This window comes from Hemitrygon akajei, chromosome 19 (assembly GCF_048418815.1).
Source record: "Hemitrygon akajei chromosome 19, sHemAka1.3, whole genome shotgun sequence".
NCBI classification, from domain to species: Eukaryota; Metazoa; Chordata; class Chondrichthyes; order Myliobatiformes; family Dasyatidae; genus Hemitrygon; species Hemitrygon akajei.
In genome coordinates this window covers 23,295,139-23,754,353 of record NC_133142.1, presented here as the reverse complement: position 1 = coordinate 23,754,353, position 459,215 = coordinate 23,295,139, and the positions used below count along the sequence as shown (strand labels likewise).

Genomic DNA, 459,215 nt, shown 5'->3' with positions numbered 1-459,215 from the left:
ATAGTAGGAAAACAAACAAAACCATCAAAAAGAGATTTAGAATCGCATGTGGCATGTAAACACTTAAGTTATTAAAGTTACCATAAAAAACACTGGGGAAAATACATTGTACAACCATTAGAACAAAGAGCAAAACAATAATAACATGCGAAGTACACATCCAAGGGTGTATATTAAAGTTTAACCCCCAGTTCCAAACTTCACCTCAAAAGGGATGGATTCTGCAAAATATCATGAGCTAAGCCCCAATGACATTTAATAGAATTGGATGATTCCTCCCATTATCTAATAATAGCTTCATTATGGTAATTAACTCTATCCCACTCTGCTGTAAAATAAAATGTAGGTGGAAGAGCAGTAGGTACATATCCAAGTAAGCCCTGAGCAGTATCATTGATAATACATAAGTCTATCGCCAGTTGAATAGGTGGTTTTGCAAAAGATTTGGGTAATACTTGCCCAGTCAAAACTAAGTCTCCCAAAGCAGTAAAAACTGCAAATTGCAACTTAAAGATTCCTTCTTGTAAGGTTTGCTTGAAGTAGCAACGTAATAGGTATCATTCACCAAGCAAAGCTTTAGGATTTCAGAGCATAATCATAAGTAAGAACCCCACAGTCTGTGAACCAATTCTTAATTAAATCCTCTAGACAACCCCAGTATTCTCCTTTTTGATGACAAGAACCAAATTTGCTCCCTTTGTACATCCAAACCTCATCACACAAAGGACTAGCAACAGTTGGCAATGCAATGGTTGTGGTGTCATTCCCACCATGGAGTAAGTATATATGGAAAGTCTTAGAGCTCCAGAGCCACTGGGATTGAGTTAGCTGGGACTCATGATAATCCATGGTCTTGTTTCTGATTTGTTTCCACATCAACAGCACCACTGAATTCACAATAAAGTTGTACATGAGTTCTGAGTCCTTATTTCGCCCTGAAGGAGAACCCAAAAAACATGACTTCCCACTGTTATCCTGGTACTCCTATCTTTTCCCTATATTACCATTATTCAACCACAAAAATAAATCAACTGACATCAGTTTCATTTCCTTGTATAGTGCGTGCGTGTGTGTGTGTGTTTTATATTGAATTAGAGTTTATAGCTAAGCTGGGAGGAGTGTTGTGTATTTAATATTTCAGTAACATTTGAGTAATATTGTAAATATATTGTTTGATTAAACATTCCTGGTTGTTTACATAATTCATTACAGGTTACATGAATGAAGTACTTGTATGACAGACAGTAAATGCCTCACTTAAAATAATAACAAAACTAAGACATGCACCTCCTGGCTCCATGCTTTTCTTTCAAATTCTTTTAAGTCACTGGGTATATTTGAAGTAGAGATTGATAGGTTCTTGATAAGTAATGACATCAATGGTTATGGGGAGAAAATAAGAAAACGGGGTTAAGGGGATAACAAATCAGCTCTGGTAGAATGGCAGGGCAGAATCAATGGGCTGAATGGTCTTATCATTTTTAAATCTAACAAATGTCCTTATTACTTATTTATAATTCAACTACAATGATGCAGTGTTTCTGTTGTCTACAGTAAGTAGGCTCAGTAATCTTGTATTTTAATTTTTGACTTGTATGGAACCATTAAAAAAGAGTCTCTTGGAGTATCCCAAAGTGCTAACACAGAAGCATTCAAGATACAGTTTAGTAATGTTCATCTTAAATTATCATTTTATTCAATGGAAGCATTTATAAAACACATACAGATTTTACAGTTGAGATGATAGCAAAATTGCTGGTGTACACTATTATTATGCCATAAATATTAGACTAATTTTGGTTTTTGTGAATATGTCCAACTCTGTACAGAATTGTCAATGTGATGTCAGTGATTTATCCATCACCAAACTGCACTGTAACTCTAACCAAATCAATCAAGCACAATCATTTGAACTGTTGGGAAACTCTGGTATTTATACAAAACATTGCGAAAGCATAACTCGCTGTTGAATGAGGCCCAAACTTTTAGCAGCATACTGGCTGTAGAGAACTCTCTTGATCCAAAATCTGTAATTCCTTCACACAAACACTTCAAATTCCAAGTCATCAGCTTGTTCATTGAGACAAACAAGCGGATGGGCCATATACTGACTGTCCACTAAAGTGCTTAATCAACTGTTCTCGGTGTATAACACTGCCTTCCAAAATTACAGATCCACAGAGGGCAGTGGACCCTGAATGACATGGACCACATCCCATTGTGTCTGTGCTCCAGCACAAGTTTCAAACAGCTGAAGGAAAGCTTGCTTGTCTCAAACCCAGCAGAAGTCTCATACTTGGCTGGGTTTCAGTGACCCCTGTCCTCTCATGTTTCTGGAAACCTGTGGGAGACACTTCAGGGTAGGAAAGGCTCCAGAAAGACTCCACTTGTGCTCTCTCCGCAAAATTCTCCAAATCCACGAGAAGGACAATGAAACCACTGTCAGTATGTACCCTCTGAGGTCAACTTCTCCAGCACCGAGGTCCTGGTGACATTCATTGTTGGACCAGCATAGCCAGGAGCTGCTTCATGAAACAGACATGCTATTCTGAGCTCTGTTGAGCTGTGTTGTTGGCCATGGTGGATTTAAAATGTGGAACAAAACACTGAACACAAATGGGTCAAAGACAGTGGAATGGAGACTTGCAGTCCTCCCCACAGACCCACCATTTTGTGGACTCTGAACTGATTCTTGCTCTGGGATAATCTAATCAGAGTAATTGAATGTGGATACAAGGAGCTTCAGGTAATGACATGCTAAACCTGAGACCATTCCCAAACAAGTAGCTATTTATTATAAAGCAGCAGACCTACCAGAGGAAATCTGTAATGTTGTTAGACTCAGTGTCTGGGTCACTTAATCTCAGTGGTTGAGAATAGAGTTGAAAGGAACAAGACAAGAAGCTGAAGGTAGAGACCATAGAACTATGCAGGTTGTAGTCCTGAACCTGAAAAAGGTGTTATGGGCCAACCTGATGATATATATCCACTGATACTGGAATGCTACATTTGAATTGAGACAGAATGAATATAAAGTGGATACTTGAATTGCGCTATCAGAGATAACTATTTCCAGACAGTCACAATCGCAAGGAACAACCCCCACACCAGGAGCTGGGAGAAGAAAGGAATGATTGTCTGTCCAATAGAGATCCCCTATTCCAGAGCTATCAATTGGAAAAGTGATCTGAATGAATATTTGGACAAAGGCAACAGTAAAATTCATGCTCTGAGTCAACATAGTTATGTTGTTTGTGCAGAGACAATAAAGTGCAAACTTTGATTAATTAAAAGTTATGGATTAAGTTTCCTAATCTGGTTCCGTTAATGAACAGTCAACATATTTTGGCGCCCCTGGGTTGGCTCTGAAAAAATGAATAGAGGTCTGGGACCCTAGTTTTGAGGTGAACTATCCATGAGATTAGGATATTAAAACAGAAAAAGGACAGGAGGGTCAGAAGATTGAACAGATTACTTTCATAGTTATATTTTAAGAAAATGGCCGGATTGTGAGGATTGGATAGGAAAGATTGAGAGTGGAGGGTCAGGGACCCTGGGGGATGTATTGTGGAAAGCAGTTAGTGATATGAAATCAAATAAAATACAAGCGATTAAAAAGCCATTACAATAGGATGTATGGGGAAGGTCTAATTGAAGGGAAGAAAGAAAAATAGAAACCAGCAGAGGAATTGTGTGCGTGTAGGGGAGAGCTGGACAGAGAGAGGAAAGAAAATGAAATTCTGAGGGAGCAGGGTCAGGCGAATTTGATTCATCTTCAGTTTCAGACTGCGAACGCAAAACGAGATAAAAGGAGAAACGAGAAGAGGGGTGTAAAAAGGCGAGTACAGAAGTAGAGGAATGGAAAAGTCATTGTCAGGATTTACGGACTGCTATGAAAGTCATGCAGAAATCGGCCGCTGGGAACAAAGGCAGCGCCGACCACACCGAGTGTGTAAAACAGACGGAAAGGCTGCGAAGTCAACTTTCAGCCTAGAGAGGGGATATGTGCGAGGGCTGACGATGATGGTGATAGAGATTGGGGACACACTGTAACAGTGAGGATAATTGGGGAAGTGGCCCTCCTCTCCATGGATTTTCCCAAGAGGGACTGGAAACATCAACACCCGCTGCCCCAGTGGCACCCGTGGTAACGGAGAGTGTTCTGGAAACATCACAGCCAGGAGTGCAGGTTGAGACACGGTACTCTACCCCTTTTGATGTGGCCGGTTGAGTGCTATCGCTGTAATTGCACAAGTGTGGGCTGGGAGACTACCCTTAGGAACTTTTCCAGCGCATTCAACAGCATAGGATAATTCACGGTTCAGATGAAGCAGAAGAACTGAAGTTAACCCTTTTGTGTTTAACTTCAGTGTTACACTCTGGAACAAGCACAAGGCCAGCGGACACTGGGTGGTTTACGGGAGGCTATATTAGAAGCTGCAACGGCTAATCGAGGCGACCCGGTGGAGGCTTTGCATAAGTGCAGACAGTAGAAAGGGGAGCAGCAACACGTATAACACGCTGGAGGAACTCAGCAGGTCAGGCAGCATCCGTGGAAACGAACAGTCAACGTTTCGGGCCGTGACGGGGAGCACCCCTCTGCATTTGTGACGAAGTGGCGCCTGGTTTTCTCGAGTGTACATTGGATAGGCGAGATGTGACCCAAAGACAGAGCAGTAACTGGCTGAGGGACCTTGGTTTCGCGCAGTACTGAGGAGAGCAAAAGTGTTGGAACTGTTTGATTCCAGTGACCGTACACACACTGAGGCATGGTTACTTAAGACAATGATTAGAACTTAGGAGGCTTAGGTTTCAACTTTAGGAATTCTTCAGAGGCAACTGAAGTCTTGTCCTGTCAAGGTATCGTGTGGGGAAATGGAGGTCAGGATAGAAGCCAGCAGGGAGATTGTAGGAGCGAAGTAACACAGCGCTAGAATGCACTTTCACCCAATCAGGGAAGCTGTTGTCGGGGGCAACCATCCCAGAACAGTGCTCAAATCTGCTGTTTCAGCTGTGGTAATGTGGCTCATTATGTCCAGAACTGTATAGTAAACAGTTCATTCAATCGGAATCCTGATACATATCAGAGATGGGAGTTACAGAAAGGTCTGAATATGTCGGAATTTTTGGTCAATGTGGGAATTCCATGCTTTAAACTTGCTGAGTTTACTTGTGCATGGTGAATAACTTACATCTCTGTTTTAAAGTCTTCGAGAAACACATTTCCTCAGTTTTGTTGGATTGTAACTGAATGTTTTGGCAACGGGTTAACCCTTAGGAACAAGAGATTTTCTGCAATGCTTTAAAGTGTGAATGGGTTGTATATTTTAGTTGTATAAAATATGCCACATGTGAGTTCATTTCAGAGAGTGTGTCTGTGAGAGTGCAAAAGCTGTTTTAAGAGGTTACATCAATGTGTTAATGTGTGAGGTCCCCCAGCCAACAGTTTTTTTTCCTGCTTGGTTCTTTGGAAAATGTGTAAGTGTTTTTAATGGTGGGAATTAACTGTTTGTTCTAAGTTTTGCAGTTACTTGAAGAAGGTACTGAAGGAAGAACAGTGCAAGCATGGATTTTTATGTTTTGTCTTGTCTGCGTTTTTGGTTTGCATTTCTTTGTTTCCCATGGAATTGATTTTAGGGGAACCCAAATTCCACACTGGCTATGTGTAATCTAGGTTAAGATGTGAATTTGAGCATCTCTATTCTGGATATGTGATATCTCTGTCAATCTGTATATAGTTTTTCTCTGCAGAAGTAAGGGAAAGAGATGCAAAGGCTATGGGATGTTTACTTCCATAATTCCTAACAGACAGACAGACATACTTTATTGATCCCGAGGGAAATTGGGTTTCGTTACAGCTGCACCAACCAAGAATAGTAAAGAAATATAGCAATATAAAACCATAAATAATTAAATAATAGTAAGTTAATCATGCCCAGTGGAAATAAGTCCAGGACCAGCCTATTGGCTCAGGGTGTCTGACACTCCGAGGGAGGAGTCGTAAAGTTTGATGGCCACAGGTAGGAATGACTTCCTATGACGCTCAGTGTTACATCTCAGTGGAATGAGTCTCTGGCTGAATGTACTCCTGTGCCTAACCAGTACATTATGGAGTGGATGGGAGTCATTGTCCAAGATGGCATGCAACTTGGACAGCATCCTCTTTTCAGATACGACCATCAGAGAGTCCAGTTCCACCCCCACAATATCACTGGCCTTACGAATGAGTTAGTTGATTCTGTTGGTGTCTGCTACCCTCAGCCTGCTGCCCCAGCACACAACAGCAAACGTGACATTATGCATATAGCATAAGTCATCATTAAGCTTCACTGGATGATGTGGATCGTAATGAGGGAGTACAATGTCAGACGTCACCATTTCCTTTTTCTTTTGGATAGCCACCTCACACTGTTTTGCCCATTGCCATTTCTTCCCAATCTGTAGCAATGTGGAGCAGAGTAGCCAATTTGGCAGAAATCTGTTATGGTGATTGACAAATCTTAAGAAGGACCGCAACTGTAGCAAACTCTTTAGCCTTGGGCATCTACCACTGCTTGAATTTTCTCAGCACACTGTAATCCTTGTGTGTCAATAGTGTGATCACAGTAAGTGATGCCTGGTTTAAAGAATTTACGTGTCGCATTGTACACTGATAATCTTCTAATCTTTTTAACACTGTCTTGAGATTTTGGAGATGTTCCTTGTTATCCTTACCAGTAACAATGATGTCATCCAGGAAACACTGAGTACCTGACTGCCTCACAGCACCTGGTCCGTAGCTTTCGGCCAGAGTGCAGGTGCAGAGACTACTCCAAATATAAGCCTATTATAGTGATAAAACCCTCTGTGAGTGTTTATGCTGAGAAACACTTTGGACTCTTCTTCTATCTCCATTTCTAGATAGGCCTCAGCAAAGTCCATTTTACTGAAGTAGTTTCCTTCAAAAAGGTTTGCAAAAATATCCTCTATTTTGGGTAGTGCGAAATTATCTACTTTCAGTACTGGGCTGATGATGACCTTAAAATCAGCACAGATCCAGACAGACCCATTCTTTATGGCTACTGGGACAACTAGTGGTGCCCATGGTCCCACTCAACCGTGGAAAGACTTAATTCAACCTCTATTCTTATACCTTTTTAAAGTTGCTTTCAGTTGACTCCATTGCAGGATATGTGGCATACAAATGGTGGGTGGATCTCCAATCAAGATGTCATCATCTCAGCCACTCATGATCCCACAATGCTGATCTTCCTGTTTTTAACATGTACAAGCCCAATATGGCTTGGTGGTTGTTGTACTTCTCTGTTACAAATATCATTCCCACAGGAGTTATTTTTTCTCCATTGTAAGCTCTTTGTTGGATATCTGCAGGCTTCAGTTCTGTATCTTTGAAATGCCATTCAAACTCATTTTGTGGAATGATTGAAACAACTGAGCTAGTGTCCACTTCCATTTTAATTAATTTGCCTTACACTTCTGGAGTAAGCCATACTGCTTCCCTCATTTTAGTTTCCAATTGTAAAACCCAGTCTTGCATCATGCTCATCACTATCAGATTTTTCCTCAATAGCTTGCAGATTAGTGTTCTTTTTGAATTTGCAAATGTTCTTTCTATCCTTATCTCATCCCCGTGTGCTGTCCATGCATTTTTGTCTGCCCGACATTCTCTTTGTATGTGTCTACTTTGTTGTATTTTCCACATGTTTCACCTTTAAATCTGCATTGGTCTGGTGTATGTGAGCCCGTGCCACAAAGGCAACACAATTTGTTTGGTCAGATGGATTTCTATTTAGATGTTGCAATCTTGTTTATGCTCTCTTTCATTCCTGACTGCAACTCAATCGTATCTCTGCTGTTTCCACTGTTGATACTGTGATTTCAACAGTGCGTATAATTGAGAAGTGCTTCAGTTAAGAGATGGTTTTGAATGCTTTTATATCAGATTCCACAAACCAAATGCTGCACTTTTTTAAAAAAACTCAAATGTCTTGCTGTACCTCTTTAAAAATTTGAATGTCTTGCTGCACAGGTGGGTAGTTTTGTAACTCCAAAACATAAAACTAATTTCAAGAAAAAGGTAGGAGCCCAGGAGAACAGGTCTTACTTTTGTTTTTACTTTAAGCGAGGCATGCACATGTGACATGGTGGCATGATGACATATGTCATTCACATGCTATTACATACAACCCATATTGAATTATTTAAATGAACAAAAATGCTTAATTAAAAATAATATATTTAGAATATTACTCAAATATTTCTGGAATATTAAATACACAATATCCTCCACAGCCCTCTGTGGTTCTTAATTCCACAAATTCACCAGCATCAAGCTAAAAAAATTCCACCTCATCTCTGTTCAAAAAGGATGTATTTTGAGGCCATGCCCTCTGGTCCTAGATTTGCCTACTATAGGAAGTAGCCCCTCCATGAGTTTTATGCACCAGGTGTAGCTCAGTTAAAACACTCACCTTTGAATCACAAGGTTGAGCTCATGTCCCACTCCAGAGACATGCTCAAAATTCTAGCTCGATACACTCATACAAGTATGATCAGAAACCTTTGTGGACTGTTGCCCAGAGATTTGGATGAGAAGAAAAAGATATTTGCTCTCTTGTAGGAGTTTCCACAACACAACTTCAAAGTTACTCAGTGACATTATCCCTGTTGACCAAACCAATATTTCCAACTAAATCAGCATTATCAAAAAATGGACTGTCTGGTCATTATTACTTCTGATCAAGGCAGTTAAGGGGGTAGATGAGCTTCTGACAATGCAATAGTAACTGCACTTTGTTACCATAGAGGCACTGAAGCTAATTGGTGTAGAAGGTTTTATTCAACAAAAATGATCAGAAGGCATATTGAGCCACTCTTGGGGGAACTGGTCTCCCATCCCAATATTACATGACATTTTTATATGCTAAAGTTCAAAGATAACAGCAGGACAATTCTATAGTTGCATCATCTACAATGCTTCTGTTGAGTTACATACAGATGTCACACACCACCTTCTTCGCACCCACACCCAAAATGAATGTTAATCTCCGCTGACTCTAAGCCACATTCCTGTGGGCATCTGAGGTTGAATTGTTCTGAGCTGCATTTTAAATCCAATCTGCAATCCATATTCAAATCTGAAGACCGGTTGCTGGTGTGAAATTAATATTTGCCATATACCCTAACTCCAGAATACACCCTAACAGTCTTGCCTTTTGGCCCTCCTGGACAAAAAATAAATTTGTTCCAGAAAACACTAAACTTGGCGGATCCAACGGTCTTCCCTGCTGGCTGACGGTAGATTAATCATGTTCATTGTCTTCCTTGATAGCTAAAACTCAGCCGTGGCTGTTGGTGGTTACTCTCTGGTCAGGGGTACCAGTAAGGTAAATGTATCAGGCTTACAGGCAACAGCTCACACTCATGTCATGACATAAGGTAGTCAGAATCTTGATGACCGGTCACTCAGACCCTGTACAGGAGGGGCTGGGGTGGTCTCTGTTTGGATGCCTCCAAGGACTCCACCTCAGTAGCACTCAGATCAGCTGATCACTGGCCCAACCACCGATAGGGTCCGGCTGTGTGTAACTTCTTTTCTTTCTCATTCGGGTACGCCATCGAAATTCTGGATTCTGATGTCTCTGCTGTAACTTGGACAACTTCCCATCTATTTTTCCCAAGTGTTTTTCCTATACTGAGCTTACCATCTGCCTTCGGCAACCAGCCTTGGTTACAGAGTACAGTTACACTTTAACATGCCATTCACGATCGCTGTCGTGCTCTCTCGGTGTCCTCCGCCTTCACGTTTGCTTCCATCAGATGTGGTTAGGTCTGATGCAGCCGGCTGGTGTTCATCACTTAGGCTATCTTCAATGACACTGCTACTGGGTACACCTGATCTGCCGCTCTGTCTGTGAGGGGGCGACAAGAAGGTGAGTTATATGCTTTAACCTGAGTCCAGTGTTTCCACTGGTTATCTTGCTGAGTCTGCACACCAACACAAGTGTCATTTGTCCAAGGCACCAGCTATGGTTCTGTCCACCTGGGAGTGAAACCTGTCTTTTCAACCACCATGGCTTGGTCGCCTGACTGTGGGAGAACTATCATCTTTCCTTCTGGTTCTCTCTGCTCCGCAGTATGTTGCTACTGCTTTGCTCAATCCGTCATTGTGTTACCCTGGTTACAGTGGTCCTTCATATCTCTATGTGATCTTACTAAATTGACAGTTCTAGTTTCTTCAAGTACCCTTGTAATTTCTGTTGCTTCTTGTTCTTTCACTGCCCTCCCCACGCTGATGTCTGCCCACTCGTACCCTTTCTGCTCCGTACTACCCCCTTTCTGGTGAGCCTTTAATCACTGCTACCTCCTCAGGTAGCTGCACTATTTCTAACAGCTCCTGGCTGTGCTTGGCCCTTACCCTTGGGATGTCCTAACATGGTTCCCACACGTTGCCCTGTCTCCCCTCCCTTCTTGGGGCCGCTGTCTCTCTGTGGGCTATGTTAGCTGCTATGTTGGTTGCACATGTTTGCTGTCCCTGTCTTGTCCATGTGATTTCTCCTTTTCCTGAGTCTATGATCACACCTGCCTTATGCAGTGTGTCTTTCCCCAGGGTAGTGCCTTCATTGTTAGAGTACACCCAGGAATCTACAGGACGCTGCACTCCCTCAATCTCAAGTATCTGAGGCTGATTTCTCTCCACCTTTATTGTTCACCTCCTGCACCGGTAACGTAAACCGCCTCTCCAGCCATGCACAGGGGTAGATCAGTTATCAATACTGACAATCCCCTGTCCACAACTTTGCACATTGCTGGCCCCCTAATAAACCTCATGTAGATCCATGGATGACTACCATTGGCAACAGAGCTGCCATCAGTTGTTTGTCAGATCGCACTAGCTCTATAATCTTGTCAGCGGTCAGATCGGAAAGAGAGGGCGCTGCTGTGGATTCTGCCAGCTTTGGTGAGTGATTCTCACACTTTACTCTCTTTTCAGGGCGCCGCCTCCAACCAGGGCCCGAGAAGCCACAGCAGTAACAAATCATCTCCATTGCCCTCCCACGTCTATTCCAACGGTTCATCGCTATGTGCCCCAGTTGCTGGCACACAAAGAGAGTTTTCTGTGACGTCACAGCAGCTACATTCACTAAGGCCACTTTACGACTTATGTTCCCCCTCCTCCTGACAGATCAACTGGGCTGAACTGCAGCCAGACAACGAGCGGGAATATGTGAAGAGAGCTACCTTTTCCATCAGGTTCATGCTCAAGATCAAAAAGGCAGAACATCGGGGCAGTTTTTCCAGAGTTGGACTGCAGCCAGTCACCGAGCGGGAATACATGAAACGAAAACGGATACACCATAATGAAATGGCAGAGTAGATTTGATGGGCTAAATGGCCTAATTCTGCTCCAATATCTTATGGTCTTATAGAAGTTCAGTCTCACAAAAAAAAACCACAGCAAGTTTGGACAAACCAGCAAGGTTTGTTTCAACGCTTTCTTGGCAGATAGTCAAGATGAAAACAAAGTTAAATACATAGTCTTTTGTTCTTTTATTTTATCTGCCCACATAAAAACACTAACTGAATTACATCATTCTTAAAAAAGACAATATCTTCCACTGAAATAAACCTTCAAGTATACATAGCTCCTTTGAAATTTTTTTTTAAAAAGATGAGGAAGCAACAATTTTGCCAATTTACTGATAAGGAACAACTGATCTGCATAACCCAAGGGTTCTTTGAAAGCAAACACGACGAAATCTGCAGATGCTGGAAATTCAAGCAACACACACAAAATGCTGGTGGAACGCAGCAGGCCAGGCAGCATCTATAGGGAGAAGCACTGTTGACGTTTCGGGCCGAGACCCTTCGTCAGGACATGAAGGGTGCTGATGCTTTTTTTTGCTGGTGGGGGAGGGGGGATCATTGCTTGCTGCCACTTACGTGCGGGTGGGAGGGGAGCTGGGGGGGTGCTTTGGGGTTGCAACATTTAACTGTCATTCATTCTTTGGGGGCACTCCTCTGTTTTCATGGATGGTTGCGAAGAAAAACCATTTCAGGATGTATATTGTATACATTTCTCTGACATTAAATGTACCTTTGAAACCTTTGAACACCATGAAACCTTATTTCCAGAAGTCAAAGTCATAATTGATGCAATTATGTGATGCTGATTTACTAGTTTATACAGGTTTGTGCCACTATAGGATACTCAGATGTAACATTTTATTTCATCCTTTCAAAGTTCAAAAAGTTCAAAGTAAATTTTAGACAGTAATAGCAGTCAAACTCAAAAAACTGCATTGATAATTCCCCATAAAGCGTTAAATTTAACTTGTAGAAGCCTCAGAATCAAGTTCTAGTTTTAAGATTGTACTCCATTTCGATATTAACTGCCAAAACCTTTATCTCCAACAAAAATTTTATTCAGGATAATTAAATATGATACAGTAATGTAAACCTGTTAAACAACTAACCAAAATGAGATATAACTAATAGATTGTAGTTCAATGTAAAGTTAAATGGTGTTCTAGAGCTCCATTTAAAATATCATGAAGAGATACTGTAACTCCAGACTGAAACCAAACTTTGTCCACGACTATCTAGCAAACCTCGCATCTTTGGAATTTGGGAAGAATCTGAATAACACAGGGAAAACCCACATGCAGACAGCACCTCTGTTCCTGGCACTCTGAACTAATGAGACACACACAAAATGCTGGAGGAAGCCAGCAGGTCAGGCAGCATCTATGGAAAAGGGTAAATAGTAGGCGGTTCAAGCTGAGACCCTTCTACAGGACTTACAGGGAAGGGGGGATAGAGACGCCTGAATTAAAAGGATGTGGTAAGGGAAAGAGGCTGGCTGGAAGCTGATTGGTAAAGCCAGGTGGGTAGGAAAGGTCAAGGGCTGGAGAAGGAAGAATCTGACGGGAGAGGAGAGAAGACAATATAAGAAAGGGAAGGAGGAGGAGACACAGGCAAAAGTAATAATAGGTGAGAAGAAGTAAAAGGTCAGACTGGGGAATGGGGGCAGGCAATTTTGTTCACCGAAAGGAGAAACTGATATTCATTCCATCAGGTTGGAGGGCACCCAGACAGAATATGAGATGTTGCTCCTCCACTGAGGGCGGCCTAATCTTGGCACAAGTGCAGGCCGTGGATCAATATGTTGAAACAGGAATGGGAATTGGAATTAAAATGTTTGGCCACCGGGAAGTCCCACTCATGGAGGACAGAGCAGAGGTGCTCAATGAAGCTGTCTCCTAATTTACGCCAAGTGTCACCAGTGTAGAGAGGGCCACATCAGGAGCACTGGACACAATGGACGACCCCAGCAGATTCACGGGTGAGGTGTTGCCTCACCTGGAAAGGGCCCTGAATGAAGGTGAAGGAGGAGGTGTATGGGCAGACGTAGTGCTTTGGCTGCTTGCAGGGGGTAAGTGCATGGAGGGAGATTAGTGGGTGGGTGGGGGGTAAACAATTGCACAAGTGAATTACAGAGGGAGCGATCCCTGCGAAAAGCAGGGGTGGGCAAGGGGAGGTAATGGTATATTTAGTGGTAGGGTCCCTTTGGAGATGGCAGAAGTTGTGAAGGCTATTGGGTGTTAAGGACACGAAGGAACTATCACTATTTCAATGGTGGGAAGATGGGGTGAGTGCAGTGTATGGGAACTGGAGGAGAAATTAATCAGGTCTCTGTCTCTATTTCCTTATTGATTAAAAAAAGTCATACTCCCTTTATCCTTTTACAAATGATCTAAATCTAAGTCTGCTTACTTTATCCCTCTGCTGAGGAAAACACTTCTATTTTCTCTGGCTCTTTCAGTTTTTACACACATCGTCATACTTCAGCTTGCACTGTTTGAAAAAATAAAACAACCACCTTACCCAATCTTTCCTCACAGCTACAAATTTCACATTTTTGTCATCATTAAATCTTCTCTACACCTCTTATGCAATCACAACTTTTCTGCAATGTGGCTATCAGAACTGTATACATCACTTCTCTATAAATGGTGGGTGATCATCTGCACTGACCTGGTAGGGTGAAGGATATATTTGTTTACCACCTCCACAACTCTATAAATAGTTTGAGCAGCAAAAGTCAAATAATTCATATACCCCTTTATAAAGAAAGAAAATAAAACTGTCAAAACTTACTTGGGCCTTTCACCACTACTATCAGGTCACCACTCTCAGCCCCTTTTGTAAAGACTTTGAAGTCAGCAACTTGGTGAATTCACAGTCCTTACTCAGTAGCATGACAGGCACCAGGGACTCAAACATAAAAGTCTCTCAGATCAAAAGGAATAAAATACTAGGAAATAACTATCACTTGTATTAAAAATTGGGCACAGGTATATCAAACAAGTTAACAGTGAGATCTGATTGAAACAAACCCAGAAGTCCCACTACTCTATAATCATAATTGTCTACAACCCTATCGAACTTCTTGTCAAGTTAGCATAGATGACAGTACATCTTTGACAGAAGTTTCTTTTGAATCAAGTACATTCAGGGAAGATAACTGGGATTCAATGCAAACATGAGAATTGGCCAATACTGGGCGGGTCCTGGCACATTCACAGAGCTGCTTAAATCCTCATACACACACATATTCAAATCAAGCTAACTGAGATTTGGCCACACCTCATGCAACATTTCTCCTACACTCAACCCATTCATACTCTATTTATACAGAAGAGGGAGGCAGGCTGAATGACTCCCTCCCCCATAGCAGTGAGGCACAAAGGCACTAACACTTAAGGCTGATTTATACTTCTGCGTAGCAGCCGACGCCGCAACCTTCATAAGCGGCCTGTGCCGTTGTGAGCATTTATACCTGTGTGTGGGTGTGTCTGTGTCATTCTGCAATTTACTGCCAAAACGCAGTTGGCGGTGGGGTTTCTAATGGAGACTGACCGCATCATGTTGGAGTTGGACCTAGTAAATGTTGAACAAGGGTTACTTTTATTGAAACTACTGCAACACAGAAAAGAGAGAAGACGTCAGAGGAGATGGGATGTATGACTACTGAACGGATTGAGGCAGAAGGAGGGTGAATTTTCTGTGCTTGTCCGGCTACTGAGAGACATGGATGAGGAAATGCATTTCAAATATTTTCGGATGTCGGCAGGTAGATTTGACGATATGGTTCATTGTCTCCGATCATTTATTTCACATCAGTGTAGACATAGTATGCCTATAGACAGGAGTTAATGCGATGCTACCAAGCGGACCAATCACAGTTGTTGTGGTCTGCGTTGCCGTGACGCACAGTTACATTTTTGGAGAGGGACGCGTCAGGCTATGGCATAGGGTAGGGCGTAGGGTACAGCGTAGGTTATGCAGCTACGCCATACCTACGCCGTTCATTTGACGTAGAAGAATAAATCAGCCTTAAAGGTCCACCAGTGCCTTTTGCAGAGCCTCTAGCAAGAGATATAGGGAATCTTGAATGGAATGCAAGGAATCCAGTGGAGGACAAAAGGAGCCCTTGTCGGGAGAGGGCTTAAAGAATGACCCTTCCCCTTAAAAGCCCAATGAACTCCTTCTCCTGGCAGTATTCCCTCCATATTGTATACAGTGTGGAGTGGGAACCCCATTTACCTGCTCCTTCGGGACCCCAGCTTTGAACACCACCATAACATTTCCTTATGGGTCATGCGGAAAACCCCACTCCTCGTCTGCTTATCCAACCTTCATACCTGGCTACGTGCACATCCTTTGACATACTCCAAACCCTGCAACAACTGAATGGCTGCATTTACAAGATGACTGACTGTTGGTCCTATTGAAGACAGCACTACCCCTTTCAAGCGGAGAGCTGCTGCTGTAACCAGATGCCCTACCAACATCTTCTCACGGGCTATCACTACCACTGTATTATTCTGTAATAAGATCCCACTGGCAAAGAGCCTTAGTGCCTTCCTCTACCGTGTTCCATTTCACTCGGGGCTTTAAATCGTGGGTATGGGACTGCATGATCACTTGCCTGGCCTGTACTGTTTTGGGTACGTAGGGGACAGTCCTAGGATTCCACTCTACCCTCTCTTCCCATTTTTACCATCCAGCCAGACATCCCACATCCACCCAAGGATCATTGCCTGCCACATCAAGCCTTGGACTTTAATGGGATCTGGTTGCCAATTAGCCTGCTGGGCAGACTCAAATTGCTCTACTTTCATTAGCCAACAGGCTATCTCTGTATTCTCTTTTAGCTCTGATTTAGCTGAGCAGTGCAGGGGCACTGACTTAGCTTCTCCACCTCATTTTTAAGGCCCACAATCATCTTGTGCTGGTGCCTTATGATGGTTGCAAACAGCCAGAAGGCATCCCTCCAGCTATCCTTTCTCCTGGAGAATCCTACCATGTTACGTTAGGATGTGGTGTCCAGTTTCAACCCTGTGGAAATCTAACTGGCCTGATCAATCTACGGGCGTCCTGGAACCCATCAGTAAATTGGTGAGACTCCCAAATCTCGCACTGTTTTACATCCACCGCACGACCTGGCGTTGCTCTTACAGGGGTGGGGGCTGTCCTCTGTCTCATATAAACTTCTAACGATATTCATCTTCCACTCAATCAGCTCAAACCCTGCTCGCAGTGCCAAATATTATGAGGACGCAGGTTCACGGGTTTGGTGAATGAGACAGAAGATACTGATTACGAATAAGCACACTGATCATTTATTTACAAACAGTAAAGGTCTTGACAAAATATCCAAGTTACTCAAACTACAAAGATAAATATTCAGCAAACACGTAAGAGTGTGCACGGGCCTCCTAAGTCTGGAGCATACTTTCCCAATGGCTCTTCAGCACAGGTCGTGACCTCAGTGTGAAGCTGGCTCTGGGGATGAACGATCCTCGGCCTCCCCCACATGCCATTCTTACACTTCTGAGGTAGCTGAAACCGGACACTAGTGCAAGGCAAAGAATGGGAAAGAGATGCTGCATACCTCAAATGGGCCAATCAATGGCAGATACAGTAGAAGTGGCTTTCCAAAGACAAGCAGACTAAACCCTTACAAGCACCTACCTTCGCCGATATTGACAGAATATGGACTCTTGGGTACAGGTGAATCAGCAAATACTATTCGGATTGTATGATGCCCTGGGTGTGAGGGCCTGGAGCTGCATCGGTAAGTACTATTCCCCTTATCTTCAATTGTCACGTCGATGTTATGACCTTGGGGATCCACAATTACCACCTCAACATTGCCAACTCCAGCACCTTCAAGAATTACAGATGGCATATTTGTATTTTAACTTGCACTCTAAATCACCTGAAGATTCAAACAGTGATTAAACAGTTGAAACCTTCAAGTTTAGTATCATCGGGCAACTCCAAATTCCAAGCAGGAATTTTAGAAAATGATTCAGCAATTATAGATACTTGCAAATTTTACTCAATTAATAATGCTCCTAATAACATTAAAGCATACTCAAGTAGGTTAAAACAATTTGGCCCTTAATCAAAATACATAATATCCAGCTTCTGACTTGGGTATTATTTATCCAAGATGCTCAAGTTGACCAATACAATTAAAGTACAAAAGGATGAGTTGAAGCATACTACTTTATGGGGGGAATAAATGAGACATGTACTTATTTGCTCCTTTGTCTTCAGATATAAGTTTACCTGCTGTGTAAATGTCAAAGTAAGTGGGCTTATTGGCAAAATTTCCTGAAGATTCCAAGCCAGGTCCTCGTGCTGTTACCTTACTGGCATCACCATGGGCCTTATCAATGTTGACTTCAAAAGGACTTTTAGATATGTGCTGCCCAGCAAATAGAACTGTAATCTGTAAAGAAACAGAGAATTATTGTAGGATTAGTGTAAAGTAATCTTACAAAGTGATTGCGTCACTGACTGAATGTGCTGAAGTGTCCTTTTTCATGCTGTCTGTGTTATTGTGACTCATTCCAGCAGAAATTCCTGTACTATTCAGCCTTTAGCCTTCCAGCTTTAAAGCAGATGTGATCCTTCATTATTTCCTACAACAGTTTCTTAGTGTATTACAACTTTCTTACTGTTCTGACCACAAAAATCAGTATGAATTTGGGCAAGTCTAAGCACAGGCTATCACCATGACAACCACTAACAGTTTTAGCTTCCTACACCATTTGCAAGTAATCACGATCAGGCCTCCATAAGGAAAACAAAGTGGTGCTTTATCATCTCTTCAGACTGTGGCAGGAGGGAGGGAGGGTCAGAAAGGCAAGATTAACAGAACAGCCACCTGATAACAAGGTCAGTTCAGATAAATACTCCAATAAAGAGCCACAACAATAGTCACAAGTTTGGCACTCACCTTATGATGGCCTGCAACCTTTGGCACATAAATAACAGAGTAGGTCTTGTTCTTGTCATCATTGTTGGTCACCTTTGACTGATGGGAACTCAAGATTATAAAGGAGCTAAAAGCATATCAGTATCAGTTTTATTATTGACATGTGTTGGGAAATCTTTTGATGTTGCATATGCTGTTACATATATGAACTGAAGCAGCTTTCAGGCCAACCCAACTCTTCTCACTAGAGTCGGTCACAAGAGTCACCAATTCCACACGCAATAGTTGAGCGATTGTAGTGCGAAGATTAGTCCTATTGCTAGGAGGATTCCTTTGTTCCAGAAAGTGCAAAGCAGCTTTAGGAATAGTTCTGGTGAAAGATATTATATTGCCTTAGTGTTTTTACTGAAGTGAAATATTTTCCAGGTACTGCTCTTCTACACTCACTTCATTTAGTCTTGAACCCACCTGGACTCCAATGGGTGCTAACATGTAACGATTGGATTTGCACAGAAGCCTTATTTTAGAAAGCAATTACAATGAACGAGAACCCATTGCTAAGAAAATAGCATTTAGGATATTATGATATAGTTAAGCAATGAATGTTATCTTTATGAAGGCAAAAGTACTGACAGACCTGCAAGCTGTTAGCAGGTGAACCAATAGTGTATTTGCATTTACAAAAGTTATGTGAAGTCTCAGAATGAATTCAGGAACAGCTTCTTCCCCTCTGCCATTTGATTTCTAAATGGACCTTGAACCCATGAGCACTGCCTCAATTTTTTTTCTGTTTTTGTACTACTCTTAACTTAACTATTTAATACACATATTATTGACTGTTATTTATTTATTTATTCTATACTTATCATGTATTGCATTGTACCGCTGCTGCTAAGTTAGCAAATTTCACGACATATGCCAGTGATATTAAACCTGATTCTCATTCTGAAATGCTAAGCATGCACAGGCTAACATGAATTAACACTGTGATTCATCTCATTCCAAGCCCAAGAGGGATTGTTTTACCCAATGCTGGTTTCTTTGGTTAAATCAGTGATTCTCAATATGGGCCATATGGCCACCCCAGGGGACCATACCAGATTTTGTAGGAGCCATAATGAGCCATAAGTTTGGAGTTTTAAATAGAGATTACTAAAATACAAAAATAAAACAGAAATGAATATGTCATTTAAGTGGAACCCAAAATGAAATGAATGGGAAAATATACTAGATGATGCAAATGAGGTAGCTAAACAGCTGAGTCTGTGTGTGTCTAGCCTGCCCCTCTCCACACCCAGCCCCAAACCACAAACTGCAGATTGGACAGGGCTGTCTGCAGCAAGAGCAGCCAGCAGGTATGCAGCTGGAGGCTGGTTCTATGTGCCTTTCACTGACTGTGTGTGTTATCATACTTATAAAATCCTGTATGGCATTAAGGCTGTAGTTACTGCAGTGGGGTCATCTGTCAGAAATGGCTAAACATGATCAGCCACTGCATCACTATCTACCACTACAACTTCGATTAAATCCTGATACCTATATTTTGAAAGGAAATTCACGTTTCTTGGCGAGTACATAGTCTTCATTGTCACATAGAATTTGCATTTACAGTAGCATTTTAAAAATTATTTCCCTAAAAATTATTTAAAATTACTGTCTAAAAAGCTAGTTTTATTCTTACATGTATATTCAACGATGATACTTTTTCACTAGATTATTCTTTCGTGCTTACTGATTTTCTATAGAGCCTACTCACACAATTGTATTTGTGCTACTGTTTCAGAATCAGAATCAGGTTTCATATCACTGGCATATGTTATGAAATTTAGCAGGCCAGGCAGCATCTTTGGATAAGAGTGAACAGTTGATGTTTTTGGCCAAAACCCTTCACCAGGACAGAGTCTCGGCCTGAAATGTCGACTGTTTACTCTTTTCCAAAGATGCTGCCTGGCCTGTTGATTTCCTCTAGCACCCTGTGTGTGTTGCTTGTATTTCCAGCATTTGCAGATTTTCTTGCGTCGTGAAATTTGTTGTCTTTGCAGCAGCAGTACAATGCAATATTTATAGAAAAAACGTGAATTACACTATATATATAACAGTTAAATTAAATAACCAGTGCAAAATATGAATAGAAAGTAGTGAGGTAGTGTTTGTTGGTTCAATGAACATTCAGAAATCAGATGGCAGAGGGGAAGAAGCTGTTCCTGAATCATTAAGTGTGTGTCTTCAGGCTTCTGGACCTGACAGTAGCAATGAGAACAAGGCATGTCCTGGGTGATGGGGGTCCTTAATGGTTAACTCCGTCTTTGAGGAATTGCTCCTTGAGGATGTCTTGGATACTATGGAGGCTAGTGGCCATGATGGAGCTGACTTTGATCCTGTGCAGTCGCACCCCACCATGCCAGACATTTAAGGGAGGTACAGTTTCCATACCTGGCAGTGATGCAGCCAGACAGGATGCTCTCAATTGTGCCCCTGTGGAAAGTTGATGCACCATCAATAACTCACTCTGAGACGTAAGAAGTGAGATATCGGCTTTTATTGACTGGAAGAATGAACAACACAACATCCTGGAGAATGAGGGCCGGCCTCAGGCCTCATTCGCCTTTATACAGGAGTTTGTGGGAGGAGCCACAGGAGCAGTCAGCAGGGGTCTGTTGGGAGCAAACCACTCTGGAATATGTAGTTCACCACAAAAGTTGTTAGGATTTGGGGGCCCATACCAAACTTCCTCAACGGCTGAGGTGAAAGAGGCGCTGTTGTGCCTTTTTCACTACACAGTTGGCGTGTACAGACCACGTGAGGTTCTCGGTGATGTGGATGCCGAGGAACTTGAAGCTGTTTACCCTCTCAACCCCTTTTCGAGGAACTCGAGCGCGACGGACACGTTCTCCAGCTGCATTTGCCTGAAGGTGGGTCGCTGGTGATACTTGCGATACATTTTCTTTTGGCTCTGGGCCTCGAGCAGGGCGATGAGCCGCAGCCCGTCCGCAAAGTCGCTCTGTAGGTTGTGGATGCGCTTGTTCACGCAATTCAGGTGCTCCTTGCACCAACGGGTGAACGTGTTCTGCTGTATCTTCTTCCATGGCGCGTCCTCGGCCAGGTCCTTCTCGGTCACCGGCATTTCGGCGTCTTTGTCCTCCTGAGGCTGAGGCTGCAGCTCCGGCTCCCTCCTCTGCACATGCGTACTCATACTGTCGCCTCCCCTTCCAATGCCTGAAACAGCACACCCTGACGCTTCCCCCATCATTTGGGGGATTTTAACCATGCTAGCTTGAAAAGGTCAGTAAATAATTACATCAACAAATCCCGTATATTACCGGAGGAAGCAACATACTGGACCACTGTTACACTATCATTCTACGCGCTCATTTCAGGAAGTCAGATCACCTGGCTGTACTTCTGCACCCTGAGTATAGGCAGAGACTGACGACTGCGGCACCAATAGTGAACACCAAGAAGGCATGGACAGGGAAGCACAGGACTGCTTTGAGTTGGTGGACTGGACTGTATTCAGGGATTCATCTTTGAATCTGGATGAGTATGCTGCAGTTGTTACCAACTTCATTAAAACCTCTGTGGATGAGCGTGTGCCTACGAAAACTTGCTTTACATTCCCAGACCAAAAGTTGAGGATGGACCGGCAAGTTTGTAGTTCTGTGGCGTTTAAGTCTGGTGACCCAGGCCTGTACAAAAAAAAAAACAGGTATGACTTACGGAGGGCTATTTCAAGAGTCTATAAACAATTCCAAGCAAAGCTGGAGGTGACATCAGATGCACGTCAACTCTAGCAGGGTTTGCATGACTTTACTTCCTATCAAGCGAAACCCAGCATCATTGCTGCAGTACCGGACGAGCTCAATGCGTTCTATGTCCGCTTTGAAAGGGAGAATATAACTACAGCAGTGAGGATCTTGCTGCACCCGGTGACCCTGTGACCTCTGTCTTTCAGGAGCGCGAATCCTCACAAGGCGGCAGGGCCCGATTGTGTATCTGGTAAGTCTCTGAAAACTTGTGCCAACTAACTGGTGGGTATATTCAAAGACATTTTCAATCTCTGACTGCTATGGTCGGAAGTTCTCACCTGCTTCAAAATGGCAACTATTCTACGGGTACCCAAGGAGAGTAGTGTGAGCTGTCTTAACGACTGTCGTCCAGTAGCACTCACATCTACGGTGATGAAATGCTTTGAGAGGTTGGTCATGGCTAGAATCAACTCCTACCTCAGCAAGATCCTGGACCCACGACAATGTGCCTATCGCCACAATAGGTCAACGGCAGACGCAATGTCTACGGCTCTTCATACCCGGACAATACAAACACCTATATCAGGGTTCTCTTCGAAGACTATAGCTCTGCGTTTAACACCATCATTCCTACATCCTGATCGAAAAGCTACAGAACCTGAGCCTCTGCAATTGGATTCTGGAGTCCTAACTGGGAGACCGGAATAACATCTCCTCCTTGCTGACAATCAACACTGGTGCACCTCAGGGGTGTGTGCTTAGCCCACTGCTCTACTCTCTCCATACCCATGACTGTATGGCTAGGCATAGATCAAATGCCATCTATGAATTTGCTGGCAGAATCTCAGATGGTGACGAGAGGACGTACAGGAGTGAGATATACCAGCTAGTTGAGTGGTGTGGTAGCAACAATCTTGCACTCAATGTCAGTAAGGCCAAAGAGCTGATTGTGGGGTTTCAGAAAGGGCAATTCGAGGGAACACGAACCAATCCTCATAGAGAGATCAGAAGTGGAGCGAGTGAGCAAATTCAAGTTCCTGGGTGTCTATATCTCTGAGGATCTAACCTGATCGCAACACATGGATGCAGCTATAAAGAAGACAAGACAGCGGCTATGTTTTGGGGAGATTTAATTTGTCACCTAAAACACTCGAAAACTTCTACAGATATACAGTGGAGAGCATCCTGACAGGCTGCATCACTGACTGGTACGGGCGGGAGGGGATAGCAGTGCTATTGCACAGGATCGAAAGAAGCTTCAGAAAGTTGTAAAATTATTCAGCGCTATCTTGGGTATCTTCCGTAGTATCCAAGATACCTTCAAGGAGCGGTGACATGTCCATTATTAAGGACCACCACCACCCGGGACATGCCGTCTTCTCACTGTTACCATCAGGAAGGAGGTACAGAAGCCTGAAGGTGCACACTCAGCAATTCAGGAACAGCTTCTCCCCGTCTGCCACCTAATTCCTAAATGGGCGTTAAACCCATGAACATTACCTTATATTTTATTATTTCTGTTTTTGCACTATTTTTAATTGAACTGTTTAATATACATATATATGCTTACAGTAATCGATTCCACATCCCCCCCCCCACCATATTTATTGTGTATTGCATTGTACTACTGCCGCTAAATTAAGAAATTTCACGATATTTGCCGGGGGTATTAAACCTGATTCTGATTCACTTCTGGGATTGCGGGTGTACAATTCACACACCACGGGATACTATGCAAAGATCCTGTTTGGGAATGGAAGAAAGTGTTAACGTGTGTGTGTGTGTGTGTGTGTGTGTGTGTGTGTGTGTGTGTGTGTGTGTGTGTGTGTGTGTGTGTGTGTGTGTGTGTGTGTGTGTGTGTGTGTGTGTGTGTGTGTGTGTGTGTGTGTGTGTGTGTGTGTGTATTGAGAGTGCACCCACTGAAATATAGACAGTCACAAAAATCTTCACTCTTGTGTTAACAACTGACTAAAGTAAATAAATTGTTGCCAAGATAATTTTAAGGTCAACCTGAAATTATTGTTGCAAGGAGAGTTCATTACTTCACAGCCAGTTTAACGACACACTTCACAGAATGATAAAATTTAGTAGCAGCAATCAGAGATAAGTTTTTCAAAAAATTATATATTTTTCTTTAATGTGAGGAAATCTGCAGATGCTTGAAATCCAAAGCAACACACACAAGTGCTGGGGGAATTCAGCAGGCTAGGCAGCAAAGAGTAACCAGTCAATGTTTCAGGCCGAGACCCTTCACCAGGACTGGCCCAATCTGGTGAAAAGAGTTTCCATAGCGGCTTCACAGACCAAGGTGATCACCGACAGTGGTTCCTGTTGTCCATCCATACAGGAAAGTTCTGTTCGTTAGAGACAAACTTAAACCAGAACTAGCACGAATGGAACAGATAAATGTCTACAGAAGACAGACAGACATACTTTATTGATCCCGAGGGAAATTGGGTTTTGTTGCAGCCGCACCAACCAAGAATAGTGTAGAAATATAGCAATATAAAACCATAAATAATTAAATAATAATAAGTTAATCATGCCCGGTGGAAATAAGTCCAGGACCAGCCTATTGGCTCAGGGTGTCTGACACTCTGAGGGAGGAGTTGTAAAGTTTGATGGCCACAGGTAGGAATGACTTCCTATGACGCTCAGTGTTACATCTCGGTGGAATGAGTCTCTGGCTGAACGTACTCCTGTGCCTAACCAGTACATTATGGAGTGGATGGGAGTCATTATCCAAGATGGCATGCAACTTGGACAGCATCCTCTTTTCAGACACCACCATCAGAGAGTCCAGTTCCACCCCCACAACATCACTGGCCTTACGAATGAGTTTGTTGATTCTGTTGGTGTCTGCTACCCTCAGCCTGCTGCCCCAGCACACAACAGCAAACATGATAGCACTGGCCACCACAGCCTCGTAGAACATCCTCAGCATCGTCCGGCAGATGTTAAAGGACCTCACTCCTCAGGAAATAGAGGCGACGGCTCTTAGACACCTTATGTTCTTGATGGATATTTGATAGGGGGAGGTAGTTGGGGGGGGGGGGAGGTTGAGGGGGGGGGGGGAAGGAGGATAAGATATAATGAAATATTGATATCCCAGGTTATTTGTAATCAATACAGGTTTGTCCACACTGACCCTTGGATGGAAACATGGAAACAAGGGGTCACGGTGCCTTAGCCCTCCTAAGGTCCCACCAGCTCCTTAGTCGTTTTTCTACATTAAGCTGCAAGGATGTTTTTGCTCGCACCAGTGTGACAAAGTTTCCCACCGTAGCCTTGGTAATCTTGAGGCTTGTTAGCAAGCTACCTGATGCATCAAACTATGGCAGAGTCATCAGAAAACTTCTGAAGATAAGACTCTGTGTTGTAGGTGAAGTCCGAGGTGTAGATGATGTAGAGAAGAGGTGAGCAGTGGAGTCCGTGGAGCCAGTGCTGCTGACCACTCTGTCTGACACACAGTGTTGCAAGAGCACGTACTGTGTGAAGTTGAAGAACCAACAGATTGGGTGATCTCACTGGTCATTATGTGTCAACAACTGGAAAACCTGTTGACACCTAAGGAGTACAAAAAGGTCAAATTGGCTAAAGTGAAAGGGAAAGAAAAATAGAAACTATTCTGTGCCTTAGAGTTGCAAGTAGCCCTTATAAACTACATTCTATAGATTTTCTCAACATTAATTCAACTGAAAAAATCGCATTAGTTTTTAACCCTTTTAAAGCATGTATCCATTTAATAGATTAGTTTATCTACATTAGCCTAAAATGAGATTGTAGACTATTTCCTCATTAGTGAGCTATCATGTACATAATGAATTAATAATAGTTTAAAACTATTCTACGTGGTCACAAACGTCCTTATTTCATTTACTGAACATAATAATTATATGCTGCAACATTCGCAGTTGCGTTTGATTCAGTCTGTAGTGCGGCCGCAGAAAGTCCTAAAACAAAACTTTGTTATTATAAGGACACGGGTCATGCATCCAACTATCACGCATGGCTGTTGTAGAAACATTATGTCATTGACATGTCTGGTTTTACTTAAGACAGTTTCCTTTCTGACGCCGGCGATGTTTGCTGACCAGCAAACGTTAAGTTTGATCTTTGGTGAGAATGGTTTATTTATGGCGAATAAATCTCCTTTGCTCGTTTTAAATCCATGTTCCTTGCGTTCATTGGAAAAGGCACCAGAAGGCATAAATAATCTCCATTTAATAAATGGGAAATATATCTCTATGCGACTCCTCTCCATAGGTCATAAATAAGCTGTTTACTTTCCTTCGTCATTGGTTATTTTTACACTGAGCGATGCTATTACTGCAAGTGATATATTAATATGCAATATATAGTATAATTTATTAACTGTACTTTTATACTTTTCAGTCAAACCTACGTGACTATACCTGATAAAGTTGAGAAACTTGTCTGAGGGTCCTGTCCTAATCTTTCATGCGTTCATTGCGCAATTGAGTTAACAAGCTCGCGCGTTGCATAAAATCCTTCGCTGAGTGCGAATGAGACCAGACAATAGAGCTGAAGGAGATATTAGTACCCTGGGAAAGAGGGGCCAATGGTCTAATTCTGTCCCTATATCTTATGATCTTACAGAAAGATAGTGAGAACTATTTGCGCCATTTAAAACTCACCAATAGAAATACAGATGTCGTTTACCCTGGTGGCAAGAGAACATGCCAAATTCAAGTCTATTGCCTATTCGCGGTCTTTGCCAAGAAACCCGTGTCATGTGCCAACACTTCTGTCTGAAGGGAATCAGTATGAATTTCATTTGAAATTGTCATCCATTATACATGCTTAATAACTTATTTATCAATTTGACCGGGATGTAATGATTAACTTTACAGAATTCATTGCTTTTAGCACGTCACGAGGGGCAATTTAATATAATTTTGGTTTGCTTCGTTTTCCTAGAAAAGTAAGGAATTTAATTAGAATTCATCTTTACTGCTAACGATGTTTCTCTATATATCGATACCCCCTTTGCTTCTGAATATTAGAGCTTTGACCAGCGACCGTGGGAGGGAGGGGGGAAAGATTTCACTCAGATCCTCCGCGCGGGTGGAAAAGCGCCCCCGCGGGTCGCGACAGCGTAGGTAGAACTTTGACCTGCGACCAAACGGCGTTCGGGTTTGATCAGCAAGAGCTATTTAAAATAAAGCGCAGCGGCCATTGTTTGAGTGGACAGAGTCAGAGAGTACGGTGGCGAGTTTTCAGACAGGCTGCATCACTGTCTGGTATGGAGGGGCTACTGCACAGGACCGAAAGAAGCTGCAGAGGGTTGTAAATCTAGTCAGCTCCATCTTGGGCACTGGCCTACAAAGTACCCAGGACATCTTTAGGGAGTGGTGTCTCAGAAAGGCAGCATCTATTATTAAGGACCCCCAGCACCCAGGACATGCCTTTTTCTCACTGTTACTATCAGGTAGGGGGTACAGAAGCCTGAAGGCACACACTCAGCAATTCAGGAACAGCTTCTTCCCCTCTGCCATCCGATCCCGAAATGGACATTGAAGCTTTAGACACTACTTCACCTTTTTAAAATATACAGTATTTATCTTTTTTTTGCACACTTTTAAAAAATCTATTCACTATATGTAATTTATTTACTTATTTATTATTATGTTTTATTTATTATTATTTTTCTCTCTCTGCTAGATGATGTATTGCATTGAACTGCTGCTGCTAAGTGACCAAATTTTACATCACATACCAGTGATAATAATCCTGATTCTGATCTTAAGGCTTTAGCTCTTCAAGGCTTCAGTAAAGAAAAGACAAGCTTGAGGTGAAGTTTTTTTTTCCCCCCTCCCATCTTTATATCTGCTCAGCTAGGACAGTAGCGATGCGGGGGGGGGGAGGGGGGGATGTAGCTGAATGCTCCTCTTGTGGGATTTGGGAAGGCATGGTCACCTCCAGTGTTCCTGACTATATCTGTGAGGAGTGCATCCAACTGCAGCTTCTAACAATCTGTGGTGAAGAGTTTCAGCAGGTATTGAATGAACTCTGTCATTCAGGAGGCTGACGGGGTGTGCAAGGCACAGGGAACTGGGTGATAGTCAGCACAGGGAAAGCTGTCAGTGCAGAGTACCCCTGGGGCCACCCCCCTCAATACAAGTATATCGCTTTGGATACTGTTTGGGGTAGGGAGTTGACCTAACAGAGGAAAGCCACTGTGGTCGGGTCTCTGACACTGACTCAGAAGGAAAGGAGGGTGGGGAAGAAGAGGCATGCGGTGGTGATAGGGGATTTGTTAGTTTGGGGAATGGACGGGAGCTTCTGTGGGCAAGAATGAAACCCCCAGATGGTATGCTGCCTCCCGGGTGCCAGGGCCCGGCACTTCTCGGATTGCACTTGAATCCGAGGGGGACCAATATCCTGGAGGGGAGGTTTGCTCAGGCTATTGGGGAAAGTTTAAACTAGAATTGCTGAGGGTTGGGAACTGAACTGAAGTGACAGAGGAAAGGGAGGTTGGCTCACAAATATAGAAAGCTTGGAGACAGTACGAGAGGGAGGATAGACAGGTGATAGAGAAGGGACGCACTCAGACTGATGGTTTGAGAAGTGTCTATTTTGATGTGAAGAGTATTATGAATAAAGCAGATGAGCTTAGAGCGTGGATCAGCACTTGGAGCTATGATTTGGCCATTACAGAGACATGGATGGTTCAGGGGTAGAAATAGTTACTTCGAGTGCCAGGCTTTAGATGTTTCAGAAAGGATAGGGAGGGAGGCAAAAGAGGTGGGGGTGTGCTGCTGCTGATCAGAGATAGTGTCACGGCTGCGGAAAAGGAGGAAGTCATAGAGGGATTGTCTACGGAGTCTCTGTGTGTGGAAGTTAGAAACAGGAAGGGGTCAATAACTCTACTGGGTGTTTTTTATAGACCACCCAATAGTAACAGGGCCATCGAGGAGCAGACAGGGAGACAGAATCTGCAAAGGTGTAATAAAAACAGGCTTGTTGTGGTGGGAGGTTTTAATTTCCCAAATATTGATTGACATCTCCCTAGAGTGAGGGGTTTAGATGGGGTAGAGTTTGTTAGGTGTGTTCAGGAAGGTTTCTTGTAGATAAGCCTACAAGGGGAGGGGCTGTACTTGATCTGGTATTGGGAAATGAACCTGGTCAGGTGTCAGGTTTCTGAGTGGGAGAGCATTTTGGAGATAGTGATCACAATTCTGTCTCCTTTACCATATCATTGAAGAGGGATAGGAACAGACAAGTTAGGGAAACGTTTAACTGGAGTAAGGGGAAATATGGGGCTATAAGGCAGGAACTTGGAAGCTTAAATTGGAAACAGATGTTCTTGGGGAAGGAATGTGGCAAATGTCTAGGGAATATTTGCGTGGGGTTCTGAGTAGGTACGTTCCAATGAGACGTGGAAAGAATGGTAAGGTACAAGATCCGTAGTGTACAAAGGCTGTTGTAAATCTAGTCAAGAAGAAAAGAAGATCTTATGAAAGGTTCAAAAAACTAGGTAATGATAGGAATCTAGAAAATTATAAGGCTAGCAAGAAGGAAATCAAGAATGAAATTAGGAGAGCCATAATGGGCCATGAGACGGCATTGGCAGACAGGATTAAGGAAAACCTCAAGGCATTCTACAAGTATGTGAAGAGCAAGAGAGAATAGGAGCAATCAAGTGTGACAGTGGAAAAGTGTGTATGGAACCAGAGGAAATTGTGTAGGTACTTAATGAATGCTTCAGTATTCACTACGGAAAAGGATCTTGGCGATTGTAGGGACAACTTGCAGTGGACTGAAAAGCTTGAAAATGTAGATATTAAGGAAGAGGATGTGCTGGAGCTTTTGGAAAGCATCATTGGATAAGTCACCGGGACCGGAGGGGATGTACCGGAGGGGATGTACCCCAGGCTACTGCGGGAAGCGAGGGAGGAGATTGCTGAGCCTCTGGCGATGATCTTTGCATCATCAATGAGAATGGGAGAGGCTTCAGAGCATTGGAGGGTTGCGGATATTGTTCCATTATTCAAGAAACGGAGTAGGGATAGCCTAGGAAATTATAGACCAGTGAGTTTTACTTCAGTGGTTGGTAAGCTGATGGAGAAGATCCTGAGAGGCAGGATTTATGAACATTTGAAGAGGCATAATATGATTAGGAATAGTCAGCATTGCTTTGTCAAAGGCAGGTTGTGCCTTACGAGCCTGATTGAATTTTTTGAGGATGTAACTAAACACATTGATGAAGGTAGAGCTGTAGATGTAGTGTATATGAATTTTAGCAAGGCATTTGATAAGGTACCCCATGCAAGGCTTATTGAGAAAGTAAGGAGGCATGGGATCCAAGGGGACATTGCTTTGAGGATCGAGAACTGGCTTGCCCACAGAAGGCAATGAGTGGTTGTGGATGGGTTATATTCTGCATGGAGGTTGGTGAGCAGTGATGTGCTTCAGGGATCTGTTCTGGGACCCCTACTCTTTGTGATTTTTATTAATGACCTGGATGAGGAAGTGGAAGGATGGGTTAGTAAATTTGCTGATGACACAAAGGTTGGGGGTGTTGTGGATAGTGTGGAGGGCTGTCAGAGGTTACAGCGGGACATTGATAGGATACAAAACTGGGCTGAGAAGTGGCAGATGGAGTTCAACCCAGATAAGTGTGAGGTGGTTCATTTTGGTAGATATATGGTAATATGATGGTAGAATATAGTATTAATGGTAAGACTCTTGGCAGTGTGGAGGATCAGAGGGATCTTGGGGTCCGAGTACATAGGACTCTCAAAGCAGCTAGGCAGGTTGACTCTGTGGTTAAGAAGGCGTACGGTGCATTGGCCTTCATCAATTGTGGGATTGAGTTTAAGTGCTGAGAAGTAATGTTGCAGCTATATAGGACCCTGATCAGACCCCACTTGGAGTACTGTGCTCAATTCTGGTCGCCTCACTCTGGGAAGGATGTGGAAACCATAGAAAGGCCGAGGAGATTTACAAGGATGTTGCTTCGATTGGGGAGCATGCCTTATGAGAATAGGTTGAGTATACTCAGTCTTTTCTCCTTGGAACGACGGAGGATGAGAGGTGACCTGATAGAGGTGTACAAGATGATGAGAGGTACTGATCGTATGGATAGTCAGAGGCTTTTCCCCATGGCTGAAATGGCTAACACAAGAGGGTATAGTTTTAAGGTGCTTGGAAGTAGGTACAGAGGAGATGTCAGGGGTAAGTTTTTTACACAGAGAGTGGTGAGTGCGTGGAAGGAGCTGCCGGCGATAGGGTCTTTTAAGAGACTCCTGAATGGCTACATGGAGCTTAGAAAATCAGAGGGCTATGGGTAAAGCCTAGGTAGTTCTAAGGTAGGGACATGTTTGGCACAGCTTTGTGAGCTGAAGGGCCTGTATTGTGCTGTAGGTTTTCTATGTTTCAATATTCTTAAGTGGGAGAGTGAACAGCCAGAGGTCATGTTCCATGTAGGTATGGATGACATTGGTAGGACGAGTGGTGAGGTTCTGCAAAATGAGTTCAGAGAGTTAGGTGCTAAGTTGAAGGGCAGGACCTCCAGAGATGTCATCTCATAATTGCCACCCATGCCACGTGCTAGTGAGGCCAGAAACAGGAAGATTATAGTTTAACACATGGGTAAGGAGTTGGTGTAGGAGGGAGAGCATAAGATTTTTAGATCATTGGGCTCTATTCCAAGGAAGGTGGGACCTGTTCAGAAGGGCGGTTTGCACTTGATCTGGAGGAGGACTATTATCCTAGCTTGAGGGTTTGTTAATGCTGCATGGTGGGGTTTAAACTAGAGTTGCAGGTGAATGGGAACCAGAGTGCCAGAACAAATAGTAGAGAGGTTGTGAAGGCAGATATTGGTATGACCTCAGATGAAGTCAGGTATCAAAAGGTTGGGCTTGGTGTGACTAGTGTCCTGAGCTGTGTATATTTCAATGCAAGAAGTATCGTAGGAAAGGCAGATGAGAGATATGACATTGTAGCCTTTAGTGAGACTTGGCTGCAGGAGGGGCAGGACTGGCAGCTCAATATTCTGGGGTTCCGTCGTTTCTGACATGACAGAGTGGGAGGGATTAAAGGAGGAGGGTTGGCGTTACTAGTCAGGGAAAGTGTCACAGCAATGCTCCGTCTGGACTGACTGGAGAACTTGACCATGGGTGGCACTGAAAAATAAGGAAGTTCGTTAACGGGGCTATATTACAGACCACCAAACAGTCTTTACAAATTTGTAAAGACATTGCAGACTGTTGCAAGAAACATAAGATTGTTATAGGAGGTGATTTTAACTTTCCACATATTGACTGGGAATTCCACACTGTAAAAGGACTAGATGGGATTGAACTTGTCAAATGTGTTTTGAAAGTTTCCTTCGTCAGTATGTAGAAGTCCCAACAAGAGAGCGCACGATACGGGATCTGCAATTAGGGAATGAGACAGGGCAGGAGAACACTTTGCATCCAGTGACCACAATCCCATTAGTTTCAAAGGAAATATGCAAAGAGATAGGTCTAGTCTGTGGGTTGAGATTCTAGATTGAAGAAAATCAATTTTAATGGTACCAGGAGTGATCTGGCAAGTGTGGATTGGTACAGGCTGTTTTCTGGCAAAGGTGGACTTGGTAAGTGGGAGGCCTTCAAAAATGAAATTTTGAGAGTGCAAAGCTTGCATGTGCCTGTTAGAATAAAAGGTTAAGTTAACAAGTGTTGGGAACTTTGGTTTTTAAGAGATATTGAGACCCTGGTTAAGAGAAAACAGGAGGTGCATAGCAGGTACAGGCAAGTAGGAACAAATGAAGTGCTTATGCAGTATAAGAAATGCAAGAAAGAAACCAGGAGGGCTAGAAGAAGGCATAAAGTTGCTCTATCAGACAAGCCGAAGGAGAATCATAAGGGATTCTACAGGTATGGGGAATAAGGGGAATGATGAGGCTATCAGGCAGGAAATTCGAAGTTTAAATTGGAAACAGATGTTCTCAAGGAAAAGTATGCAAGAAATGTGGCAAAATGTTCAGGGAATATTTGTGTGAAGTTCTGCATAGGTATGTTCCAATGAGACAGGGAAGTTATGGTAGGGTGCAGGAACCGTGGTGTATAAAGGCTGTGATAAATTTGGTCAAGAAGAAAAGAAAAGCTTACAAAAGGTTCAGAGAGCTAGGTAATGTAAGAGATCTAGAAGATTATAAGGCTAAAAGGAAGGAACTTAAGAAGGAAATTAGGAGAGCCAGAAGGGGCCATGAGAAAGTCTTGGTGGGCAGGATTAAGGAAAACCCCAAAGCATTCTGCAATTATGTGAATAGCAGGAGGATAAGATGTGAAAGTATAGGACCTATCAAATGTGACAGTGGGAAAGTGTGTATGGAACTGGAGGAAATAGCAGAGGTATTGAGCATGTAGATATCAAGAAAGAGGATGTGCTGGAACTTTTGGAAAACATCAAGTTGGATAAGTTGCCGGGCCCGGATGAGATGTACCCAAGGCTACTGTGGGAGGCGAGGGAGGAGATTGCTGAGTCTCTGGCGATGATCTTTGCATCATCAATGGGGATAGGAGAGGTTCCAGAGGATTGGAGGGTTGCAAATGTTGTTCCTGGGAAATGTTGCAAATGTTGAACTGGGAAAGACCAGAATGTTAATCCATGTGTGGAGCCAAAATGGATGAGGAAGATCTTAAATACATTCTTTGCACCTGTATTTACTTGGGAGATGGATACAGAGTCTATAGAAGTGAGGCAAAGTAGCATCAACTTCATGGACCCTGTACAGGATGGAACACCTTGTCAGATCCTGGGGATTTGTCCACCCTGATTTGCCTCAGGGTAGCAAACACCTCCTCCTCCATAATCTGTACAGGGTCCATGAAGTTGATGTCGCTTTGTCTCACTTCTATAGACTCTGTATCCATCTCCCAGGTAAATACAGGTGCAAAGAATGTATTTAAGATCTTCCTCATCTGTTTTGGCTCCACACATGGATTAACATTCTGGTCATCCAAAGGACCAATTTTGTCCCTTGCAATCCTTTTGCTCTTAACATACATAGAAACATAGAAAACCTACAGCACAATACAGGCCCTTCAGCTCACAAAGTTGTGCCGTACATGTCCCTACCTTAGAAATTTCTAGGCTATGGGAGGCAAGTGCAGAAATTGCCAGGGCCCTAGCAGAGATATTTAAAACATCATTAGTGGCAGGAGAGATACCAGAGGATTGGAGGATAGCCAATGCTGCTCTGCTGTTTAAAAAAGGCTCTAAACAGAAACCAGGAAATTATGGGCCAGTGATTGTGACATAATTTGTGGGAAAGTTATTGGAAGGTATTCTAAGGGGCCAGATCTATAAGTATTTGGATAGACAGGGACTGATTAAGGATAGTCAACATGGCTTGGTGCATGGTAGGTCATGTCTAACCAATCTTATGGAGTTTTTCAAGTAAGTTACCAGGTAAGTGGATGAAGGCAAGGCAGTGGATGTTGTCTACCTGGAATTTAGCAAGGCATATGAGAAGGTCCCACATAGGAGGCTGGTCAGAGAAGTTCAGTCGCTCGGCATTTAGGATGAGGTAGTAAACTGGATTAGACATTGGTTTTGTGGGAGAAGCCAGAGAGTGGTAGTGGATGGATGTCTCTCTAACTGGAGACCTGTGACTAGTGCTGCAGGAATCAGCGCTGGATCTGTTGTTGTTTGTCATCTAGATTGATGATCTGGATGATAATGTGGTTAACTGGATCAGCAAATTTGCGGATGACAACAAGACTGGGAGAGTAGTGGACAGCGAGGAAGGCTATCAGAGCTTGCAGCAGCATCTGGACCAGCTGGAAAAGTGAGCTGAAAAATGGCAGATGGAATTTAATGCAGACAAGTGTGACCAGGGTGGGTCTTACACAGTGAAGGGTAAGGCACTGAGGAATGTGCTAGAACAAAGGGATCTGGGAATATCGGTACATAATTCATTGAAAGTGGCGTTATGGGTTGATAGAGTCATAATAAAACTTTTGGCACATTGGCGTTCATAAATCAATGGATTAAGTACAGGAGATGGGATGTTATGTTACAGTTGTATAAGATGTTGGTGAAGCCTAATTTCGAGTACGTGTGCAGTTTTGGTTACTGCCTACAGGAAAGATGTAAACAAGGTTGAAAGTGTGCAGAGAAAATTTGCAAAGATGTTGCTGGGTCTGGAGGACCTGAGTTACAAGGAAAGATTGAATAGATCAGGACTGTGTTCCTTAGACCGTAGAAGATTGAGAGATTTGATAGAGATATACAAAAATTGAGGGGTATAGATAGGGTAAATACAAGCAGGCATTTCCACTTGCTTTGGGTGGGACTACAACTAGAGTCATCGGTTAAGGGGGAAACGTGAAAGGTTTAGAGGAAACGTGAAGGGAAACTTCTTCACTCAGAGGGTTGTGAGAGTGTGGAATGAAATGCCAGCATGTGGTCCATGCGAGCTCGATTTCAAAGTTTAAGAGGAATTTGAATAGGTATGTGGATGGTAGGGATATGGAGGGCTCTGATCCTGGTGCAGGTTGATAGGAGTAGGCAGTTTAAGTGGTTTTGGCATGGACTAGATGGACCGAAGGGCCTGCTTCGTGCTGTATTTCTCTTCGACTCCATGGCTACATTATAAGCTGGAAATTTGAATGACATAGTTTAAAAGTTGCATATGATTAGGTATCAATATATCTTTAATATAAAATTGAATGTTAGATTCACATGAAAAAATAGAATACATTGTTACAAATGCGAGGATAGTTTTGAAGGCCATTCCATAATAAAATATGACTGCAAGTATTCTATTTAATTATTCTATATGTACGAATGTTGAAGAATACATTTCCCTTCATTTCACGTGTACAGCGTTAAGTATTTCTGGGTTTGGTCTAACTCACCTAGATGTGCCATGAAGTCCTGACCAAGCGATATGGGTCATCCTTGAACTCACAATGACAAGCCTGTAACATGAGTGTGAAATGTTCTAATTCCCACACCAGCCATTTTAAATAACACCGTCAAATCATATAAAAAGAATTGAATTGACTTTCTTAAACAGATCTCACACTATCAATCAGGTACATTATATCTGCACCTTTATTTAAATGAATAGTATGTAATTATAACCGTGGCAACACAAATTGATTTGTCTATTTCCTGTCCTGTTGGCGACATCTCCTTCTTGAGCTGCCGTAGGCAACACCTGCTCTCCAGGAGGTTTCAGTCAATGGGTGTGAGCGTCAGGCAGCTGAAAGTGGTCAGTATCATGGGACTGATAGTCCTAAGAAGATGACATCACTCAGCAATGGGCTAAAAGCCTGTAACTTCTTCATTCGGTTGCTGATTGTGCGAGGCTCTGACGAAAGAGTCAGCACCTCAAACTGTTCAACTGCTAGTTATGCTTAGAAACATTCCGATTGAATATTGGATACGAAACACGAGCGAACCTTGGCTAAATGTGTTAGAAAGCAAATCAACATTTTATTAAACAAACTCAGAAATGGATTTACAATAGGTCCTCCAGTGGGATCAGTTTTAAAAAAAATTTCCTCCTGGGTGGTCCAGTACAGCAGCTGACTTCTGCTGGCTCCGAAATTTCTGTATAAATCATACGTGTTAAATGCTGAGTAAATTTCACATATTAAGTGGAGAAGTCTACAATAAGTGGTAGGAACAGGCCGGCACAACATAGGCAAAGCCGTCCACATGATTGAACACATTTACAAGGAACGCTACCACAAGAAAGCAGCAATCATCAACACGGACCCTCATTGTAACAGGCCAGGCTCTCTGCTCGCTGCTGCCACTGGGAAGGAGATACAAGAGTCTTCAGTCCCACACCAGCAGGTCCAGGAACAGATAGTACTCTTCACCCATCAGGTTCCTGAACCAGCGTGGTCAGATTTATTCACCTCAACACTGAACTAACTCACTGTCAAAGACGATACAACTTTGGTCATCAGCTTTATTTTTTTTATTATTTACACGATTTGTCTTGTGCACAGTGTCTGTTTGTCAGTCTTTGTGTGTAGTTCTCCACTGATTATTGTATTTCTCTAGTCTACTGTGAATGCCTGCAAGAAAATGAACCTCCAGGTAGTAAATGGTGACGTAAACAAACGTTGGTGATACTTCAATCTTTGAACGTTACATGCTGAGTAAAGCTGCTATTTCTCTTAGCAACTCATGTCCATGCTTATTTAAAAGTTAAATGCCCATTAATCAGCCATTACCTCTCAAAATCCAACCCTTCCTCCATGCCTTGAGAGGTGGAAATGGGCAAGGCCGCTCCACAGGGCTCTGGTGAAGCCGTATGGGCCAGTTTTCTGTACAGTGGGTGCAATAGATTGCCGAAGCATTGATGAACTCCAACCATACCATTGACTTCAGAGGATGTCATCAATGGCCTAAGCTACACTTAGGAGCTAAGGGCTCAAGTAAATAAGTACTCAGCCATGGCTTATTCCCACATCATACATGAAAGTGGGACTTGCAGATGGAATTACACCTGTCATTTTGTTCTGGTTTGGCCTTGTGTTGGAGAGGATAGCACAATACAAAGGTTGGTTGCTTTTGTGTTGTGCTATTTTTTCAGCCATGTACTCTAACAATAAGGTAGATTTGACTAGAACTGAATCTTGCTGCGAGGTATTGCAATCGTTATGCTACATAATCACAACGATATTGAACTCTATGGGACGGTGAAGAATCCACATGAGGAATTCCCTGGTCACCTCCTGCCTAACTCAGTGCTGTTTAATGTTGAATTCATTTCAGCATTTTCTCATCTGACATCACGATCTGATTGGGCACAGTTTACCTTCATATTAACATTCATAACTGGAATGATAATAACCTTCAGTTATTGAACTAATCCAGGATTCGTGTATATATTTCAGCAGGATAATTAAATTCCTTGCTTTCTTTCCAGAAGGCTGATACCACATCCTGATTATCCAACAGTTCTTTCCTTCGTGTTTACTGCCTGGATTTATAACATTTCCATATTAATTAAACATGTCATCATTATGGCCCAACTTAAACATGAGATTGGCCTTCTTCATGTATAGTTTTTACTCGAGGCATTTTCTCACGCACAGCACACAGCTTAAGGACACCTCCGGGAGTCGTTCATTTTCTGTACCAGATATTTCTGTGCTGGGCTGGGCGGCTAAGTGCAGGAACAGTTACCCTATTCACCAGTAACTCTGTTCTGTAAGTGATCACGGTGATAGCAATCCAGAGAACGGAAAATATTAAGCAAATCATTTCATACAGGATACAAGTACTGATTACATTTAATCACTAAGTTACAGGCGGATTTCATACAGCACAATTAGTCATTTACAATAGCTCTCTCTCTCTCTCTGTCTCGCAGACTCTTAAGTTACATGGCCTTGTGGAAAGAAGTGACTCAAGGTATCTTATGCTACTGGAAGTCTGTACTGCAAACAAAACAGCTGACTATTAAAAGATTAGTAGTAGGGTGTATTTTGGCCTCAGTGTGAAGGCAAAGTAATCGTACTTGTCAGTAACATTAGAGAATGTTGCCCATGAAGTCCTTTTGATCTCTGGCTCAAATTTTCCCCTGTCTCTTACACTCAGTTCAATGGGATCTCTGGATGCCATCAGTCATGTTACCGGCCATTGGTTTCTGCAGCCAGTCGGATTAAACAACGCCTCAGGAAGAAGTACTATTTATAAATAGTTTTCAGGCATATCAAAGAACATAGAACTTAGAATAGTACAGCACATTACAGGTCCTTCAGCCCACAATGTTGTGCCGGCCCTCAAACCCTGCCTCCCATATAAACCCCCACCTTAAATTCCTCCATATACCTGTCTAGTAGTCTTTTAAATTTCACTAGTGTATCCGCCTCCACCACTGACTCAGGCAGTGCATTCCACGCACCAACCACTCTCTGAGTAAAAAACCTTCCTCTAATATCCCCCTTGAACTTCCCTCCCCTTACCTGAAAGCCATGTCCTCTTGTACTGAGCAGTGGTGCCCTGGGGAAGAGGCGCTGGCTATCCACAAGAAGATGGAATAAACATTGGAACCTATATATGCGATTAGGTGTAAGCAATCATTTTAGCAACAAAAATATATTTCAAATTCTGTATCTTTTAAAAATCCTCCATCACAGGCAGACTCTTGGTGTTGAGGATGAATCTATTTGGCATCTCAGGGCTTCTACAGTGACTGCTGAGCGGAGTCCTACATTAGATGCGTGAGGTAAGAGGTGTCTAACGGGACAAGCAGGTAGTTTGCTCCCAGTGTACAGACTCTAAGCTCTCTGTACCATTCCCAGTGCTCCTTCTCTACTTTGAATGGTCAAAGATTAGTTTTTATCAGCCAGATTTTCAGTATGTTCTTGAATCATTTCCTCTGTCAACTGGACATGGCTTCTCACGACAGAGCTCAGCATAGCATGTCTGTTTCATGAAGCAGCTCCTGACTCTGCTGGTCCAACAATGAATGTCACCAGGACCTCGGTGCTGGAGAAGTTGACCTCAGAGGATATATACTGACAGTGGTTTCATTGTCCTTCTCGTGGATTTGGAGGATTTTGTGGAGGGAGCATGAGTGGAGTCTTTCCAGCCCTGAGTTACCAACTTCAAACTTTCTGCATAATCACTCGAAGAGTTGAGCTGCATATGCATGTAACGAGAGCTGTATAACTCATCTCCTTCTATCTTAGGCCACAAACTTATCAATCACCCCTGCTGTGGGCACTTTCTGGAGATCCAAGATCCGTATGCTCCATGACCGCCGGACTAAGTGTGTAAATGTAGGAGGGGACTATGTTGAAAAATAAATGTGCTAGGTTTTCTAAAATTGACTCTTTCTATCTTAGGTCACAAACTTATCAATCACCCCTTCTAATCCTACCAAATATCAGACTTCTGCTGGGTTTAAAGTCTTGTTCTGTAAACACCCTTTCCTTCCGCTACTCAGCTTGTGCTGGAGCACAGACACAATGGGATGTGGTCCATGTCATTCAGGGTCCACTGCCCTCTGTCGACCTGTAATTTTGGAAGGCAGTGTTATACACTGAGAACAGTTGATAAAGCACTTTAGTGGACAGTCAGTATATGGCCCATCCTCTTGTTTGCCTCAGTGAACAAGCTGATGACTTGGAATTTGAAATGTTTGTGTGAAGGAATTACAGGTTTTGGATCTAGAGTGTTTTCTACAGCCAGTATGCTGCTAAAAGTTTGGGCCTCATTCAACAGCGAGTTATTCTTTTGCAATGTTTTGTATAAATACCAGAGTTTCCCGACAGTTCAAATGATTGTGCTTGATTGATTTGGTTAGAGTTACAGTGCAGTTTGGTGATGGATAAATCACTGACATCCCTTTGACATTTCTGTATATAGTTGGACATATTCACAAATACCAAAATTGGTGTAATATTTATGGCATAATAATCATGTACACCAGCAATTTTGCTATTGTCTCAACTGCAAAATCTGTACCTGTGTTTTATAAATGCTGTCATTGACTAAAATGATATTTTAAGATGAATATTACTAAACTGCATCTTGAATTTTTCAATGTTACCATCTTGAGATACTCCAGGACGCTTGTTTTTAATGGTTCTGCTTTCAATTCTTGCATATCTTAGTCTGCTTATCAATGCAAAATCCAAGCTTAAAATATGAGGTCACTGGTCCTACTTACTGCAGACAACAGAGATGCTGCGTTGTTGTAGTCGAATTATAAGTAAGTAATAAGGACAATATGTTAGATTTTAAAATGATAAAACCATTTGGCCCATTGATTCTGTTCCACCATTCTACCAGAGCTGATTTATTATCCCCTTCAACCTCGTTCTCGTAAATTCTCTCTGTAACCTTTGATGCCCTTCGAATGAAGGACCCATCAACCTCCACTTTAAATATACCCAGTGACTTGGCCCCTGTTGCTCCGAAACATAAAACTGTTTGAAAAAAAACATGCAGCCTGGAGGTGCTTGCCTTAGTTTTGTTTATGTTTTAAGTGAGGCGCGTACTGATGATGTGGGGCCGTTCATATACTTCTTACATATAACCTGTAATGAATTATATAAACAACATAAGAATGCTTAATCAAACAATATACTTCTCAAATATCACAGAAATATTAAATACACAACACTCCTCCTTGCTTAACTATAAATTCCAACTCAATATACTATAGAATGCATCTCAACTTACACACACACACACACACACACACACACACACACACACACACACACACACACACACACACACACACACACACACACACACACACACACACACACACACACACACACACACACACACACACACACACACACACACACACATTGAGTCTGTGAACAAAGTCACCAGAGAGACACTGAAGCTGGAAGTCTTAATGAGTAAAAACAAGCAGGCATCATATGCGAGACACTCTCGGAAGAAAAGGCTCCCTGATCCAATATTACATGACATTTTTACCTGGTAAAGATCAGAGACAACAGCAGGACAATTCTGTTGTTACAATATATCTACAATGCTTCCTTTGAATTACATATAGTTTTCAATCACCAGACACCCAAAGCGAATGTTAATCAGCATTATCTCCCTCTAGCTGCATTCATGCATATGCAGAGATCAAGTGAATAGGTGTTTCCTGATTTGCGATGAACCCCAAGCTGCAGCTCCAGGAAGACTATTGTTCAGAGGTTCATTTTAAACTCAGTCTACAATCCATGTTCAATTCTGAAGATTAGTTGTTGATGAAATTAATATTTGCTATACTATAGACCCTAACCCCAGAAAATGCCCTATCACGCACACATCCCAGTGGACCCCTCGAGCTTACACTACATCTGCCCACAAAAACCTCTGGATGAGAGTGACAAGAACATGAAGAGCCTTGCTGGCTAGGACGTCACACAGATTAACAAGATCCATGCCAATGGTTGGGGAACTGGGACCATCTGGCAATAAATTGGCTACTAGAACAAATCATAAATGGACGAGACTGGACAACATGGAATTAAAGGAATGCTATTTCAACACCAAGCCACATGAAAGAGGATACATCAAGTGCATGTGGGTACTCTGCCAATAATGAGGATCATCATCCACATTCACCAAATAAACAACTGGTTACCCAGTGAACAAACATTGCCGCTAACACATCTTGAATTAGAAGGCCTATAATCACAATGTACCACAGCGGAACTGAGCTGCTCAAGAAACACACGTTCAAACGCTACCTCCACAACTCACAGACAGTGCACAGGTAATAGCATCGCTTTGTACAGGCGATATGGAAGTTCAAACCACACTTCAGGGCATATCAATGCAGGCTGCTGCAATCAGAGAGAAGATCATGGCTAAACTGGCGACTGTCAATCAAAGTACGGGGCTCCCCCAAGACTTTGTGATAGAATTCCATCAGACAACATGCTAGAAACAGCCAATAAAGCACTACTCATAACTGCAACTTCCAACATAACCTGATACATACATCAGCAGCAGCAATCCTGGACTACAAGAGGAAGTACAATGGAGAGTACTGTTATAATCCCCCCCCCCAACCCCGGGGACGATGACTGGAAGCCAAGATGAAAACCACAAGGGTGGAGGTCAGCAGACTAACTGAGCTGCAGAAAGGTGTGAAGGTTAAAGGTTTGTCTCAGCTACTAAGGAAGTACAGAGGTATGTCCATAGCTGAAGCCTTGGAAACTGCCAAGCAATAGTTAACAGCTCTGGCTACCAGACTACAAAGGATGCAGGGGCCAAGCGAATAAATGCACCCATCTGCAAAGAACCAGGAAAAGTACTTGCACAGTAACAACATGCCAGTGCCTGAACCAACCAAATCAGCCACTGGAAGAGTATACGGGAGGAAGAAGCATCACATAACACCAATGCCCAGTGGCTGAAAGACCTACAAGCAAGTCTCTGCAATCACCCAGAGGAAGACCCAGTCACCGTCACAGCAGCAGATGTCCAGCAATGGGTAGCAAGTATGAAGACCTGGACATCACCAGGGCCTGACATGATCCATGTCTGTTGGCTGAAGAAACTAACAGCATTATATATATATGGCTGGCAGCTCAAATCAACCAACTGCTCGAAGCAGGTTCATATCCTGACTAGCTAACTCAATGAAGGACAGAACTCATAATGAAGGATCCTCACGAAGGAACAACACCATCAAACTGCCAGCCTATAACCTGCCTGTCGACAACATGGAAGCTCCAGTCAGGCATCATAGCCACCAAACTGAAGGAACGTGTGTAAATTCCTGAGCCCTGTTCAGAGGGGGATTGGTAATGGAACCAGAGGCTCCAAGCACCAACTACTGGTAGACAAAGAAGTCACGTGAGACTCCAAGACCAGACAAACCAATTGAACCACCGCCTGAATTGACTACCAGAAAGCATATGACTCAATGCCCCTCACATGAATCCTGGAATGCCTGTCTCTGTACAAGGTCAATAAGACACTAAGGACCTTCATCAAGAACTCAATGGGCTATTGGAGGTCACTGCTAGAAGTGAACTCAAAGCCAATAGCACAAGTGACCATCAGATGTGGAATATACCAGGGTGATGCACTATCCCCACTGCTGTTCGGCAAAGGCTTGAACCCCCTCAGCCAGATCATCTCAGAGAGTGGACATGGGATCAGGCTCGAGAGCGGAGAGACCATCAGCCACCTCCTGTACGTGGATGACATCAAGCTGTCTGCCAGAAATGAGAGAGACATTGACTCACTCGTCCACCTGACAAGAGTGTACAGCAGAGACATCGGGACATCATTTAGACTGGAGAAGTGCAGCCGGATGGTAGTGAAAAGAGGCAAATCCATGAAGACTAAAGGAGTCGAGTTACCTGAAGGCCACGTACCAGATGTACAGGACAGCTACAAATACCTGGGGATCCTGCAGGTGCATGGAAGGCACAATGAGGACACAAGGAAGGCTATAACATCCAAGTACCTTGAAAGAGTGAGACAGGTCCTAAGAAGCCAGCTGAATGGGAAGAACAAGATCAGAGCCATCAACACATTCGCCCTACCAGCCGTCAGATACCCAGCCGCAATAATGTGCTGGCCAAGGAATGAACTGGGAGCCACTGACATCAAGACCCAGAAACTACTAACAACACATGGAGGATTCAACCCTAAGTCCAACGTCAAGTGACTGTACACCCACTGGAATAAAGGAAGATGGGGGCTTGGAAGTGTCAAGGCGGCAGTCCCGATAGAAATGCAAAACATCCAAGAGTATATCAGGAAGATGGCTCCTAAGGACAATCTGCTGGAGGAATCCCTCAGACTGCAGGCAGGGGACATGGAAATGGACGCGGGTGAAGCAGAGCCAGAGGCCAGAGGCCACGGCAGGACAAGCCACCGCAGGGGATGTCCCATTGCTAGATATCAGAGATGGCTGACATAAGCAAGTCCTACCAATGGCTGGAAATGGCAGGGCGAGGGACAGCACAGGGGTGCTGATCGTGGCTGCACAAGAAATGGGTGCTGAGCACAAGGACAATAGAAGCAGGGGTCTATCACACCAGACAAGACCCACGATGCAGACTGAGCAAGGAATTCACCGAAACCATCCAGCACGTAACAGCTGAAAATGCAGGCAGGGACAGCATACACTGAACAGCACAACCAGGTTGCAGGAATTGTGCACGGGATCATCTGCGCTGAGTATGGATCGGACACTCCCAAGTCCAAACGGGAAACACCCCAGAAGGTAGTGGAGAATGACAGACAAAAGATCCTGTGGGCCTTTCAAATACAGACTAATAAGCGGGTACCGGCCAACCAACCAGGCATAGTGATACTGGACAAGGAACAGAAGAAAGCACTAGTAATAGATGTGGCAATCCCAAATGACAGTAACATCAGGAAGAAAGAATCTCTTTCAATATTTTTGCTAATATTATATAAATTGCATGGATATAAATACAAAGTTCATAAGGATAAAAGTAATACAAAATACATTTAAATCACAGTACTATGATCACAGTATCCCATATTCCAAATCAAGCATGTAGAAAAAAAGAATGAATTATGAAATGAAATAAAGTAGAATGATGATATTTTATTAAAAAGAAATCTACCCCCACTACCAAAATGAGCTGGATGGTGAAAAAGAAAAGACAAAAAAAACCTTACCATATTAATATTATAATGATGATGGCTCAGAACCATACTTCAATAACGGTTCAAAGATTATGAAAATAACTCAGAAAGGGTCCCCATAACATTAGAAAATCATGTTTAGAATCAGAAATCAAACAATGAATCTTCTCTCGATCAAGGCACAACATAACTTCAGGTAGCCGTTGAACGTGAGTGTGCGGGGCAGCCTCCTTCCACTTGAGCAAGATCGCCCTCCTGGCCATTAGAGGCATAAAGGCCAGTACCCGCAAATTAGAAAGAATATGAGAAGCTGGAGAAATACCAGGGCTTGAAAGAGCAGATAGAAAGGATGTGAAAGATTAAAGTCAGAGTAATCCTGGTGATGATAGGAGCACTTGGGTCTGCAACACCTGGACTGCGAGACTGGCTCCAACAAATCCCAGGAGCAACACCTGAGATCTCGGGCCAGAAGAGCGCACTACTAGGAACAGGAAGGACACTGCGCCAAACCCTCAATATCCCATGCCTCTGGTAGAGTTCCCGAGATTGAGGGAAAAATACACATACACGCTATCCATAAGGGGTGTATTGGGCTGTCCAGGGAGGGGTAGCCTCTCTGGTGCTGGGCCTCTCATTCTCTGCCCTGGGGCAGCTCGTCCCCACCTGGCACTCAGCTCTCACCTGTGGCCCCAAGCGACAGCATGGTACACCTATCTGACAGGTGGCCTAAGCCAGGTGAGGGTAGCTGGGAACATCCAACCCTGGTGAGACAGGGATATGCCTACCCCAGCATGCGAAGCCAGCTCCGGCACACTGGGTGGATGAGATCAGCTGCAAGATCCAACGGCCAAGAAGGTGGTGCGGCGATGCTTCGTGGAGAGCAAAGGGCATGATAAAGCACAGAAGACGTCATGGCTATCCAATGCAGTGAGGAAGTCTCCAGTTGTGATGACGTTTCATTCCATTGGACCAAAATATTTGAGGCTGAGAGAGTGGAAATGCCCCAGGGCAAGAGCTTTTTCCACTATAAGACTCCTTCTGCTCAGGGTTTGGTCATCGTCGGAAACCACGGACAACCAACACGTAAAGAAAAAAATATGTATATGTGTGTATTATATAGTATACTGTATGTATCTGTATACACCCACATACATATGTGTGTGTATGTATGTGTATGTGTGTGTGTGTGGGTGTATATAGGTACATACAGTACACTATATAATACAACTACTACTGTATGCACAACATAGTAAAATTTAAATTGTCCCATTCAGGACAATCAATTCAGTGATTTAATCACTGCAGAGTATTTCATACCCTTGTGGCAAAACGTCTTTCCTGACAAGCTGGGGTCACTCTGCTTGGTAGGTGAGATGTGGCTGTGAAACAATCTGAGATTCTGGTGTGTTTTCTGTGGTGGTTGTAGGAATTCACTCTGTGGAGGTTGACTCTGTGGTGGTTGTAGGAGTTCACTCTGTGGAGGTTGTAGGAGTTCACTCTGTGGAGGTTGTAGGAGTTCACTCTGTGGTGGTTGTAGGAGTTCACTCTGTAGAGGTTGTAGGAGTTGACTCTGTGGTGGTTGTAGGAGTTGACTCTGTGGAGGTTGTAGGAGTTCACTCTGTGGAGGTTGTAGGAGTTCACTCTGTGGTGGTTGTAGGAGTTCACTCTGTGGAGGTTGTAGGAGTTCACTCTGTGGAGGTTGTAGGACTTGACTCTGTGGTGGTTGTAGGAATTCACTCTGTGGTGGTTGTAGGAGTTCACTCTGTAGAGGTTGTAGGAGTTGACTCTGTGGTGGTTGTAGGAATTCACTCTGTGGTGGTTGTAGGAGTTCACTCTGTGGTGGTTGTAGGAGTTCACTCTGTGGAGGTTGTAGGAGTTGACTCTGTGGTGGTAGTAGGAGTTGACTGTGGTGGTAGTAGGAGTTGACTGTGGTGGTTGTAGGAGTTCACTCTGTGGAGGTTGTAGGAGTTCACTCTGTGGTGGTTGTAGGAGTTCACTCTGTGGAGGTTGTAGGAGTTGACTCTGTGGTGGTTGTAGGAGTTGACTGTGGTGGTTGTAGGAGTTCACTCTGGAACTGCAGGAAATGGTCCTGACAGCTCTGGACACATTTCTTCTGGATGTGCTTGAATCCCAAACAGTGCATGGGAAGCTGCTCAATCTTCTGATCTATCCCAAGCCTCCGGACAAAGCTTCAAGCCAATGTTTTCACTTTGACGACACGTAGATGGCCAGCATGTAGCTCTTCCAACACTTAAGCTCTCAGCTTGGATGGTATGACAACTCTCAAACAGCACATAAAGCACCTCCGTCAAGACCAAGTTCTTCCCAGTGCTGGTAAAATTGGTGAACTGGAGTTTCTGCTGCACATTCCCGGCCACAGTCCAGACCTGAGACAGTGTGGGGTCCTTCCTGCTTTCCCTCTGGATCGTCTCTGCCAGAATAGGGAGGCCTTAAATTTGCATTAGGGAAAATACGTCAAGAAGAGCTTCTCCTTTTGTAAGTATTTCAGATTATTTCCTTTTCAATGAGTAAACAGGACAAGCCATCAATATTTCCATGATTAATTGTCCTCTTGAATTCGATCTTGTAATTGTCTGCATTTGTGCTGCTGCTGCTGTCAGTGGAACACCCTTCTGTGGATTGAAAACGGGCACTAGTGGTTCATGATCAGTAATGAGGGAAAACTCTCTCCCATACAGGTACTGGCTGAAACATTTTACACCCCAAACCAGACTCAAGGCTTCTCTGTCAATCTGGTTTAATTTTTCTCTGCAGCATTCATGGAACGTGATGCAGAGGCTATGGGGCGTTCTCTTCCATCACTCATAACATTTGACATGATTGCACCTGCACCATCGGGTGAGGCATCACAGGCAGGTTCACTCGATGATGTCGATCATAATGCGTGAGCACTGTGTCTGAGATCACCAGTTCCTTTAACTTTTGGAGCCTTTGGAGTCTGTAGTAATGCGTTCAAGGGGTGGAGCACAGTAGCCAGGTTTGGCAGGAACTTGTTATAGTAATAGACAAATCCTAAAGAGAAGTGCAACTTTGACATCTCCTTTGGCCTTGGGCCATCCAACGCTGCTTGAATTTCCTATCCACACTTGTGTAATCCTTGTGAGTCAATAGTGTGACCACAGTAAGTGATGCTTGGTTTAAAGAATTCAGACTCCAAGTTCATAATCCACTAATCTTTAACACTCTCTTGAGATTTTACAGATGTTCCTTGTCATCCTTATTGGTAATAATGATGTCATCCCAGTAACACGGAGTGGTGGGGAGCCTTGCATCGCCTGGTGCATAGCTCTCTGCCAGAGTGCAGGTGCCGATGCTACTCATTTTGTGGAATGATGGAAACATAACTCATAATGAATGATTTAATTGAACAAAGAATGCTTCATGTATTTAGAATATTACTCAAATATTACTGAAATATTAAATACACAACAGCCTCCATATCCGTCCGTGGCAATGAATTCCATAAGTTCATCATCATCATCAAGCTAAAGAAATCCTTCCTCATCTCTGTTTAAAAAGGACATCCTTGTACTCTGAGGCTGTGCCCGCTGCTGGTAGATTTTCCCACTGTAGGAAGCATCCTCCTCACACCCACCCTATCTAGGCCTTTCAATATTCGATAGGTTTCAAAGGGATCCCTCTTCATTCTTCTAAACTCCAGTGAGTTCTGGCTCTGAGCCATTAAACACCCCTCATATGTTAACCACTGCATCCCCCCCTTCTCTGGAACCTCTCCAATGTTTAATTCATTCCAGTCTTATGTGCCAGGAGTGGCTCAGTTAACAACACGCTCACATCTGAATCAGAAGGTTGAGTTCATGTCCCACTCTAGAAACATACTCAACACTTTATTGTACAAGTATGATCAGATACCCGTGTGGACTGTTGGCCAAAGATATGGATGAGAAGCAAAAGGTACTTGTTCTCTCAGGTCAATGTAGAACTTCCTACAATACAACTCCAAATTTACTCAGTGACATTATTTCCGATGTCTGAATCAATATATTTGCAACTAGATGAACATTATCAAAAGATGGGCCGTCTGTTCATTATCACTCTGATCATGGGAGTTAAGGGGTAGATGAGTTTCTTACAATAGCCTGGTGTCTGTGCTCACTTGGGGGTGGTCTCTCCCGTTAGTGCTGCCCTCCTGTGTTGGATAGGTGGAATTACAGGTTGGACTGCCGGGACCTGTACTTTTTTCCATAGTTGCTACCTGGCCTGCTGAGTTCCTCCAGCATTTTGTGTGTGTTGCTTGGATTTCCAGCATCTGCAGATTTTCTCTTGTTTGTGATCAATTTGCAGGACTTGTAGCTCAGGGTCTTGGATTATGTGTTTGCTTCCGTGCCCAGCGCATCTGTGGATGTCCTCCATTGAGGACATTTACAGCAGCAGGTGGGTAAAGAAGGCCTGGAAGATCACCTGGGACACCAGTCACACCCACCATGAACTGTTTTAGCTGCTTCCCTCTGGAAAATGGTACCACAGCATTAAAGCCAGAACCATCAGGCCTCGGGACAGCTTCTTTCTACAAGTCGTTAGACTTACAAATTCACATGTCTGCATACTGCAATGGAGTCATAGCGCAAAACTTCCTCACGTTGAGGGATGGATATAAGATCTTTTTCTCTCTCATTATTTTGAATCTGCGTGTATGTTTTTGCACTTTGGCTCCAGAGGAACACTGTCTCGTTTGACTGTATCCATGTATGGTTTGAATGATAATTGGACTTGATTTGATTTGACAAGGTAACATTGAATACACTTCAGTGTGTAAAGCAATTTGGAATGCCCAGTGATATTGAAGATTGCTTTGTTGTTCCTTCTTTCATTTAATTCTGAAACCAGTGTTCAAAACTTATTAGCATAAACATCGTCGTGGAGCACAGTGGATATTAACACATTTAATTTGTTGCTGAAGCAGACAATTTTTGCAAAAGTATAAGTGTACATATTCATTTCATGAGCACCAGTGTTTTCTCAAATACTGATAGAAGGAAAATTGCTGTTACCTGCACAACATGCTGTCTGCTGAAACATTTCTCTCCCTCCACAGGTTCTGACTTTTTCATTATTTCCAACATTCTTTGTTCACATTTCAGATGTTTCTAGCTGCTGGAGTTTTCAATTGTACATAGCATGACAATCGTGTCAGAAGAACAGATGTATGTTCTCATGCCCAGTCAATTAGATCAGACAGTCCTGTACCTTGTCTACACTCCCTGATGCATGCATATTAGATAATGTCCTGGGCTCACAAAAGCCTATTACTGTTAGTCACAATTAGTGCCTATAGCTGTGTTTCATGCTTCTGACTTGCAGACTTTGGGTGGGGTGTTTACAACAAGGTCATCATCTTAACTGGTGTGCCATGGGTTTTATGAATAATCTCAGGTTCTTAAAAAGAGCAGTGGGAAATCTGAAACTGTTCCTAACAAGCTATTTCAAATTTAAGATTAATAGGTTTTTGTAAGCCAAGGTTCCGAGCCATTGTCTTCAGTCCTATCACATTTCCATCTTTCTCCCCGGTGGACGTGTAACCCGGATATTGGATAAAATACAGCTGCTGAAAGGCCGCCAACCCAAAGCATTGTTTCTCCTTCTACAAGTGCTGCCTTGGTCAGCTTTGACGTGCACACCTGTGCCATTGCTCATCTCACCTGTCTCACCCCAGGATCAGCCTCGAACCACGTTCAGCACCTTTACATTACAACTCCTTCACTGTTAGAAACACCCAAAACCTCTGATATGAACTAGCTGAAAATTATTTTAATGTGGCATGGCCACTTCAGGGCAGGTTTATTAAAGACAAACCTGTTGCCATTTTTCATGGCCCACTTTCAGCTGGTAGATCTTTTTAAGTGTATCATAAGTCTTGTTAGGCAGCAAAAGAATTCCTTTTTATTTACCGTAGTCTCACAGCACAGAACAAGGCCCTTTGTTCCTCCAATTCCACACAAACCATCACCCATTTATTTTTACAGTAATCCTACCTGAACCCATTACATTCTCCCATCCTTCTTACAAACTCTCTCCAAAGTTTCTGCCCCTCAGTTCACTAGGGGCAATTTCATAGTGGCCAATGAGCCTGCAAACCTGCATATCTTGGAGAACCTGGAGAAAATCTTTGCAGCCACAGGGAGAACGTGCAAACTCCACACAGACAGCACCAGGGTCCAGGACTGAGCCTGGGTTACCAGTACAGCAATGCTATACCTCTGGCAGCCACTCCTCTAATTTCAGTTTCGGGTATTGTGCAGCTGCAGTGTGCACTGTGTATGCGTTCTGCTGTTGATCAGTTTAGCTGGTGGACCTTATGAGAGAGATGGTTCCAACACAGCTCAAAAATGTTTGCAGGTCACATTTTCTTTCTCTGAAGAGCTTGGACTGGGCTTCATTATCTCTCAGGATTCCCGCTGGCAGCAACCGGCTGTCATCAAAGATCTATCCCCAGGGACAGAATTAGGTTCTGCAGAACAGTCCAGACTCAGAAGTTGCCTTCAACTTTCTGTGAGAGACTGGCAACCATTGCCTGGTGGTCTGCGTGTACACGCAGTGTGGAAGCTTCCTTGAAGCTATGGCACCTGAAGGAACTGGATTCCAGCCTTACTGATGAGGGGTGGCTTCAAATGCACTAGGGCCAGGCCTGATCCACTCTTTGGGGAAAGCAGGAAGTCACCAAAGAGTATTTATAGAACTTCTTGTCCTATAAAACTTCAAGCTCCTTCGGGAGGAAAGGTGGGGCACATGTCCCAGGAATACTTCTGTACTCTGAAAGGGTTTCCGTTCACCAACCCCGTCTGCGCCCTGGGATAAACTCTTACTGGGGAATGTGCTGTGTGCTTACGGGAATGACCGGTGATGTTAAACAAAAAAAAACACACCTTTAGTAATAACTATTATCAAGACTGAATTCCAGTCATCAACACACGTTTTTTTCCCACAATACAGTATTTAATATCCTGTTAAACACCGAATATGGATTCCGGCTCCAAAATCGCTCTCCTACGGAACTTTATTGAAAGTGCATTCCACTCTCCTCTCGCCGCGCTGATAAAGGCGAAGTAACTGGAGTGGCGACAACACGCCGGCTCCCAATGGGACCTTCCCACTTTAATTACATTCCTTTAGACTGCAGCCTGGAGCTGCTTAGCTTTATCGCATCTACCCAAAAGTTTCGCATCGTAGACTCTGCCTTTACTGTTCAGTGGGAAGCCCTCCCGCCCCGGAGACAGAGCGGCGACGGCTCAGTCCACTCACTGCCGCTCGCCCCGGCGCGGCCCCGGCCCCGGGTACCGCCGGACACCGAGATCACCCGCTCGTCCGCAGGCTCGGCGGTAAATCGGTGAGTAGGCGTGTTTATATGGCGGAGAATGCACTCTGCAGGATTCAGTCAGGTTGTGGAACGGCACCGGCCAGGAATCTTCCCTCAGATCTGGGTTCCCAATGACTCCCACCCAGGACGCGTTGGGTGCTGGGCGACGGGATTAATATGGAAGGGTGTCCCTAGCTCGGCGCGGACTAGAGGGTCCGAACGGCCAGTTTCCGTGATGTGGGATTCTCAGAGCGTAGTGTGAAAGTTTCAAATACCACTGACGCATGCGAATGCAGGTGCGCCAGGCTTTGCAATGTGTCTGATAGTCTGGGGTCAGAGAGCCTTCAGCGCTAGTGGCTTTTTGTTTCCGCCCGGGGGTTAAGGCATTTAGCAACTTTATTTCGTATGTCCAGATTTTGAGGGGATATTGCTCAGGTCGTGTAACCAATACTTCTGGGCGAAGGCACTGGGCCAGCAAAACTGTCCGCCCTCGAGAGGAAACTAATTTAACAACTGACTTTAAAATCAAACCTTTCCCCCTAACGTTCACTCCATTTCAGGCGGTGGGGGAGTTGTTGTGACCGGGTCACTCTGAGGCAAATGCTGGCAGACTTGGGTTAATATCTCTTGAAGCTGAACGTGTTTTTGCACAGATTTATTATTCTTGTAATTTTTCTCCCCAAAACGCTTCCCTTTGTGTACTCGTTTTTACACATATATTCATTCTTTAGATGTTCAAACAGTACCTGATTATTTTTCATATTTTCACATTTCCCTTCGGCATGGCGACGCCTTTCTGCCCAATGGGCACATGCTGGCCTAGAGACCCCGTCAGTTAACATTGTCCGTTTATGTTTCTCTAACCTATTCTCTCACCCAGTTAACCGAACAGCCACCATATCTGGGAATGGGGGAGGACCAGGGAGAGAGCCAATTAGCCACAGAGAGAAGATGAAAAACTCCACTCAGACAGCACTGCAGCCAAAACTGAACCCTGGTCATTGGGGCTGTAAAACGACTGCACAACCCACAGCGGCCCTGTGCTGTCTGACAAGGGAGCTGAACCACTAAACCGGACTGGGAACTAACTAAAATAAAGAGATTGTTGTTTTCTGTTACAGCTTTGCAATTCTGGTGTCTAGAAATTATTGCATGTGATATTGGTATAATATTCCTTTACTGTTGTCGTTCGTTCATTGTATGCTGTGTCATATGGCATGAGCAATGACAGTCTTTCCATGACCACGATTGTTCTTGGCAAATTTTTCTACAGAAGTGGTTTGCCATTTTCTTCTTCTGGGCAGTGTCTTTGCAAGTTGGGTGACCCCAGCCATTGTCAATACTCTTTGGAGATTGTCTGCCTGGCGTCAGTGGTCACATAACCAGGACTTGTGATATACACCTGCTCCCATGGCTTCTTGTGACTAATCAGGGGTCTAAGTGGGTCCTATACCTTGGGCTATACCTTGCCCAAGGATGACCTGCAGGTTAGTGGAGAGAAGGAGCATCGTACACTTCCTTTGGTAGAGATATATCACCAGCCTGTCACCCATATAAAGTTATACACATGGTAAAATAGAGGAGAACATTAAGCACTGTGCATTGAATCAGAAGACGGGAAGTAATAAACTGAACTATTCCTCTGTAATTGTGAAGAGTAATTATTAAGCTTTCTTGTCAAAATGCATTAATAACAGTATAAATAGTACAATAATAGCAATAGAATTTTAAGGTCTTTATAAGAAGATGACTTTTGAAATTCTTTTGATATTTACATTTTGAATCAAGTGATTCAAAATTTAAAATATGTATTATTTTTCTGCTCTCAAGAAACATGCAAGCAAACAATAGGATACGTTTTCTATCAGTACATTAGAGAACACTACCCACAACATCTTCAAACAGGACATCTGCAGATGTGGAAAATCCAGGCAGCACACTGCTTGGACATCCAACTCAGCAGCCAGTCCTGCTGAAGGGTCTCGCCCCGAAACGTGGACTGTACTTTTTTCCATAGATGCTGCCTGGCCGGTCTCCTGGAGTTCCTCCAGCATTTTGTGTGTGTTACCCACAACATATTTTCTGTTTGTAATGAAACATACATCATTTGTCACAAAAATAGTGGGCCAGGAAGAAAAAAATCTTGACTTATGATGCTGTCTGACCTGTGTTTCCAGCATTCCTGTTTTTGTAATGTCTTTCAATATTTGTAAGTACATAAATTACTCAACTGTACCACACTACTATACAGTGGTAGAATTCATTGTGCTGTGCATGGAGAATTGTGTCTTCAGAGAAATGAGAAAACTTAGCTCATCTCAAGTGTCAAAACATCAAACAGTACATACGTGCTCTTCAGGTCAAGAGCTAGATTGTGAAAGAGAGTTATGAAAATTATTTGAATTGCAGTTTACAAAATTGGAATCAGAAGCAAGATAGCTTAAAAATCAAGAGAATGATCTAGACCATTTAAGGTATGCCTGTATTTATGTCGAACAATCTAGTTCCTCTGTTTATGCAATCCCAGCAAAAGATTACTTCAGGCAGGAAGTATAGCTTACTCCAAATGCAATTTGAGGCTGGTGTGGCTATAATCAAATGCATCATGGAAGGATCATTAAAAACTGGATTGACTCTTGAAGGCAACAACAAATGTAGAACAGGAAAAGGGAGTGTTCAGGAAATAAGAGTGCTGCAGGCTTATATACAATAATTCAAAGTAATTTTTAAATGCAAAATTAATTTATTATGAAAGTTACATATACTTTACCAAACACTATCTTGACATTCATTTTATTGCAGGGAAATAAGAAATTCAATAGAATTTACACAAAAAAACTATAAAAACGAAGACTGACAAACAATCAATGTGCAAAAGAAGGCAACCTGCGAATGAAGAAATGATACTGAGAACAAGAGTTGTAAAGAGTCCTTGAAAGTGAATCTGTAGGTGGTAGATTCAGTTCAGAGTAGTGGTGAGTGAAGTTATCTACGTCAGTTCAGGAGCTGATGGTTGTAAGGTAGTAACTGCTCCTGAACCTGGTGTTGGCTGACCTAAAGTTCCAGTATGTTCTTCCCGGTGGCACCAGTGAGATGGGCTGGATGGTGGGGGCCTCTGATGAAAGGTGCTGCTTTCTTGTGGGAGCTCTCCATATTAATGTACTCAATGGCAGGGAGGCTTTCTCCTGCGATGGACCGGACTTTCCCTAGCTTTCCTTGCAAGAGTTATCGAAACTGATCTGAGAAAAAGAAAATCTGTTCTGTTTAGACATATTTCACTATTAAGGAAAACCTGATACTAAAGATATACCAAGGCAATCTCAGCATGCCGGCTTACTTGATGAAATTGTAAAGTGATAATGGAAAACTAGAAGGATTTCTTTCATGGAAGACTTCAGTCAGCAAAAATATCCCTCAGAATATGGTGACTGAAATTTAACGTTTATTTCTATGAGATTAAAATCTTTACCGGTTTGGAGCATAATTTCTTTATGCAATGTACCTAAACTTATTGGAAGAGCAAGTTAGGTTGACTATGCAATAGGATAGAACATTGTTGCAGAAATAAAATGAAATATGTTCATCACTTGTACTGTAGTTCAGGATTCAGCTTAAATATGCAATAATGTTGCATCTTATACCCACACTTAACTGGAGATTTTTTAGGCAAGCGAAGTGAGTTCAATGAAATAGAACATAATAGATTTTGCAGCTAAACACATCCCTGTACAACATAATGTTATATTGTAAGAGAGACATTTCTGTAAAGAAGGTAACTAAATACTGGGGCTCAGTGGTTCCCAAAAAATCTTTTAAATAAAACCTTTGGTAAAGATCTCAGAGATTCCCTTTAAGCTTAAAAGAATAGAAATGAAAACTTTGAATTGAGCAGGACAAGAAAAGTTTGTTATGACAACTGATCGGAAGCCTGAAAAAACATTGTCTACTCAGGTTCGCTAATTGAACAGAAAAACCAGTGACTCGTGGCAGTTTGGTGCTTTTAGTGGCAGCCAATCAGCACTTAGGATTGACTGACAATAGCAAATTAAAGTAAGGCAGGGGCCATCGTTGGAGTGGTCAGAGTTAGAGTGGGGCTTTTTGAGTCTTTAGCTCTTCAGGGCTTCAGTCAGAGAAGGCAAAAACGAAGCAGCCGGGAGAGTTTTCTTCTCATGCACGGTTTATTGTGTTTCCTTCTTTATAGTGCTGAGCTAGAACCAGTAGAGTTGCCAGGCCCGATAGTGAAATGCTCCTCTTGTGGGATGTGGGAAGACGGGGAGACCTCCAGTGTCCCTGACAACTACAACAGCAAGAACTGCATCCAGCTGCAGCTTCTAACACTCTGCATTAAGGAGCTGGAGCTGGAACTGGATGAGTTCAGGAGGCTGAGGGTAGTTACACTCAAGGTGCAGGACACAGGAAACTGGGTGACAGTCAGGAAGGGAAAAAGGGGTTAAACAGCCAGTGTAGAGCACTCCTGTGACCATCTCCCTTAACAACAAGTCCACTTTGGATACTGTTGGGGAGGGGAGTGACCTAGCAGAAGAAAATCATAGTGGTCAGGTCTCTGGCGTTAAGTCTGGCTCTGTGACTCAGGAAGGTGGGGGTGAAAGAAGAGGTCGCTGTTTTTGATAGGGGATTTGTTAATTAGGGGAACAGGAAGTTGTTTCTGTGTATGAGAACGAGATTCCCAGATGGTATGTTGCCTCCTGAATGCCAGGGTCTGGGATACCTCAGATCGAGTGCTCACCATTCCTAAGTGAACGGGTTAACAGCCAGAGGTCATGGTCCATTTAGCTACCAATGACATAGGTAGGAAGAGCGACGAGGCTCTGTAAAGTGAGTTCAGGGAGTTAGGTGCTAAGAAAAAGGACGGGACCTCCAGGGTTGTGATCTCAGGATTGCTACCCGTGCCACGTGCTAATGAGACCAGAAGTAGGAGGATCAAAGAGTTTAACATACGGCTAAGGAGTTGGTGCAGGAGGGAGGGCATCAGAGTTTTGGATCATTGGGCTCTCTTCCAGGGAATGTGGGACCTGTACAGGAGAGATGATCTGAACTGGAGTGGGACTAATATCTTAGTGGGAAGGTTTGCTACAGCTGCACGCTGGGGGTGGGGGGGGGGGTGGTGTTGCTGTTTAATCTAGAGTTGCGGAAGCGGGGGAACCAGAGTGCTGGATGTTGTTAAGACCTCAGAAATCAAAAGGCTGAGCATGATGCGTCTGATGTCCTGAGCTGCAGAGATTTCAATGCAAGAAGTATCGTAGGAAAGGCAGATGAGCTGAGAGCTTAACACCGGAACTGATTATATTGTAGCCATTAGTGAGACTTGGTTGCAGGAAGGGCAGGACTGGCAGCTCAATTTTCTGGGGTTCTGTTATTTTCGACAGAGTGGGAGGGATTAAAGGAGAAGGCGTGGCGTTGCTAGTCAAGGGAATGTCATGGCCCGGTCCGTGGATTCTGTATTCCGGCTATTTTTTCCCTTGTTCCGTTGGGCGCCTTAATTGAGGCAGCTGATTCTTGTTTTGGGCTGGCAACACAAATAGCTCTGGGATCCAGTGATTCCTTGCTGGACCGTCCTCGTCAGTAACCCCGTCAGAAACCCATACCAAGAATCTCGGCATCAGAAACTCATTCCCAGAAACACGTGTGACCTCATCCAGTGCAGTAAGTCTGGACCATTTTTGAAACTACTAAGTATTGTGAACTCCAGGTTGTTTCTGTGTTCTGTGTCCTGTGTCCAAGAAGAGTCCTGGCTCTGTGTCCTGTGTCCAAAAAGAATCCCAGTTCTGTGCCCTGTGTTCGAGAAGAGTCCCGGTTCTGTATCCCGTGTCCAAGAAGAGTCCCGGCTCTGTGTCCTGTGTCCAAAAAGAGTCCCAGCTCTGTGTCCTGTGTCCAAACCCAGTCTGAGTTCTAGTCTAGAGCCAAGTCAAGGCCCAGGTACTGAGTCCCTGCCAAGACCCGAGTTCCGAGTCATGACTTGAGTTCTCTGTCAAGTTCTAGTCCCAAGTCCAAGTCCAGGTTTTCCCGTTTGTCACTCTACATCCGCATTCATGTTGTTATTTTGTCTGTGCTCCTTGGTGTCCCTAACATTCTTAATAAACATAGTCCAGTTCCTTCTACTTCAATGTCTGTGTCTTGCATTTGGGTCTGCTACCATCGCCCCCTTGTGACGGGGAAATGTCATGGCAGTTCTCAGTCAGGACAGACGAGTGAACACATCTCGTGAGGTGTGGTTAAAGGTATAACCACATTAATGGGGCTATATTACAGACCACCCAACAATCTGAGGCATCTAGAAGATCAAATTTGTAGTGAGATTGCAGACTGTTGCAAGAATCGTAAGGTTGATATAGTTGGTGATTTAAACTTTCCACATATTGACTGGGATTCCCATAATGTAAAATGACTAGATGGATAGAGTTTTGTCAAATATGTTCAGGAAACTTCAGGAAAGTGTGTGATACTTGATCGGCTATTAGGGAATGAGACAAGGCAGGTGGCAGGTTTGTGTCCGGGAACACTTTGCATCCATTGGTTACAATGCCATTAGTTTCAAAGTACTGTAATTATATAAAAAGATAGATCTGGTTCACAGGTTGAAATTCTAAATTGGAGAAAGGACAATTTTGATGGTATCAGAAAGGATCTGGCAAATGTGGACTGGGGCAGGCGGTTTTCTACTTGGAAAGTGGGAGGCCTTCAAAGGTGAAATTTTGAGAGTACAAAGCTTGTATGTGTCTGTCAGAATAAAAGGTATGGATAACAGGTGTAGGTAGCCTTGGTTTTCAAGAGATATTGAGGCCCTCATTAAGGAAAAAAAGGAGGTGTGTTGCAGGTATAGGCAGGAAGGAACAAATGAGGTGCTTATGGAGTATAAGAAATGCAAGAGAACACTTAAGAAAGAAATCAGGAGGGTTAAAAGGAAGCATGAGGTCGCTCTATCAGACAAAGTGAAGGAGAATCCTAGGGGATTCTATGGATATGTTGTTACGTACCCCGTAACTGGGTCACTTACCAGCAAAGATAGAGAGGTCCATTGAAGTCTGATGGTACTATTTTTAACAGTATTTATTGATAACAATACACAAAAGTAATATCAATGCAACCATACAGATAATATACGTCATCAATACTAAATCTAAAAGCGCGGGTATAATAATAATCAATAAGAAATAACTCTATCGTTGTCTAGGGGATAATGTATTGTCCGATGGAAATATAAAAGTCACTCAAGTTCATTCAGGCTGCAGCTTTTGGTTGGAGAGAGAGACGGAGGTTTAACTTGCCCATTCCTTTTATGATGTCAATCCTTCGAGAGTCGTTGGGGGCTGATTTCCCCTTTGTTGTTAGCTAAAGCCGTTCTTCTGTGGCAAGGCCCACCAATTCCGAGGCAAATGGAAAAGGACGCACGTGGCTTTCCACCGGCTTTTGCTATTACGCTGTTACAGGATTTCGAGCGTTTCTTCTGGTGCGTCTGAGGGGCTGTTCCCACAGACCCTCTTTTATCCTGACTCACAGAGTCTCAGATGTCAATCAGGGTGGAATGATGCCAGCCCTCCACCAACCCCCCTCAGTTCATTGCCTGGGGGCTTCGATGAATCGTACAGTACTCAATACACAATTCCGTCTCCAAGAGATAATGGCCGTTATCCGTGGCTTTGTCTCACGGAGGCCCAGGACACATTCCAAACATTGAGGAACCTGCGTGTCTCTCTCTCATTTCCTGGGTCTCCTGACCTGAATTAATAGCGATCTTGCGATTCTCAAAAAGGAGGGGGCTACAGGCGTAACAATGTTAAGAGCAAAAGGATTGCAAGGGACAAAATTGGTCCCCTGGAAGATCAGAATGGTAATCTATGTGTGGAGCCAAAACAGATGGGGGAGATCTCAGATGCATTATTTTACATCTGTATTTACTCAGGAGATGGACAAAGAGTACATAGAAGTAAGGTAAAATGATGTCAACTTTATGGACTCTACACAGATTACAGAGGAGGAGGTGTTTGCTGTCTTGAGGTAAAGTAGGATGGATAAATCCCCAGGGCCTGACAGGGTGTTCCCTCGGACCCTGTGGGAGGCAATTGCCGGGGCCCTGGCAGAGATATTTAAATTATCCACTGAGGTACTGGAGGATTGGAGGATAGGCAGCGTGGTTCTGCTGTTTAAGAAAGGAAGTAAAAATAAACCTGGAAATTATAGGCATGTGAGCCTGACGAAGGTTGAATAGGCTAGGACTTTATTCCCTGGAGCGTAGAAGAATGAGGGGAGACTTGATAGAGATATATAAAATTATGATGGGTATAGATAGAGTGAATGCAAGCAGGCTTTTTCCACTGAGGCTAGGGGAGAAAAAAACCAGAGGACATGGGTTAAGGGGGAAAAGTTTAAAGGAAACATTAAGGGGGGGCTTCTTCACACAGAGAGTGGTGTGAGTGTGGAATGAGCTACTAGATGAAGTGGTAAATGCGGGCTCACTTTTAACATTTAAGAAAAACTTGGACAGGTACGTGGATGAGAGGTGTATGGAGAGATATGGGCCAGGTGCAGGTCAGTGGGGCTAGGCAGTAAAATGGTTTGGCACAGGCAAGAAGGGCCAAAAGGCCTGTTTCTATGCTGTAATGTTCTATGTTCTATGGTTCTATAAGTAGTGGGGAGGTTATTGGAAGGTATTCTAAGGGATTGGATATATGATAGACAGGGACTGATTAAGGATAGTCAGCCTGACTTTGTGCATGGTAGGTCATGTCTAACCAATCTTACAGAGATTTTCAAGCTAGTTAGGTTCCAGTAAAGTTGATGAAGGCAAGTAAGTGGATGTTGTCTGCATGGACTTTAGCAAGGCATTTGACAAGATCCCACATGGGGAGGGGTCAAAAAGGTTCAGTTGTTCAGCATTCAGGACGAGGTAGTAAATTGGATTAGACATTGATTTTGTGGGAGAAGCCAGAGAGTGGTGATAGAGGGTTGGCTTGAGGGCTGTGACTAATGGTGTACCACAGGGATCAGTGCTGGATCCATTGTTGTTTGGAATCTCTTTCAATGATCTGGCTGATAACGTAGTGAACTGGTTCAGCAGATTTGCAGATGACACCAAGTTTGGGGGTGTAGCGGACAGCAAGGAGGGCTATCGTGGCTTGCAGCAGATCTAGACCAGATGGAAAGATAGACTTTAAAATGACAGACGGAATTTAATGCAGACAAGTGCGATGGATTGCATTTTGGTAGGACCAACCAGGTAAATCTTATGCTGTAAATGGTAGGGCACTGAGGAGTGTGGTAGAATAAATGGATCTGGGATATACAGGTCCCTAATTCATTGAAAGTGGTGTCACAGGTTGATAAAGAAAGCTTTTAGCATGTTGGCCTTCATAAATCAGTGTATTGAGTACAGAAGATCAGATGTAATGTTGAAATTGTATAAGATGTTGGTGAGACCTAATTTGGAGTATTGTGTCCTGTTTTGGTCACCTACCGACAGGAAAGATGCAAAACAGGTTGAAAGAGTGCGGAGAAAATTTACAAGGATATTGCCGGGTCTGGAGGACCTGAGTTATATGGAAAGATTGAATAGATTAGGACTTTATTCTTGGAACATAGAAGATTGAGGGGAGTTAATACAGAGGTATACAAAATTCTGAGGGATATAGATAGGGTAAACGCAAGCAGGCTTTTACCACTAAGGTTGGGTGGAACTACAACTAGAGGTCAGGGGTGAAAAAGTGAAAAGTTTAAGGGGAACATGAGGGGAAACTTCTTCACTCAGATGGTTGTAAGAGTGTGGAATGAGCAGCCAGAGCAAATGGTGCATGTGAGCTCGATTTGAACATTTAAGGGAAGTTTGGATAGATGCGTGGATGGTAGGGGTATGGTGGACTATGGTTTCTCTGCAGGTTGATGGGAAAAGACAGCTTAAATGGTTTAGCATGGACTAGATGGGCTGAAGGGTCCATTGCTAGTACTGTACTTTTCTATAGTTCTATATCTCTAAGAAAGTGAACAAATTAGGAGATAAGCACAAGGGTTGGCTCTATTGTTCATTTCTCTCTCTTTCTGAATCACATAAACAACGTGAATTCAGAAGATCAATATTATTTTTAACTTCACTGATAGATAAAGTTTATGAAAGAAAACATAGGATGGGTGTAGGAAAAGTTAAATACAATGTGGTGAATATTGGGAATGAAAACAAAATGGGTGGCTAGTATATCTGATGCTCGGCCAGACTGTGAGAAAGTAAAACTCAATGCGCTGGATCGGGAGTGGAGCACCATGCAGAGACGCTCGACCAAGGAAATGGAATATCTAACACAGAGTAGGCAAAGTATAAAAGCTCGTTTTTTCTCTTTAGGAATTGATATAACAAACTTGATTATAGTTGCAAAAGACTGTTGATCACTGCTCTCTGTATGAATTGTGGAAGTAACGGCTTCTGCGCTGATCGGGGTGACCTGTTGTTACACATTCACTGAGAACAGCACGGTTAATACTACTGAGGATGTGCGTCCAAAACTTAAATCTCCAAAGTGGTTTCAGAAGGGATTTACTATATTGGAAACTTTTCTTCCGTGGTCCTGAAGTGAGATGTTTTCATCAGCTCAGGCGCTGTGGTTATGTAATCAGCCTTACAGTGGTGACAGGCAGCTTGGCAGTGGATTTCACTGCTTGAATCTGTGCCTGCTCCTTTTCACTTACACAATTTCCAGCTGGAGTCACTTTACCATGAGCAGGAGGATGATGGACCCAAGCTGGTCCCCTCCCAACCCAATCCAGAGATACCAGAACTCTTTGTAAAACCCAGGAGAAATTAACGGAATGACCTATGCAGTCCCTGGGTTTTAAACATTTACTCATACGGCATCAGTCTCACTGCCAGGACTCGTGTTTACTGCCAGTTTTTCTTTCACCCTCAATATTTCATCGTCTTTTTTTTTCTCCTTGATTGAGTGATTTACTATGTAAGTCATTCGTGAGAGCGTTTACCAGCCAGCCACATTCCTTTTGGTCCTTTTGGTTAAGGACATAAAGTTTCCTTTCCTCGAGGATTTTACTGAAGCAGGTGGGATTTTATTACAAGTCATAATTGTTGGCTTTGTATTCCAGATAATTTAATTGACAGTATTTAACTATCCCAACAGCTATAATGGGACTTGAACTCTTAAATTCCAATGCAAAGGGATTTGAACACATCTCCAGATTATTAATCCAGGTTTTTGGATTACATATAGTAATTTAACCTGTTGTGGTGTCATTTCCATAATGGTGCCAAGTGAGCTAAGGATGAAACCAAAAGAGTCCCAAGCACCCTAGAAATAGGCAAAAATATTAAGGGAAAGCAAAAGATGCAGAAACTCTGGAACTTTTGAAGAAAGAACTAATATTGGAAAGGATGAAGCTTTTGTAGATTGAAGCTAAACTGTAAAGCTTTCTTCACCTGTAACAATATTGGGAGTTTCAATTCAGCAGCAAATGGCTGCCTTGCCATGATTGGAAAATGGCTGCATTCCCAGCTGAGGTATTCATGAGGGAACATTTTAGCTGAATAATTGAGCTTGAATTCCTTCAAAAATGAGTCTCTTTCTACATTAGAAGGTGTCAGAAAGTTCTGCAGAAGGCTGATATTTCACTGTGTTTCTGACTGTCTTGGAAAAACAATGTTTTAAATTAATTATTGAAGTGTAAATTCCTTTGTTAGTTCAGAACAATGTAAAAATCCTGGGGAAATACTTCAAGGAGATCATGATAGTTAATCTAATGTACCCAACCATCAAAGAACAGATCCATTTTGCTATTTTATCTGTGTGAATTTTATAAATTGACTGCCTTAACTTGGTTACGTAACCATAGTGAGTACATTTGCAAATAACTCATTGTCTGTGAAACACTGAGTCCTGTGAAGAGCGGAGAGCAACTAAATAAAGTAAGTTGTTTTCTTTTTTTTATTCTTGAGGCTGTAAGATTCTAGTCTGACACTTAACAACAGGTTTCTTCATGTATGAAACACTAGGGTTTTAAACCCTCTCCTCAAATTTCAGAAAGACAAATAGGTTATGTTTAGCTAATCGATTTTTTTGACAGGTCTCTGTTCTTTGATTCCTCTTTAATGCTCCTAGGAAGTGACAGGTTGCATGGGATGATCCTTTGATCTTACGCTAATTTTCAGTTACAGATCAAGAGCACATGACTTCCTCACCCCATGTACTAAGTACTTTAGTGCCATAAGGTTTTAAATTAGCTGAGCTAAAATCAAGTCACTCAACGGGGTCTGGCTTGCAGCAGCAAGAGTGCAACATTGCACCTTCAGTGTAGTGTTATACTTACCTTGAAGAGATTGAATAAAGAGCCATGTAGTGCAACATTCAAGAGAGACCCTGACATAGTCTCTCAGTCTCTCTCTCTCTCTCTCTCTCACACACACACACACACACACACACACACACACACACACACACACACACACACACACACACACACACACACACACACACACACACACACACACACACACACACACACACACACACACACACACACACACACACACACACACACACACACACACACACCTGCAGGTCAGACAGCATCTGTAGAGACGGATTGAGTTGATATTTTGGGCTGAAAGAGCCTGACCTCAAATGTTGACTCTTTATTCCTCTCCGTAGATGCTACCTGATCTTCTGAGTTCCTTCAGCATTTTGAGTGTGTGTTACTCTGGATTTCTTATGGGACCCTGCAGCAACTGTTTTAAATTGTGTACAGCAAGTTTCAATCCTGGCAAGTAATGCAATTGTACCTTTAGAATATCTTCAGAAAGTGGGTTGAAAAGGCCGTTCACACGAGGGGAGAGAGCACAAAGCTCAGCTTTGTCAGCAATGTCCTCATCCATAAATGTGTAAGAGAAAACCACGTTTCAACTGACTAGAGACAGTATCTATGGAGTATAAGCTGTCATATTGTAAGTTTTGTTTTCAATACAATTTGCCATCCATGCCAAAACCAACAAGGTCCAGCTCCAAAATGACTAAGGACTGCGGCTGTCTGACTCCACCCTGTGATTCAGTGACCTGCAGATCAGAAACCATTGACATCTCTAACAATCTGCACTGGGAAGAGAGAATGATACAATCTTCCTGCTCGTTAGTCCAAGTAAAACATAAGACATTTTATTCACATGAAGACAATGTATTAGATTATAAGACTTCACGTTTTTTGTGTAAACTTAAAAAATAACAGTCAACGTTTCAACCCGAAATGTCAACTATACTCTTTTCCATAGATGCTGCCTGGCCTGCTGAGTTCCTCCAGCATTTTGTGTGTGTTGCTTGGATTTCCAGCATTTGCAAGTTTTCTCTTGTTTGTGAAATAATTAGGCAATTAGCCTTTAAAAATATTAGTGATCATTTATTATCATACAGGTAATAGCTGCACCTTACAATTGGAAAGCCATTGAAATATTATGTCTCTTACCTCATTATTTTCTAACTGCTTTTTTCTCAAGCACATATTTATCAGAATATTTATCTTAGAAAATGGAAGGGAATTCATATCAGTTAGGATTATAAATAAATGTCAAGTTATTTTTTATCAAAATAACAATTAAACTCTGCCCAAGGACACAGTGGTCTAATCTCTGAACAATGCTCTGTATCGTTATTCAATTTCAGACATAATTACATAAAGTTGAATAGCTGGCACTCTGTCTTTCAAGGGCTTTCATTAATGTTGACTCCACTGAGGATTCAAATGAATGTAGGGTAGAGCTTGTGGGGAAATTGAATACAAGAAAAATATAAAGAAAAGGAAGACATTTCAATGGCATCTCAGATAAGAATGACAAACATTCTTAAAATACCCTTCAAATCTTTAGAGGCAAGGGATGGGAAAAGCAAGGGCAAGGGAGATGCTGGGGCCAGGTTTGACTGCAGTCAAGTACTGAAAGAATCAGTGCCTGACCTTGTTTAGCAGCTGTTGGAGTGTAGTTTGTGCTACATGAGGTAATTGGGAGGATGACTGTCATTTGAGCCACTTTTACGGGATGATCTTCTGAGGTCAGTATCACACCATGGTGCTATAGGGATGGAGCCAAGTTGCAGACAACAGCTGGGAGTCCCGGACGACAGATATCTTTGCTTTGTGCTCTGCAGTTACAGATGTTCTTCAGTTGACGACAGTTCTGCGTTTGCTTTCCTGCTGACCCACTCACTAGGCTGATAACTTTGCAAGCGCCGTTGTTAATAGGCTTGGAGAAGGGTATGTGTCGATCACCTCACTCCCTTTGGTGTCCTTCCTCCTTCCTTTTCTCCCACAGTGCACTCTCCTATCAGATCCCTTCTTCTTTATCCCGTTGCCTCTTCCAGCCATTACCTTCCAGCTTCTCACTTCACTACTCCCGCCCATCCACCTTCCACCTCACTGGCTTCACCTAACATCTGCCAGCTTGAATTTTTTGGGGGCTAAGGAATGCATTGCACTACTGGAACAAAGCTCTCGAAAATGCCTCTTCCCTCAGGATGATGTTAGCTAAAAAAGATTTCAAAATGATCTAAATAGTAAAGATTGAATTTATTTACTCAGTTGGTGCCAGGCGCAGTACTCATTCAATTATGAAATAACACTGTATTGCCAAGAAGAGCGAAGGGAAATGGTATTCAGCATTGAACATCCCCCAAATCCCATTGCCAGAAGCTGCATCGAGCCTCAAGTATGAACTTCAACAGTTATCAGCTGCCCACATGGGATTTAGTGATGGTCCTCAAGCAATGGAAAACCCTGGTCAACAAATCACCGTGAATTCCGTGTGTTTGGACCTCGGGACCTGTTCTTGCAGGGGATAAGACCAGACAAGGAGCAGGATACAAGTGTGTACATATACTCAGTGGCCACTTTATTAACTACCACCAGAACCTAATAAAGTGGACACCGTGTGTATGTTCATGGTCTGCTTCTGTAGTCCATCCACTGCTTTTCTGCACACCACTGCTGTAACACGTGGCTGATTTAGTTACTGTTGTCTTCCTGTCAGCTTGAACCAGTCTGGCCAATCTCCTCTGACCTCTCTCATCCACAGGGCATTTTGCCCACAGAAAGCACTGCTCACTGGATATTTTCTTGTTCTCCCCACTATTCTTTGTAAACTCTGGAGACTGCTGTGCATGAAAACCCCAGAAGATCAGCAGTTTCTGAGATACTCAAACCACACTGCCTGGCACCAACATTCATTCCAGGATCAAAGTCACTTTGATCACATTTCTTCCCCATCCTGATGCTTGGTCAGAACAACAACTGAACCTCTTGACCATGTCTGCAGGCTTTTATGCATAGAGTTGCTGCCACATGATTGGCTAGATATTTGCATTAACGAGCAGGTGTACCTAATAAAATAGCCACTGAGTAGATGTGACTATTCTGATGCGGAAATGCCTCACATTTTAACAATCATCTATAAATCCCCAATTATGAAAACATTTTGGCACATATTAATAGTTCTATTACCACAGTGTAAAGTTGAATAATAGAATACCCTATATTATACTGATACAAACAGGTAAAAACAAAATTAAAGCAACAATTCAGGAGCAGTAGAAAACATATCCAATTAATCTGATACTTTAAATCTTTTTTTTAACAGTGATTTAAAATATGTTACTAGTTACCTCTGAAGCTGTGCAATGGCATTTTTTGCTCCCTTTATAACTAATGCATTTCAGGACACCATTATGGATCATATTAAAGGGGAATTGTGCTCCTGTAATTTTTCTTAAACGTGCTGCGGTTCACGCACATGAAAGTAAGGTAGAGACTTTCTCCCATGTTTCAAAATTGTGCTCAAAGTGCTAATTTTAATGCTGAGAAATGTGACCGAGTCACAGGACACAAAGTTAAACACTGTAGACATTCGACAGATCCCTTCTTCGATTTTTAAAAATTCATTTGCATCATTAACTTGTCACTCAGAAGTTAATGCCTACTCCTGAATGCCCATGAGAAGATGTGAGTCAGCTGCCTTCTTGACCCACTGTGTTGAAGGTACTTTCTTAATGCTATAGGAAGGAAGCTCTTGCATTGAGACCCCGTGATCAGGAAGGGTCAGTGATATATGTTTCATATCCTGGACGATGTGCAACTTGAGAACTAGCGGGGGGTTTTGAGGAATCTGACTCATCCGGCCTTACAGTATAGCATGCAGCTAGGAAAAGGTGAATCTGGAGAAATCATTTCATATCGCTTGAGAAACACAACTCAAACTGGCAAATATAAATTTTAAACAGAAGAAAATCTGCAGATGCTGGAAATCCAGAGCAAAACACACAAGATACAGGAAGAACTCAGCAGGTCAGGCAGCATCTGTGGAAAAGAACGAGCAGTCGATGTTTTGGGCCAAGACCTTTTGGCCAAAAAGACAGCAGAAAAATAACAATTTCTAAATAGTATTGTTACATATTAGATAAGAAAAGTGAAGTAAAATTATAAGGTTGGGTGCATATTCATCAAAGATCAAAGAAAGGGAAATAAATACACTTTATTCTCAGTGAGACTTTTTGTTGCTGCCCTAACAATTACAAATATTTTATATCCAACTTGTGTTTGGTTGTTTTGAGAGTTATGCACAAAACACTAGTTCATCAGTAAATCTACTCCTATAAGCAGACTTGACCAAGTTCATTACTGGAAATAACACGTCACAAATGCCATACAGTTTTTACCACTATTATTACTTAACATCCAGCGTTCACTCAAACGGCAGAATAAGAAAAAAAATATAAGCTGAGTGAAGCCAATGTCAACTGGCCCAACCACTTACTGTCCAAATACTGATATGTACACCACGTCTGGGAGGACTTCAAAACATTTCATCCACGGACATGCGTTCCTGCATAAGTGACAACATCTCACTGCTCTCGGCCTGTAAAAAAATCATTATGTTTCTTTTTATTGTGTGAGCGGTTTAAAGAATCAAAGGGTGGCACTGCATGTCACCCGCCAACAATTTTTTTTATGTGCCATAGGTTTGCCACCCCTGCCCTAGGTAGTAACTTGTGCATGTTCTATATGGCAGCTCGCCAGTGGGTGACTGGGGCAAATACAATTCCGATGCTTTGGTGGCTGGCTGCACCTTAATGAGCAGTTTTGAGCAGACTGATCTCTGCAAAAATCTAATTTTTACGGTGATAGTGCCGCACAGTCAATTTGATAGTCCTGAAGATGGAATTTTTCTCCCCCCAACAAGAAACCACTAAGGCCCAGGTAAAAGAAGTTCCATTAAGATAATGTTTATGCATTGCTGCAGTTGTTCAAAAATGGAAGGGCTAGATATTGAGTCTTGTATTCTTTGACACGGGCAGGAATTGTGTGTGCTGCCTTTACTTGAACGTTGCACAGAAAGTTGATTCCACACCTGTCTGGCCAAGTGGTGAGTGTCCATTACATGGCTGACTTGAGGTTTGTATTGGTGGAAGAACTTGAAGCAAAAACGTTGTCCAGAAAATTGCTGTTTGTTAACAGAGAGCACATCTCAGAATATTACACATAGCAATGCCACAAACCTGTTGACTCACAAGTTGAATTTTTTTTTAAAAATGTCCCTTTACTTAGATTCACAGAAATTTATATGGTGGTGTTATGGCCCCCATGTGTGTGCCCGAGGGAATGGTCAGTCTCTGCAATGTAATGCTGGGTCATTCTGGAGAAAAGGTACACACTTACTGATCTTCTGAGATGTGAGGATAAACCCCAACGTTGTAATTTTATGTAATATCTCAAGTATCAGGGGTCATATTGTACACAAACACATTTAGAGTTAGGGAGTCACCCAAACATAGTTCTTTCAGATATCCTTGCACTGAGTTCTTGTGTTCTTACAATTGACATTGTTTAAAAAGTAATTAATTCTGACAGTTTAGTGCAGCATTGTCAACACAGTGACAGAAATAGCATAAGCATACAGGAAATGCACCGTTTTATGACCGTAGTTCCCCCTAAGGATTGAAAGTATAACATAATTGCCCAAATGGACTGAAGTGCTTTGGTGTGCAGATAAGTTGAGTACAACAACATGTATATAAGATTTGGGATGGAAACGGTATCACTCCTCCAATTCCATTTAACAGCTGTTGTGCTTATCAAACCTTAAATTACTTTGGCTAATTCATTTGCATTTGGCTAATTTGTTCCATTCATTATTGTCTTAAAAGTTGGCTTCAAGTCCTTTATTGAAAGCTAATATTTTCCATGCCGCAGGTAAACCAGTTCCAATATCCTTTTGTGTAAATCTCTTTGTGGAGGAAGACTTGTCAATTGAGGCACACAATGGAGTCACTGGAGCACCAGAAGAGCCACTCTTGTTCACACCTGATGTGGTTTAATTAACAGTGGGTATGAAGCTACCCATTTCTGACATTAATTAGGTTTACTCTCGTGTGTCTGTTTTTTCCATGCCAAGTCATTCCAGTAAGAGAAGCCCAGTATCTCAGACATGAATGAACAAGAAAAGTAACCACGTATTTCATCAACCATTCATACTAAATGACCATGAATCAGCATAAACAATGAAGGACATTGAAGATTAACATGGTGGATGCAAAGGCAGAAAAAAAGAAAGAAAATAGATTGGAATCAAGGGAAAAGGATAAATGTAAAACTATACATTTTAATATCTCCACAACTGAAATGAGATTCCATATTTATAATCATTTCTTTTCAGGATCATAGAATTGTGATATAAAATTGGATAATGCTGATGATATTCAACAGCCAAGAGCTGCTTCAGGTCATTGACATTTCAGGGTAATGGCGAAGGCACTCTGACCTGAAACATTAATTCTGCTTTTTCCTCCACAGTTGCTGCCTGACCTGCTGAGTATTTCCAGCATTTTATTCCAGAGTTCCAGCATAGAAACATAGAAAACCTACAGCACAATACAGACCCTTCAGCCCACAATGCTGTGCCGAACGTGTCCTTAGCTTAGAAGTTACCTAGGGTTACCCATAGGCCTCTATTTTTCTAAGCTCCATGTACCTGTCCAGGAGTCTCTTAAAAAATCCTATCGTATCCGCCTCCGCCACCATTGCCAGCGGCCCATTCCACACACTCACCACTCTCTGAGTAAAAAAACTTATCCTTGACATCTCCTTTGTACGTACTTCCAAGCACCTTAAATCTGTGTCCTCTCGTGCTAACCATTTCAGCCCTGGGGAAAAGCCTCTGACTATCCACACAATCAATGCCTCTCATCATCTTGTACACCTCTATCAGGTCACCTCTCATTCCCCATCGCCCCAAGGAGAAAAGGCCGAGTTCACTCAACCTATTCTCATAAGGCATGCTCTCCAATCCAGGCAATATCCTTGTAATTCTCCTCTGCACCATTTCTATGGTTTCCATGTCTTTCCTGTAGTGAGGTGACCAGAATTGAGCACAGTACTCCAAATGGGGTCTGACCAGGGTCCTATATACCTGCAACATTATCTCTCGGCTTCTAAATTCAATTCCACGAATGATGAAGGCCAATGCACTGTACGGCTTAACCACAGAGTCAACCTGCGCAGCAGCTTTGAGTGTCCTATGGACTCGGACCTCAAGATCCCTCTGATCCTCCACACTGCCAAGAGTCTTACCATTAATGCTATATTCTGCTATTATATTTGACCTACCAAAATGAACCACCTCACACTTATCTGTTTCTAACTTCCACCCACAGAGACTCAGTAGACAATCCCTCCGTGACTTCTTCCTTTTCCGCAGCCGTGACACTATCTCTGATCAGCAGTGCCATGCCCCCACCTCTTTTGCCTCCCACATCTGAAACCCAGCACTTGGAAGTAACCATTCCTGTCCCTGAGCCATCCAAGTCTCTGTAATGGCCACAGCATCAGCTCCAAGTACTGATCCACGTTCTAAGCTCATCCGCTTTGCCATAATACTCTTCGCATTAAAATAGACACATCTCAAACCATCGGACTGAGCGCGTCCCTTCTCTATCACCTGCCTATCCTCCCTTTCGCTCTGTCTGCAAGCTTTCTGTATTTGTGAGCTAACCTCCTCTTCTCCAGTCTCTTCAGTTCAGTTCCCACCCCCCAGCAACTCTCCCCAGTAGCTTTAGCAAACCTGCCTGCCAGGATATTGGTCCCCCTGGGATTCAAGTGCAGCCCGTCCTTTTTGTACAGGTCACACCTGCCCCAAAAGAGGACCCAGTGATCCAGAAATCTGAATCCCTGCCCCCTGCTCCAATCCCTCAGCCACGTATTTATCCTCCACCTCATTCTATTCCTATACTCACTGTCACATGGCACAGGCAGTAATCCCGAGATTACTACCTTTGTGGTCCTGCTTCTCAACTTCCTTCCTAACTCCCTGTAGTCTGTTTTTAGGACCTCTTCCCGTTTCCTGCCCATGTTATTGGTACCAATGTGTACCACGACCTCTGGCTCTTCACCTTCCCACTTCAGGATATCATGGATGCAATCAGAAACATCCCGGACCCTGGCACCTGGGAGGCAAGCTACCAACCGTGTTTTTTCCCTGTGTCCACCCGTCTGACCCTATAGTTTTATAGTTTCTATAGTTTTCTTTTTGCTTTTCAAGAGGTTATTGAGCAGATTTTGACAAATGCACCCAGCGTATTATGGACAAAAACTTAAGTTATTCCGGTGAGTTTAATTTTTAGCCACTGTGTGAAACCTCTTTAAGACATCTCACTGGTGAGTCAGGCATTGAAGGCATTCAAACCAAGGTTCCAGCAGAGCATGTCAGAGAAAAACTTTTTCTAAATAATCTTCCATTTGATATTGTAGCATTTGTTCCTAGGTTGTCTATCTGCAGATATCATGCATGCTTTATTGAATTAGTTTGTTTTCTTTCCAGGTTTCTTTCAATTGTTTGTGCCAGTTTGAAGATGCCACAATCTTGATACAAGAAATCATGTGAACAACCTTCATTTGACCAAGACATAAGGTTTTGACTGAAAACTGTCTGCCAGAAACCATTTTCACATGAAGTACTGATAATCATTTGAAGAACTCTCATGATGTTTGTCACTAGTTTCCAGTTCCCTAGCTCAATTTGCCCAAGCAACACTAACGAAGAGGAAGGAAGCAGAACCAGGCAGTCATCGGTCTACGGGCCATCCAGAATTGAGAAAGTGCAGCGGAGGGCACAGAGAAGGAAAAATATATCAGCTGAGGATCTCAAACGTGAAGTAATTGCTGACCGGCTGAAGTGCCCTCTAATCTTCATGGCTCCTGTGATGCTGATACTTCTGTTGCTTTTCGTTTTATTTGGAATTTATATATTAAAGCCCTTTTATAAAGGTAAGACTGCAGACATTTTTTTATAATTAAAAATGGAAGTTGTATGCCACCAAATGTAATGCAATGGTTCAATTTAATATCAGAGCACGTACACAGCATACAACGTGAAGTAGATGTTCATAATGGTTTGCAATAGAGCAAGGATTTCAGCAGAGGTAAAACCTGATTGTTTGGGTAATTGTAAAATTACCTCAGGATTTCATTTTTTTTTTCACAGAAACTTACCTTGTGCTAAAGATGTTTCTTGTTCAAAGAAGCTATCTTTAAGCAAGGGCCTTAAAGGGTAGTGATGCAGTACTTTAGCAATGGGATTTCAGTACTGAGGGAGCTGAAGTAAAAAATGTGGCAAAGGCAGTGAGGAACCAGCAAGTTTGTAAAAGGACGTAATTGGAGGAATTGGCACAGTAACGGTGAAGAGGAAGCTATTTATAATGTCAGCTGGCACAAGGTAGGAGAGGATGCTGGCTGTCACATGGCTCATTAAGAGAAAAATCTGGGAGATGGATGGTAATTGAGCGATTATATTTGATTCAAGGGCGATACGGAGTGAAGGTTCTGATCACATTAATGCCTCATTAGTGCTTTACATTAATCCAACCTGATTAAATGATGGCGGTGACTAAGACAGCAATGTTCCGGATCCGCTTGGTTACGTTTCATTTAAGGGATGGCACGGAGGTCAGACTGAAAGGACAAGGGGATTTGAAAGGATAAGGCGTGACCTGCTTCCGAGGATAAATGTGGAAGGGGTTCCTGATTGGGAAGAGCACTGGAGATGGTCAAGAAAAAAGAGAGAATGGAAAACAGGGAGAAAGTATTGGAGAATAGGGACGGGGACTAAACTACTATATGGGGGTAGCAGCTATATGGGAGGTCACCAAATGGTAACCTGTTCTGTCTTGAGATTACCAGTGCCCTGAATTAAGAGGTTTCTTCACGTTTGATCCCAGTTTTACAGTGGAAGCCAGGCTCCCAGTAAAGTGCAGGGCCTTTCTCAATGCAAGTGGCCGCTTGTGGTAACACAAAGGGTTTTGACAACATTGAAAACAGTCACCAAGTTCACCAGATGTCAAACCTGCGTAAATTAAATGTTTGTGAATGTCCTTGACATGAACAAACATTCACAACTAATCAGGATCTGTCAAAAGTGGAACAGCATTTTTGAAAAGAATGAATTAAAAATTATAAATTAAGGGAGTTGTGCAAATATACAGCAACAAACACTACATTACATCACAGTAAGTAATCTATCTTAATTAAATCAGATAAAAGCTTCACATGCCTTTCTTCCATTGATTTCACTGGGCTTGAGCAGGTTTAACCTGGCAGCATTTCAGTGACAGAACTGCCAGTCTGAGTGCTGAGAAATCTGTGGAAATGGGCACTGCCCTTTCGGGGTCCAGAGAGTGCACACGTCCAACAGCCTGTACCCATTCAACAGGAGGATGTGCTGTAACCTCCAATTGGGAATTGTCCAATCCTGGGCCACCCTGCCAGCAAACCAGTCACGGAAGATTTACTTTAAATCTTAACGTGCCGTCCTTCTGCTGGAAAAAATGTCTTGCGATAAGACGACGAATATGCTGTGGCTTAACAATCTTTATTTATTCTCAACATCAGTTTTAAATTTCACTGCTGGAAATTGTACTGTGCTTGAAATCGGGATGAAGCCCCAAGGCAGCTGCAGCTCTGACGGGGACAGATTTTCTCCTTGTGTCCAGATCAAGGTAAGAGTAACAAGTCCCAATTGAAACTCAGTACAGCTTTACATAGACCTGAAGTTGAATGTTTATACTGAAGTATTTAACAGTGCCTTTTAACCATGCCATTTTATTCTTACTGAAATAGAAAATAGTTCAATATAGAAGAAAGATGAGAAGAATAAAGAGAGTCCACATTACTTGGATGGTTGAATTCTGGTTGGGGTCATGCAACAAGGAAATTTTAATAATGATATACACCTTTTCATTAAAAGCTACTCCACAGGTTAGGATGGCCATGAAAGTAAAACAAATTCAAGTTCTAGCATTTATTTCATAGGGACAAAGTTGAAAAGTAAGGAAGGTCTGCTAAACTTTTATCAAACATTGGTTAAACCACACTTAGTAATGCATACAATTCTGATTGTCATCATAGAGTAAGGTATTACAAATGGTGTAGAGTCTACAGGGGTAACACCAGAAATGCAAGGATATCATGAAAGGATGAACACTTTTGAGAAAAGAAGACTGAAATATTGATTTAATGGAAGTGGCGCAGAGAGAATATGCCTGCTGTGAAGAAGAGCATAACCATTGGCTAACAAGTTCAACAACCACCAGGAAATTCAAGAAGGATTTCACAGCAACATGTTTACCCAGAGGGTGGTGAGAATGTAGAATTTGTTACCACAAAAAGAGGCTGAAGTAAATAGAATGGATATTTAAGGGGACTTTGGATATGTATAAGGGAGATGGGAAAGATCTAGATGAGGACAGATGGATGGATGTTTCGTTATAAACATTGGCATGTCTTGCTTTCATGCCATTTGTGCTGTATGACTGTAGAAGTACCGACATACAAGAAGAGGGTATACATTCTACTCAATTAATGTTTAACAGTATTAAAACACAAAATCTGACTTCAATTATGCAGAAAATATTGGAATCCCTTAAGGCTGTGGTAAAAAACACTTAAAAACTAATACGGTAACAGGATCAATGTCAATATGGATTTATGAAAGGGAAATCATGCTTGAAAATCGGCTGGAATTATTTTGAGATTGTAATATCTGAATTGATGAACCAGTTGATCCTAAGAACGTTTTAAGATGCTATCTGAGTTTATCAAGCAAAATTATGGCACATTTTTAAAGGATGATATACTGGCATGTTATTAACAGACAGAAAAGACAGAAGTAAAAAGCATACTGTGTTTTAGAATGGGAGACTATGACTGGTGTTGTGTCGGTTGGATTGGTGCTGGTCCCCTACAATCTACATCAGAAACTTTATGTGAAGATCAAGTGTAAGATCAAAGTTTTGCCGATGTTAGAAGGCAAAGTAGCAGGCTGGGTTGTGAGACAAACTTAGTGGTGTTTCAAGGAGGTACTGACAGGAAAAGATATAATTTGGAAAAATATGAAGTCATCCTTTCTGGTAGGGCAGGAGAATAGGGATGAGTGGGATAATAAATCAGCCATGACAGAATGGCAGAGTTGCCTCGATGGGCTGAATGACCAGGCTTTGCTCCTATGTCTTATAGTCTTATGGAAAAATAGATTGCTGGAGTATATTTTCTTAATTGACACGGATTGAAAGGTGTTTGTGTTTAGAGGGATCTAGCTAGCCTTGTGCATTGAGAGTTATTTACAGCAAGCTTCTGGAAATCCAGTCTTCATTGGAAGAGATTTTGAATATAAGGGTGGAGACATCTTGCTCCAATTATATAGGGATATAGCGAGGTGCTCCTGAAAAATTGGATACAGCTTGGTTCTCCATACTGGTGTGAAGGGAATGCAGCAAAGCTTGCTTTGTGGGATGGTGGGTTTACCCTGCAAGCAGCTTGTGCCCGCTCTCCCTTGAGATGATCTCAGGGAACAGGTAAAATTCTAATGGGGAGATGTGCAGTTGATGTCTCACCTTGATGGGGCATCTCACAGTAAAAGGACTGCAAGGAGAATTCTTCAAGAGAATATTCAATCTTTGGAACTTTCTGACCAAGGTAGCTGAGGGTGGCTCAAGGCAAAACAAAAATGGTAGATTTTTAGATATTACAGGATTAGTATAGTGAAGTCAGGGCACTGAGCAAAAGCTCAGCCATGATCTTTGTAAACAGCAGAACGCGCACAGGGGCCCAAATTTCAAATCCTGCTGGTGTTTCTCACGTTAAGTTAAAGAAAGTAGTGACTTCATTCAGAGAAGAAACAATGTGACCCTACTGCCTGGATAGTTCTCTGTAAAGCAAAATTAAATCTATTTGGTCAGCAGGAAGCCAGTCAGGGCATTATTTGAAATAGCTTAAATGCCACTGCTCAAAGCTAACTAATTTGGGGAGTTAAAATAGCTCCTGTAATTGAAGAAAGCATTTATTCCAGTAAACTAAGGCTATACCAATGTGTGTTTTAGAAGAAAACACATCGATGATTAAACAGCTCATTTGTTTTCTCTGAATCAGAGCACAACTGCATTTCTGGGAAATGTAGAAAGGAAAGATTCTGAAAGATATTTTTTCCTATTTAACTGGAAGTTTTTTGCTGTTGCTAGGTTACCATTCAGCTGTCTGATGGTTCAAGGGGAAGTGCTGTGATAATGGAGAATGAACAAGCTTTGGTGAATTGTCAGCAGGTAGGAAGAACAAAGGAATAATCTTCTCAGCACTGCTCAAAGGAATATGAAAACAATGGAAATAGAAGCACCTACTGTAAGTTCTTCGCAGCTTGAAGTTCTGTCAGTAGTGTGGTAGAAAAAAACGTCCCAAATGTAGTCCAACTTTAGTATTAACTCCTAACCAGATTCTACAGTCAGTAAGTTTACAGCCTATTAGCCACATAAAGTTCCTTGTGTCACTGGAAGTTTCTGCCTGGGGCGAAGAACAAAACCACAAGGCAACTGGTTCAGAGGGCTGGTGCGCAGCAGGATGCAAAACCTGATTTCAATTATCAATCTCAAAGTGAACAGAAAATTCATATTCATAGGGTTACATTGCAGCAGATCTCAGAATAAATTGTTTCATCCTCAGCATGATCCTATAAATGGTTCTCGTGCTGAATTTCAAAAACTATTTAAAGATTAGTAGTTAATTTATTAAAATGTTTAAATGACTAAAATAGTGATATCTTTAAGTACAAATCCCAGCCATTCAGCCAAATACCTAGATCTGTCTAAACAGTAAGTGAGAAAATGTGGAAGTATGCTAAATCTAAGATAAAGACTTATTTCATTCAAATAGTTAAAAGGATCAATCTATTCTCGTGTGGTATATAAAGACTTCCACATTGTTAACAACTGTGTTAAAGGCCAAGCAAGGGGAAATAAGAACGCGAGGAAATGGGGATGGAGTCAGTGATGTCGGGGGTTAAAAGTCATAGGTCAGTTTCTGGAATGATGTGGCCGAACCATTTTTAAAGTGGATGCAAAAATAACTGTTGAAGAGAAAGTCTTGCATGGCACCAATCCAGGCCCAGTAATATGCAGGATCAAAATCTGCCCGATTATTCCTGAGCAAAGAGAAAATCTCCTGTAGCTGAGTTTTGTACTGAGGTTTGAAACTGGGCAGGAAGAAAATTAATCAGGTCCTAGACATACTGAAAGTTGATTAAAAGAAATAACTGCTAGTTTTAAACACCAAAAAACTGGACGAAGAAGCATATAGCGGGTGGGCTAGGGAGATGGACAGAAACACACCATTTAGTGGCGTGAGGTTGAGAATTATCATATGATGGGCTAAGAGGTATGTGCCTTTAAGGAACAATAGCAGATTACTCACTGTAAGTAGGTACAAAACTGTGCTGGTGAACAGTTATAACACAGGAAGGAAGATTAACAGAATAACAGGCTGGTTGCAGTGCGAAAGGAGCCTATTTAACTCACCAAGTCTACAATGGCTCGCTGGCAGACAGCTGGGTGGACCCACCTTCACACCCCAATTTTGTGCTGTTTTGCACATTTTTTGCTCTCTAATTTCCTTCTTAAAGCCACAAAGTGCATCATTGTGCAAGCTGTGTAATTCCAGATTCCAGCCACTGCCTTGAAACGTCTTACCTGGTTTCTCCGTTAATTCCCTTCTCCTTTATTCTGTACCCGTGACTTGTCGCTCTCAACCTTTCCACGTTGGGAACAGCTTCCTACCACCCACTATCCCAAGACCTCTCCACATTTTATACACTTCTATTAGATCTTCCTTCAACCTTCTCTTCTCAATGGGAACAGCCCTAGACTGTCCGAAGAGCAGAAAAATTATGTTAAATGGAGAAGGTGAAGGATGCAATGATTACAAAGGATGTGTTTTTTCACAATGGAAACATTGTTAAGATAATTGCTTTTTCCATGGTAGGAGAATGGCAAGGAGCAAGTCCACTTCAAAATAAGAAAAGTAGTTCCAAGTTACAATGTTGGGAAGAGCGGATTGAAGGCAGAGTTTAACATTTCTCAGACAATGTTTGCAGCGTAGTGGTGGGAAAATGTTTGTATATTTTTGGAGACACTGTTAAAGAGCCGAGAAATGTTAAGTGTGGTTGGGTCTTAAATGGAAACTCAGACAGTGGGCGTGCCAGTAAGGTTGTGGGGGTAGATAGGGCAGGGCTGCGGGTTGCAGTCTAAGATTGGCCTTTAGGGGAAAGTGGGCCACAGACTATATATAGGGAGCAGGATGGGGAAGGCTGGGTGGGGAGGGGTGAAGGGGCACACGTCTGAAGCTGTCTGTGGCAGGGAGAGGCCACGGGTCTCAGATTGGAGGAAAATAGTTCTCAAGTATTATAAGAATAAGGCAAATTGTAAAGGGTGTGTTCAAAGAATCTCCTCCAGTATTTTGGGAAGGAATTATTGAAAAGGAACTGTAAAATGTAGATAATTGCTGATAGTAATAATTAGAGTCTAAATGAGCAATTTTATTCCTGTAGTGCTCTTTTACTTTTGGTCGTCATGGTGTTTTTGCTGATCGATTACTGGACTGTCAGGGCTGGCGAGAAGACTACGATAGGCTTGCTTGTGTAACAAATTATCGTCACCAATTTGGCCAGGTAATGTCTGTCCAAATGATCCTCATGAAAGGACTCTAAAGTAGACTTGAATGTAATTTCTTACTGTGATTTGTGTATGATTGACATTTTACAACATTCAGTTCTGTTTTATATCTGTTTTTGTGTCTCCGTTGAGAATATAACTAAAAGTATGGGGCAAGAACTCGCAGTCAAGCAGTGAGCCATCACAGACTTACAGACGATGGTTGCAATCAACTCTTACTGTCCCCCCCCCAACAGAAACTTGTAGAGAGATGCCATGACAACAGTGCACCCACAATGGAAGGGTAAAGGACGTTTTGGTACGCAAATTCATTCACGAGAAGCAGCTTCACTTGCAGAACCATCGAGAAAGCTTTGACAGTTGGTTAAGCCTCACCTCATCAAAACTGCAAAAGATGGAACGTTTCAAATAAAACGGTTAGAAACAACTGAAACTATTAAAATATAAAACAGACCAAAAGCACGGAGGACAAACTTACACGTCACCACAAATAATTAAAAATCTTGAAAATCTTCCCTCAGATCCTCTCATTGAAATCTGTAATGAAGTTGTATCTATGCCAGTTGCGATTTAGCTCGGGTTGTTTGACAAGATTCCCCAGTGCAAATGGTGAGGAATTCCCACAAATGTGTTTCCATGCTGGACTTTGTCATGTCCAATTTTAGAGTGCATCTGTAAAAAGCATTGCAAACGCTCCCAAGTTACTGCTATTTTCAAGTGGAACCTTTGGCATGTTCCCAGATACGTGAAGATACATCCATGTAAAATCCAGGGCAAGGTCTCGTTTAATTTTTTTCTGTTACCATCTCATTATTCTACCTTGTTCTTGCTTGTAGACACTTTGGACTGGAAGTTCATCCTCAGTCAATGCATGTGTATGCTTGCACATGCTGAATTCTGCTCCTGAAATTTAATTCTATTGACTTCAAATGGAAACAATTTTCACAAGTAGTCTTTAAAGTGTACAAGCTACTGCATCAACTATTGCCTGACCACTAGGTAGAAGTTCTGCCTTTTCATTGTTGTGATATGGTGGTGTGAGTGCTGCACCCTGTGGTAGCCCTTCTCCCTGTGCAATTTTGGCGGAAGGCTTGCTGGCTGTAGAGATATCACAGTTAACCCTGAGTTAGTCCCTATCAAAATGTACACACACTCGCATCAAACTCTTTTGTGATGGTGGGAAACTGTCCATTTACTTGTGCCTCTCAGTACAGTAATAGTAACACCCATGTGTTCCTGTTGAACTTATACAAACTAGGCAAATTCTAAATATTTGTAACTGAGTGAACGAGCTGAGGCTTTGCTGGGGGCTCTGTGATGTGATGTGATTTTCACATCAATATCAATGAGGCTGGATAAATATATCTTCCATCTTGCAGCTTTGAATTACCCGACATATGTGATATTTTCACCCATGTGCATTGCTTTTTTTTCACTTTATTTCTCAAATAAATCAACTTCATGGATTGAAAAACCGATTCATGCATGAAGTGTTTCGGGGTCATTAAGCACAGATACAGGTAAGTGGCTGTTCAGACTCACTGCATCTGTTTGAAAGAGCAGTCCAGTTCAAGTTATAGAACGTAAACTTTACAGCACGGTACAGTTCCTTCGGCCTACAATCTTGTGTTGACCTTTTAACCTACTCTGAGATCAATCTAACCTTTCCCTCCTACATAACCCTCCGTTTTAATAGAAACATATACCCTCAAAGTCCTATGAATTGCTTTTCTTCAATTACTTACCAATGCCTCTTTGACTCTGGTCGTGCTGATCTATTTAGCAGTTTATGTCCACATGCTATATAAAAAGAAAATCCCCATGACTCCCTTGGTTCTGCACCGGTCTCCTTACCCCGTGTCCTCAAGGTCTTAATGCATTGACCAATGCAAACTCCAGGCAACTACCATTTGTGGTGTAAGAAACATTAACTTGCATCTCCTTCACTTTAAAGCTGTGTGCTCTGGTATTTGACATTTTGAACCTAAAAACCAGATTTTCACTATCTACCCTACCTGTAAATACGAGAGTCTGCAGGTGCTGGAAATCCAGAGTTCTGGAGGAACTCTGCAGGTCAGACAGCATCTGTGGAAAGGAATAAATAGTTGACATCGTGGGCCAAAACCCTACATCAAGGCACTATGTCTACCCTACCCATGCTTCACATAAAGTGATATACTTCTATCAGTTCACTCCCCCGCCTCTGATACTCTAACAAAAACAATCCAAGCTAAGATAGAACATGGAGCAGTACCAGAATAAGTAATATGTGGCATACTATTGTAGCGGTTAGCACAAGGCTTTACAGTACAGTTCAATTCATCAAGCTGCCTGTAAGGAATTTGTATGTTCACCCTGTGACCACATGGGTTTCATCCAGGTGCTCCAGTTTCTGCTCCCTCAGCCCAAAGACGTACCGGTTGGTCAGTCAATTGGTCTTTGTAAATTGTCCTGTGGTTAGGCTAGGGTTAAAATGAGGGTTGCTAGGCGGCGAGGCTCAAAGGGCTGACTCTGCACTGTACCCCAACAAACAAAGAATCAAATAAATAAAAATACTTAAGTTCATGTAAATAACATTCACTGCCACTTTCTCAAAAACTCGAAATCAAGTTTGTGAGACAGGACCTCCCCCACATAAAGCCGTGCTGATGATCCCTGGTGTCCATGCTTTTCCAAATGTGAATAAACTCTGTTCCTAAGAATCTTCTCCAATAACTTCACTATGACTGACATCACTTGGCTCACCAATCTGTAGTTTCCTGACTTTATGCCTTTCTCAAAGGAACAACATTGGCTATTCTTCATTCTTTTGGGATCTCTCCAGTGGCTAAAGAGGATTCAAAGATCGCTGTCAAGGCTCCAGCAATCTTTTCCATTGTCTCCCTCCCTTGGTATCCTGGGATAGATTCATTCAAGTTCTATGGACTTATCTATATTTTAAATATTTTTCATAGAACATAGAATAGTACAGTACTGGCCCTTCAGCCCACAATGTTGTGCTGACCTTTAAACCCTGCCTCCCATATATCCCCCCCACCTTAAATTTCTCCATATACCTGTCTAGTAGTCTCTTAAATTTCACTAGTGTATCTGCCTCCACCACAGACTCAGGCAGTGTATTCCATGCACTAACCACTCTCTGAGTAAAAAAACCTTCCTCTAATATCCCCCTTGAACTTCCCACTCCTTACCTTAAAGCCATGTCCTCTTGTATTGAGCAGTGGTGCCCTGGGGAAGAGGAGCTGGCTCTCCACTCTATCTATTCCTCTTTTCAAGACACTTAACTCTTATTTTTTAACATTAACATACCCCTCCCTGTTCGTACCATCACCCATGGCCTTCTCCTTGGTGAATACCTATGTATTCATTTAGATCCTTATCCATCTACTTTCTCCACCTCCATGTCTAGAATTCCCCTATTTTCCAAGTGGCTATTCACTTTGCCAGAATTATTGTTTCCGGCAATCATCTCACCTCAAATCGGACTAACTAAATTGTTGCTGCTAGTTTTACCTTTACAACTTGTTTTGAGAAAAGTTGATAGCATTTGCATTTCCCCGAGCCTCTGGTACTAACTCCATGTCACAGGAAGACCGGAAACCTCTAGCAATTATCTCTGGAATTTCTTGCCCATATTGACTTGGATACATGCCAAGAGGACCTCTGGCATTTGGTGGAGCCATATTTTCTGGTGCTTCCTTTTCTTAAATGAACTATTTGCCTATCTAGTACTTCTACCTTTATGGCAACTTCAGCCGAATTGTCTTCCTTGGTTAGGACGAATGCAAAGTGCTTACTTAGTACCTCTCTGTGAAAAGATTTCCTATGAGGTCCCTAATCAACCACTCTCCCCCTTTTATTACTTGTTTACGATTTGCCTCCTCATAAAAGGCATTTGTTTCATTCCATTTCACCTTAGTGAGCAAGTTTAAATTTGGCCTATCACCATTTTAATATATTTTTAAATAAATTACTATAACTCCTTTATTTTCTAAACAATATAAATACAAATACACAAACTTTAAAAAAGTTGATACTATTTAGTGTACAATATGTGATTGATGACCTGAAGTTAAGAGTCTCATTTTGTATTTGATAAGCTGTCACCTCTTAAGAGTTTTTGACTGGTATTACTTGTCCTGTTCCATTTTAGATAAACACCTCCTTTCCATGCTTCTACAATCCCGCAAAGCCACACGAAGTGATCAGGAAAAAGCAGGTAGGCTAGATAGAAACTAATGCATTGAAGCCTTTGTTCAAAATTGCCATTGATCTCAAAACCAACCTCAGAAAAAATTCCTCACATGGATTTTATGTGGTAAAATACAGGAAAATTGCATTGGATTTCATCAGTAATTCTCTTACATGAAAACAGATGTTCGGGAAATACAACAACGTTGTATAGGAAGCCAAGGGCATAAATACTTTTATTGCTATGCAAGCATAGAGTCTGTGGCCAAGGACACAGTAAAACAATAGAGGGAAAACACATAGGAAATGATGTAAGAACGAAAGGAAATTTATATTGGCAATGGGCTCAAAACCACAATGTGCAAGCTTTCAATATAAAATCTATTGACAGCCCATCAATATGAACATTGGACATGTGTATGTAACTGCAATTGGACTGGCAAGAGCTTGTGTTTATAGGTCTCAAAAAGAATATTTCACAGGAGAAAATGGATGGAAATCTGTAAATAGCGGATTACAACACACACACATTCCTACTTACACAAATAAAACTAAAAGCTCTGGTAAAAGTGCTGGAATGTTAAATAATTGTGAACAAATGTTATTAATTAATTTCCCTCTAGATTTCTTTCTTGGTGTTATATCATTGACAATATAAATCTTACAGCTGACATGGGGCATAGCGGTGAACTCCATATTGTGGCCTTTTCTGTGCTTATTGGGATATGGAGCTGCAGGTGGATTTGTTCTCTTTGACTGCAACAAAAGAAGGTAAAGACATTAATTCTTAGGTCATCAGACATTGTTTCAGAGCATTAGTTGTATCTAAGGGGGCTTGTAAGAAAGTTCAGAAGTTGAACTTGTTTTGAGTCTATGAAGACAAGGTGTTCATGGCATCATAAATAGCTACCCCTAGTGGTGTTTGACTATCGATGCATTCTCTGGTTAGACGAGTAAGAGCCGAGAATTTTTACAGGACAGGGCAGCAACATAATTTAGGTCTTGCATGTTTAGTTATTTAAATTACTACTAAGTTTACCGATGATAAATTCAGAATAACAATCTGTGTTGGAAACTGTTCTTCTAATCAAACTGCTGTCTGTGAGCTAGTAAATTGAACTTTGTAGTTCAGTAAGATGCAGAAGAGCCACCAGCACTCTGCGCACACCTCATTACAGGGAATATTTTTGTTTTAGTTTATCCTACACCAGGACAATCGGTAAGATCTTTTTTCCCCCCTTGGATAGTTCACCAAACATTCTTCACCCACCACCTTGAGCTCACCTTTGAAGTCCAAACTTAAAGTTAGCCTGCCTTTCTGCAAAACATGCCCTGCTCTCATTCTCTTGTGTCTTTTCCTATTATACTATCACATAGATGACCTTGTCAGTACACTTGGAGAACTTCATTCCATTGTCTGGAATCTACCAATTCTGTATCTTTCAAATATATTGTCTTATTTCAACTTGTCAAGTGGATTATTCATACCCACATTCCTTGTTCTTTTCCTCCCACTCTATTATTAGCAGCAGATGTAATGTATTTGTTATCGGAGGTCTGCCCTCACAAAGTGAAACTGAGAACTCAAACTTCCAGCCCTCTCTTCACAGAAACATTCTTCTCTACACCTTTTGGGTGCCCAAAGTCCATATTTACCAGATTATCTTTCAATCTGACCATCTCCCCTAATTCCTCCATGGACTCTTTCTTGTGTGACACCTTCATTCTCTGCCATTCCACTTACTACTTCTATGGAATCTTGCTGTGCAAAGAGGAAATTCAACATTTGGCCATCCCCTTTGACCACACTAATATCAAGAGTTCAAAGTATTCTACTGGATGAGACAAAGTATTTCTTCAGATTCAGAATCGGATTTAATATCAGTGGCATACGTTTTGAAATTTGTTGCTTTGCGACAGCAGTACATTGCAATATGTAATGATAAAATACAAAAAGTATATTAAAAAAATTGAACAATTAGTTCAAAAAGAGGAAAAATACTGAAGTAGTGTTCATGGGCTCATTGTCCATTCAGAAATCTGATGGTGAAGGGGAAGAAGCTGTTCCTGAAACATTGAGTGTCTTCAGAAACCTGTTTCTCCTCCTCAATGGTAACAATGAGAAAAGGGCATATCCTTGAGTGCTGGGGTCCTTAATGATGAATGCCTCCTATTTTTGGAGCCGGGGAGGCTAGTGCCCATGTTTACAACTTTGTGCTGTTTTTTACGATCCTGAGCAGAGGCCCCTCCATACCAGATGGTGTTAGAATCCAGCCAGTTAGAATGCTCTCCAAGGTACATCTGTAGAAATTTGAGTTTAAACTAATATAGCATTTCCTCTATTCTGAGATGGAACACTGATGCGATCAACTTTGCTCTGCACAAGATGAGAATTTGCATATCACACTCCCACTCCTTTGTTCCAATTTTAATATTGACTGTTCCAAACAGAAGCATCACTTGAATTGTCAATTCATCTCTCAATAGATGCCAACTGTTTTCTCATATCTTCAAAAGTATCAGTTTTTAAAGTGTTTATTATTCTTATACAATGTAAAACAGTGCTTTGTTTATAGAAAGAGGGAATTGTGATTGTATTTACATAGCACACCAAAATAATATCTGCTCATTAACCAGAAAATGAGTGTTTTTGAATGTAGACTGCATCGTTGTTTTCTACTAAAGACTCTTTTTCCTCTTCCTTAGAAAGTTGAATGCTCTCTTGGAGGAACAGAATGCCAAATCGGAAAGGGAAAAGACGCCAATAGAAATACGTAGGAGAAGAAGCAAAATAGCATGTCGCCATGGCAACCAGCATATTTCTCATTTTTCTAATTATCCAACAATGATCAATGGCTCCCTTAGGTTAGTCTTTCGATAAATGAGGGTGCAAAATATGTTTTCCCTCATTATTCTTTTTTTTTACAGACCACACACTATCTAAAAGTATTAGCCAAAACCTGAGACTTTTCATTCCCAGATGAAAGTACTCTACATGAAGTAAATAGTAAAAATGTTATCTAGTGGAGCTTTAACTTGAATTGGCTGAGAGGTCTTTAATTTTCAGTTTTTCTGAAATACTTCTCAACTTACTGTTTTGTTAGCTGTTTTGTTTTGAAGCAACATCTTATTTGCACCCAATTACATATCTTATGTGGACATCATTTACACTTCTGATTTTTCACGGTTGAAGTCTTGTTTTTCTTAATCTTTCAAATAAGGCACAGTTTTGTATGTTTAAGGAAATAGGGATCACTGACTTGGCCACTGTTTATTTTCTACTCCGAGATATATTAGCTACTCCAGACACAGAATTTGTATACTATCTTGACTTGACCAAATGTACATACATATCCATTTCGGTGCTGCTTTGGTAATGTATTGTGTATTTATTTAAATCTATTGCTCATTTTTATGTTGGAAACTGTTTAATGCGTTAATCAGTATTAACAGCTGCTACTGGAATATTCATTGCCCTCTGGACAACATTTCCATCTCTAGTATTACATGATACCTGTACATTGTAGTTGACTTTGTTTCGTCAATCAGAAGTTTCCTGCTACTTATTTTAGGGTTTAAGAATGGCAGTGACATTGGAAGGTTTTAGGTGAAATGCTTTAAAACACAGATAGTCTGAGGAAGGGAGAAAAGAGGAAGCAAGCATGAGAGCATCAGATGGTAAAACTGTGGAGGCATGGAGAGAGGAGGTTGTGGTTTTGTTTCTGAGAATATGTATTTAAAAGATTAAACTCTTAGAGCTTCCAGTTAGGGAAATTTTAATGGATGTTTCAATGACAAACTCTGCTATCTTCATCAGGGCAGATATCTGGTTAGGTTTGGTCCAGTGGTGGTTGGGTGTGCGTGTGCGTGTAGACAGACAAACTGAGCCCTGTTGTCCATCCCTCCTGAGTAGTTAGTCCTCATTCAATCGGGTTTAACTGTCACACCTTGTTTACAACCGAATTCCAGTTCTTATTTGGACTGCAAGACAAAAGAGCAGAATTAGGCCATTCAGCCCATCAAGTGTACTCTGCCATTCCAGTATGGCTGATCCCAGATCCCACTCAACCCCATACACCTGCCTTCTTACCATATCCTTTGATGCTTTGATTGATTAGGAAACTATCAACTTCCACCTAAGTATACTCATGGACTAGGCCTCCACTGCAGTCTGTGGCAGAGCATTCCACAGATTCACCACTCTCTGGCTAAAAACAAATTACTCCTTACCTCCTTTCTAAAAGGTCACCCCTCAATTTTGAGGCTGTGCCCTCTAGTTTTGGATACCCCCACCATAGGAAACATCCTCTCCACATCCATCCTATCTAGTCCTTTCAATTTAGAGCAAGGCCTTCATCTTTGTTAAAATTATTTTTCTCTGGTTTTAGTTCAATGGCTTCCTTCACCAGGTGGTCCCAAATGCCATTGGCGCAGCACAGAAGTTTTGTGGCATCGAAGTCAATCCTATGGCCATGTGAATGCAATATATTTTAATTTAAATATATTAGGATACAGTGGGAACCTGGATATAAAATTGTGGATTTATGATATACAACTTATCAGCAGTTTTGCTACAATTATCAATAGCTTTACTAACATTCATGCAAATAATACCAACTTGATTGCTGTGAATACTACCTGGAAGAAATGTAACTTTAGACTGGCTTTACCAGTTCCTAAATACTCTGTTTTTTGTACATGAGCATTGGCTGTCTTGGAATTTTTTTCTTAGTGAAATACTGAAGATGAGGAAACTAAGTAACCAATAGCTCTCTAAATTATGCAAACTGATTTTTAAAGTAGACACTGTACATAACACAAACCTATGTCCTTTCCAGCAGGTATCGCAGCTGGTTTGATTTCCACAAAATCCCCAAAAACTGTAATTTAACATTTTAAATTGATTATTAGTGACTGTAGACCTTTCTCTACATATTTACAATGTACTTTAGAAAGGATTTTAGGACCTGCAGTAGCCTGCAAGGTCCAGTCTGTCTTGTAAGGTGACACCTCTGCACAAATTAACACAGGAATTCTTACTGCAGCACTACCTAGTCTACAAACCACACCACTAATTACACTTACCATTTAAAATATTTACCAGCACTTTTAAATGGAAGCAAAACATTAGTGGAGAATTCCATAAAGGCTGTTAATAAATGACATTCACCATGAATTAGACTTGCCTCTGCTCATTTATCTGCTGCAAGATTGTGCGCACTGGATTTATTCAAAGTAAATGGTACTGCAATCTGTATGGACTGGACTAGATGTAGCAAAAAATGCAGAAAAAGATGGAAGCACTCATCAGGGCAGACAATAGCTGCAAAAGGAGGAACAGAATCTTTGACTTGAAACATTAAATCTGTTTCTATTTCTGCAGGTGCAGCCTGACGTATTAAGTATTTTTAAAAAAAATTTCAGTCTTTCAGCATGTGCAGCTTTTGCTACCTACACTGTGACCCACAAGTCAGATTGAAGGATTGTTAATTGAACGGAACATTGTTTGAAACAGGAAATGCAAGTGTTAGAATGTTAGATCAGTTACAGAAAAAAGAGGGAAAATGAAATGTAGGATAAGAAAGTAAAAACTGGATATACAAAGAAAAGATAATAGCTTAAGGAATGAGAATCCTCACCTGAATAGTTAATTTTCAGTGAGCTAGAGATGCTTTGGCAATAGTGTAGTGCAATTTTCACGTACGATCATGGAGCACGATTTATCCCAATACTCAGCTGCAGAGTTATAACATGTATTTAAAGTTTATTGTGTTTTATTAAAGTGGTAGGATTAATTTTAGTGTTTCCAAGAATATTGATATTTCAAGAGTATATACCTTGTATTGTAACTTTATATTTAATATACATAACAAATGAGTCATTGATATTGAAATCATTGTTCCAGGTATTTGTTGATGTTTGTATTCCTTAAATATTTTTCTATATCTTTGCAAAAGTTGTACCTGTTTGGATCACGTTTTGGAAGATCAAACTACCTCAACACCGAGAGCTGAAGCATCTCAGAGCCACCCATCAACAGTTTTCTGGACAGAACAGGACCTTTTGAACCTTGAACACATGGATTTAGCTGTAACTGAATATACTCAGCGAAGGCCCCCATCCACCTACTCCAATGTTTTTGTGCCACAGGAAGGAGAAGAGGTTGTTGACAGTGAAACAGAATGGAACGCACTTTGTGAGAATATGGATTTTGGAATATCTGAACAAGAAATAGAGCATTATTTTAACAGTATTTCGAGAAGACATCACTTTCGTCAGAACATTCTACCATTTCGTCCATTTACAGTCATGAATGAAACCAGGGTGTAAATTAAAACTGAAACATTGAATTTGAAGAGTTAAAATATTTGGATTATATTTTTCCATTGGATATCATATGATATATATTCCATTAGAAATGAACACTAAGATCTGGTAATTATCAAAATTGAATACCAAAGTCTTACATTTAATATAAATCTATTAGCCTTTGTTACATATGCAATCTTAAAAAAGACAGAATCCATTGATGGCTCATCACATACCAGATCACTGTAGAAATTCCCTTGCAGTTATAATTACCAGAGTTGGCACAAATAGTACTTGAGTGAGTCTTCTTAGCAGTTAAATGTTTCAACTGCATTTTACTCCCACACTTCCTTAGCTACTTTAATAGAACAGATATCAAACTGATTGTGAACTGTTTTAGTAGTTTTCTTCCCTCTCACTTTAGGCAGAACAAAAGACAATGCCTCAACTTCCTATGAAGTGGGAAGGTATTGATAAAATGTAAAATGTTTAAACACAGAACATTATTTGTTAATTTAATGTCTCAAGTTAAATTGTAAAACTGTTTCAATGTAGATAGTGACAATTGATTGAAACATTCAATTTCTTAAATGCAAATACTTCATTCCTATCAATGTCAACTTCAGATTATCAGTTTCCAATGCCATTTCAGTACTCCATTCAATGATTTAATGTGGCATGTAAAAGTTTGGGCACCCTGGTTGAAATTTCTGTTACTGTGAGTAGTTAAGTGAGTAGAAGATGAACTGATGTCCAAAAGTCATAAGATTAAATATGAAACATTCTTTTCAACATTTTAAGCAAGATTAGTGTATTATTTTTGTTTTGTACAATTTTAGAGTGGAAAAAAAGGGAAGGAGCACCATGCAAAAGTTTGGGCACCCCAAGAGATTTGAGCTCTCAGATAACTTTTATCAAGGCCTCAAACCTTAACTTAGCTTGTTAGGGCTACAGCTTGTTCACAATCATCGTTAGGAAAGGCCAGGTAATGCAAATTTCCAAGCTTTATAAATACCCTGACTCCTCAAACCTCGTCCCAACAATCAGCAGTCATGGGTTCCTCTAAGCAGCTGCCTAGCACTCTGAAAATTAAATGATGCCCACAAAACAGGAGAAGGGTATAAGAAGATGGCAAAGCATTTTCAGGTAGCCGTTTCCTCAGTTCAGTTCATAACGTGATTAAGAAATGGCAGTTAACAGGAACGGTGGAGGTCAAGTTGAGGTCTGGAAGACCAAGAGAACTGCTCGTAGGATTGCTAGAAAGGAAAATCAAAACCCCCGTTTGACTGCAAAAGACCTTCAGTAAGATTTAGCAGACTGAAGTGGTGGTGCACTGTTCTACTGTGCAGCAACACCTGCACAAATATGACCTCCATGGAAGAAACACCAAAAGAAAACCTTTCCTGTGTCCTCACCACAAAATTCAGTGTCGGAAGTTTGCAAAGGAACATCTGAACATGCCTGATGCATTTTGGAAACAAGTCCTGTGTACTGATGAAGTTAAAATAGAACTTTTTGGCCGCAATGAGCAAAGGTATGTTTGGAGAAAAAAGGGTGCAGAATTTCATGAAAAGACCACCTCTCCAACTGTTAAGCACGGGGGTGGATCGATCATGCTTTGGGCTTGAATTCAATTGCTTCCAGCAAATTTTGGAAGCAAACATCACACAGTCTGTAAAAAAAAAGCTGAAGATGAAAAGAGGATGGCTTCTACAACAGGATAATGATCCTAAACACACCTCAAAATCCACAATGGACTACCTCAAGACGCGCAAGCTGAAGGTTTTGCCCTGGTCCTCGTAGTTCCCCGACCTAAAACATCATCAAAAATCTGTGGATAGACCTCAAAAGAGCAGTGCATGCAAGAGGGCCCAAGAATCTCACAGAAAAAGAAGCCTTTTGCAAGGAAGAATGGGTGAAAATCCCTTAAACAAGAATTGAAAGACTCTTAGCTAGCTACAGAGAGCATTTACAAGCTGTGATACTTGCCAAAGGGGGTGTTACTAAGTACTGACCATGGAGGGTGCCCAAACTTTTGCTTTGGGCCCTTATCCTTTTTTGTTATTTTGAAACTGTAAAAGATGGAAATAAAAAAGTAATCATGCTTAAAATATTAAAAGAAATGTGTCATTTTTAACTTCATGCCTTTTGGAAATCAAGTAATCTTTTACTTGCTCAGCTATTCACAGTAACAGAAATTTTGACTAATGGTGCCCAAACTTTTGCATGCCACTGTTAGTCTGTAGTGTTTTGAGTGCCTGCCTATTCCTTAATAAATAGATCCTCCCTTCTCAGTAATATAGCTTTTATCCATCTCTTCAAATAATGAGATAGTCAATTCTATGGGCAAGTATAATCTTTTGATTGATGTTTTTAAAGGAGTACAAAAGATGAAACATAAATTTTACTTGTATATAGTTTGAGTTCTAAATAGGTTCTCTCTTTTGAGCTGGTTTGGTAGATTTTGAGCCAACACAACACCCAGAAATTGTATCCCATGATACTGTATAATTTCCTTTTCCTTGCTCTCCTCCATGAACTAACAGTCATAGTCAGCATGAAGATGGAAGGTTGCAATTGTTATTGATCCCAGGTCCAATACACAGTTGTAAGAGTTCCTTATGAAGGAGTCCTAAATCTAATTGTTGTATATTGAATCAAAAGCAAAATATTAGAGAGGATAGAAATCTGAAATAAAAACAGAAAATGCTGGAAATATTTAGAAGGTTTGGCAGCATATGTGAAAAGAGAAGAGTCAAATGTTTCTGGTCAATGCTGAACATTTCCACAAAATTCTATTTTTGTTGTTGGATCGATCTACTGATCATCTTCCATGTACTATAAGGTCAGAAGGTGGATGATGCTTGCATAGTGCTTAGCCATCCACGTCCTCATGCAAGAAGACCTACATAACATTTAACCATGGACAGATATGCAACATTTGAAACACACAATTGCAAGCCAGTGACTATCTTTAGGACATCCTACTGATGTTCAATAAGATTATCATGATCAAAATCCCCACAGTTATCATTCTGGATCACCACTAATAAAGGGGCATAGCTGGACCTGATCAACAGATGGGTATGATGAAGCAAAAGACTCAGCACCTTTTTGTTTCCAAAACCTCCCAAAATCAGAAGTCAGAATTATAATACTCCCTTTTTATTTGGTTGAATGAGTCCAGATCAATCAACTTTAAAGAAATATGGTACACTCAGGAAAAAGCAGCCTTCTTGACTGGCAGCAACTCATGGAATAGGCCCTTAGTGTACCAGCTGCGCAACTTACCAAGGCTTCTTTGAATTGTACCTTCTGTTTCTACAACCTCTACCACTTATAAAATCAAGCGCAGAGGAAAAATTACTGTTGCATTTCTCCCCCAAGTCACACATCATCCTGGCTTGAAAATATATCTTCAGTATTTCACCAACTCTGGGTCAAACACATGGAACTCAACTTTACTAGAAGGAATTCAGCATCTATTTCTGAAGGAGAGTTAGGGTTAGGCATTAAGTGCTGTTCTTTATAATAACACTCACATTCTATGCAAGAATACAAGGTAGGCCATTGCATACTGAAAGACATTTTTAACAGCTCTATAAAAATGTACTGTATCTTCACTTAACAATAAATTCAAATGCACAAAGGAGAGCAAACTTTATTTTATTAAATCATGCACATCACATATGTTAGTGCAAATACTTTAATTTGTACTCCAGAAATTCTACTTTACTTTTCAACCTTTTTTACAAAATAGATTTAAAACAATTATTTAACTTTAAAAAATTCATTTCTGCAATTCAGCATATCAGAACAATATTTGCAAACAACCTATGTACAGGAGGTACCAAGAACCACTGGCATGAGTGTGTGTGTGTACATGTATGTGCAGTTGAGGTGGAATACCATAACTTAATAGTAATTTAAACATTTGCTCAGACCAACAACTTTAGAGCAAATTTGCTTGTTTCCACACAGACAAGTGTTTCTTTGCCCCACAACCATTTAAACAAAAGAAATTTCCCAAGATGAAAGGGACAGCTAATAATCCCTACACTCACCCTCAACGTGCTTAAGATAAATTATATAGCAGATTTGTCAACGTTCTTTAAGATCTATTTTTATTGTCGAGTATTTTAAACAAGCTGTATTTTAAAGTGTTCTTTTTCATTTGACTTACTACTGAGTCTTGTACCAATATTTGTAGTTACATTGTACAACTGCACTGACTTTCTGTGGTTGAATTAGTTTTAAAATAAGGCAATATCCAACTGGCTAAGATTCATGAAAAAATTAAGATGATAATCCATTTTTCTCCTGTGACTCGCTTCAAAACAAAGTGCTTGCTGGTGTGACTCCTATAATGAACATATCAGCTGTCAGAAAGACAGCTGAAGGTTCGTCCTGGGAATGTAGTGATTAAGGCAGTAGCATTACACTGCTTTATGATTGCAGATTTGAGTCCCAGTCATGGCTAACATTTGAAGCATAAACCTCACTCCTGTGCATCAGAAATATTTCATTCAACTCTAATACAGATATCCCCATTCCCAAGGAGGACAAACAAACATTTATTCTTTTTTTAAAACTCAGTGATACACAGCTTCCCACCAACTGATGCACAAAGGAGCATGGATGGTGCTGTAGAAGGGTCTGTGGTCCACTTACCTTCACCAGGTTAAACATCAATTATGATGGTAATCAATAATAGAATGCAAGTTACTACTGTTTCTTCACACTTTTTAGTGAACAGGAGATTTAGGAAATGTTGGGATACATCGAAATTCCATGAAAAGCAAGTCTTCCAGGCATTACATTTAATTTTTGAAACTCAACAGGAGTTTAAATAGCATCGCTGATGATTCAAACTTCTCCACCACATAGTAATTTCTCTTTGGGCCTATGTGCATCAGCAGGTGGAATTGTACCACAATGGCTAAAGGAAACAGTAGAACTCAGAAATTAAACCAAATTGAATGCCACATTTCTTTAAATTTTGGTACCAAGAAGCCTTGTTTAGGCCACCACAATTCTTTACATATCCCAAAGAAATCCTTTTTAAAATAATGGAAAACTGCAAATAAAACATTATCTAGAGTAGAATCCAGTCATGATTTTTATTCTCTCTATATACAATTACATTTTGTACAGTTCAAGCAAAGACCCTACTTTTGTACTTTGAAACAGCTGTGTTTTGTTAGAGGTAAAAAGGATGGAAACAGATCTGCTTGCCCCTGTGGTAAAAGAAAGCCAATGCCATTAGGGAGACATTCTGTAGTAGACATATTTTGCAGATTCAGGGCGAGGCCCTATTCAACGCTGGGTATAACACTACCACTGTCACAGCAACCAACACCGCCATCACTGGCATCCACTTGAACAATCCTCCCTGAAAAGAGCAATTGAAACAAATGTCAAGTTTCCCTTTCATGGACCATAATTTTCTGAATGGATAAAGGAGCAGTTTGGGGTAAAACAAGTTTAAGTTCAGTGTAGATGCATATCTCTGACCTTAAGATGTGTGCAAATCACTCTTCATTACCAATTTTTTTCATAAAGTGACTTTGATCATTAGAAACAACATCTTAAATGAAACAATAATTCATAATGCTCAGAGCATGATTACATATTCACATTTTGTAGCTGATCTAAAGACTCATTAGCCAAGATTTACGGAAGTGTCCTATTTTATCCAGTCTATCCTTACAGATACATCCACTGTACTCCACTCTTCCATCTGTATTTCTCCAGCTTTTCTTAAATATTCAGACATGAGATAACTTTATTCATCTGAATGTTTATTAGAAACACATTGAAATATGGACTGATAAATCGAGAAATACTTAAATCAAGTGTTATCCCAATCTGCTGCACCATTACGATCTTTCAGTATAAACACTACAAAACGATTCCATATTTGGCAGATAACAGACATGCTAGACTGGCATTAGTGGCATGTTAGAGCAAAACGTTGGAAAACAGTTAACAAAACACAGACTTTATACTTTAACATGTAAGAATTAAGTAAATAAAGCACAGTTAACACAAATTAAGACCCTGCAAGATACATATCAGCAAGTAAAAGATGCATACAACTATTCATGCATTTTGTGAAGGGATACAAATTACTAGGGGAACACACAGACAAAAATTGTAGCTGTGTACCTTGATCTACCATAGGTAACCGGACCACCAGTACAGGAAAGCCAGGATTAGGGCGACGCCTAGAGCAGGGATAGGTTGCAATATGGTGGAAGGCTGAGGGAGGGAAGGGATATTCACAGTCACTGTGTGCGAAGCAGCAGAATGCACAGTGGAGACTTTCAGGGAACATACAGGTGGGATATAAACTTTACTGTGCCAAAGTGATGTACAGTGTAAGAAAACACAACTCTCAGATGGATTTGAAAATCCATTGCAAAACAATGTGCTGCAAAATATTTTACTACTTTTCCTTCAGGTTAGGCTTAGGTCCAAATTCTTTAGCTTATGTTGTCCTGGATATATATTTTGGTTGATGAAAAACATTTCCTGAGTTTTAAATTGTAATTAAGTGGATACATAGAAATGATTTTTAAATTTTAACAGCTTTTAATCTTCAATCAGCTACAGGTCGAGTACCTCTTATGCAAAATTCCCAAATCCAAAAACCTTCGAAATTCAACATTTTATTGATGCTGACATGACATCCCAAATGGAAAGTTCCACAAGATTCCCAGGTGATGCATGGGGTCACTGCACACCACAAATGGTTTTGAGAAGTGATCTCATATATGTAATGAACAGAAGTTTGACTCTGCACACCTATCCCAACTGAAGGTTAAAATGGTAGTTGCCTTCTGATATTGTTGGTAAGCAGAAATTTATTGGGCAAGCTATTTCCAAATAGTTTGGAAACTATTTCCAAAATAAAATCAATCCCATAATCTCCAACAGAAACCAATGATTAATTTTAATATTTTCTGTCGCACAATCAGAAAAGCTATTCCAAGTCCCCATTTTTTATCCTTCACTGATTCTGATTTACTTGCAACCCTACTTTCCAACCGATCATGTTGATAACAACTGATCTGAGCATGAAAAATGCAGGTTTCCTTAATGAAATGTTAAGAATATAACAGGTAGCTGAAACGCTGACTTAATTTAAACAACTCAATAACATGACAGCATACCAATTAAGTGCAAGTTCTGCCATGTATGGAGCAACAAGTGAGTTTCCTGTGTGTGGGAATGTTTTCATGGTGCTGGAGAATATGCTGCCTTGCTGATTCAAGATAGTCATGGTACAAGATTATAAAAGCTGCTTTACTCCAGACAAGTATAAACACATATGAAAATAAATTTGGTATCAGAGTCAGCCAACAGGCATTTCCTCCCCATTTTATTTTGTTCTAATCTCTATTTATATTACTGACAAGTTACCATGGCAGCCAGGGTTCACTGATAATCACCCTAGCTGATTCTTCTCTTGGTTTTGCTCAATAGCAGAGACCAGGTTTTCAGCTTACTTTTATTTTCTCTATTTAAAATTTGGAAATTGATTATTATTTAGTGAATTATTATTTAGGGGAAATAACACAAATAGTTAAGAATAGAATAGGTTAAAAGGTAAAATAAAGGTAAGGTGCCCCTCAGCAAAAGAACGAACTTGGACAACCATTATCTCAACTCAACTTAGGTCGAAAATTGAGCCCCATACAGGTAATTAGTATATCATGAAAAAATATCTAGCTATGAGTCATAAAGACAATTTCAACACCAATTTGATCATTTTGGCATGAAAAGATTGAAGAATTTTATTTAATGAAACTGATAAAATATGAGCCATAATGTGCAATATTTTATACACCAGTGACTGGAAATAGTACATGGATTGATTTATCATGCTTAACAAGCATCCTTTAATGTGTATTAGTTCAAATAACAACAAAACTCAAGGAACTAGATGTGTAAAAACATTCCAGAAATCTAGGCAGAGAAAAGGGATTATGAGACTTACATTGTTTCCCTTCTGTTGCAACAATTTTAGATTTTCCTTACAACCTTCAAGTTCTTCTGTGATGGACTCATTCTCCTTCTGAGCTCTTTCCAGCTTTTCTTTCAGTTCCATATACATGGTCTGATTTGTTTCATACTATAACATAAATAAATCACAAACACTATAATTACTACAATTACAAGGAAACACTGTTCTTAAAATATGCCATGGTTTTAGTGATTGCATGTCTAAACACAAGAAATTCTGCAGATGCTTGAAATCCAAAGCAACACATACAAACTGCCGGAGGAACTCAGGAGGTCAGGCAGTGTCTATGGAACTGAATAAATAGTTGATGGTTTGGGCTGAGATCCTTCTTCAGGACTGGAAAGGAAGGGGAGAGACCCCAGAATAAAAAGGTGGAGGGAGGGGAAAGAGATAGGTGAAGCCAGACGGGTGGGAAAGGTAAAGGCTTGAAGAGGAAGGTGATAGGAGAGGAGAATGGACCATGGGAGAAAGGAAAGGAGAAGGAGAAGGTGATATGCAGATAAGAAGGGTTAAGAGGCCAGAGGGAGAATAAAAGAAAAGGGAAGGAAGAGGGAATCAAATTTTAACAGAAATAAATTAACTTTTATGCCATTAGGTTCGAGGCTACCCAGATGGAACTGCAGGGTGGAGAGCCAACAATTTTAATTCTGGTTAAGATTTCTATTGCTATGCTGTAGATATTTCACTTTAACAATTTTGTTTGCAAAAAGCAGTGTGTCCTGCTGGTAGAATGTTTTGGTTAAAGGCAAGAAGCTCTGCTGTTCAACTTTGGAATGCTGTCAGCCAATGAGGATGGTAGGATCTGGAGAAACTTCTAGAGAGGGTGGGGTGGAGGGAGATTTGTGATGGACAGTCTTCTGGTTTGGGGTCTTTTTGGCAGGAGCTGCAAAGCGGGACGGAAGGAATATGCCGCAGAATGCCGTGGAAGGGGGAGCTGCAAGAAATGCTTTGTGCAGTGGAATGGTTCCAAGGAGGAGGGCCAGCTCGTTCATGATGGACTTCAAGAGAAGTTCAGACTGCGATGGGTGCTTCACGTAGACCGTGGGTTTTGCACAGTGAGTAACTGTTATACCTAGCTTTGGAAGAGATGAGCTCCAATGATCATGTTGTTACGAATGTGCTGCAACTCTGAGGGGCCGAAGGGTACAAAGTTGCCCCCTCCTTTTTGAGAATTGCAAGATCGCTATTAATTCGGGTCTGGGACCCAGGAAATGAGAGAGAGACATGCAGAATCCACAAGGTTTGGAATGTGTCCTGGCCTCAGCGAAAACAAAACCCTGATAACGGCCATTGTCTCTTGGAGACGGAATTGTGTATTGAGTACTGTACTATTCATTGAAGCCCCTCAGGGGACGACCAGAGTGGGCTAGTTGAGGGATTGCATCATCCCAACCTGATTGACATCTGAGACCCGTGAGTAAGGATAAAAGAGGGTCTGGGGAACAACCCCTTTAAACGCACCAGGAGAAATGCGAGAAATCCCGTGACAGCGTTTAATAGCGACAGCCGGTGGGGGCTCGTGTGCATCCTTCCCTTGCCTGGGATTGGCGGGCTCACCACGGAAGAACGGCTTTAACTAAAGGAGAGGCCACAAGTGAACGGCCAAACCAATGAGACTCCGACGGATCGAAATCATAAAAGGAAAAGCCGGCAAGTTTTTCTCCAAATCTCTCTCTCTCTCCAACCATTGCAAACCCAGCGGTCCCCAAAGGCTGCAGCCTGCATGAACTGAGTGAACTTTATATTTCCATCGGACAATTCATTATCCCCTAGACAACGATAGAGCGTATTTCTTATTATTATTATACCCGCACTTTTAGATTTAGTATTGACGACGTATATTATCTGTATATTTGCATTGATATTATTTTTGTGTATTTTTACTAATAAATACTGTTAAAAATAGTATCATCAGACTTCAACGGATGTCTCTATCTTTGCTGGTAAGTGACCCAGTTACGGGGTTCATAACAATGTACACATTAAGACATGTTTAACTGTAATGGGCCCCTTTATTGCTTTTCTTTCTCTTACTAACTGTATGATAAAGCTGAAATTGGTAAATATACTTTATAATTTTATACGGTGTATGATCTGTTATTTCTTGCCAACCAATAACTGTATATGAGCAGTATTTACACAGCATTCTCTCAATTCAAGATTTCTTTAATTGGAACGTCATGACATTCCTGTTCGGCTGAATTCCAAATCTTACCTATTCTAGGCATATATTGTTTATGAAAAGTGGCCTTCTCACTGCTGAGTCACGTGGCTGCCAGCAGAGCAGCTAATGAGCTGAGTTTGTATACGAGTCCGGTGAGAGGGTTACGATTCCTATTCCCATTCTGACATGTTGGTCCATGGCCTCCTCTTGTGCCACGATCAAGTCATTTTCAGGATGGAGTAGCAACAGTTTTCTCAGTATTTTCCCATTACTTATTGGTATTCTCCTATTTTTCTGCATTGGCTCCTGATTTATGCAGCTCAGTGCTTTTTGTGCAATGCAATTCAATGTCCATAGTTACCAATCATGACTAAATATCTTAAGTAGGGGAAAGGGATTAATGGTATTGCTGAAAGAGCTGGCATCAACTCTGTTGCAGCAAGATGTGAATAATTAACACCATCTAGGACCACATAAAAAGAATGCTACTTGAGAAATGTGTTGGAGGCCTGCTGTTTTTCTCATCTTCAGTCCAAGACTCCGGAGGAAGGGAAAAGTAATTTGCACTCAATCTGGACTCTGAACAACTTAGTCCATTAGCAAAAATGAATTGAGAAAAAGATTTAATTGAGTGGTTTAAGTTTTGTGTTATTATTGAATATTATTTTGTGCATACCTGGCATTCTAACCTTGAATTAGAATATACTGTGAATTAAAATACGCAATTAATTTTTCCACAAAGAATGTCTGGAAAAAAATGCAAAATTTAAATTTACTCAGTACTGATATACTGTAACAGTATATAGTGTTTGAATGCAACTGAAATTCATTCTTGCATTCGGAAGGAATCTTCCTGAAATTTTCATATCTTTCTAAGACGGTTTTACTTCGTGTGGGCTTATTATGTTATTGAGCATACAAGTTTCTCTATCTCTAAGTTAGTAGTTTTTATAGACATGAAATAAGTATTCATTGGACCATGAGAGGAAGTTAATAAACACTGAATCTTTCATACAGAGCCACTATTGGATAAGGATTTGAGGCTTCTGTCAGCAGTAAGGATCTAAATACATTTGGAATGACTTTACAGCCCATTCTCACTGGTTCTGTTGCACCGCAATACCTCTGTATCTAACCTCTGTCATTTTAGCACAAGATGGCAGCTTAGTCAAACACGATTCCAAACGACAGATTTTGTTTCACAGCAAGACAGGATGCTCTTACAATATGAGAAGGACGCTCTGCCAGGCAACACAAAACCTGGGCTCTTTCTAATAGGGGAAAAGACACAAAGTCACAGGGAGAAAATGCATACTCAGCACAGACAGTACTGAAGATCAGAATCAAACTCGGGTCACTGGAGCTACGAGGCAGTTGCCCTACCTGTGCTGCCCACTATCCTTCAGCTAAACTTTTATAGAACTCCCTCCAGGTATACAGGAGGTACCACTTTCCAAATGTTCTCAATGAGGATATCTGGTTATTTTTCTTATTTAATCCAATATCAGAGTTAAAGAGAGATACAGCATGGAATCTGGCCCTGTGGCCACCGAGTTTGCACTGATCATTCACCACTGTTTTTACACTCATCCTAAATGAACCCCAATTTTTAACCTCCCTACATTCTCCCCAACTCCCCCAAGATTCTACCACTCACCTACACACCAGGAGCAATTTACACTGGCCAATTAATCTACCGACCCACATAGCTTCATGAAGTGGGTGGAAAATGGAGTACTCAGTGGAAACCAACACAATCACAAGGAGATTATGCAAATTCCACACAGACAGCGACCAGGGTCAGGACTGAACTTCGGTCTCTGGTGCTGTGAGATAGTAGCTCTACCAGAGTAGTGCTCCTTATCAGTGCGAATTTGACTGAAACAAGCAGCACAGGAAACCAATGATCAATATTTAGATCATTGATAACACTTATAAAGAACAAAAAAAAGTTTAAAATCTATTAAGTTACCTGCTGCTGAAATTTCTGTGTCTCTTTTTCAGCCTGTGCAAGCTGTAATCTCAGTCCATTTGTCTCCTGTACACGTTGCTCCTTCAAAGCTCCCATCTGAAGTTCCAGCTCTTTCCGAGAAGTTTCTAATCCACTTACATCATTGGTCAACTTGATGCTCTGCTGCTGGGCACTGTAACAAAACATTATTTTTCACATTTTTCAGATATAACCCATTTATAACAAAGATATATCTCCGGCTGAATTATTATACATGCTTTCAGAACTATCTTCATTGGTTTTAACAAAGTAGTAGTAATCAAGGCTACCCAACATTTCTAAGCATTCTCTAACTAATTTTATTGTTTTGCTCTCTCCCCATTTGCTTCCCAGTATTTAATCAGTCCTCCATTAATAGAGGTAGTTGTTACTGTGACAGGGAGTACCTGAGCCAAAAAGATTAATCTCAAGGAAATGGAATGGATACCTGTCTTCAACCTTCAACACCTTTGCAAGATCAAGGAATGCACCTGACCTTCTCTCAAGGCATATTACAGCCCTTGGGATTCAACACTGAATTTAACAATTTCACATTAGCACCCTTTTCTGTCTTTAGTTTTTCTCTCTGTGTCTTGGGATTTCCTCTTATTACTGATAAAATTTTTGTACCTGCTATTGTGAAGAGACACAAAATATTTCATTTTATGTCATTTCTTTATTTCTCATGATTGTCTCCTACCTAATTTCTGAGACCAATATTACTTGAGCTACTTTCTTAACTTATTCAGTTCTAAACTCTGTTAAAACATTCCTGAATTCCCATTAACTTAATCATATTTATTTTTCTACACCATATCATTTTTGTTAACCTTTTTTGGTTTTTAACATATATCCATTTATCAAGTTAATGATTAATTTTTGCAACATGATAAAGAATCCCTCTCTATCAGTCTAATACTATTGGTAACCCCTCCTGCTGGCCATCTATGCAACCAACTTTATGTAGGTTTAAAATTGTAGTTTTGGCCCTAGTCTGATGCTCTGCAGTGTTATGGATCTCTCTGCCCCAGTGGAGAATTTATTAGACGCCTTGACTAATAAAGAACCCATTAAATATACTCAAGTCTTAACATCCCCAGCCATCTGTGGCAATGAATTCCTCAGATCCACTACCTCTGGCTATACTCTTCCCTCCTCATCTCTGTTCTAAATGAACGTCTTTCTATTCTGAGGCGGTGACCTCTGGTCCTACTCTCTTCCACCAGAAGAAACATGCACTTTATCTAGACACTTGAATATTCAATAGGTTTCAATGAGATCACCCCTCAGTCTTCTGAACTCCAGTAAAGACAGGCTCAGAGCCATCAGATGCTCCTCATATATTAACACTTTCATTCCTGGAATCATTCTCGTGAACTTGCTCTGGACCCTCTCCAATGCCAGCATACCTTTTCCTAGATAGGGGCCCAAAACTGCTCACAATTCTCCAAGTGCAGTCTGAGCAATGCTATTTAAAGCCTCAGCATTACATCCTTACTCTTATATTCTAGTCCTCTCAAAACGAATGCTAACATTGTATTTGCCTTCCTTACCACAGACTTTACCTACAGGTTGACCTTTAGGGAATCCTGCACGACGACTCCCAAATCCTCTTGCATCTCTGAATTGTGAATTTTCTCCCCAGTGAGAAAATAGTCTCTGCCTTTATTCCTTCTACCAAAGTGCATGACCATACACTTCCCTACACTACCACTTCTTTCCCACTCTCCTAATCTGTTCATATACTTCTGCAGACTCACTAGTTCCTCAACAATGCCCGGCCCTTCCCCTATCTCTGTACCATCTGCAAATTTGGCCACAAAGTCATCAATTTCATAATTTAAATCATTGACATAAAACATGAAACAAAACAGTCATAATACCATTCCAACCCATATGGAATACCAAAAGACACTGGCAGCCAACCAGAATAGGCCCTCTTTATTCTCACTTTTTGTCTCTTTCCAGTTAGCCTATCTTCTATCTGTGCTAGTATTGTTAATTAATACCATGGGTTCATATCTTGTTAAGTAGCCTCATGTGTGGCACCTTGTCAAAGGCCTTCTGAAAATCCAAATGAACAACATCCACTGACTCTCCTTTGACTATCCAGCTGGCTATTTCCTTATCAACAGATTTGTCAGGCAAGATTTCCCCATAAGGAAACTATGCTGACTTTGGCTTACTTTATCATGTGCCTCCAAGTACTCCAAATCTCATCCTTAATATATTCTAGTCCTCTTGAAATGAATGTTAACGTTACATTTGCCTTCATTACAACCAACTCAACCCACAAGTCAATCTTTAGGGAATTCTGCACGAGGATTCCCAAGAGCCTTTGCACTTTTAATTTTTGAATTTTCTCAGATTAGAACCTTTCCCTATAACTCAGGTCCTCAAGTCCCAGCAACATCCTTGTAAATTTTCTCTGCACTCTTTCAATCTCATTTACATTTCTCCTGTATGTAGGTGACGAAAATTGCATGCAATACTCCAAATTAAGTCTCACTAACATCTTATACAATTTTGACAGAACATTCCAACTCCTATACTCAGTACATAGATTTATGAAGGCAATTTTTGTCCCCCTTTACTACCTCCCGCATCATTTTCAAGTAGTCCCACATCTACTTTCACCTCTCTTTTACTCTTTATATATCTGAGATAAGTACTGGCATCCTCTTTTATATTATTGACTAGCTTAGCTTAATATTTCTTTTTTTTTACCCTCATCATTCTTTTAGTTGCTGTCTGTCGGTTTTAAAAAGCTTCCCAATCCTCTAACTTCCTGCTAATTTTTGCAGTATTATATGCCCTCCCTTTTGCTATTACGCTGTCTTTAACTTCCCTTGTCATTCACAGTTGTGTCATCCTCCCTTTAGAATACTTATTCACTTTTGGGATGTATCTATCCTGCACCTTTGAATTGTTCCCAGAATATCCAGCTGCTGCTGTTCTGCTGTTATCCCTGCTAGTGTCTGCTTCCGGGTAACTTTGCCCAGCTCCTCTCTCATGCCACTGTAATTCCTTTTACTGCACTGTAATATGGGTACATCAGACTTCAGCTTCTCCCTCTAAAACTGCAAGCTGTTTTGTATCATATTATGAATACTGTCTCCTAAGGGTTTCTTACCTTAAGCTCCCTAATCAAATCTAAATTATCTATGTGAAATTCATGAGCCCAGTCTATATGAAACTTAATGTCGCCTATAATAATTGTATCATTACTGCCAGACATCCATTATTTCTTGATTAACATTTTGTCCAACAGCACGGCTACTTTTTACTTCCAGCAACTGTTTCTATCATTTGCTATTTCATATACTCATGCAAACTGATTCCACTTTTTGAGCTCCTGAGTCAAGATCATTTCTCATTAATGTCCTAATTATTAGTTACCCCCATCACCTTTTCCATTTTGCCTATACTGTAATATTGTACTCTGGAACATCCTGTTTCAAGTCTTAGCCAACTTAACACTACAATCCTCTAATGGCTACAAGATACTTATTTTAAATTTCTGCCTATACATGAAGTTACTTAGTTTTGCTCTGTTCAAACTGATAAAGAGCCTTTAATGTTGAAGTTCAGTTATTGCTCTCTAACCGTATTTTACTCGCACTCATATTACATTCCGCCCTTTAGTTATCCATCCCAACTGGATCTTTTCTCTTCTATTCCAGCCCAAAGATATACCCTAACCTAGCATCAGCCAGTGATATATCTGTAGATGTGCACTTCCCACTATGCAGGATATTTACAGAGACAGGTGTGTAAAAAGGGCCCGATGGCTTCTACCATCCAGGAAACAGTACAGCAGCATTAAAGCCAGGACCAACAGGCTCCAGGACAGCTTCTTCCACCAGGCCATCAGACTGATTAATTCACACTGATACGATCATATTTCCATGCTATATTGACTGTCCTTTGTACATACTATTTATTATAAATGACTATAAATTGCACACTGCACACTTAGACGAAGAAGTAACGTAAAAATTTTTACTCCTCATGTATGTGAAAGATGTAAGAAATAAAATCAATTCAATATCCTACTGGACTCATGCTGCAGCTTGCAGAGAATGGTGTGTATACCTAAAATTACTGATGAATTTATTGATAACTTTGCTTCAAGTCTACTAAACAAATGTCAGGAATAAATGAAGATATTTTGCTGATATCCTCAGTCAATTTTAGATCACCTGTGAATAAAAACATATTTCATGTTTAGAAGATACTCTAAAATATTCCCTTATGAAGCTGCTGAGTTTTGTGTGTGTTCCTTTATGATAGCATTCCTTTCATTTATGTTATTATTTTAAGACTATATCTTCTCACAATCCTACTTCACAATTAACAGCAGATTATGTGAAGGGTTGGGATTACTGATCAATAATTTCCATGCCACCATGAGGTAGCCACCTCAGCTCCAAGGTAGCTTTGAGTCTGGAATATTGTGGACATACAGCTGCAACACAGGAAAATCATACTCAAACTTATTTCATGATCAGAACATTTAAGAGGTGTACTGAAAAGCATTCTAAACAGTTTTTTAAAAATCGTAATCCATGGTTTCATTTTAGAAATTGAATCAATTAATGATCTAAACTGACTTATTTTATTTCTCGTTATCTGGGTGAGTAATACATGAGAAAGAATGTAAGTAAATTTAACAATCCAATATTAAAAGATGCTTCATTAGAACCAAATCAATAATAGAAATATTAAAACAAAAACACACAGTACTTCCAGTCGTAAAAACACAATTATTATAGGAACTTGCCATTGGAGTTCTTCCTCATATTGCTGCAATTTTTCCATAAGAGTAACCTTTTCGTGTCTAAGCGAATCACAATCATTCTGCAGAATATTGCTCTGCTTCTGCAGTTCATCCAGTTTACCTGCCAGGGACAAAATTGAAAAAAGACTGAAGCAGCATGGTAGCACCTCAAAACTCAGTAACAAACATGTATTTAGCAAATGAAAACTCTGCTCTCACTAGGTTCCACAATTTCTACAATTTTATATTTCCTTAAAAACATTGTTGACAATAATTACAAGTTAAATGGTTACTTCAGTATATGGGTGAGAATGTTCTTGGAAGAAAGTAAAGCAGACACCGGTGGATGCATACAAAATCCTAGCAGTACGAAGTGAAAATCTGTTGTTACTCCATTCGTTTTTATACGCATGTCAGCATATTTTTAAAATAACACCACCACCTGTGTGCCACGGCACAACCAGAAAACATGAAACATAAAAGTGGAGGTCTCTACTTATAGTAGTTCAGTTGTTGTTATAGTGCTTATGACACAGGAATTTTGGTGTTTGGAACTATGTCCAGCATCCTGCCATTTTAAACCACAAGTCACATAATACTGCTGAAGAAGCAGTTCTACCATCAGAGACTTGATTCCAAAGCTGGAATAAAAATGTGTATTTTGCAATACTTATCAATAATTACCTTTTGATGAAGTATTAACACAGGGGATTTGAATTACTCCACAAGCTACAGAAAATACAACTTAGTAGTTTAAACTCTAAAATAAGACCATAGACCATAAGGTATAGGAGCAGAAGTCGGCCATTCGGCCCATCAAGTCTGCTCCGCCATTCAATCATGGGCTGATCCAATTTTTCCAGTCATCCCCACTCCCCTGCCTTCGCTAATCAAGAACCTAATTATCTCTGCCTTAAGTACACCCAATGACTTGGCCTCCATTGCCTCTCATGGCAACAAATTAGATAGATTTACCAGCCTCTGACTAAAGTAATTTCTCCACAAAATGAATGAAAGCTCAAAATTAAAAAATAATTATCAGATGATGTCACTTCATTTAAGTCCTATTTCCACATTTGCAATATCAAGGTTAAAAACATAAATAGTTTTGTCACATATAAACAGTCTTAGAATGAAGACTAAATGTCTGCCAAACATATACGCACTGATGGCATTCTTTCACTCGAACAGTATGTTCTCCCTTTCACAAAATTCTAGTTCTAATTGGTTAGCAGTGACATCATACTTTTTTTGGTGGACACATTGAAAACAAGATACAATGTTCTGGTCCTGCGGGAGAATGCGGTCAGTAGCAGAAATAAAAGACATTAATAGATTTGTGGTCATTCACATAAAACATGTGCAGGACAGTCACACATCCAAAACATGGAAAAATACCATATTTGATTAGATCTTTAAAAATTCATGAAATAGCAGAAGCCAAAATGAAAAAGAAATTCCTCATTGCACAAGAATTTTGGCAAGAATTTGAACATCTAAACTTTCTCACACTCATTTTCATGTGATGATGATTCAGAGTATGCCTGTTGAGTTTAAACCACCCTATCCTGTAATGTTTAATAAATCCTATGTGACCTAGCTGACTTTACAATCAAACCAATTCTATTAAGACCTTAAATGGTAACACTCATAAATGAAATGAAAAATGAAAAGAACTTATGTTTCATGGATGACATTAAATGAAAAAACTTAGGTTTAATGGATAACAGTGAATGGCTTATTTATTATGGAAATTCGCTGTAACATTAAATTACTTTTCTGGATCATGACTTCATCATTATACAATACATCTTTCTTTCATATACAGTATCCTTAAACAAGTTACCTCCTATTTTGCAAGAATTCTGACAGTTTAAGATAACAAGTGAATGGGAAATTTAGCTATTGCTTAAGTATCTGCCTACATTGTTTAGCAGTAACTGTGAGTGCTTAAAATTTTCTTCCTCTTTTCTTAAGACGCAACAACATAAGGATAACTATAACGGACATCTTATACCTGACTGTCCTGACCTGTGGAACTGAGCCATTTTAACACTGAGGAAGAAGCTGGGTGGGCCTAACTTAAAAGCTGCAAGCCAGCTATGTGACTGGTTTGGATGACGAGCAGGACTTGCCTCTTAGTTTGAGTTTTCATGCCGTTAAAAGTTCAAAGTGAATTTTTTTTATCACAGTACGTGAATGTCTCCTGAGAGTCATTTTCATTCAGACATTCACAGTAAAATAGAAACACAATAGAATCAATGAAAATCTAAACACAAAGACTGACAAACAACTAGAAGACAAACTGTACAAATGCAAAATAATCATAATAATAAATAGTAAATACTGAGAACTTGAGTTGTAGAGTCCTTAACTCATGGACTTCATTATACCAAGTTAACTCAAAAATACATGGCAGGGATTAAGGGAAAAAATATATACTCTAACTGTACATAATTGTCCGAGACCATTTTATTGTGGTGAAAATGTAAACTATGAAACAGTACATATCCCACAAGCAATTATTTTAGTTTTATCCCTTTGCTAAATTTTGCTGTTAAATAATGATAGACCATTGTAGTTTCCCAACTTACAAGGAAGCAGTGAGGAGTCTAAATATTCAATCCTCAGTCTTGCCAGACCCATTTAGCTCAGGGATGACATAGTTGCAGACCCCAATAGATAGCAATAATGATATATCCTACTTGAAGACAGAATATAATTTTTATCCTAAATGATTTAAAATAATTTTATTTTGTTCATACAATGTAAATGAAGTTTCTACATACAGATTTCAGTGTAGGTATCATGTTATATAAGATAAAATCAAAGATTCTGACACTAAGAAGCATTAAAAATTTCAGTTTTAGTCAAAAATATTTTTTATTAATTGAAATGAATATGTTGTGTTCTTCATAACTTGAGCACATACTGTATTCTAGGTTGACTGATTACAGTGTCTTTCAAAATGCACTGTCTAAAATTTTAAGTCACGGATGGTCAACCCATGGCGCATGCGCCAAAAGTGGCACGTTGGATGATTAGAAGTGGCGCATTGCACCCCAGTGATAATAATAAAAAAGAAAGCCTACTCATGCAAAAAGTATTAACCAAAAACCGATTTTTAGAAAAAATAATCTATAACAGGAATTCAAGTAGCTTAGAGCTAGAAATGGGTTTTACTGAGAATAAATCTAAAACTTAGCAATTATTTTTAGCGATTTTATTATTTTGTGCACATCCTTTGGCGAATGTTATCTTCTTTCACATTAATTGGTTTTCAATTAAAAATGTTTAATGAGTCAAACTAGGAAAGGAGGACTTTTGTTCTACAGTCGTTTAGTAACTGTTCAATACACGTTTGATACTTGTTTGATCCCGAGGTGCCAGGTGTCTGCACCAGCGGTGCGTCGCAGGTTTTTGCCAGTCAGTTTACAATTAACACTCGTGCGCTACGGAGTTGTGCTTTGTTTGTCCTTTGTGAACATTTGCAGTTTTCTACTTTTTCGAAAATTAAGCCTTGTTTTTACATTCAGTTACCTATCACAGTGCAAAAGAAAATGAGCAAAAGAAAAGCAGAAAGTGATAGTAAGCATGAATTCAATGAACACTGGGAAAATGAGTTCTTATTTATAGTGGGCCTGTCAGGAAAACCATTGTGCATTGTCTGTGAAAACACTTTCTCACATAATAGAAGACATGATCTTAATAGACACTATAAAACAAAACATCAGACTGAAATAGAAGGAAAACTGAAGCTAGTGCTTGGGTCTGAGTTACGGAAAGAATATGTGATTAAGAAAAAGGAAGAAATCAAAAGAAGCCAAAATATATTTGTTAAAAATCTCATTAAGGTAAATAATGTTTATCTTGTTTTATATTAAATCAATATATCAAGTAAAATGCTAAATATGTCTATATTAACATATTTTTACAAGAATTGAATGGGGGTACAAGGGTTGTATGGCACATCTGAACTTGTGCGTGAATAAATTGACACATGCAATGTAAAAGGTTGGCCACCCCTGCTTTAATTGAGTGAAGAAAGAGGCAATTTTCCCAGAAATATATTCTTTCAAACAGTACTCATTAAGCAGTAATTTCTCATTACACTTTGTAGTATCTGAGTATGATGGTATTTACCTAGTTATCAGGGATGTAATGAAAGCTGTGATATACATGGAAGCTTTTATTTAATTGATCAGTAAGAACAACTTACTTCTCCCAACATATTTTTATGGATCTGTGCAAAGTATTTTGCTTATGCGGGCTGCTTCATAGAACATTAATAATTAAAATCTAAGATTAGTTGCTTCCTCTTTTGCTTAATATACATCTAAAAGTAGATTATTTCATCTGCAATTGTTACAATTCACTTTCATATCGTGTCAAATATTGAAGATGCAGTAACAGAGCACCCTGAAAAGAATAACAAGACAGTTGAGTCAATGTGGATATATGAATAGGAAATCATATTTGACCAGTAGCATGGATTGGGGGAGGGGATGCCATAGAATCATTCAGCACAGATATAGGACAAATGCTGGAGGAACTCAGCAGGTCAGGCAGCATGTATAGCGGGAAATGGACAGTCAATGTTTTGGTCCTTGCTGACTAAGGTGCCTTCAAAAGGTAGTCCCATCTGTCCACATCCCTCAAAACATTTCCTGTCCATGAAACTGTCCAAATGCCTCATAATTTTATCTGCTTCTACCACTTCTGGTGGCTTGTTCTATATACCCACAACTGAATAAAAACTTGTCCCTCAGGACTCTTTAATTATTTCCCCTTTTACTATTAATCTATGCCCTCTAGATTTAGACTCCCCTAGAATGGGAAAAAGACAATACTCATGTCCTTTGTAATTTTATAAACCTCTATAACAGGGGTTCCAACTGAGGACCATGGGCCCCTCGCATAAAAAAGGTTGGGAAGCCCTACTCTATAAGGTCACCCTCCAGCTCCTTTGATGTAGTCTATTTGTATTCTCACAAAGCTTTTTGATAAAATAAACAAATTATGGGGTAGTATACTGATAATGGATCGAGAATTGGTTATCAGGCAGAAAGAAAAGAATATGAATAAATGGATCTTTCTCAGGTTGGCAGGCTATATTTTCCACAAATATAACACAACAGAGCCACACTGTGCTACCATAGCGCCTAATCTAGACTGAGGGTCAAATTCCCAGGACATGAGTTGGCCATTTAGGATGGAGATAGTGAGAAATTCCTTTATGTTGAGGATGGTTAATCTTTGCAGTGATGGTGACTTGGTCACTGAATTTACTCAGAACAGAAATTGATAGATTTTGGTACTATATTAAGGAAATTAAGGGACATTGGGACAGAACAGTGAAATTGTGCTGAGCTCTAAGATTGGCCAGGTGGTCTGCTCCTGCTTCTAGATAGATAGATAGATAGATAGATAAATACTTTATTCATCCCCATGGGGAAATTCAACTTTTTTTCCAATGTCCCATACACTTGTTGTAGCAAAACTAATTACATACAATACTTAACTCAGTAAAAAAAAAATATGATATGCATCTAAATCACTATCTCAAAAAGCATTAATAATAGCTTTTAAAAAGTTCTTAAGTCCTGGCGGTTGAATTGTAAAGCCTAATGGCATTGGGGAGTATTGACCTCTTCATCCTGTCTGAGGAGCTTTGCATCGATAGTAACCTGTCGCTGAAACTGCTTCTCTGTCTCTGGATGGTGCTATGTAGAGGATGTTCAGAGTTTTCCATAATTGACCGTAGCCTACTCAGCGCCCTTCGCTCAGCTACCGATGTTAAACTCTCCAGTACTTTGCCCAAGACAGAGCCCGCCTTCCTTACCAGCTTATTAAGACGTGAGGCGTCCCTCTTCTATTTTTCAATCTATTTTGTTCTCATGAAAGAATAAAGAATATGTAAAAAAATATATAAAAGAATTATTAGGAATTGAGTAGGATAGCATTCTAAGGAGGTGGGATACTGAAGCAAGAAGAGTATGGTGAAATCGGCACATTTCTTGCATAAATGCTGCAGAGATAAAGAACGTGCAAAAACTGCATGTTAAGTTTGTATGGTCTTAATTGGTTATAGTTTGTTCATATTTTGCAAAATCCTTTGTGGTTTCAGTTGTAATGTGTGTAATATATTGGAAAAAGTTATGCTCTAGTTCAATAAACTATGCTTTTAAAAGCAGGAATTTCATCAATGTAGTAAGATTTTTAGGCTCTGATGTGAAGAATTCTTGCTGGATAATTTTCAATTAAATGTACAGGAATTTAGTTTCAAAGTCTGCTTACTCTTCACATTTTATGAGCCACTTTTGTTATGTTTCACCAAGGGTTGAGCTCTTGAACTTGCTTCACCAAATATTTTCTGTGCTTTCACAACTTCTATTGGGTGGAACCACATGACAGGCATTCTTGAGCTGCTGGTAGCTCAGAGAGTGAAAAAGCAGATGATGTAATTTCTGGCATAAACTGCCACTGGGGAGTTGGTAATAAAATTGTACAGAAGTTACTTCTGACTAAAAAAGGACAAAAAATGCAATGCTGAATCAATTGTTTGTGATTTAGGGGCATAGCTTTCCTTAATCAGTGAAATTACTTGATAATTAAGATCAGCTTTTGTTTCTTCAAGCCACATTTACAAGCAAAGGAAAGTTGCCTTAGTAATGTCCCAATTCTTCCCCTGTACTTGTATTGCTTATTTACCACTGTTATTGCAAAGGAAATCCTTAATAGCAATGGGAAGTTATTTGTTTCAGTCAACTCTGTGATTGAATAGTAATGTCTCAAAAACTAATTAATCAACAGATTTAATAAATAATTTTCCTATCTTTTAAATCCAATCAATTCATTGGTCAAGAGCAGGTAACATAAACTTATGTACTTGCAAGGCAAGTGAAAATTCAGCATTCTGGAATAGCTATAAAGCAATAAAGGGTATAAAGAAAACAATAAAAGGAACAAATATGAAAACGATATATAAAGGCACATTTTTCTTACAGATAAACAGAGAAAAGAGAAGTAAAGAAGAAGGGGGCAGGAAGGAAATAGCAAATAATAAAGAAATAACAGGCCATCAAAATTAGAGTGTTCTATTAATTTTTACAATGAACAGAAAGAGGAAAAAATCTGAAAATATCAAAAAGTGGATTTAAAACTTAAGTCATAGAATAATACAGCCTTTCAGCCCAAATGGTTCATTTAGACCAAAATTTCTATTTAAACTAATGTCATTTTCCTGCATTTGGACAATATTCCTCTAAACTTCTCTTATCCATGCATTCGTTCAAGAACCTTCTAAATTTTGTTAATGTACCTGCCTTAAACACCTTTTCTAGCAGCTCATTCCATTCATTGACCACCCTTCTAGGTTTAAAAGTTGCCTTTCAGATTCCTATTAAACTCCCCCCCCACCCCCCACCTTATCTTCAACCTGTCTTCTAGCTCTTGATTCCCAAACCCTGGGAAAAAGACTGCATATATTGAACCTATCTGTGCTGCTTATGATTTTATATACCTCTAAAGCAGCAGTTCCAAACCTTTTTATGCCATGAACCCCTACCATTAACCAATGGGTTCCTGCTCCTAAAAATCATCTCTCTTTCTCCTACACTCCAATGAAAACAGTCTCAACCTCACTCCCATAACTCAAGTCCCTCGAGTCCTGGCACTATCCTTGTACATCTCTTGCACCCTTTCCAGCTTAATGTCGTTCCTGTCAAGATGTGATGTTTGTCAAGGTCATGGCTCATACTTATTTGATTTTAGGTTTGTTGGGATGGTTTTGGAGGCAGCACGGCATGTTAGAGGACAGATTAGGGTTTAGTGACAGGGAATGAGGGAGAGTTAGATGCCAGGGGCAGTTAATGAAGTCAGCATCAGAGTCTAGGTTGAAGTGCTTCGTAGTTGAAGGCCAGCATGGACAGATGTCAGGTCAGCGGGCCCTGTGGAGGAGGGCCCTGGTGTGACGAGATTCCCTGGGGTTGGAAGTCAGTGCAGGTAGGAGGCATGAGGGCGATTGACCTCCCAAGATGGCCAGTTTTGTTTTGTTTTTGCTGGTGTTGTTCTACTGAACATAGTAGTAGTAAACATCCTTCCAAGAGCAAGGTGACCAAAACTATACTCTTCTAAAAGAAAATAATTAGTGATAATACTCAAACATACAGTACCAATAACAATCTGCAGTTAGAATAGAAGTACAAGATGCACAAGATTTCTTTGAGAGTTTGGAATATTGAGGGTTGAACAAAACCCAACTAGACTGTGCCACCCAATTACACCTATTATAACCAATTAACCTATGAACCCGTATATCTTTGAAATGTTGGAGGAAATCCATGCAGTCATGAAGACAATATACAAACTCCTTCCAGGTAACATTGGAATGGAACCAGTGCTGTAACAGCATTATGCTAACCACTGTGTTAAATGTTCTTTCTTGCCGTAGGTGCTGAGCCTCTGGAATTCCCAACCATGGAGGGCTCTGGAGAACAGATCACTAGGGTATTTAATAAACACATTTTAAAATGATCAGGATTAAGGAGAATCGGCACAGAAGAGATGTAGTCTGTGAAGATCAACTTTGATCACACTGAAAAGCTGGGTCATCTTGAGGACCACAATAGCTCATTCCAGTCTCTATTCTCCTGTAAACCTATTTTTGCCAAAACATCTGTGACACAATGTCAATGTTCCACACTTCCAAGTCAGAATATCTTGAGTTCAAGTTCCCCTCCCTGAACTGGAAACATTTTTAGTGTAGCACTAAAGAAATGTACTTTTGGAGATACTCATTTCCAACCTCTCCCTCGGTGTCGCAAAAACTAAGCAGCTGGTTGTGGAGTACAGCAGGAATGGAGACAGGCTAGTCCCTATTGACATCAACAGATCTGGGGTTGAGAGGGTGAACAGCTTTAAGTTCCTCAGCATAAACATCATCAAGGATCTCACATGGTCTGCACATACTGGCTGTGTGGTGAAAAAGGCACAACAGTGCCTCTTTCAGCTCAGGCGGTCGAAGAAGTTAGGTATGGGCCCCAAAGCCTAAGGACTTTTTATAGGGTCACGATTGAGAGCATCCAGACTGGCTGCATCAATGTCTGGTATGGGAACCATACTTCCTTCACTCGCAGTACTCTGCAGAAGAGTGGTGTGGACAGCCCAGCGCATCCGTAGTTGTGAACTTCCCACTATTCAGGACATTTATAAAGACAGGTGTGTAAAAAGGGCCTGAATGATCATTGGGGACACGAGTCACCCCAACCACAAACTGTTCCAGCTGCTACCATCCGGGAAACAGATCAAGCAGCATAAAAGCCAGAACCAACAGGCTCCGGGGACAGCTTCTTCCACCAGGCCATCAGACTGTTTAATTCACAACTATATTTCTATCTTATATTGATTGTCCTGTTGTACATACTATTTCTTTTAAATTACTATAAATTGCACATTGCACACTTAGATGGAGACGTAACGTAAAGATTTTTACTCCTCATGTATGTGAAGGATGTAAGTAATAAAGTCAATTCAGTTCATTTGTAACTGAGACATTAGAAGAGTATCTCACTAATCCAATTATTTGGATATTAATTATCTCATGGCCTATTTGAAGAGAAGGTAGGGCACTGTTCCTGGTATGCCTGTCAATACAGTGGCTTGAAAAAGTATTCAGCCCCCACAACTATTTCCACAATTTACTGTTTAATTTTCTAAATTTAAAATATGTTGAAGTGGGATTTTTTAAACTAATCTTCAAAACATTGTGCATCATGTCAAATCAGAAGAAAAATTCCAAAACCTGTTAACAATTTACTAAAAATTAAAAACTTGTGAAGCTGAAAAAATATGCATCGCCTTTGTAATTACTATGCTAACTTTCCTCTGGTGCAAGATATTATTATTTTACCAACTCACCCAACTTGCTCTGAATAAATACCCCTTTTCTTTGTAAGATCCAACAATGTGGTAGATTTTCAAAAGACCAAATCAAAATGAAGACAAAAGATCATTCAGGGCAAATCAGGGAAATTATTGTAGAGAAACACAAATTTGGGGAATGTACAAGACCATCTCAAAGGCATTGAATATATGCTGGAGCTGAGTGCAGTACATCCTAAAAAAGTGGAAAAAACATGAACCCACAGCCCCACTGCCTAGGTCAGGCTGCTCCTCTAAACTTAGTCGCTGGAGAGAAAAGGCACTTATAAGGGAGGCCACTGTGACGCCAACAGTCACTCTGAGTGAGATGCATAAGTCAATGGCTGTAACTGGAGATGAAGTTCATGGCTACAGAATCTCCATAATAGTATTGTGGATAAATAGCCATGCACATAAATAGTATTTATGGAAGAGTGGCAAGGAAAAAATGCTGGCATGACAAAAGCACATACTTGTCTGTAAAGACTTTGCAAAGTGCTACTTAGAAGATGCCGTAAAAATGTGGAAGAAGGTCAGAACATTTTAGCTTCAACGCTAAGTGGTATGTGTGGTGATAATCTAATACCGTGCATCAACCAGGTAACATCATCCCTACTATAAAGTATGGTGGAGGTAGCATTATGCTATGGGGATGCTTTTCAGCAGCAAGGACTGGAAATATGGTCAAGATCGATGGGAAGATGAACATTGCTAAATACAGAGAAATCCTGAATAAAAACTTGATTGTTTCTGCCAGAAAGCTTAAACTGGAGAGGATATTTGTCTTTCAGCAGGAGAATGACTCAAAGTACATTGCCAGAGGAACCACAGAGTGGATTCAAATGAAGAAATCTGGTCCTTGAGTGGTCCAGAGTCCTGAACTTAACTCGATCGACCATCTCTTGAAAGACTTCAAAACTGCTGTCTACTACTGCTCCCTAACTAACCTGGCACAGCTTAAGCTATTTTGCAAGGAGGAATGCTCCATCACGTTGTGCAAAGCTAATAGAGATTTATCCAAGACTACTGGCTGTAATAGCTGCAAGAGATGGTTCAGTTAAGTACTGAGCAAAGGGGGATGAATACTTTCGAACTGCTGATATTTCAGTTTTTGAATTTTTAGTTTTTCATGTTTTAAAATTTTCCCTGTTTTTTTGGGGGTCTGCTGTGGGATAAAAAAGGAGAATGTGAGTCACAAATAAAAATTTTCATTAAAATTGATCAAAATCCTTGATTGCAATATTAATTTATGTAAACAAAGGGTCGGGGCTGAATACTTTTACAAGGCACTGTATTTATCCCTTACGCACAATTACTTAAAAATTTAGATACTCCTCTTTCAGGCAGAATGCTGCAAAATAAAATTGGCTGCCATGATTTATGTTAGTAAACTGAAATAATTTCAAAGGTACTTTAGTCACTGCAGTGCATTCTAATATACCCCATGGCTAAGAGAGACAGTATGCAAATGTATATCTTCTCCTATCAGATGAAAGGTATCTAGAATAATGTAATATAATAGAAAATTTAGATTAGGCAGCAGTGAAGCGAAATCAGAGGTTACATTTGCAATGTGAAGATAGAAGACATTTGGAATTTACTAACTCATAATGTGGATATTGTATCAACTGAAAATTAGGAAGAAGTAAAGTTAGAGATCTGGAACAAAGGTGAAGGAAATGGAGTTGGTAAACAGATCAATTTTAATTAAAGTGAATGCTAGAAGTTTTTTTTTTAGAAGCTGAATGATTTGTTCCTGTTGCTGTGTTCTGAGAATGGTCATTAATAAGGTACTCTACTGATGATAATGTAGTACAATGTGATTTTAAACCAAGGGATTGGTAACGGAAACAAAAACATCTGTTAATTTGTTTTCTTCCAATAATTTAACAAAACTAAATACCTATATATTACAGCAGCACATTAACACATAAAATTAACACATTTTATCTACTACATGTGAAATCAACGGTATACCATCAGAGCCGATTCTAATCTATGCATTTAGAGTTCATAATTAATAAAGAAATCATTATTTGCACATAGATGGGTATAGCACATGAAAAGGTTCACTATATTGTGCCATACTTCTGAAGAATGAGATGTAATATTGAAAAATTAAAGATTATGGGAGGGATTGGCAGAGCAGATGGCCCAGAGAGTAAATTCTCAACATGGGCATATAAAGCATCAGTTAGGACTGCACTATAATTTATGAAATATCATGGGGCTGTGCTCAGACTGGTTTTTTTTAAGTGTGACACTGAGAAACTTGAAGATCAAACAGGTACTAGAATGGCAGAGAAAGCTTGAGGGTTGAAACAGCGTATTTCTGCTTCAATTAATTGTGTTTATTGCTTACAACTAGACGGCTAACAACAAAATATTTTACAAAGGTCATGGTTACATATGAAGTATCATTCCCCTCACCTTGTAATTGAATTGCTTCCCCTTTTTGTTTATCCATTTGCTGTTGGGTCTGCAGCTGGATCTTGGTTTGAAGATTTAAGATTTCTGATTCATACTCTGAGGCAGTCTGCCGCCATTGCTCAAGCTCAGTGTGCACCTTCAGTAACTCCCCTTGGAGAATGGCAATGTCAGTTTCACGCCCTGTTGCTGCTTCCACTGCTGTCTGTCGCAAAGCCACAATCTCTTCATGGGTACTTGCCAACTGATCACGAGCCTTGATAATTTCCATCTCTTTCTCCTCTCGAAGTATCTCAATATCCTTCTGTAAATCATCGAGCTGAGCTGCACATAGAAGGTAAAAATTATTTTTGCTTGAATGAAGAAATGTGGCAGGCAAATGCACACTTTGTTTGAAATACTAGAAAAACTTATTTATTAGGCTTTTAATTTCATTAGCTTTTAATTATTGAAGTCTTTAGATTGATTTTAAATTCTATTAAAAATATTTTAACTCCTTTTGTGTAAGACAACATTAATTTCATTGACCTCCTAGGTACCGTGATGTACAACCTTTTCTACTGTTAAATATGGTTTATGTATAGCAATATTGGTAAACAGGAATCTTATATGAAGAAATAGGACTTTACTGAAAGTGATCTGACAGAATTTGCCCCAAACTAAAAGGCAGGTAATATACATATGGATTTGTGAATTCAACATAAACAGCTTTGAGTGAATTTATACCTTGCAATGCTTGGATTTGCCTAGCTGACACCTCTGCCTGTTGTTTACTTGCCTTTCTTTCTTCTTCAAGAAGCGCTGTAAGGAGACAAAGTACATGATAAACTTTATGTTTGACAGTGCACTTTATGAAGCATTGCTTTCAGTAGAATTGTTTTTACATGAGGCAACCTGAATCCAATAATACAATTAGTAGAAATGATCAGGATGTATTATCTTTTAGGAAAGAGAAAGCTGCAACAGAATGCACAGGAATGAGTTTGGAGAAGAACTAAAGATGAAAACAGCAGATAATACAAAGCTGTAATGAAAATGAAGCTTAATGAATACAATCCAAAATAAACCACATAAGTAGTTTTAGTTGAAGTATTTTTGCAATTGCACATTCTTACACTTTAACTGAAGGTAATCCATGGGTAATTTCAATTGCTAATTATAATGTAGCAATTTTTACCTACGAAAGAACCCAAGAGTTTAATTATTAAGCATTGAGAAATTTTAAACAAAGGACAAGGTTTAGCTTTCATCTCCTTTACTCTAGCAAATCACATTAGCTGTTTGAAGTGCTAATTGACTGAAGATCCATACTGTATTTACAATACCAAGCCAAAAGCTTCATTTGCAGAACAGTAGAAATTAAGCACACCGCTTCAACATATTCTGTTACCAATCGTGGACAAGACCTTATCCAAGATTCCATGATCCTACTATTTCGATTAGCTGTTTAAAGTCAAGTATACTCTTGTAGAGGGTGGCATGGTAGCAGACTGGGGTTCAATATTCATTGCTATGTACGTTCTCCCTGTGACTGCGTGGGTTTCCTCTGGGTGCTTCCGTTTCCTCCCACATTCCAAAAGATGTACGGGTTAGGGTTAGTAAGTTGTGGGCATGCTATGTTGGTACTGGAAACATGATGATACTTACGCTGCCCTCAGCACATCATTGGACTGTGTTGGTTGTTGATGCAAACAATGAATTTCACTGTATATTTTAATGAACATATGAAAAATAAAGCTAATCTTTAATCATGAAATGTTTAAATATGCTCACTGCTGCCATCAGGAAGGTGGCATAGAAGTCTCAGGATTTACACCACCAAGTTCAGGAACAGTTATTACCCCTCAACTTTCAGGGTCCTGAACCACAGGGGATAACTTTACTCGCCCTATCACTGAACTGTTCCCACAACCTATGGACTCACAGCTAAAGAAATAAAAATCTGCAAATTTTGAAAATTCTAAAGAAAAACAGAAATTGCAAGTTAGGCAGCTTTGGTGCTGAGAAAAATGAGAATAATATTTCAGAGCAACATCCTTTCATCAGGGCAAGTAGCAGCGAGAAATAAAACATGTTTCCATTTGCAGGGAAGTGGGAAGGATAGAGGTTACAAAGGGAATATTTCAGTTTGCCTTGACCAATATTCATTGATTTCAATAAAACAGCATATTTTAAACATTTCAACTACGTAATTCAAGCAACAGTTTGTGGGAACCTCTAACCCTCTGGAATGAGCAGTTTGGTTTTGTAATGAATATTATTAAAGTGGTTTAGATTTTGTTTTCTGTAGCTTATTACTTTAATTAGAACCTCTGAAATAAATAAAATGATTTCTTAACTGATTTTCCTAATCTGACTTAATTTCTGAAGTCAGATTTTGATTTCTACCTTTTCTCATTCGTTGCTCACAAATCGTTAAGAATGTGCAGGAAGTGAGTGAAAGCAGAAAAATAAAACAATCAGACTGACTTAATGACATTTTATTTTTTCAAATAGCTTAACAAAAATTGTTAAACCAAAAAAAATAAAATCTTTAAATACACCTAAATAAAAACCGTTTATGGCAAAGAATAGTAGATTTCTCCCAGTGCCCAAATTCCCATAAACAAGTGCTTAATTTGTTTTATTTGAAACATTTAAAAAGGCATTCTTACTTCAAATGAGTAAACATTGACGCAAAGTAAACTAAATAACTTCTCGACGCTGCTGCACTCAGCCTGGTCCAAAAATTACGATACAGTGCATTTCAGCTCATTGGGCCGTTGGTTAATCAGGGCAGCTGCTTACTTGGGACAACCCCTTAAAGAACTAAATGAGAGAAAGTAGCTGGGGTTCCCTTCATTCATGTGGAAACACTTAACTGGGACAGGAGACTGCTGCTGAACAGTTTCTAGCTAGCGTCAGTTGTACTTGCACGGCTGTTAGACACTACACTGTGCTTAGAGCAAATAGTTTTTAAAATAGCAGCTATAAGATAGGAGCTGGATTAGGTCATTTGTCCCATTGAATCTGCACTGCCATTTCATCATGGCTGATCCAATTTTCCTCTCAGTCCCAATCTCCTGCCTTCCCCCCATATCCCTTCATGCCCTGACCAATCAAGAATCTATCAACCTCTGCCTTAAATATACATAAAGACTTGGACTCCACAGCTGCCTGTGGCAAAGAATTCTACAGATTCACCAGAAATTCCCCCTCATCTCTGTTCTAAAAAGGACACCCCTCTATAAGGACACTCTCCCACCATAGCAAACAGCCTCTTCACATCCACTCTATCAAGGCCTTTCATCATTCGATAAGTTTCAATGAGATCACCCCTCATTCTTCTGAATCTAGTGATATAGGTCCAGAGCCAACAGACGGTCTTCATATGAGAACCCATTCAATCTTGGAATCATTTTCGTGAACATCCTTTGAACCCTCTACAGCTTCAGTACATCCTTTTTAAGATAAGAAACCCAAACCTGCTCACAGTACTCCAAGTGAGGCCTCACTAGTGCTTTATGAAGTTTCAAAATTACATCCTTGCTTTTATATTCTAGTCCTCCTGAAATGAATGTATTTGCCTTCCTCTCTAGACTCAACCTGCAAATGAACTTTAAGGGAATCCCACACAAGCACTCCCAAGTCCCTTGTGCATCAGCTTTTTGTATTTTCTCTCCATTAAGAAAATAGTTAACCATTTCATTTCTTCTACCAAAGTGCATGACCATACACTTCCTGACACTGCATTGCATCCGCCATTTATTTGTCCATTCTCCTAAGCTATCCAAGTCCTTTTGTAGCCCCTCTACTTCCTCAAAACTACCTGCCCCTCTAATTATCTTTATATTTCTGCAAACTTTGCAACAAAGCCATCAATTGCATCATCCACATACAAGAGAACATCTGCAGATGCTGGAAATCTGAGCAACACACACAAAATGCTGGAGGAACTCAGCAGGCCAGGCAGCATCCATGGAAAAAAAGTACAGTCAATGTTTCAGGCTGAAACCATCAGATGCCAGCTGGCCTGCTGAGTTCCTCCAGCATTTTGTGTGTGTTGCATCATCCAAATCATTGACATATAATGTAAAAAGAATCGGTCCCAACACAAGACCCCCGTGGAACCCCACGAGTCACCAGCAACCAGCCAGAAAAGGCTCTCACTCTTCGTCTCCTGCTAATCAGCTACTGCTATATCCACGCTAGTATCTTTCCTGTAATACTATGGGCTCGTAGGTTGCTAAGCAGCTTCGAGTATGGTACCATGTCAAAAGATTTCTGAAATTCCAAGTACACAACATTAACCCATTCTCCTTTGTCTATCCTGCTTGTTATTTCTTCAAAGAATTCCAACAGATTTGTTAGACAAGATTTTCCCCTGAGGAAACCATACTGACTACAGCCTATTTTATAATGTGCCTCGGAGCACCCTGAGACTTTATCCTCAATAATCGACTCCAATATCTTCCCAACCACTGAGGTCAGACTAACTGGCCTTAGATTCCTTTCATCTGCCTCCCTCCCTTCTTGAAGAATAGAATGACATTTGGAATTTTCCAGTCTTCTGGAACCATTCCAGAATCTAGTGATTCTTGAAAGATCATTAATACTGCTTCCATAATCCCTTCAGCCACCTCTTTCAGGACTCCAGGGTGTACACCATCTGGTCCAGGTGACTTATATACCTCCAGATCTGTCGTATGTGCTTGTGTTATGTCATCCATTTGGACAGACGAATGCAAATTTAAGAGCAGTGATTTTTGACAATTTTGTTTTTTTATTTTGACTTTAAAAAATTTCAGCTCCTTGCAAAATGGCACGACAATTTTTGAGACTAGCCGACACAATTACCCTACACGTCAGCGTACGCCGGGTAAATTCCTCTGTCGATAGCTATCAGGAACTAATATACAGTTTTATAGTGCTGTAGTGGTATTGGTAGTGTTCCAATTTGTGTTGCATTTCATTTAACTACCTAATTGTTGCTCAGTTAAATGGTATTTTGTAATTTTTATTCATTTATACAAATTTCCATGAAACCTCAGGCATTGGGGCAGCTGCCAAAATACACCGTCCCGATGTGTCCCTTTTAACTATGATCCACTGTACTTGTTTTCAAGGAAGCCACTGTTCATTAAAGAAAAACGCAAATATAGAGTTCACCTTGTACTTCAAGACACTTTTGTTTGCTGGCTCTGGCAAAATCTTGGGCTCCCTTCAGCTCCTGTTGCAGTTGCTGTATCTCTTGCTCAGAATCTCCAGTTTCTGCATGGGCACGTCGCAGTTCATCTGAAAATGCATAATTTGTCAACACTGAGGCCCATTTTCAAAATTAGTCAAAATCTGAATATTTACTGTCAAAATCTAGATCAGCAAGTGATAACTACCTTAAGTGCACAGAAATGAACAATATTGGCTGCGTGTAATAGAAAATCTGCTCAGCTCAAAGAAATAAAAGTTCTCTACTTTAAAATAGCACTTTTAAGTCTTTACGCTGTATGACTCGCACATAAGGATTTAGGAACAGCTTCTTCCCTCTGTAATCAGATTTTTGAAATGTCCATGAACCTATGAACACTACTTTGTTTTGCACTATTTTGTCATTTAGAGCAATTTTATGTCTCTGCACTATATTGTTACCATAAATCAAAAGTTTTATATCATTAAATCAATGACAATAAACTGTATGCTGATTCTGAAGTGTGCTTTGAAAAGTTACAACATAATATTGTTTATCTTTATGCCTCAAAGCAAGCAAAATTTTTAGACTCTAGACTGCAGTCATCTTTATGCTAAAATGTCTTCTAACAGTCTTTACTGCTGTTATGCATGAAACTTAACAATGAAACCCCAGCATCTACTTTTATTTCAAATTTTCATTCTATTCATAATTTTTAACTTCCAATACTTGTTACTTTTCTCTGTGATTAATTAATTCTTATAAGTACGAAAAGTCAAATCCATATTGCGTAAAGCTTTCCAATTTTCTCGTCTGCCTTTATAAAATTCAAACTTCCAAAACCTGATGCAACACCAAATGCTCCTAAATTGACCCAACTTCCATTATCTGGTTGAAACCCAATCAGATTTAATAATACCGGCATAAGTCATGCCTCTTTACCTCCTTCTGCCATCACCCAGGTCATGCAATGAGAACAAGATATGTTCTGGCTGATGGTCCTTAATGATGTATGCCACCTTTCTGAGGAATCGCTCCTTGAAGACATTCTGGATACTTTGGAGGCTAGTGCTCATGATGGAGCAACTCCCTGCAGTTTACTCTGAGGTCACTTTTCAATTGCCCATGATTCACCAAATTTTTGTAGAAGTGTCCTTTTTGCAACGACTGTACTCTTATCCTAGACTCTCTCTCAGGTTCCTAATATTTGCTGCTGCCTCTTTCATACTGCCACTTGTCAACATCAGTTAAACACTAGTCAGTTTTCATATATATTCTTATTTAGTTTTATTTTTTATCACTTTTCTGGCACTTTCATTATCTGTACTTTGATTTAACATCCATTTTGATTATTCAGTAATTTGTTTTATGACTGTTATATGTATGTGCCAAGATACAGTGAAAAACTTATCTTGCACACAAATCAAATCATTACAATAGTGCAATGAGGTAATAGAATTACAGAGTGCAGACTAAGGTGGTACAGTCAAAGAAAGTGCAGTGTAGATAGACAATAATGTGCAAAGTCACAATGAGATTATGAAGTCAAGAATCCATTTTATCCTACTAGCGAAACATTAAATGGTCTCATATCAATGGGGCAGAAGTTGTTTTTGAGCCTGGTGGTGCTTGCTTTCAGGCTTTTGTGCCTTCCGCCCAATGGGGAAGGAGGGGGGAAAGAAGAGTGCATGTCTGGAGTAGGTGGAATCTTTGAATATGCAGACTGCTTTATCAATAGCAAAACAGTGATAAGTTTATAGACAGAGTATGTGGAGGGGAGGTTGGATTTGTGATGTACTAAGCTCTGTCCATAGTTCCCTGCAGTTTCTTGCAGTCATAGGCAGAACAGTTGCCATACCAAGCTGTGATGCATCAGATAGGTGTATAAATAAAGTGAGGGTCAAAGGGGACATGGTAGCATTTGCAAACTTGTACATGGAGTTAGTGACTGTACAGAAAGTAGGGTAAGGGGCTGAGGCCACAGCCTTGTGAGGTGTCAGTGTAGAAAATAGTTGTGGCAGAGGTGTTGCTGTCTATTCCTACTGATCATTTCATATGCCCAAATTAGCAAACTTATTCACAATCCAAACACGTGCCAGAATATTTAAATGCATAGTAAAACCTTAATCAATCTTTCTTAAAAATACATTCACGAATAATGTTTACATAATATTTGTAAAATTTTAAAGTTGGCAAGCACCTAAATGACAATAGAACTGGAGCACTCATTGTGCACCACACGGTATAAGTAGAAAGACATACTTGTACTCTGAGGCTAAGTAATGCTGGTAAAGGACATTTCTTACCATCATATTTTTTTCTCAGTAGTTAGCACAAAAGATATCGTTTCTTTATTTCATTTGTGAAATAGATACATTTTTGATTGTTTGACTTATATGATTTGTGCTCCACTGGGCAAAACTCTAACACTAATCCATTCAAATAATTATATAATCTGGCAAGATAGCGCCAGTGACCAATGGCTACATCTTGCTGACAGCTTACAAAACTACTTCTAGATAAACTTTCTGAACTGCAACCAATTGGAGCCTATAATTTCCCTTTTAAGAATGTAACTTTTGGCTGGCTGAATGAGCTGGTGCTTCTGTGATCTCCTGGGGGACTCCACATAGAGTGCAACAACGGCTGTCCCTGAGGGTGGCTATGTTGATTCCTAAAGGCGGAATGCAAATGCGTGGTGGGCCCCACTACTTCGTGCCGATTGAAGCTTTGAGCAAGATGAAAATTGTGGAAGATGAGAGCAGAAAATGAACGGGTGTTTGACGGGCCTCCCTCTCACTGATGCAGGAGGCGTGGGTTCCATGCTGCAAGGTTCAATTGCCTTGGTGGCTTGTGGATGTGGACTCACTTTCAGCTGTGGTTTGATGTTTAATGTGCATAGTGCTGAATGTGCTTTACTATTTGTGTTATTTGATTGAGGTGCTTCGGTGAGGAACGGGATCTATAGCTGTGGCTATCAGCTCCTGGACTGGCTTCACTCGCCTCAGCAGCTTGTAGCTGTGGACCGACTTTTGGCGATTCTGCGGTTTGATGTTTAATATTCTGTTACTTGTTTGCTTTTTGTTGCTTACATGATTCATTCTATTTTTTGCAAGTTTGATGGTCTTGTGTGAGTTTTTTCTTAAAATGGATTCTATTGTATTTCTTTTGTTTTGTGGCTGCCGACAAGAAGAAATCTCAAGGTTGCATACCGTACACATACCTCGATAATAAATGTACTTTGAGCTTTGAGTTATCAATTAAAATGATATAGTCTATTTCAGCACTGAAATACTATGAAACTATGAAATGTTAACTCTAAAGTCTTTTCTTCCCTAATTTGCCTGAAAATCCAAGTATTTCAAAGGCTGTTAAAAATGCACCAGCACCGTTTGGCTTCGATTTGCTGGGTTTCTTAAGTTATATTGTCAACAGTGATGTTTGAATGTTGAAGAGCAATAGACTGTAAAAAAAAAATCTGATAAAAATCCTTATAGACATCTTACACTTAATCCTTAAAATCTTGGAAGCTCAGAGACCTTGGCCTTGTGCAGCTGGACCCTGGTCTTCCTGTCAGATTGCCGGCAGGTGGTAAGAGTGGGCTCCCTCATCTCCACTCTTCTGATTCTCAACAAATTTATATGAAATTGATTTTACAAACAAGGTACAAAAGAATGTTTTGTGTGTGATTGTTCAGGTTTCAAGTTTTACTGAGACACCCTGAAAATTTACCTGCATTTCAAATGGTGCAGTGGGCTCATTTTTATTTTCCCAAGAATGAAAAATATTTCTTGTAATACTTCCCTTAAGATTTCAAATATTTAAGCATGCTCTTTGCCCTGCGTTTGAATGTTGAGTCCAGATAGTGGGTTGACAAATGTGGTGGAACAGAGCTGGCAGTCAGAATGGAAGTAAACTCTTAACTGGTGGAGTTGTGAAGTCAAAAAGTGACATTGATGTTGTAGAGGATCACCTTGCTTGACCATGCTAACAGAAAGTTGCACAACTTTTAAAGGAAGGCATTATACACAATGTGCTGGAAGATCTCAACAGGTCAGGTAGCACCTATATATCTATGAATGTACTCTTCCAGTACATTGTGGGTATTGCTCTAGATTTCCAGCAACAGCAGTAGCTCCTGTATTTGGTTTAAAGGAAGGCAGACTAAAAGTGACAGGCTTATGATGAATTGGTTTTCTTCTACAAGTGGTTCCAAGCAGTTTAATACATTTGTTAAACCACGTGCCATTTGCAAAACAGCTAAAATAGCTTGGAAGCATTTCATTCATTGCAAAACAAAATGCATATGTTGATGTTTTTCCATCTGATTTTCACTTTAAAATCTGGATATCCAACATATTTTCTACCTGCTTGTGAATTTAAAATAGGTTTTTGGACACTCGGTTTGGAAATGTTGTAAGTTAAAACATTCCAGCAAAGATTGCCTGAAATGAAAGCACTCAGATGAATTGTTACAGTTAATTTTACAGAGAGACTACATAGCTCTTCATTAAACCAATGAAATATATATGACTTTTTTTCTGTTGGCAGGAATTTTGAGCTCATCAAGTTCAAGTACTTGGCAAAGAAAGTAATCCTTGTTTAAAAAAATATAGAGTACACAACAAAACTTCAAAACAAACGATGTGTTATAATATCAAATATCACCATTGCAATAAGTAGCTTTTAAACATACATGTTGTCATAAACAAATAAACTTAACATTACAGAATTTTGATGGCCATTGGAATTTAACTGCTTATGGTAAAGACACTAATAGTTGAAGAACTAGTCGAGGATAACCTAAAAAAAACTAAGCCCACTTACGAACTTCTGACATGTTAACTTTGGAAAGGGGAAACATATACAAGTGAATACAAATTACTCACCTGATATTTGCTTGAGTTATGCTGCTACCCATAACATGCATTATACTCAAAAAATGTCTGTAAGGTACTGTATAAACTTTGATTTGTGATTTGAGGTTGAACTGAGGTCAGATTGTTTGCAAGAGACAGAAGATATAGGGGTTACCTTGACTAAAAGCCAATTGAGATAAAGACATTTAGTAAATATTTGGTTCTGAAAAAAACACAAAAAGATTACAGACTGACCGATAAAAAAAAAGAGGGATGTTACAAGTAAACAATTCATAGTGCTGAGACTGGAATAATTATTTTCCGTTTCTTTATACCAACTCAACGTCACCGAACCCATTTGATCCACTATTCCCATCTGGCCTAATTACAGCTGTTAAGTTCATGTAATAACTTGAACAATTTTCACTTGTTACAGTATTTATCATGTTTTATTTCTTCAAAATCTCAGTTGGAACTTTATTCCCTATTGAGAAAACAGGAGATGTCAATACACAGATCTCAAATTGTTACATATGACTGGATTTTATAGGCAGTTAGATTTTACTGTCAATGATAGCAGGTAGTGCCTGTTTGCCCCAAAATTCCACTGGAAATCTGATAAGGGTTTTTACTTCAGTTGCTTATGAATTCTGGAGTAAAGAGCCAGTTTCTGCTGTCTCAATTGTACAATGGATGCTTAAATGCATTAAGTACCTGTTATATCATGTATGATGTCTTAATACAACACTCTGGTCTGTCAATGCACTATACTGGATTTCTTATAACTCAGTAGTGCATTTACTTGAATAGGAAATCAAGAAATAGACTCAAAAAGTAAAAGAGGAAAATTATATCAGTACAGTACTGCATAGTTCAAGGTAATCTTACGTCCTGCTGACACATAAAGCAGATCAAGGAATGAAACATTGGTAAGAGAAGTCAGAGATGTGCTACACTGCCTTTTCAAGTTTGTGAACAGGAGCTATTTGATCAGGAGTGCTGATGCAATTAGAGACTACACTTCAAAGATCACGTGCAAGCTCAATCCAAATTTCTGTGGATCCAAGACTATAATACAACATGTTTCACTGCTTCTAAATATTAACAGTGTCACTCAAAAGCCAGTATTTGAGCTCAATTTTCCTGCATGATCATAGTCAGTCTTTTTCAATGAGTACTATTAGCTTTCAAACACTTTTATCTCCGGTTTATTACCAATCCACTCTTGGCACTCTCTGTCTTTCAACTTTTACCCCTGGCAACATCTTTCAGAGGTTCCAGCATGTGTGTGCTGACAATGCTTGCCTCGTCTTCACCACTGACTCTCACAACCACCTACTGCCTCAGTGCTGTCTCTGAGACTGCATGTCTCATATTTTTTCCTCAGATTAGCAAATTCTGTTGAAGAGCTATTGATTTCAATCATCTCTTTGACTATTGCCTCAACTAGATGGCTTGCAAGGAAGATAGGAATAAAAAAACAAATTTAAATAGTCACGGTATTAATGACAGGCACTTGGAGAAGCTATATTAAGCAGAGGTTTCATGGAATGTCACTGGAATTCTGTGATAAAGAATAGATAATCCCTTCTTCAAGATGGCGGCACGACGCAGTTTGCAGCGGCCTCTCCGGAGTTGATATCTGTTATTTGTCAAGTGGGGTGCCGTGCACAATCCTAATCTGATGAAAAGCGGACGTGGGAGCACGGAGGAACATCTGGAAATCTCCAGGAAGGCCTTCTTCATTGCTGCTGCTGTTGTGAGGTCCAGGTCTCTGCTGGGATGAACAGGCCCCCAGTCCTCTGGGTTGCGTTGCCGGTGACGGGGGCGTCGTGGTGTGCTCGGCAGAGGATGGTGCTTGGAGAGGCTGTGCTGGAGGGAATGGTCGTTGGCTCGGAGGTTCGACGGACTCGGTGTCTGCTGCGGTCGGGACGCTTTCACTGTATGCTGCGTCTGCGAGACTGGGTCCAACGGCACCGTGGAAGTCCATAGCAGGGGTATTCCCTTCTGCCGCCTGCATGGGATGACGAGTCTATCAGGACCCTAAGGACTTGTGGAAATTGTGTGATGGTTTCTTTCGAACTTATAGTCTTTTAACATCTTTGGAATATTTTTACTGTGCCCATGGTCTTTTTTTAATCAATTATGATATTGTTTGCACTGTTGTAACTATGTGGTTTTGTGTAGGTCTTGTAGCTTTAGTTTTTGGTTTGTTGGGTGGTAGAGTTGGTCTCCTGACTTGGTGTGTCTGGGTAGTCTTCTTTTGTCTGTTGGAGCTCCTTTCCGGGGAATGTGCTAAGATGGTAGCGCGATATTAATACGCAGCGGCCTCTCTGGACTCTGGATTTGGGGATTGCCAAATGTTATCTGGATTTTCTGGTGTAGTCTGTTTTGTCGTGTGTTTTTGTGATATCATTCTGGAGGAACATTGTTTCATTTTTTAACTGCATTGCAATTGTGGTTTCTAAATGACAAAAAACTGAAATTCAATTCAATTCAATAATGCAGATATTGCATTCTTAAGGCAAAGAACATATTGAAACAGAAATGAAAGAGAACAATGAGGAAGAAGATAGGCATTAGGATCAGTTCTTTAGATTGCATGTGACAGTGGCCACAACCTAGTACACTGGTAGGCTAGACCTGGTGAAGGTAGCTGGCCGCCTCACACCCTGATGACACAGCGACATGTCTATCCCAGCATGGAAAGTCAATCACAGCACTAGGCAGATGAAATCTACAGTATGATCCAATGGCTAGAAAGGCAGTACTGCAATGCTCCGTGGAGAGCGAAGGGCGTGACAAGGCATAGAAGATGTCATGGTCATCCACTGCAACCAAGATGACCCCAGTTTGTGAAAGTTGTTTGTGCCACTGGACCCGGACTTCTGAGGTCAAGAGTGGAACTGCCCAGGTGCAACAGCTTTTCCACTTTAAAACCTTTCCCGCACAAGTTTCCTGTTATTGTTGGACACGATGTACAACTACCACCACCAATAGAGAACTGATATTACATTTATATTGACACCTGTTAGGCAACTCCATGTGTTTCTCCCCTCAGTTGAACTGGCCAATCACAATAAAATCCCAAAACACTGCCCATCAGTGTTCCACAGAAAATGTTAGAGGAGTTCAGTGGGTCATAGAGACAGAGTTGAAGAGCAATACAACTTGGATACAGGCCCTTTGGCCCATCCAGTACACATCTCCACAATGCCCATCCACCTAGACCCAACTTCCTGCCTTCAGCCCATATCTAAGGCTCACCCCTCCATGCACCTATCCAAGTGCTTTTTAAATGCTACTTAACCGCCATGCTAACATTAGTCAGACAATGGACATTCCAGATGTTACTGAGCACAAAGAAACAGTCTGCATACTTGTCAGAGCCAAATCTAACTCAGCTATGTAAAGAGGCTATCACTAAAAACTTTAAGACATGCAGCAATGCCCTCAATCATACCATGGTAGCACAGCAGTTGGCATAACACTGTTGGCATAACAGCAGTTGGTAGTACAGTGCCAGTGAGCCAGGTTCAATTCCACTGCTGCCTCTAACAGTTTTCCACATTCTCTCCAGTACTGCATAGGTTTCTTCCACGTGCTCTAGTTTCCTCCCATATTCTAGAGACCTACTGATGAGTTAGCAGGTTAATTGTCACATGGATGCAACTGGGCATCACAGGCTCATTGGGCCAGAAGGGCCTGTTACTGTGCAGTATCTCTAAATATATAAAAATAAATAAAATAAATTATAATGATATTTGGAGACATGTTTGATTGGGTTTCGGAAAATAAATCTGGAAGATGATATGCCCGTTTTGCCTACTGCTAAGACAACCAACAAGATAATCAAGAGAAGATAAGATGATCACGTCTGTCACAGAAGGGGAGTAAGTACTAAAGAACACGCTGGCAGATTTATTAATTAAGACCCAAAATGTATGACCAATTACAGATTCTGTTTATAGAGAAGAGGATCTGTAATTCTCTGATCCTCTATCAGAGAAAAGATCAAAGAAAATATGACAGAGGAAAAATTATTTATCAAGATCCAAGTGAAGATAGTGAATTTTTGTTAAAATATCACAGCAGGTAGCATCTCCGGAGGGGAATAGGTCAGGACCCTTCACCAGAACTGAAACATCAACTGTCCATTTCCCTCAACAGATGCTTCCGCCCCAATGAGTTCCTCCAGCATTTTGTGTTTTCTCCAGATTTCCAGCATCTGCAGTTGTCAGTACTGCCAGAGAACCTCAATACAAATGTCAAAGTGTTTCACTTACAACCTAGGTACTCTGAGAAAAGAGACTTTGCATATTGCTTGCTTTTGCCTGGTTCCAAAACAGTCCGCTAACCACAGGTAGCTCCTTTAGGATATACTTAAGTAAAATATCATACAAACAAGTTCTATTGCCAAACCAAGTAGTGGAAATAGCACCACAGGTGGCTTGAAGGATAAAACCAGAGTGCAGCAATATATCTGAACTACAGAACTCCACTTTCATATGGTAGCTTCAAATTTTGTTACTTTTTAAAACACGAAACAGTATTTATACGCTTTAAGGCAATTGATGTGCCGGTCCTAGGACAAAATTTTAAAAGATATTTCTCAAACATAGACAATTAATTTACAAACGCTTCCACCTCATACTTGATATCATCCAAAATCAAAATAGGATTTATTTCTGGCTCAAAAGACAAATTTTGATATCATAAATAATTTTGATATCATAAATAAATTCTAATGTACAAAAAAATTGATATCAGTAATCTTGTCACACTCCATGAGAAAGTTGGTATAACATTCATGACCTGTTCGCTGTTTAGAAATCAAAGGAGTGAGAAGAAATGGAAACCAGAAACTGGCCATCAGCCATTGCCACATCAATGGAGGCTCTACTCTGCTTGCCATCAAATGTATACACCCTGTACTTACACTTGAGATGATCCAGCTCACTCTCATGTTTTCTGCTGGAGGCCCTCGCCTCTGCCAATAGGTCTGCGGTGGGTGAAGCAGAAGAGAAGTAGAAGAACAGTGCAGATGAAACAGAAGCCAGCAAACATAGAACACAGAAAAGCAAGAAAAGCTATGTGAGAATGAAACAGAAGCCAACATGAAAGCCCTATCCTTTAAAGTGCTCGGTCAAATCTTTTAAAAGGGGAATTTGTGCAGAATTTTAAAAATATATATATTTCTCATAATTAATTTAAATTCTTCAAATTGTTCATTAAAGACATACTGTACAGTATCATCTTTCTGGATGAACAACAACAAAGAATACAATCCAAAAAATTCAAATGTTTGGCTTTTTGTAGCCACTTTAGTGTTCTGAAGAGGATCTGCTTTTTTGACGTTTGCCTCATGTACTCCTCCACCTTAATTTATTTTAAGTTCATTCCATATAGGAGCTAATATGAATTTCATTTTGTTGGGATTGAAGACATTGCCACTTTTTGGACTGCTCTTGATCTTGAATTACACATATCAAAATACACTTCACAATACAAAATTGAGGAACAAAACAGGACTTGAATGCACAATTATCAACCACCATTTTTGTACTGACTTAAAAGTTCTAAAACAAGACTGTTCACTACATTTTGAGACAGGCAAGACAGAGCAAAAATGCACAAAGACACAAATAAAAAGAGGTCTGGCTGCAGATATTTAATAGTTTAGTATGTGAGCCAAACAGCCCTATTTTCAGATGTTTTCATTTTTGGGAAAGATATGGAAATAAATTCTACTGGAAGATGGACATCAGTTTAGTTAAATGGTTTAACGGAGTCACAGAAAATTACAAAACAGAAACAGGTCCTTTACCCATCTAATCTGTGCTGTGCTGAACCGTTAACCTACCTAGTCCCATTGACTACACCTCTATCATCCATGCACCAATTGAAATTTGTCTTAAAAGTTGAAATCAATCCCCCATTAACCACTTGCATTGGCAGCTCATTCCACACTCTAACCACCCTCTGAGTAAAGAAGATCTCCCCATGTTCCCCTTGAACTTTTCACCTTTCACCCTTAACCTATGATCTCTGGCTGTAGTCTCACCCAAGCTCAGAGGGAAAAAGCCTACTTTTCTATATGTGTATCCCTCAATCTTCTACACTTTAGGGAATAAAGTACCAACGCATTGCACCTTTCCTTATAACTCATGTCCTCAAGAACCAGCAATATCCATGTAAATTTTCTCTGCAATCTTTCAATCTGAATTACATGTAATTTCCTGTAGGTAGGTGGGTGACCAAAACTGCATAAATACACCACATTACGCCTCCCCAATGTCTTACACATTTTCACCATAACATCCCAACTCCTATATTCAGTACAATGATTTATGAAGGACAATGTGCCAAAATCTTTCTTTATGACCCTATTTACCTGTGACACTGTGTCCCTCTCCCAAGTAAATACAGATGCAAAAAATCCATTTAAGATTACCAGTCTAATCTTCCAGAGATTCAATGTTGTCCCTTGTTATTCTTTTGCTCTTAAAATATCTGTAGAAGCCCTTAGGGTTCTCATTCACCTTGTCTGCTGGAGCAACTTCACGTCTTCTTTTAGCCCTCCTGATTTTTTTCTTAAGTGCTCTCTTGCATTTCCCACACTATTCAAGCTGGCCTGCCTATACCTGCCATCTACTTCTTTGTTTCTTAACCAAAGCCACAGTATGTCTCGAAAACCAAGTTTCCTTAAACCTGTTATCCTTGGCTTTTATTCTGACAGGAATATACAAACTTTGTACTCTCAAAATTTCACTTTTGAAGCCTCCCACTTAGTATGTACATCTTTGCCAGAAAACAACCTATTCCAATCCATACCTTCTGATACCATCAAAATTGGCCTTTCTCCAATTTAGAATCTCAACCTGAGGACCAGATCTATCTTTTTCAATATTTATTTTGAAACTAATGGCATTGTGGTCACTGGATGCAAAATGTTTCCCTACACAAACTCTGTCATCTGCCCTGTCTCATTCCCTAAGAGGAGATCTAGTATCATACACTCTCTCGTTGGGACTTCTATGTAATGATTAAGGAAACTAAACTGAACACATTTGACAAACTCTTTCTCATGCAGACCTTTTACAGTATGGGAGTCCCAGTCAATATGTGGCAAGTTCAAATCAGCTACTATCACAACCTTTATCTTTCTTGCAACAGTCTGCAAACTCTCTATATATTTGCTCCTCTAAATCCCGTGGTCTATAATATAATCACATTAACAAGATCATATCTTTCTTATTCCTCAGTTCAACCCATAAAGCCCCATTAGACGAACTCTCTAGTCTGTCCTGACTGGGCACTGCTGTGACATTTTCCCTGATTAGTAATGCTACCCCACCAGTATGTCTAAGCCAGCAAAACCCTGGAACACTGAGCTGCAGTTCTGCCCCTCCTGCAACCAAGTCTCACTGATGGCTGCAATGTCATAATTCTACAGGCTGATCCGTGTCCTAAGCTCATCCACCTTTCCTACAATACTCATTGCTTTGAAATATATGCAACTCAGAACAATAGTCCCAATATGTGCAACATTTTGATTCCTGACATCTTTCTCTACAACCACTCCACCATGTGTTCTGGTGCTCTGGTTCCTATTAAACCACACACCCTGTGCAGCACTAACTTCCCTTCTGAGCCACAGAAGCGACCCAGTGCCAGAGACCTGACTTTTGTGTCTTTCCTCTGCTAGGTCACCCCTCCACCTCCAGCAGTATCTAAAGCATGTTGTTGAGGGGACTGGCTACAGGGTACTCTGCCCTGGTTGTCTATCTTCTTTCCCCCTCCTGAGAGTCACCCAGCTACCTGTATCCTGCAGCTCAGGTGTAACTACCTTCCTATATATCCTGCCTCCCTTCAGCCTCCAGAATGATTCGAACTACATCCAGCTGCAGCTCCAGCTCTTTACCACAGTCTGTTAGAAACTGCAGCTGGATGCACTTCTTGCAGGTGCGGTTGTCAGGGACATTGGAGGTCCCTGCCTTCCCAAATCCCGCAAGAGGAGCATCCCAGAGTCCTTCTGGCATCCCCACTACTCTAAATGCGTAATCCAAAAGAAAGTAATAATAAATAATGGAAAAAAAAGACCTATGGCCTACGCTTCTCCTCAACAAAGTCTCAACTCCCCATTTCAACACTGGCCCACTCACACATCAGCCACTTTGCTTATACCTAACTTACTTTTATTGGTCCTTGCCAAGTGCCTAGTTAAGTACGCTTGGGAATTGTGGCACACAAAATGTGCCAAAAGCTCCTGCTAACTTCTCTTGTCCTCTATGCAATCTGATGTCTCCTCGGGACTGTGGCACACAAAATGTTGGGCAGGTTTCACCAGCGGCTCACAGGTGACTGTAATTTGGTAGATGAATTGCCCACTTCAAATTGACTGAGTGTGTAGGCAAGCTGTAGGATATGAGTGGAGTGAACAGGAATGTAGGGCCATTAGTTTACAAGGAAAATGGGACTGAACTATGCATTCTTTACCTCACAAGAATTTAAATAAATTTGCTAATAAATTTTACTCCTGCTTAACATTCACATGGTAATTTTCTATTGTTTTTAAAACTCCGTTATCAACAGTTAGGGACACAGCAGCCCAACAACATCCATTACAAACACAACAACTCCCACTTCATGTACTTCTCATAATGTAGGAGGAGGTTATTCAGCCCAAGAAGTCTATGCTGGATCTCAGAGCAATCCCACAAAACCAGTTTTCTGGTAACTTGTTCTTTTGCACAAGTCTTTCAACTCCTCCCTGATTCTTTAACCACCCACCCACTCTGGACAGTCACCAATTAAACCACCAACCAGTAGTTTGGGAGGAGGAAAGAAATCCTAGGAGAATCATATGCAGTCTTGGGAAGAATGTCCCACAGCTTTTTTCCTTCATTCTTGCTTCCTGCAAGGACTATATCATTCTCAGTAGAGGTCCTTGTTATCAGCTTTAACTAGAGCTGATGAGGGAACATATGTGACAACTGAATTGATTTTAGCAGCTACATGTTAAATTGTGTTCAATTATGAAGGGTACACTTCCAATATTTTGCTTCAAATCTTAAAACTGTCTCTGGATATAACTGTTACCTGCACTGGGAATCTTCATTGTATCCCTGCTTCATCAGGTGAATCTCAGATAGGAGCCCAAAGGAACATTTAGAATGTCTTTTATTTTATAAATTTAAGGTTAAGGACGCTGGTCTTATTTGAATGGTATTAAAGCAATGCTTGGAATAGTTTTTACATGTAAAGCTTTCTAATCTGGTGCATCTGTTATTTGTTTTTGTTTGAGTTAACTTACTTAATAAACAGGATTTTTAATTCAGAGCTTGAAATATTCATTTTGATGGAGTCATTTGTCAATCATTCAAAGAGATTTGGAGAATATGAAACAATGAGCAGCCAGTTCTATATGAAATGATCAGAAATTGTGAATTACTTGAAACAAAAGGATACAGTTGAGGTTCATAGGAAATAAGTAGTGTTACTGAAAAACCTATTACTTGGAAAATAAGAAATATGCATGAATTTCAGTTTTAACCTGTGATGATGAGGTAATCCTCAACTAATAAGGCTCTTGGATGGAAACAATGAAATCAAGTTTATCTCAGACTAAAATACTGATTTTCAATCTTCTGCTAGACATAAGAAATGGTAGTTTATACAATACTAATATATCTAACAAGATTCTGGACAAGATAATAAAAATGTGTACAATTTTGAAAGGGTTTATCTGGATCTTCCCAAACAATAAGGCATAAAAATACCCTAACATCATGAAATACAAAAAAAATCTATCATGATTTCATTGAAAGTGAAAGTAATGATACAAGTTGAAAACAACAAAAATAGCAAAATTTGTAGCCTGCTAATATAAAAGGAGGGCTGAAAACCTAATGGTTAAAACTTCAAGCTGTAAAAATGGGGAATAAAACGATGACTGCAAATTTCAGAAATCTTTTAGAAACTGCTACTCAATGCTACCCAGTGGTAGGAGTTGGCAATGACACTCTGACAACAAAATTTACAATGAGTGACATGTACTGTGACAAAAACATCACAATAAGTTTGACCAAGACGGTGGGCATCTTCTATCTGGCCAATAGTTCTTCTCCAAATAGCATCAGCAAAAAGACTACATGATCATAGACCCTCTTGGTGCTTCTTCGACTTAGGAGAACTTAGACTCCCTTAATTCCTAATGTTAAAAGTTTAAATAGCAAAGTGCTCATGTTTAATAAACAATTAAATGTCTGAAGGTTACACATTCTATTTGAGGACTCCAGCTAAAAACTACATCAATACTCCAGTGCATTACAGAGAGAAAACTGCACTGTGCCTTTCTTGTTGACTTTTCAAAGAATACTGCTGCTGCACTGGAGGTGCCCCATGAACACATTTATCCCACAGTTGTCCTCGGTGACATCCATTTTATTACAAGGTTTGATGGAGGAGCCTCAATCATTTGAAAAGGCAATGTTAGTAAATTCCGTAAATTAATTGCTTCTGTGTGCATCAGCAATCTGCAGTTTTAAAGCATAATAAATAGCATAATTCCATAAATTGATTTTGTAAGTGCCTGGCACAGATGCTTCTATAATGTAATAGCATTCATTTACCTAATTTAATCAAAGCAAAAAAAAAGTCTAGAATTAAAATTGTTGAAACATTGGAGACAACCTTCATCCAATTATTGGCTTCTCAAGGTAATCATTACAATCTATTAAGTTCCAAAAGTATACATCTCAATGGAGATGTATGGTTTAAATCTGCATATGAATGTTTTAGGAAACATTTGTCAACATGCTACTTATCACACATAAAATTTGGATTAACTTCACTGTTTGAATTAACAGTATTATTTTATGTAAGAATAATACTTATATGATAATCAATATTATTAATGAACAGCCATACAATAATTTTGTCTTATATTATCATGACAAAAATATAGAAAAATATTGAATGATCATTAGCAACACACACAAAATGCTGGAGGAACTCAGCAGTTCAGGCAGCATCTATGGAAATGAATAACCAGTCGATGTTTCAGACCGACCCTTCTTCAGGACTGGAAAGAAAGAGGGAAGTCTCCAGTGGATGGATGGGACCAGCTAGAAGGTGATAGGTGAAGTCAGGTGGGTGGGAAAGGTAAAGGGCTGGAGAAGAAGGAAACTGACAGGAGACAGGAGTGGACCACGAGAGAAAGGGTATTTGGAGGGACACAGGGGGGTTGGGAGTGATAGGTAGGTGAGAAGAGGTATGAGGCCAGAGTGAGGATAGAAGAAGAGAGAAAATCATTACCCTCTTTCAGCAATTTCTTTTAAGAATCATTTTAGTGAATTATAGATGGAACAAAAGTCCATGAAACACTAATGGAAATCTATTTAATAAAACTGTATTTCAAGTACATACAAATTTTCAATTTCTCCCTAGGCTTTATTAACAGGTCAAGGATGACTCATTTCCCTTCTCATTTTTTAGGTTCTTAAGCAGTCAACAAGGCCAAAGCAGCACACAGGCTCTTTCAACCAGAGATGTTTGATGGGGCAGGTGGGTGGGTAGCTTGGGGAGGTGGGGCACCTCTTTATATACTGGGGTGCTCTCTGCTCCTACAATTGGGGGAAAGCAGTGATGGACCTCTCCAATGCTTTGAAGCACTTGCTGAAGGACATGCCGAACAGGGATTACTAATGACAGTAGATCATGAGCTTATGCACCAGGTTTGACATCTAGCTCTTCAAACATTTTTCCCCTCATGATGACCAAAGGCAGTGACACTGCATTGAAGGTGATGGTAAATATTGACACCAATGCTTGTATTTAGGGAGATGTGGGAAGTAAATCCTGCTTTTCAAAATCCCAGCATGGACCTCTATACTGGAGGAAGTTTTATCTGGGACAGGTTGGTGGTGGAATTACCAAGTGGAACTTTTCTTTAATTCAATACCTCAAATGCATCTACTGGAACAAACCCATCAAATATTCATTGCTTTATAGACTCCTAAAGAACCGAAAAAATCCCAGTAGTTAGAAACCAGTAGGATTGCTTAATACAAATAATCACAATTTACACATCAATTAGTGATGTTTTAGCATTTTAGAACAAAAACACAAACTGCTCATTATTTGCCTTCCAAACAGTAACATATTGGATGTAGCATTTAATGTAGTAAGCGCATGTATTTCACAATATTTCAGCAAGATGAATAAAGGAAATAAGGGAACAGCAGTTAAACAAAAGCCCTTGTTCTGCATTACTGAGGCTAGGAAAACAACTTACAATTATCACTTTAGATTTCATTACACTAAACCAGAGATGTATTTTGTTTTCATCCATGTCCTGTATCGGTTATTGATGCTTATCAATGTAAATGGAATTAAGCTGTAGGACAAATATCTCATCTTATTCGTTTGCAGTAAAATTTTCACCAAGCTGTACTTATAATGGTAGTTGCCCTTATAAAATGTTGTTATTCCTAGTGGCTTCTTAAAAATAACCTTTGCTACAATGAATTAGTTTCAGTAGTCAATCTTTATAAAAATAAAATAATTTTTTATTTAATTTAAAAATCTAAGTAGAACACACTGAAACATGGAGGATAGCTATATCATTGTTTCTTCTGATGACTGAATCTTTAGATAACACAAAATAAGTTGCTAAGTTATATCATAATATTGAGAACACCAGCAAAACTAAGCTTGCGATTGTTTTTAACAAAATACTTTGTTACGCAAAGTCAATCAGCTGAGAACTGCCATGCAATGTTTATATGTAAATTGCACTGTAGAAGTCTATATATAGTCAGAAGGCAAGCAGACTTCTGTCACTGGTTAAACTTACACCACCCAGAATACTTCACTGTTGGATATTCTTTAATTTCCAGAACACCGTAAGAATAGATTGCAACTCAGCAGAGTATCTGCCTTTAACAATACTCTGTACTTTTCATATATATGTGCTTCGTTCTGAGAAAATGATATTAGGATCTTTCAAATGAAACAATCTTTTATTTTATAAAACCACTCAGCTGCTTTCCAATGCAGAAAGATGTTTCACACCCCCCCCCCCCCCCAACCATTCGTGCCAATGCTGCTCTATAAGGCCACGTTTACAGAGTCTAAACAAGTTACACCGAAGATCATAAATAATCATTTTGCATCTCAAAAAATGCTGTTGAGCAACCAACCCACTAATTGGAAAGTACAGTTCTGTCAGAGAATATAAGTTCTCTTCCTGAACACTAGATGTCACTTGGAGATCTGCATCAGCACAAAAAGCAGACCAAACAAGGGCAGATCAAGCTGAGTGCAAATTAACATTTCCTATGTATTCATAGTTTGAGTTTGCAACTAGTACATCAAGGGTGAGGGTGGAAGTAAGTTAATATATCCATGCTCCTAAAATATGTAAAATGCAGGAAAGATACAGATAATTAGTAATCCACCCAAAGCATTCTGTTACACTTACAGCCATGCTTTGTATTAGAACTCAATCATTAACCAACAAAATCCTTGTTTTTACAAGTAAAGCTTTGCCTTAGGAGAATCAAAATTTTGACATGTGAACATTGGTAACTAAGATCTTAAAGCTATAGAAATATTAAAGTCTTAACTGAAAAGAAAGGAATTAAAATTATGGTGATTTAAAATAAACATAAGTAAAATTTATTGGATAACTATGAATGTACTGAATGTAAAAAGGCATTTTAGAATGAAAAAAATTGTACAACCATGTGTAGAACCATTTTTTGTGTTTCTTAAGACACAAAAAAATTTCATTCCAGCCCACCCTCAAAACATATAATCCTTACCTTTCAATAATGAAACCTTAGTTAGAGATTCGTTCAGTTCCTGTTCATCCATTTGGCAATCTGTTTTTAGTTTTAAAGATACAAGTTTAAATTTATGCAACAACAGCAGTGGTAGACAGTTTTTCACAGTGAAGGCAGACAGCTCCCAAAAGAACTACAGATCACAGCAAATGCATTTATTAGGTTGACTAAATGACTAAAACCAGTACCCCTTCCTCCAAAAGTGGTGTAAACTTTACAGGACATTTGGCAAATAAAATCTGCAAATGCTGATTTGTCGCAGCCATTATCTGAGACATTTAAAATTCAGTTAAGATCAAAAGCACAGAGAAATTTGTTAGACATTATGAAAACTTGATGAAGATTGAGTTTTCCATTAATATGTGCAAGATTTTAATATTAATTGCCTGCTTTAAACAATGCAATTTAAATAATGAACAATATTTAAAATTCTGTAGGAAATAAAGGATGAAGTTCAAGTACTGTAGATAAAAAGAAACTTTCTGTAACTGTTAAGAGTCTCTGTTAAGAGTAACTGATGCTGTGATGAACTATTCAAGGAAAGATGTTTAAAGCAAACAGAATTGAAATCAATAAACTGAATAGTCCAAATTTACTAACAGTCCAATGTATACATTTGGATGCAAAATTAAATTCTCATCAAAATGATAGATAAGCAGAGTGAAACTTAAACTGTAATAGCAAAATATTTTTCATTTCAATTCAGAAAACTTACTTCTGTTCACTGACTCTTCTAAGAGTTCTATTTAACTAAAGGTTAACAGAATCAGGATACCATAATTATAAAAATAATTAATTAGATTACAGAGCAAAAGGAGTTTAATTTTCAAATTTAATTTGATACAACTCAATCAAAAAAAAAGCAGCATTTTTTAAAAAAAAGCTTTAATCTTTAAGCAAAATTACCTGTAGTGTCGTCGCTGCTCCGGTCCTTACTTGGGCTGAGTGTGTCAGACATATCAGATTCCTTCGCTTCCAGCTGATTTTCTGAGTAGATAGAATAGTCCACTATAAGCAGAGGGTCACACAAAACTTCGTTCAGAAAGCTAAGTGATTTGTTCCTCTACCATTTAATGACTGGTAGTTAAATTGGAAAAACACAACTGAAACTATACCTCTTATATGATTTCTGAATGAATTCTAGATTTCAACTTGTAAAAAATGTCTCTAAAAGATACTATGAGCACTTCCACATATTCACAAAATGCTGATAGCTTCTCTCATCTTCCACAAATGGTCACATCATCAAGCTGAAGCTTCAAGTAAGTGCACAGCTGCCTGGCTAAAATAGCTATGCTTTTGTTTGGTGGAGGAGATTGATTGCTTGCCAACTGGCTGAAGATGCAGAGCTAGTTGTTCTTAACATAATTTTGATAAATGGCCATCTCAGGTAAAGAATATTCAGTTTCATGACGCATTGTTTTCTGAATGCCTTCAGAATCTCAATGTTGTGATGCTAAATAAATTTTCTTAAGCTTCTTTCCATGAAGGTCTATAAATATGAAACAACTGATTAATTTAACAGGATCTATAAGTATGTTCTGTGGCCAAGATTCCTAGTTCTTATTTCAGTTTATAGCATTTAATTTACAAGCAGTAAACTCAAATTAAAAAAAGAAACTTTGCAACCTTAAGCTCTTTCAGATAAAAATTAATTTTGCAACTTAAACATTTATGGTAAAACTTTTGACCTCTGTCATTTTCACCTTTTAAATGTTCAGTTATTCCTAAGGTAAATTAACGAAAGGAGCACAGAAAATACCTGGAGGTGGTTATAGGGCTTTAAGAGTATAAATTAAAATGACATGCACTACATTTGACCCCAGCATCTGCAGAGTATTTTGTGTTTAAATTAAAATGAACTGTTTTAAAAAATGGCTTAAACCATCTGTGCAGAAATGCCCATAGCATATAAAATTCAGGAATTTGACATAATTATATAACGAATCAAGTAGAGTAGGAACTACTGAGATATGGCGAGAGAAACATCAATTAAACATTGCAGGACTCACATACTTGAAAAAAGATAAGGAGGAAAAAGAAGCTAATCGCAGTAGCTAAATTCTTGTTTGGCTGTTAGGAGTCAGAAATAGAAACTGTATGTATAAAGACAATACTTCAGCAATAGAGCTGAAAACTTGTGCTCCAGAATTTGCCATGCTCTTGGTTAAGCTGTTCCAGTGCAACTACAACACTCACATCTACCCTGTAATGTGGAAAATTGCTGGGTTATATTCTGTCTAGAAGCAGCAGCACAATACAACCTGGCCAAATCACGCCCCATTAATGTACTCTTGATCATTAGCAAAGGGATGAAAGAGATAAAGTAACAATAGCTTCACAGCAACCTGCTCACTGAAAATCCACTTGGGTTCCACCAAAGTCATTCAGCTCTTGTCTTCATTACAGCCTTAATCCGGATATGGACATTAACATTAGAGACTGAACTCCAGTGGCGAACTTGACATTAATGCAGTACTTTGGACAAGAACAACATCCAGGAGCCCTGGTGGTAAAACCTACCGCTGTCTGGAATCATACCTAGTCCAAGGAAAGATAGTTGTGGTGGTTAAAGATCATTCTTCTCAGCCACAGGATATTTCTGTGAGTTCCTCAGGGTGATGTCCAAGGCCCAACCAATTGTAAGGTCAGTGGTAGGGAAGTTCATTGACAGTTTTATAATATTCAGCACCAGCACAATAACTCAGATAATGAAACAGCTCAGCTCCACTTGGACGAAGATATGGACAATATCCAAGCCTGTACTGATAGGTGGCAAGTAACATTCATGTCACACAAATGACAGACAATGACACTATCCAACTACAGAAAATACAGCTATCACCCTCTGGCATCCTGTGGTATCAATATCCTGGGAGCGACAGTGGACCAGAAACTGAAGCGGAGTAACCATATCACAATGTGGCTCCAAGACTGTGTCAGAGGCTAGGAATCCTGCAATGATGAACTCACCTCCTTACTCCCCAAAGTCAGTTTTCCATCTACAAGTCTTAAATCAGCAGTACAATGGCATACTTTCCACTTTGCTGGATAAATGCAGCTTCAACCAAATCCAAGGAGGTTTATACCATAAAGGACATAACAGCTTAGTTAATATATACCCCATGCACAATCATTTCCTCACTTCACTCTAATGCATCAAAGCAGCAGTTTGCACCAACTACACCAGGGGTGGGCAACCTATGGCCCGTGAGCAAATATTAGGATGCTATGCTTACCCGGCCCGCAAGTGATTTTTCCTTATTCTGAGTGTTTCACACGACCACACTGATAGACGTACATGGCGTCTTGTTACACTGGACCCAGGTTCCGTTTTGTTCCAAACCAAACATTGGTATATATGAATGATGGGAAGGCAGACTACCTTATTAATATGTATTAGATACTTTCCGTGCACGTGCAGGTTTTCAGATGGATCGTTCAAATTTGTAAATAGAAACAGTGTCACTGTTTTTTAACAAGAAATCCACGCTAAATATCCAGATATTTACATGTGCTACGACACTTGCTGAATAACTCACGTTTCGAAATAAAATCAAACAAAAAAATTCCAATGGCAATGAATGTAAAACGCAGGAAGGTAGACACTGAGCGCTGAAATTTCCAAGACACTTGGACACTAGATCACTTCTTCATTGAGCAAGCTGGGAAACCAGTTTGTCTCATTTGCCTAGAAATTTTTTGTGAATATGGTCCATGAATTGAGAAAAGAGTTTTCATCTCATTTTGCTGATTTTCCCTTGCATGCAAATGAGTTCAAGCTGCTTGCTACTCCATTTGATGTGAAGTAGACATTGCATCAGAAATTTTTCAAATGGAATTGATTGAGATGCAGTGTGACGACATATTGAGATCGAAATTTCATTCTGAAGATGCATCAGTGCTTGACTTCTATAGAAAATATATTCATCCAAGTGGGAAGTATCCTGACTTAGTGGACCATGCAAAAAAGATGGCATCATCGTTTGGCAGCACTTAACTGTGTGAGCAATTATTTTCAAACACGAAGCACACCAAGAACCATTTGAGAACACGATTGACTGATGTCCATCTGGATAATAACTTGCTCTTGGCATCAACAAGTCTGACCCTCAATATTGAGAAGCTTTCAAGCAACAAACAGCATCAAGTTTCACATTGATTTATCGACAGTTTGCATTAAAATTTTCTTTTTTATTATACTTAATTTACCACCATTCAATGCCTCATGTTCATACATTTTATGTTTAAAGATTCTTTGTGCCCTTTTAATAGATTCAAGATGCCTTGATTGAAATAAATTGCAACTAAATTGAGTTCTTTGATTACTAATTGGCATCTTTGGTTAAGCACAAATGATTTTTCTAGCATGGGTTATTCATTAATTTGAGGCAAAACATAACTAGATGTACTTAAATGGATAATTCCCATATTTCAAATTTTTTATAGCATTTATCTGGCCCACCGTCCGCTCATTAATACGCGATCCGGCCCAGAGAGGCAAAAAGGGTGCTGACCCCTGATCTACACAATGCACTTCAGGAACAGATCAAGTCTCCTTAGACAATACCATCTAAAACCACAACCTCCATCAGCCACAAGGACAAAGGCAACAAAAGCATGGGAACACCACCATCTGGAAATTGCCCTCCGAGACACACACCATTCTGACTTGTAAATATTTCACCCTTTCTTTACTGACATTGGGTCAAAACCCTGGAACACTCTCCCTAGCAGTATAGTGCAAATCCTGAACACGTCAAGAAGGCAGGTTAGCACCACCTTTCAAAGGCAATTAAATGCTGGCTCAGCCTGAAAATTCCACATCCCTTGAATGGATTAAAAAATGTAAACAGTAACTGAGGATCAAACCACTCTTAAAGGCAGTGAGCAGGCCACCTCATAGTAGAAGGCCACAAAAGAAGAAATTTACAAATAATTTAAGTAAATTAATTAAACTTAAAGACTAATCATCATGGGAGATTTAAAATACTCTGGAAGTTATTGCCGCAGAAAGAAGTTCTTAAAGTCAGTAAGTTTCCCCTCTGATCCAGTAAGAAGCTTGAAACAGCAGAATGAACTTGAGTGGGTATGATCAGTTCGAAGAATATTTAGGAAACAGGGATCATAATATAATGCACTTTCTGATAAGTCAACGTCAGTCAAAAGAATTTTGCTAAGAGTAGAATCTGAGGGATTAGGAAGATAAAATGAACTATACAGGATTACAGCAATGTATAATAGATCTTATACTTGTTATGATATAGATGGTCATTTCGGTCCATACTGTGTAATTGGGGAAGCTCATTCGTCCCATTTCCTCTCTCTTTACTTCCATTTACCCCCAGCAAATTACTATTTCCAAAAGTCCAATAACACTGCTTTAATTATTTCTGCCATTAATCCTGACCAAAAGATAATTTACAATAGCCAACATAACTTTGAGAAATGGGGAAAAAAACCAATGTGATCACAAAGAGAACATGCAAATACCACAAAGGGCAGCACTTATGGACAGGGTCAAACCTAAGCCCCTAGGGCAACTGCACCATCATGCCACTTCTTAGCAAAGAGGAGTGTTTCCTGGAAAAATGTACTCCCATAAACAGGAAGAAACTAAATGCCAAGGAGACATCTTGGATGATTAAAGTCATAAACAAAACTGAGGGCAATGAAAATAAATACAGAGAAATTCATGATAGCAATGGAAATACAGATAGGTAAAATGACAGTTGTGACTGAGAAAAGTAAGAAACATTAAATGATTTGCCTGAATATCTGTTGGAATGGCTGATCAAATGGACACAATGACAGAAATAATATTAACACATCTACATAAGCATTTAAAGATTTATTTGTCATATGTACATTGAAACATACAGTGGATTGTGCCTTTTGCATCAATAACCAACAGTCGGTGATTGTACTGGAGGTAGCTCACAAGTGTTGCCATGGTTCTGGCACCATCACAACTTGCCCACAACTTTCTATCTATAACCCATACATCTTTGGAATGTGGTATAGCAAACTTTAGCACCCGATGGAAACCCACACAGTCACAAGGAGAATGTTCAAACTCCTTACAGACAGCAGTGGGAAATGAACCTGAGAATTAAATAAACCAATCACACACAAGGTAAAATCCCCAGTCAGTACAGATTATGACAGTATATTTAAAAAAAATTAAACAGCACTGATGCCAGTATTTAAATTCAATAATTTTCCAAAAAAAACCATAGATCTAGAGGATTGGCTTCTGAACCTACATTTAAAGAGATCTAGAAAATGTTCATAAGTCCAACAGTGGGAGAAATAATACAAATCCTTATGAAGGAAAAAAACAGGAATTCATGCAACATGTATTATAGTAATGAACATTAAAGTTAGAAACTTTTTATTTTTAGCATATTTAAAGGACATTTATGCTATTCAAAGCACAATATGGGGAATGACCTTGCATAGACACATTTAGAAGTATATTCCTTACAATTCTTTGAAGAAGTAAGACATAGATAATCCAAGGTTAATTCTGTAGATGTAATTTGCTAAAGTTGTTTCATAATGTGTGTTGGTTGTCCATCATATCCAACAATGATAGGAGACCTGTGTATGAGTGTTTTTAAAGTGGAAATGGGTCAGTTCCACTCTCTCGGCCTTTGAAGTCCAGGTCCAGTGGTATGATAATAGATAAATGAATAAAATTAAAGTATGTATAATCACGGAACAAGTAGCAGAACAGATAGCCAGGTAGGAATGCTCTCCTCTGCACTGAATTCTCTTAACTCTGCTCAGAGTGGTGAAGATCATCCTACAAGGATCCTCACTGGGACTACTTGTTATTCACAATTATGAGAAGGTTTGACATTTTGGATCAAAAGCACAATTGTCAAATAGCTAATAACATAAAGTCGGTAGGAAAATAGGAATGTGAAAGAAAATCAAACAGTAGTACTTACTTCAAGACAGACAAAAAGGCTGGAAGTATTGAATTATGGCATCCGGTGACCCTACGATCTCTGTGTAAGAGGCCGTCATCAGATTGTCTTTCAAGTAGGTGAACCCTCGCAAGGTGACAGGCCCCGATGAAAACTTGTGCCTACCAACCGGCAGGTGTGTTCAAAGACATTTTCAGTCTCTCAATGATACAGTTGGAAGTTCCCACCTGCTTCAAAATGGCAACAATCATACCAGTTCCCAAGAAGAGCAGGGTGAGCAGCCTTAACTACTATCACCCAGTTGCACTCACATCTACAGTGATGAAGTGCTGAAGAGGTTGGTTATGGCTAGAATAGCTCCTGTCTCAATAAGGACCTGGGCCCACTGCAATTTGCCCACGTCCACAATAGGTCTACAGCAAATGCTATCACACTGGCTCTTCATGCACCCTTGGATCACCTGGACAATACTAATACCTATGTCATGGTGCTGTTTAATGATTACAGCTCAGCATTTAATGCAATCATCCCTACAGTTCTGATCGAAAAGCTCCAAAACCTGACAACCTCACTGACAATCAGCACTGGCGCAACTCAGGGATGTGTGCTTAGTCGACTACTCTACTCTCTCTATACTCATGACTGTGTGGCTAGACACTTCTCAAATGCCATCTATAAATTTGCTGATAACACAACCTATTGTTGGCAGAATTTCAGATGGTGACAAGACTACGTACAGGAGTGCGATATATCAGCTTGTTGACTGGTGTGGCAACAACAACCTTGCACTCAACGACAATAAGACCAGATTCTGGACTTCAGCAGGGGCAAGATGAGAAAACAACACTAGTCCCCATAGAGGGATCAGCAGCAGAAAGAGTAAGCAATCTCAAGTTCCTAGGTATCAACATCTCTGAGGATCTATCCTGGATCCAACTTATCAATACAACTACAAAGAAGGCACTACAGAAGCTAAAGGAAATTTGGTATGTAACCATAAATTTCCAAAGATGTACTGTGGAGAACATTCTAACTGGCTGCATCACTGTCTGGTACGGGGGTAGGGTGGCTGGCTACTGCACAGGATTGAAATAAGCTGCAGAGAGTTGTAAACATAGTCAGCTCCACTAAAGGGACTAGTCTCCGTAGTATCCAGGACATCTTCATGGAGTGATGCCTTAAGAAAGGTGCAATCCATCATTAAGGACCCCAATCACCCAGGTCATGCCTTGTTCTCATTACTACCATCAGAAAAGAGGTTCAGAAGCCTGAAAGCACACACTCAACAATTCAGGAACAGCTTCTTCTCCACTGACATCGGATTTTTCAATGGATATTGAACATATGAAAAGTAATTCACTACTTTTAAAAATTTCTACTTTTGTACTATTTAACTATTTAATATGCAGTATACATTCTTACTGTAATTCACAATTTTTCCTCTATTATTATGCATTGCAGCCACAAAGGTAACAAATTTCATGATGTATGCTGGTGATAATAAACCTGATTCTGAACCACATTTGGAGGACCACCAACAGTAATGCTTGCTATTTTATATAGACATAATGGATTGAGTTCAAATGAGTACTAAAGAAGCAAAATTTAACAACTCAAAACAGGATGTATAGCAAAGTTTATTTTCTCTTGAAAAGGGTAAAATGATGAGTTATGAAAAAATGTACTCAGAAATAGTAGTGCAAATGTACTAGTTCAGAAGACAGTCAACAAAGAAAGAAAGAATTCAAAGGAATATGATGAAAATTGTAAAATCATGCCACAAGATATTTTAAGAAAAAACATCTAGGGAGACTGAACAGAGGCTATGCTGGATGAGTTAGGAGACACAGGAAAGTGAAGCATAAACACCAGCATTCAGTGGTTGGGCTTTGTAGCATATTCTGTCCTGTATATCCCACAGAGTCATTACTTTAGACTTGATTGTTAATGTTAAAGTGTACATATCTTTCCCATAATCTCTAAACTCTGTTTTCCTCTTTACAAACTGTCTCCCAATGACATTCAATTTCTGCTTTATCATCTAAGATCAATTTTTATGTATAAAGTGGGCAAGTCAAAGGCTTAACTTTTAAAAGCAAAGCTCTAATGCAAACACTCTGGCCCGCGGAGAATGATGGAACAGATCAGAAATTACTTAAGTGAATCCGTAACGCAACATTTCTATATAGAACCAGTTTTCACATTTAGTTTACAAAATAAATTGGCAGCTTATATACAAATGTTACACTGTCATGTTCTGGCTACGACTGCAGAGATGAAAGCAAGCATAAGAGTGGAGACTTTGGAGAAGCACAAAAATGAAAGAGTAAATACTTTAAAAAAAACATTCTCTGAATGTCTTTGCTGACAAATCAAGTACTTATTGCCCATCCTTAACTGCTTTTAAAAAGGTGGCTATTGATATTGCCAGACTGAGTCTGGAACTATCAGGTGATAGAGAAGGGACACGCTCAGACGGAGAGTTTGAGATGTGTTTATTTTAACGCAAGGAGTACTGTGAACAAAGCAGATGAGCTTAGAGCGTGGATCAGTACTTGGAGCCATTACAGAGACTTGGATGGCTCAGGGACAGAAATGGTTACTTCAAGTGCCGGGTTTTAGATGCTTCAGGAAGGACAAGGAGGAAAGCAAAAGGGGTGGGGGTGTGGCACTGTTGATCAGAGATAGTGTCACAGCTGCAGAAAAGGTGAACACCATGGAGGGATTGTCTACGGAGTCTCTGTGGGTGGAAATTAGGAACAGGAAGGGGTCAATAACTTTACTGGGTGTTATTTTTAATAGGCCTCCCAATACTAACAGGGATATTGAGGAGCAGATAGGGAAACAGATCCTGGAAAGCTGTAATAATAATGACAGAGTTGTTGTGATAGGAGATTTTAATTTCCCAAATATCGATTAGCATCTCCTTAGAGCAAGGGGTTTAGATGAGGTGGAGTTTGTTAGGTGTGTTCAGGAAGGTTTCTTGACACAATATGTAGATAAGCCTACAAGAGGAGAGACTGTGCTTGATTTGGTTTTGGGAAATGAACCTGGTCAGGTGTCAGATCTCTCAGTGGGAGAGCATTTTGGAGATGGTGATCATAATTCTATCTCCTTTACAACTGCATTGGAGAGAGATAGGAACAGACAAGCTAGAAAAGCGTTTAATTGGAGTACGTGGAATTATGAAGCTATCAGGGAGAAAATTGTAGGCTTAAATTGGGAACAGATGTTCTCAGGGAAAAGTACAGAAGAAATGTGGCAAATGTTCAGGGGATATTTGTGTAGAGTTCTGCACAGGTACATTCCAATGAGACATGGAAGTTATGGGTACAGGAACCGTGATGTACTAAGTCTGTAATAAATCTAGCAAAAAAGAAAAGAAAAACATTGAAAATGATAGGGAACCACCAGACAGGTTTGTGCGAGGAATGTCAGGAAGAGGAGTCAGTAGAACATGTAATTCTGAGTTGCTGGAAGTATGGGATACAGAGAGAGATGATGAGAATTAATCTAAGGGAATTGGGGGTGCAGGAATTCACATTAAAAGGGTTGCTGGGCATGGGTGAGAGTGCACAGGTCAGGGTACTTTTAGCTTTCTTAAAAGATACAGGTTTTTTTTAATAGGATATGATGGATAAGCAGGAATAGGGTACTAGGATGGCCAAAGAAGGAAGGATAAAGTGTAGATTAGAGTATGTGCGTGTGTGTGAATGGGTGAAGGGATTTAGAATGTAAGTCTATCATCTGATCCACACTCCGGAGCAGAAGGTGGTGGTAATGCACCATTAAGCTGGGTAACAGAAGAAGAAGAAGAAGAGGAAGAGGAAGAAGAAGAAGAGAAAAGCTCACAAAAGGTTCAGAGAGCTAGGTAATGTTAGAGATCTAGAAGATTATAAGGCTTACAGGAAGGAGCTTAAAAAGGAAATTAGGAGAGCCAGAAGGGGCCATGAGAAGGCCTTGGCAGGCAGGATTAATGAAAACTCCAAGGCATTCTACAAGTATGTGAAGAGCAAGAGGATAAGACATGAGAGAATAGGACCTACCAAGTGTGACATGGGAAAGTGTGTATGGAACCGGACGAAATAACAGAGGTACTTAATGAATACTTTACTTCAGTATTCACTATGGAAAAGGATCTTGGTGATTGTAGTACTGACTTGCAGCAGACTGAAAAGCTTGAACATGTAGATATTAAGGAAGGGGATGTGCTGGAGCTTTTGGAAAGCATCAAGTTGGATAAGTCACCAGGACCAGATGAGATGTACCCCAGGCTACTGTGGGAGGCAAGGCAGATTGCTGAGCCTCTGGCGATGATCTTTGAGGTTCCGGAGGATTGAAGGGTTTGCAAATGTTGTTCCTTTATTCAAGAGAAGTAGTAGAGATAGCCCAGGAAATTATAGACCAGTGAGTCTTACTTCAGTGGTTGGTAAGTTGATGGAGAAGATCCTGAGAGGCAGGATTTATGAATATTTGGAGAGGTATAATATAATTAGGAGTAGTCAGCATTGCTTTGTCAAGGGCAGGTGATGCCTCACGAGCCTGACTGAATTTTTTGAGGATGTGACTAAACACATTGATGAAGGAAGAGCAGTAGATGTAGTGTATATGGATTTCAGCAAGGCATTTGATAAGGTACCCCATGCAAGGCTTACTGAGAATGTAAGGAGGCATGGGATCCAAGGGGACATTGCTTTGTGGATCCAGAACTGGCTTGCCCACAGAAGGCAGAGTGGTTGTAGACAGGTCATATTCTGCATGGAGGTTGGTGACTAGTGGTATGCCTCGGGGATCTGTTCTGGGACCCTTACTCCGTGATTTCTATAAATGACCTGGATGGGAAGTGGAGGGATGGGTTAGTAAGTTTGCTGATGACACTAAGGTTAGAGGTGTTGTGGATAGTGTGGAGGGCTGTCAGAGGTTACAGTGGGACATTGATAGGATGCAAAACTGGGCTGAGAAGTGGCAGATGGAGTTCAACCCAGTTAAGTGTGAAGTAGTTCATTTTGGTAGGTCAAATATGATGGAAGAATATAGTATTAATGGTAAGACTCTTGGCAGTGTGGAGGATCAGAGGGATCTTGGGGTCCAAGTCCATAGGACACTCAAAGCAGCTGCGCAGGTTGATTCTGTGGTTAAGAAGGCATATGGTGTATTGGCCTTCATTAATTGTGGAATTGCACAGGAGTAGAAAGGTAATGTTGCAGCTATATAGAACCCTGGTCAGACTTGGAGTACTGTGCTCAGTTCTGGTCGCTTCACTACAGGAAGGATGTGAAAGCCATAGAAAGGGTGCGGAGGAGATTTACAAGGATGTTGCCTGGATTGGGGAGCATGCCTTATGAAAACAGGTTGAGTGAACTTGGCCTTTTCTCCTTGGAGCGATGGAGGATGAAGGGTGACCTGACAGAGGTGTATAAGATGATGAAAGGCACTGATTATATGGATAGCCAGAGGCTTTTTCCTAGGGTTGAAATGGTTGCCACAAGAGGACATACATTTAAGGTGCTGGGGAGTAGGTACAGACAAGGTGTCAAGGGTAAGTTTTTTACTCAGAGAGTGGTGAGTGCACGGAATGGGCTGCCAGCAATGGTGGTGGAGGCGGATATGATAGGGTCTTTTAAGAGACTTTTGGATAGGTAGATGGAGCTTAGAAAAATAGAGGGCTATAGGTAAGCCTAGTAATTTCTAAGGTAGGGACATGTTCAGCACAACTTTGTGGGCCAAAGGGCCTGTATTGTGCTGTAGGTTTTCTATGCTTCTAACTCTGACCCAAACAGTGTTGAAGAAATAGTGATGGATTTCTAAGTCAGGACGGTTTGTCACTGGGGGAGAACTCAGTGCTATTAGTGCTTCCATGTGCTTGTACTGGAAAGTACCGAGCTTGCTACGTTATGGCGCGACTGATTGTCTGGCGGTATAAATGGATGGGTAGGCTGGGCTCGTTAGCCCTGGTTAGCAGCCAGCCTACGAGAAGGACAAATCTGACTCCAAACCCGGGCAGGTGGGGCTCGTCAGCCTTGACAGGCCATCCACCAAGGAGAAGGACACTCTGATGTAACTCCTACGACCAGAAGACCTCGCTGTCACCGTCCCAGCTTGCTAGGCTATGGTAGATGAACTCCGGGTGTAATGGGTGCAGCCAGTACTGTGCACACTGCACTCCACCTAAGAAAACCATTGCACAGGCCGAAGGACACACCCACGTCTACAACCATCCATTGCAGCCACTGCAGCTGGGTCTGCCTGTCCCGTATTGACCTCGTCAGCCACCAGCGAGCCTGCAGCAGGCGTGGGCAGCCCCCTTTCTAAATCTTCATTTGCGAAGCCAAGCCATAACTGGAAAGTACTGCCTGAGGGTGAAGAACTATCTATCCTGCTTTACTTTCTTGTGGATAGAATTTGTGGTTTTAGAAAGAACTAAAGAACAACAAAGAAAATAAATGCCACTCTCGTAATCCAACTGGAATTCCAAATCAATCTGGGAAGCATTCTTAGATAAAATGATGAATTTTGTGTTAGTTACCATAGAAAATCTTCCTTAACAAAAAGAATACATTTTCATTATGTAAGTGGCTACTTATTATAAAATACTATGTTCCAGTTTTACAGCAGGAGCCTTTACTTGAATCTGACATTCAGACATCTATTTCATTCTTTCAGTTACTCAGATCAAACATTCACATAATCAGTCAAACAATGAATCTGAACTCCAAATCTGCTCGCTCAAGATGGTCACATTTTTGGGCCTGGGAAGACATTTTCATGTCAGAGCAGAAGTCCAAGATTTGTGATTGTTGCTGGTATTTTCAAACATGGTAGGCACTAACACACAGAAGGGGTCTGGCATAATACCTCAGCGGCCTTATTCAGGAGTTACTATGAACCAAATTTGGATACATCTGCTATAGATCATAATCCTAAAGATAACTTCATCCCTACACAAAATGGATTGACGTTTTCAAACTTCCTGTTCTAGAACTAAACCCAATTGGATATTTCCTACTACTACTGCTTGAATATGTCCAATTAGTTTCTCCAGCTTTGCCAAAACTCCGACTTGCACTGAACAAGTTCCACTAAAGATAGTCTTCAACTTCAGGTAGTGATTATAAATAAATTGGATGAAGCTTGCAGATGACAAAAAGATTTGTGCTTTTTGGATATGAATTATTTGCAGACACAGGGAAAAAAAATGGAAGTTTGGTCAGGATGCGTGAGGGGTTACACTTTAGGTGATCCGTGAGTATTGATGTATAGAAGAATCTTGGGGTCCAAGTCCATAGCTCCCTACAAGTGACCACACAAGTTGAGAAGGTGGTAATGAATACATATGGCATGTTTGTCTTTATTAGCTGAGGTACAGAGTTCAAGATTCAGCTTTATAAAACTTTGATTGGTCTGAATCTGGGAACTTGTGTTCAGCTCAGGTCGGATCATTATCAGTAGGATGTGGAGGCTTTGGAGAAGGCACTGAAAAGGTTTACCACTACAAGGCGAGTGTTATAAGGAGAGGCTGGACAAACTGGAGTTGTTTTTGTTTTTCAGAGCAGTGGAGGTTGAGAGGACAACTAATAGAGGTTAGAGAATTATAAAGAGGCAGAGATAGAGTCGACAGCTGGTACTTTCCTTCCCTCCCCACCCCTCAGGTCAAAATGTCTAATGGAAGAGGGCATGTCTTTAAGGTTACAGGGGGAGAGTTGGAGAGTTCAAGGAGAAGTGCAGGGCAAGTATTTTTTTTACACATATAGGGAGTGTATGTGCCTGGAATGTGTGGACTGGGGTGGTGGTGGAGCAGATACTATAGATGTGCTTAAGAAGCTCTTAGGCACATGAATATGTAGAGAATGAAGGAGTATTAATTAGTTGTCACTAGATCAATGAGTTCTGCACAAAATTGTGGAGCTAAAGGCCTGTTCATATGCTGCATTATTCTATAACATTCTATATCCCTCCAGGACAATCTCAATTCCTCCTTTATTGGCCTCCAAAAGTCTGCCTTATACAAACAACAACTTATTCACAGGTCAGCCACAATCATCCAAGCTACCTCACCAAGTAGCTGTTTCTGCCAATTTTTACTGATTTTCCATCACTGCCCAAGTCATTTCTCCCCCACCCCCTTGAAGTTTCTAATCGAAATATTTTGCTCTCTGTCCATGATCCAGCACTCTACCCCTTTTCCCACACTGCTTACACCCAAGTTGTTGAAATAAATACAAATTATATGGAACAAATGACTTCATAAACAAGCACTGCTCATGATACCACAAATAAAGCTCTGTAATGACATACCATGTCGCTTCTGGTATTATTAGGATATATGATCCTGGTGTCTTGCAAACAAGCATTTCAACAATTTAGACAGAGTCTTTCTTACTTTCACTGATCCCCAAAATATCCATTCAAGTGTATGAGTACAACCAGTGACAGCTTCAGCAATACTTAAAATGCTTTGGAAGCTTGTAATGTTTCTATAAATATACTAACAAGCCACAGCTAAGTATATGATATGACTATTTAAACATTATGTAGCTCAATTGTTACCACATAATATCCTAATAAGGAAAGGAAAATATAGTATCTCATTCTTAACCATTTCCTTGCATTTTTATTTGAGTCTGTAGTGGTTAGTCTGCAATTATGATATAAATGTATTTTCCAATGGGGAGGAAAAGCATACATTTTAGTGTCCAATTTTTACATTATATCCTGTAGGAACAGAAAATCGTATAAGGTAAATCATATTTCACAAATTTGATGAAGTAGCATAGCTGGTTGAGGATGGTGTGATTACTGTCCTGGATAGAGATTCTCAAATGTCACATGTAATAGATCTATGTAAAATTATAGAGTCCAGGAAGCAATTATTTTTTAGTTCCTTGAAAAAATAATCCATGTTTATGCACAATATTTAAGAAACTACAGCAGAAAAATATTACTTTATCATACAATATTCAACATCGTATTGGGAACAAAATAAATATTTTGTAACATTTCTTCAATCATAAAGCAGAGTAACAAGTTTCATTTTATTGTAGCAACCAAATCTAGCTAAAAGTCATAATTCTCATGTAAATTTTAAAAATTGTAAGAAAAACATATTTCTTTCATCCTGGGGAGAGCACCATCAGATTCAAAATTCTTTGAAATATATATTGGAGTCAAGACAAACCCCTAATGCACTGGTTTTTATAAACTGCAATGACAATGTTCACTTAGACTATGATATTTTGACATCAAGTTCCATAAACATCATCAATCAGCCTTGGCACAATCCCTTCAAAGCAGAATGAAGAAAAAAAAACCCTGAAGCCCCAAAAGATTTTGCATTTTAACAGTTTAGACTAATGGACCACATTATGTATGCTACTGAGTCTTACAACTTTCTACCAAATCTATTCATCCCTTTATTGTCTATGACAACTGAAATACATTCATTCTGCTCATGATTAACCTCAGCTACAGTGCTGACAGATCCAAAAACAGGCAAGGAACTTTGGTAGTTCCTTGTCACAATGATCAAGGCTATATGCCTAGCTATCTTTCAGCTACTTGAACTGATCTCATCTTCCTCCTAGGTCACAAAGCTAACCTTTCCTTCAAACCTGCCCTAACTCTGAAGGCAGCCCATTGGTTTTGAATGGCAATGCTTGTGTTTTCCTTGCTCATGAGACACACCCAATTTCCACACTACTGTACTGTTTTTCAGAATGCCCTTCCTGACACCAGTGCTTGCATATATTGTAAACAGTTCTCTCTTCTTCTGCAGGTGTAGCCTGCCCTATTTTCAAAACCACTCTCTTCACACTCTCAAACCTTCAGTCCTTGAAAACTAGCCTCTACCTTCAAAAGATATTGCAAGTACTTGACTTTCCGATCAACTTAGTTTTCTTGTCATAAAACCTAATTTGCACCAACCAGTCACAGACAGTGACCAGTAAGTGTTATTTCCCCTTTATCTCTCTGCAAACTCTGGTTAAACTAACTCTGGTTAAACTACAACCAACCCCAGATGTTAATGATCAGAATTAAGATGATGACTGGGAAGTTCTCAGAGGAAGGTATCTGAGATGTGATTTTCCTGAAGGGTGTGAAAATAATCAAGGGAATAGAAATGGGTTACTGCAGTAGGTAACATTAGGGATTGAATTTAAAGAAATAAGATATGCATCTAGCAGAATAAACACAAATTAAGAACTAATACCAGAATAGTTGCCATCCAAAATAATGACAAATAAACAAATAAACTTTTAAAATTCTTGATTAAGACAATATTTCAACTATTAGAAAAACAATAGAGAAATAAACTGGGGACTGTTCCAGATGAATTAACAGGAGTTTTAATCTTTTTAAATTCCAACTGGTTAGAATCCACTACTGCCCCATAAACAGTCTGCCGGACAAACTCTGTGAGCTGAGCAATTATATGGGTGAAAACAATGTCGATATTATGGGTTGAAAGCAGACTGAGAGTGGAGAGTGGAAACAGCCAGTATAAAGAGGGGGAGAGGGGGACTGGTGAGATATAATTGGTGGTCTGATGTTGGAATGGGGTGGGGGAGGGCAGTGGGGTGACATGATAGAAGAAGGCAGACAAGAGGAAAATGGAATCACGGGGGAGTGCGGGGGGTTGAGTGGTAAGGGTGAAATTGGAGACAGATGCTGGATGGTCATGAGCAGGAAGAAAAAGGCAGCAAGTGCTGGTTTCTGATGTAATGAAGCTGATAATCAGAACCATCAGGGGAGAGGGAAAAGCTAAAAGGCAGAAGGAAAAGGAAAGGTGGTGAAAACTGGAATGGAGTGGGAATTAGAACAGAAGAATAACAGAGGAGAGAAAGGGAGGGAGGGAGGGGGTAGGGAGAGGGTGAGGTAGGGAGGGAGAGGGGGAGGAGGGAGAGGGGAGGGGGAGAGAGGGGAGGGGGAGAGAGGGGAGGGGGAGAGAGGGGAGGGGGAGAGAGGGGAGGGGGAGAGAGGGGAGGGGGAGAGAGGGGAGGGGAGAGAGGGGAGGGGTAAGAGAGGGGAGGGGTAGAGAGGGGAGGGGTAGAGAGGGGAGGGGGAGAGAGGGGAGGGGGAGAGAGGGGAGGGGGAGAGAGGGGAGGGGGAGAGAGGGGAGGGGGAGAGAGGGGAGGGGAGAGAGGGGAGGGGAGAGAGGGGAGGGGGAGAGAGGGGAGGGGGAGAGAGGGGAGGGGGAGAGAGGGGAGGGGGAGAGAGGGGAGGGGGGGAGGGGTAAGAGGGGGAGAGAGGGAGAGGGGGAGAGGGGGAGAGGGGGAGAGGGGGGAGAGGGGGAGAGGGGGAGAGGGGGAGAGGGGGAGAGGGGAGAGGGGAGGAGGAGGGAATGGGAGAGAGAGGGAGGGAGGGGAGAGAGAGGAAGGGAGGGGAGAGAGAGAGGGGAAGGAAGGAGGGGAGGGGAGAAAGGGAGGGAGGGGGTAGGGGAGAAAGGGGGGTGAAGAAAGGGAGGGGGTAAGGGGGAGAAAGGGAGGGGTAGAAGGGGGAGAAAGGGAGGGGTAGAAGCGGGGAGAAAGGGGGTAGAGAGAGAGAGCAACAGAGATAAAGGATGAAAAAGAGGTAGAAAGATCAAGAGGGGGAGCGAGGGGGGAGAGAGAAAGAGAATGACAGAGACAGTGAGAGACACACAGTGTGAGAGACAGAGAGAGAAACAGTGAGTTTTACAGGAGGTACAGATTATTCAGAATTGATTCCATTGGGTTGTAGACTACCCAGCTGGTAGTCTGTTTACTTCCTTTTGTTTGTATGGGACTTCACCCTAGCAGAGGCAAAAGAGAAGTTATTTTATTGTGAATACCAGTTCCGCCAACTGGAGGAGTGTGATGGTGGTGGGAACTGGTGAGGTCTATTGTCAAGAAAGTAGTGGAGGGCTTTGAGGCCTTCTTGATGGGGAAATTGATTCTGCTAATTCTGGCCACTGTGGCAAATCTATAACATCTGGATTAGAAGAGGTGGAGTGAGGATGTTTTGTGCATATTCTGAGTACCTCTTGATCTTCTTCATTTGCAAAACAGTTGAAGATTGAGATGCAAGCATCAAAGGCTCTGGAAAATTGCTCCTTACCTGCATGGTAATTTACCCTGATATTAATCCAAAACAAATATTCTCCCTAAAATTACTGTGCCTCCACTATGCTTCCTGTTGTTTGATAACCACAGAGCACAAAAAACTCAAAAGATCTTTTCAACTTTTGATAAGTGATAAATGATTGGGAGTTTAGCAAAGGTTTCAGGTCATTGATCACTTCAGCTAGTCTAGGTGGAATTCAGTTTTAATTGGAATTCATAAATATAGGACAACATTTCACCTTTGTGTTAGATCCAAAGAAATAGATATCTGTCAAAAACTTAAAATGTAATGTACTTTTCTTCTTTAAAACTGTTTGAGTGTTAAAACTGAAAGCATTAAGTCCTAAATATACTTAATCTAAGCTTAGGTGCCAGTCTACGCCTTTACAATTTATATAATTATTCAGCTTTCCTTTAAGTAAATCTCTTCAGAATCAGATTTATTATCACTTACATATGTCATGAAATTTGTTGTTTTACAGCAGCAATACAGTGAAATATGTACTGGGGGGGTGGGGGAGGAAGTGGAAAGAAGTTGTTCCTAAAACATTGAATGTGTTTCTTCAGGGTCTGCAATGATAGATGCTGACTTCTTGAGGCACCACCTTTTGAAGATGCCTGCAACTGTGGGGAGATTAGTGCCCATGATGGAGCTGTCCCATTGCAGCTTTTTCTGATCCTGTGCATTGGAGCTCTATATCAGGCAGTGGTGTAACCAGTCAAAAATTTGCTAGTCTTTTAGAGACATATGACATCTTCTCAAACACCGGAGGTGGTTGCATCATTCTGGTGGGCCCAGGTTAGTTCCTCTGATATGATGACACCCAGAACCCCGAAGTTGCTCATCCTCTCCAATGCTGACCATTGTGGGCCAAATGGACTTTCCAGTGTTTTATTGTTCTATATAATGTGATAATCAGAACCTGCATACAGTACTCTGGCTGTGGTCTGAGTAATGCTTTGTTAAGTTGGGGTACAGCTTCCCTGCCCTTGTATTCACTGACAAATGAAGGCTAGGATCCTACAAACTGTGGCTTCTTAGCCACATTATCTGTCTTGGTTGGCATCTTCAAGAATTTTTGGACTGGCACACTATGGTTCCTCTGTTCATCCATACTCCCTATAACCCTACAATTCATGGTAGAGACATTAGGTCCTCCCAAAATGTATCAGCTGCATTTATCCAAATTAAACTCCATCTGTAATTTCTCTAGCCCACTTCCCCAACACCTCCATACAATCCCTCCACACTATCAACAACTCCACCAATCCTAGTGCCAGCTACACATGCCTCTTACACATCCAAATCATTCACATACATTACAAACAAAGGTCACAGTAATAATGTCATGAATCACCAAATCATAGACACAAATCTCTAGCATCATCCTCTGGTCCCCATTGTCAAGCCAATTTCCCAGGATCCCATAGGTTCTAACTGCTTGAATCAGTCAATCAGTCAATGTGGGAGCTTGACAAAGACATTATGAAATTCATGTAGCCACATCCCTCTTCACTGCCCTCATCACTACATTATCTCTTCAAAAGAAATTTAGTTGGATTGGTCAGCAAGTATATGCTCTTGACAAAACTACAATGGCTATCTCTGATAAGGGGTGGAGCTTAGGAGGACGATGGCACCTAACGACGACTCTCTTGCTTGCATGTTCAGAAACAGCTCTATTTCTATCTTTAATATCTCTATTTTTCCCTTTCAGGGTTCTTTTGAAGACTGACCTGGAGTCACACATTGACTTCGGTTCTTTGCGGGAACGGGACCCACTCTTGGGGTCTCACAACCGTCCACTATTCAATATACCAAGGATGCAGCCTAGATGACTAGCGCGCCTTCAGAGGTCTGGGATTTTGTGGCTCTGGAGGTGGGTGGATTTGAGGTCAGTGCCTCTGCAGGAAATTGGTATGTTGTGGGAGACGGAAGATTGAAAGCAGCAAGCTGGCTGCTGGCTGTGTGCCCAGAAGCAAAGAGGTCAGAAAAAGCAACGCTACATACTTCTAACATCGTAAATCAGCGAGTTGTTTGTTATGCCTCCCCTCACACAGTGAAACAGGGACACCTCTTTTTCCCTTATCAGGGAGAGAGAGAGCCTATGGTGTGTCGAATTAGCAGGTGAACGAGTAGTCTTTGGGGTACTGCATGTCTGTGTATTTATTGATGCTTTGCTGCACGCTCAAGTGCTTGGTGGGGGGTGCGGATGATATTTTTTGCTGGTTGGGGAGGGGAAATCGTTGCTTTGCTGCGGTTTATGCATGGGGGAGCTGGGGGGTTCTAACATTTAACTGTTATTTATTCTTTAGGGCACTCCTCTGTTTTCATGGTTGATTGCAAAGAAAAAAAAATTCAGGATGTATATTGTATACATTTCTCTGACATTAAATGTACTTTTGAAACCTTTGATTAGCGCCAGCCTTATGAAACGATCATCAATCCTTTCCCCAACAGAGAACTAGTTTAACTGACAACAGCAATTGCAACTGCCAGTTCACAGGGGTAGACCACTTACTCCGGAAACTGACAAGGCAAGTTCAAGTTCAGTTTATTGTCATTCAGCTGTACGCACATATACCACCAAACAAAACAATATTCCTCCAGATCAAGGTGCACAACACATTACGTATAACTCACACACAACACATAAATAATATCACAAATAAATTAACTAATAATAAGATGGACATACAAGTTAAAATGTAAATAGTATAACACTACTGGTGCCTCATACATGATGAAAGCACGTGATCAGATTCACACAGGGAGTGGTGGCAGGGAGTTCAGTAGTCTTACAACCACCTCTCATATTGATACTTGTACTATGATACTTTAATCCAGGGGTTTCCAACCTTATTTATGCCAAAGATCTTACCATTAACTGAGGAGTCCGTGGACCACAGCTTGGGAATTCCTATTTCAAATCAAACTATGTAACATCTATTTCCATTTAATTAAAACAGCAACCCTTACTCCACTGTGTTTCAATACCATCAGAACTCTCGCACCTGTAGACTGTGCACATTTGGGTCATCATTGTTGTGAGAAAAACTTCCTGTGGGAACATAGCTCCACCTATAACATGGGTTTCAATGAGGAAAAAGGGATTTGCATTATGCAGAATTGTAATATGGGTGGTTTTCTAGGAATGAATTGCCTCCATAATGCAGGTATATCCTGTAACTTCTCTTCTAATGTTAGGCATACAGGTCTATAATCATTAATGGAAACTTGAACTGAATTTCACCTTTGCCTTCACTGAATCCCCTAACTACTGTCTCCTTTATGACAATGAAAAGTATTCATATAGGACCTTACCTATAGCTTCTGGCACCACATGTAGATTGTCCCTTATTCTTAATAAGACTTACACTTCCCTGGATATTGTTTTGTCCTTAATTTATTATATTACTTGCACTACTACTTTATCACATGAAATATCTTTTGATTTATCTTAATCCTATCCATCAATGATATTTTGTGACCTTTTTTGCCTTCCTATTGTCCCTTTGAAGCTCCAACCTACACTAAGTAGAATCATAGAGTAATACAGAACAGGTCCTTCAGCCCAGTTAGTTCATGGCAAATCCCACCTGTCCATGTTTGGCTTATATATACTGTTCCCTTATTCCAAACGTCTTTTAAATGTTATTACTTGTGACATCACTCCTGAGGACACTTCTTCCCTCTTGATCTTCGCAAGTGAAGAACCAGCTACCATCATTTGTCTTCTAGATGTTGCTATTATAAAGTACCTTTCAAACTCTTGGCATGACCACCCCACCCCGAAGTCTTTAGTTCTCTAGACACACCATATGGTTGCTTTTCACTCCTTATCAAAACCTTGATATCCCTTGACAACCAGAGTTCCCTGTACTCGTTCCTGTGAGGGTGAAAGCCGAAGCTAAGATATTACCCTGCACAGTTGGCTACTTCTTCTCAGAATGCTTCAAACTGTGTTATTGTAGAATTCCCTGGGAGTAAATGCTCCCATTTCACTTTTGCTAGGTTCTCGGTTGCATCATTGAAATTGGTTTTTCTCCAATTTAAGATCTTTATTCCTGGCCCATCCTTATCTTTTCCCATAACTACTTTCAAATTCAGAGTTATGTTTATCATCCCTACAAAATGCTCCTGCAAGTTCCAGTCACACTCTTTCTCTCTGGTTCTACCTACAATCTCCTGAACTCATACCAAAAATTTTGTGTCCCCCCCCACCCCCATCCACCTCGTCTTTTAGGCTAGAGAAGACCATTTGTTGGATCCAAAGCACAATACTCTCCTAGTGAATGGCCCCAGGGCTTGCCAATTTTACACTGTTAATTTACCTTTTGGAAACCAACAAACTTTCTCCAAAGAGACATTCCTTCTAGTTCTCCAATGTCCATAAATCACAGTCTTAGTTGTTATGGAAAGGTACCTTCCAGAATTGTAGTATAATACTACCACTATTGAAAGCATATTTTGACAAAAGTACACCATTCAAATCCCTCATTACTTCTGCTGACCTTGCATCTTATCTTTTTTGCCCTTGGGGTAGAAGATTGTGTGTTCAAAAGCCCACATAAGGGGTTGAGTATATTACTCAGGCTGACATTTTACTGCAGTATTGAGGTAAATCTGAGCTGGCACCTTTTGGACAAGATATGAAGATGAAGTCCATATTTGCCATATCAGGTAAATGTAAAAAAAAATCCATGCACTAGAATTCAAGAAAAGAACAAAGTCTTTGACCTGAAACTCTATCCATTTCTTACTTCACACATTGTGCTGCATTTACTGATGTTTCCAAAATTTTAATTTTCAATTTCTATTGCTGATTGCCAGAATCTGCTGTCTTTTGGTTAACATTTAATCACTGCTGAATGTGGATTTTTGTTCTCTGCAAAACTGGACATTGCATTTCCTGCAGTGCAACTGAACCTTTGTGAAAAAAGAAGTTCTTTGGGTATAGATTTGGGATGGCCTGAGACTGTGAAGGGAGTTACATTGTGCTTAAAAAAGGAACTTGGATTATTCTGAAACTTATTAAAAATATTTTTTATTGTTTTATAGTTGGCAAGACTAGATGGGTAAACAAATTTTGGACAACAAACATGCACAATGTAAAAGAGTTTGGATTCAAGAATTGCTGCAAACTAGTGGTCCTGATACTGTATTGTAACTAACTTAACATACAGTAATAAGTTCTGAAACTCAGAGGAGAAAAGTATTACATTACAGAAATTTTCAGTACTAACCCTGGAAGTACCTTAACCATAAGACCATAACACACAGGAGCAGAATTAGGCCATTTGGCACATTCATCTTGGCTGATTTATTATCCCTCTCAACCCCATTCTCACCATGAGCTTTGACACCCCAACTAAGCAAAAAACTATCAACCTGCACTTTAAATATACTCAATGACTTGGCCTCCATTGACATTCATGGCAATGAATTCCACAAATTCACCACCCCCTGACTGAAGAAATTCCTTCTCATCTCTTTTCTAAATGTATACCCCTCTATTCTAAGACTGTCCCCTCTGGTCCTAGACTCACCCACTGTAAGAAACATCCTCTCCTCATCCACTCTCTTTAAGCCTTTCAATATTCAATAGGTTTCAATGAAATCCCCCACCTTCTAAGCTCCAGTGAGTACAGACATCAAATGCTCTTCATATGTTAGCCCTTTCGTCCCTTGAATAATTCTCGTGAATCTTCTGGGCACATCTTTTTTTAGATAAGGGGCTCAAAACTGCTCACAATACTCCCAGTGCAGGCAGACCAATGTCCTTTAAAGCCTCAGCATTGCATCCTTGCTTTTATATTCTAACCCTTTCGTAATGAATGCTAACAGTGCATTTGTCTTCCTTACCACTGAATCAACCTGCAGGTTAACCTTTAGGGAATCCTGCACAAGGACTTGCAAGTTCATATGCATCTCTGATTTGGATTTTTTCCCAGTTTAGAAAAAAGTCTACACCTTTATTCCTTCTACCAAAGTGCATACCATACTCTTCCCTGCACTATATTCTATACTTCCTCATTTACTTCCTCAAAATGACCTGCCCCTCCATTTACCTTTGTATCATCTGCAAACTTGGTCATAAAGCCATCAATTCTATCACCCAAATCATTGACATATACCATGAAGAGAAGCAGTCTCAATACCAGCCCCTGCAGAACACCACTAATCACCTGCAGCCAACTAGAATGGACCCCTTTACACCCACTCTTTGCCTCATGCTGGTCAGCCAATTTTACCTATGCTAGTATATTGCCAGTAATACCATGGGCTCTTATTTTGTTACATAGCTTCATGTGTGTCACCTTGTCCAAGGCCTTCAGAAAATCCAAAACTACATCCACTGACTTTCTTTTCCCTCTCCTCCCTTCTATTTCCTCAAAGAATTCCAAAAGAATTGTCAGGCAAGATTTCCCCAGAAGGAAACCTTAAGGCTGACTTTGGCCTACTTTATCATGCACCTCCAAGTACTCATAAATGTCATCCTTAATAATGCCCTCCAACATCTTCCTGGCCATCTAACTGGCCTATAATTTCCCTTCTTCTGCCTCCATCCTTTCTTAAAGAGTGGAATGATATTTGCAATTTTCCATTCTCCAGGAATCATTCCAAAATCCAGTGATTCTTGAAAGATCATCACTAATGCCTCCACAATCTCTTCTTCTACCTCGTTCAGAACCCCAGGGTGCAGTTCATATGGTCCAGGTGACTTATCTACCTTTTGACCTTTCAGCTTCCCAAGCATCTTTTCTTTAGTAATAGCAACTATACTGACTTCTACCCCCTGACACTCCTGAACTTCTGGCATATTGCTAGTGTCTTCCACAGTGAAGACTGATGCAAGATACTCATTCAGTTTGTCTGCCATTTCTTTGCACCCCATTATTACCTCTCCAGCATAATTTTTCAGTGGTCCAATAGCCATTCTCGCTGCTCTTTTAATCTTTGTATATCTGTAAAAACTTTTGGTATCCTCCTAGCTATTATTGGTTAGCTTATCCTCATGTATCATCTTTCCTCTCATCGTTTTTATAGTTGCCTACTGTTGGTTTTTAAAAGCTTCCCTGACATTCCAATAAAATTTACAATATTATATGCCTCTCTTTTGCTTTTATGCTGGCTTTGCCTTCCCTTTTCATCCACATCCTCCTTTTAGAAATCTTTTTCTTTGGAATGTATCTATCCTGAACCTTCCGAACTGACCCAGAAACTCCAGCATCGTTGCTCCACCATTATTACTGATGGTGTCCCGGGCCCATCAACTTTGGCCAGCTCCTCTCTCATGCCTCTATAATTCCCTTTACTTCACTGTAATACTGATATGACTTTACTTTTACTTCACTGTAATACATATGATTTTATCTTCTCCCTCTCATACTACAAGGTGAATTTTATCATATTATTACTGTCACCTCAGGGTTCTTTTATCTTAAGTTCCCTAACCAAATCTGGTTCATTACACAACACCCATTCCAGACAAGAGAAAATCTGCAATTCTGGAAATCTGAGCAACACACACAAAATGCTGGAGGAACTCAGTAGGCCAGGTAGCTTCCATAGAAAAAAGTACAGTCGACGTTTCCGCTTAAAACCTCAACTGTACCAATCCAGAATTGCTTTTCCCCTAGTGGGCCACCACAAGCTGCTGTAAAAAAGAGATGCATTTTACAAATTCATCTTGATCCACCAGCAACCTGTTCCCCGCTGTGCTCGCACATTGAAATCCCCCATTATTACAACATTGCCTTTTCTATTTCCCATTAAAATTTATATCCCACATCCTAGTAACCGTTTGAGGGCCTGAATACAACTCTCATCAGGGTCTTTTTACTCTTGCAGTTTCTTAACTCTAACCACAAGAACGCTCCATCTTCCAATCCTAAGTCACCTCTTTCCAAGGACTTGATTCCATTTTTTTTAAACCAACAGAGCCACCTGAACCCCTCTGCCTCCCTGCCTATCCTTTCAATACAAGGTGTATCCTTGGATGTTAACCTCCCAGCTATGATCTTCTTTTAGCCATGACTAGTGATGGCCACAATGTCATACTTGCCAATCTCTAACTACACTACAAATTTAACTACCTTAATTCCATATACTGAGTTCTTTCAAATATAACATCTTCGGTCCTGTATTCAGTCCAGTATTAACAGGTGACAACTTGCAAAAGAACCATAGCAAATAATTAAGTCTTTGTTCATGTTTCAAGATCTGCTGGCATCCAGTAACAGCTCTCAGAATGCCCTTCACAGTCAGATTAAAATGTTAACACTTCACAAATGGTTCAAGTGGAAATATCTATCTGAGACTTGCCTGTACCAGATTTAATCTGAAACATGTGAAGGATTGTATTAGACTTATTGTTACAAATGGCTCAACTTTCCTGTGCTATTGCAATTGAAACTAAAACTCACAAGTGACTACTGTTCTCTATTGCTAACAATACACTTGTGTTTAGATGCACCAGGCTTGACTTCCTCATTAAACTGCCCTTGAGAAAGCATGGGAAACGCTATATGGAACATAAACTTCTTAAATACAGTGGTTTCCAGTTAATTGCACCAATGGTTAATTGGGGAAGCCACTTAATTGGGACAACTGTTAAAGAACTAACCCTAATTGAGAAAATAACAAGAATTCCCTTAGTTTACTTGGGACAATACGTTACTTGATTGGGATACAAGACTGTTGTCGAACAGTTTTTAAACAATGTCAGTGCATGTGCTTATGTTGTAAAAAAAAAACAGCAATTTTTGTCACTGATAGTTGGAGATAAATAACTAGTAGACTGATATATTACTGATAAATAAATACATAAGAAAATTAAGAGCTGTTTTGCTCACTGTGGTTTCAAGTATTCAGGTTTGGAGATACCAAAAATGGCTGGGAGTGAAAATGAAACAATTTCTCTACTTCAGAAAGATAGGAATTACGAAGGTATTAACAATCATCTTGAATGTTACAATGAAAATGATGATTTGAAGGAGTCAATTGTTGAAAGTTGTTTGAAGGCAGTCAATTATCTACACTTGATATCTATGCTGATTCTGTTCATTCAAGGTCAATCAAATGAACATGGCAGCATACTTCTTCCATTAATAAATATAAAGAATTAATACACAGTCTTATATTGTTGTAGTATTAATAGTGTTCTAACTTGTTTTGTATTTCATTTAAATACATAATTTGTTACTCAGTTAGTTTGTCTTTTTTTTTCAATACTCTTTGAACTATTTCCATGAAACGGGCTAATTGGAACAGCCACTTAACAGAGCCAAAATATACTGATCTTGATGTGTCCCAATTAACCAGAATCCACTGTAGTTGCAAATTAAAATTTTAAGACTTACTACTTCCAAAACAGCACAATTATATCTGCAAATAAAGTGCCACTGTAGACCAATAGACATAACTAACAATTTCTAACCCTAACTGTACATGATGCAGCATATTTTGTCATGTATATTGCAGATGAAACACTTTAAATATTTAACAAATGCATTCATTCTCTATGTAATATATACCAAGACATTATCTACATTGTATTTTATCTTCAACTTATTTGGGCAAAGTTGAAATTAAATATTGTTTGTGTTATTTATAAATAATTTCTCAAATGGAATTTTATTTATTATCCAGTGTAGATATGCAGCATAATCACATTCACTTCCTTCTTTTAAACATATGGATTTTTTAACACTGAAATATGTTTACCTTTACAACATATACTAAGATCCAGAAAATTTTGTTTTAACTTTCCATTTCTTCAACTTGTGCAACATGTTTTACCTTATTAAGGCTTTTTCCCCTCAATGCCATTCTCCCTTGCTATTTTAAGATTACAGCAATGTGAAATTTTTCAGGAAACATTTTCTTCTCAAAAGTTGATTACTTAGTGACAAGAACCAGCCCACAATACACCAAGTTTATCTTTGCTTCTCAAACACTCCTTTTTTGGTCAATAGCTACACAAGTATATGAACAGAGTATTTCTCTTCTTCCCTTTCAACTCTGGAACATTCCAAATACTCCTTCCAAGTCATTCTTTAACCCTTCTTCTGTTGCTTATTTTCTAGTTGTATTTTAAACAAATCTGGAAATTCACAGTTCAGGAAAATACAATGAATAGTCTAGTGGAGAGAAATGTTCTGCAAAGCAAGGAACTGTATTGTAACTGGTATTTTTGTAAGCTCTTTGTGGGGTGCAGGAAAGTCAAGGAAATGTTTATTTTGGAAAAAAAGTGATGTGCTGATAAGTGTTTTATTGTTGTACATCTAACTGGGACTATTTACACTGGAATATAATTTAAGGAAAACTGAATCACTATAAATTGAAAAAGATTGTAAACTCAAGATTATTAAGAGCTGATTACATGTTACAGCCCAAGTTGTTAACAGGCAACTAAATGATGATGTACTTTGCTTCCTTTGCAGTTAATGACTAATGGCTTTGACATTCAACAAGTGATGGAACACCATTTAAGGCACACTACAGTCAACAGTTATTTCACATTGAATATTTTGATTTTAAATTAATTTAATGTATTTAATCAACTTGTCATATTTATTATGATAAAATATTTCAAATTAAAAACACAAAGCTATAATATAGGGTGGATACGTAACTTTTACACAGCTGTGTGTGGTAGGTCTACTGTATAGTGTAGATAGTCATGTATAGGTTAAGTCTTTCCACTGCTGGCCAAGGTCATTACTTTAAGCAGGGCAGGATCATTTGCTCAATATTTTTGCACAGAATTGCATAGTTCTACACTTAAGGTTGCTATGTTTATGGAAGTATGTGAGTTGGTTTATGAAAAAAAATGAGAAGCAGCCCTGCCTGTGCAGCACTTTAATTTTTATATACAGATAGGCCTCTATACTACATTGAAGCTAATCGTTTAGCTGGATGCTCTTTCCCTCACTAAAAACTGTAAATGATGTTCCATATGGAGAATTTTATAGGAAGTACAGTACTCCGCTGAGTAGTTCTATATTGGTACCTATTTATGAATTCAAAGATAAATGAATGCTCTTTTTTGGAAAATTTGTCACGCACGCTCACTCAAGTCCAAAAAAGCATGCTTAATATTTCTTAAGAAGGTCTGGATTTTAATTTTCTTAACTGGTTTTCCACCTCAGGCCATATTTTGTATTACTTTTATAACAATGAGATAAAAAATGCAAAGTTGTGAATACTACTTTCATAATCTAAGCCCCCATTGTTCTTAGTCAGTGGGATTGATGATGACTTTCTTCCACACTGGTCCTATGGTTTCTGTAGTTGATGAAGCCGTTGTGGTATCCACTGACAAAGCGACAGATGCTGCAGAAACTGCTTAGTGTGATGAGGAAGTGGGTAGAATGTGGAATGTGTTACAGCTGGGCTTCCATGTGGTCCCACTGCACGGAATCAAGGTTCTCAATACCATTGTGAATACTCCTTCTCCACTTTGTGGTCATTGGACAGGGATTTCAAGTGGTCAGTGGAGTCATTACTTCTCCCTCACCAAGGCAGCTTTGACATTTTCATCAATGATTCACAGCTCAGAATAGAGCATCTATTTTGGTGTCAGGCATGCAAACGACATGATCTGAGTAACAGAGCTAACTGAGCGTCTTATTATCGAAGATGTTGGCATGGGAGCGGTCACTGCCTTTTGGCTGATTTTGTAAAGATAGCACTGGTCGTATTTTTTCTGTGCCTTGATGTGCAAGCTGTAACTTGTGAGGTCAGTGCCAGATGAGATTCTAATGCTCCTCAATCAGCTCCTAGTTGGCACACTAAAGACCAATTACCTTCTTCATCGGGAAATGGCTCCTGAAGAATGGTTGACATTTTCTGGGGCCTCATCATAAATTTTCATCAGCAGGCAACAATGCATCATGAGGACAGGTTGGTAGAGGATCTTTATCCAGCAGATATTGAGTGTAAAGCCCAGTTTGTCATATGCTTCTGATGGATGCCTTGGATTCCAGCCTCTCAACAGACCCATTATCAGTTAATTACAGCTTGCTGCCTATTATGGGGTTACACTACCTACACGGAGAGCTGAGCACTAAACACTTCTTTGCTGCCTGAACAACCAGAGCAAAAATTCCCTTTTGAGTCCAATGATTTTTTAAAGCACAGCCGTTTCCAGAAATAGGCAAGTTAATCATATTTTAAAAAGCCTAAACATTTCTACTACTACTACTACGAAGGAGCGATTAACTTCAGATACTCTGAGGAAATACACAACAGGCATGAAAGAACAGACTGAAAGTGCAATGAAGCCACAAGACCATGATAACAACCATGTGGTGTTGTTTAACAGGCAGACAACCTGGCTGAAGTCAGAACTGACAGTTTCTTGGACCACTACAGGCTGAACTGCAATTATAAAACTACTATGAAATAGACCCCAGTATCTCTTATTGTTTTCGCTCATTCATTGGATAAATTCTGATGGCTAGATTCAAGTCATAGTACATCATATTCAAACCCAACCAAACTTTATGCAGATGCATTGTTTCTGTAGCAAAGGGGTCTTGAGAGAGAGGAAACATGTGTCCAATCCTATATGAAGTAAATAGGTTAAAGTCTTTCTCCAGCACTAGCACCACACTGTGAAGGGTAGTCTATTACGTTGTACCAATAAGCATCCTCTCCTGTTCAACTAATGTACGGTACTTACTTTGGTTCTAACCAGCTGAGCGTACACAGCAAATTCCATTCTTATCTATCTGGTATGAGTGAGGCAATCACCTGCACTTACTTCTCTTCCTGTCAGAGATCAACAATTTGAACTCCAACAATTTTTCATCCATCAAAAAACAATGCATTTATTTTCACCCCACACAGCTGAGTGAACAGAGCAAATTCCACTCTTACTGTCTAGTATATGCCAGGGAATCACCAGCAATGATTTCTCTTCTTGTAAAGAGATCAATCCTTGGACTTCAGCAATTTTTCATCCATCAAAAACATTATGTTAATTTCCGTCACCTCCAACGGGATCCCACTACCAAGCACATCTTTCCCTCCCTCACCTTTCTGCTTTCCCCAGGGATCGCTCCTTATGCAACTCCCTTGTCCATTCGTCCCCCCCATCCCTTCCCACCGATCTCCCTCCTGGCCCTTATCCTTGTAAGCGGAACAAGTGCTACCGATACACTGCCGATACACTTCCTCCCTCACCATCATTCAGGGCCCCAGACAGTCCTTCCAGGTGAGGCGACACTTCACCTGAGAGTCGGCTGGTGTGGTACACTGTGTCCGGTGCTCCCGGTGTGGCCTTTTATATATTGGTGAGACCCGACACAGACTGGGAGACCGTTTCGCTGAACACCTACGCTCTGTCCGCCAGAGAAAGCAGCTGAGCGTACACAGCAAATTCCATTCTTATCTATCTGGTATGAGTGAGGCAATCACTTGCACTGACTTCTCTTCCTGTCAGAGATCAACAATTTGAACTCCCAGTGGCCACACATTTTAATTCCACGTCCCATTCCCATTCTGATATGTCTATCCATGGCCTCCTCTACTGTCAAGATGAAGCCACCCTCAGGTTGGAGGAACAACACCTTACATACCAGCTGGGTAGCCTCCAACCTGATGGCATGAACATTGACTTCTCTAACTTCTGTTAATGCCCCTCCTCCCCTTCTTACCCCATCCCTGATATATTTAGTTTTTTTCCCCCTCTCTTTCTTCCCATCACTCTGCCTGTTCTCTATCTCCCTCTGGTGCTCCCCTCCCCCTTTCTTTCTCCCTAGTCCTCCCGTCCCATGATCCTTTCCCTTCTCCAGCTCTGTATCCCTTTTGCCAATCACCTTTCCGGCTCTCAGCTTCACCTCACCCCCTCCGGTCTTCTCCTATCATTTCACATTTTCCCCTCCCCCTCCTACTTTCAAATCTCTTACTATCTTTCCTTTCAGTTAGTCCTGACAAAGGGTCTCGGCCCAAAACGTCGACTGTGTTTCTCCCTATAGATGCTGCCTGGCCTGCTGCGTTCCACCAGCATTTTGTGTGATGTTAATTTCTAAATGTGCATTGAACATACCCACCTCTGTCTCACAACCTCTTTTCTGTTCAAGTTTTAGGTATGTATAAATCATACAACCTTGAGATTTCTTTGCTCACAGGTAGCCAGAAAGTAAGAAACTCGAAAAAACCCAATTAAAGAAAAAAAAGGAATAAAAATAAAAATAAAAGACCAACACTTGAAGAGCAAGAGAAAGAAAAAAAAAATCACCCAAATGCAATACAGGAAAGTCCACACCTGTTGGTTGGGGGCTCTTATTAGATTTACTGACAATAGCTCATATCCAACTTTAAATTTCCAACCATCTATCCCCATCATCGTCTAATTCTATTCATGTGGCATTTCTTAACCTGCCTGCCTCACCTCTTCTGCTGTCAAAATCCTCATTGATGCTGTTATTACCCCTAGGTATCAATACAGCAGTACAGCCCGGGCCATCAATTTTTAATAGGAATAGATAGGTTGTAAAAGTTAAGTGTAGGTACAGGGATTGCATATATGCATGTGACAAGCTCTATTCTGAGCACAATGCAACTCAATATACATTGGAATAAAGAATGTGTAGAAGTAAAGGAAGTAAAGGCACTGTAATATTTTAACAGCAGAGGGAACCTGGAGTGCAGGTGCGTGTTCTTCAGAGGCAACGGCATAAATAGACAATACCATAAAGGAAGGAAATGGTTTTATATCCTGAGAGACAAGAACATTTAAACTGAAAACAAACTTCAGTTGGCCGATACTTGTGGTGTGGCCACCACTGTTTTTTTTCTTAAACTAATCCCAATTAGTCCAATATTAGAGTGACACTAACTGGGACTAGAATCAACAGATTTGATTTTCCACTTGTGTCAAGGAAGACAAATGAGAGAGTGAGCCAGGTAATAAAACTGGTGCAAGGGGACACAAGATTAAAGCAAAGTGAACCAAAAGGGTGATCTGTGTGAATTTACACAGGTAATCAGAATATTGCAGTTATTGTGCAAAATAATGAAGGAATGCCCATAGACTCTTCAAAAAGATTGCTGCTTGCAAAAGAAAGCTCATGGAGAACAGGAGAGGAGAAATGAAGTAATGCAAATAAATCAGTTAATGAACCAAATGATTCTATTCTGTTTTGTGATATTCTTCATTTCTGTAGGATACAATTAATGGTGTGTATGACAGTTGATGGTTTTAATTTTTTTTAATCAAAATACTAATCAAGCTCCTCAGTAGATGAGTGTAATCATCTGCAAATGTTATAATCTTCCAAAACTAAAAAGAAACCAACATTTTATTTTAACAAGCGCCACAAGACCAAACGATTTTCTTAAAGGATATTTCAACAGGAATGACATTTTATTTACAAATCAGACACCCAATAAGAATCAAGATGGGTGCATAATACCCCGTTACAGCACTTGTAACTCAGGTCAGAATCAAAATCAGATTTATTATCACTGTCTTATATGATGTGAAATTTATTGATTTGCAGTAGTACAGTGCAAAGCATAAAATTACTTAAATTTCAAAATAAATAAATAGTGCAAAACAGAGAACTAATACAGTAGTGCTCACGGGTTCGATGACCATTCAGAAGTCTGATGACAGAGGCAAAGAAGTTGTTCCTGAATCATTGAGGGTGGGTCTCCTGTACTTCCTCCCTGACAGTAGTAATGAGAAGAGAGCATGTCCTAGATGGTAAGGGTCCTCTGGATGTTTCTGATTACCTCTTGTGTCCTTAATGATGAGGAGGGTTGTGCCCATGATTTAGCCTACTGAATCTATAACCCTCTACAGCCTCTTACAATCCTGTGTGATAAATTTTTCATACCAGGCTGTGTTGCAACCAGCCAAGATACCCTCCATTGCATTCAACAAGAGTTTTAGGTGACGTACCAAAGTTTCTCAAACTCCTATCAAATTGTGTGGCTTCATAGTGATTGCATTAATGAGTTGGGCCCAGGACAGACTCTGAGATGCTGACACTCAGGAACATAAAGCTGCTCACCACCTTTTCTATCATCAACCACTCAATGACTATTGTAAGTTCTCCCAACTTCTCCTGAAGTCCACAATTAATTCCTTGGTCCTGCTGACACTGAATACCATGTTGAGGTGTGTTACCACTCAACCAGCTGATCTATCTCACTCTTGTACATCTTATTGTTGCCATCTCATATTTTACCAACAACAGTGGCGTCATCTGCGCATTTGTGAATGGTGTTTAAACTGCACTTAGCCACACACACAAGAGTACAGATAGTAGGGCAGTGGGCTAAGCACGCATCCTCGAGAATCAGAATTAGGTTTAGTATCAGCAGCATACGTCGTGAAATTTGTTAACTTAGCAGTATGAATAAATAAATAAAGACAGTAAGTATATATGTGTATATTAAAAAGTTAAATTTACAAACAGTGCAAAAACAGAAATAATAAAAAAAGTGGGGTAGTGTCCATTTAGACATCAGAAGGCAGAGGGGAAGAAGCTGTTCTTGAATTGCTGAGTGTGTACCTCCCTCCTGATGGTAACAGTGAAAAGAGGACATGTCCTGGGTCTTAGGGGTCCTTAATAATGGACGCACCCTTTCCAAGACACCGATGCTTTAAGATGTCTCGGATATTATGGATGCTAGATCCCAAGATATACTGTTATGAGTGATGAACAAACCTGATGGACAATGGGGTGCAGAGTTAACCATTCACCCCCCATCCTCCTGAGAACTACGAACTATTGTTGTTGTTATGCTGCTCATGAGAGAGAGATAAAGCCCAGGCAAGAACATTTGCTACAGATAAGAGGGGGAGAGAGACTGTTGATTTACTGTATTATGACTCTTCCTGGATTATTTATCTTCTACTACAAGGACTGTACTTTGCTCGTTAACATTCCTCAGGAGACAGCAGGAGTGGCCTGATTTGATGGACACGGTCATTCAGAGTTGATGGATAGCTGAGACCCCGTCAGTGGGGATAAAAGACAGGTCTGGAGAGACACCCTTCAGACACACCAGTGGACACTGACTGAGTGTTGGGAACCCACAGAAAGGTGGGGGCTTCGGAGACCGAACCAGGTGATCGGTCAGTAAAACTCACAGTGTTACAGCAGGGCCGGTGGGGACTTGTGTGTGTGTCCACTCGTTCCAGAATGACGAGTCCACCACAGAAGAACGGTCTAGCTGAAGACCAGAGGGATCATAACTGAATGGCCACAACAATATGACGGATTAAGAAAGCCACAAGAAGGTTTGCCTGCCACAACAGTTGCTGTTACATCTCGCTCGCTCTCTCTCTCTCTCTCTCTCTCTCTCCCCAACGATTTCAATACAACCATAACTACCTCAGCATTTATGAATGGAACTCTATACTTTCCTATGACAATTCATTTACCCCTAAGACATCGATAGAGCTTGTTTATTATTGATTATTATTATTCCTACACTTTTAGGTTTATTACTGCTAACTTGTTTTATATGTATATTTGCATTTTTGATATTGTATTGTGTAGTTTACTAATAAACACCTTTAGTTTGGTACCACCAGACTGCAACGGATTCTTCTTTCTCTGCTGGTCAGACACCCAGTTATGGGGTACGTAACAATACTGACTAACTTTACAACTTTCTGCTGCTTCTTTCAATCTGTACAGTAGTCCCCTCTCTTATCAGATGGTGATGCAGCTTGTCAGAATGCTTTCTGTGGTACATCTGTCAAAGTTTTCCTGCATTTTAGGTGATAAACTAAATCTCCTCATACTTCTAGTGAAATATAGCCACTGGCTTGTCTTCTTTATAGCTGCATCGATATGTTGGGACCCGGTTAGATCCTCAAAGAAATTGACTCCCAGGAACTTGAAGCTTCTCATTCTCCCCACTTCTGATCCCTCTAAGAGGGTTGGTTCTTGGTCCCTCGTCTTATTCTTTCTGAAGTCTACAGTCAGCTCTTTGGTCTTCCTGACATTGAATGCAAGGTTGTTGCTGCAATATAACTCAATGAGCTGGTATATCTGGCCCTTGTAAGCCCCCTCGTTTCCACCTGAGATATTGCCAACAATGGCTGCATCATCAGCGAATTTATAGATGGCATTTGAGCTATGCCTAGCCACAAACTAGAGCAGTGGGCTAAGCACACATCCCTGAAGTGCGTCAGTGTTGGTCATCAGCGAGAAGGAGATGTTATTCCAATCCGCACAGATTGTGGTCTTCTGGTTAGGAAGTCGAGAATCCAATTGCAGAGGGAGGTACGGAAGCCCAGGTTCTGTAGATTTTCTATCAGGACTGAAGGAATGATGATATTAGATGCTGAGGTATAGACAATAAACAGCATCCTGACATAGGTGTTTGTATTGTCCAGGTGATCTAAGGCTGAGTGAAGAGCGAATGAGATTGCGTCTGCTGCAGACATACTGTGGTGATAAGCGAATTGTAGTGGGTCCAGGTTCTTGCTGAGCCATGACCAACCTCTCAAAGCATTTCATCATCGTAGATGTGACTGCTACTGGTGACAGTAGTTAAGGCAGTTCACACCACTCTTCTTGGGAACTGGTATAATTGTTGCCCTTTTGAAGCAGGTGAAAACTTCTGACCGTTAGCAGAGAGAGATTGAAAATGTCTTTGAATATACCCACCAGTTGGTTGGCCCAAATTTTCAGAGACTTACCAGGTACACCGTCAGGGCCTGCTGCCTTGTGAGGATTCATTCTCCTGAAAGACAGCTTGACGCCTGCCTCCAAGACAGAGATCACAGGGTCACCGGGTGCAACAGAGATCCTCACAACTACAGTTATATTCTCCCTGTCAAAGTGGGCATAGAAGGCACTGAGCTCGTCTAGTAGTGAAGCATTGCTGTCATTCATGCTGTTGGGTTTCACTTTGTAGGCAGTATCAGCCTGCAAATACTGCCAGAGTTGACATGCGTCCAACGTTGCCTCCAACTACTCAGAATCATTGCTTGGCTCTTGAAATTGCCCTCTGCAAGTCATACTTGGTTTTCTTGCACAGACCTGGGTCGCCAGACTTAAATGCCACAGATCCAGCCCTCAGCAAGCAACAAACCTCCTGGTTCACCTTCAGCTTTTGGTTTGGGAATGTACAGTAAGTTTTCGCAGGCACACATTCATCCACACAGGATTTAATGAAGTCAGCAACAACTGTGGCATACTCATCAAGATTTGAAAATGAATTCCTGAATTCAGTCCAGTCCACTGATTCAAAGCAGTCCTGTGCTTCCCTTGTCCATACCATCATGGTCTTCACTACTGGTGCTACAGGGAGTAGAAATATAGCCAGGCGATCAGACTTTCCAAAGAGTGGCCGTGGAATAGCATGGTAAGCACTCTTAATGGTGGTGTAACAGTGTGTTGTTTCCTCTGCTACTACAAGTGACTTGTTGATGATGATTATTTAGTGACTTTTTGAAGCCAGACTGGTTAAAATCCCCCAAAATGATGGGGAAGGCATCAGGTGTGTGTCGTTTCATGCCTGTTGATCACATCACTCAGAACGTCTAGAGCCTGCTTGTCATTGGCCTGAGGTGGAATGACACCGCTACCAAAACAATTGCTGAAATCTCCTACAGTAGGTAAAATGAGTCATTCCAGGTCTGGTGAGCAGGATTTGGACACCACAGACACATTTGTGCACTAAGAGTTGCTCATGAGGCACACATTTCTCCTCTGCTTTTGAGATACTCAACAGTCCCAACCTGGCGATGTAAAGTGAACCCATCAATCTGAATCGCTGTGTCTGGTATAGAAGGGGTTAACTAGAATTCTGTGGGGTTGGGGGGAGGATGCAAACAGGCCTAATGTCATTCGGAGATCTTCAATTTTACTTACCAGAGACTGTATGTTTGCCAGCAAGATAGCCAGTATTGGGAGTCAAAAACCTTGGTTTTTTAAATGCACTAATAGCCCAGAACAGTTGCCTCGTTTTCCCCAAGGCCACCTTGTGAGAATACTGCACTGGCCACAGTCAGCATTATTTCCTTTGCTTTTAAGTAGCAATAGTTTGTTCAATTGCATTAAAACATCTCTATTTACAGGACAGACCTGAAGAGATGCACCTGAGTTGATGGTCAGCAAGGAAGAGCTGTCCAATACCCTCTCCAGCTCCAATTACAAATTGATTATAGAGAAGGAGGAGTGATCAAAAATGAAAAGTGATTTTTACTCCTTTGTGTAACTCTAATGTTGAAGTTATTATGGTATTCACAACTAAAAATAAATATACAGACTTACAATAGGAAAAGGATTTTTTTGGTGGCAAGGCAAGCCTTTGCTTCATAGGTTAAGATAGTTTGATGTGTAGGTAATATAATTTTTTTAAAGTTCATGATCTAACTTGCAACTGACCACCAGGGAAAAAAAATCAAAAACCCATTCACATTCTGTAAGAAACAAATGCCATTTGATTTGAATACTTCCAAGGTATTCATTTTAAATATTTTAACTGCAGACAGTGATTGTTCTAGCTTCATTCTGGCTTATGGTTCAGAATAATCAGGCATTTCACTACTTACTTATCTGCGATATGTAAAAGGCGCAATGACTGTGATCAAAGAGCCCCTCGACATTCACTGCCCAGAATCAAACAGTAAATACAAATGCCATGGAAAGCTTGTGAAGGACAACCCTAACCACATGGCACATACTCTATCATAAATCATAAGGCAAGTTCATTAAGCATTCAACTTTTGTGAGCATTTTAATAATTGTGTGCTGTTGTAAAATTAGAAATGATCATAAACAATCCTTATGATAGATTACTGGCATGGTCAGAGTTTGTACAATCTAATCAGTGAAATATTAGAGGAGGTAATTTTATTTAGAGATACAGTGTGGAACTGACCCTTCTGGCCCAACAAGCTGAAACACCCAGCAACCCACTGATTTAAACTTGGGCTAACCTCAGGACGATTTACAATGACCAATCAGCCTCCGAACTGGTATGTATTTGGAATGAAGGAGGGAACTGGGACACCCGGAGGAAACCCGCGTATTCATGGGAAGTACACACAAACTTCTTACAGATGGTGTCAGAATTGAACTCAAAGCCCTGAGATGTAAGAGCATCAGCTATCAACCATGCTACCTTAGTGCCTCAGTATTAGTCATCAACTATCAGAAATTAGCAAAATATAAATGAACTCAAAAATCTTAACAATTTCACTGTTAAATTTACCAATTTATGATTTTCGTTGTTTATAGTGCACAACTGAGGACAACAGCACACAACTTCAACAACATAAACAAATAGTAGGAAAAGTAAGTATCCTCAATAAAATTACAATTTAAAATATTATAAGCTTCTAGTTTCAAATTAGTCTTGAAATTATGGATTTATTCTGTTATCTTGAACTGCAGCTAATCATAATCGACACTGAATTTTTTTGAGAACCTTATCTCTCGACAGTGTAAATCATTTAGGTACTCACTCTTGCACTCAATGAATTGTTGGAATAGCTCAGAGCAGTCCCCTCCACTCTTTAGTAGAAAGTGCTCTATTAGAAAGAAAGAATCTTCCATTAAGTAACACACACAATTCAGAACCTCACACAAATGGATAAAGTACTTAATGGAAGTACTTCCATTAAGTACCTGGATAAAGTTTCTTGCTTAGCAAATGTGACTGACTGCTTTCGTAGAATCAATAATGTAAACAGATAATTTTTGTCTGACAATATCAAATGAGATTCATAAAACTGAATATGGAGTATATAAAGCATCAGCAAAAATTCACTGTTAGGTGGAGGTGCATACTAAATTCACATGCCTTACCTACAATTGACAAAGCAATGTTAGAGCTGAAGACTTAACATTCTCACCCTTACATAATGTATTTTTGACTGAAAATATGGCCATTTTGATTTTAAACCACCTCTTCACTTTGTCTGCAACTACCTGAAAATGCACCACTGGTACAGTCAATGCAGACCTTAAATAAATGATTACACAATAGCTTAAATTCTTAAATGACTTTATAAAAGGCTCTTGCAGTTTTTAGAGCACTTATCTTGTATCCTAGGATGTACCTCAGCACCTAATACTCAACTGAATAAAATGCTTTACATCCATCATAAAGACAACATAACCAAAGAATAAAAAGATTGCTGTTTTAGAGTATTTGTAAGATATCAGAACTGGAATTAGATCTCAACCAAACTGGGACGAAAACTCCTCTTTTTGAAGGCTGCAAGGGATCTTTATAAAATTAAAGTGAAAATCTCAATCTAGCTGTCCCAAGATCCAGAACACAAATCACATTTTATATTTGTTCATTGAAATAGCACAAGGCTTACAAAGAAAATAAAAATTCTATGGTGTGCATTATTCTGAGAATTGTGTTGCAGGTCACAGGTGTTGAGATCACAGGTGTTGAGATTATATGATGTAAGAGATCATTGTGTACCTAGCCTTGGTCTAAGCAGACAGTAAGTCCTTGAAATAATAGTGTTCCAATCTCCTGCACTTCACTTTCTTTCTTCAATGAAGACAAAACTGTCTACATTTTAAAAATTAAATTTCACTCATATCAATAACAAGATCAGTAAAGTTTTCAATTTTCATTAACAGTTTCTGAAAAGTTGCATTGGTACACTACCTTTATCTGTGCTTCCATTAATTTTAGATAATAAGTCATCAACTTGGATTCCTATTGTTACCAAAACAAAAAATTCACTTTAGTTCTAATAATGAGTGGTTGTTTTACAGCAACATCATGAAACAAACTATCATTTTAATAACTGTATCTAATAGCATTGTAAGGCTTACTTTCAAAAGGGCAAATCCACAATTTTTGTTGTTAAACAGTGGCTGAAGTTCAAAGAAAAATGATAAAAATGCCCAGAATAAAACCTAACTGCATCTTAGTTTTTATAGTATTTATTTTCAATACAAGAAGAAATTAGCAGAAGTTTCAAACTTTGTTTTGTTCAATGTGTTCAAGAGTTCAGTAACATACACAAAATACTGTAAGAACTCAGCAGGGCCATTTTGGGCCAACACCCTTCGGCAGGGCTGGAGGAAAAAAAAACTGATGAGTAGATTAAAAAGGTGGGGGGAAGAGGATAAAGAAACACAAGGTGAGAGGTGAAACCTGAAGGGGCACAGATGTTTTTTTCTCTCCAGTCCTACTGAAGGGTCTCAGCCCAAAACGTCAATTGTACTCTTTTCCATAGATGCTGCCTGGTCTGCTGAGTTCCTCCAGCATTTTGTGTGTATTGCTTTGATTTCCAGCATCTGGAGATTTTCTCTTTGTCAAGAGATCGGTAATATGTTTAAATACTTTTTCCATTACTCTGTTATCAAAAAATCTTTTTCAGAGTGCTTAAAGCGGAAATGAAATACCATTTAACTCATAATACAACTCAAAACTATTTAAAATCCATCAAAAGGCAGAAAGAAGCAAGATAAACAGAATCAAATTTGGACTTCAAGAATAAAAAAATTCAGAAATTCAGTAAACACAAATTTCGTTACATCTGGTTGGTTCTCATGCAAAGTTATCAATCTAAAGCATTAACTGTTTTCCTTACACATGCTGAATGATTCACTGCATATAGCACTTGCTATTAATTAATTCTAGAATTCCACGTGCTACTTAAGTGCAGATATATAATATGGGATTTTGGAAAATAACATACAAAACTGATAGAGAATCTACACCATTCACAGCTGAACGTTAATACACACATTTTAAAGATAAGGTAAAGCCAAGTTTTTAGGACTGCATCTGCACTCTGCTGAAAATCTTAACACAGTAGGGAATTAGTTATTATATTGCTGCAAAGTTGAGCAGTCTCAATAGTACCTTTCTAACGGAAATAGAATAAATGAAAAGAAAACAAATGTGGGAAGAAGGAAGGGAATAGGACTAATAGAACAGTTGTTTACAAATTCTAGTGTGGTGACAAAGAACTAACTGATCTCTTTCTGTACTGTAAATTCTATGATTTGGGTTATGCAATGAGTTGTGCAGCCTCTAGATTATAAATTGTTTTTTATTTATTTTTATTGAGAGATACAGCACAGTAACAGGCCCATTCAGTTCAATGAGACTGTACTGTCCAATGACACCCATGTGATCAATTAACCTACTAACCCGCACATCTTTGGATGGTGGGAGGAAACCGGAGCGCCCAGAGGGATTCTGGGAAGAACCTCTTAAAGACAACAGTAGGAATTGAACCTGGGACACTGTTGCTGTAAAGAGTTATATTAAAAGTTACGCTACCATGCCACCTGTACTTGCATTATTATGTATTCTGATTATGCAGAGACTCATCATTCTGATAATACAAATTCAATTTCAATCTGGATAGTTAAAGAAGTTGAATTCACTTTTTAAGATGATGCTTCGTTTCTCTTATTAACAACCTATAGGGAACGAATCTTCTAGCCTAACCAAACTTTGACTAGAAAACTACTTAATAGAGCAAGAGACACAAAATGTTGGAAGAACTCTGCAAGTTTCAATCTGAGACCCTTCAGTAAGACTGAAATGGAAGAGGGCAGAAGCAAGAAGTTGGCTTATTCCCATTCTTAGGCGAAGGGGTGGGAGTAAAAGCTGGCAGGTGATAGGTGCGATGAGGTGAGGGGAAGTGGGTAGTGGGGAAGAGGGAATGAACTAAGAAGACAGTGAACCATTGAAGAAAAGGAAGGAGGGGAACCAGGGAGAAGTGATGGGCAGGTGAGAAGAAAAGGGGTGATAGGGTACCAATGAGAAATGGAAAAAGAGAGAGGTGAAGAAATGACAGTAAGTTGCAGGAATTGATGCTCATGCCATCAGATTGGAGGCTACCCAGATGAAATGTCCTCCAACCTGAGGGCAACAGTAACCTACCTCAACAGCTACTGTCCAGTGACATTGACCTCAACATCAATGAATTGATTTGAGCAGCTGATTATGGATCGCATTAATCCCAACTTCCTGCCGCATTGGACCCTTTCCAGTTCCCTTATCGCTCAAATTGGTCGACTGATAATACCATAGCCTCTGCACTCCACTCCATCCAATCCCTCGTACACCAGCTTTATCAACTTTAGCTTGGAGTTTAATATCATCATCCCTGAAAAGCTGATGAGTACACTGTCCTTGGTGGGTCTCAACAATTCCCTCTGTAACCAGACCTTGGACTTCCTGACAGTAAGACCACAGTCAGTCCGTGTTGGCAGCAACATCTCTAAACCCATTTCATTGAGCACAAATGCCACAGGGCTGCATCCTCATGGCTGCACTGCTAGGTCGAATTCAAACTGAGTCATCAAGTTCGCTAATGACAAGTTTGCAATGACGATGAGACAACTTACAGCGACGAGATAGTGTGTCTGGTAGAATGCTGCGAGCACAACTTGAGTTTCATCATGGACAAGACCAAAGAGACAATAGTGGACTTTAGGAAGGTCCAGGCTGACTACTCCTCACTACACATACATGGCTTTCTCTACTTTGGTGAGACCCAACATAAACTGCGGGACTGCTTTGATAAGCACCTTCACTCCATCCACCAAAAGCAGAAATTCCTGGCAGCCAACCATTTTAATTCCTATCCCCATTCCAGTACCGACATGTACCTCCTCTTCTGCCACAATGTGACCACTCTCAGTGGAGAAGCAACACCTCATATCTCGTCTAGGTAGCCTCTGAACTGATGGCATGAACATCAATTTCTCTTTCTGGTAACTTTTTTTCTCTTCCCCTCCCCTTCCTTCTTCTTTCATTCTGTACTTGGCCTCCTACCTCTTCTCCTCACTTGCCTATCACCGCTTTTTGCCTTCTTCCATCTTTCCTTTGGTCCACTCGTATCAGATTCCTTCTTCTCCAGCTTTTTACCTTTCCAACCACCTGGCTTCAGCTATCACCTTCTAGCTAGTCCTCCTTCCCTTCCCCCCACCTTTTTATTCTGGCATCTTCCCCCTTCCTTTCCAATCCAAATGGGATTCCTTTCTCCCTTCCTTTCTCAACCCAAAATGTTGACTGTTTATTCATTTTCACAGATGATGTCTGACCTGCTGAGTTCCTCCAGTATTTTGTGTATTCTCTTTCCCTTTTGTCTATTAACCACCTCTCATGACATGCCTATAAATTATCTCCAAAGTAATAAGTTGTAACATTGTATAATTATCAATCCATCCACCACCTCTAAAGCTATTACTATCAATACTTAAGGACGTACATCAGCGGATCCTTGAGATTTATTTGTTTTCTATTTCATCAACTTTTCTTGTACATTTTGTTTTAGTGATACTGATTGTAATAATTTTCAGAGATCTTTAATTCCCTGGTATCACTGGCATTTGTTATTTATACCTTCTCTAAAGACAGAAAAAGTTTGTTTCTGCACTTCTTTATTCTCCATTATAAATGTTGTGCCTCTGTAAGTAACTGAAAATTTCCCATATCAGCCTTTCCCATTCTTTTATATTTGAAGCACCTATCAAAGCTCTTATGTTTCTCACCAACAGCATTGTCAACAATATCATCTTCCTTAGGGGCTAGGGGAAGAAAGTTGATGATCAACAGTTCGATGGGTATAGGACCGAGGCTTCAGGAGGAGTAGTGTTCAAGCTGAGTTCAGAAACAACATAAAGGGGAAATGGCAAATGGATTATAACACACACAAAATGCTGGAGGAACTCAGCAGGAGAGGCAGCATCTATGGAAAAAGAAGTACAGTCAATGTTTTGTGCCAAAATCATTTGGCAGGACTGGAGAGAAAAAACTGAGGAGTAGATTTAAAAGGTTGGGGGGAGGGGGGGGAGAGAAACACCAGGTGATCGGTGAATCCTGGAAGGGAAGGGATGAAGAAAAGAGCTGGGAAGTTGATTGGTGAAAGAAACGGATGGCCATCCTCTAGCATTTTGTGTGTTGCTCGGATTTCCACATATACAGATCTTGTCTTGTTTGAAAATACTGAAGGAACTCAGCAGGTCAGGCAGCATCTATGGAAGTAAATGTATGCAGTAGCTGAGGACACTGTAAAAGTTGTAGGAAATAGTAACTTGCAGCTTTTATCTGGAAGGTTTTTGGCAAAAACTTTGCGTGTTCAATGCAAGGATTGTGAACAAAATAGAACGTGAAATGTTAGGGGTGATATTGGGTAATAGAGTAAGAACACAGAAATGGGACTTTGTAACCAGTTTCTCTTGCAGTGCAACACACTCAGAATGCCGTTTCAGCCGAAACGTCAAATATACTCTTTCATAGATGCTGCCTGGCCTGCTGAGTTCCCTCAGAATTCTTGTGTGTGTTGCTTGGATTTCCAACATCTGTAGATTTGCTCTTGTTTGTAAACGGTGGATCTGATGCTGAACAGCAAACCCAGATTTCTACTGTATATCGTTAGGCTGCATTCCTTGGACTTGAGGGAGGGAAGGTAAGGATTACTCCAAGTGAGCAGCCGTGATGGTTTTAATGGAGCTCAAGGTGATTGAGAAATATTGCAATAAATAGAGCAACAGGGAATTTGGATGTGCAGGTGAATTGGGTGGGACCTTTCATCTTGTGGATGAAACAAAAGGAAAGAACAAGGGAAAGATAAAGGGGATGTGGTGAAAAACGAAACAGTAATTGTCATAGATGATCCAGTCTGTGATGAAAGAAAATAGCACGGTTATGTGAGGTGGTAATGGGTGATAATAAATATGGGTGAGTATGTTTAAATGGAATTAGAGATCAAAGGAAGATTGACCAGCAAACAGATGAAAAGTTACAAATATATTAACAAAATCTTAAGTTTCTAAACCTTTCCAAATGTTCTTCATCCAAGCCTTTTAACTATCTTTAAGAATTACGGCTCTTAAGCATTATTACAGTGACAGTAAGCTCACAGCACCCTCTGCTGGCAAGCTGACTATCGGGTAATTCATTAATAGGATCATAAGAAGCATGTTTAAGTATTAGTTGCAGAATGACTTGCTGAAGTAGCACACTTCAGATAAAATGACCACAATAAGCATGAATGGGTAAATTTACAAACAAACATAGGAAATGCTCAAAATAGTACTCCATGTGAACACACAGCAAAAGGTAGAAGCTCCACTTACGAAGTTTCGGTAACAGTGAACGAAGGGACACTAACAAGCCATGAGGTATGGCAATATGGAAACCAAGCAGAAAAGTGCAAAAATAGAGTTATGAATAAATACATGAATCATATACAAAGTTAATCATGGAAGAATTTACATATTAGGAAAATGCAGGCTGCAATATATAATAATGGTGCTTATTATGTGGCACCTGCAAGTTAGACTGTAATGGAAGGTAAGGAAAATTGCAGGAGTTAAATAACACTTTGAATGTGCTCACACGAGAGAAAAAGGAGAAAAATAGCAGATACAAGTTTTAACTTCATTTATGTTTGCATTGCTGGCAATGCCGGATACCCTGTACTCTGCCACTTCATTATTAACATAGAAAACATTGAACCGAGACTCTGACACCAAACCCCGACATACTCCACTAATTACAATTTAACAACAACAAAATAACTTTTTAACCTCTACCATGTCAGCTAACCAATCCTCAATCCCTTTTTTCCGGTGATTATCCACTATTTCTGATTATGTTTTTAATAATTCCTGTGAAGAGTAACACAATATTCTTGTTTAAAATCTCTGACATTTTCCTGTTGGTCACTCTCCTCTCCAGCCCTTTATCTTTCCTACCCACCTGGCTTCACCTTCTAGCTATCTTGCTTCCCCTCCCCTCACCTTTTTATTCTGGCATCTTCTCCTTCCTTTCCAGTCCAGAAGAAGGGTCTGGGCTTAAAGCGTCGACTGTTTATTCAGTTCCATAGATGCTCTCTGATCTGCTGAGTTCTTCCAGCATTTTGTGTGTATTGCTTTGCATTTCCAGCATCTGCAGAGCTTGTCACATTTATTATCTTGTCCCCTATTACAAATTTTTCTCCTAAAGTACCAATGCTTGGTTTTGCTATACTATTCTTCTCTCACTTTTTCATGCTTGTAGAATTTCATACAATCCATTTTTTACTTCACCAGATAGCTCTCAGATTTTAGGTTCACTATAATTCTTTACAACTTTATAAGGACTTTCAATCTGATTCCATTTCTATCTTCTTCTGTTAGCCATAGATGGGACATTATTCAGATGGCTTCTTTATTACTCAATGTGATGCATATCTGTAGAGCACAGTTAACTGTTTAAAGTACTGCCATTGCTCATCCGCCATCATATCTTTTGATCTAATTTCCAATCTACTGTTCTCAACCTAGGCATTATACATATGCAGTATAATTACTTTAATCCAAATTTAAGCCACTAAAATTTGTTTCTCTCAAACTCAAAATAAAATTCTATCACTAACGTTCACTCTTTCCCAAAAGAAACTAACCCTCTGATATAACTGGTTAACTCAGTATTATTACACATGAACAGCTCCAATTTAGCTTTCTTCTTTGTTCAGTCTGCAATATATTGTTCCAGAAACCAGTGACAAGAGCATCCCATCAATCAGGCTTCAGCAACTTTAAAATTCATTGGTGTTATGAGTTTGGAAGCTCTGTCCTGGGTGCAGCATGCAAGTGGAATTACAAAAAAAACACGGCAGCACCTCTACTTCCTTAAGAGTTTGCAAAGATTCGGCATGATATCTAAAACTTACACAAACTGCTATAGATGTGCAGTGGAGAGTATATTGATTGGTGCTTCCATTCCAGGTTGTGATGCAGCCAATACTGTAGAACAGAAAATCCTACAGAAAGTAGTGGATATGGACCAGTTCATCACGGGAAAAGCCCTCCCCCACCATTGAGCACATCTAAATGAAACGCTCTCGCAGGATACCAGAATCCATCATCAGGGACCCCCACCACCCAGGGCACACTCTCTTCTCACTGTGGCCATCAGGAAGGTGGTACAAGAGCCTCAGGACTCACACCACCAGGTTCAGGAACAATCCTTACCCCTCAACCATCAGGCTCTTGAATCAAAGGGGATAACTTCACTGTCCCATCACAGAAATGTTCCCACAACCTATGGATTCAGTTTCAAGGACTCTTCACCTCATGTTCTCAATATTTATTGCTTATTTCTTTATTATTATTCTTTCTTTTTGTATTTGTACAGTTTGCTGCCTTTTGCAAACTGGTCAAACACCCAAGTTGGTGCAGTCTTTCATTCCTTCTGTTATGGTTATTATTCTATTATGAATTTATTGAGTATGCCCACAATAAAATGAATCTCATGGTTGTACATCGTGACATCTATGTACTTTGATATTAAGTTTACTTTGAAGACTGCTTTTCCCAACTTACTTAGCAAGGTCACGTTTATTGCAAAATCTTTACCACTTCCAATTATTTCACTGTTAGAGACTGTTGGCCAATCCAATCGAGCTTATGTACTTCTTATTATTTTGTTAGTTCCACACAGATTTACCTTACTTATTTATTTTTAGAGCAAAGACCGTTTCTCATTACTGTCCTAATATAATCTATTAATATCAGAGAACCTACCCCATTCTGCCTACCTTTGAAAAAAAATGCTACGTGCACTTTAATATTCAATAGCAGGCTTTGTCACTAATTAGTTTGTCTTGACATTATAAGCTCTGCATTTGGATAAACAGCTTTTTATTTTGAATGTTATTCTCTTTTCCCATGAGATGTCACAGAGCAAAGCAGCACCAACACAAGTGTACCCAATGAGTCCCTGTCAGCCATAGTGCTCACCCTGCAAGTCCCAATTCCGTGTTCAGCCCATATCCCTCTACGTCACGCTCCTTCACGTACCTATCCAAGTGCCTGTTAAATGATATTTTTGTACCTGCCTCAAACATTTCTACCAGCAGCTCATTCCCTATTCTCACCACCCTCCACGTGAAAACATTGGCCCTCAGGTGCCTTTTATATCTGTCTCCTCTCACCCTAAATCTGTGCCCCCTCGTTTTGGTCTCTCCCATCTGGGGACAATAGGAAGTTACCATCCATCTTATCTCTGCCACACCTAAGTCTCTGTTTCATGACTCTCCATGGAGCCCACTATTCAGTCCCATTGTGGTTTGACTTTCCAAACTGCATCATGTCACATTTGTATTTGCTACTACTCAACCCACTTCCTTAAAAAATCAACATCCCCTTGTAACCTATGATACCCTTCTAAAATGGACGACCCTCTCGTCCTAGACTCTCCCACTGTAGGAAACATCCTCTCCACATTCACTCTATCTAGGCCTTTCAATATTCAATAGACGAACCAAGGTTACCACAGTCTGCTGAGGTCCAAATCAGCGGACTTCAGGTCTCCCAACCAAGTAAAGTACAAGTCCAGATAGAACCTCTGGAAAGCCACCTCACATGCAAAGTGGCAATTCTGGACCAAAATGGAATCACAGAAAGATGCTCAACAGCTGTTGCAGGGCTTGAAGCATATCACCTCCGACAAAGTAAAATCAAGGACATAGATGACAACGAGGTTTCATTCCTATGTGAAATCAATGCCTTTTATACTCACTTTGACTGACAAAACATGGAGGCACCTTCACAAACTCCCTGTCAGGCTGATGTGAGAGCATCCTTCAAGAGGGTGAACCCACAGAAAGCATCTAACCCAGATGGGGTACCTGGCCAAGTACTGGAGACCTATGCTGATCAACTGGCTGGAGTGTTCATTAACATCTCACTTTGGTAGACTGAGGAACCCACTTACTTCAAGCAGACATCAATTTTACAGGTGCCCAAGAAAAACATGGTAACCTGCCTCAATGACTAGCATCCAGTAGCACTTACATGCACTGTGATGAAGTGCTTTGATAGGTTGGTGATGATGGAACATATCAGCTCCTTCTGTGAAGTGACACGATCTGCTCCAATTTGCCTACTGTCACAAGAGGTCAACAGCAGATGCCATTACACTGGTATTTCATTCAAACCTGGAATATCTAGACAGCAAAGATGCATACTTCAGGATGCTAGTTATTGACTACAGCTCACCATTCAACACAAAAGTTGCAAAGTCTTTGCCTCAATATCTCATTGTGCAACTGGATCCTCAATTTCCTCACTTGCTGCCCCAGTCAGTTCAGATTGGCAACATTTCCTCCACTACCACCATCGGCACAGGTACACCACAAGGCTGTGTGCTCCCCCCACCCCCGCTCTACTTGCTTTACACTTATAACTGTGAGGCTAAGCACAGCTCCAATCTCATATTGAAGTTTGCTGATGCCACCATTGTCATAGGCCAAATCAAGTGGTGACAGATCTGCATTAAGGAGGGAGTTTGAAAATCTAGCTGAGTGGTGTAATAACAACAACCTGTCACTCAATGTCAGCAAGACCAAGGAGCTGATTATTGACTGCAGCAGGAGGAAACCAAAGGTTCACGAGCCAGTCCTCATCGCAGGATTGGAGGTGGAGATAAACAGCAACTTTAAATTCCCCAACATTATAATTTCAGAGAATCTGTCCTGGGTCCAGCATACAAGTGCCATTACAAAGAAAGCACAGCAGTACTTTCTTAGTAGTTTGCTAAGATTTGCCATGTGATCTAAAACTTTAAGAAATCTCTATAGTTGAGCAGTGGCAAGTATACTGACTAGCTGCACCCCAGCCTGCTATGGAAACACCCATGCCCTTGAATGGAAAAGTCTACAAAAAGTAGTGGATAGAGCCCAGTCATTCATGGGTAAAGCGCTCCTCACCACTGAACATGTCTACAAGGAGCACTGTTGTAGGAAAGCAGCACCCATCATCACAGACAACCCCCCCCCCCCCCCCCCGGCCCATCCAGACCATGCTCTTGCTGCTGCCATCAGAAAGGAGGCACAGGAGCCTCAGAACCCACACCACCAAGTTCAGGAACAGTTATTAACCTTCAACCACCAAGCTTCTGAACTGGAGAGGATAACTTCACTTGTCCCATCACTCAACTATTCCCACAACCTATGGACTCTACATTTCATGCTCTAGATATTTACTGCTTATTTATTTATTAGTATTATTTTGTCTATCACCCAGGCAGAAAATAAAGTGTTGTTCCTCCAACCTGAGCGTGGCCACATTGCAGCAGTAGAGGAGGCCTTGGACTGACAGGGCATATGGCACAAGATGGCAGTGAAGACATGTTCCCAGGAAAGATATATGGCTGTGGTGGTGAGCCTGGGTGAGCACACGGTCAAAGAGTTGGGAGGGCAGTAGAGATCAGAGGGGGAGCAGTGAGAGAGGGATTCACTGAAATCCTCCAACCCGATGGCATGAACATCCATTTCTCAAACTTCCGATAATGCCCCCCTTCCTCATTTCTCTCTCTCCCCTTATCTCTTTGCCCACCCATCACCTCCCTCTGGTGCTCAACCCCCTTCTCATTCTTCCATGGCCTTCTGTCCTTACCTATCAGATTCCCCCTTCTCCAGCCTTTTATCTCTTTCACTAATTAACTTCCCAGTGCTTTACTTCATCCCTCCTCCTCTCCCAGTTTAACACATCACATACTACTCTGAACTTCTTCCTCCACCCCCCCTCCCCCCACCTTCTTACCCTGATTTCTCATCTTTTTTTCCAGTCCTAATGAAGAGTCTTGGCCCAAAATGTTGACTGTTTACTCTTTTCCATAGATGCTGCTTGGCCTGCTGAGCTCCTCCAGCATTTTGTGTATGTTATTCTGATTTCCAGCATCTGCAGATATTCTCTTTTTTGTGAATCTCAGGGTTGCATATGGTGACATACATGTACTTTGATAATAAATTTACTTTGAACTTTTACTGAGTAGAGCCCTTCGTATGCTGTCTCAGGAATTTTTTCTGGACATATTTCACAAATTCCATCCTATTCAGGTAACACTCTGGGTGACTCAATCAATTCTGGGGAAATTATAATCTCCCACTAATACATCCCTGTGATTCTTACAACTATGAGCAAATCCTCTGCACACCTGTTCCTCAAGTTCCCACTGACTACTAGGGACAATGAAATATAGTCCTACTGAAGTGACCGTCCTCTTCTTGTTTCTACCCACATAGCATCATTGGACAATCCCCCAAGAACATTATGTCTAAGTACTGCTATTATGCCCGTTCTGATCAAAAAGCCTACTCATCTCTCAGGCATGTTTCTGTCATGGCCATAACATTCACGGTCCTCAGAGCCAATTCATGCCTTGAGTTTATCTGCCTCACCCATTAAAGCTCGAAGACTGAAATAAATGCAGTTTAACTGAGCATTCCTTTCTCTGCCTTTAGTGTGACCCTGGCAGACCAGTTTACTGAATTTCCTTTCCTTCTACTGCTTTATTCCACGACCTAAGTTGTACCATTTACCGCCATCCTGTCCCCTCTCACTGCAAACCAGTTTAAACCTTCATGTGTAACACTAGCAAATTTTCTTGCAAGTGTAGTGTGGCTCAAGTACAACCTGTCTTTCTTGTACAGGTCACAAGTGAATACATTGGTTCAAAAAATTGCCATTTGCACTAACTAGCTCTTCAGTTGAAAAGCTGAAATATTTTAACACTGCAGACTTGTTGATTTGTTATTAGTAATGGGGAAATTACTGCAAGCGAACATAATGACTTAATATTGAAAACTATAAGTTTCTCAAAGGCAATTGTCATGAATTTGTGACTGCCTGAATGCTTTAGGAAATCTATCAACATTTTGACAGGAACATCGGAGGATGTTGTCTGCACTTCCACATCTTTCCCTCTGAACAAGTTAGCAGCTTCAAAATTTATGCTTGTCATTCTCACAAAGATAATGCTTGAACCACATGAGACACCATGAAAATAGTCCAAAGTGGAGCAATAAGTAACAATGACTACGGTGCTCTTCTCATTCTTTTCAACCTATATGCAGCCTTTGATGTAGTAAAATATATCACATTACTTCAGTTTTCTCTGCTGCTAACTTAGCTAGTTATAGTTTCAATACTTCAGATACAGAATAAAGACAATGCAATTATTTTGCTGAATTGGTCAAATGCAGTACAATGGGATAAAAATTTACCTACATAACAGTGATCATCATGGATATAAGAGCTGTGAGTATTTTCACAGATTAGGGAAATCGAATCAATTTTCCATGGTTTTGGCAGATGCAGTCTTAACAGCAACCTGCGGTTATTAAGTATTACGGCTGACATTTTTAGAAACAACAGAAGAAGTTCTCTGTATCAACACATAGCAAACGATTTCATAAACTGAATCATTACTGTAAGAATTTTTCTTGATGTTTGAATCAAAAGGCATGACATGAACTTCAAAGCATTATAACCCAAAACTCTGATATTACCTGCATCTATCACATATACTTCAATCATTTTTATTAAACTCACCTATACTGTTGTGTTCCTTCATATTTTTCTCCTGAAATTGTTCTAATCGTACTGCATTGAAAAGAAAGCAGCAGAATTTAGACTTAATTACAATTATATTCAGAAGTTTAAATACTTCATACACATTAAACATTTTAGATAAATTGGAAATAAATCAATTAACAATACCAATCCTTATTATTGCTACTGTATTTGCAATGACTAGTGACATTACTATTAGGACAATGTCTGAATGAACAATGCATAATTTATCAACTTATTTTAAGAAAGAATACTTTAGCAAATTCGAGCTACCTAGCTTTAAGAAGATCAAGAAAGCACTCGGTATCAGGGATTGAGATCAGAAATTACTTATTTTATCTCACAAACAGACGTGAACACAAAGAGAAAACAAGACAGAAACTGAATTTATTAACTGGAAAAAGTCAGCACATTTAGAAAATCTGTAGTATACATATTGTAGTTAGCTATTTTCAAGAGCACAACAAGAAGGGAAAAGTAAAGTTGCTAAATGGAACACACAATGTATATGCCGTGTGGCTGAAGACGATGAAGAAGGAGAAGCAGCAGCTCAGCCAAGTTCAACTGAGCTGTTGGAATATATTTTTCAGTAATAATAACAAAAATTGCTATTTATTACCCAAATAAAAAATTCATTAATCTCTTACAATTTTCCTTTGAGCAATTACTCTATGAGGATTTGCAAGTTCAGCTTACTTTGTAGAGCTGTAAGCCTTTCATTGGTGAAGTCATTATCAGCCTGCAGAGCTTCAATCCGAGCCTGGAGTGCCTGTTCTTTCTCTTCCATTTCATCTATTTTGTGCTGCAACTCTTTTTTCTCAGACAGGCCCTTTTGTTGAATCTCCTCTTGTCTCCCTTCTGCTTGCTGCTCACAGACAAAAATTACATGTTAAATTAATTAAAAATAAATAATTTGATCAATGTTTTTTCAAAGCATCAACAATTTCTACATTTGACAGTGTTATTTAATAATCAATTCCAAGTAGCATTTTTCACCTAAACTGAATTTAGCACGTTTGCTAATAAGCCAATTAAAGTAATTTTTGTTTTCATTTTTAGCACAAAACTACAGGGGAAATAGTAGGCACAGCATGTCATTACACTTCAGATTGGTATCATCAACATTAATACTTCCTTAGAACAGATTCTATTGCCTTTCACTTAATAGTTTTACATGTATCTTATTTAGTCTTCTTTATCTTTCTGGTAGACAATTTCCTTAGAACTTGCTTATCATTCTGAACATTTTAAGCATATTTAAATCAGCTATATCAGTTCTTCACAGTGCTTTTTACCCCAAAATTGCTGCCTTCTTCTACCTTCCTACACTGAAACGGAATCTTAAGTTTCTGGTACTCCAAAATTCTTCTTTATCCCTTTTTCAAATTCAACAACTGACTATAGACTAGTCAACCTAAAGATCTAATTAGATATAAAAAACAGCTTTAAAAAAGTATAAGGATAACTTAACTAACAATATCCACAATTGCTTTTTTACAATCAAAAGGCACAGCATCCTTTAGCAATTTCTTCTTGCTCTTAATAGCAATCATTTTTTCATTCTAACACTGCAATACATCTGCCAGCTGCACGTCTTACAACAGAAAATATCAATATTTTCTATTTGCATCCAAGTCCATTGTCATGCACAATCCAAATTACAAGGACCTTGAAAGTCAATTCTGGAATATCTTCCTTCTACCTGAAGGGTCCTCCTAAAAGTAATTTTAAAATTTCCCATTACAAGAGGGAAAAACTGGTTTAAAATTTCAGTTAACTAAAGAATGTAAATATTTAATCTCACCTTTAATTTGTCTGCAAATTCTTTTATTTCATTTACAGCTCCATTGTATTTATTGGCTAGTTCTCTTAGCTCTTCCTGTGTTCTATCGTTCATTTCCTTCAAATGGGTGCATTCATCCTCCGTGTTACTCAGACTTCGCTACACATTAAAATAAAAAAGAACTACATATTACACACATTATATATAAGCATTATTTGTGAAATAATTTCAGATCCAAGAAGTACCCGCTTTCACCTTAAACTCCATCAGTGCAACAGACATGCATGGCTTAGATTTAGCATTAATTTGTCCTTTACAGGATTAGATATGGTTCTCATTGACCTCTTTTCTCTGCACTTTACCAAAAATAAACCAAGGGCAGAACATTCACTATGCTGGATGAAAATAGCAAGGTAATTCTGGTCTCTGATTTTTTCTTTAATTAGTAAAGTTTGAAGTACTGTAGATTCCGATTACATGAGCCATTGGTAATTAGGGCAGCTGTTTATTTGGGACGACTCTTAAAGGACAAGAACAAATCAAGAAAATAGCTGGGATTCCCTTTGTTTATTTGGGATATTATCTCATTTAACTGGGGCAGGAGACTGTTGCTGAACAGTTTCTAATTAGAAACGTGTATACCCAGTAGCTTCGAGCAAACAATTTTGAAGTAGTGACAGTTGTGTGGGCTTGTGTTCAAAAAGCAATGAATTTTGTCACTGATAGTTGGTGAGAAATAAGCAGTAAGACAATTCAAAACTGTTTTGCTCACTGCAGTTTCAAGCATTCAGACTTGGAGATACCAGAAATGGCTAGAAGTGAAAATTAAATAATTTCACTATTTCACCAAGTTAGAAACTACGAAGAATTTGAAGGTATTGTCAGTCATCTCGAATGTTACAAAGAAAATGAAGATTTGCAGAACACAATTGTTGATAGTATTGCATTAAGGCAGTCCATTACCTACACTAGGTGTCTGCGCTGATTTTGTTCATTTACAGTCAGTCAAGAGAACATGCCAGTTGATAATTATGCAGAACTATTACACAGTTTTATAGTACTGTAGTAGCATTGATAATGTTCTAATTTGTTCTTTATATTTCATTTCGTTAAACAGTTGTTAGTCTTTTTTATGCCTTTTTAACTATTTCTATGAAGCTTCAGCTAATTGCTGCAAAATAGTCTAAAACTAAGCCAATTAGCTGGTTAGTACAAAAGCACAGAAACAGCAGGGTGCTACTTAGTCCCCTGAAGCCATGCTGTCATTCAATAAAACGGATCATGGCTGATCTGGACACAATTCTGTTTGTGTGCTTAACACCCTCCATTCACAAACAATCTCTTTCAAAAGGTACTCAGCATTTAAAAGGATAATTACTATACAATAAACAATCATGGCATTGACCATGGTAGAAATGACTTGGCCGTATGCATTCTGAGAAGATTATCCAAAAAAAACAAATTTCCAAGGTATTCTTACAACTATCTTTAAGGAATTAAAGAATTTGACAGTTAATTGTTGCGCACCTACTTCTTAAGGGGACAAGTATTTCATATCTATAGTTCTAGTAAGACCTAGCAATGTTGTATTGATAAATCTGAGCCCTAGATGTCTATGAAATATCACCAAATAGCAGTTTTAAACGATATTGTGGAGTTATCTTGGACAAGATTCAGTATTCCAAGATAATACGTCCAAAAATCTTTTCAAAGAAGCAACTCCTCCTTTTAGAAATCATAAGAATCATTTATCAGTGTAATTACCTCCACCTCTGACAGCTTTCTGACTACTTCTATTTTCTCCTGAAGGACCCGCCTCAAGGACTCTTTGGCTGTTGTCTCATAGCTATGTTTATCTTCTTGTAACGTCACCAACTCTTTCCTTATGCCATCTTCAGTTTGGTTCTGTTGGGTACACACAGAGAAAGCAATTGTGTAGTTTAAAATTCAGTTGCATGAGATACTATAATGTTAATAAGATCATTACTTTTATCCATCCTTAATCAAGCATTGTGTATACTGAATTTGTCTGATCCAACAAACACATAGGGTGTTAAAATAATTATTTCAATTAAGTATTAAGAATTTATGTTTTAAAACTATTTTTTATTCACATGAATTGAACATTAATTGATTTCTTCTAGGAAATCAAACTATCAGTGATTTTTTTTCCCTCTCTTCCTGGAGGTATTGTAAGACTTCAGTCCTGGGGTTCAGGAATTCATAGGTGGTGATGCAATCATTTCTTGAAGTAATTGGTTAATGTTTTGGTAAAGGCAATATTTTCCAATTTATTTATTTGTTGAGATACAGTGTAGAACAGGCCCTTCCGACCCAACGAGCCCCATTGCCAAGCAACTCCTGATTTCACCCTAGACTAATTACAGCATGATTTACAATGACCAATTTACCTACTACTGTATTCGGTACGCCTTTGGACTGTGGGAGGAAACTGGAGCACCCGGAGGAAACCTACATGGTCACAAGGAAAACATACAAACTCCTTACGGACAGCAGCAGGAATTGAACCTGGGTCACTGGTACTGTAAAGTGCTAACCACTATGTTACTGCTGCTCCTTTGTAATTATACCAATTATTGATAACCATTTTTAACTTGCCTTTTCCCAAATTTAGAATTCATTTGCCCAGATTTCACTGAAAACCACAGGCAATTTTGCAATTTCTACAAATTGAAATTTGAATGTAAAAGATCAGAAATTACAATTAGTGGTTCCAACTATTTTGTTGTCAGTATTCCATAATCTATTGTACTCCAAAAAGCATCCAAAACAGAATTCATGAAAATGCAGTGGGTAACCTGCGCAGACATCCTTCCCTAAATTGGATTTGGCACAGCATGATTCTATCCCATTGTAGTCTTCATTATCGATGAATATGCATATGCATGAAATTGGTCCTAGCACCCATCTCAAACCTTCATAAATGAATACATCTGTGTACTTGTTCACAATGAGGAAACATTCCTTGCTGGTATACATTTGGTGATCAGTTTCCAGACAGCATATGTGAAGTGGCTCCCTGTGCACTGCTCACATAGATGGCAGTCCTTGGTTTTGAAATCACAAGATTTATCTCTATAAACAATCAATGCTTGTTGGTACCAATGCATTCAACTGAAGACAGTTGGCTAATATAATTCCTTTATAGGTAGTTAAACATTCTAATGTGTTTAGTTATGCATGGTAATACCTTTGCCCTTCCCTTAGACAACATCGGTTGCGTGGAGAGGGGAGACTTGCAGCTTGGGCGACTGCCGGTCTTCCATAAAAAAAACCTTGCCCAGGCTTGCGCCCTGGAAACTTTCCAAGGCGCAAATCCATGGTCTATCGAGACTAACGGAGGCCTACACACAATACCTTTAGAGCATTGTAGGGTACATTTCTGTTTATTGGTGGTGGTATTCAATATAAAGTAACTTTACATGTGGTACCTTATTGAAATCCTCCTGGAAATCCAGATAAATCATATCAAATGATTCCTTGCTATTCACTTGCTACAACTAAAAAGTGCTCTTAATAAATTTGTTAAAGATGATGTGAAAAGCAGCGTAGCAACTTGCGCAACACTTTACAGCACCAATCAAGGTTCAACTGCTACCGCAGTCTGTAAGGAGTTTGTACATTCTCCATATAACTGCATAGTTTTCCTGCAGGTGCTCCAGTTTTCTTCCACATCCCAAAGATGTGTGGGTTAGGGTTAGTTGGTTGTGGGAATGCTATGTTGGAGCTGGAAGTGTGGTGGAAGTGGAAGCGTAACACTGGAAATGTAACACTTGTGGGCTACTCCCAGCACAATCCTCAGACCATGTTGAGGTCTGACACAAATCATCACTGACACAAATGATGCATTTCACTGTATGTTTCAATGTACATATGACTTGATTATATGATTGAAGCAAGTGTTCTACTACTATATTTTTTAATGGATTTCAAGTGACAGATTTAATGGGCCATCAAATCCAAGAGACTGGTTTGTCTGTGGTGTAGATACACAATATGATGCCTAACTGCAAGGAAACCAAGAGGTGACCTCATTTAAAATAAACAAATACAATCATAAAGGAGCCTGATGAACCTAACCTTAATCCTTTTGTGTAACTTACTTTATATAAATTAAATATCAGAGTGATCAACACTATCCAAAATTATTTCCAACTATGCCTCGGAAGAAATTCTGTATGCTATATTCCTGAGTCAAATGTTAATGAAGTTGTTTTCTTTCCTTCAAGATTCACACCGAGTTGTATGTCACTCATTGAAAACATACAAGGTCAATATATACTACTTATAATTAATAGGTGTATAAGACAATGAGAGGCATTGATTGTGTGGATAGTCAGAGGCTTTTTCCCAGGGCTGAAATAGCTAACAAGAGAGGGCACAATTTTAAGGTGCTTGAAAGCAGATACAGTGATGTTAGGGGTAAGCTTTTTCTAAAAGCAGGGAGTGGTGAGTGAATAGAATGGGCTGCAGGTGATGGTGGTGGAGGCGGATACAAGAGGCTCTTTTAAGAGACTCTTGGATAGGTACATGGAGCTTGGAAAAATAGAGTACTATGGGTAACCCAAGGTCATTTCCAAAGTAAATACATGTTCGGCACAGCATTATCGGTTGAAGGACCTGTATTGTGCAAACACAAGGGAAATCTGCAGATGCTGGAAATTCAAGCAACACACTCAGGATGAAGGGCCTGGGCCTGAAACGTCGACTGTACTTTTCCTATAGATGCTGTCTGGCCTGCTGCTTTCCACCAGCACTTTTTGTGTGTGGCCTGTATTGTGCTGTAGGTTTTCTATGTTTCTAAGTAATTTGTTAATGCATTGTGTTTTTGCAGTGGGAAATTTCACTTCAGGGTGTTGAATGATCAAAATCATAACCACAAATGTAAAGCACAATTTTTGTCAAAACAAATTTCAAAAAAACACATGATATTTTAAATGTACTCTTTACATGATCAGTGATTCCACAATTTGCATACAGCCATTGGATTATAGGACTACACTTGCATTCTTGTATTTGATCTTTTCCAAATGTAATTGAAAATATAAACTGGATCAAACCAAATAAAGCACATCTCAAAAAGACTAAATCAGAATGAAAACTCAAGAAGCAGCTGAAATGGATAACAGAGTATCAACAGATAAAATTCCTTTATTTATTTTTGTCAGAGTTCTTCATTTAGCAACTAGATTATATAAAAATAGTAATTACCTAGCCATTTGATTCTTTGAACTTGTGAAGTTATTTTAAGCTAATATTCTTTGTTTCCTTTTATATCGTTAATTTTCAAATGTGGTGCTACTACTTTTTTTAAAACAGTGTTGAAGTAATTTGGTTCTTGAACCAACTGGCAAAATCCTAATCATCATTACAATTTAGTAACACTCTGATTAATTTGCATCCAAAATGGACTTCCTTTGTTCTAAATTGTGTTTTTTCATCTTGTAAGAATTGTTTATCATTTATGTTTAATTGATTTTCTTGTGAGTGCTGTTTATTTGATGATATGCCCGAGATGCTGCTTTCATTCCAACTGTGCAGACATGTACTTGTGGATATGACAATAAACTCAACTTTGACAGTATGATGTAAATTAATAGCACTTAATGCATTTTCCCACAACACTTAATTCCCTTAATCATAATAATCAATATATTTATGAACCAATGTTCAGGGAATTTTATAAGTTTGAAGACCTGTTGAAATCCCACTTCATCTTTAACATGTAAGTTACGATGATTTTGAGTCTTGCTTTACAACCACAGCCATCCATTTCAGATATATGTATATTGAGGCAAAAAAGAGAATGATATTACTTACTTTTGAATAAGCTTGCAGCTGGTTGCCCATTACTTCTAGCCTTGATAGTAACCTGTCTTCATCTATTAAAGCCTGCAATAGCATCACAAAATCACATGGGGGAAAAAATAACTTCAGTGCAAGTTACTCAAAGATCTTACTGAATCTTAATCAATTCTCTGGTTCAGACTGATGAGAACAGGATAAATACAGCAAAATAATCTATTCCAATTCAGACTGACAACTATGGATAATGTCCTGAAATGCTTAGTGCAATGAAATTTCTGGAGTTCTTTACAGGAAAGCAAATAACCTTCTTAACATTCTAATTTTTATCTTTTTTTTAAAGTAATAAAAAGCAATCATTTATATTTTAGTCAATACTGATAGTACAATATTTAAGTTTAATGCGGGGGAACAAAGATATTTTTTTTATATATCATTGAACCTTTTTCAAACATGATTCCCTTTCACAACTGCTATGATTGCTGGTGACAGTTCCACAATCTGAAGCAACCAATTCAAATATTGAGAGGATGATGGCTTTGAATCACACTTGAAAGCTGTGGAATAGTCAGATGTTTTGGTTGTGCGATACTTTAAAAAATTTTCGTGCTCAATTGAATCTCATTTATGACTAGCCCTTCAATCAAAACTGAAGTTCCTGCGTTGACAGTGATCAAACCATATTCTAAAAATAAGATTTACATAGCGAGATCAGCCTGAAAGTACCTGCCAGCTACTGTCTGATGCCTCTTGAGTATTAGCAAGAAGCCGTTGAAGGGTGGCTAATTTCTGTTCCAACATCTGTTCTCGGTGCAAGGCCTCCTGACATTAGGAAAAAAGTATCAGCAATGTTTTAATAGTAGTATGTTGTAAAATGTTGATAATTAAAAGTAACCAGAATATGATAGGTGGGGGGGGGGAGAGGAGGGCAGGGGAAAGAGGGGGTAAGGGGGGACGGGAGAGTTGGGGAGGAGGGTGGAGAAAGAGGGGGCTGGGGGGAGGGCAGAGAGAAAGAGGGACCCAGGGGGGAGGGCGGAGAGAGAGAGGGGCCAAGGAGGAGGGAGGAGTAGGGGGGGCCCAGGCAGGAGGGCAGGGGGGGCGGAAAGAGAGGGGGCCGGGGGGAGGGCAGAGAGAGGGGTGGGCTGGAGAGAGGGGTTATGAAGGGGGGGTTGAAGAGGGGGTAGAGATAGAGGGGAAGGATGAGTTTTTTTTTCTGGTCAGTCCATTTCATCCGAAGGAAAAATTAAACTTTGCAATATAAATCTATTTTCTACATTCTGAACATTCTACAACCTTTTCACAACCTTCACCTGGAAAATCCAAAATTAATTTTTTGATCCTAATTGCTAATCCCATCCCTCAGAGGTTTTATTGCATTTCATTTATTCTGCCACTATTTTCAGCCTTTCAATAGTCAAGTTCATCTCAAGTGAATATCATTCTCATCTGGTTTAATAAGACTAGATTTGCAAAATACTATGTCTATCTAATTAACGTCACATTGTGCTCTCCTTCTGCATTGTTCCTGTTGACAATGCAAACAAGTTATGTTTGCTTCCTGCATATATCCTTCAGATTACTTTGAAGCCCTCCTCCAGTTTCAGTCAATAATCATTATTCACTCAGCCACAGCATTAGCTCAACATTCTCTTCATTTTATTAATGCAAATTAAAAATTCTTATTCTGTATCACATGCTCCTTCTTTGCATTTCTCCCAAACATTAAACTAATACACAATAATGTATCCACTTAGTTACACAACTAAATACAACAGAGGTGTATAATAAATCAATGGAATTAAATGTAAATAAGTCGATGACTCAACAGGATAAAATCAAATAAGCAAGTTTGATAGAATATCAGAGAGTGGCAGCCATTGGTGGGATTACCTGTAAATACTGTGAGAGCTGGAATAGTTCCTGAGAATACATACTGGGAGAATTAGCAGCTACCTGGGAAGTAAAGGAGACACTTGTTCAATGTAAACTCTTTCAAAGGAGTGTGAAGAAACTTTAAAAAATGATTTTCAGAATGGAATCTCACATTTTGATTAAAAGCAAAACACTACTGATGGTGAAATTGCAGAACAGAAACTGTACAAAATATTTAGCAGTTATACAGCAACTATGGAGAAAGAAACATGTTTAACATTGAGGCCAAAATGTTAGCTATGTTGATTTTATAATCATAAAGAAGCACAGCGCAGAAACAGGTCCTTCGGCCCATCTAATCCATGCCGAAACCATTTAACCTACCTACTCCCATCAACCTGCACAGGGACCATAGGCCTATTATCCATGTATTACCCAAAGTTCTCTTAAACGTTGAAATCGAGCTCGCATGCACCACTCATTCCATACTCTCACGACCCTCTGAGTAAAGAAGTTTCCCCTCATGTTCCCCTTAAACTTCTTACCTTTCACCCTTAAGCCATAACCTCTGGTTGTAGTCCCACCCAACCTCAGTGGAACCCGATCTATACCCTTCAGAATTCCATATACCTCCATCAATGTCCTCAACCTTCTACATTCTAAAGAGTACAGTCCTAACCTATTCAATCTTTCCTTATAACTCAGATCCTCCAGACCCGGCAACATTCTTGTAAATTTTCTCTGTACCCTTTCAGCCTTGTTTACATCTTGCTTAAATTCCTGACTATTTATTATCAATTCTTTTTTGACAATGTTGTGACAGGATCGATGAACGGTTCATGAATGGCAATGTGAAAACTGCCACTTTCTTAGAGCAGATTTTGAAGTGATGTTTAAGATATTTAAGGTTCTATATGAAATTAACATTTGTTGGCACATTTGTCGATATTTTTCAATATTTCAGTGAAATGAAATTCACATTATGTACAAAAGAAATATTTATTTTTGTCTTCCATTCACAATCAAGTAATCAAATAAATATAAAGTATGGACCAGGCAGAATATTTACTGCTCAAAACTTGTACGAAGACCATCCTCAGGTAAAACTTCTGTATGTTATTATACAGAATGAAACACAAAAGCCCAGTTTCAAGCTTTAGTCTTTTATCGGTTTATCTCAGACAAGGTAGCAGTTGTGGGTCTTAATAACTACTTGAGTGTTCAAGGGGAAAGAGAATAACCATTGAAATTTTTTCTTATTTCATTAATTTCTAAATTTGGGCAAAACTCTCAGCCATATAGCTCAACCTAATTCAAGTGGAAATTAATACATGTTCTGTCCATTTAATGGTAGGCCCCAGTGAGGAACACCCATGCCTGAAAAGATGCAAAGTATTAAAGCAATGGTCACCCAACATGTTACAAAAATATATTAATTACTTCTTTTTCCTCAAATGTTTGAAGCATCATGTACTTCAGCATTGTCCTGGCACACAATGAGGCCAATCTAGATATCATGCTTATTTTGACAAACAGGGGAATTCAATTAGTCTCACTCTGCAACAGGTTGCTCTGCAATTATAGTTAAAAATTAACTTTCTCCACCGAGACAAGACATACAAAATGGGTTTTCCAGCAAACACATATTTGCAGAAAATTTTCCTAAATATCGTTTACCCAACGACATAAATGCAAGTGCTCTGAAGAAAAAAATACAACGGGCATGAATGTACAAATTTTAATTCTTGTCCCTGCAGACCAGGAGACAACTGAATTGTGGCTTTACATGCACTTTAGGATTTGTAGGCAATGTTTCTTGGATAGCAGCAGATATATTGCAGTTAGCTCGTAAAACTAGTGAAACAACTTTGATATCGCTGACTTATATTGACATTATCCGTCATGAATTATGGTGGGTAGAAGATATAGTGGCTGCATAAGGTACCGTGATCGGGAGTATAAAATACAATATTACTGTACTGATGTATGCTCTGCTGCTCTATTAATCCCTTAACTTCTATCTATTTTTACAAATCAACTTTTCTTACATTGGACTGTGACATATGCAATCTCCTTTTTAAATTTCATCACCTTGAGTTTAGGAACTAAATTCTTGGGTTCCTTGTACTCAAATGATTTGAAGTTAACATCCAGATCCAACAATATGAGGAAAGGAATGATTTATTAGATGAAAATCAACAGAAAATGCAGATGCTGGAAACCTGAAACAAAATAGAAAATGGTCAAAAACTCAGCAAATCAGAAATGGCAAAAGGTCATTGAGCCTTGGCATTGACTGTTTCTCTTTCCACAAATGCTACAGACCTTGCTGAGTTTTTACAACATTTTCTGTTTTGTAATGATTCATTGACCTGGATTTACAAAGAGGTTGGGGCATCAGGATTAAGGATCAACTTCATTTACCATACATATTTACATGTAGTATGCTGCCATGACATGCAACAATAAACAGTCAACAATTACAAAGAATAAAGAATCATATATAAAAAAAAATAAAGTTAGAGATTGAAGTATAGGTATGGAATAAAATGTGCATAAATACCAGCATATATTTACAATATGAAGTGGTTTGAAGTATTTATAGTGCAGGGACTGATGGCACTGACATCAGGCAGGTGGTGAAAGGGCTAACATGAAAGCTTGTGGGATGTAACTTTTAAGATAGTGTGAAGTTTTTGTTTTAATAGCCCAATCGTGCTTTCCAGAAGAGAGCATTTGGAAAAGGCAGTTGGCTGGGTGGGTTGTGTCCACAATGACATTTCCTGCCCACTTCTTTGTCCTGGACACATATCCGAAGCAATGGTAGACTTTAGCCAATGACCTTTTCTGCTGAGCTGATAGTTTGTTGCAGTTTTCATATACTGTGAGAGGAAGCTGCACCAAACCAGACAGTAATGGCTGATGTAAGGATGCTCTCTATGACTGCAGGTAAACCCATGTGGAAATGTAAGCTCTTGCATCAAGGTCTTGACCTTCCTTCTTGACATGATGAAATACTTTTAAAGGAGTTAGGCTGGAATTAAAAGACAATTTGTGCAAAACAAACTTTAACAAAAAGCAGTAACAAGTAAGCAATGTTCAGTGAGAGATAACTCATGACTAGATGGTAACTCTTACTTCCTAATCATTGCTTTACAACTGTACTGGACAACAGCATCTCAGACCATGCAGTATTGTCTTCTTGTGCACTAGGTTTTAATGCTCAAGTTTCTACAATAGGACACGAGTCTACTACTTCTCTGAGAAAAGAGTTGAAAATGCTAACAATTCAGTTATTAATAAAATCTAAACAGTTCCAGCAAGAAGGTAACTCGAGTAATGGCTATCTACCTAAGGGAAATCCAAGGAAATAGTTCACTAAAATGATTGCTGAGATCCTAAGAGGGCCTGAATCAAATGGGCCCATATTCTCTAGAGTTTAGAAGAATGATAAGCGATCTTATTGAAACAAGCTCATTGGAGACTTGACAGAATTGTTTCACTGCCAGTAGTCTAGAAATAAAACACAGAACGTATGGCACAGAAAAAGGTTCTTTGACTCATGATGTTGTTCTGAACTAATTAAACTAATCCTTTCTGCCTACCCAAGGTCCCTATCTCTCCATTCACTGCAAATTCATGTGCTAAGAGCCTCTAATCACCTCTATCATATTTGCCTCCACCAACACCGCTCCAATACATTCCAGGCACTCACTATTCTCAATGTAAAAAAAAAACTTGTCCCTCACCTCTCCCTACCCTCTCTCATCTTAAATGCATGTCCTATAGTATTAGACATTTTGATCCTGGGTAAAAGATACCACCGTCTATCCATGCCTTTCACAACCTTACCAACCTCTATCAGGTCTCCTCTCAGCCTCTACTACTGCAGATAAAACAACCCAGATTTGACCAAATCTCCTCATAGCACATGCTCTTTAATCCAAGTAGCATCCTGGTAAACACCTTCCGCACCCTCTCCAAGTCTCCACAGCCTTCCAAAATGAGCAAACAAAATAGAAGGCAATGCTCTAACCAGAGTTTTATAATGCTGCAACATACATAACTTCCTGACTCTTGAAGTCCATGTCTTGACCAGTAATGCAAACATGTCATTTGCCTTCTTTAACATCCTATCAACCTGTGCAGTCCCCTTCAGAGAGCTAAAGGCTTAGATCCCAAGATCACTCTGTGCATCCCTCAATGCTGCTAGGCATTTTGCTATTAACAGTATACCGCCCCTTTACATTTAACTTCCAAAATGTAATATCTCACACTTGGCCAGATTAAATTCCATCTGCATTTCTCCTCTCGTATCTGCAAATGATTCTGCTGTATCCTTTGGTGATCTTCTGCAATATCCACAAAGCCAAGACTCTGTGTTGTCTACAAACTTACTAATACATCCAACAACTTTTTTTATCCAAGTCATTTAGACATATCACAAACAGCAGAAGTTCCAGTATACACCTAGTGGAAGAGTCACAAACCTCCAGCCAGAATAAGTGTCATCAACCATAACCTCTTGTCTTATATGGGTAAGAATCCAAACAGCCTCCAAACATTCATTATGGTTCCCTTGCATCTTAATCTTCTGGATAGGTCTATTGTGAGGGACCTGGTCAAAAGCCTTACTACAATCCATGTAAACAACATCCATGTCTCTACCTTCATCAATGAACTTCACCACATCCTTCTAAAACTATCAACTTATCAAGACCTGACTTGCTCTGCACATAGCCATATTGCCTGTTCCCAAAAATCTATGGCTTTCCAAATGTTCATAAATCCTATCCCAAAGAATCCTCTCCAAACAAAAAGCTATAAACTTAAGTTGAAGGGCTGTGGAGAAAACATTTCTTAGATAAGGCTTGTAATTTGCAATTGTATACCCTGCAGTTGTGAATACTCAGCTGCTGAGCACATTCAAGATTGACATCAGGAAATTTTTGGACATCATGGGAATCCAGACATATATAGAGAGGTAGGAACACAAATCTAAAGCTAAAGATCATCATGATTTTAATAAATAGCAGAGTAGACTTGAAGGGTTTTATGTTCTAGAACTGCTTTACTTTTTATTGTCTTGTTAGCACATTCAAATATGAAAATTGCTTCTTTACTTGCTTCTATAGTTAATAATAGCCCTGAATTTATAGTCAAGCTATTTTTTAAAATATTAATACTTAAAGCAACAGAATCACATTTTAAACATTTAAATAAAACATAGATCTAAATTGAACAATACATATTCTGGTCCCTGAAATCAATAGAAGCAGTTCCTGTGCTAATCAAGATAAGATGCACCTGTCTGAAGTTTCCCCATGGTAAATGGTGAAGAACAATAGCAGCCTTTGGCTTTGATGCTGGAGAGTCTAAACATCAAGCAAAAAAATTCAGGATATGCAAGTTTGTGCAGAATTCCCAAAATTTATAAAGGGATAATGTCAACAGTTATGTAGGGAACTGCCAAAATCTTCCTGAAAATCCAGGCCATTCTGTCATTGAAGTTATAGACCACGCAGAGAAGTATAAAGTGTGAGTGAGATTAGCAGTCTGTTCAAAACTGAACTTGACAGAAAGTAAACTCCCCTAGAAAGACATTTTATCGCAAAACTGCTCTCAGGCAGCACTCTTACTAAGACGTTCATAATAAAATATATATTAAGATAATTTTATGTTAAGCAAACTACTGACATTAAAAGAATCCAATTTATTAACACCAGCTCACTTTTTTTTAAACAAATGAAAAATTATTTAATCCAGGACAGGTTTAATAACATGTTTTAACTTAATACTGATGTTATTAATATTGAAACTCATATTTCTATTCATTATATGCCTATATTTCAGAGAAAAACCTGAGCCATTTTTTTCACATAGAAATAAGTAATCTAACAAGCCACTCACCTTTTCAATAGGAAGTGGGAGAGGAGCTTGGATAACACTAGGAGACAAAATGCACCATGTAAGATTAAAAAAAAGTGAAAACATCTTCAATACAAAATGACTTGTATTTCTCTTTGGTAGCAAAGAGTACAGAATGGATACACCTGAAAACAAGAGGTGAAGGAAAAGTTAATTATCACTGATGAATTCCTGCAAATGTGCATCTCCAGTTGAAGTTGGTAAATGATATTTGCATGAGAATGATTAGTTCCTATTGAAGTTGGCCTGCGACAAATCCTTCAAAGCAGTACAATGATTTTTTTTGCTGTGTATATCATTGCTTTACAGTAGAAACAGTGACAAAATGGCAGATACCTGTTATTCTCACTTAATGAATCATGCTATCCAAAAACTAAAATGTGCATGCATCATACCTATTATTTTGATGATTTCCAGAAATACTTTAAAGCTTTGCTACCTTGCAATCATTACAGCATAGGTTTGTCTGAGTGAATTTGGACCCAAAAGCAATAAGTAACAGAACTGCATTTAGCAAAGGGTCATAATGGCTTCTATTAAAAACTGCATATCACAGAGGAACAAAGAGAAGAGAACATCTTTATTCTTAGAGAACAACTAAAAAGGGAAAAAAGGGAGATCAGGATATTGGGAGAACTGGAATAGTGTTTTAGAATCTTACTCAACCTTCAGAATTGTTAAAGAAAAATTCTAAACTTCTTTTGGGAATAGTGCAGAAGTTAAACTGACATTTGCTACTTCTTTCTTAACGAATGTGAGAGTTAACATTTTTTCAACCTGCAGAAACGTCTAATGATGGCCTGAATCTAACGTTTGTCGGTCTTTATGTATATTTTTCATAAATTATATTGTATTTCTTTATTTTTCTGTAAATACCTGCAAGAAAATTCATCTCAATATAGTATGTAGTGACATATAAAGTAGGTACTCTGATAATAAATTTATTTTTTGACATTTTTATAAAATTATGAAAACTTCATCTTCAGTTTTAAACATCAGATCTAAAGCTTCTCGCCTTATCCACACAATCCACTAGGAGGAATGCTTATTCCTCCATCCTCTATTTCGCATTCTGACACATAAAAATGAACAAATGCTTAACACAAAGTTCAGCTGACTACAGTCTCTTTAATTAAGTTTCTTTATGACCTTCAACCAGGTCAACCAGGTGTGCAACCACCTTTTTAAATGTCTCACTTTCCTTATGCCTGCACCTGTTTAAACACCATTGTATCTGTACACCATATCTGATACACCATATTTCACTCTCCAAAGATATCAGCCCTCACTAGTATCTGTATTATTTGTTTTAAAAACTCAGCATTAAAACCGTTCAAAAACAAGGAAATTAAGGAGCTACCTCACTTAGCTAAAAACATAGAAAGTGAAGAAAAGATTGTATTCTAAATCAGAAACAAAATTATTGGTAACAGTCATCAAACAATTCTGAAACTGTCAAAGACTATAAGTGAAGTTGATCAGAAGCTTAGACAAAATTTTCAATTTATACTCTTAAACTGTTTCATCCATTTCAACATTGAATTTCAGACTTCTAGCACAAAGGACCTTGAAGTACACTTTGTATAATGTAGAGATTACATTAAAGTTTACAATGGCACAGTTATAATATACAGCTGTTCAAAAGTCAAATGTTACATATAATTGCTGACATACTGTTGAAATTTCAAATACAATTGTGATTGCACATGGAAGAAAACTGATTAAGACTAATTAAGTATATTATCTTCAGGTCTTAGCTGAATCAGGAAACTCTGACATATAAAAATGACTGGTTATCACGCTTAACACAATACATTCTTGATGGCTGTTACACAATCATCAAGGACACTTATCATGCCAATCCACACCTGCTGTACTTCTACTCCCAGCAGAAATTGAGGACCACAGCACCAGAGGTAAGGACCATGAAGCTACGGTCAAGGAAGATGCAGAAGTGCTTATAGAGCTGCTTTGAATCAGAGGACTGGACAATATCCAGTTTTATTTTCGGATCTGAATTAATATGCCACAGTTGTCACCGATTTCATCAAGACCTATGTGAAGGACAATGTACCACTGAGAACATAAAGGACATACCCAAACAAGAAGCCATGAATGAACAGTGAGATTTGCAGTCTGATGTGGCATTCAACACCGGTGATCCAGAACGCCTCAAAAAATATACAGGAATGACCTATGGAAGTCTTTCCTAAGAGTGATAAAGCAATTTCTACTGAAGTTAAGAGATGGATCAGATGCACTTCAGCACTGGCAGGGTTTGCAGCCCGTTACTTCTACAAGGCAAAACCTAATTAGATGAATGGCTGTGATGCTTCAGTCCCAGATGAACTCAATGCCTTTTATGTCCTCTTTGAAAGGGAGAAGAAAACTACACCGATGCACATCTCTGAAACATCTGGTGATCCTATAATAACTATCTCAGAAGCCAATGTCATAGCATCTTTCGAAAAGAGTGAACCCTCCAAAGGTGCCAGACCCCAGTGATAAACCTGATAGGGCACTGAAAATTTGTACCAATTAACTGGCCGGAGTGTTCAAGGGACATCTTAAGCCTCTCATTGCTGCAGTCAGAGGCTCCCACTCGCTTCAAAAAAGCACCAATCATACAAGAGCAGGGTAACCTGTCTCAACAAGTAAAACACTTATTGCATTCTCATCTATACTGATTAAGTGCTTTGACTAGAATTAGCTCCTATCTAAGGAATGGCCTGGATTCACTAACTTGCCTACCACCACAACAGTTGATAGTGGATGCAATCTCACTGGTTCTCCATTCAGCCTTGGATCACCAGGGCAACAGCAATACCTGTGTCAGGCTGCTGTTTATTGACTACAGCTCAGCGCTCAACACCATCACTCCCTCTGTACTAGCAACAAACTTCAAAATGTGGGCCTCTGTATCTTCCTCTGCAACTAGATCCTTGACTTCCTCATCGGGAATTCAGTCAGTGAGGATTGAAAATAGCATCTTCTCCTCCTCACACCAACATATATCACAGATGCATGCATGGCCTGCTGCTTTACTCTCTGTATACCCATGTCTGTGTGGCTGAGCACAGCATGAATGCCATCTATAACTTTGTTGATGACATAATTGTTATCAACAGTCTCAGATGGCGACAAGGAGGCATTCAGGAGTGAGACAGTGTGAGTGGTGAGCGGTGTTTCAAAAACAACCTTGGACTCAATGTTAGTAAAACCATGGAATTTATTGTGGACTTAGAGTCATAGAAAAGTACAGTGCAGAAACAGGCATCAAGTTCCATCTGCCATTTTCCAGCCAGGCCAGATCCTGCTGCACACCATGACAGTCTTCTTTGCTATCCACTACGCTCCTAACCTTGGTGTCATCTGCAAATTTAGTGATCCATTTAATCACATTATCATCCAGATCATTGATATAAATGGTAAACAACAATGGACCAGCACTGTTCCCTGTGGCACGCCACTAGTCAAAGGCCTCTGGTCAAAGAGGTATCCCTCTATCACCACTCTCTTGGCTTCTCCCAGAAAGCCAATGTCTAATCCAAATTACTACCTCATTTTGAATGCTGAGCAACTAAACCTTCGTGACCAACCTCCCATGCAGGACCTTGTCAAACGCCTTGCTAAAGCCCATGTAGACAACATCCACTGCCTTGCCTTCATCCACTTTCCTTGTAGCTTCCTTGAAAAACTCTATCTGATTGGTTCAACATGCTCTACCACACACAAAGCCATGCTGACTATCCTTAGTAATGTCTACTGAAATACTCATATATCCAGTCCCTTAAAATACCTTCCAATAACTTTCCCACTACTGATGTCAGGCTCATTGGCCTATAATTTCGTAGTTTATTTTTAGAGCCTTTCTTAATCAGTGGAACAACATTGACTATCCTCCACCTCACCTGTTGCTAAGGACGATTTAAATATCTCTGCCAGGGCCCCGGCAATTTCTGCACTTACCTCCCAAAGGGTCCAAGGGAACACCCTGTCAGGCCATGGGGATTTATCCATCCTACTTTGCCTCAAGACAGCAAACACCTCCTCTTCTGTAATTTGTATAGAGTCAATTAAGTTGATGCTGTTTTGCCTTACTTCTATAGGCTCTATGTCTGTCTCCTGAGTTAATAAGATGTAAAAAATCCATTCAAGATCACCCCCATCTCTTTTGGCTCCACACCTGGATTACCATTCTGATATTTCAGAGGACCAACTTTGTCCCTTGCAATCTTTTTGTTCTTATCTGTAGAACCCCTTAGGATTCTCCTTCACCTTGTCTGCCAAGGCAACTTCATGCCATTTTTGAGCCCTGATTTTTTCTTAAGTGTATCTTGCAATTCTTAGACTCCTTAAGTACCTCATTTGTTCCTATCTGCTTATACCTGTAATGCACCTCCATATTTTTTTGTAACCACAGCCTTCATATCTCTTGAAAATCAAGGTTTAACACTGATTTCGCTACCTTTTATTCTGACAGGCACATACAAGCTTTGTACTCTCAAAATTTCACTTTTGAAGGCCTCACACTTCCCAAGTATAAGTTTGTCATAGAAAAGCCTGTCGCAATCCACACTTGTCTGAACCTTCCTTATACCATCAAAATTGGCCTTCTAAGCCCAATTTAGAACCTCCACCTGTGGACCAGACCTATTTTCTGCATACACACTATCCTGGCTAATTGCGGGGGATACATTCCTCGCAGTCGACGCAGAGTATGGAAAACGCATAATGTGAATTAATTATTTAAATGGAGAGAATAGGGATGCGCTCTGGAGGGCTTCCTAAGTATGTTTTATCTGTAATTTATTCACATTTTCATACCAATACAACGCAAAAGCAGTACCACAAGGCAACATTCGTATTATATTTCATCAATTTAAGGTAATATTCAACGTAATAAATCATAGGAAGTTTGCCTTGAAACCTGACGCAGTCTTTTCATCCTTACTTATGTAAGTGCGTTTCGGCATACGCTTCCAAAAAAGCCCGGTCTCGTCTGCATTAAACACCTGCTTTGGTGTGATGCCTAACTCAGCTATCATAGCCCGCAACTGCTCAGGGTAGCATCCAACAGCTTTGTGGTCATCACTAGCCTGCTCACCACGCACAGCTAAGTTGTGAAGCTTGTGACGATTAACAAACTTAGAAAACCACCCCCTACTTGCATTAAAGCTAACAATATCACTTGACACTTCCTCACTAGCCTCTGAACAAAGGCGACCATAAATTTCCAAAGCTTTCACACGAAGATGATCGAAACTGAGTGCTTTTTTTCTTTGTCTCATGCTCAATGTACAAACTCAACATTTTCTCCATTTTTGTCATAATCGGGTTACGCACTTTGGTAACAATCTTTGAAGACACCTGTGATGAATCAATCACTGCACTTTTTATTTTCTCAGCATTTTTTCTTATGCTTCTGATCGTGGACTCACCCAGGCCGAAGTAGCGTCCCAGAACTGTGTAACCTTCCCCTGACGCAGCCCTGTTTATAACTTCCAACTTTTTTCAAGTGTTAAAACGGTTCTCTGCCATTTGGCTGATAGCCCAGGACTTGACATCGGACGCTTAGGAGGCATAGTTCAATATTTCAAGCACAAAATCAGTGCACCATAGGTAATAACTACAGAAGTTTAAGAGCGCAAGATCGCACATCCACATGCTGCCAAAACCACAGCGAGACCGGCAGGAGTGAGACTGTGAGGCGTGCGCACATGACTTGTATTGGCGGGAAAGCAGTGCGTCTCGCATAACTGTGAGTTTTGGACGCATAAGGAGAAGTTGATAGAAATAGGTTTGATGCATAACTCTGAATCTGCATTGTCAGGAGACGCATATAACGAGGATAGGGTGTAATTACTTTGAAACTAATGGCTTTGTGATCACTAGATGCAAAATGTTCACCTACAGCAGCTTCTGTCACCTGTCCTATCTCATTCCCTAATAGCAGATCAATTATCACACACTCTCCCCTTAGGACTTCTATGTACTAATTAAGAAAACTTTCCTGAACACATTTGACAAACTCTACCCCATCTAATCCTATTACAATATGGGAGTTCCAGTCAATATGTGGAAAGTTAAAGATCACCTACTGTTACAACCTTATGCTTCTTGCAACAGTCTGCGATCTCTGTATAAATTTGTTCCTCCAAATCTCTCAGACTGTTAAGTGGTCTGTAATATAGCCCCATTAACGTGGTCATACCTTTCTTATTAATCGATTCCATCCATAATGCCTCACTAGATGAGTTCTCCAGTCTGTCCTGACTTAGCACTTCCTTGGCTAGTAATGCCACCCTTCCTCCTTTAATTCCTCCTGTTCTGTCACATCTAAAACAACGGAGCCCAGAATATTGACCTCCCAGTCCTGCCCCTCCTGCAACCAAGTCTCACTAATGGCTACAATATCATATATCCAAGTGTTGATCCATGCCCTAAGTTCATGTGCCATTCCTATGATACTTCAGGAAGGGGAAGCTGGGGGAACACATACCAATCCTCATTGAGGGGTCAGCAGTATAAATGGTGAGCAGTTCCTGGGTGTTAACATCTGTGAAGACCTATCCTAAGCTAAACATATTGATGCTTTTAAAAGCCACTAGTGGCTATATTTCATTAGGAGTTTGAGAAGATTTGGTCTGTCAAAGACTCTAACAAATTTCTACGTATTACTGTGGAGAGCATTTTAACCGGTTGAATCAGCATCAAGTATGGAGGGTCCACTGTACATGACTGGAAAAAGCGGCAGAGGGTTGTAAACTCAGCCAGCTCTGTCATGGACACTAGCCTTCACACCATTGAGGACATCTTCAAAAAGTGATGCCTCAAAAAGAAGGTATCCATTATTATTGACTCATAGCACCCAGGATATTACCACTATCAGAAAGGTAGTACAGGAGTCTGAAGATACACACTTGAGTGTTTTAGAATGGCTTCTTCCTCTCTGCCATCAGATTTCTGAATGGACAATGAAGCTGTGAATACTGCCTCACTAATTTTGCTTTCTTTTTGCATTGCTTGTTTATTTTATATACATTTCTTATTGTAATCTATAGTATATTTTATGTACTGCACTGCACTGCTGCCGCAAAACAACAAATTTCTCAACATACATCAGTGATAATAAACCAAAACAAGTATTTTCCTGGCAGAAATTATAGAATGCAAACTTATTCCAAGAATCCAGAAACTTGCACAGCTTAATTAGGGCAGTTTCAAGCAAGTGTGCTCATTATTTCATTCATTTCTTGGTGAGCATTTATTGCCCAAGAGGACATGTTGGAATTTTTCCATTGAAGGAAGATTGACTGGTTTTCCCACAAATGGGGAGCACGTATGCATGGGTACCTGTAACATTATATCACTGACTTTGTGAGACAGTAAAGATGTCCACATTATCCATCTCACAACAAGTATTGATGCTGGATTGATCATTGCTTATTATTTCTATCAAACTGGCCTCAAAACATCAATTTCCCTCAAAAAAATTACTCTTGAAGCTCTCGAGAATCCCAGAAAGGTAGCTCTTCTCACAGAGCCTCAGAAAACAACCCTTGCAACAATGCGTGCACAGCCCCGAAATCCACCATAACTAACAACTGTGAACAGGTTTTTGGCTTCTCTAGCAGGACCCAGACCTGAGATGATGATAGTGACCACATGACTCAGGAGTTAATTAACATCAAACATGCTGCATTTCTGGATAAGAGGTTCCACCATTTCCCAGATGTAAAGATGGAGCTCAACCAGCACCTGAAAAGATAGGGCCTGGAGAATACTAAGATCCCAGAAAGAGGGTGGAAAGACAGTATGCTGCTGACGTCCTTAACATGCGAGTCCTTCAGTGGATCAAGACTATCCCAGCACGATCACACAAAGCCTAATATCACCGTGAGCAAAAAAAAGCATCAGGGAGAGTGCGAGGCTCACGCCCACTGGTACAACTATTACAGCTTCTACCTTACAGCTACAGCAAACTGGATTCAATATAACAGTGCTGGAATTAGATACAAACTCTATGTTTAAATGACATTACATAGGATATTCAATAGGCAGGGCATGGAAGGATATACACCTAATGCAAGCAAAGAGAATTGATGTGGCTGAGCAAGAAGATTGCCATGGACATGATGGGCTGAAGGGGCACTCCTGTGCTGTGCAATTCTATAATATTATCTTTATTGCACAGCAATGTTAAGATAAATGAAAGCTCAGCACTAATCATTAAATATGAATGCCTCCCACCTCACTAAAACCTTTGGTTCCATCAATTAAGAAAAACTGTGAAACACTCCCTTCAAAACCTGGCTGTTCAGAGATTTTTTTCTATTTTATGTTGGCTTCACATTTCCGATATGTTTACAACAGGGACAATCTTAGTGAAGACTGGCATCAAACAACACTGCATCACTTCTCCTACAATTTATCCAGTTTTTCTTCACCACACTCCTGCACCTTACCTCTAACACATTTCCTGTAGGAATAGACCTGTTCTTCAGAGCTAATGGGAAGACTTTCAACCTGCAGCACCTTCACTCCAGAACCCATCCCAACCTCAGAAGTCTAGCTACAATATACTGATGACATGCGTTCTGAACACCAAGCCATTATCAACTTGGATCAGTGAAATATAAGAGTGGATGGGCTTCAACAAACAAAAAAAGTCCTGATCTATCTGCCCACAAAATACTACATCACCTTCCCAAAAAAAATGAGGCCTGGAAAATGTATACAACTTCTCTTACATCTCAGTAAAAATAGGTACCACTGATGAAATTCACTATGGCCTTTAATGTGCCACCACAGTACTTGGATGATTAAGGCAAAAGGTGTTTAAACATCAAACCCCCGGACTCAGCACAACAAAAATCAGGCAGCAATGAAATCTGCTCTCCTGTATGCTGCTGAGATCAGGCAGCTCAAGACACAGAAAAAATACCTCCAATGTGGTCTCCATAAAATCATCCAAATTCACTGGAAGGATAAGCAGGCCATCATTTGTAGCACGGAAGCCCTTGCTATACACTAAGAACAAGTTGAATTATTCACATATTCAATGCTGGTCTCCTCGAAGACACTTCAGGTGACATCATGAGAATAATTTTTTAAGTAGACAGGGGAAAATATCCAAGCTTATCACATCCTCGAAAATATGCTACTTTCCCTATGACTCCTGGATTTCAACTCTTCAAAACATCTAGCTAGATGTAAAGATCAAATAAATACACATTTACTCATTTAAATTATGAGAATGGGATACTTAAAATTAAATGTCGAGTCTCAGCTATTTAATCATCTGAAACTTAAGTTGATCTACCCTATTAGAAACTTGTTTTTTACCTCGCATTTATAAAAACAAATTATTGAAAACAGAACATTAAACAATTATGATGATACAACATCAACGCTGATGACTAGCTCTTAATCTATTAATTTTACATATGGTTTTATATTACAAAATACAACTTCCTCAAAAAAATTTAAGTATTTCTTTCCCCCGTCTCTTCGATTAAAAAAGAATTATCTCTCGGATTTGGAGGCAACTATTTGCAGAGAATGTTCAAATGTATTACTTCCCCAAAAACAGGAAGCATATGCCATTAAATAACATTGCTTTGGATAGTCAACAACATACTTAGAAATTAAAAATGCTTATATATTAGCATTAATGATCATAAACATTATTTCAAGAAAAGAAAAGCAGACAGCAAAATACTCCAGACACCAGAAAAGGTAGAAGTAATATAAAAGCTAAAAAAACATTTCTGTTAAAACAATATGTGCAAATGCACTTAATCTATTCTGTTTGCTCTTTGCTTTCAGTTTAAGTGATAAATAATGAAAGCTTAAACAGTGCAGATGTTGTAAAATGTAGTAACTTGTGGAAATGCACATTGTCACATATAGCTGTAAGTTTACTTACTCAGATCGTCGCCGGCCTTCCATACCATCTGGCATAAACAACTTGACAGTAGATACTATGCACCCATGTGTAACTGTAAGCAAACATTAAAATATTCAATACAGTACATCAAACTGAATGTATAAAGTAAAATCTGAGAGCATGAGATAGTCTAGTTAAAAAAATTCTTTGATATTGCATCTTCATGAAATTGACAATGAAGTTGCTTTTTCCTCGGACAGACATTTGCAGTTAACACAATTTGAAATTAAGTAACACCAGTTTCCTCTTCACTCTATTGCATTAGCTACAAAGACTTGTCATTTTTTCCCCTTCCTGTCATGACAGCAAAGCAGCTAGATTTTGAGCAAGGGGTGGGTTGAAGAGGAACAATTGAAGGACACCAAAAAAAAATCTACCCCACATACTTTACAGCTTGATGTTGACATGTTGCTGAAATCAGATGGATGTTATCAAATGAGACTAAAATCTCCGCTAAAAAGTGGGTTTTATGAACAATTTGAAATAAAAGGGCTGAGTTGGTATAGTATTTTTAACAGAGGGAATTTGCAGGTGACCTAATTGGAGAACCACAGGGTATTCCTGAGAACGTAAGGATAGGACTTTAAAAAGTTGGTTGGATGATTTGAAATTAGGTCAAGATTCATAAACTAATTTGCAGAAAGATCAAGGATTTAAAATTCACTTGCTCACGAATTCAAAGCATGACATAGGCAGGTGAACACCAAGAGGTTGTAAAGTCCAAAGTGAAGGATGCACAGAAAAGGTGCTTCAAGATCAATTTACACTGAATCAGATGCAAAATCATTACTCTAGTTCAATCTGAATAATGGATGTTAAGGAGATGGTGTAATGAAGCAGAATTAAAAATCATTATTAAAACATTTTAAATTTTAGTTTTTTTTAAAGAGATAAAGCATTGTAACATGTCCTTCCAACCCAATGAGCCTCTGCTGCCCAATTACACTCTTGGGATCAATTAACCCAAATGTCTTTGGAATGTAGGAGAAAACTGGAGCATCTGGAGGAAACCCATGTAGACAACATCAACGGCAGATGCTGTAACAGCATTAGGCTAACTGCTACGCTATCATGCCAGCCTTCCCTAATGTGCCCCTGTAAGAAATCTTGAGATACCAACAAATTAAGTTCTACCAGGCAGACTGAGAGCACAGACCTAGTAACAACAGGGAGGTCAGTATTACGGCAAACATAGTTCTGAAGCGTATTTTGTGTCTATTTTCAATTTATAGTACAGACACACTACCTTTCTCTCATGGTTGTTCATCCTGCGGTTAACTGCAGTCAATGCAGAGGGTCACTCATGTCACTGTTCTTGTAACTTATCAATGAAAATTAAGTTAAAATGGCAAAGTTATAATGGCCAATGAAAACAGAATAAACAACTTGTTATATTAAAAAAATAAGCAGAGTTAATTTTTCAGGTTGATGGATGATCTTTCAGAGTGAGGATGTAGTTTTAAGATATTGTGACGAGGCATTAAAAGGGAGTTGAGGAATAATCTTCTGCATCCAAACAGCAGAAGACATCTGGAACTCATGACATGACTGTGTAGAAGAAAATGACCAAAGCACATAAAAAAAGTTAAAGAACAATTTAAGTGTCATTACTCACAGAGATTTGTACTGTAACTTGAAGGATAATCAGCATTTTTTTTTGGTTTGGCAGAGATATTATCAACACAAAAGAATATTGTTGTTCTTGTTGGGGGAGAATAACCAGCCGTAGAACATTGTTGAAAGTGCCCTTCAGATAAGTGTGCTGGGCTCAGACTTTTCCACTTCTACAGGTGGAGTCATTGCTAACCGTATAATTAATCTTCAATTCTATTCATAACATCTCAGAAAATGAAGCATAAAGACTGCACGCAGCAAGCCCCAAGGATGGGCTAAAATGTGGCAAGTAAAAAATGGGTTCCACAAATGAGCATAATCAAGTGACCATCCGATATCTACACTTGATGACTGAGATCAGTGGTATGATCATTACCAAGTCCTCACCATTAATAAACCAGGGGTTACCACTGACCATGATAACTTAACAGGACAAGATACATAAATAATGCAACGACAAGACCAGTTCAAAATCTGGATATACTGCAACAAGTGGATAACATGATAGAACACTCTTCACTTATACAGCTAAACACAGGTTCAACACACTCTAATAACCTGAGACCATCTAGGACAAAATAGCCCTCCTCATTTACACTCCATATGTCATTATTAATATTAACTTTTTCCAACAACAGCACATTGATCTACAAAATGTACAACAGCAACTAGACGACTTCATCCAATGTGAATTATATCAGAGATATTACTGTAACCTCCCAAACTGGAAAAAAAAGAGCATTTAAAAAAAGCTTTGATGGCACCTTTCTAAAAGGTTTTAAATATGATCCTCCATATACAGCAGGATAGACTATCCCGCAGTTAAGATTTTAAGCAGCACTATGAAGAGACTCTTCAAAGAGTTGGATGATAATAAGGCTACACACCATATTAACGATGAGCGCCTAGGAGTTCTTTTTTTGCCCTTGTCAGCCTGTTCTGTTTTCTCCAATTCACAATCACTGACCTATGCTGGTTCTTAACAATTAATTTTTACATTCTTACATTTTATGGCCTCAGTCCACCCCAGTCCCTCCACCAGCTCTAAAAGACTTCAACTATCATATGACTTAAGCATCCCCACTCCCATCTCCACTCCACCTCCCGACAACCCTCGTCTCCAAGTCAGCCAATCTAACCTGTCAAAAATCCTCTCTTCTTCCATCCTGTACAGATGATTGAATATTCAGTTGGCAATTCATTCCCTAACTTCTTCACCTCCCTTTGTTTCCTTGACATTCTCCTGAAAACTCATTTGTAATATCTTAATTTCTGATGTTTACAACTTTGACTGATCAGGTTTTTAATGTCTCCGTCTCCGGGTGGGCGGGGGGGGGGGGGGGGGGGGGGTGGTGGTGGAAGTTACCAAAGTATTGTACAAATAAAGCAATGGCTAATTTGACTGTGAATTCCATCAATCAATTTTCCCAATTAGATTCTTACACATCAGAGATTTTGTAGTATCTAGATTAAAATGTTAGGACATCCAGAAATTGTAGTTCTAAACAGTTGTTGATTGCCAATGGGCTATTAATAATACAAAACACTTTAGTTTTAAATCCCAATTTGCTGCTGTACAAACAAGGTTAAAACAATCAATTTTTCTCAGTTATTTTTGATGAGAAATGCATAGAACAAAAAATCTTTTTTCCCTAACCACAAATAACAACCAAAATTATACTTAATCTTAGGATTAATAAAACACCAATGAGTTATAACTGCAATGTTTCATTGCATATTTCAGGATTTCTTTTTAACCTTCAGCCACAAACTCCCAACCAATGTTAAATCTGACAGGTTAAGAATGTAGTGCTCTGGTACAGTATGACCATGTGACTGGGACTAAAGACACTATTAAGTTCTTTCCATTGGTGATGTACCAGAAACACTGGCATTATATCCAAAAGGAGTTAACAACAGCGACAAAGAAAATGTGGTGCCTTTATTTTTATGCATAGCCAAACTATATAGAGCACTTTTAGATTATCAGGTAACTAGCCGATGATCTCAGAGCAGTTTTGCATCTATATAATTGATCACATCCAAAGTCCGTCCTTCAAGCATAATCACAGAATACTCATTTATAAGCTCTGGTTTCTTCTGTAACGTTTATAAAAGTGAAAAGTGAGACAGTCAATATAGTATATACTAATTATCCAGTTAAAAATCAAGAATAATGTATTTAGAAATATATAGAATGGTGGTGTAATGAGGCAGAAAATACCAGTAACAAGACTATTCCAACATGAAACAAAAACAAGCACCTATAAATAAACAACAGTAAAGCAGAATAACATTTGCAATAAGTAGCACATAATGTGAAAGTAAATCTAGATAACATTGTTTTGTGTGGGGATATAAAGGTTACTGGGCAGATGTACAAAAATATAGGATTTGTACCCTTACCTTTCCTAGTATTTTCAGTCACATCTACACCAAACTGAATGATGTCCCCCGACAGGAGTTCACATGGTGGGCTTTCCTCTGATCCTCGACTTAATCTTTGACTATTAATAAACGTACCATTACTACTTTTAGTGTCCTGTAAATAGAACTGAAAAAAGGCTAAATTAGTCTTTTAGTGATTTCTATTATGTTGCATATGCTAGTCATTAAATATACTTGTCACTGCCCAAAATACAAAGCTATATATGAGTTATATTCAAGTTTGACATTTCAGCAACACCAAAGTTTCATTATATTACCTGTATATGTATTAGTTATCATCATACATTTGTAATTAGAATGTACTACACTGCATAACATTCTCTGTATTAAATAAACATCTAATTCCAAAAATTATCAGGCTGCAATTCAGGATTCTATTTAATTTCATTAATTATATCAACGTTAGCCATGCTGCTAATAACATCATTAAAAAAGGTTAAGCCTAGTGTGGGAGATCACATATTATTAAGGAAACTCAGCAATATACGTCTACTAGTTCAAAACTCTATTCTGAACAAAGTAATTATACAAGTGAAAATTCTACAAAAGCAAAATCTTGAAACGTAAACTGTGAGCATGCATTTCCAGATTCTTGTAGAATGCAACAATTCTGCTGGCAGCATACATGTGTGGAAATAACTGCCTTTTTCCAATACAAACCAATGAGTACAGTGGACTTCAGTTTATTGGGACTAGTACATTTTGGCCCAATTAAGCAGCTGTTCCAATTAGTCGAAGTTTGTGAAAATATTTTAAAAGCTATAAAAAAGACAAGCTACCGTTTAATTGAGTAACAAATTGTGTATTAGTTCTTAAGTTATCAATGGAGGAATTTATCTAGTGTACACTGCCATGTTCTTTTCATTGACTATAAATGCTTTAATTCCTGATTTCTCAATCTTCTCTACTGTGCCTCACAGGCTCACTTCAATGGTGGAACAAGCAAAAAAAGATATACAATGGATTCCATCAGTTAATCGGACAGCTGCTTATTTAAGACATTATGCCACTTAAATGGGACAGCGTAGACACCAAGTGCAGATAACAGATAATAATCTGTCATCATTGCCTTCCTGCATCTTGGTGAGGGTATGAATTTTTTTGACGTCAAACTTAAAAAAGTTTGCTTTTTCAATAGTACTGTCGGCCCAAATGGATAACATATTACAAACATATGCAAGTAATGCTATTTTTAAAAATGTTCACTCAAAGCACTGTGTAGTGCTAAAAGGCCACACAAGTATATACAATGACCTCTGAAATAATTCTGAATAATCTTCTCAGTATCAACTTCCAGAAACCACTAGGGGGAATTCTTCCAACAAACCAAATCACATGCTACTCACAATTCACTCACAACACGTAATACAAATACAAATGTACCATCTGTGCACCTTTTGGTGATATGAAACACTATTTCTCATCTGGTTTCACTAAAATAACTTGGGAAGGATACAGAATTAAAGTGGCAGGCACCAAGAAGCTCAGGAAGCACTTGGAGACCAAAAATTTCCGACAAATTAGTAACCTATATGTATGGAATTTAAGTACAGTAAAAGTAAATAGTTGTTCTATCTGGAAGTAGCATTTAGATCCATTCAAACTTATAGACAGCGAAACTGAACTGGATACCCATGTCTGTAGTGGGATGCAACCAGGTTAAGAAAGCGTCTAGCAACTGGAGACGTAAAATTGTGCACTCTGGTGAGAACAGTAATGAAGTTTTTTTTTCTTTTGAGATAATAGTATACAGAATGTTCCCCATGTTTATTTCATGTGACATAGAAAGAAACATGAAGGTAGAACGTCTTTGTTGTAAAGACTTGGAATATACAAAGTGTTGCTGAGATTTTTCAGGGCTTTGGTTGAACTGTATTTGCTTTATACAAGTCTGGCCTGTATCCATAGAAACAAAATATGTGGCTTCAAGAATCAAAGCACTGAAAGTGAAAAATACACAGATGTATGTTATTAGTTCAAAAATGAGTTCCCCATTTTCTTACACAATGCCAGAAACTTCAGTGTTCAACAATTTGCTTGAATTTTCATTTAGAAAAAAATACATATTCAGATATAAAAAACCAAAAAACAGTATCATCTTTCAGGAGTCAGAAGAAATGATTACGTCGAAGGAGAAGCATCCTTGCCAAGCTGTATGTGCATCTTGGCCGAGAAATATCGCACTACACTAACAGCAATTAGCATCAAGGCTACAATTGTTACTAACTTGTGACAAGGCTACATGCAAAGTGCCTGGGCTCTCTTTCTCATGTTCAAAGCTGTTAGAGCCACTCCATTTATCCAGGCAACATTTTAAAAACAGCATACCTACATTTTTCTATTCAATGGCAAACTACAGTGATTCATCATCCAACTATATATCAATACCAGACAGGACAGACTCTGAAAACAGGTTTGAAAACTGCTTCAGCTCACAATATGATGAATTAAATGAAAGAGGTAGAAGTCAACATGAAGAAGGTTAAAATATTGTTTCTACAGATAAACTGCTAACCTCAGAAACAAAAGCTGAACTGTCATAACATATAGTGTAAACTTGCTACAAGCTGCGCTCTGGGCAAGTAATGTAATTTTAGCCAAAGTAGATAGAAATGGCATCTTGAAGGCATTCAGGGATTGGAAATAAATATTACCCTTGTCAGTGAGGCTCATAGCTCAAAGAATGAATAAATGAAATTTAAAACTAGATCAAAAGCAGAATGTAATAACAGTTCTCTTAATTCTACAACGTTCTTACACAATGAGAAAAAATCGACAACTTTTGGCAATAACATTAATCCAATTTGTCAGCTCTTCTGATAAATACAAGTGAATGGCACTATTTTCCTGGAATTAGCATTCAACACCTTCTTAAAATTATGAAGCAGAATCCTGATTTGGGAAGCTCAAAATGTTGTCTATTTTTTCTGCAGTAAAGAGTAATAACAATGCCAAAGTTACCTTCATAGTTAAATTAATCTAAAAAACTGACATTTAAAATTTCACAGTAGCAACTGCTGATGATTTGGTAACCGGGAAACTTTCTTCCTTAAATATTAGAATTTGCTTTGACATTACCACAAAAAACAATTGTTATTCCAAGATTTAAGACTGTTTAATGTCATTTCCAGAACACCAGTGTAAAGCAGAACAAAAGTACAGCACAAAATTAAACACACCAAGATAAAGAACAAAAGAATGAAAAATGCATAATATCACATATGCATTGACTGTACAGTACTGTGCAAAAGTCTTAAGCATGGAGCAAGGGTGCCTAATACTTTTGCACGGTGCTATAGCTATTTTTTGTATTGCACTGTATTGCTGCTGCAAAAACAAAATAAATTTCATGACATGTCAGTGATGATAAACCTGAGTCAAATAATGGGTCTCTATTGTGGACTGAGAATTGTGAGGGGCAGGGAGAGGGGAATCATGGTTGGGAAAGAGGAAGGGAGAGGGGAGGGACCAGGAAGCATCAGAGCGACATTCTGTAATGATCAATAAACCAATTGCTTGGAATCAAATGACCTTGCCAGGTGTCTCAGGGCCCCAGCACTCCTTCTCTGCCAACTGTCCCATACCCCTCATGCAGCACTCTACCCTTGCCATTCCCAACATCCTTTGCTCCCACCAGATTTACAAACTCTATCTCTGCTCCATATTGACGAATACAGTACCGTGCAAAAGTTTTAGACACCCTAGCTATATATATGCAACCAAGACTTTTGCACAGTACGGAATATATGCAAAGTGATGTTAAGTACAGGAATGTCTGTACATAAGGTGAATCTGACAGGAAACGACAAAGCAAAGTGGTGAGGTGGGTTAGTGGGTGGAGATGTTGCTCAGCCTTACTACTTTGAGAAAGGAACTAGTTTTGAGTCTGGTGCTCCTGGCATGGATAGCACATAGTGTCCTCCCTGATAGGAGTGGGACAAACAGTGCATAAGCAGAGAAGGTGGGATCCTTCATTATAATGCAGGCTTTTTTCCTTCCTGTATATACAGTTGAAAGAAAAAGTTCGTGAACCCTTTGCAATTACCTGGCTTTGTGTATTAGTTACTCATGAAAGTGGTCCGATCTTCATCTAAGTCACAATAGACACAATCTGCCTAAACTAATAACGCACAAAACAATTGTACTTCTTCTCATCAATACTGAGTACACCATTTAAACAATCAGTGTCAAGGTTCAAAAAATTATGAGAGCCTCTGGAGTAATGCCTTCTACAAAAAGCTATTTGGAGTCAGGTGTTCCAATTAATGAAACGAGTTTGGAGGTGTGGATTGGATAGATACCCTACCCTATATTAAAAAAAGACACACAAAGTCTGGTTACTAATGAAGCCTGCTCTTCTCAAAATAGATCTGTTTCTGTACAGCATGTTTTCTTGATCAAAACAACTTTCAGAGGACCTTAGAGGAAGAATAAAAGAGCATTTCTAAAGACCTGAGTGTTCATCAGTCCACAAAAAGAGAAACTGATCTATGAACGGAGAAGTTTTAGTACTGTTGCTACTCTCCCTAGGAGTGGGTGCCCTTCGAAGATCACACCGAGAATACATTATGCAATGCTGAACAAAGTGAAAAAGAACCTAAGGGTAACAGCAAAAGACCTACAGAAATCTCTAGAATGTGTTAAAGTATCTGTTTATGTGTCCAATGTAAGAAAAATACTGAACAAGAATACTGTTCATGGAACGACACCACAGAGTAAACCACTGCTCTCCAAACCAAACATTGCTACACATCTCAAGTTTGCAAAACAACCACTGAGATGTTCCACAACACTTCTGGGACAATGCTCTGTGGAGAGATGAGAGTTGAGCTTTTTGGCAGAAATGCATAGGAAAAAGGGCATTACACACCAACACCAAAACCTCATCCCAACTGTGAAGCATGCTGGAAGGAACATCATGGTTTGGGGCTGCTTTGCTGCCTCAGGGCCTGGACAGTTTGCAATTGTTGAAGGAAGAACAAATTCAAAATTGCATCAAGACAGCTTACAGGAAAACATCAACGTAGCAGTCTGTCACCTCAAGCTTAATCGAAGAGTAAATCAACAACAGAACAGTTAACAAGGAAGAAAATTTGTGTTTTAGAATGACCAAGTCAGAATCCAGATCTTCAACCAATTGAGATGCTGTGGCATAACCTGAAGAGGACTGTTCAATGCAGGGTATCCCAGAAATATTGATGAACTGAAAAAGTTTTATATGGAGGAATGGTCTAAAATTTCTCCTCGCCACTGTGCAAATCTGATCAGCAGCTACAAGAAATATTTGGTGGAGGTTATTGCTGCTAAAGGAGGTTCTACCAGTTATTAAATACAAGAGTTCACATACTTTTTCCAACCTGCACTGTGAATGATTAAACAATATGTTCAATACAGATTCCAAAAGTACAATTATTTATGTGCTATTAGTTTAGGCAGGTTATGTTTGTCTATTATTGTGACTTAGATGAAGATCAGACAACATTTTGTGTGTAATTAATGCAGAAAACTTGGTAATTGCAAAGGGCACACGAACTACTTCTTGCAAATGTATGTTCTGTATATATGGGTAGGTTGGTGCCAGTGATGTGTTGGACATTTAATACTACCTACTGTAGAGTCTTCCCTGTCTGCCCCAGTTTGGTTTCTGCTGCATGTTAGGATGCTCTCCACTGTGCATCTACAGAATGATGTGAATAATAATGTGCATAATCTCTCCCTCTTCAGCCTCCTCAGAAAGTAGAGGAGTTGGTGAGTTTTCTTGATTGTACAGGATATGCTCTGAGAACATGAGGTTGTGCAAGATGTGCTCTCCAAGGAGTTTGAAACGACTCGCTGTTACTAAGGCGACAGAGAAGTCTATAGAACTGAGCAGAAAGAGCAGCGAGTTTGTGGACCTGATGAAAAGTGTAGTGCAAGTTCTCCTGATGTTGATAACAATCTCCTTCCTCTTGTTGACACTGAGGAAGAGATTAATTGCCTGGCACCAGGCCCTGAGCTACTTCTACCTCCTCTCTGTAGGGTTCATGGAAGGACACCACATCATGTCATCAGTGAACTTGACAATGTGATTACTTGGGTGTTTGGCCAGTGTCCAGTGTGGCAGGAATGGAGATGTTGATGTGTGCTATTACCAGCCATTCAAAGCACTTCATGATGATTGACATCAGTGACACCGTACATTAGTCATTTAGTTCTGAAGGTGTAGAGTTCTTTGGTACAGAGATTATGGTGGCTGATCTAAAGCAAGTGGGTTCAGCAGCCTGGGTGAAAGAAGTGTTGAAGCTGCTCATTAAGACATCAGTGAGCTAGTGTGCACTCCAAGTACTCATGCTGGGACATTGCCTGGGCTGGCAGCCTTACAGGGGTTTACTGCAGGATCTTCTCGCGTTTGCTGCTGTTACAGATAGCGGCTCCTCACCTGGAAAGGGCAGAGTGTTGTGTTGCATGCCTAAAAGCATGCATGGAAGTTATTTAGAAGGTCGAGGAGTGAAGCATCCCTGGTACAGTCGACATTGTTTTTCCCTGCGTAGTCAATAAGGCCCTTGATGCCTAGTCACGTATGCCAGTGATTGTTATTGGACAGGTATTCCTGTATTTTTGGTGCATAGGTGGTCTTTGCCTTCTTGATGCCTAAGATGAGGTTCCATAGTTCACTTTTCAGCCCAAATGGAAAATAAACTAAATGGCCTAGCCCAGGGGTGTCAAACTCATTTTAGGTCACGGGCCGGATTGAGCAAAATGCAGCTTCATGCGGGCCGGATCAGTCGGACGCGTGCGAACACAGCTTTCGTTGCCTCCGTTTTTTCAGCCTGCTCTCATGTGTCTCAGTCTCTGCTATAACTACAAAGTGTTTCACTTTACAAATTCCGTTTCTTATGAAGACTGCCGAGCAAGACTGCCGAATAAACACTAAAAACCCTGAAAACCTGGTACCTGAATAAACTCAGCATTAGCCATATCATACGCCATAGGCGCTTCGATTACTGGGGCCAGCTTCAATAGTAATTAGATATTATCTCGCGGGCCAAAGATAATTCCACCGCGGGCCGGATTTGGCCCGCGGGCCTTGAGTTTGACATATATGGCCTAGCCCATCAATAATCCTTAATTAAATACACTGGACTCATATTGGGTTACAAAAAAAACTGGCTACCAAAATTTTATCTTAATTTCCAACATTTAAAAAGGCCTACTTTATGAATTGGTATTAAATTCACAAAAACCCATTGTACCTCAAGCTTGTTGTAAGAAAATTACTTGCAAAAACCATTAGGTTTTTTTTTAGCCTTCACAGCAAAGAAAAATGCAATCTACAGAAAGACTGGAACTAGCTCATTTAATATCAGTTATAGTATAGTGGTGTTTTTTTTGGGGCTCTGTTCAGTTTTGCATTTGTGATGTTTTGCTTACTGCTGCAGCTGTTTGCTGTAATGTATAAACTGTGTATCGCATACTATTAAAACAATGTTTCCTTCTCAGATGATAAAGGTTCTCTGTTATCATCCAACTAAGTGTTACAGAATATCAGGGTTCAATTAACACTTAAAATTAACATTTGGCCACTTTGTACCAGTTACACTTTATAGTGCATTCTGTTATTTCTTCACCTTCTGCTAAATGCAATGAATTGACCTGTATCAATGGTACATAAAACATGCCCCCCCTCAGAATTCCTATTCTCAGATTATAATCCCATTGAGTTTTTCACCAGCCTGACTTCCATTTTATAAAAGGACTAGATGGGATAGAGTTTATCAAATCTGTTCAGAAAAGTTTCCTTAATCAGTATGTAGATATTCCAACTAGAGAGAGCATATTACTCCATCTCCTCTTTGGGAATGAGACAAGGAAGATGACAGAAGTGAATGTAAGAACAAACTGTGGATTTCGTAATTCCATTAGTTTCAAGATAACTATGGAGAAGGATAGGACAGGTCCTCAGGTTAAACTGAAGGAAGGCCAATCTTGATGGCATCAGAAGGCATTTGACGAGCATGGATTGGGATATGTTGTTTTCCAGCAAAAAGATGTTTGGTTAGTGGAAGGCATTCAAAACCAAAATATTGAGCGTGCAGAATTTGTATGTTCCTGTTAGAATGAAAGGCAAGGCTAGCAGGTTTAAGAAAGCCAGGTTATTGAGGGATATTGAGGCCCCAGTAAAGAAAAAGGAGGCAATTATCAGGAATAAGAGTATAAGAATACAAGAGAACACTTAAGGGGGAAAACAGGAGGGCAAAGTGGACATGAGGATGCACTGGCAGATAACATGAAACACAATCTCAAAGGCATCTATAGCTATATTAAAAGCAAAAGGATTGGGACTCTTTAAGATCAGCATGGTCATTTATACATGTAGTCGAAAGAGATGGAGAAGATCTTAAATGAATTTTTATATCTGTATTTACTTGGAAGACAGACACAGAGTCAAAGAACTGCGGAGAAAGAGCAGCAAGTTCGTGGACTACATCTGGATTACTTTAAAGAAGATGCTTGCGTGAGGAAAATTAGGTTGGATAAATCCCCAGGACCAGACAAGGTGTTCCCTTAGACCTTGTGGTAGACTAGTGCAGACATTCAAGGAGCCACGGAAGAGATATTTACAATGTCGTTAAAACAGAGGACTGGAGATGGCTAATATTCTGTAGTTTAAGAAAGGCTAGGAGAATAAGACAGGAAATTATAGGCCTGTTGTGGAAGGTATTCTGAGGGACTGGATATAAAAGTATTTGGATAGAAGCAACCTGATTAGCTTTGATGAACATGACTTTGTGCATGTCTAACTAATTTTATAGAATTTTTCAAGGTTACCAAGAAGGTTGATGAAGGGATCGCAGTGGATGCTGTCCACATGAGAGCACGTAAGCAGAGAAAATGTATTTGGTCGTTGCCAGGACTTGAGGACCAAAGTTGCAGGGATGCACGAAATAGGTTATGACTTTACTTCACAGAATGCAGGAGAATGAGGGGAATTCTTATTGCGGTATACAAAAATAGAAGGGGCATACACACACATAGACAGGATGAATGCACACAGGCTGTTTCACCTCAGGTTGAGTGAGACTAGAACTGGAGGCTCTATAGGGTAAAAGTTGAAATACTTAAGGGCAAATCAGAGAGGAAACCACTTCGATTTGGCCCATGACAGTGGTTGCATCGACAGACTTACATATGGCATTGGAATTGTATTTAGCCAGACAATCATAGGCATAGGTAGAGCAGAGGGCCAAGCACACAGTGCACCTGTACTGATGGTGATTGTGGAGAAGATTGTGTTACCAATCTGTACTAATAAGGGTCTGCAAGTAAGGAAATCAAGGACAGTTGCACAAGGTGGTACTGAGGCCCAGATCCAGCTTAGTGATTAGATTTGAGGGGATGATAGTAATGAATGACGAGCTATAGTCACTGAAGAACATCCTAACGTATGTGTCTTCATTGACCAGGTGTTCCATGCTGAGTGAAGGGCCAATGAAATGGTACCTGCCAGGTATTTAATGAGCAGTGCAGTCACCAACCTTTTTAAGCCCAAGATCCCCTATCTCGGCCTTAGTGAAAGGGAAGATCAACCCTACTAAATCAGTTAGTCACACGCATGCGCACTGGGCAGACAAGACCAGAAGTAAAACCTCGCAATCCGGAAGTAGAAATAATGTGTTTTACACCAGGGGTCAATCACACATTTTGCACCATGGACCAGTTTAATATTGACAATATGCTTGCGGACTGGCCGATGGTTGGGGGTGGGGGGGGGGGGGGGGGGTGTTAAACACGACCGGAATACAGCAAAATTCGAAGCAGGTTCCTTATGTCCAGTCTATTCTGCAATTTAGTTTTCGTGGCTCTCAGCACTTAATTTCTGTCCCGCTTGCTCACATTTTTTCCACTGAAAAAACTCAACGGGTTTGTCTTTTAAGTGCAGAGTGCTTGGACTCAGGGTACCGAAGCAGTTTTGAGGGCTTCATTGCCTCATTAGAGCCTCCAGGCCCAAACTCCAGCCTCCCACCCGCCCGCCACCTTGGCCAGGTGCGGCTGGTCGTGGGCGAGGTGAGAGGACAAGGTAAGGGCCGGAGGTCCCCGTGCCGGGGCCGTGGTGGTTGCAGTCCACAGAGAGCAACCAATCAACTGAGGGCGACAGGGTGCACGCCCCCCCCCCCCCCCCCCCCACAGGTAGGTAGGATCTATCGGCCAACAAAAGTTTGGCTGGAGGGATGACTTTCAGTAGATCGCAACGAGGTAGCTGCTCTGCTATTTATGAATCTCTGAGCCCGAATTAGGTTGTCTGCGAATATTTTAGCACCAGGTTCCCCACAAACATTCAGTGTGCTAAACAGGTTTAGAGGCAGCGCCCATCTGTCCGTGCTCCAGGCCAGTAGCAACGGCACTTCTCACCAGCTGCAAGAGGTGGCTGGTTACCCAAAGCCAACCTGTGATCCCTGGTACGAAGGTATCACTGCGTTTAGGCGACTGATGACCTCACGTGGGTAATGACCTCCCATGCGTTCAAGTTTAACAATGCGCATGACACGGAATGAAGAAGGGTGCAGTGGACTCATATCGTTTCATATCGCCAAATCATATTGTTCCCTCGTGGCCCGGTGGTTGGGGACCACTGAAGTACACTGTGTAGTGCGTGGTGGGGGAGCTACACACATGCATACTGGGCAGAAAGAACGGAACTAAAACCCCACAACCCGGAAACAAGCTCTCAACAGTATTTGTGTATTTATTCTTTTTTTTTCAGGATCTACAGGGAAAGTCTCAAAGATCGAACAGGTTGGCAACCACTAGCTTAGAGGAATCATTGAAATAAAGATGGTTACCTTAAAAGTTTTATTTATAACCAAACTGCAAAGATGATCAGATAATTGCCACTATGTTTGGTACACATTGTGGGTGTTCATTTCCTGTAGTGCAACCAACAAACAAGTAATACGAAAGTAATACTAAGCTGCATTACTTTGGATTATGGCAGACAGGTATGACAAGTGGAATGAAAGGAATTTAATACAAATATAAATTGCTTTTATTGAAGTGACTGAAACTCACGCAATGTCCCAACAGGAAAAAAATGATTCCCATGTGCCAGCACTACATATAAAAAGTGTGAATTGGCATTGGGAGTTGCACATAAAATGAATACCCGGTGTAATAGAGCAAATTAGTGGCAATATACACTATTTGAAGGCTCGCGTCCAAAAATATTCAATGTTTAACAGAATATTAAATCACATTCTAATTCAAACAGAAAGCAATAAACCAATGTACAAAAACCTGTATAAAAGTATACTGCAAAATAAAGGCAATTTTCAAGTAAGAAACCACTATGATGAAATACTGGCAAGTCTATACATTTACCTCCTTTCAGCAGTAACTGTAAAAAAAAAACAAAACCGGTTTTTATTTTAAAAACACAAAATGTTGGCAGAACTCAGCAGGCCAGACAGCATCTACGGGAGGAGGTAGTGACGCCATTTCGGGCCGAAACTCTTGATCAGGAGTGAAGTAACATGGGATGGTCGAGGGGGGATAAGAAGTGGGGGGAGGGATGAAGTAGAGAGCTGGGAAGTGATAGGCTGAAGGGAAATGGGCTAGGGGATGGTGGAGAATTATGGGAAATAAAAGAGAAAGAAAGGTGGAGCTGGGGGGGAGATTATAGTGAGGGGGGAAGAGAGAGAGAAAGAGAACCAGACTAAAATTATAGATAGGGATGGGGTAAGGGGGGGGCAGGGGTATCAACGGAGGTCTGTGAGTTGAGTGTTCATGCCGGCAGGTAGGAAGGAGGCTACCTAGGCGGGAGATAAGGTATTGCTCCATCAATCTGCATGTGGCCTCATCTTGACGGTAGAGGAGGCCATGGACAGACATATCGGAGTGGGAGTGGTCTGTGGAATTGAAATGTGTGGCCACAGGGAGATCCCGCCACTGCTGGAGGACTGAGTGCCGGTGTTCGGCGAAACGGTCTCCCAGTCTGTGGCGGATCTCCCCAATGTATAAATGGCCACATCTGGAGCACCGGATACACTATATCACCCCAGTTGACTCGCAGGTGAAGTGGTGCCTCACCTGAAAGGACTGTCTGGGGCCTAGGATGGTGGCGAGGGAAGAAGTGTGGGGGCAGGTGTAGCACTTCTTCTGTTTGCAGGGATAAGTGCCTGGAGGGAGGTCGGTGAGGAGGGATGGGGGGGGCAATGAATGGACAAGGGAGTCGCATAGGGAGCGATCCCTGCGGAAAACTGAGAGTGGGGGGGAGGGGAAGATGTGTCTGATGGTGGGATCCCGTAGGAGGTGGCGGAAGTTACGGAGGATTACACGCTGGATCTGTAGGCTGGTAGGGTGATAGGTGAGGACCAGGGGGACTCTATCCCTGGTGAGCTGGCAGGGGGATGGGGTGAGGGCAGAAGTGCGTGAAATAAGGGAGATGCGATGGAGGGCAGAGTTGATAGTGGATGAAGGGAAGCCCCTTTCTTTAAAAAAGGAAGACATCTCTCTTTGTCCTAGAATGAAAGGCCTCATCCTGAGAGCAGATGCGGCGGAGGAATTGAGAGAAAGGGATAGCATTTTTGCAGGACACAGGGTGGGAGGAGGAATAGTCTAGGTAGCTGTGAGAGTCTGTAGGTTTGTAGTAGACATCGGTGGATAGGCTGTCTCCAGAGATAGAAACAGAAAGATCTAGAAAGGAAAAGGTTTTTATTTTCTTCTTTTTTTTTTTCGGGATATATACAGACATTCTAAACATAATTACAGTATCCATAAAAGCATATCCTATTTTCATCCCAAAGAGAAGACACTGTGTTTAAACCTGGCAAATTGAGCGTTAATCATTACTTCCGCAACTACTCAAGCTTGTGTGAAACTAATAATTGTAGATTTGTCATGTGGTTTGCGCTGTACCAAAATTAGCAGCTTCTGCATTCATTTTCCTTCAATGTGAGAAACGCTTTTTCTCTCAAATACCCATCCCAATTCATTGCCAGGAATTTCTATTAGCCATGAAGTCAGAATTTGCTGCAAGGGATATCTAACCTCTTAAGCTCCGATATTTTTCCCCTCTGCAGACAATCTGAAAGCACAACAGCACAGTTAAGGCATCCAATCAAGAACCCAAACGAACCCCGAACTATTGAGTTTAATAGATTGAAAAAAAAGAGGAATGATTGAAAGGGCAAATTCAATATCAGAGTTGTTTTTTAATATAAGATTCTCTGAAATTTTGAAATCTAAAGGAATAAGATTCCATGCTTATATTGATGACTTTTCAGTACCAGAGCAATTACATGGTAGTCAACTACGTCGTTAAGCGCTAATGAATAATCGGAGTACAGATATCAAGTACACAGTGCAGAGAGGGGCAAGGATCAGTCAGAATTATGTTACGGGTGGGGCATGGGTCAAATGAGCAGTGGTTTCACCAGAATGGTCCTTGGAGGGAAGGTTCAAGCAGGTGGACTCCTAAAGGGGCCATGATATGGTCCCGAATGAACAAAGGGACATGGGGAAAGAGGCTTGTTGCAAAGAGTTTCGATTTCGAAGCCAGGAAAAGTGATGCATCGGGACAACAAAGGGGAAAATACCGAAGATGCCCCAGGTAATCACCCCAGAATGCATGAGGGGAAGGTAATCATCTCAGGTGCAGGGGGAGAGGCAGGAAGAAGTGTCCAGACGATATTAGATACTAGAAGATACAAGATAGCACTGAGCTGCAATGTCCATCTTTGTCGTGCCTCAGATGGTTGATTTTTTAAGTTTATAGTGATGGTTTTGGAGACAACGTAGGGAATTATAGGGGTCAGGTTAGGGTTTACAGACAGAGATTAGGGGGAGTTAGATCTGGGGCAGTAAATAAAGAGTCAAGGAAGGAGACAGTGTTCAGAGTCCAGGGCACTCTGTGGTCAAAGATCAGCAATCCTGGAGGTCAGGTCAGCAGGTGCTGAGGAAATCAGTACTGTAATCCCAAGGTCAGTGAGCCCCGGGTTGGAGGCTGGAGTCACTAGGGGCCACAACCCCCCCCCCCCCCTCAGGTCACCAGGGTCAGAGATCTGAAAGTCTGGGTGTCAAGGCCCGAAGGGTAAACCTGTGATCAGTAAGCCCTGTGGTCAATACCCAAATGTCGGCTAAGCTCAGAGGGTGAAGTTGAAACCCAGAGTTCAGCAAGCCTGGAGATAAAAGCCCGAAGGATGCAGAAGGGAGTCAGTGAGTCCAGAAGCAGAGGCACAAAGTTCGAAGTCCCTGGGTCAGCTTGACTGGAGGCTGGAAGCCCGACATCTGTTACAAGGAGAGTCCAGTGGCAAGGACTGGAGGACCAAAGGCAGTTTGTCCTGGTGTTGGAGGCTTGTATGTACGTGAGAGTGGGTATTTAGAAGGGAGGGAGGTTGGGAAAGGGGCCTGCTTTGCTGTTGGTGTCTTCTTGTGTTTTATTGACTTTGCTGCCCGTATTGTTCTGAACATTGTGGGCACGCTATGTTGCCAATATTTGCAGGCTGCCCCTGATACATCCTTGGGCAAGGTGGTTGTTAATGCAAACAACACATTTTACTGTAAGTTTCAATTTACATGAGAAATGAAAAGGGAGCTGGTTTCACGGAGGACAAATATGTTCAATAGCTTGCCCAGGAGGGAAGAAGATGAGGCGGCAATAAAGTTGACCAGGAGGGCAAAGTAGTTAAAAAGATTAGGAGAGTGTACAGAACCATGAAACTAGGGTCAGTACGTGATCACATGCAATTGGTGGGATGTGGGCATGAGGAAAGGTGAGGTGGGAAGGGCCTGGTGGGAAATTGAGAATTCCAGAGGGTCGTTGAAAGTAGTCCCAATATGTGAGTGAGTGAGAGACAGAGAGAGATTTTAAAGGGGCAGGCATTATGAGGTAATGAGAAAGTGAATCGGAAAGTACATGTGTGTACATTTCATAGAAGTAAAATGGAAAAGCAGTCAATGAAACTTGGTACCTTGCAAGACAACCAAAAGATGAAGATTATATCTTATATGTCAATGTCAATCATTGTAGGCCTTCTGACCATAAGTATATTTATAAGGGACTGTGCGTGGGCAACAGTTGCAAGTTATGCTGAGAACAGCTGCTCAGAACCTTCTAAAAATAGCTACTTTTCTTCATACAGAATTACAAGGTGAAGTCGAGTCAACAACTTACAAAATAAAAGAATTATATGAAGCAAAACTTATACAAGAGGGCTGGGGATGGGTTGCATTTATGGAATATCTAACAAGAAGAGCTTGTCCTATGTATCACAGGTTATAGTCATAAAAACAAGAAATAGAAGTAGCAGCAAATTGGGCCTTACACCTGTTCTACCATTCAATAAGTTCATGGCTTATCATTTTTCAGTGTCAATAACTCCTTGTTTCCCTTAATAATAAAAAAATACAAATGATCTCTCAGTTGGAAAGTGATTTCCAAAGATTGCCCTCCAGATGAAAAAGTTTATTCTGATCTCTGCCATGTATAACAACTCCTTTTGTTTTTTTTAAGATTGTGGTAATTGGTTCTAGACATGGGAGAAACATCATCCTTGCATCTACCTTGTCAACTCCTCTTAAGAATTTAGTATGTTTCAGTGAGATCACTTCTCATTCTTCTAAGTTCCACAAAAATACAGGTCCATGTTTGCTTAATAGTTCCTCACAGCACGATGCCTTCAGTCACAGGAACCAAGCAGATCAACATTCATTACACTCCATGTCACAAGTGTAAGAAGGGAAATTAGACCCTGCCCAACATTCCAGTTATTCTCACTAGAATCCTACATAGTTTCAATAAGATGCTTTGCCTCTTGTACTCAAACCCACATTTTAAAATCTAGAAATTTTAGTGATTCATGTACAAGTATGAGCAAATCTGAACACTGACATTTTCAACTCCCTCCATTAAAAAAAAACAACCAATCCCTATGGATTAGACTTCCCCATTTTCCAGAGTTGTTTACTGTCAGGAGTCAATTTCCATAAGATATTCCATATCAAACTATTCAAAGAATATTCAGCATATGAAACTTTTCAAGAGTTCAAATCAAGAATTAAACAATAATCACAAATTTTAAATAACATTTCACTCTTGGCAAAATTACAGATAGAAGTAAAAATTCATGAAAAAATATCTAAAGAGAATCTAGATTATGAGGGGTATAGATAGGGTAAATTCAAGCAAATTTTACTGAGATTGGGTGAGACTGTAACCAGAGGTCATGGGTTAAGGGTGAAAGTTCAAAAGTTTAAGGGAAACATGAGGGGCAAATTAGTCACTCAGAGGGTCATGAGTGTGTGGAATGAGCTGCCAGCACAAGTGGTGCATGCAAGCTCAATTTCAACATTTAAGCGAAGCTTGGATAAGCACATGGAAAATAGGGGTATGGAAGGCTATGGTGCTGGTCAATGGGAGTATGCACTTTAAATGGTTCAGCACAGACTAGGTGGGCTGAAGGGCCTGTTTCTATGCTGTACTTCTCTATGACTTTCTTATGAAAATAAATTAGCAAAAAGCATTAATTGTGAAAGATTGTAAAAATGTCCACAACTATTTAAAGAGAATGTAAATATCAAAAAGGCATATGAAATTATTCTGGAGAATAAAAGAATGGCGCAGGTATTCAGTAAAATTTTGCATAATAAATGCAGCAGAAAATAAGAGGACCCAAGGAACTAAAGTCAGAGAGAAACTCAATGTAAATAATCACTACAGAACACATTGGGAAAAAAACTATGGGAGCTAAAACCTGAATAATCCCCTAGACCAGCTACTGGTCAAATGGACCTAGTTGTGCTTATACACAAGTGATTGTACAGCAAACATTAGCTTTTATTGAGAGGTTTGATTACAGGGGTAAGGAAATGTAACTGCATTTAGTCCTGGTGAGATCACACGTAGAGTATACTGGATCACCTGAGACTCTTAACAAATGAAACAATGCATTCGCCATCGAGAAAATACAGCAAAAGATTAAGAATTCAATAGAATTTCTTCTTCTCTTGGAGGGTGTTAAGCATCTGGAATTCCACACTCCTGAGAGGTGGAGGCCAGAGCATTAGATTCAACTAAAGTAGAAATAGATAAATATTTGAATGATAGAGGAATTGGAGATGATGGAAAACCAGAACAAAAGAGGGCTAAGACCGATATACAGCGTATCAGCCAGAGTCACACTGAATCTCCGGACAGTGTTGAGGGGCCAATTGGCCTACTCTGGCCCCTATTTATTTGTGATCATGTAGACTGGCTCTAGGAATGGCCAATTTGTAACACAAATGAGAGACTGAATAGACCAGGATTATATTCTTTAAAGCTTAGAAGAAAGAATAGACATCATCAATACTTACATCATTCTTGAAAAGCTAATTTGGCTAGATGAGAGGATGATTTCCCCTGATTGTGGAATCTAGGACCCTGGCACATGAAGTTGGACAATAAGGGAGTAAGCCTTTTATGGCCGGGTAGGGAATACCTCTTATAGCCTCACTCCTGGCCATAACCGCCCATCCAGAGGATGGTGTACCTTTAGCACTCTCCAACCAGGATGACTGTGGAGACCTCTTTTGAATGAGCAATACATGTCTGGATATTAAGGGAATCAAGGAAGATGGGGATGGAGATAGCTCTTGATGAGCGGCAAGGCACGTTTGAGAATCTGGATGGCCCACTTCTCATTTTAGGCATTCCAGGATTTTAAAACCAACTACATAGACAGTTCTAGAATAGTCCCAACAGTTTAGAAAGTGATCATTGTAACACTGATATTTATCAGGTGACATGGATGATTAAAGAGGCTCAAAAAGGGAACTATGGATCTGTTAGAATTATATTGCAGGAAAATCTTTCATGATGGCATTCAATAAATGGTAACACGTACTTAGAACACCTCTCTTACCCCTTGCCTCCTACTCTACATAGCCCATTTTGATTTCAGACCCAGTACCAGATCGGACTGGATGTGGGTTCAGAACAGCAATTCCTTAGCTCAAAAGAAACTGTGCATTGTACTCCACATCAAGTATGGTGTTGGAGCAGTAACAAATGTTTGTTATTGCCGCTTGTTACATACAAATCATATTGATAAGAATGTAGGTAGCATGATTCACAAATTTGAAGATGGTGGAGTGGTGGACAGTGGAGAAGGTTGTCTGAGATACAACATTATATGGTTCAACAGAGAAAGTGGACTGAGCAATGACAGGTGGAATTTAACTTGGACAAGTGCAAAGTGATGCATTTTGGACATTAGACCAGGGCAGTGCTTGCACAACAAATGTCAGGGCCCTGCAGAGTAGTGTGTAACAAAGAGACCTACGGGTACAAGGGTGGACAAGGTGAAAAAAGCATATAGCACACACCTTCATTGGACTGGGCTTTGAGATCAAGGAGGTCATCTTACAGCTGTATATGTTGGTAAGAATGGAATTTTTTTGTTTTAAGTTCTGTCCATGACTGAGCTAGAGAGTGTACAGGAAAGACTTGCAGGGATGTTGCCAGTACTGGATGGCTTAAATTATAAAAGCAGACTAGATAGGTTGGGACAAAAGAGGAAAGAAGGCTGAGGAATGTCCTTGCTAGATAACAAACAAGGTGGGTGGTCACAGCCTCCCCCTAGGATAGAGGAGTTTAAAAGTGAGAGGTTCAAGATTGGGGGAGAGGAAGATTTGAAAGAGACCAATCAGACCCTAAGTAATTGATGGGAATATGGAAGAGTTGCCAGATGAAATGGCAGAGGGAAGTACAATTACGTTTAAAAGACCATTGGACAGGTTCAAAGATAGGAAATGTTTAGAGCAACATGGGTCAAATACTGGAAAATGGGACTAACTCAGGTTTTATTTCAGGTTTCCAGCATCTGCAAATTCCATCCCTTCTCTCCACCCCCCCCCCCAAATCTACATAAACACTTTTTATACAAACTCTTAATATTTGAGTTCAAGGATTCTACAACTCATATCTCAGTTTTATTTGTTTGCTTGATTATTTGCACAGTTTGACACTTTTGTAGTTTTTCATAGATTCTGCTGTACTTCTCTGCTCTGTGGTGAATGATTGCAAGAAAATGAACCTCAAGGTGGTACATGTTAAATATATATACTTTGATAATAAATTTACTTTGAACTTTATATTTTTGCTATAAAACCAAATTCAATTCAATGACAGCAAGAACCTACTCTCTCCTTGTCATTAAGACAAGAGGAAAGTCACAAAGAAACACCATCAGAGCCGTCTCAGAGGCTGTTGAGCAAGCCTCCAGATGGCTATGGATTAAGAGCTGAGGCCCATGGACCAATGCTGCTGGGACACAAGCCAGGGCCTAATTAATCTTGGCTGGGAGTGTCTGATGTTGAAAGAGCCAAAACAGCCGATGACGTCAACTTACATCACTGAAGATGTGCCCCAGCGCATCCTAGGATATATCGCAGCATCACAAAATACACAGCACTGAAATCATGGCTTAAATAAATTAGATCATTCAAGTTATGTAGCTTTATTTTAAGTCCCTGTAGAACAAGACATTGCCATTGCAACAATACTGCTGCACTATTGTTACTGCAGCACAAATTGAGTCAGACTTCAGTCACTAAATATAAACAATCCAGCTATTGTTTGCTTTTCTGTACCTGATCATTACATTTTCCTTTTTTGGGGGATTTGTCAAGGCCTGTGTTTCTAGCCAATCTGGAATTGCTCAAGAAGGTGCTGGCATGCTGACCATTGAACTCCTGCAATCCTTCAGATAAAGGTATTCTAGTGCTATTGAACAGTGGGTTTGCAGTACTCAATGCAACCATGATATATTTTCAAGTCATGATAAGAGTGCAACCAGGAGGTCAACCTTCTGTTGGTGATTATCCCTCGCTGTCCTCGTGGTTCTTCATGACAGAGGTCTGGAGTTCAGAAAGCTTTGCAGTAGCCTGGGTATTTGCAGATCTTTTTGCAAATGGTACACATTGCAGTTACTACATGCTGGATATGGAAGGAATTAATACTTAGCGTCATTGAAGGGGTATCAATCAAGCAGGCATATAAAATAAGAGGCATACATGGGGCAAGTCAGAATCTTTTTCCCCATGACAGACTTATTAAAAATAAGGAGGCATGAAAAAAAAGTTTTGAAGGGAATATCTTTTTTTAAAAAAAATAAAGACACAGACTAGTTAGCATCGGGAATGTGCTGCCTGAGGAAGTGGTGGAACCAGGGATGTAGTTGGAGAGACTTTTTGACAGTCATCATACAGGAAAGGCTTATAATCACATGAAGGTAATGTGGGCAAATGGAATTAATGCAGATGAGAAAGAAGAATTTGATTGCAACTTGTGACACTGAATAATTCAAGTAACCTTTCAGTTTAAATGATATGAAGTTCAGTAAACAGAATGCATCCTCACAGTCATTAATTTTCCACTCATTCTGTCATTTCTTTATTGTATCAGGACAAATTATCTAGCAGGCTTAAAGGATAAGATCTGTTTATAGAGGAAGATCACCTGCATTCAGAATCTATTTTAATATGCACTCTTGAACACTGTTCTCCAGTTTGTTCCAATGGTGCATTTGTGCAATAGTACTAAGTTCAATATGTGCTTTATTCCAAAGTTTGAAAGTTCAAAGTAAATTATTATCAAAGTCACCATATGTCACCATATACAACCCTGTGATCCATTTTATTGCAGCCATACTCAATAGGTTTCAATAGTTCAATAAGTGTATTTAATGTTAGAGAAATGTATACAATATACGTCCTGAAATTCTTTTTCTTCGCAAACATCCACGAAAACAGGAGTACCCCAAAGAATGAATGACAGTTAGATATTAAAACTCCAAAGCTCCCCAGCTCCCCCTCCCATGTATAAGCAGCAGAGCAATGCCCCCCCATCAGCAAAAAAGCATCAGCACCCCCTACCGAGCACTCAAGCATGCAGCAAAGCATCGATAAAAGACAGAGACTTGCAGTACCCAAAGACTACTCATTCACCCGGTAATTCAACATACTCTCTCTCCTAGTAAGGGAAAAAGAAGTGTCCCCGGGTCTCTGGGCACACAGCCAGGCCACAGCTTTCGATCTTCCGTCTCCCATGATGGTCCAGGTGGTGGCACCGACCAAGTCCGCCCACCTCCAGAGGCACAAAAATCCAGCACCCTGAAGGCTTGCTAGTCTTCCAGGCCACGTACCTGGCATATCGAAAAGTGGCCGGTTGAGAAACCCCGAGAGCGGGTCCCATTTTCAATAATCCATAATAGAATAATAACCATAATAGAATCCATGAAAGACCACACCAACCTGGGCATTCAACCAGTACGCAAAAGACAACAAACTATACAAATACAAAAAGAAAGAAATAATAAATAAATAAGCAATAAATATTGCGAACAATTAAGAGTCCTTGAAAGTGAGTCCATAGGTTGTGGAAACATTTCGACAATGGGTAAGTGAGTTGAGTGAAATTATCTCCTTCAGTTCAAGACCCTGACAGTTGAGGGGTTTGTAACTATTCCTGAACCTGGTGGTACCCGTCTTGAGGCTCCTATACCTTCTCCCTGATGGCAACAGTGAGAAGAGAGCATAGCCTGAGTGGTGGGGGTCCCTGATGATGGATGTTGCTTTCCTGCGATAACATTTTGTGTAGATGTCCTCAATGGTGGGGAGAGCTTTACCCGTGATGGACGGGACCACATCCACTTGTTACGAATGAGGAGCAACTCTGATGGGCAGAAGGGTGCAAAGTCGCCCCCCCCCCCTTTTTTTGAGAATCGCAAAATCGCTACTATTTCGGGTCTGATACCAAGGAAATGAGAGAGAGACAACGCAGAGATACACAAAAGTGGAATGTCTCCTCCTAACAAAAGTGGAATGGAACAACTGATTACTGCTATTGTCTCTTGGAGAAGGATTGTGTATTGAGTACTGTTTTATTCATTGAAACCCCTCAGGGGGCAACCAGGGTGGTCTGGTTGATGGGTTGCATCATCCCAACCTGATTGACACCTGAGACCCCGTGAGTGAGGATAAAAGTAGGGTCTGGGGAACACCCCTCAGACGCACCAGGAGAGACGCTACGAGACCGGTGGGGGCTTCTGTGTGAGTGTGTCCACCTTTGCCTCTGTGACGAGTCCGCCATGGAAGAACGGTCTAGCTAAAGGACGGAGGGGTCATACGTGAATGGCCACAACAACAACGTATTGACGGATCAAGATCGTAAAAGGAAAATCGGCAAGTCAATAGCTGTTACTGCTTTCTCTCTCTCGCTCTCCAACAATTGCAACACCGCGACCAACTACTGCAGCCTGCATGAACTGAACTGCTTTATATTTCCATCGGACAATTCATTATCCCCTAGACAACGATAGAGCTTATTTCTTATTATTATTATACCCGCACTTTTAGGTTTAGTATTGATGACGTATATTATCTGTATATCTGCATTGATATTATTTTTGTGTATTTTTACTAATAAATACTGTTAAAAATAGTATCACCAGACTCCAACGGATACTCCTATCTTTGCTGGTAAGATACCCAGTTACGGGGTTCGTAACAACTTGGGGCCTCGTCTCGAGATTTGATACCAAATTGGAGGGCCAGTGAATCAGGCTTTTAAGTCCAGACTTGGATCTGGTTGCGTGGGTAACCAGACGGGAAACCAGCAAAGATGGACGTAGACGAATTTACACAAAACCCGACTTTGAAGGCGCTAGAGGAGGCCACAAAGACGGACTTGGTAAATATTGCGAAAGGACTAAATCTCGCAGAGGTGAGGTCGTCAATGAAAAAGTGGGAGATGTAGAGGGCCATAACTCAGTATTATATTGAGAAGAATGTGTTTTCCGCTGAGGTATTGGAACAGATCCCTGAAAAGGTACCAGCTATTGGGACGGCTCAGTTAGAGTTGGAAAAATTAAGTTTGGAACAGAAGAAAAGAGAGTATGAGCTCCAGCTAAAGGAGTTAGAGGTGAAGAGGGAGCATGAAATTAGGTTAAAACAGCTGGAAGCAGCTGAAAAGGAGAAGGAGCATGAAAGAGCTGAAAGGGAGAAGGAGAAACAGAGGCAGCATGAGCTGGACATGGAGAAGTTAAAGCAAGAGAGAAGGGTCCAAGGGGCGGACTGAGAGGAGAGGTTTAATGTTAGTAGGGAGTTTAGGTTAGTACCTCCGTTCGAGGAGACAGATGTTGATAGTTATTTCTTGCATTTTGAAAAGGTGGCAGTGAATCAGAAGTGGCCCAGAGATCAGTGGGTGGCGTGGTTACAAAGAGTGTTAAAAGGGAAGGCACAACGGGCATATGTGGCATTGTCTGTGGAGGAGGAGGAGTATGAGAATTACGAGGAAGTAAAACAGGCCGTTCTTCGGGCCTACGAATTGGTACCTGAGGCATATAGACAAAAGTTCAGAGATTTAAAGAAAGTGTGGAATCAGACATATGCAGAGTTTGCCTATGAGAAGGGTGTGCTCTTGGATCGTTGGTGTGCAGCAGAAAGGGTGGAAGAGGATTTTCGGCGTTTCAGAGAGTTAATTCTGATTGAGGAATTTAAAGGTTGTGTTTCGGATGATATCCAGATGTATTTGAATGAGAAGCCGAATAAGTCCATATCAGAATTTGCCAGGTTCACAGATGCCCTAACCCACAAGACAAAGATTTCCTCAAATAAGAGTTACCAGAAAGACCGTAGGAACGGTAGAGAAAGCCTGCCGGCTGAGGCAGAAATTCAGCCGGGAGCTAGTGGTAAAAGTAAGGAGGAAGAAAGGCAGGCTGGCAGGAGGGTTCCTGGCCTGACCTGCTTTAATTGTGGAAAGGTTGGTCATATTGCATCTAAGTGCTTTGCTCCTAGGAAGGAGACAGGAAAAGGGAACGCAGCAGTCCCTACAGGGTGTATTGTGTCCATCAGCTAATCTATGAGAAAGCCCCAGGTAGATAAAATACGACAGGGGCATGAGAAATTTATTTCAGAAGGGACCATGTTGGTGAAAGAGGGAGAAACACCAGTTCCAGTGCGGATCTGGAGAGATACTGGAGCTGAGCAGTCATTGATTCTCAGTAAGGTACTAGATTTTGGTCCTGAGACTGGAGAGGTAGTTTTGAGAGGCATAGGAAAAGGGACCGAAGCTGTGCCTTTGCATAGGATCATTATAAATTGTGATCTGGGATTGTGATCTGGTATCTGGACCAGTTGAAATAGGGGTGCGATCAGAATTCCCGAGAGCTGGCGTGGACGTCCTTCTTGGTAACAATTTAGCAGGTGGTGAGGTGTGGTCAGCAATGAAGCTGACGAGCCAGCCTGTAAGTGTTGAGGACCCGCCCCTAGGTTCTAAGATCTATCCCGCTTGCGCAACCACTCGCAGCATGTCGAGAAAGGCAGCTGAGAAAGAGACCAGTTTAAATCAGTCCAGTGTTGATTTGGCTGAGACGTTTTTACCGACCCTGTACCAAGAAGGGTTGGGGGGTGGTAAAACGGAGAACAGGGAGGTGAAAGAGAGTAAAGGAGAGGAGGTAGACCTACCCTTAGCCAGGAGGAAATTTATAGAGGCACGGAGTAAAAATGAGAAACAGATAAGGCTGTTAGAAGGTCCAGGGTTGGACATGGATGATCTGTCTGGCTTGACAGAACTGTTTGAAGAAGTTGAAGAATTTTAAATGTGTTCCCGATAATGAAATAAGGGCAGTCCTAGATGAAAAGGATGCCATTACCTTGAAGGAGTCTGCTGGGTTAGCAGATAAGGTTGTTTTAACCCGCAGGGTTGAGTTTACTCCGGATGGGAGTTGCCCAGAGAGTAACTGGGAGGATCAGGGGAACTTAGAATTTGAAAAAGGGACAGGTATTGAAAGCCTGGAAGAGGCAGATGTCCTGTCTGAGTGTGTTCAAGATGTGGATGCACATGGTACTGAACCTAGTAATGAAACTCAGGAAAAGTCTGAGGTATCTGATTTAGTTGAAAAGGAATGCAGTCCTTTTGGGTCAGATGGACTTGGTTCAGTGAAGAAAGGGTTAACCTTGGTACTAGTGGGAAGTGAGAATTCCCAGGTGTTTGTGTTAGAAGGTGTGTTAAAAGTTAGTGAGGAGATGGAAGCTGGTCATGTGAAAATTATTATTGAAGGAGAAGGGAAAAGTGTAGTTCCTAAATTGAATAAAGAAAACTTAAAAGTCTGGATTGGTTTCAGAAGCAGTAACCAGGCTAAAGGAACAATGGCTTGTTAACAAGGTGCCTGTGAATCAATTACAGTTTGATTTGGAATGTAAAGGTACCCCACTCGCTAATGTTATTCAAGGGTGTGCTGTGAAGAAGCAGAATTTGAAATGTTGTTTGGACAAAGAGGGATCACTTGCAGATGTTAAACTGAAAACTAATAGAATGAAGGGTCCTGAAAATAAAACTAACTACTTGCTTAAAAATAAAGAATTGTGTGGAGGTTCAGAAGATGGGCTAAGTTTGGAAAACATTATTGATAAAATAACTCCTATGGAAGGAGTATGCAAAAGCCTATTCCACACTGGTGAGCAAGCTAACCACGTGAGAGTTAAATGGAAAAGAGGCAAAATGCCACTTTAAATAACAGGATCTGGTGTTGAGGGATTTCGACAAAGCATGTAAATAATAAAGACAACACCATGGAAGATTGACTGTTAAGTTTAAAAGTAAAATAAAGATTAGTATTTGCATAAACTTTTGTAATGTACTACAGAATAATCACACATGTATTGGTCACATTTTGTATTATATACTTAAGATCACAACCCTTTAGTTTTGTTTTTGCTGAAGAAAAGGAATAAAAAAATAAGTGGTTATTAAATTGGACTCTGATGCTACAGGAATTTATTAAGGTACAAGATATTAAGATATTAAAGGAAGTGACAATGTAATCGCTAACTGTTTAGATGCTAAATTGAATGTATAACTGTATTACTCTGTACTGAAAACTCTTTTTGTATTGTGTTAGATTCTGAAATTCTGTAAGACTCTGTATTAGTTAATTTTCCCCTTTTGGTGAAAATTCTTAGAAGGATGGGGGTGTTACGAATGAGGAGCAACTCTGATGGGCAGAAGGGTGCAAAGTCGCCCCCCCCCCCCTTTTGAGAATCGCAAAATCGTTACTATTTCGGGTCTGATACCAGGGAAATGAGAGAGAGACAACGCAGAGATACACAAAAGTGGAATGTCTCCTCCTAAAAAAGCGGAACGGAACCACTGATTACTGCTATTGTCTCTTGGAGAAGGATTGTGTATTAAGTACTGCTCTATTCATTGAAACCCCTCAGGGGGCAACCAGGGTGGTCTGGTTGATGGGTTGCATCATCCCAACCTGACTGACACCTGAGACCCCGTGAGTGGGGATAAAAGTAAGGTCTGGGGAATACCCCTCTGACGCACCAGGAGAAAGACTATGAGACCGATGGGGGCTTGTGTGTGTGTGTCCACCCTTGCCTGAGTGATAAGTCTGCCACGAAAGAACGGTCTAACTAAAGGTCGGAGGGGTCATACGTGAATGGCCACAACAACAACAACGCATCGACGGATCAAGATCGTAAAAGGAAAGTCGGCAAGTCAATAGCTGTTACTGCTTTCTCTCTCTCTCTCTCTCTCTCTCTCTCTCTCTCTCTCTCTCCAACAATTGCAACACCACGACCAACAACTACCGCAGCCTGCATGAACTGAACTGAACTTTATATTTCCATCGGACAATTCATTATCCCCTAGACAACGATAGAGCTTATTTCTTATTATTATTATACCCGCACTTTTAGGTGTAGTATTGATGACGGATATTATCTGTATATTTGCATTGATATTATTTTTGTGTACTTTTACTAATAAATACTGTTAAAAATAGTATCACCAGACTCCAACGGATACTCCTATCTTTGCTGGTAAGATACCCAGTTACGGGGTTCGTAACACACTATTTTTTGTAGTATTTTTGGTTCAAGGACATTAGTGTTTCTATACCAGGCTGTGATGCAACCTGTCAATATACTCTCCACTACACATCTATAGACGTATGTCCAAGTTTTAGATGTCATGCCGTATCTTCACAAACTTCTAAGGAAGTAGAGCTGCTGCCATGCATACTACCCACCAGGACTTAAGAACTTTTTAAAAGCTATTATTAATGCTTTTTGAGATAGTGATTTAGATGCATATCATATTTTTTACTGAGTTAAGTATTGTATGTTATTAGTTTTGCTACAACAAGTGTATGGGACATTGGGAAAAAAAGTTGAATTTCCCCATGGGGATGAATAAAGTATCTATCTATCTATATAATTGCATGCTAGACCCAGGATAGGTCCTCTGAAATAATAACACAGCGGAACTTAAAGTTGCTGACCATCCATCTCTCATCCTCTGCTGTGGACTGGATCATGGAGCTCCTGTTTCCTCCTCCTGAAGTCAATAATCAGCTCCTTGGTATTGCTAACATTGATTAAGAGGTTGCTGTTATAGCACCAATCAACCAGATTTTCAATCTCCCTTCTATATGCTGATTCATCACCACCTTCAATTCAGTCAACAACAGCACTGTCGTCAGCAAACTTGAATATGGCATTGGAGCTGTGCTCAGCCACACAGTCATAAGTGTAAGCCAGTAGAGTAGGGGACTAAGCACACAGCCCTGCAGTGCGCTTGTGTTGATGGAGACTGTGGAGATGATGTTGCCAAACCAGACTGTGAGGTCTGCAAGTGAGAAATCCAAGAATCCAATTGCACACAAGGTCTTGGAGCTTATTGTTTAGTTTTGAAGGGTTGATGGTACTGAACACTAAGCTGTAGTTGATAAAAAGCATCCTGATATATGCAGATTTGCTGTCCAGATGTCCCAGGGTTAAATGGCGAGCCAGTGAGATGGTATCTGCTGTGGACCTGTTGTGACAGTAGGCAAACTGGAATAGACCCAAGTTGCTGCTCAGGCAGGAGTTGGTATGCTTCATCAGTAATCTCTCAAAACTCTTCATCACTGTGGATGTAAATGCTATTGGACGATAGTCATTGAGGTGAGTTACCACATTCTCCTTAGGTACCAGTATAATTAAAGCCTGCTTGAAGCAGACAGCTACCTCAGACTGCCAAAACAAAATGTTATAAGTGAAGCAATGAATCATGGATATGATATCTGATTAATTTTGTTTCTGAATTGTAACAGATTCTGCTATTTATTAGCCATTTTAACAATAATCAAATTTTAATGAATTCCAAAACGTCAATTACATCATTTTGAAGTTATACTCAGCAAAGCAAAACAGAAAGCAATTTTCTGGGTAGCATGTGTCTGTGCAATCTTGCTTTGCCATTTAACCACTGTGTGAAAGTAATGTGTCCAATTCTTAAGAATGGAATCAAACCTGTTGAAAAGTATAGATATGATGAGAGGTTTATTCATTAATTTTATGTCTAGGGATTTACAGGGTCAGCTGTAGAAACAGATAGATCTGGGATTGGAGGAGATGCAATGTCAATAATAAAAGTGGACAAGGGGGAAATGGCAAACACGAGGAAATCTGCAGATGCTGGAAATTCAAACAACAACACACACAAAATGCTGGTAGAACACAGCAGGCCAGGCAGCATTGACAGGGAGGAGCGCTGTTGACGTTTCAGGCCGAGACCCTTCGTCAGGACTAACCGAAAGGAAAGATAGTAAGAGATTTGAAAGTAGTGGGGGGAGGGGGAAATGCGAAATGATAGGAGAAGACCGGAGGGGGTGGGATGAAGCTAAGAGCTGGAAAGGTGATTGGCGAAAGTGATACAGAGCTGGAGAAGGGAAAGGATCATGGGACGGGAGGCCTCAGGAGAAAGAAAGGTGGGGGGGGGGAGCACCAGAGGGAGATGGAGAACAGGCAAACAACTAAATATGTCAGGGATGGGGTAAGAAGTGGAGGAAGGGCATTAACGGAAGTTAGAGAAGTCAATGTTCATGCAGGCTACCTAGCCGGTATATAAGGTGTTGTTCCTCCAACCTGAGTTTGGATTCACTTTGACAATAGAGGAAGCCATGGATAGACATATCAGAATGGGAATGGGACGTGGAATTAAAATGTGTGGCCACTGGGAGATCCTGCTTTTTCTGGTGGACCGAGCGTAGGTGTTCAGTGAAACGGTCTCCCAGTCCGTGTCTGGTCTCACCAATATATAAAAGGCCACACCGGGAGCACCTGACGCAGTATACCACACCAGCCGACTCACAGGTGAAGTGTCACCTCACCTGGAAGGACTGTCTGGGGCCCTGAATGGTGGTGAGGGAGGAAGTGTAAGGGCAGGTGTAGCACTTGTTCCGTTTACAAGGATAAGTGCCAGGAGGGAGATCGGTGGGAAGGGATGGGGGGGACAAGTGGACAAGGGAGTTGCGTAGGGAGCGATCCCTGCGAAAAGCAGAAAGGGGGGGAGGGAAAAATGTGTTTGGTAGTGGGATTCCGTTGGAGATGGTGGAAGTTACGGACAATTATATGTTGGACATGGAGGCTGGTGGGGTGGTAGGTAAGGACAAGGGGAACCCTATCCCGAGTGGGGTGGCGGGTGGATGGGGTGAGGGCAGATGTGCGGGAAATGGGAGAGATGCGTTTGAGAACAGAGTTGATGGTGGACGAAGGGAAGCCCTTTGTTTAAAAAAGGAAGACATCTCCTTCGTCCTGGAATGAAAAACCTCATCCTGAGAGCAGATGCGGCGGAGACAGAGGAATTGTGAGAAGGGGATAGCCTTTTTGCAAGAGACAGGGTGGGAAGAGGAATAGTCCAGGTAGCTGTGAGAGTCTGTAGGCTTATAGTAGATATCAGTAGAATCTGTAGGCTTATAGTAGATATCAGTAGAGTAAGGGGGAAATGGTGCAGAATGCCTTAAAGCTTAATCCTGCTTCTATTTCTTCTTACCTTTACAATTTTAGTAAAATGTACAGTGAATTATTCAATCCTTTTATTTTCCAATTTGTTAACAGAGCAAAGGTAAATAAATCCAATTACCTCAGAAAAAGTACTGGGAAATCATCAATTACTGCAGATGTACAGATGCTAGAAAAAGTTTGTAAATCCTTTGCAATTACCTGACTGTTTGCATTAATTACTCATAGAATATGGTCTGAACTTCCTATGTCACAATAATAGACAAACAATCTGCCTATATTAATAACACCAAAGCAACTGTAATTTTCATGACTTTATTGAACACATTGTTTAATCATCATAGTCTAGGCTGAAAAAAAGTCTGTGAACTCTTGGACTTGATAACTGGTAGAACCTCCTTTAGCAGCAATCATCTCCACCAAACATTTCACAATCGGGTTTATTATCACCAGCATATGTTGTGAAATTTGTAAACTCAGCAGCAACAGGTCAATGCAATACATGAAATAGAAGGAAAGAGATAAATAGTAATAAGTACGGTAAATCGATTACAGTATACATACGAAGGTGATTGATAAGTTCGTGGCCTAAGGTAGAAGGAGTCAAATTTTAGAAAACCAAGCACATTTATCTTTCCTACATTTACACACTTAGTCCAGCGGTTGTGGAGCATATGGATCCCTCCTTTGTAGAAGTCAGCATCTTGGACCTCCTCAAGAGGTCCACAGCAGCGGTGATTGATAAGTTCGTGGCCTAAGGTAGGAGGAGATGAGTTATTAACTTCAAACTTCCTGCATTTTCACTCAAAGAGTTGAACTGCATGTGCATGTAACGAGAGCTGTATAACTCATCTTCTTCTACCTTAGGCCATGAACTTATCAATCACCCCTGCTGTGGACCACCTCTATAAAAAAGGGATCCATATGCTCCACGACTGCTGGACTAAGTGTGTACATGTAGGAGGCGACTATGTTGCAAAATAAATGTGCTAGGTTTTCTAAAATTGACTCCTTCTACCTTAGGCCACAAACTTATCAATCCCCACCCCCGTACATTGAATAGATTAAAAATTGCGCAAAAACCAGAAATAACATATTTAAAAAGTAAGGTAGTGTTCACGGGTTCAATGTCCATTTAGGAATCACATGGCAGAGGGGAAGTAGCTGTTCCTGAATCACTATTACCATCAGGCAGGAGGTACAGAAGCCTGAAGGCACACACTCAATGAAAAAAGGACATGCCCTGGGTGCAGGAGGACCTTAATAATGGACGCTGCCTTTCTGAGACACCATTCCTTCAAGATGTCCTGGATATTCTGTAGGATGGAGCTGACTAAACTTACAACCCTCTGCAGCTTCTTTCGGTCCTGTGCATTAGGCCCCCATACCAGACAAAGATGCAACCTGTCCACAGTACATCTATGCAAGTTTTTGAGTGTAATTGTTGACATAACAAATATCTTCAAACTCCTAATGAAGTATAGTCATTGTCTTGCTGCCTTTATAACTGTATTGATATACTGGGACCAGGTTAGGTCCTCAGAGATCTTTACACCCAGGAACTTGAAACTGCTCACTCTCTCCACTTAATAGCAAATTTCCTGTAGCTGCTCGTCAGACTTGATGAGGAGGAATTTTAGACCATTCCTCCATACAAAACTGTTTCAGTTCATCAATATTACTGGGGTATTTTGCATGACCTGTCCTCCTCAGTTGGGTTAAGGTCTAGACTTGTCCATTCCAAAACACAAATTTTCTTCTTTTTAAACCATTCTGTTGTTGATTTAATCTTGTTTCAGATCATTGTCTTGTTGCATCATCTAACTTCTATTAAGCTTCAGGTGACAGACCACTACCCTGACATTCCCTTGTAAAATGTCTTGATACAATTTTAAATTCATTGTTCCTTCATCAATGCAAGCTGTCCAGGCTCTGAGGCTGCAAAGCAGCCCAAACCCTGATGCTCCTTCCACCATGCTTCACACTTAGGATGAGATTTTGGTGTTGGTGTGCAGTTCTCCTTTTTCCCTGTGCATTTCTGCCATAAAGTTCAACTTTTGTCTCAGATTGTCCCAGAAGTGCTGTGGAACATCCAGGGGGTCTTTTGCAAACTTGAGACGTGCAGCAATGCTGTCCTTGGAGAGCAGCGGTGTCCTTCCATGAACACCATTCTTGTGCAGTGATTTTCTTATAGTGGACACATGAACAGAAACTTCAGCAAGATCTAGAGTTTTCTGCAGACCTTTTGTGCTTACCATTGGGTTCTTTTTCACCTCCTTCAGCACTGCACATTGTGCTCTTGGTGTGATCTTTGTAAGACGCCCAATGCTTGGGAGACCAACAATACTGAATTTTCTTCATTTGCAGACAATTTCTTTTACAGTGTACTAACAAACACTAAGGTTTTTTAGAAATGCTTTTTCCATCTTTATACATCTCTACAATACTTCTTCTAAGGTCCTCTGAAAGTTGTTTTGATCAAGGCATGGCACACATAAACAGATCTTTCTTGAGGAGGGCAGGCTCTGTCACTAACCCGATTTGACACATCTTTTTTATATATATAGGGCAGGGGACTGCCACAACCACAAATCCAATCTCATCTCATTGATTAGAACACCTGACTCCAAAAAGCTTTTGTAGAAGGCATTACCCCAGAGGTTCACATACTTTTTTGAACCCAAACAGTGATTGTTTAAATGGTGTACTCAGTATTGACGACAGGTACAATTAGGCAGATTGAGTCTATTATTATGACTTAGATGAAGACCACTTTTCATGACTAATTAATGCAGAAAACCACGTAATTGCAAAGGGTTCACAAACTTTTTCTTGCAACTATACATGCAGCAGGAACAATATCCTAACAATCATTGTAAAAGGTAGGTTTCTCACACAGGACTCCTGCCAAGCCATGTTCACAAACCTCAAAACCAGATCATAATTCACTCATCAAGGAAGAGTAAGGTTCAGTTCTGGCCTCAAATGCCGAGTAACAATGATGATCTTCAATCCTTCTGTGACAAGCTTTCTATTTCAGAGGCTTTAAATGACATCAATTAGGAGAGGCTGGATAAATCATTAACTTCATATAAACAAATAATGATAACAATTCCTTTTAGGCAAATAGTCCTGGAAGTTTACCTCCACCTCATTTGGTTCCACCTAATACTTACCAGTCTTTGTGTCTCACACCCCCATTCAACTGCTATCTACAATCAAACTTCCCTTTTGGTGCCAACCTGAAATGTTTTAACTTACACTGTTTGTGTTTGACATGTTGAGGAGTTCTTTCAGCATTTCTTTTTTTTTGTTCCTGGAAGTGAGGCTAGGCAAATTGAGTTGTATTTTGTTGTGAGTTGAAAGTAGACAGTGCTGCACTTCTATGTGGCAGCATGTCAAAATCCACAAGCAAGGCAATTGCCACTACCTTCCATAAACAAGGTGGGGGGAGGAGGGCGAGAAAGTAATAAATCAGCAATCCATCTCACTACCTTTAATATAGATTGTAAGGTGCAGTTTTAAATCATCACCCACTGAGTCACATCCCTTCTGAGCAGAGTGATTCACTTATATGACTTACTTTGTACCTAGCAAAAAGAACTGTGACAGCCTTACACTAATCAGATGATATTAATTACAGAAGTTGGTGGACACTTGCATGGTCAACTTGGACCAGAATTAAGACTTTGACAAAATATTGCTTATTCATGAGATGGTTTTGCATTCCAAAATGAAGGAAACTGCATTTACATACAACTTCCCTACACATATCTGTAATGCAATCGAAGAGTGGGAAACAAAAAGCCTCCACAATCAGATCTGGAGTTGAGCTGAACTAAATCCTTCTTCTATCTCACATGTGTTACACTGTCTTGCCAAGTTCATTCAGAAAAATGGGAGTCTAAAAAAAAGACAATGACTCCAGGCAAGAGAGCCCCTCGGAGCTTTCTATACAAGGATGATAGATTTTCTGCTCAGACAGTCCACAGATTGATGTGCATCTGCAATCAGCTGAATTGGCCTCAGGGGTCATTGTAGTAAAAATGAAGCCGTATCCTTTACTGGCTGGTCTAACTTATTCTTTGCACCTTGCATATGACAAGAATAGTGGAGAGCATAGATAGGGATAGGGATTAATATTCTGGCAACACCTTTGCACTTTGATCACAGGGAAATTGGTCATTAGGTGTTCTTGCTGCTGTGATTCATGGTGCAGGTATGGCCCATACTGCGCAGTGGCACTGTAACAGCAACTCAAGATTTCTCAGTTTATCTGGAGCTGAAAGACAGAACCTGTTCCCGGTGTTGTAAAGGGTGAGTAGACCATGCCATACACCTATCCCTCAGAAAATTTTTGATAACAAATCAATCTAGCAGTGGTCTGCATGAAGTTCCTTCAAATCTCTGTAGGAAAAGCAGAAGGTTCACACTGTCATGGTTCCTGAAGCAGAATACCTCATCACAATAACTTGGAAATGAACACTTGATCAGAAGGGCCCTTGACATGATTCACCACAACCACTTAACTCCTCAGCATTCTGTAGTACAATATATGGTAGGACCTCATGCGGATATAGGGAAAACATGCAAATTCCACAGACAACATAGGGACTTAGGTTTAAACCGAGGTTCTTTGAGCTGTGAGACAGAACCACTAACTATTGCCATCCTTGCAAGTAAAGAACCCCCAAGTCAGTTGAAATTGCCCTCTGGTCTGCCTGAAATTTGGTGGATTTTCAGTGCAAAGCATTACCATGAATGAGTGCAGTCAAATAGCATGCTCTAAGGTGAAAGGTTATGTGCTAAGGGATTTGATGAAGTTTAGGTGCAGCCACCGAAAAGGCTCCACAGGGAGCAACTACAGTTTAAAGCATTCTAGTTGTTCTATACAAGGTGCCTGGATGCTGTATTAAGACTCCCTGAACTGAATGCTAGAGGGCTTACTGCAAATAAAAATTGATGTTATCACGCTAAATTTAAGTAATTGAAATAATTGTGATGAAAATGTTGAGTTAAATATTCACTGTTACAAAATATTCAATATAAACTTGAAATAAAAATGTCATATTGCTCACCATTTCAAATTAAGATATTTATAGTTAAAAAATTGGAAGATTATTAGGAATATAGTCTCTCCAAATATAATGTGCAAATAAGCACAATAATTTTAAATGATTACTGAATCAAAATTGAATACTAAAATTATTTAATAAACAAAGTATATTCCATGTGATAATAGGTTACAAATTTTTGTCTGGCCAGCAGAAATTTAGTTAATTTGTTTTAAGGACAGAAATAATCCAAGAAATGTAAATGAATGTACAACGTAAATATTTAACAGGTCACTCACTAACAGTAACATCATGCAGTAACAAATTTTGTTTGTTAGCAACCAAGAAACATGGTACTTTATAATTTGTAGTGCATTTCAACTTCAATAATCCTTGTACTGCAAATCATCCTTGTAAAACATTTCAGACTGACAATTAAACAAAAAACATCCTCTCAAGCAAAATGAAGAATCTAAATATACACAGGATATACAACATACTGAAAATTACTGCATCAAGGACCAGATGAGCAAACACTTCATCATAGTGTGGTTAGATTCACAAATACCTCCAAAGAGTAAAGACTTGTGTTACTTGGTTACTTAAAGCTAAATATTGATATGACTCATTTAAAAGTAACAACATTAAAATATCTTCATATACAAACCTCATTCAATTCTAATCAACTATCTTAAAGAACATTAAGAGAACTATCAAACCCATTTCATATCCTGAAATCTGGTAAGAAAAGCTTCTATTTAATATTATCGCTTAATTTCCCCCCCCCCACCATGTTAGATATTTAAAAGCAAAAAAAAAACCCCTGTGGATTCTGCAAATCTGAAATGAAGCCAGAGGCAGCTGAAAATACTCAGGAGGTCAGTAGTTCTGAAGTAAAGTCATCAAGCTGAAATGCTCACTGATTTTTCCTTCACAGATATAGCTTGACCTGCTGAGTATTCCTAGCAATTTCTGCTTCTTTTTTGTTAAATACCTACTTGGACATCTGTACCTCCAATTCTCCCTTTTGATTACTATATCAAATATCCAGTTGTTATTACAAGGTTATGATAAATATGCAAGCATTAATACTCTCTGGACCAACAGTATTCCACCTGTCTTCCATCTCCTTCTGAGTCAAGAATGACTTATTTCCACTGCGGTGTTGTGAACTCTGAGGCAGCCAATAAGGCCCTTGTGGGATCCAAGTTAGGAAGATGGTGCCTGATGAGACAGGTGGACAGCAGCACGAAAAGCGAAACACTCCTGCTCTTTTTCACCTGCATTCCACATGATCCCACAGACTTAAGGTTCTCAACACCATCGCAAATACTGCTTCTCTTTTGGCTATATTCAGAGGCCAAGAATTCCCACAAGATGGTCACAATGCTATTTTTCCCCTACTAGAGGCTTTGCAAACATTTCTTTTGTCCTCCTGATAATTTCTTCCTCAGAGTTGAACGGTCATATCAAGAGACACACATTAAGCACCTATGTAGAGTGCCTACATTGGGTCACTTATTCCTTCAGCAGATTAAGAAGTTGTTGCAAATAAAATGCTGATACTACTTCTCCAGTACTTAGAGGTACCATATTACTGAAGCATAAAAAGTGGCAAAGATCACTGTTGCTTTGTACCAGGTTTTAGTTCTTTATTTTCAAGTGTTATCCTCACACAGCAAAGACTGCTATCACAAAGGAGGAGGTGATAAATTTCATCATCAATGTCTGCCTACACAGATTACTGCAAAAAGTAGGCAATCTGCCAATCAAGTAAACCATTTTAACCTAGAAGACACTGATCCATATATTATTAATATGCTCCTCGTCAACAAACAGAAAATTCTATCATTGTACTGAGATGTCTGTGGAATGAGATGATACGCCTAGTTCATAAAATCATCATTCCCTGATCTGTGTAACTGCCATGGAAAAGGAATTCCTACTGAATAGTTACCCTATATGATGATGGTGGTGGTGGGATGCTTAGCCATATGTTGCTGCTATTGAACGAGGTTAGTAAACCATCTCTTGTGGCAGATAGTTATTCTGTCAGCCATGTAAATCCAAAAAAAATCCCCATTTCATCATGTTGTTTAAAACAGGTTAGAAAATGTGTTGACATACCATCTCCTTTTTGATTTAATCTTTTACATATTATATTTCCATCATACACTTCTGTTTACATTAATACAATAAATATGTCAAGGGAAATGGGTATAATTGCAATGCCAAGTTTTCATTGGTATTTTCCATTCTAAATCCATGAACACCTCAGGGAGTGCACACACAACCCACATAATAGGTTTAAGACGACTGCAAGTCTAATTAACCTCACAAATTCATTTGAATAGAAGTAAATGCATATTAATATCTGATTAACTGTATACTTGATAACTTCACAATGATTCCAATATTATCAAAGATATAGTAGTTCTTTAAATATAAATAAATGCCCTAGTTCTATCAATCATTTCCTGTACTATTTATATTACAGATCCAGGTCTTCCAAATTCCTTTTCATAATCTATATCAAAATTACTTCCTGCATCCTTTCTATAAGCTACAGCATTGGTGATTGCTTACTCAACTTTCTATCAAAAAAATTAGTGAATTCACAATAAATTCAAAAGATAATAAATAAACTGTAAGGATCAAACTGATTTTTTTTTAAGAATGGAAAGCCACAGGGTTTGCCTGTATGTTGTACAACGCACCAAAGTTAACAAGTGCTTCACAGCACAAAGTGTGACAGATGCACCTTTTCTGTTTTTCTGGTTTGACTGGGTGCGACCAGTGAATACATTTTTATGTATCAAGCCTCTCTGTAATCCACTGTACATTTAGATTCAAGGGCACTCATATACTTCTAGCATAATAGATGTCAGATTTTGGCCCTTGCTACATTTGTAATCTTCATTTTTCTGTTAGGAGATTTATCCTAACACAACCAGTTTATAATTATGAGTCATTTGAATGGATTAAGTTTGCATTTTCTTGACCTGTTTTTAAGGGGTTGAGATTAGCTCATTTGAAGGAGTAGAAAATAATCACTTCTGCTTGTGAGAACACAGCAGCCAAACACAGCAAAGTCCTGGAAAAGATAAACGACTACTGATTTGAATGCTTTCATAACAACTGTCACTTAGGAAACAACAAAACACTCAACTATCTTCCCTCTCACTTTATTTCTTCACTTAGATTTAACTGAAGCAACTGTCATGCTACTGGGCAGTCTCCAGGTTATGACAGGATTGTGTTCTTAAAGCAGAAAATGAACAAAAAACAGATGAGAGAGGATCAGCAAAAAAGTTTTGACAGCAGAGTGGTTATGCATGGGAAGAGCAGCCACCAACTCACTAATTCACCAAGCAAGTCTACTCAACTCCCAGCTCTACTCAGTCGACCTAGGACCCAAACGTGCAGGTTAGAGTGCTGGCTGAAGGGGATATTAGGAAAAGAAATGCACAAAAAAATAATGTTCCTGCTCAGCAGAAGGTGTCTACGGCCTCACAGAAACTGGCAACTCCATCTCCATCCATCCTACTGGTCTCACGTTCATTCTTCAGTATCTGATGTCTGTGTTGGCCATTTGTTACTTGGAGAGAGCCGATACTAGTAGATACCCAGTGGCTCACTTAATTTGATGACTACAATGATCTTTCCACAATGACTTTTTCTTGCTTTCAAAAATCATATTACTTTGGAGGAGCACAATCCAATTAAAGTAAATTGCTTTTGGCTAGAGAAATTGTTTTTCAGCAGTTAAGAATTTGCAGCTTCTACAGAAATGTTGATGATCTTTAGTGCTATTTGTAGCCAGTGGTATGGCAATGGGACACACTGAACAACATCAAAATTTCTTTTTCAGATCCCTAATTCATGTAAAGTGACATATTAATGGGAGAGAAAATTAGCTTAGTTGGCACCAAGAAATCGGTCTTTGTGTCCATTATGAAGATGCATAGTCAGAAAGAATATTCTAGTACATCCCAAAAACTCTCAAAATAGGGTGCAGAGTCTTGACCCAAAATGCTGATGATCCCTTTGCCTCCACAGGTGCTGTCTGATGCACTAAGTTGTATTAGGTCAACACAGAACTGAGTTCAGTTGTGCAGATCAACAATATTAACACAGAGTCATACAAGTTGGGAACGAATGAGAATGCTCCGTGTCCATGTAATCACAGCTATCGAGATTGAAGAGAATAATTGAAAATAGCATCTTTCTTAAAGGTTTATGTAAAACAAACAGAGGGAAAATCGTACAGCCATTAATAAGCTAAAACATGTTTCAGTTTAAATCTTCACTTGATTAGAGTCAAAATCAGGTTTATTATCACTGGCATGTGACATGAAATTTGTTAACTTAGCAGCAGCAGCAGCACTTCAATGCAATACGTAATCTATCAGAGCAAAAGGAGGAAAAAAATAGACAAACAAGTCAATTACATATATTGAATAGAATTTTTTAAAACGTGCAAAAACAGTAATACTGTATATTAAAACAAAATGTCCAAAGGTTCAACCTCCATTTAGGAATCGGATGGCAGAGGGGAAGAAGCTGTTCCTGAATCGCTGAGTGTGTGCCTTCAGGCTTCTGCACCTCCTACCTGATGGTAACAGTGAGAAAACGGTATGTCCTTGGTGCTGGAGGTCCTTAATAATGGATGCTGCCTTTCTGAGACACCGCTCCCTAAAGATGTCCTGGGTACTTTTTAGGCCAGTGCCCAAGATGGAGTTGACTAGATTTACAACCTTCTGCAGCTTCTTTCGGTCCTGTGCAGTAGCCCCTCCGTACCAGACAGTGATGCAGCCTGTCAGAAAGCTCTCCACCGTAAAACTATATAAGTTTTTGTTGACGTGCCAAATCTCTTCAAACTCCTAATAAAGTATAGCCACTGTCTTGCCTTCTTTATAACTACATCGATATGTTGGGAACAGGTTAGATCCTCAGAAATCTTGACACCCAGGAACTGAGTGGTCAGCAGTGGAAAGGATGAGCAGCTTTCAAGTTCCAGGGGGTCACATCTCAGAGAATCTATCTTGGGCCCAACATATTGATGCAATAGGCACGATAATGGCTATACTTCATTAGTTTGAGAAGATTTTGCATTTCCTACAGATGTTCTGCATGGAGGCTGGTGACCAATGGTGTGCCTCAGGGATCTGTTCTGGGACCCCTACTCTTCGTGATTTTTATAAATGACCTGGATGAGGAAGTGGAGGGATGGGTTAGTAAATTAGCTGATGACACAAAGGTTGGAGGTGCTGTGGATAGTGTGGAGGGCTGTCAGAGGTTACATCGGGACATTGATAGGATGCAAAACTGGACTGAGAAGTGGCAGATGGAGTTCTACCCAGATAAGTGTGAGGTGGTTCATTTTGGTAGGTCAAATATTAAGCAGAATATAGTATTAATGGTAAGATTCTTGGCAGTGTGGAGGATAAGAGGAATCTTTGGGTCCGAGTCCATAGGACACTCAAAGTCACTAGTCCTAAGTTTAAGAGAGCCGAGAGGTAATGTTGCAGCTGTATAGGACCCTGGTCAGACCCTACTTGGGAGTACTGTGCTCAGTTCTGGTCGCCTCACTACAGAAAGGACATGGAAACCATAGAAAGGGTGCAGAGGAGATTTACAAGGATGTTGCCTGGATTGGGGAGCTTGCCTTCTGAGAATAGGTTGAGTGAACTTGGCCTTTTCTCCTTGGAGAGACAGAGGATGAGAAGTGACCTGATAGAGGTGTACAAGATAATGAGAGGCATTGATCGTGTGGATAGTCAGAGATTTTTCCCCCAAGCTGAAATGGCTAGCACGAGAGGGCAGTTTTAAAGTGCTTGGAAGTAGGTACAGAGGAGATGTCAGGGTCAAGTTGTTTTAAAAACACATAGAGTGGTGAGTGCGTGGAATGGGCTGCCGCTAGCGGCAGTGGAGGTGGAAACGATAGGATCTTTTAAGAGACTCCTGGTTGGCTACATGGAGCTTAGAAAAATAGAGGGCTGTGGGTAAGGCCTAGGTAGTTCTAAGGTAGGAACATGTTCAGCACAGCGTTGTGGGCCGAAGGGTCTGTATTGTGCTGTAAGTTTTCTATCTTTCTCTAAGAACATTCTGACTGGTTGCTTCATTGCCTGCTATGAAGGCTGAAAAACAACATCAAAAGGTGCTGCAGAGCATTAAAGAATTGGTCAGATCCATCACAGGCACAAGTCCGTCTATGCTCAAAAGGACAGCTTCCATCATTAATGGCCCTCACCACCCTGGCATGCTCTCCTCTCATTATTAACATCAGGGAGGGTACAGAAACCTTAAGATGTTTTAGGAATAGCTTCTTCCCCTCCACCAACACATTTCTGAACAGCCTTTGTACCAATGAGCACTATTCCTCTTTAACACAATTTTATTTTTTATTATAGTTGCAGGCCACTGTCTCAGCTCAGCACAGAGATGAGTAAACCTCACTGCGCAGTGAGCTGAACCGTGGCCTGTCCCTCTCTTCTGGCCCGGACACCCTGACCTTTTCAATATGGCCCAATACCTCAATCAGCTAAACAGCAGGTCATTCCTCGTGATCAGACTTAGGCCCTGTTGCTTTGATATGGTCTTGGGCCGAGGACCCGACACCGTGATTCAGCCCTACCTGACCTTCCCAACGTGGCCTGGCACTGAAATCAGCCAAAAAGCAGATCGTTCCTCATTCTTGGGCCTGGGACCCACCATCTTGATTTGGCCTGTACATGCCACACTGCAATCATCCTGCCTTTCTACATTTCAGTCACACCACAAAAATGCCAGGTCATATAGGCAGTTCAAAAGCTTAATTCCAATAGGCTACTGATTGCAATGATCATTTCAAAAAAGCATTAATAATAAAGTAATTAGTAGTTTTGTTTGCTGCCAGCAATTCATCGCTGTGCTTTACTGGCATCATCTTAAACTGGAATAAAACATCACAGAACAGTGACAACAAGGAAGTTTTAAAACAAACGAGATTTATTACCATCTTGCTGAAGCACAGCAAGACATTAGAGTTAAAAAAAAAGCAGAAAATGGACAAATTCCTAGACAGTGAATACCAGGTGATAATAATCATGGATTAAAAAGGGAGAAACTGCTTGCTACATCAGAAAGATTGACGTGATGGATTGCACAAGAGATAACTGAATTTTGTATACTGACCAAATTGAGCAGTATTGCTGGCTGTTTCATTTGCTTAATGAAAAACTAGAACCAGTTTTGCTGAGTGCATTGGGTTTAAAAGCATACAGTTTGCTTCGAAGTTTAACCAAAACCATTGTTGATTGCAGAACAATGTAGTTTTGAAAGCAGAATCATAAGGAAAGGAGTACATTTCAGCGTACATAGCTGAACTGAAGAAATTGTCTGTGGACTGTCAGTTCTGCCTAAATCAGAAGTCACATTTAAAAGAGCAGTTGAAGTTGTTGTATCAATGGAAACAGCAAACAGAGACACAAACTGAGTTAGTCAGGGATAAAGTAAGTGTGAACAAAATTGCTATGTCTAAACAGAAATCTGCCTGGCCGAATATATCTTGTTACTATTGTGGCAGGGGCTCATATACACAGGACCAATGGAGGCTTAAAGCTGAAACCTGTAGGAAATGCAACAAAGCAGGACATATATGAAGAGATGTCAGGCAGACAAAAATAAATGGATGGCACAGGGAAGAGAAAAAGATAAACAAGTCAAGTTGCAGTTTCAAATAGAGCACTAATTTGTATGCTTTTAATGAAAAATCCAATAGTGATAATAAGGGCACAGGACTGGGTAGCCTTGAGATTTATAATGTGAAAACCAACAATCAATATGGCTTTATACAAGTGAAATGCAAATTAATTAGAGTGGAATTGGACACTGGCTCGGCTGTTTCAGTCATTCCACTAAATGAGTTTGAATGGCATTTCAAAGATACTGAACTCCAGATATCCAACTAAGATCTTATACAAGAGAAAGGATCATTCCTATGGGAACAACATTCATAACAGTGAAATACAACAATCATCAAGCCATTCTGGGCTCATATGTGGTAAAAATAGGAGGGACAGCATGGTGGTGGGATCATGATTGGCTGAGAAAACAACGATTGGAGATTGATCCACAATTTGCATGCCACATCTACTGCAATAGAGTAAAATGAAAGCGAATTAAGAAAGGTACCGGATGATGCCACAGCAGTGTTCAAGGATGACACTGGAAAACTCAAACATATCAAGGGTAAAGTAGTAGTAAATAAAAAAGTTATAGCCAAGTTTTACAAAGTCTGTCCCTTTCCTTACTCTATCAGTATTAAAGTAGCCAGTAAGCTAGATCACATGGAGGCTGAAGGAATTTTCCCAAGGTTGAGTGGAGTCCATGGACAACGCCACTGGTCCATCCCAGTAGCTAGGGACAGATCTCTCAGGATCTGTGGTGATCTTACTGGAAGTAGATCAATACTGTCTGCCCAGGATAGAGGACATCTTTGCAAACACACAGCAAAGTGAAAATGGAAGAGCAGTCCAAAGAAATTCTCAGCATAAACACTCACAAAGGGCTTTAATCGCTATAATAGGTTTATGTTGGGAGTAGCATCTGCATCCGCACTCTGGCTGAAAGTTATAGTAACATTCTATCTTGCAATGTACTGTTGTCACAAAATAACAATTTTCATGACACATGTCATTGATAATAAACCAGATTCTGATCCTTGACTGAAACATACCCACTCTACTGTAGTAACCAAAAGTAACCAAATTTGAAACAAGTTTATTCACATAAAGCTGATGTGCTATTTAAAGAGCTTAAAATCCAAGATTCCGCTGTCTCCCAAAAATAAGTTTGGCTCAGTTGGCAGCACTTTCACACGAGAACAATATTTTCAGAAAAGAAAAGTTTGATTTCAAAAGCCATTATAGGCTGAGTAACTTTGGGAAATCCAAAATATGGAAAAGGATCCAAAGAATACATTTTAAGAATAGAATTGGGGAAAAACTCAGCAGACTGACCAATATTTGTAGGAAGAGAACATATGATGGTTTTGGAATAACTCTTCACCAGAACTGAGGAAAATTAGAAATCAAACATGCTTCAAGATGCAGGGAAAGGGAGTGGCAGGGACAACTATGGGAAGGACTGCAAGAGGGTGGCAACAAAGAGAAAAAGGGCTGAATGCACAGAGATATTAGTAGCTAAGACCCAGTTATAAAGGATTGTTAGTCATACTGTAAATGATCTGCCTGGAGGAGGTGTAAACAGAAGATGGGGGAAAAAAGAAAGAAAAACAATCTTGACCTATGAGACAGAATACCAGAGTGGTAAATTTGAAAATACTGGAAATTTGAAATTTTTAAAAAATTGAATGCAGTTGAAATTCGACTTATGAGAGAAAGTGTTGATATTTTAGAAATACAACCTTTTATCAGAAATAACCAGTTCCGACAAAAACAGGAAAAGATGGTTATCTGAAATTGTTGAATTTATTATTAAGTCCTTAAGACTGTAATGTGGCAAATTGAAAGATGAGGTGCTGCACCTTGAGCTCATGTTAATCTTCATCAGAACAGCATTTGAGGAAAAATACAGATTTTAGAGTGGGACCAAAACAGAAATAAAATGACAAGTAATGAAAAGTTCATCATCACTTTAGAGAATTGAAAGGATATGTCCTGCAAAGTGATTGCCCAAACTGCATATGCTTTTTCCATTGTCAAAAACAAACACAGTTCATAAAATTGGAAGAGATAAAAGCACAGTGTAACAAGATTAAACCTCTCCAGAAGCAATCAACTTCGATTCCTATTACATACTGAAGGAGACAAGTTTAATTACAATAAAAGAGTGCAACAGAAAGCTTTAGGACTCCAGGGTACATAGAAAAGGGAGGAAAGAAATCTCAAGGAACCTCCAGGGGAAACGAGCAGAAATTCAAAAACCATGGGATTTCAAATTGCTTTTTATATAGATTGTCAAAACTCTCAGTATTAACCACATCTATCGTCCCATTTTGAAATTAATACTTTCAAATTGCAGCACCTAGTCATTTATTATTCCATTGCAAAGTTCTTTAACTCCAACCTTTCAAACTATTGCTTTCCTATACACATTTTCCAGGTCTTTCTCTTCCCAAACCACCTTCTTAGTTTCTAATATACACTTTTAACTGAGAACGTGTCATAGAAATTAGGAACATTAGTTCAAAAGCACATGTAAATTATTTTTGCTACTTCAACAATTGCTACATAAATATGGCCTACAAATGTTAAAATTGCCTTAAAGAAAATAAATGACAGGCACATTTAACCAAATTAAATAAAACCATTAGCTTATTCTTGATTTTATGTTCTGCATATCAGAAGTTTCACTCATATACCTAATGATACAGTGGTACATAGCAAACACAACATCCAAAAGTGTGAAGAAGAAATTCAGCCCCTTAGAAATTCTAACCCAGTAGACTGGTGTTGCAAACAAATGCAACTTAATAATTTAATCTACTTAATAATTATTCAAAATTTTCTTTAAATCAACCCACAGCAGCAATAAGCCTAATTAAGATCCCCACCTCCAGTAAATTTGTACTATATCACTTAAATCCTTTTGATATCAATAAAGCTTTCGCATATAAAATCAGTTCAGAGTACCTTCAGTGAGATTGCTTCTACCTTTAGGAATTTGAATGCCTGCTCTTAAATAACAAAGAAGACACGCTAATTCTTTACACTTGAGAGAGTAAAATATTGAAATAAAATTGCAATTGTGCAATTTTAATTTGCACAATTAATTAAAATTGAAAATATTTCATTGACCATGTAAAAGTCCCGTACAGGAACTAAGAGCTTATTGATCTCCGGAGCATTTTGATTCCACACTATTGTTCAAAGTTTCAATAAGAGTGGATAAGGGTCTTGCCATGTGTTTTACCCACATAATACTGGTGTGCAGTGAACTCTTGGGGTTCAAATCCATAACTCTCTGAAAGTGTTTGGAAGAGTAAAGAAGGCAGATGGAACACTTGCTTGTTAGTTGAGCCACTCAGTTCAAGAGTAAGGAAAACTCTGGTTAAGCCATATCTGCAGCTTAATGTGAAAAAGACTAAGGAGCTGGTGGTGGACCTGAGGAGGGCTAAGGCCTCCTGTCTCCATCCAAGGGGTCAGTGTGGACATGGTGGAGGATTACAAATACCTGGGGATAAGAACTGACAATAAACTGGACTGGTCAAAGAATACTGAGGCTGTCTACAAGAAGGATCAGAGCCATCTCTTATTTCCTGAGGAGAACTGACGTCCTTTAACATTTGCCGGACGATGCTGAGGATATTCTACAAGTCTGTGGTGGCCAGTGTTATCATGTTTGCTGTTGTGTGCTGGGGCAGCAGGCTGAGGGTAGCAGACACCAACAGAATCAACAAACTCATTCGTAAGGCCAGTGATGTTGTGAGGGTGGAACTGGACTCTCTGACAGTGGTGTCTGAAAAGAGGATGCTGTCCAAATTGCATGCCATCTTGGACAATGCCTCCCAACCACTCCATAATGTACTGGTTCGGCACAGGAGTACATTCAGCCAGAGACTCATTCCACCGAGACGCAACACTGAGCGTCATAGGAAGTCATTTCTGCCTGTGGCCATCAAACTTTACAACTCCTCCCTCGGAGTGTCAGACACCCTGAGCCAATAGGCTGGTCCTGGACTAATTTCCACTTGGCATAATTTACTTATTTTTTTTATTTATGGTTTTATATTGCTATACTTCTACACTATTCTTGGTTGGTGCGACCATAACGAAATCCAATTTCCCTCGGTATCAATAAAGTATGTCTGTCTGTCTGAATATTTTATTCACTTGTGGTCATTCTATTACAAGAAGGATGTGGAAAGGAGGTTTACTCGGATGTTGCCTGAATTGGAAGGCCACAGTCCTTCCAGGTGAGGCAACACTTCATTTGTGAGTCTGTTGGGGTCATCTATTGCATCCGGTGCGGCCTCCTCTACATCGGTGAGACCCGACGCAGATTGGGGGACCGCTTCGTCGAGCACCTCCACAACAGACAGAATTTCCCTGTTGCCACCCATTTCAACTCTGCTTCACATTCCCATTTGGATATGTCCATATATGGCCTCCTCTACTGCCATGATGAGGCCAAACTCAGGTTGGAGGAGCAACACCTCATGTACCGTCTGGGTAGTTTCCAGCCCCTTGGCATGAACATTGAATTCTCCAACTTCTGATCATTCCCTCCCCCTCCCTTCCCCATCCTAGTTTCACTCTGCCTCCCCCTCCAGCTGCCTTTCACCTCTCTCATGATTTCACCTTCTTCTACTACCCATAGTGCTTTCCCCTTACATTCCTTCTTCACCTTTCCTGCCTAACCTCCCCCCCGCCTCCCCTCCTCCACCCCTTGATCTTTCCTCTGATTGGTTTTTCACCTGGCACCTTCCACCCTCCCCCACTTTCTTTATAGGGCCCCTGCCACCTCCTTGTTCAGTCCTGACGAAGGGTCTCGGCCCAAAACATTGACTGCTCGTTTCCACAGATGCTGCCCGACCTGCTGAGTTCCTCCAGCGTGTTGTACGTGTTGCTTTGACCACAGCATATGCAGAGTATTTTGTATGTGCTATAAAGAGGTAGGACAAATTCAGCTTACTTTCTCTGGAGTAGTGAATGCAAATGATATTCCTTTTGAAACTACAGTGTTCTACAAAAGCCCACTCATTGGCTCTTCACACAACCCTGGAACATCTAGACAGGAAAGATACATACATCAGAACGCTTATTATCAATTCCAACTCAGCATTTAATACCATTATCCCTAGAAAACTAATCAGTAAACTCCAAGACTTAGGCCTCAATACCCCTTGTGCAATTTAATCCTAGATTCCCTCACTTGCAGATTCTAGTCAGTTAGAATTGGCAAAAACACCTTCTCCACAATCTTCATCAGCACAAGTGCACCATAGGGATATGTACTTAGCCCTGTGCTCTACTCGCTTTACACCTATGAATGTGCGGCTAAGTACAATTCCAACACCAAATACAAGTTTGCTGTTGACACCACTGCTGTGAGCCACATCAAAGGTGGCGATGAATCAGCATACAGAAGGGAGATTGAAAATTTGGCTGAGTGGTGTAATAACAACAACCTCTCATTCAATGTCAATAAGACCAAGGAACTGATTGTAGACTTCAGGAGAGGGAAACCAGAGGTCCATGAGCCAGTAATCATCGGAGGATCAGAGGTGGAGAGGCTCAGTAACTAAATCCCTGGGTGACACTATCTCACAGGAACTGTCCTAGACACGTCATATAAATATAATTGCGAAGAAAGCACAACAGTGCCTCTACTTCCTCAGGAGTCTGTGAAGATTCGGCATGTTCTATAGATGTGTGGAAAGTGTGCTGATTGGCTGCTTGCCAGCCTAGTATGGGAACACCAATGCCTTTGAGTGGAAAATCCTACAATGGGTAGTGGATTTGACCCAGTACATCACAGGTAAATACCTCCCAACCATTGAGCCCATCTATATGAAATGTTGCCGTAGAAAAGCAGCACCCATCAAAGATGCACAGCACCCAGGCCTTGCTGTTTTCTTGCTGCTCCCATCAGATAAAAAGTAGGGGTACCTTAGGACTCACACCACCAGAACAGTTCCTACCCTTCAACCATCAAGCTCTTGAGCAAAAGGGGATAACAACACTCGTCCTCTTCAGGTGTTCCCACAACCAATGGTCTCACTTAAAGGACTCTTGTTATTTCATGCTTGTTATTTATTGCTCTTTACTTACATATGCATTTGCACAGTTTGTTGTCTATTGATCCTGTTTACAGTTATTGTTCTATAGATTTGCTAAGTATGCCTGCAGAAGAAGAATCTCAGTTACGTGTGGTAACAAATGTGTACTCTGATAATAAATCTAACTTTGACTAATCTAATTGCTGCAAAATATGCTTCAAGTCCTTAAATGCTCAATTTTACATGTTTAGAATAATATTTGCTCATACCTTAATTATGCTGGAGAAAAAATAAATGATTTATTTCTTTTCTCCTCCATTCATTTAATTTGCTGAGCTTTCTGTACAAGACCATGCCTGGAATATTACAAATTAAACATCCTGGTTTGCACAGTGCACTATTCCCCCCATTGTTAACTACAAAATATGTGTCATAGGGCACTACAGCAGAGAAATAGGCCCTTCAGCCCATCTAGTTCATGTCAGTCTGGTCTTCTACCTACTTGCATCCAGACTAATCCCATCTATTTGCATCCAGACCAATAGCCCTCCAACAACAGCAATACCTATGCAAGGCTACTGTTTATTCGATTACAGCTCATTGGAGAATAATACATTTGCAACCCTTATTTTTCCATTGTTCATTCCAATTGGTTTGTAATTGAAAGAGCTCAGTGTTTTGAGGTTGAGTTAATCCACTTATTGAATGCTGCTTAGAATTTAAAATATTTAAAGCACATTGTATACAAGTGCAACACTGAAATCTCTAAAACCAATGGGACTCAGATCATGTGCTGGGTTGGAGAAGGAATTCGACAAATAAATGCTTGAGAATTGCAACAAGCTGAAATGACACCTTCTGTCATTCAGTAAATTTGGATGTTCCATGCACAGAAATTCCAGATTTGCTGCTATTCAAATGGTTAAATGCCAGTGGATTCATTTGGAACCACCATTTGTCATGAAATGAAGCGTATTAATTTATGCTCGCTCTTCAAAGATGCTGCCTGCTTAGCTAAACATTTCCAGCATTTTTTGTTCCTATTTCAGACTTCAAATATTCATGATATTTTGTTTGTTCAATTTATGCAAATCTCAGATGCAGTAAAATTCTGTCAAAGTGGTTGAAGTATCAGTTAGAGTAAGCCAAGCTACTTTTACTCAACAGTAGATAGTGTTTATATTTCTTATTATACACCCTTTGCTAGGGTATATACTAAATACCATTATACTACTCTCACTTTGCCATTCTTGATTATTGACTAACTGATGATAGCCCACCTTATCTGATATTGAACATTTTCAGTGTTAATTGCAAAATATTTTAATGATGAAATAACTTTTTCTCATATGCAAGAGGAATTTTCATTAATGTAAATAAAGTGCTTTTATTTTACACGGCCACACTGAGCTGCCATGTAATACTATTAATTTCCTCTTAGTTTAAGCATGGTCATCTATGATACAAAAACTACCTTGACAGCATTCTCATTATCAAAGAAAATCAGGGGGTCCCAAATGGGGTCCACAGTTCCCTCAGTTAATGGTACATTGTACAATCTGTTTCTGAAATTATTTTGCTCTTAACTGCAGACGTGTGAAAAACAGTCATTATACTTAGAACCTTTGGACATGAATATTTTTAGTTTCAAACTGATCGAGAATAAATCACTAGAGGCAACAGTTCAGTTGGAGTTTTTTTTATCCTGATCCATCAAGAGTTTTATTTTATTTATTGAGAAACAACGCAGAATAGGCCCTTCCAACCCTTTGAACCACGCCACCCAGAAACCCTCATTTAATCCTAGCCTGATCACAGGTCAATTTACAATGACCAACTAACCTACCAACTGGTATGTCTTTGGACTGTGGGAGGAAACTGCAGCACCCAGAGGAAACACGTGCGGTCACGAGCTGAATGTATATACTCCTTACAGGCAGTGGTGGGGATTGTTTGTACTGTAAAGCGTTGTGATACCACTATGATACCTTACCACCCAGTATGTTATTTGGAATTATGAATGAAATTCCTTTGAGATTCAATATCAGGATAAGGTGGCCAATGTCGATTTCCTTGGGAAAAAATAGTTCTACAACCATGATTTTTTAAAAATATTACATACAAAATATGCTTCACTGATGTATTTTATTTTTTACTTATCAGATTTCTTGCAATACCAGTCATTCAAGGGTCATAATAGCTAATATGCCATCTATTTACAATGTACAGACCCCTCTGCAAAATTACTTGACAGAGTTATGTCTTCTTAACTGTATAAACACAGTATTTACTTACAATGGAAATTTTACCACTTTAAAGTGGGGAAGGAACACGCTGCATTCTAGTAGTTTACAATGTATTTTATATGGCTCTATATTGCTTTTATAAAAATGATGAATCATCTGATTTTCTGATTTCTCATGAACATTTAAGCATTTGGTCTTGCACACATCAAACTACCTACAAGATTCACATTTAGATTTTATGATTCAACACACCAATTAATACATAACTAGACTTTTTTTATTCTGATGAAGAGCTATCAATAGCAAAATGCAACAAAGCAGGGGGCTGAGTTCTAGGATGAGTTTCTGTCATACATCTTTCACTCTTACTCATTAATCATGCCTCCTTTCCTCAACCATTCATGATGTGAAGCATAGTAAAGCAAGTACACAGCAAGAGGCAGTTGGCATTGAGACTCAGGACAGTGTGAGAAAAGGGTGACAAGAGGCATAAGAAATGAACAAGATCAGGAGAAAAAAAAAGTGGATAAAAGACAGCTAGAAAGTGAGTTTATTTTCATTCCCATCAGCATTGCAACATTTTTCATTCATTTTTTCTAACCTCTTTTTATGAATGCAATTATTGAATTGCATTGACTACACTAAGTGCATTCTGAATTTGTTGCCTAAAGAAAGTGATTAACACTGACTTGTTCTTAATTGCCTATCCGCAGATGTCTTTAAAGATTATGGCGAGTCATTTTCTTGAACCCTGGATTATAAATATCTACATCAGACTCCAGTTTATTGACTTCAGCTCCTCCTTTAGTATCATGTTTGAGAATATGTGTCACCAAGCTCAAGGCAGACTTTGAACAGACATGTGGACATGTGAAGAAAAACTCCTGATCTTTCAATCTACCTTGTCATGGCCCTTATACTTCAGCTACCTGCACTGCACTTTCTCTTTAGCTGTTACACTACACTGCTACACCTGCCCTTACACTTCCTCCCTCACCACCATTCAGGGCCCCCAGTCAGTCCTTCTAGGTGAGGCGACACTTCACCTGTAAGTCTGCTGGTGTGGTATACTGTGTCTGGTGAGGCCTTTTATATATTGGAGAGACCTGACGCAGACTGGGAGACCGTTTCGCTGAACACCTATGCTCTGTCCTCCAGAGAAAGCAGGACCTCCCAGTGGCCACACATTTTAATTCCACGTCCTATTCACATTCTGATAATGTCTACCCATGACCACCTCTACTGTCAAGATGAAGCCACACTCAGGTTGGAGGAACAACACCTAATATTCCGTCTGGGTAGCCTCCAAACTGATGGCATGAACATTGATTTCTCTAACTTCTGTTAATGTCTCTCCTCCCCTTCTTACCCCATCCCTGATATATTTACTTTTCCCCAGTTCCCCTTTCTGTTCTCTCTCTGCCCATCACTCTTTGTTTATTCTCCATCTCCCCCGGTGCTCCCCTCCCCCTTTCTTTCTCCCTAGGCCACCCATCCCATGATCCTTTCCCTTCTCCAACTCTGTATCCCTTTTGCCAATCACCTTTCCAGCTCTTAGCTTCACCCCACCCCCTCCTGTCTTCTCCTATCATTTCATATTTCCCCATCCCCCTCCTACTTTCAAATCTCTTACTATCTTTTCTTTCAGTTAATCCTGACAAAGGGTCTTGGCCTGAAACGTCGACAGTGCTTCTTCCTATAGATGCTGCCTGGCCTGCTGCGTTCCACCAGCATTTTGTGTGTGTTACTTTAATTTCCAGCATCTGCAGATTTCTTTGTGTTTACACTATACTCTTAATCCAGATTTTCCTTTCTTAATTTATGTATGGAAATTACCTATCTGGAGAGCAGGCATTTACTCTATCTTGGCCCATGTGACAATAATAAACAAATTTCCTTTGAGTGAAAATATTCCCACAATTCTCTTGGAGAGGAATTCCAGAATTTATAACATGCTGAGATGTACAAAAGCAAATATTCCCATGACATGGAGGAGATCCTGCAGTTCGTGGTAATTCCATGCATCTGAAGTACTTGTCTTTCTTGGTAGTTGAGGCATATAATTTCAGCAGAGTTTGTTGATGGTAATCACTGTAAACCATCTACACAAGTGGCGGAAGGATTGAATCCAAGTGCAAATCAAGCAAGCAAGCAGCTTTATCTTGCTTGTTCTTGAAGTTACACCCATACAGAGAGGATTCCATCATATTCACAATCTCAGTTGTACACGGTTGGATTGCTGAGTTTATTTACAATCCTTCTCTGTGGGTATACAGCCACAGTATATATGTGTGACTGATATTGGTCAATTTTGGATCATCTGTGACCTATGGATATTGATGCTGGGAGATTTAGCCACAGCTTTGCCACTGAATATTAGACTTACACTTGTTGGAGATGGTCATTGCCACTTCTCAGCACAAATCTCTATGTGCTGGTCCTGCTGCACACTCAGATGGTTTATTTGCTGAGTACTTATCAACAGAACTTAATATGAAGACGTTTACTGCTTTAGAAGTAAGGCCAGTGAATGAATAGCCAAAGGAAGTTACACTAGAGACACTGATCTGAGGAACTTCATCGATCACATCTTCAGCTAAGATGATCAATCTCCAACATCCATTCCCATCAACCCTTTGGAAGTAATTGACTTTCGCTTCACCTTGCTGCCATACTCATTCAATTGCTGCCCTAAGTTCCTCTCACCTCTCCTCTGGAATTCTGCCCCATGGTCAACTTTCCTACCAAGTCTATCATGAGGGATGGAGTAGAGTGTCCTGTCCAAGCAGGTTACTAGTAAGTGATGTCACTTGACAGCACTGTAAACAAGAGCTTCCATAACTGCTACGATTAACTCTAAACTGGTTGGATAGTAGTTAATCGACTTAGGCACTTCTAGCTTTATATGTACAGGATATACCCAGCTAATTCCGCAGTATTGAAACTGCACTGAAACAGCTTGGCTGCCTTAAGAGTGGAAGTCCTCAGCACTGAACTGAGGACATTGCTTGATCCCATATGCTTCACTATATTCCATGCTCTCAGCTATTTCCTATCATCTTGCAGAATGAAAAGAACTGGCTGAAAATGGGCTTTTATAATTATGGAGATCTCAAGAAGGACTCTATACCTGGCTAAATTTTGTTGAGAGTGCTTTAGGATCAAGGATCAATTTTATTCACTATATTTACACGTATTAGGAATTTGCTACAGTGCATTGGTGTGAAATGCAACAAAAAATTCAATAATTATAAAAGATAAAGATTTATATTAAAAAAACTTAGATTAAACTACACATGGAATAAAATGTGCTTAAGTACCAGCATATTACTAAAAAGTAGTTTAAAGCATTTACAGTGCAGTGACCGAGGTAATAGATTGAGGGGATGGAGGGCTAACTAGAATGGTTATCAGATTAACTGCCCGAGGAAGGAAACTTGGGGTGAAGATTTTATTTCAATAGCCCTATAGCACTTTTCTGAAGGGAGCTTTTGAATGAGACAGTTTGCTGGATGGGGGAAGTGTCTTCAATGATTCAGCGTTATTCTTAGCACTTACATACTGGAGATAGAAATATACTGGAGCCCCCAACTTGGTTTAGTTATTCACAACTACTCACAATTAACTGTGAAGAAATGCAAAGCTTTGTCTCTGATCAATTGATTGTGGGATTGATTAGTTCTATGGCATCCTTTGCCTTAAAACTAGTTACTGGCACCTAAAAAAACAGTCGCTTCGGGCAGATGGAGTTTGTCAGCCGTGGTTGGCAGCTCCAGAAGGAAAACTCTGATCTCAAACCTCCACTGCCTTGCGACTATACCCACTCAAGGGGAAGGCTTCAGGAGTAAACCCCGGGGAAAAATACTGGAGCTGGAGTCCATTAAGCAGTTGAACACAGAGTTCAATGCTGACTTGCAACTCTTGTGGCATTGCTGGTACTGAACTGCACCAGTCTCTGTCATTCCTTTGAGTCCATCAGCTGTATGGAGTGGGGGAGCTTGCTACATGAGCTACAGCTTGCTCTCCATATCGTACTGCCCAGACTTGTGTATCTAGATAACTAGGATGCAATATCCACAGTCAACTCTGTTACGTTTTATTGCCAGTTACCAAACATGTACTTAGGCTTCAACAGGCTACCATACAATTCCTAGGTTTGCGTGGAGCTGCTCATTAAAGCAGGGTTGATACCCTAACTTGACTGTAATGGTAAAGGATCTTTCAGACGAGATTACTGATCATGGGGAGTACAGTCTACTGCCAGTATCTCAGTGAAACTAGTAGTCAAATACCAAATTTTTTGCACGTCATTTTCCATGTATGATTATAGTGCCATACATCACCAGAGCACTCAAGGAAATGACGTTAAAATCAAATGACGAGAAACAAATTGATAGACGTGCATAAAATGATAAGAGGCAGAGACTGTGTGTTATCAATGCCTTCCCACCCCCCACCCCCACCCAGGGGGACAATGGCTAACAAGAGAAGACATACTTTTATGGTGATTGGAAGAAAGCATGGGGAGGATGTCAGAGTTGGGTCCCATCTTTGTTATTACACAGAGAGTGGCAAGTGCATAGGTCACACTGCTGGGGTGTTGATAAAGACAGATATATTAGGGTCTCAGACAGGCACATGGATGAAATGTGGGAGGGAAAGCTTCAATTGATCTTGTAATAAGTTAAAAGGTTGGCACAAAATTATGAGGTAAAGGGCCTATACTGCACTTCACAGTTCTATGTTGATATCAAAGACACCATGGACAAATGCACCTGCCAGAGGGAAATTGGCAAGGACAAACCCAAGTTAGGTTATCCTTTATATTGACTCACTCACTACCTGCTGCAGACCCAGTATGGATCTTGTGTCCTTCAAGACTCAGCTATCCTAGTCAATATGATGTTACCAAGCAATGTGTGAGATGGTGCACATTAATGCAACCTATGTGAATGTTCAATCCTTGATCCCTTCTTCCCGCCCCGAGTGTATCCTCCAAATCTTGTGGATCTGGAGAATCTGAATCAGGATTTCTGTTGACACTTGCACTAACGCCATGAAACCTCATGAGGTTTGTAATCAATTTTGACTCGTCCCAAGCCGCTCCCTCTTCCTCCTCTCTGTTGTCAGATAAATTCACAGGCTGTCTGGCACATTAGCTGCACAATACAATCTGCAAGGGCAATGGCTTGGTATCTTTTACATACTGGTTTACAGATGTTTCAGAAGAGGAAATGCAAAGTCAACTGTGTTGGGACTGTACAAATGTGGTGTTTTAATTTAAGATGAGTGGCTCGTCTGGTTTCATTCTTTTTTCTGCTTTAACACAGTGGTTTTATGTAACAGCAAAATCTTTTCCTTGGGCATTTCAGAGCACATTTAAGAATCGACTGCACTGCCATAAGTCTGGAGTCACATTAAGGTCAAACTGGGTAAAGATGGCAAAAAGGTAGCTGGTGAACCAGATGGGTTATTGTAATAATTCAATAATTTTTATGGTCATAATTACAAATGACATTTAATTTTTTAAAAAATTCCAAAGCTGTTGAGAGCAACTGTGAACTGGGCTCTAGACTATGCATCCAGGCGTCTGGGTTACTAGTCCGGTAACATAACCATTGCTCCAGTACACTTAATCATATTAAATCAGTGTCTTCCTATTATCAAATACAGCAATTGGAAACTGTCACTCTGTACTTACTTTAACTACCCTATTTGCAATTTTAAAGAAATCTATCAAATATCTTTTTAACATATCTCTCCTGTAAACAAGTTTTCATATTAAATCTCACCGCCCCCAACATCCTGCAGTAAATCTTTTTGTATCTTCTCCAAAGTCTTCACCCTTCCTAAAGTGTACTGGAGAATTGGATACACTTCCCCAGCATGACAGAACTACAGTTATATATAGTTCCACTTTAACTTATTAACATGAATATTACGTTCCAATTTTTAAAAGTCAGCGATCTTTCATATTTTATCAACCGTTTTGTCCTGCCTCCACCTGAGATTTTTTTTTAATAAAGTTCATTTTCTTGCTTTCTCCACTCTCATACATAATTTAGTTCAGGTGGTCTTCTTTCATTCTTAACAGAATGTATCACACCTGTTTTTTCAACTGAATTTCAATTCTAAACTATTACATCTCTGCCCATTCCACTGGTCAATATCCACAAACACAAGAAAATGCAAAGCAACACACACAAAATGCTGGAGGAACTCAGCAGGCCAGGCAGCAACTGTGGAAAAGAGTAAACAGTTGACGTTTTGGGCTCTCGGTTTCACCCATCACCTGCCACCTTATACTACTTCCTCCCTCCCCCACCCTATTACTTGGACTTCTCTCCTTCCTATCCAGTCCTGAAGATGGGTCTCGGCCTGAAATGGCAACGGTTTTTCCACAGATGCTGCCTGGCCTGCTGAATTCCCCCAGCATTTTGTGTGCCATCCTTTACAGATACACCATTTTCCTCATTGTTTAATTGAATGTCCAAAAGTCTGTTAATTTCAAAATTCTACCACATTCCTCATATCTAACTATTTGAGATATAAAAAGTCTAATAGTGGATGCAGTGTGTTTGGATGTTCAGCAGATTTTTAGTAAGACCCCACAGATAACTTTGGTGAACCACCAAGGGATAACACACTAGGGTTGACAGAAATAAACAAAGAAGTTAAAAAAAAATGGCTCCATTTCAGGTTCACAGACTGCAACTAGTGAGATACCACAGAAATCTGTTGCTGGGCCACAAATCTTCAAAATCTATAACTGAATATAGCATTTCGAATTTTGCTTATGTTTCAAACCTAGAGCAGAATGGGATAGTAATGAGGATGCATAGTGGCTCTCAGTGATAAAAGATTAAGGTAAGGCAGTTTATGTTAGAAAAAGATGCTGAATTTTTTTTTTTAAATGGTGACATGTTGAGAAACACTGAGCAAAGGGGCCCAAATAACCTGTCACAAGTCACTGAAAGTTAAATGCAGTAGGAAATTGAGGATGCAAACAGCACAACAGCCTTTATTGCAAAAGGATTCATGCACTCAGGTAAAGACATCTTACTACAATTACATAAGGTCTGTTTGAGATCACACCTGGAGTGCTGTTCCCTTTACCCAAAGAAGAAAATGCAAAATGAAGATCGATAGATTTTTGGAGTTTAAAGGAATTAACAGATTGGGAAGAGGACAAGAAAATGGACTAGAGGCAGATCAGCCATAAATTTATTCAAAGGCGGTGCAGATCCAGCCAACTTGCCAAATGGCCCACCACCGCTTCTATGTCATATGTTTTATGCTCTAATGATTGGAGGAAACAACTTGTTTCCTCTAATCATTAGAGCATATAAATAGGAAAAAAAAATGTTTCTCCTACCCAGTCAGATAGGGACATGCATCTCTCCCTTTCCACCAAAGAGATGCTAGTCCCCGTCTGAAAGGGTAGCAAAATAATTTCAATGATTTAAAACACTGCAATGTAGATCACGTAAAGTAGTCAAAGCTCAGGAAAAGACATTGTAACTGTATTGGACAAGATTGCTTTTTATTGGACCTATGAGAGCATAGAGTTAACAGTAGCCTTCTGAGAGCATCTAGTGACTTGAGTACATTCAAAACCAGAATCAGAGTCTTGGGCAGAATTCAGGGGAACACTTGGGCAGGAAGGTTGATCTGTGGCTCAAGATCAAGCATGATCTAACTAAAATGGTAGAAAAGGAGCAGAGTCTTCTACTACTGTTTTTTTTTTGATACTTTTTTTAAACTTTGCAAGTGTAAAAAAAAACTGTGGTGTCATTCTTTCTGTTATTACATCACAAAGTATAATCTAGTTAATTAATCAATCCATTAATCTATCTTGACAATTAGTCCATACTTACCCAAGTCGCTGTAACTTCCATCTAATTTACTGTTTCTAAAAGGGTCTCAACTGTCACTTTTAAGCTGACTGACCTATATCATCAAGTGTGTAAATGAAGCACAACCCATTACTTAAATAGTGTTTTTCTACAGATGGGGAGGATAAAAGGGATAATAATTGTTGATAAAATTAAAGAAAATTTGAAGGAAAAGAAATGCAAATGTAATGGTAATAACTGTAATGTTATTATGTTTAAAGTCAAAACTATGGTTCTTCCTATACACTGACATGCAAGTTAAAAACAGGGAGATGTTAGAAACACTCAACAGGCCAAACTTTATCTTTCTTTCTGGCAATGATAGAAACAGAGTTAACTTTTAGATGATGTTTTTTTTAACCAGAGCTATTTCTGTGAAAAAGATAACTGACAAAACCAACTACTCAGTTCACTGCCTGACACGCTTTGAAATCACAGCATTTTCTAGATTTGTTTGAAATTACCAGTACGTATCTATAATACTGACTTTTTTGCTTTGCTATCCTTTTAGAAACTAATGGAAAATGGTATGCTGAAGGCACTGAATCAAAAACTCGTGGTCTGCACAATACAGGGGGAAATCTAAACTCAATTTCTAAACCGAGTAGTAATCTGCAGTGTGATAGGAAAACGGGCAGTCAAAAATTACTCAAAAAACCTGCAGTTTTGGTATTTTAGTTATAATCTTCAGAAACTTCCCCATTTGTCAAATTTTACTGATAACATTTTAGTCAAACTCAAGTCAGTTAAGTCACTAGCTCTCAAGTTAAATGCACGACGATTTTTTTTTCACTAAATGTAGTATTTGGCACAAGGAAATGTGAAAAATGCCACCCAACCTCAGTAAGTCTGCGAACGACTTCCAAGTAATTCATGTTATGTTTTCCACTTCAACGTGGAAGAAGTGTTTAATCCTTACCTTGCCCGTTTTGCGGTCGAACCAGATAAGAGCATGGTTTCGGGAAAGCACTTTGCAGTCGAAAGTGGCGTTATTCTGGGCTGGTCTGCAGCGTGCCACCGACCGACCGATTTTGACAGGCTCGTCCAGGTAGACATGGCGCTCCTGAAAGGGGTGAGAGTTTGGCCGACAGGTGAAGATGGCTAGTGCTGAAGGCATATGGGACTGGTGACGAGCCTCAGTTAACGTGAAGAGAGGAAACTCGCCTTGAGCCACTTCCTGATCCAGAGTGACAATATCGTTTAGGATTAGAAATGATAAACAACCCGGATTTATATATAGGTGCAAATATTTACACACAACATCCACGGACGATTTCTGTACAAAACGAGAGATTCATCTTTCATCCATTAATACATCCATTTCAATAAATCAGCAGCAATTCGACGCATCTCCTGTCCTTGCTTGCAGATCCGTGCGATTACTCCATCGAGTCGGAGTTTATTTACCGTCATTTAGCTTTTAAAACGGTAAAATAAATAAATAAGAAAAACTTATTAACCGAAGTCACGAATGATAAGCACAGCAAACTGCGGAGAAAAGGGTCGGTATGCAAGCAGAAATAGTGTTTTTGCCCCAGTTAGCGGGACAAGGTTACCGCTGCATTTGAGTCACTCTCCCGAGAACACGTTGTGCAGGCTGGTCTCACAGCAGTACCTCGCACATCGTCAGCCCTCCAGCGGGCAAACGGAGGCGGCCCTCGACGCTTGCTGCGGAGAGGGAGCTGGAAGCACCTCTCTTTGTGAGACCTTCCCCGGCCAAAATGCGAGGGAAGCGGGCTCCGCGGCTAGGCCTCAGGCTCCAATCGATCCTGATCGCTGAGTCCAAAGTCGTGAACTTGTGACCCGAAATCAAAACAAATCCTTTCGATCGTGCGCCGGGAGCCGAGCCAGTACCAATCCACGGAGGAGGGGAAAGCCGCGCCTTCGACAAACAAGCCGCCTCTGAGGCGGGCGCGCTCTCCCAACACCCGCGGCCGTTGCGGACGCGAGACGGAACAGGAACTATTCTTCGCGTGGAGACTTGCTCTCCGCCGAGCCCGAGCCTGTAACACGTCCTCCCCAACTCACTCGAGCCGCCATAGCTTCACCGCAACGCATAGGCAACAACTCGATGGCGGAAGCGCCGGCTCCCCTCTGATGAGCACCTCGCCCAGCCAATGGCGGCCGGCAGCCGGCCAAACCGCCGGCCAATCAGAATCCGGGCGATGAGGAGGGTCTCGATTGACGCCACTGCTCAGTGGGCAGTCGATGAGGGCCGGCCCGTCGATTGACGTGGAAAATTAACCAATCAAAGCCACGGGAAGGAAACATGACCGGGTTCTTTTACCAATCAGGAGCGAAAAGGCAGAATGTATGTCTGATTGAGAGGTATTAGGTGAGTGGAGTTCTGATGTGCAAGTGTATCGAAATAGGAGCTCTTAAATGCCACCGTCATTCAGATATTTGGTGCAAGTTGCGCATTATTATTACGTCATTTCTAAATAAGTGAGATGTCATCCTCATGAAATCAAAGTTGAGAGCAAGGGCTAAAAAATTCGGTGCACCTTTAGTGACGCCATACGTAAGACGCAGATGTGCGTCATCACGCCGGAGCGACGTTGGTCCAGTCGGACTGGACGGGATTTTGTCAATTGTGGAGGAAAATGGCTCTGCGGGGTCTGACAGGGGATGCAGATGACTTGGAGGACCTCTTGGATGGCGTTGTCCTTGGCAAAGAGTACCTGTGTGATCCCGACAGATCTCCGTTTTTGCCCTGGGATAGGTTCAGTGCCTGGGTTCACTGCATCTGTGTCGTAGGCTTTGACCTGGAGCTGGGGCAGGCTGTTGAAGTGAGTCAATCGCAGGAAAATAGTTTGCTTGCGGCAACTTGGCTTTGTACATCACCACTTTCGGCGATCCATGTGGAGAGTTTCGTGTTTCTGAACCGTACTCTTTCAATATTAAGTCTTGCGTGAGATCGTGTAACAGATGGCGCTTCATTCTTTGTTGCAAGGCCATGTTTTGTTTGTAAAAGAGCCCACTCGCATTTATGTAAAAAAGATGCATTCGTGACGGGTTCAAAACTCAATAATTTGGGAATTTATTTATCGGAGTAGTTTAGTTTAAAAAAAACATTTGCATGTAACCAAACATAATTGTTTCGTATTTTATGTACAGTATTATCAAAGGGCTTTTGTTTGCTCTTAATGGCAATCTCCAATTTCCAAAGCATGAGATTTGTGCTGATTGGCCTGTTTGGATTTAATGTATTGCTTCTTAGCTACATTAAGGGAATTGCGCCTTTTGTAAACAAGTTGAATTTCTTCAAAACTAATATAGTTTAAGTTAGTAATACGTGCAGCTCAGGCAACCATTTTAATGTAAAAAAAAAGCAAATCTGTAATCGTATTTGGGCTACTAACTTGTTAAGGAACAAACGTTGAAAGGAAAATATGACAAAGTTTTGGACAAAACATTCAGCTTCTCTAATTAAAAGCCTTTTTTAGATATTTGATCTTATGACAGTTAATTGCATAAATACTTTGTTCTACCAGTCTTTGGGTGGTAGTTTAATGGATAGTTGATGTCTCAGGGTAAGAATTGAAGGATCATCGCTCCAGAGACTTAAATACAAAAGAAAAATGATGTCGGAAGTGCTTGCTTTCAGTTGATAAATCAAACTTGGTTACTCTCTGTTCATTTTGATGGATATAATTGATTTCTCAGTACTACTTTTAACATTAATGTAGTTAACCAGGGCAATCTTTACCTTATGTAATAGTAAACTGTCTAGTAATTTACCTGCTACCTTACTGATCTGGATTAAAAATTAATCTTTATTAGCATGGAGTCTAATATTTCAATTACAGTTTGAGATTTTAAAGCTTAAAAGAATATTGTATTAATGGTAAGACTCTTGGCAGTGTGGAGGATCAGAGGGATCTTGGGGTCTGAGTCCATAGGACGCTCAACGCAGCTGCGCAGGTTGTCTCTGTGGTTAAGAAGGCATACGGTGTATTGGCCTTCATCAATCGTGGAATTGAATTTAGGAGCTGAGAGGTAATGTTGCAGCTATATGGGATCCTGGTCAGACCCCACTTGGAGTACTGTGCTCAGTTCTGGTCGCCTCACTACAGGAAGGATGTGGAAACCATAGAAAAGGTGCAGAGGAGATTTACAAGGATGTTGCCTGGATTGGGGAGCATGCCTTATGAAAACAGGTTGAGTGAACTCAGCCTTTTCTCCTCGAGCGACGGAGGATGAGAGGTGACCTGATAGAGGTCTGTAAGATGATGAGAGATATTGATCATGTGGATAGTCAGAGGCTTTTTCCCAGGGCTGAAATGGTTGTCACAACAGGACACAGGTTTAAGGTGCTGGGGAGTAGGTACAGAGGAGATGCCAGGGTAAGTTTTTTACGCAGAGAGTGGTGAGTGTGTGGAATGGGCTGCTGGCAACAATGGTGGAGGCGGATACGATAGGGTCTTTTAAGAGACTTTTGGATAGGTACATGGAGCTTAGAAAAATAGAGGGCTATAGGTAACCCTAGGTAATTTCTAAGGTAGGGACATGTTCGGCACAACTTTGTGGACCAAAGGGCCTGAGTTGTGCTGTAGGTTTTCTATTTTTCAGATTAGTTCCTGATAGTCGAGTTATAGGGGTATGTTACAGTCAGAAAGAATCTGATCATTGCCAATATTCCAGCCCTCTTAAAGTTGAATTTTTTTGCAGTTATGATTTCATTGTGCAAATTCTGATTCGTAATGTCCCTGTTATAAAATGTAGTAAATACAACTTGAAGCTTAGGTTGGTAGCATACCCTTCCACCTCCTACCTAACAAGTGGCAAAAGTTGTGTCCTAAGCTGACCCTATTTCCTGACGATTCAACGTTGAAAGTAAGTTTAATATCAAAGTATATTTATGTTACCACACACAACCCTGAGATTCAGTTTCTTTTGGACATAATAAGTCTATGATAGAATAATAACCATAATAGAATCAATGAAAGACCGCATCAACCTGGGTGTTCAACCAGTGTGAAAAGATAACAAACTGTACAAATACAAAAATAAAGAAATAATAATAAATAAATCAAAGTTTCAAAGTAAGATTTATTATCAGAGTGCATACATATAACCCTGAGATTCTTTTTCCTGCGGGCATAGTCAGCAAATCTGTAGAACAGTATATACTGTGCAAATGCAAATATAAATAAATAGCAATAAATTATGAGCATGAGGTAAAGTGAGGCCATCAGTTGTGGGAACACCAGAAGTAGAATAAATGTAGTTGCCCCCTTTTGTTCAAGGGATATGTGATTGAGATGGCAACTGTTCTTGAACTTGGTGGTGTGAGTCCTGAGGCACCTGTACTTTCTATCTGATGGCAACCGCAAGAAAAGAGCATGGCCTGGTGCTGAGGATCTTTGATGCTGCGTGCTGCTTTTCTATGGCAACGTTTCTTGTAGACATGCTCGATTGTTGCAGTGGCTTTAACCGTGATGTGCTGGACCAAATCCACTACCTTTTGTAGGATTTTCCGTTCAAAGGCATTGGTGTTCCCATACCAGGCCATATTGCAGCCAGTCAGCACACTTTCCACCACATATCTATTGACGTTTGCCAAGGTTTTTGATGACATGCCAAATCACCGCAGACTCTTGAGGAAGTAGAGGTACTGCCGTGCAAACCCAAGGGGCAACTATTTTTTCCTGAGAGTGGTCAGTATATGGAATGACTTGCCAGTAGAAATAGTTGAGGCAGATACAGTAACAACAGTTAAAATTCACGTGGACAGAGGAAAGGTTTAGAGGGTCATGTGTGAAGCTTGGGCAAATGGAACGAGCTTTGCTGGGATTCTTGATCAGCATGGAACAGATGGTAACTGAAGGCCTGTTTCTGTACTCTGTGACTCTATGAAATCAGAACACCCTTCAAGAGTGTGAACCCTCTTGATGCAAAATGTAACTGGTAAGGTACAGAAAACACGTGCCAAGTCACTTCAACCTCTTACTGCTGTGGTCAGAGATTCTCACCTGCTTCAGAAAAGCATCAATCGTACTGGTACCCAAAAAGTTCAGGGTGGGCTGTTTCAGTGACTATCTCCCAGTAGCACTCTCACCTACTATGATAAAGTGCCATGAGAGGTTGGAAAAGGCTAGAAATAACTCTTGTCTGAGCAGGGACCTGTACACACTGCAGTTTGCCTACCACAACAGCAGGTGCAATCTTACTGGCTCTCTGGTTGGCTTTGGAGCATCTGGATAACAGCAATACATACAGTACATCAGGTTACTGCTTATCATTTGCAGCTTGGCATTCAACAGCTTCATCCCCTCAATGCTCATCAACAAGTCTCAGAACCTGGGCATCTGTACCTCTCTCTGCAACTTTCTCATCAGGAAACCACAATCAGTGCAGATTGGTAATAACATAGCCTCCTTGCTGATAACAACAACTCAAAGATGTGAGCTTAACTCACTGCTTTACTCTTTCGACATTCATGACTGTGTGGCTTGTCACTGATCAAATGCCTTCTATAGATTCGCTGATGACACCACTGTTGTTGGTAGAATCACAGATAATGTCAAGCAAGTGAAGAGGAGTAGGATGAATCTGCTGCTTGAGTGGTGTTGCACCAACAACCTTGCACTCAGAGTCAGCAAGATGAGGGAATTGATTGCGGACTTCGGGAAGGGGAAGTCGGGAGAACACATACCAGTCCTCATTGAAGGGTCAGCAGTGAAAAGCGTGAGCAGCTTCAAGATCCTGTGTGTCAGCGTCATATTTCGGAATGGTTCATGAACACTACCACTGTCCAGATGAAGGGTCTCGGCCCGAAACATAAACTGTTTATTCCTTTCCATTGATGATGCCTGGCCTCCTGAGTTCCTCCAGCATTTTGTGTGTGTTGCTTTGGATTTCCAGCATCTGCAGATTCTCTCATGTTTGTGATTCTACTACCATACTATGCCTCTTTTACACTTTTTAATTTGTTTTAACTTGTAGTGATATTAATATCTTGCACAATAGTACTGCCACGACACCATGTGTCAGTATAATAAGCACGATTCTGACTAGTGGCTTTTTATTTTTCTTTACCTTATCCCTTATTACTAGTTTTCCTTCTATATTGTTTTTGTTCAATTAAATATTTGACCCTTCATAAGCTCTTTTAGGATCTAGGTGATTCACTTAGCATTCTTCAGTACAGTCAGCCCTCCTTATTCGTGAGTTCCGCGTGCTCGAATTCAACCAACCGCAAATCGAGAAAACCCGGAAGTGCTCTTGCAGCACTCATTGTTCGAGCAATGTTTACCTCGCGTCTCGTTCGTTCACTACTTTGTTTCTGTGGAAAAATGGCTCCTAAAAAGCAATTACATGGTCAAAGCAATTCCTCAAAGGCTAGGAGGGAGCAGAGCGTAAGGTGCTATCTCTCGCCGAGAAAGTAGAAATATTAGATCTATTGAAAAGTGGCACGTCGCTTTCCGAAGTGGGCCGTAAGGTTGGTAAGAACGAATCGAGCATTCGCACAGTAAAGCAGAAAGAAGCTGAAATTCGTGGAAGTTAAGTCAAGTCACTTTTTATTGTCATTTCGACCATAACTGCTGGTACAGTACAGAGTAAAAATGAGACAACATTTTTCAGGACCATGGTGTTACATGAAACAGTACAAAAACTAGACTGAACTACGTAAAAAACAACACAGAGAAAAACTACATTAGACTACAGACCTACCCAGGACTGCATAAAGTGCAGGACTGCCCCTACAATGGCAAAATGGTCTCGCTGGTTTGTGATAAAGTGCTTGCGAAGACTGAAAAACCATTAAGTGTATGGCTAGAGAACGTGTCACAGAAGCATATCCCTGGCAATGGCCAAATTATATGTGAAAAAGCTCTTAGTCTCTATGAGCACTACTGTGACGGGGTTGATGAGAGTGAGAGAAAAGAGTTTAAGGCTAGTAAGGGATGGCTGGCTGGCTATGTAAAGCGCTCCAGCCTCAAGAACGTAAAGATCATGGGAGAATCGGCATCGGCTAATGCCGAGGCGGCAGCAGCGTTCCCAAAGGAGCTCAAGAAACTCATAGAAGAGAAAGGCTACCTTGCAAAGAAAAAGAAGAGACAGCTTCCTAGAAACAATGTTTCTAACTAAAGCATCTGCAATTCTGAAGTCTCGACATTCAACGCTTGAAGATCCTCAGCCCTCAACCTCCACAGTTCCTGACTTTAGTATTATTGAGCCTCCTCCAAAGCGTCCTTATTCCCTAAACAAGACAGTGTAACAACTACTGTACAGGTATTACAAGTTTTACTTGCCGTTTTACTCGCCTCGCGTCTCGTTCGTTCGCTGCTTGTGTTCTGAGTGAGAGGAATATGTACAGTTCTTTTTCTTGTCAATATTCCCCAAACAAGACAAAGTAACAACTATTTACATAGCATTTCCATTGTATTAGGTGTTATATGTTCTGTAATCTAGAGATGATTAAACGTTTTACTCGTCATTTGATCATTGTTCGCCTCGCGTCTCATTTGTTCGCTGCTTGTGTTGTGAGCGAGAGGAACATGTACAGTTTTTTTTCTTGTCAATATTCCCTGAACATATTGTATAACAACATGTATAACAACTATTTACATAGCATTTACATTGTATTAGGTATTATAAGTAATCTAGAGATGATTTAAAGTATACAGGAGGATGTGCATAGATTATATGCAAACACTACGCAATTCTATATAAGGGGCTTGAGCATCCGCATTTTTTAGTATCCGCGGGAGGTCCTGGAGCCAATCCCTCGCAGATAAGGAGGGCCAACTGTATATTCGGTTGAGGAGATGCAAACTTTTGATGTGTCATGTAGTCCTAGAGTTTGTAGAGGATTCCACAAAGTTTCAAGTGATGGCAAATTGCATTTTAAATACAAATCGCTGTCATACACTTTTGTTCCTGATCACAAAATCCAGGCCTATCTGTCAATTTTGCACATCCTTCAAATACCTGTCTAAATTAGTCATATTAACATTAGCCATATCTGTAAACAATCATGGTACACTGGCAGACTGCTGTGTCACCCATCTTCTGGATGTTAAGTATTAGAGAAAGCACTCAATTTTTGTTATACCTCAATTTTTCATAAGAAATTAAGTATTAGCTTAGAATATATTTCCTTTGAATTACTGAAAGTGAGTCTTTGCCTTAATAAACTACATGCCTTGGGTAGGATAAGATAAGTGGAACTTGTTGTATTATGGCAACTTCAGTATTTTGTGTAAAAGATGCTAACATCATTTATATGTTTCTTCCTAGGTAATATATCCTCCTCATGCAAAATTATCAGACAAAGAGGTTAGTTCAGAAATAACTCCAAACTGATTTTACTCTTTTGGAATCAGTATAGTATGTTATAAATTGCATTCCTTTCTTTTACAGAAAACAAGCATTTGTTATTTATCCTTCCCAGACTCGAATTCAGGTAATTTTACTATCTATTTCTTCAGCAAACTAATATATGCTTCCCTAAAATGTAACGGTCAAAATGCTGTCTATAATGGGTGTGACCTTTTTAAAATTATTTTTATTGGAATGTAAAAATAAAAAAGATAAACTGAAGTAATTATTATTCAGATGTTTTGATTGTTTTAATTGGAGCAGTAGGGTAATTATTGGGGGAAACAGAATGGAATTTATGTGTGAAAGATTCCTTAATGATGCAGCTTGTTTGTGGACCTACAAGGGCAGAAGCTAGATCTTTTCATGATTAATGAAATACATCAGGTTTGTCACCTAAATGCATGTAAACGTCTTTAGAAAAGATTTCAATAAGAACATAGAAGATACGGTAGCTTAACACACTAGAACATTGGATAAGGGCAGATTTTTAAAATGGAGCTAGCTGAGCTGATGATGAATGAAACTGAAGTGATGGGAAAGCGTTTCTTTTTATTTCAAAAATAGTTATGTAACCTTTTCTTGAAAAGGGAAGTTACCTATTGGATGATGTGATTATGTCACATCTAAAACTAATTAACAGGAACTAAGAGGACTAAAAGAGCCACAGAATTCAAAAGTATGTATGGATTTTGCATGTCTATCAGTAGAAACAAATATAATGTTAAGTTAGTTAGCATCCTCAGAAGGGACAAAGCATTGAATAAATACTTGCTAACTGAATAAATACTTGCTAACTACGGTATACTTGTTAAAGACTGCTGTTGGAGAGATGGGAAACCAAGAAGCATATGTGATTGAGATGATTAAATGCTAGTCAGGAAAATGTTAACATCAATTAAATATTAATTTGCTACATAATTGAGAATATAGCTAACTGTAGCCAGTATAAACTTCATGGAAAAAAAGACTGAAGAGCATTTTTTCTGAGGAGCTACGAAATAAGAGAAATTTTAGTGGACTTTTAGGAATGCTTTTGACAGGACACCACGTGACTGTTTGGAGATATAAACGAATAATGAGTTGCGGGAATACTTTCCAGTGATAGCTTATGACTAATGGTATTCCACAGTGTTTAGTTATGACTTCTGTTTACTGTGTATTTCAGTGTAATGGATAATAAACCCAGAGGGAGTGTTGTTACAATGTGCAGAAGGTACCAAGATGGGTGGCAAACTTGGCAACAATTTAAAGGATTATCAATAAGATGAGCATTTTGATTTGAAATGCAGTTTGGTTTTTTAAAACAACATTTAATTTCTGTGAATAAATTAAGGTATTGTGCTTAGTTAGGCCTGAGGAAAAAGTGGAGGTACAAGCTGACAACATATTAATGGCAATATTTTGGGTTAATAAGTTTACAAACAAAAGCAAACAGGAAAAATGATATTTTTGGCCTAAGACTTGTAGAAAATAAAACCTTTGAGGTAAAGGTGAGTTTATATCTGAACTTAATAGGCTTAAGTGAAATATCAGTTTTGGGCCAGGCTATAAGAAGGCCATTGAAGCTTCTTTGGGTTTTGTAATAAGCATCTAAATAATGGCCTTTGCTGCTGTACTCAAAATCCACCAAAGAGTGTTTGTGTGGGCTTCCTCTTTTCTGATGTCACAAAGCAGGATCAGCTCAGTGAAATTCCTGCTAAACAGTGAAATTGGTGTCAATAAGCCGGCTGAGCACTTGAAGAATTTTAAGGAACAATGAACAAGAAAACAGAAAAAGAAAAGCAGTATTTAACCAGCATTTTGTGTATTTATCAGAAACTGAAGATTGGACTTGTGTGTATTTAAGGTAGAAGCCTGAACATTTTTGTTTTAAAAACTATGCATAGTTTTGCAACTTGGAAAAAAAATGGGTGATATAAATAGAGTAGATTGTCTTCTTTCCACGGTGGAAATATTAGAGGGCGTAGCTTTATGGTGAGAGAGAAGAAAAATGTATAAGAGGCTTATGAGGCAAGTTTTTCTTCACATAGTGAGTGATAGGTGCCAAGAATGTGTCACCATGGGAAGTGGTGGAAGCAGTGGTGTAATAGCAAAAGGTGTTTTAACAGGCAGGGGTTGGAGGGATATAGGTCATGTACAAGCAGATGGGATTAGATTCAGTTGGCATCATGGTCAGCAATGATGGGCACCATCGGCTATAGGGCCTTTTCCTGTGCTGTACTGTCTTCAAAGTCATAGTTGAATTTATTGTCATATGCACAACTACCAGAGATTAACCTGACCAAATGTGAAGTGCTGCACCTTGGGAAATCAAATGCAAATAGACATGTATGCTGTTAATGACAAGATCCTTAATAGCGTTGATGAGCCGAGGAACTCAGGGTCCAAGTGGTTAGCTCCTGAAAATGCCGACATAGGTTGACAGTGATATGAAGGCATATGCTGTGCTTGCCCTTATTAGTCAAGGAATTGAGTACAAGAGTTAGGAAGTTATTTCGCAGCTTTATGAAACTTAAGTTAGGCCACATCTGGAGTATTACATTCAATTCTATTTGCTCAAAGACAAGGGTTTTTGGAGAGTATGCAGAAGAGGCTTAACTGGGATACTGCCTGGAATAGATGGCATGTGCTAGAAGGAAAGGTTGGACAATCTTGGGCTGATTCCTCTGATGCTGTGAAGACTGAGGGGATATCTGACTGAATTTTATAAGATTAAGAGAGACGTGGATTTGAGTACACAGCCAGTAGTGTTCCCCCAAGTTTGAAATCTCTTATACCAGAGGGAATGCAATTAATGTGGGAAGAGAGGGTAAATTCAAAGGAGATGTTTGGGGCATTTTTCCCACAGTGGTGGATGCCTGGAATGTGCTGCCCGAGGTGGTATTAGAGGCAAATATGATGGGAAGGAGGTTTAAGAGTTTATTTGATAGGCACATTAATGTGCAGGAAATGGCAGGATATTAATATTGTGTAGGCAAAAGGGGTTAGTTTAGTTAGGCATTTGATTGCTAATTTAATTTGTTTTCAGGTGGGGCTGAACACACAAGGGGCTGTTCAGGTGCTGTACTCTTATATGTTCCACATGCATGCAAAAATTCAATGAAGAACTTACAGCAGCATCACAGACACGTAGCATCATATAATGCAGTATTCACATGAAAGACAAACAAATTATACACAATAATTGCAAATAAACACAATTAGAACAAATGAAACAGTGTACAGTATTTAGTGCATTCATCCCTACCCACTTTTCTCCCTCCTGACACTTATCCCTGCAAGTGGCCAAAGTGCTACACCTGCCCATTCACCTCCTCCCTCACCTCCATTCAGGATCCCAGGTGGGGCAATATTTCAGCTGTGAATCTGCTGGTGCTATCGGCTGTATCTGGTGCTCCTAATGCAGCCTCTTCTACATTGGTGAGACCTGATGTAGATCGGGGAGCGCTTTGTTGAGCACTGTTAAAAGCACTTTTCATCTGTAAAAGGTGGAATTTCCAGGTGGCCAGCCATTTTAATTCCTATCCCTAACCCCGTTCCATTATGTCGGTCCATGGCCACCCCTTCTACCATGATGAGGTTTGATGGAGCAGCACCTCAGTCTATCTAGTAAGCATCCAACTTGATGGCATGAACATTGGTTTCTCCAACTTCAGGTCTTTTTTCCCCCTCCAAATTCCCTCTTCTCCAAATCCCCAGTCTGGCCTCTTCTCTTCACCTGCTTATGACCTCCCTCTGGAGCCCCTCCTCCTCCCTTTCTCCCATGGTTCACTGTCCTCTCCTATCAGATTCCTTCTTCTCCAGCCTTTTGCCTTTTCCACCTATCACCTCCCAGCTTCTTACTTCATCCCCCCCCCCCTTCCCCACCCACCTGGCTACACCTATCATCTGGAACGCAGCAGGCCAGGCAGCATCTATAGGAAGAAGCACTGTCAACGTTTCGTCAACAGCGCTTCTTCCTATAGATGCTGCCTGGCCTGCTGCGTTCCACCAGCATTTTGTGTGTGTTGCTTGAATTTCCAGCATCTGCAGATTTCCTCGTGTTTCCACCTATCATCTACTAGCTTGTCCTCCTCATCCTCCCCCCCACCCCCCCCATTTTCTTATTCTGGCATCTTTCCCCTTCCAGTTGTGATGAAAGTCTTGCCCAAAATGTTGCCTGTTTATTCATTTCCATAGATGCTGCTTGACATGCTGATGTCCTCTAACATTTTGTGTGGGTTGATTGAAAGGAATTAGCTGTTCTTGAACTTAGTGGAGTCGGTCGTCAGGTTTTTGTTCCTCCTGCCAGATGGCAAAAAGGTGGCATGTCTCAAATGGTGGGGATCTTTGATGATAGATACTGCCTTGAGGCAAAGCCTCCTGTAAATACTACTGATGGTGGGGAGAGATGTGCCCATGATGTTTTGTGAGAGTCCACTACTCTCTGCAGCTTCTTACATTCAGATTGCCATAGCAGATGTAATATAACCAGTCAGGATACTTTTAACAGAACATCTGTAGAAGTTTGTAGGCTTTAGCACATATGTTCTATGTATTTAGGCAAAGTTTAAAGTATTTAAGTGGCTTCTTAGGGCTAACGGCTGAGTAATTATGGGTTATCATTCTGTTTTTTATTTTAAAACGGCTGGTGATAGTTATGCAGCAAAGTTGAAATGTAATGATTTTTGATGTTTACAATGAGGTTGTTTCATAAATACCTGTAGTCTTCATCAAGTGATAAGAAGGCTGCTAAACATTGCAGCATCAGTACAAAGAGCAACTTTGAGATCCCTTCAATAAATGCTACACGGATGGAAGATCTGTAACTGCTGTTGGGTTTGCAGTATAATGATGATGAGTGCTTATCAGTTACTGTCATTAAAATAGCAAATTATGGGGCAAGATGTGTAGAAAATAAGTAACTATAGATACAAGGCTAGAAATAAGTAACTTTGCACTTCCATATTTGTAATGATTGAGGCAGCAGTTGTGGATCAATGCACTATTAACTCTGTCATGGCCTTAGTAGACCTAATCCTCTTTTCTAACTTGTCCTTTCAATATATGTTAATGTAATTAATTACAACTCTAAGAGAATGTCACAATTTTTCCCATCACTCATTTGTTGCCCATTTTTTAACTTGCATAAATTAGGCTTGTAGCATTACGACAGGTTTTTAAACAATCTTATCATAAGGCATAGGCCATGCACCTGTCAAGTCTGCTCTGCTATTCGAACGTGGCTGATTTATTTTCTCTCTTGACCCCCATTCTCCTGCCTTCCCCCTTTAGCCTTTGACACACTTACTATCAAGAGTCCGTCAACCTCCACTGTGAATATACCCAATGACTTGGCCTTCGTGGGTAATGAATTCCACAGATTCAAGACCATCTGGCTAAAGAAAATCCTCCTCATCTCTGTTCTAAAATGATGTCCTATTTTGCGGCTGTGCCCCGATTTTAGATTTTCCCACTTTTCGAAACATCCTTTTCACGTCCACTCTACTTAGACCATTCAATACTTGGTTGGTTTCAATAAAACCCCCTCATCCTTCTTCAAGTACCAGCCCAGAGCCATCACTCATTCCTCAAATAACCCTTTCATTCTTGGGATTATTCTCATGAACCTCCTCTGAACCCTTTCCAATGTCAGCACATTTTTCCTTAGATAAGGAGCCCAAAACTGCTCACAATATTCCAAGTGCAGTCTGACCAATGCCTCACAAAGCCTCGGCTTCATATCCTTGTTCTTGTAAACTAATCCTCTCAAAATTAATGCTAACATTGCATTTACCTTCTTACAACTAACTTGGCCTGCAAATTAACCTTTAGGAAATTCTGCACAAGGACTCCCAAGTCCCTTTGAACCTCTGGTTTCTGAGTTTGCTCACCATATAGAAAATACTCTGCACCTTTATTCCGTCTACCGAAGTGCATGATCATACACTTCCCTGCATTGTATTGCATCTGTCACTTCTTTTCTCATTCTCCTCATATCTCCAAGTCTTTTGCAGACTTCCTCCATCTTCAATACTACCTGCCGCTCCACCATTTTTGTAACATCTGCAAACTTGGCCACAAAGCCATCAAATCCATTGTCCAGCTTGTTAACTTATGACGTGAAAGATCTCTGCAGAACACCAGTTGTCACCGGTGGCCAACCAAGAAAGCCCCCAGTTATTCCCACTCTTTTCCTTCAGCCAGTCAGCCAACCTTTTGACTTTGCAAGTATCTTTACCGAAACACTATGTGCTTTTATCTTGTTTAGCAGTCTCATGTGTAGCACCTTGTCAAAAATCTTATGAACATCCAAGTAAACAATTTCCACCGACTCTCCCTTGACTATCCTGCCTGTTATTTTCTCAAAACAAATCCGACAGATTTGTCAGGGAAGATTTCCCCTTAAGAAAACATGCTAATGTTGATCTGTTTTACAGTGTACCTCCAAGTACTCCAAAACCTCATCTTCAATAATGAATTCTAACACCTTGCCTGAAGTCAGGCTGACTAGTCTATAATTCCCTGTCTTGTGCCTCCCTTCTTTCTTAAAGAGTGGCGGGCTATTTGAGATGTGTTTCATATTTCAGTTCACAAATAGTAATGTTTTAATTACTTGAATTATTTATATATGAATAAAGGTTTCCCCCACTATTTGAAGGTAGAGTGTTCTTATTAAACAGTTTGTAAACCGAAGTGTCGTAAAGTGAAGAAGCAATTTCCATTTATTTATATGGGAAAAATTTGTGAACGTTTGCAAACCCAAAAAATAACCTACCAAATCATGCCAAATAACACACAAAACCTAAAATAACAGTAGCATATAGTAAAAGAAGGAATGATCTGATAAATACACAGCCTATATAAAGTAGAAATACTCTTCTGCAATCATTACAGCACTGTCCACCGTAGCGAAAATCTCACGCGAGCGCTCTCAGCAGAAGCACTCTCTCCAGTAACCTTTAAGCTATGAAGCTGCCAAATCATACCAAATAACACATAAAAATACACAGCCTATATAAAGTAGAAATAATGTATGTACAGTGTAGTTTCACTTACTGGAATCGGGAAGACAGCGACACTGATGATGATGTGTTAGGCTGAGTCGTCAGAGGTTGGGGTGGTGGGAGACTGGGGTGTCATCTCATCGTCGTCTGTATCCATCAGGGCAGGCAGGTCTCCTATGTCTGCCTGCCTTGATGTCGAAGGTCGAGGTTTGTCGTCCGCTGTGGCTGATGTGGAAGGCTTAAAAAACGACAGTATGCTTGACTGCTTAGCCTCAGGCATTTTTCTATCATACGCTTCTTTGTAAGCACTCAAACCATCCTGCAAGTATGCAACCTACGTACCCTTTCAAAATTAAAGTCATACTTTTCTGTAATCATTGCAGCATTGTCAATCGCAGCAAAAAATCTCATGCAATTGCTTCACGTTTAGTTCCTGGATGACTTCACTTTTGGGCTGTTCTCTACAGTGTTCGGTTTCAATTGTTATCCTTTCCTCTTGCAATTGCATCAGCTCTTCATCTGTCAGTTCTTGGTCATGGGAGGCCAAGACCTCTTCAACATCATCTTTGTCAACTTCCACAAGCCAGACTCACTATGTCCTTACTTCGTTCACCACGATCAAAACGCTTAATTATGTCTAGTTTCATGCTAAGTGTAACACCCCTATGAGCTCTTTTAGGCTTTTCCGATACCTTAGAACTCATCTTGCTAACGGCTGGACAAAATAAATCGACATAAAGCACAGATGCTCATAGGCACATGTTTAAGCAATGCTGGCTAGAATGCAGTTCCGGGAGAGGAGATTGGCTGCTCGGCATGCATGCTGCCTTTTTTCATAACAATGAAAACACCTTCTGTTAACAAAAACAGGTAACTAATATAGGTCTTTCGTAACAGCGAGGTGTTGTAAAGCGAACACTCGAAAAATGGGGGACACCTGTATTAGGTAACACGTACAACAAGCTGGAGGAACTCAGCAGGTCGGGCAGCATCCGTGGAAACGAGCAGTCAACGTTTTGGGGCTGAGATCCTTCGTCAGGACTTAAGAGGGAGGGGGCAGGGGCCCTATAAGGAAGGTGGGGGGGAGGGGGGGAAGGAGAAGGCTGGTAGGTGCCAGGTGAAAAACCAGTAAGAGGAAAGATCAAGGGGTGGGGGAGAGGATAGGCAGGAAAGGTGAAGAATGAAAGGGGAAAGCGCTATGGGTAGTAGAAGAAGGCGGAATCATGAGAGAGGTGAAAACCTGCTGAGTTCCTCCAGCTTGTTGTATGTGTTGCTTTGACCCCAGCATCTGCAGAATACTTTGCGTTTACCTGTATTTGGTATCTTGATTAAAATAATTGAGTAAAAATAAGAGAAGACTTGGGTAGTTGGCATAGGGTAAGGTAATACTCTTTGCATATTTTACTGGGAAATAGCAGAACACTCTTTTGTGCCATGATTCTCCATGGCAATTTCATAAGCTTAATCATGAAACAATAAATGGAATTTGGGTTTCGTCTTACAGAGCAGGAAAAGAAATTAATTGGTACACTTACATCTTTTATTTGATCTGAGATGTTACACTTTACTGAAAGAGGAGAAGAAATTGAATAAAGGCTGAAGTATATGGATTGAGCAATTGGTTGACTAATTAATCAGGGACTTTGCCACTTTCTGTATTGTATTGCGTCCATATATAGTAATACATACCAAATGCCTTGTGGAGCTACTTGTGGAGAATATGTTAACTATTGAAATCCCCTCGTGCACTTCAGCACCCTACATTAGTAGCCAATCGCTTTATGTTCCATTTTTCTGAAGCAACTTTGAATATCATTCAATACTAATCTCTTGCCAGGAAATTCATACCTAGTTTGTTAATGACTGAATGCAATATGTTGGAGCCACTATGAAGAGAACCCAACCAAGGATGAATTACCAGGCAATTATATTTTAATACAGTGTTTATATTAAATATTTGTATGTAATTAGGTAATGTGTAAGTATCCCTGCTTTTTCTTATGGAAACTTTTAATATTTATTCCAATCATACGTGATCAACATTATTTATTTTCCTCTGGTTTTATTGCATATCTTGAAAAGTTTTCACTGCCGATCATTATCTGGGGATTGGCAGAAAATTTTGGCAATGCAGAAAATATGAGCAATGTGCCAGGACAATCCAGGCATTCACAACAAAAGTGGATGTGAACTGCTTACAGATCCCCATGGAATCACTGACTTGAAAAAGAGGAGAAACTGGCACAGAAAATTATTTATTTAAACCAAGATGATTGTTGTTTGAAAATGACCCATAAGATCATACTTTGTTGCTAGCAAAAAACTGAATGAAAGCTTTAACACTTTCCAGGTAGAATAGCTAACAAAAAGCATTTTAATTTCAGAGTCAATACCATTCGTGTTAATGTAGTTTCAGTTCTCTATAATAATTAGACTTTAATTTACAGCAACTTCTGCTTACTGTTTTAATGTTAGATTAAGAGATAATTGTGAAAATGTCATAATGCAGATTTATTTTGCTGTGTGGCAGCAAAATTTGTATTTATCCTTTAGAATCAGAATTAGGTTTAAAATCATTGACATGTCATGAAATTTTTTTTGTGGTAGCAAAACTCTCAGTGACAATAAGAATAAAATAAGTTGTGCATAAAAGAATAGTGAGGTAGTGTTCATTGGTTTATGGACTGTTCAGAAGTCTGATGGTGGAGGGGAAGAAGCTGTTTCTAAAACTGAGTGTGCATCAAGTTTATTGTCATATGATGGTATATGTACATATACCGTCCTCCTTATCCGCGGATTCCACATGCGCAGATTCAACCAACCGCGGATCGGGAAAACCTGGAAGTTCTCTTTCCAGCACTTGTTGTTTGAGCATGTACAGACTATTTTTTCCTTGTCATTCTGCCCTAAACAATACAGTATAACAATGATTTACATAGCATTTACATTGTATTAGGTATTATAAGTAATCTAGAAATGACTTAAAAGTACAGGCATCCCCGGGTTATAAATGAGTTCCGTTCCTGAGTCCGTCTTTAAGTTGGATTTGAAGTCGGAACAGGTACATCCGGTATTACTTAGCGTCAGTTAGTCAAACGTTCTTCTTAGTATATAGTACATATTTTACCTTTCTATGCATATAAAACACTTAAGAAACATAAGTATTTCAATAATTAAACCACTGCAGAGACAATTAAATCAGGAATTCATAAATCAAGACAAAAATGGGAATTTGATTTGAATATTAAAATTGATGGAAAAAGCTGGTCAAGATTATGTTCTGATAGTATGATAAATACAATAAATGTTCAACTTAGATTAGTACAATATAATTTTTTACATCAATTATATATAACACCACAGAAAATAAATAGATTAAATTCAAATATGTCTGACCAATGTTTTCGATGTAATCAAGAAATTAGTACTTTTTTACATTCTACTTGGTCTTGTTTTAAAATTCAATCATTTTGGATAAATCTAAGACTTTTATTGGAACAAATAACTGGAGTACAACTCCCACATAGTCCAATATTATTTTTATTAGGAGACATTGAAGGGACAATACCGAAACTTAAATTGAGTAAGTATCAGAAAAAATTTATAAAAATTGCATTGGCAGTAGCCAAAAAAGTTATCGCAGTTACTTGGAAATCGGACTTATATTTAACTATGGATCGTTGGAATCATGAAATACATAGTTGTATTCCACTTGAAAAAATTACATATAATCTAAGAAATGAATATGATATATTTTTGAAAATTTGGCTCCCTTACCTACAAAAGATAGGATTAAATACATAGGTCCTTTGAAGATAAAATTATAAAGTAATTGGGAAAAGTAAAAATTAAAATTAAAATTATTTTGAACTCCATGGAGCATGTGGGGATCCTCCGATATCCAGGCAATCTTTCTCTTCTTTCTTTCTTTTTTTTTCTTTAGATAAGGGTTAAGGGGGGGAGGGGGGAGGGTCAATATTATTTTTTTTCACTTTTCACTATTTTATCATTATATTTATTCTTTGTAATTTTCTAAAAATTTAATAAATAAATAAATAAATAAATAAATAAATAAACCACTGCGTTGCTTAGTAATAATTGTAGCTTTCATTGGGGCAGGGCCTTTGTCATGTTCCATTAAAATTGTTCCGATCGTTGACCAACTGTAGCCTAACGCTTTTCTAATGACCAATGGCGTTTCACCTCTTTCCGATCGCTTTATTACTTCCACCTTATTTTCAATCGTAATCGTGATTATTTTTGTGAACAGAAGCACTGCGGATTCAGAGCTGCGCCAGGTCCTAATGTCCACCGCACTGAACGTGTTAAAGTCCAGGGTTCCACTGGGTCCTAAAGACCACCGCACTAATTCAGGTTAAATAAGGGACTTGAGCATCCGCATTTTTTGGTATCCGCGGGGGTTCTCAGAACCAATCCCCTGCGAATAAGGATGGCCGACTGTACAACCAAATGAAACAACGTTCCTCCAGACCATGGTATATCCACTGTCATATGATTCCTAAATGGACATTGAACCCATGAACACTACCTCACTTTTTTTAATATATTATTTCTGTTTTTGCACAATTTTTAATTTAACTATTTAATATACATATATTACTTATTTTTCTGTATATTATGAATTGCATTGTACTGCTGCCACTTAGTTAACAAATTTCATGATATATGTCAGTGATATTAAACCTGATTCTGATTGTGAGCGAAGAGGAGATGTTATTACCAATCTACATTGACTGAACATACAAGGAAGTCAAGGATCCAATGTAGAGGGAGGTACAAAGGCTCGGGTTTTGAAGCTGGTTGACAGGTACCAGTACTGAAGAGATGTTCATGTTAGTTGCTGTGCTGTACCAATAAATGTCCATGCGGTCCAAATAATTTGTGAGGTTGTTTGTTACCTGGCATCATTTAAGTTTGATATTGAGCAGTATATCAGTCTTTTTTAAACAACAATGGCCACATTGTTCATTATATCAGGAAACTTACCGAGAATATTTTTTGTTATTATTCCATTCTTTCTTACATATTCATTTATTGGGATGTGAGCATTGCCAGCAAGGCCACTTTTATTGTTAATTCCTTTTTTGCTCTTAAAAAGATAATGTGAAATACTGCCCTAAAGCACTGCAGTGCTACTGGTGTAAGCAATCCCACACTGCTACTGCACAGGTATTGGGTCCATTGTTGAAGGAATAGCAAAGGTTAGGATAGTATGTAACTAGGTTGTGAACTTGTGAGTATTGGTGTTCTCATGCACCCAATGTCCTTGTTTGTCTTAATTGAGTAAATTAAGGGTTTTGGAGGTGCTCTCTGAGTGAATATCACCATTGCATCTCATTGATGATACATGTTGCAACCATTGTATATAATGGTGGTGGAAAAATTGAAAATTTATAGTGTTTGATGAGATGCCATTGGAGCAACTTGTTTGTTGTGGATAGTAGAGTTGTTAGCGAGGCACTCATCCAGGCAAGTAGAGGGTTCTAATATGTGCCTTGTTGCTGAGCTGAAGGTCCTTGCAATATTGGAAAGTGAGCAGCCTGTAATACTGTTGCTGAGCCACTATAGTCTTGCAATAGCCATCTTGTGCTACGAGTTGCAAGCCATTTCATCTCCTTTGCTCATTCCCATACTGACCTTTCTGTCCCTGGCTGCCTCTGCTGCCAGGGTGAGACAAAACACAGACTAGAGAAACAACATCCGAGTAGACTGTATAACCATTTGAATTCTCCAATTTCAGATAACCTGTACCCCCTCTATTCCTTTCTCTTTCCTACTGATCCACTCAGGTCCTCTAATACACCCAGTTCTTTGCAAAGCCATTCACCCCCCCCCCCCCCCAGCCATTTTGTTACCTAGTTTCTTCCCCTTCTTTGCATGGTTCCATTTGCCTTGTACCCACAGACACTATCAAATTTGTCCCAATCCCTTCCCCTGCTCCCACTGTTCCCATTTTGCCACCACCCCTTTCTCATCTGATTTGACTCATTGCCTTCTTTTCTTATCTGATTCCACTCATCATCTCCCACCCCACCTGCCCATCAACTCTCTTGAACTGGATTCTCTAGTTGCTTGTGAGCTTCTGCCTCAAACCTCCGACTTACCTCTTTATTCTGGCAGTTTCTTCCTTACACTTTCAGTCGTAATGCAGAGTCTCAACCCAAAATGTTGACTGTCTTTTTGCCGTCATAGATGCTGCCTGACCTGCAGAGTTCCTCCAGCGACTTGTTTTTGTAATCCAGCATCTGCAGTCTCTTGTATCGCCACAGTATTTATGTGGCTGATCAATGCGGCTCTACTGGGGTTGAGTAGAGTGTGGTGTGCAGATTGGCCCTATTTGTGGGGCTGAATAGTTGAAGAACTGCAAATAGTTGGGTTCAAGAAATGGTTGGTCTCCGTTTCTGTGATCTAAAGTTCTATATATGCTGTATCTGGTGAATGTACAAGAACATCTTTCAATGTTATTTATTTTAACCACACATGGGGAAAAACTTGCCAAGATTCCCCTTTCTTGAATGCGAGATAAACAAGAAAGGGAAGATACAATATTTTTATTTAAATAGTTTTGTGATTTTTGCTTTGGGTCTGGGCAGGTTTATGACTCGCTATGTAAGAATTTGTGTATTTGTCTCAAACATTGCATTAAATCTGACTTGCAACAGCTTGTAGAGTGGAAGATGTTGAAATACTTGATCACAGGATATTAACTTGTAATAGTTGGCTTGGGATAAATAAATGTAAACTGCTTTGTAATGTCTGAATGGAATTGTTTTATTGAGTTAAATGAGCAACATTTCAGTCATGACTGAACATGATATTTGGTTAATACTGTGGGGAACTACACTTGAAATTAAAACATTTGTGAATTAAAGAATGATAAGAGCTCTGATATACTTGGAGTATTTACTAAATCATCAATGTTAGAACAGAAGAATATCAAAATTAGAAGCAGGGAGCCTTAGAGCAATGCAGAACTGATTCAGTTGTTTCTGCCCAACAAGTCCATGTTTCCCATGGTGCTCACCCAGCTAGTCCCAATTTCTTACATTAATCTCTATAAGACCTGTCCCAACATGTACCTATCCAAGTGGTTTTTTTTTTTGAAATTTTGGAGATAGAGTGCGAAACAGGCTCTTCCGTCCCAACGAGCTGCACCACCCAGCAACCCACCTATTTAACCCTAGCCTAATCACAGGACAATTTACAATGACCAGTTAACCTACTAACCACCATGTCTTTGGACTGTGGGATGTTATGCCTGCGCCCCAACTCTGAGGGGTCGAAGATTCCCAAAGTAGCCCCCTCCTTTTTGAGAATCGCAAGATCGCTATTAATTCAGGTCAGGAGACCCAGGAAATGAGAGAGAGACATTTGGAATGTCTTGGCCCCTCGGCGATACAAAGCTACGGGAAACGGCCATTGTCTCTTGGAGACGGAATTGTGTATTGAGTACTGTGCTTCGTGGAAGCCCTCAGGCAACGTGGGCTGGTTGGGGGATGGCATCATTCCACCCTGATTGACACCTGAGACCCCGTGAGTGGGGATAAAAGAGGGTCTGGGGAACGGCCCCTTGAGACGCACCAGAAGAAACGCTAGAAATCCTGTAACAGTGAAATAGCGAAAGCTGGTGGAAAGTCCATGTGCGTCTTTTTCCATTTGCCTCGGAATTGGTGGGCCTTGCCACGGAAGAACGGCTTTAGCTAACACAAAAGGAGAATTCAGCCCCAACGACTCTCGAAGGAGTGACATCATAAAAGGAATGGGCAAGTTTAAACTCCGTCTCTCTCTCCAACCAAAAGCTGCAGCTTGAATGAACTTGAGTGACTTTTATATTTCCATCGGACAATACATTATCCCCTAGACAACGATAGAGTTATTTCTTATTGATTATTATTATACCCGTGCTTTTAGATTTAGTATTGATGACGTATATTATCTGTATGGTTACATTGATATTATTTTTGTGTATTTTTATCAATAAATACTGTTAAAAATAGTACCATCAGACTTCAACGGACCTCTCTATCTTTGCTGGTAAGTGACCCAGTTACGGGGTATGTAACAGGGAGAAAACCAGAGCACCTGGAGGAAACCCATGCACTCATGTGAAGTATATACAAACTTCTTACAGAGGACACTAGAATGGAAATCTGAACTCCGACGTCCCAAACTGTAATAGCGTGATGCTAACCGCTACTCTACTGTGGTTCCTTCTTAAATGATACTATTGTACCCGCCTCAACCACTTCTAACAGCTTGTTCCAGATATCCACCACCCTTTGCATGGAAAAAGTTACCCCTCGGGTTCCTTTAAAATCCATCCTCTCTCACCCTGAACCAATTCCCCTGGTTTTGGACTCCCCTACTCTGGGAGAAAAGGCTGCTGCTGTCCACCTTATCCATGCCACTTGTCATTTTAAACATTTCTCTAAGGTCGCCCATCATTCTACATTCAATGGAATAAAGTTCTAGCTCAGCTAAGCTCTCCCTATAACTCAGACCCTTTCTAGGCAGCATCCTCGTGTCTTTTCCACTTTAACCATATCTTTCCTATAACAAGGAGGTGAAAACAGTACCCGGTACTCCAACTGCAACCTCACCAGCAACTTGTACAACTGCAACATAATGTTTCATCTCCTATACTGATGGAGGCTAGCATGCTACATGCCTTTTTCACCACCTTTCTTCATTTTAGACTTGCACAGTTTGCTGTCATCTGCACTCTGGTTGAACATCCTGGTCAGACAGTATTGCATTGATTCCATTATAGGTACTATTCTATAGAATTGTTGAGTATGCCCACAAGAAAATGAATCTCAGGTTTGTATGTGGTGACATATATGTACTTTGATAATAAAATTTACTTTGAACTTTGTTTCTGTTGTACTCCCTAGTGCTGTGCTATTAGTAGTACAAGTCCTGCACTGGTTTGACTTTCCAAAATATATCACCACGCATTTATCTGATTTGAAATCCATTTGCCACTCCTCAGCCTATTTCTTTAATGATCAAGATCCTCTTGTAATGGTAACATTCACTATCAACATCCAATCTAATGTTGTCCACAAACTTGGTGATCATTCACCTCCAGTTCATTTATATAAGTAACAAATAACAAGACTCCCAACACCAACCCCTGTGACACACCACTAATCACCAGCCTCCATTCCTAGAAACAACCTTCAACCACCTCTGAAACAATGTTGAATCCGCCTAATCAGCTGCCCTAAATTCCCTGAGACCTGACCTTTCAGGCCGGCCTGGAAGGCCTTGCTAAAATCCAAGTAGATAACATCCATTGCTTTACCCTTATCTTCCTTTTAGGTTGCTTCTTCAAAAACTCTAAAAGGTTCTTCAGGCATGACTTCCCATGCAACAAGGTCATGCCATTTCCTCCTAATCGGACCTTGTCTACCCAAATGCTGGCAGATCCTGTTTCTTAGCCTTCCGTCCGGTAACTTCCCTAGTACTAATGTTCAGCTGACTGGCCTGTAGTTCTCTGGCTTTTCTTTTCTACCCTTCTTGACCACCTTCCAGTCTTCAGGAACTTCACTGATGGCTAACAATGAAGCAAATATCTCCACAGGGACCCCTGCATTTTTTCCAGTAGCCTCCCACAAAGTCTGACAATGCACTTGGTTAGGTCTTGGGAATTTATCCATATTAATGCACTTATACATGCAAATACCCCCTCCCTTCCAATGTGAATGTCCTCTGACACCTCTCCAGTAGTTTTGCTCATCTCTTGAGTAACCACGACTTTCACCTCAGTAAACATCATGGAGAAATATTTGTTGAAAAATCCCACCCATCTCCAAAAGGACCTATTCTCTTCCTAACCACCCTTTTACATAGAACTTCAAGGGTTATAGTTAACCTTATCTGCCAGATCCATCTCATCTCCTCTCTCTGGCCTCATGACTTCCCTCTTGAGAGTATTCTTAATCTTTTTATAGTCAAAAATGATTTGCACAATCCGGGTTTCCAAATTAAATGTATGGTCATTTTTTTCTTAACTAGAGCCTCAATATCTCTCGCCAGCCAAAGTTCCCTGAACTTGCTGGAATTACCCTTCAGTTTTTGCAGGAACATGCTGCTCCTGGATACTCTTAAAAGCCTCCCACTTTGCCATTCATTCCTTTCCCTTCAAACAGATTCACTCAGTTGACCTCTGCCAGATCCTGTCTAATTCCCCTGAAATTAGATCTGCTTCAGTTTAGGACCCGAACCTGTGGATCTATCTTATCCTTTTCCATCACTTTCTTAAATAGTATCATTATCATTGGACCCATAGTGCTCCCTGACAGCCACTTCAATTACTTGCCCTGCCTCGTTCCCTAAGAGATCCTACATGCGTAAGCCAGATGTCCCTCAGTATACTCTATCATCCTAATGGAAACAGAGAAATTGGGCAAGTGTAGGCTAATTGTCTCTTCAAGCCAACTCAACCATTCAATATGATAATGGCTGATATTCAAATTCAGTTCCCTGGTCCTGTTTTCTTCCCATATTCATTGACGTCTATTAGAATTATATCTAATTCGCTGAATATATTTAATGATCAGAAATGCTTACTGTGGCAGAAAATTCAATAGATTCCACCGTGAACTTATTGGTTAAATTGGTGTACTTATTTACACATCAGGTTTCTCATCCCAATTAGATTCATAGTCACTCAGCAGAAAATTTGAATGCCACTAACACTATCTTTTAAGATAATATTTTTTGTTCAAATGCCTCCATTACAGAATGCTGTTTTTTTTGGAAATTGCTAGCATAGTAGAGGGAAAACATAATAAATCTGTTTTGCATTTGTTTTTTATAGGTTGCCTTGGAGATACGCAATTTTGTTTCAGAATTCGTCAGTCGGCTAACAAAAGGAACTCCTTTGACTGTCTGTATGACAGAGATGCTCCCGTTTACTTGAAGGTTAGAAATGTTTGCAGTTACCACACTGTATATATTTTGGTTGTGATTGTTCAATGTTTTTTAAACAAAAATTAAATATGAAATGAAGGGAAGCACATTGCAATAATAGGTAGCTGCCAAATCTTTTCGGAATCACTCTGGCTCAAATTGTGTTGCATGTTATGATGGAGGTAAAAACCATGCTAGAGCTTCAAGACTACAGATGCTTAAATCTTGAGCAACGCATTTGCTTGTTCTTTCTTTCCTCTCTTTTCTATAAGTGTATACCTCAGATAAATATTATGTGGAGATTTGTGGCATATATGACTATATGATATATATGTACAATATCTGAAATACATCTTATGGAAATGTTTGATGATGATGAACTTCAATAAAATATAAATTACAAAAAAAAGCTAATGGAGCTTAGCAGATCAGACATTATCTGTGGAGGGAAATGGACAGTTGATATTTTGAGTTGATATCAAATGAAGGAAACATTGACTGTCCATTAACCTCCAAAGAAGCTGCCTGACCTGCCAAGTTTTTTCTGCATTTTGTGATGTAATAACCATGTTGTTCTGTGGAGAATACAATGTGGGTTCACTTGAGTTCCACTCACAATGCATTCCTTTTGGGGAAATATCTGTTGTACACTGAATGCTTCCGAATTTGGGGAGAATTTGGTAATACGAAATCCTTATACAATCTCAAATTTTTCATAATTGCTACACTCTACTTCCCGCATCTCCAGAATCACTTGTGTTTATACGCTGCCTACTATTTTGATCCCTCTAGGCTGGATTTTTTTTTCTGATTCTCCCTTGTAACAGCTTCCTGAGCTGTACCTCTTAAAACCTAACTCATTCCAAACTGAGCATTCATGCCAATTCTGCCTTCCTACTTCATCCTCTAAAAATCAGCTTCCACCTACTGTTTTTAGAAGTTTTTCCAAGTTTTTTAGGACAAGCGGGCATGACTTCAGGATTGAAGGACGTCCAATTAGAACAGAGATGCGGAGAAATTACTCTAGTCAGAGGGTGGAAAATCTATGGAATTTGCTGCCACAAGCGGCTATGGGAGCCAAGTCATTGAGTGCATTTAAAGCTGAGATAGCTAGGTTCTTGATTAGCCAGGACATTGAAGGGTATGGGGAGAAGGCAGGGGAGTGGGGATGCCTGGAAGAATTGGATAGGCCCACGATTGAATGGCAGAGTACTGGATGGGCTGAATGGCCTAGTTCCGCTGCTGTATCTCACGGTCTTATGGCTTGTCCATCTTACTGCTACAGTGTGCAACTGAATACCTCCTTTTGTTCTTCTGTCTGTGGATATCTTTTGCATCATCTTGCTTTTTCCATTCAGAGAAAGCCCTTCGGGTATTTTGATCTAATTCAGGTACTTCTGTGTTGTAACTGTCCTTCCTAACTTGAAAAGCCTCTCATGTTGTCATTGTTTTGTTAACCTTCATATACTTTCACAGCATAGTATCCATTCCTCTCTCCAAGTTCATTTGTGGTAATTCTCACACCGTTGCATTAATGGTGGCTTCACGGCCTGTGAAATTTGCAAGCTCTAATTTGCCGATGTTGGCACATTGAGTATGATTCTAGTCGTGATTTTTGTGCCAAATCAATCTTTGCTGAAACTTAAAATTGAAATCTAAAGTTACTGTTGAGATGATCATATCATAAAGTTTGGAATTGCTATAGAAGGAGGTGATTCAAAGGTAGAAATATCCAACTGGAGGAAATTTAGTGTCAGTGAAATGAGAACACACTCGACCAGGCAAATTGGAAAAACGGTTCAACGGGGAAACTTGTAATTGAACAATAAGAAACTTTAAGTGAAGGTATTTCTCTTACAGTGGAAGTGTGTTCTCACAGGAAGAAGGGAAACTCATGCCAGATCTCCATCTGTGATCAAAAGTAAGATGGAGCAACATAAAAGCCCTTGACAATTGCCAAGTTGTTAATGTAGGTGATTTCAAGAAGATTGGTGGTGCAGTAAAACAGAAAATAGGCAAAGAGAAGATATGAGGTAAGGGTTGCAACAAATTTAAGGGAATGCACAAATACCCTAAAAGTATGTGAACAAGAAAAGTGTTGTACGGGGAGATCTGAGAATCAGAATACAAAACGAAAATCTCTAAATCTCAGAGAGCATGGCTGATGTACGAACTGAGTACTTTATCATTCCTGGAGCAATGTTCATAAGCATGCTAAGTATTTGAAAGAATTTGCAGGATTTGCCAGTAGAGCCTTGGAATGCTGAATGACCCACTCTGAGCTTTAACTTGTGATTCTGATGAAGTTCAGACTTCACATTCGTGCATAATTGTGCAGAATTCCTGAACTTTCCGACAGTTAGGGAGCTAGAGGCTCGCAATTCCCCCACAACCACCAGTGTTTTTAACAGAAAAATATGGCCCTTTTTCCAGTATGTTTCACAGTAATAAACAATGTAGTTGATGAAACTTCAAGATTCGAGATTCACTTGATGTTAATCCTCAGGCAGCAGCAGGGCATTTTGTTTTCAGGGCATTTTGCTGGTGGGGATGGGTTGTTGCCTTGCTGCTGGTACTTGTGTATGGGAGGGGGGAGCTGGGGGGCGCTTTGAGGTTCTAATGCTTAACTGTCATTCATTCTTTGGGGCACTCCTCTGTTTTCATGGATGTTTGCGAAGAAAAAGAATCTCAGGATGTATACTGTAAACATTTCTCTGATATTAAATGTACCCATCGAAACCTATTGAAAACTGTACTTCAACAGTGCATTAGTCTGTCAAGGGTGAAGTTCTTCTCAGAATAAGGAGACATTTCTGCTGAGAGAAAAAGCATTGACTTGCTGTTTATCCTCTCCCTGCTCTGAATACGTCATGTTCTCCTCGTCTGGATATTGCAGCATTCTGAATTAATTTCATTTAGAGATACAGGGCGATAACAGACCCTTCCAGCCCAACGATCTGCGCCGCCCAGCTATCTCAGCCTAATCCCAATTACGCACACGTGACAAAGAACCTGCCGCCCTGTGAGCCTTTGGAATGCGGGAGGTAAGCGGAGCACCCGGAGGGAAGCCACGTGGTCACAGGGAGAACATACTAACTCTCAAAGGCAGCAGCAGGAATTGAACCCAGGTCTCTAGCACTGTAACAACATTGCACAAACCGTGACGATACTGTGCTACCCCAACTATCGTACTAATACACTTCACTACAGCCTACAGTTACTTCCCTATTAAAAGGCAGAAAGTCATCTTGACAAGTGTTCAACAGCTAATATATACGTAAATGGAAAGCTGAAACTTTGTTCTTGGTTTTGTAGGCCATGAGCAGCAATTGCATTAAAACCATTCACTGCATATTACACATTCTCAGACTGCGCCCAGATACAGTTTCCTCTAGAGTCACAAGAACCCAACTTAAAAGCTGTTAGAAAATTAGTTTCCACTAGATGGTGTCTTTCACGGGTAAACCCCCCCCCCAACCATTGAGCACTTTCACATGAAACACTGCTGTAGAAAAGCAGGATCCATCATCAAATATCCTCACCACCCAGGTTGTGCTCTTTCCTCACTGCTGCCATCAGGTAGAAGGTACAAGAACCTCAGAACTCGCACCACCAGGTTCAAGAACAGTTACTAACCCCTCAACCTTCAGGCTTTTGAACAAAAGGGGATAATTACACTCATTTAAGGACTCTTTTGTTATTTCATGCTTGTTATTTATTGCTATTTATTTATATCTGCATTTCAACAGTTCGTTGTCCATTGATCTTGTTTACAGTTACTGTTCTGTAGATTTGCTAAGCATGCCCACAGAAAAAGAATCTCAGGGTTGTATGTGGTGACATGTATGTACTCTGATAATAAATTTTACTTTGAACTTTGAACTTCAAAGGATACAGTGGATTTTTGGTAACTTCTAGATATCTGGCTGTATCTGTTAACTGGCTCAAGTTCATAAAAATGGCAAGAAAAAAAATCAAGATGTTCAAATTGACAGGATTAAGAGTCAGATGCTATCTAACTTTTTTTTTAAATTGTAAGTGAATTTTATTAAGTGTCAAAATTAGAGTTGCATCTATGCAAGGCGTTTATGTGGCCAGCTAAACTATTAGCTTTCAATATATTGAATTTTGTGTATCTAATCTTTGAAAACTGAAATATGGATAAAAACGCTCAATTATTGTTTGTGGAATGTCGACAAGATGTCTTCTGTTCATCGTATTACATTATCCAAAACTGTGATTCTGAAGGCTTCTTCTTTATCTCGTGACACTTTACATATTCTATTCGTATATTATACAGGAATTTTCCAGGGAATTTTTGCCTGCACTATGAAGTACTATTTTGTTTATGGTGTTCAGTTTTAATTAATTATCTTGTTTAAATATTTGGTTGTGTGACATTTCATTTGTTGTACATAAAAAAGTTTTTATGTCAATTAATGATTATCCCAAAATAATGTTTTGTCATTTAATAAACTTGACAAGGCAAAAATTGAAAAAGGTTGAAAATAAAGTTACTTTAGAGCATGTGGTGGTGGCACAGCATGCCTTGACATGATATGTTAAATGATTCCTCATGATTTGATTTTATTTTAATCAAGATATGTTTTTGGAACCAAAACTGAATTTCAGAGGAGTCTTGTAATATGTAAACTGATAGCCACAGTTATAGTTCAGACTAAGTCTAATCCTTTGAGGTGTTGCTTTTGCTCTTTCAAGAAAGACGCTCTATACTCAATGATTCTTTGAACATTAGTTGGCAAAGGGTTTGCCATCCTGCTGTTAGATTTGGAACATTTTGGATACAGCAAGATTAGTACTTCTCCGTGCTTTGAGGTACTTGTGTTATTACCTAGGTACCGAGGAGAGGATGTTTCCTTTTGTGGGAGAGCCTAGGACCAGAGGGCACACACTCGGAGTAGAAGGGTTGAGACTCAGAACAGAGATGAGGAAGAATTCCTTTAGCTAGAGCATGGCAAATCTGTGGAATTCATTGCAACAGGCAGCTGTGGAGGCCATGTCATTGGGTATATTTAAAGCAGAGGTTAATTGGTTCTTGGTCTGTAAAGATATTAAAGGTTACAGGGAGAAGGCAGGTGAGTGGGATTGAGAGGGATAATGTGTCAGCCATGATGGAATGGTGGAGTAGATTCAATGGGCCAAATAGCCTAATTCTGCTCCTGTGTGGTATGTCTACCTCAAAACACTACAAAGGAGGGTGGAAATCATTTCCTACTGGCTTTGAGATTATGTTCGTTAAATGCTCATTTCCATCAATGCTCTTTTCCTCGGGCAGCTGAAGGCACTGAGAAATGGGAAGTAATCCACTTTGCCCAGGGTCTTCTCCTGGATCTTAATTGTTCAGGTGCTCCACTGAGCAAAATAGGCAGATCTGTGTCTTCCAGGCATTTGCTGTAGAAGGTCCATCTTTGTGTACTCTCTGTGGAAAAAGTAAAATATTATTTGAAGGCTGTCCTTGATCTGAACATGCAGAAGCATTGTCTGCATGCTGTTGCTCAATGCCAGTTGCAGCAACCGTGGTACTGGAATGAAAGTGTTGAAAAGTTGAATAATTTCTTCATCGTCTTATTAATCACTCGAATGGAAATTTGTCGGAAATAAGATGATATGAAGCACAAGGGAAAATTGGAAACAGTTTATTTGAATGACACAACCTGTTTGTCCCCATTCCATTCTGGATTAATGAAGACAAAGAGCGTAAATGAATACATTACATATCATAAGAAATAGGAGCAGGAGTTGGCCATCTGGCCCTTCAAGCCATTCAATAAGATCATGACTAATCTGGCCATGGACTCATCTCCACCTACCTGCCTTTTCCCCATAACCCTTAATTCACCTTCTATGCAAAAATCTATCCAGCCTTGTCTTAAATATATTTACTGTGGTAGCCTCCACTGCTTCACTGGGCAGAGAATTCCACAGATTCACCACTCTGGGAGAAGCAGTTCCTCTTCATCTCTGTCCTAAATCTACTCCCCCGAATCTTGAGGCTATGTCCCCCCTGTTCTAGTCTCACCTACAAGTGGAAACAACTTTGCTGCTTCTATCTTATCTACCCCTTTCATAATTTTATATGTTTCTCTAAGATCTCTTATTCTTCTGCATTCCAGCAAATACAGACCTAGGCAACCCAATCTCTCCTCATAGTCTAACCCCCTCATCTCTGGAATCAACATAGTGAATCTCCTCTACACAGCTTCCAAAGCCAGTATATCCTTCTTCAAGTGAGGAGACCAGAACTGCACGCAGTACTCCAGGTGCAACCTCACCAACACCCTGTACAGTTGCAGCATAGCCTCCCTGCTCTTAAATTCAATCCCTCTAGCAATGAAGGCCAATATTCCATTTGCCTTCGATAGCCTGCTGCACCTGCAAACCAACCTTTTGTGATTCATGCACAAGTACGCTCTCTGCACGTTCCTCTGCACAGCAGCATGCTGCAATTTCTTACCATTTAAATAATAATCTGCTCTTTAATTTTCCCTTCCAAAGTGCTCGCATTTACTAACATTGTACTCCATTTGCCAGACTTCTGCCCACTCATTTAACCTATCCATATCTCTCTGCAGAGTCTCCTTATCTTCTGCACAATATGCTTTTCCACTCAGTATAGTATGATCAGCAAACTTAGATACACTATGCTTGGTCCCCTCTTCCAGATTGTTAATGTATATCGTGAACAATTGCAGGCCCAGCACCGACCCCTGCAGCACACCGCTCACCACTGATTGCCAACCAGAGTAACACTCATGTACCCCAACTCTCTGCTTTCTGTTCGTTAACTAATCCTCTATCCATGCTTTATCACCCCCACCTCTGTGCATCTTTATCTTATGGATAAGTCTTTTATGTGGCACCTTATCGAACACCTTTTGGAACTCCAAGTAAATAACGTTCATCTGTTCCCCTCTATTCACTGCACTTGTCATATCCTCAAAGAACTCCAGTAAGTTTGTCAAACAGGACCTGCCTTTGCTGAATCCATGCTGTGTCTGCCTGATGGATCCATTTCTTTCCAGATGCCTCAATATTTCTTCTTTAAAGATAACTTCAAGCATTTTCCCAACTACAGACATTAAACTAACTGGCCTATAGTTACCTGCCTTTTTTGAACACTGGCGTGACATTTACCATCTTCTAATCCACCAGGACCTGTCCAGCGTCTAGAGAATTTTGGTAAATTATCAGCAAAGCCTCTACTATAACTTCTATTTCTTTCAGTACCCTGGGTTGCATATTCCATCAGAGCCAGGGGACTTCACACCTACAAGTTTGCTCAGCACAAGCTCTTTAATGGTAGTTGTATCGAGGTCCTTACCTCCCATCGCATCCATAACATCTCTCTTTGACATGTTAGGTATGTCCTCCATCGTGAAGACCGACTCAAAATAGTCATTCAAAGTCTTGGCCATTTCCTCATTACCCAATAACAATTTGCCCTTCTCATCCTCCAAGGGACCTATATTCACCCTTTTCTGCTTTATATAATTATAAAAACATTTACTCACCATTTTTATATTTTGTGCTAGTTTATTTTCATAATCTAGCTTCCCTTTCTTTATTGCTCGCTTAGTGGTACTTTGTTGCATTTTAAAGTTTTCCCAGTTTCCCGCTACTCTTGGCGACTTTGCATGCATGAGCTTTTAGTTTGATGCCTTCTTTTATTTCCTTAGTTATCAACGGCTGGCTCTCCCCACCCTTACTGTCCTTGCTTTTAACTGGAATATACTTTCGTTGAACACCGTGAAAAATCTCTTTGAAAGTCTTCTACTGTTCCTCAACTGTCCCACCATATAGCCTATGTTCCCAGTCTACACCAGCCAAATCTTCCCTTATCCCATTGTTGTCTCCATTGTTTGGGCATAATACACTGGTTTTAGATCGAACTATTACACCCTCCATTTGTATGAGAAATTCAATCATACTGTGATCACTCTTAGCAAGAAGATCCCTAACTACAAGATCACTAATTTTATCTGTCTCATTGCACAGGACCAGATCTAAGATAGCACGTTCCCTTGTAGGTTCAGTAACATGCTGTTCAAGAAAGCCATCACGGGTGCATTCAATGAATTCCTCCTCATCTACTTCAACCAACTTGATTCACCCAATCTATGTGCAAGTTAAAGTCCCCCATTATAACTGCTGTTCCATTCTTACAGGCTTCAGATATTCCTCTGTGTATTGCTTGTGCCACTGTAATTTTATTATCCAGTGGCTGATAGACAACTCCCACCAGTGATTTTTTTTTCCAGTACTATTCCTAATCTCTACCCGGATGGATTCAACATTCTGCTCCTTGGATCTTATATCATCTCTCACTATTGCCCTGATTTCATCTTTAATTAAGAGCGCAACCTTGCTTTCCTGCCTTTCCTTTTGTTTTACCTGATATCCTTCGATATTTAATTCCCAGTCCTCTCTACCCTGCAACATCTATTGCATTAATTTTGGAAATCTGTCATGCAGCTTTACAATGTTTCTCAACACTTTTGCTTTGCTGTCTTTCTAAGTGGTTAAATGTTTAAAAGGTGGAAATTGTATTCTAGCTTGTGGAGTACTGCAGAGTTCTCCAAGGGTATCATTGGTATCTGCGGTTACTTACCAATCTACCCAGTAGGAGCCCATTCCCAATAAGAAGGGATCTTCTATGATCACAAAAAATGAACTTCTTCAGAACAACTTTTAATTGATGATCATTCTCAAAAATGCTGTATTTTAACTTCTTATTTGCTCAATGATGGAACGTGGGGTTGGGGAAAGGAAGCCTTGGAACAATTGTCTTGTCTAATTCTCTAGAAGTGTCAATGGCCCACCAAGACTGTTCATAAGAAGACAAATAAACAAATATTACTTATTCATTTAGCTGACATAAATTGCATTTGGAGAAGTGTTTGCATCTGTTCTACTTCCTCATTCTTGGCTTTCTTTATTTTAACAGAAAGATTCTGCACATTACTATGGATATGTTTACTTTAGACAAGTTCGTGACAAATCCTTAAAAAGAGGTTACTTTCAAAAGGTAAATGCAATTTTCATTAAAATCAACAAAATAATAGTTGCCAAAATATTTGTCAGAGGTAAGATTAATATTCAAATAGAAAGCTGGAATTTGATTTAAAGTTTTACCTATGTTTGTCAGCTTTGTACTTGGGTATTAACCTGAACTACATGTCAGGTGCTGGACAACTCATATTAAAGTGCCACTAATATGCCAAACTGGTGTTTAATATTTAATGAATAGTATGAGCGATATTTTTATCTGCTCTTCATATATTTGGGGAGCAAGTCTAGCTTGTGGGTTGCATTATTGGTGTCCGGCAATGTACAGTTCTGTTCTTAATTATAATTCTTCGTAATTATAAATGTATTAATAGTAGGTGCTCTAGGAGAATGGCACTCCCTAACTTTAACCCAGTTATTCTAAAAATTTTGTTTTAATAATTTTTTGGAACATCAGCCTATCAAAATATTGCATTGAACCATTTACCGTTCAGCATTTTGCCTTGGTATTTGAGTCACCTTAATTTCATGCCAGAAAGGAAAATATTGTACTGTGAACTAAAGATACACAGATGAGAGACATGTGACTAGATATAGGGTTTCACCTATTTTTTGTGAGCTAAACTGATTGCATCTAGCTATAGTAACTATTTAGGCCCACTGCTACATGACAATTGTGAAAGTGGTAAAAAGATATGTGAAACAGCACTATGGTTGTTCAAACACAAAAGTGCACTGAAATCGGATCTGAATACTTTCCAACAGGACCACACTGCGTTGAACTCTGCTTCTAGTGAAATGTTATGCACCTATCTGATTAAGGTTTTGGCCCTTTTAAGAAACATTGCTATAGCGACCAGACAATAGCAATATAAAGTCTGGCCACAATTCAAGAGAAGGTAGTTTCCAGAAAGAAGAGGAGAATATTAGATTTAATTAGAGTGATTTCTTGAATGCCAGGGGAACCAGGAGTCCTGCTGGGGCCAATTTAAAAGCGTTATAGGAGGTGTTACTCACATAGTTAACCAGTGCAGAAACAAGCCCTTTAGCCCAACTCGTCCATACTAAGTTGTCTAGTTGAGCTAGTCCCATTTTGCTTAGATTGACTCATATCCCTCCAAATGTTTTCTATCTACGCATGTGTCCAGATAAAAATCCCCACTATTAAGTAAAGCTCAAATAAATTTTTATGTCCTCTCAAAATGTCAGGGTGGCATTCAAACTACTGCAAGCTGTTTCACCATATGGATCAGGGATTAGTTGATAGATTAAAAGCAAACCAAAATCAAAATACCACAGATGCTAGAAATCAGAAATCAAAACAGAAAATGTTGAAAATTCTTAACAAGCCAGATAGATTTCAGGTTACTGTACTTTCACCAGATCTGGGAAATGTTAGAACTGACACGAGTTTTAAGTTGCAGGTAAAAGGACTGGAGTGGGTAGCCAGGTGGAATAAGAAAGAATGACTGTGATTGGATGGAGGTTGGGAGTAATTGGATGGCACCAGTAATCTGTGATATTGGCGAAAGGACATTAGGAAAGGAGTACCAGGAGGTATAAATAGTGGAATGAAATCTGGAATATGGGAAGAGAAGTTGGGGTTAGGGGTGTGATGGGAGTGGTTGGTGGAATCTTAATGCTTTCTGTCTGAGAAACAAAACACTAATGGTTAATTTTATGAAATTGCAAATTATTTTTGAGTCCAGAAAGCTCTGCTATGTTTTAAAATGATGTGTCTTTTTTGAGTGCACAGTGATATTTGTTGGAATGGTGTAAAAGGTCATAATCAGTATGCTCACAGTGGGAATATGATAGAGATGGGCAACCAGAAGCTCAGACTCACCCGGGTGGCCTGAATAGAGGTATTCTTCAAAAATGTCACATAATCAGCATTCATTTCCCAGTGCAGATCCTGAGAAGGTGAATTTGGAGGAAATGTTTCCTCTTGTGGATGAATATATTGATGGAGTCAATGTATAAAACTAAAAGTTTTCCTGATGAGAATTGAGTGCCTTTATATGGGGTAATAGAAGCAGAAATGATATTTTCGCAAAAAGGTAGATAGATGCTTCTTAATCAAGAGGATGAAAATTTACCATGTGTGGAGCTAAGTTTACAATTCGAGTTAGTGGATTGGACCATGTTCAAGGACTCAGCGGATATGAACGAATATGCCACAGTTATCACAGACTTTATAAAGTCAGTCGTGGACAAGTGTGTCCCCACAAAATCATTTAGAGTCTTCCCCAACCAGAAGCCCTGGATGGATGAATTAGAAGATCTGCAATCTGCTAAGGGCCAGATTAGTAACGTATATGTCCTCCGGAAAGCCATTGCACGTGGCAATTCCGGACCATACTGGAAGGATGCCTGATAGCTGTGGCAGGGATTGAATGCATCACCTCCTACAAAGTAAAACTAATCAATATATGTGACAACAAGATTTTGCTCCTAGATGAGCTCTATGCCATTTTGCTCAGTTTGACTGACAAAACATGCAGCACCCTCACAAACTGCCACAGACCTCAATGACCCTGTGATTTCTGTTATTGAGGCCGATGTGAGAGCATCCTTCATGAGGGTGAACCCACAGAAAATATCCGGCCCAAACAAGGTACCTGGCCAAGTACTGAAGACCTGTACTGATCAACTGGTTGGAGTGAGCACTGATAACTTTACCTTTATTGATCTTGCCTTCACAGTAGAGAATTCCCATGATTCACTGCCTCCTGAATGTAGAAATTTCTCTTCCCCTCAGTCCTAAAAGTTTCTGTTTTCTTGATTTTTTTTTTCCATTTGATATATGTGTCTCACGGTTCTGCACACCTCAGTCAGCGTAAAATCCCCAATTCATCCACCTTGTCTGTTTCACTGAGATCACCTATTGCTCTTCTAAGTTAAAAAAATTGCAATCTTATCTTACTTAGATTCTCCCTGTACATAAAAAATGCTCTGCCAGGAACAAATTTGGTAGATCTTTGTTATGCTCTCTCTATGGCATGTATATTCACTTTTTTTGAGTAAGGAAGCCACAGGAATAAGAAAGGTAAAATCACTGTGATGGGGTTATATCAAACAACAACACACACAAAATACTGGTGGAACACAGCAGACCAAGCAGCATCTATAGGGAGAAACGCTGTCGACGTTTCGGGCCGAGACCCTTCATAGGTTTCCCAATAACCAATGAGAATTTGAGGAACAGATATCTGGGCAGATGATGGAACAATGTATATATTTTTTAAAAAACAAGATTATTGTAATGGGTGATTTTAATTTAACCAATACTGACGGGGGTGCCCTTAGTACCAGGTGCTTTGGTGAGTCAGAATTTATTAGGACCATCCAGGAGGGTTTCTGAAACAGTATGTAGCTAGTCCAACTAAGGATGGGTCTGTACCCTACACTGAGGAATAAACCTAGCCAGGTGACTGAAACTTCAATTGGGGGAGCATTTTTAGGAACAGTGAACATAATTCTGCAAGTTTTAAGAGAGTTATCAATAAGGAATGTTCCTCAGCTGAAAGTGCTAAATTGGGGGAGGATAATTACAACCATATTTGGTAGAAATGGGGGTAACAGTTACGGACTTCTAACATGTGGAATTCTTTTAAAGGCCAGTTGATAGGATTTCAGAACAAGCTTATTCCTGTGAGGATGAAAGATCAGCTTGGTAGGGTTTGAAGACCATGTAAAAGATATTGTGGCATTTGGCATAAAGAATACAAGCTGAAATCAGACAAAAACCCTTGGCCAAGTATAAAGGAAAAGAACTTAGACAAGATATGAAAAGGGCTAGAAAGGGCCATGACATATCCTTGACAAGTAGGATTAAGCAGAATTCTAAGGCATTTTGTGTATATTAGGAGCAAGAAGGTTGTTGGGCAAAGAGTAGGTGCACTCAGGGACAAAGGAAGCAATTTTGTGTGGATCCAGAGGAAGTGGGTGCGATCCATTATGATGTCCTTGCATCAGGCAAAGGTCACGGGTGATGGAAATTAGAATATTACAGCCCAGTGCAGTCTCTTCGGCTCACAATCTTGTGTTGACCTTTTAACCTGCTCTAAGATCACTCTAACTCTTCCCTCCTACATAACCCTCCATTTTTTTCTATCATGCAGTACCTATCTGAGAGTTTTTCTTAAATGGCCATAATGTATCTGCCTCAACCACCATCCCTGGCAGGGCATTCCCTGATATGAAAAAACTACCTCTGATATCCTGTCTATACTTTCCTCTAAACACCTTAAAATTATGCCCCCTGGTATTAGCCATTTCCACCTGGGGAATAAGTCTCTGGCTATCCACTCTATCTGTGCCTCATATCATCTTGTACACATCCATCAGGTCACCTGTCATCCTCCTTCACTCTGAAGAGCCCTAGGTCACTCAACCTATCTTTGTCCAGGCAGCATCGTAGTAAATCTTATCTGCACCCTCTCTAAAGGTTCCACATCCTTTTTATGATGAGATGGTCAGAACAGACCTCAATATTCTAAGTGTAGTTTTAGAGACCTGTAACATTACCTGGATGATGAGACTAGGAAAGGGTATGTTGATATTCTAGAGCATGGCAATATAAAGGAGGGGAAGGTGCTTTGAAAATAATGAAGGTGGATAAATCCCATGTTCCTGATGGAATCTATACCATTATACTTGGGGAAGCAAGAGAAAGATTGCTAAGGCCTTGTCAGAGATCTCTACCATATTTAACCACAGGTGAGGTCCCAGAAGACTGGTGAATAGCCAGGGTTTGTCCTTTTTCTCATGAAAGCAATTGAGACAAATCATGGAATTAATAGGCTGTTGAATGGTGCATAATTGGCAGTGAAATTATAGGAATAAATTCATAAGGGCAAGATCTATTCACAATTGGAAAAGCATGGCCTCACTAGGAATAGTCAACATGGATTTATGTGGGGGAGGTCCTGACTTACAAATTTGATTAACTTATTGAGGAAATAACAAAAGTGATTGAAGATAGGGCAGAAGATGTTCCCTGTGTTTTAGTAACACTTTTGTGAAGGTCCTTCATAGTATACTGGTTCTGAAGATTAAGTCATATGGGTTCAACAATAAAGTGATATGATGGATCCAGAATTGACTTGCTCATAAAAGTCCGAGGGTAATGGTGGTGAGGTGCTATTCCGACTGGAAGTATGTGACCAGTGGTGTTCCACGTGGATCAGTACTGAAACACCAGTTGTGTTTGAATGGCCTGGGCGAAAATATAGCTGGACTGAATAGTAAGTTTACTGAAGATGCAAGAATTGGTGGAGTTATGGATGTCAAGAGTGGCTGTCAAAGGACATAGCGGGTTGGAGATTTGGGTGGAGAAATAACAGATGGTTTTAAATCCAGACAAATGTGAAGTGATGAATCTTGAGAGGACAAATGCAAGAGTAAGCAGTAAATGGCAGGACCATTAGAAGTTATAATATGCAGAAAACTCTTGGGGTACAAGTTCATAGTTTCCTGAGAGTGACAACACAAATAAATAGGGTGGTAAAGAAAGCATATGGCATGCTTATCTTATTATTCAGGGCACTACATATAACATTTGGCAAGTAATCTGGCAGGTGTATAAAACTTTGGTTAGACCAAAGTTGGAGTATTGTGTACAGTTCAAGTTGCTACATGATAGGAAGGCTGTGGAGTCTTTGGAAAAGGTGCAGAAAAGATGCATTAGGATATCACCTAGATTAGAAAGAATTAGCTAAAGGGAAAAGTTGGACAAACTTGGATTGATTTCTGTGGGTATCAGAGGTTAAAGGGTGACCTGTTAATCATCATCATCATCACTATGTGCCGTGTTATATGATGTGGGCAATTATGGTCTTTGACCATGATTGTTCTTGGCAAATTTTTCAACAGAAATGGATTGCCATTACCTTATTCTGGGCAGTGTCTTTACAAGACAGGTGACACCAGCCATTATCAAAGCCCTTCAGAGATTGTCTGCCTGGTATCAGCGGTCACATAACCAAGACTTGTGCTATACCCCAGCTGACCATACGACCGTCCACTACCTGCTCCCTTGACTTCACATGACCACGATCGGGGGGGGGTTGCTAAGCAGGTGGTGCACCTTGCCCAAGGGCCACCTACTGGCTAGCAGAGGGAAGAAGCGCCTTACACCTCCTTTGGTAGAGACGTATCACACCCTGCCACCCATAGAAGTATATCTGATAGAAGTGTACAAAATTATGGGAGGAGAGCACAATAGTATCGCGGTTAGCGAAATTGCTACAGCACCAGTGATCAGCAATTGGGATTCCGTTCCTGCTGCTGTCTGTAAGGAGCTTGTGCGTTCTCCCCATGTCTATGTAGTTTTCCTCGCACATACAATTAGGGTTAGTAAGTTATGGGCTTGCTGCTATGTTGCCACTGGGAGTGTGGTGACACCTGCACATTCTCAGAATGGTCAGTGATGCAAAACGAACCATTTCACCGTATGTTCTGATGTACGTGTAAACAAAACAAATCTTCCTTTCTTATTCAAACGTCAAGTGATAGCTGCTTTTGCTTTAAAGTGAAAGGAGGAGATTTGCAAGGCATGTTCTTTTACAAGTGATGCTGCCTAGAGTATGCTGCCAAGGGAGCTGTTGCATGCCAAAACAATAACAATTTTTAAGAGGCATTAAGAGACACATGAACATGCATGAACAATGGAAGGTTACGGATTATAGGTAAGCAGGTGCGAGTAATTTAAATGGGCATCCTGATCGGCGAAGACGTGGACTGCAAGGGTTATTCCTTTGATGTGTTTTCCTGTTTCTTTAAGACCAAAACCTTCAATACTATTCCAAGAGCAAGTTTATCACAGCCCTATAATAATACAGTAGAACACTTTGCTCCTGCACTCAGATTACTTTGCTTTTCTGCTTTGTAAACTAGTGTAGGTGACCTTGTATTTTTCCACCTGTTCTAATTGTCATGTTCTTACCACACCTTTCCCCTAAATCCCAAACAAACCTGGAAAAGTGGTATTTAACCCCATTACAATTATTCAATACTGTACCTTATAAAAGTATTCAGCCCCCAACCCTTTGTTCACATAAAGGGTATTACAACCAGGGATTTTGATCAATTTAATGAGATTTTTTTATTTGTGAATCACATGCTCCTTTTTTACAGTAGAAGCCAAAAAATGAACAGTATTCATCCCTCTTTGCTCGGTACTTATTGAACCACCCCTCAGCTATTATAGTCAGTAGTCTTTTTGGATAAGTCTCTATTAGCTTTGTACAAAGTGATAGAGAAAGATTTGCTCAATCCTCCTTGCAAAATTGCTTAAGCTATACCATGTTTGTTGGGGAGCAGCAGTGGACAGCAATTTGTAGGTCTTGCATGAGATGTTCAGTCAGGTTAAGGTCATGACTGACTGGGTTGCTCAAAGACATCAATATTTTTCATTTGAAGCGACTCCATAGTTGCTCTGGCAGTGTGCTTTGGGGTGATGTCCTGCTGAAAGATGAACTTCCTCCCCAGTTTAAGCTTTCTAGCAGAAGCTATTAGGTTTTTAATCAGGAACTCTCTGTATTTAGCAGCGTTCGTCTTCCCATCAATCCTGACCGGATTTACAGTCCCTGCTGCTGAAAGCATCCCCATAGTATAATGCTACTTCCACTATACTTTACAGTAGGGTTGGTGTTACCTGCCTGATGTGCAATATTAGATTTAAACCTCATGTACCTGTTAGTGTTGAGGCCAAAAAGTTCCACTTTAGTGTCATCTGACCACAAGGCCTTCTTCCACATCTTTTTTTAGTCAGGGCTTCTTACTTGTCACTTTTATATAAATACCGTTTATGTGCAAGGCCTTAGAGATTGTGAAGCTGTGAACTTCATCTCCAGTTGCAGCCACTGACTTCTGCATCTCACTCACAGTGACAGTTGGTGTCACAGTAGCCTCTCTTAAAGGTGCTATTCTTCTCTGGTGACTAAGTTTAGATGGTCGGTTTGACCTAGGCAGTGTGGCTGTGGTTTCACATTTTTTCCACTTTTTCACAGTGGACTGCTCTGAGTTCTGAAGTATGTTCAGTGTCTTTGAATTGGTCTTGTACACTTCCCCAGATTTGTATTTCTCTATTATCATTTCCCTGACTTACTTTGAAAGTTCTTTTGTCTTCACTTTGGTTCGGTCTGTTGAAAATCTACTATACTGTTGAATCTTACTGTGAGAGGGGTTTATTCAGATGATCCTCCAATTTTCTACATCAACAAGTTGGTTGAGTTGGTAAAGTAGTATACAGTATTGCACCTGAAGAAAGTTAGCACGGTAATGAAAAGAGGAATTAATTTTTTTTCAGCCTCACAAATTTGGTTTTTAATTTTTGGTAAGTTTTTGATTTGACATGACACACAATATTCTGTAGATTAACTAAAAAATACTACTTCAATATACTTAAAATTTAGGAAATGAGTCGGTAAAATGGAAAGTAGTTGTGGGAGCTGAATATTTTTTCAGGGCCGTGAACGTTGGCCCAAAAACCAATCCCTGTGTATCCATACTAGTCCCATTCTTTGTTTTCTTTTCACCCAATGCCCAGCCCAGGCTGCTAATTGAAAATGTTCTTTCTACTATTGATCGTAAGAAGCTGTAGAAAGTTGTAACCATAGCCACTCCATCATGAGCACTAGCCTCCCCACCTTCAAACGGTGATGCTTCAAGAAGGTGGCATCCATCATTAAGGATGCCCCTCACCCAGGACGTGCCCTCTTCTCCCTGCTACCATCAAGGAGGAGGTACAGGAGCCTGAAGACAAATGCTCAACATTTCAGGAACAGCTTCTTCCTCTTCACCATCAGATTTTTGAATGGACAATGAACCCATGAACACTATGTCACTTCTTACTTAATCTTATACATATATATTTATTATTGTAATTTATAGTTTTTAAGATTATGTATTGCAATGCACTGCTGCCCCAAAACAACAAATTTCATGTTGTACACCAGTGATACTAAACCTGATTCTGATTCTGAACTCAAGTGGTTTCTCGCCACAAACTGCAGCAAGCAGAGACAAGTTAGAGAGTTACAGAGCACGTTTTATATTCCATTTCTCAAGGCGTAGTTATTTTAGTAATGCTTTAAGGATTTTTTAAAATGTCTAATGCAATTTAAGAAACATTACTTTTATTGCCCTTTGTTTAAGGAAGATTGCATTTTAAGAAAATGGATTGCTTCTTTTTGGGCCTTGTAGTTAAAAGTGATTCTTGCATACCTCCTGGTGGCTGGTTGGTGTGCAGAGCATTAACACAGATGACACTTGACCCAAGAATACTGTGCATTTTTGTATTTACTAACTTGAATGTTAATTTGGAAATTAATGTATATTTTTATCTACATTTTAAAGTTGGGTACTGTCAAAACCGAAGTTCTGGGGAAAACACAATGATCTATTTTTACTAACAGTGTTTTTTATTCTCTCTCTCTTGCAGTCACTGGTGCTGATCAGTAAACTTCCATACGTTAACTTTTTCCATTTCCTGTTGAAGTTCATTGCACCAGAATATTTTGACAAAAGTGAGCCTTTTCTGGAAGCTGGTGAGAATTGTGATTTGTTTACACATTGCAGTATTTCTGGGGATAAGCTTGCTGAGCTGCTCACTTAATTTCACCTATTACTGTATTTAGCGATGACTTGTAAACTACCGTAGATTCCGGACTACAGAGCGCACCTGATTTTAAGCCGCTGGCTCTAATTTTAGAAATAAAATCATTTTTTTAATTGTACAGGCCGCATCGGATTTTAGGCCGCACCGAATTTTCGGCCGCAGGTGTCCCACGCTGTAATATGAGATATTTACACAGAAAGATATTACACATGAGGATTTTTTTAACTTTTAATTAAATCCATATGGTAACAAAAACAAATACATATTGCAAATGCTTTTTTTCGAACCGTGCCCGTACGCGGCTACTTTTAAATATACGTTGCGTATACTTCTTTACTGAACAACATTCCAATATCTCCTAACGACTGGTAAAAAATATATATACTGCAGCCTACCAGGAAAAGTTATTGATACCTTTAACTTAAAAGCAGAGTTCGCTCAGATCCAAAGCCGCTCGCGTAATGCGCTCCCTCCCTCCGTCCCGTTTCATCGCAAACGGCATTTAAAAGCAGAGTTCGCTCAGATCCAAAGCCGCTCGCGTAATGCGCTCCCCCCCCTCCGTCCCGTTTCATCGCAAACGGCATTTTCCCACAAGACACCGCGAAACCGGGTGTGACGTCATAGCATCCCGCGATGTAGTACAGAAAACAAATATAGTTTAAACTAAGTAGGGTAGGTAGCACAATGCTTCGAGTGTTTTCCATGTTGATGAGGGGGAGTACAAATGACTGATTTACAATAATTTAATTGTGAAAGTGCGCTTGATTTATCGTACAATTTCATTGGACCTCTGTGAACTACTCATCAATTTTATTGGTCTACTGTTACGAGGCAAAATGTTTACGAGGCGGCATGAAAAAAATCATGCATTAGCCGCTTCGGATTATTGGCCGCAAAGTTCAAAGCTGTTCAAAATGTGGGAAAAAAGTAGCGGCTTAAAATCCGGAATCTACGGTAGTTAATTCACAGAGGAACAGAACTGGTGGGTATATGTTGAGAACTGGAGAAAAAAATACTACAACAAAACAAGGAAGTTTATTTTAATTACCATGTAGTCAGTGCAGTAAGATATCCAAAGGCAGTTCATTGAGGTGCCATTAAAATTGATAATGAGCAAATAAAATTTATTAACATGAGGTTGGAGGAACATCTTGACAGTGAATCAGCTGGTATAGCAAACTGAGCAATTTCCAGAGCTAAAGCAGCCAAGTGCACCACTGATAATTAATAAAATGAACTATTGTTGTATTAGGCTTAGTCTAATCAGTATCTGCTTGGAGCATAAGAAACAAATACTGTAAGAGTAAACGAGGAAATCTGCAGATGCTGGAAATTCAAGCAACACACATAAAATGCTGGCAGAACGCAACAGGCCAGGCAGCATCTATAAGGAGAAGTGCTGTCGACGTTTCAGGCCAGGACCCTTTGTCAGGACTAACTGAAAGGAAAGATAGTAAAAGATTTGAATGTGGGAGGGGGGGAGGGGAAAATGTGAAATGATAGGTGAAGACCGGAGGGGGTGGGGTGAAGCTGAGAGCCAGACAGGTGATTGGCAAAAGGGATACAGAGCTAGAGAAGGGAAAGGATCATGGGATGGGAGGCCTAGGGAGAAAGAAAGGGGGAGGGGAGCACCAGAGGGAGATGGAGAACAGGCAAGGAGTGATTGTGAGAGGGGCAGAGAGAGAGAAAAAGGAGGGAGGGGGAATAAATAAATAAATAAGGGATGGGGTGAGAAGGGGAGGAGGGGCATTAACGGAAATTAGAGAAATTAATGTTCATGCCATCAGGTTGGAGGCTACCCAGATGGAATACAAGGTGTTGTTCCTCCAACCTGAGTGTGGCTTCCTCTTGACAGTAGAGGAGGCCATGGATAGACATAACGGAATGGGAATGGGACGTGGAATTAAAATGTGTGGCCACTGGGAAATCCTGCTTTCTCTGGCGGACCGAGCATAGGTGTTCAGCGATACAGTCTCACAGTCTGAGTCGGGTCTCACCAATATATAAAAGGCCGCACCGGGAGCATCGGACGCAGTATATCACACCAGCTGACTCACAGGTGAAGTGTCGCCTCACCTGGAAGGACTGTCTGGGGCCCTGAATAGTGGTGAGGGAGGAAGTGTTATGGGCAGGTGTAGCACTTGTTCCGCTTACAAGGATAAGTGCCAGGATGGAGATCGGTGGGAAGGGATGGGGGGGATGAATGGACAAGGGAGTCTTACTATCTTTTCTTTCAGTTAGTCCTGATGAAGGATCTCAGCCTGAAACATCAACTGCTTCTTCCTATAGATGCTGCCTGGCCTGCTACGTTCCACCAGCATTTTGTGTGTGTTACTATAAGAGTAAATTGGTTTAAAAGAAAAAAAGGCAACCTCTTACTGCATTCCCCACAAATCGGTACCAAATGCTGGTCTTTTCTGTCAGCAGTTTCCAGGAGATTCGGGAGAATGGTGCTCATGGCTTAACCTTCCTTCACTTCTGATGGAAAATACCTGATTTCCCAGTAATTACATCCTTTGATCCTGCATCTAAATTCAAGAAATGTTATTGTATGCATTTCACTGTCCCCAAATGCCAAGTATCCAGAATATCTCCCATAAGGATTCACATTGTCAATACACTTGCTAATTATGATAGTGGCACATATTCGACAAGTGATTTGGCTAGAACAATCTATTTTTGCAATTAGTAATTAATAAATGGAAACAAATCTGCATTTGGTCTAATACAGTGGTATATCATTTGGTTTTGTACTATTAATGTTGAAATTTGGATGCAACCTCTGTTAAATTACAATGATAAACCAACAATATAACTTTGCTTTTTCCCAGCTTGTCATGATCTGGATCATTGGCCAGCGCCTATCCCAGGAAGAACACTAAATCTTCCCACAATGGGGATTGTTATAAAGGTACTGTTTCACAAACTATTTAGCATTAAGCATGGATTAGTTCCATAAATATTAAATGAAATTTCATAATGGCTCCAATTCAATTAAATTGTTCAGCTTCTTATGGGTATTTAAATTCTTAATGGTCTCATCTGGAAGTATTTCTGACTTTGATTGTTGTGATTATGAACAGTACTAATGTCAATGGATAAATACTGTAATTAACCCCTCAGCTATAGATGTTGTCAACTACTTCCCTTTTTTTGGTAAATTCCATTATGTTGTCTTCAGTCAATATATAGATAGAAGGAGGAGCATGAAAAGGGGAGTGAAAACAAATTTAATCTGACTTGTTTTCAATCTTGAAGAGAATGAAGGATGTACTCAACGAATCACTTCCTTGCATGTATGAAAGTCCCATTCTAGTTAAAAGTTATTCTTGTGGACCGGAGTAGGTTACTGTACTGCTGATACAAAATGACATGATTGGAAATTATAATCTCAGGTACGATTGTATCATGATTAGGTAATCACCCCTCATCACCCTTGTCTGTAACTGCATCCTGGACTTCCTGACAGGAAGGCCACAGTCAGTCCACGTTGGCAGAAATGTCTCCAGCTCCATCACGCTGAGAAGCGGTACTGTGCTTTCTTGGTGGTGTGGAGGGAGGGATCAGGTGAGATCGTTGGTTGCACGCACTCCTAGAAACCTGGTGCTGACAACTCCCCCTGAAAGTACAGTGTGCTCAGCCTGCTGCTCTTCGTGCTACTGATGCGTGACAGCATTACCAGACTCAGTTCAAACCGAATCATCTAATTCATTGATGACACAACAGTAGTTGGCCTCGTCAGCAGTAATGACAAGGGGGCTTACAGAGAGCAGGTAGAGCAGCTGGTAGAATGGTGCGAGCGCAGCTGGAGTCTCAATGTTGACAAAACCAAAGAGCTGCTTGTGGATTTTAAGAAGATGCAAGCTAACCACTCCTCACTGTACGCACATCTCACCTGATCCCTCCACACCACCAAGAAAGCACAGCAGGTCTCCACTTGCTGAGGAGATTGTGATGAGAGACGCTCCCCCACCCCACCTATTTTAATGAGTTTTAACAGGAGCACCATCAGGAGTGTCCTGACCAGCTGCATCACCGTTTTGTACAGGAATTGCAAAGCATCTAACCACAAATCTCTACACAGGATTGCGAGGACTGCTGAAGGGATCATCAGGGTCTCTCTTCCGCCCACCAGAGATATTTATCAGGGGTGGTGCATACACAGGGCCCACAGCATTGTCAATGATCCCTCCCACCCTTCCAACAATCTCCTTGATCCCCTACTATGTCTCAGGACAAGAACTGTTAGAATGGGGAACAGCTTTTCCTCCAGGCCCTGCCAGCACATATGAATCTCATCGTACAGCCTCATTATGTGTGAAGTGCCAATAGCATTACACTGTTTACTATTTAAATTGTATTGTATATGCCCACCTTATTATGTATTAATTAATTTATGGTAACATTACTTTCTGTTTTGTGTGAGCAATATGTACTGTTTTGTGCACCTTGATCCGGAAGAACATAGTCTCATTTGGCAGTATACATGCATACAGTTGAATGACAATAAGCTGAACTTGATTTCTGTATGCATATATTGTTTGGAGTGATCATGAGTGATACGAATCTGTGCCTCGACAACACCCTGGAAAAGTTCCTGTCTCACCAGCCGACCTGGTTGAATTGTTTAGGTGATTTGATTGATGTGTATCAAAAGCCTGGGTGACATAGACTATTGAAAAGAAATTGTCAAACTAATTTAGTGACAGGATGCATTTGTGACTCGGGCAGAGAGGCATTTGGATAGTGAAGAATGTTTTCACTCTAAATCAGAGCATAAGAAGTAGAAGCAGGAGGAGGTCAGTTGGGCCTCCAGCCTGCTCTGCCAGTTCCGAAGACCATGGCTGATCTGGTTGAAAAGGAAATTACTGACAATACTGGAAATTTGAACCAAAATCACAAAATGCTAGAAATATTCAGCAGGTAAGGTAATGTGTGCAGAATACGTAAGAAATAGAGCCAGTGTTCCAGATTGAGACAGTCGCCTACCGGGATCATTCTGATGCAAGATAATCAAGCAAGGCTGACGACTCTCTCCACAGACACATCTTGATCTCTGTGGCACGAGTTTCTTTATCATTAATGGTGGCAATTTGAAGGCGGCTTTGTATAGGAAATGTCATTGGGAACATGTTCAAGATTATTGTCATTCAACTGTATAGATGTATGACCACCAAACCTTGCTTGCCTAAGTCCCCTCAGGAAGTGCTGCTGTGCTCTCTTGACTAAAGATGGAGTTGAGTGATCAGGTAAGATAATTTGTTATATACGTTCCCAGAAACCTGATGCCACTAACTCTTTCCTTGGAGGACCCGTTTATGTGGGGTGAGGAAAGGTCACCCTGGACCTTCCTGAATTCAACAATCATCTCCTTAGCCTTGTCCACATTAAAACTCATTGTTGTGCTCGCACCATTCTACCGGCCGCTTTACTGCCTCTATATCTCCTCGACATTGTTGATGAGGCCAACCACTGTTTTGATAATTCTATTTAAGTTAGCAGTGTAGTCATGCATCAGCAGTGTGAACAGCTGCAGGCTGAGCACAGCCCTGTGGGGTGTTGGTGTTCAGCGAGATAGAGCTAGAGATGTTGCTACCAACACAGACTTTCTATCAAGAAGTCCCAAGATCCAGCTACAGGGACAAGTGTTGAGACCCATCGAGCGTAGTTTACTCATCAGCTTCTGAGGGATGATCGTATTAAGCACCACGCCAAAGTCAATAAACAGCTTCCTGGCGTATGACGCACCATTTTCCAGGTGGGACAGTTAGGGAATGGAGTGCAGAGGCTTCAGCATCATCAGTGGACCAATTTGAGCGATAAGCAGACTGGAAAAGGTCCAATATACCAGGAAGATGGGATTTACTGCAATCCATAACTGCTCAAAGCACTCATTGGGATCATTACCAAAGTAATTGTTTTTCACAACTTAACTCTTATTAATGGTATGTTCTATAAGTTTATGTTGATAAATGGGACACACTCAGGTCCTATAAATGTTCTAAATGTTTTGATATAAATGTGGATTGTTTTTACGTATGTAATACTTTTACATATAGTGATTAATGTTTTTACGTATAATGCTCAATTACAGTTTGAGGGGGATTATTCTTTGCCTTTGTGAGTTTTCACAACAGCTATCACAAGCCTATAAATAAAAAATACTGTAGTCATCCATTATTTCTCAAGTATTCTAATACTGAATAAGATGTTGTGATTTAGAATATTGTTAATGCCTCATTCAGATTATTGTGTCTGGTTCCTATGACGTGGTGATTGATATGGCTACCAAGAAAGGAGTATAGGAAATAAGAGGTCACTTGACTTTTTGAATCTGCTCTGCCATTCAGTATAATCATGGCTACAAATTCACTTTCCCATTATAAATTACTGTAAGTTGCACATTGCACATTTAGACAGAGACATAACGTAGAGATTTTTACTCCTCATGTATTTGAAGGATGTAATTAATAAGTTCAATTCAATTCTTCTCATACGCTTTGACTTAGTAACTGTATAAATGCTGATCAACCACTGCTTTAAGTGTACTTACTGTATTTGATGAATCTGCTTCCACTGTCTCCAGTGCAAAGAATTCCAGAGCTACAAAATCCTGAAAAGAGAAATTTCTCATAATTATAGAGCCATATAATGTAAAAATAGACTAATTGGCGTACCCCATTCACGTCAAACAATGAGTGCCCAACCATATTTATCGAAACATAGCATTTGGCCCATAACCTTCTATGCCCTGGCGATTCAAGTACTTGTCTGGATACTTGAATGCTGTCAACGGTGATTTACACCATTCCCTTAGGCAGTGCATTCCAAATGCTTGCCATTCCAGAGGCATCAACCATTAACCCTTTCATTCTCCTCTGGACCTGCTTCAATACCACATCCTTTCATAGATAAGGCACCCAAACTGCTCAAAATATTCCAAATGTGGGCTGACCAATGCCTCTTAAAGCCCCAGCATTACATCCATAATTTATCCTGTCTGTAATAGCATGTTTTACCAAGCTGCCTTTAGACCATATTTGCCATCCTCCAGGCATCTGGTATTTTGTTTGTGGCCAACAAAGATATAAAAATCTCAGACAAAAGTCCCAGCAATCTCTTCTCTTACCTCCCAAAGCAGCCAGGAAATTAGTCACCCTTAAGCCTGTAAAGTCATTAATACCTTCTCTGAATTATTATGGAGACTTGCCATGGAGTTCACCTTCCCCTTCACTAAATCCTCCAACTATAAGATCCTTTAATTTGCTGCAAAATATTCATTTAAATAGTAAGTTACTGATGAGCTCATCTTGGGAGGTTCTGGCCATCCACGTTGGCTCACGTTATAAGTTTCATGAGAATCAAAGGGAGTTGTTGTGAGTTCTGCAGGGAAATCCAGATCATTATAAACTAAGTTATGTAGTCTTGCAACCCAATCACCAAGGAATTCTGTTTTTGTCCGATGTATAATAGGTTAGGATCCCAACTAAGCAAGACAAACCGGGTGCAACACAAATGATACAATCTGGAGAAGAGGTAAGGGTCATTTGTGAAAAATACGTATTTTTTGACTATTGCTATAGTTTTTTTATATAACTATGACCATTAGAATGACCATTAACTATGCAACTAGGGAAACTTCCTTGATGTGATATTTTTTAAAGAACTGAGTAGTCTATATGCTATACAGTTGCATAAGTAGTTGCACTTGAAGCAACCTCACATAATTACAGTATTTAATGTACTTTGGATGGTTAAACTCTGGCCAGTTTATGCCACCTTTCATTTTTCTCAATACAATTTAATTCGATTCAAGCTTACCATACATGAATATTTATGAATACAGCCATACGAGACAGTGTTACTTTAGGGCTATGGTGCAAAGCACAGTACTGTCAGTCACGCAACACACACAAAATGCTGGTGGAATGCAGCAGACCAGGCGGCATCTATAGGAAGAAGTACAGTCGACGTTTTTTCCATCTCTTTTTCCATTATTCCTGACGAAGGGTCTCGACCTGTAACATTGACCGTACTTCTTCCTATAGATGCTGACTGGCCTGCTGCGTTCCACCAGCATTTTGTGTGTGTTGCTTGAATTTCCAGCATCTGCGGATTTCCTTGTGTTTGCATCTTTAAATTTTCCATCAGTCACACATAGCACAAAGCACACACAACATGTGCAAGATAGAAAGATACAGCCATGCAATTAAAGAGTCCAGAGCCATCTACTGCTGCAGGAATCTGCAGATGACCATGATAGAGCTTGTCTTCTGCCGAGCGAACGCTGGCGGGGCAACGCCGACTGCAGCCCGGATGTCGTGCCACGCTGCCCCCCTCACCGGCTCTGACGCTTCTCTCCTGGTGGCTGTAGACCACAACTTGAGGCCCTGAGTCCACTGAATGCTGCCGAGACCGGCAATCAACCACAACAGAGCTTGTTTCTGCCGACTGAACGCTGGGGGGCTGCAGCGACACCAGCCTGGATGCTGCGCCTTGCCACCCCTGGTGGAGCACACCAGATCTGACGCCTCCCTCCTGGCGGCTGTAAGCAGGCAACACCCAGGCTTGAGGCCTAGTCCTCGCTACAACCGAGGCCATGCGGCTCCCCTGCCAACTGCCCCTTCTCACTGCTGATAAATCAAAGAATCAAACCTGCGGCATACCACATTAACTATGTCCAAAAGGATCTTGCGATCACAAGAAAAGCAACCACCAAGAATGTCACTCACTATTAGACTGCATGCCTTTGACTCGGGCGGCAGCACACTGCACAGCTCCTTAATTTTCTCTGCCAGCGAGCAACTCACTGATGGGAGAGACCTGCAGTTCTTTCAGTTCTTAATATATAATGATCATACGCCAGTAGCACCTGTTGGTGACTCTGGAACTTATCAACAAGATTTGAAACCATTTTCTACTGCCTTTTCTTTTGCTGTATTAGAATTAAAACGTGCACTTTGTGATTCATTTATTGTTTTCTGCATCACTTTGTTTTTTTGTATATAATGGTCACAATAAAAGTTATATAAGAATTCTCACTCATCCATGACAAATTTCACGAAGCTGTTCCTAACCAGATGTTAAGTCTTTAGTTTCCCCATTTCATTTCAGCCTTGACATCTTTGGTATCTATAGAGAGTGGTTTTGTGTACTTACAACGAGTATGAATGTCTATGTAGGTATTGGGCATTGGTAATGGTAGGGCATTGAAGAATGCAGTAGGACAGAGTGATCTAGGAATAATGGTGCATAGTTCCCTGAAGGTGGAATCTCATGTGGACAGGGTGGTGAAGAAAGCTTTTGGTATGCTGGCCTTTATAAATCAGAGCATTGAGTATAGGGGTTGGGATGTAATGTTAAAATTGTACAAGGCATTGGTAAGGCCGAATTTGATTGGTGTACAGTTCTGGTCACCGAATTATAGGAAAGATATCAACAAAATAGAGAGAGTACAGAGAAGATTTACTAGAATGTTATCTGGGTTTCAGCACCTAAGTTACAGGGAAAGGCTGAACAAGTTAGGTCTTTATTCTTTGGAGCGTAGAAGGTTGAGGGGGGGACTTGATAGAAGTATTTAAAATAATGAGGGGGATAGATCGAGTTGACGTGGATAGGTTTTTTCCACTGAGAGTAGGGGAGATTCAAACAAGAGGACATGATTTGAGAGTTAGGAGGCAAAAGTTTAAGGGTAACACGAAGGGGAATTTCTTTACTCAGAGAGTGGTAGCTGTGTGGAATGAGCTTCCAGTAGAACTGGTAGAGGCAGGTTCAGTATTGTCATTTAAAGTAAAATTGGATAGGTATATGGACAGGAAAGGAATGGAGGGTTATGAGCTGAGTGCGGGTCAGTGGGACTAGGTGAGAGTAAGCGTCAGTACAGACTAGAAGGACCGAGATGGCCTGTTTCCGTGCTGTAATTGTTATATGGTTATGTAGGTTGGGCTACTCTGCCAGTTTCTACCCCTTTGACACTTTGAGGTATAATTTCACATACCTGTTGTATCCCAGCATTTTGTACAATTGTTACCAAGCTATTCAAAACTTGAGGGATATCAGAACCATGCATCTGTTGTTGTCTTGGTTGCCATGTCCACAAATTTCCATTTGGAGCCATTGGACTGTGTATAAGAATAAACATTATCAGTTTTCTTACTTCCCTTACACCCTGACACAACTTGTAGTAGCATCTGAACTACTTCCCCATTTCACGTACTTCATGTAAACATAGGCAGAAATTGGAATTAGTCAAACAGCTTTGGGAAATTAATTGAATCCAATAAGCATTACATTTTAAAAACACAAAATGCTGGCAGAACTCAGCAGGCCAGACAGCATCTATGGGAGGGGGTAGTGACGAAGTTTCGGGCCGAAACCCTTCATCAGGAGTCATTACATTTTGTTATTTCTGCACAGTAATTGTAACCACTCATATAAAATTTACATCAAATTAAGAAGGCACAGAATGTCAGCAGGGTTAATTTTATTATAGCATGTGTTCAGACTGATAGGACTTTTATCTTTCATTAATTTTAGATTAAACTAAATTCATATCTTAAAGTTCAAAGTACAAAGTAAATTTAATACCAAAGCACACATATGTCACAACCTTGAGGTTCATTTTCTTGCAGGGATACACAGTAAATCTATGAAACACATTAGAATGGATAAAAGAGCACACCCAACAGGACAGACCAGTGTGCAAAATACAACAAACTGTGCAAATACAAAATAAAATAATAATAAAAATTAAGTAAGAAATATTGAGAACATGAATTGCAGACTTCTTGAAAGTGAACCGTAAGTTGTGGGAACAGTTCAGTGTTGGGGTGAGGGAAGTAAATCCTTCTGTTCAAGAGTCTACTGGTTGAGGGGTAATACTGTTACTGAACCTGCTGGTGTGCGTCCTGAGGCCCCTGTATCTTCCTCCTAATGGCAGCATTGAGGAGAGAGCATGGCCTGAATGGTGGGAAGTCCTTGATGATAGATGCTGTTTTCCTACCACAGCGCTCCGTGTAGATGTGCTCAGTGTTGGAAGAGCTTTACCCATGATAGATAGATAGATAGATAGATACTTTATTCATCCCCATGGGGAAATTCAACTTTTTTCCAATGTCCCATACACTTGTTGTAGCAAAACTAATTACATACAATACTTAACTCAGTAAAAAATATGATATGCATCTAAATCATTATCTCAAAAAGCATTAATAATAGCTTTTAAAAAGTTCTTAAGTCCTGGCGGTAGAATTGTAAAGCCTAATGGCATTGGGGAGTATTGACCTCTTCATCCTGTCTGAGGAGCATTGCATCGATAGTAACCTGTCGCTGAAACTGCTTCTCTGTCTCTGGATGGTGCTATGTAGAGGATGTTCAGAGTTATCCATAATTGACCGTAGCCTACTCAGCGCCCTTCGCTCAGCTACCGATGTTAAACTCTCCAGTACTTTGCCCACGACAGAGCCCGCCTTCCTTACCAGCTTATTAAGACGTGAGGCGTCCCTCTTCTTAATGCTTCCTCCCCAACACGCCACCACAAAGAAGAGGGCGCTCTCCACAACTGACCTATGGAACATCTTCAGAATCTCACTACAGACATTGAATGACACCAATCTTCTAAGGAAGTACAGTAGATAGACAATATATTCTCCAAGACACATCTATAGAAGTTTGTCAAAGTTTTAGATGTCATGCCGAATCTTCGCAAATTTCTGAGGAAGTAGAGTCTCTGCCATTTTTTCTTCAAAAATTTGGCTCTTACGTGCTGAGCTCAGGACAGTCCCTCTGGAACGATAACACCAAGGAATTTAAAGTTGCTGGCCCTCTCCACCTCATCTCCTGATGAGGACTGGCTCATGGACTTACAGTTTCCTCCTCTTTGTCAATAATCAGTTCCTTGGTGTTGCTGACTTTCAGTGAGAAGTTGTTACTGTTGTGGCACCACTCTTGTATACTGGTTTGTCACCACCTTTGATTGGACAAACAACAGTGGTGTTGTCAGCAAATTTAAGCAAGGCATTGGAGTTGTGCTTAGCCGCAAAGTCGTGAGTATAAAGCAAGTAGAGCAAGAGTCTAAGCACATAGCCTTGATGTGCACCTGTGCTGCTGGAGATTGCGAAGGAGATGTTTTTGACAATCCAAATTGATGGGTCTGCAAGTGAGGAAATCGTGGATCCTACTGCACAAGGGAGTATTGAGGCCAAGGTCTTGAAGCTTATTGATTAGCTTTGAGGGGATGATGGTATTGAATGCCGAGTTGTGGTCAATAAGGAGCATCCTGATGTATGCATCTTTGCTGTCCAGTTGTTCCAGGGTTGAGTGAAGAGCCAATGAAATGGCTTCTGCTGTGGACCTGTTGTGACAGTCAGCATAATGGAGCAGACCCAAGTCACCTCCCAGACAGGAGATATGTTTCATCACGAACCTCTCAAAGCACTTCATCATTGTGGATGTAAGTGCTACTAAACAATAGACATGGAGGCAGTTACCACATTTTTCTTGTGGGCACCAGTACAATTGAAGCAGGTGGGTACCTCAGACTGCCAAAGTGAGAGGTTAAAGATACTGGTGAACATTCCAGCCAGTTGATCAGCACAGGTCTTCAGTACTCAGACAGGCCCCATCTGGGCTGGATGCTTTCTGTGGGTTCACCCTCCTGAAGGATGCTCTCACGTTGGCCTCAGACACTGAAATCTAAGGCTCATAATGGGCTGTGGGAGTTTGTGAAAGTTCTTCCATGTTTTGACAGTTGAAGTGAGTATAGAAGGCATTGAGCTCATCTGGATTTGAAGCCTTGTTGTCACCGATGTCGCTTGGTTTCACTCTGTAGGAGGTGATAGTATTCCAGCCCTGTCACAGCTGTTGAGCATCTTTCCGTGATTCTGGTATGGTCTAGAATTGCCACCGCACGTGAGGTGGCTTTCCAGAGATGGTACCTGGACCTCTTGTATTTTACTTGGTCGCCAGATCTGAATGCCACTGATCTGGCCCTCAGCAGATTGTGGATCTTACAGGTAATCCAGGGCTTCGGGTTTGGGAAGACTCTGAATGATTTTGTGGGGACACATTCACCTATGACTGTTTTTATAAAGTCCATGACAACCTTGGTATTTCATTTAAATCTTCTGATGACTCCTTGAACACACCCGAGTCCACCGACTCAAATCAATCCTGTAGCTGCTCCTCTGTGTCCCATGATCACCTCTTTGTTTTTTATCATCTTTGGGGCCTTGCTCTTTAGCCTCTGCCTGTATGCAAGTAGAAAAAGGACAGCCAAGGTCTCCTGAAATGCAGTCCAGAATAAAACAGTAGTCATTCCTCATTGTAGTGTAACAGTGGCAAGCATGTTGAGACCCCTGGTGCTGCAGGTTATATGCTGATGATTAGGCCGAGATTTCTTAAAACAAGTCTGGTTGAAGTCACTGACTATGATTTGAAGTTCATTGGGGTGGGCTTCTTGTTTGGTGATGGCTGCATTCAATATCTTAAGTGTCTCATTAAGGTTGGCTTTTGGCAGTATGTAAACTGCAGTGAGGAACATGGAGGAGAACGGTTGGTACTTAATCATGAGATGTTTCAAGTCGGGGGAACAGAAGTGTGACAAGCCAAATAAATCAGTATTTTTATAGCAACATAAGGATGGATAAATAACAATCACTGTGACAGCGCTGTTGATGTAAATGTCTGCATCAAAGAAGTTCATTGATAAATCTGTGGTGGATAGGATTCAAACTACAATGACTTCTGAAAAAATATTGTAAAGACATAGAGAAGTTTACTGTTTGTGAAACATGTTACTCCAAGAAAAATGCTGTTCTAATAAATCACTGTTTTCTTTGGAAGAATTAAGCATTTCACTGACACTGTATGTCCTTTCTTTATAAATCAGTGATCAATTATTGAGAATGTTCAGACCCAGTTAGCTCACCATAATAGTACAAATTTGCAGCATGCAATAAATTATACTGACAGTTCTTTTTTATTCTTTCAGATGGAATCACAGGTCTCCTTTGCACTTCCCACAATCCATGAAGTAGATTTGTTCAGGTAATGTAAATAGTACAGCGTTTGATCACTGAGAACAACCCCAATGAAAAGCACTTTTTCTTTGTATTTCAAAATGTTAAATGAATTATCTTCAGAATGCTGCTCATTAAGAGTATCCCATTTATACAGCTTTGCACCTGTTAGACATTGGTTGAGACTGGTATCTGCAAAAAAAAAGAAGACGATCCTACTGAAAATTATGCCATTCATATCCAGGTTGGAGATGGAACGGGGGGGGGGGGGAGGTGGAGAGGGTGGTTATCCAATGGCATGAACAATTGAGTTTAACTTCAAGTGAACCTCCCCGCTGGTGGGTTCTTTACACCTGTTCCACCACTTTCTTCCTTCTCCTTCTAACTTCAAACCCCTCTCCTTCCTGGTTCCATCCACACAGTTCATTCACAAGCTTCTCCCCCACCCCAATCTCGAACTCTCGAATGCCTCCCTGTGTGGTTCTGCTTCCACCTATCGTACAGCTTCCTCCAAGTCCCGCTATCTCCCTCACATTCGCTCTTTTGTGTTGTCTACATTTATCTATTATTCAACTGTAACTGTCGCCCAGCTCTACCTCTCCTCAGTCCACTAAGCACTTCAGTTCCCTTTCTCATTTCTTAATACCTTTCCCCTTGTTTTTAATCATCATGTCACCTCTCTATTCTCAGTCCTGATACAGAGTCTCAACCTGTAACATGGATAGTTCTTTTCCCCCCAGATGCTGCTTGATCTACTGAGTTCATCCAGCAGATAGTTTATTTCTTCAGATTCAAGCAACCACAGTCTCTTATGTCTCCAGTCAACATTTAATTTGGGAAATAATATTTGGTTTTAAGATTTTATCAAACCTGATGTCCCAAAATCTCATTGTTTGGAAGTAGTCTTCCATTAAACTCAGTAGGAGCTAAAGACCGAAGAATGAAGTGGGGGGAGGGGGGAATGGTAGCTAAAACTATTGCAAACACCCAAGAAAAATACATTTAGTATGGTACTGAGCAATGTAAATGAGGGTTTGTTTTTTTAAATGTGTTGACTTAACTGATTTCAGCTGAGATTATGGTTAAAATTACAGTTAGTATGTCTGTTTCTGGGAGAAACAAACAAGTGATTTTTTCCTTCTATCATTCTTTTTCCTGTGTTCCCAATATTTGATTAAATTGCTTCTTGTATATTACAGCATTTCTCTTGCAATAACTGCATGAAGTATATGTCATTGAAACAGGGAAACTTTCTCTGCAATTTCATTATTTTTATTCAACCAAGATATCTTTTCTCTTTCTTTCAACTTCTCTTGTTTGCCCCACCTACCCTTTAGACACGGGCCATTTTCTCTTTGGGGTCTTGTTGGTTCCCAACAAAACAAGCTCATGAGCTGTGTCCACCCCCCACCAGTCCCCTGTAGCCCTTCAATTCAATCTTTCAAATGTCCATAAACTCCTCTTAGATCCTCTTGCCATTTACCTATAGCAACGAGCCATTTAGATCAGTCAATTAACTCAGCAGCACACTTTTGGGATGTGGGAGAAAGCCCAGTGGTCATGTGAAGAATGTGCAAACCACACACAGTAACTAAGGTTGGGATCGCGCCCAAGTCCCTGGATCTGTGAGGCAGCAACACCATCTGCTACTCTACTACGCCACCCACTTTGGAACAAGCTGAAAGTTTCATGAGAAGATTAATATCAAACATTATTATACATCTTCTTCATTTGCAGGTGTTTTTGTCCAATATTTTTCCACATTCAGATGCTTTGGGAGCTGGTGTTACTTGGGGAGCCTCTTGTTGTCATGGCACCATCACCTGCTGAGTCATCTGAAACGGTTCTGGCCCTGGTTTGGTAAAGTAGCAAATTCTGTAAATAAATCTTAGAGATTAAAGATCAGTTTTTCACTATAATATGCTGTTTTTCCAATTCAGCCACAATCATTCTAATAAACATATGCATTACTTCTGACAGAGCATTAAACATGTAATATTGCAACACTCTATTTTGAAAAAAACAATTTTAAGAGTCTCCAGTCAAAATGTATTAATTCCTAGCACTTATTAATGTGGGGTACATGAAGATGCTATAAATATTAATAACCACCTCCAGTAATATGTGTGATATTCAGAATCAGAATCAGGTTTATTATCACCGGCATATGACGTGAAATTTGTTAACTTAGCAGCAGCGGCAGTTCAAAGCAATACATAATCTAACAGAGAGGAAAAAAAGATAAAATAAAACATAATAATAATAAATAAACAAGTAAATCAATTATGTATATTGAATAGATTTTAAAAATGTGCAAAAACAGAAATACTGTATATTTTTTTAAAAAGTGAGGTTGTGTCCAAAGCTTCAATGTCCATTTAGGAATCGGGTGGCAGAGGGGAAGAAGCTGTTCCTGAATTGCTGACTGTGTGCCTTCAGGCTTCTGTACCTCCTACCTGATAGTAACAGTGAGAAAAGGGCATGCCCTGGGTGCTGGAGGTCCTTAATAATGGACACTGCCTTTCTGAAACACCACTCCCTAAAGATGTCCTGGGTACTTTGTAGGCTAGTGCCCAAGATGGAGCTGACTAGATTTACAACCTTCTGCAACTTCTTTCAATTCTGTGCGGTAGCCTCTCCATACCAGACAGTGATGCAGCCTGACAGAAAGCTCTCCATGGTACAACTATAGAAGTTTTTGAGTTTATTTGTTGACATGCCAAATCTCTTCAAACTCCTAATAAATTATAGTTGCTGTCTCGCCTTCTTTATAACTACATTGATACGTTGGGACCAGGTTAGATCCTCAGAGATTTTGACACCTAGGAACTTGAAGCTGCTCACTCTCTCCACTTCTGATCCCTCTATGAGGATTGGTATCTGTTCCTTCATCTTACCCTTCCTGAAGTCCACAATCAGCTCTTTCGTCTTACTGATGTTGAGTGCCAGATTGTTGCTGTGACACCACTCCACTAGTTGGCATATCTCACTCCTGTACGCCCTCTCATCACCACCAGAGTCTACCAACAATGGTTGTATTGTCAGCAAATTTGTAGATGGTATTTGAGCTATGCCTAGCCACACAGTCATGTGTATATAAAGAGTAGAGCACCTCAGTGTTGATCATCAGCGAGGAGGATATGTTATCACCAATTTGCACGGTCTGTGGTCTTCCAGTTAGGAAGTCGAGGATCCAATTGCAGAGGGAGGTACAGAGGCCCAGGTTCTGCAACTTCTCAATCAGGACTGTGGGAATGACGGTATTAAATGCTGAGCTATAGTCGATGAACAGCATCCTGATGTAGGTATTTGTGTTGCCTAGGTGATCTAAAACCATGTAGAGAGCCTTTGAGATTGCATCTGACTTTGATCTATTGTGGCAATAGGCAAATTGCAATAGGTCCAGGTCCTTGCTGAGGCAGGAGTTCATTCTAGTCATAACCAACCTCTCAAGTGAGATTTTAATTTGGGATGCAATTTTGTGGGCCGAAGAGCCTGTATTGTGCTGTATGTTTTTCTATGTTTTCTAAACTACAATGACAATACTATAAATCTGCTTCTTTCACAAGAAGTTCTTTGTAATTCATGTGCATACATCAGCAGAGTGAAAATTGAAGCTAAAATAGTTTCTGTTGTGTATTTTAACTTGGGAAATTGGTAACTTATGATTTGTGGATAGTGTATGCGTGTACTTGCAGAGCAGTGGTGGTGAATGGAATAATGCATGCCTTTTATGCCTCTGAAGCTGAACACAATTGAAGAGCATATTCAAGAAGCTGTTTTTGTAAAAATAGGAAAAACATTCAGAACTTCTTTTTGCATGATCTAGACATAAAATGGTTACTAATTTCATTGGAAAATACAGATTGAAGCTTCTAAAATAACTTAAGCCTGCTCCTCCCAAAGAACAACTAATACAGAATAAAAATCAAAAATGTTGGAAACACTCAGAAGATCAGGGAACATCAGTGGAAAAGGAAATGGTTAACATTTCAGATCTGAAACTCTTCATCAGAACTAGGAAAGAGAAAACAAGTCAGTGATCTTCCAGCTGCCTGTCCTCCAAGAGGACCACAACCTTGTCATAGGGTTTGGAGGCTTGTGTGCCTCAATGACCTGGAGAGCTATGTTGGCTGGAGTCAGGGCCTGGTGCTTTGGCTCTTGGTGGGGTCACCCATGTCAAACAGATCAAAGGGTAGAGGCCAGACCAAGAGTGGTCCACTGGTCCTCCATGTTTGGAGGTTCAGCTCAGGGCTAACAACCCTGACTGGTCAAAAAAAAATTGTTACGGAAACAACAACAAAGAATTCTTCTATATCTGTGTACGGCGGTATTCCTGAGAGGAAGCTCTGAACACTGATCCTGGGGCACAATAGAAAAGATAACCACGGACAGACAGATATGGGGGAACCTTCACCTCTGCCCTAAATGCCAGGGGCGTAACGGGCAGTTAGTACAGTTGCCCGTCACCTTCTTGCTTTTTGCTTCAACTCCTAATTGTGCACAAAAAGTTTGTATATTAAGCTGCAATGCAAGCTTTGAAAATGGCACATCTTCCATTTGGACACATTACAGCCTTCCATACTCCATGTCAAATTCTCCAACTTTTCATCAACTTGCTCTTTCTTTCTGTAGCAGAATTGGCCAATTCTGACAATTATCCATCTGTAATCTTTAACTCAGTTTTTCCTTTCCTTTAGTACAGCCTAACCTACTACTGTAAGCATATCCCACAGTCCTGTTGTTAGCAACGCCGAACACAAGCCAAAAAGCAGAATCTGCCTCTAACTGGCACGTTAACCCATTTGAATTGATCATAACATCCCTTGTCACTTTTATCCTCCCCCCCCCCAGCTTTTCTGTTAGCTTCTGTTATCTCTTTTCCAAATTCTGAAAAAAGGGCTCAGACCTGAAACATAAAGTGTTCTTTTCATCTCACAAATGATATGATGAATGTCTTCAGCATTTTGTGATATTTTAGTTTTAATTGCACATGTATTTTACTTTGTTCATTACGTTCAGAACACAACCACCAATCTAAAACTGTTAATATTTAGTGTGTAAAAGTAACACACACATTAGGATGTTTACTCTTTACATTCCTCTGATGAAGAAAGTTGGAGGCTTCAGATTAATGACGAATTGAGTTTTTTTAAATACTGCAGAAACATTTAATTTAGATCTGCCGCAAGCTGCTTTGTGGCTAATAGAGTTCTCCAGCAATATCAACAGTGTTGTGATCTCAACTGTCTTCTACACACTGCTAAAAGTTTCCTTCTGAGAAGTTACTTAATGATCTCCTCTTTTGATATTCATAGCTGTATTTCCCCGTTGAAATACTGCAGCGATTTCAGGCCGTACTTTACTATCCATGACAGTGAATTCAAGGAATACACCACGCGAACACAGGCCCCGTGAGTGAATTGTATTGTTCAGCTTACACATAAATATTTGAATGCATGAATGTTCAATGCCAGTAAATTGCATACCGATGCTTTTAATTAATTAAAATTCTGTTCTCTTGTTTGCTCTTCTGTTTACATAGACCACCTGTTATTCTTGGAGTGACTAACCCTTTCTTTGCCAAAACATTGCAACACTGGCCTCACATTATCCGAATAGGTGACATGAAGCCAGCAGGTAAACTTGGTGGGATATTTTTATTTTGCCAATCTCAATTAAGATGTCATTTTCATTAATAACCTCAATAGCAATACCTTTAAATTTTAAGTAGTTTATTTTTTTTTAAAAAGGTAATTTTCCTTACACCATTTTTTGCTCTTCTGGGCAATATGTTATTTTTAACAACTGGATCATTGCCAGCTTTTTACATAGCCAGTGGATTGAATTTTATACATCCAACTTGCAGACATCCCACCTCCCGCATGTTGATAGCGGCTCCCTGACGGCTGCAAATTATATACAATATCCCGGAAATCAATTTTTTGGAGAGGGAGATGTCTCTTTTCATGCTAAGTAGACCTATCAGTTTTCTCTGTGGGCGGGCTTTATAGTTGACCTCAAAAAATAATGACAGTGTTGCTCGCTGCACTGTTTGCAACAGTGATTTTTTCTATTGCCCATGGTGGGTTAAAATGTAAGAGACATGTTGAGGTGAGTTTAACAGGTGTCATTCATTCATTAGCATAGCTAATTATATTTAAACTAGCTGGCTAGCTGCTAAGGAGCTACTCTATTGATGTCCAACCTGATGAGGCCAAACTCCCTGTAGACTTGCTTAAAGTTGTAATAGAATTTTAAAAAATGACTCCATGGTAATATATAATGTAATATAAGTACATATTTCAATATCACATTTTCTGCATGTACCCAACTTGGTTTACAGATTAGAGAAAATCACTAAACAAAGTATTATGTACACCCTTGGAGGTCAACAGGGGGAGGGGGGGGTGAGTTTTTGCAGGGTGGGATGTCTGAACTTGATAGGTAGCTAATTAAATTGCTTCATGTGCCTGACATTTCTAAATTATCCATCAGAAGATTGTGAGCTATACCTGATATGAAATAGACTTCTTTTTCACCTGTTCCATATCCAAAGTTTTTTTGTTCTTTTTTCTCCTCACTGCCTGCCTAATAAAGAAACAACTGGCCTTCAATTGACACACCCTCTACACCAGTGAAACTGATGACAGGTTGGGTGATTGTTTCACTGAGTAACTTTGCTCGATCCGCCATGGTTGTTTGGATCTCTCAGTTGCTAACCATTTTGCCATAGTGATTGCCAAAAGTGCCAGTAATATCATGAAGGATCCCACCCACCCTGTTCATGAACTGTTTGTCCCACTCCCATCCGGGAGGAGACTATGTAACATCCACACCAGGATCACTAGACACCAAACCAGTTACTTTCCCCAAGCAGTAAGGCTGATCAGCACCTTCCCCCACTAACTCCATCACTGCTCTATTATTTCCTGTCAGTCACATATGCACAGCCTAGCATCACTTATGGACATACAATCTATGTATAAGCTACCCTAGGCATTTATATTTACTCCTTTTTTTACTATATGTGTGCTATATCTTTTGTGTTTCTTGTGCTGCATCAGATCTGGAATAACAATTATTTTGTTATCCTTTACACTTGTATACAAGAAATAACATTTCTCCTTTACATTTCCACACCATGTCTGCTTTCTGCTTCCTCTACTGCAAGTCAGGGGTAAACCCAAATTAGAGGAATGGCAATTCATATTCTGCTTTGGTAGTCTCCAACCTGACGGGATGAATGTTGAATTCTCCAATTTTTGGTAACTGTTCACCCTCTGTTCCTTTTCCTCCTGCAGATCCATCTGGCTCCCTTCACCATATCTCTTTCCCTCCCCACCCTCTCCATCTGCCCATCAACCTCCCACTAGTTCCCCTCTTAATCTTTTTCCCTTTATTCCATACTCTACTTTCCTCTCCTATCAGATTCCATCAGCTTCAGCATTTCACCTATTACCCCCCAGCTTGAGACACCTTTCCCACAAGTTGCAAAATTTTCTGATCAATACTAATAGTATAGCTTTTTATATTTTATGATTTTGGTGAGACCAATAATTTTGTGTACATACATCCTGTATAGTCTGTTTTCCACTGGTGTTTTTTTCTCATAAGTTATCCAGTATCCAGAACTAAGAATTCTCACTCTGTATATCTGAGCCAGATAGTTCTGTTTTAAAAAGGCTCCATTTCAGAATGAAGGTGTGCTTGCTTCTCAGCTTTCCAGTTTTCACTCAACAAAAATCAATTAGCACAGTTATAGAATGCAAAAAAGATGATTTATTATCAGTTTAAATATAAGTTCCACTTTCTAATAGGAATTAGAACTTTAAAAGATAAATGCATGAGCTGCTGCATCAAAATTTAAAGTATTTGATGAAAACAAAATAGATGTTCTTATGTTGTTTTAAATCTATTTTCCCTTCCTTTCTTTTCACCATCCCTTTATTACCTTTCCATTCCCTTGATAGAACTAATCTGTTTTATTTTCTGTTGCAGGTGATGTTCCAAAACAGGTCAAAGTAAAGAAATTGAAGAATCTTAAGACTTTGGATTCCAAGCCAGGTACTATATATCACTGGCTTGTTTAGAGAGTTACCAATTGTTAACTCAATTACTTGTTTGGTCATTTGTGCTCCAAGTTTAAAAATGGTAGTGACATTGTAGTCTGTTGTATGGAATCTGGGAGTCACTTTATGGAATCTGGGAGTCACTTGCAGTGCTGACATTTATTGCCTATTCTTACTTGCCCTTGTGGGTGGTGATTAAGAGCATTGTGAAAGTACTTTCACCAGTAGGACTACAGTGCTTCAAGTTGACAGTTCAAGCATGGAATTCCAGATTTTAGACCCAGTGACAATGAAGGACCAGTGATGAGTAGGATGTAATTTGGTAGGGAGCCTGCAGGTGGTGCTGTACTCACATGCCTGCAGAGCTGTGTCCTTTGGCGGGACTGGAGGGTATTACCTGCATAACCCTGTGTGAAATACAGGTATGCGTCGCTTAACGTCCACAATACATTATGTGATTTGGACGTTGTGCGAATACCGTATTATATACTTAGCAAACCTATATGGAGGACTGTAGCGTACCTGTGTTGACTAACTTGGCAAGAACTTACACTAAAACTGTATACTGTACACTATAATACACACATACACTATAATTTTTTATTTCATTTTAAACTTTTTTGTAAACATTTTCTTAGCCTATATCACAGATAATTTATCAAAGAGGATCAGGATCATCCACATCACTGTTCTCAACTTCCTCATAGTGTTCCACTGGAAGAGTTTCAGGTTGAATAACCTGCATCGATTGTCATGATTGTCGAGTGTGACATGGCTAATTCCCGAGCAATAGCATTCACTGGTTTTCCACCTTCATATTGTTTAATAACCTTTTGTTTCACTTACAAATCAATGCATTTCCTTTGCCTCTTGCTGCTGCTATTTCCAGTGGTTTTTCTGTGTTTGGAAGCCATGATGCACTTTACGGTAATATTTTCGAAAGAAAATTAAACAGAGAGATAAGGCTACTACACTCAAGAGACACACGATACACGAGATTGGTTACATACGTTACGTTGCATTCTCTGATTGGGACTATGGATGTATATGCGATCAGACATTATCCGAACAGATGTTAAGTGGCGCACACTTGTACTGCACTTCATTACGTGTGTGGTGCACATTCGAGCCATAGTGTAGCAGAAATGCTAGGAGTGAATGTTAGCAGGGTTAATGGAAACTTAGTCATTTTGAGGTATTCAGGCTGCTCTTGTCCAAGCAAGTGAAGAATACTTAATCACACTCTTGTGGTCTGAAGGTAGTGGAAATACATTACGTTGTCAGGAATCAACATATGATACTTTCTCTGACTTGCTCTTTTCGCCATGGTATTTCTGTTGCTAGTTGAGATGAGTTTCTGATCAATTGTAACCTTTGGGACTCAGCGATGATAATGCCACAGATTATGATGATTTGATTCTCTCTTCTGGGAAATAAATATTACATGGCACTCTGTGTCATGAATCTCGCTTGCTGCTTGTAAGCCCAGGCTTGAATGATGTTTAGGTCTTGCTGCATGTTCATTTGATGAGAAGTTGCTAACGGAGTTGAACATTACAGTCATCACTGAACGTTCCCTCTCCCCCCATTGATCTTATTGTGGAACAAAGTTCATTAATGATTTAAGCTGATTGAGCTGAAGGCGCTTCCCTGAGACACTTCTGCCGTGATATCCTGACTATGACAACCACAAACAACTGCTTTTAGTGTGATGCATGACTCCAACCACTGAGGTGTTTTACCAGAATTCCTTGATGCCACACTCCCTTAAATACTGCCTTGATGCAAATACACCATCAACCATGCCTTCCACCTCTTCGTCGATAATTAAACATAGACTAGGCCACAATTACACAATAATAATTTCCTATTTGTCAAAGTCAGAATAAATTTATTATCAAAGTACATATATGTTACCATATACTATCTTGAGATTCATTTCCTTGCAGGTATTTACAGGGGAAAAAAGAAATACAGTGGAGTTTATGAAAAACTATACATAAACAAAGACGGTGTGCAAAAAAGACTAATTGTGCAAAGAAGAAGAAAAAATTCTGAGAACTTGGGTTGTAGGGTCCTTGAACTGGAGTCTATAGGTTGTAGAATGATTTCACAGTTGTGGTGAGTGAAGTCATCAAGATGCCGCTCGTGATCTATGTCAGTGTTTTGCGGGCAGCTCACGTTTGTGAATCAGAAATAATTTGGTTATTTTGCACATTGTGAGGTAGCTATCAGTGTTGTAACTGCACTTGAACAGTTGATTGGAGGTGCAGCTTGTTTTAGGGTGCAAGTCTTAGTAGTGCTTAAGCTTAGTAGTAGGTCTTGGGTCTTAACCTGGGATGTTGTCTTGTCCCCCAGCCTTTTCTGTATCAAGTGCTCTTGCCTGTTCTTTGAAATCAGGTAGAGTGAAATGAGTTAGCTGCTGACAGATCTCTGTATTGATGGGGATCTCACAAGGAAACTGACATGAATCATCTTTTTGGTACTTCTGGCTGTATGTGGTTTTGACCTCTTTGCCATTGACATGTTGGACTCTGTGGCAGGGTATTTTGAAGTCTGTTCCTTCCATTAGCTGCTTAGTTGTTTACAGCCATTCATAAACAGATGCACCGGATTGCAGAGCTTTGATCACTTGCCTGGGATCATTAGATGCTGTTTCAGAATGCTCGTGAGCATGAGTGACTTAGCAGGCCAGTTTGTGCTGCCACCTGTCTTTGTATTCTAACCAAGAGAATCTACTCTGGGTTGCATAATTTACAGTGGACAATTCTGCAATTGGGCTATGTTTGTAGCTTTATCTTAGGTTGTCCTCTGCTTGTATTTTATAAAATTACACAAGGCGAAATTATGAACAAGGTGCTCCCAAGATTCTTGATCAGTGCTGGAACACTTCAAGGATGAATTGAACGTTCTCCCGCTCTCTCCCTCAACTTCCTCATATAAAGTTTTCTTTGGTAATCCTGATTACAAGGTTTGCCCACTTTATCTGTGAGATTGAAATGTCTGTCCATCAAAGACCCTTTTGTGCAGGGCCTTCTCTTGTTATTGTATCTTCATCATTTATCTCAGACTGTTAATGACAAAGGGACATTTATAACAATGTTATAAATATGACAATAAGATCATAAGATATAGGATTAATTGAATGTCATAAATATAATTATTAATGCGTTTCTCAGGGCTGGCAACTCAACAGTTTTGTTTGATGACTCCTCACTCTGTGTACAGTATAGAAGCAGACCCTTCTGTCCAACTGGCTGATGCTGACCAAGATTCCAATCTAAACCAGTCCATTTTCCTCAAAGCCTTTCCTATCCATAGACCTGTGGTAGGGCCATTAAATTACTGTTAATGCATGGGTGCCTCAACCACATCCTCTGGTGGCTTCTTTTTTAAAATTGAGATACTGCATGGAATAGGCCCTTCCAGCCCTTTAACCTACCGATCAGTATGTCTTTGGACTGTGAGAAGAAACCCACACGATCACAGGGAGAACGTACAAACTCCTTACAGGCAGAGGTGGGAATTGAACCCCAACCAGCTGTACTGTAAAGAGTTGTGCTAACACCTACGCCACCGTGCCACCTATATTTATTCTATATTCTGAACACTCAGAAAGAAAAAAACATTGCCTCTTGTGTTCCTATTACGTCCCTACTCCTACTGACTCAACTTAAATCTTTTCCCTCTAGTTCTTGTTTTCCAAAACCTGTGATAAAAGACCTTGACTATGTCACTCAAAATATTATGCATTTCCATGTGAGCTGCTGAAGGATACTGTTGCTTTAGCAAGTCTGGCATTTATCTCATCAAATTTGAACTACCAGTGACTGTGTGCTGCTAGGGTAGTTGGCCCCTGGCCTCTAACTGGAAGGTTTAGAAGCTCACTGTGATGATGGCCTCTAGGTAAGACTTTTCTGGTGTATGTGGTTCATCAGTTCTTCTTGATGTTGAATATAAGACTGTTGGGCTTCAAATTCTGCCATGTGTTCGTTCGGAAGAGAGACAACCAACACCTGATTATAGTGAAGTGTGGCTTTATTGCAAAATCGTAACTGGCACAGCGAGTACACGGCATCGCTGGAGAAGGCGCGTTCTGCCTTCCCCTTACATTCTACTCTTATTTATACCCCTTTTCCCCATTCCAACCCCTCGCTGCACATATTTGGTAAGGCCGAACTTTGTTGCACATATTAGGTAATATCGGGCACTTGTGTCCCCCTTATTGGCCCGATGCCATTCGCTCACGAGTTACCTGTTTCTTTTGTTTATTGAATCGCGTGACACTAGCAGTTTCGGTGTAGCGGAATCCCCAGTTTCGCTTCCTCCCTCCCTTGTACTCCTGTCTCCTAATATCACGTGAGCCACTCCTGACCTGTAGTGGCAGTCTCGAATTAACCCTAACATTAACCCTAACATTCCCTCCCTTGGCCTCCCAGAGGCCACATCCCTTACAAGCTTTTCTGCGGCTGCCGGGATCAGGCAGGGAGGCGAGCGTCCCCCGGCACTCTTTGGCGTGTCCTCCCTATTTGCATATCCTGATTTGTCCGACCTAGGGTCACAAAATATGGGTAGGGGTTCCCTAAACATCGGCAATTTTTACAAGTAGCATGCAACATTTCAGAAGACTTATTCAAAAGCAACTCTCAATTTCCCCCTTTGCATGGCCCATTCCAGTCCATGTTCTCCCATAGTGCGTCCGTTTCAGGGAGGGCTGTGTCCTCCCTCTCCATCGGGAACAAGGGCGTTTGGTACGCCGGTGGAGATCCATCCTTTCCAGTCAAGGCTCGATCTATAGTCCGGATGACTAGGGTCCTGATACAGGGTATGCAACAACAACCACACGTGATAAAGATAGCAATTGAAATAGACAGTCCTAGAGCCAACTGTCCCAGAAACGCTCCCCACTTGCCAAAGGTCTTATTTAGCCAGTAGAAAATGATGCCAGTTATTGTCCCCCTCCCTTCTTACCTTTTAATGCCCTGTTGGAGACCTCGGTGACAGGGTATGGACCATGCCACCGTTTTTCGTTCCAGGTGAGCTTCCCCGGGCCTCGGAGGAACACTTCCACTCCTACCTTGATGGTGTCCGACCCCTGCGGCTGCTCACTGTTAGATTATTGAACTCGCACAGTTATCAATTTTACCATATTTCTAAAAACTCTCATATACTCTGTTACTCAACACACAAATGTCTGAGTTTTGGTAACTCGAAATTGAAGTGCTCCATGGCTCCCTAGTACACGGAGAGGATCAAATGTGGGACAGTCGCCTTTCAAAACCTGACCTTCAAGTGGGAGATTTCTCCTCTTAACAACCAGTCTAAGGTAGGCGCCGTCAGTATCTCCGTGCACTACGGTGTACCGCGTCTCCTCCTCACTCCTGAGACTTTTATGCCCTTCGTGGGCGGCGGGTACCCTCACTCAGAAGACTTTGCACCGGCGGAGGATCCTTCTAAAAACAGAGAAGAAGAAATGAGTACTTACCAGTCACAATTCTGCACCGGGAATAATCTTTCCCAGGGTAATTTGGGGTTGGTGAGGTTCCGTCAGCAGACAAGATCTAACTCGGTAATTCAACTATCTAATGGAAGTCTTCGATATAACAGGCACTTCCTGACCTTACTCGAGGTGCGGCCGCAAGTTGTCTGCCGTCGGACCCACCAGCCTGTGTTGTCTCTTCCCTCCCCACGTCGGGATCACCAAATGTCGGGCTTCAAATTCTGCCCTGTGTTCGTTCGGAAGAGAGACAACCAACACCTGATTATAGTGAAGTGTGGCTTTATTGCAAAATCGTAACTGGCACAGCGAGTACACGGCATCGCTGGAGAAGGCGCGTTCTGCCTTCCCCTTACATTCTACTCTTATTTATACCCCTTTTCCCCATTCCAACCCCTCGCTACACATGTTTGGTAAGGCCGAACTTTGTTGCACATATTAGGTAATATCGGGCACTTGTGTCCCCCTTATTGGCCCGATGCCATTCGCTCACGAGTTACCTGTTTCTTTTGTTTATTGAATCGCGTGACACTAGCAGTTTCGGTGTAGCGGAATCCCCAGTTTCGCTTCCTCCCTCCCTTGTACTCCTGTCTCCTAATATCACGTGAGCCACTCCTGACCTGTAGTGGCAGTCTCGAATTAACCCTAACATTAACCCTAACAAGACCAAGCGCAGTAAGTGCATCTTAGATTCCATCTTAGATGCGGTTGTGGTCTCTTGAGACCAGTCATCGGCAAATAGATAGATAGATAGATAGATACTTTATTCATCCCCATGGGGAAATTCAACTTTTTTCCAATGTCCCATACACTTGTTGTAGCAAAACTGATTACATACAATACTTAACTCAGTAAAAAAAATATGATATGCATCTAAATCACTATCTCAAAAAGCATTAATAATAGCTTTTAAAAAGTTCTTAAGTCCTGGCGGTAGAATTGTAAAGCCTAATGGCATTGAGGAGTATTGACCTCTTCATCCTGTCTGAGGAGCATTGCATCGATAGTAACCTGTCGCTGAAACTGCTTCTCTGTCTCTGGATGGTGCTATGTAGAGGATGTTCAGAGTTATCCATAATTGACCGTAGCCTACTCAGCGCCCTTCGCTCAGCTACCGATGTTAAACTCTCGAGTACTTTGCCCACGACAGAGCCCGCCTTCCTTACCAGCTTATTAAGACTTGAGGCGTCCCTCTTCTTAATGCTTCCTCCCCAACACGCCACCACAAAGAAGAGGGCGCTCTTCTTTGGAGATAACCAGCCGTCACTTCCTATAACATTGTCTTTGTCTGTGGACTTGCATTGAAGCACTTGTATTTTCCAGTGTCTTGAGCATAAGCGTAAATGAAATCAAGATTGAAAATTCTTGACCAGGCACAAATCATTCATTTCCCACTTGGCTTCCAATATTGTTGAGAAATTTTGCTAATTTAAGCTGCTGAATTTCATCCTGCTCTTGGTTAATATAGTGAGCCACCTTGTCAGGTATACTGGAGAGGGAAGGTAATGAGGAAAATTAAAGCTAGAGTGTTTTCATGTGCCAAATCATATTTACCTTTCCACCAGCTATTGAGTGTGACTGAGGAAAGTTAGGCAAGTGGTGCTATTACAAATGTAGATATATATTTAATTATAAAAATGAAGTGCTGGCAATACTCAGAGATCAGGTAGCACAAGAGAAACAGTTAATATTGAAACATTGACTTTCTTTCTCACTCTACTGGTACTGCCTGACCTGATGATTTAGAGCAATTGTTTTTTGTCTCACATTTTTAGAATCTGCTGTTTTTAAATTTTAATATTTCAATATTTTAATACTTTATTTAAATGTCTGTCTGAAATATTAGTAGCATTGCTAAAACACTGGTTTATTTCATAATCTGTGAGTGATGTGAGAATTTGATAATAGACAGATTTAAAATTCTCATTGCTGAACATTTGGAGTTTCTGATGCCTGGGAATCTGTGCTCATGGACTGGGTGTGAGAAGGAAAGGTCAAATGATGCCGATTCAGAACACTTGCACTTTCAACTTGTTCGCACAATTCTAGATCGGCTAGTTGATTACCAACTGTTACCAGCCATGTTATCATCTTATACAGACAGGATAACATTTCTGATATCAATATTGTATATTTTTCTGCAGGTGTGTACACTTCCTACAAAACATATCTGAGCAGAGATGAGGATATAATAAAACAGCTGCAGAAGGTAGGCTTTAAATGGTGAATAATCAGTCACTTTTCTTAGTAACATTTTATGAGCTGTTGTGTGGTGCACAGTCAGAGAGGATGAGTAATCCCCTTTGCAATGCCTCAGTAAATGAATAATGTCCACAGTAACTGTGTCAATGACTTCTTCAGTCCCTGCAGCTACAGTGTGTAAACACCAGCCTGATGTCATGTTTTTAAAGAAATAGATGTTGTGAATTGCTTTGAGGTTGCCTAGATGTACAATTATGCACAATCTTTTTTTATATTAGGAAGAAAATTCCTTCCACATAAAATGACCCGGATTCCATCCCAGTCTGAAGTACCAGCTCACTTTGCTATCACTTTAGATTTCTAGTTATCGTGCACATCCTAAAAACGTAGATGTGAAAGACCATATTCAGAAACGGCGTATATAAAATATGATTTTAAAAATCTGGTACAAGTACTCTCAAGTAATAATAAAAGATTTTTTGCATTATCCACATAAACATTTCTTACCTAGATATTCCCTAAATTATATAGTCTTGGATGTGCCTTTAAAATTGTTTTGTTTTCTCAGGAGGTGTGAGTAATTCAGTTTTTAAATCAATAAACTTTGTGGACAAAATTTGCAATCCTGTTTTGAAGTGGATATCCTTATGTCCTTTTAAACCACAATATATTTGCCTCCCTACAGGGAATACAACAAAAGCGTCCTTCAGAAGCTCAGAGTGTAATTCTTAGACGTTACTTCTTGGAACTGACTCAAAGCTTCATCATTCCACTGGTAAGTTAACTTAATTGAAAATGGCTTTCAAAGAGTTGTACAGTACAAATACGGGCCTTTTGGCCCAACTTATCCATGCTGACCAAGGTGCCTGTCTGAGCTAGTGCCATTTGCCTGCATTTGGCCCATCTTCCTTTGAACCTGTTCTATCCATGTGTTTATCCAAATGCCTTTGAAATTTTGTAATTGCACTGCCTCCACCACTAACCTTTAGCAGTTCATCCTATGTACCACCATCTTCTGTGTTGATAAACTTAATAGCCGCCTTTAGAACTTTCCCTTCTCACTTTAAGTCTTTGCCCTCCAGTTTTAAAGTTCCCTACTTTCTGGGGGTGGAGGGTGGGAGGGAGTCTGTGACCATCCACATTATCTCTGTCTCTCATGATTTTATAAACCTTATAAAGTCATCCCTCAAACTCCTTCACACCAGGAAAAACAGTCCCAGCCTAACTAGTCTCTCCTTGTAACTCAAATCTTCCAGTCCTGGCAACATCCTTGTGAATCTTTTCTGCATCCTCTCTAACTTGGTCACATTTTTGCCACAACATCGCAGCCAGAAGTGCTGACAAATCTCACCAATGCCTTTTACTCAATGCACAGACCAATGAAGGCAGACAATCTATTTGCTGCCTTCACCACATTATCTACGTGCATCACCACTTTCAGGAACCAATGTACTTCTACCACTGGGTCTCTCTGCTCCTGGGTCTCCAGGTCTTGCATATGACCACATAGGCAACATCTATCACCTGGTCACCTCTTCAAGGATCTCAATCAAAATTGAGAAACGATTTTCCATTAACAAAACTATGTTGACTATCCCTAATGAGTCCTTGCCTAAATGCAGATGGATACTGCTTCTCAGAATCTTTCCCACTACGGGTGTTAGGCTCCCCTAGCTTGTCTTTGCAGTCCTCCTTGATTAGACATTCGCCACACTCCAGTCTTCCAGTACCTTACCCGTGGCTGATGAAACCTTTGCCAAGGTCCAGCCTTTCTTCCCTTGCCTCACACACCATCATAAGAATCACTTGGTCAAGTGCTGGGGATCTGACCACCTCAATGCTTTTCATGACTGCCAGCGCCTACTTTCATAATGTTCATATGTATATCGCTATTCTCATGACTGAATTCACTAGCTTCTATGAGCTCTCCACTGTAAAGGTAGATGAGCAGTGTCCCTCACGTATGCAGTTGTGTGTATGCAGCCATTCTGATCCTTATGGGAACCTTCTCTTTATCATGTCCTTTTGCTCAATATATTCATGGAATCTTTTGGGATTCTCCATTACCTTATCTGTCAAGGATATTTCATGTGCTGTCAAATATACTTCATACAAGCCATACTTAAAGATGACACCAAGTTGCAGTCTCTGTCGAGATCGTGACACCGACTTAGTTGGTTTTTTTAAGTTTGTAGGGATGGACTTGGGGATATAGAGGAGAGTTAGGAGTCGGATTAGGGTTTAGGGACTGTGATTTGGGTAGTTAGACGTCAGATTGGAGTTTAGGGCAAGGGATGTGGAGGAGTTAGAGGTCAGGCCTCCAGTCCGCGTTCAAAGGCCAGCAATGTGAATGGGTGACAAAGGAATCTGGAATCGAGGCCTCTGCTCCGCACTCAAGGCCAGCAATGTGGACGTTGGGAAGAAGGACTTCCGTTGTTGTCGGTCGTCCCAGATTGATGCTTGTCCATGAGAGCAGGAGGCACGTTAGTCAGTGTGCTCAGAGTTCGAGCTGCAGGGTCCCATCAGGACTGCCACTGTGTGGGTGGGAGGGAGGAAAGGGGCTTGTTTTGTTGCTTGCTGTGTTCTGTGTTGTTCTGCCGAGCATGGTGGGCATGCTGTTAGTACTGAAATGTGCAGTGACACTTCCAAGCTGCCCCCAGCACGTTCTCAGATGTGCTGGTTGTTAATGCAAACATGTTTCACTGTATGTTTTAATGTACGTGTGATAAGTAAATCTGACTGAAAATATTTGACCTTTTATAATCTTTCTCACTGGTACACTTGTAATCAAGTTAATGTCAGAGTACTTGAGTCCTTTTAGAGCCAGTCATACAGCAGGCAACGGGCCTCACTGCCTGCAAGTTTACACTAACCATCAGTCACTCATGTACACTAATCCACATTAATCCCACTCTTTATTCTCTCCAGCTGGAGGCGTAGAGGCATCAGCACTGGACTTCAGGCTGAGAGGTCCAGAGTTCAAATCCAGCCAGCTCCCGTTAAGAGCTGGTGATCTCTTTTTTTAAAAAAAAACCTCACCTGGCAGAAGGCAAACCATTGCTGTAACTTGCCTAGTACACGATTTCCCAATACGTCAGAGCGGCGTGGAAGGAAGTCTTCCGTTACCTGGAAATAATTCCGGATGTGACCTACCTATTATTCTCTCCACATACTCACAAACTCCCTCCAGATTCTACCACTTTCCTAGTCAGTAGGAGCAATTTACAATTACCATTTTAAGGCAGTAAGGAACACAGAGGACTCTACATGGTCACATGGAGAGCAGACAAACTCCCGCCAGACAGCGTAAAAGATCAGGATTGAACTTGGGTCTCTGGTGCTGTGAGGAGCAGTTGTCCTAGCTGTGTAATTCTTTTGGTTCCAACTGGCCCATATTTTCACTTTTCTTCCCCAGTTAACTCGTATTCTGTTCTGTGCTTCTTGTGGCATTGACAATAGTTCTTACAGTGGCTTAGCAAAACAAGCGTTCCTCCATGTGTCAGCGGGAACAGTAAAGGTTCACATTTTTGAACCATTAAAAACATTGAAGCCTAATTCAAATTGTTTGAAATTGCAATTTATATACCTCCTTTCCTCACTTGCAGAGCTGGAACTTTTTAGCTATTTAATCCATTCACCAGATAGTTAAAAGTCCTGAATGAACAAACAAGGAAATAATTCTGGTGTTATTGTCTTTTAAAAGGCTGACCACCACAGACATGGAGCAAAAAACATAATGATGGAGGAACTCAGGGAGTCTGGCAGCGTCTTTGGAAAGAAATAGCCAGTCCACATTCTGTACTCTCAACGTGAAATATCAACTGGCCTTTTCTCTTCACAAATGTTTCCTGACCCACTGAGTTCCTCTTGCACTTTTAGTTTTTTTGCTCCAGATTCCAGCATCTGCAGTCTCCAGTGTCACTACAGATATTTCATTGAAAACATTGGGGTAAAGAAAACCTTTTGTTTTGAAATCCATTTTATTTTAATCCTTTTAATGTAGCTTCGAAAAGAAAACCTAATTTGGTCACTGTGGGTTCTGTAAGTGATTAATCCAGATTATTTCCACATTGTTCTGAAGTTAAATAATCCACATCTTAGAGAAATTGGTTTAAGTCTGCTGTGATATAATACAGTGCATGAGGAAGAAAATAATTTTGAGGAATTTGTTTGAACTAGTTAAGTATTTTCTCACTAATTTTGTTTCAGGAACGATATGTAGCCAGCTTGATGCCTTTACAAAAGAGTATTTCACCATGGAAAGTAAGTGAGGATTTTTTAAATTCTTCAGAAAATAGTTCATTTTTGTTCATGTCCTTATAACTTGTGACTTACATTTTTATTTAATGCCTGATTCAGAGTCCTCCACAATTAAAGCCATTCAGTGAAGAAGAGTTCATGAAAACGCTGGAAAAAGCAGGACCTCAACTCACCTCCAAGTTGAAAGGAGATTGGATAGGTCTTTACAGGTAGGTAGCAACTGATCAACTTGCAGTACACCTTAAAAAATTTAAGATGTTTTTGTAACCATGGCTTAAAGATTAGAGTTTGAAAGTATAAAATAAGAGAACAACCCAATGAATTAGTTGACTAATGAAATAGATAATAAGATATTCAACAGAAACAAATGTGTGGCTATGAAATTCAGTATCGCTGTTGAGCTAAAATTAATATAAGTCCTAACCAAATGGGATAAAAATGATGGAGAATAAAATATTTAGGGGAAAATTCGACAAACCTTTTTAAATATGACAGAAAATATGTAATACCTTATCTTTGCTTCATTAATCATGTTACATTAGAGGGATCAAACCCTGAGCTGCAAGGGAAAGCCTTGAAAGTCACTCGAAAGAATCCATGCACAATGAACTATTGAATGGATATAGTTTTTTTTTTAAAGTCCAAAGCAAGGAAGTTTGGTTTCAGATTGAACCTTGAAATATGCATCGTTCATAAATGATTGGACTACTGAACTGTACAACAAGCAGTCTTGGATTTTATCTATAAACTGAGATGGGAAAATTAATAACTTTAAAATAAGGGACTTCTTCATGCAGTTCAAATAAAACATCATTCAGAAACCAGACTTTAGAACAATAATAAAGTGAGATATGTAAGTATGAAGGCTGTATTGACTAAGGTAGACTGGGAATCGCTGATTAAAACAGTAGAGAAATAATGACAGGTATTTAAAGAAATACATATTCGATTGAGGAATAAAAACCTTACTGGAAATATGATCTATTCATCAGCAATAAGGAAGTTCAGGATAATTAACTAAAAGAAAATGCTTTTAAGATGTTGCAAAAAAGCATGGTAAAATTGTGTTTTGGAAAAGTTTTGAGAAGCAGCAAAGAATAAACAGAATTCTCAGAGAAAATGGCTTGAGAAGAAATTAGCAAAAAAGCATAAACAGAATTGTAAGATTCTGTGCAACAAGAGAAAAGAGTACAATATCTCATGTGTATCCTATTGAGATAATGATTAGAATCTGTAATGGACATTAAATACAGTAGATAACAGAGGCATTAACAAATGTTGAGAGATAATGTAGGGAAGATAAAGGGGAACTTGTGGATTAATTTGGCTGCATTCACAAAGGTTTCATTCAATGTGCTGGTTAAGATTTTGGCTTCTGTACTTGTAGGTAAGTGTGCCTTAGTATTTTAGATTAAATCTCGTGATATATAGAGATGCTGTGGGGTGGAATTATAATTGGCCTGTACTCACTAGTGTTTTGAAGAATGAAAAACAAACTCATTGAGGCAACAAGTTTCAAGAAGGAATTGATAGGATAGATACCATGAAACTGTAATCCAGAATTAGAAAACATGATCTCAAGATGAATGGTTTACTTAGGACAGTGATGAACAGAAACCTCTGTGCAAAAATTTGTAAATCATTTATATTCTTTCCCCGGAAGAGCTGTGGATGCCTATTCGAGGCTGAAGTCCACAGATTTTTTTCATACTGGCAAAATCCGTGATGGTGGAGAACGGAGCAGACTCTCGGAACTAAGTATTCTACTTAGCTTTTATTTCTTGTATTCTTGCAATGCTTTACAGAAGTGATTTGCAGTTTATTCAAAATCAAGTGAAATTTTGTTTAGGTTTTTGTAAATGTTATTATTTAATTAGAATAATTGTTAAAATTTAAAATAATTTTTAAAAAATAAAAATGTATTTTTAAATTAAGATATCCCTGCAAGTGTACTACCAGAGACTTTGGTCAACATCTTCAACTGTTTTCCTCCTGTGCCTCCTCCTTCACTCCAATCATTTTTCCTCTCTACCTTTACAGTTGCAGCAATATTTATGTATTTCTCATTACCAAATTTAGTAGCTTGTGGCATTGAATATTTGTTATCTATGGGTGCTCTAATTGTTTAATATTTTACTCTTATAATGGGAATACAACACTTAAGTATTTGAGCATTTGATGGTGTTCTAATGTGTAAAATGTTTGTATATAGTTGAGGTGGACTCCAAATCAAAAGATGAAATCTTCATAAAGTAATCCTTCAGTCCATTTCTTCCCACAACACCCACCCCCTGTTGAATTTACGGATCACGTTTCAAGAAAAATGTTATGAATTTTTTAATCCCATTCCCTGAGCACATTCATGCTATCTCTGGTGTTAAAAATGCATTGTTGGCTGAAAAAATTTCATTATCAGATCAGTATAGATCCTGGCAATTTGGAAACATTAAAGAAGAGATAAAATTCTAAATGTGTATGGCAAAACTTCAATAACCCTCTATCTGATTATTCCAAGTGATCATCATCTGACTCGTCTGCTGTTTCACGCACTCCACTTACACTCAGTGGGGCCCTGGTTACTGTTCTCCCTTTAAACTCATCCGGGTCACTGAAAAACTTACATTAGTGTGCAAATATTAAAAGTTTATCAGGACGTAGAAACAACATCCAATAGTCCAGAACGCCTAACAGTCTGGCACTGCCAAAGTCTCAATTAGCGGAGTAGTAGGACCTCATGAAGATGCTTGCAAGTGCCCATAATACCCAAAATGTTTTACAATTCTATTAAAATTGAGTGCCTCTCAAACTGATAATTGTTTAATAAGTAGTATTGCTGGAGAAGGAAAACTCTGATATTAAATCTCCACTGCCTTGCGACCATTCCCACCCATGGGAAAGGCTTCGGGAGTAAACCCCGAGGAAGAAATCAGGAGCCGGGGTCCCTAAGGCAGTTTGATGTTGTTTACAACTTCACTCTGGCAACCTCTGCGACAACACTGGTGCCAGACTGTATTGGTGTTTGCCCTTGCCTTGGACTACATCAGTCACGTGAAGAGGGGGAGCCCACTGCATGGGCAACAGACGGTCCTTCAAATCCTCCTGCCCTGGAGAGGACACAGTCCACCAGAGGGCAAACCCAAGATCCCCCAGATTGACGGCTGCCTACAATGGCTGGAAGAACACAGCCAGTCAGGATGGCATTTGTAGAAAGAGAAATTAGTTTCATTTTTAGGGAAATTACCCTTCCTCAGAAGTTCAGTAATTACTGTGTGTCACTGTTTGTAGTAAAGGAAAAGCCAAGGAATTAATAGTGACAAATTCTCACTGGTTCCATTATGGGGTTTTACAGAAAGCAAGTTGGAGTAAAGAACCATATTCTTCCCAAATTCTTTCAATTCAGAAATCATTCTTAACTTTTGAGAAACTATGCATGTAATTTTTTATGTGAATTGAAAAAAAACAAGGATTTATAAACCAGTTAGCCAAACAATTGTCAGGAAATGAAAGTCTATAGATAAGGGTGTAACAATTAACCATTTGAAAATATTCAGCTTATCAGAAAGTACCAGCAGGGATTTGTTAACAGTAGTTCATATCTGATAAAACTTAATCACTTTGGAGATATTAATAGATTCATCAAATTGGATGTAAGTGACAATGAATATCAATAATCGAAGGCTGCACATATCTTTGTTTTGAAAATGACAAGTATAATTTGGTGATGAAAGCTAGCTGCTTTAGTTTTAAGGAAATGCAGCGGAGTTTTCCTGGATTGATATTGGACACCGAGTGTGAAATTATAAGGAGAGATTATACAAACTTGGAATGTATCTGTTGGAAACTGAAGAGTGAATTAATCAAAGCTTTTAAAAGTATTAGGGACACTGATAGGCCAGATAGAATGGAATTATTTCTGTGGGTTGATGAGTCAACCAAATAATTTCTATGGGTTGATAGAGCCAGGCTTGTCAGGGGTGAAGTTAGAAACAATAGATAGATACTTTATTGATCCCAAAGAAAATTACAGTGTCACAGTAGCATTACAAGTACACAGATATAAATATCAGAAGAGAAGTAGAAAAAAATAAGTGACCTCAAACAGTCTAACAGGAGGGAGATCATCACTTCCCCGGTTATAGGTTAACACATTATAGAGCCTAATAGCCAAGGGTAAGAATGACCTAATATAGTGCTTTTTGGAGCAGCGCAGTTGTCTTAGTCTATTACTAAAAGTGCTCCTCTGTTCAACCATGGTTGCGTGCAGAGGGTGAGAAATTGTCCAGAATTGCCAGGATTTTCCATAGGGTCCTTTGTTCTGCCACAGCCTCTAGTATGTCCAGTTTGATACCTATAAGAGAGCCAGCCTTTCTAATCAGTTTATTGAGCCTGTTGGCATCACCGATGTTGATGCCATTGCCCCAACACACCACCACATAGAAGATTGTACTGGCGGCAACAAACTGGTGGAACATGTGAAGGAGAGGCCTGCATACTCCAAAGGACCCCAGTCTCTGCAGGAAGTAGAGGCGACTCTGGCCTTCTGTACAGTACATCCTATAGCAACTAGAAGTTTGGACTCTCATCATTATGGTTGGTGTTAGCCCAACTGATAATTTTAAATCTAGGTATTAAGGAATGTAGGCCACAAGAAACAAATTTTGAGTTGTTACTTGTCAATAATGACATCACTCAAGGTGCTCATCCTGACAGACCATTGTCCAAACAGAATCAAAGGTTTACTTTTCCTGTTAACTTTGCGATTGACAAAATAAAACTCAAAAATGTCCACTGTCTATAACAATATTCATCCAGTGCTCTATGTTCTTTTTACGTTTGTTTCTTATTCAATTAAGGCAATTTCTGAAATCACCAAATTTTGATGGTTGGTTCCGGTCAAGATGGAAGGAAATGACACAGAAACTGGAGGCTTTGCACCTAGAGGCCTTATGTGATGCAGTAAGTAAAAGTAAAGGGAATAAAATGTAGTCTATGTTTTGTGCTTTGTAACAATACTTTGTTCTGCTGTACAATAGGTTGCTCATCTGTTAAAGAAAAGTGGGAGGTAAACTGGAATTGTAGACCAGTCAGCCATTTTTTTTAATATCAGGAAAGAGGAGTGTGAATTGATAAATAGGTTTATGACTATCATGTTTACTGAGGGTCAGTTTATTAACAAATGCCATGCAAGTAGTCATTAGATACAAGGTCACAACGAGGTAAGATTGTGAGGTCAGGAATCCATCTTGCATACTGGGGAACTGATAAATAATGTTGTAACAGTGGGATAGAAGGTGTCCTGGAGCCTGGTTTTTCCAGCTTTCATATCTTCTGACTGATTTGGTTAGAGTGTGTGGGGGGGTGGGTGGTGAAAGGGAATTCCTTGACTATGCCGATTGCTTTACTGAGGCAGCGAGAAGTGCAGAGTCCGCGGAGAGAAGGCAGGTTTTTTGTGATGTGCTGAGCTGTGACCACAGCTGTCTGAAGTTTCTTGCAGCCACGGGCAGAGCATTAGCCATACAAAGTTGTGATGCATCTGGATAGGATGTTTTCAATGGTGCATCAATAAAGATTGATGAGGGTCAGAGGGACATGCCAAAATTCTTTAGCCTCTTAAGGATGCTTCCAAAAGTAGAAGAGTCTCGGACCAGTCAGAATAGAAGGACATCTCTTTAGGACAGAGATGAGGAATTTCTTCAGCCATACAGTGGTTAATCTGCGGAATTCATTGCTGCAGAAGACTGTGGAGGCCAATTCATTGATTGTGGAGGTTGATAGGTACTTGATTAGGAGGAGTGTGAAAGGTTGTGGGGAAAAGATAGGAGAATGGGGTTGAGGGGGAAAATTATACAGCCATGAGCCATGATCAAACAGTGGAGCAGACTCGATGAGCCAAGTGCCTAATTCTGCTCTTAGAGTATATTTTGTGGTCTTAAGTACAGGTACTAGTAGTTGGACCAGGGCAGACTGTAGCTCAGGATAGACTGGCCAACCATCTGAAAATGTTCAGTTGATCAGGAAGTGCCAGCACAGATTTTAAAAAGAGTAGATTCTGTTGGTTGCTGATCCCTGATTTCTAAGCAAAACCAATATCTATCCTTGTTACTGTATATTGAGGTGATTCATGAAGAGCCTTCAGTCATGTCTTCAGATTAATTTGAATATGATCTGTTCCTTCCTAGGATTTACTGATCTGGATTCAGAAACACACTGAAGTTGAGGTAGTGGATTTAGTACTAAAATTGAAAGAGAAATTAGTAAGTACATTTTGATGCCTTTTTTTATTTAAAGACTAATATTGTGGAATTTCAGTTTCAAAGTAATTTCAAACCATGACATACTGATAAGAGAACATTGTATATTTACAGTGATAAATAAATTTATCAGGTGAAAAAAACAAGCAAATACTCCACTTTAAGAAAAGTATGGGAAAATGCAGGTGCAACCTATTCACTTGCAGTAAATTTTTGTGATAAAATATATTTGCAATGTAATGATCAGTGTGTACTGATAGGGGCTTGGGTAAAACAACTTTTTAATCATAGTTGGGCTCCTTTCATATTGAGCAGATTTTGGCTTTAGGAGGTGCTTTGGCAAGTTATTTTTATGTGTTGTAAAATCACATCTACTGCTCTGTGACACTCAGTCTCAAGCACAATCTTTTTCCATGCCTGTGGCATTGTTTAGACTTCATTAAAATTTCATAAAGTGTCAATTTGACATTCATTTATTTACAGAATACTGATTTCCATATTTAATTATTCCTCTTGAGACAGGTAATGCTTTAGAGAGTTATAGTCATAGAAAAATACAGAGTGGAAACAGGCCGTTTGCTCACTGTCAAAAGTTTCATCGATTACCCAGGACTCTAATCCCAATTAATTTTCTTCAATTCCATCAGCTCCCCCCCCCCCCCCGCCCCCCCAGAATTTCATTTGGCTTCACACTAAGGGCAATTTACAGTGGCAAATTAAGATACGTAATCTGTGTAAGGCATTTGATAGTAGATATCAAATCAATAAAACTGGGCTAAAGAAATCTGCAACTCAGTTGTAATGAGCGTATTTGATCTGAAATTGTAACTCGGTTTATCTTCCCACAAATACTGCCTGACCCTCTCAGTGTTTCTAGCATCTTCTGTTTTAATTTCAACAATCTTCTTCAATGTCGCAGTCAGGTTTAGTAATTTATTGTGTGTAGCAAGTGTATTGTTACATTCTCAAGCTTGGCATATACTGATCAGGCCTTTAGTCCAAAATCTCTATATGAACTGCTGTATTTGTGTAGTTTTTCTCAAACTTTCATGTGGAATTACTGCATTTTAAATGGAATTTAAATGAAAATGTTACTCGTCAATACAAAAAACAGGTCTGACCATATATACAACACAAATGAAACATCTTGCAAATGGGGATTATAAGGTGGTGTTAAATGCAAGAAGCTAGCCTTGTCAGTAATGACCTCTAAATTTCCTGTCACCATTAGCTGACAAATACTTAAAGATAATGTGGTCAAGCAATTGTGTTCATTCAGGAACAAACTAAGCAACAGCAATGACTGAAGTGTGTCACCAGGAGCTTTCAGGTAATAGCTTTGGCCTAAGAGAAAATTCATAGGTCAAAAAGAGACTGTGTAGTAAATTCTGGAGGTTTGTGTGAATGCATAGCAATGAGCTGTAGCTTGAAGGCTTTTATCCTGAAGAAGACAATGGTCTTGCTGTGATGGAAATGGCTTTATTTTCACCAGGTTTCTAAAGTAGGCGGTAGTAACCTAGAACTGAAAGCAGTATATGCTGTCAGATACATGATTAGGTACATACAATTCCTTCCTTCCATCATTTAAGGCCAGAAGTGGGGATGATTTTGCAATTCTCCGGGCTAAGTACGTAATTTCAGATTCTAGAGTTTGTTGATTAGCATCTAAAGATGTGCTGATGTAGCAAGTAACTCATACAATGAAGATGCTGGACAATGGCCATCTCCTACATAAGCAAGTTAACTGTCTATCCTTCCGAGGACATCATTGCTGAATACCCACCATCAGAATCTTAACTGGAACAGTCATATAAGAACTCTGATTCCAAAAGCAGGTCACTGGCAAGTCTTGGCCTGTGGCAAGTGACTACCCCTTCCAGTACCTACAATCCATAAAATGACAAATTACCCTCCAATTGACAAGATGTGAGCATCTCTGACAACACCATTAAACGACTTAACTGGCCACCTATAAAATTAATTCCCTCCAACACTGGTATGCTCTCCTGCCAGTTATACCATTACATGTTTACTGCAGGGGCTGTCTGAGCTACTCCAACAGCAGCTACTAATCAAGCGTGCAAGAATACCACCTTCTGCAAGTTCTTCTCGAAGTGTCACACCATGCTGGTTTTGAATGTGTTACTGGTTTTCTGTTGTCATTGATTCTAAATTCTGAAACCATCACTCTGTACAAGTAGCTTCACCAGTTCAAAACACTGGTCACCACAACCTTCTCAAAAGTAGTTAGGCCTAGGAAAGAAGTGAAGCTTATATTCCTGTCAACGGACATTTTATAAATGACTGATCTTTCTTTTTTGTTTCTAACCATGGCACTGTTGCTGAACAAACCAGCTTCTATGCCACTGTCTTTCAGTTTGATTACAAAACATGTAGCTCTATATTTGGAAATGAAAGTAGGAAGAACTAAAATCACACAGGAAATAATTGTGAAAGAACGGTTGAGATGGAGTAACTGATAACACCATATAACAGGAAATTAATTGCTCCCATGAAATATTTTGTACGTAGATGTTTCATTATTAAAATAAATGTAATGTGACTATGGAATACTGAGATTTTCTTAATACACATCCTCTCCATTAAGCTCCAGGCCAAGCAACATCACCTTCCTGTGAAACAAGACACGTTGAAGAAATTGCAGATGCACACTGAAGCAATAATTTTATCATTGCCGGAAGACTTGCAAAGCATCCTGCTAAAAAATGGCACAACATGATCTTTGTACGCCTTTCCTCTTAAAGGCGTTTAACTAGAACGAGCACAAATACACATTCCAGATAGTACTGAAAATAACGTGGGAAGAAAAATAACTGGAAAGTGGAAAGACCAAGTGGAATGAAGAATATAGCCTCTTCATAAGATTCATCAGGATGAGTGTAATCCATGGGATAGCAATGAAGTAGAACAAACTAACAAATCACTGTTTAAACTGAGTGTGTATTTGTTTGAAATGCTTCTGATTATTTTAACAGTCAAGTTTCACAATGTGGTGCCAAGTAATAAGCTTGGTGTCTGTATTGTACTTCCAGTGGATAATAATGGAGGGAAGTTTTACTACTAATGTTTGTAATGCAGACTAGGTATTCATATAAAATCTGTGCAAAGGCCAGCACTGGTTATTTGCTCAAATGCATATTTTAATTTACTTACACTTTTATATAAATGTCTATTCTCATATGAAAAGATATTACTAATTTGTAGAATTATGAGTATTTGTATTTAAATGAGGTTTAACTTTTAAGAATGAAATCAGGATATTCACAAGCATACTTTGGTCAACACCAAAATGACCAAGCATTGTTTTTACCAAAGCATTAAGTCAACTCTACAAAATTTCTAATAAACTTTGCACTATTTTTAATACATTTTGCTTGTTTTGTTGACAAATATTTGAAACCTGGATTTGCTCCCTCATGGCGTATTATAAAAGTGCATTAGCAAATGCATACTATTCTTATGCACCATCAAATATTGAAGAAACAGCAACACAATATTTGAATAGCAGCTGCTTTTATGGAAGAATCATGAGCACAGAATTATCTGCTGTTCTTTCAGAATACTTTTCAACATTCACATCTAGAAACTGGGACTTTGGTTTGCATATATCCAAAGGTTCATCCACAAATATAGGTGTGTGTGTGCATGCATAATATTATAAATCCAAAATTATGGATCAATAACCCAGAAAAATGAAATGCTGCCAACTACCTCAATTACCATCTAAGTGTATTCTTTCAGCTCAATTTATCTTATCATAGACTTCCATATTTTGCATTTCCATCTGGAGAGGTTACATTTGATTTCCCACCTCTCTTGCAATTAAGTTTTCTATCTAATATAGTGTATACATTTTGTGTGAAACTATTAAAGCACTTGCTATTTAATAAGCACATGCCATAATTCAGTCTTTTGGTCATTTATTTTGGAAGAACACAACTTGCGTAAACATAACTCAGTTGAAGAGTACAAACATATTCCTAGTAGCATGTGTGTTTTTCTTTTAAATCTATGATTTTGTTTTACTATTATGGAAACAACCAAGTTATACCTTTATCTTTAAATAAAGAAGCCTTATTATTTTGCACCTTCTCTAGGAATTTAAAACACTTACTACCAGTCCAATTACTACAATGAGTTAGAAACTAAGGCAGTTATTTCATACATGGAATGAGATGAACACCTTAATATTTTATTTGAGGGCAAAATTGTATATTTTTTTCCCCTGTTCATCAAAGTGACTCAAAACCCAAATATTGAGAAATACTGTGTACCAGAATAGATAGTCTTCCAGTCTCTGTAAATTCCTTCTCTTGGTTTTGATTGTTCCACAACAGGATGCAACGAATTGGCACTTATTGTAAAATAATTGATCCCAAATCTTAACACAGCATTTTATGTTGAGTTTCAGGACGTCATCAGAATTCTACGTACGTAATTCTTAACAATGAAATGGTTTGCTTTGACAGCATGTAAAGACATGTTGCTGAGTCAATTTTAGATGAAATAATGTAATGAGATTAATTTCAAGGCCTTTTGTTAAACTTTTGGAAATGAGAAAATCTGCAGATGCTGGAAATCCAAGCAGTACACACAAAATGCTGGAGGAGCTCAGCAGGCCAGGCAGCGTCTGTGGAAAAAGCACAGTCGACATTTCAGGCCGAGACTCTTTGGCAGGAATTTCAATGTTTATTATCAAATGGTTGCACATGGGTAGCTCACAGATAAATTAAAATCAACTAAGCCTATTCACAAGTTATTAAGTTCATTATAAGCCTTTTAATATATTTTATCAATTTATTTCTTGTTTGATTGGTCCTTTGAAAAACATTGCCTAGCCTCACATTTCATTAACTAACAAATTTGTTTAGTGTGAGTCCAGCTGAAATTTCGTGTCCAGTTTACAATTTTCTTTTGCATTTTTAAGTCACCCTTGCTGCAAATAAATTGCAGAACAGCTCTTCACCAAATTAATCTTAGTGTAAAGCACCTACTTATGTCTCCACTTAAATTAGCTGTAGATGACCATAAGACAGAGCAGCAGTATTAGGCTGTTCGGCCCATCGAGTTTACTCCACCATTCCATCATGGCTGATCTCGGATCCCACTCAACCCCATACACCTGACTTCTTGCCATATCCTTTGATACCTGACCAATCAGGAAACCAACTTCTGCCTTAAATAGACCCATGGACTTGGCCTCCACTGCAGTCTGTGGCAGAGCATTCCACAGAGTTGCTACGCTCTGGCTAAAAAACTTCCTCCTTACCTCGGTTCTGAAAGGTAGCTCTCTCAATTTTGAGGCTGTGCCTTCTAGTTCTGGATACCCCCACCATAGGAAACATTCCCTCCACATCCACCCTATCTAGTCCTTTCAACATTTGGTAGGTTTCAATGAGATCCCACCCACCCCCACCCCCACATTCTTCTAAATTCCAGTGAGTACAGGTCCAAAGCTGCTAAATGCTCCTCATGTGTTACCCCCTTCATTCCTGGAATCATCCTTGTGAACCTCCTCTGGACTCTCTCCAATGACAACACATCCTTCCTGAGATATGGGGCCCAAAACTGTTGACAATGCTCTAACTGCAGCCTGACTAGTGTCTTATAAAGGCTCAGCATTATCTCCTTGATTTTATATTCTATTTCCCTTTAAATTAATGCCAACGTTGCATTTGCCTTCTTTACCACAGACTGTAAATGAACCTTCTGCGAGTCTGGCACGAAGTCCCTCTGCACCTCTGATGCTTGAATTTTCTCCATATTTAAATAATAGTCCATACTATTGCTCCTTTTACCAAAATATATTATCGTACATTTCCCAACAGCGTGTTCCATCTGCCACTTTTTTGCCCATGCGTTCAATTTGTCTAAGTCCTGCTACATCAGCATTATCTACCCCTCCACCTATCTTTGTTTCATCCACAAACTTTGCCACAAAGCCAACAGTTACATCATCTAATTCACTGACATGCAATGTGAAAAGAGGTGGTCCCAATACTGTAAAGTCCATCCAACACAATATCCCTTTCAACTGCCAGCAGGATTATAGCTGAAAAGCTATCTTGGCACAATTCAGTATTGAATTAATCCATCACACGACAGTCTAGAACACTACCCCCATCCCCACAACCTACTCCCATCCCACACAGCTAGTTGAACCATCCCACATTAGTGAATCTTATTACAGTCAATATCACTTCAGGTGAATCTAATTCACTAGAAAGTACTGTGCCCTAATGAATCCATCCTGGTTAACTCGCACATCCCTCTGTTGTCATGTTCTAACACTCAAAATCCATCCATCCATCCTCATTTAGCCCACCCTTCATCTCTACCCCTGTGGTCCCCATTTCCCTAGACTTCCTCTCCAGTGAAGCCCAGTAATAAGTAACCCTTGTCACTAGTCTCCCCGTGAAAATATCCAAGTGCTCTTTTCCTTCTGTAAATCCATCTCAGATTAGAATTTTCTCCCGAGGCTTTAGTCACATCACCCACTCTATCCTGGTCTCCCCAGACTCACTGTACTTCTTATTAAACTAACTTAAGAGGAAAAAACATCGCAGTGAATAATTACGGAGAATATTCAAGGTAAACATCGGTCATGGAAAGGAGATACACTGTTGGAACAAAGAGTGGTTCAGAATCATGTTGGACAGAAATATCAAAGAGCTGAAAATGGGTTGAGAAGCTCTTGCACACTGCCAGCTCCTATTATTTCTATTCCCTGTCACGCACTATTATGATTTACAATTTTGCCTCGGTCCCTTTATCTTTTCTAATCCAATGCTTTAGAACTCCATAATATATTTTACGAGATCTTCATTAAATGGACTACAGCAGTTTAAGAAAGTAGCTCAGATTTAATTAGGGGTGGTGAAATAATGCTGATCTTGCCTGTCAGCCACGAATCAATGAAAAAATAGGCAGTCAGCCTAAATAAATCAACGCCCAACGTGAGTCTCGATTCCACGACCCTGGGATTAAGAGTCCCATGCTCTACCGACTGAGTTAGACGGGCTATCAAACAAGGAAGACGACCAAATGGCCAATTTCCCAAAAAGACCGACACGGAGTAAATATATTATTGTACTGAGATAAGATCGTCCTGACGAAGGGTCTCGGCCCGAAACGTCGACAGTGCTTCTCCTTATAGATGCTGCCTGGCCTGCTGTGTTCCACCAGCATTTTGTGTGTGGTGTTTGTATTTCCAGCATCTGCAGATTTCCTCGTGTTTGATCATCATTTCAATCCTTTTTCACCTTTCTAAGCAGAAAAGTGACTGTAACAATCACGGGGAGATCAAACGGTAAAGCAAAAAAAAAGGAAAGGCCGTGTGAATAGCACTAAAATGCACAAAACATTCCTAAATTAAAAGAATGTCAAATTTAGCCGTTGAAGTATCTGCAGCATCGGCCGCAACTTGCGAAAGTCCCGGCAACTTCCTGGTTGGTCAATTTGACGGCGTGGAGGCGGCCGTGACGTCACGCAGCTCGCGGCGGCTGTGACGTGGCAGAGCGCGAGCGGGGGCAGTGGAAGCGGTCGCTCGGCCGGCGCAGCTATGGGTCTCTCTCTGTCCCAATTCGTGAAGAACCTCTTCGGCAAGAGGCAAGTCAGGATACTCATGGGTGAGCTGCCGGCCTTCACGCCATCCGTTCGGAAGCGGCGAGTTCCGCGTTGGGGTGTTTGAGGTCCCATTGTTCAGCGGGGCTGGAAGGTGCGCGGCCCCGGCGGGTGGTGGGAGTGGGTTACTCCGCAGTTTCTGCTTCGGCAGAGCCGGGGAGGGGGGGGGGGCTGCCCGGTGTCTCGGTAATCTGCCCCCCCCCTCCCCTCCTCCTCTCTGGGGGTAGGGAAGCGGGCTCGGGGCGGAGGGGAGCCGCCTCCTTTCTCCCCACCCCGCCGCCGCTCACCTGAGCGGGTGCGGGTTTCCGAAGGCACCGGGGGTGGGGGTCGCCCGGTGAGAGTCCGGCTCGGAATTGCTGAAACCCCCGCTCCCTGTCGGAAATGTCAGGTTGCTAGCTGCCACGTTCCCCCTCACGCCACTCCTTTCATTTCCTGGTTTTACCTGGTGTCAAAAGAGTTTCGTGGGTCGGGCAGAACCTGTTTCGGAAGGGAGGAAACCAAGCTGACGTTCCTCTGTGTCATTTCAGCACTCGAGATGGTGTCGCTTCTGCGTTCGTTACACAGGTTTTGCTTTGATGATTAGTATTGCCCTTTTTCAGAGAAGCGCCCAGAAGCAGGCATTATTCTGTAGCCGTGAGACTGCTACATTTAATGTCAGCTGGGAGTGGATTTTTTTCAAGTCTAGGTTGTGTAAACACAAGAGAACTCAGACCGAGGGTCACTACACTCTAAAATAATACATGTCTTTTTGTAGACTCTACACCTCTTTCTCTTTCCCTTCCCTCTCTATTTTCTGTGTCCATCCTATGTGTCCTAAATAACTTTTAATTTCTTGAAACTACGCATTGAAAATCAAACCATTTTAGCCTTGCTACAGGGAATAATATTAAATGCCCACGTTACTCTTCTATTACTTCTCTTCCAACAAGAAGCTATTTGGCCTATGGAGTCAGTCATATTTAGGTGGATGCCCTTGTTCACCCCGTTGTCACTCTATCATCTAAGTCAGGCATGGGCAAACTACGGCCCGGGGGCCATATGCGGCCCGTTAAGCTTTTTAATCCGGCCCGCAGAACTTGATGAAATTATATTAATAAACCTTGTTAACGTTTTTTCCCCGCAATTCTGGCGTTTTCCCAATAGATGACGCGCTCTATATACATTGACCTTTGTTGGGGTGCAGCGTATTATTCCACATTTGCGCTTTACTCTTTGACCTCTCACCCCTTCTGTAAAGATGAGTGGAGCTAAGAAAAGAAAAGTGGATAGAGAATGTCGGGTGTTTAATAAGGAGTGGACAACTAAATATCTTTTTACCGAACACCGATCAACTGTTGTATGCCTGATATGCCAAGAGACTGTGGCGGTTTTTAAAGAATATAATATCAGCCGTCACTTTGCCACAAAACATGCCAACTATGCTAGCAACCAGTCAACGAAAGAACGGGAAGCTAATGCTCAGAGGTTGGCAGCTAATTTACAGGCTCAACAAAATTTTTTCCACCGTCAAACTGCCATTCATGAGTCAAGTACCAAGGCGAGTTTTATGCTGTCATTCAAATTAGCAAAGGCCAGCAAGCCTCTGTCTGAAGGCGAGTTTTTAAAAGAATGTATGGTGGAGACAGCAGGTGTATTGTGTCTGCAGAGCAAAGACAAATTTGAAAAAAATCAGTTTATCACGCAGGACAGTGACTCGCCGTGTGGAACTGATAGATGAAGATATAACCAGCGACTTAAATAAAAAGGCAGAGTCGTTCACGTTATATTCATTAGCACTGGATGGAAGCAACGATGTAAAAGACACTGCTCAGCTCCTCATTTTTATCCGAGGAATTAACAATACTTTTGAAATAACGGAGGAGTTTTTGACAATGGAGTCTCTGAAAGGAAAAACACGGGGAGAGGACTTGTATGACCGGGTGTCTGCTGTCATCGAAAATATGAAGCTCCCTTGGAGTAAACTTATCAACGTCACCACAGATGGATCAACTAATTTGACAGGGAAAACTGCTGAGGAGAATACAGAATAAAGTGAAAGATGAAAATCCTGACCAGGATGTTATTTTCCTTCACTGCATCATCCACCAGGAATCTCTATGTAAATCGGTATTACAGCTGAATCATGTTGTGAATCCTGTCATAAAACTTGTCAACTTTATACGTGCAAGGGGACTTCAGCACTGTCAGTTCATCACGTTCCTGGAGGAAACTGATGCGGATCACCAGGACCTACTTTATCACTCCCGTGTCCGCTGGTTAAGTTTGGGCAAAGTGTTTCAACGAGTATGGGAGCTCAAAGAGGAGATCGGTGCATTTTTGGAGTTACTGAGGAAGGCCGGCGAATTTCCTGAGCTGAGCAACAAGAGCTGGCTTTGTGACTTTGCGTTTGCTGTGGATATATTTTCACACATGAATGAACTGAACGTGAAGCTACAGGGGAAGGATCAGTTTGTGCATGACATGTACACAAACGTGAAAGCCTTTAAATCCAAGCTGGCTTTTTTCTCCAGGCAAATTTTGAATAAGTTATTCACTCATTTTCCCACACTAGCCACGCTGGAAGAGGCCGGCGCAAATGTGAAAAAATACAGCGAGTCACTGGATGGCTGCACAGAGAATACTGCCGTCGCTTTTCTGATTTTGAAAAAATTGACAAGTCACTTCAGTTGGTGGCCTGTCCCCTGTCACAAGATCCTGAAACAGCACCAGAGGAGCTACAGCTGGAACTGATCGACCTTCAGTCTGACCCCGTCTTAAAAGAGAAGTTCAACTCTCTTAAACTGAATGACTTTCATGCTTCACTTGGTAAAGAGGTGTTTCCAAACCTCCGGAGGACGGCACAGAAGATGCTGGCGTTGTTCGGCTCGACCTATTTGTGTGAACAGGCGTTCAGCGTCATGAACATCAACAAAGCCAGCCACGGATCCAAGTTAACTGACCAACACCTCAGATCCATCCTGAGAATCGCCACAACAAAACTAAATCCAGACTTTGATGCGCTGGCTAAAAAGGGAGACCAACAACACTGTTCCCACTGAAATTAAAAATAAGTTTCTTCGTTGTGTTATGTAAAAAATGCATTTGAAAATATTTTTTTCAATAAGCCTTACATGTTACATGTCATTTCTGTTAAGTGATGGACATGAGTAGTGCGCAGGTGCACGTACGTTCTCAAAATAAAAAATGCGCTCCAGATCAAATAACGCGCTCCGCATACTGGCGCACTGTCACTGTTCTGTCCTTGTGCTGGTCGTTGTTGAGTTTTGGCACAGGGGACAATTGAATAAGAAGGAGCAGGACAAGTAGATCTGCATCTCCTACCGTTTTTGAAATAAAGACAGTCAGGAGGAGAGTGATGATAATATCTTGAAGGATAACAGAATTTTCAGTGCTTTAAAATAATAACTGTTACTATTAAAAAAAGCTGTATTTTATTCATTTAATTTTCAGTGTTTTAAAAGTCATTTCAATAAATAGCTAAATACCATGGGACTTCAAAGACAGATATTTTGTTGTAATGCATTTGTTCATTTTCAATTGAAATTAAAGCACATGTTTTCTACATATCCCATGATATTTTATTTTCTCTTATGAGGTGTATTACCAAAACACTCCGTCCATCTGCTCCTGGTCCGGCCCCCCTGTCAAATTTTAGAACACTTTGTGGCCCACAAGTCAAAAAGTTTGCCCACCCCTGATCTAAGTCATATATGTCAAACTCAAGGTCCACGGTGGAATTATCTTTGGCCCAAGAGATAATATCTAATTACTATTAAAGCTGGCCCTAGTAATCGAAGCGCCTATGGCGTATGATATGGCTAATGCTGAGTTTATTCAGGTACCAGGTTTTCAGGGTTTTTAGTGTTTATTCGGCAGTCTTGCTTGGCAGTCTTCATAAGAAATGGAATTTGTAAAGTGAAACACTTTGTAGTTATAGCAGAGACTGAGACACATGAGAGCAGGCTGAAAAAACGGAGGCAACGAAAGCTGCGTTCGCACGCGTCCGACTGATCCGGCCGCATGAAGCTGCATTTTGCTCAATCTGGCCCGTGACCTAAAATGAGTTTGACACCCCTGATCTAAGTAAAATTTAAGTGGACCCCCAGGTTAATGCTCCCTGATTTGGGGGGGGGGGGGGGGATATTTGCTGAATGTTTCCTGCTTATGGCAAAAAGGAAAACAGACACCTGAGAAAGTACTTCACCAACATGTGCCCTTTGTTCTCTTACTGAATACTTCACCAAAAGTCCTTTGCAGACTTCCCTTAGGATGCATAGCGTTGAAGCAAATTTTAAATTTAAATTTGTAAAACATGTCCTTATTAAATTATTAGATATCCGAAACGGGCTTTGCTCGACCCACAAAACTCTTCTGACACCAGGTAAAACCAGGAACTTATTGGATATCATATCCTGCTCTTAAGGAAAACTGAAACTAGACATAGAACTCTTCATTCCTAGGCAACATTTCATATCCATGTTTAGCTTCTGATACTGAGTCAGCTTTGAAATTGACACCTGTATTTGCCCTCCCTTCTTGCAGAAGCAGTGGGCACTTCCTGACACATCTGCTATTCACTGACTCAAATTGAGCTGGGCCAGTTTAGCCATGATGCATTTTGGGAGTAGACTGCAATTAAAAAATTAATTATGTTCGTTGGGAAGGGTTGAACTGAATATCCATTACACATTTGGTAGAATAAGTGTGCTACCACAGATAGCAATGTCAACCACATGGAATCAAAATTAAGTGATATTTGTTTACTATTTCATGAGTCTTCAGCCACAATAATTATTTAAGTTAGAGCTCACGTCTTAATTTATGGTGGTAAGTTAATTTGTAAACTGTTAACAATCATCTTGTGCAATGAATTAGTAAATTTAAACTTTTTGCAGCTTATTCAAGAGTGAGGTTAATGAAAGAATATTAGACCTGCATCTGTCAGCAAGCCATTCCTGAAAATGGACTTCTATTGTCTTTATTGAGTCATTCCTAATAAAGACTAGTCTTGAATTACATCCAAATTTGGACAGTGTTTATTTTTTAACTTAAATAGCAAGGTATACCTTTCAACCTCTCACCATTTTTTAAAAAAGTATGCATATCATATTTATACTGAGTTAAGTATTGTATGTAATTAGTTTTTTGATACAATAAGTGTATGGGACATTGGAAAAATGTTGAATTTCCCCATGGGGATGAATAAAGTATCTATCTATCTATCTATCTACCCTGTTTTCTCTCATTCCCTTAACCTATTTTCTCTCTTGTCCCACAGAAACCCAAATTTGTCATGGTCAATGTTTTTAAAATATCAAAATGATTTTTTTTGTTCTAGTTGGTTTGGATGCTGCTGGCAAAACAACCATCTTATACAAACTGAAACTAGGAGATGTTGTAACAACAATTCCAACTATTGGTAAGTGTGAATTATACAGGAATGTTGGTTGAGACTTGTGGATAATTTCATTTGTAGTCTCCATGTTTTGCCATCTGTTTCCTTCTGTACAAATTGTATCATTATCAATAGAGATCCATTATACATTTTCGGAAATTTCTGCAAGATGCAGGTTTTTGATGAATGTGTCAGATGTCTGAAAGTTCAGCAGTATTGACACATTAATCTGTAGTTCATAATCTGAGATTGTAATGCTTTTAATCTGAAATACTTTGAGATTGACATCATGTCCACAGCGTATTTGGTGTTGGTAGGTAGAAGTGGCAAACGTGAATCCAGTCCTGAAGGTTTGGAGAATAGTTGGGATTCGCCCATTGATAGGAATAACATTTCTGTCACAATTCATTGTTTATATGAGAGGTGGCAAGTCCTTTATGTAATATTGGATGTGTTTAATTTTGTTTTACAATACTTGGCAGTGAACAGAAAATTACTTAGCAGACCATCAATAATGAAATGATGTGCATGAGCTGCTTGCCATCACTGCGTCCTCCTCTGACTCTTCCTGCAGCCATACATTTTTGCAGTTATGCAGTTTAAATTGTTTCCTTGCTATTGTCATTGTCATAGAAAAGTGCAGCACAGAAACAGACCCTTTGGCCCATCTAGTTCGTGCCAAACCATTTCAACTGTCTACTTGCTTCAACCTGCACCAGGACCACAGCCCTTTCTTCCATGTACCTATCCAAACTTCTTTTAAGTGTTGCAATCAAGCTCACATGCGCCACTTACACTGGCAGTTCATTCCACACTCTCAACCCTCTGAGTGAAGATGTTTCCCCTCATGCTCCCCTTAGACTTTCCACCTTTCACCCTTAACCCATGACCTCTATTTGTAGTCCCACCCAACATCAGTGGAAAAAGCCTGTTTGCATTTACTCTATCTGTACCCTTCATAATTTTGTTTCCTCTATCAAATCTCCCCTCAATCTATTATATTCTAAGGAATAAAGTTCTAAGTTATTCAATCTTTCCTTATAACTCAGATCCTAATGTTCCAGTGACATCCTTGTAAATTTTCTCTGTACTCTTTCAACCTTGTTTACATTGTTCCTGGATATAGAATTGAATTTAATTGATTTTATTTCTTGATTTGACTTGAATAGGTGACCAAAACTGCACACAATACTTCAAGTTAGGCCTAACCAGCATCTTGTACAACTTCAACATAACAGCCCACCTTCTGTTCTCAGTACTTTGATTTATGAAGGCCAATGTCCCAAAAGCTTTCTTTACAACCCTATCTACCTTACAACCTATTACAACCCTATTATAATGGGTGACTTCAATCTACATATAGATTGGGTGAACCAAATTGTAAGGGTGCTGAGGAAGAGGATTTCTTGGAATGTATGCGGGATGGTTTTCTGAACCAACATGTCGAGGAACCAACTAGAGAGCAGGCCAATCTAGATTGGGTATTGAGCAATGAGGAAGGGTTAGTTAGCAATCTTGTCATGCGAGGCCCTTTGGGTAAGAGTGACCATAATATGGTGGAATTCTTCATTAAGATGGAGAGTGACATAGTTAATTCAGAAACAAAGGTTCTGAACTTAAAGAAGGGTAACTTTGAAGGTATGAGACGTGAATTAGCTAAGATAGACTGGCAAATGGTACTTAAAGGGTTGACGGTGGATATGCAATGGCAAGTATTTAAAGATCGCATGGATGAACTGCAACAATTGTTCATTCCAGTTTGGCAAAAGAATAAACCAGGGAAGGTAGTGCACCCGTGGCTGACAAGGGAAATTAGGGATAGTATCAAGTCCAAAGAAGAAACATATAAATCAGCAAAAAAAAGCAGCACACCTGAGGACGGGGAGAAATTCAGAGTCCAGCAGAGGAGGACAAAGGGCTTAATTAGGAAAGGGAAAAAAGATTATGAGAGAAAGCTGGCAGGGAGCATAAAAACTGACTGTAAAAGCTTTTATAGATATGTGAAAAGAAAAAGATTGGTCAAGACAAATGTAGGTCCTTTACAGTCAGAAACAGGTGAATTGATCATAGGGAACAAAGACATGGCAGACCAATTGAATAACTACTTTGGTTCTTTCTTCACTAAGGAGGACATAAATAATCTTCCGGAAATAGTAAGGGACCGAGGGTCTAGTGAGATGGAGGAACTGAGGGAAATGCATGACAGTAGGGAAGTGGTGTTAGGTAAATTAAAGGCAGATAAATCCACAGGGCCAGATGGTCTGCATCCCAGAGTGCTTAAGGAAGTAGCCCAAGTAATAGTGGATGCATTAGTGATAATTTTTCAAAACTCCTTAGATTCTGGATTAGTTCCTGAGGATTGGAGGGTGGCACTTTTTTAAAAAAGGGAGAGAAAAACCGGGGAATTATAGACCAGTGAGTCTGACATTGGTGGTGGGGAAAATGCTAGAGTCGGTTATCAAAGATGTGATAACAGCACATTTGGAAAGAGGTGAAATCATCGGACAAAGTCAGCATGGATTTGTGAAAGGAAAATCATGTCTGACGAATCTTATAGAATTTTTTGAAGACGTAACTAGTAGAGTGGATAGGGGGGAGCCAGTGGATGTGGTATATTTAGATTTTCAAAAGGCTTTTGACAAGGTCCCACACAGGAGATTAGTGTGCAAACTTAAAGCACATGGTATTGGGGGTATGGTATTGATGTGGATAGAGAATTGGTTGGCAGACAGGAAGCAAAGAGTGGGAGTAAACGGGACCTTTTCAGAATGGCAGGCAGTGACTGGTGGGGTACCGCAAGGCTCAGTGCTGGGACCCCAGTTGTTTACAATATATATTAATGATTTAGACGAGGGAATTAAATGCAACATCTCCAAGTTTGCGGATGACACGAAGCTGGGCGGCAGTGTTAGCTGTGAGGAGGATGCTAAGAGGATGCAAGGGTGACTTGAATAGGTTAGGTGAGTGGGCAAATTCATGGCAGATGCAATTTAATGTGGATAAATGTGAGGTTATCCACTTTGGTTGCAAGAACAGGAAAACAGCTTATATTCTGAATGGTGACCGATTAGGAAAAGGGGAGGTGCAACGAGACCTGGGTGTCATTGTTCACCAGTCATTGAAGGTGTGCATGCAGGTACAGCAGGCGGTGAAAAAGGCAAATGGTATGTTGGCATTCATAGCAAAAGGATTTGAGTACAGGAGCAGGGAGGTTCTACTGCAGTTGTACCAGGCCTTGGTGAGACCACACCTAGAATATTGTGTGCAGTTTTGGTCCCCTAATCTGAGGAAAGACATTCTTGCCATAGAGGGAGTACAGAGAAGGTTCACCAGATTGATTCCTGGGATGGCAGGACTTTCATATGAAGAAAGACTGGATCAACTAGGCTTATACTCACTGGAATTTAGAAGATTGGGGGGGATCTTATTGAAACGTATAAAATTCTAAAGGGATTGGACAGGCTAGATGCAAGAAGATTGTTTCCGATGTTGGGGAAGTCCAGAACTAGGGGTCACAGTTTAAGGATAAAGGGGAAGCCTTTTAGGACCAAGATGAGGAAAAACTTCTTCACACAGAGAGTGGTGAATCTGTGGAATTCTCTGCCACAGGAAACAGTTGAGGTCGGTTCATTGGCAATATTTAAGAGGAAGTTAGATATGGCCCTTGTGGCTAAAGGGATCGGGGTATGGAGAGAAAGCAGGTACAGGGTTCTGAGTTGGATGATCAGCCATGATCATACTGAATGGCGGTGCAGGTTCGAAGGGCCGAAGGGCCTACTCCTGCACCTATTTTCTATGTTTCTACCTGTGCTGCCACTTTCAATTAAGTATGGACCTGTATTCCCAGATCCTGCTTTTCTACCACACTCCTCAGTGCCTACCGTTCACTGTGCAAGATCTACCCTGTTTGATGCTTTGAGCCTATCGAAGTGCAGCACCTTGCATTTGTCTGCATTGAATTCCATCTGCCATTTTTCCATCTGGTCTAGCTCCTGCTGTAAGTTTTGATTGTCTTCCTCACTGTCCATTGCACCCCAAATCTTGGTGTCATCTGCAGATTTGCTAATATATTAACCACATTAACATCCAGATCATTGATACAGATGATAAATAACAATGGACCCAACCCTGATCCCTGCAGCAGTTGACTGGTCACAGGCCTCCAGTCAGAGGCAACCATCTACCACCATTTTCCAGCTTCTCCTACAAACCCAATGTCTGATCCAATCTACTACCTCATCTTGAATGCCAAGTGACTAAACCTTCTTGATGTGCCTCCCTTGAAGGACCTTATCAAATGCCTTGCTGAAGTTCACATAGTCAACATCCACAGTCTTGCCTTCATTGACTTTCCTGGTAACTTCCTCGAAAAATGTCTATAAGATTGATTAGAGATTACCTACTATGCACAAAGCCATGCTGACTATCCCTAATTGATGCCTGTCTATCCAAATACAGTACTCATATATCAGGTCCATATAATTTTCTGGTTTATTTTTGGAGCCTTTCTTAAATAGTGGAGCTACATTAGCTATCCTCCAGTACCTCACCTGTCACTAAGGGTGATTTTAATTTTCTCTCACAGGGCCTCTGCTTTTTCTGCCTCACCCAGGGTCTAAGGAACATTTTATCATGCACTGGGGATTTATCCACCCTAATTTGCCTCAAGACAGTAAACACCTTTGTAATCTGTGTAAGGTCTCTGACATTGCTCTTGATTTGCCTCTCTCCTATAGACTGTCTGTCTCCTAAGGAAATACAGATGCAAAAATTTCATTTAAGATCAGCCTCCCCCCGCCCCATCTCTATTGACTCCACACATGGATTACCATTCTGATCTTCCAGGGAACCAATTTTGTCCCTTGCAATCCTTTTGCTCTTAACATATCTGTAGAATCCATTAGGATACTCCTTCACTTTGTCTGCTAGGGCAACCTCACGCCTTCTTTTGGCCCTCCTGATTTCTTAAGTGTTCTCTTGCATTAATTATACTCCATAAGCACCTTATTTTTTTCCTATATGCCTATACCTGCTGTTCACCTTTTTTCTTTTCTTAACCAGGGCCTCAACATCTCTTGAAAACCAAGGTTCCCTAAACCTATTACCTTTACCTTTTATTCTGACAGACATATACAAGTTTTGTACACTCAAAATGTCATTTTTGACGGCCTCCCATTAACCAAGTACACCTTTGCAGGAAACAGCCTGTCCCAGTCCACACTTGTCAGATCCTTTGATACCATCAAAATTGGCCTTTCCCCAATTTAGAATCTCAACCTGCAGACCAGATCTATGTTTTTCCGTATTTACTTGGAAACCGATGTGATCACTAGATGCAAAATGTTCACTTAGACAAACTTCTGTCACCTACCCTGTCTCATTCCCTAATAGTAGATCAAGTATCACACACTCTCTTGTTGGGACTTCTATGTACTTAAGGAAACTTCCCTGAACACATTGAGAAACCTCTATTCTATCTAGTCCTTTTACAGTATGAGAAACCCAATCAATATGTGGAAAATTAAAATCACCTAATAAAATAACCTTATGTTTCTTGCAAGTCTGCGATCTTGTTGCAAATTTCATTTTGTAAGTCCCGCAGACTGGGTAGTCTATAATATAATCCCATTAATGTGGACCTACCTTTCTTATTTATCAGTTCCTGTAAAGCCTGACTAGATGAGTTCTCCAGGCTGTCCTAACTAAGCACTGCAGTGACATTTTCACTGACTATTAATGCCACCTTCAATTGCTCTTGTTCTGTTGTGTCGAAAACAACACAACCCCAGAATAATGAGCTGTCAGTCCTACTGCTCCTGCAACCATCTCACTAATAGCTACAATATTATAATTCCTTGTGATGATCCATGCCCTGAGCTCTTCTGCCTTTTCTACAATACTACTTGCATTGAAATATACGCAGCTCAGAACATTGGTCACACCTTGCTCAACCTTTTGATTTCTGACTTTGAGATCTTAACAAAAAAATGACTCCACAACCTCTTCACTATCATTTCTGGCCCTCTGATTCCCATTCTCCCTGCGACTTTAGTTTAACCCCACCCCTGCAGCAATTGCAAACCTTTCTGCTAGGATATTCGTCCCTCTCCACTTCAGGTGCAAACCGTCCTTCCTGTACAGGTCTCACCTTCCGTGGAAGAGAGCCCAATTATCCAAAAATCTTATGCACTCCTACACCAATTCCTTAGACACATGTTAAACTGAATAATCTTCCTATTTCTGGCCTCACTAGCATGTAGCATGGATAGCAGTACTGAAATACTGAAGGTCCCGTCCTTTAACTTGGCACCTAACTCCCTGAACTCACTTTGCAGAACATCATCACTCTTCCTACCTTTGTCTTTGGTAGCTATTTGGGCCATGACCTCTGGCTGTTCACCATCCTACTTAATACTGAGGACTTGATCCGAGATGTCCCGGACCCTAGCACCTGGAGGCAACAAGCAGTGCCTATAAAAAGTATTCACCGCCCCCCCCCCCCCCGGAAGTTTTCATGTTTTATTGTTTTACAACATTGAATCACAGTGAATTCTGTTTGGCTTTTTTAATATTGATCAACGGAAAGAAAGTGAAAACAGATCTCTACAAAGTGATCTAAATTAATAACAAATATAAAACACAAAATAATTGATTGTGTAAGTATTCACCCCTCTTTATTATGATGCACCAAATCATCACTGGTGCAGCCAATTGGTTTTGGAAGTCACATAATTCAGTGGCTGAGATGGGAGAGACTGCACATACAGCTGCTGCTCGGGTGCTTCACCAGTTGTAACTTTATCGGAGAGTGGCAAAGAGAAAGCCACTGTTGAAAAAAAAACTCACATGATATCTCAGCTAGAGTTTGCCAGAAGCGTGTGGGAGACTCGGAAGTCAGCTGAAAGAAGGTTCTATGGTCTGATGAAACCAAAATTGAGCTTTTAGGCCATCAGACTAAACATTATGTTCGGCATGAGCCAAACACCTCACATCATCAGAAACACACCATACCTACCATGAAGCATGGTAGTGGCTACCTCATGCTGTGGGATGCTTCACTGCAGCAGGCCCTGGAAGGCTTATGAAGGTAGAAGGTAAAATGAATGGAGAAAATACAGAGAAATCTTGGAGGAAAACCTGATGCTGTCTGCAAGAGAACTGTGACTTGGGAGAAGATTTGTTTTCTCGCAGAACAGTGACCCCAAACATAAAGCTAACGCTACACAGGAGTGGCCAAGTCAGAGCCAAGACCTCAATCCAATTGAGAATTTGTGGCTGGACTTGGAAAAAGGCTGTTCACTCACAATCCCCATGCAACCTGACAGAGCATGAGCAGTTATCAAGCTGCTTAAGCACACCTATCTACACTGTAATTGCTGCCAAATGTGCATCTACTAAATGCTGACCTGAAGGGGGTGAATACTTAAGCAATCAATTATTTTTGTTTTATATTTAAGTAATTTAGATTACTTGGTAGATATCTGTTTTCACTTTGAAATGAAAGTCTTTTTCTGTTATTCAGTGTCAAAAAAGCCAAATAGATTCCACTGTAATTCAAAGTTGCAAAACAATAAAACATGAAAGATTCCTTGCTGAAACCTTGGAGCTAAAGATTCAAATAACACTGTCAACTCCAGCACTTGCACCTGCCCTATTTTTATTTGTTCTTGCCAGTCAATCCTGATTGCTGATTGGCTGCTGTTCAGACACCAAGCTGCCGCAGATCGATGCTTTATGTATTCAAATTGCAACCTGAATGAGCTGCATCTTCTCAACAGTGATTGGCTACTGTTCAAAACTGTGCTTAATTGTGCCCAGTCTACAAAGTTGAATTGTCTATGAACAGTAACTATGCTTGAGAAGTGAATCCTGACGTTCCACTGGCTCCATAACATTCAAGTGGCCCTTTGACAAGATCCTACTATCAAAGACCTTTTTTCACCTTTTTAAAATATCTTTGATTATCAGAGGCATTTAATAGTTGAGAGAAAAGATTAAGTATTTTCTCTTAATTAAAAAGACACCTAACATGTTTAAATATTTAAAATGATTAACATTGAGTAAAATGGAGATGAAGTGCATCAGCTTAATATAACTTGGCTCTGCCCCTGCACTCAGTGTTGATTACAATAGTGAAGTAAAATGTCAAATATTTGTTATTTTCTGACCTCCAGAAGCCATTAGCTGGCTCTTTCATATATTTCATATAAACAGCATACAGTGGATCAATGGACAATAATATGAAAGCTAATTTACAAATTACCTGCAGTATAGCAGTTTAGTTCTTAAATGACATTTACTTTTAGCATACAGGTGTATGTTTCCAGCACTAGTTATTTCAACCATTCATAGATTGCACCACCATGTGTGAATCAAAGATCTTACTAAAATTATCTAAGAAAGTTATGAAGCTAAAAATAAATTGGAGAAAATATATGAATACAAAATTTAAGGTGATGCCTTTTAATAAGCTGAGTAGCAGGATTAATGCAATTCCTGAAGGGAAGAATATTTTGTTCAAAGCAAGTTTCTTTTCTTGACTAACATTTTCAATTACCAAAGAAACAAATATTCAATGCAAGTGCAAGGTAATAACAAACTGATTGTAAGTAAATTAAGATTCTTAGTGCAGCTATTGCAAACTAGTTAAATGAAAACTAAAGTTTTTAAAGTTAATATTCTTGTATGTTGTAAAACTCTATAATTGTTTCTTTTTTTAGGATTTAATGTGGAAACTGTTGAATATAACAAGACAAGCTTCACTGTGTGGGATGTTGGTGGCCAAGACAAAATTAGACCATTATGGAGGCACTATTTCCAGAACACACAGGTAGTTCATCACCTGATAGAACTCAACACCTTAACACTTTACCTTAATGCCACATGCCACAAAATATTTATGACCGATAGCTATACAGATCTGTTTAAACTCGTTCTTTATACCACCAAAAAAACTTTTTTTTGGATGAACTGACTTACAAGAGCTAAAGAATATAAGCCTCTAATCTGCTCTGTTATTCAATGAGATTTTGGCTGATCTTTTAATGTGGTGTAATTTTGCAATTTTCACTGTTGGCAAGGCTGGGGCTTAGGGGTTAGTGCCTGACAAAGCTTTCGGGGCCATTTTGGAAGCAGTGTTTCCTCAGTGCACTGACAAATATGCTGCTAACTTACAGCCTCTTTCAAAGTATGTGATGGAAACATGCTTTGATTAATGCAGGCTAGTTTTAGATGGGGAGCAGATCAGCTAAATCTAGCATGTAATATTTGTTTAATGTGACACTTAGTGTCATGCTGTTCAAAAACCATTATTTTTATGCTTTTTGGTGCTTATAATTTGCAGTCTGATTTTTAATCAGTGATAACTCCTACTGATTGCTCTTACCTATATACTGTTCAGAACCCAAACCTTTCCTCGCATCTCAACTCTTGTAACAATTATGCTTCTAATGACACTGCTGAAATTAAGGCAATCAACAATGCCCTTTATGTATTACATTTTAAATTCATAGCATAAAATACTTACATAAATAAATAGCATACAATTATTCCATTACAAACTAGGAGGGCTTGTTTAGTGTTAATTTTATTTCTGAGGTATTCAAAAGACTAGAAAACAGTTGTAGAAAATCTGATAATTGTGTACATGAAGTGACTCCAGTTCATAACAACTAAAAGCTTAACTATAAAGGAGAACTTTTATAATTGTTCATGTGAAGTAATCGGTGATGCTCTTAATGTTATTTTTTCTTTAAATCAATATTTGATGTTCATTTGGATTGGGATTTCTTAATTCCTTTGCAGCACAAGAGTTGATAAATATGCATTAGATTAGGGACCTACTCAGGCATATAAATAATAACATATAACATGCATGTAAATTCAATTGTAGTTTTGTATTTATTAAAATATTAATTTAACAGTTTTTCTGTAAAAAGCAAGTTTTAACTCCTAACTACAATGATTTCTGTGAATATTTCTTTGGACTCTTATTCTCTGCCTTTTAAAGCAAATCTCAAATACAAAACTTTATTTCTTATTACAGGGTCTTATTTTTGTGCTAGATAGCAATGATAGGGAGAGATTGCCAGAAGCAGCAGATGAACTTGGAAAAATGGTATGTATCTATTACTTTGTATTTGGTATATTGCCAATATTTTAAGTAAATGTTCCTTTCTTGCAGGTAGGTTGTTATATCCCTATAGATATTTATATAGACAATTAAGTTGTGAGCATTTTGAGGCCATGCAGATTAAGAATTCATTAGAAACAGTAATTGTATTGGTGTCATTCAAGAAAGGATGAAGAAAAAACTTTCCCTTAAACCAATAAATCTAACAGCGGTTGTTGATAAATTGTTTGAATCTATTTTTAAGTGATAGAAAAGCGTAACACAATTAGATAGTCAAAAGTTATTTAGGTATGAGACAGTTAACTGGTGGGGTGGGGGTATTGACATATGGGTAAGAATGGGGCTGTGCTCAGTTTAGCAGAGAGCAGTGATCTTGCAGAAACATACAGGATTCTAAGCATGCTTGACAGAGAAGGTGCTGTGAAATGTTTCCTCTGCTAGAGGTGGCTAGGAGCATAGTCCGGGGTTAAGGTCTGAGATGAACAGGAAATTCATGTGGAAGCTTGTGAACTTTTGCATTCTCTGCCCAGTGATCTCCCAAGATGTAGGGTCTTTACATCTAATTAAATTGGGGGAATTTTTTTTAGACTGCATGAGAAATTCAGGATTATGGGGATTGGGCAGGGAAGTGGAGTTGAGCAAATTATGAAGCTGTCCCAAAGGGATATATAGTTATCAAACTTGAATTAATTTTAAAGCCATTCAGAAAGTGATCTGTGTACTACAGGTGACTCATTTACAGATCTACGGTGAATTAACTTCCAGAACTTTTGTTGCAATTGAATAGTAATTTAAGTTCAAAGCTGGTGTCACCACTTGTGGCAATCCTTCATGCATTGTGCAGCTCAATCCCAAGACATCTGTCTAGTTCTTTATTATTTTGTAGTTTGGTGTGGTTGATAAAAATTGGATTATTAAATGATACTGAATCTTACACAAATATATTCATTTTGTATTTTTGACGTTCCTTCAGTGTCTTCAAAAATAGTAGTCAAATACTTGGGTTGGGTTTGAACTGGAACTACTGATGCTGGGTTTAAATTGGCACCTGGACAACTACCAAAAGTAAACTCCAGTTATATAGATCACGATGTATATCTTTTACTTGTGTATCAAATTAACTCATGTGTTTTATTCCAGCTTCAAGAAGATGAATTAAAAGATGCAATTTTATTGGTATTTGCCAATAAACAAGACTTGCCAAATGCCTTGTCCACCTGTGAAGTTACAGAAAAATTAGGACTACATTCCTATCGTAACAGAGCTGTAAGAAATCTATATAGAATTTTAGCATTGTAAACATTAGTAGTGTCATTAACCTAGCTTTTTTTTAGTATTTACAATATATGTGCTGTAGGTGTTATTGAACTTGTTAAGGTCTATGATTCCTTAATTGATACGTGCCCAATGAATGAATTTATAAAATGAGAATTTGGGCTCTACAGCAACGAAATGTCTTTAATCTCTCACTATGATAGTAGTGATAAATCGCTAGATGAGAATTTTCAATATAACTTTGTTACGTAGAAGTTTTCTGATCCAGATGTCTCATGTACATTTTGCACATTAACCTTTGCATTAATGTTAGTGGCAAAGAAACTTTATTTTTGGGTGTAAGAGGCCACCAATCTTGCACAGCCTATCTTATTAACATCTGTAAGAAAAGTTGGAAATTCACAAAAGGGCCACAATTTCTTTAAAGATGTAAACAGTGGAAATATGAAGTAGTATGGTCCATTTCTTAAAGTTCTAAAGGACTTTACTAGTGTTGATTTATTACATGTAACAAGATACAGTGAAAAGCTTTGTTTTGTGTGTGATCCAGACAGAACAAGCTACACATAGTTAAATCAAGGAACGCAATGGAGAATATAGTATTGCAGTTATAGAGTACAAGATGACAAAGTGCAGGAGCCACATTAAGATAGATTGGGATATTAAGTTCATTTTTTATTGTATGAGATGTCCATTCAGGAATTTGGTAACAGTGGAATAGAAGCTGCCCTTGGGTCTCATGGTGCATGCTGTCAAAATTTTGTATCTTCTGCCCAAAGAGGAAGACGACAAAATTACTGGAACTGCAAGGGTCTTTGATTATGTTAGCTGTTTTTGAAAAGCAGTAGAAGATCAGTGTAGCGGAGGTCGGCTCACATGACTGCATTCACAGCTCCGCAATTTCTTGCAGAATCGAGGAAAACATTTGCCATACTAAGCTGTGATGCATCCAGATTGGATGCTTTCAAAGTGCATTTTATAAAGATGTTTCAAGTTTCCTTAGCCTTTTAAGGAAGCAGAGGTATTGGTGTACTTTCTTAGTCATAGTATCTACATGGTTTGACCAGGAAAAAATGTTGATAATATTTGCAGTCAGGAACTTAAAGCACTCAACCATCTCCACTTCTGCACCATTGATATAGAGAGGGTGTATGTAATCCACCTGCTTTCTGAAGTCAATGGCAACTCTTCTTCTGACATAGTGGGCAAGGTTTTTGTCTGGGCTGGCTTGTCTTCTTCCTGCACTCCATCTTGGCATAGTTTTAGATCTGACCCACGATAGTAGTGTAATCACCAAACTTGTATATGGGTTGGAGTGGAATTTAGCAACAGACATGAAAGTATGGGGCTAAGGACAAAGCCTTGTGGAGGTCTGGTGTTGAGAGTAATTGTGAAGGTGTTATTGGATATATTGGCTTTAGTGTTTTGGGGCCAACGGTATGACACATTAAGAATGTATAATCTGTAAAATATTTCGCCCTGAGTGCTGCAAGTTTAATGATCCTCAGTTCCTCAGTGGATGAAGTTATCTTCCAGCGAGTCTTGTGCTTAGAACTGAAAATTTATGGGTGGGTGTGTAACATGTTTTATATAAAAGCTATTTTAGCTTGATTCTATTTTGGTTAGAAGTGTTAATTGACATTTTGTCTAATACTATATTTTTCTGTTTTTGTATAGTGGTATGTTCAAGGTACTTGCGCCACAGAAGGAACCGGCTTGTGTGAAGGGCTTGACTGGTTGACAAGTGAACTTTCAAAATCCTAGGCCTGGTGCTACAACTTAGTTTGACAATTATAGGTTTAGTTAACAAAATGTTTGGTTTCTTTACCTTGAGTTGTCATCTAGTTTTCAACTCAAGTATTGTTTTCGGGGGCTTTTTTAGGCAATGCAGCTTGATTTTGAACTCTTCATTGTTGCCAGCATTTGTGGTAGGTTTCATAAATTGGAAGTTTAAACAGATAGTTTATAGTTAACTCACTGTGGGGGAAAATACATTTTTCCCAATTTATATCCTAGTTGAAATGAACTGTACTATCTTTAAGAAATTAACATTAAGTACATTTACCTAATGAACTTTTTTACTTTACCTTTGTATTAAGTTCTGTGATACATCAGGTCATTCTAAATCAATCTGCTGAAAAATTGTAATTTGTATTGTGAAAATGGTCACCAGTTACTTTCCATTTTGATAATATTGGATGTGGCTCCTGAATAGACTTGAGTAAAGAGGTGGATACACATGTTGGAATCCAGGAAATAATATTTACCTAATGGAGAATTCACTGATTGCACAGACATTGCTTTGACTTTATACGTATGTTGATTCTAACATTATGGCCAGAACAACCCATTTATGTTCCATTGAAACAACTCCAAAGGTATTTGTGATACTGGCTAGTTTAATACAAGATTATGGGTTTAAATAGTCTTGTAGATACTGTACTTGTTTTTGGCAATATATAACCAGTTTCACATCTGTCCTCAGTTCTTCCTATTTAATGGTACAAATGCAGTTTGTTGTCATAAAAAAACAAGCTGTGTACTCAACTGTGGTGTAAACATTATTAAACAACAAAAATCAAAGTCTTAAGCATTCTTTCTTTCATGTTGGCATTTCTAAACACTGAAGTTCGATTGTATTGAAAGTTGTAACTTTTAAAGTGTTGCATGTTACTGGTGTGTGGTGGTATTCAGTGTAATATAGTTAATGTTGGTATATTTGACTTTGGATGGGCAAGTCTTCCTAAAACTTGAAAATCAACATTCAGATAATGAAAGGTATCCATTTAATGCATTGATTTTAAATGTAATAAAGGTTTATACAACATTGGTAATTTACTTGATTCAGATACTATTTTTTGTGCAATTTAAACTTGAGGGTGGGCACTGATTGCTCAAGTTGTTTTCAAGGCATTTATAAAAATGTTAGTTTTGTTTCCAGACAAACAGCAAAAGATAATTTGAGTGGTAGTTTGAAATATAACTGGTCAGACTGCTGTGGGGAAAAAAATAAAAATGACTACTAATCCAGGGCTATGTTCCTATCCTAATGTCTGCTCCTATTGTTCCTACTTTTGAAAACTGCTTGTTTGAAGTTGTATGCAGATCACAAGTTACACTTAAAATTTTAAATGTATTCTATCCAGTTGCTGTTTAGAAGAGGTAAGAAGACAGTGAGGAATAGAAGAGATGAGGAGAGAATTCCGCCCCCCCCCCCCCCCCCCCCCGAGTCTAGATGAGTAAATGGTTGAAGAATCATAGGGCAGTAGAAATCAGAGGGGTCTCACTGAACTCCCATCAAAGAAAAGATTTAAACTTAAGGGTAGGCATCCCTCACAGTGACTTCTGCATGGAGCAGTAAAAATCTTTAAGATGTTAGAAATCCATAGCCACAAAATGCTGGAGAAATTCAGCAGGTCTTGCAGCATCTATGGAATGGAATAAACAGGTGTGTTTTGCAAAGACCATCAGGATTTTTGACATTCACTGTTTAACAAGGTGTATGTTCCTAGTTTGTGTTTATATATTAGAATATCAAAGAAACAACAATGGATGGCTATCAATAAAAGTAACATGGCTGACTTATTCTAAGTAAATGTGTTATTTGAGCACAGGTAAAAAAAATAAATTCCAAATTTGTAATGATTGTTAATCAAGTGAGGAAAGTACATGTACTGATTATCACTTCAGAGAGAACACATTTGATATGTGATAGCTGCAAATCATTATGGGTGGGTTACAGAAAATGAACAATCTGTCAGTTTATTTGGGGACAGAAACAGAATGACAGCTTTTTCATCAACTGGTTTTGATAGAATATTTTTCCATTGCTTTTGTATTGTACCTTCCTTATAATCAATTTTTCCACCCAGGCTCCTGCCACCTTCATTAAACAGGGTGTATTTCCTCTTCACTTCTCCAACTGTTTGTCTAGCTCCCCTTTGAATGCATTTGTCCAATTCTTCATGTAAATAACTAAAGTTGTATATTTTGAGTTCTATGATTTCTTAATTAGTATTTGACAGTATATCAGTGCCATTGAAACCACATTAAGAAATGGAAGTTCACCTAAGAAATATAGTAAATATTTACTTGGATTGGGGTTTCGGTATAAGATGTTAGTGGAAGTTTCCTAATGGAGGCACAGCAATTTTATGTTGTTGATTGTAAAACTTGGAGGGGTGAAGAGGCATGGGGCTACAGGGCAACAGCTACATCTTGGCTTACAGTTAGCATACTAGTTCAGACTTCAGCTTACTTATTTTGATCTGAATTAATTTTCATTTTATTACATTAGATATTTTTTCTAATCCAGGCACTTCCCATTCCCAATGAACTGTGTTTAGGTCATGTGAAGAGAAAATATTTTAAATCTTTTTTTCCTGCATCACCATTCCTTTCCAGTCCTGAAGAGTCTCAGCCTGAAACATCAACTATTTATTCATTTCTATAGATTTCCTCCAGCATTTCTTGTATGTGTTACACTATTTTTGAAGCACTATCAACTTGGAAATGTACATTAATTAAGGTATATTTTCACTTTGACATTTTGGCAGTTTGCATGTGTATACATTATCTGCATTAATAACTAAACTTGTGTTGAATCACAGTGCGAACTGCAGGCAGACAGGAGTGAATTTGCTCAGTTAAGTTTATTTAGAAGAAATTCCAAACATTTTCTAGAAAATAAAGCCAGATACTACAGCTAGATAGCTTGGTTGTTCAAAAAATTCTTGGGATTTTGGTTTGCTTAATTTTTTACCTACAAATAGCTTCTGCCCATAACTTACTGCATATAACACTTTCTTTTCCATAAAATTTGAGCCTTTACAAATCATTACAAATCCTGCCTGGGACAACTGGTCATCATGCTTGATTTTATTTTTTACATTATTTTGGATTATTCTGATCACCATTTACTGCAGTGTCTTGTTAAACAAAATCTCATTCACTCACCATCTCCAAAGATGCTTATACACTTATTTACTTTGTAAAGTTATATCCTTGTAAATTCACACAGTGCTATTTACCATTAGTAAAGTAGCTGACAAGAGGGCACTGTTCATTTCCATTGAAGATCACAGACAAGTGCAATGTGATCTGATGGATGTGAAACACTTGGCAGGGCCACATGGCAGGTGATTTCCTCATGAGTTGGAAAAGGAATCACCTCAGCAATTTCAAATGTGTTCATATCCATAAAAATATAGTCCAAACAGCCTTGAAAGCCACCTACATAATTTGTGTAAGCAGGTTCTCCACAAGCACTTCTAAGTTCAAATGAGTGAGTAAGAGACATCGGGCATTGTTCTTCTTCACCATTTGAAGACCAGTCTTGGTGATCTGCAGAAATGCTTCCTTTGGTAACAAATTCATACAATCCTGAATTCGGGATGCTATTAAAGTCACCACAAAAGATTATTGGTGTATTAGGATACATCTCTGAAGTAATTTGATGCAGATGACGAAATGCGATTGCTATCTGAATAAGACGAATATGCCCTCCTGAAAAATAGTGCAAGAAATCTTAGATAAATTCTCATAGTGTGGACTAAAGAAATGGTTAAAATGTTAATTAAGATTCTTATCTGCAAATTACAGATATGAGCAACCTTTTCCTTTTTGTCCTCTAACAAACTAAATAACTGAACAACTGCTTTAACATTCAGGAAATTTTGAAGAATTATGTGAATATCAAACAACTACTTTAATATTTTTGTACAGCAACCACTCTAGTCATCATACCAGTATTAAAAGTTCTTGGAGAACCAAAAGCTCTACTGAAGTATTAAGCTCAATAATTAAAGTAACCCATTTTAGTTCTAATAAACTGTAAGTTAAGGTCTGTCACAACAATCCAGCACCATACGCACCTGTGTAAATTCATATACACTAACAAGTGCTCTTACAAAGATCAAAGCTGAGTTCAATTTTATTTTATTAAGCCCCGGTTGAATTTCATTATCAATTTCCAGTTGCAAACATCAGCCAGGAAATAAAACCTCAACCAGGAATGCCTGCATAGATGTTGTCTCTCAGCCTGTTCCTTCATTCAATAAGATTATGGCTGATCTTCAACATGAACACCATTTTATTGCACTATCCCCATATGCATTATTTAATATATAATTGGCTTTGAATCTATCATTGACAGAACTTCCATAACCCTTTATGACACAGAATACCTAGGATTCACCACTCTCAAGAAAATATCTCTTCATTTCAGTCTCACTGATCCAATGTATATTTTAAGAGTTTGACCTCCAAATTATACATGTCTTTGCCAGAGAAACACCTTCCTCACACCTATTGAACCCTCTAAAAATTTTCTATACTTCAGTGAGGTCACTTCTCCAGAAAATAGAAACCTGGTCTAAAAATTATTCCTTACTTTACAGACACCAGAATGGTGAACCTTCACTGCATGCCCTCTGAAAGGAATGAAGCCCTTTTTCACCAGGCATCTCGTATGGGGCTCGTTAGCCCCTCATTAATAGCCACTGGCCACTGCAGTGAGAAAATCAACTGTCTCAAACCCCATATGTCTAGGGTCAGTATGACTGGGGAAACTGAGAAGTTGGGATGTCTTGACCACCCGAACCCCGACCTGTGCAAATACCATATAAGTACTGCCCCCATGCAATTAGCCGTCGGCAAGAAATAACAGATCGTACACTGCATACAATTATAAAGAAAGTATATTTACAACTGACTGCTTTACCAAACAGTTAGTAGGAAAAAGAGAAAAAAAATGAAAAGGGCCCATTACAGTTAACCCAGTCCAAATGTCCACATAAATTGGAACTCATCTTGAAGTTGCCTTGAACTCGAGCACTGGATCCACAGTCTGTGTGAAAGCACACACTCTACCTTCTGACTGTCACTCGAAATCCATCTCAAACAAAGGGGCTCCCCCACCAGAGTACTGGCCCTTACTCCTCGAAGCACAAAGCACGCTGTGCAACAGGTACAGTACCCTCAGCTATCTTCCTCCTGTCTTCTCCCAGCTCCTGCTAAAAAGACCTCAACCCACACCAGTGTTTGCCACAAATACCTCTCCACCCAGCGTTGTCCAGACCCTCTCCCAATTCCACCATCCTCATTCCCAAGTTGAACAACATGGCCCCTTTAAATCAAGCTCAAACAGGCTGAAAGCAGAACAGACTGCTCTTGCAGAACTGCTATAATGGAATACCTACAGCATAGCAGTAAAAATCTTCACCAGGACGCTACAGAAACAAACAGGTTTTACAGCTAAGATGACTGGAATTGCACCCAATATTGTAGCTATAGACTCATTAAAGTTCTATATAATAGCATTAAGGATCGAAATACCATTTACTTCCATAAATGCCTGCTATACCAGGACATAAACTTAATCAGTTTTAATTTTATTTTCATGTCACAGTTAACTTCACATCATCTTCGAATTTGGAAATCTTACATTTGGCCCCAAACCAAATCACAAGATACAGATTGTGAATCCCTGTGGTTTTGAGGGTTTGGGGGTATCTCAGAGGTAGGGATAATGATAAATTTTAATTAACCATATGATGGCAAGATTAAATTGTGATTGTTTTTTATTTGGGGTCACATAAAATATAAGAGTCCTTAATGTGGCTGCTGCTTTAAATTCCTCACAGGCACTTTTCATGATCTACAAGTGGGCAGTGTGGAAATGGTGGCTCCAATGAGTGTTCACACGACATGGTAAATGTCTCCTGATGTGACAGATGACAAATCCAATAGTCAGAGAGCAGATGATCAGAGTTTTACACGTATTTTCTGCCCCTGTTCCAAACAAGACCTATGTTGGTTTGTGTGATTCGTCCGGTATCATTTAAGTTCTACTAAAAATTGAAGATAAAAATTAGCGAAAATAAATAGGAGATTTGTAAAATTTGTTGAACATGCAGCTGTAAATCACCCTCAAAATTAAGTAAGTTGAATATTCCTTAATGGAGATGTGCGATATATAGAATAAGCGGAGGGGGTAAAGGTACTAAGAATATATCACTACAAATACAAAATTTACCTTTTGGGTGCCAGTAAAGATGAGTATTACCAATACACACTTTCCTTGCTGAATCTTCAAGAGACTGAAGTACACAAACCTGAGTAAAATAATATAATGTAATATAATATAATATAATGTACATTCTGAACTATATAATATGCAAACATAACAAAATATGTCATGACTTTTCAGCTATCACAAAGTTTTTCAAAACAATAGTAGTCTTCTAAGATTCTCAAATAAACATTGATCAGATCTTGTACTAAGCTATCACTTAATTATTTTATCACTTATTCTGTTTGGCACTAACTTCCCATTTTGTCAAATTAGCATTTAAATTAACAAATATCTCCCTTCAAATATCACCTCAAGTAGAATATTCTGATATTTGTTCCCAAAGAAATAGTTACTGGAACGTATCCAAAACTGGGCTCTCTAAAGCAACAGAGCTGAGCTGAAAAAAACCCCAAAAGACACGAGAGATACTTTGCAAGTGAAGCAAACTCGATGGGCCAAAGGCCTAATTCTGCTCCTGTGTCTTATGGTCTTATTAGTTAGGGCATCAAAGTTACAGGGAGTATGTGGGTGAATGTGGTTGAGAGGGATACAAATCAGCCATGATTAAATAGCAGAGCAGGGCTGAATAGCCTATTCTACTCCTATGCCTTATAGTCTTATTAGATTCAGACAGTATCTATGGAGAGAAAAACCTAACATTTTGAATCAATTTTCCTTCATTAGACTGGGAAAATGAGAAACAAGGGTGTTTTAAGTTGCAGAGAATGGGATAGAGAAAAGTTAGTAAATACAGAATATGGCAGTTATTGGAGATCAAAATAAAAAAGGAAATATTCAGCAAGTCAGGTAGCATCTATAGTCAAAAGAGTTAATGTAACAGGTGGATGACCATAGGTCTATTTTCACAAACAGGAAAGGCTGGTTACCTGAAATGATTGAATTCACACACAAGAGCTACAACGTGTTTTGACAGATGAAGTGCTGTTCCTTGAGTTTGCATTCATTGGAACAGTAGAAGAGGCTGAAACCTGAGGCCAGAATGGGTGTAAATAATGAAAGTGACAGAGAGCTTGGGAATGAAAGGAGCTGTTCGGCAAAGCCATCACCCAGCCTGCATTTTCTCCAATGCAGAGGAGACCATGTTGAAGTAATCAAATGCAGATTGGGTGACATAAAATAAAGTGCATTAACTTGGAAGAAGTGCAAATTAACATGGAATGACTTCATGGCAGGAAGGGACGAGATAAAAAGGCAGGTGTTGCATCCTCTAGGCACTTCAGAGAATGAGAGAGGGAGTGATCAGTGCTGCTGGAAATCTAACTGGACAGTCAGAGAGGACAACTTATTCCAAAAAGGGAAGGAAAGATGTGACTTCTGCTGGTGGAATGTTATTGAAGATGAACGAAATGATCAAGAATACACCAGTTAGAATATTCTGTATGCCAGCTGGGGAGAAAAAGTGTATTTGGAGAACTTTTTTTCTTTGTTCTGCTGGAAGAAGATGGGTAAAAGAAGAAGTGTTTGAGACCCCACCAGTCAATTATGGTTAAAGAAAAGTACATCTCCAATCACTAATGTAAAAAAATCTCATCAACAGAAGACATTATAGAGAAAACTGGCACAATGCCACTGGCAGAGTGGCAGGACTGAAGAAAATAGGAGCTCTACTTGACCCCTCAGTACCTCTCTGCCAATGTAATCATAATGCTCTGGACATTTCTGGTCCTTAATTCTCCAGAGCCCTCAATTCTCTGATCCTCAACTTTACCCCCTTAATCATCAATGATCTAGTTTCCACAACTGTATATTTTGAGAGAAAAAAAGATGGCGAATATAGAAAATCTTAAACAAAGAAAATGCTGGAAATCTCGGCGGTCAGGTATCATCTGTGAAATGTGAGATGTTTGACCTGAGGGGGGTTTCCAGCATTTTGCTATGTAGACAAGGGTTGAAAACATTTTAGTACCTGTAAGGCGGTTGATCTTTGCAGCACCTTCTCTTTGACGGAGGGGTATGCAGAAATCTTTTGCAGAACATCGGCGTGCAAGGGATCCGAAGCCAGAGCCTCACTGAAGGTCACATCATGCTGGCTTAGTAGTCGGTACTTGGAGGCTCTGAAGAAAGTAGCGAGACCTTCGTGCTGCTTCTCCTTGATCCGAAACAGGCCGTGAAAGCCGAAAGCGTCCAGGGCAGGCGACAGGCTGTCGTGGAAGAGGTGCTTGTCCACCTCCTGCAGGCAGAGGATGTCGGCGTGGTAGCCGCTGAGCTCCTTCTTGATCAGGTTCTGCCGGTAGTCGGCGTGGAGGGCGTACGGCGCGCAGTAGGGGTACAGGGTGGTTTTGGACAGCTCGGTCTGCGCGTACACATCGGCCAGGATGTTGTAGGAAACCACCCGGAGCAGCGTTCCGGCCACCGCCTGGCGAGTGAACGAGTGGCGGCTGTCGAAGGTGCAGACGCCCGGGCCGGCCTCCACGGCGCCCGCGCTCTGCAGCTCGGCCGCCGGCCCGAACCTGCTGCCGTCGCCCGGGCAGCAGCGCAGCTTCAGCCTGGAGCCGACGAGGCCGTGGCCGGGGGTGAAGACCCTGCCGCTCGCCGCCGGCTCCCAGGTGTCCGCGGCCTCCCTCAGCCACTCGAAGTGCGAGCTGGCCGGCTCGCCGAACTCGATCCGGACCTGCGGGCAGACCGGGAAGCCGGCCAGGATCGAAGCGGGTAACTCGAGGCGGGTCAGCGTCGGCGGGTTTCGCTGCACCTGGTACCGCGCTTCCCCCACACGCAGCTCCGCGCCGTCCTGCCAGGCGTCGGCGTTCCTGGTGTCGCCGGGCACGGCCTGCTCAGCCAGGTACAGGCCCACCTCTGGGGCCGCGGCCTGGGCCTGGGCCTGAGCCTGCTCCGCCGCCTTCCGCCCTTTCCTGGGCTTGGTTTGCGCCTTCAGCACGTTGTGCGCGATGCGAGCCAGCGCGGCCCGCAGGCACTCGCTCTGCTCCCGCTCCAGCCGCCGGTGCCCGCCGTCCAGCTCGAACGAGATGGTCATTTTAGCCTCGCCCGGGACGCAGCGGACCACGGCCATCTGCATCCCTGGACCTGGCGCCCAGGAGGCCGCCGAGCACGAACGCTGCAGTAGGCGAAGGATGCCGCCCAGCAGAGCGGGCATGAATGAGCCGGCCCCGCTCTTCTCCCAGGCCGCGGGGGGGAAAGTCCACGGCGCCCGGCCCGGCGGCAATTAAACTGCGCGGTTCAATGGAAGCGGCAGCCGGCGACGCGCATCTCCACTGCGAAGGGGCGGCACAGCACAGCCGGAGCTTCCCGGGGCTGGGCGACGCCGCTGGCTCCCCGGTCCCTCGCCCTATGGCGAGGAGACTGACCTTCCCACTCCGCCCGTTGTCCAGAGAGTAAAGTCTGGGTCTGTGTCCTTTGGAATTCAGAAGAATGTCTGAGTAGATATTAACACGTGGTTATTATTAGTGAGGAAGTCTGGCCGAAGGGGCATGAATAAGGGACCAGTTATTTAAAACAAGACGCACTCAACGATTGAGGAACAGCTTCTCCCCCTCGGCCATTCGATTTCTGAATGAACATTGAACCCATGAACACTACCTCATTAATTTTATTTCTATTTTTGTACTAGTTATTTAATGTAACTATATATATATATACACACACACACACGCATACATATATATATATATACACTTCATGATAATTCATTTTTTTCTCTATATTACCATGTATTGCATTGTACTGGTGCTGCAAGGTTAACAAATTTCACGACATATGCCGGTGATATTAATTCTGATTCTGATAATCTCATGAATTCTGTACCCTTTGGTGTAACTATATCATTAGAAGTATCTAAGGTGAAGACAGATAAAATTTTAAAAGATCGTGAGTTGAACTGCGAGTAGATCAGCTTGCTGATCCATAATACTATGTGCCACCTCTCATTCCTTTTCAGCTCCAGAGAGGAGAGGCCTGGCCTGTTCAGTTCCCCCCCCTCATATGACAAATCTCCCACCTCAGGAACCAGTGGAGTTTCTCTGCACACCCTCTCTTTGCAAGTACAGTGGCTTCTGGTTAATTGATCCATCTGTTAATTGGCTGGCCATTTATTTGGGACAATTCTTAAGGAGCAAAAACTAATTGAGAAAACAGTGGAGATTTCCTATACTGTGTCTTATGCCTTTCGCTCTCCATGAAGCGTTACAGAAGTACCTCCTTGACCTTTGGATCTCATCCACCTAGTTCACCGCAGCCACAGCTGAGAGCTGAGTGTCCAGTGGGGACCAAAGGTGGCTGAATGGACACAACAGGCCCCTTCATCAGAGGTGCCACTCCTTTCTGGATACTCCACACACAGCAGCCTACGCTGGATGAATTCCTCACTCGAAAACTATTTCATTTAAATACATAATTTGTTACTCAGTTGAATGGTAGTTTGCCTTTTTTATTTCCATAAAACTTCGGATAATTGGGGCAGGTGCTTAATTGGGACAAAATGTACTGGTCCTGAAGTGTTCCAGTTAACTGGAATCTACTGTTGACAAAAATTGTACTTAAAATCTTACTGTCATTCCAACAATACTATATAAAATTGTGGTGAGGCATTCTCTGCCTTCCGACTTGCCTGATGCTCCTGCTACCAAAAGTCCTTTGGCTCCATTTATCTACTCCCTGTGGATTAGTAAAAAATTATTTCCTTTGCATAATCACGCTGCGGCCATATTTCTGCAATGACAATTAGATCGCACCCAATTACAGCTCTCTGTGTCACTGATTCATCCATTTTGTTGCAGAAGCAATGTGCTTTTGAATATACTGCCATTAAATTTAGCCTGTTAACAATTTCCATACACCTACTGTCACTGCAAGTTAGTTTTCTTTCTACCCCATATTTATTTTGCTCATTACACTTGTAACTTCCACTTCCAGTTTTGTTTCTTTCTCCTCTGAACCAGCTCTCAGTTCTCAATGCCTACTAGGCTACTTTAAACTCTCCCAAAAAAGAGTAACTAAGCCCCTACAAGGATACCTAGCTAACTTATATAAGATCCACCAGCCACACACTCCTGATATTTCAAAACCCTGAAGTGCTCCTTCCTGTACTGTCTCTGCAGTCACATACTCTTTATCCTCCTATCTCTGGGTTGTTAAGATCATGGCACTGGGGGTTATTCTGGGAATGCCACCTTTGTAGTTCTACTTTTTAAAATCTTTCTTTGCTCACTAAACCTTTCAGGACTCCATCCCTTCACTTGCAATTGTGAAGCACGTCTTCTGCTTCTTCACTCTCCCCCTTTCAGCATACTTTGCAGTGATATCCTAAATCCTGGCAGCCAAGAGGCAATACTGTATACCAACCCAAGGTCATGTCTATGTTTACATAAACAGTTGATACCCCTTTCTCACACTTCCTGTCTGTGCCGCTGGTACTACACTCCTGCCTCAGGAGGAACAAGATTCTCAATAGGCTAAAGAAATAAATCTGCAAGTGAGTGAGGTACTCCTTCCTTATCTAGGATTCTTAAGGTATGGTGTGATTCCCTACCTAAATATTGTCCTCAAAGTGCTTAGCTTATTCTTTTACTGAAGGAAGCAATGTTGTATTAATGTAAACTAAATTCAAATTTGTAGAATTCATGGTGAATACACACTATCACATGTTTTTGCAATTTTGGCAATAAATTAATGCTTCAATTAAGTATAAAACAAAAGTACTTGCTATATTTCCATAAGTATGTGACCCGTAAATTCATTTGAAAAGTGTTTAATGTTAGAATTTCCTTGTTTTATTTTCAGTTCATCCAATCTGCATTTACATGCATCCTGAGTTATAGAAACAAAAGTTGCTATACTGAAGAACATAAAACTGCTTGTGGAAAGTTAAAATAATGGAGACAAATTATACTTTAAAATCCCACCCTATCCTCGTTCTATGCGTCCTCAGACAATGCGGATTCACGGTTACGCGAGACGCCCCGCTTTCCCGCCAATGCGAGTCACGTGTGCACGCCTCACGGTCTCACTTCCGGCAGTCCCTCTGCGGTTTTGGCGGCGTGTGGATGTGCGATCCTGCGCTCTCACACTTCTGCTGTTCTTACCTGCGGCGCACTGAGTTTGTGCTTGAAATATTTAACCATGCCTCCTAAGCGTCCGATGTCAAGTCCTGGGCCATCAGCCAAGCGGCAGAGAACCGCTTTAACACTTGAAAAAAAGTTGGAAATTGTTAACAGGGCCGAGGCGGGTGAGGGTAACACAGCTCTGGGACGCCACTTCGGCCTGGGTGAGTCCACGATCAGAAACATAAAGAAAAATGCCGAGAAAATAAAAAGTGCAGTGATTGATTCATCACAGGTGTCTTCAAAGATTGTTACCAAAGTGCGCAACCCGATTATGACAAAAATGGAGAAAATGTTGAGTTTGTACATTGAGCATGAGACAAAGAAAAAAACGACGCTCAGTTTCGATCATCTTCGTGTGAGAGCTTTGGAAATTTATGGTCGCCTTTGTTCAGAGGCTAGTGAGGAAGTGTCAAGTGATGTTGTTGGCTTTAATGCAAGTAGGGGGTGGTTTTCTAAGTTTGTTAATCGTCACAAGCTTCACAACTTAGCTGTGCGTGGTGAGCAGGCTAGTGATGACCACGAAGCTGTTGGATGCTACCCTGAGCAGTTGCGGACTATGATAGCTGAGTTAGGCATCACACCAAAGCAGGTGTTTAATGCAGACGAGACCGGGCTTTTTTGGAAGCGTATGCCGAAACGCACTTACATAAGTAAGAATGAAAAGACTGCGTCAGGTTTCAAGGCAGCACAGGATAGATTGACTCTGCTTATGTGTTCCAATGCCGAAGGAGACTGTAAGATGAAGCCTCTTGTAGTTTACCACTCACTGAACCCCCCTGCTCTTCAGGGATTGAGTAAGAATATGCTTCCTGTCCACTGGGCAGCTAACAAGAAAGCATGTGTCACTGGTCAAATCTTTGAAGATTGGTTTGCTAATCATTTTGCTGTTGAGGCTGAACGCTACTGCCGGGAACAGAATCTTGCCTTTAAAGTTCTTTTGTTGCTTGACAATGCGCCAGCCCATCCTAAACATTTGGACAGCATTCATCCTAACATAACAGTGCGTTTCCTGCCGCCTAACACAACATCGCTGATTCAACCACTCCACCAAGGTGTTTTACCCACATTCAAGGCGTATTTTCTACGCCTAACCTTCTCTCAGATGCTACAAGCAACGGACGGTTTTGAAAAACCCGGGAGGTTACCAACGGTGAGGGAATGGTGGAAATCCTTCAACATCAGACATGCCATCAACAACATTGATGAATCCTGGAGAGAGGTCAAGCCTTCCACTCTCAGTGGAGCGTGGAAATCAGTTTGGGCGGAAGGTGTGCACACCCTCAAGGGGTTTCCTGCCTTCACTGCAGCTGTCCAGGATTGTGTGGCCCTGGGCCTTAAAATTGGTGGAGAAGGATTCTCAGATCTCAAGACTGCTGACGTGTTAGAACTCCTTGGTTCTCATGATGAAGAATTAAGTGTGGATGACCTGCGTTTAACTCAGACTGAAGGTGATAACGATGAAGAAGAAAGTGTTGAGTTGCAGGTGAAGGATTTTACGGTGAAGCAACTGGGAGAATTTTTTAAGGCTGCGGAACACTTGGCACAAATGGCGATGGACATGGACCCAAGTTTAGAACGGAGTCAGCATTTCAGTCGTTCCCTGCAGTCAACCCTTCTTCCCTACAAACAAATTTATGCTGAGAAACAAAATGCTGCCAAGCAAACAACCCTCACCACTTTCTTCAAACCGGTATCATCTTCTGCCGGCAGTTCTAGGAGTTCTGTGAGTCTTCCTTCATCCCTTGCTGTCGATTACCCTGACGACCGACAACCACTCATCTCCACTGCCACTATTGGTGAGTACTGCACACCCTAGTATGTTAACTTTCTAAGATTTATTACGTTGAATATTACCTTAAATTGATGAAATATAATACGAATGTTGCCTTGTACTGTTTCTGTGTCGTATTGGTATGAAAATGTGAATAAATTACAGTTAAAACATATTTAAGAAGCCCTCTGGAAATTTAAATAATTCACATTGTGCGATTTCACATTATGCGTCGACGGCGAGGAACCAAAATAAACCTCCAAAGATTGAGTTATTGAACGCTTCAGAAATTGATTCAGTTTAAAGTCACTTAGGACAATGTGGACAAAGCTCAATTCAGAAAATCCTTTTGTTTTCTATTATTAAGTATGAAGAACTGCGTGTGATATTACTAAACACCACGGAAGGATAGCGGTTAACGTGAGCTTATTACAGCCCGACGGCTCTGGAGTTTGGAGTTCAGTTCTGGCGCCGGTAAAAAAAAGTGGTGAATCTGTGGAATTCTCTGCCACAGGAAACAGTTGAGGCCGGTTCATTGGCTATATTTAAGAGGAAGTTAGATATGGCCCTTGTGGCTAAAGGGATCAGGGGGTCTGGAGAGAAAGCAGGTACAGGGTTCTGAGTTGGATGATCATACTGAATGGCGGTGCAGGCTCGAAGGGCCGAATGGCCTACTCCTGCACCTATTTTCTATGTCTCTAAGATCTCTGTACGTCCTCACGGTGGAATGCAGGGGTTTCCTTTGAGGCTTGTCGTTTCCTCGCAGAATCTAGAGACGTACTGGGTGGGTTAATTGTCCCGTGACTGGGTTAAGGTTAATCAGGTTTGACGGGGGTTGCTAGGGTTACGTGCATCAAAGGGCCGGCATTGTACCGCGAAATAAAATCAGACGTGCCACCTCTCCCGGAAGTCTCCCGCATATTGAAAGCGGCTCCCTGACGGCCGCAATTTATACTCAATATCCCAGAAAAACAGTTTTGGGGTGATTTGGGGGAGGGGAGGAGAGAGGGAGACAGAGAAATAATCCTGATTGGTCTCTCTTCATGCTAAGTAGACCTATCAGTTTTCTCTGTGGGCGGGCTTTACAGTCGACCTCAAAAATAATGACAGTGTTGCTCGCCGCACTGTTTACAACAGTGATTTTTCTATTGCCCATGACTGTAAAAGACATGTTGAGGTGAGTTTAACAGGTGTCATTCATTCATTAGCATAGTTAATGATATTTAAACTAGCTGGCTAGCTGCTAAGGAGCTACTCTATTGATGTCCAACCTGATGAGGCTATACTCCCTGTAGACTTGCTTAAAGTTGTAATAGGAATTAAAAAAAACGACTCCATGGTAATATAAGTACATATTTTAATGTCACATTTTCTGCATACACCCAACTTGGTTTACAGATTAGACAAAATCACTAAACAAAGTATTACACACACCCTTGGAGGGTCGTGGGGGGGGGTGCTACCTCCCTAAAATGAGTTTTTGCAGGGTGGGATGTTTTTTTATATTTTTTATTAAATTTTTAAGAGAATTGCATAGAATGAATAGAATAATAGAGTAATGAAAATTAATATTAGCCCTCCCCCTCCCCTTAACCCTTCCCCGCTTAACAGCCCTGTCTAAAAAAAAGAAAAAAGAAGAAAAAAAGAAAGAAGAAAGAAAGAAAGATTACCTGGATATCGGAGGGTCCCCACATGCTCCATGGAGTTCAAAATAACTTTAGTATATATCTTTATTTTTGCCCCCAAATAAATATAATAATTTTATCTTCAAAGGACCTATATATTTAATCCTATATTTTGTAGATAAGGGTGCCAAATTTTCAAAAATATATCATATTTCTTAAATTATAAGTAATTTTTTCAAGTGGAATGCAGCTATATATTTCATTATTCCAATGGTCCATAGTTAAGTATGAATCTGATTTCCAAGTAACTGCAATAGCTTTTTTGGCTACTGCCAATGCAATTTTTATAAATTTTTTCTGATATTTATTCACTTTAGGTTTCGGTATTATCCCTTCATTATCACCTAATAAAAATAATATTGGGTTATGTGGAAGTTGTATTCCAATAATTTGTTCCAGTAAAAATCTTAGACTTATCCAAAAAGGTTGAATTTTAAAACAAGACCAAGTAGAGTGTAAAAAAAGTACCAATTTCTTGATTACATCGGAAACATTGGTCAGATAAATTTGGGTTTAATCTATTTATTTTTTGTGGTGTAATATATAATTGATGTAAAAAATTGTATTGTACTAATCTAATTCGGACATTTATTGTATTTGTCATACTATCAAGGCATAGTCTTGACCAATTTTTTCATCAATTTTAATATTCAAATCAGTTTCCCATTTTTGTCTTGACTTATGAATTCCTGGTTTAATTGTCTGTTTTTGAATCAAATTATACATACAAGACGTAAATTTTTTAATGTTTCCTTTTTGAATTAAAGTTTCTATTTCATTAGGTTTTGGCATTAACATTGTTTGACCCAGTTTATCTCTTAAATAGGCCTTTAATTGAAAATAACAGAAAAGAGTGTTATTTGATATTTTATATTTATTCTTTAATTGATCAAACGACATCAATATACCTCCTTCAAAACAGTCACCTATATATCTGATCCCTTTTTGAAACCAGTTATATAAAAGTTGGTTATCCATTGTAAAAGGAATGTCTATTTTGAATTAGGGTTCTCTTTGCTAATAAAGATTTCTTTATCTCATCATCCACATTTATTTTATTCCATAAATCAATCAAATGTTTTAATATAAGAGATTCTTTCTTTTCCCGTATCCATTTGGATTCCCATTTATATATAAAATCTTCTGGTATATTTTCTCCTATCTTATCCAACTCTATTCTAATCCATGCCGGTTTTTCTTCATCAAAAAAAAGATGCAATAAATCTAAGTTGATTTGCTTTATAATAGTTCTTAAAATTTGGGAGTTGTAACCCTCCTAAGTCAAATTTACATGTCAATTTTTCCAACGATATTCTTGACATCTTACCTTTCCAAAGAAACTTCCTCACACATTTATTCAACTCTTTTTTTTAAAAAAAATTTTAACGAATTTTCAAATAGGTTACAGAAAGAAAAAAAAATTGTCAACCCTTCCCCCCTCCCCTTAACCCCTCCCCCCTAACATATCCCTATAGAAAAAAAAGAGAAGAAAGAAAGAAAGAATGCCTGGATATCGGAAGATCCCCACATGCTCCATGGAGTTCATAATAGTTTTAATATGTATATTTAATTCTTTCCCCAGATAACCAATAATTTTATCTTCGGAGCACCTATATATTTAATCCTATCTTTTGTAAATAAGGGCGCCAAATTTTCAGAAATATTTCATATTTATCTCTTAAATTATAAGTAATTTTTTCAAGTGGAATGCAGCTAAAAATTTCATTTTTCCAACGATCTATACTTAAGTATGAATCCGATTTCCAAGTAACTGCAATAGCCTTTTTGGCTACTGCCAATGCAATTTTTATGAATTCTTTCTGATATTTATTTAATTTGGATTTCGATTTTATCCCTTCGATATCGCCTAGTAAAAATAATGTTGGATTATGTGAAAGTTGTATTCCAATAATTTGTTCCAGTAAAACTCTTAAATTTGTCCAAAAAGGTTGAATTTTAAAACAAGACCAATTTCTTGATTACATCGAAAACATTGATCAGATAAATTTGAGTTTAATCTACCGGTATTTATTTTTTGTGGTGTAATATATATTTGATGTAAAAAGTTATATTGTACTAATCTTAGTCGAACATTTATTGTATTTGTCATACTGTCAAGACATAATCTTGACCAACTTGTTTCATCAATTTTAATATTCAAATCAGTTTCCCATTTTTGTCTTGACTTATGAATTCCTTGTTTAATTGCCTGTTTTTGAATCAAATTATACATACCAGAAATAATTTTTAAAATGTTTCCTTTATGAATTAAAGTTTCTATTTCATGAGGTTTCGGCAATAACATTGTTTGACCCAGTTTATCTCTTAAATAAGCCCTTAATTGGAAGTAACAAAAAAGAGTGTTGTTTGATATTTTATATTTATTCTTTAATTCGTCAAATGACATTAATATACCTCCTTCAAAACAGTCTCCTATATATCTAATCCCTTTGTGAAACCAGTTATATAAAAGTTGATTATCCATTGTAAAAGGGATAAGTTTATTTTGAATTAAAGGTCTCTTTGCTAATAAAGATTTCTTTATCTCAACATCAACATTTATCTTATTCCATAAATCAATCAAATGTTTTAGTATAGGAGATTCTTTCTTTTCCCGTATCCATTTCAACATCATTTCAGTTAACAAGGTCAACTAGACAAGGTTGTCCATTATCACCTGCTTTATTTGTGTTGGCGATAGAACCATTAGCTGAATAATTAGAACTGACTCAGATATTATGGGTTTCAGAGTTAATCAGGAGGAATATAAGATTAGCTTATTTGCTGATGATGTTCTGATTTATCTAACTAACCCATTGCATTTGTTGCGTAAATTATCTTCTAGATTGGAAGAATATGGGAAATTATCAGGGTACAAAATAAATTGGGATAAAAGTGAAATTTTACCCCTTACTAAAGGAGATTACTGTCAATGTCGATTAATAACTCAATTTAGATGGCCGATAAATGGTATAACGTATTTAGGTATAAGAGTTGATAATGATATAAAGAATTTATATAAACTAAATTATTTGCCATTATTGAAAAAAAATTCAAGAGGATCTTGATAAATGGATGATGTTACCAATAACATTAATAGGTAGAGCCAATGCTGTAAAAATGAATATATTCCCTAGATTACAATATTTATTCCAAACACTACCAATACAATTACCGCAGAAGTTTTTTCAAGAGTTAAATAAATATGTGAGGAAATTCCTTTGGAAAGGTAAGATGTCAAGAATATCATTGGAAAAATTGACATGGAAATTTGACCTAGGAGGGTTACAATTACAAAGCAAATCAACTTAGATTTATTGCATCTTTTTTTTGATGAAGATAAACCGGCATGGATTAGAATAGAATTAGATAAAATAGGAGAAAATATACCAGAAGATTTTATATATAAATGGGAATTTATTCAACTCTTGAAAAAACTTCTGGGGCAGTTGTATTGGTAATGTTTGGAATAAATATTGTAATCTGGGAAATATATTCATTTTTACAGCATTAACTCTACCTACTAATGTTATTGGTAACATCATCCATTTATCAAAATCCGCTTGAATTTTTTTCAATAATGGCAAATAATTTAATTTATATAAATTCTTTATATCATTATCGACTCTTATACCTAAATATTTTATACCATTTGTCAGCCATCTAAATTGAGTTACTAATCAACATTGACTATAATCTCCTCAAGTAAGGGGTAAAATTTCACTTTTATCCCATTTTACTTTATACCCTGATATTTTCCCATATTCTTGCAATCTAAAAGATAATTTATGCAACGATTGCAATGGGTTTGTTAAATAAATCAGAACATCATCAGCAAATAAATTAATCTTATATTCCTCCTGGTTATCTCTGAAGCCAACAACATCTGGATCGGTTCTAATTAATTCAGCTAATGGTTCTATCGCCAACACAAATAAAGCAGGTGATAATGGACAGCCTTGTCTAGTTGACCTTGTTAACTGGAATGATGTTGAAATTTGACCATTTGTCACTAGCTTTGGGACTAGTATTTAAGGTTTTAATCCATTTTATAAAAGATTTTCCTAACCCATATTTTTCCAATACCTTAAATAAAAAGTCCCATTCCAATCTATCAAATGCTTTTTCTGCATCCAGAGCAACTGCCACACTCATTTCCTCCTTTTGTGCCAGATGAATTATGCTAAGTAACCGAGTTACATTATCCACCGATTGTCTATTTTTAATGAAGCCTGTTTGATCCATATGTATTAATTTTGGTAAATATTTAGATAATCTATTAGATAAAATTTTTGCTATTATTTTATAATCTGTATTCAACAAAGAGATAGGCCTATATGATGTTGGTTTTAAAGGATCTCTATCTTTTTTTGGCAATACTATTAGGATTGCTGTTGAAAAAGATTGTGGAAGTTTATGTGTTCTTTCCGCTTGATATATTAACTCCATGAAGGGAGGGATTAATAAATCTTTAAATTTCTTTCTAAAATTCAGGTGGAAAACCGTCTTCTCCTGGAGATTTATTATTCTGGAGTGATCCTAAAGCTTCCTCAACCTCTTTTAATGTAAAATGCATATCTAATCCTTTCTGTTCTTCCAAATTCAATTTTGGAAGAGTTATTTGTGATAAAAAAATTTCTATCTCAGCAACCTCATTTTGTGATTCTGATTGATATAATTCGGAGTAAAAAAATTTTAAAGTTTCATTAATTTCTAAAGGTTTATAAGTAATTTTATTTGCACTTGTTCTAATTGCATTTATTGTTTTGGAAGCCTGGTCTGTTTTCAACTGCCAAGCAAGAATCTTGTGTGATCTTTCACCTAATTCATAATATCTCTGTTTAGTCAGGGTGGGATGTTTGTAAAATAAGTACAGCAAATTTTAAAAAAAGACTAGTTACAGAATAAATAAGGAGTGTAAAGATGTACAGCTTTTTGTAAAAAGAAAAACAAAACATCGATAGGAACAAGCTTTCTGTTGTAGCAGTCTTCTGATTGTATAACATCATCATTTGCTTTTCATATGAATATCTTTACAAGTACCCATCAAAGCATCTACATTTCCATTGAAAGCTATTATTTCAGTCTGTTTCTTCAGAAAGTGGGACTGTACTCAAAGTAATCAATAGCAATGGTGCAGCTAAAATGGTAATAAATCATAAAACTTTGATGCCTGATTCCTAGGCTGTGCTGTTCACTATTGAGCATTATTTGTTCAGACTACAGAGTAAACAAATAGACAGGATTAATTTCCATCTGGAGAATTGCTTTCAAAACAATTACATTTTCTGATGGACCTAGGGTCCCTCCACAGAGCTTAATTTTCTTCAGAGTAACTGTTTTTGGAAATTCATTGGTGGTCTGGGGTGAGAATAAATATAAAATCAATTAACTGAAGGCTTATTGGAGAAGAATTGGCTAAAGTATACTTACATCACTTCATTCTGAATTTTTCATGGCTTTTCACTACCCTCGTCAATGAAAGTTCCTTATTCCCTATGGGTGTCAGGACAAATAGAAATACAATGAAGGATTAACCAGCATGCAGACAAATGTTAAACTGACTCCCAATTTACGGTGAACATTTCCTTCATGATTGGTCTCGCCCACTGCAAAGATGTCAAGATACAAAACTAAAATATTTGGTGGGGTACTTGAACTCATCCTGTTGTTGAAAAATTGCTCAATTTTGTTTTATCTAATGTCAACACAAGATACTTAACATTCTATACAGTAGTTGCACTAGTAATTATTCTTCAAAATCAGCTTCTTCCAGTGTCGGGCTGTATACGGTGTTTTTCGATTCATTGTACTCTCCCATTCGTTTTAAGTGGACCAACATATACCCTGTATAAGCAAGGACCAGCACGAGTATGAGAGAAGTTACAAGCCCCATCAGGACAGCAGGGGTGAAGAAGGAGACACAGTCTCGGGCAGAGGCAAACTGTCCTGCGTTAATATTAAATCCTTGAATCTGCAGAGATAAAAGAGAATTTTTTTTATGCTGTTACACTGACTATAAGTTATTGATTCTACACTAAGCTTTTATATGTTACCATCAAAAAAATTTTCATATGTGCAACAACGTGGGAGGGCAGGGAGCTGGGGGGGTACTTTGGGGTTCTAACATTTAACTGTCATTCATTCTTTGGGGGCACTCCTCTGTTTTCGTGGATGGTTTCGAAGAAAAAGCATCTCAGGATGTATATTGTATACGTTTCTCTGATATTAAATGTACTTTTGAAACTGAAATTATCTACAAAATTTCTAACGTTAGACTGTAGCTCTGCCTGTGCTTTCGTGGGTATAAAGTCACCTGTCAAAGTTGTCAAGATTTTCTGGCATTTAAAAATTTAGGTTTTTTTTGTTACTTTGAACTTATTTCAATTTTACTTTTAAAAAATTACTAAAAACGCAATATTTTTTAAAGTAACAAATTCTTATGCATTTCTTCTTACTCAAAAGCTTTAAAATACCCCTTTAAAACATGGGCTTGTATGTTAGAGGGCAGGGAATCACAGCAAGCTTCAGCTCTACCGTTTGCTCTCCATGTAGAGTTCAGAAACAATGCAAGCAGGAAATCAGCCAGCACATTCATAAGTACTGAATTCATTTAGAAATCCTGAACTTGTTAGCATTTGAGAAGTCAAATTTAAGAAGATTTTTAATATGCAGCTCTAAAGAGCAATAAATAAAATGCCTGTATACAAGGCAAATGAATAATTTATATGTGACGATATGAATTTTGAATTGAAAGCCTTCATGACAGCAAACTACTATAGATCAGGAGATAAGAGATTTATGGGGAAATTAATTTTTGCCTATGAAATTACCAAAGACGTAATGAAAATTATGGATAATAAAGAAAAGGAAGAGAGTAGAGCATTCTGGAGATAATGATGGCATTGAGTTTCAAAAGTTGGAGAGAACACGGATAAATGATAATGGTTACATGCATGTTTTCCTACATAGAAAACATTATCTTTGAGGAAACAGTTACTTTGTTATAGCAACCAGCTAACTACGGTCTTCTTTATAATGAATGTCTCCAGTGTCCAAATATCAAGCTATCAGATTTAAACCACATTAAGGTCAGTGATGGTAACAGTTTTTGAAGAAAGCCCATCATGGATTTCCATTACTGAAGGACTATTGCTGTTTAACTATTACCTGAAGCTGCACGAAGGTGATATGCCAGAACCCTGTGGCATTGTCTCTGGTTCTGGGTACCAGCAATGCTTCATATTTCTGCAGACTACTGATATAGTGACAGTGGTATGAATTAGTAACTGGAGCGTAGATTTCACTTGCATTAAATGATGCTTGTAAGGCATTGTTGTAGAAGATCTGCACAAAATCCAGGCTAAACCAGTTCTGAAGAGAGATTCTATGATAAGTATTTTTCATTATAAACCTGCGAGTAGGTAACAGAAGGACCAGAGTTTAGGACAAGATGACATAGTTTTGAATATTAATTTAATTAATATCTGCAGCGTTAATACGATTGAGTAATCAGTATAATTGATGCAATTAATAGTCATGTTAGTTATGGAAAATACCATTGTTTCTTAGATGCAAACTGTTACATCAAAATTGAAGAATTATACCTTTAAAATGGTAATGTACATATTCAAGTCATTTTTATTTATTTCATCTAAATGCTAACAGATTCAGTCAGGATAAGTCAAATACACTACTAACCTAATGCAATATTACAATCGACTTTTTTTTCCCCGGTGGTGGCATACATCCATCCCACCAATCCCACCAGTAAATGTATCAAATTTATCCAGCTAGTAACTGGCCCTTGTGGATTTGGAATGTCCTAGGTGTTACGAAGGATGAACAACTCTGATGGGCAGAAGGGTACAGAGTTGCCCATGTCCCCCTCCCCTGGGAGAATTACAAACTATTACTGTTACCACGCTGCTCATGAGAGAGAATGAGAAAGAGACACAGATAAGAGGAAAACAAGTTGGAACATCTGCTGCTGATAAGAGAGGAGAGGAGCCATTGATTTACTGTTATGTCTTTTGGAGAGGGCTGTTTACTTGGTACTATTCTGTTCATTAAAATTCCTCAGTGGACAGCCGGAGTGGGCTGGTTTGATGGGCTGAGCCATTCAAAACTGATTGACACCTGAGACCCCGTGAGTAGGGATAAAAGTGAGGTCTGGGGAGACACCCCTCAGACGCACCAAGAGACACACTAGTGAGCACTGCTTAAGTGTTGGAACCCATGAGAAGGTGTGGGGGCATTGGAGAACGAACAAAAGATCGGTCAATTTTAACTCTGTGTTTATAGCGAGGCCAGTGGGGGCTTGTGTGTGTCCACCCTTGCCTGGGTGACGAGTCCATCATAGAAGAACGGTCTAGCTAAAGGACAGAGGGTCATACCTGAATGGCCACAACAACACATCGACGGATCAAGAAAGTAAAGGAAGGTTTGAATGACTGTAGCTGTCACTGTTTGCTCGCCCTTTCTCTCTCTCTCTCTCTCTCCAACGGTTACAACAAAAGAATCAACAACTACCTCAGCCTACATGGACTAAACTGAACTTTATACTTTCCCATGATAATTCATTATCCCCTAGACAATGATAGAGCTTGTTTATTATTGATTATTATTATACCCACACTTTTAGGTTTAGTATTGCTAATGTGTATTATCTATATATTTGCATTGTTGATATTGATTTGTATATTTTACTAATAACCACTGTTTGGAAAATAGTACCAGACTCCAACGGATACTTCTGTCTTTGCTGGTAAGACACCCAGTTACGGGGTACGTAACATAGGGTTGATTGTTCGTTTTAGGAGCCAATTTAGATGATCTCAGTAAGATTTCAGCAATGGAATCCAGTCCTCTGAGGTTATATAAGGGAAAATTGGTAATGTTTTTTCTCCAGCAGGCTATGTAGCAGATACACAAAAGCATCAACAGTAATTCCTTAAGTTATCACCAATATTCACTATCAAGCATATCTACGAACAATGGCAACTTATGTAAGAGTGTGGACCATGATCTATATTTGTAGAACTCAACAGAACTAACTTTAAAAGAAAGAAGAGGAGAAAATTGTTGAGCATGAAGAGGTTATTGTGTAATTATTTAAAGTATATTAGATGTAATTAGATATGGATAACTGAAAATACGTCATGGCGTTTATAATGTGCCTTTAATCACTCACTTTCCTTAAAACGGCAGGTACGATGTGAGTTGTTTCAAAATCAAATTCACATGCACTATAGGGAAACCCATTTACTTCCAGCAAATGCAGAAGTACTTTGTGTCAGAAATGAATATAAATCTAAGAGTCAAATACACTTTTCTTGTACCCCAGCACCATTCAAACTGATAGAGTAAACATTATGACAAAATAAGCATAGATCCACTTTACAATGACCAACAGAAAAACTCTATAAATGCAATTATTACTAATTTGTTTAAATATATGTCCTCTTATCTAATTCTTCCATTCCCATTTATCATATCCTGATAAGTTGATGGGTGTCCAAAGTACTGAAAAAAATCCTTGAAATGTAATTTGGATTAAGGTAATTTACAGAACATTATTGCAACAGATCCTTCTAAATTCAATATCAATAACATGGATTGAGCAAAAAGGCATCTTTCTAAAACTCACTCTGTTTATTTAACATATATATGCATGTTATCTTAAAAATTATTTTTATGACATGTCAATTGAAACAAAATGATAGTAAACTGAATAATATAAGTTAATTTGTAATTCGGCCTAAGTTTACTTGATTCTGAAACAAATTTAAGAGTATTATGCCTCAAGTAATATACATACCTAATAACAAGTTGCTTCAGTTTCCCAACATCACCATAATTCAGTAAAAGCCTGCATGCATAAAATTGAACAACATGATATTTACTGGTAGCTTTGGAATACTCATTAGATATTGTAAATAATTATTAAGATGAATTTGGATATCTAAAGTAGAAATAATTAAGGTAGGTAAATAATGTGACATTTTCCATGATTTGCTTTTGTTACCAATATCAAATAATAAAACACCTTTTATTCCTTTCACTACTTTGCTCTCCCATCAGTCTTTGCATCCAATTTTCCAATCTTTATTCAAGTGTAATGAATCAGCTCGATTTGTTACAGCTGTGCGTGCTTTCAAATCACTCATAGTTCAAATGCTATCTGCAGATTCACCAAAGATATCACTCTTGGTGGAATTTCAGATGGCGATGACTACAGGAGGGAGAAAGATCAGCTGATTGAGTTGTGTGACAGCAATAATCTTGTGTTCAACATCAGCAAGAACAACGAATTGATTAAAGACTTCAGGAAGAAGAACTTGGGAAAATACACACCGGTCTTCATTGAGGGGTCAGTGGTAAGTTCCTGGGCCCAACATGTGAAGCAATCTTGAAGAAGGTGCAACAGTGTCTCGAATTGGTTTGGAATTTGAGGAGATTTGGTTTGTCACCTGTTACGTACCCCGTAACTGGGTCACTTACCAGCAAAGATAGAGAGGTCCGTTGAAGTCTGATGGTACTATTTTTAACAGTATTTATTAGTAAAGATACACAAAAATAATATCAATGCAAACATACAGATAATATACGTTGTCAATACTAAATCTAAAGGTGCGGGTATAATAATAATCAATAAGAAATAAGCTCTATCGTTGTCTAGGGGATAATGAATTGTCCAATGGAAATGTACAGTTCACTGCAGTTCCACAAGCTGCCGTCTTTTGGTTGTCGCTGTGTTGCACTTTGCTGGAGAGAGAGAGAAATAGGAATAGAATGGGAACAGTTACCCTGCGGGTTTTCCAACCTTTATGAGTTCAATCCGTCGGAGTCTCGTTCGGGGTGGCCGTTCACTTGTGGCCTCTCCTTTAGCTAAAGCCGTTCTTCCGTGGTGAGGCCGCCAATCCCAGGCAAGGGAAGAATGCACACGAGCCCCCCACCGGCTGTCGCTATTAAACGCTGTCACAGGATTTCTAGCGTGTCTTCTGGTGCGTCTGAGGGGCTGTTCCCACAGACCCTCTTTTATCCTGACTCACAGGGTTTCAGATGTCAATCAGGTTAAGATGATGCAATCCCTCCACCAACCTCCCCCTCGGTTCATTGCCTGGGGGGGGGGTTTCGATGCATCGTGCAGGATGCAATACACAAGTCCGTCTCCAAGAGACAATAGCCGGCGTCAATGGGTCCGCCTTTCGGAGGCCAGGACACATTCCAACTCTTTGTGGATTCCGCATGTCTTTTCTCATTTCCTGTGTCCCCTGAACTGACTTAATAGTGATCTTGCGATTCTCACAAAGGAGGGGGCTACCTCAGAGCTGTGGTACATTCGTAATACACCAAAACCTCTCAGATGTACCGTGGAGAGCTGCATCACACCCTATATGGAGGCTCCAATGCACAAGATCGCAAGAAGCTGCAGAGGGTTTTTGGACTCGGCCAGCTCCATCATAGTCACAATCCTCCCCACCATTGAGAATATCTTCAAGAGGTGGTGCCTCAAGAAGGTGGCATCCATCTCGAAGGGCCATCTGCACTCAGGACATGCCCTCTTCCCATTAGCACCATCCAGGAGAAAGTACAGGATCCTGAAGACCCACACTCAACAATTTAGGAACAGCTTCTTTCCTTCTGCTATCAGAGTTCTTAAAGGTCCATGAGTGTTCCCTCATTAATTTTTTTGCACTTTTTATTTTTGTAATTTATAGATTTTTATGTCTTTGTCCTGTACTACTGCCTCAGAACAAAAAGTTTTGTATCATAAGTTAGACATAATAATTCTGATTCTTTTAAACTACTTTTAAAAGCTCACTATCTTTTAAAATAAAACTAATTGTTTTCGAAACCTCCTGGATTGTATACAATGCCAAAACTAGATCTCAGTAGCAATCATGTTTATTTTCTATTTCAAATCTCAGTATTCTATTGTCAAACTTTCAGACTGTGAGATACTGCAAATTGATTTTCATTTGCAATATCTGTCTGGAAGTTTGACAAATTTCACAACTATAGAATAAAATTTAGATGTAAATAAGAAATTCATTAAAAAAAATATATTGCTTCCAAAAACCCTTATAATCAAATCAGTATGGAAATCTGAAAATTAATAATATATAACATTAAAAGATAAAGAGAGAAATGATCTTATAGGCAATTACAATTATATACTCAAAAACTGAGCAATAGGCAATTTTATGCCTGTACTAAGAACTATCATGACTATTTAAACCCTTATGAGGGGTGATTGATGTTCGTGGCCTACGGTAGAAGGAGTCAGTTTTAGAAAACATAGCACATTTATTTTCAACATAGTCCCCTCCTCCATGTACACACTTAGTCCAGCGGTTGTGGAACATACTGATCCCTTCTTTGTAGAAGTGGTCCACAGCAGGGGTGATTGATAAGTTTATGACTTTCTGCATCATCACTCAAAGAGTTGAATTGCACATGCATGTAACAAGAGCATCTTGGACCTCCAGGTGGTCCATAGCAGGGGTGATTGATAAGTTCATGACCTAAGGTAGAAGGAGGTGAGTTATACAGCTTTTGTTACATGCACGTGCGGTTTGACTCTTTGAAAATGCAGAAAGTTTAAGTTAATAACATCTTCTACCTTAGGCCATGAACTTATCAACCACCCCTTGCTGTGGACCACTTCAGGAGGTCCAAGACACTGACTTCTATAAAGAAGGGATCCGTATGCTCCACGACTGCTGGACTAAGTGAGTAAATGTAGGAAAAATAAATGCGCTAGCTTTTCTAAACTTGACTCCTACCTTAGGCCACAAACTTATCAATCACCCCCCTCCCCCCGTATGTCAATAAAAATAAAATATATTTCTTCATTCATATTATTAAAACCTCTATGATCAGATATCATAATAAGGTGTTAAGTGTCTCTATAACCATATGTTTAAAAAGGTTTAGTGTCTGGAAAAACATACTTAATTCAGTGCAAGTTGCCAAAGGTAAAGTGTAACATCACAACTTACATGGCATGATCTGCAGAACATGTTGAATTCCTTGTATTAACTTTAGCAGCGTTCCCAAATGTTTTGTTAGTCAAATCGATCTCTGGCTGGTCTCCAAATCTAATTGTTATCTTTTTGGCAGTGAAGAGAATGCATGTTTTTTCACCATCTGTAACATTTATCGGTGAATACTGGTTCCAATTTGGGATTTGCAGAAGCTTCCTACCAATGCTCATGACATCACTGAAAGAATGTCCAGTCACCTATAAAATAGTGATTTCAGAACTTAATTTCCAGCAATAGATATTAAAATTACTATTGAATTAAACTTGTTTGTTGCTTCAACAGAAGACTTCAAGGTTTAAAACTGCTAGAGATAATTTATTAAATATGTGATAAAGACTACATAAATATTGATACGGATACAAATCCCGTGGATGTTGGACAAGTTGTCTGAGAGAAACTCTACTGTGGCGTTTGCACTGCCAAAGTAAATACTGCTTGAGGTTTCATAACAAAGGTATTAGATTCTCAACATTTCAATGCTCCTTATCCACTACTGACGACATACATATGGCATAGAATTAGGTGGACCTTTCAACACAATATTGAAATTACCAATATTTCTCTAATATGTTAAATCAAAGGAAGTACATGCTGCATACAACCAGATGGCAGTCAGCAAATAAATATTTGTTAATGGTCTTCATTGAAAAAATGTTGTCCAGGAAACTAAGCACTGGAATGATTTATGTCTCAGAGAAGCAAATTCATTATGTGAAGTAAAGAATACTAACATTTTGCTATCAATTTAAGCAGGGGCAAGTCCTTCAAAGATCACTTTGACACTCTACTCTGATATAAACCTGATAATCTGGCACACTCAGCAGATTTCCTGGATGGTACTTTTATTAATATTTCAACACTTTTAATTCACTTTTTTAAAAAGATTATACACAGTAGGATAATGGATTTTCCAGTGAACAAGACGAGTTGAAAGGGAGTATGGAAGCAGAGACCCTGTTGTTTGTACAGATATGTGTGAACTGAGGCCCTGTTATGGGGGGGCGGGGCAGGAAAAGTGGGCCTGAGTGTGCTAGAGTGAGGAAACCGTTGCATGGGCAATAGAAAGGGAAGAGAGGAACCATGGTCCCATTGTGTAAAAGGGATTGGAAGAACCAAGGCTCTGACAAGTGGAAAGGGAGGGTAGGAACTGGGACTCCAATCTGTCACCTGGAACACAAGAAGTGGTGTGTTAGAGGAAGTTAACAGCCAGGACCCTGAAAGGGAGTGTGGGAATCAGCCCCTGAAGGGCAAAGGGAGTGTGATAAACATTATTAGTGAACTAGATGCTGAGATAGTAGGATTTCCAAATAGTTGGATAGTGGTTTTACTTCTAATATTTGTATTTTTAAAAGATTGTTACAAATCACTAGAAGATACAACATTCTCAGGCTTCTAAGATGGGCAACAGAAATGCCTCACCTTTGGATTTTTCCTGTGATATTGAAACTGTTCTAATCTGCAACCTGGTGATCATCCCCATCTGCTCTAAAATGTGGGTTTGTGTTTTGTAAGCACACAGCTTTTAACACTTGCAAATTGTTCAGTGACAGATTTGCTAACTCTCTTCACCGGCCCCCCATCCTTGCCTTCCCTTCCATAGTTTCTTGGTGATCGAGTTGAGTAAGAGTTTATTCACCAAGTGGGATATGCCCTCTCCTTGTTACTACCATCAGGGAGGAGTGACATGAGCCTGAGGACACTCGCTCAGTGATTCAGAAACAGCTTCTTCCCCTCTAATTCTGAATGGTCCATGAACACTCTCTCATTATTACTTTAGTTACATTCCTTATATATTTTGTAATTTATACAAAATTATGTCTTTGCTGCTGCTGAAAAAAACAAATTTCATACCATACAAGGCAGTGATAATAAACCTGATCCTGATCCTGTTTTGGGCCAGTGGGTTCAAAGGCTTAACTATAAGGAGGCACAAAGAAGCAGACGAGAGGATTAGGTATTTTTCCTCTTCCCATTCTCCTACTGTACGGATGGATGAGGAGTTCTGAGCTCAGCTATTTAACAGCATGTGAACCATGGGCATGAACAAACATGGAGACTATAATGAACATCAGAAATTTTAAGAACACATAATTATAAACAAACATTTGGACAAGAAGAAAGCAGTAGTGGGTTAAATATTTTGTACCTTGGAACTCCTGCCAGCCATGAAAATAGCTGTATAAGGGACCTCATTTGCTTTGAAAGTATTGATGACCAGTTTAATAACGTCTGTTTAAAAATAAAGCAAATTTTAAATTATATGACAAAAAACAGATTATGCTTTTTTCTAATATGACCTACCACATTATCCCAATTAGACTACATATCTTTAGTGATTATATTCATAATTCTTTTCATATGCAATCCATTCTACCTGTTTAGAGCAGTTTGAGATACAATATCTAAGGAAAAAGGGTATAGACCAGTTCCTCTCCAATGTTCTTGTCCTAAACTAATGTGTTCTTCTGCTTCAATTCCTGCCTCGCTGCGAAGGAGGGACACTAATGATTAATTGCATTTTAAAGTTATGTTAATAATCGTGACTATTCTCCCAGATCACCAAATGGTAGCTCCATGGGAGAACACCATTGCCTGGGCCAGCACATTCCTGCCCTCCATACCTGCACGTTGAAACTCCAGGTATCAGCACTGAACACAAAAAGCCTAAGTTGAGAGAATCATTTTATATATAGACCCCGAGCTTTGTGTTAGTCACGGCTGTTGCATGTAACAGGGCCACAGAGGATAACAAAAATATAAAAGATAACTGAAGGTCAATGATTATTGTTTATATTTTTACTAATTTGTATTAATGTTCTTACTTAATTTGTATCAGTCAAATGTATTTTTTTGGTTATTAACTAGCTGCATCACAGCCTGGTACGGAAACGCCAACGCCCTTGAACAAAAAATCCTGCAAAAAGTAGTGGATATGGCCCAGCCCATCACGGGTAAAGTCCTCCCCACCATTGAGCACATCTACACGGAGCGTTGTCACAGGAAAGCGGCATCCATCGCCCTGGGCATGCTCTCTTCCCACTGTTGCCATCAGGGAGAAGCTGCAGGCATCTGGACTCACACCACCATGCTGAGGAACAGTTACTACCCTCAACTATCAGGCTCTTGAACCAAAGGACATAGCTTCACTCAACTTCACTTATCCCACTGAACACTGAACTACTCCCACAACCTATGGGCTCACTTTCAAGGACTCTTCACCTCATGTTCTCAATATTTATTGTTTATTGATTTATTACTATTTCCTTTTTTTGTATTTGAACAGTTTGTTATCTTTTGCATATTAGTTGTCTGCTACAGTCTTTCACAGATTCTATTATGGCTATTGGACTTACTGAGTATGTAAATAGTATGGTGATATATATTTACTTTGAATGTTTAAATAATCATTTATTAATATTTTACTTTGTTTTTAAAGACATTTTAATTATTTAAATGTATTTCAATTTTTTTAATTGTTTCTGATTATCATTAGAAACATTTGAAAAGCAGGAGAGGAAAGGCATAGTTATGGGTAATAATGTGCACAATCCAGCCCGTTTTTATATGCAGAATCAGATCTAATTCCAAATGTGTTATAAAGTTGTATCTGGTCTATGTCTACACTCTGCTGTATAACTGGGATCAGACCCCTGATTACTGACAACATTACCAAACACGGACTGAGCATTCCAGGCCACAACTAAAACTTTGAATTCCAAACAGGACAGGAGTAGGTTGTGCCCTGATGTCTACACCTTGGGGAAATGGTTCAGTAGCACCCATCATACCACCAAAGCCAGCCCATTAACGTTGTATCTCAGTGAGCATTTGATGCCTTCAGGAAAGAGAGAAAAGATTATACGTGGAAAAAATTAGAACCATGACTTTTTTTTTAGCAAATTTCTGAATATTTAAAAAATAACAGTTCTCTGGCCATCTTAATCTAAAAAAGTTTCTATTTTCTGAAAAGAGGTGGGAAGTGTTTGCTTTATCTATAGAATTCAGCTGATTCTGTATAAAACAAACATAAAGCAAGTATGCTAAAAGAAAGGCAATTATTAACATTTTGGACATTTTTTATCATTATACACCAGTAATACATCCTGCCATTTGGCTATCTGGTTGCCAAAAATTATTGGATAATTTTTCTGTCTACAATTTTAATAGCATTAAATTATTAAACAAATAAAAGTTTACAAAAGCAATATACTGGACACCTGAGATAAATGCTAAACACTGTAAAATTATGAGCTGCTCTACTACAGTGAGAAAGCAATGTGAATATTTTGCATTGTTCACCTTTCATTAGAAAGCTTACCATCATCAGCTAGGACTCTGCTATCTGCTGTCACTGCAGATCTGGAAGAGGAATATTGCATTTAATAAGTAAAAACAATTAAGTAAATTTAACACTTACAATCCCAAATTTGATAATTACAACCATGAAAACTAATTACCACAAATTAAACAGTGTCAGAATATGCTCTATCAACAACAAGTGATAAAAATCTATATCTGGAATCATGTTTGACAAGTTTGTGTGCCCATTAATCTTGTGACAGAAGTTTCCAGAACATTGTCTCTACGATTAGATTGAGACAGAAGCTGTAACTTATGTCCTCTGGTCCATGTGGTGAAATGTGAAACCCTTGGGCTAGAATACTGTGTCTAGATTGCTGGGAGTGAACCATGTCTCAGGGAAGCAGAGTACACAGCAATCCCTGATATCCCTCTGGTACTGTAATCTTTCTCTGAGTTCTTCAATGTTACTTTCCAGAGATTGTACAATAGTCAAGAGGATGATAGGGAGAGAGGGTCTCAGTACCCCCCGTTTCAGTTTTACTGGCAACCCACTTTGGCAAACTCGCTATCTCAGCTTCACCAGACAATGGAGACTGCTGCTACATTCCCACACTGGGTTGTTTGCAATCTCAACTGTGCTGATTTTAAAGACTGATAATGCCGATAGGCTAGTCCAGTGCTGTCATATCAACAGCCTTGCACTCAACATCAGCAACTGATTGTGGTCTTCAGGAAGGGGACGTCAAGAGAACGCACACTCATTGAGGGTTCAGCCATGCAGAGGGGGAACAACTTCCAAGTACAGTTCCTGGGCATCAACATCTTAGAAGATGCAGTCATATTGAAGAGGTGGCTATACTTAATTGGGAGTTTGAGGAGATTTGGTATGTCCCTAAAGACTCTAGCAAAATTCTACATGTGTACTGCGGAGAGCATTCTAACTGGTTGCATCATCGTTTGGCACGGAGATGCCAATGCACAGGATCATAAGACTTGAGGGTTATAGACTCAGCCACTCTAACACAAGCACAAGCTTCCCTATCAACAAGGCTATCTTCAAAAGGCAGTGCCTCAAGAATGCGGCATCCATCATTATGGATCTTCACCGCCTGGGACATGCCCTCTTATCATCAGTGAGCCTACAGACCCACACTCAGTGTTTTAGGATCAGCTTCTTCCCCTCAGCCATTAGATTTCTGAACGGTCCATGAACCCCTAAATACTACCTCACTATTCCTGTTTTGCACCAGCTATCTATCTAGCAATCTATTACTGTAACTATAGTAATTCAGTATGTCTGCTCTGTACTGCTAGTCCAAAACAACTTCCATGACTAATGCCAGTGAAAATAATTCTGATTCTGATCGTATATGAGAGGTGAAGGTATGGAGGTGGGAGTCAGGGGCCCTGATGATAGAGAGGAAGCTGACTTCAGAATCAAATCGGATATCAAACTGCAAGGTTCAGTACCTGGCTGGAAGTGATCAGAGGGAGGTAAACAATGGGTAAAACAGCTTTAATTTTCCCCAATGTTAACACTGCTTAGCATTCTACCAGATAAATGCTTCAAATTACTGTTTTAGAAGATTCAAAATACATTTTCTCTCCTTATTGTGTGTGGGGGGGGGGGGGGGTCGTCTAGACATTGAACAAAGATTGCCAACGTATCTGATGCCAAGCTCCCGAACTCATCAGCCACTGTCACTAATCAGCTTATTGTCACTGGACTGGGGAGATGGCGTGGGGGGTGGGGGGGGGGGGTAGCATTGCATGTCTGGTCATCCTGGCACTCGGCCGCAAGTACGGACAGCAGATGCCTTGAGGAAACTTCTGACAATCGAGGAATGGATTCTGGACAACAACACGGTAAATTAGAGGTTACAGAGAGGTGGCTCTCAGCACCAGCTGTGTACATGTCAAGTCTTTGGATAATGCTGCACACTTATGAGAAATAGAAGAGGGTTAAAGATAAACCCCTGTCAAACTCCAGAGCTACCAGTGTACGACAGGATGCAAAATCATTGCAGTTGGTTCACTTGCAATAAATGGATGTGAAATAGTGCTGAAGCTACAGCTGTCCAGCCGGAAGGAAATTGTTGCAACATAGGAAGAATCAAAATACCGTACTGTAAACTCATTTCATTTAGTTCTAACCCACCTCATGCCTATTGTGCTTTTAGAAATTTACTTTACCTGTGCATTAATGGTAATTTCACTATTAGTAATAACGGTTTAGTGCCGTTCATTTCTGGGTTCCAAAATGGTAATTGATTTACATATACTGAGTATCCTCCGAGCTTATCATGCACATATTCAGGGAGCTGATACGTCCATCGCTGGCTTACAGTTGGTAGGACAATCGAAGATGGAGCAGAATCCAGAACGTTCTACAAACAAAAGAAAGAACTTGAATTTATAAAGTTATATTGCTTCTTTATTGACAATCATTTTTTAAATTACTTTTGTATGTAATTGTAGATGTTTCTTGAATATATTACCATTGATCTTGTAACCTAGACTCTGGCTAACAATCCTCATACCCAAACAAGAGATTCTACAGATGCTGGAAATCTTGAACAACACACACAAAATGCCAGGGGATCTCAGCAATTCAGGCAGCATCTATGGAAGGGAATAAACAGTTGATGTTTTGGGCCAAGACCCTCATTCAGGACTCTGGAAAAGTAACATTGGGAGATCTTTTAAACTGTAAGTTTTTTTGCACTTTATTATTTATCTATCATCCTTAATCTTATGAGTTGGTTAAAAGATATGTATAATAATTTGGATATAATTCCTATCGAAAAATATTGCACTGTGCAAGTTTCAATGCAGATACTTTCATCTAAATGGCTGAAGAATTTCCTCATACTTTTCAAATGACAGATGCCACAGAGACCATGTAATGACTTGGGAAAACTAGGAATTGTCACTCAAAATTGAGCACACAAGGCAAGCTGTGAAAACTTCCCCTGGTACTCTCAGCAAAAATAGTCAGAAAATATGTAGAAATCACCCAATATAACCATACCTCAACCGTATTTTAATGAATGGCATCAAAAACACATAAGATTGTTAAGAAAGAATACTTATTAAAAGTGGAGAGAGAGTTAAAGGTAGTTCTGCCGTTCATAGAGATGAATATATGTATATTTGTTGGAACTCTGAATTTGATGGTTTGAATTTAGCTCATTCATATGTGCAGGTGTCTGTGAGTAAGGTGTTTGTAACCTGGGTGCTGGGCCTGTATTTAACTACTTGACCGTAATCTTGTCCAGACATAATTGCAGGAGTACTTTGGTGTAGTGTTCAAGGGTCATCCATCTTTACAGACCTTCCTTTCGCCCATTCTTTCATCCTTAAGATCAGAAGTGGTGTGTAGTACACTGTCCAGTTACATTCACAACTCCTAGCATATGGCACGCCTGGTACAGATTGGTAAGAGACAAGTGACAGTCATGCCATAAAATATCTAGGCAATTACCACCTGCAGTAGCACCATTGCTGCGATGTCACCGTCAACATTCTGGGAGTCTCCAATAAGCAGTAACTTAGCCAGCCAGAGCAAATCAGAGGCTGAGCAGACTGTGACAATTAGTTATCTCCCCATTTTCATTATTTATAAGATACAGGAAGCCAGCCGGTAGCGTAATGGCATCAGCACCAGACTTTGAGACGAGTCCTGGGTTCGAATCTGGCCAGCTCCTTGCACGCTTTCCATCTGAGCTGGGTAACACATCGAGCTAGCAACTTGGCCTCATAAAAACAGACAAAATGCTAAAGAAACGGCCAGGTTGCCGCCCGATGCGCCACAAGGAACAGCAATATCACAGACACAGGAAGGAGCGTGGTGGAATACTTTCCACGTGCCTGAATGAATGAAAATTCAGTAACACTCAAGTACCTTCAACAGTTTGCAGGACCAACTGGTGCAATAATTGATTTCTCATAAACCACACTAATTATTCATTCCTTCATCAGCAATGCGCCATTGGGGCTGTGCATAACATGTACAAACATGTCTACAGTTATTCATCTGGGCTGCTCTGATGGCATATTCCCGACCTGTGACCTACAGCAAAGAAGGCTAAGGGGCTGTAGATGGACCACTACCACCTTTCACCTGACACCATATTGATTCAGAAATACAATGTAATTGACTTATTGTTACTTCATTATCAGGTCTCGGTCCTGCAACACTCCCATTGTAGAAGGACCTTTATTGGGAGAAGTTTAGCACTTTCACCACCACCATTCAAAAGGAGTAAAGATGAGCAAAAGATGCCAGCAAGGGGCACACCTCGAGAATAAATTTAACACAAAATCAATGAGAAGTTTGGGGAAGTAAGTATTACATCCTATTTAATTGTTCTCTGCTTATCTACAGTGGAAGACATTCAGTATTGTCATTATACTTTATTGTCACCAAACAATTGATACTAGAGCGTACAATCATCACAGTGATATTTGTTTCTGCGCTTCGCGCTCCCTGAAGTACAAATCGAAGTAAATATAATAAAAATTTAAATTATAAATCATAATTAGAAAAATAGAAAAGGGAAAGTAAGGTAGTGCAAGTCAGGTCCAGATATTTGGAAGGTACGGCCCAGAAGTGGTGATATATGCTAGGAGTTGTGAATATAACTGGACAGTGTACAACACACCACTTCTGATCTTTGTGAATTCAAAGCTTATGAATTATGCCCAGTATTATACTCATTGTGCATTTAATCAGTACTAAGAAATGAATTCCACATTTCCCAATAAAAGCAGTAATCAAATTAATTTGTGAGTTATTCGTTAAGTTCTGAATAGTATTCACAATTTAATCTTTCAGATCCAGTGAAGAAAATGTATTAACTACAAAAATCTTGATCATTTCATGCTTTGTTTTAATAAATAAACCAAGAAAATTTTATAATATGATCATAGAATAGGATCCATCATACCTGAATGTTAGAAAATGTGTGTGTCAAACTGGTATCAGAATTCATAATATCATTGGTGTTCTGCTGAAAATACAAGGTTGAAATGTGAAATGGAACATATAGTTTGATTTTTTTGAACATAAACAATTAACTCGGTGTTCATAAGTTGGTGCAAAATGTGCACATTGAATGAATCATTTAATTAATAAACATTAAATCAGTTATTACAATATAACTTGATTATTTTGGGTACCAGATGTAGAATGACATACATGTTTAAACACATAAGCACACAAATGACAACACCAAAAAGCATCTTCGAATTAGAAAGTTAGATACAAAGTTTCGTGCAAAATTCTTAGCAGTATATAAAAAACAAATTTCATGACGTATGCGAGTGATGATAAACCCGATTCTGATTTCGGTCTCTATTGTGGACAGAGAGTGAGAAGGGGGGGGGGGGAACTCGTGGTTAGGAAAAAGGGAAACGAAGAAAGAGGAATTAGGAAGCATCTGAGAGACATTCTGTAATGAGCAATAAAGCAATCATTTGAAATCAAAAGACGTCGACTATGGGCGTTGTGCAATGGACCAGAATTGATTAGAGAGCTTAAAGTAAAAGAACCCCAAAGAGCAAGTGATATCTGATTGATCGGGGCATCAAGGGATATGGTGAGAGGGCAGGTGTATGGGGTTGAATGGGATCTGGGATCAGCCACGATGAAATGGCGGAGTGGACTCGATGGGGTGAATGGCCTAATTCTGTTCCTTTGTCTTTGAGCCTTATGAACTGGGGTGTCAGGGTGGTGTGTATTTTCATCCACTTCAGTCCCTACCCTGGTACTGCTTCTTTGCTTCACACCCCTCCGCCAGCGCTCCGCCCTCACCATTCCCAACACCCTTTGCTCCTGCCGGGTTTACAAACTCGCTCTCCGCTCTGTACTACATTGACAAGTACGGGACTGTGCAAAAGTATTAAGCACCCAACACCTTTGCACAGTATTGTATGATTTCATATTTGAAAAAGGTTGATTGTTGTAAAGGTATTTTCAAGTAAGAAATAGGTTTATTCCTTTGTGCCCAGTCTTTCATGAAATTAACTGTTAGTTCATCTACTACAGCCCGTGTTTGTGCGTAGCACTGGAAAGAAGATGCGTTCTTTGTTTTGTTTTCTAATTTCAAAACGTACCTGCATTGCCACAGGGAAGCATAAAGTGGGAACTAGTGGAACGATTCATCCCATTCCGAGATCAAAATTATAATTGTTGGAATTTTGTAGAAATATTTTATATTACATTTCGTATTTCATTAAATCATAATATTGGTCAAGTTATTAAAATCAACCTTAAAATATTGTAGCACACACAAAATGCTGAATTTCCAGCATCTGTAGATTTTTTTCTTTGTGATTAAAATAGCGCGTTCTTCAATGTTTAATTTTGTACTAATGAGGCTAAATGTATAATCTTTGTGTTTTTCAAAACATACTGAATTATATTGAAGCCGTTATAAATTCAATATGTGTGTCTGCATTCATTGGTATTGTTTACGATTTTTACCGGAATTAAGAATTTGAAAGTAAATCTTGGGGAGCAGAATACTATCACATAAAATAATTACAGATGTAAATAAAGTCTTAGCGCATCTGAAGCACAATATACACATCTGAGCGCTATTATAAAAGAGCAACCTGACTTTGCTGCTTGAGGTAAGGGGAAAGATTCTGAAGGCTGGGAACATTTGCTCTTGGGAAGATGAGTGTATCACCTCAAACAAATTGCTGAATTATGTAGGTAAATACGGGCGCTGCTGTGGTCTAGAGGTTAGCGCGACGCTATTACAGCTGGGGCTTCTGAGTTCAATCCCGGCCTCCTCTGTTAGGAGCTTGTACGTCTTCCCCGTGGAATGCATGGGCTTTCTCCCACAGTACAAAGACCTACCGGTTGGTAGATTAATTGGTCATTGTAAATTATCCCCTGATTAGGCTAGGGCTAAATGGGTCGGCTGCTGGCGGAGCAGTTCAAAGAGCCTATTCTGCGCTTTACCTCTTAAAAAAGTATCTTGATTTATGGTTTGGAAATTTGAAGATGGATTTCAGAGAGACACTTCAGTACTATTTAAAAAGGTAAAGCAGGAACCGGTGAAGACGTTGAATATTTCAAGTCCGCCTGACCTGCTTTCTTGTTTCAGTTTTTAAACGCATGCGTTTATATTTTAATGACATACCCCAAAGTCTATCGTAATGTTTGTTATTGACTACCAAGATTTCTATAGGTCTAACTGCATCGGAAAGTGTGGGTGGATATTGTAACATGCAGTCCTCTCAAGAGTCTGGCTCTGACCACAGGCATGCACCTTCTTGCGCCTTTAAAGTATTGCAGCATGACACTTATTTCCTTCATTTAAAATAGCTTTAAAACAGTTTTAACAATTTTGTATCATTTACCGTCTCCTGCCAGAACAGTATCACTTTCTTCTGACTTCTGCTGAATACGGGATTGAGATACCAGGATAGTTCAGATACCTCTTTATTGTGCTCTCTCTGTGCATTGTCCACAGTTTTCCACAAGGCTCTATGGAAAATTGAAGGAAACCACACATTCTTATCAAATCCGGAAACACAACAGTTGGGCTCTTACAGTCCTGCATTCGGAAGTCGGGTGTCTCGGTCAGTGGGAAGAATTGCCAGTTAACTGAAAGTAATCAAATAGATGATAGCATTTAAATCAGGGCATCAGTGCGACATCTAGTGGCTGGATGCTTACCAGTCAATTTATCACGATAACGATTTGTGTACTTGGCACGGTCAAATTAGATCTGAAAGGTAAATTCAGTTAAGGAATATTTGCCAATATAAGCTAAATATTTTGCCTAAAGAAGTGTGTTTTTTGTTTTGTTTTCGAACATTGTTTCAGTGCCAGTGTTCCCGATATTCCATCACAGCGAACTATTTTGTCTCTTTTCCAGTTTGAACAGTCACATAGAAATTTTTTGATTTTTAATTGTACATAATGCTCGTCAAAACCAGAGTGTTAACCCTTGGCCACAATGTCTCGAATTCCAACTTACAGTGTTATCAATTCAGTAACTTCATTATCAAAGGTTCTCACTCCCATTCTGATTAGAAAATAAGTAAGAAAAATTGCGAGAAGGGAGCTGACAATAGGATGTGGAACGAATTATTAATCAACAAGGGCTATGAACATAACGGTAACGGGCTCTTCAGTCCAAAATATTGTGTCTAACCAACTAAATTAGTATTTTAATGGACAACGAAACTAATCCCTTCTGCCTACAGAAAGTCCGTATCCTAACATTTCCTTCACATTCCTGTACCTATCTACACGTCCTTACTGTTTCTGCCTCTATCACCACCCCCAGGCAGTGCGTTCCAAGCCACTCTCGGTTTAAAACAAAATTGTCCCTCACGTCTCCTTTGAAGTTACCCCCTCACACCTTAAACGCATGGCCTCTGGTATTAAACATTTCAATCTGCGGGGAGATACTGTCTATGCCTCTCAATCTTATAAACGTCTAACAGAAATTGCCTCCGCTTCCATCGCGCCAGCGATATCGCGTTATAGCACATGCCCCCTAATCCGGACAGCATCCTGGTAAACCTCTTCTGCACCCTCTCAAAAGCCTCGACTTCCCGCAGGCAACCAGACTGTTTGCAATACTAGAGGTTTATAAAGCTGCATCATAACTTCCTGACTTTTGAACTCTATACATTAACATGCCGCATGCCTTCTCAACCACCCTATCAACCTTTGTAGCCACTCTCCGAGAGTTAGGAACCTTACCCCAAGATCCACATGCTCATTCACACTGTACTGTCTCTTTACATTTGATCTACCAAGGGGTGCAATTCTTCACATTTGGTTGGGTTAGGCTCCATCTGCCATTTCTCCATCCAATACCTACAACTGATCTATATCCCTCTGTATTCGTGGCCAGCCTTCTACACCATCCACAACACCAACAATCTTCTTATCATCTGCAAATTTACTGACCTGCCCATTTTTATCCAAGTCTTTTATACACAGGTTATTTATATTAGGGCTTAACTTCTTTTTCAACAACGATATATTCCGGTACTGCTGCAGGAATGTATTTTATTTAGTTAAAACCACAAACCCTGTTTTCCTGGATGTTATCGGGATTACGTGGGAAATGGTTGATTGAGATTAGTGTTTGAAATAAATGACAGTAGGGCAAGCATAAATGAAACAGCTTTGTCTTACTCCCTGATTATTTTTGGTTCGAATATTTACCGTGTTTATTTATCCACGAATTAAACCCATCTATGAACAATTTGCATATTCCGACAGGAGCCAAAACACTTTATCCAGCAATTATGATAAAACTAAAAGTGTCAGAACGGGCGTATATTGTAGATTCTGGTGGGAGGACACTTATAGAAAGATAACTTACCACTAAACTGTAGATATGGGTGTATAATAATTTTTAAAAAAAATCTATATAAGATGTTTACCTGGTTACCAAATATGCGTTTTGTACCTCCTGTATTGAGCATAGGAGCTAGCCACGCTGACAAATGGGAAAGTGGAAGATGCAACTCTGTCTAACAGCGTCGGGCCACAGCCTCACAACCACAAATGCCTAATACAAGATTAAAGAACTCACATGTCCACAGTGACCTGCCTGATCGGCCAAGTCCCATCTGCACAGCCCGGCTCGGTCTCCAGATTAAACTCGTAATTAGAAAATACATACAGCTCTACATAGTTCCGTTCAAAATAGAAGCAGGCAGATACTCTATATACTTTTTCCATTCAAGGTCGAGTTAAAATCAGGAACTAAAAAGAACAAATATTAGAAATCACCGGCTGTACCCAGCGGTTCCCACAAGGGATTAACATTTCTCATCTGGATCATGTCACCGGTGCATTTAAAGGATTTTCTGTTTTATTTAACTGCTATTCCTGGAACCGACGAGACAGAAAAACAAGTTAGGGGATTAAAACACGGAATTAAACGAACATTCCAAAAATAGATAATAATAAAATAAGTGATTCGAACTTCCTATTAAATCTAAACTCATTTTCAAAGTCTTTATTACAATAATTGACAACCTAAACAGTTTCTTTGCGTTTACAGTATTAATCTCGCTTTTTATGAAACCCTTAAAGGTTAATCCGGTCAGCATATGGTCACTTGAACAGCAAACAGTAAGTGGAATAAAATGTTCACTTTATTACTCCCTGTCCATTTAAAATAAAATATGACACAGATTTTGTTTTCTTTGTAAACCGCAATGATTACTCTCAACACATCAGAAATACATGTAGACATGTTGGTAAAATATTTGGAAATCACTTGTACGAGTTACATAGCTTGCATCTTGAAAGTATACACTTACTCTGCTGTTGACCACATTATAACGGGCACTGTTTCTTCATTCGTCATTGAAAACTTTATGAGAAGCGAAAATATTAAGCACTGGATGCGATAGGCTTCCATTTATAAATAGCTCCGCCGCTAGCTGCGCTGCCCGGAGTTCTGAATGGGAATTCAAAGCGCTCTGCCAGCGAAGAAGCGTATTCCCTCTGATTGACGGCGATGCTTCCCAATCAGCGACGGGTATCTACCCAATCAACCAATTATGTTCGTTAAAGGCGGGACTAGAGTTCTACAACTTTTAAAGTCAGTAAGACCATTATTCTGCAGATTGTAATATTTTTATTCGAACGATGAACGGATTTTCAGTCCGCTTTTTGGCCCGCATTGAGTAAAGGGTAGTTTTGTTTGTGTTTTGCGGCAGGCGGAAGCGGGCTGCCGGCGGGGTCCTTGCTGCTGGTAAGAGAGGCGTCGCGGCGCCGGCCTGCCCTTTCTCGTCGACGAGCGGCGGAGTCTGCAGCATGGGTGAGTGTGGTAGTGGGCCGAGTGTCGACAGTCCGCTCGCCGGACCGGCCTCCGCCACGTCGGCTCCTTATCGCCGATAATAGTCGGTCGCGAAACGCAACGAGCCCAAGGCAGTGGCGTTTTCCTGTCTCCAAAGCTGCATCCAGCCGTTTTACACGAGGCGCCCGCAGTCAGGCTGCGAGATCCCAGCCCAGGGCCCGAGGCCCGGCCTGGGCGTGAAATGTTGGGAAAAGCCGTCCCATGAAGTACAGCTTCCAATTTCAGACGTAGAAACGTTATGAAGGATAATCTCTGGTGTCATCCAAGGAATTGTTGGGGTTTAAAATCCATAGTAGAAAAGTTTGGTGATATTTCCTCTCACTGTACACCTTCGCCATATAAGGGCTACTGGCGTTCGGCTCTCGTTTGAATGGATTAGTTTCAGCACTGAGCTTTTCTATTGAATTCCACTTATCCTTAGTAAACTTTGAGCAGAAATAATGCATACAGGCCCTTCCACCATTTTGTATGACAGTTTGTTTCAAATGTAAGTAATTAGCTGGATACGGCAGGGAAAATGAGAAGCCAATCTAAAAATCGTACAAGGGATATGTAGGTCTATGTATAGTTCATTTAAAGTAGAAAAAGTTGAAATGGTTGAAACATGAAAATATTCTTGGTTTTACAAACAGGAATGGGGAATAACAGCAAGGAATTCATGATATGTTTTGTAACATACTAGTTGAGTCGCAACTTAAGTATTTAAAGTTTTGGGTGCATACTGTGTAGACTTGAAAGGAGTAGTGAGAAGAGAAGAAATTGATTCCCAGGATGAGGAGCTTCAGGTTGGTTGGTTGACTGCGGTGCTGCAGTTGCTCTTAAAAAATCATAGTTCATATTGGTGGAGTGGACTCAACGTAAAATGCAATTAACTGACAAAAAAGCAGAATAAATGGGGGGAAAAGTGCGGTGAATGGTTTGTGGAATCCACTGTCAGTAGTACTAGAGGCAGATTCAACTCTGGCATCAGAAAGAGAACTTGGTTAGAATCTGAAAGAAATAGTGGAGCTCTGAGAGTAGGAGACTGATGAACTGAATTGGTTTGCATAAAGATGCTACTAAATTGATGGGGGCACAAGACTGCAAATCTGCATAAACAAAGTGCTGGAGAAACTTGGCAAGGTGGGCAGCATTGATTAAGAGCAATGGGCGGTTGACATTTGGGTTGAGAAATGGAGTAGAAAGAAGGGGGAGAAGCCAGTATAAAAGAGTAGAGCATTTGCAGGTGGGTAACAAGGTGAATCCAGGTTGGTGGGTAGAGAGATGGGCAGGAGATTGCGAATGGGAATAATGCGAGAAGCTGGGAGTGACAAAGGGCTGAAGAAGATGGAATCTGTTGGAGTACAGTAGATGATGGAATAAAGGGAAGCAGGTGAGAGGAATTGGAGGGGTGAGTGAATGATGGGCAAAATAGGATAGTGGTGGAGAGGAAAGGGAGTGGGTGATGAGGGAAAACAAGGGAGTAGAGGTAAGTGGTTACTGGAAGTTAGAAGAATCAAGTGAAATTGGGGTTCCTTTCATGTTATAATTCTGTAGTTCACCGGCAGATATAGTTTTATGAATGCTAGCCTTGTACTTGCGATACACAGTACTTGGGCCATGATTCTTATTTTAAGCAAATGCACAATTTCAAATATTGGACATTGTGTAATAAAAAAAATTGCAAAATAAGATCTGGTTACCAAAAATGTTAAATTTAAAAATATAACATTAAAATTTTGGTTATACGGCAGTATAGAAATGAATAGGTGAGTTGAATTTCAATCTTTCCTAATTGTTTTTTTCCTTTGAGTCCTGTCATTTATTGTGGTTCACATGTGATTGTATACATTTGATTTTAGGTAAGTGCCGTGGTCTGCGTACAGCTAGAAAGTTGCGTAACCTTCGTCGTGATCAGAAATGGCATGACAAGCAATACAAGAAAGCCCACCTGGGCACAGCTTTAAAGGCCAACCCATTTGGAGGTGCATCCCATGCCAAAGGAATAGTCTTGGAAAAAGTGTAAGTGTCTTTAAATGGAAGAACTATTATAGCTAAAGGTAGCATCCTTTTGGGGCAGCTGTGTACTACATATCTTAGTATCTTAAAATGAATTGTTAGGAAGATGATTAATCTCTTAAGTGCTTGGAGTACTCTTTTGACTGGGACTTGTAACAAAGTATGAAATACTTCGGTACAACTCAGCTAGGTCTAATAGTTTACTCAGTTGTTTGTAAGGGGCACCATTTCACAAACAGTTTGTGTTCTGGTTTTACGTAAAATGTACCAAGATACTTTGCCGTTCTTGGAGGGGACAAAGAAATAAGTGAGCTTAGTGGGGAAGTACAGAAAATAACTCATTTTGCTCTCTTACAGTGGCGTTGAGGCCAAGCAGCCCAATTCTGCTATCAGAAAGTGTGTCCGAGTACAACTTATTAAGAATGGCAAGAAAATTACAGCTTTTGTTCCAAATGATGGTTGCTTGAATTTCATAGAGGTAAGTATACATGTGTATTGTACTAATTCTGAACTGACTTAATTTTTTATAAGTGGAAAATGAAGCCGTTTCTGTGAAACTTCAAAGGTTCATTTATTATCTAAGTACGCAACTCTGAAATTCTTCTTTACTGGGAAAAGAAAGAGGCAGCACAATAATCAACCCCCAAGCCACCAAAAAAAAAACAGAACAGGCACATCGTGCCAAAATCCCCCCTCCTGCGCAAAAAAAAAGAATCAGGCACATCAACACCCAAGTTCCCTCCTCCAACACAGAAAATGAACAAAAACATAACAAGCACATCAGTCTCCCCCCCACAAAAAGTGAGAAAGATTCAGCAAAGTCTTAATTTTTTAATTTTAAAATAATGAATTAAGTTATATTTTGCCTTTTCCAGTTTTCTGTATCCCATAATTTTTATCCTGTGGCTTTCATTCTAATTTGTATTTTTCAATAAGCATTGCAACAAAGAACTGCAAAACCTGCAAGATTAATAGATGATACCTTAAAATAGTTTGAAATTTCACCATCAATTGGCTCTTTATTGTCACTGGGTCAAAATCCTGGAGCTCTATTTACGGCTATTTAAATGTTAGTCTTCAGAAAGGTGATGACCATGTTGAACACTTTAATAAGAGATAGTACCATGAGAGTTGGTGTTGAATTTAGAGCATAGGACATGAAAAAAGATATTTGCTTCAAGAGGCCTTTAAAAAGAAAACACCACTTATGAGCAGATTTTTCATTAAAATCTGCAGATGGCTTTGCAGAACATATTGTCAAAGTATATAATTGCTTTTGTGGAAATGGGCTGTAGTTTGTGAAATGCCATAATATGGCACTCAGATGTAATGGGCTTTAAAGTTGCTTTATGCTTGGTTCATTACCCATAGCATTGGTATTAGTAGTTATAAGTGAATTAATTGCATTTACAGTGACACCTACTGAACTAAGGGCAGGGAGTTTGCAATTTGTATCCTGTATAGTTATTTCCTTTTAAATCAACAAGTTGACTGGCATAATAATATTCCATTGTAGCTTTCAGCTTCAAGCTAATAAGATTATAGGTTGATTGGGTTAATTACCAATACTGTAACCTGCATGTTGAAGTGCTGGCACTTACATCATGACGCCTTTTAGAACTGACGTATCACAGTCAGATACAGATACAGATACAGCATAGGTACAGACATTCAGCCTATTAAATCCTTACTGACCATCAGCCAGTAATTCTTTAATCTGCAAACTTAATCCTTTTCCCCTCCCATGTTCTCTTCAAACTCTCAACCAAATTCTACCACTCATTTACAAACTCAGGACAATTTTTGGCAGCCAGTTGACCTATATAGATACTGGAGGAAACCCACCAGGGAGAACAGGGTGGCTCCATGTGAACAGCACTTGAGGTCTGAACCTGGGTCTTCTGCTTTGAGGCAGTAGCTCCACTAGTTGAGCCACTTTGTCCTCAGCACAAAACTTTCTTAGCTTTATACATTATACATTTAATTTTTTTGCCTTATTGGTAGCCCGCTTGCAAAATAGCCAATAGCATAAATATCTAATTGAATGGAATACTTCCACAAATTCAAATTGTGTCCTTGAACTGTGATGATTCACTTCAATCTCTGTAATATCCCTCACTGGCCAGTGAGCTTGGTCAATTAATTACAAGGAATAATTGGGCTTGATTTTAAATTGGAATTTTCAATATTTTATGTAATCTCTGCATCAACCGTTTTCTTTATTTTCTACTTTACTGTTAAACTATTGTATGTAATCTCGTGGAGTGTTGGACATGCAACACATCTCCATGTGCATTGTGTCAATGACAGTGATGTGCTGATCAGTTTTCCTCGTAATTTTCCTCTCCAACATGGAGTTGTTACCTCTGTTCCTCATCTAGTTTGTTGATATGATTAGTTTCCTGCAGTGTTTTAACTGGTATGTTTACAACAAAATCTAATGTAAGTAATTAAGAAAAATTAACCAGTAATTGAGTACTACAGTACTCATTGAGAAAGATTAATGGCCATTCAGATTCTGAGCTTTACCTATGGAGGAAAGATAAAGTTGTGCTCAGCCTTTCAAGGCCTTATTCAGCTAGAGTCTTTGTGTGGGCAAGTTATGATACCCTTAGAGGATTCAGGGGGAAAAATGAGAATGGTTTCTGGGTTGACAAGCTAGGATTGCTTTTTTTTAACAGAAGGCTGAGGGAAATGGTAGAAGTATGAAATGGTTAGGGGTTTGAACAGAATTGCTGCTAGGAAACTTGCCTTTGGAGGTCCAGCCGAAGGGTTTCGGCCCGAAACATCGACTACTTTTTTCCATAGATGCTACTTGGCCTGCTGAGTTCCTCCAGCATTTTGTGAGTTGTTTGTCTTTGGAGGGGTTGAGGATTAGAGGACAAAGGTATCAAGTAGAGAAATGAAGAGAATTACAGAATCATGTATAAATGCAGGGGGAAGAAAAAATTGCAAGTCCAGAGAAAGGGTGAGGAGGGGTTTCTTGGTAGAAGTGTGTACCCAATTGACAAATAGCCTTCTGAGCCACAGCCCTTCATGATCTACAAGCTTGAACTGCATGGGGTGTAACGGATTTCCATTTAATGCTGAAGTCTAAAATAATAGGTTCAGACGTGATGCTACTTGGAGCTGTTGTACTTGGATAAAGTTTGCAATAAATGGCTATGTGCTCTTCGGAGCAAGTTTTTAAAAGATGAGCTTTGTCACGTACATGAAAACAGTGAAATTTGTTTGCATCATTGTATGTGATGTGCTGGGGGCAGTCTGCAAATGTCGCCACACTTCTCGTGCCAACATAACATGCCCACAACATTCTGTACATCATTGGAATATGGGAGGAGCACTCAAAGGATATCCATTTGGTCATGGGAGAATGTGCAAACTCCTTACAGACCGGCAGAAACCTGTGATTGCTGGCACTGTAATGCAGTTGTGCTCACCACTACTCTACTGTGCCACCTGTCTCATGTTTTCTGTTCAGATTGTAAAGTTGTGGCTGCCTTGGACCATCTTCCCATTCCTTATTCCCTTTGAATAACGTCTTTTCCCCACAAGGAGGACAAGAAGAGCACTTGGATTCACATCCAATCTGTGAATCGCTTTAACTTAGAAGAAGTTTAATCTTCATTTATCTTTGCTTGTTGAAGTACTTTCCAACAGCCTTGAGGGAGTAACAACTAGATGGCCTGCAATGGTTCAGGGAAGCTTCATCACCATCTTCTTAAGGGCAATTAGGATGAGCATTAAATCTTGCCTTTCCCATAGCATGCACATCAAATAAATTTAACAAGGTGGAAATTGGGGAAAAGTTGATGAAATTGATTAGCTCACCATGGGTGCATGAAGCAACACCAATGTAGTTGTCAGTGCCGCACAGGAAAAGTTGGGGAGCATTAACAGGGAAGACTTGGAACATGGATTGTTCTATGTAGACAATGAAAAGGCCACAGCTGGGGCCTTTGTGGGTGCCCTTTGGGTCTGGACAAAGTGGGAGGAGCCAAAGGAAAGATTGTTGAAAGTGGAGACCGTTCTGCTGATAGGAGGGTGGTGGTGGAACTAATTGGGTCTTGTGAGAAAGAAGTGGAGAGCTTTAAGGTCTTAATGCTGGGTGGGGGGGGGGGGAGTGGAGATAGGAGTGTATAGGGTCTGGACATCCAGTCCTATCTCCTTTCCCAGAACCTCTTATGTTTAAATACCATCTACAGTCTTCATTAGCCGAATTTTCTTTTGACGACTCTTGTACTTTAGGTGATAAAAGTAACATGGTATAAATGTGAAAACTGTTGTAATAGCCTCTCCCTTTCCTTGCACATTTTCTAATTAGTGAATGTTTTGAACTATTTAAATGTTGGAATTCTCTCCTTTAGGAAAACGATGAAGTTCTGGTTGCTGGTTTTGGTCGAAAGGGGCATGCCGTTGGTGATATTCCTGGTGTCCGCTTCAAGGTGGTTAAAGTAGCCAATGTATCTTTGTTGGCCCTGTACAAAGGCAAGAAGGAGAGACCAAGATCCTAAACCTGTCATCATATTAACAGCTATGGAAAATAAAACATTTTAAAGTGTTTTCTGAAGTTAATTTTATTATTAAACCTTTGCTATTTGCGAAGTCCATAAATTTTCATCTCTGTATTTAGGCTTTGCCATTTGTGGGTTATATCCTTTACCATCTTGATCAAGGCTCGCAAAATTAACAAGCGAGTGGTACTACTTATGTGGGACCAGAACCCAACACGTTGTGGGTACCTGTCCTGTGCACCCTGTACAGTAAGCAAAGATCTCAATAGAAAGTCTAGTTCTAAGATGCTTGAATGTTTCTTATGTTACGTGGAACCAGCAATAATAGATGTGGAAAGGAGTGAGGGAATTATTGCAAAACAACTAAGTTTATTAACACTCAAGCAGAAACAGAGAATTAAACAAGTGACTAACTTAAAACAATGTTAACCGCTATGCGTCTATAGCGCCCAAACAGTTAAACTTAGGAACAATTCTTAACAGAGTCTTACTGGAGCAGTCTCCGAATGTCAGTTCAGAAAGTTTCAAGGATTCACGGGGGAATTGATAGGAGAGACTTTGTTTTGAAGTGTAGCAAAGTGACAATCTTGAAGACAGATTCAAAATACAGCGAAGAAGCGAGTCTTGTTGAGACCAGTTCATTGGCTATATTTAAGAGGAAGTTGGATATGGCCCTTGTGGCTAAAGGGATCAGGGGTATGGAGAGAGCAGGTACAGGGTTCTGAGTTGGATGATCAGCCATGATCATATTGAATGGCGGTGCAGGCTCAAAGGGCCTACTCCTGCACCTATTTTCTGTGTTTCTACAATGCCTTCAGTTAAAGTGAGCAAACAGTGTCTGGCTCGGCAAATTTCTGAGCGGTAACCTTAAAGATTATGAAGGCAGTCATGGGGGGTGAGGAGCAGTATTTCCTGTTTCAAGGAACCAAACTCCAAAATAGAGGGTCAATGAAATCCGTAGAGAATTGGTCATGCAGCACAGCAAAAGGCTCCGGTCTACTATGTCCACCATCATGTACCCATCTATATCAATCCCATTTATAGCAGTTCTGTAATCTGTCTCGGTATTCAAAATGCTCGTATGGAGAAAGTCTCTCCCCCATCCTGATAAGCAGTATGTTCCAGATTCCAATGAGCCTTTGGGTGAAAATGTTGGTCCACTAATCCCCTCTGAACATCATCTGCATTGTTCTCCAGTATTGGACATTTGTGCTGTGGGAGAGGGGATGTTCCGTATTCCTTATTTATACTTCTCATACAATGCATACCTCTGAGCCCAGGAAAACAATCCAATCTGCTCATAACTGATGGGTGGTGGAGAGAGTCAACAGCTTTAAATTTCTGGATGCTTAAACACATCAGATGACCTGTCCTGGGCCCAGCACATACGGTAGATGCTACTACAATGAAGGTGCACCAGCATCATAGGAAGTTACGGAGATTTGGCTTGTCACTGACACTCAACAAATTCAATACAAATTGCAGTTTAAAATACAGTATTCTATCTAGGTGTATTGTGGTCTGGTATGGTAATTTGAATGTGTAGGAACATAAGCTAAAGAGTAGTGAATTCTGCCCAATAAATAATGGCTACATCACTCCCCACTATTGCTAGTATGTACAGGAGGCACTGCCCCAAGGTAACATCCATCGAAGTTCTCTGCCCTCTGGCCCATGCCATCTTGTGAGCTACCATGGGACAGGAGGTATAGAGGTCCCACACCACCAGGTTTAGAACAGTATTAATCACTACAATTCTGCAATACCATTGTCATTTTGCAATAAATGGGCTTTCTTCCCCCCCTTCAAATTGTTTTCTCTTGTAAATAATGCTATATTATTTTTAGCGCCTGTGGTGCAGCTGCAAGGTTTTTTTTTAAAATTGCATGTGTATATTCATGTACTTGTTGCATATGGCCTTAAAGTTGACTCTGAAATGCTTCATTTCAGGTAATATCGTGCTGATTCTCTGTATCCTCTTCAATATAATCGCATCCTTCCTATCGTGACCAGAACTACACACACTATTCCATTTGTTGCTTAACCAATGGTTTATATAATTGTGCTAAAATTTCTCTGTGCCTTTGGCTAATGAAGCTGCCTTCACCATCTGGCTTATCTGCTGTCACCTCTAGAGATCTAGAACTCCAAAATCAAGTTCATTGCCATTGCTATACAAGTACATCTATCTGCAGGTGCAATTGAAAACTTATTTGCAGCAGTGTTACATCTAATCATTAACAAAATGTAGTGTAAACATAAATTTAACACTTAAAAATTTGCATTTAGGACAATAAAGTCCCATTTTCATGCGAAGTAGTCCAAGTGTCGCTAAAATGGTAGTGATCAGGGTTTTACCAGTTAGTGCAAGAACTGAGTGGTTAGAGAGAAGTAGCTGTCTTGAACCCAGTGGTGTGGGATTCAATGCTTCTGTACCTCCTTCCTGCCCGATGGTGGGGATCTTTAATGATTGATGACCTTCTTGAGGCATGCTACAAATGATGGGGAGGGATGTGCCCATAAATTACTGAACTAGACCATGAAGCAACCAGACAGGATATTTTCAACAGTGCACCTGGAAAAGTTAGAGTGGTCAGTGATGAGTCTAACTGGTGGCACACTTTCCTTAGGATTGCATTTATGTGCTGGGCCCAAGGCAGGTCTTCTAAAGTGAAGAAATCTGCAGATGCTGGAAATCCAAAGGAACAGACAAAATGCTGGAGGAACTCAGCAGATCAGGCAGCTTCTATGGAAAAGAGTAAACAGTTGACATTTTGGACTGAGACTATCAGTACGGGAAAGGAAGGTAAGTGAGGGGAGTGGAAGAAGCACAAATGGCAGGTGAAACTAGAAGAGGGAGGGAGTGAAGTAAAGAGCTGGGAAGAGGGAATCTGATAGGAGATGACAAAAGACCATGGGGTAAAAGGGGTGGGCAAGTAAGTGTATAAGATATGAGAGGCTATCGATACCCTACATATTAGAAACAGAAAATCTACAGCACAATACAGGCCTTTGGGTCCACGAACTACCTAGGCTTTACCCATAGGCCTCTATTTTTCTAAGCTCCATGTACCTGTCCAGGAGTCTCTTAAAAGACACTATCTTATCCACCGCCACCGGCAGCCCATTCCAAGCATTCACCACTCCCTGTGTGAAAACTCCCCTGTACCTACTTACAAGCACCTTAAAACTGCCCTCTCGTGCTAGCCATTTCAGCCCTGGGAAAAAGCCTCTGACTATCCAAACGATCAATGCCTCTCATCATCTTACACACTTCTATCAGGTCACCTCTCATCCTCCGTCGCTCCAAGGCAAAAAGGCCGAGTTCACTCAACCTATTCTCTAAGGCATGCTCCCCAATCCAGGCAACATCCTTGTAAGTCTCCTCTGCACCCTTTCTATGGTTTCCACATCCTTCCCATAGTGAGGTGACCAGAACTAAGCACAGTACTTCAAGTGGGGTCTGACCAGAGTCCTATATAGCTGCAACATTACCTCTCGGCTCCTAAACTCAGTCCCACGATTGACGAAGGCCAATGCACTGTATGCTTTCTTAACCACAGAGTCAACCTGCGCAGCAGCTTTGAGTGTCCTATGGACTCGGACCCCAAGATCCCTCTGATCCTCCACACTGCCAAGAGTCTTACCATTAATACTATATTCTGCCATCATATTTGACCTACCAAAATGAACCACCTCACACTTACCTGGGTTGAAGACCCACATAGAACAGTAAGCTCTTGACTGAATTAATACATTCAAGCTGTAGCAAAGCTGCAAGGATATCGGACCCCTTGAGTTCAGGAGTAACCCATTCTTTTTGTACACGTCTTTCCTTCCGCAAAAGAGTTTCCAATGATCCAGCAATCTGAAACATTGCCCTGTGCACTCATTCCTCTGCCATGCATTCATCTGCCGGCTCATCCTGTTCCTATCCTCATGGGCAGCAATCCTGACGTTACTACCCTTTAAGTTCTGCTTTTGAGCTTTCTACCCAACTCCACATTCTCTTCAGGAGCCCATTCCTTTTCCTTTCTATGTCATTGGTACCATTATGTACCACAACTTCTGGCCTCTTCCCCCTCCAGTGAACCTGATCTGAGACATCCCTGACCCTGGCACCTGGGAGGTACATCCACAGAACCTCCTGTCTGCTCCTCTAACTATGGAATCCCCTATCATTGTTGCATTCCTCTTCTTCCTCCTCCTTCTTCTTCCTCTGATATACAGAGCCAGACACAGTACCAGAGACCCAGTTGCTGCAGCTTCCCCACTGGTAGTTCATTCCCCTAAAAGTATCCAAAGTGATATATTTATTATTGTGAGGAAAGGCCAGAGGGGTACTCTGCACTGTCTATTCCCTTTCCTTCTCCTGGCAGTCACCTGCCTCAAGCAGCTTAGGGGTGATTACCTCCCTGAAGCTCCAATCTATCACCTCCTCATCTATGTTACCCCGAATTTGTAATGGCCAGTATGCTCAAAAATCTTGAGCTGTGCAATTTTTTGCCCAGTGACAACAATATGTGCGGGCTGAATAATTCCTTCAATAAAAACAGTATAAATAAACCAGTTCTAAAATCTGCAGACAAATCATCCTAAATTCCACATTGTCAACACCGTCTGCATCAGAAACCAGAAAAGGATATACTTAACATGCCAACAAGGTACAGGGTGGCAACCTTCTGTGTGCAGTTTAAATTCCTTTGTGCACTAGTAGCAAAAGATGTGTGTGTGCACACCTTAGAGAGAATATTGTTCCTCATTCTCCCATATGACCTAAAGGTCCTCATGCTGCAACTCTAGTTCCTTAAGACACTCTCTTAAGGAGCTGAAGCTCATTGCACTTCATGCAGATGTAGTTATCAGGGAGCCTGGAAGTCTCCCAGAGTTTGTACATCTCACACAATCACACAAATAATGTACCACTAACTTTGGACTCATTCTCACTGCATTAGCTATGTACCAATAGACAAACAAAGGCAAAAAAACTAACTTAGAACCTTTACTTTTTCTCACCAAAGCTCCTAAAGCCAAAGCTTGATCACTCTAACACTGGTCCACACACACGTTGCTCCGCTTAAACTTGTGTCTTTTTATTGGACTTTATCACATTATTATTGTTTGTTTGTTTTGTATTTGCACAGTTTATTTTCTTTTGTGCACTGGTTGCTTGTCTGTCTTTCTGTGTAGCTTTTCATTGATTCTATGTTATTTCTTTGTTCTATTGTGGATGCCTGCAAGTAAATGAATCTCAGGTTAGTGTTTGGTGACATATACAATACTGTGCAAAAATCTTAGGCACCCTGGACTTTTATATGGTTTCAGATGGTATGGCCTCCACAGAACCCCGATCTCAACAACATCGAGTCTGTCTGGATTACCTGGAGAGGCAGAAGCAAGCGAGACAGACAAAATCAGTAGAACTGTGGCAAGTTCTTCAAGATGCTTGGAACAATCTACCAACTGACTTTCTTATAAAACTGCACAACAGTGTACCTGAGAGAATTGATGCAGTTTCAGACAAAGGGTGGTCACACTAAAGATTGATTTGATTTACTGTAGCTTTTTTACTGTTTACTACTCTTTATATTAATTTTGCTTTTGATATTTAGATACTTTTATTTCATTATTTTGAAAGCATCTTCGCTTTACAGAATGTTTTACTTGCCCCTAACACTTTTGTACAGTGCTACATGTACTTTGATTTTAAAAAAGTACTTCAAACTTTGACCTTTGAACATCAAAATTAACTCTCCACTCTCCCTTCATGCCACAAGTTAATCATTCACCTTTCTTTCATCCCAGTTGCTGAGGAGGAAGATGTTCTTATTCTTATGAGAGTCAAATCTAAGGATGGCTTCTTCATCCCAATGGCACTTTGTAACAACATGTTCGATAGCCAGGCTGAGTTTCAATATAAGAATCACGAGACATGCTTGAAGGGGATATATATCCCGACCAGTTGAAATTAATGCAAGATGGGGGGGGGGGGGGTCTGTTTCAGGAAGAAAGGATTATGACTATTGGCTAGGATGTTAGGCTGAGATGTGTAGGATATGTTGCCTGTGATCACAGAGCTGTGGTATCCTTCAAGATTGATAAAGATGGCTGACTGTTGATAGATGATAGAATAGATATTAAGTTGGTGACTAATTACTATTTTAATTATTTTATTTTTATTTTATAGCTAAGACAATGCAAGTGCAGCCTGCAGCACACATTGTGGAAATGTATCACATGCACAATACACCATGCACTCTCATGTTGCTTCACTTCATAGGACGGGAGATAAAAGTGTTCTTCCTAATGAACCACAAATCGTTCTTCCTGAAGAAACAAAGATTGTTAGATGCTGCTGGCATAGCTTGCGAAGAACCTGTGACAAAAACCTTGAAGCATGCAGTCATTGTAGCAGTGCTATGTGTTTGCTGCTGCAAGCTGGTGTTAAAGCCTTGTCAAAAACACTGATCAGCAGTAATATCCTCAGAGAGGCAGAGCTCCAATGCTACCGATAAATTTGCTGATAACACTACTGTTGTCTGGTAGAATCATGGATGGTGACGAGACATCCAGGAGTGAGACAGATGAAGCAGTTAAGTCATAATAATAACCTCACACTCAATGTCAATGGCAGCACATTCCAAACTTGTATGTACTAATAGGTTAATTGGTCAGAGTGTATTTGGGCAGTACAGGCTTGTGAGGCCAGAAGGACCTGTTATCATGCTGTATTTCTAAATAATAAAGAAAATATTTAAAATTTGAAGAAACTTAGAGGCCATTTATCCAATATTTTCATAGAATGTAATTTGACCTTTTCTGATTCCTTTATATTATTTATTAATTTGAGTAGAGGAGTGGAGTTGATGACATTAACTATTTTATCCGATATAATAGAATAGCCCAGCTTTGTTTAGTTTTGCTTAGTTTAGTTTTGCTTAGTTTAGTTGACTTTGTTTTTGATTTTTCAATTTGGGTTTTTTTTCCATCTTTTTATTTCTCTATATCTTGTCTATACTAAGAGTTTGGGAGGTCAACTATATTGGTGTTACTTATAGTTTCTACTCACATGTGTTAATTGCCAACAATGTAATCCCACTCCCTTTGTACTATTACAACCGCTATGTATTTCTTAGAAAAATTCAATAAAAAGATTGAAAAAGAAAGAAAAAAATATTTTAAATGACTAAACTGTGAAGGGGAAGTCAGGTGAATTAGCACCAGTCCTCACTGAGGGGTCCGTGGTGGAAGAATGAACAATTTCAAGTTTCTGGGTGTTGATCTATTGTTAGATTTATCCTGGACCCAGCACATAGATGCACCCATGAATAAAGCAAACCAACATACCTACTTTCCTCAAAGTAGGTATCTGAGGAAATTTGACATGTTGTTAAAACTCTGTGACCAACTTCTAATGATGCCCAGTGGAAAGCAATCAGACTGGATGCAACATAGCCTGGGATGGATATCTCCAAATCGCAGGAATGCATGAGGCTACAGAGAGTGGCCAGTTCCTCGTGTATCCAAGGATATTTATGAGATGCCATGCCTCGTGGGGGCAAAATCCATTATTAAGCCCCCCCCCCCCCACCAACCATGCCTTTTGTCATTGCTGCCATCAAGCAGGGAGTTCAGGAGTCTGAAGATCCACATCTCAATGTTCAGGAAGTTTCTTCTTCAAAGCCATCGGGTTCTTGAACCAACCGCAAAAAAAAATCCTAATACTGTACTGCCTTGAACTATACTGTATTTCCCTCAAGTTGCACTAATATCCTTGTGTAATTCCTTATTTATTCTGTCATGTAAGTTACGTACAATTTATGTTTGTAATGTAGCTAACTGCTGCAGCAAAAACTGATTTTCGTGGCATTCCTACCCCGGCTAAGTGTGACAACGGCACAAATCTTGAACAACATGAACTGTTCATGTACTGTTTATATATGTGAAACGCTTCATGAATTCCCACTTCGGATCGGGTCTCGTGCAGCTCCAATACCTGGTCTTTCTCTTCTACGTTTGTTAAAAGTACAATCCGACTTCATTTTTGGACCTAAGGTTGAATCCAGTTCCGCCGTTCTTTCGGAAGGAAGGCGGGAGCACTGCCACTTGTCGCCTCAGTGCCGCGGTGTTTATGTTCTTAACATCTTTCTCTCTTCTCCCAGACTGTGAATATCACTGTTCAAAGCGATCCTCACCACCGGCTTTTCAAGAACAATTAGGGATAGGCAGTAAACCCTGGCCTAGCCACCGATCTCCAGAGTCCGAAATATTAAGAAATACAAATTGGATAGGGAGACAAGAGGGTGTTAAAGACAGCAATACAGACGTGATGGGTTCTAAAGGCATTTCAGCCTATGGGTGTCATTGCCGCGGTTTATAAATGCAAGTTTATTGCTGCATCAAAAATCTGGTCGAGCAAAGTTGTTTTAAAAGCTTAACTTTGCAGACGTTTGCAGCAGGATCGAAAGCACGTTTAAATTGACGTGAATGGGACACGCCAGGCAGGAAGAACTGCATCTCACACTGGTCGCGATTCCAAGCGGACAAACTGGCGGCGGCTCCGGCTCCCGAATGAAACACGAGCCGGCCGCAACGCTGCCTGGCAACCTCCGACCCGCCATCACTATGGTGACCGACTTGTTTGCGGACACCAGAGGTAGCGGGCTTGCCCGGGGAGTGGACGGAGGTAAAACGCGCAGGCCGGCAAGGTAGGTCACCCCCGGGCATGTGTGTTTGTATGGCTGGCTTTTAATGCTCTACGCTGGAGAAAATCCGGGACAAACCGCCGGTAATACAGGCCAACGAGGCGGCTGGTGGCCAAGCCCAGCCCGGCTGATCGGTTCTCTCCACGACCCCTGTCAGGGGCGTTGCTCTGTGACTCAATTCTCACCAGTACCACAACACATCTCAAAAAAGGTGAAAGAGATTTTAAAGGGGCAAAAACTAATTATACCCTCGAGCTTATAAAGTTTAAATCCTACTCGAGTAATGAAAACGTTAATAATCGTAAGAAAAGGAATTCTGATGTGATACTCTACACATTAACTGACAAAATCTTTTGAGTATCAATAATAGTGTGTAAATGTGACTAACAAGGAATTAATTCAGACAACGTATGCAGTATTGTCACAGTGATCCAAGGATATCCTCTAAAACAAGTGCAATTATTGTTCAATATTACTAACGTTCTATTTTCGCTACAATGCAATTGACTCTTTAAGTTACATGTTTGTGATTTACATGCTTATTTCATTCTAATAATGTGTAATGTTAGAAATAGACAACAAATTAAATTGCAGGTAAGTGGAGAGACATGGTGAGAGTCGGGGGACGGGAGGGGAGAGTGTGAAATGGAGAGGCATTTTGCATATTTCATTTGGTGTGCACCTGAAAGGCTACATTATCATTAAAATTATTTTCAGACTGCTGTATGTCGTTTTTAGGTATTTTGACTGAAATTCGTGAACTTTGGACCTAATGCCCTTAATAAAACATTTCCCTTTGTTTCAATCCTTTCATAAATTGAGGGATACTTGTGAATGAATAATTT

The 459,215-nt window shown here is 40.0% G+C and overlaps 7 protein-coding genes across 20 annotated transcripts; 4 read left to right on the top strand and 3 right to left on the bottom strand.

Moving 5' to 3' along the window:
• The first annotated feature begins 51,986 nt into the window (after window positions 1-51,986).
• On the top strand, window positions 51,987-91,049 carry LOC140741827 (uncharacterized). 3 transcript variants are annotated; one of them, XM_073072267.1, is made up of 9 exons: window positions 51,987-52,513; window positions 73,341-73,786; window positions 75,407-75,513; window positions 78,031-78,111; window positions 80,385-80,504; window positions 84,662-84,727; window positions 85,367-85,470; window positions 87,406-87,564; window positions 90,657-91,049. In XM_073072267.1, the coding sequence occupies exons 2-9, from the start codon at window positions 73,501-73,503 to the stop codon at window positions 91,027-91,029; spliced, it is 1,296 nt and encodes a 431-aa protein (XP_072928368.1). In that variant the 5' UTR covers window positions 51,987-52,513; window positions 73,341-73,500; the 3' UTR covers window positions 91,030-91,049. The 3 variants fall into 3 exon arrangements, with proteins under 3 accessions (XP_072928368.1, XP_072928370.1, XP_072928369.1); XM_073072268.1 differs by lacking the exon at window positions 51,987-52,513 and adding an exon at window positions 70,748-70,852; XM_073072269.1 differs by lacking the exons at window positions 78,031-78,111; window positions 80,385-80,504.
• A 3,609-nt stretch (window positions 91,050-94,658) lies between these two features.
• On the bottom strand, window positions 94,659-288,798 carry slmapa (sarcolemma associated protein a). 8 transcript variants are annotated; one of them, XM_073072258.1, is made up of 24 exons: window positions 287,607-288,797; window positions 227,917-228,064; window positions 223,876-223,948; window positions 213,927-213,963; window positions 208,035-208,097; window positions 206,871-206,966; window positions 206,160-206,231; window positions 202,083-202,223; window positions 200,340-200,477; window positions 199,232-199,400; window positions 198,515-198,565; window positions 185,826-185,876; window positions 184,660-184,725; window positions 145,099-145,179; window positions 144,172-144,231; window positions 135,282-135,344; window positions 125,468-125,593; window positions 121,046-121,120; window positions 120,323-120,643; window positions 107,975-108,092; window positions 103,174-103,345; window positions 99,011-99,145; window positions 97,177-97,269; window positions 94,659-96,400 (listed from the first exon to the last, which is right to left on the bottom strand). In XM_073072258.1, exons 1-23 carry the CDS (start codon window positions 287,802-287,804, stop codon window positions 97,183-97,185), a joined length of 2,541 nt encoding a protein of 846 aa, XP_072928359.1. In that variant the 5' UTR covers window positions 287,805-288,797; the 3' UTR covers window positions 94,659-96,400; window positions 97,177-97,182. The 8 variants fall into 8 exon arrangements, with proteins under 8 accessions (XP_072928359.1, XP_072928358.1, XP_072928364.1 ...); XM_073072257.1 differs by lacking the exon at window positions 97,177-97,269 and having other exon boundaries at window positions 287,607-288,798; XM_073072263.1 differs by lacking the exon at window positions 135,282-135,344 and having other exon boundaries at window positions 287,607-288,794.
• A 264-nt stretch (window positions 288,799-289,062) lies between these two features.
• Window positions 289,063-376,282, top strand: dennd6a (DENN/MADD domain containing 6A). The gene is made up of 20 exons (XM_073072247.1): window positions 289,063-289,476; window positions 295,934-295,972; window positions 296,057-296,099; window positions 313,850-313,953; window positions 322,907-322,987; window positions 332,417-332,522; window positions 335,425-335,504; window positions 340,067-340,129; window positions 346,584-346,639; window positions 348,349-348,471; window positions 351,930-352,025; window positions 352,157-352,251; window positions 354,613-354,678; window positions 362,325-362,389; window positions 363,068-363,157; window positions 366,592-366,645; window positions 366,742-366,851; window positions 371,496-371,598; window positions 372,822-372,896; window positions 375,502-376,282. The coding sequence occupies exons 1-20, from the start codon at window positions 289,291-289,293 to the stop codon at window positions 375,631-375,633; spliced, it is 1,767 nt and encodes a 588-aa protein (XP_072928348.1). The 5' UTR covers window positions 289,063-289,290; the 3' UTR covers window positions 375,634-376,282.
• A 128-nt stretch (window positions 376,283-376,410) lies between these two features.
• Window positions 376,411-408,928, bottom strand: pde12 (phosphodiesterase 12). 3 transcript variants are annotated; one of them, XM_073072249.1, is made up of 3 exons: window positions 407,341-408,928; window positions 405,375-405,453; window positions 376,411-377,544 (listed from the first exon to the last, which is right to left on the bottom strand). In XM_073072249.1, the coding sequence occupies exons 1-3, from the start codon at window positions 408,523-408,525 to the stop codon at window positions 377,441-377,443; spliced, it is 1,368 nt and encodes a 455-aa protein (XP_072928350.1). In that variant the 5' UTR covers window positions 408,526-408,928; the 3' UTR covers window positions 376,411-377,440. The 3 variants fall into 3 exon arrangements, with proteins under 3 accessions (XP_072928350.1, XP_072928349.1, XP_072928351.1); XM_073072248.1 differs by lacking the exon at window positions 376,411-377,544 and adding an exon at window positions 401,973-402,844; XM_073072250.1 differs by lacking the exon at window positions 376,411-377,544 and adding an exon at window positions 403,448-405,189.
• LOC140741825 (ADP-ribosylation factor 4-like) lies at window positions 380,404-400,173 on the top strand. Its single transcript, XM_073072256.1, has 6 exons — window positions 380,404-380,542; window positions 385,876-385,956; window positions 394,653-394,762; window positions 395,978-396,049; window positions 397,205-397,330; window positions 399,017-400,173. The coding sequence occupies exons 1-6, from the start codon at window positions 380,476-380,478 to the stop codon at window positions 399,101-399,103; spliced, it is 543 nt and encodes a 180-aa protein (XP_072928357.1). The 5' UTR covers window positions 380,404-380,475; the 3' UTR covers window positions 399,104-400,173.
• An 11,748-nt stretch (window positions 408,929-420,676) lies between the features above and the next one.
• atp6ap1la (ATPase H+ transporting accessory protein 1 like a) lies at window positions 420,677-442,723 on the bottom strand. Of its 2 annotated transcripts, none has more exons than XM_073072251.1 (10): window positions 442,612-442,723; window positions 439,675-439,801; window positions 437,250-437,312; window positions 434,494-434,687; window positions 432,317-432,357; window positions 430,145-430,227; window positions 427,954-428,195; window positions 424,767-424,817; window positions 422,117-422,360; window positions 420,677-420,920 (listed from the first exon to the last, which is right to left on the bottom strand). In XM_073072251.1, the coding sequence occupies exons 1-10, from the start codon at window positions 442,710-442,712 to the stop codon at window positions 420,696-420,698; spliced, it is 1,371 nt and encodes a 456-aa protein (XP_072928352.1). In that variant the 5' UTR covers window positions 442,713-442,723; the 3' UTR covers window positions 420,677-420,695. The 2 variants fall into 2 exon arrangements, with proteins under 2 accessions (XP_072928352.1, XP_072928353.1); XM_073072252.1 differs by having other exon boundaries at window positions 437,250-437,309.
• On the top strand, window positions 439,287-449,713 carry rps23 (ribosomal protein S23). Of its 2 annotated transcripts, none has more exons than XM_073072253.1 (5): window positions 439,287-439,353; window positions 443,014-443,114; window positions 444,995-445,154; window positions 445,509-445,629; window positions 449,519-449,713. In XM_073072253.1, the coding sequence occupies exons 1-5, from the start codon at window positions 439,316-439,318 to the stop codon at window positions 449,663-449,665; spliced, it is 567 nt and encodes a 188-aa protein (XP_072928354.1). In that variant the 5' UTR covers window positions 439,287-439,315; the 3' UTR covers window positions 449,666-449,713. The 2 variants fall into 2 exon arrangements, with proteins under 2 accessions (XP_072928354.1, XP_072928355.1); XM_073072254.1 differs by lacking the exon at window positions 439,287-439,353 and adding an exon at window positions 442,866-442,895.
• The last annotated feature ends 9,502 nt before the right edge of the window (window positions 449,714-459,215 follow it).

Bases quoted from the DNA above. Each gene is read 5' to 3' on its own strand.
- LOC140741827 (XM_073072267.1), top strand. From the start codon at position 73,501: ATGATGTTTGTCACTAGTTTCCAGTTCCCTAGCTCAATTTGCCCAAGC. The intron at 80,505-84,661 runs GTAATGTCTGTC...GTTCCATTTTAG, and splicing joins ATCGTCACCAATTTGGCCAG to ATAAACACCTCCTTTCCATG. The intron at 85,471-87,405 runs GTAAAGACATTA...CCTCTTCCTTAG, and splicing joins TTTGACTGCAACAAAAGAAG to AAAGTTGAATGCTCTCTTGG.
- slmapa (XM_073072257.1), bottom strand. From the start codon at position 287,804: ATGCCTTCAGCACTAGCCATCTTCACCTGTCGGCCAAACTCTCACCCC. The intron at 223,949-227,916 runs GTAAGGGTACAA...GTTTGCTTACAG, and splicing joins GACTGAAAATACTAGGAAAG to TTACACATGGGTGCATAGTA. The intron at 199,401-200,339 runs GTGAGATTAAAT...GTCTGTGAGCAG, and splicing joins AATTTGCAGACAAATTAAAG to CAAGCAGAAGGGAGACAAGA.
- dennd6a (XM_073072247.1), top strand. From the start codon at position 289,291: ATGGCTCTGCGGGGTCTGACAGGGGATGCAGATGACTTGGAGGACCTC. The intron at 352,252-354,612 runs GTAAACTTGGTG...TTTCTGTTGCAG, and splicing joins AGGTGACATGAAGCCAGCAG to GTGATGTTCCAAAACAGGTC. The intron at 363,158-366,591 runs GTAAGTTAACTT...ATTTTGTTTCAG, and splicing joins AAAGCTTCATCATTCCACTG to GAACGATATGTAGCCAGCTT.
- LOC140741825 (XM_073072256.1), top strand. From the start codon at position 380,476: ATGGGTCTCTCTCTGTCCCAATTCGTGAAGAACCTCTTCGGCAAGAGG. The intron at 385,957-394,652 runs GTAAGTGTGAAT...TTCTTTTTTTAG, and splicing joins AACAACAATTCCAACTATTG to GATTTAATGTGGAAACTGTT. The intron at 397,331-399,016 runs GTAAGAAATCTA...GTTTTTGTATAG, and splicing joins ATTCCTATCGTAACAGAGCT to TGGTATGTTCAAGGTACTTG.
- pde12 (XM_073072248.1), bottom strand. From the start codon at position 408,525: ATGCCCGCTCTGCTGGGCGGCATCCTTCGCCTACTGCAGCGTTCGTGC. The intron at 405,454-407,340 runs GTACTAAAATGT...TATTTTACTCAG, and splicing joins AAAGATCAACCGCCTTACAG to GTTTGTGTACTTCAGTCTCT. The intron at 402,845-405,374 runs GTAAATTTTGTA...ACTATTTTTCAG, and splicing joins TCTTTACTGGCACCCAAAAG to GAGGGCATATTCGTCTTATT.
- rps23 (XM_073072253.1), top strand. From the start codon at position 439,316: ATGGATTTCAGAGAGACACTTCAGTACTATTTAAAAAG. The intron at 443,115-444,994 runs GTGAGTGTGGTA...ATTTGATTTTAG, and splicing joins CGGCGGAGTCTGCAGCATGG to GTAAGTGCCGTGGTCTGCGT. The intron at 445,155-445,508 runs GTAAGTGTCTTT...GCTCTCTTACAG, and splicing joins GGAATAGTCTTGGAAAAAGT to TGGCGTTGAGGCCAAGCAGC.
- atp6ap1la (XM_073072251.1), bottom strand. From the start codon at position 442,712: ATGGAAGCCTATCGCATCCAGTGCTTAATATTTTCGCTTCTCATAAAG. The intron at 424,818-427,953 runs GTAAGTTGTGAT...TTATGCATGCAG, and splicing joins TGTTCTGCAGATCATGCCAT to GCTTTTACTGAATTATGGTG. The intron at 420,921-422,116 runs GTAATAGTTAAA...TTATCTCTGCAG, and splicing joins TCACCTTCGTGCAGCTTCAG to ATTCAAGGATTTAATATTAA.